Here is a 576,716-nt window from a genome sequence, read left to right as displayed (position 1 = left end):
AATGTTGCTCAGGGAAAAAAAAATTTCATTAAAATATATTTTTTTAAAAAGGTAGGACACTTCCTGATGGTCTGGGTGAAATGTGTGCCATCTATTACCCCTGGATCAGGGACGTCCCGCCGATTGCAGAAAATCCTGCTGCCCAGACATCTTGGGTGGGATTCTCCGACCCCACGCCGGGTTGGCGAATCGCCGGGGGGCCGTGCGAATCGCGCCACGCCGCCCCAACGCCGGGACGCGATTCTCCGCAGAGCACCACTGGGGCCAGCGCGGCACCGGTGGGGGCCCCTCCCCCCGCGAGTCTACAGCCTGAATGGGCCGAGCAGCCGTTAAAAAAAACCCGGCGGCGCCATTCTAACATGCTCTGAGCTGGCGGAACCTCAGCGTTGAAAGCTCCGGGGGCGGCCTGTGGGGGTAGGGGGGTCCGACCACGGGTGGGGGGGGGGGGGGCCTCCGATGTTGCCTGGCTCGTGATCGGGACCCACCGATCGGCAAGCCGGACTGTGTCTCCTGGCCTCCTTTCTTCCACACCAGCCCCTGTGCTCCTGCGCCATGTTGGGTTGCGGCCGGCTCAGACAAGGGAGACACCGCACATGAGCGGAAATCGCGCCGGCGGGACTGCGCATGCGCGGGTTCACGCAGGACCCACTGCGCATGCGCGCATACCCCAGCTGGAGCTGCTGATCCGGCCGTGGAATGGGCGCTGGGGCCCCCTGTAGGGGCCAGAACTGCTGATCCTGGGGGCGTTTCCGACGGCGTCAACACTTAGCCTCAAGATCAGAGAATCCCGCCCCTTGTTGGGCCTGATCCATGTCAAAGTTGATATAATTAGCGGCCCAGGCAAACAGGGCATCTGTGATCTCACGGATTCACTTTGGGGGGCTGTAGCTTGTGAGATGCCACACAATCTCCGCTTGAACCCCGGAATTATCCTGAGGCAAAATGTTCAGGGCTGCGGTGACCTTGACGGCCACCAGGAGCGGGCATCCTCCTCCTCCATGTGGTGCTGCACCAACCCTTTATTGAGGAGAAGCATCCTGCAGCACACGCTATCCATCATCTGCTTGAAAGACCAGCGATGCCTGCACATCTTGGGCTGTCGCCGGCCTCCCGCTCTGGGTCCCTCCCTGGCCTGATGGTGGCCAGGTCCTCAGGGTGTGGGGTGGGGCTGTACATGGGCTGCTGCCTCGAGCCTCTGTCGATGCTGCTGCCGCAGCCTTCTCTGGCATCTGGCCACCGACTTCCCAGCAGTACCATGAGGACCTCTACGTGGTCCACGATATCATCCATCTTGTGTAATATCTGTAAGGAATTGGACAAGATGTGAGACTGGTAAGCAGCAGTGTCTTCCACCTTGGGACCCTCCATTCCCCCATTGTCCCTCCAACCCCCTGCCATCCGATACACCCAGCCCATGCATCCTTAGCTGCAGTGGGAGCTCCTGATCACCATGTACCACAGATGCCCACATGCAAAATTACCTGGATTGGGCACTGGTCTCCTCACCAGTGTACACTCACAGCCCCTGGGTGTTTGGATGTTGGCCGCTGCATCCGTGGTGTTGATTTCTGCAGTGTTCAGGCACAGTGTCCAGGCATCATGGTCCGATTGGGATGCCCAGCAAGAATCCCCACATGCCACACAGCACGCCTATACATGGAATGCACTTGGGAGCTGTGAAGTGCTCGATTGCTAATTCCCTATTAGCAATAGCTTTCAGCCTCCCGGTCAGGGGCCTTCATGGTTAGTGGAAGTTATGGGTGGTTGGTGGGACAGACAGGCAGGAGCTGGGTATAGTAACGGGTTTGGTGGGTCTGTGGAATTCATTGCCACAGAGGGCGGTGGAGGCCGGGACGTTGAGTGTCTTTAAGACAGAAGTTGATAAATTCTTGATTTCTAGAGGAATTAAGGGCTATGGAGAGAGAGCGGGTAAATGGAGTTGAAATCAGCCATGATTGAATGGTGGAGTGGACTCGATGGGCCGAATGGCCTTACTTCCACTCCTATGTCTTATGGTCTTATGGGTGCACACAATCCAGGGGGTGGCATGGCAGGCCCGCAGGCGCAGAGACACCCACTCACCCCACCAGCCCGGGAGCCACCACACACCCCAGCGGCGCCCGACCCCACCCCCCACAGATGACAGCCCACTCGATCAAGGCTGTCACCCCAGGGCCACCCATGCCCTCTCTGAGCTCCGGGACAGCAACCCCAGTGCCCCTAGGCCCAGTCCCTGTTGTGTATTCATAGTGTTTTTAGTGTTTTCTCACACACAGCATTGTAGCTGAACAGGGGCACTTTAAGAGAACGATTGCATGATGCCATCAAAGATGATGTAATCGGCCGTTTGCCTGTAGTGTTAACATCTATATAAAGCTCTGCAATTTGGTTGAACCTCCAAGGCCTGCAGACGCAATCCTGAATCCACCAGATAATAACAGGTTGGCAAATGGCGTTTCTAGGCACAGAAAGAAAAAGCCAAACAGCATTTGTCGGCACCCAAAGAAATAATAAATGATTGAAATCATCCCTGCATGAAAGCTGGTGACGGGAGAGTCGAGCAATAGTTACAGCCACCAGAGGACCGGAAAAATCTGTAGGAAATGTGGTGTTGGGCGTTCTGACACACAGATGAGCCAACACGGTTGTATATGGTACAACGCTATTTTATTTAAACTTTCTATGTACAGTTTTGTCTTGATACTGTGCACGTGGGGATTCCCTGTTTGTGATCTTGTAACAGGTCTTGTCCGTGTCTTTGTCCCCAGACCTACTGTCCACTAGGTGTCGTGCTCGTGCTTTTATGTGGTTGGTGTGATTGGTTGTGGTGTTGTGTGCTCTGATTTGTCTGTTGGTGTGTCCATCATGATGTGTGTGTTTGAATATCATGACATCCCCCCTTTTTACAAAGATATGTGCCTATGTGGTAATAAATATGATCGCGTCGTGAGTGCATCTAAGAGTGTGTGTGTGTTGTGTACAGCATGTGCATATGACGTAACTATTTACATGGGGCGATGTCGGGTGCGTCACATGAACAAGGTTGTACCATAACAGAACATGAATGCGAACGAGAAAAAAACTTGAACAGTGGTCCAGTCAGACGATATCTGGAACGATAAACAACAACAGGTTATCATATAAAATTGTGTAACTTGTTAGACATATGAACGGTATTATAAGTCCAGTCTAATGGGCTTGCGACGAGTTCGGGTTGACCGTCTCAAGGGTGGGTCAAGAACCACCGGCTGATGTGCAAGCATGGCCATGGGTGGCGATGGAGAGGGCGTGATCTGCGGCAGCTCCACAAAGTCATCCTCGGAAGCCTGTTGAGGATCTGGCGTGTGCGTACTGTGTGGCTGCGAGCGTGGAAGTCGGCGAAGGGCGCGCCGATTGCGGCGACGCACTGAACCATCCGACATGCGAACCAGGAACGAGCGGGGAGCCACATGTCGGAGGACTTCGGCCGGTGCTGACCAGCCACCATACGGTTGATGGACGCGTACTTTGTCCCCGGAGGACAGGGGGGGCAGGTCCGTCGCTCGTGTGTCGTACTGACTTTTCTGGCGATCACGCTGCATTTGCATGTTCCGAAGAACCGTCTCATGGTCTGTTGTTGGTGCCAGGATGGACGGTACCGTCGTCCTGAGGGAGCGACCCATTAGTAGCTGCGCTGGCGATAGACCAGTGGATAGCGGGGCCGATCGATAGGCCAGCAAGGCGAGGTTAAAGTCCGATCTGGCAGCAGCCGCCTTGCACAGGAGCCGCTTGGCGATGTGGACGCCCTTTTCAGCCTTCCCGTTCGACTGTGGATGTAGAGGGCTGGATGTCACATGAGTGAAACCATATGCTGCGGCAAAGGACGACCATTCATGGCTGGCGAAGCAGGGTCCATTGTCTGACATGACAGTCCTTGGAATGCCATGGCGAGCAAATGTTTCCTTGCAGGCCCCAATGACTGCGGACGACGTCAGATCATGGAGAGGTATGACTTCCGGGTAGTTTGAGAAGTAGTCTATAATAACGATGTGATCTCTGCCGAGCGCGTGAAATAGGTCAACACCCACCTTCGCCCAGGGGGACGTCGCCAACTCGTGTGGTAGAAGCGTCTCCGGAGGTTGCGCCGGCTGAAACCTCTGACAGGTTGTGCAATTGAGCACCATGTTGGCTATGTCTTCATTAATACCCGGCCAATATACCGCCTCTCGGGCCCTTCGTCTGCATTTTCCGACGCCCAAGTGGCCTTCGTGTAGTTGATTAAGAATCATCTGGCGCATGCTGTGCGGAATAACGATCCTGTCTAATTTCATAAGGACCCCATCTATGTTGGTAAGGTCATCTCGCACATTATAAAACTGGGGGCACTGCCCTTTGAGCCACCCTTCCGTCATGTGGCGCATCACTCGCTGCAGAAGGGGGTCAGTCGCCGTCTCTGCGCGTATGTGGGCCAGACTTGGATCATCAGCTGGCAGATTTGCTGCTGTCAGAGTCACGTGTGCCTCAATTTGACGCACGAACCCCTCCGCATCTGGTGGTGTGCTCACTGCTCGGGAGAGCGTGTCCGCCACGATGAGATCCTTCCCCGGAGTGTAGATCAGTTCGAAGTCGTACCTCCTGAGTTTAAGTAAGATGCGCTGAAGGCGAGGGGTCATGTCGTTCAGGTCTTTGTTAATGATGTTGACCAGGGGGCGGTGGTCAGTTTCAACCGTAAATCGTGGCAGGCCATACACATAGTCGTGGAACTTGTCCAGTCCAGTTAACAAGCCCAGGCATTCTTTTTCTATTTGCGCGTAGCGCTGTTCGGTAGGGGTCATGGCTCGTGAGGCATATGCAACCGGGGCCCATGACGACGTGCTGTCTTTTTGCAGGAGTACCGCTCCAATACCAGATTGGCTGGCGTCTGTTGAGATCTTTGTAGGGCGAGTCGTGTCAAAGAACGCCAGCACTGGTGCCGTGACCAGTTTGTGCTTGAGCTCCTCCCATTCCAGCTGATGCGATTGCTGCCAGTGGAATTCTGTTGATTTTTTTACGAGATGGCGCATATTCGTTGTATGAGAAGCCAGGTTGGGAATGAACTTCCCAAGGAAGTTGACCATGCCCAGGAATCTTAGGACAGCCTTCTTGTCAGCCGGCCGTGGCATGGCTGTGATGGCGCTAACTTTGTCTGCATCGGGACGGACCCCTGATCGTGAGATGTGGTCCCCGAGGAATTTCAGCTCCATCTGGCCGAGGGCACACTTGGCGCGGTTGAGACGCAGGCCATTTTGTCGTATGCGGGTGAAGACACGTCGTCGACGATGCATGTGTTCCTGCGGAGTGGTGGACCAAATGATGATATCGTCCACATATACACGTACCCTTTCGATGCCTTCCATCATCTGCTCCATAATGCGGTGGAAAACTTCAGATGCTGAAATGATGCCGAATGGCATCCGGTTGTAGCAGAATCTGCCAAAAGGGGTGTTGAACGTGCATAGCCTTCGGCTGGCCGGGTCCAATTGGATCTGCCAAAATCCTTTGGACGCATCCAATTTGGTAAATATTTTGGCTTGCGCCATCTCGCTGGTGAGGTCCTCTCGTTTCGGGATGGGATAGTGTTCCCGCATGATGTTGTTATTCAGATCTTTAGGATCTATACATATGCGGAGCTCGCCAGAGGGCTTCTTTACACAGACCATGGAGCTGACCCATGGCGTGGGCTCCGTGACCCTGGATAGGACCCCTTGGTCCTGAAGATCCTGCAGCTGCAACTTGAGGCGGTCTTTGAGTGGCGCAGGAACCCTGCGAGGTGCGTGAACGACAGGGATGGCGTCCGGTTTGAGTCGAATCTTGTACGTGTATGGCAATGTCCCCATGCCTTCAAAAACCTCCTGGTTGTGATCAAGGAGGGAATGGAGATTTGCGTGGAACTCAGCATCCGGGAAGTCGGATATCTCATCTGGAGAGAGAGACATAATGCGCTGTACCAGGTGAAGGACCTTACACGCCTGTGCGCCCAGTAACGAGTCTTTTGATGAGCCGACAACTTCGAAGGGGAGTGTGGCCGTGTGCATCTTGTGAGTTATCTGGACGGTCCTGACTTGTCTGCGAGATTGTCGGGGATGTGCAGGATCCATGGGTTGAGCCGAACGACAGTGGGCAGCATAGTGGCCCATCTTGCCACATCTGAGGCACTGTCAGTTTTTAGCAGAACATTGCCCTTTTAAGTGTACAGCTCCACAATTGCCGCACGTCATGATGTCACGGCGTTCGTTGCGCCACTGCGCATGCGCAGTGCGATCTTGCGGTGGGCGCGCCAGCGCAGTGCGTCCCTCGATGTGGCCGTTATTTTTGGCGCGCACCAGCGCGGGAGACAGCGAAAAGCGCGGGAAGCGGCCGCTGTCATCCGGGCCGTGGGTCGGGAAGTAATCGACGGCCTGGATGCGTTCGGCGTCGTGGGCGGCCTGGCTTGCCGATTCGACGGCTGGGGACCCCCTCCATGCCAACTCGGACGACTGAAATCGGGCAAAACGGCAGGTTGCATTCTCGTGGAGGACACAGGCTTCCACAGCAGACGCTAAGGTGAGGCTTTTTATTTTAAGAAGCTGCTGGCGTAGGCCACTAGAGGCAACGCCAAAAACAATCTGGTCCCTGATCATGGACTCTGTGGTGCTGCCGTAACCGCAGGACTGCGCTAGAATTCGGAGGTGCGTCAAAAAGGGTTGAAAAAGCTCCTCCTTACCTTGCAGGCGTTGCTGAAAGAGGTATCTTTCAAAACTTTCATTCACTTCAACCTTAAAGTGCTGGTCCAGTTTGAGGATGACCGTGTCATATTTGGATTGGTTTTCGCCTTCTTTGAACACCAGTGAGTTGAAGACGTCGAGGGCGTGCTGACCTGCGTAGAAGAGGAGCATTGCAATCTTCGTTTCATCCGAGGCACTCTGTTTTTCGTTGGCTCGGATGTACAGGTCAAATCGCTGCCTGAAGAGCTTCCAATTGGTACCTAGGTTCCCCGCGACTTGCAACGGCTGCGGTTTGTCGGTGCGGTCCATATCCAGAATGGCAGGTTAGTTGGCAGGAATCGATCCACTCCTGTACCATGTGGTGTTGGGCGTTCTGACACACAGATGAGCCAACACGGTTGTATATGGTACAACGCTATTTTATTTAAACTTTCTATGTACAGTTTTGTCTTGATACTGTGCACGTGGGGATTCCCTGTTTGTGATCTTGTAACAGGTCTTGTCCGTGTCTTTGTCCCCAGACCTACTGTCCACTAGGTGTCGTGCTCGTGCTTTTATGTGGTTGGTGTCCTTGTGTGTGATTGGTTGTGGTGTTGTGTGCTCTGATTTGTCTGTTGGTGTGTCCATCATGATGTGTGTGTTTGAATATCATGACAGGAAACAATCTGGGAGAGAGGCTCACCACGTGCCCCGCCCAAAACAAACTCAGTAACCGTGAGCAGCGTACCCAGCAACCATAAATTTAGAGCTGGAGGTGCTGTATAACGCAGAGGAAAAACAGGCTGAGCTTGGCTGTGCCTTGCTTTGGGGAAAAAGGAAGCAGGGCAGTTCTAAAGATTCGTGGCACATCATACGCACACAGCTCCTTCCATAAAGAAAATTAGTGGGGTGTTTTGGCACCATGGGATGGTTTGATGAGAATACAGAGTGATGGAGCTCATATACAGAGAGATTTGACTATTTTATTCACGCTAACAAAATAGCAGCACATATAAAAGTCCCAACTTTCCTGAGCATAATGGGGGGGGGGGGGGGATCATTGAACCTCCTTTGGAATCTTGTGTAGCCGGAAAAGCCAAGCACAAAAACGTACTAATAGTGAAAAATTTGCAGGGCCCCTTTCACCAAAAGGTTTAGATTTCATAAGCGAATAAAGAAGAAGGTTAATCGGTTACACAGTTTGTAGCTACCCTGAAACGACTAGCTGAACACTGAGAGTCGGGGATGTGTTAAACAATACCAGCAGAGGTAGATTAGCCTGGGCTTTAAGGAGCGAAACTACTCAAAAGTGACTGTTAACTGAAAGCAACCTAACCTTAAGGAAAGCTTATGAAGTTGCTGCATCCATGGAATCAACAGCCAAAGAAGTTCAGCAGTTGAGTTCAAGCTCAAGAATTCACAAGATGCCGGCTGGAACTCGAATGCAAACACAGACTCGCACTTGCCACAGATGTGCAAAAACCTAGCACTCAGCAGCAGATTGTTGGTGCAAAGACATCATGTGCAGGAATTGTGGCAGAGTAGATCCACATTGCATGCACTTGTTGGAAAAAGAAACAAGTTTCAGGCAGAAAATTGCAGGAAGCAAGAGCCAAATAAAACAAATGGCAAGCTGAATTAAGGAAAATATGTCCAAGTGGTACTAAAAGGACGTGAGAAGGAACTCGATTCATAGTCCGAAGACGAACTGTCACTAAATGTACTAGTTATTTCTGGTGCAACAAACCGAGATTGGATCACTACATTACTGGCCGGTCAACCGGTGAAGATAGAGGTGGACACTGGGGCAGTCATCTCATTGGTACGAGAGACCATTCATCAAGAAAAGCTCTGACGTATTGTTCTGCAACCCTCTGAGATGGTACTAAAAAGCCACACAGTTGAAGTGGTTCCGTTGAGGGGCTTAAATTGATGTGCAATCAAATGGACAGCCAGCAGATTTGACCTTGCATATAGTCAAAGGAAATTACCTGTCACTAATGGGAAGAACTTGGCTGGAAAAGGTCAAATAAAATTGGGCTGATGTAAATCTCATGACAGATTCCAAATCAGGTCTACCTAAAATCTTGAAGAAACATGCCGTTGTCTTCAACAGTGAGCCAGGAAGCATGAAGGATAGCTCAGTAAAGCTCAAGATCAAGGAAGAAAATCAGATGAGATGCTTAACGGCTAAGACAGTGCCGTACACAATCAGTCCCAAGGTAGAGGCAGAATTAGAATGGCTGATTCAAAATTGGTCACTCCATTACTGGACAGGAATCCTTGAACCCATTAATGTGAGTGATTGGGCCGTGCTGATTGTACCGGGGATGAAAAAAGATGGATCTGTATGCATTTGTGATGATTTTAAACTCACTATTAATCCTGCACTGTATGCAGAGCAATACACTCTACCCCTGATTGATGACCTAATATCTGGGTTGGAGGCCAACACTTCAATTGAATCTATCTCAGTCAAACATATATTCAAATGAAGGTGGATCAGGATTCACAACAGGTATTGACGATTGTGACATACAACGGGTTATTTCGATACAAAAGATTTTTATTTGTTCCAATGAGCTATGGACCAAACCTTAAGCTTCCTTACTGGGAAGAATGAGGAAGAACATCTCCGCAAATTAGATGCCACACTCCATATATTAGAAGATTATGGATTAAGAGTCCGAAAAGACAAATGTGAATTTTTCCAATCTTCAGTTGAATATCTGGGTCATGTCATCGACATGGCTCTGCATAAGTCTCCTTTGAAAGTCAAAGTCATTACCAAGGCACCCACAACTCAAAATGTCAACCATCGTTCTTAGGGTTACTAAATTACTACGGAAGTTTGTCCCTAGGTGACTAATCCTAAAGCCTTTGCACAATCTACTGTGTCAGAATAAAAAATGGAAATGGGGGATCAATGTGAGAGAGCATTCATACAAGCCAAAGAGGCGCGACTCAAGTCAGAATTCCTGACACATTTTGATCCAAATTTGCCCCTGCCACTGGCATGTGACACATCACCTTATGGGGTTGGGGCAGTGGTTTCCCACATATTGCCACAGGTGAAGAGAAGCTGATAGCCTTTGCACCAAGAACTTTCAATAAAGCCGCAAGCATTTATGCGCAGATAGAGAAAAAAGCCCGAGAAATCAGCTTTGGAATAAAACAGTTCTACCAATTCCAGTATGGGAGAAAATTTTCTTTATTGACGCACCATCGTCCACTAACAGCGATTTTTGGGCCTCATATCGGGATTCCCTCACGGCAGCGAGCAGAATTTAGAGGTGGGCATTGCTCTTGTCAGCACACACATACACGATCAAGTATTGTCAGTCAAATCTTCATGGGAATGCAGGTGGACTCTCCCGACTATCCTTACCAAATAGATTACCGATAAACAGTTTGTGCAGAAACATTTTCTACTTTGAGAATTAGAAACACTTTTGTAACTGCAGGACAGGTGAAGGAGCAGACCAGAAGTGATCCAATACAGGGTCCCCATGTCTGTGTGGGTCTCACCCCCACAACCCAAAGATGTGCAGGCTAGGTGACCTGGCCAAGCTAAATTGCCCTTAATTGGAATTTTTTTTTAAAATAAGTGATACAATACTGTCAGAGGTTATAGACATGGGGCTTCAGGGCAAGACCTTAGGAGCAAACCCTGATAGCACTGTTGCTTCACAGCGCCAGGGTCCCAGGTTCAATTCCCACTTGGGTCACTGTCTGTGCGGAGTCTGCACGTTCTCCCCGTGTCTGTGACGGTTTCCTCCGAGTGCTCCGGTTTTCTCCCACAAGTCCCGAAAGACGTGCTTGTTAGGTGAATTGGGTATTCTGAATTCTCCCTCTGTGTACCTGAACAGGTGCCGGAGTGTGGCGAATAGGGACTTTTCACAGTAACTTCATTGCCGTGTTAATGTAAGCCTACTTGTAACAATAATAAAGGTTATAATAATAATAATTAGTATTATTATTAAGAAAACATGTATTAAACCAATTACTCGAAGGCCACTGTGGTATTGTAAGGATGAATGACATAGCCAGCAGTTATTTTTGGTGGCTGGGCTAGATGCTGGAATCAAGGAGAAGGTGGGAATGCGTTTGTCTTGTGAAAAAGTGCACAACCTGCCACCATTTGACCCATTGCACCTGTGGGAATGGTCAGAATAGGCCTGGCAACAGGTATGTGTTGATTACGCTGGACGTTTGGAAGGGTTTATGTTTCACATTCTAGTCGATGCTTCCTCGAAATCGCCAGAAATTTTCATCATGAAGTTAAGATCATTTGAGAAAAAAATTGAGAGAGTGGGTGAAATCTTCAGCTTATTCGTGTACCCTGAACAACTGGAGAGTGATAATGGACCGCAGTTCATGACCTTGAGTTCCCAAATTACTTGAAGGAGAATGGAATTCAACACATCCGGTCCCCCCGTTATCACCCTGCCACAAAAGGGCTGGCAGAACATTATTTACAGATGGTGAAACATTCGTTAAAAGTTACCATAGAGCAAGGTTAATTGCCTAAACGTCTGAGTCAATTCCTGCTCAAGTACAGGAATACTGCGCACTCAATAACTCAAGTTACTCTACCATTGCTAATGGCTAGACGTAAACCACGCACAGCACAAAACCACCCAAGTCAAAATAAATTGTTGAGAAAAAGCATCAGGATCAGGTCATACTGCAGGAGAACAAGGCAAAATGTCATGTTTTTCATCAGGGTGAGGAGGTTCTGGCAAGAAATTATATCACAAATGAAAAGTGGACCTTAGCACAGACAGGGCTGGTCTCCCACACCGTACAAACCTGAGATGAAATAATATGGAGGAGGCGTGAGGATCTACTGACGGCAACAAAAAGCAGTCCAACAGAGGCAGAGCTGACAGAGAGCCTAAATCCAGATGTACCAATAGGCGACCCGGACCTTCCCAAGAAACTGGCATGAACCGAATCAACTGGGGAAAACAGGACCTCAATTGCAAATCAAATACCAAATCAACCTTAGATCACTGCAATGACATTGGTTAAGAAAGCCACTGATGGTGCTCACACCAAGTCAAAGACACCAGAGGTTGCAGCAAGTATCAAAAAGCAGACGCCTGAGGTTCACTGACAACAACAGAGAGAACGATAAACTCCGGAACGTCTGGCGTATTCACTGTTGCTGTTAATCGATTGTTCATGTTGCTAATTGATGTTATACTGTTTATTGTGTCAGGGATCTTTGATTTAAAGGAGGACGGGGAATGTTGTGTATTCATGGTGTTTTAGTGTTTCCTCACAAGCAGCCTTGTACCTGATTAAGGGTACTGTAAGAGAACTATTGTGTGAGGTCATCGGAGTTAACATCATCGGCCTTACCATCCCAACCTGTGATGTTAACATCTAAATAAAGCTCCAGGTTTGTTTATCTTTCTCTCTCTTCACACTTGAATGCACCCTGGTTGTGAGAAGACAATGTGATTGATGTGATGAGGAGTTGTCAGTCATCGCAAACGTATTTATAAACATTGTGGTTAGCATCAAATCAGGGTACTTGAGGTGCATTCAAACGTGAAATTCATGAAAGATAAATAAACAATCCATGAAGTAGCTGTGTCTGAACCATGAAACTGTCAATCAGAGGCTAGTGCAGTATTGTTCTGTGAAATTGAATGGATACTTAGCATTTCAAAGGCTTTTGGTGGATTTGAAGCCTTTAAAGTGTTGTGGGCTTTTGAGGAACCATTTGTAACAGCTGCTGTTTTAAAGGCTTATGCCTGAGGGAGCAAATGTTATGAAAGGGAAAGTCTTCCTGCTTTGATTCTACACTGGACTGCCTCGGCTGCTCTTCAGCTATCAGGCAGAACAGTTCAAGGTGAAGAGGCCATATCAAAATTTAAAAACTCAGACCAGGAGGGTGCTGTTCAGCAGACAGCTGCCTAAGCTCACCATGCCAAGGGTGATCTTCAGGTTTCCCAGGGCTGGAAGGGGCAAACCACACATGGGTCCCCCATCCCAGCAGCTGGGGATGGGTCAACCCTAAGCTCACAGTTCGATCCCATCTGACCCACAGGACTCTTGGGGAACCCCTTCTCTGCAGCCTAGCAGCGGCAATGGGGCACATGGCCTACAGCCTGGCCCTCTAGAGCCCCTTGGGGTCCATCATGCCAGGCGAGGGTTTCATTGCAAGAGTGTAGGTGCCAGGGAGCAGTGGACTGTAGGTAATGTCAGAGGATGCGGACTGAAGGGGATGGCTAATGGGGGGGCGGGGGGGGCAGTGCTGAAGGGGGGCTGATGGGAGCTGGGGAAGGGGGTGGAGAAATCGGTTACCCTTATGCAAGCATGGTGTGGTGGGGTGACCAATTATTCCTGTGGTGGGTGGGGGGAGGATGCTTCTCCTTGTCAGTTGGAGGGGATCAGGATTTGCATTGTGGATGGAGCAGTCCAGCTGCCGAGCCGCCCACTCAAAATGGTGTCCGATATCAGATTCCCAGGGAATCTGGCAATCTCTCCGCCATGCATAAATTTGCATGGTTCAGGAATTATACTCGCCATTCTTAGATCAGTGCATACCAGTTCCAATTCTCCGCTAGAACGGAGAATCCAGGATTGCCAAGTGCTCGTGCTGTCTTTTGGATCCCCTATGTGTTGTAATGTTTAAGAGAGAAGCGATTCTCGCCTTATTGTCTGAGAAAGTTAACTATTGTGTCAATGCTTCGAAAGAGACTCCAAACCAAGTAAGTTCATCAGAAACCTACAGAGATAAAAGCTTTGTTTTCCAACATGAGCTGTACACTGTCCGAAACGCAGACAGCTTTGATTAGAATTCAATAAAATATATTTTGTGTTGGTAACTACATTGCAATCATCAGCTATGAAAAACTTAACAAAGCTATGGATTATTAATGTTTTTCCTCTTTGTGTTTTGACAGCACAAAGCCCAACTGCAGCTGATCCCTTGCAGCAAGCATACGCTGGAGTGCAGCAATATGCAGGTCGTTAGTATTAACACTTTGTCTAGCTCTACTTTTAAGATTTTATTTCAATCTTTCAGTCTTTCAAAAGCTTGCAAAAAATGCTTTTATTGAAGTATATTTCTTTGTCAGTTTATTTTGCTGTGTGTTATTCAGCTTTCAAAATGTTTTTCGGGTTGATGTATTGCATTCATTGTAGTTGTCGATCTGTTCAAGAAGGACTTTATTTTTCTGCAAAAGGTTTCTAAAACGAAAATGAAAACTGGTTAAACTCTGTTAACTTTATAGTGTTCATTTCACAGAAAGCCTTATGAAGAAGCGACAGATAGAATAGGATCCGACACAGGAGTGACTTTAAAGGCCCAGTTCAGTTTTAACAATCAGGCCTCCTGAGTCTGAGTGAACTTTGTTATCCAGCAAAGTAGCCTTCTCCCGGCTCTGAGGTTTATTTTAGTGACTTCCGGGAGACGAGATAAACATATTGGCTACATTTTAGCACTATCACAGGGGAATGACAAACAAAATAATTTACTCTGCCGCATGTTATCACGTTTCTCAGATGTAGATTTATGAACCTATATTGACCGTGGAGATATGTATGATCTGACCACCCCATCTCCTAGACTGAGTGAAACAGGAGGTAGTAGGGCGTGGTAGTGGAAATCTGTGAGATGGTCAAGGGTAAACAGAATTTGTGTGATTTTTTTTTTCTTAATAAAGATGAAGCACATAAATAAAATGACTAAAATTTTAGATATTTTAAATGTGTATTTAATGACCGTGTTTATATATTTTATGTGTCAGCCATGGTTCAGTTGCGAGCACTCTCATCTCTGAGTCAGGCGGTTGTGGGTTCGAACCCCACTCCAGAAGTTGAGTGCAAAAATCAAGTCTGACACTCCAGTGTGTAGTGCTCCACTGTCAGAGGTGCCATCTTTCAAATGAGCCATTCAACTGAGGTCTCTCAGCTGGGTGTAAAAGATCCCTTCACTCTACTTCAAAGAAGACCAGGGAGGTATCCCCAGTGTCCTGGCCAATAATTATCCCTCAATTGACATCAGAAAATCAAATTAATTGGTCATTACCGTACTGTTGTTTATGGAAACTTGCTGTGTGAAAATTGTCTGCCCTGTTTCCTGCACTACAACATTGATTACACGTCAAAATTACTTCATTGGCTGTGAAGTGCTTTGGGAAGGCCTGAGCTCAAGAAAGGTGCCACATACATGCTATTTTTTTCCCATTCATTTGTGCCTTTCCCTCTGCTCTATGGAATCATAGAATCCCTGCAGTGCAGAAGGAACCCATTCCACCAATTGAGTCTCCACCGACCCTCTGAAAGTTTACCCCACTCCCCCAACCCCATCCCTGCACATCCCTGGACACTAAGGGTCAATTTACCATGTCCAATCCACCTAACCTGCACATCTTGGGACTGTGGGAGGAAACCGGAGCAGCTGGAGGAAACCCACGCAGACACAGGGAGAACATGCAGATTCCACACAGTCACACATGGCCCGAATTGACCGTGACCTTGGTGCTGTGGGGCAGCAGTGCTAACCACTCTGCCAGTGTGCTGCCACCCGTCCTACCTGAGTTATAGCACAAGATGCCCCACCAAATTCCAATACTCCTGTAATTATTCCCATCTTTTATTTAAATTTGATTTCAATTGCTGCAACAAAGCCAATATTCTGACCTCAGCAAGATTTTCTGCCTATTGACTGAATAGACGGTATTAGGACTCAAACTAATTAGACATACAATCGGTATAATGTCAATGTAACCTTTATTTGTACGAATCAAAATTATAAATTGACTTTAAATGATTTATGGTGCCTGATAAAACTAGAAGTAAGAAAATTGTTTTAATTAGCGAAACAAACGCATCCTGTTCCTTCAAAGTTATTTGTTTGAAAACTGAAATGTCTAATAGGTTTTTTTAGTTGGTGCAGTAGGTGTTTGGACATAAAATGGAGCTCCAAAGAATTGAAGCAATAAGGAAGTTATTTCTTTCTTGATGTCTTTGATGCTGCACTTATTATTGTGCAAATATTTTCATCCTGTCATCTGACCTTTCGGTTATCAAATTGTTATTGTTCTGTATTTATTGCAGTATCTTTCCAAATGAGGAAAATGTTTCACAAATTCACTTTGGCAATAATTTAATCATTGCTTGCCTTCTGAATTGATTTCATTTTAATTGCATTCCAGATCAGAGTGAGAAAGTTCTTAGTTGTCTGTCCTAAGAATGATTATACTAGTGAAGTTATACCGCAGTCATTTTTCATTGCAGTGCAAGATTTACACCAGACATTAGACGCACTTCAGAAGCACCTCATAGTCTGCTTAGCACTCTCTGGCACACGCCGCCTTTGGGATCTATGCAGCAAATGTGTTGCAATGTCAAGGAGATCATTGAAAGACTTCTTAAAAAATATTTCTTGGTAATAAAAAAAAAGTGATAACAATACATTACACAAGGAATAATTATATTCCAAACAGTATTGTTGAGTATGACTGATGTCTGTGAAATAGATTCCTTTGAGATTCAGCATTATATTCCACTGGACAAAATGGTTTCTGTGCGTCACGGGTCAGGATTGGAAGCGAGGGGGCTGTTGTTTCTGGAAGGCAGTGTAACAGTGATGATGGATCCATATATATTTCTGAGTTTATTTTGTCTACCTTCTGAAATCAGCAAATATTTATTGGAATATTGATGGGACTGTTAACCTAATGGTTATGTCACTGGACTAGCAATGCACGGCTGGTGAATCTAAATCCCTCCATGGCAACTGATCAAATTAAATTCAATAAATCAACAACAACGGCTCGCACGTATTAAGCATCTTTCAGATTGTAAAATATCCAACGCATTTTTCACAGGAATATTATGAAATGTAATTTAACACTGAGCCCCACAGGGAGATATGAAGATGTAGATCCAATTCAGGTGGGAGCTATAAAATAAATGGCAGAACCATCAGGTGAATAGAGACACAGAGAGATCTGGGCGTGCAGGTCCACAGATCCTTAAAAGTGGCAGCACAGGTGGAAATGGTGGTAAAGAAAGCATATGGCATGCATGCCTTCGTAGGACGGGTTATCGAGTATAAAAGCTCGAAAGTTATGTTACAACGGGCAGCACGGTGGTGCAGTGGGTTAGCCCTGCAGTGGGTTAGCCCTGTTGCCTTACAGCGCCGAGGTCCCAGGTTCGATCCCGGCTCTGGGTCACTGTCCGTGTGGAGTTTGCACATACTCCCCGTGTTTACGTGGGTTTCGCCCACACAATCCAAAGATATGCAGGTTAGGTGGATTGGACACGCTAAATTGCCCCTTAATTGGAAAAAATGAATGGGGTACTCTAAATTTATATTAAAACAAAGAAAATTATGTTACAATTATATCGAACGTTGGTTAGGCCACATTTGGAATACTGTGTCCAATTCTGGTCACCACACTACCAGAAGGACGTGGAGGCTTTGGAGAGAGTACAGGAAAGGTTTACTAGGATGTTGCCTGGTATGGAGGGTATTAGCTAAGAGGAGAAATTGAATAAACTGGGATTGTTCTCCCCAGAGAGACAGAGGCTGAGGGGCGACCTGATAGAAGTTTATAAAATTATTAGGGATATAGATAGGGTGAACAGTCGGAGGCTTTTTCCCAAGGAAGAAATGACAATTACAAGGGGCACAAGTTCAAGGTGAGGCAGGATAAGTTCAGTGGAGATGTGCGGGGAAAGTTTTTTACACAGAGGGTGGTGGAGGCCTGGAATGCACTGCCACGTGAGGTGGTTGAGGCAGATACATTAGCGACCTTTAAGACTTATCTAGATAGACACATGAACAGACAGGGTATCGAAGGATACAGGCGGTTGGTCTAGATAGGACACATGATCGGCTCAGGCTTGGAGGGCCGAAGGGCCTGTTCCTGTGCAGTATTGTTCTTTGTCCTTTGTATAAGTGACCAAAAGCTTGGTCAAATAAATAGATTTCAGCAGAGTCTTGAAGAGAGATAGATGGCCAATCAGTGAGGTTTGCAAAGGGATTTTCAGAGCTTACGGCCCAGGTAGCTAAAAGCACAAATACCAGTCATGGGTCAATGAAAATCAGGGACCACAAGAGTTCAGAATTAGAGGAGTAGCGGTATAGAATCATAGAATTTACAGTGCTGAAGGAAGCCATTCGGCCCATCGAGTCTGCACTGGCCCTTGGAAATAGCCCCACTGAAGGACGTGGCGGCTTTGGAGTACAGAAAAGGTTTACCAGGATGTTGCCTGGTATGGAGGGTATTAGCCTTGAAGAGAGATTGAATAAACTGTGATTGTTCTCCCTGGAGAGACGAAGGCTGAGGCGTGACCTGATAGAACCCCACCTAACCTTTTTGGACACTAAGGGCAATTTAGCATGGCCAATGCACCTAACCTGCACATCTTTGGACTGTGGAAGGAAACCGGAGCACCTGGAGGACTCCACACAGACGGTGACCCAAGCCGGGAATCGAACCTGGGTCCCTGGAGCTGTAAAGCAACTGTGCTAACCACTGTGCTACCGTGCATCTCAAAGGCTTACAAAGCCTGCTGAAATTACAGAGATAGGGAGGGACAAGGCCATGGAGGGATTTGAAACCAAGGATGAGAATTTGAAAACTGAAACATTGTTGGGACTAGGAGCCGAGGTCAGTGAGTACAGGGATGATAGAGCTTGGTGTGAATTAGGATACCTGCAGCAGAGTCTGGATGATCCCAAGTTTATAGAAGGTGTATAGTAGGAGGCTGTCTAGAAGAGCATTGGAATGGTCATTAATCAAGGGAATAAAGGCACGGATGAGGCTTTCAGCAGTAAATTAGCTGAGCGGAGGAAGAGATAAGCTAGATTATGGTTGTGGAAGTAAGTGGTCTTGGTGATGTTAAAAGATATGGGGTGGGCTAATACCATAAAATGAGCATGAGGGGAGTTGTTGTGTCATAAAAACCTAACTGGCGCCCTAATGTCCAACAAGGAAACCTAATCTGCCACTCTTACCCATTTGTGCCTAAATGTGACTTCAGTCTCACACCATGTGATTAATGCCTAAAGGTCTCTGGAAAGTAAGGCCCATATTTTCACTGCCAGTACAGTTGCGCAGAGATGGGAGAATTCCTAATTCTGCGAACCCAACCTAAAAAAATGGTCACCCGTAGTTCTGACTTTTGTTCCAGCATGTTGGGAGAGAGCTGGATTAGAAGTCGGGCCTGTCACCTCGGGAATGTGTATGGAGGTTGCCGGTTGTAAAATCCGTCAGGCTGGAAGGCCTGCCTCTATGCTCCGGCACTTTGTTGAATTAATTAGAAAAAATATTGAAACAAAAAACAGCGCTCTAGCCCTCGTCTCGCAACCCCTTACCCCTTCACTCTCCCACACACTCCCCATGTCCCATCCATGGAAAACTACAACATCTCATGACTCCCATAACCACTACAGTCCCTCATATTTCCTATGCAAACGCATGCCCCTCCAACCACTCCCATGGCCCCTGTGACCCCCACATCCCCATGGACCTTTATAGCCACTATGCAAACTTATCATTATCCAATTGATTCCTCTACCCACCACCCTTTGACCTAACACCATACATTCCAACTCACCCAGTAGCCTTTGACAGCATTAACAGTTTTTTGACAGCTTGACTGTTTTTGACAGCTTGGACAGTTCCAATGCACTTTTTACAAACAATCATGTTTACTTTTAACAATCTCCAAAGGACTACCTTGGCTATCCAAATGAATCCAGCAGTTCAGCACACTACAGATTTCACACTTCTGACATACCAAAACCCCACTTCAGTGGAGGCAGCTGGTGATTTAAATTACATTCGCGAACCCTAGCCCAACTATAGTCCCACCGTCACAAAAATAGAAAGCACCACGCTTGGGTGCAGGACTTAGGATCTCCAGGGTCATCCATCCTTTTCTCTACAATGGAGAGCCTCTCCATTGTGGCAAAAATCTGGGCCTAAGAATGAGTGAGAAATGCTGCCTAGTCAGTAATGCATACAGACGAAGAACTGTTCTTTTTAAAATGTTCGCCTTGGAGATTAAATTGCTGGGGCAGAGTTTATGATAAAATACACTGCATAATAGAAAATCATTAAAAAATATAATACTCCTAAAGGTTAATAAAATGTTGACCTTTATATCTGGAAGACTAGAATACAAGATGGTAGAAGCCATGATTCAGCATTGCATGTTCCCGGTTAGACTGCACCTGGAGTGTTGTGAGCAGTCCTGGATACCACAGTTAAGTAAAGATTTATTGGTCATGGACTGGGTGCAATGTAGGTTTACCAAATTGATACCGAGACTCGAAGGGTAAAGCTTCGAGGAGCGATTAAGCAACCTAGTGTTACATTCCCCTGAATTTAGAAAATTAAAGGTTGATTTGATCAAAAGATTTTAAGATATTAAGGAGAATAGATAGGGTAGATTGGGAGAAACTATTCCTGTTCCTGAAAGTATAGAACTCGATGGGCCAAATGACCGACTCCTGCTCCTACGTCTTATGGTCTCATGACTGGGGGGCACGTCTAAAAATTAGAACTGGACATTTCAGGAGTGAAATGAGGAAACCCTTCTTCACACGATGGCCGTGAGAACCTTGGAACTCTCATCCACAATGACAATTGATTCTAGGTAAGTTCATAAGATCGAGGAGCAGATTTAAGCCATTTGGCCCATTGAATCTGCTCCGCTATTCGATCATGGTGATCTCATCCTGGCCTTAACTCCGCCATCCTGCCCAGTCTCCATAACCTTTCAACCCATTACCAATTAAAAATTTGTTTAACTCCTCCTTAAATTTACTCACTGTCCCAGCATCCACCTCACTCTGGGGTAGCAAATTCCACAGATTCAAGACCCCTAGGGAGAAGTAGTTTCTCCTGAAGCCCGTTTTAAATTTGCTACCTCTTATCCTGAGACTAGATCAATTATTAATTTTAAAACGGAGTTGATAGAGTTTTGTGATCCAAAGACATGAAAGAATACAAGTGGGTTTGGGGTTAGACCACAAATCAGCCATTATCTCATTGAATGGCAGAACAGGCAAGCGGGGCTAAGTGACCTCCTTCTGTTCCTACGTGGCTTGAATGGCCTTTCCCTGTCCATTCCTCATTGTGTTTAGATAGACTTCCTGGTCCTAACAATAACAAGATTTATTGCCTGACTATTCCTTTTAAATTATTTACCGGGTGCCCTCACTGCCTTTAGTGACTGACCAGCAGTGTAATGCACGGTCCACTGCCTAGTGAGCATCCCAGCTGTGTCAATGCGGATGGGGATATCAAATAGGTGAGTTCCATGGATTGGCATGGCCACTGCTTTCATCTCCTACCCCTCGCTTCAATCTCTTTTCAAAAATTGGAATTGATGACTCCTTATCAGTAACTTCTCAACTGATTCCTTTCTACCACTTCAACAGAAAAGGATATCCAGAGTGGTTTCTTCAAAGGGATTCAAGGACTGATTCAAGATCATTTTCCTACTTAACCTACAAGCAGAGGACCAAAGATTGAACTTTTAATTTCAGGACAGGCCAGGCAAGATCCAGTTACATTGATTTTCCACCCACCAGAATTTTCAATAGTGGGGACAGGTAGAGATGAGCTGATGTATCATGACACTATTCAAATATGGGAAATATATGACCCAGTTTATTTAGGAATACAGGAACAGGAGTAAGCCTTTGAGCCCATCAACCCTGCTCACCCATTCAGTTAGACCACGGCTGGTCATCTACCTCAATACCACTTCCCCACACTTTCTCCATATCCCTTAATGGCATTAGTCTCCAGGAATTTACTGATTTGTGTCTTGAACATGCTCAATGATTGAGCTTCCTGTGCCCTCGGGTAGACCATGCTAAGAATTGACCACCCGCTGAGTGAAGAATTCCTCCTCATCTCAGTCTTAAATGACCTACCCATTAGATTATGTCCTTTGGTTTTAGTCTCCCAATTTTCTCCTCAGGAGAAAATCCTACATCCCAGGGATCAGTCTGGTGAGCACTCTCTCTATGGCAAGCATACCTCTCCTTAGATAAGGGGACCAAAACTCTACACAATACTCCAGCTGTGGTCTCACAAAGGCTCTGTACAACTGTAGCAAGACATCGCTATTCCTGTAGTCAAATCTCCTTGCGATGAAGGCCAGTATACCATTTGCCTTCCCAATTACTTGCTGCACCTGCATGCTAGCTTTTAGTGAACAAGGACACCCAGTCCCTTTAGACATAACACTTCCCAACCTCTCACTGTTTAAGAAATTTTCTGCCTTTCTGTTTTTTCCACCTAAGTGAATAGCTTCACATTTATTCACATTAAATTCCATCTGCCATGTTCTGGCCCATTCACCTAGCCGGTCCAAGCCCTATTAAAGTCTCCTTGCACCCTCCTCACAACTGGTCACCCACACCCCCTGCTGCAACCCCGCGACACCCTGGAGCACATGTCCGGGGATGACACCGGTCTCTCGTCACTGCTATCACTGACACCCTCCACCATCCCAGAGACACTCAGCTCTGCTGGGCACTTTAGTGAAGAGGCTCCTGGGGCGCTATCTGGTGCACACCACACTCATGCAACGGTACATCAGATGGAGGTAGGAACCCCCGAGTGGCCGGAGGGTCGGAGGCCCGACACCAGGGACTAGATGGCATCCAGACAGGTCTTGCACTTCTGGAAAGGGCCGTCCCATCAATGCTGGAGGTGCAGGCGCAGAGCCAGGATCTACAGGAGGGGGTTGTCAGCAACCATCGAGCGCCTGCAGGTGCAGTTGAAGGAGTCCACCTTCCTGCATAGGCAGGAGGCAGTTCCGACAATGGGTGCTTCCCAGGCCAATACCGCATGTCTGGGGTCCGCAGTGATGGCCTTGAGTGCAACAGTATCGGCCATAGGTCAAGATGTCCAAGGCCTGGGACACTCTATGCGGGTGCTGGCTGAGGCATAAAATAGGATCGCCGTGACACAGACAGCCATGTACCAGGGCAACATGGACATTGCAGCAGCGCTCGAGAGCTTCGCCAAGTCACAACGGGACATGGCTGCGAGCATCGAGGGCATTGGCCTGGCGCTGGCTGACCTGAGTCGGTCACAGAGGGAGGTGACACAGTCCCTGTACTTCATGACTGCAAGCATGGAGACCCCGTTCAAGACAAGAGTGGGCCTCCAGACATGGCTGGGTTTCTCAGGCTTGAGAAAATCAAGTTCGCCCTGAGAGGATCAATTTTAGGGTTCGTTTGGAGGTGGTAACCGCTTATCGACTTCTTCGGAGAAAACTAAAATGTTAACAGATTCAATAAATGGGGGGGTGGTTAGGGTGTAAAGGGGGTGGGGGAGTTAGGCTATTTTTTTGTCTAGCTTAGATGGGAACAGTGGGAGATGGAGGGTGTGTTACGCACTGAATTATGTTTACATTTGTATTTGTATCTTTTGTTGTTATAAAACCTTAATAAAATGTTTGTGGAAAAAAAGGACTCGCAGCTTCTGGTGACGGCGGAGCCCCCGGTTTCTCCCCTGTCCCGAGGAATAGCCCGGGGGCCATCAGGCACCCCGAGGGAGGAGGAGGTATTGGGATCTATACTGGTGACTCCTGCAGGGGAGGTGCCAGATCACTGCAGCACTTCTGAAGCCGCCAACCATGCATGGCACATCTGATAGGAAGTGAGCAGAACGTGGTGGCACTCGCCACACGTGATACCCGGAAGACTGCAATGGGCCCGGTCGCTCCAGAGTACGGCCACCAAAGGGGACTCAGGTTGCAGGACAAGATATGCAGCAGGCTGCCTCCACTTCTGATGTACCATCTGGGTGACCCACTAGAAGGAGCATTAGGACATGTAAGGTTAGAAAGTTAGACACCAGTTAAGTTGGCACGGGTGAAGCACATAGGTCAATGATAGGGGCTGGTGCACAATACTTGTGTGTATCACAATAAACACCTGTTCACCAAAGTTCTGAACTGCCTCAGTCCTCTGTCTAAAGGGTGTGAGGGATGGATTGGTCTGGGAGCAGAGGATGTTTTCGGTGGAGGAGTGAGAGGCCAGTGGTGTGGGGTGCGGGTGTTGGAGGTGAATGCTGACCAGGGCCCCCAGGGCAGTTGGAGGCCACCCCCGGGGTCGCCTTCAGATGAAACAGTGGATGGGGCCAGATATATGGGGGCGCCATGTGATAGGGCCCTCCCAATGAGTAACCCATCACTGCACACCGCTCCCCTCCTCCCAGCCCAGACCCCGTCCCCACCTCCGCCACCCCAGGAGCTTGAAGGGACCCTGAGATGGAATGGCCAGCATGCATGCAGGAATCACCCAGGCGGATGGTGGAAAGTGCTACCCAGGGCAGGACTCAGGCCTCGTCAAATGATGCGGAGCACCATAGCTCATCGTGGAGCAGGTCGTCATCATCCTCCATCCCATTGACCAGACCCGCTGGCACTGCCAACCCAGGGCCCGCACCCTGTAATGAAGCAAGTAGGAAGGCACGGAGGGGATGAAGGTGCAGGGTGGGGGAGTGGCAGGCTTCATGTGTGGGGGTGGGACGCGATATTCAAACTGCTGGTGGCCAGGCCCCATAGTCAGTGCACCTGGAAATGTTCAGATTGTCCCGTGTGCGGCGGCCTCCTGGGCTGTATTGGAGGGCCCCGCCAGAGCAGTCCAGGCAGTTGAACCACATCTTCAGCATGCAAATGCACCATTCGATCACACTCCTGGTCACAGCATGGGCATCATTGTAGTGGTTCTTAAACCTTACTGGTTGTATCCTGAGGTAGCATCACCCAGGTGACACCCTTGCATCCAGTATTGCTAAGAATGCTGGGCTCTGAGATCCCACAGTATTCACCCAATTTACAGCCAAACACAAAATTTAGGCCCTGTTCACACCATGCTGATCAGACTGCTGAGCAACTGGATGCTGCAAAGTAACCTATGGTGACCCATCTTTCATTTTACCTTACAAGTGATAAGCTAAAACCCTTTCTCCACATCAATTCTGAATCAATCTCTTCCCACGTGGAGAATCATATTGCAAGCGAACATCCCAACACTCTATGACGCCAAGGACAGGCATCAAACAGATTATTTGAAGAACTAACATTTTGTTTTTCTGTTTCCACTACAAGTTACTGCTTTGATTTATTTTTGACAGCATAAGAGTAAAGGGAAACATCAATGCCAACTTATTACTGCCCTGGAGACATCTTTTTTCAAACTTAAAATGGTGCAAAGCGTAATATTGAAGTTAATCTAGGAATTACTAAACATTATTCATTCAGTTTAAGTACAGCACAAATCGATTGGGCCAAATAATATCCTATTCAGGATAAACTGATTGAAAAAACACTAAATTAAAGGGCATACTTTGGAAAAATTATGTGATAACAGTTACAATACAGAGAGATTAGAAATAGATGTAATGTGTTAATTTTTAACATGGCGACATTATGAAAGCATTATCAGTTTGTAGGGACTTTAAAAGCAGACTTGGATATTAATAATTTAATGAATCTGTAACATAGTAACATAATCAACAGACAAAAGAAGATCTTCAGGGACACCTAGCCCACCTATCTACAATATTCTCTTCTATGCATTTCTAATCACCTTAAACCTCATTTGTTGGTAAGCGTCTATTTATTTCCTTCCTGCAACCAAATTACAGTTTCATGTTCCAGCACCCAGACCAGTAATCTGTTCAATAGACGTGGCACATAGGAAAATATAAATATAAGAGCAGGAGTAGGAGAATGGGGCCTGAAATTTTGCCGATGGAGAGGGCATCTGTCTTAGCCAAAATGGCGCTGGAGACACAATTACATGACTCCTGCCAACCAAACCCAGCACCCACCATTGTCACCATGGGGGAGCGGGGTGAGGATTGTAGATTGCACATCCACGGTTCATGTGGGAAGCTACACATGTAAAAATGCATCTGCCTTCAAACAGATCAAAGTTTTGTTCATGGGATGTCTAAAACACAACTCATAGGTTTTACAATTTTCAGGATAAAGTCTAGACTTAGCAAAATCTTTGGAGAGGTAATGCACCCTTATGAATAGATCAAAGAAAACCTTGAGTGTGGTAAATTGCCCTTTGCGATTGATAGAGCTGTACATGAATGTGTGTAAAAAGTGGATGAACACATTAGAGCTGTCAAGCTGCAAAGGATTTAAATCTCCTGCCTTTTAAATTTAAAATGTATTAATCTGCAGTTTAAAAACAATCAGTGTTTGCTACTTCACACGGTCTGTTGACATAAGCCTGGGGATTTGTACTGCATGGCTGCTTTCACAACCTATCATTATCATAGTGGAGTGGCGGTCAATTCACTGCTTGATTCATAGCTTCAAGTGGTAATAAAATCTTTGATGTGAGGATCTGAATACAAATGTTTGTTTTTATAAAGGGATTATGAAATTAAAGGAAATGTTTGTTTTATAAGGGAGTAAGTAATTGAACAAATTTAAATGTGGTGAATGGATTATTGTCAATTAGAATACTTTTAACATAATTAAGTCATTAACAGGCACTTAGAACTTTATTTCGTCTTAGCATAGGTCCTGCGGTGTCCATGACAAATACTGCGTGAGTTGGCATGGAGGGTGAAAGGGCAAAGGATGGCAGGTAGAGGGCATTGTATGACTTGAGTGGATATTAAGTTGGCACAGAAGCTATAAAAGGCCATGAGGGGTACAGGGGAATAAGTGGCATGGAAGATATGAAGGGCCATGTTGGGTGGGTAAAGGAGTATATGTTGGCATGGAGGGTATGAGGGGCTGTGGGAGGGTGGCTTGGGTGCAAGAGGTGACATGAGTTGACATGAATGGGTCATTGGGAGATTATGGGGCATGAGGGAGTGTGAGGGGTGAGGCCTAAAGGGCTGGCTTTTGCTTTATTATTTTTCTTACAAATCCTAGACCACCAAGACAGATCTTCCACACAGGGAGGCGGGCTCTGGACCTGAGAGTCTGTTGCTGCATCTGCGCTGTTTCTTCAGCCGGCGGGCCTGACCCCAGTTAACATCTCCTCCCTGCCCCAAACAAAATGTAGAACATCCAAGGCACTTTCTCCCTGGGTGGGTTTCCAGAGTTAGGAATGTTCCTGACTGAGCAAAACTCCAGGTCTTCATCCCTCAAGACGGTTCTACTAATTCAGTGAGATCATGATTCATCTAACACCCTATAACCACCGTTGCCCCTTAATATCTTTGGTTAAGAGATACCTTCCCATCTTAAATAAAAAATTAAATTTTGATTGAAATGTGAACATATCAGCAGTCGTAGACCATTTGGCCCTTAGAGTATGGAACCCATCAAAGGATGGCTGCATTCTCTGAAAACCCCCATTGAATACTAGTTTTATAGGAAATATGTACAGGTTCAGCATTGATGTCCCCTATGTAAGCCTTGTTGATGAGATAAATGGGTTTAGACAAAGAAAGTTCGGAGATAGTGTCATGAGAATGTCGCTTTAAGAAATGGTTAGCTGCTCATGTTACTGCAGTGATGTCAGAGTGTGGGTGGAGCTGAGCTCTGGTTCTGCTTTTTAGTTTCACTTTGAGAAAAGCTTGGGTGTGTCTGCCTTTTTGGGGTTTTTCAGTGTGTTGCAGCTGAAGTCAGAAAAAGCAGCTGTACTGTCGATCTCTCTGCCATGAAGGACTAAATATTAATCATTTGGTGAATTCAGAATTATAAATGTTTTCAAAATAGAATATAAACCCTGATGTGCTTCTGTTTAAAGGTTTGTTAAGTCTTCTGGGTGTAAAGGACAGCATACAGATTACTTAGTGTTGTATTCTTTGGCGGGTGTATTTGATTTACTGATTGCTAAGATGTTCGCTGTTTGTTTTAGAAAGATTAATTTGAGTTCATAGAATAAACATTGTTTTGCTTTAAAAAAATACTTTCCATTTCTGTTGTACAATATCTGTAGAGTGAGCCGTGTGCTCCCCATACCACAATCGATTAAAAGTTGTGGGTCAGGTGAATTTCTTGACACACTTTGGGATTCTCTAAACCCTGGCCCATAACAATTGGGGGCTCAAGGGGGATAAAAGTCTATCTATTGGATTGGCTTAGTGAACTTAAAGACAGTGAGGGGTGAGCATATTGTGGTTGCTTTTCAGGTGTGGTATTTTAGTTTAAGTGGGGAGTGTATTGTGGACAATGGCTCTTTCAGACGCTCAGAAGTTTTTCAGGGTGGAAACGGTCACACGCAGTACCTTACGGAGAGAGACTAAAAGCAGACTGTTAGATTTGGCAAAAACATTGCAGTTAACATTACCTGACAAAATGCAAAAAGATGAGGTAATTATGGCGGTGGCTAAGCATTTAAAGTTGCCTGAGATACAGTTTGACTCATTGGAAATGGCAAAAATTCAGTTACAAATTAAACAAATGGAACATGAGAAAGAATTAAAGCAGCTTGAATATGAAAGAGAGGAAAAAGAAAAAGAAAGAGAGAGAGAGATAGAGAGGACAAAGAAAAGGAGAGAGAAGAAAGGAGGAAAGAAAGAATAGCCCTAGCAGAACAAAAAGAAAGAGAAAGGGAGATACAGATCAGGGAAAAAGATAAAAAGAGGGAGTTTGTACATCAGAAAATGGCCATGAAACATGACAGTCAGTTAAAATTGGCAGACGTAAAGGGAAACGTACAGTTGGATGATAGTGATGAGGATAGTGAGAAAGAGCGTCATAGTCGAAGGCGTGGTGGGGATCTATTTAAATATGTCCAAGCATTGTCAAGGATTGACAAGAAGGAGGTAGAAGCCTTTTTCATCTCATTTGAGAAGGTAGCTAAACAAATGAAATGGCCACAGGACATGTGGGTATTACTGATTCAAACAAAACTGGTAGGTAGGGTTAGTGAAGTGTTTGCATCACTACTGGAGGAGGTATCTGGGACATATGAGGAGGTGAAAAAATCCATCTTAGGTGCCTGAAGCTTACAGACAAAGGTTTAGAAATTTAAGGAAATAATTTGGTCAAACATACATGGAGTTTGAAAGGCTCAAACTGAGTAATTTTGACAGGTCGATAAGGGCTTTGAAAATAGACCAAACGTATGAAACTCTCAGAGAAATTATACTTTTGGAGGAGTTTAAAAATTGAATTCCTGATGTAGTGAGAACTCATGTGGAAGAGCAGAGGGGTAAAACTGCGAGATTAGCAGGTGAAATGGCAGGTGATTATGAATTAGTTCATAAATCAAAGCTTGGTTTCCAACATCAGTTTCAGCCTGTTAGGGATAGAAACTGGGGAGATGAGAAACACTCAAGTGGTAAAGGTAAAGGTGATCTGATGGGAGATAATAAGGAGAGTGTACCTCAGATTAAAAAAGAAATCCAGGAGGGTGGAAAAGAAATGAAAAGTTTCAAATGTTTTCACTGTAATAAACTAGGCCATGTAAAGTCACAGTGTTGGTGGTTGAAGAAAAGCACTGGGAAGGCTGATGTGGTAAAACAGGATAAGACAGTGGGGTTTGTTAGAGTGGTAAAGGAAAGCCCAAGGGAAGCGAAGGATGTGCAAAAGATTGCACAGACAGTTCAAGAGGTGATTGATAAGAAGGTGCCAGATGTCTTTAAAGAATTTATTTGTGTGGGTAAAGTTTACTCATGTGTATCAGGAGGAGTAGGTAAAGAAGTCACAATTTTAAGAGATACGGGAGCTAGTCAATCTTTAATGGTAAGAGATTAGGAGTTATGTAGTTTGGGAAGAATGATGCCAGAAAAGGTGGTAATATGTGGAATTCAGGGTGAGAGGAGTAGCATTCCATTATATAAGATACGGTTGGAAAGTCCAGTGAAGAGTGGTGAAGTGGTGCTCGGAGTAATAGAGAAACTATCTTGTCCAGGAATACAGCTTATCTTGGGTAATGATATAGCTGGATTGCAAGTGGGAGTGATGCCTACTGTGGTTGATAAGCCAGTGGAAAATCAGACAACTGAAGTGTTGAAGGACAAATATCCTGGGGTTTGCCGGATTGTGTAGTAACAAGGTTGCAAAGTCACAGGTTAAGACAAGAGGAGAAATCAAAGAGTGAAGATGAAGTTGAAGTGCAATTATCAGAAACGATTTTTGATCAGATGATTGAAAAAGAACACAAACAGGTGGAGGATGAGGTGGATATTTTTAGTTCAGGAAAATTGGCGGAGTTACAGCAAAAAGATATAGAAATAAAACTGATGTATTAGAAAGCGTACACAGAAAAGGGATCAGCGTGTATACCAGAGTGTTATTACCATAAACGTAATGTCTTGATGAGAAAATGGAGACCTTTACGTAAGCAGGCGGATGAAAAGTGGGCAGAAGTTCATCAAGTAGTATTGCCAGTAGGGTATAGAAAGGAGGTGTTGCGAGTTGCCCATGAGGTACCAGTGGGAGGTCATTTGGGAATAAGGAAAACTCAAGCTAAAATCCAGAAACATTATTATTGGCCTGGACTACATAAAGATGTAGTTAAAATTTGTCAATCATGTCACACATGTCAAGTGATAGGGAAATCTCAAGCAGTGACAAAACCAGCGCCCTTAAGACCCATTCCAGCATTTGAGGAACCTTTTACAAGGGTCCTAATTGATTACGTAGTACCGCTTCCTAAAAGAAAAAGTGGGAATCAATATCTTTTGACTACAATGGGTGTGTCTACTAGGTTTCCAGAGGCCATTCCAGTACATAATATTACAGCTAAAATGATTGTGGAGGAATTACTTAAATTCTTTACTAGATATGGAGAACCCACAGAAATACAATCGGATCAAGAATCAAATTTTACCTCAAACTTATTCAAAGAAGTTATGGATAGCTGAGGAATAAAACAATTTAAATCAACTGTGTACCATCCAGAATCACAGGGAGCGTTAGAAAGGTGGCATCAGACATTAAAGACAATGTTGAGGGCTTATTGTCAAGATTATCCAGAGGATTGGGATAAAGGAATTCCATTCGTACTGTTTGCAATTAGGGATGCACCTAATGAGTCAACCAAATTTAGCCCTTTTGAACCAATTTTTGGTTATGAGGTAAGAGGACCACTTAAATTGATTAAGGAAAAATTGGTGGGTGAGAAATCAGAAATTACATTATTGGATTACGTGTCAAATTTTAGGGAACGATTAAATAGAGCAGGTGAATTGGCTAGACAACATCTGAAAGTTGCACAAAATGTGATGAAACGGGTCACGGACAAGAAATCCAAAGTTCGTAGTTTTGTCAGTGGGGATAAAGTTCTAGTATTGTTACCAGTGGTAGGTGAGCCTTTAAAAGCTAGGTTTTGTGGACCTTATCAGATTGAAAGGAAATTAAGTGAGGTGAATTATATGGTAAAAACACCAGATAGAAGGAAAACTCACCGAGTGTGTCATGTGAATATGCTTAAAAGGCACTTGAAAGGGAAGGAGAGAAAAAGGAGACGGTTTTAATGATTCTAACTCAAAGTGATGAACCAAATCCAGATGACTGTGAATTTGACATACCTCAAATTAAATTGGAAAATGAGGATGTTCTTAAAAATTGGGATAAATTGTTGAGTTATCTTCCAGAGGAAAAACAAACTGACCTGAAAGAGTTATTGATATCACGTGGGCAAGTTTATGGAGATAAATTGGGAAGTGGGTCAATCAACCAAACCCCATATGCAAACTAATGTCTTGTTGGAGTGATTTAGACAGCATGAGAGCTTTGGGATCATAACCTGAATTTGCTGTCGTGCTGCAGTTTCCCACAAAAGAACATTTTCCAGTTGTACCCACATTATCTGAAGAAAAGAGAGGGTCCTGCCCAAAGAGAATCTGTACACCATGCCTATTAGTAACTCGACCAATGAAGCACTATTGATACAATTCATGGAGCTCCTTAACAACTAAAATAAGCACAATGATGTGGTTAACATCAAATCAGCTGGCAATTATTTGACGTTTAATTTGACTTCATTGTGGAGGAAATTCAAAGGGGTTTAAAACAACTGGCCACTCAGGTATCACCTGTTTCTCTCAAGTTTAATATGGGAAAATGCGAACTTTCCCACTTCGGCAGGAAGAATAAGAAAGCAAAATATTTTTTAAATGGGGGAGATTGTAGAACTCCGGCCACAGGGACCTAGGTTCCCTGGTATATTAATCACAGAAAGATTGTATGCAGATACAACAAGTGATTAGGAAGCCAAATGGACCATTGTTTCTCGCACGGGGAATAGAATACAAAAGTTGGGATGTTTTGCTACAGTTGTAAAGGGTTTTCGTGAGACCACATCTAGAGTACTGTGCACAGTTTTAGCTTCCTTAATTAAGAAAGGACATGATTGCATGAGAAACAGTTTTACCTCATTGATTCCTGGAACTTGGCGATTATTCAGTGAGGAGAGGTTGGACAGGTTGGGCCTGTATCCATTGGAGTTTCGAAGAGTGAGAGATTATCTTATTGAAACATAAAAGACCCTGAGGCGACTTGACAGGGTGGTCGGGGAAAGGGTATTCCCCCTGTGGGAGAAAATAGAACCAGGGGACACAGTTTAAAAATAAGTGGTCCCCCACTTAAAACAGAGATTAGGAGCATTTTTTCTCTCAGAGGGTGACAAGTCTATGAAACCCTCTTCTCCAGAGAGTGGTGAAGACAGGGTCTTTGAAGATTTTTGAGGCTGAATGAAGTTGATTATTGATTGACAGGGGAGTCAAAAGGCATGGGGGTAAGAGGAGCATTGAGTCGAGGTGACAGTCAAATCAGCCAAGATCATACTGAATTGTGGAGCATGCTCGAGGGGCCAAATGTCTTACTCCTGCTCCTACTTCGTATGTTCACATGTTTAATGATAGTTAAAGTTATAGAATATCTACAGTGCAAAAGGAGGCCATTTGGCCAATCGAATCTGCACACACCCTCCAAACGAGCACCCTACTTAGGCGCACCCCCCATCCACCCCACCCCTGTAACCTAACCTGCACTAAAGGGCAATTTTAGCATGGCAATTCCAAATAACCTGCACATCTTTGGACTGTGGAAGGTAACCAGAGCATCAGGCAGACATGGGGAGAACAGGCAAAGTCCGCACAGACACCCAAGGTCAGAATTGAACCTGCGTCCCTGGCGCTAGGAATAGAAAGACAAACATTTTCCAAACAAATTGCAAAATATCACAGATGACGCCATTGATCGTATAATATTTGGGCGACTCTTTCATTACGTTTTGCAACAAGCATAATGTTAGCCCCTTGATCTTTAATGATTATAACTTCTTCACATAAGGCAATATTATTATATTGAAATGTCACTTCCCATTGCCAATAATTTGCATTGATTTCCATTATCTTTGTGAAAAATTTGAAACATTGGTCAAATATAGAGGAAATGTTAATGAGATAGGTTCGGAATTGTAGTAGCAAGGGACTCACTGCTTACTCGAGAGCAATGTTTGTGCTTTGGAGATTTATCAAGATCTTGCCTTGTGACTTTCAACCTGGGTTCAATTCTGACCTTGGGTGACTGTCTGTGTGGCATTTGCGCATTCTCCACGTGTCTGTATGGGTTTCCTCCGGGTGCTCCGGTTTCCTCCCACAGTCCAAAGGTGCTGGTTCGATGTGTTGGCCATGATAAATTGCTACTTACTGTCCAAAGATGTGCAGGTTCGGTGGATTTGCCATGAGCAATGTGCAGGCTTAATGCGATAGGGCGGGAAGTAGGCCTAGATTGAGTGTTCTTTCGGAGGGTCAGTGTGCAGACTCGATGGGACAAATGGCCTCCTCCTGTACTGTAGGGATTCTATGGCTCAGCTGCCATATATTTTGGCCGCGGTCAAATAATTTCCATTTGATGCTAAAGTCAGAGAAAACTAGTTACATCCTTATTCACTGAAACAGTCTGACAAATTACTAAGATTGCTTATCACTCCTTTCTTAAGTCATATGACTGTGTACAAAGCTTGCTCCAGATTACATTTCCATGACCCTAAAGGACAGGAAGAGATAATGCCTATTGGTAAATTTTAAATAAAATAATTAAAGTCAGTTAACATTTTTGCCATAGTTTTGCACTAATTTGTAATGCAAAATAAACTATGCAAATATACTGACCCGGAACACCATTTCTGCATTACAGCTGCCTATCCTGCTGCCTATGGCCAGATTAGTCAAGCCTTTCCACAACCACCTCCAATGATACCCCAGCAACAGAGAGAAGGTAAGTTATTCACTATATTAACAGCATAAGATAAATAAACAGAGCAGATGTTTCATGGACTCAGGAATATGGAATTTATTCCACGATCATCATAATTCATGATAAAGTAAGTTACCAATGAAATACTAAGTGGAATAAAATTGTTCCTATATGACTGATAGGTTGAATGCACTTTTAAAGGATTTTTATGGCTATTTTATGCATGTATAAAACTGGAATAGAAGACAGTTTATTCTGTGACATACTCAGTTACTTTGAAATGCTTTAGTTGGTTGAATTGGATTTGCAGATCATTGCCTGAAAAGGTTAATCAAGTTAAGATTATACAAGGGTGTAAATCTCTGTCTGTGTGCCATGTAATGACTGATTATTCCATTAAAAAAGAGATTTGCAGTTATGACTCACCTTATCGCTTAGAAACATCTAAAATGCACTTTGAATTCCAGTGACTGCTGAAATGTACAGCAGTGAGATGAATAACCATTGAATCATAATTGCGATGATGGTTGCAGGAGGAATGTTGGCCAGGACACAAATAGAATTCAACGATTCTCTTCAAATAACGCTATGTCCCATTTCTACCTGACCCACTGGAAGATGCAGACAAAGTTTAACAGAAGAGACTGTTGCTATCTTTACTTGCTCTAAATATGGCAGTCAATAGGTTTGCCCTTCTTTTATCTCGATAATGCTATGATATGCTCTCACAGTCGCCAGGTATCAAATGATACCGCCACAAGGTTCAAAAGGGTATCGATCAAAGAACCAAATAACCAGTTAGTTAATTCAAGATCAATGATACTTTATTTACACACAAGATTAACTTACACATGCAACATAAACACTACGAGCTAAACTACACCTAACAGCTATGACAACCTGTACTTAACTTCAGGCACCTGGCTTAGGTCAGAGGAACAGTGGCCTTTGTTTGAATCTGGATCTGCTGGGTCTGGAGGAGTAACTGCGGTCCAGCTAGGATCATCCACCTGGTAGCGAGCGTTGAACTTGAACTTGCTTCTGGTCGTGGTGCTGCGATTGGAGATGGACGTTGCCGGAACGCCAGGTCCAAAAGAGATGGAACACATGGCAGTGCCTCTCTTTATCCTTGGGGGTTTTGCGCTCTTTTGGGTGGTCCTTAGGTTTGGACCCAATTAATTGGGCAGTTTTTGATCACTGCCTTCGATCTGAGCCAATAAAGGGGCGGGTGCCTTGATGGCTGGGCGTGTTCTAAGCAGTCATTGACCTTGCTGTTTATTCTTCCTGAGTAAAGGAAGTGGCGCCTTGAATGTTTGGGCTTGTATCGGTTACCTGAGTATCAATCCTTTGACTTACGGAGATGGGCCACCAAATGCGAATCGGTTGGGGGTTTCGATGCTGTCTGGATTCTCTGCTCACGAATATACATGCAGGCTCTGTGTCTGCCTGAATCTTACATTGTTCATATTTCCCTTTAGGCTTTGCGAATGTCCATGTTTCTTGTTGGAAGTGGCCATCCCAGATGGCTACAATCCGTCCTCTTGATCCTAAATGAGAAGCGCGATGGATCACACTACTGAATCTTCTTCTGTTCTCTGGTATGCTGGGTACCCTTAATCAAGGACAGGTTCTATACGACTCTGTCCTATGGATTGGAACATTTACCTAAGTTTTCTTTTAATACATCACACATCTGTAAAGAAACTCTAAGGGGGCACTATCACATTCAATCATACATTTCAACTTGTTTACACAATCAGGGGAACTTCTAACTGTCCTTATCTGAACTACACTTATGCTGCTTGCTCATAACCAAAAGAACTTATATTCAAGTACAAAATAAACAATAGCAGCATCACATTTCTACTTAACACTTATGCCATTTACAGAGAAAGTAATTTGTCTTGAAAACCACGGCATTTATTATTCAGAAAAGGGTTCAGAAAGAGTGTGGGGTCTGTTGAAGTCTGAAAACAGGGGCTCTGAGTGTGTATACTGGGGAGCGGGAGGCTCTCCTTCGCCAATTCCTAAGTCTGAGTGTCTGGACAACACTACAAAGTATTGCTATAATCAATAGAGCTTCTACCATGTAAGAAAGGGAATACCACTTTATGATATTATCGCACCATGTGGGGGTATCAGTGGCTGTTTCTATGTGTGGTGTAGTGTCCGGGCTAGGGGTATCGTGTTGGGTGGTCATGTTTGGGGCCTGTGTGGTGAAGGATATAGGGGCTGATAACGCACACAACTGTAGTGATCCAACGACGATCATGATGCAGGTCATCAGGTCTGTCTTCATTTTGTCTTTGTCTTCCTCTGTCTCCTGGTATATTCGTATATTACGGGGGGTACAAGCATAATATCTGTTATTATCTTGTTGTTTAATATCTCGTTTGTCTGTCTGTTTCTCCTTAACATGAATTTCCCATTTAGAACTGTCACCATATGTGACTCCCTCATTTTTTTTTTAAACCAACCATTTGGGAGACAAGACATCTGAGAAATAAATTCTGTCACAGTGCGAGCAATCTCGCAGCCTGTGGTCGATGCGCTGGGTGGGCAGACAATTTCTCCGTCCAGTGTTGAGGTAGTTTTTTTCCCGAGCAGCAAATTTGTTTCAAGTGTTTGGACATGTAAATAGTAGTTGGGGGTTAGCGACTGAAGGGTCGCCGGAAAGCAAACAAAAACTGTGGCAAAGTGCATTCTTTAAACCACACTTTAAAAGAACAGTAAAAGGGTTTCAAAAAGAACTTTCCGAATGGGGTGCGTATAAGCCAAGGCAGGGCAAGAAGGGTGGAATCCCGTGGTAGAGCGGTGATCAGTGCCATTGCTCCACTACCCAAGCTTGGCTGACCAAATACATAGGGGGTCCTCAGGCAGGGCGGGGATAAGTGCCGTTACTCCACTGCCTGGGTGACCTTACAAGAATGAAAGAATTTGAATATCTATGGACTTCCGACAAACTTGTTCCTTCAACTACCATGTGTCATCAAAAGGGTAGTTATGACTGCATCAAGAAATTTGGAATGAGATCAACACACAAAGTCGTACAAGATGCAAACATTTAACGTAAAAGACAAATTTTTTTTTAAAACGGGCAGGCTCCATCAGAGAATGGGACACCGTAAATCACATTTGGCCTGGGGTGTAACTAGCATATGGAGTCAGTGTAGTGTGACCGAAGAAGAGAGGAAGGAGGAGAGAAACAAAAATGAAGTGGCATTGCTGAGGTGTCCCTGCCATGAGAAGTGGCGGGTAAGCTCTCACAGTTTGCATGGGGCAGCTGGGACCTTGTAGCTGCTCTGGGTGGTGTTCTCTTTCATATATGGGGGCTAGTCTAGCTGATGGTGGAGGTCTCCTGCAATCTCGGGCAAAGTGTCCTGACTGCCCACAGTTGTAACATGACCACTGGGGCACATAAGGTGGAGCAGGCTCTTTGGTGTATTGCTTCCTTGGGTATGGTTCCCTGGGTGGGGGGTTGGGCTGTTGGTGTTGTTGCTGGTTCGGGGGATTTTGTCTGCATTCGCGGGCGTATTGTCCCTTCTGTCTGCAATTATAGCATCCCTGAGACTTATGGTGCTGTCCGTCATTTCTACCTTCATTTACCCATGCGGGGTCTTGATGTGTCCTTACTGGATTCATGTTTGCTTCTACCTTCTCCTGCTCTGCCTTTTTATGTAGGGATTGCTCCCAAGCTCTAGAGTGTCTCTTCAGAACCCACACTTCATTGTGTGCGAGGCCTGAGGGGTCATAATTTGCACATGCTTTTTGTCCTGCATCTGTGGCATGGGAGACTAAAATACGTGTCCATTTGGCTGTATTGTCTGCAGTTAAATGGGCGCGGGCTAAATCTCCAAATACTGCTGTGAAGTGTATCCAGAGGCATCCAGCAAATGCTGTTGGATGCTCTCCTTCCTTCTGCCTACATCGGTTGAGTCCTTCTACGGGATCTCCTCTATTATAGCCAATTGCATCTAGGATGGCAGTCTTCATATCCTGGAGGCGACCTCCTCCTACATTTTGTGGGTCGGGAAGGGCTGAACTAATGGATGGATCAAGACTCATTACTAAGAGTTTCACTTCTTCCTGCTCATCCAGACCGTACATGACTGTCTGTTGTCTAACTCGCTCAAAGAAATGGTGTGGGTCTGATGTGGGGTGAAAGGTTTCTATTTTATCACGGCCATCCTTTAACTGGGTGGTGGTTAGTGGGGTGGTGTACACGAAATCGGGTTGGTCTTCTGTCGGTACTCTGCGCTGCCTGGTGACTGGATTCATAGGATTGGGTGCTACCTGTGCAGTCGGTGGTGCGGGTGCTTTCCTTTTCGGGGCCTAGGGGAGCTCTATTCTAAATCTCTGTTCCATTTATGTACCGATGGACCATTTCATTAAGTTCCTGCCAATCGGGGCCATCTTCCTGGTCTAAATCTGGTCCAAAGGTATCTCTGAAACCATTCTGAACTGAGAGCAGTGATTGCAATTTTACAATTTGCTGCCTGCATTTGGCATGGTCTACCGAACTCTGCCTCTGTTCCATGGTGGAACTGTGGAGTGCTCGTAGGGCTGCCTTTAAGTCCTCGCATTGCTTTTTCAATTGTTCTACTTGATGTTCTGTTTCTTCTCTTACCGAGACCACGTGTTGCGTGTCTTGGTAGGCCTTATCATACTGTAACTGAATGCTACTTAGGTGAGCGAGACAAGATTGGTGTACCCGTTTGACATCAGCCATTTCCTTGTCCTTCGCCGTTAGCTGCTCTCGCAGTTGCTCGTTTACTTTTTCGCATTCACTAACGTTTCCCTCATTCCTCTTCTCTTTCTCTTCAAGCTGCCTGCGGAGCATCCTCACGACCTCCTCTGTGCCTCGCAATTGTGCCAAAAAGGACACGATTGCCATCGGCTTACGAATTCTACTTAAACTCTTTTTATGGATCTCGGTCAGGTTATCCCACCAAGTTTGTCCTATACTACCAGGACCTGTCTCTTCATTTGCACAAAACTCAGACCATAGGGACCGTCCTTTTCCCTTTAGGTACTTCCTAATTTCCTCTTCCCATATGGGACACTGTTCTGCTCTATCGGTCGCTGCGACCTAGGGTTCCTGTGGGTACATAAGGTGTTCCATTGCCTTCATTGTTCATTGCCATCTCTACCATACTCTCTGTATCTCTACCGTAATCTCTGTATCTCTACCGTGAATTTGGGATGGGGGGAATAAAGCGGTGATGCAAGCAGCGGGTATGGCTTAAGCTATTTTCCGGTTCACACAACTCTCGAAAATTTCACGCAACAAAATCTAACGTGTTTACCTTATATCCCTGTTAGTACACATGCAAATTACTACATACTTCCGAATCTTGGAGGTTTGATCGATACTGGTCTTACACTTGTGGTTTATTTCACTTTTCAAATTGGGTTTTGAATTCAAAGGTTTTGTGGGTTTTCTCGGAGTGACACAGTCACTTCTGGGTCGAGTCCCGTCAGAGGTCGCCAATAAATGTTGCTATCTTTACTTGCTCTAAATATGGCAGTCAATAGGTTTGCCCTTCTTTTATCTAGATAATGCTATGATATGCTCTCAGAGTCACCAGGTAACAAATGATACCGCCACAAGGTTCAACCGGGTATCGATCAAAGAGCCAAACAACCAGTTAGTTAATTCAAGATCAATGATACTTTATTTACACACAAGATTAACTTACACATGCAACATAAACACTACGAGCTAAACTACACCTAACGGCTATGACAACATGTACTTAACTTCAGGCACCTGGCTTAGGTCAGAGGAACAGTGGCCTTTGTTCGAATCTGGATCGGCTGGGTCTGGAGAAGTAACTGCGGTTCAGCTAGGATCATCCGTCTGGTAGCGAGCGTTGAACTTAAACTTGCTTCTGGTCGTGGTGCTGCGATTGGAGATGGACGTTGCCGGAGCGCCAGGTCCAAAAGAGATCGAACACATGGCAGTGTCTCTCTTTATCCTTGGAGTGTTTCGAGCTCTTTTGGGCGGTCCTTAGGTTTGGACCCAATTAATTGGGCAGTTCTTGATCACTGCCTTCGATCTGAGCCAATAAAAGGGCGGGTGCCTTGATGGCTGGGCGTGTTCTAAGCGGTCATTGACCTTGCTGTTTATTCTTCCTGAGTAAAGGGAGTGGCGCCTTGACTGTCTGGGCTTGTATCGGTTACCTGAGTATCAATCCTTTGTCTTACGGAGATGGGCCATCAATTGCTAATCGGTTGGGGGTTTCGATGCTGTCTGGATTCTCTGCTCACGAATATACATGCAGGCTCTGTGTCTGCCTGAATCTTACATTGTCCATATCTCCGTTTAGGCTTTGCGAACGTCCATGTTTCTTGTTGTAAGTGGCCATCCCAGATGGCTACAAGACCATCAACCGCCATACAATGTAATACCCTCAGTTCTGCAATGAGTTGCCACCTTGGTTTTTAAGACCAAGTGATCCTGTGGTGTTAGAACCCACAACCATCCGTGACTCATTACTAACTGCTACCAACCGAGTCGGGATAATACTATAGGAACATTACTTAGTTTGATATTGAACAAATGGTAAAACAAACCTCCTGCACATTTTCCTTTGCTGGCCACTTGTTGTATGCCAGACAGTGCATAGTTCAGCTTTCAGTGTCAGTAAAGGATGTATAGGGGCGGCACAGTGGCACAATGGTTAGCACTGCTGACTCAGAGCGCCAAGAACCCGGGTTCAATTCCACATTGGGTGACTGTCGGTGTGGAGTTTGTACGTTCTGCCCATGTGTGCGTGGGTTTCCACTGGGTGCTCCGGTTTCCTCCCGCAATCCAAAGATGTGCAGGTTTGGTGGATTGGTCATGCTAAAATTGCCCCTTAGTGTCCAGGAATATGCAGGTTAATTCATGGGGATAGGGCAGGATGGGCAGGGGAATGGATATAGGTAGAGTGCTCCTTCAGAGGGTCGGTGCAGACTTGATGGGCTGAATGGCCTCCTTCTGTACTGCAGGAATTCTATGATTCTCCTAGTTAAGCCCAAACATTTTCATCTGATAAGGTCACAGATAGCTTTGCTTGATGAGGCCAAATGCCATTCCATCTGAGTGAATTTAACTCAGGAAAGACTTGTGATCAGCCATGCCGCCGTCTGGTCTGTACATCTGAGAAGCATACTTAACATCCAAACCATATACGAAGTTCCTTAACTTCACTGTGTTTCAACATCATTTTTGGCCATCATTACTGAGACACAGTTAAATGCTGTTGGTGGAATCAAGATAATGTTGTGGAACATTGTTAAATTCCATGGACTATGTTATATTCATTACATTCACAGTGGAAATGATCCATATCCTGCGGCAGCTTAATATGAAATTGGTCCATAGAAACCCAGTTCTGATTGCTAGTTTTGCATGACACTATTTGATCCCAAGACAGCAGCTAAAATTTCAGCTGTATAATTAGACAGGAGATTCCACACTGAAAATTTAAGTTGGTACACTCTAATAGTTGTTTTGAAGTAGAAAACATGTGTATTGTTGAAAAAGAGACTTTTTTGTCAAAGCTTTTCATCTTGCACTCATTAGGACAATTGGCAGGAACATCAAATATAAAGGGAATGACAATTTGTACCGTAAGAAAAGAGAGTGCTGATTGGTTGGCAAGTGGACTCAGGTTAGTCGAGGTGTTGCCATGGAGAATGAACCAGTTGCTGGTGACTGGCAGTTAACTCTATCAACACCTCTAGCAGCTGAAGTCCACTTATAGAATACCTACAGTGCAGGAAGGAGGCCATTCAGCCCGTGAATCTGCCCCGTCTCTTCGAAAGAGCACCCCACTTCGGCCTAAAACCCATGTTATCCCTGTAAGCCCACCTAGGACCAGTTTACCATTGCCAATGCACCTAATATGCACATCTTTGGGCTGCTTTGGACTGTGGGAGGAAATCGGATCACCCGGAAGAAACCAACGCAGACGCGGGGAGAAAGTGCAAACTCCACACAGTCACCCAAGGTGGGAATCGAACTTGGGTCCCAAAATATGTTTGAAAGCAAATTAGAAATTGCTGAAAAGACACAGAAGGTTATCAGCATCTGTGTTGAAGAACAATCACGAAGAAGGACCTGCACCCAAAAGTTTCCAGCTAACTCATGACAGCCTAGAAAAGGCACACAAGTGAGTACACACTACTTGTAAGCATCAGTGACAATAACCATTCTTATTAATGTAACACCTTACAGTACCGTTTAGGCACATTACTACCACTGACTAATGGTAGCTTTAGTCCACAATATGTCAAGAAGACACCAGTGAATATGTTCAGCACTATACCCAAACTGCAACTCCTGGCCTCTCTTAAAATGTACACATCAATTCTAAAGCAGGTCAGAACTTTACCTTGCACTGCAATTTAATTATGTTTCAAATATTACAACAATGACTACATTTCAAAAGGTACTTCATTGGCTGTGAAGTGCTTTGGAATCCAACAGGTTAGTTTGGAATCACTAGTTTTCGGAGCGTAGCTCCTTCAACAGGTGAGTGAGGAAGGAGCTGCACTCCGAAAGCTAGTGACTCCAAACAAACTTGTTGGACTTCAACCTGGTGTTGTAAGACTTCTTACTGTGCAATGCCAGCATCTCCACATCGTGCTTTGGAATGTCACGAGGCCATAAATAGTGCTATATAAATGCAATTCTTTACTTTGGTGTATTAATTAGCTGAGCAATTTATTATTGAGCTTTTCGAAAGTTCACCCTGAAACAGTTTTGTTGAAAATGGTGATTCCGGTACAGAATGTTAATGTGCTACAAGATGTAATAAACACACAAAGGCTCACGTACAAGCCCAGTAAATGACATTGAAGATATTTGCAGACAATTACATATCTGTTTTCACATCCTTGTTTGCAGAGAAATGTCACGGAGACCACTACCCTCTGTGTAAACTGTTTTAGCATTAGCAATTCATGCTTGGCAAGTAAAATAACATATTAGCCAGGGGAATACTGGTTAGCAAATATTCATTAGGACTCAATTTACGATTAAAAGGAAGAAATACTATGCTCCCATCATTGAAATGAAGCCAAGCCTAATACATTTTAATGAAGTGGAAATGGGCTGCTGTCAGCTCGAAGACGGACTTGTTCGTTTCAGGTTTTGTCAGTAATGTGAATGAGTAAATGCTACTAATGCGAATAATCTGTAGGGTCACTCTGAAAACTTCACTGCTCAAAATGCAATGAAAGACTTCATTACTTTTGAAATGCATTTTAAAATTTAAAAATGCAGTCTTGTCAGGTACAATTGAAAACATTTAGTGCAGCAAATTGTACAACATTACTTACCATCCATCCACCTTTCTCAATGCATTCATATTGTGCTCAACTGGAAGCATCCAGCTGCTCAGCGAAACAATCACTTTTCATTAGTAAAGCCTTCCTTGGCTCAGGTAAACAAAGTGATTTGAACACAGAGGCCTCATCCATTTCAAAGTAAACCAGGTGAAACATTTGAAACTCAACACCACAAAATCCCTTTTGCTGTCATGTTAATTAAGGGCTTTTGAGAGCAGCGGCTCACACTGGCCTTGAGAAGGATAACTCCTGAAACTCCCACTCTGATGCATTCCACCTCTCGCTCATTCTATCTTCCTGTAAAATGCTCCAGAATAACTGCCTCCCTGACCAAGAACCGCAGGATTCTCCGTCCCGCCAGCCCCGTTTTCCGGTGTGGCGCGGCCCCGCTGGCAACGGGATTCTCCGTTCCCGCAGCCGGCCAATGGGGTTTCCCATCGTGGCTACCCGCAGGCCATCGGGAAACCCACAGGCATGGGTGTGTTGCCGGCGAAGCGGAGAATCCCGCCGGTGGAGAATTCCGCAGCTGTTCTGATGTCTGCTTCCTTGGCTCAGTGTTGAATTATGTCTGAAAACACTCCTGTAAAGTGCCTTGGGACATTTTACTTAGCTCAAAACACAACATAAATATAAACTGCTGCTGTTGACAGGATTTCACCCTCGTATTTACCTCTTACTCACTTTTCAATGCCGCTGCCAATTTTCCAGATTTTCTGTGCGCCACATCTCTTTGGATGAGGAGAAGGTTGAGAAGGGCGGTGAGGGGCAACCCGTGGAGGAGGAGGAGGAAGAAGGACTTTGGGTGATGGTCAGGGCCTGCTTGGGGCACAGGACTAGAGATGTCCTCATAGCCTCTTGGTTTGGTGACAACCAGGACTAGGTTGTGAAGATCTCTCCCACCATGGGGGTCTGACATGCACTCACTATTGTGGTCTCCATGGCAGACGCCTCCCTTGCACTGTTGGCCTCATTGTATAGGAGTGAGGCACCATCTCCTTGGACAGAACGCAATGGTTCTCCTCCATTTAGCCATGTAATCTGAGGAGGGATGCTGTCATCCCTTCCTGACACTCACAACTCTGCCTTTGCAGCACCACCATCTCTGGGATGACCAGATTCAGGGGCATGTCATCGGCCTGGGACTCAGCAGAGTCTTGGGCTCTGCCTTCCCTCCTTCACCTGCTGTGGATCTTCAGCGGTGAGGTGCTCACCAGTGTGACCCAGAAGTTTGTCTGTCAGTTATTTACATCAAGGTGTGAGTATCTGCACTAGTGGAGGATGCAGGTGAGAGCTGTGACACCTCCCTTTAATGCTTGTCTCCAAGTTGTCTCCCTCAGTGCTGCTCGGGTCTGTGCTCTTGGCTGGCCTACTGATTGAAACCGTGAGGTGGGTGGGAGTGAGATCACGTGGAGGTGTGATGGGTGTGTTAGGGGCTACAGCGAAAAACAGGAGGAGGCAGACTTACCCTGGCTGCACAAAGAAGGTCATTCACCTTCTTTCAGCATTGTAGCGCCATTCTCTCATGGAGGGCTGGCATTCACTATCGCAGCCACCCAGGTGGGGTTGGTGACCTTGCTTGCTAGGTGTCTGGCTGATCGCAGGTACAGGATGTCACACCTCTGCTTGATACCATCCAGAGATTTGGTGAGGGCTCCCTCCGTGAAATGTGGTGCTGTCTTCCTGGCAGTCATTCCTCGCCGACTGGACTTGGAACAGCTAGGGAGGTGTTTAAAAGGAGCGTCCCATTGATTACAGAGATTACATTTTCCCGGGGCGAGCGAATCAGGGGCAAGCCACCATGAGCGCGGCGTGAGCTGCGTGGGAGAAAACAAATTTTGTTATAAAAGCTGAATGTCCAGTTAGGATTCCTGCTGGCACTGGCGGTTTTCCCGTCGGGACTGACACTGAAAAAATATGGGAAAATTCCATCCAACATTTCGAGTGCGTATGACTCTTCTTCAAAACTGGTTCCAGTCAGTGGTGACCTGCAGGATGTTGATAATAGGAATTTGATGATGCCATTGAGTGGCAAGTGAAAGTGGATAGACTTCCTTTTGTTGCAGGTGGTCATTGTGTGGTGCAACTGTTACTTGCGACTAACCCAAGCCTGAATGTTAGTTTGCTGCATACAGGCATGGACTACTTCAGTATCTGTGTAATTGCAAATTGAATTGCACGCTGTGTAACCATCAGTGAACTTCCCCACATGACCTTGTTACGGAGTGAAATTAATCGATGAAGCAGCTGAAGGTGGTTGAGCAGAGGATACTGTTCTGCAGTTGTGTTCTGGGGCTGAGATCATTGGCCTCCAACAACCATAACCACCTTCTTTTGGACTAGGTGTGACTTCAGTCAATGAAGAGCTTTCCCTCTGATTTCCTTGACTTCAGATATAGTCGGACTCTTTGGTGTCACACTCAAGCTAATGCTGTATTTTAATGTAAAGGGCAGTCACCCTCCCCTCCTCTCTTGAATTCAGCTCTTTTGTCGATGTTTGGATTAAGGCTATAATGAGGTCTGGAGCTGAGTGGGCCTGGTGGAACCCAAACTGAGGGTCTGTGAACAGAATATTGGTGAGTAAGTGTAGCACTGACAATGACACATTCCACCACTTCGCTCATAACTGAATGCAGAAAGGTGGGACATTGATTGGTCAGATTGGATTTGTCCTGTTTATAATACCTGGTCTATCTTTTACTTTGTTGAGCTGTGTGCAAGCGTGCAGCTGTACTGGAACAGCTTAATTAGCAGCATGGCTAGTTCTACAGCACTACAGTGGGATGTTTTTAGAAGCCATAGCATTTATTGCAGCTAGTGCACTTAGTCATTTCTTGATGAAGCACATGGAGTGAGGCTAAAGACTGGCTTCTGTGACTCTGGGCAAAGGCTAAAGACTGGCTTCTGTGACTCTGGGCAAAGGCTAAAGGCTGGCTTCTGTGACTCTGGGCACTTCAGCAGGAGACTGAAATTGTTCATCCACTCAGAAAGTGTGCTGGAAGGTGGTTGAGAATGTTTCACCCTTGTCTTTTGCACTCAGATGCTGAGCATCATTGAGGATGGGGATGTTCATGAAGCCTCCTCCTCCGCTTATTTACTTAATTGTCCACCACAACTGGATGTGACAGGACTGGAGGTGACAGCGGCACGGTAGCACAGTGGTTAGCACTGTTGCTTCACAGCGCCAGGGTCCCAGGTTCGATTCCCACTTGGGTCACTATCTGTGTGGAGTCTGCACATTCTCCCTGTGTCTGCGTCGGTTTCCTCCAGGTGTTCCGGTTTCCTCCAAAACGTCCTGAAAGACATGCTGTTAAGTAATTTGGACATTCTGAATTCGCCCTCCGTGTACCCGAACAGGCGTCGGAATGTGGCGACTAGGGGCTTTTCACAATAACTTCATTGCAGTGTTAATGTAAGCCTACTTGTGACAATAAAGATTATTATTAATGTAAATTTTCCTCTTTATCAAATCCATGCTTTTTGAGAGAGTACTTGATGTGGAAACAGGTACGGACTAGAAGGTCCATCTATAAGAAAAGGCAGATAGATTGAAAGAAAAACACTATAAGATACCTCGTACATTCAGTTCGTCTCCTACCTATCCTTCATTTTCTTAGCTGAAATGTCAAAATTCTAAGTAATAGGCCACAAAAGATGTCCTTTTGAGGTAGGTTTTTTTGATGTTTGCTATTTTGTATAATAATAAGGCATAGGTATTGGCATGTATTGTTACTTCATTAGCTGCAAACCTTAATGTGTTTGTGCATGCTTTTTTCCAGCAGGTTTGTGAACTGAGATGCTTATTTTGATATCTTCCATTTCTGTACCACTTTTCAACTCTTTCAATGTAGTGCAATCCTTTCTCTGCAGGTCCAGAGGGTTGCAACCTTTTTATCTATCATCTTCCTCAGGAGTTTGGAGATGCTGAGCTCATGCAAATGTTCCTGCCTTTCGGTAATGTCATCTCCTCAAAAGTGTTTGTGGACCGAGCGACAAACCAAAGTAAATGCTTTGGTGGGTACAGATAAAAAAAAGTTCAATTGCTATTCTGTGAGAAATGATTTTAAAAACTAGATTTTATGTCAACACACACTGAAATAATTATGTCTGAACAATGAGTCATTGCAAATTATGAAAGATTCCACTCTTCTGTCAATTAACCTTTAACCTTTCCCCTCAGCAACCCAGCTAAGGCTTTAACGACCAATTTATTTTGCTGAGGGAAAAGGACTGGATTATATTTAACATTACAATATTCTTGCTTTGCTTTTAGATTACCAGAACTTCTTGTACGTAGATATGTAGAATACTGTATATCCTTGAATGGAACAAGGTCCTTGAATACTTTTGTACAAACAGTTGAGGGTTATAACTGAACAATTAGTCAAAACCCCATGAACAATCGATTATCTTCTGACTGAAAAACTGCTTTGGAACAAGCACAAATCTTCACATGTAGTTGAACTTGAATGCTTTCGAGAACAAAACAGAACATGGGCTTTTCCACATGTGGTTCTGGATAATGATCGCTCTTGTTCTTTTTTGTTCTGTTTATTGTTTTCCAAAAATGACATGAAAGTTTGTAGCTGAGTCATTTCCCTTTGCTATTGATCTGAAAAGGGTGTAGTAACTTTCATTTGGATTCAGCACAAATTTGGCAGGAGGCTATTTTTAAAAAAAGAAAGCTACTTCCCCAAGAGATGGCCTGAATCGATAATGCTTGATGTAGATGTAACGTCATTGACTTTTCTTCTTTTTAATGTGGTTGCTCCGTATTTTTATTAACCTCAAAATCTGGGAAATTAATACTCCCAAAATAAACAGATTGCCAAAATAAACAGTTGAAAGGGATCAAGGCCATGTTACTACCAGAATGTCTTTTGCACACACCAACTCTTCATGCATTAGTCTTATTTTTTTTGTGGTATTTTTGTGCTGCCTCCAACAAACATATTAGTTACACTTGAGATAAATGTCTGTTCTGTAAAATACAGTCAGTTGGTTGTATTCAAGGAAATCAGATATCTATTGATTAAGTTAACCTGTATACAGTGGAACTCAAATTAGAACACGTAAAAGATGCAATAATTTTGATGCAGATTATAAACAAATGACTTAAAATAATGTTTGGAACTTCCAGAAGATCCTGAATGGGATCAAAGGCTGTAAGTGGGTCCCACTGTAAACACCTCGACCAATTTAATGACCTCATTAATGAACACCGAGTACATTTTGTAGCATTGCAAATATTCTGACCTACTATGCTGTGTAAACATATTTAATGCAGAGAGGAATATAAATAAAAGATAACATCAAAATATTTCATAATTTATACTGTTTCATTAAAGTCAAAAGTGCTAAGCGTAGCATGTTGAGTAGTTGAATTCTAAAAGAAAAATCCGTACTCAATGATTTCCTTCACGTTTCAAGTTGTATGTCTGTTAAACTGAGGAACAGAGATTTCAAACTGTCTTTTACTGTAATATGGGATTTCCAACACTTTTTTGTATATTATCATATGGTACACATGTCACTAATAAAAAACAATGCAAAGATCTAAAGTCATTTCCAACAAATGAAATGTTCTATTGGTGTGTGCTGCGAGTCCTGACTGCAAAGAAATGTAACCAAAGATGAAGGATAATATCTGGCTTGTGTGGCATTTTAAAACTTTATTCAATGGTCATTGCCATTATTCTCAAGAGAATTCCTTCAGAAGTTGTTCGTGCCTGTCGCATTTAATGGGATATTGGACTTCCCTTCTCGTAAAAGTAAAGTGGGAATGTACTGTAACCAAAGTGTGATATCGTCAATTTTTTCCTGCTTTTTTTTTAGTTCGCAAAATAAGTACAATAATTCACACACGTCTAGTACTTTACCAATTCATCTGTTACTCTTCATGGGGTCCCCTAAAGGATAAAACTGTATTTTCAACCCTTTAAGGACGAAAATTAGATTGCTGCAATAGATTTAAAAAATTTAAAAATTGATCACATTATGAATGAGCAATGAGATCCTATCCAATTCTCCATTTTATAACATACATGGGCCCAATGTGGTGATATTGCAATTGTTGAAAAGGTATTAGTATTTTTCAAATTAAAAGATTATTTCTATGGTTCTCAAAGGGTTATCATAGGATTCCAAATCAATGTCTGACATTTACAGTGTCTAAGAAACATGGAGTGCAGTTTGAATGCGTAACTTAATTACAAAAGATTAGAATAATGGTTAAAAATTTCACATCAGCTGGATATTATCTGTTTATCTTGTAGGGGTGTGCAGTGTCTTAACCTCAAATCTGACTGACTAACACACAGTGGTTTCCCTGGCACTGTTTCATTTAGGGCGTTCAGTTATGCTTAGAGCGTTTCTTTACATTTTGTTAAAATTCTATGAAAGGCCTATAACATAGATTTGTAAATCATTGGCTTTCAGATTTAAGTCACTGGACCCTAAGGGGATTCAAGAGCGCTTTGAATGTCATCTGATTGTAGACCATCCGCTAGCAAATTCTGTAAGCCTTTGCATTTGCTGCCACACCAGCATATTACTTCTGTTTATGTCTCCAGCAATCATGGCATTGGCAGCCAACAAAGTCCTTCAGATGTTGACGCAGGGGCTCTTCCTGAAAGTATGTCAAAGTTTGCAACTAGTACATCAGATAGTTTGAAAACCACTGCCCACAAATGGAGACTTATTTTATCTGTGTTTAGTTGATCTGAAAAGATGAGTATTTTTAATGAAAACTTTCTTCGTTTATTGGTTAAAAAAATCTTCCAGCCGGAGATTAAAGATGGTTCAAAATCAGTGGGCACGATCTATCGGCCTCACCGGTCCCGACAAAGTCAGTAAATCTCGCGAGAGGTCTCTCACGAGATTTATGAACCTTGTCACGCCTCGCGAGATCTGACGAGATCTTGCAAGGTGTTGCGATCTGGATCCCACCCATTGACAGCAGGACCCAGATTTGCATATTCACGTAAACAGTTAATCCCACTTGAATATGGCTATGTGGATCTACCTAGGGCCTAACGATCTCGTCTCGGAGACGGTGAGCGTGCACCGTTTAGCACTAGTTGTGGACCAAGGGTACCGGCACTTGGGGGGTCGCCCAGGCAATCGGGACCCCTGGCTGTTCGGCCTATGGGCAGGGTGGTACCCTGGTACCCCCAATGCCACCCGGGCACCATGGCACTGCCAGCATGGTACCCTGGCAGTGCCATCTGGGTGCCACACAGGCAGTGCCAGGATGCCCAGGTGGCACTGCGAGGCTGGCAAGAGCACTGCCTAGATGCCAGGATGGTGGAGCCCAGGTGGCATCATGCCCGGGTGTGCCCTGCCCATATGAGTTGGGGGCGTGTGGGGCTCGCTAACCCCCTTGTTGGGGGAAGTCCGGAAGCCACGGTGCGGGGGTCTAGAAATTGGGGCACCATTTCAATCTCTTCCTGCACTGGCAAGCAGAGCACTTTAGTGCAGGAAACGGGACTAAGTGCGGGATTGGCGGGGTGTGCCTCGCTAAGGCCCAGAAATGAAGCAGAGTTCCATTTAACAGTGGCGCTAGCACCACCAGGAAACACCCGGCTAAATGCGCTCGACACGGGACTGTTTCATTTCCTTTAAATCGCACCCAGTATTTCTAAGCAAACGCAGTCACAGTGTTCTGGGTTCGACATTGTTGGTTATCCCAATATTCAACAAAGAACTGGACCTAATACTTCAATTAACGTGAACTCACTATTTCAATTTAGGACCTTTGCCATCAAATATTATAGCCATTAATAAATAGTTCACAGCACTGTCTATTTTGAGGTAATACCACTTATGAGATTTAAAGCCTTAGAATGCATAACTCCATTAGGGATTGCTGCCTGTTCCCAGCTTTACAGATTATTTTATTTTAATAATCTTCCAATCCCTATCCTCTCTTTTCCATGTTACAATAAATAGGGAAAACCTCCGATGGGAGCCCACATTCTAACCCTTTAATCAATCTCACATAAATTGATCTGTGGATGAAAAAAAAGTATTTCTGTGAAACATGTTTATAAATACGTTTCAATGGAGAGAATATTACCAATGGTAATATCAACCTGGTAGAGCAGTAACCTAGTTGATGCTAAAGTAAGAAAGTACTTATAGTACTGTCATTGGGGTATTAGTAAGTGGATCACTCTCATATTCACTGTATTTACTAATGACTTAGATGATGAGATAGAAAGCCACATATCCAAATTTGCTGATGAAACAAAGAGCATTGTAAAGCATTGTAAGCAGTGTGGCTAGAAACATAAAATTAATGAGAGGCACCAATAGATAAAGACAACTTGCAAATAGACTTTGATATAGACGAATGTGAGATCATCTACTTTGAATCTGAAAAGGATTTTTTAAAAAGAGTAATTTCAAAATGATGAAAACTAGAGGCTCAAAAAACTAGGGGGGTATATGTTCATAGATCATTAAAAAGTCATAAATTGGTACAGGAAATCAAAAGAGCTAATGCATTGTTTGCCTTTATATCTAAAGGATGAGAATAGAAGGGGTCAGAAGTCTAGATTCAGCTATTCAAAGCCCTGGTGGACCACAGCTGCTCTTCTGGGCGCACCTTGGACAGAATAGATTGGCCTTGGGGAAGTGTAGTGTGCATCTACAAAATTATATCTGGACCCCAAGGTTTAAAATACAAGAAGAGATTGCACAAACTAAGCTTGTATTCTTTATTTAAAATTAAAACAAATTAAGGATTGATTGATCAAATATTTCAAGTTATTCAGAGGAACAGATGGGGTTGATAGAGAGAAACTGTTTCCATTGGTTAGGGAATCTAGTAGCAGAGGCCATAGTCTAAAAGTTATAGCAAAACTTATAGAAGTAAAATTAGGAAATGCTTTGACACATTGGAACTCTCTTTTGCAAACAGCAATTGTTCCTGATCAAGTGTTAATTTTAGGTTGAAGATTCATAGGTTTTTGTGAACCAAAGGTACTATGGGATAAGGGGCAAAGGCAGTTATATGAAATTAATTTGGATATCGGCCATGATCTCAATGAATGGCAGATTAAGCTCGAAGGGCTAAATGGCATGCTCCTTTTGCTATGTGAGATTGATATAGGTTCAGTTCTCAAAATGATGGAATTGCACACCTATTACTATGAAACAAGTAACCACATAGGATTACTTTCTTGATATATATAATGACAATTCAATATTAATGGTCACAACTTACAAGAATTAAGAACAGAAGCATGCAAAGAGGAACAGCACTGATGGTAGACCATATACAATCTCTCCAAGATTGTGTCCCACTTAGACGCTTGACAGGAAGTCTTATTTAGATAAGCCCCAAAAATATTCTGGGCAATATCCAAATGCGATAGGAAAGATGAAGGAACTGGTTGTTGGATAGTCACTTCACTCTCACCTCTGACCCCCAATCTCAATTGTCTTTGGTCCTTATTATTGACATTTTGATGATCAGTCTATCACCAAATTTTCTTTCTAAGTATAACCTTCTGGTGTTTCTAGATCCTCTTCTCATTTGGACTGCGTTGAGATCAGGACTCATCTCACTTGACCCTACTATAATTAATTTTTTTCCCAGGAACTTAAAAGTATGGAACAATTTTACCTCCGAATTGCTATATCTAAAATTACCTCTCTTTTCCTTTACACTGTGTACCTTCAGTGGTGTCCTATAGGTGGGCCTTGCAGTTCCATTTTCTCAATATCCTCACTTCCCCATACATCAGTTACAGCCCTCAACACTTTGCAGTTCACACAGAGGGAGCAACAAAGAACCACTGTGACCCACTGAAAATTATAAGCATATAGGACAGAAGCCGATGGTTATCTGGAACATCAATCTCGCTTAGTTTGGTGGAAAATGTATAGCCTTAGCATTGAATATTGGCTGCAAGATATATCAGTCATAGTAGAACTGCGTAACCACACCTAATGTAAGTACTGGCAACATTTACATTTACATTTTCCCTGATACCTGTTCCATTGTGCTGCTTTTTCATCAGAACCAGAAAGTCAATATGGGAAATACAGGAAATAGTTTGGTGTGCACAGGGCCATTTTCAGTATTCTGCACAAAGAAATGTCATCCAATTGTTTCTTGAACCAATATATGTGGCCTGTTTAACATGGCCTTCCAGGGTATGTTTTCCATAAGTCAGCCAAACCTCCCATAAATTTCTAATTCTTAATGTGCATCTTTTGGTGTTTGACCCCCTTCATCATAATGAACAACATATTTTGATCTATTTTGTCAGTTTCCCTAATAATCCTGCAGAGTTTGAGTACATCACCTTAAAGTTCCTTTTCCAGAGACAGCATAGCTTATTAATTAAATTCTTACTACCCTGGAATCCTCCTTGTTTTGGGCTGCTGAAAGACAATAATCTGCGGGATTCTCTGTTGGCGGGATCCTCCGTCCCGCTGGCAGTGTACCCATGCCCACGCATTTCCCAACAATGTGGAGAGGCACACAACGGGAAACCCCTCCGTTCCCGCAGCCGGCAAGGGCACACCGTGCTGGAAAATAGGCTGGCGGGATGGAGAATCCCGCGAAATGAGTATCAGACTCTATAGGGATGCTGGGCAATGTTTGACAGAGGGACAATATATTCTCTTGGTTGTTTTAAGAGGAACTTATTGGAGCCTTGCCCATTGGCAGTATGTTGTAAAAATTGTGGAATATGCTTCTAACAATTGTGAAATCATTATGATTTCAAATAAATCCTGTATGGGAGTGATTTTAACTTAACCTAAACTACAGGAAACTGATGGGATCTGATCTGGTGTCCATTTTACACTGAGCCCAGTTTCATTTTCCATTGACGTTGAATCATCATGGTCCAAGGCAAGTGGCCAATTGAATCCCATTAGATTCCCAATGGTCTTTTCAGATTAAAATTACAAGACCACATTCCTCTTTCCTGTCAGTTAAGCATGATAAGATATTGGCACAATAATAACTAGGAACTAAGAACAGATGGTGAGGAGAGGATTTTAGGCAGGAAATCTAGAAATTAGGGTTTCTCACAGTGTTGTGTTATGTACTCTGGGACGAAAGAGGTTGATGCCAATTTGCTGATGTGCTGCCTTCCACTCAAAGGCAGTGGACTTTTTCACCAGGTTTCGTAGGGCCGTGGTGTGTGAGGCTAGGTTTGGGATGAACTTGCCCAGAAAATTGGGAAGGTCTCGATTTCATGATGCTGAAGCGTCTCCTTGCTCTACGCTAGCTGGAAGCATTGACACGTCGCACAGTTGAGGACCATGTTCGAGATATCCTGGCTAATACCGGGCCAGGAGACAGCCTGCCTGGCTCTGCACTTCTCGATGCCCAGGTGTCCCTCATGGATTTGGCGGAGCACCAAGCTCTGGAGACTGAGTGGAATGACAATCCGGTCCAGCTTGAGGAGGATACCATCAATCACCATCACGTTGTCCTTTACATTGTAAAATTGAGGGCACTGCCCTTTCAGCCAGCCATGGGCAAGGTGGTGCATGACACCCTGCAAGAGGAGGTCTTTGGCTGTCTCCTCGTGGATACGAACCACCTTCTCATCAGATGCCAGGAGGGTGCTAGCACACAGCTGCACCTGTGATTCAATCTGCCGGATGATTTCCAGCGGTTCACTAGGCAATGTGATGGAGCGGGACAATGCATCAGCGATGATGAACTCCTTGCCAGGCGTGTACACTAAGTCAAAGTCATACCTTCTGAGTTTGAGGAGGATGCGCTGCAACCGAGGCGCTATGTCATTCAGGTCCTTGTGGATAATGTGGACCAGAGGCCTATGATCCGTCTCGACAGTGAATGTCGGCAGGCCGTAGACATAGTCGTGAAACTTGAGAATGCCAGTGAGAAGACCCAGGCATTCCTTCTCTATTTGCACATACCTTGTTTCGGTGGGCGTCATGGCCCTCGATGCGTAGGCTACCAGTGCCCAGGATGAAGTGTCATCGCGTTGAAGCAGCACCTCACCGATGCCACCCTGGCTCACATCTGTCGAGATCTTCGTCTCCCTGTCTGGGTCAAAAAATGCCAAGACGGGTGCAGTGGTGAGCTTGGCTTTCAGCTCCAACCACTCTGCCTGATGTGCTGCCTTCCATTCAAAGGCAGTGGACTTTTTCACCAGGCTTCGTAGGGCCGTGTTGTGTGAGGCCAGGTTTGTGATGAACTTGCCCAGAAAATTGATCATGCCCAGGAAGTGCAACACCGCCTTCTTGTCTTCAGGGACCTTCATGGCTTCGATGGCCTTGACCTTGTCTGCGTCCGGGCATACGCCCTGCTGAGAGATCTGGTCACCTAGGAACTTGAGTGTCGACATGCCAAAGCAACATTTGGACCTGTTCAGCTTCAGGCCATTGGCATGGACACGGTGGAATACCTCCTGGAGATGGGAAACATGCTCTTCAGGGGTCGTGGACCATATGATGATGTCGTCCACGTACACATGAACCCCTTCAATGCCCTTCATCATCTGCTCCATGATGCGATGGAAGATCTCCGATGCCGAGACAATGCCAAACGGCATGCGATTATCGCAGTATCTGCCAAACGGTGTGTTGAAGGTGCAGAGCCTTCTGCTGGACTCATCCAGCTGGATTTGCCAAAATCCATGTGACGCATCTAACTTGGTGAAAAAACGTATGTGTGCCATCTCACTGGTGAGTTCCTCCCGCTTCAGGATGGAGTAATGTTCACGCATTATATTCTTATTGAGATCCTTGGGATTAATGCAGATGCGCAGGTCTCCTGAAGGCTTTCTAACACATACCATCGAGCTGACCCAGTCAGTCGGTTCAGTTACCTTGGAAATGATGCCCTGTTGCTGAAGATCCTTGAGCTGTGCCTTCAGGCGCTCCCTCAGCGAAGCCGGGACCCGGCGTGGTGGGTGGACCACTGGTTTGGCATCAGGTCATAGCAGAATCTTGTATCGATATGGCAGCATGCCCATCCCGTCGAACACATCCGGATACTGAGCGAAGATGTCGTCAATGCCGGCCTGAAGATTCACATTGGAGGATGTTGTTGTGTAAACCCGCTGCACGCGGTTCAGCTGCTTGCAGGCATGTGCGCCAAGTAGGGATGCCCTGTCTGGCTTGACAATTTCAAAACGTAACCGTGCATGGGTGCTCCGATTGGAGACGAGTAGATGGCAGGATCCCAGTGCCGTGATGGAATTTCCGTTGTAGCCCAGGAACATGCAGGCTGCTGGAAGTACCTTGGGGGGGCTTCTTGATGCGTTTGAAATCTGCCTGTGAGAGGAGGTTGGCAGAAGCACCTGTGTCCAGCTTAAGCTGGATGGAGCAGTGGTTGACCTGCATCATCGCACGCCATTCGTCCGCAGAATCCACAGCAAGGATGGATTGAATTTGTGATGAGTTGGATGTGGCATATTCACATTTGGTAATGATGCCCACACAGTAGGCAGAGTCCAGGCATTCTTCCTCTGGATCTGTTTAGCTGCCAGGATCAGAATCCTGTAATCGTTGTTGCACACTCTGAACGCGCCGTCGTCGGAATTGGGAGTGCTGGCCCCTGACTGGTGGTGCAGACCTGCACAAGGCTGCATAGTGTCCAGGCTTCCCACAGTTTAAACATCGCCCGCCTCTTGCAGGGCACTGTTTCTTTAAGTGGGCGTTGCCGCAGTTCGAGCACGTCATGACGTCGGCGTCCTGGCACGCCGCGCGGCGTCACACATGCGCAGTGAGGGTGTCGGCCGCTTCATTTTTAAAAAAAATTTAAATATTTTTTTATTAGTCTTAATATATGATTCTACATAAGTTATTTCATATGGCTCTGATTAAGGATTGCTCTCGTTCATGTCCATCCAGCCCCATTTCACATCCAGTTCCTGACTACAATTCAAGCTTGCTCAATTCTCTCACTGTGACTTCATTCGCTCTTTTCATTCCTACTCTGCTTTCGACCATCATCCGAGGGGCTCCAACTTCAGGCACGTACTCCAGGCTGTGCCCCATTGACTCCCAGGTTCAGGGTTGCTCACCTGGCTTACACTCTAGATCCGCTGCGTTATTATCCCTTTTGGATGCATTTTGGGATCCATCCCAGCTCCAATTCTCAAGTGAGCTTCAGTTCCTGCTGGCAGCATTTCAGCTGACTCAAACTCAACTGCCAACTCCTTGATGCTGTTTTGTATTGTGCTTTAGAAGAGAAAACGTCGGCCGCTTCATTATACCGTTCTCATCGCACATGCGTGGGGTCCCGGGAAAGGAGCACGAAATGGCCATTTTCATCAATGCTGAGGCGCTTCATCTGGGAGATGGCCTGCACACTCTGCCTCGTGGGAGGCAAGTTTCTCATTTTCAGCCGATCTGTACTAGGCATAGCGATTTTTGGCGTGCTCATGCACTGTGCATGTTTCAATCGCGACTGGCAGGGTCATATGCTTGATTTTCAGTAGCTGCTCTCGCAGAGGATCAGAGCGAATTCCAAAAACGATTTGGTCTCTGATCATGGAGTCAGCAATATCACCAAAGTTGCAGGACAGCTCTAGCAGGTGGAGGTTAGTTAAGAAGGAGTTGAAAGATTCATCTTTACCTTGTAGACGCTGTGTGACTATGTAGCGCTCGAAGATTTCATTGTTGTCCACTTCACAGTGACTGTCAAACTTGTCCAGGATGGTCTGAAACTTTGTCTTGTCCTGGCCTTCGGTGAAGTGGAAAGAGTTGAAGAGTTCGATGGCTTGACCACCCGCTGTTGAGAGGAGAAGCATGATCTTCCTTGCATCAGACGCACCCACAAGGTCTGAAGCTTCGATGTACAGCAGAAACTTTTGCTTGAATGTCCGCCAGTTGGAACTGAGATTGCCGGAGGTCCTGAGCTGGTGAGGAGCCTGAATCTTCTCCATGGTGCCGGGATACATTCACTGGTCGTCACGGAACAGACTGAGGTAAACCACCTAGATTAAGCAGTCCCCTGGTAGCATGTCGTGGTATGTACTCTGGGATAACACAGGCTGCAACTGGATGCAGCTTTAACCAAAAGATACTCCAGACCTTGAAGTTGGTTCAATCTGATTTATTGAACCAATAGCACAGCTAGCACAGTTCTCTATGAGTTCGACTCTCTGCTAACCTAAGTGTGGTTACTCTGTCTGACTGAACCAGACTAGCTCTTAGCCACGTGCTGGAGGTGTGATACTGTACATACACCCTGACTCACTCTGTAGATGTTCACCAGTGGAAAGAGGCGGAGTGTGAGTGCCTCGTGCCTTTTATAGTGAGATACCACCCCTGAGTGTCCTGCCTGCTCATTGGTCATGTCCTGTTCTCTGTGTTCATTAGCTGCCTGTCTGTATATCATTATCTGCATGTCTGCATATCATGACACACAGGTCCTGCTGCACTGAAAGCAGGACCTATTTTAAATTGTTTTCAACAGGTCTCTGGCCTGATAGTTGGGCTAACTGTCTGTTCGGCTCGAAAGCAGGCCAGCAGCAGATGTCAGCTTAGTCTAACATTATGGTTGGTTGGCCGGGGGGGAGGGGGGGGGGGGAGATGGAATCTGAAATTGTGGAAGGGTAAAGATAAGGGCTCCTATCACTGGGTGTTTGAAGGGTAGGATTATTACATCAGAGGGAAGGACTCCTGCTCCTCTTTGCCCATAGACAGTGCAATGAAAACATTACCTTGTAAATCTGATCATTCTTGCTTCTTTCCATCTGCTGGTAGTTCCATGATCCAGAAATCCCAGCCTTCAGGTGTTAAAATGATACCTTGGGTTAAAATGAAGGCATGCAGCCAACTTAAAAGTTTAGTGACCAGCCTACCTACTGAGAACAGATTGCTTGCCTGCCCTTAAAAAATCCAACCTCTTGACTTAATTTGATTTGATTTATTGTTGTCACATGTATTAGTATACAGTGAAAAGTATTGTTTCTTGAATGCTGTACAAACAATGCATACCGTACATAGGGAAGGAAGGAGAGACTGGGTCTCTCCTCTTGGGTTGGGGGTCAGGTCAAATACAGGTTGGGGTCATATTTCCTAATTTTAGTTTTACTTTTAATGTCCCATTCATCCTGGGAAGTTAAGATTATTCTCTCTGGCTTTTTAAAAAGGAATCAAAGACCATTCTCTATCCATGCTTTATAGTGTTTAGTACAATGCCAAGTCCATTGCACTAATACGTCAAGTCCTGCATTAATGCTACAATATATCATGGTCAATTTCTGATTTTTGTAAAAAGTCATTAAAAACTCATAAAAATAGAAATGTTGTAGTCCTATATTGCAAGAAATTTCATTTGTCTTTTGTTGCACATGCAATTTTCTTGTCAGTCTTTATTTAATATTACATCTTCTGATAATCCATTTGCAGTAGCTGTGTATGTCAAGCATCAGAATGTCAGCTAGATTCATGCAATAGATCAACTTCTACTCTGATATACTATAACTATTAAGATAATATAGGGTTAGTGGTAAATATTATTTGGATTAATAAGCATTTGCACATTACCTTTAAATTGTATTTTTTACCAAGTGATTCATAAAGATTCCAGCATGCAAGAATGCCATTTGGTCCATTCTGCCTGTGTTGGTGCTTCCTCCTCCAAAAGAGCTATTAGGTTTAATCCTAACTCCCTGCTCTTTGTTGATGCTATTCAACATTTTTCTTTAAGCATGCATTCCTTCTTAACTCAGCTTCAATTGCCACTTGCAGTGATGCATTTCAAATTCCAATAACCCCTTGTAATAGAAAAATTCTTCCAACCTCCTGCTTTATACTACCCCTTAATCATTTTTATTTTAAGCAATGCGAGAAAGGTTTGTGTTACAAATAAGCATCACACTTCCTCTTCGCAGTACAAATTTCAGTAATGGAGAGCTGAATACATACTGTACCAGCAGCTCTCCCAGAGATCTGTAAGCATGGTATTTCATCAGCTTGAAATATTTAACTCACTATAATAATCCATTTCCTATCACAATAGAGTTTGTTTTAATAATAGTTAATAGAATAGTCAAGAATAGTCATAAAAAGCTCGCTGTCTCTATCATTTCAACCAAAATATTTACCCGCCAGGTTAAGGCATCCTTTAAAATAACAGAAATAATTTTTAATGAGCATGTTAAGTGTTTATGGTATATCATCACTAGCTTTAATTTACATCCTAAGGTCTCTTAATATTGAAACACAAGATTGAAAGGATTGGTTATTAGAATTTGAAATAGGGAAAAATCACTGCTAGCAAGATAGGGGAGAATAAATTATTTTGATTAATATTATACATGTTATTTTAATAAAACAGCATTGTGGTTATATTTGTATTTCAATCAACAAGATTGATTTAACCTGAAATGTACTGCCCTCATTTTCGCCTCTGTTAGAGTTCTACTGATTTAAAAGTTGTTCATGAATATCCTTACTGATCAGAGCTCATTATGTCAATTTGAAATGGCAACCTTCCACTCCAGTCATACCTTTGTTCCGATCCATTCCTAATCTAGGGAGAACTGTTGCAGCTTATGTAACAGGTGTCAGCAAAGCTGCAAGATGGGGGAAAATATCACTGGCCAAAACTATTGCAAAGTCATTCAGTTTCAGCAAAGTAAATCTTAAGAAGAAATATAGCCAACTTAATTAGAAACGCCAAAGACAGGACTATGGAGGACTGTCCAAAATCCAAATAATTACTTGTCGGGCAGTTCAGCACATCTAACATTACCCCAGGACATGGTTTTACTGTGTATCAAAAATAAGATTTGTGGCCAAGTGGCTTCGATTGATCTTTGATTTCTCACCATTAGAGAAGTCCATTGTGTGCATTCTGAACAGTCCATAGGATTTATCTGCATTTTCACCAGAAATAGGAATTGTGCTATCAAGACTGGTTAATTATTGCTTGACTCTTTAAATGGTGCCATGAACATCTTTATGCGGACTGCACGGTGGCACAGTGGTTAGCACTGCTGCCTACGGCACTGAGCACCCAGGTTCAAATCCCGGCCCTGGGTCACTGTCCGTGTGGAGTTTGCACATTCTCCTAGTGTCTCCTTGTGGACAACCCAAAGATGTGCAGGCTAGGTGGATTGGCCACGCTAAATTGCCCCTTAATTTAAAAAAATAATTGGGTACTCTACATTAAAACAATAATTAACATCTTTATGCGAGAAGCATTTCATTGTAAAAATACGCAATGAAGAGAAACAAAGCCTTTAGAAGCAATTGTGCACAAAGGTTTGACAACAGGTTACAAATGGTGCATTCAATCCCAATTGGAGTTTTCAGCGTTTTAGCCGTTCTAACTGTGTTGCCATTCTTGCTTTGGTGTTTATCGTTTAACTCTTGCTTAACTAAATAACAAGAATTGAGAATAGGTCCATAATGTCTGGCTCCAACACAATTTCCATGCGTGAATCAGTCTGCAAACGTTATGGCGAAGTGATCCTATAAAGCTCAGCCTGTTTCAAATACAAGGTGAACAATTCCAGATTGGTCCTATCATTGTTCCATGTTACAATTGATGTGCTTCTGGAGCCTACTTTGAGTAGAATACTGATCGATTTCCACATGAATAACTGGCATTCCTCTAAAAATAAATGGGAAGTTAAACAATGTACTATTTGCTGGTATTCCAAGAACAGCTAATGCGTTAATTGATCGTCTACAGTTTGCAAAAGTAGTTATTTAAAAAATACTGGGACTGAAAAATTCATTGGCATCATGCCTGTCTTGCACCTAGATGACCCATGTTGTGAGTGGCGTGTACACACACACATTACACAGCAGGAGTATGATGGCCGCCATATTGTTAAAGGTTTGAGCGTGGGAATCCAGGGTCCAATGTGCAACAATAATGGACCAGGGTGTCCTGATGCTTGCACCACTGGAATGCTGCATCCACAACTTTGAATTAATTTTACATAATAAATGTTCCAGGAAATTTTGGCAGGAGTGAGCTAAGCCATGACATAATTTCCCAAGACTTTTTGCTGCACTCTGCTCATACATTGATTTGTATCGGTGTGCACCATCGTATCACCTACACCACCACCAACCCCCACCCTACGCCCAGACAAATCAATGGCAATTGCAAATTTCCTTGATTTGCGCCCTCTCCTGTTACAGGTGCTTAGCGTTTAATTTTAACCTCCTTACCTGCTCACACAAGGAGACCTAACAGCACACCAGAAGCTGAGAATTTCAGCAGCTCGCTTGTCAATTGCTATTTGGTGCAGCCTTCATTTACGTTTGATTTTTGGTCTTCCCCCACCGACTGGAATGAGTTGGCATGGTGACAACCTGTGTCAACCTATTTCAGCTCATCAACGTAAGGGGACTATGCAAGGATAAGCGTGAGGTATGCTAAAGGTTTGCAGATAAAGGTGGAGGCACAATGAAGCAAGGCACCACCATGTTTCAGCAATGAGTCTTTGGACACAATGCTGTAGGCTATACGGGCTCATAGGAGGGTTCCGTTCCCTGCAGCCAGGAGGAAGAAGACTGCCTCCAAGAACAAGCAGATGGGTTGGAAATGGCTGAAGAAGTCGGCAGCAGGAACATGGTGCCACACTCCTGGATACAGTGCCAGAGTGGTTCAATGTCCTAATCAGAGCAGGAAAGCTGATGACATGGCATATTCAACTATATTCTGATGTGCATCTAACCCCAACTCCCCTCGTTCTGCCTTCCCATGGCTTCTCCTGCATATCACTGCTCAGAGCATACACCTTGCAGACGCACCCATTCCTCTCTGCTGGGCACCTCGTCACATCCCCACCTGGCCAGCCACCACTGACACTCACCCTCATCTTATTCTCATGTGAAACCCGCCCAAAACCCACAGCAACCCTCCTCCAATGTCGTCCTTCCATTCTGTCAAAACATTCAATTTCTTACTCTCATTGCTCTCTGCTTCCTCTCCTTGCAAGTGAAGTGAGCAAGAACACCAGGTAGAGGAGGAAAACCAGAGGTGGTCCTCCTGTCATCACCACCTTGATGGATACGGAGGGGAAAGTACTGGAGGAAGCTGTGTCTCAGCATGACTGGATGTGGGTCTCCCACCTACCAGGTGAGTATTAAATACCACACAACCACTTGACATGCAACACTCGCTCATGTTGACTTGTCAGCAAGCTATGAAATATGATAATGTGCACAATGATAACTTAGAATCGTCTCACCTTGTCAGTTCTAATTCGTGTCTTTCATCTCCTACAGGTCCTTCAAGCATCCCTTGGGAGGTGGTTTTGGAGGAGGATGAAGACTTCTCAGAGGAGGTCACCCTCTATGAAGGTGTGCCATCACAGGATTCATGCACACTGTCTATAATGGCTCAGCGACGCACTCTACAAGTGAGCAGGAGTAGATCATGAAGAAAGGTACAGCAGTGGAGAGTCCATGTTGGAGGTACAGAAACCTCCAAGACTCTTCTCAACTGGATACAGATGCGGACCCTTGGGCCATCGATGAAGATGATATTCTGGAGCAGTAGCAGAAATGTGTGGGATCCTGACAGCAGAAATATAGGGAGACAATATAGGCTCAATGGTACAACTTTGACGGGAGTACAGAAGCAGAGCGGCATTAGAGTTCAAGTGCATAATTCTCTGAAGGTGGCCCCGCAAGTTAATACAGTTGTTAAGAAGGCTTATAGGAGCTCAGAAAAAGGGAGACAGCTAGGGAAATAGGGAAAGTTGTTGACGGGGATGGGAACCTAGTTGGGGACTCGGCGGGGGTGAGCAAGACCTTTCGGGAATTTTATAGCAGGCTGTACAGGTCGGAACCCCCTGCGGAGCCAGAGGGGATGAGGCACTTTTTGGATGGGCTGACTTTCCCGAAGGTGGATGGGGAGCTGGCAGAAGGGCTGGGGGCCCCGATCAGGCTGGAGGAGATAATGGAGGGTTTGAAGGCCATGCAGTCGGTAAGGCCCCGGGAACGGACGGGTACCCAGTCGTGTTCTATAAAACGTTCTCCGTGATATTGGGGCCGGTGCTGATGAAGGTCTTTAACGAGGCCAAGAAAAGAGGGGTTCTGCCCCAGACTATGTCACAGGCCATGATCTCGCTCATTCTGAAAAGGGACAAGGACCCGGAGCTGTGTGGTTCTTATAGGCCGATATCCTTGTTGAACGTGGATGCCAAATTTCTGGCCAAAATCTGGCCTCTAGGATTGAGGACGTGAACCGGACGTTATAGGGGAGGACCAGACAGGGTCCGTTAAGGGTAGGCAGCTGGTGGCCAAGGTAGGAAGGTTGCTAAATGTGATCATGATGCCCCCGGAAGGTAGGTAAGCTGAAGTGGTGGTTGTGATGGACGTGGAAAAAGCTTGCGACCTGGTCGAATGGGATTACTTATGGGAGGTGCTGGAGTGGTTCGGGTTTGAAAGGGGTTTTGTTGACTGGGTTAGGTTGCTGTACTGGGCTCCGGTGGCTAGTGTACGGACAAGCAGGACGACTTCGGACTATTTCAGGCTACACCGGGGGACGAGACAGGTATGTCCCCTCTCCCCACTGCTGTTTGCGCTGGCGATAGAGCAGCTGGCAAATACTCTGAGGGCCTCAAGGGGCTGGAAAGGGTTGGTCCGGGGGGGTGGAGCACAGAGTCTCACTGTATGCGAATGACTTATTGTTGAATGTCTCAGACCCAATGGAGGGGATGGGGGAAATTATGGGAATCTTATGGGAATTCGGCCGATTTTCGGGGTATCAGCTTAATATGGGGAAGAGCGAGTTGTTTGTGGTTCAGGCGAGAGGTCAGGAGAGGAGACTGGGAGAACTGCCGTTTAGAGTGGTAGGGGACAGTTTCAGGTACTTGGGTATTCAGGTGGTGAGGGATTGGGACAGGCGACACAAATTGAACTTGGCCCAGCTGGTGGACCAGATGGAGGATTTCCGGAGATGGGATGCGCTCCCGTTGTCTCTGGCGGGTAGGGTGCAGTCAGTAAAAATGACGGTCCTCCCGAGGTGCCTATTCGTCTTCCAGTGCCTCCCCATCTTCATCCCGCGGTCCTTTTTTAAGCAGATCAATAAGATTATCGTGGGCTTTTTGTGGGGGGGCAAGTCCCCGCGGGTGAAGAGGGCAATGCTCGAGCGGCGTCGGAGGGATGGAGGGCTGGCGCTGCCGAATTTCAGCAATTACTACAGGGCGGCTAATATAGCCATGGTGAGGAGGTGGCTGGTGGGGGGTGAGCCGGCGTGGGTGCGCATGGAGGCGGCTTCTTTTAAGGGCACATGTTTGGGGGCATTGGTGACGGCGCCCCTGCTGTTCCCACCGGCGCAGTACTCCACCAGTCCAGTGGTGGTGGCGGCCCTGAGAGTCTGGGGGCAGTGGCGGAGATATGTAGGAGCAGAGGGGGCATCGGTGTGGTCCCCAATCTGCGATAACCATCGGTTTGCCCCAGGTAGGATGGACGGGGGGTTCCGAATTTGGCGGAGAGCTGGGATTGAGAGGATGGGGGACTTGTTCTTGGAAGGTAGCTTCCCGAGTATGAGGGCGCTGGAGGAGAAGTTTGCATTGGCTGGGGGAAATTAATTCTGATATTTACAGGTACGGAACATTCTGCGGAAGCAGGTACCAACCTTCCCACTCCTGCCGCTAAGGGGGCTTCAGGATAGGGTGGTCTCTAGAGGATGGGAGGAGAGGGGAGCGTCTCGGACATATATAAAGAACTTATGGGTTCGGAGGAGATGCAAATCGAGAAGCTGAAGCGAAAGTGGGAGGAGTTGGGGGGGGAGTTAAGGACGGCCTCTGGGCGGACGTGTTAGGAAGGGTCAATGCTACCGCAACATGTGCCAGACTCAGCCTGATCCAATTTAAGGTTGTTCACCGGGCTCACATGACAGTGGCCCGGATGAATAGATTCTTTGGGGTGGAGGATAGGTGTGCGGAAGTGTGCGGGCAGCGAACCATGTCCACATGTTCTGGGTATGCCCTAAACTGAGGGGATTTTGGCAGGGGTTTGCCGACACCATGTCCACAGTATTAAATATGAGGGTGGCAATGAGTCCGGAGGTGGCGATTTTTGGGGTATCGCAGGACCCGGGAATCCAGAAGGAGAGAGAGGCAGATGTTCTGGCCTTTGCTTCCCTGGTAGCCCGGGGGCGTATATTGCTGGCATGGAGGGACTCAAGGCCCCCAAAATCGGAGACCTGGCTTTCAGACATGGCAGGCTTCCTCTGCCTGGAGAAAATTAAGTTCGCCATGAGAGGGTCTCTGCTGGGGTTCGCCCGGAGGTGGCAGCCATTCGTCGACTTCTTCGCAGAGAACTAATCGTCAGCAGAAAAGTGTGTGGGGGGGGGGGGGGGGGGGGTTAGGTTAGCGTAGGTTACGGGGGTAAGTAATGGCAAGACCAGTGGGAGGGGGGGGATGGAATTTGTGGAATTTGCACTATGTTTATATTTTCTTTGTTATGTATATTGTTGATTTTGTTGCTGTTGAAATGCCAACGAAATACTTCAATAAAACATTTATTAAAAAAATAAGAAGGCTTATAAGATCCTTGGGTTTATAAATACACCGGCATCTCCACATCATTTATAAATAGGGGCATAGAGTATAAAAGCAAGATAGTGATGCTACACCTCCACAAATCACTGAGCACCTTATTTAAGGAAGGATATTAAAGCCCTGGAGAGAAAGCAGAGGAGATTTAATAGAATTATACCAGGAGTGAGGAATTTTAGATACAAGAAAAGATTGGAGAAATTGGGCTTGTTCTCCTTGGAACAGAAATTGAGAGGTGATCTTATTGAGGTGTTCAAAATTTTGACAGGGTAAAGAAGGATATTTTGTTTCCACTAGTTGGTAAGTCAGTGTCTATGGGTCACAATTTCAAGATAGTCAGCAAGAGAGCTAGAAGTGAGATAAGGAGAAACTTCTTTACTCAGAGAGTTGTTGGGATTTGGAATGCGCTACGTGGGAGGCGGATTCCACAGGAGGTTTCAAAAGAGAACTGGATGTATATTTGAAAGTGATGAATATAGAGGCTACGGAATTAGGGCTGGGGAATGGGCCTACCTCTTTCGGGAGCCGGTGCAGTCACGATGGGTCGAATGGCCTCCTTCTGTGCTGTAAAACTCTATGATTCTGCCACAATGCCTGAGTTTTCCCCCCGCATAGACACAAATGGATAGTCTTGGGTGGGTCTCGCCGGGAACCTCACTGCCTCCAAAACCCAGAGGACTTCTTCACCCAACAGTATCTGAGCAGTGTCGGGACATGAGCAGCCGTCGTCTAGCTCTGCTGAAATGCCACAAGGATAACTCTATTTCGGAGTAGTAAAAAAAAGGAAGATAAAGGATTTACTGCAGCAGAAGGGTATTCACTTGTAGTATGGCACTGTGATAAACTATTACATTTCTGTTCATGTTCATTCATCATAAAAATTATTTGTTGCTCCATTGCCTGCGACCTTCCAAATGGCCTTCTGACCTGTGAAGAATGGTAGCACATGAATTCAAAACTAGAATGGGTGTCTGTGAAATGGATGGATTGTGGATTGTGGGACTCCTGGGGATGCTCACTAATGTTCCCTCAACCTTCTATTCACCACCCTCTGATGGCGTCTTGCAGCGTGCAGATCTACTAAGATTGTTGCATGGCACAGAATACTTGAGAATGTTTCCAGGTGTTCCCAATGTGTCACATTCTGGAATGCATCACGGCAGCACACCCATACAACTTAGAGGAAACATATTTAATGTGCCAGGTGGCTGCACTGCCTCAGTTTAACTCTGGCCTCCCCACACCATTGGTCAGCAGTGAGATCTCCTGGTCTCACCACTGTCAAATGGATTTCCCATTGAATCTACTCCATGCCGTCAGGAAACCAGCAGAAGGGATGTGCGGTCGGCAGGACCAGAAGATCCCGCTGGTGTAAACAGCCAGGAGGTTTCGCCCGTGGGCAACTGCACACCCAGCTGCTCCACCTCAGATACAAAGATGCACCTTCCTTTTCCTGGAGCTCCAGGTGTGCAGTGCAAGGAGCTGTGAACCACAAGCATTCTGGAAACCCTGGGTACAATTTAATGGCAAAACAACCGAGTCCTGTGTCGACTCGTTTAGTAGGGTGTTTCCCAACGTTTGCAGCGCTGAGAATTACGCTACTATTAAACGGGGTTTTTTTCTGGGCCTCAGCGAGGAAGGCCTTGTCCACGCTTGTAGAGACCAGTGCTAAATGGCGCCGGCTCGGGGTCTCCGAGGCAAGGGGATTCGATCCCAGGTCCTGGGTAGATCTGGTGTGGGCTAACTACTCGCTTCAATGTGCAAATATGAGGCCTGCCCAGATTGTGATGCCGCGCAAGATCCCGTTAGATCTCATGAGCTGTAATGAGCTGGGTAAATCCCACGAGACGCCTCTCATGAGATTTACCAGCTACATTCCCTCCCAGGTTGGACGCAGCACGGCCGTCAGATCGCGCCACCTGACCAGTGCCCCCAGATCTGTTCCCAAATTGCATCTTCAACATCCTGAATGCTTGCCCAATTACAATGCTGCTGCACATATGGCTTCTCTTATACCTTTCCTGGTCATCAGTACTTGGACTGCTCATAGGTATCCATGAGCCAGGTTTTCAGAAGGAACCATCCACTGACTCTACTTCAAGATGTGAGTGTCTCTGGGAAACATCACTGGTGCAGAATGAACATATCATGGTAGCTTTGTGGGAATCTTGCCCAGATATCCATGATGATCTTCCGGTGGTTGCAGTGAGCTGTACATTGATGGAGTAGTACCCCTTTTGGTTGATTAAGTCTCCCAAATGATCTGGGACTTCCCTCTGGGAATACCCTCATTGCTACATGTGAGAAGTCAATGATTTCCTGCACCAATGGAATCCTGTCGGAGCAGCAATTGCCCGTTCCTTCTGTCTGGGCACGTCAGTTGTGAAACATGTACAAATGCCAGGCCTGGTAAACATGACATCCGTAACCTTTGAGATGCACTCGCGGACAGCAGATTGTGAGATTCAACAAATATCAGCTGCAAATGCTGGAAGGCACAAGAGGGCATGAAGTTAAAATCTACGGTGATCTTGACTGCTTTTGGCAATATATGCCCAACTGGCCCATTTGGCAGGAAATCTTCTTCCAGGAGTCTGAAAATGTCAGTGACTATCTTTCAGGAAACTCTGAGCTTTCTGAGGTGCTGGTGCTCAGCCATGTCCGGGAAGCTTATCTTCTGACTGTTTACCTGTGTTGGGGGTATCACCTCCTGTGAGCTGGAGTTCTGTGTTCAGGCTCTCGCTCCTGTGGATCATCAGGTTGTTGATGAGAATGCAGCTGCTGCTGTCCTTGTTCCTCATCTGAGGTCCAAGATGGAGCAGCAGGAGTGGATCCCGTGTGGATCTAAAGGTTGACAGTTGGGAAGTGCAGATCAATTAACGCAGACTCTAAGGTTGTAGGAATGACCTCCAAAGCAATGAAAGCATATTCTCACAAGTTTTGTCAGCCAAGAACTTTCTCCAAGACCGGGAAAGAGGTGTCAGATCTCAATAATTACCTGTCACTTTATCAGGCAACTCAAATCCCATTCCCTTCACTTCTTGTTTTACCTGATGAGTTCCTAGATGCCCAGGCAACCTATGCACTCTCAGGTATAGGCAGAATTCAGGGTTGCAAGAGGTGATAATTAGCACTTTACCTGTTTAAACTGCCGAAACGCCTATCCTACAGGGCTTCCCACATGCTACAGATCACACTCAGATTAAAGGTGAAAGTCGGCACTTTTCAGCATTTTGCATACTGCTCACTCAAAAGCCTATGCACATTGACAGGTTAAATGTCCCCTCTTACACAGCAAAATAATGGCACAGGTGGATGCATTTAAATTGATGATTTCAACATTCGTAATTAGCCGGAGGCCTCATTGAGTAATTCCTTTGAGATGCAGGCATCTGTCAAGCCGCCTCATTGATATCCTTTGGCAGGGATGCCAGCACTAGCATTCAGGTAGGTCATGGGACACCACCACGAGGGTGGGGGCACGAGGGCAGAATTTCAATGGCCCTCAGCCACGCTGGAGCCAGAATGAGCATTTCTGTTCCTTCTGAATCCACATTGAGGTAATTTTTTTAATAAATATTAATTGACGCATTGGCAGATTCCACAAGTGCCTGTGGGAGTTCACCTAATGCATGTTCTGCTCAGATTCTAACCAACTTCAGAGGCGCATTCTTAAATAGATATTAGACTCCACATGCCCAGGACCCAACACCTTGATATGGCTGCCACCAGGGATGCTATGGGCTGGTTTAGCTCCCTTGGTTCAGCAGCTGGTTCATGATGCAGAGCAAGGCCAGCAGCACGGATTCAATTCCCATACCGGATGAGGTTATTCATGAATCTAATCCCGCCTTCTCAACTTCTCCCATCACCTGAGGTGTGGTGATCATCAAGTTAAACCACCACCAGCCAGCTCTCCCCCTCAAAGGGGAAAGCAGCCTATGTTCATCTGGGGCTATGGTGACTTTACTCTTACCAGGGAAGCTTGAATATCACCTGAACCAACATGGTAACTTAGAATATTCCAGGAAACCAAGTATAGTTGTTGAGTGTGTCCATTCTCAAACATTTTTCTCTAAGTGATTAAGTTCAGCATTATGAAACAATTTGAAATTTGGATTATATGACTTGGTTCATGCTTATATGTTGATCTGCTCAGGAAATGTAGTTGGGGGCTGGTTTAACTCAGTTGGCTGGACAACTGGTTCATGATGGAAAGCGAGGCCAACAGTGTGGGTTCTATTCCCATAGTGGCTGAGGCTATTCATGAAGGTCCCACCTTCTCAATCTTGCCCCTCACCTGAGGTGCGATGATCCTCAGGGTAAATCACCATCAGCCAGCTCTCCCCCTCAAAGGGGAAAGTAGCCTCTGGTCACCTATGACTACAGCAACTTTACTCTTAATAAGATGTAGGTGAAGAACGTTATTGCAACGCCACCTCTGAAGTCCTTGATTTCTCACGTTGCTCACTGCAGTGCATTCAAATTAATTTTACAGACAAATAAAATTGGAGTAAATTCACAACAGGAAGGTTGGACATGATGGCAGAAGTGACATCATCATATTTTTGTCATTCTTTTTGAGTGTCTTTGTGATATTCCTACATATTGTGGCCAGAGGAAATCATTACCCATTGTGAACATAATGTTTGAAAGTATGTTGCAAATCCTGTCTGATTCTAAACCAATGAGAATCTCCATATTTTCTGTACAAGCGTCACATTAGTATATCGTACTTTTAATACATCTACTAGTGAAGTATCAAAGTTAGTTGAGGTTGATTTCACAATACTTTGCCTGTCTGAAGATTTTAATTCTATTCTGTTCTTATTTTAGTATGAATTCTAGTCAGCTAGCCAATTAAACGGTGTGCAAATTCACATGCACAAAACAGAACTTTAAATACAAAATATGAGACAGTCAGCCTCCAGAGATTGAATTGCACATAAGGCCATTTTGTTCACTATTAATCGCCTCTGACTGGAACAATGATCCTATGTGTTTTTTAACGAGCTGTGAGGTTAAGGTCTTCATTTAAAAATATTGTTCTATTAGAATTACAGGCAAACAGAAGATTGGTTGGCTTATGATAACTAGGCATGTGAGATTACTTTGGCAATCTTAAATGTTTGGTGTTTTCCACAGACACTTTTTCTGTAGCCCTGGATTAAAATGACTTTTATTTAAACAGTGAAAATCAGCAAATGCATTTACAAGGTAAGAGTCAAACTGAACATTTTAATCAAATTTTGGGGGGGGGGGTTGATGGAGGATCATATTCACCAAAGATTCTCAATTTCTTATTTCTGTGACCTACTCCTATTTCTAACCAGGGCCAAGTATTTAGTTGGATTCTGATTTTGCTGATCCAGTTTGAGCAAAACAAACCTCCCCAAATGCTTTTCATCTCTGCACACCCTGATATAAAGTGATAAGATTTTATCTTGTAACCATGTACGGTTGGACCAGATTGATTCCTGATCCCTGAGGCAAGATTTACCATCAAAAACAAATTTAGTCTGCAACACTTTTCCTCCTGCCTAAATGTTACTTGTCCCTCATTTTGCTTTGTAACCGGACTTTGTTCCTTTGCTCCATTATCCTCCTCTGTTGACCAGTCACCTTCAGCACTCCTCCATATCAAATTGTAGCAGCAATAACATGAATATCGAGTTTTGCATTAGCAAAAAACATTGACCTCAATTTTAAAATGGGCAACATTGCCTCTGGCTAAATTATATTTATTTAGCAGACACAAAAACCTTGAAAACAATCAGAAATTAACTTGGTCCAGCCTATATATAAAAAGATTGTGATTACCAGGCACAAGATTGTTAACATTTGTAAACATGATATTTTAACCTGTGGGACGTGAACGCTTCAGAACTTAAACTCTTTGGCTTCCCCAGTGAATATTTCCGTTTAAATGTGGAAATGCTTTTTTTAAATGGAAAGAACAGCCTGGCGAAAACAAAGGGTTAACACAAGGTCGTAATGCAATACAAGCATGAACTGTTGTATTAGTTCTTCCTGGCCCACGAAGTTGTAAAACCAATGTTTTTGGCAGGTTTTGTGAGTTTTGACAATCCTGCCAGTGCCCAGGCTGCCATCCAGGCAATGAATGGTTTTCAGATTGGCATGAAGAGACTCAAAGTACAGCTGAAGAGGCCGAAAGATGCCAACCGCCCTTACTGAACCGTTCCAACTCAAATGAGACTTGAGAGCTATTACAGGTAATTTTCACACTTTCAAGCTTTGTATAATGGTGCATATATTATGGTATTTATTTTAGAAATTCTGGTTGACAATTTAACCTCTGGTGCCTGTTGTTTGAATATTTCTGATATATTCATGACTATCAATTCTAAAATTTACCTGAACAATGACGTGAAACTAACATTGCCATAGTCTTTAACGTTCAAATTCTTTGTAAATTGGATGACCATCTACAATGGCCAGTGTAAATATCACAGATATTGAATTCAGGGACAACCAGCACTAGTTAATGCAGCGAACGTAAATAGGAATTTTCCCAGGAATATTTTCTTAGGTGGTAACTACCTTCAGAGCACAGCATTGCTCAGCTGGGGTGATCTAATGAATGGAACAAATCACTTTTACCAGGGTGTCCTCATTAAATGTCTTTAATTGTATTTCTAAACAATCCAGGTTATATTCAACTGATGAACTTAGTTGCACCACATCTGTCTTATAGGTGCAATGTGCGCACCTAAGCATCCAATATGTCAGGTGTCTTGCAGGTGTCTCAGGCCCAGTGCTGATCAGCACTCTGAGATGATGGGGTTGAATTCCAAAGCCTCAGGTGTCTCGGGAATCTGCACTCGATCAAATATTCAGATTTGCTAAAAGTGATCGTGGGCAGGAATCACATCACAACGTCTTGCGAGATTGCAGTGAATCACGCGAGGTGTTGCGAGCTGGGTAGGTCCCGGGAGCAGCGTTTCCCGGCTTTCAACGGCCACGCTGCACCCTAGCGATCTGCTCTTCTGGTGCAGTGTGGCCATTGGAGCACGCCCTAGGGCGGGATTCTCTTGTCCCCCAGCCACGATTTCTCGGTGGTGCACAGTTCGCTGGCGGCAGGATTCTTCCCCTGGCTGGCCAATGGGATGTCCCATTGAAGCCACCCCACACCACCGGGAAATCTAAGGGCGGGGGTGTGTTGCCAGCGCAAAAAGAATATCACAACTGCCAAAGAATTCACCAGATCGCCATCTTATTTTTAGAGATATCCGTTACTGCCCTGGCATGCTCTTCTGCATTCCTCATTGAACCACGGTTGATCATCTGAATTGAAGTTAGACTGAGGGATATATCGGACCATGAGGTTACAGATTGCTGGCCTACCGCACCTATGAGTACCCAGTCTTGAGCTGGCAGATCTGTTCTAAATCTACCCCTTTTATCACAGTGGTAGTGCCAAACAACCCGATGGAGCATACCGTCAGTGTGAAGATGGGACTTGTCTCCACAAGGACTGTGCAGTGTTCACACTTACGAATATTGTCAGGGATGAATACTTCTGTGACAAGTAGTTTGGTGAGGATGAGGACAAGTTGTTCTTTTTTTTATTTTGGTTCCCATCCCACATCATCTGTGACATGCCCAGACTGGCACATATGTGGCCAACTTGGTCATGTGTGGTGGTACTGAGTCACTCTGTGATGGATGTTGAAGTCCACCAGGCAGGATGCACTGTGCCCTTGCTCCCCTCAGTGCTTCTTCCAGTGGTGTTTAACATGGAGGAGTACTGATTCATCAGCCGAGTGAGGGCAGTAGATGGTAATCAGCAGGAGGTTTCCTAGCCCATGTATGACCTGATTCCTTGAGACTTCATAGTGAAGTCTCCCTTCTGACTGTATACCAGTCTTTGAAGTTGGGAGATGCCAATTGATTGGGCAGGAGGGCACAGATTGGGGACCCAGCCACCTACACACCTCCCCCAATCAATCTCTGGGTGGAGTGGGTGGAGGGTGGCCTAGCAGGAGTCCCTTGTCTTCAGACACTCTGTGCCCAATCAAGGGACCTAACACCCAGGAGACGTGAATCCACATTAAGCCACCCACATGCCTTGTTGTCAATTCCCTCTTCCCCAATGGCTGGCGATCTCCTTCCCCTGACCCCCATGCTGTCCTTCCTTATGTCCACCTAAGGATCTATTGTTGATCATTTCTGCAAGCCTGTGTAATACCGGCAGTGGCCACCATTCATGGGGCGCTACCAGAACTGTAGTGCTGCTGGCTTCTGGTTGGTCAGCAGCTCTTCAGGGGTGTGATTTCCATCCTACTGGGACTGGCAGTGCCAGGGTGCCAAGGTGACACCAGCAGTGCCAGTGTACTACTCTGCCCAAAATTCATGCACCTGGGGGCGTCCGATCTCTTGGGAGACCCCACGAGTGACGTTCCCTTTGGTCCCCATTTGTGGAGACCAGTACTGAATGCCGCTCACCTGTGGTCTCCAAGGCAAAGAGGATAGATCCCTCCAGGTGGTGGGGTTCCCAGATAACTGCTACTCTTGTCCTTCCAGGTGGTAGTGATCATGGGTTTGGAAGGTGCTAAGGAATCTTGGAGAGTTACTTCAGTGCACCTTGTAGATGGTTCACATTGTTGCCACTGTTCATCAGTGGTGGAGGGTTTGAATGTTTGTGGAATGGGAAGCAATCAAGCAGGATAGTGTCGAGCTTCTTGAGTGTTGCTGGAGCTGCACTCATCCAGGCAAGTGGTGAGTATTCCATTACACTCCTGACTTTCGTCTTGTAAATGGTGGACACGTTTTGGGAGGGTCAGGTGGTGAGTTATTTGCCGTAAGATTCCTAACCTGCACAGTATTAATATGGCTAATCCCATTCAGTTTCTGTTCAATGGATGTTGATTATGGGGATTCAGCGATGGTAATGCCATTGAATGTCAAGGCACAATGATTAGATCCTCTCTTGTTGGAGATGGTAATTGCCAGGCACTTGTGTGGCTCGAATATAACTTGCCACTTGTCAGCCCAAGCCTGGATATTATCCAGGTCTTGCTGCATTTAGACATGGACTGCTTCAATGTCCGAGGACTCGCGAATGGTGCTGAACATTGTGCAGTCTTCCGCAAACATTCCCACTTCTGACCTGATGATGGATGGAAGGTGATTGATGGATGGAAGGTGATTGATGCAGCAGCTGAAGATGGTTGAGCCTAGGACACTACCCTGAGGAACTCCTGCAGTGATGTCCTGGAACTGAGATGATTGACTTCCAACCACCAGAACCATCTTCCTTTGTGCAGGTATGACTCCAACCAGCCACAAGCACGAGTCAAGAATGTAATGGAATACTCTCCACTTGCCTGGATGAGTGCAGCTCCAACAATGTTCAAGAAGCTCAACACCATCCAGGTCAAAGTATTTACTTGATCAACACTTCCTTAATATTCACTCTCTCCACCATTGATGCACAGTGGCAGCAATGTTTATCATCCACAAGATACACTACTGCATCTCACCAAGGCTCCCTCGACAGCACCTTCCAAACCCGTGACCTCTACCACCTAGAAGGACTAGGGCAGTAGATAAATGGGAACGTCACCACCTGCAAGTTCCCCTCAAAATCACACCACCCTGACTTGGAAATATATCACCATTCCTTCATTGCCACCCACGTACCTTTTTAATTTTTTCATACATTTACAATTTTTTTTTCCCAATTGAGGGGAAACTGAGTGTGGCCAATCCACCTATCCTGCACGTCTTTGTGTTGTGGGGGTGAGACCCATGCAGACACGGGAAGAATGCCCTCAGTGCCGTGAGGCAGCAGCGCTAACCACTGCGCCACCGTGCCGCCCTCCACCCACATACCTGAATGACCAAATCAAATCATAAGATTGCAGGATGAGGGTGGATTGGGGTTTGAGATGGTGCAGGAGGCAGTAACATACCTTAACCCTCGATGGTATCAACTATGCAACTGACCACTGTAAATGTGTCTAGCACTACAATTATCTCTGGAACTCTCTCCTCTATGGCTGTGTGCCCATGTGTCTGCACCCTCCTCTCCGCACTCCCCTCCCCTCCCCCCCCCCACCACCCCACCCTACACACCCATGCATACTGGTTAAGTTTTGCCTCTCTCTATCATGGACCGCCTTGTCCTGCAATAGAGAGGAAGTGTGCCAGTGAATTTGATGCAATGTGTTTCAGTGATATGCCTGTCGCAGTTGAATATCTGGCATTGTGTGTGCAAGGCTGTGAAATATGAATCTGCAATTTCCAGAAATGCTAACTGTGTGACGGTGAAGTGAATCATCTGAATGAATGTGAGGTCTGTGTCATGATTGAAATAGATTGTTGGTAAGCAAGAAAGGTGTGCAACTGAATGGAGCAGTGTGTGATGCTAATGGTGCAGTAGGTAGGAGATGGTCTGTGAGGATATGTTCACCGACCTTATCCACTCATGTCAGGTCACTAAACTTCATGCTGCACCGCATCTTAGCTCTTGAGGCTAGGCTGCTGAAAATGAAAAAATGAAAATGAAATGAAAATCGCTTATTGTCACAAGTAGCCTTCAAATGAAGTTACTGTGAAAAGCCCCTAGTCGCTACATTCCGGCGCCTGTTCGGGGAGGCTTGTACGGGAATTGAACCGTGCTGCTGGCCTGCTTTCAAAGCCAGCGATTTAGCCCTGTGCTAAACCAGCCCCATGTTGGTATTGATTTGTATAGCCAACCAGTTGTAACTGTTCTTTTAATGTATATCTGAAGGCCCACCTGGCTAGATTTAGAAGCAGCAAGCCCCACCACTTAGCATGATGTGTCCATGACTTTTGGTGTGAGATAGCACAGCTTAATAGCCAACTGTCTGACTGAAAAAGTCAGATATTGCATCCACAATATAGTATTAGCACAACTTGATTGGCTATGAGTTAATTGGGTCTCTTGGAGTTACGCATTGGAGGCAATTTGTCTTATTTCAGAAACAAAAAAACGTTAGCCAGAACTTTCAACACAGACAGGGACATGAAAAGTGTCTTCACGGATTGATTGCTTAGCATGCAACTTGTTTACTTTTGCTTTCCAAAGAAATACCAAGGAATATCAGGCTGGATGTTAATGGGCAGCTGAGCCACCGCTGCCATTTGTCTACTTCAGGGACAATCTGGACTGGAGTTGACTTTGGAACAACCTTGTTATTGAATATCACAAAGAAATGCAAAACACATTTATTCAGGCTTAAAGATTGAGTGCTTACTATTTTAAATCTCCATCTTTGAATGCTGTCGCTCCATTTGACCAAGATCCTGCTCGTTCTTAACAGCTTCACATGGATTGAGTAACGCAGTAGGTCCTTTTACCTCTGGGATCTTGTTGAATCTATCCGAGAAGGATGAGATGAAAGTCTCTCTAATGGCAGCAACAGTCCTCCATGAAATGATTTACTGAAGGTTGCATGGAGTACCTAGTCCTGGGAGTGGGCCCACAGCTCTCATATTTGGTATTAATTGACATTAAATTGTCACTCAGAGATGTCTGCAATGTAAAATTAAAATATTACTTTGGTGCAACTGTGCATTTCTAACATTGAGCTAAGATACATTAACCAGACATTTATTTGAAGTTTCTCTCACTCCACCATCTTAAAGGCACTGGAAGTGCAACAAAAACCCTGTTTTCATCTGTTTTCCAGACCAAATAGGATCACACTCAGTAGCCATGAATACTGAACTGTTTTCCGAATTTACGATGGCACAGCTCTGAGGAAATTCCTAGTCGTTGTTGGGAAAGAATTTAACTCCCCACCTCATTGATATACTTGAATGGAAGTGCTCAGCTTAAAGCTACCAATGAATGCCATAAAGGGAAAAATATTCCATTTATGAAAAGCATTCCCTATATGAATGCGATAGGAGAGTGAATCTACATTAGTTGAGTGTATAATAAAAAATGCCCCCAAAAATTAACTTGCTTGATGGGAATGACAGAATATTAACTGTAAGGAATAAAAACAGAAAATGCTGGAAAACCACAACATCTATAGAAAGAGCTTTCTCTCTGCTGCCAGACCTGTTAGGTTTTTCCACCATTTTCTGTTTTATTTCAGATTTCCAGCATCCACATCATTCTGCTTTTATTTACAAAAGAATCATGTTTGAACGTTCGGCGTAAGAACTATTTGTTCCGCCTGTGTGTGGTGGTATGAGGGGTAATATGGTACCTGTGAAGCCGACTTCTGGCTCCGCCCTGAAGGCGGAGTATAAGAGCTCGAGTTCTCCCCGCAGCCTCATTCTGTTACTGAGCTGCTGGGGAACAAGTCTCGCTTAATAAAGCCTAGATAGACTTCATCGCTTCTCGTCTCGCGTAAGTCATTGTGCGCTACACTGTGTAAAGAGAAGAGCACAGCGAATTAGACCATAAGATATAGAATCATAGAATTTACAGTGCAAAAGTAGGCCATTCAGCCCATCGAGTCTATATTGGCCCTTAGAAAGAGCACCCTACTTAAGCATAGGAGCAGAATTAGGCCACTCGGCCCATCAAGTCTGCTCCGCCATTCAATTATGGCTGTTATCTTTCTCATCTCCATTCTCTTGTGTCACAACAGGTTTGTGATAGGATTAAACACTTTGACGATTTGCCTACACTGAAACAATATTACCCAAGTGTGATTCCTCCCATTCAAGTGTTCAGAATGCATGCATACATGACAATGCCAGGAAGCAAAAATGAGCTTGTGTACAAATTGTACACTGTGAAGTAATAATGTTGGCGTCATTCTGATTCACTACAACAGGAGCTGAAAACGTTCCTTCCTTAAGTGAGTAAAAAAGACAGGTGACTTAGGTGGTGATGGACGACAGCAAACTAAAATGGCAGATTGGTTATTGTCTATTGGCTGGTTGATTTTCCAAATATTTCATGAAAGCATTTTTTCTTCTTTTTAAATTTAGAGTACCAATTCTTTTTTTCAATTAAGGGGCAATTTGGCGTTACCAATTCACCTATCCTGCACATCTTTTTGGTTGTGGGAGTGAGACCCACGCAGAGATGGGGAGAATGTGAAAACTCCACACAAACAGTGACCCAAGGCTGGGATCGAACCCTGGTCCTCGGCGCTGGGGCAGTAGTGATAACCAGTTCATCAAAGAATTTAGTTAAATATTCAAATCCATATATTGAAATTTATTTTGGTTCAAGTAAAAAGGTTATCAAAACCTGAATGTTTAGTTTTATTGGCTCAGGTATAATAATTACAACAGACCAAATAGGATTACACTCAGTAGCCATGAATACTGAACTGTTTCAAAATGTCCTCCTTTCTCTGTTACATAAAGACATAAGGATAAAGATAATGTCACAGATTAAGATGATCACTGTGAATGGAAATGTTTGAACTTGGGCACAATGATCTCCTTACTAAACATCTGCAAAGACAAAAGTAGAAACAGTCAGTTACTTTAGGGGTGGAGGCAGAGAGAACCATTGAGAGCTAATAGTAATTCCTGCAGATTTATTGAACTGTTCAATTTGAATATGTGCTGATCTCACTTTCAATTAGGTAATGCATAAAGCTTTATAAAACGTAGATAATTAAAAAGTGGAACACTTCCTGTACTATTCAATTCAGAAATGGTTAATTATTTCTTCCCCTAAACTTTAAACTTCTCTCGGGGGGAGAAGTAATTTTTGTTCATGGGCTTCTCTACATTTAAACAAAGTGAAAAGGGAGGAGGTGAATTGTTTTTGATCTCTTACCATGAATTGACAATCTGAATTATTACCTCAACAATGCAAACTTGGAATGATGCCAGAGAAATGTGTTCTTTATTACACAGACAGTGCTGACGTAAACACTGAATTCTTCTTTCAGAATTAAATAACAAAATTCGATCAACTTGCAATACTCTGACTTAGATGCAAGCATTGAGTTATTTTGTTACATTTTGAGATAACATGTGTTATCGTGTTCAGCGTCCCATTGTTAAATCTGTTTGTGCTTGTTTGCCTGCAAGATCCATTTCCATCAAAATAATCTGATTTTACTGAACGAGTTATATTAAAGAACACATTTGTCAGAGGTACAGACTAACCAGAGCTGGATGTGAGTTTTACAAATAGCATTGATTAAGTTGAAGAAACTATAATATAGCAAGTGGCAGTATGATGAGCTAGGGAAGGAATGAGAAAATTAGGGTTTCTAATGATTAGGAAAGATTGAAGAACTCTTGTAGTGATGTCCTAGGACTGAGATGATTTGACTCTTCGAATCTCGACCATTTTCCTTTATACTAGGTATGACTGCAATCAATGGAGAGTTTTCCGTCGATTCACATTTACTTCAATTTTGTCAGGGCTCCCGGATGTCACACTCAGTCAAATGCTCCCTTCATGTCATGGGCAATTGCACTCACCTCATCGATGGAATTTAGCTCTGTTGGACTCAGGCTGCAATGGGGTTTGAAGCTGAGTGTCCCTGCCAGAACTGAAACCCTTTCTGCCAAAGGAGCTTCCCTGGGGCATAGCCTGTCTTTTTCGTCTAGAACCTGACTGACCGGCTGCTGTCCAACACTTTCTGAACCAGATTTTCATCAAATGGAGAATATCTAAACTTCTAAATTCTTGCCACCGAACTCAATGGGCTGAATTCTCTGTTTTTGGGACCATTTCTCCACGCCGTCGCAAAAACTGTGGCCTTTCACACCAGAAAAACTGGCATGAAAAGGCCACATATTCATAGCCCAGAAGGGGGCTAGCAGGGACCACATGTGTTTTTAGCAGCTTTAGCTGCAGTTACGGGCCCCCGCACTTCCGGGTCTGAGGCCGCACATGCCCACAGCGGCAGCCTCCAGCAGCCACGTCGTGCTCCATGGCGGACTCAGACCACGGAGCTGGACCTCACATGTAATGCACCCGATCGGCCGCGCGCCGACCCGGACCACCCGCCCAAAAATTGCCCGGTTCTGTATGAGCCCCTCCAAATGGCCCGCCCCCGACCATGGCGACAACGAACTGAGTCCACAGCCACCATGCGAGTATCCCGAATGGCAGGACCATGAGTGATCCACGCAGTTGGGACTTCGGTCGGGGGTGGAGAATAGCGGGGCGGGCCTCCAGCAATGGCCGTAGGTAGGGGATACGCGGTGCGTCCGAGTACAATGCTTTTCGGGGCCTGGACAACTGGGGAACCGGCGCCGGTCCCAATTCCGTGCACGGAAATGGATTCTCCGCCCTGGCGCCGGACGTGGTTTTGGCGTTGGGGTGCGGCGAATCAGCCTAATATCTCCCATCTTCACATGGGTAAAACTAGAGTTGGGCTAATGTTCGCACATGTGCAATTTGTGGATGCAGCTGGCCATTTAAATCACCAGCTGCTTCCACTGACTTCTGACTTTTGAACCCTAGCTGTACGTATGAATCCTGGAGTGCTCAGAGCAGTCAAGGTAAGGGGAGGTCTGAACTAGGTGGATTCTTTGGATAAAGAGGGTACCCCTTTGTAGAGATGAGGTACCTCTTTGGATAAGGTCCCGGGATAGCTTTGGGAGAGTTAAGGCACCCTTTGGGATTGCTAAAATTGTACATGCTGTTGTACCTTTTATGCACAAACTCTTTGGAATTGTCAGGCTGTCAAGAAAAGGTCAAAGGATACTAAGTAAGTTGACACGAAATGGATAAGGGCAAAGGATCATGGGTGGTAAGGGGTGACATAAGTTGGCACTGAATTGACATGGGGGTATGAGGGGCCATGAAGTGGGTGGGGATAATGGGTTGGCATGGGAAGTGTTTGGGGAGTATAGGTTGGCATGGATGTGGCATCGGGACTGTGTGGAGGGGCAAGGTTGAGAGGTGAGGGCTGGATGGACATTTTTGGTTTTGTTATTTTTTATTTAAATACAATGCCTTGGCACAGGCAGGCGTTGCACTCAACTTGCCTCCGCACATGGCAGCCTCCACACTCATTCTAGCGTTGCACGCCTGACTCCTATTTCAGCTCTCCACATCCCACACACCCCTCTCCCAACCCAATTGAAAATCTGACCTGCAGGTGGCCATTTTACGATCAAGCTCTTCGAGCCAGGAAAATTTCCTGACCCTACAAATCTGACCCAGGGACAAAATTGCAGGCAATAAGCTGTTAAAATGATAAATGCCATTCTGGTGATGGTTATACTGATTTGAATGTTACCCCTGATACTCAACAGCTCACTTTTATTTCCAAATTTCCTCTTCTCTCTCCTCACTTCTTGCTTGGTGTGACTCAATGAGTTGCAGCTACAGATTGTTACCTCAAACCTAGGGATTAATTATCATGTATTGGCCTGGTCAGTTAGCATTTAACAATGAAAAAAGGTCCGGGTCGAGCCAGGCTGGGGGCTGGCTATATTCGGGGTTGCAGAAGAGCCGGGAGTGCAGGAGGCGAGAGAGGCTGATGTTTTGGCCTTTGCGTCCCTAGTAGCCCGGCGAAGGATATTGCTTATGTGGAGGGAAGCCAAGCCTCCAGGCGTGGAGACCTGGATAAACGACATGGCAGGGTTTATAAAACTGGAATGGATAAAGTTTGCACTAAGGGGTTCGGCTCAGGGGTTCACCAGGCGGTGGCAACCGTTTATTAACTACCTCGCAGAATGATCAAGGAAATGGGAAGGTAACAGCAGCAACCCAGGGGGGAGGGGTGGGGGGGGAGGGCCCAGGTGGGTCCTCAGGGGTGTTTTTGTAAAGATATTGGTACTTGGTTATGTATATTGAATTGCTGATTTTATTATTTGGGAGAGCTATTATTTTTATATATTATTTATTTATTTGTTAAAATACGGTCACGGTTATTTATATTGTTTTGCTGTTGTAAAAAGGGGAAAACCTTTGTACTGTTTTGTTTGGCCAAAAAAGTTGAATAAAATATATATTTTTAAAAAAACAATGAAAAAAGGGCAATCCTTCTCAAATCCAATAGTAATGCAGACAAACCTACCAGGATATGTTTCTGGATAGCAGTGAGGAGCAACATCCCTAATCCAACACCACTGGAAACTGTCATGATATTTAGATCAGCATATCATGGTGCAATCAAACATACACTGATGGACATGCAGTAGGACCAACCAACAGACACACAACATCACAGCCAATCACCAGTGAGAGCACACGCACTATAAAAACAGGGGACATTACAGTTCCCGCTGATTCCAGCAGCAGCCAGCTCAGAGCACCGAGCTCAGAGCCTGCCACTCAGACATTCACCATGTGCTGAGTGCCTCACCCAGATAGTAATAGGACAGGGTCCACAGATTAGCTGGTAATGCATGTACCCAAGTTAGCAGTGTGCTGTTATAGTTGAGTAGTTAATAAAATTGAGTTACACCATCTCCAGCCGTGTTGGATCGTTTGTACATCAGAACACCCAACACGACATGATACCAGAAGTGGACGCAAACCAGCGCCTGTGAAACCTACCTGCAACATATCAGCAATCCGCTGTCCTGCACCATGGAGAACATCAACCCACCGCCGCCGCTCCGAATCGCAGGTAATCTCGGGGTCAATTGGAAACTGTTCAAGCAGCGCTTCCAGCTCTTCCTCAAGGCCACAGACAGGGAGAATGCATCGGACACCAGGAAGATTGCCCTTCTTCTCTCCAGGGCAGGGCAACACGCCATCCACATCTTTAACTCCCTTACATTTGCGGACGGCGAGGACAAAACCAAATACAAGACGGTGCTCCTGAAGTTCGACGAACACTTCAGCGTTGAAGTAAATGAGAGCTTCGAGAGGTACCTGTTCCAGCAGCACCTGCAGGGTAAGGACAAACCTTTCCAGTCTTACTTAACACACCTCCGCATCCTTGCGCAGTCCTGCGGCTATGAGACCACCTCTGACTCCATGATACGCGACCAGATAGTTTTCAGAGTCATGTCGGTCACCCTGCGCAGCAGCTCCTTCGGGTCAAGCAACTCACCCTGGCGGCTGCCGTCGAGACCTGCGTCCTGCATGAGAACGCCACCAGCCGGTACTCACTTCCAAGCGGTCGTAACGGCGCGGCACGGGCCCCACGAGGAGGAGCGGGTCCAAACGATTGAGTACCTCCCGGGCCGCGGCCTGGAGGTGGCCGGCCATTTCACGTGCTTTCCGCGGCCTCCCGCGCTTGTACGCGCCAAAAGAAGGGACGCTGACGCAGAGGAACGCGATGCGCAGGCGCGTATGCGCAGTGGCGCAACGAATGCACTGACGTCACGACATGTGGCAACTGTGGCTCTGCCCATTTAAAGCGGCAATGTCCTGCCAAAGCGTGACAATGCCTACGCTGTGGCAGGTTGAGCCACTATGCTGCCTGTTGTCGAGCAGCTCACCCTGCCAACTCGTACCCGTTTAACCAGCCTCGCAGAAACGTTCAGGCAATTCAACCCATGTTCACCAAGTCCGATCCCGACGTAACACAGACCAGTGACACTGAGGTCAGGGAGCCCTTCCGCGTTGCTGTCATCAACAAGAACAAGCTGTCCCCGAGTCGAATGCACCAGCCGCTGTCAGTGCACAGCATTGAACCGGACGACGAGTGGTGTGCCACCCTGACGGTCAACCAATCCCAGATCAGATTCCACCTGGACACTGGTGCCTCCGCCAATCTCCTCGCATGGTCAGCATTCCAGACCCTGAAGGTTAAACCACCTATTCTGCCATCCAACTGTCAACTCGTTGACTATAATGGCAACGCCATCCCCGCCACGGGGTCGTGCCAGCTCGAAGTGACACACAACTCACGTAAAGCCACACTACCATTCGAAATCGTGGGCTCCTCAAAGGACTCTCTGCTAGGCGCACAGGCGTGCAAAATCCTCCACCTCGTTCGACGTGTACACTCTCTCTCTCCAGAAGGCACGTCCGATTTCCCAGATGCAGACTTTAGGGCGCAGCTCAACTCAATCCTCACGCACAACCAGGATGTTTTCGAGGGCATGGGCACACTGCCCTACACGTACAAAATCTGGCTTAAACAGGATGCCACCCCGGTAGTTCATGCACCTCGCAGGGTCCCAGACCTCTCAAGGACCGCCTCAAGCAGTAGCTGCAGGACTAAGGAGTGCTTTCCCGGGTAATGGAGCCAACTCCATGGGTCAGCTCCATGGTGTGCGTCAAGAAGCCCTCTGGCGAGCTCCGGATCTGTATCGACCCAAAAGACTTAAATCGCAACATAATGAGGGAACACTATCCCATACCCAAACGTGAGGAGATCACGTGCGAGATGGCTCGGGCAAAAATATTCACCAAGCTTGATGCCTCAAAGGGCTTTTGGATCAGTCCAGCAGGAAGCTGTGCACTTTCAACACTCCGTTTGGCAGATACTGCTACAATAGGATGCCATTTGGCATCATATCGGCCTCTGAAGTGTTCCATCGCATCATGGAACAGATTATGGAAGGCATCGAAGGGGTGCGCATCTATGTAGACGACATCATTATTTGGTCCACCACACCGCAGGAGCACATCAGTCGCCTCCAGCGCGTCTTTAAACGGATACGGGACCAGGGCCTGCGTCTTAACCAAGCCAAATGCTCTTTTGGACAAACCGAGCTGAAGTTCCTGGGGGCCCACATCTCCCAGTTGGGGGTCGGGCCGGATGCCGACAAGGTGACAGCCATCACGGCTCTGGAGCTGCGGATGGACTCACTTTGGAGCATCCGCGATGCTGAGGACGTCGTGGATATCACGTTTAGCGAGTTGGTCACACCGCAGGTGAAAGGTACTGAGGGAGATAGTAAATGGGTGACCAAAAGACAGAGCAAGAGTAGGAAGGCAGTGCAGGTGTCCTCTGCGGTCATCTCCCTGCAAAACAGATATACCGCTTTGGATACTGTTGAGGGAGATGGCTCACCAGGGGAAGGCAGCAGCAGCCAGGTTCAAGGCATCATGGCTGGCTCTGCTGCGCAGCTGGGCAGGAAGAAGAATGGCAGGGCTATAGTGATAGGGGACTCAATTGTAAGGGGAATAGACAGGCGGTTCTGCGGACGCAATCGAGACTCCAGGATGGTATGTTGCCTCCCTGGTGCAAGGGTCAAGGATGTCTCGGAGCGGCTGCAGGACATTCTGGGGGGGAGGGTGAACAGCCAGCTGTCGTGGTGCACATAGGTACCAACGATATAGGTAAAAAATGGGACGAGGTCCTACAAGCTGAATTTAGGGAGCTAGGAGTTAAACTAAAAAGTAGGACCTCAAAGGTAGTAATCTCAGGATTGCTACCAGTGCCACGAGCTAGTCAGAGTAGGAATGTCAGGATAGATAGGATGAATGCATGGCTCGAGAGATGGTGCAAGAGGGAGGGATTCAAATTCCTGGGACATTGGAACCGGTTCTGGGGGAGGTGGGACCAGTACAAACCGGACAGTCTGCACCTGGGCAGGACTGGAACCGATGTCCTAGGGGGGGTGTTTGCTATCGCTGTTGGGGAGAGTTTAAACTAATGTGGCAGGTTGTTACAGGAAGATATGGGTTCGACGACAAGGAAAATTAGGAGAAAGGTTAAGAGGAAATATAACTTAGGAGAGGTTACTGATCGAGGTGTTAAGATTAAGATTAAGAACAGAGGTAAAAAAAGCCAACATAAGTGTACTTTACCTGAATGCTCGTAGTATTCGGAATAAGGTAAATGAATTGATGGCGCAAATCATCGTGAACGACTATGATTTAGTGGCCATTACTGAAACATGGTTAAAGGATGGTCACGACTGGGAGTTAAATATCCAAGGGTATCAAACTATCCGGAAGGACAGAGTGGATGGTAAGGGAGGTGGTGTAGCTCTGTTATTTAAGGATGACATCCGGGCAACAGTAAGGGATGATATCGGTGCTATGGAGGATAAGGTTAAATCCATTTGGGTGGAAATCAGGAATAGTAAGGCAAAAAAGTCACTGATAGGAGTAATCTATAGGCCACCAAATAGTAACATTATGGTGGGGCAGGCAATAAACAAAGAAATAACAGATGCATGTAGAAATGGTACAGCAGTTATCATGGGGGATTTTAATCTACATGTTGATTGGTTTAACCAGGTCGGTCAAGGCAGCCTTGAGGAGGAGTTTATAGAATGTATCCACGATAGTTTCTTCGAACAGTATGTAATGGAACCTACGAGGGAACAAGCGGTCCTAGATCTGGTCCTGTGTAATGAGACAGGATTGATTCAGGATCTCATAGTTAGGGATCCTCTCGGAAGGAGCGATCACAATATGGTGGAATTTAAAATACAGATGGAGGGTGAGAAGGTAAAATTAAGCACTAGTGTTTTGTGCTTAAACAAAGGAGATTGCAATAGGATGAGAGAAGAACTAGCTAAGGTAGACTGGGAGCAAAGACTTTATGGTGAAACAGTTGAGGAACAGTGGAGAACCTTCCAAGTGATTTTTCACAGTGCCCAGCAAAGATTTATACCAACAAAAAGGAAGGACGGTAAAAAGAGGAAAAATCGACCATGGATATCTAAGGAAATAAGGGAGAGTATCAAATTGGAGGAAAAAACATACAAAGTAGCAAAGATCAGTGGGAGACTAGAGGACTGGGAAATCTTTAGGGGGCAACAGAAAGCTACTAAAAAAGCTATAAAGAAGAGTAAGATAGATTATGAGAGTAAACTTGCTCAGAATATAAAAACAGATAGTAAAAGTTTCTACAAATACATAAAACAAAAAAGAGTGGCTAAGGTAAATATTGGTCCTTTGAGGATGAGAAGGGAGATTTAATAATGGGAGATGAGGAAATGGCTGAGGAACTGAACAGGTTTTTTGGGTCGGTCTTCACAGTGGAAGACACAAATAACATGCCAGTGACTGATGGAAATGAGGCTATGACAGGTGAGGACCTTGAGAGGATTGATATCACCAAGGAGGTAGTGATGGGCAAGCTAATGGGGCTAAAGGTAGACAAGTCTCCTGGACCTGATGGAATGCATCCCAGAGTGCTAAAAGAGATTGCTAGGGAAATTGCAAATGCACTAGTGATAATTTACCAAAATTCACTAGACTCTGGGGTGGTCCCGGCGGATTGGAAATTAGCAAACGTGACACCACTGTTTAAAAAAGGAGGTAGGCAGAAAGCGGGTAATCATAGGCCAGTGAGCTTAACTTCGGTAGTAGGGAAGATGCTGGAATCTATCATCAAGGAAGAAATAGGGAGGCATCTGGATGGAAATTGTCCCATTGCACAGATGCAGCATGGGTTCATAAAGGGCAGGTCGTGCCTAACTAATTTAGTGGAATTTTTTGAGGACATTAACAGTGCGGTAGATAACGGGGAGCCAATGGATATGGTACATCTGGATTTCCAGAAAGCCTTTGACAAGGTGCCACACAAAAGGTTGTTGCATAAGATAAAGATGCATGGCATTAAGGGGAAAGTAGTAGCATGGATAGAGGATTGGTTAATTAATAGAAAGCAAAGAGTGGGGATTAATGGGTGTTTCTCTGGTTGGCAATCAGTAGCTGGTGGTGTCCCTCAGTGTTGGGCCCACAACTGTTCACAATTTACATAGATGATTTGGAGTTGGGGACCAAGGGCAATGTGTCCAAGTTTTCAGACAACACTAAGATAAGTGGTAAAGCAAAAAGTGCAGAAGATACTGGAAGTCTGCAGAGGGATTTGGATAGGCTAAGTGAATGGGCTAGGGTCTGGCAGATGGAATACAATGTTGACAAATGTGAGGTTATCCATTTTGGTAGGAATAACAGCAAAAGGGATTATTATTTAAATGATAAAATATTAAAACATGCTGCTGTGCAGAGAGACCTGGGTGTGCTAGTGCATGAGTCGCAGAAAGTTGGTTTTCAGGTGCAACAGGTGATTAAGAAGGCAAATGGAATTTTGTCCTTCATTGCTAGAGGGATGGAGTTTAAGACTAGGGAGGTTAGTGAGGCCACACCTGGGGTATTGTGTTCAGTTTTGGTCTCCTTACTTGAGAAAGGACGTACTGGCACTGGAGGGTGTGCAGAAGAGATTCACTAGGTTAATCCCAGAGCTGAAGGGGTTGGATTACGAGGAGAGGTTGAGTAGACTGGGACTGTACTCGTTGGAATTTAGAAGGATGAGGGGGGATCTTATAGAAACATATAAGATTATGAAGGGAATAGATAGGATAGATGCGGGCAGGCTGTTTCCACTGGTGGGTGAAAGCAGAACTAGGGGGCACAGCCTCAAAATAAGGGGAAGTAGATTTAGGACTGAGTTTAGGAGGAACTTCTTCACCCAAAGGGTTGTGAATCTATGGAATTCCTTGCCCAGTGAAGCAGTTGAGGCTCCTTCATTAAATGTTTTTAAGATAAAGATAGATAGTTTTTTGAAGAATAAAGGGATTAAGGGTTAGGGTGTTCGGGCCGGAAAGTGGAGCTGAGTCCACAAAAGATCAGCCATGATCTCATTGAATGGTGGAGCAGGCTCGAGGGACCAGATGGCCTACTCCTGCTCATAGTTCTTATGTTCTTATGTTCTATCACGGCCATGCAGAATCCCACAGACAAGAAGGCGGTGCTACGCTTTCTCGGAATGGTCAAATTCCTGGGGAGGTTCATCCCCAACCTTGCTTCCCACACTACAGCTCTCCTTCACCTTGTCAGGGAGACAACTGAATTCCAGTGGCTTCCCACCCACCAGCGTGAATGGGAGGAGCTCAAGGCAAGCTTACCACCGCCCCGGTACTGGCGTTTTTCGATCCTGCAAGGGAGACGAAAATCTCGACTGACGCCAGCCAGTCCGGCATTGGGGCGGTCCTCCTGCAATGGGATGACGCCTCATCATGGGCCCCAGTCGCCGATGTGTCACAGGCCATGACCCCCACAGAGCAGCGCTATGCGCAGATTGAAAAGGAGTGCCTAGGCCTGTTGACTGGCATTGACAAGTTCCACGACTATGTGTATGGCCTTCCCCAGTTCACTGTGGAGACTGACCATCGCCCGCTCGTTGGCATCATTCAAAAGGACCTCAATGATATGACCCCTCGCCTCCAGCGCATTCTGCTCAAACTCCAGAGGTACGACTTTCAACTTACTACACCTCGGGTAAGGACCTCATCATAGCAGACGCTCTGTCCAGGGCAGTCAACACGCCGTCCGACCCTGGGGGGTTCGTTTGCCAAGTCGACGCACATGTGGCCTTCACTTCTGCCAATCTGCCGGCCACTGATGCACGCCTTGCCCACATTCGATGTGAGACTGCGGCCGACCCCCTTCTGCAACGTGTGATGCGCTACATGACGGACGGGTGGCTCAAGGGACAATGCCCACAGTTTTACAATGTTCGGGACGATTTGACAGTCGTTGATGGTGTCCTCCTGAAGCTGGACCGCACTGTGATCCCACATAGCATGCACCGGCTTGGCTTAGAACAACTGCACGAAGGCCATCTCGGCGTTGAGAAGTGCCGGCGGAGGGCCCGAGAGGCTGTGTACTGGCCGGGAATAAGTGAGGACATTGCCAACACTGTGCTCAATTGTCCCACCTGTCAGCGGTTTCAGCCGGCACAACCCGTAAGGCCCTTCAGCCACATGAGTTGGTCACGTCCCCCTGATCGAAGGAGGGCGTGGACCTGTTCCATGTGCTCGGCAGGGACTACATCATCATCATCGACTACTTTTCCAGCTATCCAGAGGTCATACGCCTGCACGAAACCACGTCATCGGCTGTCATCCGGGCCTGCAAAGAGACCTTTGCTCGCCATGGCATTCGGCTCACCGTGATGTCAGACAATGGCCCCTGCTTTGCGAATCAGGAATGGTCTTCCTTCGCCAGCTCATACAACTTCACACACGTGACGTCCAGTCCTCTGCATCCTCAGTCGAATGGCAAAGCAGAAAAGGGCGTCCATATCGTTAAAAGGCTCCCCTGCAAGGCTGCAGGATCTGACTTCTGCCTCGCCTTGCTGGCCTATCGCTCGCCCCCACTGTCCACGGGCCTATCGCCGCCCCAGCTGCTTATGGGTTGCACCCTCAGGACCACTGTGCCGTCCATTCACATCCCAGACCTCGACCATGCTCCGGTACTTCGGCGGATGCAGCAACAGCGTGAGCAACAAAAGGTGACACATGATGCTCGGGCGACTGATCTTCCTGCCCTGGCGCCTGGAGATAATGTCCGCACACACCTTCCAGAGGGCGGCTGGTCGGCAACCGCTGAGGTTCTCCGACAGATAGCTCCCCGCTCGTTCCTGGTTCGTCTGCCTGATGGCTCTATTCGCCGCCACAATCAGCGGCCCTTCGTCTGGTTCCGCGCTCGCTACGTGATCCTGCACCGGTGCCACGCCCTCCTGGTGTCCCTGCAATGGACTTTGTTGACTTTCCAGACACCCTGCATCCTCCTCACTCAACTGTGGCCCGGCTCGTTCCTCAGCCGGTGGATCCTGACCCACCCTTGAGGCGGTCAACACGTATTCATCGCCCACCTGAGAGACTTAATTTATGAACCTTTTCATATTGGACTCACTGACTTATTCTGACATACTGTTTCAGGCTTTTTGCCATACTGTTTAAGATTTTGTTATTGTTTGTTAATAACATTGGTTTCGTTCTTGGTGTAACATAGTTAGTTTCTGCACCTGGCACCTTCCTGTGTATATAGTATAGCCACATGTACATATTGTTGTAAATATTGCACACACATGATTCGATGCACTCACCACACTTCTTTATTTATTATCATGTCGACACATATTCTTTGCGAAAAGGGGGGATGTCATGATATTTAGATCAGCATAACATGGTGCAATCACACACACACTGATGGACAGGCAGTAGGACCAACCAACACACACACAACATTGCAGCCAATCACCAGTGAGAGCACACACACTATAAAAACAGGGAACACTACAGTTCCCGCTGATTCCAGCAGCAGCCAGCTCAGAGCACCAAGCTCAGAGCCTGCCACTCAGACATTCACCATGTGCTGAGTGCCTCACCCAGATAGTGATAGGACAGGGTCCACAGATTAGCTGGTAATGCACGTACCCAAGTTAGCAGTGTGCTGTTATAGTTGAGTAGTTAATAGAATTGAGTTACACCATCTCCAGCCGTGTTAGATCGTTTGTACATCAGAACACCCAACACGACAGAAACAACTGTAACATCCTGAAGCAGTCCCGGTTGAAACCGGTAACTCAGCAACAAATGAGAATCAACCTGGGGCCCTTCGAAGTGTATCTGGCTCAATTCCACACCAGGCAATATATTGAACAACTAGACGCAGGCTTGGAGGGCCAAAGGGCCTGTTCCTGTGCTGTACTTTTCTTTGTAGACAGCAGAGGAACCTGTCAGCTTTACTTTTAAAATATCATTCTTAAAGTTATGTTTTCTTTTCCCTGACCTTGGATAATTCACAGCTCTGGCAGCTTGCTGTTCATCTTCTAAATGTCTAAAAGAAAAAAATGTGTTTACTTCAATGTCCACAGAAAGTAGCGAAGGTACACGTTGGCATGATTCTATTTTGTAAGGTCAATCGTGAAGGGTTCTCTGTTTGAAAGGAACTTGCTTTCCCAAACTTGAACGAGTTTCTAGCAAGCGTCCCACAGAGTGCTGTGCCGGTTTCTGAAGTACCAACATTGAGAACCAATTTTACTCTGTCTCAGTCATTGTACTGCAGCATAATGGATAATAACTGTCTGCAAACCTTAAAAATGAGAGGCTTGTCAATACCCTAGGTGGCCATTCGAGTTTCTCTAATTATTTTTAGCATATTATCTCAGAGAAAGACACAGCAGGAGAAAGGAATTTAAATAGAATCGTTTTTTTGTGGTGGTGAGGAAAGAGGTTTAGGAGTGCTGTGTAGTGTGCAGTTTTGCTGTTACAAGTGTTCATTGATTAGCATATCAGTAATGTATTATAATTTATGTTATACATCTATGCAATTTATTCAAATTGTTACAGCCATTTGAAGTTGTTATTGCTTCACAAAACACTGAGACTGCCAGCACTGAGAAAAATGCCCAACAGAACTTTTATATTTCTAGATGTGGCTTTTCCCACACCATCCATTTGATAATTTATTTGAATTGTTTCATCAATATGTTACTGTTGGTATTAAGGGCAATGCCTAAATTCATTTTATATGTAAGCTACAACTAATAGACTGAGGAAATTTCCCATTATTCAAAGTCAGATCACAAAGACCAAAGTCGGACACTTTGCACTTTCTTCCCATCTTACAAATAGTATCAGGGGTATTATTTATTTTTTCTTTTTTTTATAAATTTAGAGTACCCAATTCATTTTTTTCCAATTAAGGGACAATTTTAGCGTGGCCAATCCACCTAGCCTGCACATCTTTGGGTTGTGGGGGCAAAACCCACACAAACACGGGAGAATGCTCAAACTCCACACGGACAGTGACTCAGAGCCGGTATCGAACCTGGGGCCTCAGTACCATGAGGCGGCAGTGCTATCAACTGCACCACGGTGCTGCCCCTTATCAGGGGTATTATATCACTTAATGTTCATATGGAGTCAATTTTTGCTTCCTGAATTTAGTCTTATTGAGGCAGTGATGACAACAAAATGAGGTCAGTTGACTTATAACCTCACCGTGGACCCCTTTTGATAGGCGGCTATGGTTAGCCTAAGATTCAGCCTGTTTAAATATGCAATTTGGGATCCTTTGACAGACCTGGGACCCTTGATTGCAATTTTGGGAGGGAACTGACAGGAACCAGTCACTTGTTCATCAGTTCCACAGATGCCCAGCAAAGGTAAACTTCCAATTACTTCTGTGGAGCTAAGAGAGACAGGCCTGAAATGAGAAAGTCTGTCTGTAATTTGAATCCAAACATCAATTTGGGTCCCTGTAACTCACTGATTTGATGACAATGAGGTCAGGGGCTGCAAATTGCACAAATATCAAAATTAACCTTTATTTCTAATCAAAGTGAGTTTTGTTAGCAGATTGACATTATCCCGAGCCTCACAAACACGGTATCTTCATTAGGTTCTCTGAAGACCCTGAGCAAGGCATGAGCTTCTACTATGACCACTGTGTTCAAAGACTTCTCATAATTTCAAAGCTGCTGACAAATAGTTTCAACCAGTATTAGAGAATCTAAAATTCAGGCGCGGGATTCTCTCAGGCCACGCCAGGCCGGAGAATCGCCGGGCCGGGCGCGAATCGCGTGATGGTGCTCGGATGCCAGTCCGCCAATTCTCCAGGGAGCGTCGCCCACGTGTGGTCTTACCCGTCGGGACCTCATCCTTTCAGGCATGGCCTGGTGGGGGGGGGGGGGGGGGGGGGGAAGGGGGGGTCCGGCCCCAGTGGGGCCTCCACTGTGGCCTGGCCCGCGATCAGGGCTACCGATCGGCAGGCCGGCCTCTCGGGCTGGGGGCCTCGTTTGCTCCGTGCCGGCTCCGACGCAGCATGGCTTAGGGCTATAGGGGCTGGCGCGGAGCAAAAGAGGCCCCCAGCCCGAGAGGCCAGCCCGCTGATCGGTAGCCCTGATCGCGGGCTGGGCCACAGCGGAGGCCCCCCCGGCGTGGACAAAGAAGTCACCGTGCATGCGTGCAATCGCGCCGGTAGCAGCACACATGCGCAGACCCACGCCACACATTTGAGCCCGGTATTGGCAGCTGGAGCGGCGTGGGTCACTCCAGTGCCGTGCTGACCTCCAGAAGGGCTCGGAACACTGCTCCTGGGGGCCTGTTGAAGCCGTCGTGAAATGCGACGGCGTTTACGACGGTGTCAACACTAAGGCTCAGGATCAGAGAACCCGCCCCAGATTCTTGAAAACAGCAGGATAGCAATACTCGAGTAGTTGTTTGGTCATTAAGAGGAATATCACTGCAATGCTGTAGAACATTTTCAGCTTATAACACACTCGTCTTTGTGAATAAATGATTTTGTGTACATTTCTAAAGATTAATACTGCAAAAGGGGAAACAGAAATATTAACAGAAGCTAGGTACATTTCTTAAATCACAGAATGCTGGGAATTAACTGGAAGATATCGATCTTTCATTCTTGATTTGATGTTAACGTGGTACTGCAGGCCTCAAAGGGCTTTTAAAAGCTTTAAAATGTCAAGTCAATGACTGTTGTGTTCATTTTAAAACATGAAGAAAGATCTAGCCCCTCTGTGCTTATTTCTGTTGACACCAAGAACAAAGAATCTAAAACATGGAAGGATGAAAGAGTTTTTTTATATATAGTCAGTGGAATAGCATATTCTCAAACATTGACTTGATGATTCACATGTAATCAAATGTAAATGAATATTTCTGCTAGCGGTTTGGAATGGTAGCTGTCACACAGCATGAGTATCCATTAACCTGATCGCGAAGCAAAACCTGGGATTAGTGGTGGGAAAGTAAATGCTTTAAGATACCCATGGTTTAGAATAGCAATGGAACTGGCTGAGGGAGGGAATAATTGAAAGAGGACGCATATGGAGCGAAGATTTTTTAATCTCTTTTTCCTTTCATGGGATGTGGGTGTCACTGACAAGGCCAACATTTGTTGCCCATCCCTTCCTTGAACTGAGTGGCTCGCTAGGCTATTTCAGAGGGCAGCTAAGTGTCAACTACGTTGCTGTGAGTCCCGAGTCAAATGTAGGCCAGACGAGGTAAGGATGTCAGATTTCCTACCCTAAAGGGACATTAGTGAGCCAGGTGGGTTACCATAACTGAGACTCGTTTTATATTCCAGATTTATGAATGTTCCCGGAGCATTAACCCGTGCACCTGGATAACTGTGTCCAGTGACATTACCACTAAGCTAAGGGGCGTCATTCTCCGACCCCCCAGCGGATCGGAGAATGGCCGTTGGCCGCCGTGAATCCCGCCCCCGCCGGTTGCCGAAGTCTCCGATACCGGATATTCGGCGGGGGCGGGAATCGGGCTGCGCCGGTTGGCGGGCCCCCCCCGCTCGATTCTCCCGCCCGGATGGGCCGAAGTCCCGCCAATAAATTGCCTGTCCCGCCGGCGTAAATTAGAGTACCTATTTACCGGCGGGACAAGGCGACGTGGGCGGGCTCCGGGGTCCTGGGGGGCGCGGGGCGATCTGACCCCGGGGGGTGCCCCCACGGTGGCCTGGCCCGCGATCAGGGCCCACCAATCCGCGGGCGGGCCTGTGCCGTGGGGGCACTCTTTCCCTTCCGCCTCCGCCACGGTCTCCACCATGGCGGAGGCAGAAGAGAGTCTCCCCACTGCGCATGCGCAGGAAACTGTCAGCGGCCGCTGACGCTCCCGCGCATGTGCCGCCCCGACATGTCATTTCCGCGCCAGCAGGCGGGGCAACAAAGGCCGTTTCCGCCAGTTGGCGGGGCGGAAATCCCTCCGGCGCCGGCCTAGCCCCTCAATGTTGGGGCTCGGCCCCCAAAGATGCGGAGCATTCTGCACCTTTGGGGCGGCGCGATGCCCGTCTGATTGGCGCACTTTTGGGCGCCAGTCGGCGGACATCGCGCCGTTTGGGGAGAATTTCGCCCAAGATCTCTACTTTTCAAATCAAAAAGTTATAGGTTATGCCTCGAGCCTGGTAATTTATCAGACCTGTCAAGATTTGTAAAAGTCCACATGTCAGCTTTGCTCTGTAATCCATGTCACCTCCATACTCAGGGCAAATCTGTATTAAAAACAATCTATCTCAAATGCAGACAATCTTTTTTCAATAAATAAAAAGAGGTATATCCTGCTCCCAGAAGGCATGCCTGGGAGTGTAAAGCTGGAACATTACCTAATTGCGGGAGTAGTTTATAAGCACTCTAATGTAGTTGTACTATCGAACAGAAAAAGTAAATGAGGTATGTAAGAGAGTTACTACAATAATCGTGGGTACCTTTAATTGGACGGTACAGTGGTTAGTACTGTTGCTTCACAGCTCCAGGGTCCCAGGTTCGATTCCCAACTTGGGTCACTGTGAGGAGTCTGCATGTTCTCCCCGTGTCTGCGTGGGTTTCCTCCAGATGTTCCGGTTTCCTCCCACAGTCTAAAGATGTGCAGGTTTGGTGGATTGACCATGATAAATTGACCTTAGTGTCCCAAAAAAGTTTAGGTGGGGTTACTGGGTTGCAGGGAAAGGGTGGAGATGTGGGCTTGAGTAAGGTGCTCTTTCCCCAGTGCCAGTGCAGACTTGATGGGCCTACTGGCCTATTTCTGCACTGTAGATTCTATGATGCATGTAAATTGGGTGAATCAGATTGGCAAATACAGCCTGGAAAATTAGTTTATTGATTGCATTCAGAACAATTTCTTAGAATACTATGTTCTAGCACCAACCATGGAGCTATTCTAGACCTAGGGCGTCATTCTCCGACCCCCCGCCGGGTCGGAGAATGGCCGTTGGCCGCCGTGAATCCCGCCCCCGCTCCCGCCGAAGTATCCGGTACCGGAGATTGGGCGGGGGCGGGAATCGGGCCGCGCCGGTTGGCGGGACCCCCCGCTCAATTCTCTGGCCCGGATGGGCCGAAGTCCCGCCCAGAAATTGCCTGTCCCGCCGGCGTAAATCAAAGCTGGTATTTACCGGCGGGACCAGGCGGTGTGGGCGGGCTCCGGGGTCCTGGGGGGGGCGTGGGGTGATCTGACCCCGGGGGGTGTCCCCACGGTGGCCTGGCCCGCGATCGGGACCCACCGATCCGCGGGTGGGCCTGTGCCGTGGGGGCACTCTTTCCCTTCCGCCTCCGCCACAGCCTCCACCATGGCGGAGGCGGAAGAGACTCTCCCCAATGCGCATGCGTGGGAAACTATCAGCGGCCGCTGACGCTCCCGCGCATGCGCCGCATTTCCGCGCCAGCTGGCGGGGCAACAAATGCCATTTCCGCCAGCTGGCGGGGCGGAAATCCCTCCGGCGCCGGCCTAGCCCCTCAATGTTGGGGCTCGGCCCCAAAGATGCGGAGCATTCCGCACCTTTGGGCCGGCGCGATGCCCGTCTGATTGGCGCCGTTTTTGGCGCCAGTCGGCGGACATCGCGCCGTTGGGGGAGAATTTCGCCCCTAATTTTGTGCAATAAGATAGGATTAGTCAAGAACTTCATTGTAAAGGATTCTCTAGAAACAGTGAGCATAACATGATAGAATTTCACATTTGATTTGATGGTGAGAAATGTGGGTCTCAGACTAGTGTGTTGAAACCAAATAAAGATAATCATAAGGCCATGAAGACCATGTTGGCCACAGTGAGCTGGGAAACTCAGTTAAAATATATGACATTAGAGATGCAGTGGCAGACTTTTGAGGAGATATTTAATATCTTTCAGCAAACACTTATCCCAGTGAGAAAGAAAGATTATTTGGGAAGAAAATTAATGATGGCATCAAACTGAAAGAAACACTGTACAAATCTGCAAAGATTAGTGGTAGATCAGAAAATTAGGCAGATTTTAAGAACCAGCAAAGAATGACTAATAATGAACGGAGAAATTCGAGTATAAGAGAAAGCTAGTTACTAATATAAAAAATATTCATTTCTACAAGTATCTGAACAGAAAAAGTGTAATGGTGGTCCTCTAGAGAGTGAGTCTGGGGAGTTAAAAATGGAAAACAAGGAAATGGCAGAAGAGTTGAACAGTTATTTTGTGTCTGTAGGAGACTTAGGAGACATCCCAAAGATACTTAAACGTCAAGAGATAAAGGAGTTGGAGAAACTTAAAACAGTCACCATCATCAGGGTAAAGGTAATGTGAAAAATATTAGACCAAAGGCTGAAAAGTACCCAGAACTTGATGGCCTGCATCCTAGGGCCTTAATAGAAGTGGCTGCAGAGATAGCAGAGGCATTGGTTATAATCTTCCAAAATTCCTTAGATTCTGGAAGGATTCAAACAGATTGGAAAATTGCAAATTTAACACATTAATTTAAGGAAGGAGGGAGACGGAAAGCAGAAAACTACAGACCAGTTAGCTTAATACCTGTAATAGGTAAATTGCTAGAATCCATTTTTAACGAGCAGGATACTTACAAAATCATAATGGGATCAGACAGAGTCAACATGATTTTGTGAAAGAGAAAACTGTGTTTAACTAATTATTTTTTTCAATTTAGAGCGCCCAATTCATTTTTTCCAATTAAGGGGTAATTTAGTGTGGCCAATCCACCTACCCTGCACATCTTTGAGTTGTGGGGGCGAAACCCATGCAAACACGGGGAGTATGTACAAACACCACATGGACAGTGACCCAGAGCCGGGATCGAACCTGGGACCTCTGTGGCGTGAGACTGCAGGGCTACCACTGCACCAGCGTGCTGCCCTGTGTTTAACTAATTTAGAAGAGTAGTATGCTATTGAAATGGAGAGAAATTGCAGAACTCGGTGGTAGAGAGGGATCTGAGTGCCCAGGTACATGAATCTCAAAAAGTTAGTCTTCAGGTACAGCAAGTGATGAGAAAGGCTAATGAAATGTCATTGTTTATTGCAAGGGAAAATTTTACTGCAGCTGTGTAGGGTCTTGGTGAGGCCACATCTGGAGTATTGTGTCCAGTTTTGGCCTCCTTGTTTGAAAAAAGATCAGATTGTGCTGGGAGCATTTCAGAGTTGGTTCTATCGACTCATCACTGGGCTGAAGAACATATCTTTTGAACTTATCCTATGGAAGAAAGGTTGCACAAGTTGGGCCTTCACCCATTGGAGTTTAGAAGGATGGGAGGTGTTCTTATTGAAACAATAAAATCCTGAGTGAACTTGATTAGTTGAATGCTGAGAGGATGTTTCTTCTTGTGATAGAGACTAGAACAAGGGGACACAGTTTAAAAATAACAGGTCTCGCTTTTAAGATGGCGATGAGAATTTTTTTTCTCTCAGAGGATCATTGGGCTGTGGAATTCTCTTCCCCAGAGAGCAATGGAGGTTGGGTCATTGAGCTTATTCAAGGCACATTTAGCTAGATTTTTGATTGACAGAGGAGTCAAGGGTGATGGGGAACAGACAGGAAAGTAGAGTTGAGACCACAGCCAGATCAGCCATGATCTTAATGAATGGCGGAGCAGACTCAAAGGATAAATGGCCTACTCCTGCTCCTATGTCCTCTGTTCCTATATGCCTATGCCTTTTTATCACTTTCCCTCCAATGTGGCCCTATTTCAGTTTGACGTAAATTTTTATGCACCAGCTCTTGGGATGCTTTTTTTCTTCAGTACACCTGGCACAGAGTTCCGTGCACAAGGAACATGTATCAGGATTTCAGCCCTGCATTCCCCATCTTTTCCATTTAGTAAAAGTAAGGGATGCAAATCAATGGAGGTAATTACCTGACTACTGCTGACACACAATATTCTGCACCTTTTAGTTTAACATACAAACGCGAAAAGCCCAATTAAACTTTTCTTTTAAAAAAAGTAAACAGTACAGTTGTATGTAAAAGTAGAAAGTAGCTGAGAGGATTCCAGTAAGAGTGTTCCAGACACACAAAACTCCAAGCCTCATTTATTGTGATACTCCTTAGGCCTCAGCTGTTAAAGCAGAAAGATCTGAGTGTCCAAATGCGCTGATCACTAAAAGCTCATGGGATGAAAAGGCAAGCAAATGTTTGGGTTTATTTCAAGGAGCTCTACTATGAATGTGACCAAGTGATGCTTATTTAACATATGGGCCGAATTTTCCAGCCATTTCCACTGGCACGATTGTCCGGTCAGCATAGAGTCACAAATATCATAACAACTCAAGGGGTTAAATGATGAGAACAATTTGTCCAAATTACGTTTGCATTTTCTTGAGATTAGAAGGTTGCGGGCGATTTAAATGGAGCATTTAAAATGATGAAGGAATCTGATAGGTTACATAAATATGATAAAAGAATGATACAGCGCAAAAGGGGGCTCTTCGGTCAATCGATTTGTGAAAGTTCTTTGAAAGAGCAATCCAATTAGTCCCAATTCCTTGCCAATTCCCCTTAGCCCTATAAATGTTTCCCCTTCAAGTATTTATCAAGTTTTCTTTTGAAAGTTCCCATTGAATATGCTTCCACCACATCATAATTACTCACTGCGTAAATAATGTTTTCCTTGTGTTAGCTTTGTTTCTTTAACCAACCACCTTAAATCACCAATCTTCCTGCCACTGGAAGCAGTTTCTTATTAATTAGGATATCAAATCCCTTCATCAGCAAACACCTCCACTAAACCTTATGTTAAACCTCTCTGCTTTAAAGGGAACAACCCCAGCTTCTCCAATCTCTCCACATAACTGAAGTCTTTGATCCCTGCTTACCTTCTAATAGATCGTAGGTCGGTGCAGACTCGGTGGGTCGAATGGCCTTCTTCTGCACTGTATGTTCTATGTTCTATGTCTACGTTTGTTCTGTCTCCTCTGTGACCTCTCAAAGATCTTAACATCCTTCTTCAAGTTTGGTGCCCATAAATGACCACAGTACGCTAGCAGGGACATAACCTGTGTCTTTCCACTTTGCCAGTCCCTGCCCACCTGATATCTGTTACTATCCTTCTCTCTGCAAACTTTGAAATTACGTTCTGAACACCCATGCGTAGGTAATTAATAAACATCCAAATGAGCAATGTTCCTAATACCAGCCTCTAGGGAACATCACTGTATACTTCTGTCAATTCTGCAAACCACTACTCTCAGTGTTACATTGGTCCCTCAGAAGAACAGGCTTCTCGATGAGTACCCTTGGCCATCCAATTTGTGTCAAAGTCAATGAGCTAAGAGCAGGCTGGCTGCTCCCAGGAGAAAATTTAATGGCCGTCTTCTATCCATTTTCTTTCTTTAAAAAGACATTCTGACGAGTCCATTAACTGTTTGTATTGGCATAAGAGTAAAACTCTGCATTTAAATTATTCAAGCATTGCTTGTAATTTAAATTTACATTCTCCTTTATCATTTTGGCCTTTGTTGCATCTGTGAAGAATAGCATCACATTGGTAGATTGTCCTGGGAACAATCACTGCTAGTAACTAAGCTACTTTTCATGGATGTTCATTGCAGAACTCCTATAAGACGTGACTAAAATACGTATTCAAATAATTAAGATAGGTACTAGAAAGTTTTGCTTTACTTAGAGGGTTTTGCACTTTATGATAATTAGTCAGTGGTAAACTGATGAAGTGACACGCTAGTGAGGAGTGACTTGACAATTTCCTGAGAAAGGCATGTCTGTATCCATGCGTGTGTGAGTATGTGTGGCATGTAACACGCACTAAGTTATTTTACCGATGTACAATGGATAACCGTGGGCTCCTGCGGATTTCTTGCTTGAAATAACTTCTCAAGTGGAGAGATTTCCCTAAATTAGCTATAGGTGTATTTCTCCAGTTGGCATGATGGGGTAGGATGGGTGGGGGTTGATGTCATGGGGGTTTGCTTCTCCTAGAGCTTAGCATGGTAATCAACTGAGCCATACTCAGGTCTGAGAAGCTTAAGCTGAATTGCCTTCTTCCTAATCCTGCGCTCCTTAAACTGATTGTAATACCCCTTCTTCTACCCTGGCTGGGATTTGCTAAAGTGCGCACAGTCCAGGGATTCTCCTGTTCTGTGTGGCTCAGTTCTGCACTAGGACGGCAGCTATCAAATGAGCCATTAGAAGAATCTTGCAATAATAATACCAAGGCTTAGATCTTCATAGCATATTGGGAACTGCATTCATTAAATTATTTTCAAAAGAATAAAAGTGGAAGTCTTTTTGCTCGTTGTATCTAAGAAGCGTAATTCTGAAACAATACCGAATAACTGCAACGTATTGGCACCTCTGGTTAAAAAGTGTATACAAGGTGGCTAATTAATTTGTTTGCACACTTATACTGAGTGACATAAATGCTGATATTCCCCAAATGCATCTAGGACGACTGAGAATATGACTTTCTGCTTCTATGTCATTATTTAAGACAAAACAATTCTAACAAGCAATACAGAGGTTGAACTGGCAGTGAGAGAACACTAATAAGGAATACAGATCTGCCAAGAAAAAGAGAGAAAGGACAACTCCAACTCTTGTCCTTCCTGGAGCCAATTCCGGATTGAGGAAGTCCTGACCATTATTGTTTCTTTCATCTGGGAGGAATTGGTTCAGGCAACGGAAAAGGATTGGAAGTGTTCTTCAAGTTCATGTTTCCTGTGTCATTGTAATATTATTTTGATTTGTTAGTGTTGTTTTTATGATGAGAATACACTATATGAACAATTATTTTCTTTCTCATTTGATGAACAGCCTATTAACCGGCACTCTTTGGGATGCGAGTCTGTAATAATGGGTGAAAAACTGAAATGTTGTTACACTATAACTGCTGTCTGTCTGCCGTCATGCACTTAATCATGTTTTTATTTTAGCATTCACTGCATACATTACATTACTGTTAATCATGTGTTTGTAATCTTATAAGCCTTTGCAATACTTCATCCATTTCCTTAAGTTTATTTTCTTGTTTTCCGATTGCAAGTATTGATTTTGACTGATGCTGTGTTTGGTACTTTTCCCCCTCCAAAAAACAAAAATTCTCTTCTTCTTTTGTCATTCGATCAAAAACCAAACCAAGCAGAGACAGTCATAACCCGCAGTGTCAGGCTGTAGGAAAAGTATCCATAACAATGAAATGGAGAAAACGGTCCAGTGCGTAAGTTCTGTCAACTAGAAGTTAAAGTGTGATCTGATGGCGTCATGTAACAAGCTCAACGATTGGTTGCATGACATGCCGTCAAGTTTCGTGGAGGTGCTGTGAAAGCATTTTTCTTGGATGTTGTATCAGTTAATGATTGGCCAGTCATGATCACATGTGCCTTTTGACTGCGTGCTGCCACTATTTTTGCTGTGCTCATTTTAGTTTAGTGTTTGCAGTGGTTCTTTCAATAATTATTATTTCTCTTTATTTTTTTTAAATTTTCTTTTAGTCCTGTCAGCTTTCTTCGCTTCTTTAGATGTCACATAAAACATGATTCCAAATCCTTTTTTTTAATAACTAAATAACTAAATAAATGAGGTTTACCTGTATAATAAAAAAATGTGTGGTCAGTTACTTTGCACTGAAACTATTGTGATTTGTTTATTTTTTGGAGGAGGGGGCCTTTTTCATTTGAAGTGCCTAGGGCAAAAAAAAAACATAGTCGGATGCTCGCCGTCGTAAATCCAAACTTACACAAACAAGATCAAAATGGCCGATGCGTGCCTAACAATTTCAGCAATTTCAGATTCATTTTCAGTAGTATGTAAAAACATTCAGAACAAAAGTGCTTTTTTTGTGCAACTGAAAAAGTGTCCTTTGAAATTGTTTTTTTACTTTTGCTGTTGTAATTGTTCGATTGCTGTGTACGGTTTGCTCTTTGTTTAACCAACAGTGTGGGAACCTGCCAGCATGGATTGATATTCCGCATGTGACTCTTCCACTGAAGTGGATCATTGCAGTTCTAGTTTCTATTGTTTTAAAAGTGAAAGCGGAATCTGCCTGCTAGCTGTAGACAGAACTGCTGTGAGATTTTTCTTTGGATTAGTATTAACTCTAATGTTTTATATAGCATTGCACTTTTTAAAACATGTAATGCAGATTCTTAAAGAGACAGTATCCCTATTTTTTTTGTGTGGTTAACCCAGGCTGAATGCCAAAACTGTATGTAATCAACTTTTTTTTAAGCTAATCCTTTCAAATATTGCAGCCTTCTCAAAATATTTTGTGGTTTCTGTTCTTCTCGCCCGTCCTGGTACTATCTTTAAAATAAGCTCTTGCTTTGGCTCTCTAAAGGGACTGCAGCATTTTCTCTCCCTGAACAAAGGCTGGATATTGGGCTCTTCCAAATTTTCTCTTAGCATCCATCTACCATGGTGATTTTCCCTAAATTTACCTTTCAGTAGCTTCAACCGTTATTCTATACGTAATGAGGCAGTAATGCTCCACATGGAGTTTTTATAAATAAATATGTTTTAAATATATTTTATTTGCCCTTCTCACTTACTTCCATTCAAGGCCGAATTGTCCAAAATTCCTCAGTTTTTCAATCTGCTGCCTCTCAGAATCAGTTGTGTGCACCTCATTCCCGCCATCTCCAGTGTTTGAATTCCTCCCTTATATTTCAACGACCAAACTCAACTCAAGGTGGGGTCTCACATAAAGTTTCAGCGCATGATTTTCCAACTCGCATTCCTACTGAAATTAGCAATACTTGCACATTTCTTTCTGCTCTGTTCAGTATGACTTCAGTCAAACTGACAGCAGCAGCCTGATTGACAAACACCACATATCCTGCCTATCTACCCGCCCTAAGTTGCAGTCCACTATTGTCCTGCACATTCAGGACTGGAGAACTTAATTTGCATTGAAAGACCCCACACATTGTCATGTTTCTGTCATAAAGATTGTGTGCTACTGCTGAATGAAGTCAAATACATTTATTATAAAGTATTTACAGCACAGAAACCAGCCATTGGCCGTACAGGTGCATGCCAATGTTTATGCTCCACACAAACGTACTCTCACCCTTCGTCATCTAGCCCCATCAACATACCCATCTATTTCTTCTCATCATATGTTTATCTACCTTCCCTTTAAATGCACCTATGCTCGTCACCTCAACTACCCCTTTAATTGCACTCTCTGGTAAAGAAACTTTTCCTGAATTCCCTATTGGATTTCTTAGTGACTATCTGACATGTGTGGACTCTAATACAAGGGCTTTATCAATGCAGAAATAATTTGGGTGCTTATTCGACTCATCAAAAAATAACTTATATGCAGTCAAGCCATAAATTTAAACTACACACAAATTTAATATTTTGAAAAGGCTGAAGGCTTCAGAAAAGGTTATGTTTTGTAGATGCAATCCCCGGACTTTCAGATTGAGGGCAAAAAAAACGCAGGATGCTGTTTCTTTAGATTATAGTGACAGTAAAGTGCAATTGGTGTAGATCTATTACGCTTTCACGCTCCCATCTCTAACATGTCTTATCTTGTCTTCACCTTTTAGGGCGGAAACTGGAGAGGACCGCATGTACAAAAAAAATAATAAAAGTACTGTTAAATAAACCTTTGGACATATCAGCATACGCCAATCAAGCTGAAGACTTCTTCAGACTTTTATCTTTGACTGCTCTGATTGTTTAGACTGTTAAGTCTCTTCAAAATGTATCACTTCTGCTGAAGGATGAGTTTTGAACGCCTGGAAGGAGAAAATATAAAAAAAAGATACTAGGAGCTTGTAGAGCAACAAGTTGATAAGGAGTGCCTGTTGTCATCATGGATACAGTTGCCATGGTCACACATGGTAACAGTCACTATAAGTATCTGTCATTCCTTAGGTATTTTAGGGACCAAAGGACCAAACTTTTTATTGCAGACTTGTAGTCGTATGTAAATTACGGATTTCTTTCCTTCTCACACTGTTCCTAAAACAGTCTGAAGAGTTTATCTTGAATTGTAAAAAAGTAAAGTAATAATAATGATAATACTTAACTGCTTTTAAATAAGCAAGATTGTAGTTCTTTGATACTTTGGGAGGCACTTTGGTATCATTAATTCAAGTAAGTAGTTTTCATATGGTTTTCTGTAACTTTCATGAGGACTGAAATTTGAGATTGGCTTAACTGTGACCTGTGGGAAGCAAAAAAATAATAATCTTACTGAGCGAGGACTATTTTGGAAATAGGATTATTGCTTGAAAATGGTTCATTGTGTTCTTAACCTTCCCTTAAAAAAAGAAACTCAATAGATGTACAGAATAATAAAAAAAACTTTTAAATTACCGATATAAAAATATTAAAAAATTAGACATAAAAATGCAAAAAAATAGAGGTTAGCATTACTGCTAAAAATAAGAAATCCTGTAGAATTGTAATTTTGTAGAATTTAGATGAGCATATGTTCATATACTGCCAATTGCTATCTGATCCTGTTAAATACTGACAGAAGATAAGCTACACTTGGCAGCTCCTTGACTGCAATCATTCCAGCTACGATTAAAAAGAATTAAAAATATATTTAAAAAACACACATAAAAATTGAAACTATTATAAACATTGCAGCAAAACGCCGATGCGAATATCCAACAGGTTAGTGAGGACCTGGTCTGACACGCATCTGTCTGGAAAACCTGCTTGACATCATCAGGACCTGCTCTTAGCGAAACTCTTACCGACCTCCATCCTTTATGATAACACACTCTCGTGTTCAAACAAAAAGCAAACTTCAGGGCCAGCGTAAAGCCCTGACTCCCACCAAATTAACATTGAGTCCGTATTTCAAAAGAAATAACACAAAAAAGAGAATCTCTGTTGTTTACAGGAGGTACAAAAAAAAACAGAGAATGTTTAAAAGGTTCTGGCTCTGTTTTATGTAAATAAATTTGCATATTTTGTAGGACTTTTACTGTACTGATTGAGAAAAAAAAGGAAACTATTTAATGAAAGCACGGTATTTATCTTTGGTAACTGATGCAATGGAGCAGTTGAAACAAAAAGCACTGTGTTGATTGCTGTAAAATCTGGAACCAATTTATTTATGAATTATTTATTCAGTTTATTTATTGTTCTTTCAGGAGGATGTCATAGTTTAAGTTAATTTACAAATGCCAACATTATGGCTGGCTGCTGCTTTGTTTTATTTTTTTTAAATTTATTCCTCGTAAGAGATCTTTTTTAAAAATACATTCATTTTGATATTTTTTCAATTTCTATTCACTGCCTCTTTTTTTCTATAATTTTTGTTTCTGTCACACTTTATCAAAAGAAAAATACTGTATACCTATATCCAGTGTGGCATACAGTTATTACAAGACTGCTCTCTTCACTCTCAATTACCTGGAAACAATTGTAATCTTCATGTAAGTACTGGATGACGCTTTTCAGCTTAGCCCTAAATAAAGCACAGTTTAAGAAAAAGCACCTTGGTCTCTTTTGGGTCTGTTCACGTCGCCACTGACTTGCACATTCAACCCAAGTGGTTGCACGCAATTTCTCACACATCAGCTTTGCTATTTTAAAACTGTCGAAAAGATTGCTCTATCTTTAGGGAAGCTACAAGCTGTGAAAAATTGTTCACTAATGAACAAAGGTTTCCCTGACAACCCCGGAACTAACAATGGAGGGTAAATCCATTCTCGAGGCAATCAGGTTCGACGTAGGGTGCCTGCACTTTTCCAAACACCAAATCAAAGAGAAGCCTGGAGAGGAGCTCAGAATACCACCATGCAGCCAAGAACTACTGATACCTAAGGGTATCAGTCCAGCACTCTACCACCAGAGGTGTAAGAACAACACAGAGAGGCACCGAGGAAAGTGGTTTATAAAAACAGCGCCTGCTGCAACATGAACTTGCTTTATACGCAGCTTCTATAAAACTAGTAACCTTTTCCCAGCTATTTCACATGAGAATATTCAGACAAAATGTGTAAAATAAAACAAAGCAATACCAGGATAGGTGACTAAAAGCTTGGCCGAAGAGGCAGAACCTCCTTGCTCCAAAATACAATCGTCGGAATTTGGCTCCCGAAATCTCCAAATATGAAAACATTAAACCAGAATAGGGAGTGCGTGTTATACAGAGTGACAATTCTGATCAGGGAAGGGATTTAGCAATATTGGCAGTAAATGTGTTGGATGCATAGCTCTCTGATAAATAAGATACTGGTTGCATTACAAGAGGGAAAGGATATAAATCAAATGATTTACCATTATTACTGCAGTAGTCACTGATGATGTGCCATATGGAGTGCTGTTTGTGATACTCATCACTGCACCATACAAGTTATGTTATTTGGTCCTCAAGAGGGTGCAGTATTGTGCTTAATCTAATTATAAAGGAGGAGATTTCAAGTAGACTAAAGTAGAAGTTTTAAAAATCATGACGAGATTAATAACTACCAGTATCAAGGGGGTGATGACCTGTAATTGGCTGGAAACTCAGCAATCATCTCATTAAAAACCACTGCCTGAAGAGTTCTCACTGTGTATTGAAATGACAATGACTATGTATTGTTGCTGTCATGATGTGTTTCTAAAGGCTGCCTTGTACATGTGATTTATAATGCATTAACCGTGAGTTCTGTTGAATAATGACATGGTTTCACAATCACAGAAACATTAGCACAGAAACAAATAAACTGCCTCTCATAAAATGAGAAACATTTCTCATTTTTGTTAATTTTGAGCCATGGGTTCAAAAAACAAAAATGTGCCACTTTGAAAAAGCTAATTCACACACCATCTAATCCACATTGTGGCTCCGATTCCCTTGTACTTCACGCCCAGAGAGCATTTATTCTCAAAATGCAAAGACCACACCAAAGGGGGCAGAAAACTGTGATGGCAGGTCACTAACCCCTTTCTACATTGCTGTGAGATTTCTAGGATTTCTCTAAGGTGGGTGGGCAGCCTTAACTGACGATAGGTGCATGCTGAGAGCAGACATTTAAACAAAGTGGGAGACGATATTTCTGCTTCTTCCATCTCATCTTCCTCAGGTTTAAGGGGGGCATCCAGGCATAGTAGAAGAGATCAAGCTCCTGGGCTGGTTTCTCTGATTTTGAGACTAAGTGCTGACGCCGGCGTGGGAACGGTGGCATTTTACGACCGAAAAAATGGCGCCAAACGGCCATCGATCTTCTGTCTGGTGGAGGGGTAGCAGGCATACAGCGTAAAGCCCACGGCTCTAGCTGTGGATACGGCCGGAGAATTACCGCACCGTGCAAATTGGTGCCGGCCGCTCGCAAACCCGGTCTGCCAAATAGTGTTCATTTTGGCCAGGCTCGCCACACCCGGACCACCCCCCACCAGTGCCCCCAGCCCCCGCTAAAGACCCCCAGCCCGTGGATCGACACTCCTCTCCCTGACTGTGGAGGCGCTGGACTTAGTCTGCAGCTGCGACGCCGAGTTCCCGAAACAAAATACCACACCGACCATCGACGTCGGTGGCAGGGCCTCAGGTAATGTCCTGAGGCCGCCCCGACCGCGTGCGGTGTACTCCTAGAGTACGCCATTTTGGAGGGAGCGGAGCATCGCAAAAGCGGCGCCACCCCCGATTGCGGCATCAACATGGATTCTGTGGTCGATCGCAAACGCAATTTTGCCGTCGGAGACCGGGGAATCCTGCCCCCTGTGTCAAGTAAGGCAAAAAAGCTAACCAAAGCTCAAGAATGGAGGCAGCTTTTAAAAAACATTTATAGAGACTCTGCTCTTGGTCAAGAGATCCTACAGGCAGCAGCCATTTCTCCGAACCCCTGCTGTGTACCTTATCACTGCTCACCCCAAATTCTGATTTACTGTCCCAAATTCCTGGGATGCCTGAGCCCAATCCCTGAGCTTACAATTAGAGGCAGGTTTATTCAGGCCTGGCACAGCACACTTTGATGTGGAGATCCCCCACATTGCTACTAGTTATGGATGCAATTACATTAATTGGCAGATGTGTAACTTGTGAACTGTGGGTAAGCCATTCACTGACAGCACACTTTCCCCAAGTTGGAAGGTGACGGGTTCAAGCTCCAGTCAGAATTTGACCACATACTCCAGCACAGTACTAAGAGCTGTAATGTCAGAGGAGACTTCAAAGGAGACCTTGGGCACGATCTTCCCAAAAGGGAACAAAGTCTCCAAGAGCCGGTGCAGACTCAAAGGGCCGAATGGCCTCCTTCTGGACTGTAAATTCAATGATAATCTATGATTAATCTAGGACAAAGGTTCGGCACAACATCGTGGGCCGAAGGGCCTGTTCTGTGCTGTATTTTCTATGTTCTATGTTCTATGTTCTGGCGAGCACGTTTAGCCGCATGCTTCTCGGCACTCGCAGTGCCGAGAAACACGTGGCTATTCAATGCTACTTGTGTTGAATAAGGGGTTTTAATGAAGAACTCGCCGCCTAGGCCATACATAGCCCCATTTTTACAACGGGGAGCTCCGCTCGCCGGATCTCCCCATTGTAGCGAGAGGTCAGGGCGCCATTTTTAAATGCCATCCTGATCTCCGAGGCCCACAAATAAAATCACTGACCTCACCCCAGTCCCCCCCCCAACCCAGGCTAAATCACATGCATGCAAAAAATGCCAACTTGGCACCTTGGCAGTGCCCCTGCCACCCGGCAGTGCTAGGATGGCACCCAGGTGGCACTGCCAGGGTGCCAGGCTGGCACAGCCAGGATACCCAGATGGCACCAGCAGTGCCAGGGCACCACCCTGCTCAAAGGGCATACACTGAGGGGGACCACGGATCCCCTTGGTGACCCCCACGAGCGCCATTATGTCTGGTCCCCACTGACCGGCGCTCGCCCGACCTCTCCTAGGCGAAGGGATTGAATCCCAAAGCCTCAGCTATCTCGGAAATCTGCACATTAGAGTAAGGCTTACTGCCTCGCTCTAATATGCAGATTTGCCAAAGTGTGATCCCGTCCATTGTGGCCGACATTTTCCTTTCAACGTCGTGCGAGATTGCATTGAATCTCGCAAAGCATTGAGAGCCGGGTAGATCCTGGGAGCAGGGTCCCCCGGCTTTCACCAGCCATACTGCACTGCAGCGCAATGCTTTTCCGGTGCAGCGTGGCCGGAAGATCGCGCCCCTTAAGTCAAACCCCTTTCAGGTGGAAAAGATCCAATGGGACTTTTTGAGCAGGACATTTTTCCCAATGGTCTGGGCACCATTTATCTCCCCATGAAAATAATTAAATTGTAAAATTGGGCCTGACCCAAAATCAGACATGAAATTTAACCTGCAGTTTTTGCTTCCAATGCAGGCAACACACAGGTGCTGTGCTGCCTCCTAGTGATTGGAATACATTGAAATGATTGCATATTTGTGAGAGCGCAGCAGAAATTCATACTTACCTGCACAACCTGCCAGTCTGCATCTTTTAAAGGAGGAAATTGCTGGTGCTGGATGTAATTGCAAAAGAAAGTTTGATCTGGAAAAGACACAAGAGGATGGCCTCTGCAGAGAACGGCCTCCGAGACTTTCCAATGCTGCATTGCAGGACATAGACTGAGGAGATGCACAGGAGGAAAGATGCCCGTCATCTATACACAGGGATAAGGAGGCCTGCCAGAAAAGTTAACAGTGCAGCTACCTGTGGCGGTCAATATCAGGATGTAGCTCCGAGGATTTGGGTGCAATGCAGCTAAAAGTTCAAAGACCTCACACCAATGGTCAAGGGCAGTGAATTCATCTTTTGACACCATATATCCTACCAAATGCACCACCGGCCTCTACACTGTTCAGTGCAACACTCCCACTTCACTCACATACCAACAATCTTTATCGATCACACACAATATTCATAGTTTCATCTCACCCTCACACATTAGCACTGCTGTAAGACTCATGTCCACTTCTCACAACTTGCACACACTGTCAGTAATTTAACCACAGTCGCATGGTAGCACAGTGGTTACCACAGTTGCTTCACAGTGCCAGGGTCTCAGGTGCGATTCCCGGCTTGGGTAACTGTCTGTGCAGAGCCTGCACGTTCTCCCCTTGTCTGCGTGGGTTTCCTCCGGGTGCTCCGGTTTCCTCCCACAGTCCAAAGATGCACGCGTTACGTGTATTGGCCGTGCTAAAATGCCCTTAGTGTCCAAAAACATTAAGTGGGGTTACTTGGGAAAGGGTGGAGGTGTGGGCTTAAGTGTGGTGCTCTTTCCAAGGGTCGGAGCAGACTCGATGGGCCAAATGGCCTCCTTCTGCGCCGTAAATTTGATGTCTATATCCAACCATGACAAACACATCACCCAAACACATTGTGCTCATCAGGTGTGATTGGCAGACCCAGAAGTGGATTGGCCAATTAACAGGCGGCCCGCGCTGAGGAAGGCTCACCGCTGCCGTGGGAGGGGGCGCGGGGCATCGGGAAATGTGCTTCTAATGAGCCCCTTGAAGGCAGACATCTGCTGGGGAATTGCCACAAAGCTGCAGACCTCTACAACTTAAATGAGACAAAAAGTGCAGCACATTCCAGCGCCTGACAGCAGAACTCATAAAACCTCAGTTCCCAGTCATCTTTTTTCATTATAATTCACCCCAGGGACATGTCATCCTGCCCTGGTTTGAATTTACTGTGAAAACGTGAAGGCTGTCTGTCCAAATGGCCAATCCGACCACCATAAAAGTTGGCAGACCAGGTAAATTCACTTCCACTTGGCTCTTTAATGGACTTCGTTGCTTGCTTAATTGTCAACAGGTGTTCTTCCAACCTCCGCACCTGCCCACCAAGCAAAATATCACGTGAATGTACGATGATTTGGGACGCATGCCCAATGTCATATTGCATGATTTCACACGTTGTTGTCCACGCACGCACCTTCTCAAAAATGTAAACTTCTGGCCATTATATCACACTAACAGACATACTCCCCTCTCTCTGTCAGGAAAGAATGTCTCATAACTGGAGGCAGAAGTCCCTAACAAGCAGGTGGCAGACATGGCTGTATGTCCTTACCTTCATGGGGCAGGCAGTGTTCCCATCATTGTAGCAGCCATGACTGAGGCCATGAGCAGAAATGGGGCAAAAACCATTAGAGGTAATGATATTCTATTTTCTAATCCGCCTCACATTCTGCATCCCTGTCTTCCCATGATCTCTTCGAAGTTATAAACTGTGGATGGTGTAATTATGTATCTCTTCCCTTCCCTCCTCACCTCACCCCAACCCTATTGTTGTGCCTTTCTCCTTTCAGAAACCTGGGAACTTCAGACTAGTCAGGCTGTAGTGGAAGGGAAAGGGGTGAAAGCACAGAAAGACACTGATGATGAACGAACACACCACGCACTGTTACACTTGCAACCACCAGCTTACAGCATGTACGGTAGAGGGTAACTTAGAAGTGGGATATGCACATGGAGAGACACTGGGCACAAGCGACCTGCAGCCAGAGTGAGGGGGCAAAGGTAGTGCGGGTGCCAGTTACCGAAGGACAAGGTCACACACAAGTTTTGCTGTGCAGAATTTCAGTGGGGCAGCGGACAGAAAAGGCCGATGGGCATGAGTGATGAAATGCTTGGTGCATTGGTAGGTCTGTCAGAAAACATGCTGTCGATGTCAAGCGCTATATGATCATATGAATTAAAAACAGGACCAGGCCACTCAGCCCCTCGAGCCTGCTCTACCATTCAATAAGATCATGCCTGATCTAATTTGAACCTCAACTTCACATTCCTACCTACCCCCAATAACCTTTCACCCCATTGCTTATCAAGAATCTATCTGCTTCTGACTTATAGAAAGACAAAAGGTAGGATTCCCTGTACCGGGACGCCCGAATCACGTTCTCCGATGGGATGGACAGCTGGGCATCGAACAGAATCGGGATGAATGCCGGGTGCCGACCCGATGGCTATGCTCCGACCCTCCGCTAGTGTCGGGATCACGGCCCATAGCCACGAGCCAGTGGGAGCATGTAAATAAATGCAAATGGGTCTTTATGCCGTTTGCATTCTTCATTTAGCAGGCCCAGTACCCCATGCTCCAGCCCTCCTTGATTCTCTGGTCCCTGCGGCCAGGAATCACGTGGATATGGATCACCTGTGGTCTCTACCAGTGAGGCCCGGACTTGTGCACCTCAAGGTGTGCCAAGGGAATAACGCCCCCAAAGAGGTAGGCCCTTGGCCCACCGCGAGGTCCGACCATGCCTGGGCCCACGCTGGTTGAGATCATCCGAGCCAAACCGAGGGCCTCCCCCCCACACTGCACTGCCTGTTTGCCCCTCCTTTAACAGACCCCCCACCACACACACAAATTCTCCCCCAGGGACACCCGTAATAGAGGGACCCCCAAGGGACCACTGCAATAGGGATACCCCCAGGCACCCCTATAATATGGAGACCCCCAGAGGGACTCTTGCAATAGAGGGTGCCCTTAGGGACACCCCTGACCAAAGGGAACTCCCATGGGGAATACCTGTAGTAGTGAGACTCCCCCCCCCCCACCCCCCACAGGACCCTCTGCCTAAAGGGACCCCCTGCCTAAAGGGACACCCCCCCCCATGTACACAACCCTGCAGAATAGCATCCCTGTCTGGAAACTAGAGAGAGCAGCCCAGACAGGGGCAGTGAGAAATATTACAGCTGTAGCATTACCTAGAGGATCCACTTGTCCATTCCTTGACCTGTATCTGGTTCCCACATTAGCTGCAAGCCATTCATAGATTTCTAGTAGTGGTCTGTGATTAACAGCTTCTGTAAACATTGACCGTATAAGAGATGTAGGTGTATTCAAAGCACTAAGTGCATTCTAATCACTCAAGTGTGTGATTACACAGCACTTACTTATCTTTGACGTGGTTAATGTTTGTAAACATTGGGGTTGCACCACTTAGGCCATTGAACCGTGAAGGGAAATTAATGAATCAAAGCTGCAGATTGTTTGCAGAAACTGTCAATCACAGTCCACTATTAGAAAGCCAAGAATGACTTGCAGCTAATGGATCTGTGCAAACCAGATGCAGGTCGCAACTGCTCTCCTTCGAGGAATGAACATGTGGAGCTTCAAGGTTAATGTTACAGCTGTAATTCTTCTCAGTGTCCCTCTTTGGACCGCTTTTTAGCTTCCAGAAAGGGGTCCTTTTCTGGGGGTGGGGTGGGGAATATGTACGGGGGGTTCATATGAGGGAGATCCGTTTAGGCAGGTGATCCCTGTGGAGGGTTCCCCTATTACAAGGGTCCCTCCGGGGGGGCCCTTTGGTCAGGGAGTCCCTGGGAGAGTCCTCCTGTTACAAGGGTCCCTGTGGGGTCTCCCTATTACAAAGGTCCCTGTTGGGCCTCCCTAATACATGGGCCTCTGGGGGTGTCCCCCTGTTACAGGAGTCACTGTGGGGGGAGGGGGGGTGCCCCTATTACAGGGGTCCCTACACAAGTTCCCTTTGGTTAGGGGGTCCCTGGGAGATCCCCCTATTACAGGGGTCCCTATGGGAGGTCTCCCAATTACAGGGGTCACTGTGGATGTCTACTTATTACGGAGGTCACTGTGTGTGTCTACCTATTACAAGGGCCAAGTGGGTGTCTACCTATTACAAGGGCCAAGTGGGTGCCTACCTATTACAGGGGTCACCGTGGGTGTCTACCTATTACAGGGGTCACTGTGGGTGTCTACCGATTACAGGGGTCACTGTGGGTGTGTACCTATTACAAGGGCCCAGTGGGTGTCTACCTATTACAAGGGCCAAGTGGGTGTCTACCTATTACAAGGGCCAAGTGGGTGTCTACCTATTACAAGGGCCAAGTGGGTGTCTACCTATTACAGGGGTCACTGTGGGTGTCTACCTATTACAGGGGTCACTGTGGGAGTCTACCTATTACAACGGCCAAGTGGGTGTCTACCTATTACAGGGGTCACTGTGGGTGTCCACCAATTACAGGGGTCACTGTGGGTGTCTACCTATTACAGGGGTCACTGTGGGTGTCTACCTATTACAGGGGTCTCTGTGGGTGTCTACCTGTTACAGGGGTCGCTGTGGTGGTCTACCGATTACAGGGGTCAGTGTGGGTGTCTACCTATTACAGGGGTCACTGTGGGTGTCTACCTATTACAGGGGTCACTGTGGGTGTCTACCTATTACAGGGGTCACTGTGGATGTCTACCGATTACAGGGGTCAGTGTGGGTGTCTACCTATTACAGGGGTCAGAGTGGATGTCTACCTATTACAGAGGTCACTGTGGGTGTCTAACGATTACAGGGGTCAGTGTGGGTGTCTACCTATTACAGGGGTCACTGTGGGTGTCTACCTATTACAGGGGCCACTGTGGATGTCTACCGATTACAAGGGTCAGTGTAGGTGTCTACCTATTACAGGGGTCAGAGTGGATGTCAACCTATTACAGGGGTCACTGTGGGTGTCTAACGATTACAGGGGTCAGTGTGGGTGTCTACCTATTACAGGGGTCACTGTGGGTGTCTACCTATTACAGGGGTCACTGTGGGTGTCTACCTATTACAGGGGTCACTGTGGGTGTCTACCGATTACAGGGGTCAGTGTGGGTGCCTACCTATTACAGGGGTCACTGTGGGTATCTACCTATTACAGGGGTCAGTGTGGGTGTCTACCGATTACAGGGGTCAGTGTGGGTGTCTACCTATTACAGAGGTCACTGTGGGTGTCTAACGATTACAGGGGTCAGTGTGGGTGTCTACCTGTTACAGGGGTCACTGTGGGTGTCTACCTATTACAGGGGTCACTGTGGGTGTCTACCTATTACAGGGGTCACTGTGGGTGTCTACCGATTACAGGGGTCAGTGTGGGTGTCTACCTATTACAGGGGTCACTGTGGATGTCTACCTATTACAGGGGTCAGTGTGGGTATCTACCTGTTACAGGGGTCACTGTGGGTGTCTACCTATTACAGGGGTCATTGTGGGTGTCTACCTATTACAGGGGTACAGGGGTCAGTGTGGGTGTCTACCTATTACCGGGGTCAGTGTGGGTGTCCACCGATTACAGGGGTCAGTGTGGGTGTCTACCGATTACAGGGGTCAGTGTGGGTGTCTACCTGTTACAGGGGTCACTGTGGGTGTCTACCTTTAAAAGGGTCCCTGTGGGGGTCTACATATAACAGGGGTCACTGTGGGTGTCTACCTATTACAGGGGTCACTGTGGGTGTCTACCTATTACAGGGTTCACTGTGGGGGTCTACCTATTACAAGGGCCAAGTGGGTGTCTACTTATTACAAGGGCCAAGTGGGTGTCTACCTATTACAGGGGTCACTGTGGGTGTCTACCTATTACAGGGGTCACTGTGGTGGTCTACCGATTACAGGGGTCAGTGTGGGTGCCTACCTTTAAAAGGGTCCCTGTGGGGGTCTAAGTATTACAGGGGTCACTGTGGGTGCCTACCTATTACAGGGGTCACTGTTGGTGTCTACCTATTACAGGGGTCACTGTGGGTGCCTGCCGATTACAGGGGTCAGTGTGGGTGTCTACCTGTTACAGGGGTCACTGTGGGTGTCTACCTATTACAGGGGTCAGTGTGGGTGTCTACCTATTACAGGGGTCACTGTGGGTGTCTACTGATTACAGGGGTCAGTGTGGGTGTCTACCTATTACAGGGGTCACGGTGGGTGTCTACCTATTACAGGAGTCAGTGTGGGTGTCTACCTGTTACAGGGGTGGCTGTGGGTGTCTACCTATTACAGGGGTCACTGTGGGTGCCTACCGATTACAGGGGTCAGTGTGGGTGTCTACCTGTTACATGGGTCACTGTGGGTGTCTATCTATTACAGGGGTCACTGTGGGTGTCTACCGATAACCGGGGTCAGTGTGGGTGTCCACCGATTACAGGGGTCAATGTGGGTGTCTACCTATTAGAGGGGTCACTGTGGGTGTCTACCTATTACAGGGGTCACTGTGGGTGTCTACCGATTACAGGGGTCAGTGTGGGTGTCTACCGATTACAGGGGTCAGTGTGGGTGTCTACCTGTTACAGGGGTCACTGTGGGTGTCTACCTTTAAAAGGGTCCCTGTGGGGGTCTACATATAACAGGGGTCACTGTGGGTGTCTACCTATTACAGGGGTCACTGTGGGTGTCTACCTATTACAGGGTTCACTGTGGGTGTCTACCTATTACAAGGGCCAAGTGGGTGTCTACTTATTACAAGGGCCAAGTGGGTGTCTACCTATTACAGGGGTCACTGTGGGTGTCTACCTATTACAGTGGTCTCTGTGGGTGTCTACCTGTTACAGGTGTCACTGTGGTGGTCTACCGATTACAGGGGTCAGTGTGGGTGTCTACCTTTAAAAGGGTCCCTGTGGGGGTCTAAGTATTACAGGGGTCACTGTGGGTGCCTACCTATTACAGGGGTCACTGTGGGTGTCTACCTATTACAGGGGTCACTGTGGGTGTCTACCGATTACAGGGGTCAGTGTGGGTGCCTACCTATTACAGGGGTCACTGTGGGTATCTACCTATTACAGGGGTCAGTGTGGGTGTCTACCGATTACAGGGGTCAGTGTGGGTGTCTACCTATTACAGAGGTCACTGTGGGTGTCTAACGATTACAGGGGTCAGTGTGGGTGTCTACCTGTTACAGGGGTCACTGTGGGTGTCTACCTATTACAGGGGTCACTGTGGGTGTCTACCTATTACAGGGGTCACTGTGGGTGTCTACCGATTACAGGGGTCAGTGTGGGTGTCTACCTATTACAGGGGTCACTGTGGATGTCTACCTATTACAGGGGTCAGTGTGGGTATCTACCTGTTACAGGGGTCACTGTGGGTGTCTACCTATTACAGGGGTCATTGTGGGTGTCTACCTATTACAGGGGTACAGGGGTCAGTGTGGGTGTCTACCTATTACCGGGGTCAGTGTGGGTGTCCACCGATTACAGGGGTCAGTGTGGGTGTCTACCGATTACAGGGGTCAGTGTGGGTGTCTACCTGTTACAGGGGTCACTGTGGGTGTCTACCTTTAAAAGGGTCCCTGTGGGGGTCTACATATAACAGGGGTCACTGTGGGTGTCTACCTATTACAGGGGTCACTGTGGGTGTCTACCTATTACAGGGTTCACTGTGGGGGTCTACCTATTACAAGGGCCAAGTGGGTGTCTACTTATTACAAGGGCCAAGTGGGTGTCTACCTATTACAGGGGTCACTGTGGGTGTCTACCTATTACAGGGGTCACTGTGGTGGTCTACCGATTACAGGGGTCAGTGTGGGTGCCTACCTTTAAAAGGGTCCCTGTGGGGGTCTAAGTATTACAGGGGTCACTGTGGGTGCCTACCTATTACAGGGGTCACTGTTGGTGTCTACCTATTACAGGGGTCACTGTGGGTGCCTACCGATTACAGGGGTCAGTGTGGGTGTCTACCTGTTACAGGGGTCACTGTGGGTGTCTACCTATTACAGGGGTCAGTGTGGGTGTCTACCTATTACAGGGGTCACTGTGGGTGTCTACTGATTACAGGGGTCAGTGTGGGTGTCTACCTATTACAGGGGTCACGGTGGGTGTCTACCTATTACAGGAGTCAGTGTGGGTGTCTACCTGTTACAGGGGTGGCTGTGGGTGTCTACCTATTACAGGGGTCACTGTGGGTGCCTACCGATTACAGGGGTCAGTGTGGGTGTCTACCTGTTACATGGGTCACTGTGGGTGTCTATCTATTACAGGGGTCACTGTGGGTGTCTACCGATAACCGGGGTCAGTGTGGGTGTCCACCGATTACAGGGGTCAATGTGGGTGTCTACCTATTAGAGGGGTCACTGTGGGTGTCTACCTATTACAGGGGTCACTGTGGGTGTCTACCGATTACAGGGGTCAGTGTGGGTGTCTACCGATTACAGGGGTCAGTGTGGGTGTCTACCTGTTACAGGGGTCACTGTGGGTGTCTACCTTTAAAAGGGTCCCTGTGGGGGTCTACATATAACAGGGGTCACTGTGGGTGTCTACCTATTACAGGGGTCACTGTGGGTGTCTACCTATTACAGGGTTCACTGTGGGTGTCTACCTATTACAAGGGCCAAGTGGGTGTCTACTTATTACAAGGGCCAAGTGGGTGTCTACCTATTACAGGGGTCACTGTGGGTGTCTACCTATTACAGTGGTCTCTGTGGGTGTCTACCTGTTACAGGGGTCACTGTGGTGGTCTACCGATTACAGGGGTCAGTGTGGGTGTCTACCTTTAAAAGGGTCCCTGTGGGGGTCTAAGTATTACAGGGGTCACTGTGGGTGCCTACCTATTACAGGGGTCACTGTGGGTGTCTACCTATTACAGGGGTCACTGTTGGTGTCTACCGATTACAGGGGTCAGTGTGGGTGTCTACCTGTTACAGGGGTCACTGTGGGTGTCTACCTATTACAGGGGTCACTGTGGGTGCCTACCTATTACAGGGGTCACTGTGGGTGTCTACCGATTACAGGGGTCAGTGTGGGTGTCTACCTATTACAGGGGTCACTGTGGGTGTCTACCGATTACAGGGGTCAGTGTGGGTGTCTACCTATTACAGGGGTCAGTGTGGGTGTCTACCTGTTACAGGGGTGACTGTGGGTGTCTACCTATTACAGGGGTCACTGTGGGTGTCTACCGATTACAGGGGTCACTGTGGGTGTCTACCGATTACAGGGGTCAGTGTGGGTGTCTACCTATTACAGGGGTCAATGTGGGTGTCTACCTTTAATAGGGTCCCTGTGGGGGTCTAAGTATTACAGGGGTCACTGTGGGTGCCTAACTATTACAGGGGTCACTGTGGGTGTCTACCTATTACAGGGGTCACTGTGGATGTCTACCGATTACAGGGGTCAGTGTGGGTGTCTACCTGTTACAGGGGTCACTGTGGGTGTCTACCTATTACAGGGGTCAGTGTGGGTGTCTACCTGTTACAGGGGTGACTGTGGGTGTCTACCGATTACAGGGGTCAGTGTGGGTGTCTACCTATTACAGGGGTCACTGTGGGTGGATTACAGGGGTCAGTGTAGGTGTCTACCTATTACAGGGGTCACTGTGGGTGTCTACCTATTACAGGGGTCAGTGTGGGTGTCTACCGATTACAGGGGTCACTGTGGGTGTCTACCGATTACAGGGGTCAGTGTGGGTGTCTACCTATTACAGGGGTCAATGTGGGTGTCTACCTTTAAAGGGTCCCTGTGGGGGTCTACATATAACAGGGGTCACTGTGGGTGTCTACCTATTACAGGGGTCACTGTGGGTGTCTACCTATTACAGGGTTCACTGTGGGTGTCTACCTATTACAAGGGCCAAGTGGGTGTCCACTTATTACAAGGGCCAAGTGGGTGTCTACCTATTACAGGGGTCACTGTGGGTGTCTACCTATTATAGTGGTCTCTGTGGGTGTCTACCTGTTACAAGGGTCACTGTGGTGGTCTACCGATTACAGGGGTCAGTGTGGGTGTCTACCGATTACAGGGGTCAGTGTGGGTGTCTACCTATTACAGGGGTCACTGTGGGTGTCTACCTATTACAGGGGTCACTGTGGGTGTCTACCTATTACAGGGGTCACTATGGGTGTCTACCTATTATAGTGGTCTCTGTGGGTGTCTACCTGTTACAGGGGTCACTGTGGTGGTCTACCGATTACAGGGGTCAGTGTGGGTGTCTACCTTTAAAAGGGTCCCTGTGGGGGTCTAAGTATTACAGGGGTCACTGTGGGTGCCTACCTATTACAGGGGTCACTGTGGGTGTCTACCTATTACAGGGGTCACTGTGGGTGTCTACCGATTACAGGGGTCAGTGTGGGTGTCTACCTATTAGAGGGGTCACTGTGGGTGTCTACCTATTACAGGGGTCAGTGTGGGTGTCTACCTGTTACAGGGGTGACTGTGGGTGTCTACCTATTACAGGGGTCACTATGGGTGTCTACCGATTACAGGGGTCACTGTGGGTGTCTACCGATTACAGGGGTCAGTGTGGGTGTCTATCTATTACAGGGGTCAATGTGGGTGTCTACCTTTAAAAGGGTCCCTGTGGGGGTCTACCTATTACAGGGGTCACTGTGGGTGTCTACCGATTACAGGGGTCAGTGTGGATGTCTACCTATTACAGGGGTCAGTGTGGGTGTCTACCTATTACAGGGGTCACTGTGGGTGTCTACCGATTACAGGGGTCACTGTGGGTGTCTACCGATTACAGGGGTCAGTGTGGGTGTCTACCTATTACAGGGGTCACTGTGGGTGTCTACCTATTACAGGGGTCACTGTGGGTGTCTACCGATTACAGGGGTCACTGTGGGTGTCTACCTTTAAAAGGGTCCCTGTGGGGGTCTACCTATTACAGGTAAGGTGGACACCCAGGCAATCCAGGGGTGGGAGGCACCGGTCATGTGCAGATGGGGGTTTTGGGGGCTAATTTACCGCATGGGTGGGTGTGGTTGGCTGTGGGACCTCGCTATCAGGCCATCTACTCAAAAAGGTGGCCCGAAACTGGGATTTCCTCATATTCCACACCATGCATAAATTTGCATGGCAAGGACTACGGAATTGCTTGCTGGTTTACGCTCCCAGGAGGATTGTAAACCGATTGCAATTCACCTTCAGCAGGAGAACATGGGGCTGGATTCTCCAATTTTGCTGCAAATTGCCGACATGGGAACGGTGGCGTTTTACGACGCCAAAACGGCACCGAACCCTCACCAACACTGGGACCGGTGAGGGACTAGCAGCCACACTGGGTAAAACCCCCAGCTCCCGTGCCAAAAACGGTTGAAGAATGGCTGGGTCCGTGACCGCGCATGCGCACGCAACGACCTGCAGCGGTCGCGGCGTACAAAATGGCACCGGCCGTACATGAACCCGACCGGCCAAATACTGCCCCCCTGGCCAACGCCTGGCCACCCCCCACCAGTCCTCCCAGCCCTCACGGAAGCCACCCCCGGCCAGCAGCACGGCTCCCGGCCTACTGTGGTGGCGCTGGACACAATCCGTGGCCGCCACGCCGGGTTCCCAACCACTGACACCACACGTACCCTGCGCTGTTGGGAACTTGGCCCATGGGGGTGAGCATTGGGGGAGTGCCTTCCAATGATGCGCCACCGATGTTACTACGGCATGCGTTGTGCGACACGATGATGCCATTTCGGAGGGGATGGAGAATAGAAAACCAGTGTCAAACCGGCGACACCCTTGATCTGGGCGTCGGAAGGGAATCTCCGCCCAATCGCCGATTAAGATATCGGCATCGGGCAACGGAGAATCCCCCCCTCAGGTCTCCCAAATGGAGAATCCCACCCAAACCCTCTGCCTCAAACACCTTCTGAGGAAGAGGATTCCCAAAATCTCACAACCCTCTGAAAGAAAAACATTTCCTCATCTCTGTCTTAAATGGACGAGCCCTTATTTTTAGACCGTGACCCTGAGTTCTAGATTCTCCAAAGAGAGAAATCTTTCTTTGCACACCCACCCTGTCAAGTCTGGAAGAATTTAGCACTAGTTTGGCAAGTTTTACACCCAGCTTTGAACATATCCTCTCACGTGATGACCAACTTCATAATAACAAGCATGGACCCGTCCATAATGCAGTGTCTGATGGTCAATGTTTTGGCTTTGATTGCAGCATGAACAGATACCACCAGACATCTGGTAAGTCTAGACTGAAAGTCATAGAGCTCAGACTGCTGCTGTTATAGCTGCAGCTGTCATTGATAAAAGGGGCTTATAGGGTGTCACAGCAATCTGCCCTCCAATACACCACTGAGATTGCTGAAATGCTGCCCTTGCTGTTTGTTGCCTGTTAACCAGCCAATCCAAATGACCGTCTCCAATGTTGAGGGGGTGCGGTCCAAAGCTGGGCCTCCAAGCTCTGTTTAAGCTTGTCCTGCAAAGGTCATCTGCAGAGTATCTCAGTGAAAGTCAGTAGACTCCACCAGCCATGCTACAACCAACAGGGTAGCACTGCATGTGCGCTCTGCTCAAGACAGGCAAAGGCACACGGAAGGCAAGCACTAAAGGAAAGCACAAGAGTGAGTAGTTGACATCTGTATGCAATATCGCACAAATTGATTTCAAAATTTGTTGTTTTGTGGTGGCTTCTATTTCAGCATTGTGTGTGCTCCCTGTACACACACGACTGCGTGGCAAAACTTGGTTCCAACTCCATCTACAAGTTTGCTGACGATATGACCATAGTGGGCCGGATCTCGAATAACGATGAGTCTGAATACAGGAGGGAGATAGTGAACCTAGTGGAGTGGTGTAGCGACAACAATCTCTCCCTCAATTCCAGCAAAACTAAAGAGCTGGTAATTGACTTCAGGAAGCAAAGTACTGTACACACCCCTGTCAGCATCAACGGGGCCGAGGTGGAGATGGTTAGCAGTTTCAAATTCCTAGGGGTGCACATCTCCAAAAATCTGTCCTGGTCCACCCACGTCGACGCTACCACCAAGAAAGCACAACAGCGCCTATACTTCCTCGGGAAACTAAGGAAATTTGGCATGTCCACATTGACTCTTACCAACTTTTACAGATGCACCATAGAAAACATCCTATCTGGCTGCATCACAGCCTGGTATGGCAACTGCTCGGCCCAGGACCGCAAGAAACTTCAGAGAGTCGTGAACACTGCCCAGTCCATCACACAAACCTGCCTCCCATCCACTGACTCCATTTACACCTCTTGCTGCCTGGAGAAAGCGGGCAGTATAATCAAAGATCCCTCCCACCCGGCTTACTCACTCTTCCAACTTCTTCCATCGGGCAGGAGATACAGAAGTCTGAGAACGCGCACGAACAGACTCAAAAACAGCTTCTTCCCCACTGTTACCAGACACCTAAATGACCCACTTATGGATTGATTTCATTAACACTACACCCTGTATGCTTCATCCGATGCCAGTGCTTATGTAGTTACATTGTATATGTTGTGTTGCCCTATTATGTATTTTCTTTTATTCCCTTTTCTTCTCATGTACTTAATGATCTGTTGAGATGCTCGCAAAAAAATACTTTCACTGTACCTCGGTACACGTGACAATAAACAAATCCAATCCAAGAGGATGCTGCGATGGACAGTGACAGAGAGACTATTGGACAAGCGCTTGGCGGATAATGGGTGAGATTCTCCGGTCGCCAACAGTGGAATTCTCTTTGGCAATCAGCAGGAGAATCCCTGTTCACGACCGAATCGGGGGCGGCGCTGCTTTCGCGATGCTCCGCTCCCTCTATGCTGTATCGACAGCCTCAGGTCATTGTTTGAGGCGCACCCTCTGATACTCCGCCTCCGACTGGCCGACTTCCCGACGGTGTCGGTCGCGTGTGGTCTCATCTGTCGGGAACTTGGTGTGGCGGCTCAGTCCAGCGCCACCACAGTCGGGGGGGGGGGACGATCTGTGGGCAGTGGGGACTTTGCCAGGGGCTGGGGCACTGGTGGCGGGTGGTCCGGGGTGTGCGAGCCGGCCAAAGGGGGGGCACTATTTTGCAGGCTGGGTCCACGAGCAGCCGGCGCCATGTTGCTCGGCGCAGCCACTGCAGGCTGCCGCCATGCGCATGTGCGGCCATGGACCCAGCAATGTTCCGGGGCGTATCAGCAATTAGAGCCGGGTGCCCTGCACTGCCTTGATGTTAGCCCCTAGTCAAACGGAGAATCGTTGGCCATTTTACACCATTGTTCCGTCGTAAAACACCACCATTCCCACGCTGGCGTGGGGACATTGCCTCAAAATCGGAGAATCCAGCCCAATGGGTCTGGGGAAGGGTGTAGCCTGGGTCACATTGAGATTAAAAAGAAGGTGGTGTTGGGCATCTTGAAAAACATTAAGGTAGTTAAGTCCCCAGGGCCTGATGAGATCTACTCCAGAATATTGAGGGAGGCAAGGGAGGAAATTGCTGGAGCCTTGACAGAAATTTTTGTATCCTCACTGGCTACAGGTGAGGTCCCAGAGGACTGGAGAATAGCTAATAGAGTTCCTCTGTTTAAGAAGAGTAGCAAGGATAATCCAGGAAATTTCAGACCAGTGAGCCCTTTGTTAGCGGTATGGAAATTATTGGAGAGGATTCTTTGAGACATTTGGAAGCAAGTGGCATATTAGCAGAGGCAGAATAGTTTTGTGAAGGAGAGGTCATGTCTCACTAACTTAATTGAGTTTTGAGGAAGTGACAAAGATGATTGATGAAGGTAGCGCAGTGGATGTTGTCTACATGGCCTTCAGTAAGTGCTTTGACAAGGTGATGCACAATCAATAACCTCAGAAACGACTTCCGGTTGCGGCGATGCACTGCTAAGCCACACGTTTCGGCAGCTCCCGTTCTAACGGACTTTTGGGCTCTTTTTGGGAGCCCCAACGGAAATTTTTTGGACCAAACCCAGTGTGGGGTGACGAAGGAAGGAGTCCCCCCGGGTGTGTATGGAAAGGATCGGTGGTAGTAGCCAGATTGCGAAGGATCCTTTGGAGCAGCGGCAGAGAAGAGAAGGAAGAAGCAAGATGGCGACGGATGGAGCCCAGACGACATGGGGCCCGGACCAGCAGGAATTCCTCCGATGGTGTGTGGAGGAATTAAAGAAGGAGGTGCTGGGGCCGATGTTATTGGCAATCGAAGGGCTAAAAGAAACGCAAAAGGCCCAGGCAATAGAACTCCGTGGGGTGAAGGCGAAGGCATCTGAGAACGAGGATGAGATTCTGGGCCTAGCGGTAAAAATGGAGACGCGCGAGGCGCTACATAAGAGATGTATCGAAAGGCTCGAAGTCCTGGAGAACAGCTCGAGGAGAAAGAACCTCCGGATTCTGGGTCTCCCCGAGGGAGTGGAGGGAGCTGACGTTGGGGCTTATGTGAGCACGATGCTCCATTCGCTAATGGGAGCTGAGGCCCCCTCGGGCCCCCTGGAGGTGGAAGGGGCTCACCGGGTCCTTGTGAGGAGACCAAAGGCTGGAGAACCACCAAGGGCGATAGTGGTGAGATTTCACCGCTTCACCGACAGAGAGGCGGTTTTGAGCTGGGCCAAGAAGGTACGGAGTAGCAGGTGGGAGAATGCGGTGATACGAGTGTATCAGGACTGGAGCGCGGAGGTGGCGAGAAGGATGGCGAGCTTTAATCGGGCCAAGGCGGTGCTTCACAAGAAGAAAATAAAGTTTGGGATGCTGCAGCCGGCGCGATTGTGGGTCACGCACCAAGAAACATTACTACTTTGAAATGTCAGAGGAGGCATGGACCTTCATCCAAGAAGAGAATTTGGACCAGAACTGAGGGACTGATGCTGTGGGGGAGATGACGATGTTGATGTATAGAAATGTAAATTGGGGAATGGGAGGTTCACAATATCGGGACGATAGCCGGGTTTTTTCTCTTCTTGACGGGGGGACACTGAGAAATGTGGGTGCCGGTGGAAAAAGGGACTGAGGGGGGGATGGGGAATGGGGGAGCTGTGCATGGGGAGCGGGGCCGATCCAGGACAGCGCGGGGTTTTTCCCGCGCTAGGGAGATGGGAGCGAGAGGGAGCTGGCAAGAGAAGAGGTGGTCGGGACGGGAGTGCGCCGCCTGGGGGACGGATGGGTGCGCGGGACCTGGACGGGGGACTGGCCTAGAATAGGGGATGGCTAGTCGGCGGGGGGGGGGGGGGGGGGTTGGGGGGGGGGGGGGGTTGGGGGGGGGGGGGTTGGGGGGGGGGGGCCCAATCCGGCTGATCACGTTGAATGCGAGAGGCCTAAATGGGCCGATCAAGAGGGCCCGAGTGTTCGTGCACTTAAAAGGACTGAAGGCAGACATGGCCATGCTTCAAGAGACGCATCTGAAGGTGGCGGATCAGGTTAGGTTAAGGAAAGGATGGGTGGGACAGGTGTTCCACTCAGGGTTGGACGCAAAGAATAGAGGGGTGGCCATACTGGTGGGGAAACGGGTGTCGTTCGAGGCTAGGAATATAATGGTGGACAACAGTGGTAGATATGTGATGGTGAGTGGCAGATTGCAGGGAAAGGAGGTCATGCTGGTAAATGTCTATGCCCCAAACTGGGACGACGCGGGATTTATGAAGAGGATGCTGGGACATATCCCGGACCTGGAGGTGGGAAGCCTGGTAATGGGGGGGGATTTCAATACTGTGCTGGATCCAGGGTTAGATCGGTCTAGATCCAGGACCGGAAGAAGGCCGGCAGCGGCCAATGTTCTCAGGGGGTTTATGGAGCAAATGGGGGGAGTGGATCCGTGGAGATTTGCCAGGCCGTTGGCCAAAGAGTTCTCCTTTTTCTCCCATGTCCATAAGGTATACTCCCGGATAGACTTCTTTGTTTTGAGCAGGGCACTGATTTCGAGGGTGGCAGGAACGGAGTATTCGGCCATAGCCGTTTCAGACCAGGACCTGCACTGGGTGGATCTGGAACTAGGAGAGGAGAGGGAACAGCGCCCACTCTGGTGACTGGATGTGGGACTATTGGCGGATGAGGGGGTCTGTGGAAGGGTGCGGGGATGTATTGAGAGGTACCTGGAGGCCAATGATGATGGTGAGATCCAGGTGGGGGTAGTATGGGAAGCGCTGAAGGCGGTGGTTAGGGGAGAGTTGATCTCCATTAGGGCTTACAAGGAGAAAAAAGAGGGCAAAGAAAGGGAGAGATTAGTGGGGGAGATTTTGAGTGTGGATAAAAGATACGCAGAGGCCCCGGACGAAGGACTATATAGAGAGGGGCGAAGACTTCAGACGGAGTTTGACCTGCTGACCACAGGGAGGGCAGAGGCACAGTGGAGGAAGGCACAGGGGATGAGATACGAATATGGGGAAAAGGCGAGCCGGCTGCTGGTCCACCAGCTCCGTAAGAGGACAGCGGCGAGGGAAATAGGGGGAGTTAGGGATGACACGGGAACTACGGAGACCAGGGAAGGTAAATGAGGTGTTTAAGACCTTTTATGAGAGGCTATATAGGTCCCAACCCCCGGAAGGAAAAGAGGGGATGCAACAGTTTCTGGACCAATTAAGGTTCCCGAGGGTGGAGGAGCAGGAGGTGGCAGGCCTGGGGGCGCCAATTGGGGTGGATGAGGTGACTAAAGGGCTGGGGAACATGCAGGCAGGGAAGGCCCTGGGACCAGACGGGTTCCCGGAGGAATTTTACAGGAAATATGTGGACTTGTTGGCCCCGCTGCTGGCGAGAACCTTTAACGAGGCCAGAGAAGGGGGGAGTCTACCCCCGACAATGTCCGAGGCGACGATATCACTAATCCTGAAGCGGGATAAAGATCCGCTGCAATGCGGGTCTTATTGGCCTATCTCGCTTCTGAATGTGGACGCCTAGTTGTTGGCAAAAGTGCTGACAGTGAGGATAGAGCATTGTATCCCGGGGTTGGTGCACGAAGATCAGACAGGGTTCGTAAAGGGGAGACAATTGAATGTCAACGTGCGACGGCTATTGGGGGTGATAATGATGCCCCCAGCAGAGGGGGAGGCAGAGATAGTGGCGGCAATGGATGCAGAGAAGGCATTTGATAGGGTAGAGTGGGAGTATTTATGGGAGGTGTTGAGGAGGTTTGGGTTCGGGGAGGGGTTTGTCAGTTGGGTCAAGCTCCTCTATGGGGCCCCAGTGGCAAGTGTAGTCACAAATCGGCAGAGATCGGAGTATTTTCGGTTACATAGGGGAACAAGGCAGGGGGGCCCCCTGTCCCCATTACTGTTCGCGCTGGCAATTGAACCACTGGCCATAGCGTTGAGAGACTCTAGGAAATGGAGGGGGTTGGTTAGAGGGGCAGAGGAACATCGAGTGTCACTCTACGCAGATGACCTACTGCTGTATGTGGCGGATCCTGTGGAGGGGATGACAGAGGTTATGCAGATATTGAGGGAGTTTCGAGATTTTTTGGGATTATGGGCTTAATATGGGGAAGAGTGAGCTTTTTGTAGTACACCCCGGGGATCAGGGAAGAGGGATAGATGCCCTGCCGTTAAGGAGAGTGGAAAGGAGCTTCCGATATCTGGGGATTCAGGTAGCCAAGAGCTGGGGAACTTTACACAAACTTAATCTGACGCGGCTGGTGGAGCAGATGGAGGAGGATTTCAAGAGGTGGGATATGCTGCCGCTCTCACTGGCGGGCAGAGTGCAGGCGATTAAGATGATGGTCCTCCCAAGGTTTCTTTTTGTGTTTCAATGTCTCCCCATTTTGATCACTAAGGCCTTTTTCAAGAAAATAGATAGGAGTGTTATGAGTTTCGTGTGGGCAGGGAAGACCCCGAGGGTAAGGAGGGGGTTCCTGCAGCGCAGCAGGGACAGAGGGGGACTGGCGTTGCCGAATCTGGACGATTATTACTGGGCCGACAATGTGGCGATGGTTTGCAAGTGGATGAGGGAGGGAGAGGGGGCGGCGTGGAAGAGGCTGGAGATGGCGTCCTGTAAGGGAACGAGCCTAAAGGTGCTGATGATTGCGCCGCTACCGCTTTCCCCGAAAAGGTATACCACGAACCCAGTGGTGGTGGCAACCTTAAGGATCTGGGGGCAATGGAGGCGACATAGGGGGGTGACGGGTGCCTCGGTGTGGTCCCCGATCAGAAATAACCATAGGTTTGTCCCAGGAAGGATGGACGGAGGGTTCCAGAGCTGGCATCGGGCAGGAATTAGGAGATTGAGAGACTTGTTTATTGACGGGGAGTTTGCGAGCCTGGGAGCGCTGGAGGAAAAGTATGAGTTGCCCCCGGGGAATATTTTTAGATATATGCAAGTGAGGGCATTTACGAGGCAACAGGTGAGGGAATTTCCGCTGCTCCCGACACAGGGGATCCAGGATAGAGTGATTTCGGGGGTATGGTTCGGGGAGGGCAAAGTGTCCGAAATATATCAGGAGATGAGAGACCAGGGGGAGGCGCTGGTAGAGGAGCTGAAAGGAAAATGGGAAGAAGAGCTGGGGGAGGAGATTGAGGAGGGGCTGTGGGCTGATGCCCTAAGTAGGGTAAATTCCTCTTCCTCATGTGCCTGGCTTAGCCTGATACAATTCAAGGTTCTACACAGAGCACACAGGACGGGAGCAAGGCTGAGCAAGTTCTTCGGAGTGGAGGACAGGTGCGGGAGGTGCTTGGGAAGCCCGGCGAAACACACACATATGTTTTGGTCGTGTCCGGCACTGGATGAGTACTGGAGGGGAATGGCAAAGGTGATTTCAAAGGTGGTGAAGGTCCGGGTCAAGCCAGGCTGGGGGTTAGCTATATTTGGGGTAGCGGAAGAGCCGGGAGTGCAGGAGGCGAAAGAGGCCGATATTCTGGCCTTTGCGTCCCTGGTAGCCCGGCGAAGGATCTTACTCATGTGGAAGGAAGCGAAACCCCCCCGGTGTGGAGGCCTGGATAAACGACATGGCAGGGTTCATAAAACTGGAACGGATGAAGTTTACATTGAGAGGATCGGTTCAGGGGTTCTCCAGGCGGTGGCAACCGTTCCTTGACTATCTCGCGGAACGTTAAGGGAAAATAGATCGTCAGCAGCAGCAGCCCAGAGGGGGGAAGGGTGGGGGGTGGGAGCACTATTTTTTGTTGCTTTGCTAGTTCACTATTTTATTTAAATAATGTTAGTTATTGTGTTATCTCTTATGTTGATTTGTAAAGTGGAAAAATTATGTTTGGAAATCTTTAATAAAATATATATTTTTAAAAACCCTCAGAAACAAGATTGGAGACAATTGAAGGCTTTAATACGCTAGATGTTTCCCCCAGCAGCGCAGGTACAGAAGGAAGCTGCTGGAGCAGCAAGGGCTCTTGTACCCCGCCTTGCAGGGCCGAGCTAACATGCAAGCTTATCCAATGGGAACAAGTACATTCTCCACCAATGATATTCCGGCATTACTAGGTACCGTAATCCTGCTAACACAGACTACCACATTCACCCCCTGTTAAAAAAGAGTCTGGCGGGGGTGGTGGCTTCATATTACAACGTGGTAAAAGTGGTAGAAGTTATAATTATGAAGGTACCGTAATGCCTCCGTACAGCGTTTTGCCTCATTACAACTTTTAACTATTTACAACAGTAATGTACATTTCAAAAGGAAGCAATAAGTCGATCGGGGGCCCTGGTCGTCCTCTGCGATCATCATAGCTTTGGTGGTGATGTCGGTGGAGGTTCGGGCGTCTGTGACTCCGGGAGTGTGGTTTCGTCTTCTGTGGCAGCTTCATCACCCTAGACGTGGCTGGTGGAAGGGCCGACTGACCTGGGAAGAGGGCAGCTGTGGGGTGCGCCAGTGGGCAGGGCCTAGACGGGGCCGGTGGAAGAACCGATCACCTGGGAAGGGGGCGGCTGTGGGGTGCACCGGTGGGAGGGAGGGTGGGACTGGTGGCGGGGGGGGTGTATTGGGATCCAGCGGGTGCCATGTCCCGTAGGGAGACCGTATCCTGTCGGCAATCAGGGTACACCACGTAGGTGTATTGAGGGTTAGAGTGGAGGAGATGGGCCCTCTCGACCAAGGGATCCGATTTGTGCACCCGCAAGTGTTTTCGGAGCAGGACGGATCCGGGAGCTGCCAGCCAAGTCCGGAGCGAGGTCCCAGAGGAGTAATTCCTGGGGAAGACAAGGAGACGTTCGTGAGGTGTTTGGTTAGTCGTGGTACACAGCAGTGACCGGACGGAGTGGAGGGCACCCGGGAGGACTTCCTGCCAGCGGGAGACTGGGAGATTCCTGGACCGCAGGGCCAGTAGGACGGTCTTCCAGACCGTTCCATTCTCCCTCTCTACCTGTCCATTTCCCCGGGGGTTGTAACTGGTCGTCCTGCTTGAGGCAATACCCTTGCTGAGCAGGAATTGACGCAGTTCATCGCTCATAAAGGAGGACCCCCTATCACTGTGTATGTAGGCGGGGAACCCGAACAGTGCAAAGATACTATGGAGGGCTTTTATGATGGTGGTTGCGGTCATGTCGGGGCAGGGGATGGCGAATGGGAACCGGGAGTACTCGTCAATCACGTTCAGGAAGTACGTGTTGCGGTCGGTGGAGGGGAGGGGTCCTTTGAAATCCATACTGAGGCGTTCAAAGGGACGGGAAGTCTTTATCAGGTGCGCGTTCTCTGGCCTGTAGCAGTGCGGCTTGCACTCCGCGCAGATTTGGCAGTTCCTGGTGGCTGTCCTGACCTCCTCAATGGAATAGGGCAGGTTGCAGGTCTTGATGAAGTGGAAAAATCAAGTGACCCCCGGTTGACAGAGGTCCTCGTGGAGGGCTTGGAGGCGGTCCACTTGTGCGTTGGCACATGTGCCACGGGATAGGGCATCAGGAGGCTCGTTTAGCTTTCCGGGCGATACAAGATCTCATAGTTGTAGGTGGAGAGTTCGATCCTCCACCGCAAGACCTTGTCATTTTTTATCTTGCTCCGCTGTGCATTATCGAACATGACAGCAACTGACCGTTGGTCAGTGAGGAGAATGAATCTCCTGCCGGCCAGGTAATGCCTCCAATGTCGCACAGCTTCTACTATGGCCTGGGCCTCCTTTTCGACTGAGGAATGGCGTATTTCGGGGGCGTGGAGGGGGCGTGAGAAAAAGGCCACGGGTCTGCCCGCTTAGTTGAGGGTGGCCGCCAGAGCTACGTCGGATGCATCGCTCTCGACCTGGAAGGGGAGGGACTCGTCGATGGCGTGCATCGTGGCCTTTGCAATGTCTGCTTTGATGCGGCTGAAGGCCTGGCAGGCCTCTATCGACAGGAAAAACTGTGGGTTGGATCAGTGGACAGGCCTTGTCCGCATAGTTGGGGACCCACTGGGCATAGTAGGAAAAAAAACCTAGGCAGCGCTTCAGGGCCTTGGAGCAGTGCGGGAGGGGGAACTCCATAAGGGAGCGCATGCGATCAGGGTTGGGGCCTATCACTCCATTACACACTACATAGCCGAGGATGGCTAGGCGGTCGGTGCTATACACGCATTTATCCTTGTTATACGTTAGGTTAAGGATTTTTGCGGTTTGGAGGAATTTTCGGAGGTTGGTGTTATGGTCCTGCTGGTCATGGCCGCAGATGGTGACATTATCGAGGTACGGGAATGTGGCCCGTAAACCGTACAGGTCAACCTTTCGGTCCATCTCTCGTTGGAAGACCGAGACCCCGTTAGTGACACCGAAGGGAACCCTTAAGAAGTGGTAGAGCTGCCCATCTGCTTCGAAGGCAGTGTATTTGCGGTCACTAGTGCAGATGGGGAGCTGGTGGTAGGCGGACTTAAGATCCACAGTGGAGAAGACCTTGTAATGCGCGATCCTGTTGACCAGGTCGGATATGCGGGGGAGAGGGTACGCGTCGAGCTGCGTAAACCTGTTGATGGTCTGACTGTAGTCGATGACCATCCTATGCTTCTCCCCGGTCTTTACAACCACTACTTGAGCTCCCCAGGGGCTGTTGCTAGCCTCAATGACACCTTCCTTCAGTAAGCGTTGGACCTCTGACCTAATAAAGATCCGGTCCTGGGCACTGTACCGTCTGTTCCTGGTGGTGACGGGTTTGCAATCCGGGGTGAGGTTCACAAACAGGGAAGGCGGATCGACCTTGAGGATCGCGAGGCTGCAGACAGTGAGGGGAGTTACAGGGCCGCTGAATTTGAAAGTTAGACTTTGGAGGTTGCACTGAAAATGCAACCCTGGGAGTGTGATCGCACAGAGGTGGGGAAGGACGTAGAGTCGGTAGTTTTTGAACACCCTTTCTTGGACTGTGAGGTTAGCTACACAAAACCCCTTGATCTCTACTGAGTGAGATCCGGAGGCCAGGGAGATTTTTTGATTGACGGGGTGGACAGGGCGAGAACAGCATCTTACCGTGTCGGGGTATATGAAGCTCTCCGTGCTCCCAGAGTCGATTAGGCAGGACGTTTCATGCCCATTGATAAGCACCGTCGTCGTAGCAGTCGATAGTGTTCGGGGCCGAGACTGGTCCAGGGTCACCGAGGCTACTCGTGGCAGAAGTTGAATGTTTTCTTCGGGCAGTGTGTGGTCAGCCGAGCTGGGGTCCTGGGAGTCCATCCAAGATTGCGGCGCCCATTTGTCGCACATGGCTGGGGGTGCACAAAATGGCGGCGCCCATCCATCGCACGTGGCGTCCGTGGGACAAGATGGCGGTGCCCGGAGGGCGCACGTGGCCCTGGAGGAGGAAGATGGCGGCGCCCGCTGGCCGCACGGGGACCGTGGAGAAGATTGTGGTGGCAGTCTGCATTCGCCACCGGAGACCGCAGCGACCGCCCGGACCTGGCATACAGCCACGAAGTGGCCCTTTTTACCGCATCCCTTGCAGTTGGATGCACGGGCTGGACAACGCTGTCAGGGGTGCTTGACTTGCCAGCAGAAATAGCAGCGGGGCCCCGTGGGGTTGCCAGGCCGTCTTGCAGCACAAGCTTGTGGGGGGTTGGGAGATGCCTCAGTGTCGGCCGCGGAGGGGTTCCACGCTGCCCTGGGGGCTGCCGCGCGGTCGGGGACGTAAGTGCGGGTGTTTCGGGAGGCCATATCCAGGGAGCCGGCAAGGGCCTGTGCCTCTTTGAGGTCTAGCGTGTCTTTCTCCAGGAATCGCTGGCGGATTTGGGAGGACAGCATACCTGCAACGGAAGTGTCCCGGATCAAAAGATCTGTGTGGTCGCTCGCCGAAACTTGCGGGCAGCTGCAGTTTTTCCCCAACACCAGGAGCGCACGGTAGAATTCTTCCAACGATTCCCCAGGGATTTGTCGCCTCGTCGCTAGCAGATGTCGGGCGTAGACCTGGTTTACAGGGCAAATATAATGTCCTTTCAGCAGCTCCATTGCTGCATCGAAGTCGTCCACGTCCTCGATGAGGGTGTAAATTTCTGGGCTCACCCTCGAGTGCAGGACTTGCAATTTCTGTTCTCCCATGGGTGTGTTTTCGGCCGTTCCGAGATATCCGTTGAAACCCGCCAGCCAGTGCTTGAAGGTTGCAGCTGAGTTTGCCGCGTCGGGGCTGAGTTGCAGACACTCCAGCTTGATTCGGAACTCCATTCATTTAAATCTAGCGTATTAAATTGATGCACAATCAATAACCTCAGAAGCGAGATTGGAGACAATTGAAGGCTTTAATACGCTAGATATTTCCCCCAGCAGCGCAGGTACAGAAGGAAGCTGCTGGAGCAGCAAGGGCTCTTGTACCCCGCCTTGCAGGGCAGAGCTAACATGCAAGCTTATCCAATGGGAACAAGTACATTCTCCACCAATGGTATTCCGGCATTACGAGGTACCGTAATCCTCCTAACACAGACTACCATACAAGGTCTCTCATGGCAGGCTGTACAAAAGGTGAGGTCACAAGGCTTCAGAGGTGAGCTGGCAAGATGGATACAGAACTGGTTCGATCTCGAAGACAGAGAGTAACAGTGGAAGGCTGCATTTCTGAATGGAGGGCTGTGAATAGTGGCGTTCCTCAAGGATCAGTATTAGGACGTTTACTGTTTGTAGTATATATAAATGATTTGGAGGAAAATGTAACTGGTCTGATTGGTAAGTTTGCGGACAACACAAAAGTTGGTGGAATTCTGGATAGCAATGAGGACTGTCGGAGGATACAGCAGGATATAGATCGGTTGGAGACCTGGGTGGAGAGATGGCAGATGGAGTTTAATCTGGACAAAAGTGAGGTAATGCGTTTTGGAAGGTTTAATACAGATTGGAAATATACAAGTAAATGGCAGAACCCTTAAGAGTATTGACAGGCAGAGGTGTACAGGTCCACAGATCACTGAAAGTGGCAATGCAGGTGGCGAAGGTAGTCAAGAAGGCATACGGCATGCTTGCCTTCATCAGCCAGGGCATTGTGTATAAAAATTGGCAAGTCATGCTGCAGCTGTATAGAACCTTTGTTAGGCCATATTTGGAATATAGTGTTCAATTCTGGTTGCCACTCTACCAGAAGGATGTGGAGGCTTTGGAGTGGGTACAGAAAGATTTACCAGGATGTTGCCTGGTATGGAGGGCATTATCTATGAGGAGAGGTTGGATAAACTCGCTTTATTCTCATTGGAACGACGGAGGTTGAGGGGCGACCTGATAGACGTCTACAAAATTATGAGGGGCAAGGACAGAGTGGATAGTCAGACGTTTTTTACCAAGGTGGAAGAGTCAATTACTAGGGGACAGAGGTTTAAGGTGTGAGGGGCAAAATTTAGAGGAGATGTGCGAGGGAGTTTTTTACAAAGAGGGTAGAGGGAGCCTGGAAGTCACTGTCTGAGGAGGTGGTGGAAGCAGGTACAATAGTGATGTATTATAATAATAATAATAATGACCTTTATTGTCACAGGTAAGCTTACATTAACACTGCAATGAAGTTACTGTGAAAAGCCCCTAGTTGTCACATTCTGGCGCCAGTTCGGGTACATGGAGGGGGAATTCAGAATGTCCACATTACCTAACAGCATGACTTTTAGGACTTGTGGGAGGAAATCGGAGCACCCGGAGGAAACCCACGCAGACACGGGGAGAACGTGCAGACTCCGAACAGACAGTAACCCAAGCCGGAAATCGAACCTGGGGCCCTGGCTGTGAAACAACGGTGCTAACCATTGTGCTACCATGCCACCCAGTGGCATCTGAAAAATACATGAATAGGATGGGAATAGAGGGGTTAGGACCCCGGAAGTGTAGAAGGTTTTAGATTAGATGAGCAGCATGGTCGGTGCATGCTTGGTATTTTCTTTGTTCTTTGTTCATTGTTCTTTAATGCATTCACCATTTCCAGACTGGTAACTCTTTTTAATTTGTACTGGACCCCAAATGTCATGGTCTACCATTCCAAAGATTATGGACAAGAGTCCTCAAATTATGTTATAAAAAGCTGGACTAGGGCGCAGTCAATTCCAGCGTTCCTTGACAATTGAATTAACCAATAATTCTTTGAAAAATAGCCAAAGTCTTTGGCTCTTGGTTGCCCAATAAATGGCATGATACAATCACCACCTGCTACCAGACAGAATACAACCTTTTGGCCAATTCATTGGTCACCAGTCAACCAATCAAGTGAAGTCCCACCCCATCCCCCAGATGCCACAGAGTCTGAGTTCTGTTGCGTGAAAACTAGCACCATAGACTATGTTGCAACTTTTTGTATTCCTCATTCCCTCTGTTCTTTGACTTAAAGATACATGTCCATTAAGCATCCATGGATCAAAACGTTAACGGCAAATAAAAGGGAAAATCATCAGAAAGGACCTTTACATTATGTTCACACTCTTTTTTGAACAAGGATGTAACATTTGCAATTCTCCAGTCCTCTGGCCCCACCCCGTAATTTCCACTCTTATTGCCCTCAGTATCATTGGATGAATCTCATCTGATCCTGGTTTAAGTCCTGGTGCTTGAGCAACTTTACGTACAGGTAGCCTACGTATCAACAAACAGTGCAGAAATTTAATAAAAGCAAAATATTGTGGATGCTGGAAATCTGGGCTGCCGTTGCAGCTCACCTTTCCCATCGGCAATGCGGCAGCAGGTTTCCTGGCGGTGTGGGGTGGCTTCAATGAGAAATTCCATTGACAAGCGACAGGAAGAGAGAATCCCACCACCAGCAAACGGCATAGAAATCCCGCCGAGAAATAAAAACAGAAAATGCTGGAAAGACTAGGCAGGTTAGGCAGCATCAGTGGAGAGAGAAACAAAGTTAACATTTTGAGTACATTTGATTATTCTTGAAGAAGAGTCATACGTACTCAAAACAGTAGCCTATCTAATGTTCCTCCTTACAACTTTTAAAACATTCAAGTGTCTGAACTACCTCCTCTTTCACCATGACCTGGGCAGCATCTTCTTCCTTGTTGGAGACAAATGCAAAGTGTTTGCTTAATAGCTCAGCTAATAGGGGCTGGTTTAGCATAGTGGGCTAAACAGCTGGTTTGTGATGCAGAACAATGCCAGCAGCGCGGGTTCAATTCCCGTACCGGCCTCCCCGAACAGGCGCCGGAATGTGGCGACTAGGGGCTTTTCACAGTAACTTCATTGAAGCCTACTTGTGACAATAAGCGATTATTATGATATTAATGTTGGTTTTTTTCTCTCTGAACCATCAGCACAGCTGTCACCATGTCATAGAATCATAGTCATACAGTACAGAAGAGGCCCTTCAGCCCATCAAGCCTGCACCGACAAATAAAAACTGCACTAATCTACACTTATCCCATTTCCCAGCGCTCGGCCCCACAGCCTTGAATGGTATGACATTTCAAACGCTCATCCAGGCACCTTTTAAAGATTGTGAGGTTTCCTGTCTCATCTATCCTCCCAGGCAGTTCTTTCCAGATTCCCACCACCCTCTGGGTGAAAAAGTAATTCCGCATTCCTGTTTGGAATTTCCTCCCCGAGCCCTTTTGTCTTGCCCTTTCTCTTTGACTATTCTTTTAGCCCACACCTCTCCATTAACCTTTCCAGCACTTGTTCACTCTCCTCCTTGTGCCACTGGAAAGCAAGCATAAAGAACTTTATGAGAATGCAAGTTGCTGCTGCAGGCTGGCGTAATCATTTGCCTAGATATTAAGCTTCTGATCTCTCAAGGTTTTCTGCAGTGTCATGATATTCAAACACACACATCATGATGGACACACCAACAGACAAATCAGAGCACACAACACCACAACCAATCACACACAAGGACACCAACCACATAAAAGCACGAGCACGACACCTAGTGGACAGTAGGTCTGGGGACAAAGACACGGACAAGACCTGTTACAAGATCACAAACAGGGAATCCCCACGTGCAGAGTATCAAGACAAAACTGTACATAGAAAGTTTAAATAAAATAGCGTTGTACCATATACAACCGTGTTGGCTCATCTGTGTGTCAGAACGCCCAACACCACATGGTACAGGAGTGGATCGATACCTGCCAACTAACCTGCCATTCTGGACATGGACCGCACCGACAAACCGCAGCCGTTGCAAGTCGCGGGGAACCTAGGTACCAATTGGAAGCTCTTCAGGCAGCGATTTGACCTGTACATCCGAGCCAACGAAAAACAGAGTCCCTCGGATGAAACGAAGATTGCAATGCTCCTCTTCTACGCAGGTCAGCACGCCCTCGACGTCTTCAACTCACTGGTGTTCGAAGAAGGCGAAAACCAATCCAAATATGACACGGTCATCCTCAAACTGGACCAGCACTTTAAGGTTGAAGTGAATGAAAGTTTTGAAAGATACCTCTTTCAGCAACGCCTGCAAGGTAAGGAGGAGCTTTTTCAACCCTTTTTGATGCACCTCCGAATTCTAGCGCAGTCCTGCGGTTACGGCAGCACCACAGAGTCCATGATCAGGGAACAGATTGTTGTTGGCATTGCCTCTAGTGGCCTACGCCAGCAGCTTCTTAAAATAAAAAGCCTCACCTTAGCGTCTGCTGTGGAAGCCTGTGTCCTCCACGAGAATGCAACCTGCCGTTTTGCCAGATTTCAGGCGTCCGAGTTGGCACGGAGGGGGTCCCCAGCCGTCGAATCGGCAAGCCAGGCCGCCCACGACGCCGAATGCATCCAGGCCGTCGATTACTTCCCGACCCACGGCCCGGACGACAGCGGCCGCTTCCCGCGCTTTTCGCGGTCTCCCGCGCTGGTGCGCGCCAAAAATAACGGCCACATCGAGGGACGCACTGCGCAGGCACGCCCACCGCAAGATCGCACTGCGCATGCGCAGTGGCGCAACGAACGCCGTGACGTCATGACGTGCGGCAATTGTGGAGCTGTACACTTAAAAGGGCAATGTCCTGCTAAAAACCGACAGTGCCTCAGATGTGGCAAGATGGGCCACTATGCTGCCCACTGTCGTTCGGCTCAACCCATGGATCCTGCACATCCCCGACAATCTCGCAGACATGTCAGGACCGTCCAGCCCACGCATCAAGACTTCCAGTTAAGTGATGCAGATGACCAGGATGCCTTCCGCGTTTCCGTCATCGATGTCAACAAGTTCAATGCCATCAATCCAGCCGATGAGTGGTGTACCACCCTGACGGTCAACCGATCGCACGTCACCTTCCGTCTGGACACCGGCGCATCCGCCAACCTGATTGCATATTCTGCATTCCAGGCCATGAAGGTAAAACCACCCATCACGCCATCCCGGCTCAAGATGGTTGATTATAACGGGAACGTCATCCCGTCCATAGGATCTTGCCAGCTACAGATAACTCACAAGATGCACACGGCCACACTCCCCTTCGAAGTTGTCGGCTCATCAAAAGACTCGTTACTGGGCGCACAGGCGTGTAAGGTCCTTCACCTGGTACAGCGCATTATGTCTCTCTCTCCAGATGAGATATCCGACTTCCCGGATGCTGAGTTCCACGCAAATCTCCATTCCCTCCTTGCTCACAACCAGGAGGTTTTTGAAGGCATGGGGACATTGCCATACACGTACAAGATTCGACTCAAACCGGACGCCATCCCTGTCGTTCACGCACCTCGCAGGGTTCCTGCGCCACTCAAAGACCGCCTCAAGTTGCAGCTGCAGGATCTTCAGGACCAAGGGGTCCTATACAGGGTCACGGAGCCCACGCCATGGGTCAGCTCCATGGTCTGTGTAAAGAAGCCCTCTGGCGAACTCCGCATATGTATAGATCCTAAAGATCTGAATAACAACATCATGCGGGAACACTATCCCATCCCGAAACGAGAGGACCTCACCAGCGAGATGGCGCAAGCCAAAATATTTACCAAATTGGATGCGTCCAAAGGATTTTGGCAGATCCAATTGGACCCGGCCAGCCGAAGGCTATGCACGTTCAACACCCCTTTTGGCAGATTCTGCTACAACCGGATGCCATTCGGCATCATTTCAGCATCTGAAGTTTTCCACCGCATTATGGAGCAGATGATGGAAGGCATCGAAGGGGTACATGTATATGTGGACGATATCATCATTTGGTCCACCACTCCGCAGGAACACATGCATCGTCTACGACGTGTCTTCACCCGCATACGACAAAATGGCCTGCGTCTCAACCGCGCCAAGTGTGCCTTCGGCCAGATGGAGCTGAAATTCCTCGGGGACAACATCTCACGATCAGGGGTCCGTCCCGATGCAGACAAAGTTAGCGCCATCACAGCCATGCCACGGCCGGCTGACAAGAAGGCTGTCCTAAGATTCCTGGGCATGGTCAACTTCCTTGGGAAGTTCATTCCCAACCTGGCTTCTCATACACCGAATATGCGTCATCTCGTAAAAAAATCAACAGAATTCCACTGGCAGCAATCGCATCAGCTGGAATGGGAGGAGCTCAAGCACAAACTGGTCACGGCACCAGTGCTGGCGTTCTTTGACACGACTCGCCCTACAAAGATCTCAACAGACGCCATCCAATCTGGTATTGGAGCGGTACTCCTGCAAAAAGACAGCACGTCATCATGGGCCCCAGTTGCATATGCCTCACGAGCCATGACCCCTACCGAACAGCGCTACGTGCAAATAGAAAAAGAATGCCTGGGCTTGTTAACTGGACTGGACAAGTTCCACGACTATTTGTATGGCCTACCACGATTTACGGTTGAAACTGACCACCGCCCCCTGGTCAACATCATTAACAAAGACCTGAACGACATGACCCCTCGCCTTCAGCGCATCTTACTTAAACTCAGGAGGTATGATTTCAAACTGATCTACACTCCGGGGAAGGATCTCATCGTGGCGGACACGCTCTCCCGAGCAGTGAGCACACCACCAGATGCGGAGGGGTTCGTGCGTCAAATTGAGGCACACGTGACTCTGACAGCAGCAAATCTGCCAGCTGATGATCCAAGTCTGGCCCACATACGCGCAGAGACGGCGACTGACCCCCTTCTGCAGCGAGTGATGCGCCACATGACGGAAGGGTGGCTCAAAGGGCAGTGCCCCCAGTTTTATAATGTGCGAGATGACCTTACCAACATAGACGGGGTCCTTATGAAATTAGACAGGATCGTTATTCCGCACAGCATGCGCCAGATGATTCTTAATCAACTACACGAAGGCCACTTGGGCGTCGAAAAATGCAGACGAAGGGCCCGAGAGGCGGTATATTGGCCGGGTATTAATGAAGACATAGCCAACATGGTGCTCAATTGCACAACCTGTCAGAGGTTTCAGCCGGCGCAACCTCCGGAGACGCTTCTACCACACGAGTTGGTGAGGTCCCCCTGGGCGAAGGTGGGTGTTGACCTATTTCACGCGCTCGGCAGAGACCACATCGTTATTATACTTCTCAAACTACCCGGAAGTCATGCCTCTCCATGATCTGACGTCGTCCGCAGTCATTGGGGCCTGCAAGGAAGCATTTGCTCACCATGGCATTCCAAGGACTGTCATGTCAGACAATGGACCCTGCTTCGCCAGCCGTGAATGGTCGTCCTTTGCCGCAGCATATGGTTTCACTCATGTGACATCCAGCCCTCTACATCCACAGTCGAACGGGTAGGCTGAAAAGGGCGTCCACATTGCCAAGCGGCTCCTGTGCAAGGCGGCTGCTGCCGGATCGGACTTTAACCTCGCCTTGCTGGCCTATCGATCGGCCCCGCTATCCACGGGTCTCTCGCCAGCGCAGCTACTAATGGATCGCTCCCTCAGGACGACGGTACCGTCCATCCTGGCACCAACAACAGACCATGAGACGGTTCTTCGGAACATGCAAATGCAGCGTGATCGCCAGAAAAGTCAGTACGATACACGAGCGACGGACCTGCCCCCCCTGTCCTCCGGAGACAAAGTACGCGTCCATCAACCGTATGGTGGCTGGTCAGCACCGACCGAAGTCCTCCGACATGTGGCTCCCCGCTCGTTCCTGGTTCGCATGCCGGATGGTTCAGTGCGTCGCCGCAATCGGCGCGCCCTTCGCCGACTTCCACGCTCGCAGCCACACAGTACGCACACGCCAGATCCTCAACAGGCTTCCGAGGATGACTTTGTGAAGCTGTCGCAGATCACGCCCTCTCCATCGCCACCCATGGCCATGCTTGCACATCAGCCGGTGGTTCTTGACCCACCCTTGAGGCGGTCAACCCGAACTCGTCGCAAGCCCATTAGACTGGACTTATAACACCGTTCATATGTCTAACAAGTTACACAATTTTATATGATAACCTGTTGTTGTTTATCGTTCCAGATATCGTCTGACTGGACCACTGTTCAAGTTTTTTTTTCTCGTTCGCATTCATGTTCTGTTATGGTACAACCTTGTTCATGTGACGCACCCGACATCGCCCCATGTAAATAGTTACGTCATATGCACATGCTGTACACAACACATACACACTCTTAGATGCACTCACGACGCGATCATATTTATTACCACGTAGGCACATATCTTTGTAAAAAGGGGGGGATGTCATGATATTCAAACACACACATCATGATGGACACACCAACAGACAGATCAGAGCACACAACACCACAACCAATCACACACAAGGACACCAACCACATAAAAGCACGAGCACGACACCTAGTGGACAGTAGGTCTGGGGACAAAGACACGGACAAGACCTGTTACAAGATCACAAACAGGGAATCCCCACGTGCAGAGTATCAAGACAAAACTGTACATAGAAAGTTTAAATAAAATAGCGTTGTACCATATACAACCGTGTTGGCTCATCTGTGTGTCAGAACGCCCAACACCACATGCAGCATGGTGGTTTACAAGAGTTCAAGATAGTTGTTCAACTGACTGAAACTAATCTAGATGACATTCATAATCCCTTGTAGATGACTGCAATACTGATAGATTCTCCCACTCTGTGGCGATGTTAGTCTTCTGGACAGAAGAAGATTCTCAATAAATCCCAATTTAAACCATTTTTTACAGCCCATTGTCACAGACCTAATTTGCATGGAGGCATTAGCGAGTAATGAAATCACCACCTCTCGGAATCTAATTTCTATGAGCTGACAACTTAATCTTATGATGGCACAAGCTGAATATTCGTTCAACTGGACGGTAGTCTCCAAAAATTAGTTGGTGCTACATAAAATGAGGAATTAAACCTTGCCAGCAGGATTAATTACCACAAAATTGCTGTTGCTTTACACTTTGTATCAGTACATATCATACTAGAAATAATATGTATAAATGTACATATAAATATATATGGATATAAAACATACACACATGTGAATAACTGAAAGATTTAACTAATTTACCGTGGGACAGCACGGTAGCATGGTGGTTAGCACAATTGCTTCACAGCTCCAGGGTCCCAGGTTTGATTCCCGGCTTGGGTCACTGTCTGTGCGGAGTCTGCACGTTCTCCCTGTGTGTGCGTGGGTTTCCTCCGGGTGCTCCGGTTTCCTCCCACAGTCCAAAGATGTGCAGGTTAGGTGGATTGGTCATGCTAAATTGCCCTTAGTGTCCAAAATTGCCCTTAGTGTTGGGTGGGGTTACTGGGTTATGAGGATAGGGTGGAGGTGTAGGCTTGGGTAGGGTGCTCTTTCAAAGAGCCGGTGCAGACTCGATGGGCCGAATGGCCTCCTTCTGCACTGTAAATTCTATGATAATTCTATGATTCAAATAGGACTTAAATAAGAATTTCTAATCCAAGTGCCTTTTATTGTGGTATAATTATGAGTGAGGAATGAAGGTTCTAATCCTGCAAGAAAAAATATTTGACATGAATCTAATAAATTAGCAAACACACAAAAGTCCACACAAAAGAAAATAATCAACAGTTCCTGAATAGATTCAGTTTAGGCACCAAATTAAGTGAGTTTAACACCTCCGTAGTCATGCTTATTGAATAGGACCAAAGAATATTTGGATCTCAATTAGTGAGATCTGTATAAATTGGAGCCTCCCTCCAATACTTTCTTCATATATAGAAGAATTGATACATGTTACTGTCAGTTTCAATATTTTTTGTCATTTTACTCACCTTACCAATAGCCACAGTCTGCAGGCAAACAAAACTTCTAACAGTTGGGTGAGGACATAATCAACTTCACCTGGAATGCTGGATGTTTGAATTGCTCATTGACAACCAATGTCTAGCCTCACAAGTAGAGAACGGAGCATGACATTGTAGACTGCTAACACTTATGGAATCATATCTCCATAAAAGCTGTAACTTCTAAGAGAGAAAGGGAGAAAAGTGTTGAGTATCCTAAATGGCATTAAGGTAGTCAAGTCCCCTGGGCCGGATGGGATCTATCCCAGGTTACTGCGGGAGGCAAGGGGAGAAATAGCTGGGGCCTTAACAGATATCTTCACATCTTTTTTGACCACAGGTGAGGTTCCAAAAGACTGGAGAATTTAATTTTCTTGTTTAAAATAATCTTCAATCTTTATTGTCACAAGTAGGCTTACATTAACACTGCAATGAAGTTACTGTGCAAAACCCCTAGTCACCACATCCCGGTGCCTGTTCGGGTACACAGAGGGGGAATTCAGAATGTCCAATTCACCTAACAGCAGTCTTTTGGGGCTTGTGGGAGGAAACCGGAGCACCCGGAGGAAACCCACGCAGACACTGGGAGAATGTGCAGACACCGCACAGACAGTGGCCCAAGCCAGGAATCGAACCTGAGACCCTGGTGCTGTGAAGCAACAGTGCTAACCACTGTGCTACCGTGCTGCCCTTTAAGAAAGGAACCAGGGACCAGCAAATTATAGTTATGGGCCAGGGTTTAGAAAACTCCAAAGTATATTATGGAGTTCACCTGACCTACAACTGTTTATTGATTTTGGTTATGATGAGCACAGAGCCTGCCTTTCAGGTGTTATTCAATGGAGTTCTTCGGCGCTTTTAATCATAAAACAAGCTTTATTCTACGAATTTAGTTAACATTTGTATAAACACACACAGTAAGACTTTTTATCAACTACAAACATAAAGACCCCACCAGCTACAGTAATATATGTATAACCCTTAATGAATTCCCCTTTAACTGTTCCAATTCAATAACAAAATCCAAGTAAAACCAGAAACCCCTTTTCAAAGGTGCGGTCCAGCACACGGCATTCTCACTGGTATAAAACTTGTTATTGATACTCTGTTTCCCTTTTCAAACAGCAAATTTGAATTCCTTCCAGAAAGCAATTATCTCTGTTAAGTTACCAAGTAGTCTGGAAAGATAGAGAGACACTTCTTTCGACCTGTGCAGTTCAAACTAGTCCAAACTCAAAGCGAAAGTAAAAACTCACAGAGCCAGAACCCAGCTCCAGCTACACAATGATATCACTGAAGCCATGTGATAAGACAAAAACATTTCTTAAAGGGACACTCTCATGACAAAAGGCTGGTCATCCTGACATCAATGGTGGGGAAGCTCTTGGAAAAGATACTGATAGATAGGATGTATGCCCATTTGGAGGAAAATGGACTAGTTAGTGACAGGCAGCATTGTTTTGGATGGGGAGTGTCATGTTTCACCAACTTGATTGAATTTTCTGAAGAGGTGACAAAGAAAATTGATGAGGGAAGGGCTGTGGATGTAGTTTATATGGACTTTAGTAAGGTGTTTGACAAGGTCCCACATAGCAGACAAAAACTAAAATCACATGGGATTCGGGGTGTGCTGGCTAGAAGGATCTCGAACTGGCTTGGTTATAGAAGACAGAGAGTAGCGGTGGAAGGGTGTTTTTCCAAATGGAGATCTGTAGCTAGTGGTGTTCCGCAGAGATCAGTGCTGGGATCTCTGTTGTTTGTCATATATATAAACGATCTGGAAGAAAATGTGGATGGTCTGATTAGTAAGTTTGCAGATGGCATGAAGATTGGCTGAGGCTGGTTTAGCATAGGGCTAAATCGCTGGCTTTGAAAGCAGACTAAGGCAGGCCAGCAGCATAGTTCAATTCCCATACCAGCCTCCGCGAACAGGCGCTGGAATGTGGCGACTAGCGACTTTTCACGGTAACTTCATTTGAAGCCTACTTGTGACAATAAGCGATTTTCAAGATTGGCGGGGTTGCTGATTGTGCGAAGGACTGTCAGAGGATACAATAGGATATAGGTAGATTGAAGACTTGGAGTTTAATCCGACCAAATACAAGGTGATGCATTTTAGAGGATCAAATATAGGTATGAAGTCTGTAAAAGGCAGAACCCTTAGGAACATTAACATACAGAGGGATCTGGGCGTGCAGGTCCACAGTTCCCTAAAAGTGGCAACACAGGTGCCAAGGTGATTAAGAAGGCATATGGCATGCTTGCATTCATCAGCTGGGGGCATTGAGGGCAAGAGTTAGGAAGTCAAGTTGCAGCTATATAAAACCTTGGTTAGGCCGCATTTGGAGTATTGCGTGCAGTTCTGGTCACCAGATTATCAGAAGGATGGGGAAGCTTTGGAGAGAGTGCAAAGAAGGTTCACCATGGTGTTGCCTGGTCTCGAGGGTGTTGGCGATGAGGAGAGGTTGAATATACTAGGATTGTTTTCACTGGAAAGGCAGGGGCTGAGGGGAGACCTGATAGAGGTCTACAAAATTATGAGAGGCATAGACAGGTTGGATAGTCAGAGGCTTTTTCTAAGGGTGGAAGTGTCAATTACAAAGGGGCACAGGTTCAAGGTGAGAGGGGGAAGGTTTAAGGGAGATGTGCGTGGGTGCGTTTTCACGCAGAAAGTGGTGGGTGTCTGCCAGAGGATGTGGAGAAGCAGGCACATCAGCAACATTTAAGAGGCATCTGGATGGATACATGAATAGGGAGGAAATGGAGGGATACGGGCCGAGTAAGGGCAGAAGGTTTTTATAACGTTATGGCATCATGATCGGCCAAAAGGCCCCTAAACCACTCATGGATGACGGTGACCTGGCCCCACCCCATTCATCCTCGCTGACATCGGGGCATTGGGGCATCGGAGCCCCACCCACCCAAGTGAACACCCCCATTGTATTTAATCCTCCCGCCTTCTTTTTAAAGGGGCATTGTCTTTCTGCTGCAAGAGGGAAGTCATTTCAAAATGTTCTGATGAGTCAAAAAAGTAACATTTGTCAAATAGCTTTTTTGGTGACAGTGCTGTTGAAGGTTTAATCTTTTTAATACATAATTACTCAAGACCTAACACTTTTGGTACCGTTTTGGAGTACATGTAACATTGCCATGCTCATCAACGTAACCAAAAAGAAAACGTCCGTTTCTATCATGTCCCTGGTAAGCAGAGCATAAGCATTCAGGATAGTGTAAAGTAAATGCAGTTTTACCTCTACTAAGTCTGACAGCCATTAGCCGTAGCAAAAATCAAAGTAGATTCCCTGGATGAGCAAACGGTCTCGGATTTGAAGATCAAAGAAACATCAAAGAGCCAATCCTTTAAAGCACCTTAAAGAGATTTGATTTTGCGTGTGTTCCCTCATCCTCAGATACAAATATCTAAGTTTTATTAATGAGTTTCCAATGCAGCTTACTGATTTTTTTGTGAAATTCTGGCTTGCTCAGTCAATTCACATCAGTAAGGCAGTTTTGTTTGTGCTAATTATTTTTCCGGCGGTAAATAATAGGGTAGGAAAGCTCAAAACTATATTAAAATATGATGAAATTTACTTCAGAGGTATCACAAAACTACAGTTCTAAACGTTTGTGCCATTATTCTCTTTCTGTTACCATAATATGAGTTAGTGCAGATGTATAATAAAATGATCCCTTTTTTTAAGCCATTGAAGAACTGAAGACTTTACTCCTGGACAGATGTGCCTGAAGCTCCCCCTTTTTCGAATATATTCTTCAATAAGCCTGGTTCTGCACATGTAATGAACTTTGCATTTGAACTTCTGCAGACATTGCTTTGGGCAGCAACAAAGATTCTTTGGAAAAGAGTTTTGCAGAAAGAATATGCAGCAGATAGAACCACATCCCTAGCAGCCTGCAGAGAGTATTTTCAGTTTCAATGAGCTTCAGTTGTAGCTCCCGAAATTCTTTGCTCATCACCTATACAAAGAAGTCCCCTTCAGATATCTCTACATAAATCTTGATGTTCACGGAAAGTCTTCCTGTTTGGTTAAATAAGATTTGCTGGAGTGGCGGTCGGCATCGCCACCGGGGGTAGCAGCATGGTTGGGCGACCTGTACAACTTCCTGCGGTTAGAGAACATAAAGTATGAGTTAAGAGGCTCTTCAGGAGGGTTTGAGAAAAGGGATGTTTGTGACCGTGTTTGAGGAGCTATTCGTCACAGGGGGGTGGTGGGGGCAGGGAGGGGGGCTGAAAAAGGGAAAACATCTATACAGACTGTATCATTGATTGTTGGGAAGTATGTTTCCCGGGGTGTTTGGTAGCTGTAACCTGTTTTGATACATGTTTGTAATAAAATAAGTTTTTTTTAAAAAGGGCTGCAAGTTGTTGGGAAGCTGCCTCGAATCCATGGTGAACCGGACCTTGTGGAGGCAAACTCCAGAATGCAGATCACATGTAAAGGTGTGTATGAAGTCGGGAAACCTACTTCAGCTGATGGTGGTGGAGGAGCTGGCACCATATTTAAAAGGCAATCCTGGGTTCAAGTTGGAAATTGTCTTGGGGGTTTTTTGAAGAAAGCTCTGCAGTTTAAATCTCCAGCATTTGAATTCCTGTAACTCCAGTTCAAAAAGATATTCCAATATTCAGGGAGAAGATTCCTCCACCATCACACAAGATTGTTCTGTGTCAGTCACAGTCCAGCCAGTGCATGCCCTCCAGTGCTCCAAGATGAAGAACGACAGGGTGGACATTCCCCTGCTGCCACTACCTCTCCTTTTCCATATATTGATGCACTATCAATTACGACGAGACGAGAGTAGAGAGTAATCGAGGCTTTATTAAGCAGAGATGTGTTTCCTCCTGCAGCAGCTGCCGAAATGGCTGCAGTTCGGTGAGCACACACATTTATACTCCGCCAACTGGGCAGAGCCAGCAGGCAGGGATCTACCCCCGTACCTGTAGTACAGGAGCCTTACCGTATTACCTCTCATATACGTATTATACAAACAGTGGTGACTACCACATTCACCCCCTGTTAAAAAAAGAGTCCAGCGGAGGTGGTGGAAAACTATTTACATGGTATGTGAGCATTTTTTAAAAATACAATTTGGTGAAAGTTCACAAATTTAGCCGGTCGGGTGCCTTGATCCTCCGTTGTGAGCGCCGTAGTCCCGGTGCTGATGCAGGGGCCGGCTTGGTCGCCTGTGACTCCGGGAGCATGTAGTCCTCATCCTCATCCCCGGGTGAAACCAATGGGCGGACGGATCGTCCTGGAGCGGGGGCTGTGGTGAGGTACGCTGGTGGGAGGGTGGGTGGCGCCGGGGCAATTGGAGGGGGGGGGAACCAGCTGGTGCCAGGTCCCTGAGGGAGACGTCGGGGTACGCCACGTGGGCGTACTGCGGGTTTGCATGTATACAGTTGTACCCTTTCGACCAACGAGTCTGTCTTGTGGAGCCGCACGTGCTTGCGGAGGAGGACGGTCTTGGGGCTGCCAGCCACGTTGGGAGCCAAACCCCAGAGGTGGACTTCCTAGGGAAGGCAAGGAGACGTTCATGTGGGGTTTCATTAGTCACAGTGCAAAGTAGCGATCGGATGGAGTGGAGGGTGTTGGGGAGGACCTCCTGCCAGCGGGAGACCAGGAGCTTTTTAGACTGTAGGGCCAGCAGGACGGCTTTCCAGACCGTCCTGTTCTCCCTCTCCACCTGCCCGTTTCCCCCGGCAATGCCTTTGCTGAGCAGGAACTGACGCAGCTCATCACTCATAAAGGAGGATCCCCGGTCGCTGTGGACATAAGCGGGGAAACCGAACAGAGTGAAGATGCTATTGAGGGCTTTGATGACGGTGGCAGACGTCATATCGGGGCATGGGATGGCGAAGGGGAATCTGGAGTATTCATCGACCACGTTCAGGAAATACGTGTTTCGGTCGGAGGAGGGGAGGAGCCCATGCTGAGGCGTTCAAAGGGACGGGAGGCCTTCACCAGGTGCGCTCGGTCTGGCCGGTAGAAGTGCGGTTTGCACTCCACGCAGACCTGGCAGTCTTTGGTGACCGTCCTGACTTCCGCAATGGAGTAGGGTAGGTTGCAGGCCTTTATGAAGTGAAAGAACCGGGTGACCCCTGGGTGACAGAGACCATCGTGTAGGGCCTGGAGTCGGTCCACTTGTGCGCTGGCACATGTACCTCGGGATAGGGCATCGGGGGGCTCATTGAGCTTACCGGGGCGATACAAAATCTCGTAATTGTAGGTGGAGAGCTCAATCCTCCACCTCAAGATTTTATAATTTTTGATCTTGCCCCGCTGCGTATTATTGAACATGCTGGCTACCGACCATGGGTCAGTGAGGAGAGTGAATCTCCTGCCGGCCAGGTAATGCCTCCAATGCCGCACAGCTTCAACAATGGCCTGGGCCTCTTTTTTGACAGAGGAGTGCCAAATATCGGAGGCATGGAGGGTGCGGGAAATGATTGCCACGGGCCTGCCTGCCTGGTTGAGGGTGGCGGCCAGAGCGACGTCTGTTGCATCGCTCTCGACTTGAAAGGGGATGGTCTCGTTGACCGCGTGCATCGCGGCCTTGGCGATGTCGGCCTTGATACGGTTGAAGGCCTGGTGGGCCTCAGCCGTCAGGGGGAAAACTGAGGAGTGGATGAGTGGGCGGGCCTTCTCCGCATAGTTAGGGACCCACTGGGCGTAGAATGCGAAGATCCTGAGGCATCGTTTGAGGGCCTTAGGGCAGTGGGGGAGGGGGAGATCCATGAGGGGGCGCATGCGATCGGGTCGGGCCCTAGAACTCCATTTTGCACCACATAGCCAAGGATGGCTAAGCGGTTGGTGCTGAACACGCACTTCTCCTTGTTATAGAACATAGAACAATACAGCGCAGTACAGGCCCTTCGGCCCACGATGTTGCACCGAAACAAAAGCCATCTAACCTACACTATGCCATTATCATCCATATGTTTATCCAATAAACTTTTAAATGCCCTCAATGTTGGCGAGTTCACTACTGTAGCAGGTAGGGCATTCCACGGCCTCACTACTCTTTGCGTAAAGAACCTACCTCTGACCTCTGTCCTATATCTATTACCCCTCAGTTTAAAGTTATGTCCCCTCGTGCCAGCCATATCCATCCGCGGGAGAAGGCTCTCACTGTCCACCCTATCCAACCCTCTGATCATTTTGTATGCCTCTATTAAGTCTCCTCTTAACCTTCTTCTCTCCAACGAAAACAACCTCAAGTCCATCAGCCTTTCCTCATAAGATTTTCCCTCCATACCAGGCAAAATCCTGGTAAATCTCCTCTGCACCCGCTCCAAAGCCTCCACGTCCTTCCTATAATGCGGTGACCAGAACTGTACGCAATACTCCAAATGCGGCCGTACCAGAGTTCTGTACAGCTGCAACATGACCTCCCGACTCCGGAACTCAATCCCTCTACCAATAAAGGCCAACACTCCATAGGCCTTCTTAACAACCCTATCAACCTGGGTGGCAACTTTCAGGGATCTATGTACATGGACACCTAGATCCCTCTGCTCATCCACACTTTCAAGAACTTTACCATTAGCCAAATATTCCGCATTCCTGTTATTCCTTCCAAAGTGAATCACCTCACACTTCTCTACATTAAACTCCATTTGCCACCTCTCAGCCCAGCTCTGCAGCTTATCTATATCCCTCTGTAACCTGCTACATCCTTCCACACTATCGACAACACCACCGACTTTAGTATCGTCTGCAAATTTACTCACCCACCCTTCTGCGCCTTCCTCTAGGTCATTGATAAAAATGACAAACAGCAACGGCCCCAGAACAGATCCTTGTGGTACTCCACTTGTGACTGTACTCCATTCTGAACATTTCCCATCAACCACCACCCTCTGTCTTCTTTCAGCTAGCCAATTTCTGATCCACATCTCTAAATCACCCTCAATCCCCAGCCTCCGTATTTTTTGCAATAGCCTACCGTGGGGAACCTTATCAAACGCTTTGCTGAAATCCATATACACCACATCAACTGCTCTACCCTCGTCTACCTGTTCAGTCACCTTCTCAAAGAACTCAATAAGGTTTGTGAGGCATGACCTACCCTTCACAAAGCCATGCTGACTATCCCTGATCATATTATTCCTATTTAGATGATTATAAATCTTGTCTCTTATAATCCCCTCCAAGACTTTACCCACTACAGACGTGAGGCTCACCGGTCTATAGTTGCCGGGGTTGTCTCTGCTCCCCTTTTTGAACAAAGGGACCACATTTGCTGTCCTCCAGTCCTCTGGCACTATTCCTGTAGCCAATGATGACATAAAAATCAAAGCCAAAGGTCCAGCAATCTCTTCCCTGGCCTCCCAGAGAATCCTAGGATAAATCCCATCAGGTCCCGGGGACTTATCTATTTTCAGCCTGTCCAGAATTGCCAACACCTCTTCCCTACGTACCTCAATGCCATCTATTCTATTAGCCTGGGGCTCAGCATTCTCCTCCACAACATTATCTTTTTCCTGAGTGAATACTGATGAAAAATATTCATTTAGTATCTCGCCTATCTCTTCAGACTCCACACACAATTTCCCATCCCTGTCCTTGACTGGTCCTACTCTTTCCCTAGTCATTCGCTTATTCCTGACATACCTATAGAAAGCTTTTGGGTTTTCCTTGATCCTTCCTGCCAAATACTTCTCATGTCCCCTCCTTGCTCGTCTTAGCTCTCTCTTTAGATCCTTCCTCGCTACCTTGTAACTATCCATCGCCCCAACCGAAACTTCACACTTCATCTTCACATAGGCCTCCTTCTTCCTCTTAACAAGAGATTCCACTTCCTTGGTAAACCACGGTTCCCTTGCTCGACGCCTTCCTTCCTGTCTGACCGGTACATACTTATCAAGAACACGCAGTAGCTGATCCTTGAACAAGCCCCACTTATCCAGTGTGCCCAACACTTGCAGCCTACTTCTCCACCTTATCCCCCCCAAGTCACGCCTAATGGCATCATAATTGCCCTTCCCCCAGCTATAACTCTTGCACTGCGGTGTATACTTATCCCTTTCCATCATTAACGTAAACGTCACCGAATTGTGGTCACTGTCCCCAAAGTGCTCTCCTACCTCCAAATCCAACACCTGGCCTGGTTCATTACCCAAAACCAAATCCAAAGTGGCCTCGCCTCTTGTTGGCCTGTCAACATATTGTTTCAGGAAACCCTCCTGCACACACTGTACAAAAAACGACCCATCTATTGTACTCGAACTATATCTTTTCCAGTCAATATTTGGAAAGTTAAAGTCTCCCATAATAACTACCCTGTTACTTTCGCTCATATCCAGAATCATCTTCGCCATCCTTTCCTCTACATCCCTAGAACTATTAGGAGGCCTATAAAAACTCCCAACAGGGTGACCTCTCCTTTCCTGTTTCTAACTTCAGCCCATACTACCTCGGAAGAAGAGTCCCCATCTAGCATCCTCTCCGCCACCGTAATACTGCTCTTGACTAGCAGCGCCACACCTCCCCCTCTTTTGCCTCCTTCTCTGAGCTTACTAAAACACCTAAACCCCGGAACCTGCAACATCCATTCCTGTCCCTGCTCTATCCATGTCTCCGAAATGGCCACAACATCGAAGTCCCAGGTACCAACCCATGCTGCCAGTTCCCCTACCTTGTTTCGTATACTCCTGGCATTGAAGTAGACACACTTCAAACCACCTACCTGAACACTGGCCCCCTCTTGCGACGTCAAATCTGTGCTCCTGACCTCTATACTCTCATTCTCCCTTACCCTAAAACTACAATCCAGGTTCCCATGCCCCTGCTGCATTAGTTTAAACCCCCCCAAAGAGCACTAACAAATCTCCCCCACAGGATATTTGTGCCCCTCAGGTTCAGATGTAGACCATCCTGTCTGTAGAGGTCCCACCTTCCCCAGAAAGAGCCCCAGTTATCCAAAAATCTGAATCCCTCCCGCCTGCACCATCCCTGTAGCCATGTGTTTAAATGCTCTCTCTCCCTATTCCTCATCTCACTATCACGTGGGGTTTGGCGGTGTGGAGAAATTTGAAAAGGTTAGCGTCGAGGTCCTGCTGGTCGTGGCCGCAGATGGTGACATTATCCAGGTACGGGAAGGTGGCCCGCAGCCCGTACCGGTCAACCATTCAGTCCATCTCCCGTTGGAAGACCGAGACCCCATTAGTGACGCCGAAGGGAACCCTAAGGAAATGGTAAAGGCGTCCGCCCGCTTCAAACGCGGTGTACGGGCGGTCCGCCTTTCGATGGGGAGCTGGTGGTAGGCAGATGTCAGGTTAACTGTAGAGAAGACCCGGTACTGTGCAATTTGATTAACCATATCAGATATGCGTGGGAGGGGGTACGCGTCAAGCTGCGTGTACCGATTGATGGTCTGACTGTAGTCAATGACCATCCTGTGTTTCTCCCCAAGTCTTTACAACTACCACTTGGGCTCTCCAGGGGCTGTTGCTGGCCTCAATGATACCTTCCCGCAGTAGCCGCTGGGCCTCCGACCTGATGAAGGTCCTGTCCTTGGCGCTGTACCATCTGCTCCTGGTGGCGACGGGTTTGCAATCCGGGGTGAGGTTTGCAAACAGGGAGGGTGGGTTGACCTTAAAGGTCGTGAGGCCACATACGGTGAGGGGTGGTAGGGGCCCACCGAATTTTAGAGTTAGACTTTGGAGGTTGCACTGGATGTCCAGGCCGAGTAGCAAGGCAGCGCAGAGGTTGGGGAGGACGTAGAGCCGGAAGTTGCTGAACTCTACGCCCTGGACGGTGAGGGTGGTGATGCAGTACCCCCGGATCGCCACGGAGGCCAGGGAGATTCTTTGGGTAACGGGGTGTAGCGCGAGGGAGCAGCGCCTTACCGTACCGGAGTGGCTGAAGCTCTCCGTGCTCCCGGAGTCGAGAAGGCAAGATGTCTTGTGGCCTTCAACTTTCACCGTCGTTGTCACGTTGCGAGCTTGTGTGGCCGGGACTGGTCGAGCGTGATGGAGGCGAGCTGTGGCTGGTGTTGGTGGGCCCCGGGCTGGTCGGCGGCGGTTGCGGGTGATGAGCAGCCAGATGAGGTGCCCGACGAACAGGGGTCCTGAGGCGCCGTCCAAAATGGCGCCGAAGATGGCGGTGGCCACGGGGGGCATGTGGCGGGTGGCGTTAAAGATGGCGGCGCCCACAGGCCGCACGATGTCTGATGGGGGGAAGGTGGCGGCGCCCAAGGGCTGCATGTGTTCTGCTGAGAGGAAGATGGCAGTGCCCACGGGCCGCACGTGGGCTGCGGGGACGAAAATGGCGGCGCCCACAGGTCGCACGTGGGGGTGTGCAAGAACAATTTGCCTGGATACAGCGGCGATCGACCAGGCCTGGCACACCGCAGCGAAATGCCCCTTCTTGCCGTGGGTCTTGCAGATTGCACTCCGCGCGGGGCAGCACTGCCGGGGGTGCTTATCTGCCCGCAGAAATAGCACTTGGGCCCCCCGGGGTTTGCTGGCTGCCGCACAGCGCAGGCTTAGGGTTGGCTGGGGGCGGCCGCTGGTGGGGCCCACGATGTCCACGAGGGGGGTGCTGTGCGGTTGGGGGCATACGCTTGTACATTACGGGAGGCTACCGTTAGTGAGGTCGCGAGTTTCTTGGTCGCCGAGAGGTCGAGCGTACCCTCTTCTAAGAGGCGCTGACTGATGTACGCTGACCCTATGCCCGCAACAAAAGCGTCCCTGATTAGGAGTTCAGTATGTTCAAAGGCCGAAACTGCCTGGCAATCGCAGTTCCTCGCCAGGGCGTGCAGGGCACGCCAGAAATTGTCCAATGACTCACCAGGGAGTTGATGCCACGTGGACAAGTGGTGCCTGGCTTAGAGTTTGTTCATCGGCCGGATGTAGTTCTCTTTCAGAAGCGCCATGGCCTCAGTGTAGTTGGGCGCATCCCGGATAAGGGGAAAAATATCAGAGCTCAACCGTATGTACAGGATCTGGAGTTTCTGTGCTTCTGAGGGTTGTTCTGTCGCTGCTCCGATGTAGGCTTCAAAGCAAGCTAGCCAGTGGCCAAAGGCCGATGTGGCGTTGTCTGCTTGAGGGTGCAGCTGCAGGCGATCTGGCTTGATGCGTAGGTCCATCGCTGTAAAATCTCTGCTTAATAAATTGATGCACTATCAATTACGACGAGACGAGAGTAGAGAGTAATCAAGGCTTTATTAAGCAGAGATGTGGAGCCTTCCGCAGCTGCTGCCAAAATGGCTGCAGCTCGGTGAGCACACACATTTATACTCCGCCTATTGGGTGGAACCAGTAGGCAGGGATCTACCCCCGTACCTGTAGTACAGGAACCTTACCGTATTACCTATCATGTACGTATTATACAAACAGTGGTGACTGCCATATATATGCAGACTTTGAACTGTCCTCCCCACAGGGACACAAACTTCCCATTTTGCTATCCTCCTGCCACTGACTTAATCGCTTCTGGTTTCTCCACTGCCGGGAGTCTGCCATGCAGCCTCCTGTACAATTCTGCGTGCCTGTCCACCATTTTGCGTGTTTCAGTGGCTCCACAAATTCCAGCCTCGAGAGTGAGTCACTCATTGTGGTGTTCCGGTTTAGTCTGTTCACTGATTATAAGTTAATTACAAGTTCTTCAATAAGGTGTGAGGTGAATTCAGTCCACCATCGAGACTGGGTGAAATCAATTTTGTTTTGTTCTTTCATGGGATGTGAGCATTATTGTCAAGGCCCGAATTGTTGCCCATCCCTAACTGGCCTTGAACTGAGTACCTCGCCACTCCATTTGATGGGGCGGTTAAGAGTCAACCACACCACAGTGTGTCTGGAGTCACATGGAGGCCAGACCAAGCAAAGATGACAGATTTCCTTTCCTAAAGGGCATTGCTAAACCAGATGAAATCAGTGGTAGTTTCACGATCATTATCAATTTTTCAATTCCAGATGTATTAATTAATTGATTGAATTTGAATTCCACCAGCTGCCACAAAGGGCATAAACCACAGAGCATTAGCCTGGACTTTCTGGATTACTAGTCCAGCAACTTTCCCACCTTGCAACTGTCTTAGGGCTAGACCGTTCAGGAGAGATGTTAGTGAAGCGACCATCAATTCACACGAGACAGAGTGTTGAAGTGAACAGTGACTTTAATCAACTGGAACAGTGCCTGCCTGCGACTGCTCTGCACTGAGAGCCGCCTACAGGGCAGCTGCTCTATATACCTCCCCTCAAGGGGGCGGAGCCAGGGGCAGAGCCCACAAGGGCACCAACATGATACAAGTGGTGTAATACAATACAATGGTCCAGAGGTGGAGCCCACAAGGGCAAGAACATAGTACAATGCAATACAGCGGTGAATGGTTGCCATAATATGTTCACCACATTCACCCCCTGTTAAAAAAATCCAGCGGGGGTGAAGGGCTCACAGGTTGAGTCTGTCCGGCGCTTTAATCGTGCGCTGCGATCGCCTGAGCTCTGGTTTCACAGCGGACATGGGTGTCGAACCCGTCGATGCGGGCATGGGTGTTGAACCCGTCGATGCGGGCATGGGTGTTGAACTCGTCGATGCAGGCATGGGCGTGGACTCCGGGAGCGTGTCTTCTGGAGCTTCATCCCTGTAGGCCGGCGATGGGGGGAGGGGGTAGAGGAGGGGGTGTGGAGGCCATGTGGGGGCGGGGGCGCTGTTCGATGTAGGTTGGGGGGGGTAGGGGATGGTCGTCGGGGATCCTGCGGGTGCCAGGTCCCAGAGGGAGACCGTATCTTGTCGGCCGTTGGGGTGCGCCACGTATGCATTCTGGGGGTTGACGTGAAGGAGCTGGACCCTCGCGACCAGGGGGTCAGACTTATGGCTCCTCATGTGGTTTCCAGAGGAGTACAGGCCCCGGTGTCTTCAGCCAGGCTGGAAGCGAGACCCCGGAGGTGGATGTCCTAGGGAAAACAAATCGGCGGTCATGAAGGTCTCGCTCGTGGCTGTGCAAAGAAGTGACCTAATGGAGTGGAGCGCGTCGGGGAGGACCTCCTGCCAATGGGAAACTGGGAGATTCCTAGACCGCAGGGCCAGGAGGGCGGCCTTCCATACCGTCACGTTCTCCCTCTCCACCTGTCCGTTTCCCCGGGGGTTGTAACTGGTAGTCCTGCTCGAGGCGATGCCCTTACCGAGCAGGTACTGACGCAGTTCGTCGCTCATAAACGAGGAGCCCACCATCTCGCGGAGCGTTACATGAAGGTCGGACCATCTCGCGGAGCGTTAGATGAAGGTCGGACAGCAGCAGCAGCAACCTGGGGGGGGAGGGGGGGAAGGGGGGTCCCTGTGGGGGACATGTGAGCAAGAAAGCACATGAACGATCTGAAACTGACATGTACAGGAAGAATCCATTGTACAAAGTTCTGTATTTTATTGACTTGCCATGTTCATGTCTTGCCATGCGAGTTCTTTTCTTTTCTTTGTTACCGGGGGGCGGGGGGTGGTTTGTTTGCAAGGTGGAAAATATTGTTATTGAAAAATTCTTAATAAAAATATATATTTTTAAAAAATAAACGAGGAGCCCCGGTCACTGTGGACGTAAGTGGGGAAACTGAACAAGGTGAAGATGCTGTGCAGGGCCTTAATGACGGAGGCCGCGGTCATGTCGGGGCAAGGAATTGCGAAGGGGAAGCGGGAGTACTTGTCAACGACGTTGAGGAAATACGCGTTGCGGTTGGTAGAGGGGAAGGGCCCGTTGAAGTCGATACTGAGGCGCTCGAAGGGCTGGGATGCCTTCACCAGGTCGGCCTTATCTGGTCGATAGAAGTGCGGCTTACACTCCGCGCAGACTTGGCAGTCCCTGGTCATGGCCCTGACCTCCTCAGTGGAGTAGGGCAGGTTGCGGGCCTTGATGTAGTGAATAAGCCGGGTGACCCCCGGATGGCCCGGAGTCGGTCATCTTGCGCGCTGGCGCATGTGCCACGGGACAGGGCATCTGGGGGCTCATTGAGGTTTCCGGACGATACACTATACCATAATTATAGGTGGAGAGTTCGATCCTCCACCTCAAGATTTTATCGTTCTTGATCTTGCCCCACTCTGTATTGTCGAACATGAAGGCTACCGACCGTTGGTCAGTGACGAGGGTGAACCTCCTACCAGCCAGGTAGTGCCTCCGGTGCCGTACAGCTTCCACGATGGCTTGAGCTTCTTTTTCGACTGAGGAGTGTCGAATCTCGGAGGCATTGAGGGTACGGGAGAAAAATACTATGGGCCTGCCTGCCTGGTTAAGGGTGGCGGCGAGGGCGACCGCTGACACATCGCTCTCCACCTGGAAGGGGACGGACTCGTCCACCTCGCGCATCGCGGCTTTGGCAATATATGCCTTGATGCGGCTGAAGGCCTGGTGGGCTTCAGCCGCCAGTGGGAAGCTGGTAGTTTTGATCAGTGGGTGGGCTTTGTCCGCATAGTTGGGGACCCACTGGGCATAATAGGAAAAGAACCTGAGACATCTTTTCAGGGCCTTAGGGCAGTGGGGAAGGGGGAGTTGCAGGAGGGGGCGCATACGGTCGGGGTCGGGCCCTAGGACTCCGTTTTCCACGACATAGCCGAGGATGGCTAGTCTGGTTGTGCGGAAAACACATTTCTCCTTGTTATAAGTGAGGTTGAGGGCTTGGGCGGTTTAGAGAAACCTCTGTCGGTTGGCGTCGTGGTCCTGCAGGTCGTGGCCGCAGATGGTGACGTTGTCCAAGTACGGAAATGTGGCCCACAGCCCGTACTGGTCTACCATTCGGTCCATCGTTCTTTGGAAGACCGAGACCCCGTTGGTGACGCCGAAGGAGACCCGGAAGAAGTGGAAGAGGCGGCCGTCTGCCTCAAAGGCTGTGTCGTGGCGGTCCTCCGGGCGGAATGGGAGCTGGTGGTATACGGACTTCAGATCTACCGTGGAGAACACCCGGTCATGTGCAATCTGATTCACCATGTCCGCTATCCCAGGGAGGGGGTACGCATCGAGGTGCGTATACCGGTTTATGGTTTGGCTGTAATCTACAACCATCCGGTTCTTTTCCCAGGTCCTGATGACCACCACCTGGGCTCTCCAGGGGCTATTACTGGCCTCGATGATCCCTTCCCGCAAGAGCCACTGGATCTCAGACTTGATAAAAGTCCTGTCCTGGATACTGTACCGCCTGCTCCTGGTGGCGACGGGTTTACAGAGATTCGCGAATAGCGAGGGAGGGTCGACCTTCAGGGTCGCGAGGCTACAAACGGTGAGGGGAGGTAGGGGCCCGCCGGACTTTAGGATCAGGCTCCTGAGGTTGCACTGGAAGTCCAGTCCCAACAGAAGAGGAGCACAGAGATCGGGGAGTACATATAGTTTAAAGTTTGCGTATTCGACGCCCTGTATCGCGAGGTTTGCGACAGTGTACCCCCGGATCTGCACTGAGTGTGATCCGGAAGCGAGGGAGATTGTTTGAAATGCGGGGGAGATTTGGAGAGAACAGCGCCTTACCGTGTCTGGGTGTACGAAGCTCTCCGTGCTCCCGGAGTCAAACAAGCAGGGCGTTTCGTGCCCATTGATCCGGACGGTCATCATGACGTTCCTGAGGTGCTTTGGGCGTGACTGGTCGAGGGTGACCATGCCGTGTTGCGGGTAGCTGGCATAGTCAGAGGTGGTAGGGGTGGTCCCAAGATGGCGGCCTCCGTCGGTCGCACATGTCGGGCGGCGATGAAGATGGCGACCAAGATGGCGGCCCCCATGAGTCGCACATGGCGGGTCGTGTGGGAGATGGCGGCCAAGATGGCGGCCCCCGTGAGTCGCACGTGTTGTGTAGAGTCGAAGATGGCTGCTCCCACGGACAACACGAGGCAGGTGATGCGCCCGAAGGGGGCGGAGCCGGCAGGCACGCAGCCACACTGCAGGGTCTGCGGGCCTGTGAGTCTGAGAATCGGGCCTGTGATTTGGAGGACTTGGACCTGGCCAGGCAAGCTTTGGCAAAGTGTCCTTTCTTGCTGCAGTCGCTACAGTTCGTGTTCCGAGCCGGGCAACGCTGCCTGGGGTGCTGGTTCTGGCTGCAAAAGTAGCAGGGCAGCCCCCAGGGTTGGGCGGGCAGCCGCGCGGCACAGGCCTGCGGTACTCTGGTCGGGTGTCCACGAGGGGGTCGCGTGGTCGGAGGGGAAAGTGTTGAGGCTTTAAAACGGTACTCCTAGATAGGTGGCTAGTTTTACCGTCTCTTCTAGGTCGAGGGCGCCCTCCTCGAACAGGTGCTGTCTGACGTAGTTGGACCGGACCCCAGCCACGTAGGCGTCCGGATGGCGTGTTCCACGTGGTGCGACGGCCGTGACGGCCTAGTAGTTGCAGCTTCGCGCGAGGACTTTCACGTCGCGTAGGTACTCCTCCAGGGATTCCCCGGGGCATTGGCGGCGAGTGGTGAGGAGACGCCGCGCGAACACTTCGTTCACCGGCCTCACGTATTGCTGCTTCAGGATCGCGAGCCCGTCTGCGTATGTGGCCGCTTTGTCGATTTGCACGGAGATTCGATTGCTCACCGGGCGTGGAGGAGGCTCAGCTTCTGTTCATCGGTAACGGAGGGAGAGGAGGAGGCGGCGAGGTAGGCCTCGAAACATCAGAGCCAGCGCGAAAAAATCCCTTTGGCTTCCGCGGCCTGTGGGTCAAGTTCCAGTCGGGCAGGTTTGAGGGCTGCTTCCATCACGATGTTGTAGTTGATTAAATTGATGCGACCATCAATGCACACGATGCAAAGAGTTGAAGTGAACAGTGGCTTTAATCAACTAGAACAGTGTCTGCCTGCGACTGGTCTGCACTGAGAGCCGCCTACAGGGCAGCTGCTCTATATACCACCCCTCAAGGGGGCGGGGCCAGGGGCGGAGCCCACAAGGGCACCAACATGATACAAGCAGTGTAATACAATACAATGGTCCATAGGTGGAGCCCAACAACATAGTACAATGCAATACAGTAGTGAATGGTTGCCATAACACGTTCACCACAGTTAGGAAGAACTTCTTCACTCAAATGGAGGGAGAAGTTTGGAACTCACTCCCACAAACAGCAGTTGAAGCTAGATCAGTTGTTAATTTTAAATCTGAGGTAGATAGCTCTTTATTAAGCAAAGATATTAAGGGTTACGGGCAAAAGACGGATATATGGAGTTAGACCACTGATCAGCCATGGTCTCATTAAATGGCGGAACAGGCACGAGGGGCTGAATGGCCTACTCCAGTTCCTATGTCAATCTGGTGATGTTTGTTGGTTTAGAATCAACTCATGTACTATTTTTCTCACTGGGTGTTCTCTTCAGTTAAGAGAAGCCTTTAGGCCGGGAATCTTCAAAACGCGGCTAAGTGTTGACGCCGGTGTAAACACCGGAGTGTTTCACACCGGCGTCAACAGGCCTCTTGGCCCAGCGATTCCATGGCCCACAGGGGGCCAGCATGGCGCCGGAGTACTCCATGCAGCTCCGGCTGCCGATATGCGGCCCCGCATGACATGGCAGGTCCACACAGCGGGCCAGCGCGGAAGAAGGTAGGCACCCCCCAGATCGCACGTGCATGCCGATCGGTGGTCCCCGATCGCGGGTCTGACGCCCCATTCTCCGCCCCCGCGCCGAGCGCGATTTCGGCACGGAGGCTCAGAGAATCCCGGCCTTTGTTTTCTCTCACATTTGATGCCTCCTTCTGATGGCTTGACTAAAATTCCAAACTTAACAAGTGGAGAAACCTGCAGATCGTAAAATTTCATATAAATCGAAGCAAATTACAAATGAAACAGATTCTTTGTTTCAGTGAATTTTCAAAATCTATTCTATAAAATTTTCTTCCTTAGCTTGTGATATTGCATGGAGCATCACAAATCATACTGATAGAGTAGAAAAATGTTTTTACAGTGATTTGACTTTATAGCTTTTCCTATAAAATATACATTGCAAACTGCTGTAAATTTGAGTTTAATGCCTTTTAAATAAAACTAATGCTGGAATTATTATAAAGTACAAAAACAAGGAGTTTGCATAAAAAGCAATAATAAATGAAAAGCAAATGCAATTTTAGCATATTTATGACTTTTAGGGCTGATTTGAAAACTATAAAGTTTTATGAACCTGGAAAAAACATCACCTATAATAGCCACCCGGTTAAATGTCTGCTTTGAACACAGTGCATTTTGAATGAGGTCATTTGAACATCTCTTTGCAATGAAACAAAGGGGCGAGAAATTGGATCAGGCCTGGATTGAGGTACAATGGTGGTGCATGGTGCCAGTGGGAGGACCACAGCAAATTGATCTGTGGCCTCACTAAGATAAAACCAGCAAGCTGCAGTCACAAAAACAACTCCTGGTCACAAAGAACAGCGATATCAGCCAGCTCAGGAATTGGCTGCATGTTTTAGGTTTCACAGTGGCTCCTGCTGTTCATTCAGTTAAGTCAAAAACATGAAACTCATCTCAGTTTTCTCCTGAGGCCCCCGTCATCATAGCCAAATTGGTTCCCTTCACCTAATATCACAAAGAGGCTGAAGGCAGTGGATACACCAAAGGTTACGGGCCCTGATAACATCCTGGTATTGAAGGCACACCCCAGAAGTAGCCTCAGCATTAGCCAAGCGGATCCAGTACAGCCACAACATTAACAACTACCTGACCGTGTAGACAATTTCCCAGGTATGTCTTGCCCACAAAAAGCAGGAGAAATCTAATCCAGCCAATCAGCTCACTCTCAATCATCAACAAAGCGATGGAAAATGTGGTCAACAGGGCTATGAAGTGACACTTCCATAGCAATAGCCTGCTCACCGATGCTCAATTTGGGCTCCACCAAGGCCATTTGGCTCCATACCACATTACAACTTAGTCCGAACATGGAGAAAAGATCTAAATGTCAGAGGTGAGCTGAGACTGAATGCCCTTGACATTAAGGCAAAATTTCTCTGGGTGTGGTATCAAGGAGCCTTAACAAATTTAAAGTCAATGGAACTCTAGGGAGAAACTCTCCACTGGTTTGGAGTCATACCGCACAAAGGAAGATGGTTATGGTTGTTGGAGGCCAATTGGTGTGTCAGAATATCAGTACAGTAGTTCTTCAGGGCAGTGTCCTAGGTCCAACTATTTTATGATGCTCCATCAATAAACATTCTTCCTATATAAGGTCAGAACTGTGAATGTTCACTGATGATGTATGGTGTTCAGTGCCAGTTGCAACTCCTCAGAAACTGAAGCTTGGTATTTAAGTATCTTAAGAGCTATGTGGAAATGGAAGGATTATCCTTCAGGTGAACTTTTAATTGCTTTTTTAAGAGTGGATCTTTTGCCATTTCCTTTATTGCGATTAATTATTTTTATTTACGCGCAATACATTTTTTCCACGTTCCTGTTTCCGTGTGCAATAAGTGGGGAGTGAATTTGGGTTTATTTTAATTACCGCCACGGTATTGTACCTGATTTGGACTGTCCTGTAGACTGTGATTTAAAATAATTTAATAATCAATTGTAACATTAAGTATTTCAACGCCAGATTAATATTGTGGCCTGCAGGCAGCAGGACCTGAACAAGGTTCAGGCTTGAGTTTGTAAGTGGCAAATAACATTCAGGCCGCACAAGTGACAGACAATGATCATCTTCAACAAGAGAGAATCTAATCATCACTCCTTGACATTCAGTGGAATTACTATCACTGAATCACTCACCATCAATACTCTGAAGGTTACCATGGACCAAAAACTGGACTGGACAAGAGCAGGTCTGAGAATGTGAATTCTATGGCACCTCCTGACTTCCCAAAGCCGGCCCATAATCTCTAAGGCACAAGTCATTATTGCTGGGTTAAAATACTGGACTTCCCCACACCATTTGGACTGTAGCAGTTCAAGGGCAATTATGGATGGGGACAAAATGATGGTCTTGCCAACAACACCCTTATTCCATGAGCAAATAAAAAAATCATGAAACCTAGTAGGTAGGGTGCCTCAAATGACAGCAGAGGATAATAATGTACAACGGTGATTGTTCCTTTTAAGCACTCCTGCATTAACAGGCAAATTGCTGTCCCTTCTCATCACTGCACTGCTGTGAAGCACTGGGAATATTTTCCAAGTACATTGTTGTAAAAATGAAATGCTTTGTACAAATGTGACACTGAATTAATGGGCTTTTTAAAAAAAAACTACTTGTTACATTGGGCAGCTTGATGCTGAATAGAATAGACTAGAATAGAATCCCTAAAATGCAGAAGCAGGCCATTGGGCCCATCAATTCTGCACCGACCCTCTGAAAGAGCACCCTACCTAGGCCCACTCCCCAAAACCCCACCTAACCGTTGAACACTAAAGGGCAATCTGGGGCTTTTCACAGTAACTTCATTGCAGTGTTAATGTAAGCCTACTTGTGACAATAAAGGTTATTATTATTACCTAACCGGCACATCTTTGAGCTGTGGGAGGAAACTGGAGCACCCGGAGGAAACCTACGCAGACACAGGGAGAACACGCAAACTCCTCACAGACATGTTACTCGGTGATTTATTTTGCTTTCCAATCCTAATAGATTTTCAGAGTAATCCAATACCATGGTGAAAAGAAAATGTAATCCTGAGGTTCAAAATTAAATTTAGGGACTGTTGAATCTTCGGCTGCTGCAGTTTGTGACATTATCTAAGCCCCACATTTGTCCTCTGCTTGTCCTTTGTGGATTTCAATTATTTCATTTATAACGTAACAATATAAAGATCAGAAAACATCTCAGTCTCAAAATAATTTGCAAATAAGAGACCAGTTAATTGCAGATATCAATCTCAGACCAGTACTGGCACATTGCAGTGTCGTTTGGCAGAGCAAAATTATATTGCCAATTCACACATGGCTGTCTGGTTTGAGATGGGGCAGGTTCATAAGTGCCGCATGCACTGAATAGTCCTCAACAGGATATTTTTTTAAATATAAATTTAGAGTACCCAATTATTTTTTTTCAATTAAGGGGCAATTTAGCATGGCCAATCCACCAAACCAGCACATCTTTGGGTTGTGGAGGCGAAACCCATGCAAACACGGGGAGAATGTGCAGACTCCATGTGGACAGTGACCCAGGACCAGGATCGAACCTGGGACCTCGGCGCCGTGAGACAGGAGTGCTAACCACTGTGCCACAGTGCTGCCCTCTCATCAGGATATTAAGGTTGGTAATCTTAATGGCCCAGATATGCATTTAAAATTAATGATGAGGCTAAATGCCCTTACTGTTGTTCAGGTATAAACCAGACAACTTTAGGCATCCGCACATGGTCAGTTAAATGTAGATGTTGGGAATTTGCTGCCCAGGTCACTCTGCTCCTTCAGAGGTTTGGCCACAGTGGTATCTCACTGAAATCCGCGATATTGAAGCACATGGAAGAGCATGAAGTTTCAGATGCTGGCCAATTTCTACCCATTAATTACGGCAGAAAAAGGTAGGTAGGACTTGTCAATGCAAATGTAAGTGAATTCCTAATGGTGTGATAAGTCTAAATTACTGAAAGGCAACCTCTCTGACACAAAAAAATTAACTTTTCCAAGTGTGACAAGTCAGTCCTTCAAATTTGAATTATTGTTGGAGATTTTAAAATAAATTTAATTGTTTTACACTTTCCTTCTGTCTCTTTCATCCCTTTCTCTTAATCCCATCACTCTTGCCCCCCTTCTTATCTAACATTTTTCAGCACTTGTTCCACAGCCTTGTATGCTCTGGCATTTCAAGTACTCATCTAAATGCTTCTGAAAAGTTGTGAGGATTCCAGCCTCTACCATCATTTCAGGTGGTGTGTTCCAGGTCCTCACCACCCCCTGGCAATTGACCCCTCCACTAAGGGAAAAGTACCTTCCTATTCATCCTATCTGTGTCCCTCATACTTTTGTACACCTCAATCAGGTCCTCCCTCAGCCTTCTCTGTTCCAGGGAAAACAACACCAGCCTATCCAGTCTCTCTTGATAGCTGAAACACTCCAGCCCAGGTAACATCCTGGTGAATCTCATCTGCACCCTTTCCAGTGCAATCACTTCCTTGCTATAGCGTTGGGACAGAACTGCACAGACTACTCCAGCTGGGGCCTAACCAGCGTTTTATACAGCTCCAACATAACCTCCGTGCTATTATATGCAATGCTTCGCTTGAAATGCAAGAATCCCATAGGCCTTCTTAACCGCTTTATCAACCTGTCCTGCTGACTTCAGAGATCTGTGAACATGCACAACAAGGTCCCTCTGATCCTCTGCACTTCCTGGAATCCGACCATTCATTGTGTATTCCTTTGCCTTGTTAGTCCTCCAAAATGCATCACCTCACACGTTTCATGGTTAAATTCCATTTGCCACTCTTCTGCCCATCAAACCAGCCCGCCTATATCGTCCTGCAATCTAAGGCCTTGCCCCTCACTATTTACCACATCACCAATTCAAAATTCACTGATTCCACTTCACTTTGCTTCCTGTGGACAAAGAACATAAACTCTCCAGTGGATTGTGGTTTCATGTGTTTTTATCTTTCTTTCTGTACAAACACTGGTTATAAGAATTTGCATCATGGCCCTCAGTCCAGGGAGAGCTTCTTCAGTTTGTTGCCTCTTATTTTTTCTCTAGTTAGCTTGTTTTCAGTCTGAAGTAGAACGGTTATTCCCATTTAGCATATCAGCTCAGCAAAAAAACCTATAATATATATGCAACGCTTAATCGCTAATGGTATTACCTTACACCTAGCGTTAATGAGTAGGTAGGGAGAAACTATTTGTAAGAGGATCAAGAGAGGGCGCAGATTTAAAGGGATTTTCATACGAAACAAATGAGATATGGGAAAAAAACATCTTCACACAGCAAGTTGTTTGGGTTTTGAATGCAATGCCTCGAAGTGTGGTGGAGGCAGGTTCAATCGAAGCTTTCAAGAGGGCATTAAATGATTATTTGAATAGAAACAATGCACAGAGGTATGGGGAAAAGGCAGGAGAATGGTACTAAGTTATAGTTTTCAGCTGGATAGCCAGTGCAGAAACAATGAGTATCCTTCTGTGCCAGAACCATTCTGTGATTCTGAGATAAGGAGCTTGCGGACAGATATGGATACATTGAGCGAATGGGCAAAAATCTGGCACAAGGTGTATGATGTTGGAAAATGTGAAATTATTCATTTTGGCAGGAAGAATAAAAAAAGCAGAGCATTACTAAACACTGGTTTAGCTCAGTGGGCTAGACAGCTGGTTTGTGATGCAGAACAAGGCCAGCAGCGCGGGTACCAACTGAGAATTCTGAATTCTCCCTCTGTGTACCTGAACAGGCGCCAGAGTGTGGCGACTAGGGGCTTTTCACAATAACTTCATTGAAGTGTTAATGCAAGCCTACTTGTGACAATAAAGATTATTTCCGAAATGAAGAGTGACTGCAGAATTCTGATGTGCAGAGGGATTTGGTGTTCTAGTGCATGAGTCACAAAACGTTAGTTATGCGAACTCAGAAAGTAATTAAGAAGACTAATGGAATGCTGTCCTTTGTTACGATTGGCATTGAACATAAAAGGAAGGATCTTGTTATAGAAGTCTACAACACAGAAAAGGCTCTTTGGCCCATTATGTCTGCATTGGTCAAAAACACCCATCTAACTACTTTAATCCCATATAGAGTCATAGAGGTCTATAGTTCTACTTCAGATATACAGGACATTAGTGAGACCACATCTCAAATACTGTGCGCAGTTTTGATCTCCTTATTTAAGGAAGGATGTAAATGCGTTGGGGGCTTTTAAGGGGAGGTTTACTAGATTGCTACCTAGAATGGGCAGGCTGTCCTATGAGGAAAGGTTGGACAGACTGGGCTTGTGTCTGCTAGAAATTAGAAGAATGAGGAGTGGCTTAATTGAAAAATTGAAATTATCTTGAATGATCTCTACAAGGTGGACCTGGGAAGGATGTTTCCTCTTATGGGTAAGTTCCGAAAGTGGAGGCACTTCTTGAATTAAGGGCTGCCCTTCTAGGGTAGAGATGAGGAGGAATTTATTCTCTCAGAGGGTTGTGTGACTTTGGAACTTTCTGCCTCAAAAGACGTTGAAGTTGGGGGCCATTTAATATTTTTACGGTGGAGGTGGATAGAATTTTGTTAGGCTAGGGAATCAAATGGTATTGGGGATAGATGTGAATGTGGAATTCAAAACACGAAATGATCAGCCATGATTCTATTGAATGGCAGAATAGGCTCAAGAGGCCGAATGGTTTACCCCTGCTACTATTTTGTATGTTTGTATGTCCGTAACTTTATCTCATCACATTTAACATTGTTTTTGTTTTAAAATTCACTTCAAAAGCAAGATGGATATGAAGTAAGGATTAGGTGAGAGAATGTTCAAGTAGACATATTTTGAAACGCTGCATTGTTAATTAAAGTGTTTAATCACTGTAATAGATGGCACCCAGAAGAGGGCAGTCATTCCAGTTCATCTGAAATAATTTTCTGTGAGGTGGCTATGAACAGTAATAATAACAAAAAGAATACAACTAATGGGATAACTTTGATTACATTTATAGTGAAATCCTTCAAAATGTAACAGATCATCAGATAAGTATGAACAATCACAAATAGTTTGTCTAAAAAGCAGAAATGATAATACATATCCTCGTCTTGATGAATTATTTCTAATATTTCTCACTGAGGTGAAGCCACTTGAGAATTTTGTAGATTAAATCTAAAACATCAATAAAAATCTAAATTATAAACTACTGCTACCTTCCTCCAGATAGAGAAGGAAATTTGTGCACTGAGATTCAAGCAATGTCTCTCCTCAGTATTGAGTTTTTACTCCAGAATATTTCATTTAAAATGATGATCTGTGATAATAGAATAAAATAATCTGAACATATCCACCTTCAGCAATGCCTGAAAACCATTCATTCTGAAATTCAATTACAGTTGAGCCTTGCAGCATTTAGAGCAATATTAAAACAACACATTCAGCTTTTACTTTTACAACACAGATACATTTCATTCAAGAGCTAAGCAGAGGCTCGGTTATCAGTTTAACAAACAGGAGAGGTTTTTCAGCTGAGGTAAAAAAAAAGTTAAACATACAAAGAGAAAATGGTGAAATGTAGAACAGGTGGCTCAATATCTGAAAGCTTGAGACTGATTAATAGTTCAGGTGTTGTTATTGTGGGTAACGTTAACTTGCCACGGGTGATCCAGGGACAGGTTACGATAGTGTATTCATTTTTAAAAAATTAATTAGGGGGAAATTTAGCGTGGCCAATCCACCTACCCTACACAACTTTGGGTTGTGGGTGTGAGACCCATGCAGACATGGGGAGAAGTGCAAACTCTACACGGACAGTGACCTGGGGCCGGGATCGAACCAGGGTCCTCAGCGCCATGAGGCTGGAGTGCTAACCACCGCCCCACCATGCCACCCACAATAGTTTATTCATGATTCTAGCATGTAGGGAACCACTCCAGAGAAACCTCTGGAGGAGCACCATCCTCTGATACAGTTCTCACAGCTCTAACACAGCAATCACAGGGAGAATATTCTAATACAGCTCTCTCGCCCTTAAGTCACAGGTGCAGACTGATATACAGTTATTCATACAGAACATTATTTTTAAATTCTGATCTTGTCTGCGTAGGTTTATCATTAGATCTTCACCCAAAAGCTTTTATGTAACCTTCTAATTAGAAAACTGTCTTCTTCTAAAGAAGCAAACAACCTTGCTGGCGACTTCTGCTGACGTTCAGACATTGAGATAGAGCATTTGACTAACATGTGCTTTTACTCTAGATCTGTACTAGATCTGTTCCCACTTTTACTGAACCTATTAATTGATTTAAATGGGTGCTCTTTCCAAAGGCCGGTGCAGACTCGATGGGCCGAATGTTTCCCCCTGCACTATAAATTCTGTAAACTCTAACACTATTCATCCAAACTGCATATGTAGGTCCAGAATTTGCAGATGAGATGGTGGGGAAACTGTCAGGGTACGCCATCATCATCGTGTAACACTGACAGTGACTTAGGGCGGCATAGTGGTTAGCACTGCTGCCTCACAGCTCCACGGTCCCACATTCAATTCCTGCCTCTGGTGACTGTGTGGAGTTTGCATTTTCTCCCCGTGTCTGCATGGGTTTCCTCCGGATGCTCCGGTTTCCTCCCACAGTCCAAAGATATGCAGGTTAGGTGGATTGGCCATGCTAAATTGCCCCTTAGTGTCCAAAAGATTAGGTCAGATTACTGGGTTACAGGGATAGGTTAGAGGTGTGGGCTTAAGGAGGGTGTTCTTTCCAAGGGCTGGTGCAGACTCGATGGGCCGAATGGCCTCCTTCAGCACTGCAAATTCCATGATTCTATGATTCTGCTGTCCACCTGTCTGCAGTAAAACATCTGGAACTTGTTGCTGGTGATATCCAGCTCCTCTGTAGTGTGCGCTGTTGGCAAATTTTGTAATTGCAATTGTCACAGAATCAGAAAATTGATTTGAATTTATTCTTGCTGTAAGAAATACATTGAAAATATTAATTCCTGCTGCATGAGCTGCAACTGAGATCTAGATTCTCTCTCCCCCCCCCCCCCCCCCCCCCCCCCTCCCCCATGACAGGTTTTTCAGCAGTGGAGGCGGATCGTTATTGACTGCCAGTGGGATCTTCCAGTTCTGCCAAAGTCAATGGCTATTTGTGCTGCTTGCCAGCCATGCCGCTGGGCAACAAACCATAGTGGGGCTAGCCTTCGGCTGGACTGGAAAATCCCTCTGGCAGGAAAGCCTGAAAACCTCAGCCTGAGTTTCGAGCATTATACTACATCATAAATACTGCTGAACGATCTCTCTAGCCTTGTAAACTGATTTTATATGTGTGGAGACTCATTCTTACAAAATAATATTTAAACATTTCACCTTAAAAAAAAGGTATTCTTTAATTCTTTATGTTTGTTTATGATATTTCATCTTCAACTTTAATCCTATGTGTATGCCCAATCTTTAATTCACTTTTGGTGCAATGATTAAAAAGTGATTTATAACCATAAGGGTTTTATTTTTTGCTTTTCTGTCTGTGAGAATGCTTCAACCTGATTAGCTGATCAGCCTGCACACTGATTGTTGCAGTATACCATGGATTCTAAATTCAAAGCTTGTCAGAATTGAAGAAATCAATACTCCAGTGCCTACTAAATCTCTGTAGGAAACTTTTATTGAGGTCAGTGACAAGTCCCATCCTTTGCTGCTGATGACAAAATCCAGGTCATAGTGTGTGTGAAACATTAGCAGGATTGGTTAACAGTCAGGAAAAAAAAAGAATAGTAATGAATAGAGAGTAGGACATTTTAGGACGGCAGGGTGTAAATTATGATGTGTGACAAAAATCAGTACTTGGACCTCACAATGATTTAGATGAGGGATAGAAGATGAGCTAGAAAGTCAGCTGTGAGGAGGACACATGGTGACTGCAAAGCAAAAAAGGCAAGTTAAATGACTGGGGCGAGCAGCAGGTGATAGATAGAAGGGGCTGGTTTAGCACACTGGGCTAAATAGCTGGCTTTGAAAGCAGACCAAGGAAGGCCAGCAGCACAGTTCAATTCCCGTACCAGCCTCCCTGAACAGGTGCTGGAATGTGGCGACTCGGGGCTTTTCACAGTAACTTCATTTGAAGCCTGCTTGTGACAATAAGCGATTTTCATTTCAATATGATGTGGGAAGTGTGCAATTATCCATTTTGGTAGGAATAATGGAAAAGTTGATTTTTAAAAAGTAATAATAATCTTTATTGTCACAAGTAGGCTTACACTGCAATGAAGTTACTGTGAAAAGCCCCTAGTCGCCACATTCCGGCGCCAGTTCGGGTACACAGATGGAGAATTCAGAATGTCCAAATTACCTAACAGCACGTATTTCGGGACTTGTGGGAGGAAACCGGAGCACCCGGAGGAAACTCACGCAGACACGGGCAGGACGTTCAGACTCCGCACAGACAGTGACCTAGCCAGGAATCAAACCTGGGACCCTGGAGCTGCGAAGTGACAGTGCTAACCACTGTGCTACATGTGCTAGATGTAGAATAAGATGTAGAACCAGCGAATGTTGGTATTCAGAGGGATTTAAGTGTCCTAGTACATGAGGTAACGTTAACAGCAAGAAAATAGGAAGGAAAATGATCTGTTAACCTTTATTGCAAGGGGTTTGCAGTGTAAGGATAAGGCTGTCTTGCTGCCATAACATCAGGCTTCTGTGAGACCACACTTAAGAGTCTGTTTACAGTTTTGCCTCCTTATCGAAGGAACAATATGCTTGTTTGGGAGAGGGTGTAATGTACAGTCAGATAATTGATTCTGGGGAAGAAAGGGTTGTCCTGTGAGATATGTGCCCATTCCTTCAGAGTGTGAGGGGTGATCTCATTGAAACATTTAAAATTCTTAGAGGTTTTGACATGCTGAGACGCTGTTTTCCCTGAGTAGAGATCCAGGACGAGGGATCATTATGTCATGCAACGTATCCTTGAACCTCTTATGTACAGTAAGAAGTCTTACAACACCAGGTTAAAGTCCAACAGGTTTGTTTCAAATCACTAGCTTTTCGGAGCACTACTCTTTCCTCAGGTGAATGGAGAGGTAGGTTCCAGAAATAAATATATTGACAAAGTCAAAGATGCAAGACGATACTTTGAATGCGAGCATTTGCAGGTAATTAAGTCTTTACAGATCCAGAGAGAGGGGTAACCCCAGGTTAAAGAGGTGTGAATTGTCTCAAGCCAGGATAGTTGGTAGGATTTTGCAAGCCCAGGCCAGATGGTGGGGGGGTGAATGTCATACGACATGAATCCAAGGTCCCAGTTGAGGCTGTACTCATATGTGTGGAACTTGGCTATACGTTTCTGCTCGGTGATTCTGCGTTGTCGCGCATCCTGAAGGCTGCCTTGGAGAACGCTTACCCAAAGATCAGAAGCTGAATGCTCTTGACTGCTGAAGTGTTCCCCGACTGGAAGGGAACATTCCTGCCTGGCGATTGTCGCGCGATGTCCGTTCATCCGTTGTCGCAGTGTCTGCATGGTCTCGCCAATGTACCACGCTTTGGGACATCCTTTCCTGCAGCGTATGAGATAGACAACGTTGGCCGAGTCGCACGGGTATGTACCGCGTACCTGGTGGGTGGTGTTCTCACGTGTAATGGTGGTACCCAGGTCGATGATCTGGCACATCTTGAAGAGATTGCCATGGCAGGGTTGTATGGTGTCGTGGTCGCTGTTCTGAAGGTTGGGTAGTTTGCTGCAAACAATGGTTTGTTTGAGGTTGCGCGGTTGTTTGAAGGCAAGTAGTGGAGGTGTGGGGATGACCTTGGCAAGATGTTCGTCTTCATCGATGACATGTTGAAGGCAGCGAAGAAGATGTTGTAGTTTCTCCGCTCCTGGGAAGTACTGGACAACGAAGGGTACTCTGTCGGTTGTGTCCCGTGTTTGTCCTCTGAGGAGGTTGGTGCGGTTTTTTGCTGTGGCATGTTGGAACTGTCGATCGATGATTCAAGTGCCATATCCTGTTCGTACAAGGACATCTTTCAGCGTCTGTAGATGTCTGTTATGCTCCTCCGCGTTTGAGCAGATCCTGTGTATACGGAGGGCTTGTCCATAGGGGATGACTTCTTTAATGTGTTTAGGGTGGAAGCTGGAGAAGTGGAGCATCATGAGGTAATCCGTGGGCTTGCGGTAAAGCAAAGTGCTGAGGTGACCGTCCTTGATGGAGATGAGTGTGTCCAAGAATGCAACTGATTTTGGAGAGTTGTCCATGGTGAATCTGATAGTGGATGGAACTTATTGATGTCATCGTTTTGAACAAGACCTCCTCACCGCACAGGACCTTCAACTGACGTTATACACCAGATACATCGATGACATTTGTTTCCTTTTGACCCACGGCGAAGAATCACTGAAACGACTACACGATGACATTAATAAGTTCCATCCACCATCAGACTCATCATGGACTACTCTCCAGAATCGGTTGCATTCTTGGACACACTCATCTCCATCAAGGCCGGTCACCTCAGCACTTCACTTTACCGCAAGCCCACGGATAACGTCACAAAGATCCACTTCTCCAGCTTCCATCCGAAACACATCAAAGAAGCCATCCCCTATGGACAAGACCTCCTTATACACAGGATCTGCTCAGATGAGGAGGAATGTAACAGACATCTACAGACGATGAAAGATGCCCTCATACGAACGGGATATGGCGCTCGACTCATCGATCAACAGTTCCAACACGCGACAGCAAAAAACCGCACCGACCTCCTCAGAAGACAAACACGAGACACAAACGACAGAGTACCCTTCGTCGTCCAATACTTCCCAGGAGAGGAGAAACTCAGACATCTTCTTCGCAGCTTTCAACACATCATCGATGAAGACGAACACCTTGCCAAGGTCATCCCCACACCCCCACTACTTGCCTTCAAATAACCGCGCAACCTCAAACAAACCATTGTTTGCAGCAAACTACCCAACCTTCAGAACAGCGACCACGACATCACACAACCTTGCCAGGGCAATCTCTGCAAGACGTGCCAGATCATCAACATGGGTACCACCATTACACATGAGAACACCACTCACCAGGTACGCGGTACATTTTCGTGCGACTCGGCCAACGTTGTCTACCTCATACGCTGCAGGAAAGGGTGTCCCGAAGCGTGGTACATTAGCAAGACCATACAGATGCTGCGACAAGGATGAGCAGACATCGCGCGACAATCACCAGGCAGGAATGTTCCCTTCCAGTCGGGGAACACTTCAGCAGTCACGAGCATTCAGCCTCTGATCTTCGGGTAAGCGTTCTCCAAGGCAGCCTTCAGGACGCGCGACAACGCAGAATCGCCGAGCAGAAACTTATAGCCGAGATCCGCACACATGAGTACGGCCTCAACCGGGACCTTGGATTCATGTCGTATTACATTCACCCCCCCTGGGCTTGCAAAATCCTACCAGCTGTCCTGGCTTGAGACAATTCACACCTCTTTAACCTGGGGTTACCTTCTCTCTGGATCTGTAAAGACTTATTTACCTGCAAATGCTCACATTCAAAGTATCATCTTGCATCTTTGACTTTGTCTATATATATGTTTCTTGAACCTACTTCTTCATTCACCTGAGGATGGAGCAGTGCTCCGAAAGCTAGTGATTTGAAACAAACCTGTTGGACTTTAACCTGGTGTTGTAAGACTTCTTACTGTGCTCACCTTGGGTTCAATTCCGGCCTTGGGTCACTGTCTTTGTGGAGTTTTAATGTTCCTTCCGTGTCTGCGTGGCTTTCCTCCGGGCGCTCCGGTTTCCTCCCACAGTCCAAAAGATGTGCAGGTTAAGTGGATTGGCCATGCTAAATTGACCCTTAGTGCCCAGGTGCAGGTAAGGTTATGGGGTTACGGGGTTGGGGAGGAGTGGGGATGAGTAGAGTGCTCATTCTAAGGGTTGATGCAGACTCAAAGGGCCGAATGATCTCCTTCTGCGCTGTAGAAATTCTATGATTCTATGTTCAGAACAGATTGATAGATGTTTGCACATTAGAGAATCAAGATATTTGGGGATAAAGAAATTGGAGTTGATGGAAAAGTTCAGCTATGATCTTACTGAATGGTGAAGCAGGCTCTGTGGGCTGTATGGCCAACCTCTACTCCTATTTCTCATGTCATGTTTTTATAATAACTTTGGGTGTTAACTAACATTAACTAACAGTCCTAAGATGTGGAGATGCCGGCGTTGGACTGGGGTGAGCACAGTACGAAGTCTTACAACACCAGGTTAAAGTCCAACAGGTTTGTTTCGATGTCACTAGCTTTCGGAGCGCTGCTCCTTCCTCAGGTGAATGAAGAGGTCTGATCCAGAAACACATATATAGACAAATTCAAAGATGCCAAACAATGCTAGGAATGCGAGCATTAGCAGGTGATTAAATCTTTACAGATCCAGAGATGGGGTAACCCCAGGTTAAAGAGGTGTGAATTACATCAAGCCAGGACAGTTGGTAGGATTTCGCAGGCCAGATGGTGGGGGATGAATGTAATGCAACATGAATCCCAGGTCCCGGTTGAGGCCGCACTCATGTGTGCGGAACTTGGCTATAAGTTTCTGCTCGGCGATTCTGCGTTGTCGCGGGTCCTGAAGGCCGCCTTGGAGAACGCTTACCCGGAGATCAGAGGCTGAATGCCCTTGACTGCTGAAGTGTTCCCCGACTGGAAGGGAACATTCCTGCCTGGTGATTGTTGCGCGATGTCCGTTCATTCGTTGTCGCAGCGTCTGCATGGTCTCGCCAATGTACCACGCTTCGGGACATCCTTTCCTGCAGCGTATGAGGTAGACAACGTTGGCCGAGTCGCACGAGTATGTACCGCGTACCTGGTGGGTGGTGTTCTCACGTGTAATAGTGGTATCCATGTCGATGATCTGGCACGTCTTGCAGAGATTGCCATGACAGGATTGTGTGGTGTCATGGTCACTGTTCTGAAGACTGGGTAGTTTGCTGCAAACAATGGTTCGTTTGAGGTTGCGCGGTTGTTTGAAGGCAAGTAGTGGGGGTGTGGGGATGACCTTGGCAAGATGTTCATCGTCATCAATGACGTGTTGAAAGCTGTGAAGAAGATGACGTAGTTTCTCCGCTCCGGGGAAGTACTGGACGACGAAGGGTATTCTGTCGGTTGTGTCCCATGTTTGTCTTCTGAGGAGGTCGGTCCAGTTTTTCGCTGTGGCACAGTGGAACTGTCGATCGATGAGTCGAGTGCCATATCCCGTTCGTACGAGGGCATCTTTCAACGTCTGTAGATGTCTGTTACGCTCCTCCTCGTCTGAGCAGATCCTGTGTATAGGGAGCGCTTGTCCATAGGGGATGGCTTCTTTAATGTGTTTAGGGTGGAAGCTGGAGAAGTGGAGCATCATGAGGTTATCCGTGGGTTTGCGGTAAAGCGAAGTGCTGAGGTGACCGTCCTTGATGGAGACGAGTGTGTCCAAGAATGTGTCCAAAGATGTGTAGGTTAGGTGGATTGGCCATGATAAATTGCCCTTACTGCCCACAATTGCCCTTAGTGTTGGGTGGGGTTACTGGGTTATGGGAATGGGGTGGCGGTGTTGACCTTGGGCAGCGTGCTCATTCCAAGAGCCGGTGCAGACTCGATGGGCCGAATGGCCTCCTTCTGCACTGTAAATTCTATGATAATCTATGATTAAAAATGCAGGGTCACAAGCTTTTTGAACCACTGTGAGTAGGGCACTAATCCAGACACCTAAGGGACCATTTTTATCTCATTCTGTTGTATTCCATCCACACAACTCAGGGAAAATAGATTTTTGGGGGGGCAAAGAAAGAGCAATTAGTGGCTCAGGAAATGGTTCGATGAATTATTTCAGCAGGTGTCAAGGCACCTTGTAGTTGTTTCACATAATCTGACCAGAAACTGAACTGGACCAACTGTATAAACACTAGGTTCAGAGACTAAGGGCACGATTCAAATAATTGAGAACAGAGTCCCATAGCGAGCAAGATTAGCAGCCTGTTTTCCAGCCTTCGCAGCGCTGAGAAACCCATGACTATTCAACACAACTCACGTTGTATAAGGGGCCTCTGTGGGGGACATGCGTCCGAGGCTACACATAGCCCCCGTTTTGTACACTGGGGAGCTCCGCTCGTTGGAACTCCCCAGTGTAGCGAGATATCTCCAAGGCCCCCAAAGCGACCGCTGATCTCCCCTCCCAGCCTGAACACACATGGGGAGGGTTCCTAGCCCCCTGCTGTACCCCCCCAAAACCCATGCAGGGCACCCCCGGCCCGATCGCATGCGTGCTAAAATGCCAGCTGGCCATGCACATGGGCACCTTGGCAGTGCCAGGCTGTCACCCAGGTGGCACTGCCAGGGTGCCAGGCTGGCACTGCAAGCCTCTTCACCATCTACAAGGCACAAGTCATAAACCTGGATGAGTGCAGCTACAACAATAATTGAGCAGCTTGGCATCCAAAACAAAACAGCCTGAGTGAGACTTTTAAGGTTTCCCTACCTTTCTGCAGCAGAAACCCTCAGGAGAAGTTTTATTAATCCAAACCACTTGTATAGCAAGTGTGAATCTCATGAGTGTGAGTCAACTAAGCAGGCAATAGTCAATCTACCAACAGGAGGAGAGTCTAACTCTTAATGTAAAAGATGACTTTAAAAAAACTCTGATTGTAAGAAATATTACATTTCTTCAAATCCATTCACATTATTTAAAAATATTTTAGTGTTTAATATATTTCAAGACAGAAAACAATTGATTTTTGAATACTAAGCAGATTAAGGGATATAGATATTTCGGAGTACAGAACTTAAGTACTGCTGATAATCCCAAAGCCCAGTGTCCAACATTAAATGTGAGTCCGCAACTGGACAGTTGCTAAACAATCCTGGGTGTGCTAAGAATTACTCTGACAACTACTTTAAGATTATCAGCCAGACTTGCAGTGTGATGCACTTACGTGTGTTAGAAGCCACATATATGAATATGCAGGGCTCTGTTCTTTGCAGACAAAAAGAACAGTGCACATATTGCGCCTATTTCAACGAACAAACTATGTATGAATGTGGGCATTTTCTGGTTAATTCTCCAGGTCAATACCTTGCCCAATCAGAGTCAACCTGCCTGGATCGAGTTTAAACAAAGTTTGGCAGTTAACTGTCAGCCATCAGTTAACTGATGCATTCACCGTGGCAATGTCTCTACCGATCAGAGTCCACTTGCCAACAAATCAGCACTTGGAATTTGGTGACTAGAGACTTTCCACAGTAACTTCATTGAAGTCTACTTGTGACAATAAGCGATTATTATTATTATATTATTATTATGAAGTATAAATTGTTGCTCCCTTTACATTTGATATTCTTGTGAATTGTCCCAATGAGTGCAAGACAAAAAGCTTTGACAACATGTGTATTTTTTCAGCAATACTCAGGATACAGACACAGTGAGAAAAGGTGCAATTGTGGTAGATGATTAGCCATAACAGTCTTTAAAGGGCTGAATGGATTACTCCAACTCCTATGTCAATTGCACCTTACACTTGAGAATATTGAGTTTCTTATGTTCCCTTCTAAAAAAGGTGTTTTGCCAAAAAGCAGTACATGCCAAGGTAGCAAACACAATCTGTCAAAATCTATGAAATATTTAATAGTTGTAATTACTGTACATGAACTTCTTCAAGTCAATAATGGCATTTATCAAAACCCTTGCAAGTCTATTCGATTATTACTGAATAATTTAACCGCAACTAAGATTTATAACATCAATGACATTTTAAAATAGATATTTAATGAAAACAGCACAATTGGGTGCAATAAAACAGATAAGACCATAGTATCCATGTTCATTCGCTCAATACAAATCCCAAGGAAATGCTAAATGTAAATGCAATTACAACAATAATTTGCATTTATATAGTACCAGAAGATGGGGTCAAGGCGATTGAAGGCACATCCATCAATTGTGAAGGAATGGAAAGATGGATGTGTAGGAGACCAGTGACAGAGAATATACTGCAGAGTTTTAGGGACAGTGCAAGGATGGTCCAGTCAGTTTTGATGGTGTGCAAGGGGACGGAGCAGGCAGCAGAACTGATTTCTTTCTTATGATTTTGAACAGATCCTTGAACTCTTAGCATTAACCGTTCAAGTTGAGGGTATGGAGCAGGGGGCATAGAAGAGATTTTTAATGGACATAGTTTTCAGTGTTAAAAAGAAGGTAAGGGTTATCTGCAGGGTCTAGTTGCTGAGGAAAAGATAGCGGAAAGAGGGAACATTATTGGATATTAGCAGTCAACAATCTTCAGTATGCAGCTTGAGGTTGCCAATGTTGTGTTGGGCGCTCTGGATCCGTAGAACACATACAGGTTACCAACACTTGAAACAGTGCAACACTATTTTATTAAGTCATGAACTGTTTAACATACTTTCACTGTGGGTTAACATGATATTAGATTGAACTAATGGCAGCACAGTAGCATGGTGGTTAGCACACTTGCTTCACAGCTCCAGGGTCCCAGGTTCGATTCTCGGCTTGGGTCACTGTCTGTGCGGAGTCTGCACGTTCTCCCCGTGTTTGCGTGGGTTTCCTCCGGGTGCTCCGGTTTCCTCCCACAGTCCAAAGATGTGCAGGTTAGCTGGATTGGCCATGGTAAATTACCCTTCGTGTCCAAAATTGCCCTTAGAGTTGGGCGGGGTTACTGGGTTATGGGGATAGGGTGGAGGCTTGGGTAGGGTGCGCTTTCAAAAAGAGCCGGTGCAGACTCGATGGGCCGAATGGCCTCCTTCAGCACTGTAAATTCATATGACCTATGCCTTGTCCTAACCAGTCAATGCACTCAGCACATGGTGAATATGTGCGCTGCAGGCTATGAGCTCTGTCCTACTAGGAAGCTGCAGCTCGAATGAGCGGGAACTCTGATGCCCCCTGTCTTTATAGTGCATGTGCTCTAACTGGTGATTGGCTGCGGTGTTGTGTGTGTTGATGGGTCCCACTGTGTGTCCATCAGTGTGTGTGTCTGCACCATGATATACTGGTGTATATTATGACAGCCAAGTTGACCAAATATTCAATGAGCATAGTTGAATGAAGAATTACAAGTAATAGGCAGAGATCCTACTCAGATATGCCTCCAGCATCACATTCACCAGTGTTCACTGCTTCTGCCAAGTCATTGATCTCCACTGCTTCCTGCTCCCTTGCTGTCTACTGCTTCTCCCCCATGGATGGCATTAGTTGATGCACTACCCTGGATATGCACTACCCTGCAGAAACAGAGTGAGAGCTATTCAGAGACTGTTAATGTGGCAAAGTCATACGGTCATTTACGGCACAGAAGGAGGCCATTTGGCCCATTTAGTCCATGCCATGGGAGAATTCTTGCGGGTACTACTTTTGGGCTGCAAAGTAGCACAGTGGATAGCACTGTAGCTTCACAGCGCCAGGGTCCCAGGTTCGATTCCCCACTGGGTCACTGTCTGTGTGGAGTCTGCACGTTCTCCCCGTGTCTGCATGGGTTTCCTCCGGGTGCTCCGGTTTCCTTCCACAGTCCAAAGATGTGCAGGTTAGGTGGATTGGCTATGCTAAATTGCCCTTAGTGACCAAAAAGTTTAGGCGGGGTTACTGGGTTACGGGGATAGGGTGGTAGTGAGGGCTTAAGTGGGTCAGTGCAGACTTGATGGGCCGAATGGCCTCCTTCTGCACTGTATGTTCTATGTACCGACAGGCAGAGAGATCTGGGCATGCATATCCACCGATCACTGAAAGTGGCAACGCATGTGGATAAGGTGGTCAAGAAGGCATACGGCATGCTGGCCTTCATCGGTCGGTGCATTGAAGCTTAGTTAGGCCTCATTTGGAATATTGTGTACAATTCTGGTTGCTACACTACCAGAAGGATGTGGATGCTTTGGAGAGGGTACAGAAGTGGTTTACTAGGTTGTTGCCTGGTATGGAGGGCATTAGCTATGTAGAGAGGTTAGATAAACTCAGTCTGTTCTCACTGAAACGACAGAGGTTGCGAGGTGACCTGATAGAGGCCTACAAGATTATGAGTGGCATGGACAGAGTGGATAGTCAGGTGCTCTTTCCTAGAGTAGGAGAGTCAAGTACTAGGAGACATAGGTTTAAAGTGCGCAGGGAAAAGTTTAGAACAGATGTGAGAGGCAAGGTTTTTACACAGAGGGTGGTAAATATATGGAACGCACTGGCTGGGGAGGTGGTGGGAGCAGGTACGATAGCAGCATTTAAGGGACATCTAGACAAATATGTGAATAGGGTAAGAATGGAAAGATATGGACTCCGTAAATGCATACGGTTTTAGTTTAGGCAGGTACCATGATCGGTGCAGGCTTGGAGGGCCGACGGGCCTGTGCCTGTGCTGTATTGTTCTTTGTTGTTCACACTGCAATCCAGTCAGTAATTAAGAAGACAAATGGAATGATTTCCTTAATTCCAAGAGGAATTGAACATAAAAGAAAGGATGTTATGCTTCAGCTATATAGGGCATTGGTGAGACCACATCTCGAATACGGTGTGCAGTTTTGGTCTCGTTATTTAAGGAAAGTGTAAATGTTTTGGAGGATGTTCAGAGGAGGGTTACTAGATTGACACCTGGAATGAGCGAGTTATCTTATGAAGAAAGATTGGAAAGGCTGGGTTTGTTTCCACTGGAGTTTAGAAGAATGAGGGGTGACTTGATTGAAATGTACAAGATCCTAAATGGCCTTGACAAAGTGGACGTGGGAAGGATGTTTCTTCTTGTGGGTGAGTCCAGAACTAGGGGACACTATTTTAAAATTAGGGGTAGCCCTTTTAGGACAGAGATGAGAATAAATTTCTTCTGTCAGAGGGTTGTGTGGCTTTGGAACTCTCTGCCTTAGAAGGTAGTGGATGTGGTGCCATTGAATATTTTTAAAGCTGAGGTAGATTGATTCTTGTTAGGCAAGGGTATCATAGGTCATCAGAGTAGATGGGACTATGGAATTTGAAATACAAACAGAACAACCAAGGTCTTATTGAATAACAGAGTAGACTCTAGGGTCAAATGGCCGAATTCTGCTCCTATTTCTTATGTTCGTATGCCTATATATTCGTATCACAGACATGTTTTTGAGTTTTCCCGAATCCGGGAAAGATGGTGCAGCTTCAGGTCTCTCTGGTTTGCCATGCAGAAATGGTGGGAGCTTATGTTTGGATTGAAAAGACCAAATTTGTGGGGGATAAAACGAGGCTGGTGGAGTCACCTAGCTTCAGTCACAAGAAAGAGAGAACCTCACTGTGAAAGACAATTCTATGATTGTAAGTTACTAGGCTGAGAAAAGAAGAGTACATGAAGAAGCCTTCGGAGATAAACATAATTTTGGATTGTTTCTGGGAAAATTAGATGTCTACATAAAGGACAGTGTTAAGTACACCTGCGTTTTTTTTGATTGGTCTAATAATAAGTAAAGGCTATTCCATTCTATGGTTTAGAGTATAAGTTGCCTACAAAGGTAGTGTTTCATTAAGTGCCTTTCATCCTTTGTCACAGAAAACATATTAAAATGTGAAATCTTGCTGTGTCATTGTTTCGGCTATTAACTGGAAGTTTGAATTTATTTTTAAACTTTATTGGTCTCCATGTGGATCTTAACAACATACTACTGCCACTCTAACCCTGTGATAGAGAGAATGTGTTAGATCCGGACAGAGTGGCCACAAGAAAGCACTGATGAAAGCTTACAAAAGTTTTAATCACATGATAAACTAGATTATACAACTCCATTCCCCGAAGGGTGTCCCGCCTCGACCCATATCCGGGTCGGGGTTTTTAATGCCCGTTTGCCTTCCCTTGTTAAGGGAAAGCCCTGCCCCCTTAACGGGGAAGCTCGTATTCTTCCAAGGTCATGGGGAACCTGACAGGCGACTAGGGGCTTTTCACAGTAACTTCATTTGAAGCCTACTTGTGACTATAAGCGATTTTCATTTTCGTTTCAGTTCACACTTCATGACTCTCGTAAGGATTACAAGAAAATGAATGTTTAAGGTGATGATTGTGCTGCCAATCAAGAAGGCTGCATTGTCTTGCATTGTACTGAGCTACCTGAGGGGTGGTGGAGCTGTTCTCACTGAGGCAAACAGTAACTATTCTATCACACTCCTGACCTGAGTCTTTGAAGCTTTGAGAGGTCAGTAGATGAGTTATTCATTGCAGAATTCCCAGCCTCTGACGTGCTCTTAAAGTCGGTTATATATGATTGGTCCAGTTAAGCTTCTGGTCATCGGTTCCCATTAAGGAGTTGATGGTGGGGTTTCAGCAATGCATCATCGTCATCATTGGCTGATTTGAGGTTGACGTCTACTCAGGGTAATGAGTTTCTAAGATGGATCTTCATTTAACTGAACAACCCAACCTTTAACCAGTAGATCTTTGGATACTTGGGGATGCATGTCCCACAAGGTAATGGTATCCAGAGTGGTTTTGGATCTCCTGGTCAATGGTGGTATTTAAGAGAGGTGGAATGTCAGAATGTTGTTTGACGAGTCTGCGGGACACCTCTACCAATTCTGACTCAAGTTCCCAGATGATCGCCTGGAGAGCTATACGGGATTGACTAGGCAGTATGTGCCATTGATGTTTTCAGTGCCTAGATCAATGAAAGGAAATTCATTAAGTTCTGTTCTTATTTGGCTTTTCTGTAGTACTTCCTTTTGAGTGGTTTTATAAGCCACTTAAGGGGGCAATTAAAAGTCAACTACTTTTCTGTGGATTTGGAGTCACATGTGGGCCACGCCACTTGGGCATGACACGTTAATGCAGCAGATGGACTTTTACCACAATCTAGTAGTTTCATGATTATTATTACTCATTCTAGCTTTTAATTAAAGATTTATTAATTAACCAAATTTTTAATTCCAACAGCTGTTATTCTTCTTCCTTTCACGGATGTGGGCCAGGCCTGCATTTGTTGCCCATCCCTAACTGCTCTTGAGAAGGTGGTGGGAAGCTGCCTTCATGAACCTCTCGAATCCACGTGGTATAGGTACACCCACAGTGCTGTTAGCAAGGGAACTCCAAGATTTTGATTCAGCGACAGCAAAGGGATGATGATATAGTTCCAAGTGTATGGCTTGGAGGGGAACCTGTAGGTGATGGTATTCCCATGCTGCCCTTGTCGTTCTAGGTGGCAAAAGTCACAAGTTTGGAAGGCATTGTCAAAGGAGCCTTGGTGAGTTTCTGCAGCGCATCTTGTAGCTGTTACACACTACTGTCACGGTGCATTGGTGATGGAGGGAGTGAATTCTTATGGATGGGGTGCCAATCAAATGGGCTGCTTTGTCCTGGAAGGTGTTGAGCTCTTTGATTGTTGGAGCTGCACTTTCCAAGAAAGTGGAAAACATTCCATCATACTCCTGGATTGTGCTTTGTGGAATGTGCACAAGCTTTGTGGAGTCAGGAGGTGAGTTGCTCTCCAAAGGATTCCTCGCTTCTGACCTGCTAAGGAAGACAACACAGTCTTTATATGGCTCAGTTCAGTTTCTGGTCAATGATAACCCCAGGATGTTGGTAGTGGGGGATTCAGCGATGGTAATGCCATCAAGGGGTGATGGTTACATTCTCTCTCGATGGAGGTGGTTATTGCCGGGCACTTGTGAGGAGTGAATGTTACTTGCCACTTATCAGCCCGAGCCTGAATATTTTCCAATCCTGCTGCATATCAGCACGATTGTTTGTTTCAGAGGAGTAACAAACGGTGCTAAACATTGTGCAGTCATCAGTGAACATCCCCACTTCTGATCTTATAACGGAAGGAAGGTAATTGAAACAGCTGAAGGTGGTTTTAGGCCAATGCCTTAAGAAACTCCTGCAGTGAGACTGAGATGATTACCCTCCAGCAACCACTACCATCTTCCTTTATGCTCGGTATGATTCTGACCAGTGGAGAGTTTTGCTCAATTCCCATTGATTTCAGTTTTACTAGGGCTCCTTGATGCCACATTCGGTCAAGCTCTGCCCTGGTGTCATGGGCAGCCACTCTCACCTCACCTCTAGTATTCACTTTTTTGTCCATGTTTGAATGAATGCTGTAATGAGATCATGAGCTGAGTGAAACATATAGTTAACAGTAACTTTAAAAAAAATTATTTTAATTTAATTTACTAATTAATTAACGCAATGTCAATTAGAGAGGTGCAGTGCTCTGACTGTGCGATGTGGCAGGTCTGGGAGGCTTCCAACGTCCAGGATGTCTTCATCTGCAGAAAGTGCACCCAACTGGAGCTCCTCATAGACCGCATGGTTCAGTTGGAGCAGCAGTTGGATGCACTTAGGAGCATGCAGGTGGCGGAAAGCGTCATAGATAGCAGTTATATAAATGTGGTCACACCCAAGGTGCAGGCAGAGAGATGGGTGACCACCAGAAGGAGCAGGCAGTCAGTGCAGGAATCCCCTGTGGTTGTCCCCCTCTCAAACAGGTATACCCCTTTGGATACTGTAGCCTATCAGGGGAAAACAGCAACAGCCAGAGCAGTGGCACCACGGCTGGCTCTGATGTTCAGCAGGGAGGGTCAAAGCGCAGAAGAGCAATAGTCATAGGGGATTCTATAGTCAGGGGCACAGATAGGCGCTTCTGTGGACGTGAAACAGACTCCAGGATGGTATGTTGTCCCCTGGTACCAGGGTACAGGATGTCTCAGAACGGATAGAGGGCCTCCTGAAGGGGGAGGTCAAACAGGCAGAGGTCGTGATACATATTGGTACTAAAGACATAGGCAGGAAGGGGGATGAGGTCCTGCAGCAGGAGTTCAGGGAGCTAGGCAGAAAGTTAAAAGGCAGGACCTCAAGGGTTGTAATCTCGGGATTACTCCCTGTGCCACGTGCCAGTGGGGCTAGAAATAGGAAGATAGAGCAGCTAAACACGTGGCTAAACAGCTGGTGTAGGAGGGTGAGTTTCAGTTATCTGGACCACTGGAAGCTCTTCCGGGGCAGGTGTGACCTGTATACGAAGTACAGGTTGCATCTAAACTGGAGAGGCATAAATATCCTTGCCGTGAGGTTTGCTAGTGTCACACGGGAGGGTTTAAACTAGCATGGCAGGGGCTGGGCACCGGAGCAAAAGGTCAAAAGGTGAGAGCATTGAGGGAGAACTAGGAAATAGGGCCACTATGGCTCTGAGGAAGAGCAGACAGGGAGAAAGCAGTGGGACTGTTGGCCTGAAGTGCATATGTTTTAATGCAAGAAGTATAACAGGTAAGGCAGATGAACTTAGAGCTTGGATTAGTACTTGGAACTATGATGTTGTTGCCAGTACAGAGACCTGGTTGAGGGAAGGACGGGATTGGCAGCTAAACATTCCAGGATTTAGATGTTTCAGGCGGCATAGAGGGGGAGGTAAAAGGGGCGGAGAAGTTGAGCTACTGGTTAGGGAGAATATCACAGCTGTTCTGCGGGAGGACACCTCAGAGGGCAGCGAGGCTATATGGGTAGAGATCAGGAAGAAGAAGGGTGGGGGTTTATTACAGGCCACCCAACAGCCAGCAGGAGATAGAGGAGTAGATAGGTAGACAGATTTTGGAAAGGAGTAAAAGCAACAGGGTTGTTGTGGTGGGAGACTTTAACTTCCCCAATATTGACTGGGACTCACTTAGTGCTAGGGGCAGAGTTTGTAAGGAGCATCCAGGAGGGCTTCTTAAAATAATATGTAGATAGTCCAACTAGGGAAGGGGCTGTACTGGACCTGGTATTGGGGAACGAGCCCGGCCAGGTGGTAGAAGTTTCAGTAGGGGAGCATTTTGGGCATAGTGACCACAATTCAGTAAGTTTTAAAGTGCTGGTGGACAAGGATAAGAGTGGTCCTCGGGTGAATGTGCTAAATTGGGGGAAGGCTAATTATAACAATATTAGGCGGGAACTGAAGCACCTAGATTGGGGGTGGATGTTTGAGGGTAAATCAACATCTGACATGTGGGAGGCTTTCAAATGTCAGTTAAAAGGAATTCAGGGACCGGCATGTTCCTGTAAGGAAGAAGAATAAATATGGCAAATTTCACGATCCTTGGATAACGAGGGATATTGTAGGCCTCGTCAAAAAGAAAAAGGAGGTATTTGTCAGGGCTAGAAGGCTGGGAACAGACAATGCCTGTGTGGAATATAAGGAAAGTAGGAAGGAACTTAAGCAAGGAGTCAGGAGAGCTAAAAGGGGTCACAAAAAGTCATTGGCAAATAGGGTTAAGGAAAATCCCAAGGCTTTTTACACGTACATAAAAAGCAAGAGGGTAGCCAGGGAAAGGGTTGGCCCACTGATGGACAGGGGAGGGAATCTGGACAGTGGAGGGAATCTATGTGTGGAGCCAGAGGAAATGGGCGAGGTACTAAATGAATACTTTGCATCAGTATTCACCAAAGAGAAGGAATTGGTGGATGTTGAGTCTGGCGAAGGGTGTGTAGATAGCCTGGGTCACATTGAGATCCAAAAAGACGAGGTGTTGGGCGTCTTGAAAAATATTAAGGTGGATAAGTCCCCAGATCCTGATGGGATATACCCCAGAATACTGAAGGAGGCAAGAGAGGAAATTGCTGAGGCCTTGACAGAAATCTTTGGATCCTCACTGTCTTCAGGTGATGTCCCAGAGGACTGGAGAATAGCCAATGTTGTTCCTTTGTTTAAGAAGGGTAACAAGGATAATCCAGGGAACTACAGGCTGGTGAGCCTTACGTCAGTGGTAGGGAAATTACTGGAGAGAATTCTTCAAGACAGGATCTACTCCCATTTGGAAGCAAGGGGTCATATTAGCGAGAGGCAGCGCGGTTTTGTGAAGGGGAGGTTGTGTCTCACTAACTTGATAGATTTTTACGAGGAGGCAAAGATGGTTGATGTAGGTAGGGCAGTGGATGTTGTCTATATGGATTTCAGTAAGGCCTTTGACAAGGTCCCTCATGGCAGACTGGTACAAAAGATGAAGTCACATGGGATCAGAGGTGAGCTGGCAAGATGGATACAGAACTGGGTAGGTCATAGAAGGCAGAGAGTAGCAATGGAAGGGTGCTTTTCTGATTGGAGGGGCTGAATGGCCTCCTTCTGCACTGTAAATTCTATGATTCAGAGTCCATGATGAAGACTCACAGGGAAATTCCCTCCCTGATTGTATACCACCGTGCTGCCACCTCTGTCTGTCCTGTCAGTGGAATAGGACATATACCCAGGGATGGTGATATTTGGGATATCATCTGTAATGTATGATTTTGTGAGTATGACTATGTCAGGCTGCTGCTTAACCAGTCTGTGAGACAGCTCTCCCAACTTTGGCACAGCCCCCAAGTATTAGTAAGGAGGACTTTGCAGAGTCGACTGGGCCAGGCTTACCATTGTCATTTCTGTTGCCTCAGTTGATGCCGGGTGGTCTGTCCATTTTCATTCCTTCTAGGCTTCATGACAGTTTGATACAACTGAGTGGCGTGCTCAGCTATTTCAGAGGGAACTTAAAGGTCAACCATGTCGATGGAATTTGAACTAATGTCTGCAGAGCAGTAGTCCAAGACTCTGGATACATTCCCACTTTGTTGCCATTCCCTTGTTTGCTGAGTGTGCTGAGACATCTCTCAGGGGAGGGCCAGTAGCTCAATGATGCACAGTCCACTCTCAGCAAGTCAGCATTTGTGCACCCACCACGACCATCCCTAATGTTGCTGACTGCCTAGCCAACCAGTCTGTGCTCACACCATCCAAGCTGACGGCATGATGATGTATCAAAATCCTAAATTATGTACAGACATACTGAACTTGAAATAAGACACGTGTTTTTAAAAATAGGCGTACAAGCCAAAGATGGCTGGGGATGTAAATTCAGGGAATGTACATTCAGCGACATCTGAGATTTTGTTGTTTGGATGATACTAAGTCCTGAGAGACAATAGAGTATCTCACCTTTTTCCAGACAGGAACATATCAAAGGCATGAAGCAACTGACTGTAATCACCTGTGGAGATAATAAAAGCTGTTTATCATCTCAGCAGGAATCATATCCTGTACGTTTTGAGTTCACCCGTGTTTGCAGGAATACAAAGGAGATTGGGAGGAAAGAAAGCTGCAAACTTGACCATAGAATCCCTTCTGTGTAGAAGGAGGCCATTTGGCCCATCAAGTCTGCACCGACCCTCTGAAAGAGCACCCTACCTAGGCCCACTCTCATGCCCCAACCCCGTAACCCCACCTAACCTGCACATCTTGGGACATTAAGGGACAATTTAGCATTGCCAATCCACCTAAACTGCACATCTTTGGACTGTGGGAGGAAATCAGAGCACCAGGAGGAAATCCACGCAGACACAGGGAGAACATTCATACTCCACCCAGTCACCCAAGGCCAGAATTGAACACAGGTCCTTGGCGCTGTGAAGCAGCAGTGCTAACCAGTGTGCTACCTATCAGCGTGGACTAGTGATGGGTGCATCAGCGTATGTGACACAGAAACAAGGAAAGTCATCAGTCACCCTTGCTCTGGCAGGTGAAATAAAAGTCTTGCTCTCTCTCTGATTGCTGAAAGCAAGCAAAGCCACAGCTGAAAAGGAAGCAGGACAACTCCTCTCAGCTAAATTGCAGCATCAAGAATCTTAAAACCAACAAATCAACTGATGAAGTCAGTGCGACTAGTACCACGCATCAGAATGGCTATTACGTTTCACCATCTACTTCTCACAGTCAAGTCAATGACTGATCCGTATATCTTATTCTTACTTATTTGTTGGACTCCTTTCTAATTTCTAATCTGTGGGAATGTAGATGAATATGTTTTGCTTTCTTCACGTTTAGTAGCTCATAAACCCACTCCTGCTTTAACTCAACAAAGCCTAGTTAAATTGGGTCCCCTTAAAATATAAATACATTTAGTCTGCGAAAAGGTATCCGCAAGGGAAGGAATCCGTTCGAAGTAATTTGTTGTGACCAAATCCAATTGGGCTCGTTTATCGACTTCTTCGGGGAAACAATAGGAGGGGGTGGGTTAGGGAACGTGGGGGGGGAGGAGTTAGTTTAGGTTAGGTGGGATCAGCGAGAGGAGATGGCGGGATAGGGGAATTGTGTGTGTAAGCCATGTTGGCTGGGTATAGTGTTGGTTGGGGGGGGGGGGGTATTATGCACTGAACTATGCTTACATTTGTATTTGTATTTTTTATCATAAATGCCTCAATAAAATGTTTTTTTTTAAATGCATTTTGAAAATCCAAATTCACGAATTACATCCTCCAAAAACTAAGATTGTCAAACTGTGCTGATGCTGCTTAATAATATTATGGTTTTCTCAGTACCCTGTTATCACATCTCTCATAATAAATTCTAGTATTTAGTCTGGTATTGATGTTAGGCTAACTGGTCTCTTGTTCCCCGTTTTCTCTCTCCTGTTTTGAATAGTCAGGTTTGCTACTTTCCAATCCTTGGGAACTGTTCCAGAATGTAAAGAATTCTGGAAGATCAAATCCAATGCCTCCACTATCTCTTCAGCTAACCGTTTTAAAATCCAAATACGGAGGTCGACAGGTCCAGGGGACTTAACCCCACTAATTTCTCCAGTGCTCTTTCTGCACTTATAATCATTTCTTTAAGATTTTCATTCTCTCTAGATCCTTATTTCCAGAATATTTGTTGTATCTTTTACTGTGAAAGCAGCATATTTGTTCAATATCTCTGCCATTTCCTTATTCTCCATTATAATTTCATGTCTATCTCTAATTTGTATATCCATAGCCATGTTCACATGTTTTTATGTTTTTTGCTAGTCTTCTTCTCAAATCCTTTCCACTTTTCTTGGTTCTTGTTTATAAATTCTAAAGTCCCCCAAACCTCAGGTTTACTGCTCTTTCTTTGCCAGCTTTATAAATCTGTTGCTTTGATCTAACACGATCTTCAACTCCTCATTATCGATGGTTAGAATATTTTTTCACGGGTGCTTTTGTGCTGTAAAATAATGTATAATCATTGAAAATTATATCTTGCCAGTAATTCATGAAATGTTAGCTATCCAATACCTTAGCCAACTGTAAGGGTGCTTCCTGTTAATTCCGTTATTTCCCCTTTCTTTATTTTTGCTGTTTTCATTTTGATCCATGGATGCCTAATGGACATGTACCTTTAAGTCGAGCAGGGGAATTGAGGAACTTGGATGTTACAACATAGTACTTTGTGCTAGCTTTGGACAGTAAAACTCAGACTTTTCGGTACCCGGGAGATGGGTGGGACTCAGTTTGATTGATTGGCTGGTGGCCAATGAATTGGCAAAAAGGCCGGTAACTGGTGGTGGTTGGATCCTGCCTGAGTGGGATGATTTCCAGAGACCCAAGAAAAGGAGGGCGGGATTCTCTGATCCTGAGGCTAAGTGTTGACACCATCGTAAACGCGGTCGCATTTCTTGACAGCGTCAACATGGCCTCAGGATCAGCAATTCTGGCCCCTACAGGGGGCCAGTATGGCACTGGAGTGACCCACGCCATTCCAGCTGCTGATCCCGGTGTCAACTGGGCACCATGGGGTCTGAGCATGCGCAGTGGCACCGGCGCCAACGGGTGCATGCGCAGTGGGACCGGTGCCAACGCGTGCATGCGCAGTGGCTCCCTTCTCCACGCCGGCCTTGTCGCAACATGGCATAGGGCTTAAGGGGTCGGCGCGGAAGAAAGGAGGCCCCCTGCCCGAGAGGCCGACCCGCCGATCGGTGGACCCCAATCGCGGGCCAGGCCACAGCGAAGGTCCGCCCCCCTCCCCTCCCCTCCCCTCCCCCCCCCCCACCCCCCCCCCCACCCCCCTCCCACCCCCCTCCCCTCCCCTCTCCCCACCACCCCCCCCCCCCCCCCCCCCACAGGCCACCCCTGGACCCTTCCACGTCGAGGTCCTGCCGGGTGTAATGTCCTTTGAGCAGTTTGATGGCTGCATCATAGTTCACCGCCTCCTCGATCAGAGGGTAGATCCCAGGGCTGACCCGCGAGCGTAGAAGGTGCATTTTCTGCCTTTCCGTGGGGGTGTCGGCAGCCGTGTCGAGGTAGCCCTTAAAACACGCCAGCCAATGCTTGAAGATAGCAGCGGAGTTGTCTGCGTGGGGGCTGAGCTGAAGGCACTCCGGCTTGATGCGGAGATCCATCCTTTCAACTGAAGTAATAGCTGATTAAATTGATGCGCAATCAATTACTCTCGAGACAAGGTGAGTCATAACTAATAGGCTTTAATCAGCTAGAACTGTTCCCAGCAGCTTCGATACAGAAAGTGAAGGCTTCTGGGACGGCATTGGTTCTTATACTCCGCCTCTCAGGGCGGAGCTATATACATTAGCCAATGGTAGACTCCTGGGTCTAGCCAATGGTCATCCACCTCTCAGGTACTGCAATACCTGGTATTACCGGGTAAGACCACACATGGACGGCGCCGGCAGGACTCGGGTTTTTTGTTACGGCCACTCGGCAGGGGGGGCTGCGTAGAACGGACCCCGACCGGCGCTGCACCAATCACGCTCTGCGGAGAATTGCTTCCCGGCGGCAGCGGGGCACGATTGGCGCCGGTCGCGGCGATTCTCCGGCCCGGCCCTGGGCAGAGAGAATCCCACCAGCAGTTTTTGAATTTTCAATGCTGAGACACAATGACCTGCTCCCTCTCTTTCTCCCTTTTGTTTCTCCACAAAAGCTGCTGTATTTCTGATACTGCAGAGATCTGACTGAATCTGCAGTGAAAATCTCAAACTGAAAGCAAAGTTTGAAGAGAAGAAAGGTGTTAGAAACAACTACCTGAAACAAAGACTCATCTTTTTACTTTCATCCGTATTTTTACTTTCATACTTATTTTTACAGCCCTCTTCTCCTTTCTGTGCTCGACTGTCTTGTGTGTTTGTGCGTAGAGGGTGGGGCAAGTTAAAATGGAGGTTTGGGATTTAGACAATAGTTAACCAGTTTATTTGCTGCAATATTCATTATAATTCTTGTCATAAAAAAAAAATTGTGTATAAATTTACAAACCTGGTGGCTGATTATTGGATAGCCAAGGGCCAAAGACTTCGGGGATTTTTCTAAGAATTATTGGTTAATTCAATTGTGATGCAACTCCGGGTCAAGGGGGGCTGGAAATGACACCAGGGTGTTGTAACACAACTCACTCATCCTAACTAGCTGGTTTGTTTTGTTCAGTTTTAAGATTCCAGCTTCAGGCTTAACTAAACAATTTTCAACCTGAATATAAAATCCTGCCATTTGCTGAAAGGTCCCTCTTGTCATGATATGCTGACAGGCACTTCATGAGATACAGACAGGCAGCTAATAAGCACAGGGAACAGGACATAACCAATCAGCAGGCAGAATACTTGGGAGGTGGTTTCCCACAATAAAAGGCACGAGGCACTCACACTCCGCCTCTTTCCACTAGGGACATCGACAGAGTGAGTCCAGTGTACATATCACGTAACGCATACAGCACATGGAGAAGAGCTAGTCTGATTCAGTCTAGATAGAGAAATCACAGCTAGGTTAGCAGAGTGTCGAACTCACATAGAACTGTGCTAACTGTGTGACAGGTTCAATAAATCAAGTTGAACTAAACTCAAGGTCTGGAGTCTACTTGAGTTATAGCTGCATCCAGTTGCAGCCCGTGTTATCTCAAAGTGCTTAACACAACATGGTACCAGTAGTCTGCTTTATCTAGGTGGTTTACCTCAATCTGTTCCGTGACGACCAGCAAATATATCCTGGTATCATGGAGAAGATCCAGCCTTCTCAACTGCTGCGGACCTCCGCCAATCTCAGTGCCAACTGGCGGACCTTCAAGGAAAGGTTTCTGCTGTACTTTGAAGCCTCAGACTTCGAGGGTGCATCTGATACCAGGAAGATCGCGCTCCTCCTATCAAGTGCAGGGGATCATGCCATCCAAATCTTTAACTCGTTCAACTTCGCCGACGGCTGACTTCCGGTGGCGTGGGCGAGCAGGGCGGCAGCAATAACAAGAGCTCCCGCCAGTGGCCGCGATTCACGGCGATTTTGGGGAAATCCCCGAGTCCTCACGCACTCCCCGACTATCGTCGGCCTTTGGGGCCGCCACGAGCAGCCAGTGGGGCCGGTTTAAAAACCGGCGAAGAACCCCGCGCGGGTGTCGGGCGGCGGGGGCTGAGGCGCCGGGCCCGGCAGGTCAGAGCAGCGGGGGCGGAGCTACGAGGAGGCCGAGGCGGCAGGCCCGAGGCCAGGGCGCCATGCAGGGAGGGTGCTCCACGTCGGATGGCTCCCATCTAGGAAGAAGAAAGAAGGTTGAAGCCTGGTCCCAGGTGAATGTAGAGGAGAAAGAAAGAAGGTTTAAGGAAGTTTGGTGAAAGTTTTTTTTTTCAAAAAAGAAGAATGTCAGATTGATGAAGGGCAGGAGGGTGAAGGGGGAGAGAGGAGAAAGGAAAGAAGATAAAAAACAATAAGCCGCTAAAGGATGCAAAAAGCAGCGAAGAAAGGAGGAAACGTGGGTTCGCCGCCGAAGGAGAAGACGAGCAAAAGCAAAAGTGTTGACAGGATGGCGGAGGCCGAACTGCAAGGCGGGGCCGCACTACTTACGGTGGAGAAGATCAACGAGGTGATGGTGGTGGAGCTGGAAAAACAGTTCACGAGGCACATGGAGGTCCTGAGGAAAGAGATGGCGGTCGTGTTGAGGTCATTGGTTGAGGAGGCAATCGGCCCGATGAGGGTGGAGGTGGCAAAGGCATTGGCCGAGGTGAGAGAGCAGGGCGAGAAGATGAAGGAGGTGGAGGAGGCCGTGACACGACACAGCGACCAGGTCACCTCGATGGGGGACGAGCTGCGGAGGGTGGTGGAGGTTAACAAAGGACTCCGAGCAAAGCTGGAAGATTTGGAAAACCGCTCAAGGCGGCACAATTTGAGAATTGTGGGCTTGCCCGAAGGGACAGAGGGCCCAAGGCCAACGCAATACTTTGGTAAGAAGTTGGCGGAGCTGATGGGGGAGGGTGAGAGCCCCACCCTGTACGAGCTAGACCGAGCTCATCGGTCATTAAGGCCGAAGCCCAAAGTGAACGAGCCGCCAAGGGCAGTAATTATCTGCTTCCATAAGTTTTGCATGAAGGAGAAAGTATTAAGCTGGGCGAAGCAGGAGTGTGAGGTGCTGTGGGATGGTACTGCGGTTCGGATCTACCAGGACTGGACGGTGGGGTTGGCAAAAAGACGAGCGGCGTTTGGGCGAGTGAAGGCGGCTTTGTACAAGAAGGGGGTGCAATTTGGTGTGGTGTACCCGGCGAAGTTGAGAGTAACATATAACGCCAAAGACTTTTATTTTGAGACAGCGGAGGCGGCTGAGGCGTTCGTCAGGGCAGAAGGCTTGGGACAGACGTGAAGAGCGGAACTGGAAGAAAGACTGTGGACTGTGTTTGAGCGGCTGGAAAATGTACAAATGTTACAACTTTTTACTGATTTCTATTGAAATTTACTTCTCTTTGCATTGTTATAGAGTTCAAGTTAATGGCGTTCTGTGTTGCGACGGTTAAATGTTATGTGAGTGAATTGTAGGGGTTGGATTGTTGGGTTTGTTTTGCTGTTTCTTTCTCTGGGACTGGATGGAAGGGGGCGAGAGGTCTTGGCGGGGGGAGCCACCCGCGCTAGCTAACTAAAGTCAGTTAGTGAACGGGGGTGAGGTGAGAGGAGGACTGCGGATGTTGGAGCCTGGATAGCAGGCTTCAATGGGCCTACGAGGCGAGCAAGAGGGGGTGGAGGGATGGATGTTGGGGGATGTTTTTGTAGGAGGAGTTCTTGGGAGGGGGGGGGAAGGGGTTCAATGTTAACAATGGACAGGGGCGGGTCAGGCTTATTGGGCAGGGCCCGGTGGTATGATGATGGTGGATAAGAAAGGTGGGGGGGGGGTAAGAGACCCCCAGTAAGGATAATCACGTGGAACGTGAGAGGGCTAGGAGGTCCGGTCAAGAGGTCAAGAGTGCTTGCACATCTTAAAAGTTTGAAAGCCGATGTAGCAATGCTGCAGGAGACTCACTTGAGGGTGAAGGACCAGGTGAAACTTAAAAAGGGCTGGGTTAGCCAAGTGTTTCACTCCGGATTTGATGGAAGGGCTCGAGGGGTAGTGGTGCTGGTCAGCAAAAGGGTATGCTTCCAGATGGAGAAGGTGGTGGCAGATCAGGGGAGTAGATAAACATATAAGATTATGAAGGGAATAGATAGGATAGATGCGGGCAGGTTGTTTCCACTGGCGGGTGAAAGCAGAACTAGGGGGCATAGCCTCAAAATAAGGGGAAGTAGATTTAGGACTGAGTTTAGGAGGAACTTCTTCACCCAAAGGGTTGTGAATCTATGGAATTCCTTGCCCAGTGAAGCAGTAGAGGCTCCTTCATTAAATGTTTTTAAGATAAAGATAGATAGTTTTTTGAAGAATAAAGGGATTAAGGGTTATGGTGTTCGGGCTGGAAAGTGGAGCTGAGTCCACAAAAGATCAGCCATGATCTCATTGAATGGTGGAGCAGGCTCGAGGGGCCAGATGGCCTATTCCTGCTCCTAGTTCTTATGTTCTTATATGCGATTGTGACAGGGGCACTGGAGGGGAGATTAGTGGCGCTGTTAAGTGTATACGGTCCCAATTGGGACGATGTGGGATTCGCGAGGAAGGTGTTTGGGGCTATTCCCGACTTGGACACGCATGAGCTGATTGTGGGGGGGGACTGGAACTTGGTGCAGAAGCCAAGGTTGGACATATCACAGCCGCGCTCGCTGGTCCCATCAGGGGGGGCGAAGGTGCTGGATGGGCTAATGGTGGAAATGGGAGGGGTGGACCCTTGGAAGTTCCTGCACCCAAGGGAACGTGAGTATTCATTTTTCTCAGCGGTCCATAAGGCATCATAGAATTTGATTATCATAGAATTTACAGTGCAGAAGGAGGCCATTCGGCCCATCGAGTCTGCACCGGCTCTTGGAAAGAGCATCCTACCCAAGGTCAACACCTCCACCCAATCCCCATAACCCAGTAACCCCACCCAACACTAAGGGCAATTTTGGACACTAAGGGCAATTTATCATGGCCAATCCACCTAACCTGCACATCTTTGGACTGTGGGAGGAAACCGGAGCACCCGGAGGAAACCCACGTACACACGGGGAGGACATGCAGACTCCGCACAGACAGTGACCCAAGCCAGAATCGAACCTGGGACCCTGGAGCTGTGAAGCAATTGTGCTATCCACAATGCTACCGTCGTGCTTCAACTTTTTTGTGGTGGGGAAGGCTTTGCTGGCTGGAGTCAAGGGGTCGGAATACTCTGCAATTGCAGTGTCAGATCACGCTCCACATTGGGTGGATATGGTGCTCGAGAAGGGGGCAGCGCAGAGACCGGGGTGGAAACTGGATTTGGGGCTTTTGGGGAACCAAGTATTCTGTGAGAAAATTGAAAAGGTAATTAAGGAATATTTAGGTTTCAATTGTACGGGTGAGGTGTCGAAGGCAGTCGTCTGGGAGGCTCTAAAGGCGGTGGTGAGAGGTGATGTAATTTCGTTTAAGGCCAGGGTGGATAAAGAGGAGAGGTTGGAGCGGCAGAGGGTAATAGATGAGATGTTGGAGGTAGATAGGAGGTATGCAGAGGATGGGGACCCGGCGAAGCTGGAAAAGAGGAAGGAACTACAGGCGAGCTTCGACCGACTGTCCACCAGGAAGGCGGTGCGCCAACTGAGACGAGCAAGGGGTGCAGTAAATGAACATGGATATGTTAGCAGGTCAGCTCCGGAGGGAGGCAGCGGCAAGGGAAATTCTTCAGGTGAAGGATAGGGCAGGGAAGTTGGTGGTGGCCCCAGTGCTGATTAACAAGGTTTTTGAGGAGTTTTATGAGAGGTTGTACAAGTCAGAGCCACTCGGGGGAGACCGTGAGATGCAGGAATTTCTCGATGGGTTGGAGTACCCGAGGCTAGGGGAGGGGGACAGGGCTACATTAGAAGGAGCAATAGTGGAGCAGGAGATAAAGGATGCGATTGGGAGGATGCAGTCGGGGAAGGTGGCAGGGCCGGATAGGTTTCCGGTGGAATATTATAAAAAATTTAAGGATAGGTTAGCACTCTTGATGGTGGGGATGTTTGAGGAGGCTATAGGGAAGGGGGTGTTGCCGCAAACCTTGGGGCAGGCATCGATTTCCCTGTTACTAAAAAAAGATAAGGATCCAACGGAGTGTGGGTCGTATCGGCCCATATCACTTCTGAATGTGGACGTAAAAGTGTTGGCGAAGGTACTGGCGGGTAGGCTGGTGGAGTGCCTTCCGAAGGTGATAGGGGAGGATCAGACGGTGTTCGTGAAAGGGAGGCAGCCGTTTTCGAACAATAGGAGGGTTTTGAACGTTGTTATGGCACCGGCGGAAAGAAAGGAAACAGAGGTAGTTGTGGCATTGGACGCCGAGAAGGCGTTTGATCAGGTAGAATGGGGATACCTGATGGCAGTGCTGGAGCGGATTGGGATTGGACCAAGGTTTGTGAACTGGGTAAAGCTATTATATAAGGAACCTAAGGCGAGTGTCCGCACAAATAATATCAGTTCGAGATACTTTTCTCTCCACCATGGGACGAGACAGGGATGTCCTATGTCCCCCCTGCTGTTTGCACTTGCGATTGAGCCGTTGGCCATCGCATTGAGAAGTTCGGGAGAAAGGAATAGTGCGGGGGTGGATAGGGCATAGGGTGTCCTTAAATGCCAACAACTTGCTGATGTATGTGTCAGAGCGAGTGCGTCAATAGGAGGAATATTGGAGCTACTGCGGGTATTTGGGTCTTTCTCGGGGTACAAGTTGAACCTGGACAAGAGTGAGTACTTTGTGGTGTCTCGGCCGGGGGTGGGGGCAGGGGTGGGGGGGGGCTGCCATTCCGTAGAGCAGGGACTCATTTTAGGTATCTGGGGGTGCAGGTTGCCCGGGAGTGGGGGAGGCTTCGCAGGTACAACATCACTAGTTTGGTGGGGAGAGTGAAAGCCGATCTGGCAAGGTGGGATGGCCTTCCTCTGTCACTGGCGGGTCGGGTACAGGCGGTTAAAATGAATGTGTTGCCACGATTCCTGTTTATTTTTCAATGCCTACCGAATTTCCTGCCAAAGTCTTTTTTCAGGGAGATTGAGGGAAGGATTACCTCATTCATATGGGGAGGGAAGGTGGCCAGAGTGAGAAAGGTGCTGCTACAGAGGGGAAGGCAGGCAGGGGGTTTGGGTCTCCCGAACTTGTTGTCCTACTACTGGGCGGCGAACGTGGAGAAAGTGCGGAGCTGGGTCAGAGGAGTTGATTCTCAGTGGGTCAGAATGGAGGAGAGTTTGTGCAGGGGGTCGGGGCTGAAGACACTTGCAACAGCACCGCTCCCGATAGCTCCGGGGAAATATTCAGGGAGTCCGGTAATAATAGCTTCATTGAAAATCTGGAGGCAGTTTCGCCAACACTTCGGGCTGGGTTTAGGGTCAAGGGAAATGCCGATTCGGGGGAACCACAGATTTGAGCCAGGGAGGTGGGATGGAAGTTTTCGGAAATGGGAAGAGAAGGGGATTAAGACGCTAAAAGATTTGTTTCTTCGGGGTCGGTTTGCAGGATTGAGGGAGCTGGAAGCGAAGTATGGGCTAGAGCAGGGAGAAGTGTTTAGGTACATGCAGGTTCAGGATTTTGCCATGAAGGAGATACAGAGCTTCCCAGAGGAGGTGTTGACAACAAGGGGACTGGAGAAGGGGGCAATGTCAGCGGTGTACGGAGCTATTTTGGAAGAGGATAAGGCACCACTGGAAGGGATCAAAGCAAAGTGGGAGGAAGAGCTGGGAGAGCTTATAGAGGAGGGGGTCTGGTGTGAGGTGCTCCGGACAGTGAATGCCTCCACCCCATGTGCGAGGTTGGGGCTGATACAGCTGAAGGTGGTATATAGAGCGCACCTCACGAGGGCGAGGATGAGCAGATTTTTTGAAGTAGAGGATGCGTGTGAGCGTTGCCGGGGGGGGGGTGGGGGGCGCGAATCACGTTCATATGTTTTGGTCCTGTCCAAAGCTAGGGAGTACTGGAAGGAGGTGTTTAGGGTAATTTCCAAGGTGGTGCATGTGAAACTGGACCAATATTCGGGGTGTCGGACCAGCCAGGGTTGGAAGTGGGAGCGGAGGCAGATATCATAGCCTTCGCCTCGTTGATCGCCCGAAGGCGGATCCTGCTGGGATGGAGAGCAGCCTCTCCACCCAGTGCCCTGGCGTGGAGCGGGGACCTGTTGGAATACTTGACCCTTGAGAAGGTTAAGTTCGAACTGAGGGGAAGCTCAGAGGGGTTCTACAAGTCATGGGCACTATTTATTATGCACTTTCAAGAACTGGATAACATCGAACATTAGTTGGGGGGGGGGGGGTGGGGGGGGAGGGGGGCTGTGTAGATTAAGGGTGACTATGGGTAATCCCTGATTCCTTTTTGTCATTTGTTTATGTAAACATGCGGGTTGAGGTTTGGGGGTTGGTGGGCAGATGGGATCGTTGTTATTATGGGGATTGACATATCTTGTGGATTATTGTTTATTGTTGATGGGTATAAATGTGGGAGAAAATGTGAAAAAGGAGAATAAAAAAACATTTTAAAAAAAACGTTTTTTAACTTGGCCGACGGCCAGGACAAGACGACGTTTCAGACCATCCTGGACAAGTTCGACAGTCATTGTGAAGTGGACAACAATGAAATCGTCGACTGCTATATTTTTAAGCAATGCCTACAAGGTAAAGACAAATCTTTCAACTCCTTTCTAACTAGCGCTGTCCTGCAACTTTGGTGACATTGCTGACTCCATGATCAGGGATCAGATCGTTTTTGGCATTCACTCCGATCCGCTGAGGGAGCAGCTTTTGGAAATCAAACATATGACCCTGTCAGTCGCGATCGAAACGTGTACGGTGCATGAGCACGCCAAAAATTGGTATTACCCAGAGGTAAAGAACCTACCACTGACATCTCCCCTATACCTTCCTCCAATCACATTAAAATTATGTCCCCTCGTGACAGCCATTTCCACCCTGGGGAAAAGTCTCTGGCTATCCACTCTATCCATGCCTCTCATCACATTGTACAGCTCTATCAAGTCACCTCTCTGCCTTTTTCGCTCTAGTGAGGAAAGCCCTAACTCCCTCAGCCTTTCTTCATAAGGCATGCCCTCCAGTCCAGGCAGCATCCTGGTAAATCTCCTCTGTACCATCTCCAAAGCATCCACATCCTTCCTATAATGAGGCAACCAGAACTGGACACAATATTCCAAGTGTGGTCTAACTAGAGTTTTATAAAGCTGCAGCAAAACCTCACGGCTCTTAAACTCAATCCCCTTGTTAATGAAAGCCAACACATCATATATCTTCTTAACACCCTATCAACCTGGGTGACAACTTTGAGGGATCTATGTACGTGGACCCCAAGATCCCTCTGTTTCTCCACACTTCCAAGAATCCTGCCTTCAACCCTGTATTCTGCATTCAAATTCGACCTTCCAAAATGAATCACTTCACATTTATCAAGGTTGAACTCCATCTGCCACTTCTCAGCCCAGCTCTGCATCCTGTCAATAGCCTATTGTAACCTGCAACAACCCTCAACACTACAACTCCCCCAACCTTTGTGTCATCAGCAAACTTACTAACCCACCCTTTCACTTCCTCATCCAAGTCATTTATAAAAACCACAAAGAGCAGAGGTCCCAGAACAGATCCTTGCGGGTCACCACTGGTCACCGACCTCCAGGCGGAATACTTTCCATCCACTACCACTCGCTGTCTTCTTTCGGCCAGCCAATTCTGTATCCAGACAGCCAAATTTCCCTGTATCTCATGCCCCCTAACTTTCTGAATGAGCCTACTATGAGGAACCTTATCAAATGCCTTACTGACATCCATATACACCACATCCACTGCCCGACCTTCATCAATGTGTCTCGTCACATCCTCAAAGAATTCAATGAGGCTTGTGAGGCATGACCTGCCCCTTACAAAGCCATGCTGACTATCTTTAATCAAACTATGTTTTTCAAAATAATCTTAAATCCTATCTCTCAGAATCCTTTCCAATATTTTGCTCACCACAGACGTAAGACTGATGGGTCTGTAATTCACAAGAATTTCCCTATTCCCTTTCTTGAACAGGGGAACAACATTCGCCTCCCTCCAATCATCCGGTACTACTCCAGTGGAGAGTGAGGACGCAAAGACCATCGCCAACGGCGCAGCAATCTCCTCCCTCGCTTCCCGTAGTAACCTTGGGTATATCCCGCTAGGCCCAGGGGACATATCTATCCTGATGCTTTTCAAAATTTCCAGCACATCCTCCTTCTTAATATCAACCTGTTCGGGTCTATTAACCTGGTTCACACTGTTCTCATGAGCGACAAGGTCCCTCTCTCGAGTGAATACTGAAGCAAAATATTCATTTAGGGCCTCCCCTACTTCCTCAGACTCTAGACACAAGTTCCCTCCGCTATCCCTGATCGGCCCTACTCTCACTCTGATCATCCTCTTATTTCTCACACAAGTGTAGAACGCCTTGGGGTTTTCCCTCATCCTTTCCACCAGGGCTTTTTCATGCCCCCTTCTAGCTCTCCCCAGTCCATTTTTGAGTTCCTTCCTGGCTACCTTGTAACCCTCTAGAGCCGTGCCAGATCCTTGCTTCCTCAACCTTACGTAAGCTTCCTTCTTCCTCTGGACTAGAAGCTTCTCTTGTCATCCAAGGCTCCTTCACCTTACCATTCCTTCCTCGTCTCAGTGGGACAAAACTATCCAGCACTTGCAGCAAGTGCTCCTTAAACAACCCCCACATTACTGGTGTGCATTTCCCCAAGAACAATTGTTCCCACTTTATGCTCCTCAGCTCCTGTCTAATGGCAGTATAATTTCCCCTCCCCCAATTAAATACCATCCCATACTGTCGGTTCCTACCCCCTCTCCATGACTATGGTGAAGGTCAAAGAGTTGTGGTCACTGTCATCGAAATGCTCCCCCACCGAGACATCTGACACCTGGCCTGGTTCGTTGCCGAGCACCAAGTCCAATATGGCCTCCCCCCTAGTTGGCCTATCTACATATTGAGTCAGGAATCCTTCCTGTACACACCTGACAAAATCTGCTCCATCCAAACCATTTGCACTAAGGAGGTTCCAGTCAATATTAGGTAAGTTGAAGTCACCCATGACAACAACTCTGTTACTTCTGCACTTTTCCAAGATCTGACGCCCAATCTGTTCCTCTATCTCTCTGCTGCTATTGGGGTCTATAGAAAACTCCCAATAAAGTGACTGCTCCTTTCTTGTTTCTGACTTCCACCCATACTGACTCAGTAGACAAACCCTCCTCAACTACCTCCTTTTCTGCAGCTGTGGTGCACTCCCTAATTAATAGTACCTCCCTCCCTATTCTTCTGAAAACATCTAAACCCCAGAACATCTAACAACCATTCCTGGCCCTGTGAAATCCATGTCTCTGTAATAGCCACAACATCGTAGTTCCAAGTACTGATCCATGCTCTAAGTTCATCTCCCTTATTCCTGACACTCCTTGCATTGAAACAGGCGCACTTTAACCCATTCCACTGAGTGCAACTTTGTCCTATCAACTGTTTATCCTTCCTCACAGACTTGCTGCATACTATTTCTGCCTGTTCAACAGCTACCCTATCCTCTCATCCATAGCTCTAGTTCCCATCCCCCTGACAAACTAGTTTGACAAAAGAGCTCTAACAAACGTCCCACCCAGGATATTGGTGCCCCTCCAGTTTAGGTGCAATCCGTCCTTCACGTACAGGTCCCACCTACCCCAGAAGATATCCCAATGATCCACATATCTGAAGCCTTCCCTCCTGCTCCAGCCCTGTAGCCATGTGTTCAGCTGCACTCGCTCTCTGTTCCTTGCCTCACTTGCACGTGGCACTGATATCAATCCTGAGACCACTACTCTGCTTGTCCTGCTCTTTAGCTTCCAACCTAACTCCCTAAAATCACTTTCTAGATCCTCATCCCTTTTCTTAGCTATGTTGTTGGTGCCTATGTGCACCACGACTTCTGGTTGCTCCCCCTCCCCCTAAAGAATCCTGTAGACTCGATCTGAGGCATCCCTGGCCCTGGCATCCGGGGGCAACATACCTTCCAGTAGTCTCGTTCGCGATCACATAATCTCCTCTCCATTCCTTTAACCATTGAGTTTCCTATCACTATTGCTATATCTTATTCTCCCCCCTTTCCTTCTGAGCCACAGAGCCAGGCTCAGTGCCAGAGACCTGGCCGCACAGGCCTTCCCCCCGGTAAGTCATCCCCCCAACAGCATCCAAAACGCTATACTTGTTTTGATGGGGAACTGCCACGAGGGATCCCTGCACTGTCTGCCCCTTGGTTTTCCTTCCCCTGACTGTAACCCAGCTACTCTTTTCCCTTACCTTGGGGCTGGTGGGGGGATAGTTTTATCGCCCTTCCCGCCAGCTGTATTTTCTGATCCTACTGAAATCAAGGGACTTTTGAACTTTCACTGCATTTTGTGGCTTCACCCCTGCTGTGACGGAGACATAAAACTTTCCCCGGAGAGTGGCGGTAATAGGGAGGTGCTCTAATTAGCAGGGTGTGATGAGTATCATCCTCCAAGAAGTGTTGGGGCCTCAACTATTCACTGGAGTGTGATAGAATCCATTCGACTTGCTTAAATGAGTGCAGTTCCAACAATGCTTCTGTTTGCACTGAGTGCTGAATTTGGGTGCATTTGAGTGCTATAGTGAGAGTTTGGTGACTGAGGGAGTTAGGTGAGGAGGGAGCAAGGGCCTCCTTTCAATTCGTTTCCTACACTTCCTCAAAGAGCATGAAGGGAGCCGGGAGTTTACAGAGTGCAGCTGATTGGGAGCAGAGTCGGAGGGCGGATTTCCAGTTGGTTCACAGCGCAGCTACATTCTGTAAGATATGAGGGGATGGAGGCTAGGGCAGTAGCATGCTCCTGTAGGATGTGGATACCACCGGTGTGTCCGCTGACTACACCTGCGGGAAGTGCACCCAACTCCAGCTCCTGAGAGACCGTGTTAGGGAACTGGAGCTGGAGCTGGATGAACTTCGGATCATCCGGGAGGCAGAGGGGGTAATAGAGAAAAGTTACAGGAAGGTAGCCACACCCAAGGTACAGGACAAGAGTAGCTGGGTTACAGTCAGGGGAAGGAAAACGAACGGGCAGACAGTGCAGGGATCGCTCGTGGCAGTTCCCCTTCAAAACAAGTATACCATTTTGGATGCTGTTGGAGGGGGGGGGGATGACCTACCGGGGGAAGGCCCTAGCGGCCAGGTCTCTGGCACTGAGTCTGGCTCTGTGGCTCAGACGGGGAGGGGGGGAGAATAGAAAAGCAATAGTGATAGGAGACTCAATGGTTAGGGGACTGGATAGGAGATTCTGTGGTCGCGAATGTGACTCCCGGAAGGTGTGATGCCTCCCAGGGCCAGGGATGTCTCGGATCGAGTCTACAGGATTCTTAAGGGGGCGGGGGAGCAACCAGAGGTCATGGTGTTCATAGGCACCAACGACATATCTAAGAAAAGGGATGAGGATCTAAAAAGTGATTTTAGGGAGTTAGGTTGGAAGCTAAAGAGCAGGACAAACAGAGTAGTGGTCTCAGGAACTACGATGTTGTGGCCATAACGGAAACATGGATTCCACCTTCAAAAGAAAAAGTGTTGCAGGAAATGTCAAGGTAGGGGAAAGGTAGGATAAATAAATCCAGAGCACCTGGATGAAGAGAGATGGCGGTGAAGATGAAAAGGAAGAAGTGTGTATACGACATGTCAGGTAGAAAATACAATAGAGAATCAGACGGAATATAGAGAGAGGACCAGAGGGTAAGTGAAAATACTAAAAAATCAAGGAGGGAGCATGAAAGGAGACTGGCAGCTAACATAAAAGTGAATTCTAAGGTCTTTGAAAAACATGTACATAATAAAAGGACGGTAAAAGAAAGATCAGAGTCAATTAAAGGGTAAAAAAAAATAGGACTTTGGCTTGAAGTCAGGAGAAATAGCAGAGGATTAAACAAATACTTTGCGACTGTCATTACAAAGGAAGCAGATGCTACCCAGGCTGAAATGAGAGGGAGGTAACTGGTAAACTAGAAAAATTTCCAACTGAGAAGGAGGTGGTGTTAGAAAAGCTATCTTTACTTAAAATAGACAAGATACCATGACCAGACGAGGTGCAATGGTTCCGAGGGAAGTGAGTGTGGAAATTATAGAGTTACTAGTGATAGTCTTCCAGTCTTCCTTAGACACAGGGGTGGTGCCAGAAAACTGGAGGATTGTGAACGTTACACCCTTTATTCAAAAAACGTGTGCAAGCCAACAACTACAGACCAGTCAGTTTGACTTCAGTTGTCGGGAAACATCTGGAAACTATCGTTCGAGACAAAATCAATAGTCACTTAGACAAGTCAAGATAGTGAAGGAAAACCAGCATGGATTCATCAAAGGAAAATCATGTTGAACTAACTTGCTGGAGATATTTGAGGAGGCAACAGAGAATGATAAGGTCAACACTGTCGATGCAGCATTTATAGGTTTCCAAGACACTCAATATAGTGCCTCACAACAGGCTATTAGAATTCTAGCTCATGGAATAAAAGGAATTGGTTGAGTGACTTCCGGTGATAGGGATGTGCTGAGCAGTCACACTTTGTGTGCAGGGCGGTAGCACAGTGGTTAGCACAGTTGCTTCACAGCTCCAGGGTCCCAGGTTCAATTCCTGACTTGGGTCACTGTCTGTGCGGAGTCTGCACGTTCTCTCCGTGGCTGCGTGGGTTTCCTCCGGGTGCTCCGGTTTCGTCCCATGGTCCAAAGATGTGCAGGTTAGGTGGATTGGCCATGTTAAATTGCCCTTAGTGTCCAAAAAGGTTAGGTGTGGTGCCTGGGTTAATAATAATAATAATCACTTATTGTCACAAGTAGGCTTCAATGAAGTTACTGTGAAAAGCCCCTAGTCACCACATTCCGGCGCCTGTTCGGGGAGGCCGGAACGGGAATTGAACCCGCGCTGCTGGTCTTGTTCTGCATTACAAACCAGCTGTCTTAGCCCACTGTGCTAAACCTGCCCCTACAGAGATTACAGAGGTTACAGAAATAGAGTGGAGGCTTGGAGCTTAAGAAGGATGCTCTTTCCAAGGGCCAGTGCAGACTCGATGGGCCGAATGGCCTCCTTCTGCGCTGTAAATTCTATGATTCTATGATCAGGTGGCTCTCCTCCAGAAGACAATAAAATAGCCACTTTTAGACGAATTTAGCCCAAACATTCGGACTTATTTTACCCAAAAGGAAGAGGAAAGGTGCAGTATGCGAGAGAATGTGAGCTCAAGAGGCCGCAGAGAAGGTAGAAGCAGAGGGAAAGTTCAAGAGCAGCTAGCGTGTAAGCCGACGGACCCATGAGGGGAAAGGTGCCTGGACACCCCCGAAAGAGGGAGACCGACGACGCGAACAACGCCCTACCCTGCTCCAGTCACCTGGAGATGGATGGAAGACATTCCTGATGAAGGAATTGACGGCAACGAGGGAGGCAATTAAAGTAGAAATCCAGATGGTGGTGATAGGGGCGTTGGTCAGCATTCAGAAAGTATCGATGGAATGGGGAAGAAACTGGAAGCTCAGTGGAAGACGATCCGAGAGCTTGAAAAGGTGTCAGAGCAGCACGCTGGCACAGTGGTTAGCATTTCTGCCTCACGCGCCGATACCCAAGGTTCGATCTCGGCTCTGGGTCACTGTCCGTGTGGAGTTTGCACATTTTCCCCGTGTTTGCGTGGGTTTCGCCCCACAACCCAAAGATGTGCAGGCTAGGTGGATTGGTCATGCTAAATTGCCCCTTAATTGGAAAAAATGAATTGGGTACTCTAATTTTATAAAAACAAGAAAAGGTGTTGACGGACCACAGCGACAGGATTATTGCTTTGGAGGCCAAAAAAAAGGTTGGTGGCAAACCAGGGGAGCCTGAAGGGGAAGGCCAAGAATCTAGAGAATCGGTCTCAGCACCAGAGTATTCAGATCGTGAGCCTACCAAAGGGGATCAAGGACAGGGACCTAACAGATTATGTGGCTCAGATGCTGGGCAACTCAGTCAGGAGGGACAACTTCCCCAAGCGGCCAGAGATCGACAGGGCCCACTGGTCACTCCAACCAAAGCCCAAGGTCAGGGAGCTGCCACGGGTGATAATCACTAAACTACATAGATCTTCTCCGGATCCTGTGGTATGCAAGGCAGACAAAGGCAAGCAGCTGGAAAGGACACAGAATACAGGTGCACCAAGACATTGGGACAGACCTGGTAAAGCGCAAGGCTGTGTTCAACCAGGTGAAATCAGCTGATGTGACCATCAATTCACTCAAAGACTCATGGCGGAGTAAAACAGTGGTTTTAATTAACTATCAACTTTGCCTGCCTGCGACTGGTACATACTGAGGACAGTCCCACAGGCCAGCTACTCTTATACTCCTTCAAAGAGGCGGAGCCATGGGCTGAGCCCGTACATGTTCCAACATCCTCCAACATCCCCCGCTGTGGGTGAAGCCATCCAATGGCCCACAGATAAAACACACAGGGTTAAAAACATAGAACATAACTGGTGAATTAACTGTATTTACGAACATAGAACATAACTGGTGAATTAACTGTATTTACATTCACCACATTCACCCCTGTAAAAAATATAAAGTCTGGCGGGGATGATGGGTCACAAGTTCAGCCTGTCCGGCGCCCGGATCATACACTGCGACCGCCGAAGCACTGATGTTGCAGCCGCTTCAGGTGGCTGGGGAAGTGGGTCCGGTGCAGCCCCAGGGGTGGAATCCAGGAGCGGCTCTTCCTGAGCTTCATTCCTGCGGACTGGTGTGCCGGATGAAAGGGAGCGAGGGAGCCAAATGGGCGCGGGGGCGCTGGACATGGGAGAAAGAGCGGGGTACAGCATGGGGGGTGCTGTGGACGTAGTGGTGGCGGAGCCTGCGGGCGCAAGGTCTCGGAGGGAGACGGTATCCTATCAACCATCGGGGTGCTCAACATATGCGTAGTGCGGGTTTGAGTGCAGGAGCTGGACCCTCTCTACCAGGGGATCTGTCTTATGGGTCTGAACGTGTTTCCGGAGGAGAACTGGACCCGGTGTCATCAGCCAGGGTGGGAGCGAGGCCCCTGAGGTAGTCCCCCTAGGGAAACTAATCAAGCGGTCATGAGGAGTCTGGTTTGTGGCCGCGCAAAGGAGGGACCTAATAGCATGGAGCACATCGGGGAGGACTTCCTGCCAGTGGGAAACCGGGAGATTCTTGGACCGTAGGGACAGTAGGACGGTCTTCCAGACCGTCACGTTCTCCCTCTCCACCTGTCCGTTTCCAAGGGGAATGTAACTGGTAACCCTGCTCGAGGCGATGCCTTTACTGAACAGGTACTGACGCAGTTCATCGCTCATGAACGACGAGCCCCTGTCGCTGTGGACGTAGTTGGGGAAACCAAACAGGGTGAAGACACTGTGCAGGACTCTGATAACAGTGAGGGTGGTCATGTCGGGGCATGGGATGGCAAACGGGAAACGGGAGAACTCCTCAATAATATTGAGAAAGTAGGTATTGCGATTATGCGAGGGAAGGGGCCCTTTGAAATCGATACTGAGGCGTTCAAAGGGCCGGGATGCCTTCACCAGGTGGGCCTTATCTGGTCGATAGAAGTGCGGTTTACACTCCGCACAGATTTGGCAGTTCCTGGTTACAGTTTTGACCTCCTCGGTGGAGTAGGGCAGGTGTCAGGAATAAAAGAATGACTAGGGTAAGAGTAGGGCCAGTCAAGGACAGTAGTGGGAAGTTGTGCGTGGAGTCCGAGGAGATAGGAGAGGTGCTAAATGAATATTTTTCGTCAGTATTCACACAGGAAAAAGACAATGTTGTCGAGGAGAATACTGAGATTCAGGCTACTAGACTAGAAGGGCTTGAGGTTCATCAGGAGGAGGTGTTAGCAATTCTGGAAAGTGTGAAAATAGATAAGTCCCCTGGGCCGGATGGGATTTATCCTAGGATTCTCTGGGAAGCTAGGGAGGAGATTGCTGAGCCTTTGGCTTTGATCTTTAAGTCATCTTTGTCTACAAGAATAGTGCCAGAAGACTGGGGGATAGCAAATGTTGTCCCCTTGTTCAAGAAGGGGAGTAGAGACAACCCAGGTAACTATAGACCAGTGAGCCTTACTTCTGTTGTGGGCCAAATCTTATAAAGGTTTATAAGAGATAGGATGTATAATCATCTGGAAAGGAATAATTTGATTAGAGATAGTCAACACGGTTTTGTGAAGGGTAGGTCGTGCCTCACAAACCTTATTGAGTTCTTTGAGAAGGTGACCAAACAGGTGGATGAGGGTAAAGCAGTTGATGTGGTGTATATGGATTTCAGTAAAGCGTTTGAGAAGGTTTCCCACGGTAGGCTACTACAGAACATAGAGGCATGGGATTCAGGGTGATTTAGCAGTTTGGATCAGAAATTGGCTAGCTGGAAGAAGACAAAGGGTGGTGGTTGATGGGAAATGTTCTGACTGGAGTCCAGTTACTAGTGGTGTATCACAAGGATCTGTTTTGGGGCCACTGCTGTTTGTCATTTTTATAAATGACCTGGAGGAGGGCGTAGAAGGATGGGTGAGTAAATTTGCAGATGACACTAAAGTCGGTGGAGTTGTGAACAGTGCGGAAGGATGTTACAAGTTACAGAGGGACATAGATAAGCTGCAGCGCTGGGCTGAGAGGTGGCAAATGGAGTTTAATACAGAAAAGTGTGAGGTGATTCATTTTGGAAGGAACAACAGGAAGACAGAGTACTGGGCTAATGGTAAGATTCTTGGCAGTGTGGATGAGCAGAGAGATCTCGGTGTCCATGTACATAGATCCCTGAAAGTTGCCACCCAGGTTGAGAGGGTTGTTAAGAAGGCGTACGGTGTGTTAGCTTTTATTGGTCGAGGAATTGAGTTTTGGAGCCATGAGGTCATGTTGCAGCTGTACAAAACTCTGGTGCGGCCGCATTTGGAGTATTGCGTGCAATTTTGGTCGCGGCATTATAGGAAGGATGTGGAAGCATTGGAAAGGGTACAGGGGAGATTTACCAGAATGTTGCCTGGTATGGAGGGAAGATCTTATGAGGAAAGGCTTGACTTGAGGCTGTTTTCGTTAGAGAGAAGAAGGTAGGCTTAATTGAGGCATTCAAGATGATCAGAGGATTGGATAGGGTGGACAGTGAGAGCCTTTTTCCTCGGATGGTGATGTCTAGCACGAGGGGACATAGCTTTAAATTGAGGGAAGATAGATGTAAGACAGATGTCAGAGGTAGGTTCTCAGAGAGTAGTAAGGGCGCGGAATGCCCTGCCTTCAACAGTAGTGGACTCGCCAACACTAAGGGCATTCAAATGGTCATTGGATAGACATATGGACGATAAGGGAATAGTGTAGATGGGCTTTAGAGTGGTTTCACAGGTCGGCGCAACATCGAGGGCCGAAGGGCCTGGACTGCGCTGTAATGTTCTATGTTCTATGATATAATGGGCGAGCCGGGTGACCCCCGGGTGGCAGAGGTCGTCGTGGATAGCCCGTAGTCGGTCCTCTTGCGCACTGGCGCACGTGCCGCGGGGCAGGGCATCTGGGGACTCGTTGAGCTTCCCAGGACGATATACTATATCGTAATTATAGGTGGAGAGTTCGGTTCTCCACCTCAAGATTTTATCGTACTTGATTTTGCCCCACTGCGTATTGTCTAACATGAAGGCTACCGATCGTTGGTCGGTGACGAGGGTAAACCTCCTACCAGTGAGGTAGTGCCTCCAGTGCCGCACGGCTTCCACGATGGCTTGAGCCTCTTTTTCGACTGAGGAGTGTCGAAGCTTAGAGGCGGTGAGGGTGCGTGAAAAAAAACGCAACCGGTCTGCCTGCTTGATTGAGAGTGGCGGCGAGAGCGACCTCTGAGGCGGTGCTCTCCACCTGAAAGGAGACGGACTCGTCCACCGCGCGCATCGCGGCTTTGGCGATATCCGCCTTGATGCAGTTGAAGGCCTGGCGGGCCTCGGCTGCCAGAGGGAAAAGGGTGACCTTAAATAGTGGGTGGGCTTTGTCCGCATACTGGGGGACCCACTGGGCGTAGTAGGAAAAAAGGTCCAGGGCACCTCTTGAGGGCCTTGGTATAGTGAGGGAGAGGGAGTTGTTGGAGGGGGCACAGACGGTCAGGGTCGGGCCCTAGGACTCCGTTTTCCACGACGTAGCCGAGGATGGCTAGCCTGGTGGTGCAGAAAACGCATTTCTCCTTATTATAGGTGAGACTAAGTTTTTGGGCAGTTTGGAGAAATCAGTGGAGGTTGGCGCCGTGGTCCTGCTGATCATGGCCGCAGATGGTGACGTTGTCCAAGTACGGAAACGTGGCCCGCAACCCGTACTGGTCCACCATTCGGTCCATTGCTCGTTGGAACACCGAAACCCCGTTCGTGACGCCAAAAGGGACCCGGAGGAAATGAAAAAGGCGGCCGTCTGCTTCAAACGCCGTGTAGTGGCGGTCCTCCGGACGGATTGGGAGTTGGTGATATGCAGACTTCAGATCCACCGTGGGGAACACGTGGTAGTGAGTGATCTGATTGACCATGTCTGCAATCCGGGGAAGCGGGAACGCATCAAGTTGCGTAAACCGGTTAATGGTCTGGCTGTAATCAACCGCCATCCGGAGCTTCTCCCTGGTCTTGGCGACCACCACCTGAGCTCTCCAGGGGCTCTTGCTAGCCTCTATGACTCCTTCCCGCAAGAGACGCAGGACCTCAGACCTAATAAATATTCTGTCCTGTATGCTACATCGCCTGCTGCGAGTGGCTACTGGCTTGCAATCAGCGGTGAGATTAGCCAAGAGGGAAGGAGTGTCTACTTTCAGAGTGGCTAGGCTGCACACAGGGGGCAGGGGTCCACCAAAGCTAAGCGCCAAGCTCTTGAGATTACATTGAAAATCGAGCCCTAAAAGGAGGGGGGGCGCAGAGGTCTGGGAGCATGTACAGCTGGAAATTAGTGTACTCAGCGCCCTGTACCGCTAAGGTTACCATAGTGCACCCTCGGATTTGTACCAATTGCGACCCGGAGGCGAGGGAAATGTTTGTTGCGCCGGGAATATCGGGAGTGAGCAGCGGCTTACCAGATCCGGGTGGATGAAACTCTCGGTGCTCCCGGAGTCGAACAGGCAAGGTGTCTCGTACCCGTTAACCCGGACGGCCACCATTGAGCTCTTGAGGTGCTTGAGTCGCGACTGGTCCAAGGTGATTGCGCTGAGTTGAGGGTAACCAGTGGCGTGGCCAGCTGTGCTGGGGCTGTCCCCCGGTGACTGTCCGAGCAGGTCGTACACGTCGAGCGGCGTAGCAGATGGCGTCCAAGATGGCGGCCCCCGTTGATCAAGCGTGGCGGGCGTCGAGGAAGATGGCGTCCAAGATGGCGGCCCCCATGGATCACACGTGGCCGGCCGCGTGGGAGAGGATGGCCAAAATGACGGCCCCCGTGAGTCACACGTGCTGTGCGGAGTAGGAATGCACGCTGCCACATTGCGAGGTCTGCGGGCCTGAGAGTTGGTAGTCCGGGTCTGAGAGTTTGCGTGCTTAAACTTGGCGAGGCAGACCTTGGCTAAGTGCCCTTTTCCGTCGCAACTGTTGCAGTGCACGTTGCGGGCTGGGCAGTGCTGTTGAGGGTGTTGAGGCTGGCCGCAAAAATTACAAGGTAACCCCCCATGATGAGCGGGTGGGCTCGCAGCACATGCCTGGGGTAGTCACTGGTCGGGAGCCCACGAGGGGGTCGAGTGTTCAGCCGGAAATGCAGTGAGGCTCTGGAAAGCAACCTCCAGTGAAGTCGCCAGTTTCACCGTCTCGTCCAGGTCCTGGGCCCCTTTATCGAGCAGTCGCTGCCGCACGTAATTTGATCTGACCCCCGCAACGTAAACGTCTCGGACGGCGAGCTCCATGTGCTGACTGGCCGTAACCGTCTGATAGTTGCAGTTGCACGCGAGGGCTTTGAGGTCACGCAGATAGTCATCGAGTGACTCCCCGGGCGTCGAGCAGTGAAAATATGTCGCGCATAGACCTCGTTCACAGGCCGCACGTAGATGCGCTCGAGGATTGCGAGAGCGGCAGTATATGAGGTGGACTCTTCGAGTTGCACAGAAATGCGGTGACTCACCCGTGCATGGAGGAGACTAATTTTTGTTCATCCGTGACGGGTGGCGTCGACGACGCGGCAAGGTAGGCCATGAAACACCGCAGCCAGTGTGAAAAAATTTCCTTCGCCTCCGCGGCCTGTGGATCGAGCTCCAGTCTGTCAGGTTTGAGGGCTGACTCCATAATCGTTTTTGTTCAGTTAATTAAATTGATACGACCATCAATTCACTCAAGGACTCGTGTCGGAGTAAAACAGTGGTTTTAATTAACTATCAACTTTGCCTGCCTGCGCCTGGTACATACTGAGGACAGTCCCACAGGCCAGCTACTCTTACACTCCTTCAAAGGGGCAGTGCCATGGGCTGAGTACGCACATGCTCCAACATCTCCCCCTGTGGGTGAAGCCATACAATGGCCCACAGATAAAACCCACAGGGTTAATAACATAGAACATAACTGGTGAATTAACTGTATTTACAAACATAGAACATAACTGGTGAATTAACTGTATTTACATTCACCACATCGGCCCTGTACAAAAGTGGGATAAAATTTGGAATGCTATTCCCAGCCAGCCTCTGGGTTAAATTCCAAAACAAGGAACGATATTTTAACACCCTGGCAGAGACAGACGAGTTTGTACGGACGAATGGACTAGACAAAGGGCAGACAAGGCAGCGTTGCGGAAGGGAGAAAGAAAGGAGAAAGCGCAGTGATGGACTTGAACAATGTTTGTACGGGACAGTAGTACCTCGCTTTGAGCAAAAACAGCAGATCACAGGAAAGGGCGAGGGCAGCGGAGTGCAGGAGAGTGTAAAGAGGAGACAGAGGGAACAGCTTTGATCAGCCATAGGAAAGGAGTAAGATCAGCCCCAGGAGGGGGCCACCACACTAGCGGGGAACGCTAGCACTAAGAAGCATGAAAGCAAGGGGGGCTGCAGCTCACCTCCCGGTGGGGAGGGAGCACCTGGCAAGGGGGGTGGGGGGGGGTTGGAGAAACCAGAGGGGCGGGGTTGGGGCAAGAGTGGAAATAGGGACGAGGAGAGGGGATTAGAAAGGGGGACAGAGGGGGAAAGGGGAACCATGAGGGGAACACTATAATAAGAAAGGGAAGTGTTTCAGTTTGGCTTCAGCAGGTAAGGTTCAGGTTGAAGGAACAAGGTGGTGTAAGCAGCCACTTTGGAGGGTCCCTAAAAAAGGGAAACCCCGCAGTGCAGGGGTGCAGTCACATGGCGTACACTCAGTTGGCGGCCATGTTGGGTTCACCCTGGACAAAGAGAAACCCCGGACTGCAAAGGGCCCGGCCTCATGGTGAGAACGGCGATCGTGGCCATTTTGGACGCCCCCTAACGAAAGGATACCCCGGCGTGCAGGGGCACATCCACCAAGTAAGTATGGTTGATCCCGCAGGAAGGGGAAGGACAAAAGCCCCCACCAGGATTATCATCTGGAACGTCAGGGGACTTAACAGCCCAGAGAAAAGATCCAGAGTCTTTGCCCATTTGAGAAGTTTGAAAACTGGCATAGTCTTCCACCAAGAGATGCACCTGAGGGAGAAGGACCAACTGCGGGTAAGGAAGGGGGACAACTATTTTGATAAGCAAGAGGACGGTGTTTATGGTGACGAAGATGGTTACGGACCAAGGGGGAAGATGAGTCATAGTCAGCGGTGTCCTGGATGGGGCACTGGTTGTCCTGGTAAACGTGTGCGCGCCCACTGGGGCGACACGGATTTTATAAAGAGGACCGTGGTGGAAATCCCCAAATTCAACATATAAGATACTAGTTAGGTTTCATCCAGAGTACTGCGTCCAATTCTGAGCACCATAGTTGAGGAAGTCTGTGAAGGCACTGGAGAGAACAGAGGAGAGTCACAAGAATTATTTACATAGAATTTACAGTGCAGAAGGTCATTCGGCCCACCGAGTCCGCACCGGCTCTTAGAAAGAGCACCCTGCCCAAGGCCACACCTCCACCCTATCCCCATAATCCAGTAATCCCACCCAACACTAAGGGCAATTTTGGACACTAAGGGCAATTTAGCATTACCAATCCACCTAACCTGCACATCTTTGGACTGTGGGAGGAAACCGGAGCACCCGGAGGAAACCCACGCACACACGGGGAGAACGTGCAGACTCCGCACAGACAGTGGCCCAAGCCGGGAATCGAACATTGGACCCTGGAGTTGTGAAGCAATTGTGCTAACCACTATGCTACCTTGCTGCCTAGGGATGAAGAACCGTAGCTATGAGGATGAATTGGAGAGATTGGGACAGTTTTACTTTGAGACAAGAAGGCTGAGGGGAGACTTCATAGAGATATTCAAGATCCTGAGAGGTATGGACAGGTTAAATAGTGAGAAAATGTTCCCACTCAACAAGCCATCAACAACTAGAGGGCACAGATTCAAAATAATTGGCGAAAGGAGTAAAAGTGATGTGAGGAAAAATGTTTTCACCCACAGGGTGATTGGAGTCTGGAATGAACTTCCTGAGAGGGTGGTCAAGGCAGGTTTGATTGAGGTATTCAAAAGGGAATTGGATTGCTCTCTGAAAAGAGGGAATGTGCAAGGTTATGGGGATAAGATAGATGAGTGGGACCAGGTAAAATGATCTTTTCATAGAGCCAGTGCTGACACGATGGGCCAAATGGCCTCCGTCTGCACTGTAAAGATTCTGTGATTCAATACCACAGGTATCTGGAGTACAGGCACTGATCATGCTTAGCTACCTCTGCTATGTTCTGCATATGTACTATCAGCCGCTCAATCCAAGCTGCAGCTATTTAAGATATATTGTACACCTTCAATGTAGAAATCATTCTGTGGCACAGTTGGTTACTTTTCATTTTTTTTAAAGAGACAAAATAAAGCTTACAGTAATGGGTGTCTTACACGCCCAAATGTTAAGGCACAGAAAGAGGACTCACATTTAAAATGATGATTTAGACTAATCTTCTGTCCTGTGTAGCCATGGATGCAGTATTATGATTTGTAAAGATGTTATCCAGAGTATTTTATTTTCATTAACCGTGCAAAAACTGAGGTATAACATTCTACGACCTGAGGAGTTCCATTATAGGCCTAGTCTTGGTCACCAAGGAAGATGGACTTCCAAATTATAAATTATACTAATGCCTCTTTTGCTGCAAACTTAATTTTGTTAATAAAATATTGCTTCTGTTTCAAGACCGATTAACATTGTGTGCAATGATCTTAAAACACTAGAGAAAAAACAAAAATTATAAAACAATTTAAAGTGCAACCATTAAAAAAGAACTAGAGGAAATTTCACAAGATAATTACACTGAAAACCATTTTATATTTGCATTTATATTAGTGACAAATCATGTTTGTTTAGATCAATTCATCCTGTGCGTATTCAGAAGGCGAAGACAGCAATATTTTAGTGGGCATACACAATCTGGTGAAAGTTATTTAACTAATCATAATTTTAATGAGTTTGTTATAGGACAAGATTAAAGTAGGGTGATTCCAAAGTCCAGCAACACTCTAGTCGGCTTTATCTTTTTCTTTTAATAAAGCTGTTAAAGAAAATGACAACTATACACATGGTATTTCTTCTTCACATTGGGAGCTCAAATAGCCAAAATACCAACCACAAACAAATGAAAATATGAAACCTACAAAAGCATCCAATTTGACTTACGCCTTCCTTCTCTGAACTAAATATTGTACGTATTAATAAAGAGAACACTCAAAAAATGTAATACTGAATGCCATACTCAGCTTTCATTGCTTTAAGGATATTGGAACATACATATGAGAAAAAAAAACATTATTCTGTTAAAATCTTATTGAATAAGTGCAACATTGAAGTCCGGAGAAATGTTCAGAGATCAACAAGATCAGCCTCTTCTAAGAACCATCTTGCTCGCCCTTATTTATGACTGATGATTTGTTCTAGCAATTGATCAGCTATTGTTCAGATTCCCTGCCATAATCACTGCATTCAGGACTTTGTGTGCATCATTGCGATATTCAAGGAGTAAATTGCACTACACAATTGGCCAATTTTCAGCAGGGTGTCATACCGCCGCAAGTCATTATTCTATTAATAAAGGGCAAGATTTGAGTATATTAAGTGTTTGCTTGTTCCCCAGTAATACTATTGTCTCAGAGTCAGGTGGTTATGAGTTCAGGCCCCATTCCAGGAACACAAGCACATAATCGAGGCAGACACTTTGGTGCAGCATTGCCAGAGGTGCAATCTAGTGGATTAAATGCTGAACCCACCTTCATGTAGAAGATTACACGGTGCTATTTTCTCAATATCTGGTTAATACACATTTTTCAATGAATACCTCCAAAACAGGTTAAATTGTCATTCATCTCATTGTTGATTTGAGGACAATTTGGCTGTTATGTTTTCCTACTCAACAATAGGCTGGATCTGAAAGCAACTCATTAGCTATGCAGTACATCTTATTGATGCAAAAGGCACCAAATAAATGCAAGTTTTCCTTTCCTTTCTTTTAGTGTAATCTACTTATTTTTAAATATTAGTGTGTCCAGGTAAACCAAGGAGGGCAATGTATTTTAAATAAAGTTTGTATTCTGGACTGAACGGGTGTAGTTATTATTCATAATTATCAGTGTAATATCAAATTAATACTTAAAGTTAATGAGTGAAGAACATTATTTTAATGTAGCAAATATACAACTGATGAAACAGATGTTTTTGAACATTAACATTTAAATTTATACTTTATATACTGTACACCTTATACAATATTTGACATTACTGGTATTCCAATATTAGCTATTAACAGGATACATGTGGAGTCAGCTGGTCTCTGATAATAGAATTAAGTGTCCAATGTAACAATTACACTCAATTTATCTTAACTTGGCTGTTACACATTTGATTCACAGCAACATCTTTGTTACCATTTATTCACTGTCAGTGGGTTCTAATTGTGGGAAATAAGAATATTCTGATTTCTAGGTCTGAAATTTAACATCAGTATAGGCCATGTTAAAAATTGTGCACTTACCAAGAATATGTACTCGTGAACTTGAAAATATCATTTTCATTTTAAGTATTGATCTTTCTCACAGGGGGATAAATGTGGTACTTGATACTTAAACTTCTCTTTTGGGAATGCAGGGCAATAAGTACAGTGATGCAGACCAATTTTTATGTTATGTCATGCTGTTTTTAACATGTGCTACTCAAAACATTGTACAAATAAGCTGATAAACTAATTCTGAGGAACAAAATCATACAACCAAATTATGCAATGATTTGGATATTAGTCTTTTAACTCCAGCCCAAACTGAGAGAACAGAGATATACGTTGCTGTAACCAAGTGATTAGTAAAATCAATTTGGGAAGATTCAATCTAACTGTCAGTTGCCAAGAGCCCAAAACTGCTCCTAATTAGTACCAAATTGGCAACCTTTCTCGGGAGCCACAGGATGACCAGCGATAGAATAAAGACCACAGTACAAAGTAGTCTATTGAGGTAATGGTTGAGGCACATTTGTAAAGCAGAGTAAATGAAGTTAAATTTAATTTTGTGTACTGACGGGAGGATACACAAGTCTGCTGTTCAAATTTGTAAACTTAGCTTGGGAACAAAATGTGTTAAAAAAAAACTTTAAAACTAGTTCCATATACATATTACAGATATTAAAATGACCACTGATTATTTTGGTTTACAGATTCTGTTTACTACATCAGTAGTAAATATAGTATGTACCATTATGTTGATGGTTTTAACAATGGTTTTTGCCTGCACGTTCCATAATGCCATTATATCTGCAAATATTTCCTAGAGAGAGTATAGCACACCGTCAAAAATCACAATTCTATATAACATATTTTCAGCCTACAGAACCAGCAGCATCTGAAGAGAGTTCACATTGACCTATTGCAGTTTCACATCTAAAATAGTAACATGCCAGATGATTTCTCAGTTTTTTTTGGCCTCTGCCAATATGTACTCTCGATAGGGTAATATATGTAATGAATGTGGTAAAGGCTGTTTCTTTCTATTCAAGCAACACATATTAATTCTCAGTAATTATGAAAAAGCAACAGAAAGATTGGTTAAGACAATTAACTTTTTGAAAGCTTTAAAAATAATATGCCGCAGGAACTTTGTTGCAAGTATACTGTAGTTATCAGTTTTAAAGAATCCTACAACATTCCTAGCACATTAATCACTTACATTTTGGATTAACCCAGCAGCGCACACTTTTGTCTCCAGTGGTCCAAAGCATGTAAGGTTAAAAGACAGTCTTTTGGATTGTGCTTGTCTATGAACCACTAAAACATTCTTCAACACCTCAATTTTAGTAAAATAATTCAAAAATCATGATGATTAGCTCATGCCAGTGAGAATGTTCTACCACTTTTTTTAGATGAAAAACACATCTTCTAACATTCTGCTTTCTTCAAATTCATCATCTGAAACGCCACTGTCTGTTGGAGCTTTTCCAGTCTTATCAAGCTTTTGATGGTTTCTGCTGTGAATTATGTTGCTTTTTCTTGGCTTGCAGTATTCTTCCTTGATGTGCGAATTATGCTTTTGTGAGGAAATCGGACTCAATGCATCCACCAAATGAACAAGAGAGGCTTCATAGCTTAAGGATATTGGAAGAAGGGAAAAATTATGTTAAATTGTGAGCATTTGAGATTCCATTCTCATAAAAAATATGCATAATAAAAGACATAAAAGATATTGTGCACTATAGGAGCTCTATCTCACACATTTAAAGCACACAACTTGAGGACTTATGATGATCTTATGATGATAAAATAACCATGATAAGCTGTCAATGTTATGATGCTCTCTTATTTCCAGGATTGTCGACAACCTGTAGATGTCAGTGTATAAGGCTACCTTTGAAGCCTTGAAAAGTCCCTCCAAAAGTGAGCTGAGTTGTATGGCGAATATAGAAATGAACTGAAGGCGAGGGCGGTTACTGTCTTCATTATTCACTGCGTGGGGTCTGCTCTGTGTGGATGTGGTATTAAACCTCTGCGCATCTTTGCAACACAGGCCATATTACCATCTTGATCCCTTGTCCCCAGTTATAAGGTACTGGTGAGGCAAGCACCCAGTTATAGGTTGAAAAACTGAGGCTACCTCCTAAATGGGAGTGTAGCACGTTGTGGCTGAACAGACTTACATGCCGAGTGGATGAAAAAAATCATGATTTTGGGGCTGATAAAATGTAGTCATCTTATCCACTGGGATACTTTATATGCCATGATCTACCAGAAATGTTTTCTAGAATTAAGCATGCAGTCCTGACAGCTAAAAAGTAATTCCTGATAGGTACCACCTTTTATTGTAACACCAGTTATCGTAAATCTGTTGATTGGAAAAACAGTAGCAATGATATAAACATCACCTGACAGCTACAAAATGTGTTGGGAGTACAGAAGGTAATAACACAACCAGAACTATTTATCTATGATTTAAAATAAGTTGTGCAATTGCCCTTGATGCTAGCAGTAGCAATTGTGCCAGCACTCTAGTGATCCTCTCCTTATAAATATTTAAGTGAATGGATGTTTTCTGTTCTTTCTCCAAGCATATTAATTACTCTTCTGAGTCTCTCTCCATAACTTATTGGATACAAAGACCTCCTTCTATCCTTTGCTCCAAGCTGAACAAAATGCAAGCCTCCCATCACACTGAAGCATAAAGGTGACATTCTGTCTCCCTCCCATCAACACATTTAGCAGACTTTTCTGGTCGCGGCGGCCCAGAAACCTGAAATTCCCGCCCGAGGTCAACGGATCTTGAAACGGCCCATCAAGTTGTCCGTCCCACCTCCGACGATTCCTGCAGTGGGCGGGGCTGTCAAATTTACCTGATTATTTGCAGCTGTTAATATCACATATACATAAGAATTCTGAAACCGTATTTCATAGCATTTCACCAAAATATTACTGCTAAAATAGCAAGTTTTTAAAGTCTTTAATAAATTTCTGAGAAATTCTAATACGTTACACAGTTATACCGTATGCAATGGTTATTCTATTAAAAAAGGAGGCCTCCGTGACTTGCTTTTGAACATCACTTGAGACTTAATTGTCTCCCTCACTCATGGAAAAGACAATAGGTGGGATCTACTGGTCTCGTTGCGGCCAAAAAGCAGCAAGTGCAATGTGACCGGTAGAGGCTGGGTGATCTCACTTCCAGGATCTACCTGGCTCGCCACGCCTCGCCAGATCTAACGCAATCTTGCGAGACATCACAATGTGAAGCCTGCCCACTGTGGGCGGTATCACTTTCTGGCAAATCTGCATATTAGAGTGAGCCTAACTGTTTCACTCTAATATGCATTCCTAACCAATGTGTGGGATCTAACCCCCTCGCCTTGGAGATCTTGGATGAGCGCGTTCCGTACTGGTCTCCACAAACTAGGACCAGATGGAACGGCACTCATGGGGGACTCCCAGGGAATTGGAGGTCCCCAGGGGCATGCCCTCTGGGCAGTGGTACCCTGGCACTGCTGGTTCCACCTGGGCACCCTGGCACTGGCAGGAGCACTGGCAATTTTTGCATGACGGTGATCAGGCGGGGGGGTGCCCGTGGATCGCCTTAAAGTGAGTTGGAGCTTTAGGGGGAAGGGGGAGGGGAGGTAAGATTTGCGGTTCTCGACGGGGCTCGAGAGATCAGGATACCACTTGGATCTCTCTCTGCTCTGAGGAGTTCCGGTGAGTGGAGCTCGTCAGTGCAGAAAACTGGAGTTCCCCACTGAGGCCCCCAATCTACCTGAATGGCCGTTAGGTAGCGGGGTGTTTTTTGGCGCTTCAAGTGCCGGGAAACACCCGGCTAATCTCACGCTACGTGTATCTGTCCCCATTCGTGTAGATGGTGCCCACTGTATTTTAATATTTACCCGTGTCCTGCAGTGGCTGCTGATTCTTAAATCAAAAACACTTCTCTGGAACTCCAATCCTCAAATTCTCTTTACTCATGCCACCTTTCAAAAATTTCCATATGGTAAATTTTCACATGCCACAACATCTATTAAAAACTTTTATTTTAACAAAGCACACTTTGCTTATCAAATATGTACAACATAATATATCAATATTTAGACTCAGATGAAACTATCAACTGATTTCACTAAGTGCTCTATGCATTAAAAATGCCAAATAACCTCTGTCAAAAGAGAAATTAAGGTCGCAGACAAGGTTAATTCCATTAATTTTTTCAAAAAGATTTACGCATTTTCAGAAAACAGCTGTTTTACTTTTAGACAGTAATTGTTCATTATAATAGATTTTTTTAATGGTTCAAAAAATTAGTTTAAGAAAATAACGGCAGTCATCATTTATTATATAGAGACGCTAGATGACAACTGAGAGCTAACATTAATGGGTACAATCAATCCAGCCAAAGCACGTAATTCAATGACAATTTTGTCTGTTAACAGAGACTAAGGATTAATATTAAACATGTGACGTTCCAGGTGGCGTGTGCCTATATTAGTAGGAGGTGGCAATCAACAGAAATAGTGTGCAACTGTTGTATACAATGTTTATTTCATACCCTGTAGCAGCAAGTGAAATAAATGTCAGTAAACAGGATTTCATTCTGCATATTTCTTCAAGCGGCAGGCGACATTAAACTGCTCAGGTTACAGCATAAACACAGCGAGCGGGATTCTCCCCTACCCGGTGGGGCGGGCGGTCCCGGCGCAGAGGAGTGGCGTGAACCACTCCGGCGTCGGACCGCCCGGAATGTGCAGAATCCTCTGCACCTTCAGGAGCTAGGCCGGCGGCGGCAGGGTTGTCGCCGTGCCAGCCGACGTCAAAGGGCTTGGTGGCGCACCAGCCAGCCAAGTGGCTGGTCCACAGGAGCCAGTGCGGAGGGAAAGAGTGCCACCACGGCACAGGCCCACCCACGGATCGGTGGGTCCAGATCGCGGGCCAGGCCACCGTGGGGGCACCCCCCAGGGCCAGATCCCCCTGCAGCACCCCCCCCCCTCCCCCCGAGACCGCCCGCAGAGACAGGTCCCGCCGGTAAGTACCTGGTCTAATTTACACCGGCAGGACCGGCCTAAAACGGGTGGCCACTCTGCCCATCGTGGGCCGGAGAATCGCCGGGGGGGGGCACTACCAGCGGCCGGCGGTCGACGCGGCGCGATTCCTGACCCCGCCGAAACCCCGGCACCGGAGAATTCGGCAGCCAGCGGGGATGGGATTCACGCCGCCCCCCTGGCGATTCTCTGGCCCGGGGGTGGGGGGGGGGGGGGGGAAGAGAATCCCGCCCAGCATCTTCATTCAGCAGTGTGTCAGAGAAGTTGTTTTGCTTCATAGCTATTGCACCTCAAATAAAAAACATTGTAGTGAATAACCTGTTCTTTTCCACGAGAACAGGTAACATAATAGTTGTTCCTGGGTTAGTAATCTAGTGAGCTGGACAAGAGTTCAACTCCCAAAATAGCAGTTAAGAATTTAAACTTGTTTTTTTATTATTCATCTGCTGTGTGCTCTGTTTCACAGAGACATGGCTCACCCCTGCCTCACTGGACTGTGCCATACAACCTGAAGGCTTCTCAATTCATCGGGCGGACCAGACCGCGTCATCAGGCAAAGCGAAAGGTGGAGTGGTTTGCCTCCTCATCAACTCCTCCTGGTGCTTGGATGTGGCGACCCTGGCGACCTACTGCTCCCCAGATCTGGAATACCTGACCATAAAGTGTCGCCCATACTATTTTCCACGTGAGTTCACTTCAGCCATCTTCACAGCGGTCTACATCCCACCCCAGGCAGAAGTGAAGAAGGCGCTGGACGAACTGTACACAGTTATAAACAACTACGAAACAGAACCCCCGGAGGCCTTGTTCATCGTGGCCGGGGACTTCAACAAGGCCAACCTTAAGAGTGTACTGCCAAAATTCTACCAGCACATCTCCTGTCCCACCAGGGGAGACAACACTCTTGACCACTGCTACTCACAAATCAGGGGCGCCGACTGTTCCATCCTCCGATCGCACTTTGGAAATTCAGACCATAAGATGGTGCTCCTTCTCCCGGCATACAAGCAGAAACTCAAGCGGGAGAATCCAGTGAAGAAGGTTGTGCAGTGCTGGTCCGAGGAAACAGAAGAGCTCCTACGTGACTGCTTAGAGACAGTGGACTGGTCCATATTTAAGAACTCAGCGACCAACTTAAATGAGTATGCCACCACTGTCATAGGCTTCATCAGCAAATGTGTGGACGACTGCGTGCCAAAGAAAGCAGTACGTACGTTCCCCAACCGGAAACCATGGCTCAATCGCGAGATTGACTCTCTACTGAAGGACAAGTCTGAGGCGTTCAAGTCAGGTGACCCTGACCTATACAAGAAATCCAGGTACGACCTCCGCAAAGCCATCCGAGATGCCAAGAGAGAATGTCAGACCAAGCTAGAGTCACAGAGTAGCGTTGCAGACTCTCGGCGGTTGTGGCAAGACGTAAACAACATAACGGGCTACAAAGCGAAGCCGAGCAGTATCTCCAGCAGCAGCGCACCCCTCCCCGATGAACTCGAACGCATTCTATGTTCGGTTCGAGCAGGAAACCAACGATCCACTGTTGAGTGCCCCATCAGCCTATAACACACCCATACCCACCATCATAACTTCTGAAGTCACTACGGCCTTCCTGAAAGTGAACCCTTGGAAGGCGACGGGTCTGGACGGGACCCCTGGTCGTGCACTCAGAGCCTGCGCGGACACGCTGGCAGATGTGTTCGCAGACATCTTTAACCTGTCCCTGCTCCGCTCCGAGGTCACCACCTGCTTCAAGAAGACCACCATCATACCAAGGCCAAAGAAGAACCAGGCAATGTGCCTCAATGACTACCGTCCGGTGGCCCTGACTTCAGTCATAATGAAGTGCTTCGAGAGGTTGGTCATGAATTGCATCACCTCCACACTCCCAGAATGCCTTGATCCACTGCAATTCGTCCACAGCAGACGCCATCTCCCTGGTCCTACACTCATCCCTAGAGCATCTAGACAACAAGGACGCCTACATCAGACTCCTATTTATTGACTACAGCTCCGCCTTCAACAGCATAATCCCAGCCAAGCTCATAGCAAAACTCCAAAACCTAGGACGTGGCTCCTCACTCTGCAACTGGATCCTCGACTTTCTGACCCACAGACCACAGTCAGTAAGAATAAACAACACCACCTCCTCCACAATAGTCCTAAATGCCGAGGCCCCGCCAGGCTGCGTACATAGCCGCCTACTATACTCTCTTGTATACATACGACTGCATGGCAAAATTTGGTTCCAACTTCAACTACAAGTTTACTGACGATACAACCATAGGGGGCCGGATCTCAAATAACGACGAGTCAGAATACAGGAGGGAGATAGAGAACCTAGTGGAGACGTGCAGTGACAACAATCTATCCCTCAATACCAGCAAAACTAAAGAGCTGGACATTGACTTCAGGAAGCAAAGTACTGTACACACCCCTGTCAGCATCGAGGTGGAGATGGTTAGCAGCTTCAAATTCCCAAAATCTGTCCTGGTCCACCCACGTCGACTCTACTACCAGGAAAGTACAACCGCGACTATACTTCCTCAGGAAAATAAGGAAATTTGGCAGGTCCACATTAACTCTGACCACCTTTTACAGATGCACCATAGAAAGCATCCTATCTGGCTGCATCACAGGCTGGTATGGCAACTGCTCGACCCAAGACCGCAAGAAACTTCGGAGAGTCGTCAACACAGCCCAGTCCATCACACAAACCTGCCTCCCATCCATTGACTCCATCTACACCGCCCGCTGCCTGGAGAAAGCGGGCAGCATAATCAAAGACCCCTCCCACTCAACTTACTCACTCTTCCAACTTCTTCCAGCGGGCAGGAGATACAAAAGTCTGAGAACACGCACGAAGAGACTCAAAAACAACTTCCCCGCTGTTACCAGACTCCTAAATGACCCTCTTATCGACTGACCTGATTAATACTCCAGCCCGTATGCTTCACCCGATGCTGGTGTTTATATATTTACATTGCCCTATCATGTATCACCTTGTGTTGCCCTATTATGTATTTCTTTTCTTTTATTTTCATGTACTTAATGATCTGTTGAACTGCTCGCAGAAAAATACTTTTCACTGTACCTCGGTACACGTGACAATAAACAAAAATCCAAATCCAAAATCCAAATCCATTTGCGGGATGTGGGTGTCGCTGGTTAGGCCAGCATTTATTGCCATTGCTAGTTGCCCTTCAGAAGGTGGTGGTCAGTTGCCTTCTTGAACCGCTACACTCCTTGAGGTGTAGGTAGGGAGGGAGCTCCAAGATGTTGCCCCAGCGACAGTGAAGGAACGGTGATATATTTCCAAGTCAGGGTGAGGGAAACCTCCAGGTGGCGGGGTTCCCAGGTACCGGCTGCTCTTCTCCTTCTAGATGGTAGCGATCGTGGTCTTGGAAGGTGCTGTCTAAGGAACCTTGGTGAGTTACTGCGGTGCATCTTGTAGATGGTACACACGGCTGTCATTGTTCGTCCGTGGTGGAGGGTTTAATTGTTTGTGGAAGGGGGAGCAATCAAGTGGGCTGCTTGTCCTGGATGGTGTCGAGGTTCTTGAGTGTTGTTGGGGCTGCACTCATTCAGGCAAGTGGAGAGTATTCCATTACACTCCTGACTTGTGCCTTTTAGATGGTGGGCAGGCTTGAAAAGGGGTCAAAAGCCCCTAGTCCCTAGACGATTTCTGGCTAAGTGCCGATGACAAAATGCCGAGCAATCCTAAGAAAATCATCGACAAAAGAGAGCAACTGGGGTGGAGCAGGCTCCTCAACATGGCTATGGGAGATGGGCGAGTGGTTTACGTCCTAATGGGTAGGGTGAGAATGTGGGAACGGCATTTGGTACTCTTCTGTATTGTGGGAGATCTTACCTCCCTTGAGGGCAATGACTTGAGTGTATAATGATGTAAGGTTTGTAGCCCTACACCCCCTTAGAATAAATGACTTTGTAGACTTTCTGTATTTTTTTATTTTGGGGTTAAAGAATCGTTAACTGGGGCGGGATTCTCCGCGATCGGCGCGATGTCCGCCGACCGGCGCCAAAAACGGCGCGAATCAGTCTGGAATCGCGCCGCCCCAAAGGTGCGGAAGTCTCCGCATCTTGAGGGACCGAGCCCTAACCTTGAGGGGCTAGGCCCGCGCCGGACTGATTTCCGTCCCGCCAGCTGGCGCGAAACTGACTTTGCCGGGTGGCGCATGCGCGGGAGCGTCAGCGGCCGCTCACGGCATCCCCGCGCATGCGCAGTGGAGGGGGTCTCTTCCGCCTCCGCCATGGTGGAGACCATGGCGAAGGCGGAAGGAAAAGAGTGCCCCCACGGCTGAGGCCCACCCGCGGATCGATGGGCCCCGATCGCGGGCCAGGCCACCATGGGGGCACCCCCCCCCCCGGGGCCAGATCGCCCCGCACCCCCCCCAGGACCCCGGAGCCTGCCCACGCCGCCTTGTCCCGCCGGTAAGATAGGTGGTTTGATTCTCGCCGGCGGGACAGGCATTCCAGCAGTGGGACTTCGGCCCATCCCGGCCGGAGAATCACCGGGGGGGCCCGCCAACCGGCGCGGCGCGATTCCCGCCCCCGCCGAATATCCGGTGCCGGAGAATTCGGCAACCGGCGGGGCGGGATTCACACCAGCCCCCGGCGATTCTCCGACCCGGCGGGGGGTCGGAGAATCCCGCCCCTGGTTCCTGCAAAGGTACAGGCTGGTCTCATATCCAAGAAAAATTATTCTATTGTGGCATTGGTGCCTCTGATATAATTGGAGTTGAGGAGGTATGTTTTGGTGCACACCCGAACAGGGCAGAAAATCTTTTTCTATATTTTCTTTGGCTGAATAAGCGATGGCGATAGCTACTTTGAAAATTTGCTCCTGGAACGTGTGGGGAATACATCATCCTATTAAGAGAAAAAAATATCTTGTCTTTCCTTAAAAAAGAGAAAGCTAATATAGCTTTGTTGCAAGAAACTCATTTAGATGACAAGGAGTACCTAAAGTGAAGAGGGACTGGGTGGGACAGCCTTGTTCTCGACCAGTAGTCGGGGTGTCGGAGTGTTAGTCAATGAAAATGTGCCTTTCAAAATGGAAGATTGTGTGAAGGATAAGGGGGATAAGATATGTGATTGTCAAGGGGCTTTTATATGGGGAAATTGTCTTGATAATGAATGTATATGGTCCACCAAACTATTCCTCTGATTTTGTTACTAAAGTCTTTGTGGACTTGGCAGAACTTGCGTCTGTTAATTCCTTTACAGGTGGGGACTTCAACTATCCTCTTAACCCTTTGGTGGACAAACTCCCAACAACCAGACAACCCGCCACTCAACAGGCAAGGGCTTGAGCATCAATTTGTGAGGAGGTGGGGCATTTGGAGGTGTGGAGAACACTGCACCCAAGGATAAAGAGCTCACTTTCTTGTCAGCTACCCCCCCCCCCCGCCCCGCCCCCCGATTTAGGTATTGGAGAATTGATGCATCTTTGCTCAGGATAATACCCTGACCTCACACGAAAAGACTGAGTTTGATCTCTTCTACCCAGCCAATTCCCTCTCTTCTACCTAATCCCTCTATCTTGTGGGAAACCTGTAAAGGCTTAGGCTAGGGTCCTAGTGATTTCATATATGGCCAACAAGAGGCATAAAATGCTGGACCAACAGTGCCAGTTGGGAGTACAATTGGCTGAAATAGAGAGATTATGGCAGAAATTCTCACCGTTCGTTGCTGAAAGAAATTAATGCAATTGGAACAACGCTGGACTCCTTGCTGACTCAATGTGCTGAGAGGAGTTTAAAGTTTGCCAAACAAAAGTTATGAGTTTGGAAACAAACCGAGTAGATAATTGGCCTTTTTTTAACTGGAAATAGAGCTGACTGTAGGACTACTCCAAGGGTAATAGGATGATTCAAACAGAGGATATTAACAAGGCACTTAAAGGTTTGTATGCCAATTTATATAAAACAGACTAGTCTGGGGTGCATGAATAGTTATAGAGCATTTCTTCACCTCCCTTAAACTCCCAACAATCTCCAAGATCTAAAGGTTGGTCCTGAATGCTCCTATTCCTAAAGGGGAAGTGGCTCTTGCCCTGAGGGAGCTTCAATCAGGTAAGGCCCCAGGGCCCAATGGTTTTAGAAGCGAATTTAGTAAAGAATTTAAAGACTTGTTAATTGATCCACTGATTGGCTTGTATAATCACTCACTTGAAGCAGGTCTGCTGCCGCAAATGTTCCGTGAAGTGAATATTTCCCTAATTCTCAAGGCAGGCAAGAATCTTGAAGGGTGTGCATCCTATAAGCCAATCTCAATCGAATGTAGATTTGAAATTGTTGTCCAAAGTGTCTGATCGGCACCGAGAAGGAATCCTCCCGATGATCACACTGGGTTCATAAAGAGCCGAAATTCCTGTAACAATGTCAGGAGACTATTAAATTTCAGCGAAGTCTTTCAAAAGCGGGCATTAGATGGATTAGTGATCTCTTTAGATGCAGAGAAAGCTTTTGAACGGGTGAAATTATTTATTTTATATGCTGCAGAAGTTCGGGTTGAGAGGGCAGTTTGAGAAGTGGATACAAATGCTTAATAAAGGTTTTGTGGCAGTAGTGCTTACGGGTGGTTATAGGTCTGAGAATCAACAGGGTTGCCCGTTATCTCTCTTATTGCTCACAATAGCTCTTGAACCTCTAGCGGAGGCAATTAGACAGGATCCCTCGGTTTTTGGGCTACACAGTGGAGGGAAACAACATAAGATTACGTTTTATGCGGATGACGTGTTGCTATTTGTATCTAAGCTGGATATTTCTGTTCCTGCTATTACTGATGTGGTCGGTAGATTTAACCTTTTCTCAGGTTAGAAATTAATTTTATGAAGTATGTGGCTGTGCCATTGGGAAGGCTTGGAGTGAGACCCCCCCCCCCCCCCCCCATTTCTAATTTCCCATTTAGGTGGTCCCCTCAGGGTTTAGTTATTTAGGTATTGTGGTTACCCCCTCCTTTAGACATTTGTATGGGGCAAACTCCTCCCCCCCCCCTTTTACTTGCACCTATTAGTTGAGACCTGCACCATTGGCTCCCCTTGCCGATATTGTTTTTGGACAGGGTAGGGGCTGGTTTAGCTCAGTGGGCTAAACAGCTGGCTTGTAATGCAAACAAGGCCAGCAGCGCAGGTTCAATTCCCGTACCAGCCTCCCCAAACAGGCGCCGGAATGTGGCGACTAGGGGCTTTTCACAGTAACTTCATTGAAGCCTACTTGTGGCAATAAGCGATTATTATTATTATTAGTGTTGATTGAGATGTATGTGTCACCTAGGTTATTGTATCCATTACAAATGCCAGGGACCTAAAGGAAATCAATGGGATGCTCAGTTCATTTCTATGGAACAAAAATAAACCTCTCTTGAAATGGGCCAAACTGCAGCTCCGTGGCTCAAAAGGGGGGGGGGGGTTATGGGTGCCTAATGTTAAAATGCATCAGTTAGCTTCTCCTCTCAGATTCATACGGCAATGTGTCAGAGCGGACCTCTCCTCCTTTTGCTCAACACTGAAGCAGGGCAGTCTGCATACTCCTCACAGGCCCTGTTGTGTTTCAAGGCTGCATCTGACAGGTGTGAAAATCCTATAATTATCAATACTCTAAGAGCGTGGAGGATGGTCTGCCATCTGGAAGGGAGATCAAAATTAATTTCTGCTCTCTCTCCCATTCAAGGTAACCCAGGTTTTCCACCAGGTCTTATGGGCCATGGATTTGGTATCTGGAGGGATAGAGGTATTTTTCACCGTGTGACTCCGGCCATTCGAATAACAGCCGAGATGCTTGCCGGAGTCTTGGCGGTTGAATTTGATAAGCAATGGAGGGTCGTGTCTGAGGACTTTTGTAAGTTGATAGTGGATGCCCTGACTCCCATTTGGTTGAAGTTAGAAAAGGCCTCCTACATGGTAAAAGTGCATAGAGGGCATGGAGACGGGTCTTTCAAAACATTGCAAGAAAATTGCCCCCATGGAGGCTGAGATCTCCCTGATAGCCGGTGAAAACAAAACACTGAGTCTAAGGTAGATGATCTGGAGAACCGCTCTAAGAGGCAGAATGTCAGAATTGTGGGGTTGCTGGAGGGCTTGGAAGACCTATTCCCTACAGAATACTTTTCTAAGTTTTGGGAGGGTGGATTCATGTTCCCTCCAGAGCTAGATCGAGCCGATCGGACGCTCCGGCAGAAGCCCTGACCCAACGAACTACCACGGGATGTTATTGCATGGTTCTACACCTTCCAGGAGAAGTAACGGGTCCTGAAATGGGCTAAGGAGCATTGGGACTATAAATGGGAAGGCCACGCCATCAGGCCTTAGAGGACGTTGGAGCTGAACTAGCAAAGAAGCGGATGGCGTTTAACAAGGCCAAAGCCACCCTGTATAAGTGTGCTGTTCAGTTTGGGATGGTGTACCTGATGCAGCTCCAAGTGACTTTTGAGACAATGGACTATTATTTCAATGCGCCGGAAGATGCGGAAGCATTTGTAAAAAAACATGGGCTCGGTTTGCATTGTGTTTTTGCAAGGCTTTGGTTGCTAGGAGTGGGCAAATGGATGTGGGGTTTTTTAGTATAAATTTAGAGTACCCAATTTATTTTTTCAAATTAAGGGGCAATTTAGCATGGCCAATCCACCTACCCTGCACATATTTGGGATGTGGGGGCGAAACCCACACAAACACAGTGAGAATGTGCAAACTCCACACGGACAGTGACCCAGAGCCAGGATCAAACCTAGGACCTCGGCGCCTTGAGGCAGCAGTGCTAACCATATCAGAGAATCTTAACATTGAACCTTGTCCGCTGGTGGCTATTTTCGGGGTATTGGACTCGCCGGTGCTGCAGACAGGGGCAATGGTGCATGTCCTCGCCTTTGCCTTGTTAATAACCCTGATGCGAGTTCTGCTTGGGTGGAGGTCTCCTATTCTGCCCAGTGCCTCGGCCTAGTTGTGTGACCGCATGGAATTTTTACATTTGAGAAGGTCAAGTTTTTAAAAATTAATTCATGGGACATGGGCATCACTGGATGGGCCTGCATTTATTGCCCATCCCTAATTGCCCTTTGAGGGGGCAGTAAGAGTCAACCACTTTGCCGTGGGTTTGGAGTCACATGTAGGCCAGACCAGGTAAGGGTGGCAGACTTCCTTTCCTAAAGGACATTAGTGAACCAGATGGAAAGACATTAGTGAACCAGATGGATTTTTACGACAATCGGCTATGGTTTCATGGTCATCATTAGACTTCTAATTCCAGATTTTAAAAATTGAATTCAAATTTAGCCATTTGCAGAGGCGGGATTCGAATCTGGGTCCCCAGAGAATTACCTTGGGTTTCTCGTTTACCAGCCCAGTGGCAATACCACTACGCCACCACCTCCCCCGCAAGTATATCGTTAGAGGGACAGTCGGGGGGTTCTACTCAAGGTGGCAGCTATTCATTTGTTTTTTCAAAGAGTTAGTCACCATCAACTGTTGATGGGATTTTAGTTTATTGTCGGGGGAGGGAGTTGTAGCCATCTGGGATGGCCACGTCCCGATTACAAAATGGACACTTGCAAAGAATGCAGGGAAAATTGGACAATACTAAGAAACAAGCAGGTGGAAGGTCTGTCTGTTGATTAGAACCTTAAGCTCTCAGACAGGACAGAAACTGCTAAGCAATCTACATACTAATGAGCCATCTCTGGGGACAAAAGGAAAATATTTAGATACACAATGTTAAGGCAGACACCCCGGCGCCAGAAGAGACTAAAACAAAGCAAACCAACGACCATCTAGGGCACGCCCAGCAATCAGGGAACCCATCCTCTATTGGAGGAAGATCGATACGAATGATTGGGAAAGACCCAATCAGTTGAAGCCAAGTTTAAGGCCCACCCAAAAGCGCGCGAAGCCCCTTTTAGTATAAAAGATATTCCCCAAGTGAGAATCTTTGTTCTTTGGCTTTGGCTCTCAGCGAAGAGAGAGACCAGCCTAGCAGCTACACCAGACCAAGTAAGTTCCAAGCCAACGCACCCTACGAGATAGACACTCCTAGTTGCTATCCTGTAAACAGCTCAACCCAGCAGCCTCAGAACCAGCAACGGCCATTGTTCCTCTGACTGAGTGGGCACCCGAAGCTAAGTATAGGATTTAGTAACAATGGTAGTTTAGTTTGTAGAGTTTATGCATGAGTAGATTTGACTGCATGTAAATAAGTGAGCATTGCTTTTGAACTTACTAACTGGTTTATTGAGTCTTTGACCAGTATTCGGTTCTGGCGACTCTTGAGCAAACGTAATTAAACAGAGCCAAATTAAAAGTCAAACAGCCAATCAGCAACATTTACTGGCGACATCTGACGACACTCGACTTAGAAGTGGCCTAACCACTCCGAGAGAACCCAAAATTTGAATTGGAATCCACTTGGAAACAGAAAAACCACAAGCGTAAGAACAGTACTGATCAAGCCCCTGAGATTCGGAAGTGTGTTAATGCATGCGTACTAACAGGGGTATAAGGTAAACCTGAGAGATTTTGTTGCGTAAAACTGTCGGGAGTTTTGTAGGCCGGAAAATAGCGTAAGCCGTACCCGTGTTTACATCACCACTTTATCACCCCCTGTTCCAAATTCAGTAGAGAACCTAGATAGAGAGAATGGCAATGAAGGCAATGCAATGCCTTATGAACCCTCAGGAATTCGAGGTCACAGCGACCAGTAGAGTAGGACAGTGCCCCGTTTGGGAAGATGAGATCAGGAAATATCTCAAAGGCAAAGGATGGCCCCTTTGGAGTGAATTCTGCGATAATGAGGAAACAGGACCCGGGAGTATAGGACATACTTGGTGGGAGAACCTGTCAGAGATCCACAAGAAGAGCTTAGGGAAAGCTCGCAAGCCGATGGCAATCGTGTCCTGCTTGGCACAATTGCGAGGCACAGAGGAGGTCGTTAGGACGGAGGTAGAGAAGGAGAATAGAGATTTAAAACAGCAGTTAGCAGCAAGGGACAGAGAGGTGGATGATGCCAAGCGGGCACATCAGTCTTGTCTCGCGCATTTGAACAGTTTTCAGGCGCAATATGATAAGGCCTAACAGAGTTAAGGTTTGGAAGTGCGCTTAACTGTTGACCATCTTCGTTTATATTGCAACCTGAAGCATCCGTATAATATTGCACTGTTATAACTGAAAAGATTTCCAATAAAAAATATATATATTTTTTTTAATCGCCAATTCAGAATTGGCATAAAATTATCATGTTCCCGATGGTGGGGGTCTCCAGGAATGTTCCTGATGGTGGGGGTGCCAGAACAGTCTGAGGATACTAGGTAGACCATTTAGGACAGAGATGAGGAGAAATGTTTTCATCCAGAGAGCGGTGAGCCGATGGAAATTGTTACCACAGAAATTTATTGAGGCCAAAACATTGTATGTCTTGAAGCAGTTAGATATAGGCAGTAGACACATGGGAACATGGCCACCTGGAAGCTCCCCTCCAAGCCACTCACAAACCTGACTTGGAAATGTATATCTGTTTCTTCACTGTCGCTAGGTGAAATGCTGGAACTCTCTCCCTAACAAGACTGTGTGTGTACCTACACCACATGAAGTGCAACGATTTAGGAAAGCAGCTTACCACCCCCTTGTCAAGGGCAATTAGGGATGGGCAATGAACACTGGCCTAGCCAGCGAAGCCCACATCTCTTGAATGAGTAAAAAAAACATTCAAAAAGACCTTTGCAGTTATAACAAATCCTGAGAAATATAAACAAAGAATTTTATTTAAACTGGTGCACAGGTGGCCATGCAGTTAAGAGTCAGCCATATTACCGTGGATGTGGAGTTACATGTCAGTGAGACCAAGGATAGCAGATTTCCTTCTCTAAAGGACATTCATGAACCAGATCGGTTTTTACAAAAATTGATGGTAATTTCCTATTAAACATTGCTGACTCTCCCTCCAAATCACTCACCACCCCGACTTGGAAATATATCACCGTTCCTTTACTGTCACTGGGGCAAAATCCTGGAACTCCCTCCCTAACATCATAATGGGTATGCCTACACCTGAAGGGCTACAGCAGTTCAAGAAGGCAACTCGTCACCACCTTCTGAAGGGCAATTAGGGATGGGCAATAAATGCTGGCTTAACCAGTGACGCCTAGATGCCGTAAATGAATTTAAAAATAGCTTTATATTCCAGGTGTATTTATCAAATTTAAATTCAGCCAACTACATGGGGGGATTTGAATCTGTGGCCCTACAGCATTAACCTAGGCCTCTGGATTACTATTTAATTGAGTTTAAACTCAACAAAATATCTGGAATTAAAGGTCTAATGATAACCGTGAAAAATTGTCGATTGTCGTAAAACCCCAAAAGGTCGACTAATGTCCTTTAGAGAAGGAAATCTGCCGTCTTATCTGGTCTGGTCTACATGTGACTCCAGACCCACAGCAATGTGGTTGACTCTGAACTGCCCTCTCAAGGGTAATTAGGGATGCGCAATAAATGCTGGCACAGCCTGCGACGTCCATGTCCCATGAACGAATAAAAAAAGTTTATCATTATGTCACTATCTCCCCATGAAGCTCAAAATCATCTGGCTCATTATATGGTCTATTTATCATATGTTAACATTGGCGTATAGTGGCAGTAGTGTGTACCATCGACAAGATGCACTCGCTGCGGATCCTTCAGCACGACCTTCCAAACCCACAACCTCTACCAGCTGGCAGAAGAAGGGCAGCAGGTGTACGGAAACACCATCTCCTCCAAGTCAGTCACTATCAGGAATTAAAAAAGATATTGCTGTCCCTTCAGTACTGCTGGGAAGCCCTACTTAAAGCACTGTGGATATGTCTACAGTACAAGGACTGCAACTGTTCTAACTAGCAGCTGGCCACAACCTTCTAAAAGGTAATAAAGAACGGGCAATAAATGCTGGCCGTGCCAGCAATGCCAACACTCTGTGAAGAAATAAAAAACTCCCTGCAGCACATGCAGTGTAACCATGTCAAGACAAGCCCTCTCTACCTCCTGAGTTTACATGGCTTTGAGAAAATGGCTTCTAATATTACAGTACTTATTCAATTCCACTTTGTAAAACACACATTTTAATTTTGCTTTGATTTATTAAAATAAAATGAGGACACTCTCATGTTTGGATTTATGAGCCTTGCAAGTTGTGTGATACAGTGTGATTTTCTTTTCAATACTATGTAGACACAGCTCTAAACTATATACACATTTGTCAATGTAAAGAGCTTTTCCTTTGATGGAAATAAAATACTCAGCTGCTGGACTCATTTTGCAATCTTTTGTTCTTATGTCTGCAGTTTGGTTTCCATCCAACTACAATGCAATAGCAAAACAAATGATAAGCCTAAATGGTACAGGAGAATGCCATTTAAAAACATCTCGATGGTGTAATGAATTTGCCTAGCAACAGCAGTGAAACAAATTTAACAAAACATAATAGGATGTGACCTTCCCAGCAACTGGTAGAAATTTGCCTAGAGACGGCAGTAGCCAGTATTTAAAAGGCTGGATGAGCCACGGCTCTCCCAGTAAATACATTAGAAGGCAATTCTAAACTCTAGATTATGTGTGTTACAGTTTACTTAAATGATTGGGAAGATCAATGAGGTATACAAATGAAACTGTATACGGTCAAGGAATTTGATAGGGGCAGACAGCCAAATACACAGAAGGCAAAATCAAAGTGGAACAAAGGTATAATTGGCCGGACCCTCACTAGCAGTTAACAATCAGCAGCCTCAGGAAGCAGACAAGCCAATTACCAGATAATAGCCTCCAAAGTCTTCAAGCCAAGGCAGTGCAGAAAACCTTTGTAAAGGCAGTTTAGATATCTTTGCTGGACCAGGAAAAGACATTTACAGACTTGATTATCATCCCTGTTTTGTGTGGTAACAATAAACTATTTTTAAAAACTTATTAGATTTATTTAGCTTGGATATTTCTTGGGGAACAGGGTAAGCTTTATGGAGTTCAGGTATCATAGATGTATTTTGGGACAAGGGATATGTTCCACATAAACTGTGTGTGTGTTCACTAATTCATATACCTTACTGTCAGAGAATAAATAGTCCTGTTCATGTGTATTTGACTTTTCTTTACTTTAGTAGTCTTTAGTAATTCAGAAAGGTATGGAATGTGGATAAATCACCTGGACCTGATGGACTACACCCCAGGGTTCTGAAGAAGATAGCTGAGGAGATTGTGGAGGCATTGGTGGTGATCTTTCAGGAATCACTGGAGGCAGGGAGTGTCCCAGAGGACTGGAAAATGGCTAACGTAACACCACTGTTTAAGAAGGGTGGGAGGCAGAAGACAGGAAATTATAGGCTGGTTAGCCTGACTTTGGTCATTGGTAAGATTTTAGAGTCCAATATTAAAGATGAGATTGCAGAGTACTTGGAAGTGCATGATAAAATAGGACTGAATTAGCACGGCTTTGTCGAGGGGAGATCATGTTGGACAAATCTGTTAAGAGTTCTTTGAGGAGTTAACAAGAACGTTAGACAAAGGAGAACCAGTGGGCGTCATCTATTTAGATTTCCAGAAGGCCTTTGACAAGGTGCCATATAGGAGGCTGTTAAATAAGTTAAGAGCCCATGGTGTTAAGGGTAAGATCCTGGCATGGATAGAGGATTGACTGACTGGCAGATGGCAGAAACAGGGGATAAAGGGGTCTTTTTCAGGATGGCAGGCAGTGAATAGTTGTGTGTCTCAGGGGCTGGGACCACAACTTTTCACAATATTCGTTAATGATCAGGAAGAAGGAACTGAAGGCACTGTTGCTAAGTTTGCAGATGATACAAAGATATGCAAAGGGACAGGTAGTCCCTCTGCATATCTTTGTATCATTGAGGAAGCAGTGGAGATGCAGAAGGACATGTACAGGCTAGGAGAGTGGGCAAAGAAGTGGCAGATGGAATACAATGTGGAAAAATGTGAGGTTATGCACTTTGGTCAGAAGAATGGAGGCATAGACTATTTTCTAAATGGAAAAAGACTTAGGAAATCAGAAGCACGAAGGGACTTGAGAGACGAGTTCAAGATTCTCTTAAGGTTAATATGCAGGTTCAGTCGGTAGTAAGGAAGGCAAATGCAATGTTAGCATTCATGTCAAGAGGGCTAGAATACAAGAGAAGGGATGTACTTCTGAAGCTGTACAAGGCTCTAGTCAGGCCACATTTGGAGTATTGTGAGCAGTGTTGGGCCTCCTATCTAAGGAAGGATGTGCTGGTCTTGGAGAGGATCCAGAGGAGATTCACAAGAATGATTGCTGGAATGAAGAGCTTGCCATAGGAGGAGCGTTGAGGACTCTGGGTCTGTACTCGTTGAAGTTTAGAAGGACGAGAAGGATAGTTAAGAGCCCACTTCGGCCATCGGTAAATTATTGGAAAGGGTCCTGAGGGATAGGATTTTTTTTTTTTTTAATAAATGTTTTATTGAAAATTTTTTCCCAAACAACAATTTTTCCCCTCTTACAAAGCAAACGCAACAATAACAATACAGAAATTTTAAACAATACACAAGTAACAAAACCCCTTTATCTTTGACCTAAACTAACCCCCTCCCCTCCCCCCCCCCCCTCCCCCGGGGTTGCTGCTGCTGGTCATCTGTCTTCCCTCTAACGTTCCCCTAGGTAGTCGAGAAATGGCTGCCACCGCCTGGTGAACCCTTGAGCCGATCCTCTCAGGGCAAACTTTATCTGCTCCAGTTTAATGAACCCCGCCATATCATTTACCCAGGCCTCCAGTCCGGGGGGTTTCGCCTCCTTCCACGAGTAGGATCCTGCGCCGGGCTACTAGGGACGCAAAGGCCACAACGTCGGCCACTTTCGCCTCCTGCACTCCCGGCTCTTCCGCAACTCCAAATAGAGCTAACCCCCAGCCTGGTTTGACCCGGGCCTTCACCACCCGCGAAATCACTCCCGTCACTCCCTTCCAATACCCTTCCAGTGCCGGGCATGCCCAAAACATATGTGCGTGGTTTGCCGGGCTCCCACCACACCTCCCACATTTGTCCTCCACTCCAAAGAACCTGTTCAATCTTGCTCCCGTTATGTGTGCTCTATGTAGCACCTTAAATTGAATCAGGCTAAGCCTGGCGCATGAGGAAGAGGAATTTACCCTGCTTAGGGCATCAGCCCACATACCCTCCTCTATCTCCTCCCCTAGTTCTTCTTCCCACTTTCCTTTTAGTTCGCCCGCCGAGTCCTCCCCCTCTTCCCTCATCTCTCGGTAAATCTCTGACACCTTGCCCTCTCCGACCCACACCCCTGAAAGCACCCTGTCCTGTATCCCCTGTGTCGGGAGCACCGGAAATTCCCTCACCTGTTGTCTAGTAAATGCCCTCACCTGCATATATCTCAAGAAATTTCCCCGGGGCAACTTATACTTTTCCTCCAATGCTCCCAAGCTCGCAAAAGTCCCATCTATAAATAAATCTCCCACCCTCCTAATTCCCAACTGGAACCAGCTCTGAAATCCTCCATCCATTCTTCCTGGGGCGAACCTATGGTTGTTCCTGATTGGGGACCCCACCAGGGCTCCCCGCACCCCTCTCTGTCGCCTCCACTGTCCCCAGATATTCAATGTTGCCGCCACCACCGGGTTCGTGGTAAACTTTTTAGGTGAGATCGGTAGCGGCGCCGTCACCAGCGCCTCTAAACTCGTCCCTTTACAGGACTTTCTCTCCAGTCTTTCCCACGCCGCTCCCTCACCCTCCATCATCCATTTACGTATCATTGCCACATTGGCGGCCCAATAGTAATCGCCCAAGTTCGGTAGTGCCAATCCTCCTCTGTCCCTACTACGCTGAAGGAACCCCCTCCTTACTCTCGGAACTTTCCCTGCCCACACGAAGCTCGTGATGCTCCTGTCTATTTTATTAAAAAAGGTCTTAGTGATTAGTATAGGGAGACATTGAAATACAAATAAGAACCTCGGGAGGACCATCATCTTAATTGCTTGCACCCTGCCCGCCAGCGATAGAGGCTGCATATCCCACCTCTTGAAGTCCTCCTCCATTTGTTCTACCAACCGTGTCAGATTAAGTCTGTGCAAGGTTCCCCAACTCCTAGCGATCTGAATCCCCAGGTATCGGAAGTTTCTTTCCACTTTCCTTCGAGGCAAGCCTTCTATCTCTCTACTCTGGTCCCCTGGATGTATCACAAATAATTCACTCTTCCCCATGTTTAGCCTATACCCCGAGAAATCCCCGAACCCCCTCAAAATTCGCATAACCTCTATCATTCCCCCCGCTGGGTCCGACACGTATAACAATAGGTCATCCGCATATAACGAGACTCGGTGTTCTTCTCCCCCTCTAATCACCCCTCTCCATTTCCTGGAGTCTCTCAACGCCATGGCCAGAGGTTCAATTGCCAACGCGAACAACAATGGAGACAGCGGGCATCCCTGTCTTGTTCCCCTATATAGTCGGAAATACTCCGATCTATGTCGACCTGTAACTATGCTTGCCGTTGGAGCCCCATAAAGAAGTCTAACCCAGCTAATAAACCCGTTCCCAAACCCAAACCTCTTTAACACTTCCCATAAATACTCCCACTCCACCCTATCAAATGCCTTCTCTGCGTCCATTGCCGCCACTATCTCTGCCTCCCCCTCCACTGGGGGCATCATTATCACCCCTAATAGTCGTCGCACGTTAACATTCAGTTGTCTCCCTTTTACGAACCCTGTCTGATCTTCGTGCACCACCCCCGGGACACAGTCCTCTATCCTCGATGCCAGTACCTTTGCCAACAATTTGGCGTCCACGTTCAACAATGAAATGGGTCTATAGGACCCGCACTGCAACGGATCTTTATCCCTCTTCAAAATTAACGATATCGTCGCCTCCGACATCGTCGGGGGTAGAGTCCCCCCTTTCCTGGCCTCATTGAACGTCCTCACCATCAACGGGGCCAACAAGTCCACATATTTTCTGTAATACTCCACCGGGAACCCGTCTGGTCCTGGGGCCTTCCCTGCTTGCATGCTTCCCAGTCCCTTAATAACCTCGTCCACCCCAATCGGTGCCCCCAGGCCTACCACCCCCCGCTCCTCCACTTTCGGGAACCTCAATTGGTCCAGGAACTGCCGCATCCCCTCGTCTCCCTCTGGGGGTTGAGACCTATACAGTTCCTCATAGAAGGTCTTGAACACCTCATTTATCTTTCCTGCCCTTCGCACCGTGTCTCCCCTTTCGTCTCTAATTCCTCCTATCTCCCTCGCTGCTGCCCTCTTTCGCAATTGATGAGCCAACAGGCGACTCGCCTTTTCCCCATATTCATACCTCCTCCCCTGTGCCTTCCTCCACAGTACCTCCGCCTTTCTGGTGGTCAGAAGGTCAAATTCCGTCTGGAGTCGTCTCCTCTCCCTGTACAATTCCTCCTATGGGGTCTCTGCAAATTCCCTATCCACCCTTAAAATCTCCCCCAGTAATCTTTCCCTTTCCTTGGCCTCTGTTTTCCTTTTGTGGGCCCCAATGGAGATCAGCTCTCCTCTGACCACCGCTTTTAGTGCTTCCCATACCACTCCCACAGGGACCTCGCCGTCGTCATTGACCTCCAGATATCTCTCAATACACCCCCGCACTCTTGCACACACTCCCTCATCCGCCATCAGTCCCACATCTAATCGCCAGAGTGTTCTCTGCTCCCTTTCCTCTCCTAATTCCAGGTCCACCCAATGTGGGGCATGATCCGAAACCGCTATGGCTGAGTACTCAGCTTCTTCCACCCTAGAGATCAACGACCTTCCCAAAACAAAAAAATCTATCCGGGAGTACACTTTATGGACATGGGAGAAGAAGGAAAACTCCCTAGCCCTAGGTCTAAGAAATCGCCATGGATCCACTCCCCCCATTTGGTCAATAAACCCCTTAAGTACCTTGGCCGCTGCCGGCCTTCTTCCGGTCCTTGAGCTGGATCTATCTAGCCCCGGGTCCAGCACCGTATTAAAGTCCCCTCCTAAAATCAAGTTTCCTACCTCCAGGTCCGGTATACGCCCCAGCATCCGTCTCATAAATCCCGCATCGTCCCAGTTTGGGGCATACACGTTAACCAACACGACCTCCATTCCCTCCAGCCTGCCACTCACCATTACATATCTACCTCCGCTATCTGCTACGATGTTCTTTGCTTCAAATGCGACCTGTTTCCCCACCAAAATGGCCACCCCTCTATTCTTTGCGTCCAGTCCTGAGTGGAACACCTGTCCCACCCATCCTTTCCTTAGCCTAACTTGGTCCGCCACCTTTAGGTGCGTCTCTTGGAGCATAACCACGTCTGCCCTTAGTCCTTTCAAATGCGCGAGCACTCTGGCCCTTTTTATCGGTCCGTTCAGGCCTCTCACGTTCCACGTGATCAGCCTCACTAGGGGGCTACCTGCCCCCCTCCCGTGTCGACTAGCCATTACCTTCTCTAGGCCAGTCCCATATGAGGGATAGGATTTATGATCATTTGGAAAGATACAGCTTAATCCAGGATAGTCAGCATGGATTTGTGAGGGGTAAGTCTTGCCTCACTTGATTGTATTCTTTGAGGAGGTAACTAAGTACATAGATGAAGGTAGAGCAGTTGATGTCGTATACATGGATTTTAGTAAGGCGTTTGATAAGGTGCCCCATGGTCAGCTCATGCAGAAAGTAAGGAGGCATGGCATAGAGGGAAATTTGGCCGATTGGATCAGTAACTGGCTATCACATAGAAGACAGAGGGTGGTGGCAGATGGTAAATTTTCATCCTGGAGCCCAGTCACCAGCAGTGTACCACAGGGATCAGTGCTGGGTCCTCTGCTATTTGTGATTTTTATCAATGACTTGGATGATGGAGTTGAAGGTTGGGTTAGTAAATTTGCTGATGACACCAAGATTGGTGGAGTAGTGGATAATGTGGAGGGCTGTTGTAGGCTGCAAAGAAACACTGATAGGATGCAGAGCTGGGCTGAAAAGTGGCAGATGGAGTTTAACCCTGATAAGTATGAGGTGATTCATTTTGGTAGGACAAATTTGAATGCAAATTACATGGTTAACGGTAGGGTTCTGAAGAATGTGGAGGAGCAGAGGGATCTCGGAGTTCATGTCCATAGCTCTCTGAAAGTTGCCACCCAAGTGGATAGAGCCATGAAGAAAGCCTATAGTGTGTTAGCATTTATTAACAGGGGGATTGAGTTTAAGAGCCGTGAGGTTATGCTGCAACTGTACAAGACCTTGGTTAGACCACATTTGGAGTTGTGCGTGCAGTTCTGGTCACCTCATTATAGGAAGGATGTGGAAGCACTGGAAAGGGTGCAAAGGAGATTTACCAGAATGCTGCCTGGATTGGTGGGTGGGTCATATGAGGAAAGGTTGAGGGAGCTAGGGCTTTTCTCATTGGAGCGAAGGAGGATGAGAGGTGACTTAATTGAGGTGTATAAGATGATGAGAGGGATAGATAGAGTGGACGTTCAGCGACTTTTTCCTCGGGTGGATGTAGCTGTTACAAGGGGGCATAACTATAAGGTTCAGGGTGGAAGATAAAGGAGGGATATCAGAGGTAGGTTCTTTACTCAGAGAGTGGTTGGGGCATGGAACGCACTCCCAGCTATGGAAGTGGAGTCGGACACTTTTGGAATTTTCAAGCGGTTATTGGATAGGCATATGGAGTGCACTAGAATGATTGGGAGTAGGTTGATTTGACCTTAGCTTCAGACGAGTTCGGCACAACATTGTGAGCTGAAGGGCCTGTACTGTGCTGTACAGTTCTATGTTCTATGAAACTTACAGGATACCGAGAGACCTGGATAGGGTGGACGTGGAGAGGATGTTTCCATTAGCAGGAAAAACTAGAACCCGGGGTCACAGCCTCAGGCTGAAGGGATGATCCTTAAAAACAGAGATGAGGAGGAATTTCTGAGCCAGAGGGTTGTGAATCTGTGGAACTCATTGCCGCAGAAGGCTGTGGAGGCCAAATCACTGAGTGCCTTTAAGACAGAGATAGATAGGTTCTTGATTAATAAGGGAATCAGGGGGTATGGGGAAAAGGCAGGAGAATGGGGATGAGAAACATATTAGCCATGATTGAATGGCGGAGCAGACCTGAATGGCCTAATTCAATTTCCATGTCTTATGGTCTAATTGTTGTACAACAAGTGAGCTCCTTAGTTCCACTGGGGTTTCACTTGTCTTCTCCCACCAAAACAAGATAAAACAATACACCCCCATGAATCTGTGTTCCAAGTTGGGATATCCTCACAGATAACATCAGCATGCTTTGTGATAATGGATGCATCAAGAATAAGAAGCTAATATAATTAGCAGTTTGCTTTCTTCCTGTATTAAAAAACTGTTTAGACAGCTGTTAACTATTTAAGAGCTCAGTTTTAGCTTTGTTGAAATCCTTAAAAATTAATTTAAGCCAGGACACAAGCTCTAATCTGGATGAATACCAGTGATCTTTTCTATCCTTTTCAAAATATAATTGGAGTTTTAAGTTTGTGCACTTAATTATTAATTCATAATTTCCTCTTTCCATTCATTTTGATGTACAGGAAAATTACAGGTTGATGAATGTAGAAATAAAAAACCCTGGTCAACGGTACTCTCCCATGCAGTTTGCCTATCTAAATGTACACTCATCTCTGTATTGTCTGGGACTTGCAAAAATAATCATACAGCTGCTATTAAAGAAAGCCTCGCCAGAGGACTGCCAGTGACCAGGTAAACCTTTTCCTAAGATTCAAGGACAGCCATTAGAACCACAAGTAAAACAAGTTGCCAAATAGTGCAGCACGGTGGCGCTGTGGTTAGCACTGCTGCCTCACGGCGCCGAGGTCATAGATTCGATCCTGGTTCTGGATCACTGTCCGTCATGTGGAGTTTGCACATTCTCCCCGTGTTTGTGTGGGTTTCGCCCCCACAACCAAAAGATATGCAGGGTAGGTGGATTGGCCATGCTAAATTGCTCCTTAATTGGGAAAAATGAATTGGATACTCTAAATTTATAGAAAAAACAAGTTGCCAAATGATTATCAACGAAATGGGCATGAACCTGCTGAAAGACAGTAAGAAGTCTTACAACACCAGGTTAAAGTCCAACAGGTTTGTTTCGATGTCACTAGCTTTCGGAGCGCTGCTCCTTCCTCAGGTGAATGAAGAGGTATGTTCCAGAAACACATATATAGACAAATTCAAAGATGCCAAACAATGCTTGGAATGCGACCATTAGCAGGTGGTTAAATCTTTACAGATCCAGAGATGGGGTAACCCCAGGTTAAAGAGGTGTGAATTACATCAAGCCAGGACAGTTGGTAGGATTTCGCAGGCCAGATGGTGGGGGATGAATGTAATGTGACATGAATCCCAGGTCCCGGTTGAGGCCGCACTCATGTGTGCGGAACTTGGCTATAAGTTTCTGCTCGGCGATTCTGCATTGTCGCGGGTCCTGAAGGCCGCCTTGGAGAACGCTTACCCGGAGATCAGAGGCTGAATGCCCTTGACTGCTGAAGTGTTCTCCGACTGGAAGAGAACATTCCTGCCTGGTGATTGTTGCGCGATGCCCGTTCATTCGTTGTCGCAGCGTCTGCATGGTCTCGCCAATGTACCACGCTTCGGGACATCCTTTCCTGTAGCGTATGAGGTAGACAACGTTGGCCGAGTCGCACAAGTACGTACCGCGTACCTGGTGGGTGGTGTTCTCACGTGTAATAGTGGTATCCATGTCAATGATCAGGCACGTCTTGCAGAGATTTCCATGGCAGGGTTGTGTGGTGTCGTGGTCACTGTTCTGAAGACTGGGTAGTTTGCTGCAAACAATGGTTCGTTTGAGGTTGCGCGGTTGTTTGAAGGCAAGTAGTGGGGGTGTGGGGATGACCTTGGCAAGATGTTCATCGTCATCAATGACGTGTTGAAGGCTTTGAAGAAGATGACGTAGTTTCTCCGCTCCGGGGAAATACTGGACGACGAAGGGTATTCTGTCGGTTGTGTCCCATGTTTGTCTTCTGAGGAGGTCGGTGCGGTTTTTCGCTGTGGCGCGTTGGAACTGTCGATCAATGAGTCGAGTGCCATATCCCGTTCGTACGAGGGCATCTTTCAACGTCTGTAGATGTCTGTTACGCTCCTCCTCGCCTGAGCAGATCCTGTGTATAGGGAGGGCTTGTCCATAGGGGATGGCTTCTTTCATGTGTTTAGGGTGGAAGCTGGAGAAGTGGAGCATCATGAGGTTATCCGTGGGTTTGCGGTAAAGTGAAGTGCTGAGGTGACCATCCTTGATGGAGACGAGTGTGTCCAAGAATGCAACTGATTTTGGAGAGTAGTCCATGGTGAGTCTGATGGTTGGATGGAACTTATTAATGTCATCATGTAGTCGTTTCAGTGATTCTTCGCCGTGGGTCCAAAGGAAAAAAATGTCATCGATGTATCTGGTGTATAACGTCGGTTGAAGGTCCTGTGCGGTGAGTAGGTCCTGTTCAAACTTGTGCATAAAGATGTTGGCGTATTGGGGTGCGGATTTGGTCCCCATGGCTGTTCTGTGCGTCTGGATGAAGAACTTATTGTCGAAGGTGAAGACGTTGTGATCCAGAATGAAGCGGATGAGTTGCAGAATTGCATCTGGAGATTGGCAGTTGTCGGTGTTGAGTACTGAGGCTGTTGCAGCAATGCCGTCGTCATGGGTGATGCTGGTGTAGAGTGTCGAGACGTCCATTGTGACGAGGAATGTTCCTGGTTCAACTGGTCCATGGGTGCTGAGTTTCTGTAGGAAAACAGAAACTCAGCACCCATGGACCAGTTGAACCAGGAACATTCCTCGTCACAATGGACGTCTCGGCACTCTACACCAGCATCCCCCATGACGACGGCATTGCTGCAACAGCCTCAGTACTCAACACCGACAACTGCCAATCTCCAGATGCAATTCTGCAACTCATCCGCTTCATTCTGGATCACAACGTCTTCACCTTCGACAATAAGTTCTTCATCCAGACGCACGGAACAGCCATGGGGACCAAATTCGCACCCCAATACGCCAACATCTTCATGCACAAGTTTGAACAGGACCTAATCACCGCACAGGACCTTCAACCGACGTTATACACCAGATACATCGATGACATTTTTTTCCTTTGGACCCACGGCGGAGAATCACTGAAACGACTACACGATGACATTAATAAGTTCCATCCAACCATCAGACTCACCATGGACTACTCTCCAAAATCAGTTGCATTCTTGGACACACTCGTCTCCATCAAGGATGGTCACCTCAGCACTTCACTTTACCGCAAACCCACGGATAACCTCATGATGCTCCACTTCTCCAGCTTCCACCCTAAACACATGAAAGAAGCCATCCCCTATGGACAAGCCCTCCCTATACACAGGATCTGCTCAGGCGAGGAGGAGCGTAACAGACATCTACAGACGTTGAAAGATGCCCTCGTACGAACGGGATATGGCACTCGACTCATCGATCGACAGTTCCAACGCGCCACAGCGAAAAACCGCACCGACCTCCTCAGAAGACAAACATGGGACACAACCGACAGAATACCCTTCGTCGTCCAGTATTTCCCCGGAGCGGAGAAACTACGTCATCTTCTTCAAAGCCTTCAACACGTCATTGATGACGATGAACATCTTGCCAAGGTCATCCCCACACCCCCACTACTTGCCTTCAAACAACCGCGCAACCTCAAACGAACCATTGTTTGCAGCAAACTACCCAGTCTTCAGAACAGTGACCACGACACCACACAACCCTGCCATGGAAATCTCTGCAAGACGTGCCTGATCATTGACATGGATACCACTATTACACGTGAGAACACCACCCACCAGGTACGCGGTACGTACTTGTGCGACTCGGCCAACGTTGTCTACCTCATACGCTACAGGAAAGGATGTCCCGAAGCGTGGTACATTGGCGAGACCATGCAGACGCTGCGACAACGAATGAACGGGCATCGCGCAACAATCACCAGGCAGGAATGTTCCCTTACAGTCGGAGAACACTTCAGCAGTCAAGGGCATTCAGCCTCTGATCTCCGGGTAAGCGTTCTCCAAGGCGGCCTTCAGGACCCGCGACAATGCAGAATCGCCGAGCAGAAACTTATAGCCAAGTTCCGCACACATGAGTGCGGCCTCAACCGGGACCTGGGATTCATGTCACATTACATTCATCCCCCACCATCTGGCCTGCGAAATCCTACCAACTGTCCTGGCTTGATGTAATTCACACCTCTTTAACCTGGGGTTACCCCATCTCTGGATCTGTAAAGATTTAACCACCTGCTAATGGTCGCATTCCAAGCATTGTTTGGCATCTTTGAATTTGTCTATATATGTGTTTCTGGAACATACCTCTTCATTCACCTGAGGAAGGAGCAGCGCTCCGAAAGCTAGTGACATCGAAACAAACCTGTTGGACTTTAACCTGGTGTTGTAAGACTTCTTACTGTGCTCACCCCAGTCCAACGCCGGCATCTCCACATCACTGCTGAAAGACAGTCACACACCAAATGCTCAGTAAGCTACTGGACTGTCAACAATTTTTCTTCTCAATATTTCATAGGGCAAATAAATATAATTCTGAATGTTACATTTGTATTTAAACATTCATTTTTAATTTCAACAATCTAAATGATTTTATATTGGCAGCCCAAAACACACAGCTGACACACAAACCGTGGGACCTGTTAAGACCAGTAGCCCACAAAGAAAAAGGTTTTCCTGTCAACTAATTTTAGTAAATCCCAACAGGTTCACAGTTGGCATGCAACTGATAGCAAGATCTAAACTGCCAGAACCCAAAAGAACTTAATTGAATATTTTAGCAATACAATGTTGCTCCAGGTTCCAGATATTGATATTCCAGAGTACTCACTCACCATATTGTCAGGAAATATGGTAGTAAATATGTAAAATAGGAACATAGGAATTGGGGGCAGAAATAGACAATTCAGCCCTTCGAGCCTGCTCTGCCATTCTATCAGATCATGGCTGGGCTCTTCCAGGGCTCACATCCACCTCCCTCCCTGTTCCCATACCCCTTTAACCCATTTTTTTAAATCAGAAATATATCTACCTCCTTCTTGAAACCATTTAATGACTCAGATTCCACCACACTATGGGGGCAGCGAGTTCCACAAATTCACCACCCTCTTCGAGAAGTAGTTCCTCCTCATCTCAGTTCTAAATCTACCACCTCTCAACCTATATCTGTGACCTCTTGTTCTAGATTGCTCTACAAGGGGGAACATTTGGTCTACATTTACTTTATCAATCCCTTTTTGTATCTCATATACCTCGATCAGCTCTCCTCTCATCGTTCTAAACTCCAGCGAGTACACCATATCTACAGGTTCCCCTTTATCGACCTCGCTCATTACTTCCTCAAAAACTCATGAATTAGTTAAAGACAATTCCCTTTCACAAACCCATGTTGGCTCTGCCTGATTAAATTATGATTTTTAAAAATTTCCTGCGATAACCTCCTTTATAATGGATTCTAGCAATTTACTACGACAGATTTAGGTTAACTGGCCTGTACATTACTGTTTTCTGTCCCCCACCTTTCTTGAATAAAAGTGTTACATTATTTATTTTCCAATCCACTGGGATCTTTCCAGAATCTAAGAAGTTTGGGAAATTTAAACAACAACAATTTGCAACATTGATCTACTGGCCAACCAGATGTCTGTTAAGGAATCAGTGGCTAGTCGCAAGTTTCCTCAGATCAGCAAGTGGCCTGAATAGCTCAAAGTTTCTTCCATGCTCACTTGTGACCGTGCTAAGATAGTTTCCCAGAATGGGAGCTGCAGACATCAACTCCAATGTCTGCTCTAATTGTCCAATATGAAGGCTCTCCCACAGAATTCTCCTCATTGTTTCCCTCATGGAAGGCAGAGTGATTACTGGTACAGATACATCTTGTTTCGTCCATTCTCTTCAGCTACATTTCTTGAAGATGTAGGGCCCGAGAGAATGCAGTTAGAATATATCGAGTCTGCTGCATCAATTTAAGCGAGCCATGTTCCCATAAAGGAGGAATTCACTTGAATTCAAATGAGTACAATTCTATTGAAAATATGTTGATTGATTTCTGAAACAATCACATCTACCCATATCATCTTTAATTGTGAACCAGTGAAGCTCCAGTCAATTTCACCCCCTCCCAAGCATCAGCTCTTAATTAATAATAGCCACTAAAACCAACACACCTCCGTGACTCAACTTCTTGACCTCTATAAGTGCAGGTTAATTATTGTGCAATGAAAATAGTGATTTCAATAGCCAAATGCTAGTCTGGAAACCATTAAGGCAGTTTTGAGGAATATTGTTTTTGTCCCTGCGAAAAGGCATTGAGCACAACTCCAAAAACAGGTGAAAGTGCCAGGAAATGGAGCTAGAATCCTGCTCCACAAAAGTATGATCCACTCTGCAAGATCAATTACTACATAGGTAAGATCTTGATCAGTCTCTGCCTCAGGCAATCTTCAAAACTGTTCTCAAAGTTTTCTAATTGGCAAATAGTATTTGGCTCACATCATATCCAATGTAGTCTCCTATTAACATGTTATTTGGGGAGACACAGCCTGGCACAGAGGGCTTAAGGGTTATTTAGGGTCCATAGTTTGGCATGAGGGGTCAGGAACTGTTTGGGGCCATAGTTTTACATGGGGGCATGAGGTGAAATGGATGGAGCTTGGGGAGTTTGTGGGGACGAGGAGGTATGAGTGGTGAGGACTTCGAGGGCTTTTCTGTTTTCATTAAAACTGGGATGAAGTCCCACAGCATCGAGCTGTGCCTTTTAAACAGTCCACCTCCATATCCGGCAGCCCCTGAAAATTCTCCTGGGTCAGCTGGACCGATTGCAGCCTGCACACCGCGGGAGTGAAAATTCCATCTGTGCGACTGCTTTCTCCTGTGCCAGGTGGGCCAAGCAGAGAATTTTCCTGACTCCCATTACCTTTCCGGAGGATGAAAATCCAGCCCATATTTCAAAATCAGGATGGTGTATGTTTTTAATGGGAACTTGCAGGTGGTCGTGTTCTAATGCATCTGTGGCCCTTTTCCCTCTAGATGTTGGAAATTCTGAATTCTTCCCAACATCAAACGTGCATGGCTTGGCGGTTAAAGGGGTGCAAGGTTGTCTTACTGGACAGGTGGTGCAAGATATTCACATTGATAAACAATGACCAGGGCAGCTGTACAGATGTTGGATAGAGTATACAGGTGTGATCAAACGGCCTTGTCAGCCCAACTTGGTAACATGATGAGGCTGTTAAATCTCACAAGAGGTCCCTCGCGAGATTTGCGACGCTCAAAACGCCTCGCGAGATCTAACTAGACCTTGCGAGATGTCGCGATCTGGATCTCACCCTCACTGGGCAAGATCCAGATTAACATATTTAAGTGAGCCCATAAACTCATTTAAATATGTCGGCATCAGATTCTCCCGAGGCTCTGGAACAAACGCGCGCGGTTGGGAGACCTCGGCCATGGTTTAGCACTGGTCCACACAAATGTGGACCAGGCATAATGGCACCTGTGAGGATCTCCCAGGCCATCAGTGGCCCTAGGGCGGTCTGACTCTGGACAGGGTGCCACCTGGCACTGCCAACCAGGCATCCTAGCACTGCCGGGATGACAGGGGCACTGCCAAGGTGGCAGGCTGGCAGTGCCAAGATGCTCAGATGCCAGGTTGCTCGTGCCAGAGATCGGGCCTGGAGGTGCCCTGTCCTTAAGGGGTGGGGTGAGGGAGGCTCAAGGACCCCCTAAGAGATAAGTTGGGGCAGTGGGGTGGGGGGGGTTGAGATATCGAGGCGGCATTCTCTTCCTGCACTAACGTTCTGAGTTAAGTGCAGCCTCAGTGGGACATTCCCGACCGAGGTCAGAAAAAAAAAAGAGTCCCATTTGATAGCGGGGCCATTTTCGGCACTGCAGGCACCAAGAAAGACCCTGCAATACGTGCCCAAAATGGGACTCTGTTTTTCGCATGTTAAATAGCGCCCTATCATAGTAAGTGTTAGTAAGTGTTGTCCTATTATTGGATCAGATCTAATATCAGACACACGTTTTTAATGGGCCTAAGGCTGCCAGTTTTGGTCCGGAAAATTGCCCAGTTTACCTCAGATTACCCTGGAAGGGTAAGGTGTCTCAGAAATTTGAGAAACAGGTGAAGCTAGCTGTTTCATAGTGGTACTATGCAGTAGCAACATGTGTGGTACCCTCCAAAAAGACATTCTATCTACCACACAAATGAGTAATGTGTTATATGAATTTCAATGCCGGTGTGATGTCAGGCATAGAGGCCGTATGTCCCAACAACTGGCGGAATGTATCAAACAGCATGTCCCTTCAGCGGTTCACAATAGGCAAGGTACTGACTATACCCAACCAACTCGTGCTTGCAAAACTCAAAATATAATGTCCACCATCAGTAGTGATTCCATAATTGGACAACACTTGCGAAACAATCCTGATTCTACCAAGAAGTGTGCTGACAACCAATATTCTCAGTCAGGCTCATTGTGCGGCTTACCTCAGCATGCTGGAAGTTACATACATTCACATACAGGGCCCTGTTCTTTTTTCCTAAACAAAACTTGAGGGGCAACCATTCTCTGGTTTATTCCCCATGGCAATACCTTGGCCAATCAGAGTCAACCTGCCTGATTTGAACTTAAACAAAAACTTGGCAGTTAACTGTTCCCTGGTGCATTCTCTATGGCAATGCCTCTACCAATCAGAGTCCACTTGACAATCATTCAACACTCTCTGTTCATGTGGTATAAATTGTTGTTCACTTTACAATTGATATTCTTGTGAATTCTGTCCTGACGAAAAGCTCGTCAGCGTGCCTCTTTTTTAAGCAATACTCGTTCTGTACTACCAAATGACTGTGAATGGGGAATTCCATCTGATGGGACTTTTCTAGAATCCATTGAATCTTAGAAGATTACAAATTATGTATCCACTATTTCTGCAGTCAATTTGTTAAGACCCTAGGATGCAGGCCATCAGCGAAGTTGTCAGCCTTTAGTTCGATTAGATTTCCTAATATTTTTTTCTCTGGTGATTATTTTAAGTTTTTCACTCCTTTAATTTCCCAGCATTATTTTGGGATGCTTTTTGTATCTTTTACTGTGAAGACAAAGACAAGGTATTTGCTCAAAGCCTCTGCCATTTCCTTGTTTCCAATGATTAATTTCCCAGTCTCGTTATCTTAGGAACCAACACCTGCTCTTGCTGCTCTCCTTTTTATATTCTTGAAGAAGCTCTTACAACCTGTTTTTATATTTCTTCCTCTTCAGTTTTTTTTAGGTCATCCTCTGTTGGTTCCTAATTTTTCCCTAGTCTTCTGGCCTACCACTAAACTTCGCAACATTGATTGCTTTTTCTTTCATGCTTAACTTTCTCACTTAGCCATGGAGTCTCGTAGACTCTTTTTTTATTGGAATACATCTTTGTTGAGGGTTATAAAATATCTTTTTAAATATCTGCACTGCTTCATTACTGTCTCCCCTTTTAAACTATTTTTCCAGTCCATTTTAGCCAACTCGTCTTTAAACGTTTATAACTGACTTTATTTAAGTTTTAAGATACTAGTTTCGGACCCAAGTTTCTCATCCTCAAACTAAATATGAAATTCTTTGATGTTATGGTTACTCTTGCCTAGACAATCCTTTACTATGAGATCATTACTTAATCCTGTCTGATTACAGATTACCAGGTCTAAAACAGTCTGTTTCCTGGTTAGTTCCAGAGCATATTGCTCTCAGAAACTGCTTGAATACACTATTTTGTACTTGTCCTCAAGGCTGTCTTTGCCAATTTCATTTGTCCAGTCTACATGAAGATTAAAAGACCCCAAGGTTACTGCAGTACCTTTCTTACAGGCCCCCATTATTCCTTGATTAATACTCTGTCCTACTACAATGTAGACAACGCAGAATTGTCGAGCAGAAGCTTATAGCCAAGTTCCACACACGAGTGCGGCCTCAACCGGGACCTGGGATTCATGTCGCATTACATTCATCCCCCACCATCTGTCCTGCAAAATCCTACCAACTGTCCTGGCTTGACACAATTCACACCTCTTTAACCTGGGGTTACCCCATCTCTGGATCTGTAAAGATTTAATTGGCTCTTGGAAAGAGCACCCTACCCAAGCACACACCTCAACCCTATCCCCATTACCCAGTAAACCCTCCCAACACTAAGGGCAATTTAGGACACTAAGGACAATTTAGCATGGCCAATCCACCTAACCCGCACATCTTTGGACTGTGGGAGGAAACCGGAGCACCCGGAGGAAACCCACGCACACACGGGGAGAACGTGCAGACTCCGCACAGACAGTGACCCAAGCCGAGAATTGAACCTGGGACCTTGGAGCTGTGAAGCAATTGTGTTAACCACAATGCTACCGTGCTGCCCATCTTATCCAGTTATTTCCATTTGTGATATTAATTCATTCTCACTACTGCACCGATCACATCCTTTATTAGCAGCGCTACCCCATTTCCTTTTTATTTCTTCTCTTCCTATTCTACCAAAAGGTCAAATGCCATTGAATAGTTCCCAGCAATCATGGGCGGGATTCTCCCAACAGGCGGCTAAGTGCTGACGCCAGAGTAAAAACGGGAGTGTTTTACTCCGGCGTAGACGCCCGTTCCGGGACCCCATTCTGCGCCCCACAGGGGGCTAGGATGGCGCTGGAGCGGCCTCCGCCACCCCAGCTGCCGATCCCAGCATGAACCCGGTGCCACGGGGTCCATGCATGCGCAGTTGAGTCAGCGCCAACTAGCCCATGCACAGTTGGTCCGGCGCCAACTAGCGCATGCGCAGTGGCCTTCTTCCACGCGGTTGCCCTGACGGCAAATGGCGCAGGGCTACAGGAGCCAGCGTGGAGGAAAGGAGGCCAGGGGGGCAGAAAGGCTGGCCCGCCGATTGGTGGGCCCCGATCGCGGGCCAGGCCACTACGGAGGCCCCCCCCCCCCCCGGGGTCGGACCTCCCCTCCCCCCCCACAGACCGCACACAGAACCTTCAACGGCAAGGACCCGCCGGCTCAGAGGATATTAGAACGGCGCCGGCGGGACTCGGCTTTTTGTTGACAGCCGCTCGGCCCATCCAGCCCGGAGAATCGGCGCACCGGCCTGTGTCGGAGAGTCAGCGCCTACCCTTTCCGGCGCCGATCACGGCGGTGCCAATGGCGCCGATTCTCCGCATTGTGGAGAATTGCGTCCCGGCGCGATTTGTGCGGCACCGCGCCGATTCTCCGACCCGGCAAGGGGTCGGAGAAATCCGCCCCATATCTCTGTAATGGCTATCAAATCATACCCAGTTATTTCCATTTATGATATTAATTCATTCTTCTTGTTACAAATGCTGAATTCATATAGAGAAAGAGCCTTTCATTTTGTCTTATTTAACATTTTTCCCTGCTCTGACCACATGATATCGCTGATGCAATCTTACATTTGTACACTCTCTCCCTTCCTGTGACACTCCGGTTATCATTGCTGGTATCACTACCCTGCGCAATTGCCTTGTCCTTTCTCATTAACTTTCTAAATCTCCCCTCATATGAAGCCTTTTCCACAATCAGATCAGTCATAATCTTATTTAATGGCAGAGCAGGTTTGAGAGTCCAGATTCTCTACCACTGCTTCAATTTCATAGTTCTTATGTATGAATTACCTCCCTAACTCTTCTCCCTGCACTGCTCTCTTTCTCTCAATATCTCCTCCCTTAGCACTCTCCTTAAACCCATGTCTTTGACCATGCTTTCAGTCACCTCTGGTAACAACTCTTGAATGATTAAAAGGTTGATTTTGTTTTCCTTCAAGGCCACTCAGCTCTGGTTACAGCTGCAGTGTGGGAGAAACTGGGTCAATTTTTGTCTGATTACGTTTCTCTGAAGCACCTTGGCATGTTCTTCGAAGGTAAAGACATTCTATCAATGCAAGTTGTCACTGATGTTGCAAACACGTTGTGAAAAACTTTCAGACATATTGAATTGGATTGGATTTGTTTATTGTCACATGTACCGAGGTACAGTGAAAAATATTTTTCTGCGAGCAGCTCAACAGATCACTAAGTACATGGGAAGAAAAGGGAATCAAAGAAAATACATAATAGGGCAACACAAGGTACACAATGTAACTCGTAAACATCGGCATCAGGTGAAGCGTACAGGGGTGTAGTGTTAATGAGGTCAGTCCATAAGAGGGTCATTTAGGAGTCTGGTAACAGTGGGGAAGAAGCTGTTTTTGAGTCTGTTCGTGCGTATTCTCAGACTTCTGTATCTCCTGACCGATGGAAGAAGTTGGAAGAGTGAGTAAGCCGGGTGGGAGGGGTCTTTGATTATGCTGCCTACTTTCCCCAGGCAGCGGGAGGTGTAGATGGAGTCAATGGATGGGAGGCAGGTTCCTGTGATGGACTGGGCGGTCTGAAATTTCTTGCGGTCCTGGGCCGAGCAGTTGACATACCAGGCTGTGATACAGCCAGATGGGATGCTTTCTATGGTGCATCTATAAAAGTTGGTAAGGGTTAATGTGGACATGCCATACTTCCTTAGTTTCCTGAGGAAGTATAGGCGCTGTTGTGCTTTCTTGGTGGTAGCGTCGACGTGAGTGGACCAGGACAGATTTTTGGAGATGTGCACCCCTCGGAATTTGAAACTGCTAACCATCTCCACCTCAGCCCCGTTGATGCTGATAGGGGAGTGTACAGTACTTTGCTTCCTGAAGTCAATGACCAGCTCTTTAGTTTTGCTGGCATTGAGGGAGAGATTGTTGTCGCTACACCACTCCACTAGGTTCTCTATCTCCCTCCTGTATTCGGACTCATCGTTATTCAAGATCTGGCCCACTATGGGTGTATCGTCAGCAAATTTGTAGATGGAATTGGAACCAAATTTTGCCACGCAGTCGTGTGTGTACACGGAGTAGAGTAGGGGGCTAAGTACGCAGCCTTGCGGGGCCCCGGTATTGAGGACTATTGTGGAGGAGTTGTTGTTCATTCTTACTGATTGTGGTCTGTTGGTCAGAAAATCGAGGATCCAGTTGCAGAGTGGGGAGCCAAGTCCTAGATTTTGGAGCTTTAATATGTGATTATGGTGTTGAAGGCAGAGCTGTGGTCAATAAATAGGAGTCTGATGTTGTAGTCCTTGTTGTCGAGATGCTCTAGGGATGAGTGTAGGGCCTGGGAAATGGCGTCTGCTGTGGGCCGGTTGCGACGGTATGCGAATTGCAGTGGATCAAGGCGTTCTGGAAGTATGGAGGTGATGCGCTTCATGATCAACCTCTCAAAGCACTTCATTACGACTGAAGTCAGGGCCACCGGACGGTAGTCATTGAGGCACGTTGCCTGGTTCTTCTTTTGGCACATATATTCAAAAGTTACCATTTTGAATCTGCTTTCCCTTGTTCTCTATTCATGGCATATTTTGGAAGGAGAACTTCACATTTACTTTTTCAGATCATTTAACATATTATACCTCTAAGATCCCCTTTGAATTGTTTCCTTTCAAAAGTGAAAAACCCAGGTTTCTCCAGTTTTTCCTAATACTTCAATCTTCTGACATTAGGGACCAGCCTCAACAGAAGACAACTCTCCGTAAATCACTATTAACTCATAATGAAGAGCTAACACAGTTATTTGTATCAGAGCTGGGTGGGTTCATGAATTTTGCATTTCCATTTCAGTATACAAATGTTGCGAAAGTAGCATAATTCTCTTAATTAGCATAAACCTTTGAGAGCTCCAAGCTTTAATATATGTATATGCAAGTTTATTCCCCATGAACTAAGCATTTAGCTATTAAACATTTCAAATGCTCTCTCTAGAACATACTAAATAATTCATGAATTCACACAGCTCTCAATGCTTCTTTTAGTGAGATGGAAAAACAGCAGCATATGCACTTGAACACTCTTCAATCCATTATTTTATTCTCAAATTAAGTTATGCTGCATAACTATCATCAATTTTCATTTTCATAATCACTTAAACCAGTTAAAATTTCCTGGCCTTCATCAAACAATTTTAGCTCTGTTCCTGTACTAATCATCCTCCAAATATTTTTTATGAACATCAAGTAGTTTTGCATGGCTGCTTCCTGCAGTACAGGCTTTTCCAGTTCAGCTCTTCCTAGCTGCGTATCAGATGGCTCCATAAACCATTTATTGGAATATAAATTTTAAACTATTTTTTAACCTACTGATGGTCATTAAACAATCTAAAGAACCATGCAGCAGCAACTGAAACTTAATTCATTACTTATCTGCATAAGTTTTTCAAAATTATCCTGCCCTGGGAATTGTGGAAATATTAGTCATACATCTACCCTTATGAGGTTATAAATTATTCAGCTGAGGGGACTAGGATTACTCTCCCACCAGTCTCCCAGACCTTGCAACTCGGTCTATTTCCCATTCTCCTGGAGCCAGAGTGGATGGTGTCATCATTGCCCAAAAGCAAACTTGTTTGAATTACTTTGAGTGCAAGTTTTTAGCTCAGTGACCTGATATCAGTGCTGGGCAATAACAATGACAGTAAGATCAAGCTCAAAATAATGTGAATTCAACATTCCTATCCAGCTACATATTAATGAAAAGAATAACTTCAGGATTTGAGGGAAACCATTCAAAATAGTCAGCAAGACAGTTTAACAGCACCTCAATGAAAACAAGTGGAATATTTTTATATTGGTTTTACACCACCTGCATTGCCCCAAAGCAGGGTAGTCCAACCTCCAGCCCATGGGCTAGGTATTTGGATCCAGCCCACCACGTCGTTACAGACTCAGCTTTTGAAATCTTCTTGCACAAACTTTTGAAAAATGCTGCGAGACTGATCATCCAATGACAGGCTGGTTTTGCCACGCTTGGGCTGCTGATGGGCTGACCAGTGGGTCCGGGAAAGGCGAAATGATGATTGGTCCGGGAAAGAAGAAATGACGAAGGGTCCGGGAAGGGAGAACCGGAGGCAGGTCAGGGAAAGGAGAAATGGCGGTGGGTCCGGGAAAGGCGAAATGATGACGGGTCCGGGAAAGGAGAAATGGCGGCGGGTCCGGGAAAGGAGAACTGGCGAAGGGTCCGGGAATGGCGAAATGATGATTGGTCCGGGAAAGAAGAAATGGCGAAGGGTCCGGGAAGGGAGAACCGGCGGCAGGTCAGGGAAAGGAGAAATGGCGGTGGGTCCGGGAAAGGCGAAATGATGACGGGTCCGGGAAAGGAGAAATGGCGGCGGGTCCGGGAAAGGAGAACTGGCGAAGGGTCCGGGAATGGCGAAATGATGATTGGTCCGGGAAAGAAGAAATGGCGAAGGGTCCGGGAAGGGAGAACCGGCGGCAGGTCAGGGAAAGGAGAAATGGCGGTGGGTCCGGGAAAGGCGAAATGATGACGGGTCCGGGAAAGGAGAAATGGCGGCGGGTCCGGGAAAGGAGAACTGGCGAAGGGTCCGGGAATGGCGAAATGGCGACGGGCTCGGGAAAGGAGACCTGGCGGCGGGTTCGGGAAAGGAGAAATGGCAATGGGTCCGGGAAAGGAGAAATGGCGACGGGTCCGGGAAGGGAGAACTGGCGGCGGGTCCGGGAAAGGAGAAATGGTGGCGGGTCCGAAAAGGAGAAATGGCGGCGGGTCCGGGAATGGAGAAATGGCGGCGGGTCAGGGAATGGAGAAATGGCGCAGGTCCAGAAACCGAGAAAGGGAGAAAGGCAGTGGGTGAGGGAAGGGAGAAATGGCGGCGGTTCCGGGAAAGGAGAAATGCCAGCAGGTTCGGGAAGGGAGAAACGCCAGCTGGTTCGGGAAGGGAGAAATGCAGGCGGGCTCGGGAAGGGAGGAATGATGGCAGGTTCGGGAAGGAAGAAATGCCAGCGGGTTTGGGAAGGGAGAAATGTCAGCATGTTCAGGAAGGGAAAAATGCCAGCGGGTTCGGGAAGGGAGAAATGATGGTGGGCCCGGGGAGGGTGAAATGATGACAGGAATGGGAAGGGAGCGATGGCGGCAGGTCTGGCACGGGAGAAATGATGGTGGGCCTGGGAAGGGAGAAATGATGGTGGCAGCGGGCCCAGGAAGTGGTAAATGGCGGGGGGCCCAGGAAGGGGTAAATGGCGGGGGGCCCGTGGAAGGAGAAACTGCGGCAGACCCGGGGAGGGAGAAACAGCGGTGGACCCGGGGAGGGAGAAATGGCAGCGGACCCGGGGAGGGAGAAAAGGCAGCAGACCCGGGGACGGAGAAATGGCAGCGGACCTGGGAGGAAGAAATGGCAGCGGGTCCAGGGAGTGAGAAATGGCAGCGGGTTCGGAGAATGAGAAACAGCAGCGGACCCGGGGACGTAGAAATGGCAGCGGGCCTGGGGAGGGAAAAATGGCAGCGGGTCCGGGGAGTGAGAAATGGCAGTGGGTCCGGGGAGTGAGAAACGGCAGCGGACCCAGGGAGGGAGAAATGGCAGCGGACCCAGGGAGGGAGAAAAGGCAGCAGACCCGGGGACGGAGAAATGGCAGCGGACCTGGGAGGGAGAAATGGCAGCGGGTCCAGGGAGTGAGAAATGGCAGCGGGTCCGGAGAGTGAGAATGGCAGCGGACCCGGGGACGGAGAAATGGCAGCGGACCTGGGAGGGAGAAATGGCAGCGGGTCCGGGGAGTGAGAAATGGCAGCGGGTCCGGGGAGTGAGAAACGGCAGCGAACCCAGGGAGGGAGAAATGGCAGCGGACCCGAGGACGGAGTGTCTTTAAGACAGAGATAGATAGGTTCTTGATTAATAAGGGGATCAGGGGTTATGGGGAGAAGGCAGGAGAATGAGGATGAGAAAAATATCAACCATGATTGAATGGCGGAGTAGACTCAACGTGCCGAGTGGCCTAATTCTGCTTCTATGTCTTATGATCTTATGGCCAGAGAAGGGAGAAATATGTGGGCAGGGGAGAGGGAAATGACAGCGGGCCCAAGACAGGTGGTGCCAGCAAGAGAGAAACTGAAACGGTCCGGGGTACGGTGCCGTGGTGAGTATGCAGCAGTGGCAGCGAGAGAGCGAGTGTGCCTTACTCCTAGGTGCAGGATTCTCATTCACTCTGAACACCTCACACCAACATATACACATGTACCCACTGACATTGCGCGTGAGGATGAGTGAGTGAGCCCCCCGAGACGGAGTGTGAGCTGGATACGCACATCTCTCACCATATCATTTCCTATTAGTTAGTCTTAACTTATCAAATTACACTCAGTTTTTTTATTTTCTTAATACCTCAACTTTTTTTAAAAATGTAATTAATTGTTGTGCCTCATATTATCTTTCCAAAATGTTTTCGTAGGACCTTGGAGTAAAAAATAAATGCAAATGTGGCCTCCCAAATGAAAAGATTAGACAAGCCTGCCCTAAAGGGTCACATATGGCTGGTGGCAACATAGATTTAAGTAACCGAATTTGCTACATGTGAATGCCCAATGCCTCGTCTTAGCAAATACACCAACTTTCCTGTGGGCTGTCGACAGTTGCATTGGAAGCTTGCAGCCATACAGCCCATAAACTTGACATGGAAGTATTTACAGATCTTGAACAGTGGGGGGATGTGATCTTGTCATTGAGTTAATGAGCTGTGAGGAGGATGCAGAGATGCTTCAGTGTGATTTGGACAGGTTCAGTGAGTAGGCAGATGCAGTACAATGTGGATAAATGTGAACTTAGCCGATTTGGCAGCAAAAACAGGAAGGCAGATTATAGAATCATAGAATTTACAGAGCAGAAGGAGGCCATTCGGCCCATCGAGTTTGCACCGGCTCTTGGAAAGAGCGCCCTATTGTAACCCAGTAACCCCAGCTAACCTTTTTTTGGACACCAAGGCCAATTTATCATGGCCAATGCACCTAACCTGCACATCTTTGGACTGTGGGAGGAAACCGGAGCATCCGGAGGAAACCCACGCAGACACGGGGAGAACGTGCAAACTCCTCACAGTGACGCAAGCGGGAATCGAACCTGGGACTGTGGCGCTGTGAAGCAACTGTGCTACCGTGCTGCCCTCATTATCCCATTATTATCTGAATGGCTATAGATTGAGAGAGGGGAATGTTCTTGCACACCTGTCGCTGAAAGAAAGCATGTAGATATAGCAGGCGATAAAGGCGGCAAATGGCATGTTAGCCTTTATAGCTAGAGAATTTGAGTACAGAAGCAGATTGCTTAACTGGTTAAAACGCTTTTCATAGTCAGTACACTGGGATACTCTCACTTGGGTGTGCGTATCTCAGTGCTTTTCCAGTCACACTGATATTTAAAAATTCTTGAAGCAGACGGAAGAGACTTTCACCTTCTAGATTCAATGCCAAGGATCAAGTTTTGTTGCAATTATACAGGGCCTTGGTGAGGCCACACCTGGAATATTGTGTGCAGTTTTGGTCTCCTTATCTGAGAAGGATATTCTTTCTAAAGAGGGAGTGCAGCAAAGGTTTACCAGTCTTATTCCTGGGATGGCAGGACTGACAAACAAGGAGAGATTGAGTTGGTTAGGACTACATACGCTGGAGTTTCGAAGAATGAGGGGCATTTCATCTTCCCGATGGCGGGGCAATCCAGAAACAGGGGTCACAATCTAAGGGTAGAGGGTAAACTATTTAGGGCTGAGATGAGGATACATTTCTTCACCCAGAGTAGTGAACCTGTGGAATTCGCCACCACAGAAGGCAGTTGAGGTCAAAACACTATGGGCGGGATTCTCCGACCCCCCGCCGGGTCGGAGAATCCCCGGGGACCGGCGTGAATCTCGCCCCGCCACTCCGACGCCGGCTGCCGTATTCTCCGGCGCTGGTTTTCGGGCGGTGGCGGGGTTTACGCCGCTCCGGTTGGGGGCCATTGGCAACGGGCCCCCCTCGGCAATTCTCCGGGCCCCGATGGGCTGAGCGGCCGTTATTTCCTGGCCCGTCCCGCCGGCGTGAAATGGACATGGTCCACCACGGCGGGACCTGGCTTAGAGGCCGGCTAGGTGAGTCCTCGGGGGGGCGCGGGGCGATCCGGCCCCGGGGCTGGGCCCCCACGGTGGCCTGGCCCGCGATCGGGGCCCACCGATCTGCAGGCGGGTCTGTGCCGTGGGGGCACTCCTTCCTTCCGCGCCGGCCTCTGTAGGGCTCCGCCATGGCCGGCGCGGAGAAGAACCCCCCTGCACATGCGCAGGAAACACGCCGGCGGTTCTGCGAATGCGCCAACTCGCGCCGGCCCTTCAGCGCCGATTAGCGCGGCGCCAACTCCTCCGGTGCCGGCCTAGCCCCCGGAAGTGCAGAGGATTCCGCAACTTCCGGTTGGCCCGACGCCGGAGTGGGTCGCGCCGTTCTTGGCGCTGGTGTCGGTCGCGCCGTTCTTGGCGCTGGTGTCGGGCCATCCCGCGAATTGCGGGAGAATCATGCCCTATGTTTTTAAGGAGGAGTTAGATATAGTTTGTGGGGCTAAAGGGATCAAAGGATATGGGGAAAGCAGGAACAGGTTACTGAGTTTGATGAGCTGCCATGGTCATAATGAATGGTGGAGCAGGCTCGAAGGGCTGAATGGCCTCCTCATGCTCCTATTTTCTATGTTTTTTAAAGATACTGGTTTTAGAAAGATAAATAAGGGGCATCAGTCTTGTGCATTTTTTTATACTTTGAAGATTTGTAAAGCAATATTTACTTATGTACTACAGAATGCATCGACTTGATTAGCAAGCACATATTAAATGCATCAGGGCAACAGTCTGTTGAAATAAAAAAAGAACATTACAAACTCTGCAGGGAGAAATACATGAAATTGCTGAAATATGTTAAGAGTTTCAAAAGAGTAAAGCGGAATCTAGAAATTAGCATAGTTGGTGCAAAATGGTAACAAGAAATCCTTCCAATTTTACAACAGGACCATCAGAGAAGAGGCAAGAACCTAAAATATTACTGGGCCTGAAATTGAGAATGAATACAAAATATTTAATACTCATATTTAATACAAGTATTTATCAAGGAAGACATCAATATCAAATCCTCCAATTTAGAGCTAACCCACATAATGATGCCTTTGACAGTAATGAAATGGAGATGGTTGAAATAGTTACAGGATTTAAACAAAAAAATTGCCAAGTAGATGGACTATATCCCAGGTGTCCAAGAAAGGCATATATCTAGATTTCTGAAGCACCCTGTATTCATAGTCACCTTGGGGGAATTATTGGCTGCTTTTATATTGCTGCCTGGTTCATGGGAAAGCAACCTAAGTGCACTACTATCCTATGTTTACATTTGAACTGCATTGTTTCTTGCATTAAACATATGCGAAGACTGGTTGTAAGGATTTAGCCAGTGTACATGTGTAGAATACTGGTGTTTTGATGTAGTGAGCTTAACCAGCCATTTGCACAGAGCATATTGGAGGGAAAAACGGGCAATTCTATCACTTCAGTGAAACAACCCAAGGGTGAAGTAGAAGATCTAGGAACATTAGTAATCTTAATATTTAACATGTTCAGACATTATAACACCAAAGTAAATAGAATAGGCTATGACTGGTGGAGTGTTGCAAGGATCAGTGCAGGAGCCTCAGCTATTTGAAAAGAAAAGACCGAGAATAGTGTACCTAAGTTTGCTGACAATGCAAAACTAGGAAAGAATGTAAGCTGAGGACACAGAGGTTGTGTAGAGATAAAGACAAGTTAAGTGAGAGGGCAACGAAATGGCATGCTGGGCATATGTGGAGAAGTGCAAAGTTATTTACTTTTGTACTAAGAATAGAAGAGTACATTTTGTTTTAAAAAGGCCTCAGACCTCAATGCTGATGTTCAGAGGAACTTGGGTGTACACGTACCAAGGAATACAAAATTAGCATGCAGGTACAGCACGCAGTTGGTGAGGTAAATGCAATGTTCTCGCTTTATGGAAAGGGGATTGGAATACAATAAGGAAGTTTTGCTACAATTGTCCAGGACTTTGGTGAGACCACACCTGGAAGGGCATGTGTAGTTTTGGTCTCCATATCCAAGGAAGTATGCACTTAAATTAGCGGCAGTACAGTGAAGGTTCACTAGATTGTTTCCTGGATGAGAGGGCGGCACGGTAACACAATCGTTAGCACTGCTGCTTCACAGTACCAGGGAATCAGGTTCAATTCTGGCCTTGGGTGACTGTGTGCAGTTTGTACGTTATCCCCGTGTGTTGCCTCTGGGTGCTCTGGTTTCCTCCCACAGTCCAAGAATGTGCAGTTGGTTGACTGGCCATGCTAAATCACCCCTTAGTGCACGAGGATGTGCAGGGTAAGTGGTTTATGGGGTTTCCGGGAGAGGGTGGGGGAGTGGGCCTAGGTAGGGTGCTCTTTCAGAGGGTCCGTGCAGACTCGATGGACCGAACAGCCTCCTTCTACACTGTAGGAATTCTATGATTCTATGAAATTGGGCCAATAACTCTCTGGAGTTTAGAAGAATGAGAGTTAATCTCAATGCAACATACAAGATTCTGAAGAGGCTTGACAAGTTAGACACATGGGGAAGTTGTTTCCCCCAGTTAGGAACTTGGGCAGCACGGTAGCATTGTGGATAGCACAATTGCTTCACAGCTCCAGGGTCCCAAGTTCGATTCCGGCTTGGGTCACTGTCTGTGCGGAGTCTGCACATTCTCCCCGTGTGTGCGTGGGTTTCCTCCAGGTGCTCCAGTTTCCTCCCACAGTCCAAAGATGTGCGGGTTAGGTGGATTGGCCATGCTAAATTGCCCATAGTGTCCAAAATTGCCCTTAGTGTTGGGTGGAGTTACTGGGTTATGGGGATAGGGTGGAGGTGTGGACCTTGGGTAGAGTGCTCTTTCCAAGAGCCGGTGCAGACTCGATGGGCAGAATGGCCTCCTTCTGCACTGTAAATTCTATGAAATTCTATGATCATCAGCACAGTGTCTGGGAGGTCAAATAATTTGGACGAAGATTAGGAAAAATTTCATCAATCAAAGGGTTGTCAAAAATTGAATCTGCGTGATGCACCGTATGATATACTCCTGCACCTATTTCTTATGTTCTTATTTCCCTTTCATGCTGTGGGCTAAGTGGGACTGCTATTATGGTACCCATGCTTGGTTAAAAGTGATGTCCCTGAACCACTGCAGGAGCAACCAATGCCTTCCCCACCTGCAGCACTATTTTCTGCAGTTTTACCCAACTTCAAACACTAAATACTGCCACAAACCCATGCAGAGGTGGTAGAAAGCAACTAACCTGTAAACTGGTGCCTTCAAATGGCGTTGATACTACTGAACTATGTTCAACTGTGTCTTAACTGGAGCAGCGAGGTCTAAAATGGCAGTATTAGCTTTAAATCAACCATAGACATTGACTGATGTTACAATCTGCCGACTCTCCATAATTCCAATGCATGCATGTGATACCTCACTATCACCCTCACCAAGAAGGTGCTTGGCAAGGGCTCCTGCAGAAGCAGGATGAAGCAGCAAACATGCCATTTTGCTTCTAAACTGCCACCAGTATCACCAAAACTGCTGGTATTCTGGAGGCAAATTGTGTGACCTTGGGCTTATGCAGGAGCTTTTGCAGCACAGGGTTTGCAAACTTTGTTTACGGAATTAAATTTGAAAGTATTAGCTTTTACTTCTGTATTTCATTAAGGTACAGTAGCATTTTAGTTTTGTTACTGGATTAATAATCTAAAACCTGAACAAATGATCTAGAAATGGGAGTTCAGATCTCAACATGGCAGCTGAGGCCTTTAAATTCAGTTCATTAAATAAATCTGGAATCAAGAGCTTGTATCAATAATGGTGACAATTGCCATAAAGATCCAACTGGTTCAACTTATGTCCTTTACGGAAGGAAATCTGTTGTCTTTATTCTGTCTGGTCTGCACGCTTCTACCACCGCTGTGGGAATATATTCAGCACATGTTTAAGAAGGTGATCCACCACCATCACTTATGAAGGGAAATTAGGGAAAGGCAATAAATGCCAGCCGTGCCAATGATATCCACATCCCATAAATTAATTTTTTATTAAATGAATTTAGAATTGCCCCAAACCCTATAGACTTATAGTTTCATGGAGCTAAAATCCCAGCCAGCTCACTGATGGATCAATTTTGTGCAGGTTAATGATTGAGTTAATTAAATATTTAGTTGCTCTTTTAGGGATTTTCTAGGTGATAGTTCATCACATCTCGAGAGAAGAGACAGTCAGTTCACATGATGTCTAATGAGACTTTATTGCTTATGATACGCATTCAGTTGTATTGTAGCCAGTTAAAATGGCTAACTCCCGATTTAGAATGGCTAACTCCCGATTTAAAATGGCGAACGGCAAAGGCTGATGGGAAAGTCAGCCAACAGGACACAAACAAGCAGCCGCATGCGGGTTGAGTGTATATTTACCTCTGGAAAGGCCAGACAAGATCGATACCAGCAACCATCAGCATAACAAAACACCAGCCATCTGCATATTAATGAGCAATCCCCGGGAACAATGAGCAACATTTAGAAACATAAAGCCAAACCAGACTCCGTGGCGCCAGCAGAAGCCTACACAATGGGAGGTGAACGACCACCTCAAGACCGCCCATCGATCAGATAACAAGGAACCGCTCCAGCATTGGAGAAAATCGAACCAGGTGATTGGGACAAAGTCTAATCACTTGGAACCAGGTACAGGGTCCGCCCCGAAAGGCGGGAAGCCCCTGGGGACTATAAGAATCAAGCCCAAGTTCAAATCGCCCTCTGCTTCTCTGCTGGACCGGGTCACTCAGCAACACGAACCAACCCTGGACAGTGACCGGTCCAGCCATTGCTGACATCTAGTAAGTCTTACTTCAACGCTCGCTACGAGATAGGCGCTCCTAGCTACCAATCTGTACCAACTTCGAATCCCGCAGGCTCAGAACCCGAACGAAAGGCCATTCGTTTCCCTGACCTGGTGGGCCAGTTCCAAGTTAAGTATTGGCCTGTTAGTCGTAGGAGTAGCTTAGATGTAGCATTTATACATGAGTAGTGATTGCTGTGTATAATAAATGTGCTTTGATTTAAATCTTACTAAGTGGTGTATTGGATTATTGATCATTACTCGGACTTGAGCCACGTGGCGGTATCAGAAAGATACCTGGCGACTCAAGAGCAAAGGTGGTAAAACAGAGCAATTAAACTAAGGCAAAAGTTAGCAACATTATTTGGCAACATCCTGACAGGACCCGATCTTGAAGTGGAAAACCACTCCGGGAGAACCCAAGAATTTGAATTAGAGATCCAATTGGAAACAGAAAACTACAAGTGTTCAAGCAGTTCTGATCAATAGTCATAATTCGGAAGTGTGTGTATGCATGCATAACTAACAGGGCTATAAGGTAAAACTGATAGATTTTTGTTGCGTCAAAACTGTCGGAAGTTTGTATATCGGAAAGTAGCGAAAGCCGTACCCGTATTTACAGCACCGCCTTAGCTCCCCTGTTCCAAATTTAAAAGAAGCATTCGGATAGGAAAGATGGCAATGCAGCGCCTAATGAACCCCGAGGAATTTGCGGTCGCAGCGACCAGCAGCAGTAGAGTGGGACAATGTCCCATTTGGGAGGAAGAGATCAGGAAATATCTCAAAGGGAAAGGATGACCCCTTTGGAATGATTTCTGTGATAACAAGGAATCAGGTCCCGGGAGTATAGGACATACTCGGTGGGAGAACCTGAGCGAGATCCACAAAAAGAGCTTAGGGAAAGCTCGCAAGCCGATGGCAATCGTGTCCTGCTTGGCACAATTGCGAGGCACAGAGGAGGTCGTTAGGACGCTCCGGAAAGAAGTTGAGGGCATACATCGAATGAGTACGGTGGATGTAAGCGAGGTAGAAAAGGAGAATTAAGACTTGAGAAGGAAGTTGGCAGCAAAAGATGTAGAGATGGATGACGCCAAAAGGGCTCACCAGTCTTGTCTGGCGCACTTAAGCAGCTTCCAGTCTCAATACGAAAAGGCCTATCAGGACGCGCAACGTGCAGTCCTGGTACGAGAAGAAACGGAAAAACAGGTAGAGGCATTACAAAAACAGTGTCGTGACTTCAAGGCAGCATTAAGAGCACTCCATGCTGCCACCACAGAACAAAGACAAAGCACATTAGACCACGCAAAGTGCCGGAAGCAAATTGCAGAGCTGCAATCACTGCTTTCTGTTCAAAAAGGTTTTCAGGAAACCTTGGGAGAAAGATTAGATCAGGAAGACGGCCCTGATTGGGAACATAGAACATAGAACGATACAGCGCAGTACAGGCCCTTCGGCCCACGATGTTGCACTGAAACAAAAGCCATCTAACCTACACTATGCCATTATCATCCATATATTTATCCAATAAACTTTTAAATGCCCTCAATGTTGGCGAGTTCACTACTGTAGCAGGTAGGGCATTCCACAGCCTCACTACTCTTTGCGTAAAGAACCTACCTCTGACCTCTGTCCTATATCTATTACCCCTCAGTTTAAAGCTATGTCCCCTCGTGCCAGCCATTTCCATCCGCGGGAGAAGGCTCTCACTGTCCACCCTATCTAACCCCCTGATCATTTTGTATGCCTCTATTAAGTCTCCTTTTAACCTTCTTCTCTCCAACGAAAACAACCTCAAGTCCATCAGCCTTTCCTCATAAGATTTTCCCTCCATACCAGGCAACATCCTGGTAAATCTCCTCTGCACCCGCTCCAAAGCCTCCACGTCCTTCCTATAATGCGGTGACCAGAACTGTACGCAATACTCCAAATGCGGCCGTACCAGAGTTCTGTACAGCTGCAACATGACCTCCTGACTCCGGAACTCAATCCCTCTACCAATAAAGGCCAACACTCCATAGGCCTTCTTCACAACCCTATCAACCTGGGTGGCAGCTTTCAGGGATCTATGTACATGGACACCTAGATCCCTCTGCTCATCCACACTTCCAAGAACTTTACCATTAGCCAAATATTCCGCATTTCTGTTATTCCTTCCAAAGTGAATCACCTCACACCTCTCTACATTAAACTCCATTTGCCACCTCTCAGCCCAGCTCTGCAGCTTATCTATATCCCTCTGTAACCTGCTACAGCCTTCCACACTATCGACAACACCACCGACTTTAGTATCGTCTGCAAATTTACTCACCCACCCTTCTGCGCCTTCCTCTGGGTCATTGATAAAAATGACAAACAGCAACGGCCCCAGAACAGATCCTTGTGGTACTCCACTTGTAACTGAACTCCATTCTGAACATTTCCCATCAACCACCACCCTCTGTCTTCTTTCAGCTAGCCAATTTCTGATCCACATCTCTAAATCACCCTCAATCCCCAGCCTCCGTATTTTCTGCAATAGCCTACCGTGGGGAACCTTATCAAACGCTTTACTGAAATCCGTATACACCACATCAACTGCTCTACCCTCGTCTACCTGTTTAGTCACCTTCTCAAAGAACTCGATAAGGTTTGTGAGGCATGACCTACCTTTCACAAAGCCATGCTGACTATCCCTGATCATATTATTCTATCTAGATGATTATAAATCTTGTCTCTTATAATCCCCTCCAAGACTTTACCCACTACAAACGTGAGGCTCACCGGTCTATAGTTGCCGGGGTTGTCTCTGCTCCCCTTTTTGAACAAAGGGACCACATTTGCTATCCTCCAGTCCTCTGGCACTATTCCTGTAGCCAATGATGACATAAAAATCAAAGCCAAAGGTCCAGCAATCTCTTCCCTGGCCTCCCAGAGAATCCTAGGATAAATCCCATCAGGACCCGGGGACTTATCTATTTTCAGCCTGTCCAGAATTGCCAACACCTCTTCCCTACGTACCTCAATGCCATCTATTCTATTAGCCTGGGTCTCAGCATTCTCCTCCACAACATTATCTTTTTCCTGAGTGAATACTGACGAAAAATATTCATTTAGTATCTCGCCTATCTCTTCAGACTCCACACACAACTTCCCATCCCTGTCCTTGACTGGTCCTACTCTTTCCCTAGTCATTCGCTTATTCCTGACATACCTATAGAAAGCTTTTGGGTTTTCCTTGATCCTACCTGCCAAATACTTCTCATGTCCCCTCCTTGCTCGTCTTAGCTCTCTCTTTAGATCCTTCCTCGCTACCTTGTAACTATCCATCGCCCCAACTGAAACTTCACACCTCATCTTCACATAGGCCTCCTTCTTCCTCTTAACAAGAGATTCCACTTCTTTGGTAAACCACGGTTCCCTCGCTCGACGCCATTCCTCCCTGCCTGACCGGTACATATTTATCAAGAACACGCAGTAGCTGATCCTTGAACAAGCTCCACTTATCCAGTGTGCCCAACATTTGCAGCCTACTTCTCCACCTTATCCCCCCCAAGTCACGTCTAATGGCATCATAATTGCCCTTCCCCCAGCTATAACTCTTGCCCTGCGGTGTATACTTATCCCTTTCCATCATTAACGTAAACGTCACCGAATTGTGGTCACTGTCCCCAAAGCGCTCTCCTACCTCCAAATCCAACACCTGGCCTGGTTCATTACCCAAAACCAAATCCAACGTGGCCTCGCCTCTTGTTGGCCTGTCAACATATTGTGTCAGGAGACCCTCCTGCACACACTGTACAAAAAACGACCCATCTAATGTACTCGAACTATATCTTTTCCAGTCAATATTTGGAAAGTTAAAGTCTCCCATAATAACTACCCTGTTACTTTCGCTCTTATCCAGGATCATCCTCGCCATCCTTTCCTCTACATCCCTAGAACTATTAGGAGGCCTATAGATGACTCCCAACAGGGTGACCTCTCCTTTCATGTTTCTAACCTCAGCCCATACTACCTCGGAAGATGAGTCCCCATCTAGCATCCTCTCCGCCACCGTAATACGGCTCTTGACTAGCAGCGCCACACCTCCCCCTCTTTTGCCTCCTTCTCTGAGATTACTAAAACACCTAAACCCCGGAACCTGCAACATCCATTCCTGTCCCTGCTCTATCCATGTCTCCGAAATGGCCACAACATCGAAGTCCCAGGTACCAACCCATGCTGCCAGTTCCCCTAACTTGTTTCGTATACTCCTGGCATTGAAGTAGACACACTTCAAACCACCTACCTGAACACTGGCCCCCTCCTGCGACGTCAAATCTGAGCTCCTGATCTCTATACTCTCATTCTCCCTTACCCTAAAACTACAATCCAGGTTCCCATGCCCCTGCTGCATTAGTTTAAACCCCCCAAAGAGCACTAACAAATCTCCCCCCCAGGATATTTGTGCCCCTCAGGTTCAGATGTAGACCATCCTGTCTGTAGAGGTCCCACCTTCCCCAGAAAGAGCCCCAGTTATCCAGAAATCTGAATCCCTCCCGCCTGCACCATCCCTGTAGCCACGTGTTTAATTGCTCTCTCCCCCTATTCCTCATCTCACTATCACGTGGCACGGGCAACAACCCAGAGATAACAACTCTGTTTGTTCTAGTTCTGAGCTTCCATCCTAGCTCCCTGAAAGCCTGCCTGACATCCTTCTCCCCTTTCCTACCTATGTCGATAGTGCCAATGTGGACCACGACTTGGGGCTGCTCCCCCTCCCCCTAAGGACCCGGAAAACACGATCCGAGACATCACGTACCCTTGCACCTGGGAGGCAACATACCAAACGTGAGTCTCTCACGCTCCCACAAAATCTCCTATCTGTGCCCCTGACTGTCAGTAGAAGAACTGAATGAAACAGCGCAGAGATATGTTCAGGGAACATGTGCGCAGGGAAAGCCACAAAAGAGAAAAGCGCCCCAACCCCCCACACAGCAGATAGTTCACGCTCCAATGAACCCAGTAACCACCACATCGGATGATGCGGAATTTCTATATTCCACCCCCTTAACAGTGACCCAATTACGGGACGTGTGCAATAAGATCACACGTTCCTCCCCAGCTCAGACCCCCACCATTTCTTTGCCACAGTTAAACATCAGGCGACCATGTACGGCCTGGATGAGCGAGAGCATGTAAAGCTCATCGTTTTAAGTTCAGACCCGTCAGTAGCAGCAGCCCTTCCCGACCCACAGAATGTAGGAGGCACCCTTGCAGAAACGCATACCGCGATCCTGGATGCGATCGGGTATAACCGGGGTGACCCTGTAGATGGCCTCAACAAATGTAGGCAAAAGAAATCCGAGCACCCCACAGCGTTTGCTGGACGCCTGTGGATTCACTTTGCAGCAGTCTTTGGAGACTTAGACCGCGCCCATTTGTCCTCAGACAACATGGCCAAATGGACCCGCACCCTTATCTCCCATGCCACAGAAACAGGACAGAAAGCCTGCACGAGTTATGATCCCTCAGAGGAGGCTCATAACGAGAAGTGGGTAGTGAAAAGATTGTCCCGCGCTTGGGAGCAATCTGTTCAAAGTAAACCCTACGTAAGAATACCGAGGAAAAGCAGGCCGGCGCAGATATGCAGGCAGTAAATACAACACACCAGAACCCCGTATGGGTGAATGAGGGAAAGAACAGCCCCTCACCCAAGTCACAGGAGTGTTACAACTGCGGACAGTTGGGACACTTCGCAAGAGAGTGCAATGCCCCTAAAAAGCCACAGGGAGCCCAGCAGACAGGCACTCTGAGTAAGAAAAAGACAGAGCTCATTCATAGCGTTAGCGCCCGTTCAGATCAGACGGACTTGACTGGAACGGACTGACGGTGTACGGGCTCCCCCAGTTGGGTCTGCGACACCCTTTGGGATAGGTCCAGACGACCGGTAGTTGCAGCGAAAATTCAGGGACAGCCCATCAAATTTCTCTTGGACACATGAGGGTCCCGCATCACAATAAATTCCTCCACCATGTTTCAAAAAGACACGTGGCCCACTACAGCCACTATCACCCTCAGCGGCTTTACAGGTCACTCACAGCAGGGACACATCACAGCCCCTGTACCGATTCGAATCGGTAACATCACCACCAAGCACCCCGTGGTTTTAGTTGACCTCCCCCACACAGCAGAACACATTCTGGGAATCGATTTCATGAATTCCCACCACCTTTCATTCGATCCAGTCAACCAGTGTGTCTGGAAGATGGCAAAATCCGCAAGAGCCCCCGCAACGCTCAACATAGGAGAGTACATGAACAAAATTAGCGCAGTAGGCGACCACGCTTAGTACGGACAAGCAGGTTAGGGCAGTTCTGCAAAAGAACAGGGCAGCATTCGCGACCCACAAGCACGACTGTGGACGGATGACTGGCTGGGTACAAGTAACAGGACCTGACCCTAGACCCCAAAAACAGTACGGATTTCCCCAAGAGGCAGAGGGAGAAATCTCCAAGGTAATAGAAAGCTTATTAGAGCAGGGCGTACTTAGATCAGTAGCCTCCACTAATAATGCCCCGATTTGGCCAGTGAGAAAGCCCGATGGATCATGGCGACTGACCATCGATTACCGGGAACTCAACAAAGTCACCCCCGCAGCAGCCCCCACCGTACCAACAAGTCCCGAGACCATGCTCAAGCAGGGACTCAATTCCCGATTCTTTACGGTTTTGGACGTCAGTAATGGATTCTGGTCCATTCCATTGGCAAAGGCATGCCAGTACAAATTTGCCTTCACCTTTAAAGCACAGCAATACACGTGGACATGCCTGCCACAAGGCTTCCACAACTCCCCCTCCATTTTCCACCGACAGCTGGCAAATGGTTTAGCCAAATTCTCTCGCCCCGAATGTCTGGTACAGTATGTAGACGACTTACTACTGCAGACAGACACCAAGGAAGATCACATTGAGCTTCTGTCCGCACTCCTGGAACTATTACACTCAATCGGTTGTAAAGTCAACCCCAAAAAGGCCCAGATTTTGGAAGATAAGGTGATATATTTGGGAACAATTATCACATATGGTAAACGCGAGATCGAGCATAAAAGGATTGACTCGATTGCTAAATTGCCCCTCCCCCAGAACGTTTCAGCCCTCCGGTCGTTTTTAAGACTGGTTGGCTACTGCCGAAACCACATTGACGGTTTCGCCAGCAAGGCAGCACCCCTCTCAGGCCTTCTATAGAAGGGAGCCCCCTGGGAATGGCTTCCGCAGCATACGGATGCGGTGGACTCTTTAAAACAGGCACTCATCGCAGCCCCCGCACTACAAGTTCCAGACCCCTTACGCCATAGAGGTAGCGACCACAGACCGCACCCTTTCAGCCGTGCTCCTCCAGGAACGGCACGACCAGTTAAGGCCCGTAGCTTACGCCTCCAGACTTAGATGCTGTGGAGCAGGGATTTTCAGCCTGTGAGAGGCACCTGCTCGCAGTATTTTGGGCAGTCCAGTATTTTTCGTACATTACCGGACTGAACCCCATCACAATTCTCACCGAACACACCCCCACCCAACTTTTACTGGACGGACGATTCAAGGACGGTACAGTAAGCCAGATTAGAGCAGCGAGATGGACCCTTCTCTTGCAGGGACGGGACATCACTGTGAAAAGGACAAAGACACACACCTATTTAGCCGACAACTTACAGTACCCCGGAACCCCCCCATGAATGCAAAATTATCTCTCCACACCACAACACAGGCCACTTTATCGCTAAAACACACCCAGAAAGATAGGTAGTTCAACCCAGAGCCCCCCGCACACGGACACGTGTGAGCCCATAAGGATCTATGTGGATGGATCTTCCACAGTCTTGGATGGGAAGCGCATAACAGGTTGCGGTATCTATGTCGTGGACGCGCAGGGACGCGCTCTTGAGGAAATATCGTTACAACTACCCGGACACTTAGGCGCGCAGGCAGCAGAGCTCGCGGCCATCGCGTATATAGTTGAGCACCCAGATTCCTTCCCCAGCCCAGCAGACATATACTCGGACAGCCTCTATGTCTGCAACAGCCTCACGGAATTTCTACCCCTGTGGAAAGCAAGAGGATTTGTTTCCGTAGACGGAAAACCCCTCCCCTCAGCCCCACTGCTCCGTCATATTTTAGAAAGAGCAGAGAACAGGACTTATGGGATAATCAAAGTCCGCAGTCACCATCATTCCTCCCCCCCTGGAAATGTGAAAGCTGACACACTGGCTAAAGCAGGTTCCAGGCATGGATACTTTGGACACTCCCCGAAGGCGCACCAGTGAGTGCAGTTCAGGTCTCACAGACAAAGATCGAGGATCTAGTGGAGGCCCAGAAGCAGGACAGAAATCTCAGGGAGATTGTAAAAGGAAAATATCCAGTTCCCTATGAGAGATTTAGAAATGCACTGACCACACATGACGGTGTGGTGTTAAAAGACACCCTTTATGTGGTTCCTGAACAGGACAGGAATCAATTGATTTGCTTGTTCCATGACGGTCATGGGCATCAGGGAATCGATCCCACTACAGCCCATCTCAAGCAGCTTTGTTGGTGGCTGAATTTAAAGGATGATGTAAATCATTACATAGAAAATTGTCTTATCTGTTCCCAGAATAACCCTGACAGATATGCCAAAAAGGCTCAACTCAGCCACACCCGACCCGTTAACGGCCCCTGGACTAACCTCCAGATTCATTTTATAGGACCATTGCCCCCTTGCAGGAATGGCTATAAATATGTACTTGTGGTGATTGACACATTTACAAAATGGGTGGAAGCATTCCCAGCCTGCACGAAAACCCAAAGATTTTGACCCACCACATCTTTACAAGATGGGGACTCCCCCGCAGCATTGAATCAGACCAAGGTTCCCATTTTACCGGACGTGTCATGCAGAACGTCCTCACGATATTTGGCATCACCCAAAAATTCCACATAGCATACCACCCACAGTCAAGTGGTATCATGGAGCGCATGAATCTGACCCTAAAATCCACCCTCAGAAAAATGGTCCAGCAGAACACCACCACTTGGGACTCAGTTTTCCCTTCTGCGCTGATGTTTCTGCGTAACACAATTTCTACTTCCACAGGTTACACCCCACACACCCTCATGACCGGACGCCCCATGAAAGGCACAGAATATTTGTTAGGTTTGGACTTGACCAGCCCCGAAGTGACAGCCCTCACACACGAGAAAGCAGTACAGCAATTAGTGGAAAATGTTAAAACGGCTCAGCTAGCAGCCGCAGTAAAATTGGGCACAAGGAAGAAACAGAGCAAGGCTTGTTTCGACAAGACAGTGCATGCAACTGAGTACAGTATCAGACAGCAAGTGATGCTCTCTGTATATAACCCCAGCACATTCCGGTCACCAAAATACTCGGGTCCGTATTCCATTGCAGATAAATTAAGCCCTTCCGTTTATAAAATAAAGTACCCCAACGGTAAGACTGCTTGGCTTCATATAAACCAGCTGAAGGCATATGGAACACAGTCGAACCACGCACACCACGTCATGCTTGACGCAGCACACCACACCCCGCCCACAGCCAACGTAACCCTACCAACCCCCAATACGTCCACCCCCGAAATATACATTCCACCCCGGAACGCCCACAGACTGCAACAGCAGAGACAGCGACTGTGACTCGGACGATAGCCATAGCACGCCTCCCTACTATCCCCATGCAACAGGACCCACACCCAGCGATTCCGACTACGATCCAAGTGATCCCTTCATGATCACTTTCCTAAATAAACCCCACCACCGAACCACACTGATTTTGTCCCCACACAGCTAGACACCAATTACTGGCACCGAGATAACTCGTTCAGACTCGTCCGCAACGACGAGAGCATCTACACCTCACACCATGCAGCCCTTTCAGCCCTCATGCACTCGAGTTTGGCACCCGGGAGAAGAGGACGACCTTGGGTCTGACTCCCAAACGTTTGCGACCCTGTTCGCAACCGAGAACTGAGGTGTCCAGATGATGTTTAAAAGGAACCGCTTGGGAGAAGTGTTGTCCTTTCTGATGGAACCTGCAGAATGTTTTATGTTGTTTGTAAGTTTGTTAAATGTTGTATGTCCGACAGGAGAATTTTTTTCTCACTGCCCCACGCCTATTCGGCCGAAACCTCTGAGGACTTGCCTACAGACACTCACCATTGCCAGACACCGGTTCAGCAGAAACCTCTGAGAGCTTGTCTGCAGAGACTGGTTAAGGAACCAGACGCCCGTTCGTAACTGCCCTTCTGGTTCGAAGGATAGAACCACTATGGCAGCCCCACCACGATGACTACATTTCTTGCCCGTTCTTGTCGGTTGCTCAGGCAGTGGAGAAACGGCTTGGAACCCGCCCTGCCTGGGAACCCCGTCTGGTCAACTACGCTCGGGGAGGAGAGATACGGCACTGGTAGCCGTCCTACCCGGGGACTCCATCCAACTCTTACTTGTCGCGGCCCATACGCACCTCATTTTGGCACTTTCAGTTCAAAAAGTTTTGTTCTGTTTAGGTAACCTTTAGGTTGCCAACTTCCATGCTATTTACATTCTGAAACATTTGGATGGTAAATTGCACAGTCTGCGAGACGGCTCACACTAGTTCATTACTGGGAAGTGTGCCTTGTCCGAAAATTCAATTTTTGAAAAAGAAATGCGGGAGTCACACATAGTGACCAATTATAAAGGAAGTAATTGGCACTACAGGAAAGACACACTATCGTACGAGATATTAAACAAAGATAGTTACAGACACTATGCTTGTTTCCACAGAACTCCAGAAGCTCCAGGACCGGAGAAGAGAAGAAAGAAAAGGAAAGAGAAGAGCCATGAGGACTTCCTTCATATGGATCACCCTCCTGATTATGGACTTTTGGTTGCGCGTGAACGCGAACCCCATGACTTCAAGCCCCCAGCCGTTAATGTTTCACTTCCCCGCAGTACCCAGAACCCAGTCACCAGCGACACCACATCATCCTGGTACTCTCTGTCCTATGTAATCGAAACATTACTAGCATTAGCGATACTCTGCTGCATTGTGCAGACTATGCGTCTACGGAAATGGAGAAGGAGAGCCTACCGCGCTCGAACCCCGGTATATAGGATCAGATCCCTATGTTCGGATACGACCAGACCCCCGAGATCTATAATAAAGTGCATTCACTTGCGTTTATTGTAAATAAAGAAATGTAAAGAACTGTTCATGAGAAAATTGTATGATCCTGAGCTTGACTGCCAAGCCAGGAAAGGCCGTGTATGAAATGCTATGATTTTGTTGTATGATTGAGGAAGGTAGGATAATGAAATGTTTAAGTGAGTGTAGTGTATTAAGAATAGTTAGAGGTTCCCAGTTTATTGTTTTGTAATGCATGTCCCTGTTTGACATAGCGCCCTTAGAATTGTTAGTTAAAAATTTTTTGCATAGCTAGGGTCAGTGCAGAGGCCATGAAGGAAGTGTCCCCCCAGGTCAGGGAATGGAAAGCAACATAGTTATGTGATCCTTCACGCTTCGCATTAGGATCACAAGGAGGGAATGTAGCCAGTTAAAATGGCTAACCCCCGATTTAGAATGGCTAACTCCCGATTTAAAATGGCGAACGGCAAAGGCTAATAGGAAAGTCAGCCAACAGGACACAAACAAGCAGCTGCGGGTTGAGTGTGTATTTACCTCTGGAAAGGCCAGACAAGATCGATACAGGCAACCATCAGCATAACAAAACACCAGCCATCTGCATATTAATGAGCAATCCCTGGGAACAATGAGCAACATTTAGAAACATAAAGCCAAACCAGACTCCGTGGCGCCAGCAGAAGCCTACACAATGGGAGGTGAACGACCACCTCAAGACCGCCCATCGATCAGGGAACCGCTCCAGCATTGGAGAAAATCGAACCAAGTGATTGGGACAAAGTCCAATCACTTGGAACCAGGTACAGGGTCCGCCCCGAAAGGCGGGAAGCCCCTGGGGACTATAAGAATCAAGCCCAAGTTCAAATCGCCCCTCTGCTTCTCTTCTGGACCGGGTCACTCAGCAACGCGAACTAACCCTTGACAGTGACCGACCAGTCCAGCCATCGCTGACATCTAGTATGTCTTACTTCAACACTCGCTACGAGATAAGCGCTCCTAGCTACCAATCTGTACCAACTTCGAATCCCGCAGGCTCAGAACCCGAACGAAAGGCCATTCGTTTCTCTGACCTGGTGGGCCAGTTCCAAGTTAAGTATTGGCCTGTTAGTCGTAGGAGTAGCTTAGACGTAGAATTTGTACATGAGTAGTGATTGCTGTGTATATTAAATGTGCTTTGATTTAAATCTTACTAAGCGGTGTATTGGATTATTGATCATTACTCTGACTTGAACCACGTGGCGGTATCAGAAAGATACCTGGCGACTCAAGCGCAAAGGTGATAAAACAGAGCAATTAAACTAAGGCAAAAGTTAGCAACAGTATAAAGTGATAAATCATAGTTTGTGGTTAACAGAAATGTATTTTATTGGACAATACTAAATATATATTTAAAGTATTTTCATTTTCTCTATTGTTATTATAAATTTAATGGAGGTGTGCAGTGCAATGGGAGCATTGAAATATCCTCTTATAAGAGCTCTCTCGTTGTCTCCCCAGAGGTGACTTGTATGTCACCTTGAAGATCATTTAAATGAGAATAAGTATTTAAATTCATCAAGCATTTAAGTAATCTCTATTTATTCCTTTTCTTTCATGTGCAGTTTATGTTTTCCACACAAACTCTGCAAGTGTTGAAGGACAATCTGCCAGATTAGGATGCTGTGTTGAAGGAAAGGGGCACAACAATAAATTTATATTTTGATGTGTTGCCCCATAGCCCATTAAACAAAGTGAGCTAAATGTATTTCTGAATTAAAAATGCAACTTTAGTGTAGTTTCAATGTGTGAAGATGATGTGCTCAAATGACTTGGAGAAAACAGGACTCGTAACTGCTAAAATTGGGACAGAATGCACAGGGGATTGGATGAGGGAATGTTTTCAACCTTCCTTAGCAAAACTTCAGAACTTGTTTTTTTATACTGCCATATAGAAACTGAAGTCATTTATCCTATGTTTTACACTGATTGATATTGATACAGTCTACTTAACTCAAAACAGCATTTTTTTTTTTTTTTTGCAAGCTGCAGTAATAAGTGTGTTGCTAAACTGCTGGATGTTTCGTGGAAGGAAAATCATATTTATATATAAAAGCAAATGCTCGAGTATTTATCAAAATCTTGCCCGTGTGTCTTTTGAGAGAAAAGACCAAACACTTTGGGTTTGCTCAGTAAATGATTAAGTGTTTATTCAGAAGACAAAGATTACAGTGCTTTGAATATAGAATTTATCGATTCCGAATTATGCAAAAGAGAGCAGTCTAAAATGAACCAAATGCCAGAATTAGCTGATGCAGAAATGAAAAATGAGAACTGAATTGCATGAGAGTTGGAGAGATTTGCAAAAGCCACAGTAGCTGCTTCAGGCAGCAAATAGTACATTTTTAGAGTACATTAGGGTACACCCCTCTAAACTGACACAGTACTAGATTCCTGGGTTGTGATCAGCTGGTAAACAAGAACGGAGGACAGATATACTTTCCTTCCATTCATGATGGTAAATGGATGTGAAACATATGTGATGGAAGATGACAATGTAGCATGATGAACAACTGAATACTAGACATATGTGGATATGGGTTTTGCAAGAATAGGTCAAATTTTGCTGTTAAAGTAATGAAGAGGCTAATGGTTTTAGTGTTGCTTGTGTGCAAATGGTAAGTGTTGTGTTATGCTTCTTCATGTAGCATAAGCTGCTTCCTTGATGTATACTCTGACAAAGGAAGGTTCAGACTTGGAAATAGGTTTAACACATTTATTGAACAGTTAACAATTCCCCTACTTGAGTTCGACTCTCCTGCTGATCTTGCTATAGTAACTCAATCTAACTAACCAGTCTGCTCTAATCCATGCGGTGGGTGTGATGCTCTGATCTGCCCCTGTGTCTCTCAATAAGTGTCACCTGTGGAAAGAGAAAGAGCATGTGTGCCCTGTCCTTTTATATGGGTTGCCCCCTTGTGGTAGTGTCATCTCTGGGTGTGTCTTGACTGCCCATTGGTTGTGTCCTATTTTACTGACCTATTGGTTGAATGTCTGTGTGTCATGATGTCTCTGGTGCTCCCTCTAGTGTTTACTCAGTCCTAGTGTATCTACATTAACCCTTCGTGTATTTACAGTGATGCATATCACCACAGTAAGAATATCAGGTAAGGGGCAGATGTGGGGTTAAACAAGGGTATTCAAAACCTGATGCCCATGCTGCTCTGATCTTCAATTAGTTTCACAAAATAATATCTCAGGTATTGCCTCACTATTGCATCGAATGATGCAGTACAGTTGAAGTGGAGGTGAACTAAACATGCCACCAGAAATTAATTTCAAGCTCAGTTATTTCAAGTCCATGTATCTTTTAATGATGGAATAAGCATCAACTATTGCCAATCAGCCTCCCTGGCACTCTCAATTATCTATTACAAATGTGGAGTCTTCAGGTTGTAATCGTTGCTGTAAATAATCAATGTCATTTTTTTTTATTTGCCAGTTTTTTGTTTCCTGTGACACGCGACTGACTCCCAAACTGCTTTTAATGATCTACACCCCATTGCTCTGATAAGTGCAGTTCGAACAACACCCAAGAAGCTCAATGCCATCAAGACAAAGCAGCCCAGATGATTGGCATCTCATTCACCACCTTAAACATTAAATTGCACCAGCACCAACACACTGTGGCTGCGATGTGAAGCAAATAGGAGAGAAATGAAATAAACAATTTGGAAGGTAAAGGTCAATTCTGAAATTGAGTTAGCACGGAACAGGGTATTAGTCAAATAATAATAATCTTTATTGTCACAAGTAGGCTTACATTAATACTGCATTGAAGTTACCATGAAAAGCCCCTAGTCGTCACAGTCCGACACCTGTTCGGGTACACGGAGGGAGAATTTAGAATGTCCAAATCATCTAACAGTGCGCCTTTTGGGACTTGTGGGAGGAAACCGGAGCACCCGCAGGAAACCCACAGAGACACAGGGAGAGCGTGCAGACTCCGCACAGATAGTGACCCAAGCTGGGAATCGAACCTGGGACCCTGGCGCTGTGAAGCAACAGTGCTAACCACTGTGCTACCATGCCACCCATAATACAACATAATATAGTAAAACAATAGTAAAATATTTTATAGGCAAATTAATAAAAAAGGAAGGTTATGATGTGAAGAGGACAATTAAAGGATCAACAGGATAATAACCACAGGTAATGGATAACGAGGTGGCAGAAATATTAAATAATTATTTTGCTTTGGTTATCAGGGAAATAGAACACAGACATGACATTAAATGATGAGATGAGCAATGAGATAAGTGCTTTTAAAGTAAATAAGGGATATACTGAATAAACTAAACTAACGCAAATGGATACAGCCCCGGGTCCAGATGGATTACATTCAGGTATCTTAAAATAATGTAGGGAAGAGATAGCAGAGGCATCACTACTCATATTCAATACTTCATTTGAAAGATATGTAGTGCCAGAAGACAGATGGATAGCTAATGTAATTCCTTTATTTATGAAGTGAGATAGAACATGGCAAGTGAATTCTAAACGAGTCAGATGAATGTCAGTGTTAGAAAAAAATAATGGAATCCTTACCGCAGAGAATCTGCAAATGAGGCATATAATAATCAATATTCAGCAAGAATTTTAAAAGAGAAAACTTATTGAATTTTTGAGGATGTAACAGAATGAATAGGCAATGGTTACGTGAGTAAATGTAATTAATCCGCATTTTCAAAATGTGTGATAAGATGCCCCATGTTAGACTAATGAATAAGGTCAGAGAATGTGGAGTCAGGGGACAAGTGGCAGAATGGATTGCTAGCTGGCTTCAAGACTGAAAACAGAGAGTGGGGATAAAGGATAGTTAGTCAGAGTGGCAGAACGTGGAAGGTGGTGACCCCCCCAGGGCAAGTGCTTGGACAATCACTGCACAATTTACATTAACGATTTAGACTTTGGAATCAAAAAAACAATTTCTAAATTCACAACTGACACCTAACTGAGTGGGTGTGGGTTGGGGTGGGGGGGGTCGGGGTGGTGTGTTGGTGGACAGTCAATACTGAGAAGGACTGCAACAAATTACAGGAAATAAACTTTCACAATCGGCAAATAATTGGCAAATGGAGTTCAACACAGATAAATGTGAGGTAGTACATTTTGGTAGAATGAACAGGGGAATCATGTATGACTTGGAAGGTGCAAGTCCAGGTGGGTTCGAGGAACAAAGAGCACAAATGTACCAATCATGAAAAGTTGAACCATGGGTTAGCAAGGTCACTAAAAAAGCAAACCAAGTACTGGGTTTTATTACCACAGGGACAGAATTGAAAAGTAGGAAAGTTATGCAAAACCTCTATTGAACCTTGGTTCGACCACATTTAGAACACTATGTAAAGTTCTGGTTGTCATATTATCAAAGGTACTGAGAGACACTGGAGAGGGTGCAAGACGATTTACAGGGATGATACCAGAAATGTGTGGGTCTACATAACATGGATTAACAGGCTGCATCTCTTTGCTTTGAAAAAAGATGGCTGCTGAGTGGCCTCTTGGAGGTCTTTATAATTAGATAGAGTATTTAGATAGTTTTGGTAGAGTGGGCACAGAGAATATTTCCTCTTGTGGGGTGCAGCATAACTAGTGGGCATCAATCTAAGATAGTCACCAATAGATGCAATTGGGAATTCAGAAGAAGTTTCTTCATCCAAAGAGTGATGCGAGTATGGAACTTGCCACCAGCGGACTGATTGAAGTGAGTAATATAGATGCATTTAAGGGAACTAGACATGCATATGAAGGAGAAGAGAATAGATGATTGCACAGGTAGATTCAAATGAGGAAGGATGGGAGAACGCTGAAATGGGGCATAAACATGAGGATGAATGCCGTTTTTTGTGCCTCATATCCTATATTATACAAGATGCAATGCAGCAACTTGTCATGTCTTCTTTGACAGCACCTCACAAACCTGTAACTTCTACAACCTAGAAGAATAAGGGCAGCAAGACCATGAGAACCTGCCACATCCACATTCCCACACAAGTCACACATTAACCTGAAATAAAAGCAAAATACAACACATTCTGGAAATCTGAAATAAAAACAGAAAATGTTGGAACTACTGTATTTGGCAGACCCGAAACCTATTACATTTCTAACTTTCCTCAGTTCTGATGAAAGGTGACAGGCCTGAAATGTTAACTATGTTTTTCTCTCCACAGGTGCTGCATGACGTGCTGAGTATCTTCAGTATAAGGTAGACAATGTTGGCCTAGTAGCACAAGTATGTACCGCGTACCTGGTGGGTGGCGTTCTCACGTGTAATGGCGGTATCCATGTCGATGATCTGGCACGTTTTGCAGAGGTGCCATGGCAGGGTTGTGTGGTGTCGTGGTCACTGTTCTCCTGAAAGCTGGGTAGTTGTCTGCAAACAATGTCCTGTTTGAGGTTGCGTGGTTGTTTGAAGGCAAGTAGTGGCTTTGGCAAGATGTTCATCTTCATTGATGAAGTGTTGAAGACTCCAAAGAAGATGTCACAGATTCTCCACTCCGGGGAAGTATTGGACGAAGAAGGGTACTCTGTTGTTGTGTCCCGTGTTTGTCTTCTGAGGAGGTCGGTGCGTTTTTTTGCTGTGCGCTGTGGTGTGCGCTGGAACTGTCGATCGATGAGTCAAGAGCCATATCCCATTCTTACGAGGGCGTCTTTTAGCGTCTGTAGATGTCTGTTATGTTCCTCCTCGTCTGAGCAGATCCTGTGTATATGGAGGGCTTTTCCATAGGGGTGGCTTCTTTAATGTGTTTAGGGTGGAAGCTGGAGAAGTGGAGTATCATGAGTCTGTGAGCTTGTGGCAAAGCGAAGTGCAGAGGTGACCGTCCTTGATGGAGATGTGTGTGTGCAAGAAAGCAACCGATTTTAGTGAGTAGTCCATGATGAGTCTGATGGTGGATGGAACTTATTGATGTCATTGTATAGTCATTTCAGTGATTCTTCACCGTGGGTCCAAAGGAAAAAAATGTCATCGATGTATCTGGTGTATAGCGTTGGTTGAAAATTCTGTGCGGTGAAGAGGTCTTGTTCGAACTTGTGCATGAAGATCTTGGCATATTGAGGTGTGAATTTGGTCCCCATGGTTGAAGACGTTGTGATCCAGGATGAAGCGGATGAGTTGTAGAATTGCATCTGGAGATTGGCAGTTGTCGGCGTTGAATACTGAGATTGTTGTAGCAATGCCATCCTCATGGGGGCTGCTGGTGTAGAGTGCCGAGACGTCCATTGTGATGAGGAATGTTCCTGGTTCAACTAGTCCATGGATGCTGAGTTTCTGTAAGAAGTCCGTTGTGTCGCGACAGAAGCTGGGGGTTCCTTGTACAATGGGTTTAAAGATGCCCTCGATGTAGCCAGAGAGGTTCTCACACAGGGCCCCATTGCCTGATACGATAGGATGGCCTGGTGCGTCGGCCTGGTGTATTTGCAGGAGGCAGTAGAGATCTCCAACACGGGGAGTATGTGGGATAAGAGCACGTAGGGTGCTCTGAAGGTCTGGATCCAGGTCTTGATTAGTCTATTGAGTTGGCGGATGTGTTCTTTGGTCGGACCTGCAGGTAACTGTCTGTAGTGTAACTGGTTGTTGAGCTGTTTACCCCTTATCCTCAAACTATGACCTCTAGTTCTGGACTGCCCCGATTCTTTCTGAATCTACCCTGTCTAATCCTGTTAAGACGTTTATAAGTTTCTATGAGATCCCCTCTCACTCTTCTGAACTCCAATGAATATAATCCTAGCTGACTTAGTCTCTCCTCATGACAGTCCCGCTATCCCATAAATCAGCCTGGTAAACCTTTGCTACACTCTCTCCACAGCAAGAACATTCTTCCTCAGATAAGGATACCAAAACTGCACACAATACTCCAGGTGTGGCCTCACCAATGCCTTATACAATTGCAGTAAAACACCCCTATTCCTATATTCAGATCCCCTTGCTAGCAAGGCCAACATACGATTTGCCTTATTTATTGCCTGCTGTACTTTCAATGACTAATGCCCAACTAGCTATCAAATATTAAGCTAAGCTTGTCGTGTGAAATAGGAAAATAATTGTGAATAACTTAAATATATTTTAAGGAAAAGGAATGATACTTGCAATGGCTGTTGCAGGAGCAAGAGTCCGGAGAAAACAATGCTCAGGGACGAGACGAAAATACAAATATAACAGATCAGGAAAAGGTAGGTTATTTTTGAGAGTTATTTAGGTTATTTTGGGCAGCATGGTGGCACAGTGGTTAGCACTGTTGTCTCACAGCGCCAGGGATGTGGAGTCAATTAGGGCCTTGGGTAACTGTTTGTGTGGCGTTTGCACTTTCTCCCAGTGGGTTTTTCGTGTGTGGGTTTTCTCTGGGTGCTCTGGTTTCCTCCCATAGTCTAAGGATGTGCAGGTTAGATAGATTAGGCCATGCTAAATTACCACTTAGTGCCCAAAGGTTAGGTGGGGTTATGGGGATAGGGCGAGGGAGTGGGCCTAGGTTGGGTGCTCTTTCAGAGGGTTGGTGCAGACTGGATGTGCCAAATGGCCTCCTTCTGCACTGCAGTGAGCCTATAATATGGACTCATAAAATTCTGGAACCATAACTCTAGAATCAGTAAAAGTGATAGCTGTTATATTGCCCCAAAAAATTAAACGGAGTTCACTAATTCCATTAGGGAATAAAATCTGCCACCCTTACCCATTTTGACCTATAACTGATTCAATTTCCAGACCTGCGTGGTTGCGTCTTAACCCCCACCCCCAGTCAACCCTCAACGTGGGCTAGCATGTCATGCAGTTATATCAAACACCTACAAAGAAATACATACAGAATTGTGGGAGCACTTTCACCATGTACAGCAGTGGGTCAAGTAGCTACTTTTCTGGCAGCACGGTGGCTCAGTGGTTAGCACTGCTGCCTCACACCGCCGAGGTGGCAGGTTCGATCCCGACTCTGGGTCACTGTCCGTGTGGAGTTTGCACATTCTCCCCGAGTTTGCGTGGGTTTTGCCCCCACAACCCAAAGATGTGTAGACTAGGTGGATTGGCCATGCTAAATTGCCCCTTAATTGGAAAAAATGAATCGGTACTCTAAATTTTTTTTTTTAATAAAGTAGCTCCTTTTCTGGCAAATAAAGAATTTTCTACAACCTTGCTAGCGATAGCCACATCCCAAAAAATGAATTCAAATTCAAAACGATGCTGCATTTTAGACTTAAATGGTTTGTAATACAATGATGCATTTAGAACATAATTTTTTAAATTACTAACTTGCACAGAAACCACAAAGCCTGATGCTCAATTTTAGGTGAACTCCATTATATATACTGCCACGTTTTGTGCATAAAGGATTTCAATATGCAAGTTGTACGGTGACACACGAATAATCAGAAATGAGCTATATGAAAGTGAAGACCCACAAGGATCAATACTGGGACTACTGTTGCTCACAACCTGCATAAACAATTAAAGACTTCGGAGAAACAATGTCAAAAGTTCTGGGACGGGGGAACATGAGTCAATATTGAGGAGGATTGCAGTAAATTACAAGACAATTATAAACCAGGAATTATCATATAATTGGCAAATGAATTTCAACATAGATTAGTGTGAAAAATAAAGAGGTCATGTGCTACTTGGAAACAGGAATTTAAATGGGGTAGAGGGGCAAATGGATCTCACAAATCACAAAAGTGGTGGAGGTTAATGATGCCATTAGAAAAGCAAACCAAGCGTGATGATTTATTTCTACTGGGGTAGAATGTTGCATTCAAACAGCACCTTTTGAGATCATTGGACATTCAAAGCATTTTAAAGCCAATGAAGTATTTTGGAATGTTGTCAATATTGTGATGTAGGAACCAGAGCAGTCAAATCGCACACAGCAAGCTTTCACAAACAGCAATGCGATAATGACCAAATAATTAATTTTTATGATTTTAAATGAGGGCGAAATCCCCTGGGAGATAACTCTCCTGCTCGGGGATAACTCCCCTGCTCTTCTTCAAAATAGTGCCATTGGACCAGAGAGGATACAAGGGATCTTAATTTATCACTGCAGCACCTCCCAAACCCGCGACCGTGACCACCTCGAAGGTCATAGGCAGCAGATAAAATGGAACAGCACCATCTCCATGTTTCTTTCCAAGTCACATATCATCCTGCCTTACATCTATATCACCAATAATTGATTGCCATTGGGTCAAACTCCTAAAACTTCCAATCAGCACTGTGGGAGTACCTTCACCGCACAAATTGCAGCAGTTCAGGAAGTAGGCTCACAATCACCTTCTCTGGACAATTAGATGTGGTAATAAATGGTGTTGCAGCAGCGTTCACATCCTGCGAATGAATGAAAAAAGGCTTCATTCATCACTAAGACTAGTGATTCAAGGTAGCAGCCAACCACCACTTTTTCATGAGCAATTGGAGATGGACAATTAATATCAGTCTTGCAGGTGACACACATATCCCAAGAATGAAACAAATACTCCCAACTAAAGCAGCTGATACTAATTCAACTTGCACCTATAAAAATAGCTGAGCAAATATCTAGTTAAACATGGCATCGAGGGTCAATTAAGTCTCATACTTAAAAAAATCTCTGCAGAACCTTTCCAGATGAAATTATTTAGGCGAGGTAAAGTTTGGAATTGAGTACACTTCTATTGGAGTAGTCAGCTTGATAAGCCAAATGGCCTCTTCTCTTTCTATTTTTCTTGTAAACCAGTAACATCATGCCAGGTTTTAAAATACAGTGCGATTAGTGATATAAAATATAAATGTTAAGCTAGAAATGTAACTGAGAAATTATGATGGATTAAATCTATTTCTTTTCAACTGTATTTCATTGTTGCAAGTGCAGTCTGACAGATTGTTAATCTGTACTTCCAAGGGACTTTAATAAGATGAGGCTAAGTAATATTAATTTTGCATGGTCACAAATACAGACCTTTAATGCATTCCACTGAATCAATAAATGCAATAATCAGAATGCATTTAGCATTCTGTCATAATCTTCTGCAAATTACATTGTAACTATCATCCTAATACATTATTCATATTCACAGTGTCAGTGTGTGATGAGATATATTGCTGTTTAGGAGATCTTCTAATAAATAAAACAAATGTCTGCAAATAACAGTGTTATGTTTTTTCACTTTTATATCAAGATTGTCTCAACAAAGAATGCAAATGTGCACATATGGAGGAAAGTGGAAGAAGCAAATCATTCACAATACATAATACTCAATGGGAGTGTTGAACTCTAAGCCTGATTCTTCAAAGAGTATTTGCTGAATCAGTGCATACACTAAAACATTGACCAGTCCTGAGGATATAAAGTACAAATTCTGAGGACATGGATAGAGATATCACAAATTCTCCACAGGAGGGCAATTTCATTGTGATGGGGATTTCAATGCACAGTAGGAGCTGACTATCAAGCTTTGGATAGTGTCCTGGGAAATGGTCTTCATCTATATGACCAAGGCTTTTGATTCAGTCAATCAAGAAGTGCTATGGAAGACCCAGAGAAATGCATCACCATCCTCTGACTCCTCCATGACAAGATGTCGGTGACAGTCCACTGATGGAAAGAAGAAAAAAACCTTTGAGGTCAAGGCCGGAGTCAAGGAGGGATGTGTCATCGCTTCTCGGCCTTTTGGCTAAAATAAAGTGTAGTATCAGCTCTGCATTTTGGCACAAATCTGGTATGTCTCTCTTGTGACATTTCCATCATGAATTGGATTCAATTTGAATTGGTTTTTGGAGCAGGCGAGGAGCTGGATTTGGGGTTCGCCCCTGTCCACACTCTGAGCCCTGGCTTTGTAACTCAGAAAAAGTTTGGGGCGGCACGGTAGCATGGTGGTTAGCACAATTGCTTCACAGCTCCAGGGTCCCAGGTTCGATTCCCCGCTGGGTCACTGTCTGTGCGGAGTTTGCATGTTCTCCCCGTGTCTGCGTGGGTTTCCTCCAGGTGCTCCGGTTTCCTCCCACAGTCCAAAGATGTGCAGGTTAGGTGGATTGGTCGTGCTAAATTGCCCTTAGTGTCCAAAATTGCCCTTAGTGCTGGGTGGGGTTACTGGGTTATGGGGATAGGGTGGAGGTGTGGACTTGGGTAGGGTGCTCTTTCCAAGAGCCGGTGCAGACTCGATGGGCCGAATGGCCTCCTTCTGCTCTGTAAATTCTATGTAAAATCTATGTAAAAAATAAAAAAAGTAGGGATGTGTCATTGCCCGCACCCTTTTCTCCATCTTCATCCCTACCATCCTTCACATGGTCAAGAACAAAATTTCCAGTGGAATGGACATCATCTACAGGATGAGCAGAAAAATGTTCAACCTCAACTGGTTGAAATCCAAGAGGAAAGCGACATCAACATCACTTCAGGAATGTCAGAATGGGAATGGCAACACCATCTTGCACTCTCTCAGAAGAGAATCTCCAAGCTTTCGGGCGCTTAAGGACGAGAATCTTCAACGATCATGACATCCGTACTTATACTAAGAATCTCAGGTACAAGGCAGGCGTCCTCCCAACTCTTCGATAAAGTTCAAAACACTGAGATTACATACACCACCTCAAGTCCCTGGAGTTGTCCCATCAATGCTGTCTGAGGCAGATGCTCTACACCAGCTGGGAGGACAGGTGTACTAATAACAACATCCTTGAAGGAGCCAAGAGCACCAGCATCAAGACCATGATCATCCGAAACCAATTCTGCTGAGCCGGCCTTAGGATACCAGAGTCTCAACTGCCAAAGCAAATCTTCTTCGCCCACCTAAAGGAAGTCGCCTTAACAAGAGGAGGACGAAGAAAGTACTTCAAAGGCACTCTGAAGGCTTACCTCAAGAAATGCTGCTTAGATGTCAACATTTGGGAGACCCTTGCTTCGAAGAGATCTACTTGGAGGAACCTCCTGATTGAACAGACACAATTCTTCAAGAACACCCAATGGCAAAAGGAGCCTGGAAACGAATACCAGCGATCTTGCGCCCAAGGACCAATCCCACCTCCCGGAAACATGGGGAGGAGATGCAGCTCTAGGATTGGGGTGATCAGCCACGCAAGGACCCATAGAACCCACGACCAATCACACAGAGTTTTTTAGGTGAATATTCATACTCGCTGACAAGTGATCATCGAAGAAGGTACATATTAATAATATCCAGTGTTATGAGTATGGTGTTGTTCAATATTGAGGACTCAAGAATCAATTGCTATTCCCTGCCTCAGTTCTGGTACAATTAGTTTTTCTTTGATTCACTTAGCAAAAGATTACCTGTTGAGAATTGTTTTTGCTTATATATCAGAGCCCAAGGCAGTACAAGGGCCAATTCAGCAGTCCTACTGTAACACATTTTCTTCAGTACTTCTATGTAACTCGTGGTAATAATGATTGGAAACTGATTAGTGAAATGATGTGGAGCACCTACCTGCCAGCCTGAAAAATATCACACATTGCCATTTTAATCACTGTGGAGTTTAATCACTGCTCCAATGTTTCAAGTCAGTGCTTTTTGGATTTTCCTTGGAACACTTGACAAGAATTTACTCAGGATTAAGCAATGGCTGAGTGCCAAAGGCAAGTCTTACAGCCACAAAAAAGGTAATTAATGCAAATTTTCAAGGCACGATTTGGCATAAATTCAAATTTTATTCATCCAAAGGACTAATGGATATAGTACTAGAACTAACAAATTCTTCATGGCCACAAGCTAACAGCCATGCCCACAAGCTAACAACAAATGTTTCAACACACTATTTCTATCCACCTCCACCCCCCCAACACTCTTTCATGATTCAAGAGCAGTATTAATATGACTGATGTTAACAAGAGGCGGAAGACTGAAGAGAGAAGGCACCGCAGTGCAATATAGTGCATAGGAAAGACTCTTTTATCACAATAATATGGCATGCATTTATAAACCCGGTTCTATTTAAAGAGTTCTCTCGCGCTTTGAGAGGGAGAGATTTTGTTGCATGAATCGCTTCACTTATTCACTAAAAACCTTGCAATATTGGGGTGGATTCTCCATTGCCCGACGCCAGTATCGGGATTCCCGATCGGGCAAAGAATGGAGCGTCGAGAGAAAAACAGGTTTGGCACCCGTTGTGATGCTCCGGACCACAGCCAGGGGCCTTAGCGAGCTACCCGTCCCACGCCAGCGGGTTTTGTTAACAGGCTGGAAGCCCAAGCCACCACCCCCACCCCCGCTATGCACTGACCCCCACAGCGGAAAATCTTCCAGACGGGATTTGGTGCAAGTTTGCCCCAAGCATGGCACTGCAGTTGTACAGGGCATTGGTGAGGCCATACCTGGAGTATTGTGTGCAATTTTGGTGTCCTTAATCTGAGGAAGGGCATTCTTGCTGTGGACAGACTGCAGCGAAGGTTTGCCAGGCTGATTCCTGGGATGGCGGGACTAGCATATGAGGAGAGACTAAGTCGGTTCGGATTATATTCATTGGAGTTGAGAAGAGTGAATAGAAACTTACAACAGTCTAACAGGATTAAACAGGAAAGATTCAGAAAGAATGTTCCCGATGGTGGGGGAGTTCAGAACTAGGGGTCATACTTTAAGGATAGTTTAGGACTGAGGGAGGACAAATTTCTTCACCCAAAGAGTGGCGAACCTGTGGAATTCACTAACACAGAAAATAGTTGAGGCCAAAATGTTGCGTAATTTCAAGAAGGCAAAATGAATCAAGGGATATGGGGAGAAGGCGGGGTCAGGGTATTGAACTTGATGATCAGCCATCATCATGATGAACGGTGCAGCAGGCTAGAAGGGCAGATGGCCTCTCCTGCTCCTATTTTCGATGTATGTTTCTATGACACGGTGGATCCCATGCTGTGTCAAGGGGGTCAGGACATAACGGACGTGCCCTCCAAAGTTCATCGGAAGGCTCACCCTATACCCCACAATGCAAATCTTGCCCCCCCCCACTAATAAGTTGGAGAATCCTCCCCAATCCCCATCGCGGGAATAACGAGTCATCACTTTTCAGCACGTGCGCACGAGTGACCCCCATCCCCATCACAACCTCCATCAGAATTTCTATCAGTCAAGGGAAGCACGGTGACAGTGGTTAGCACTACTGCCTCATGGCACAGAGGTCCCAGGTTCGATCCTGGCTCCAGGTAACTGTCCGTGTGGAGTTTGCACATTCTCCCCGTGTTTGCGTGGGTTTTGGCCCCACAACCCAAAAGATATGCAAGCTAGGTGGATTGGCCACGATAATTTGCCCCTTAATTGGAAAAAATGAATTGGGTACTCTAAATTTATTTTTAAAAAAGAATTTCCACTCGTCACCCCTGCCTGAAAGATGAAATGCAGTCCAGGCAGTAGAATGAAAAATCACTGCATTTTCACTTACCCTTCCCTAACATCTGCTGCCTCAGATAAAAGTGTTTAAAGCAGCAGCTGTTAAGAGTGTCAAAGGCTTCCTCGAAAGCCATGCCGAATTCAAAGGGCTTCAAATCACCTGACAGCCTTTGAAATGCAAAGTCCCATTCAATTTCACACAGCAATATATTATATTAATCAGTGATTGATAGTTTTATTAGTCCAGAGACAGGTGCTTGGTGGATTGTTGATCTATCTTCCCTTCACACTTGAATGGGTTGGTTTAGCACAGTGGACTAAACAACTGGCTTGTAATGCAGATCAAGACCAGCAGCGCGGGTTCAATTCCCGTACCAGCCTCCCCGAACAGGCGCCAGAATGTGGCGACTAGGGGCTTTTCACAGTAACTTCTTTGAAGCCTACTTGTGACAATAAGAGATTATTATTATCTCAAGTTCCTTACTTTGATGCTAACCACAATATTTAAAGCCACTCTTGCCAAGATTGACAGTTCCTCACCACATCAAAAGCAACTAAATGATTTCTGCTGTGAAAATGAAGAAGTGAAATCATTGTGCTGCTTCGAGGAATCTTCCGACACCTGCTGCTTTAAACACTTCAATCTACTGTCTGGACTGCTCTTCAGCTTTCAGGCAGGGTTCTCTGATGGGGGAGGTCTCTGATGGGGGAGGCCTCTGATGGGGGAGGCCTCTGATGGGGGAGGCCTCTGATGGGGGAGGCCTCTGATGGGGGAGGCCTCTGATGGGGGAGGCCTCTGATGGGGGAGGTCTCTGATGGGGAGGTCTCTGATGGGGGAGGTCTCTGATGGGGGAGGTCTCTGATGGGGGAGGTCTCTGATGGGGGAGGTCTCTGATGGGGGAGGTCTCTGATGGGGGAGGCCTCTGATGGGGGAGGTCTCTGATGGGGAGGTCTCTGATGGGGGAGGTCTCTGATGGGGGAGGTCTCTGATGGGGGAGGTCTCTGATGGGGGAGGTCTCTGATGGGGGAGGTCTCTGATGGGGGAGGTCTCTGATGGGGGAGGTCTCTGATGGGGGAGGTCTCTGATGGGGGAGGTCTCTGATGGGGGAGGTCTCTGATGGGGGAGGTCTCTGATGGGGGAGGTCTCTGATGGGGGAGGTCTCTGATGGGGGAGGTCTCTGATGGGGGAGGTCTCTGATGGGGGAGGTCTCTGATGGGGGAGGTCTCTGATGGGGGAGGTCTCTGATGGGGGAGGTCTCTGATGGGGGAGGTCTCTGATGGGGGAGGTCTCTGATGGGGGAGGTCTCTGATGGGGGAGGTCTCTGATGGGGGAGGTCTCTGATGGGGGAGGTCTCTGATGGGGGAGGTCTCTGATGGGGGAGGTCTCTGATGGGGGAGGTCTCTGATGGGGGAGGTCTCTGATGGGGGAGGTCTCTGATGGGGGAGGTCTCTGATGGGGGAGGTCTCTGATGGGGGAGGTCTCTGATGGGGGAGGTCTCTGATGGGGGAGGTCTCTGATGGGGGAGGTCTCTGATGGGCGAGGTCTCTGATGGGCGAGGTCTCTGATGGGCGAGGTCTCTCTTGGGGAGGTCTCTCTTGGGGGTGGTCTCTCTTGGGGGAGGTCTCTGGAGTGGGTGGGGCCCTGATGGGGCAAGGGAGATCCTGATGGGCAGAGGGGGACCCTGATCGACAGGGGGGACCCACTGATGGACAGGGAGGGGATCCACTGATGGGCAGGGAGGGGACCCACTGATGGGCAGGCAGGGGACCCGCTGATGGGCAGGGAAATGGCCCACTGATTGTCAGGAACGGGACCCACTGATGGGCATAGAGGGGACCACTGATGGGCAGGGGCATGGAGGGGACCTACTGATGGATAGGGAGGGGACCCACTGATGGACAGGGAGGGGGACCCACTGATGGGCAGGGAGGGGGACCCACTGATGGGCAGGGAGGGGACTCATTGATGGGCAGGGGGGACCCATTGATGGGCAGGGGGGACCCATAGATGGGTGGGGGGACCCATAGATGGGCAGGGAGGGGGCTCACTGATGGGCAGGGAGGGGACTCATTCATGGGCAGGGGGGGACCCGTTAATGGGCGGGGGGACCCACTGATGGGCAGGGAGGGGACCCACTGATGGGCAGGGAGGGGACCCATTGATGGGCAGGGAGGGGACCCACTGATGGGCAGGGAGAGGACTCACTGATGGGCAGGGAGGGGACCCACTGATGGGCATGGGGGACCCACTGATGGGTGGGGTGGGAACCACTGAACGGAGGGTGTACCACTGATGCGTGCGGGGGTGGGGAGAACCACTGATGGGCAGGGGGAGGGGTGGGAACCTTGATGAGCAGAGGGAGGAGAGGGAACCCTGATGGACGGGGGGACCCTGATGGGCGGGGGGAACTCCAATGGCCGGGGGGGGGGGGTGGGAACACCGATGGGCGGGGTGGCTCCGATGGGCGGGAGACTCATGGGAGACGGCGAGGGGAGACTCTGTTGGGCGGCGGCGGGGTGGGGGGGGGGGGAGAGACTCTAATGGGAATGGGGGGAACTTGATGGGAGGGTGCTCTGTTGGAGGATCTCCTATGGTGGCACTCACAGGGGCGGGGGGGGGGGGGGGGGGAGACTCTAATGGGCAGCAGAGGGGGGGGGGGGGAAAGAGAAACTCTGATGGGCAGGGAAGACTGATGGGAATGGGGGAACTTGATGGGGGGGTGCTCTGTTGGAGGATCTCCTATGGTGGCACTCACTGGGGGAGGGGGGGGAAGATTAGCATGTCGGTCACTCTCATGCTTGCATGCTGTGGAGCGATGACCTGTGATTCCCCTGGCGGGATGGGGTGGCGGGAGGAGAGGCAGGATTTGCGTGGGGGAGGTGCAGGATTTGCATTGTGTGTAGACAGGGGAGCGCTTGGTCTCCAGAATGGAAATTCTAGGTATGACCTTTACACAACAGTAAAGATAGGTCTGAAAAAACACACATAACAACTGACTTTCAACTAAAGAATATGCTTTGAATTATTGCCACAGATTATTAATGTAAGTGATTAATTATTAAATTATTGATCTATTAATGTTAAAAAAAAACATCATTTTTTGTCACAGGACAGCACAGTGGCGCAGTGGTAGCACTGCAGACTCACGGTGCCGAGGTCCCAGGTTCGATCCCGGCTCTGGGTCACTGTCCGTGTGGAGTTTGCACATTCTCCCCGTGTCTGCGTAGGTTTCACCCCCACAACCCAAAGATGTGCAGGGTAGGTGAATTGGCCACACTAAATTGCCCCTTAATTGGAAAAAGCTGAATTGGGTACTCTAAATTTAAAAAGAAAGAAAAACTTATGGCCTTCACATAGACTGGTTTTGCAAAGAGGTACCATTTGCCAATTTCAACCCCATCATGGTCTTATAAAATATGGAGCAAGTTAACTTTCTTAAATACTACAAACTAATTTAAAAATTGCAATGCCAGAACAGTTAAACACGATTTCCAAAGTATCAATGCATTAAAAAACTAAGTATCAGTTTAACCCAACTGAAATTAAACTATCAATGCAATATTTATAATGTAATAAAAATACATTACATACGTGATTTTTGATTGCCAACAGTTTTTTAAGCTAGCAATATTACATTACATAGCAGCACATTGGATTTATGGCATAGAAACAGGCAATTTGCCCAATCAGTCCATGCCGGTATTTATCACAGAATAATAGTGCAGAAGAGGCCCTTCGGCTCATCGAGTCTGTACCAACACATGAAAAACACCAGCCCTGCCTACCTATTCCCATTTGCCAGCACTTGTCCCATAGCGTTGAATGTTAAGTCTCGAAAAGATGTGTTTGTTAGGTGAATTAAATATTCTGAATTCTCCCTCAGTATGCTCAACCAGGTGCCGGAGTGTGGCGACTAAGGGATTTTCACAGTAACTTCATTGCAGTGGTAGTGTAAGCCTACTTGTGATGCAAGATTATTATGATGTGCCCAGTATTCATCCAGGTACTTTTTAAAGGATGTGAGCCAACCCACGTCTACCATCAACCCAGGCAGTGCATTCCAGACCGTCACCACTCTCTGGGTAAAAACGTTTTCCTCAAATCCCCACTAAACCTTCTGCTCTCACCTTGAACTTGTGTCCCCTTTTAACTGACCCTTCAACTAAGGGGATGAGCTGCTCCCTATCCATCCTGCCCATGCCCTTCATAATCTTGTACACATCGATCTGGTCGCCCCTCAGTCTTCTCTGCTCCAGAGAAAACAACCCAAGCCTATCCAACCTCTCTTCATAACTTAAATGCTTCATCATCCCAGGCAACATTCTGGTGAATCGCCTCTGCACCCGCTCCAGTGCAATCACATCCTTCCTATAATGTGGCGAACAGAATTGCACACAGTACTCCAGCTGTGGCCTCACCAAAGTTTTATACAGCTTCATCATGACCTCCCTGCTTTTGTAATCAATGCCTAGATTAATAAAGGCAAGTGTCCCATATGCCTTTTTCACCACCCCATTAACCTGCCCTTCAGAGATCTGTGGACAAATATGCCAAGGTTATTTTGTTCCTCAGAACTTCCCAGTGTCAGGCCATTCATTGAATACTTCTTTGTCAAATTACACCTTCCAATTTGTCATCCGCAAACTGAATGATCCAACGCCCACCCCCCTCCCATGTAATTTCTATAAATGACAAACAATAGGGGACCCAGTACAGATCCCTGTGGTATGCCACTGGACAGTGGCTTCCAGTTACTAAAGCAGCCGTCTATCATCACCCTCTATCTCCTACAGCTAAGCCAATTTTGAATCCAGCTTATCAAGTTACTCTGTATCCCATGTACATTTCCCTTCTTTATAAACCTTCCATGTGGGAACTTGTCAAAGGCTTTGCTGAAATCCATGGAAAGTACATCAATTACACTACCCTCATCTACACACCTGGTCACAGGATCAAAAATTCAATCACATTTGTTTGGCATGACCTCCCTCTGACAAAGCCATGCTGACTATTCCTGATCAAAACTTGCCTCTCCAAGATTCTCTCCTTCAGAATTTTCTCCAATAGTTTCCCTACCGCTGACCCGAGACTCACTGGTCTATAGTTCCCCGACTTATCTCTACAATCTTTCTTAAATATTGGAACCACAGTAGCTGTTCTCCAGTCCTATGGCACATCCCCCATGGCTCGAGAGAAATTAAAAAATTGGGTCAGAGCCCTTGCAATCTCCTCCCTCACCTCTAACAGCATTCTGGGACACAATTCTTATGTACCAGGATACTTGCCCACTTTTAAGCCTGCCAACACCTCCAATACCTTGTCACTCCCTATGACAATTTCCTCAAGAACCTCAGTCTCTCTTCCTGAGTTCCATATCCACCTCCTCATTCTCTTGGGTGAAGACAAACGTGAAGTATTCATTCAACACCCTACTAATGTTCTCCGGCTCCATCCACATATTTCCTTCTTGGTCCCTAACGGACCCTACTCTTTCCCTGGTATCTTCTTCTCATTGATATACTTATAGAATATCTTGGGATTTTTCCCTACTTTTACCAGCCAGAGCTTTCTCATATCCCCTCCTGCTCTCCTAATTGCTTTCCTAAGCTCCATCCTGCACTTTCTGTACTTCACTAATGCCTCGTTTGATTTGTTCCCCTTGTACTTGCTAAAATCCTCTCTTTTCCCATCGTATCCTGAATGTCTATGGTCATCCATGGTTCTCTGGGCTTGTTACTCCCTCCTATTACCCTAGAGGGAATATGTTTCGCCTGTCCCCTCCTCATTTCTTTTTTGAACACCCCACAGGTTCCCCACAAGTAACTCTTTCCAGTCTACCTTGGCCTTTTCCTGCCTTATTTTACTAAAAGCCATTCACCTCAATCCAAAACCATTTTTTGCAACTTGTCCATTTTTTGTCCATAACAAGCTTAAATTGTACCATGTTGTGGTTGCTATCACCAAAATGCTCCCCAATCAACACATCAACCACCTGTCCGGCTTCATTCCCCAAATAGGTCCAGCACTGCACTGTCCCTTGTTGGACCGTCTACATATCAAGCTAAAAGGTTCTCCTGTATACATTGTAAGAACTCCACTCCATCTGAGCCCTTAAGATGGTGATTATCCCAATTAATGTTGGGAAAGTTGAAATCACCGAATAACACCTCTGTGAATTTGCACATATTTACTCCTCAATTTCTCGCTGACTATCTGGGAGTCTATAATTAACACCTAGCAATGTGGCTGTTCCTTTTTTATTTCTAAGCTCTACCCACAAAGATTCTTTGATGCCTCAGCCAAGATATCATATCTCCACTAGACATGGTATGCTCCACTTGAACATTCTCCCATCTTTCCTCAACTAAATCTATCAATGTAACCATCATTCCCTTCTCCCGCGTATGTGTTTAATTGCTCCTTAAATTCATCTATGCTGTTTACTTCAACCACTCTGTGTGGTAGCAAGTTCCATATTCTCATTCCTCATAGGGTAGTTTTTTTCTAAATTCCCTATTGGATTTCTTGGAGACTATCTTATATTAATGACCTCTACTCATGCTTTTCCCCATTCAGTCATTTTGCATGGGACTCGAGTCATACATAGACCAGAGTAGGTAGATGTTGAAGAGTCCTTCCTCGAGCAAAATCAATGGACAATTTGGGTTTTTAATGGCACGCCAGCAGCTTTCATGACTGTATTTTCCTGGCACTAGCCCACAAATTGCCAGTTTTATTCCCATCTTGTCACGGAGGGATTTGAACTTAACTGCTCTGGGTTACTCGTCTAATATCGCAACCACTAGGATAACTGTTTCAGAAAATACAATAGTTCACACATTGAAATTGGGGCTCCATCATACCAAAATTTGTTTAATAAAATTTAGCTGGTAACCAACCTTGCTGATTCAGCCCAAAAAGGTGATGTTGCTGTGCTGACTTGTTCATCTTTATTAAATACCAGAAGAGGAGAGGTAGCCACGTCCTTTTTAGAAAGTGGAGGAATCCCTACGTAAAATAAACCATGAAGTCAATTGCACACAACATATATAAAATTCAATTAACTAGTGCCTTTTCATGAAGTATGGAACTATTGTATGCATTTGAATGTTATTTGTTTTGAAAAATCGGTACACTAAAATATTGGTTACAATTACCCCAAGTATTCCTGGGGAAATATAACCAAAGAGAGAGCATATGAGCTGCAGGTAAAGGAATATCTGAAAGTCAAGTTTCAAGTACACTTAGGCAAACACCCTGCCAAATGCATTAGATGCATCAGGTGAGTGATGATGGACCTGATGAAGGAGCTGTGCTCCGAAAGATAGTGATTCCAAACAAACCTGTTGGACTTTAACCTGGTGTTCTAAGACTTTATAATATAGGATACAAGGTTAGAAGTGCAGCTTGGGGCAGAATATTGCATTGGGCCTGTGTCCAATTTGGTTCAGCCTGAAACAAGAAGGGGTTTACAGTCAGCAGCAAGGTTACAGAGTTTATCCTTCCAAACATTTAGCCAAAGGAAATTGCAGCTCACCCAAGACTGTATGTTGGGCAGGCAGCCTGATATCATGAAGAGATGAGGTAAAAAGCTAGAGTCGTGCGTGTTTTCAGCAAACACATGGAAGCGAAGCATTTTTGTGGATGATGAGGCAACCCAAAAAATAGAAAGTAACAAAGGTTATTTGTTATTTGAAGGGTTCCAAAGATAAGGGTACAAGGACAGGAAAGGAAGATATTGCAAAAGGCACTCTGCATACAATTATATAAATAGAGATAGAACCAAGCCAGGTCAGTGTTATCAAGTTGGACAACAGAAGACATGCACTGAAGAAAACAATTGTGATTGATTGTGTCAAAGAATGCATACATATATGGTGTTTATGGTGTGGCAGGGGGATGGGAACCGATGCAGAAAGTCGGAGGGAAGTAAAACAGGGCCAGAAACAAAAAGCAGTAAGGGGGAAAGTGTAAGGCAGAGAAGCCATAGTCAAAAATCATAAAGGGCCACAGTACAGGGTACAGTGACTGAGGAGTGTGTGAAAAGGGAGGTGGCCAATGCAGGATTGAGGATATTGTACCTAAACGCACGCAGTATACGGGAACAAGGTAAATGAGCTTGTTGCGCACATTGAAATTGGCCGGTACGATGTTGTGTGCATCACAGACGTGGCTGCAAGGAGATCAGGGCTGGGATCTAAATATCCAAGGATATATGTCCTATCGAATGGACAGGCAGATGGGCAAAGGGGGCGGGGTTGCATTATTAGTAAGGAATGAAGTTAAATCGATAGCAAGGAGTGATATAGGGTCAGAAGGCATTGAATCTTTGTGACCACTGGAAAATGTGGCTGGAGGTGTAATAATCGGAAACAAAGAAATGTGGGTAGAGTTGAGGAATTGCAAAGGTAAAAAGACCCTGATGGGAATTATGTACAGGCCCCCTAGCAGTAGTCAGGATGTGGAGCAGAACATAAATCAGGAGACAGAAAAGGCATGTAAAAAAGGCAATATTACAATAATCATGGGGGACTTCAATATGCAGGTGCACTGGGAAAATCAGGTTGGTAGTGGATCCCAAGAAAAGGAATTTGTGGAATGTCTAAGAGATGTTTTTTTCGAACAGCTTGTGACAGAGCCTACTAGGGAACAGGCAATTCTGGATTTGGTGATGTGTAATGAGGCAGACTTGATTAGGGAACTTAAGGTGAAGGAACCCTTAGGAACCACAATATGATCGAATTTATCCTGCAGTTTGAGAGGGAGAAGCTGCAATCAGATGAAACGGTATTACAATTAAATAAGGGTAACTACAAAGACATGAGGGAGGAGCTGGCCAGAGTTGATTGGAAAAGGAACCTAGCAGGGAAGACAGTGGAACAGCAATGGCAGGAGTTTTTGGGGGTTATTAGGGAGGCACAACACAAATTCATCCCAAGGAGGAGGAAACATGCTAAGGGGATGACAAGGCATCCATGGCTCACGAGGGATGTCAAGGATAGCATAAAAGCTAAAGAAAAAGCATACAAAGTGGCGAGTATTAGTGGGGAGCTAGAGGATTGGGAAGCCTTTAAAAACGAGCAGAGGACAACTAAAAAAGCAATAAGGGGGAGAGAAGATGAAGTATGAGTGCAAACCAGCTAGTAATATAAAGGAAGATAGGAAGAATTTTTTTCAATATATAAAAGGTAAGAGAGGCAAAAATAGACATTAGACCACTGGAAAATGTGGCTGGAGATGTAATAATAGGAAACAAAGAAATGGCAGACGAACTGAATAGATACTTTGCATCAGTCTTCACGGTGGAAAACACCAGTGGAATGCCAGAGCTCCAGGAGAACCAGGGGGCAGAGGTGAGTGCAGTGACCATTACTAAGGAGAAGGTTCTGGGGAAACTGAAAGGTCTGAAGGTGGCTAAGTCATCTGGACCGGATGGACTACGTCCCAGGGTCCTAAAAGAGATAGCTGAGGAATTGTGGAGTCATTGGTGATGATCTTTCAGGAATCACTGGAGGCAGGAAGGGTTCCAGAAGACTGGAAAGTGGCTAATGTAACACCATTGTTTAAGAAGGGAGGGAGGTAGAAGATGGGAAATTATAGGCCGGTTAGCCTGACTTCGGCCATTGGTAAGATTTTAGAGTCTGTTATTAAAGATGAGATCGCGAAGTACTTAGAAGTGCAAGGTAAAATAGAACTGAGTCAGCACGGCTTTGTCAACGGGAGGTTGTGTCTGACAAACCTGTTGAGGTCTTTGAGGAGGTAAGAAAGTTAGACAAAGGAGAACCAGTGGACATGATTTATTTAGATTTCCAGAAGGACTTTGACAAGGTGCCATATAGGAGACTGTTAAATGAGTTAAAAGCCATGATGTTAAGGGTAAGATCCTGTCATGGATAGAGGATTGGCTGACTGGCAGACGGCAGAAAGTGGGGATACAAGGGTCTTTTTCAGGATGGCAGCTGGTGACTAGTGGTGTGCCTCAGGGGTCTGTGCTGGGACCACAACTTTTCACAATACACATAAATGATCTGGAAGAAGGAACTGAAGGCACTGTTGCTAAGTTTGCAGATGATACTAAGATCTGTAGAGGGACAGGTAGTATTGAGGAAACAAAGGGGCTGCAGAAGGATTTGGACAAGCTAGGAGAGTGGGCAATGAAGTGGCAAATGAAATACAATGTGGAAAAGTGTGAGGTTATGCACTTTGGAAGGAGGAATTTAGGCATAGGCTATTTTCTAAATGGGGAAATGCTTAGGAAATCAGAAGCACAAAGGGAATTGGGAATCCTTGTTCATGATTCTCTTAAGGTCAATGTGCAGGTTCAGTCTGCAGTTAAGAAGGCAAATGCAATGTTAGCATTCATGTCAAGAGGGCTAGAATACAAGGCCAGACATGTACTTCTGAGGCTGTATCAGGCTCTGATCAGACCCCATTTGGAGTATTGTGAGCAGTTTTGGGTGCCATATCTAAGGAAGGATGTGCTAGCCTAGGAAAGGGTCCAGAGGAGGTTCACAAGAATGATCCCTGGAATGAAGAACTTGTCGTATGAGGAATGGTTGAGGACACTGGGTCTGTACTCATTGGAGTTTAGAAGGATGAGGGGGGATCTTATTGAAACTTACAGGATACTAGAGGTCTGGATAGAGTGGACGTGGAGAGGATGTTTCCACTTGTACGAAAAACTGGAACTAGAGGACACCATCTCAGACTAAAGGGGCGATCCTTTAAAACCGAGATGAGGAGGAATTTCTTCAGCCAGAGGGTGGTGAATCTGTGGAACTCGTTACCGCAGAAGGCTGAGGAGGCCAAATCATTGCGTGTCTTTAAGACAGAGATAGATAGATTCTTGATTAATAAGGGGATCAAGGGTTATTGGGAGAAGGCAGGAGAATGGTGATGAGAAGATATCAGCCATGATTGAATGGCGGAGCAGACTTGATGGGCCGAGTGGCCTAATTCTGCTCCTCTGTCTTATGGTCTTCTCGAGGTCAAAAAGTGCCTGGGAGTGCACTATGTTTTCAGAGAATGTTTGTTTAGGGCCATTTTGCTACTATAGGAGGGGAGGAAGCCTGATGGGAGAGATTTAAACATGCAGTTTAGGGATATATGTGCAAAGATTGGTAAAGTTGTGATCCTTTCCTTAAACGAATGACAGGGACAAGGAAAAAAAAGAATGTATTTTTATGTGGTACTTATCACATCCTTTGTACATTCCAAAGAGCATCACAGCCAATAACATTGTGCAATAAATTGTAGACATTGGTAATTTTGTGCACAAATTCCATTGCTAATCTGTGCACAATCAACTATTTGATCAATTGCTCTCTTTTGGGGGGAGTTGGTTGAGGGATAAATATTGGTTAAGGCACTAAGAGAACTCCATATCTTCTTCATATACCATGGGATGTTTTATAACCACCTGAACAACCAGGCAGGGTCTCAGTTTAAGTTCTCATCCAAACTTATGACACCTCTGCCAATGCAGCACTCCCTCAGCAATGGGATACAATGTCAGCCGAGATATGTATTTAAGTCCCTGCAGGACAGCTTTATACCACAAATTTCAGGCAGCATGTGTGCTATCACTGGGCCACGGTGAAATTTCCAGGACCTGGAACTAAATATGAAAAGAGATTCAGAGAGCTAAATTTGGTGCCACTCGAAAAAAAAAAGTTTTTAAGGTGTGGGTAGGATGATCAATGTCTGAGGTATGCAAAGCAGTACAGATGGCTTGTATGTAAGCAGTATTTTTTCCATGAATTATGTGCACTCAATGAGGGAATGCAATTCAAACATCTCAAGATTTTAGGTGACATTTTGTCCTCCCTAAAAAAGAATGGATATGTGAAATAACATTTTGATTCAGGTCAAGACTAAGTCTACCTCGCTGTCTTTCCCTATAACTGAGATGGTCAAATATTCATAGGATACAATGTATGCTGCTAACACTGGAAAGAGAGAGTTGTTTTTGAAGAGCAACATTCTGGAGTTGATTGGTGGAAAAATGGGGTAGGCAAACATTATGGAATGTTTGCAATCTTAAGTTATGTTTTATAATCATAAAAGTAGGAGGTGACCATTCGATCCATCGAGTCTGAACCGGCCCTTGGAACGAGCACCCTACTTAAGCCACACAGGCAGTAACCCGAGGCCAGAATTGAACCCAGATCCTTGGAGCTGTGAGGCAGCAGTGCTAGCCACTGTGCCGCCCAATAAACAGGGACTATTTCTGGACTTTCTTTTCTCAAACTGATTACGTAGGCAAGGTAGAGCTCATGATAAGATCTACAGAAGCAACTGACTTGTCAAATCAAAAGGACTTTTTTCATTTTTTTAAATAAATTTAGAGTACCCAATTAATTTTTTCCAATTAAGGGGCAATTTAGTGTGGCCAATTCACCTACCCTGAACATCTTTTGGGTTGTGGGGGTGAAACCCATGCAAACACGGGGAGAATGTGCAAACTCCACACGGACAGTGACCCAGAGCCGGGATCGAACCTGGGACCTCGGCGGCGTGAGGCAGCAGTGCTACCCACTGCACCACCGTGCTGCCCAAAATACTTTTTTCATAACATACTTTGTGTTATTAAATATTTCTCAGAGGCAAAACAGTTTTCTTCTCTGATCCTAGGGCTGTATTATTTAATAAGGGGTAAATTTACAAAGTTTATATACATTCATACAAGTTTACATTCTTCAAAATCATGATCCTCAACAGTTATTAGTGGGCACAGATGCTGAATGTGAGAAAGGGTAAAATAGTTACCTGTTTGCTGTTTATTTCGATCTCCAGCAGGACATAAAGAGGCTGTACCCTTAAAAGTATCCTGTTCGGAGTCAAAAGGTCCTATCATCTTGTTTCCTGCAATTAATCGTTGTGGTTCTGTTGTCGATGCCTTAATATTTCTTTCCTGATGTTGCAAATGACCACGGTAAAGATCTTCCTCTGAGCTTAACTGCCTGCAAAAAGAGAAATCAAACATTAGACTCACATCTCCAAGTTTAAGCAGCAAAAAGGAAATAAGGGATTTGCATATAGATAAGTACATATCAGGCCTTCAAAATGTCAAGAAGCACTTCAGAGACAAGTCCCTGTTTATTGGGCGGCACAGTGGCTAGCACTGCTGCCTCACAGCTCCAAGGATCTGGGTTCAATTCTGGCCTCGGGTTACTGTCTGTGTGGAGTTTGCACTTTCTCCCCATATCTACACAGGTTTCCTCCGGGTGTTCCAGTTTCATCCCACAGTCCAAAGATGTGCAGGTTAGGTGAATTGGTCATGCTAAATTGCCCCTTAGTGTCCAAAAGGTTAGGTAGGGTTACTGGGTTACGTGGATAGGGTGGAGGCGTGGGCTTAAGTAGGGTGCTCTTTCCAAGGGCCGGTTCAGACTCGATGGACCGAATGGTCACCTCCTACTTTTAGGATTATAAAACTTCAGATTGCAAACATTCCATAATGTTTTTCCTACCCTACTTTTGAAAATGTTGTAAAATGGAAAGCCCAGAAGCCAATTTTACATGCCCAACAAATCACAATGTGATAAATAAGCAGTTAATTTATTTTTCGTGGTGTTAATTGAGCGACAAATAATGGTGAAATCATCAGAAGAACTTGCCTGCTCTTTGGATAGTGTCATGAATAGTGCAACAACAACTTAGACTTCTATAGGGCCTTTAAAGAAATAACACGTCCTAAGGTGCTTCACAGGAACGTCAACAAATGTTGATACCGAGCTATATGAGGAGATATTAGGGCAGCTGGCCAAAGCGTTTGTTTTTAAGGAGCATCTTAAAAGATGAGAGAGAGGTAGAAGGGCAAAGAGGTTTATAGTAGAAATTCTATAGCACAGAGCCACCAATGATAAAACCGGACATGCATAAGAGGTTGGAATTGGAGAAATGCAGGGATCTCAAAGGATAGTAATGCTGGAGGAAGCTACAAATAATGGTAGAGGTGAGGCCAAAAGGTTTGAATAAAAAGGACGAGAATTTTAAAATTCAGGGAGAATTTGGTGCTGAGGGAAAGCTAGATGATGTCAATATACATATAGAAACTGACACTGTGTGATCAAATGGTATTGCCCAGGGGCATCAGCGGAGAGGGAAATAGGAGCAGGGGACAGGGGAATCCAAGGATAGATTTTTGGGGGACTCCAAATATAGCAGGCAGAAGTGGGAACAAAAGTAATTGCAAGTCTTTCTCTGGCTAGGAGACAGGTAAGAATGGAACTAGACAAGGAAGGAAATGCCTACTCATCTGCCACCAGAGGAGAGGTATTCACAAAGGATGATGTGCTCAGCTGTGCCAAAAGCGGCACTCAGATTGGGAAGGATGAGGAGAGATAGTTTACAAAAATCACAGAGGATATTATTAGCGATTTTTCTAAGGACAGTTTCAGTATTGATCGCAGGGGCAGAAACTTAATTGGAGGAATTCAAACAGGATTGCAAGAAAAGGCGGGCATTGATTTGGAAGGCTACAACATGTTCAAGGACTTTGAAAAGGAAGTGCAGTAGTAGTTTGTAAGGACTGAGAGAATCAAGGATGGATTATTTAAGGAGTAAAGTGATGAGCACAGATTTGAAGGGCAGTTGGACAGTATCAAAGGATAGTAAAGATTAAAAAATATCGGCTCAACTGGGGATCAGGAAGGAAGGTTGGACAGTTAGGAGTTTGGTAGGAATGAGGCTGAGGGGGCAGGAAATGGATCTTGTGGACTGGATGAGCTTGGAAGGAGAAGGCTGGAGATGTAGTATAACATGGATAAATGTGAGGTTATCCACTTTGGCATCAAAAATAGGAAGGCAGAATAGTATTTGAATGGGTGTAAATTGAGAGAGGTGGATACACAGCAAGACCTTGGTGTCCTCGTGCATCAGTCACTGAAAGTAAATGTGCAGGAACACAGTAAAGAAGGCAAATGGTATGTTGGCCTTCACAGCAAGAGGATTTAAGTATAGGAATAGAGATGTTTTACTCCAATTGTATAGGGCATTGGTGATGTCACACCTGGGGTATTGTGAGCAGTTCTGGTTCTCTACCTGAGGAAGAATGTTCTTGCTATGGAGGGAGTACAGCAAAGGTTTACTCCTGAGGTGGTGGGACTGTCATATGAGGAGAGACGAAGTCGGTTCGGATTATATTCATTGGCGTTTAGAAGAGTGAGGGGGGATCTCATAGAAACTTATAAAATTCTAACAGTGTTAGACTAGGTAGATTCAGAAAGAATGTTCCACATGGGGAGGAAGGGAACCAACCACAGCCAACCCCCCCGCCCCCCCCCACCCCGAAACTCGAAGCCCGAGATAGACCCAGCGAGAGCAGAGGAGCGGGGGAAGTGAGAGCAACCTCAGGGTAAGGAACAGCAGCGGGGAAAGAAACAGAGACAGGCAGATGGCTGGAGGAAAGAAAAACACCAAGGTGAAGGGACAGCAAGACGCAAGCAGCAGCAGCAGCGAGGGTAAGGCGCATGAGAGGTGGACACGCAGGCAGACGGCCCCACAAGACGAGACGGAGGTTCAGGCGAGCCTGAAAGCGAAAACGATGGCGGACCAAGCAGCGGAGCATGAGCAGGACGCAGCGACCAGCATAAAGGAGGCGCTCTGGTCGGAGCTCCAAGCAATGATGAAGGAGACGACGCACAAAATGCAGCAGACCATCGAAGGCCTGGAAAGGGAAGGGAAGGAGCAGAAAAAAACGATTCTGGAGTTGGAGAGGGTCGCCTCGGACGAGAGTGACAGGGTGATAACCCTAGAAGCCAAGGTCAAAAGGTTAGTAATAGCCCATGGGAGCCTAAGAGGGTAAGTGGAGGACCAGGAAAATAGGTCCAGACGGCAGAACATTAAAATAGTGGGTCTGCCAGAGGGGATAGAGGACAGAGACCCAACAGGCTACATCACCCAAATGATGGGCAAGCTAGTGGGAAAGGAGGTATTCCCAAACCCACCGGAAATAGACAGGACGCACAGGTCACTCCGACCCAAGCCCAAAGCCAGGGACCAGCCCAGAGCAATTATTGCGAAGATGCACCGGTTCCAAGACCGGGAGAGAATCCTAAAGTGGACCCGGCAAACGAAACAGAGCACATGGGAAGGGAAGACCATAAGGGTGTATCAGGACATTGGGGCGGACCTGGCCAAAGAAAGGACTGAATTCAACAAGGCGAAATCAGCACTGCACAAAAGCAAGGTAAAATTTGGGATGTTATTCCCGGCCAAACTCTGGGTACCATTTTTGGGAAAAGAGCTGTATTTTAACAACCCAGCGGCGGCTGATGAGTTCTTTAGAGCAAACAAACTGGGGGAGGAGCTCACGCAACCGAAATGAAAGACATGGGGACGGAAAAGGAAGGGAAAACCAGAACAAAGAGCGGAGGACAGACCGCAAACAAGGACAATGGACTCATGAACTGTGCACGTGTGTGTTATGCCTTGCGCGGGACTGTGCAGTCTTGTCTCCTCTCTCAATGCAGGGGGGGGGGGAGAGTGAAGCGAGGGAAACGAGGGTGAGGAAAGCAAACAGGAGGGTGAGACAAAGGCCAGTAGGAGAAAGGTTAAACAGGGCCAAAACTGGGCGAACACTGGGAGGAGGGCTCCCATACTAGCAAGGAGGGCCGGCACGGGAGGACAGGAAGGAAGGAGGGCCGCGGCGCCCCTCTCAGGGTAGGGGGGGGGGCAGAAGGTGGGGGGGGGGGGAGAACGCAGGCGGGGGACAAAGGTACAGGGCTAGGGGGGGGGGGAAGGAGTCTGGAGGAGAACGCAGAACAGAAGAGAAGCAAAGAGAAGAGTGAGATACTGAAGCAGTACAGACATAGGCCTCGGCGGGCATGGAGCAGGAAGAGGGTTCCGCAAACAGCCACTCGAGAGGGCATCAGGGCGGAGGGAGACCCCGGAGCGCAGATGCGCATCCGTGTGGTGTACACACAGCTGGTGGCCGCATTGGGTGCCCCCTGGGCAAAGGGAAACCCCTGAGCGCTGGGGTCCGACCCCATGGTGAGAGCGGTGACCCTGGCCATTTTGGACGGCCCCCTAGCAAAGGGAAACCCCGGAGTGCAGGGGCGCGTCTACCAGGTATGTATGGGTGATTCCACAGGACTAGGGGGTCAGAAACCCCCCACCAGGATTGTTACCTGGAATGTGAGGGGACTCAACGGCCCAGTGAAAAGATCCAGAGTGTCCGCCCACCTAAGAAGCCTAAAAGCAGACATAATCTACTTACAAGAGATGCACCTGAGGGAGAAGGACCGACTGCTGGTAAGGAAGGGCTGGGTGGGACAGACGTACCACTCATGCTACGGGACGAGGGCTGGGGGGGGGTAGCAATATTAGTTAGAAAACGGACGAGGTTTACGGGAACCAAGACAGTGGAAAGGTACGTCATGGTCAGCGGGGTCCTGGAAGGGGCGCCTGTCGTACTGGTAAATGTATATGCTCCCAACTGGGACGACTTAGAATTCATAAAGAAGACCATGGCGGAAATCCCCGACCTTGACACACACCGACTGATTATGGGGGGCGACTTTAACTGCGTGCTGGACCCACTGACCGACCAATCAAACCCCAGAACGGGTAAAACATCTGGCATGGCTAGGGGCCTTCAGTGAACAGATGGGGGCGGTGGACCCATGGAGGTTCCCGCACCCGAGAGAAAAGGAGCTCTCGTTCTTTTTGCAGATGCACAAGCTATACACCCGTATCGACTTCTTTGCAGTGGAGAAATCGGGATCCAGGGATCACGGGAACGGACTACCCCGCGATCGTTATCTCCGACCACGCTCCACACTATATGGATGTGAGGTAGGAGACAGGCTGGGCCCAGCGCCCCACATGGAGGCTGGACACGGATCTCCTGGCCGACAAGGCTTTCTGCCAAAAATTTTCGCAGGCCATAGGCGATTACGTTAGTAACAACCAAAACGGGGAGGTCTCACCCTCCACGTTTTGGGAGGCACTGAAGCAAGTGATCAGAGGAGAGATCATAGCCTACAAGGCAAGTAGAGATAGGGAAGAGAGGGTGGCCAAGCAACAGCTAGTGGACTCCGTTCTGGAAGTCGATAGAAAGTACTCCGAGGCCTTGGCCGTAGAGCTGCTGGCGGAGAGGAAAAAGCTGCAAATGGACTTTAACCTGCTATCCACTAGGAAGGCAGTGTACCAACTCCGCCAGACACGGAGGACCTTCTACGAGCACGGAGACAAGGCTGGCCGCCTATTGGCTCACCAGCTGAGAAAGCAGGCAGTCCCGAGGGAAATAGCGCAGGTTAAGAATAGCAAAGGCAGGCTAGTGACAGAGCCAAAGGAGGTCAATCAGGCATTCGAGACTTTCTGCCGGAGACTGTACACCTCCGAGCCCCCCGACAGGGATGCGGGAATGAAACAGTTCCTAGACAGACTGGAACTACCAGTGGTGGGGGAAGACAGATGGGGGGATCTGAAAGCACCAATAGACCGTGGAGAAATCATGGAGAGAATCAGCTCCATGCAGGCGGGGAAGGCACCGGGACCAAACGGGTTCCCGGCAGACTTCTACAAAGAATTCGCACCAGTCCTGGCCCCACACCTAAGGGACATGTTCGCGGACTCACTGGCAGGAGGCACCCTGCCCCCCATGCTAGCGCAGGCCACAATTTCATTGATACCCAAAAAAGATTGAGACCTGACGGAATGTGGATCATATAGACCCAATTCACTGCTGAACGTGGATGTGAAAATACTCGCAAAGATCCTGGCCAAAAGGCTGGAGGGCTGCGTACCAGAGGTGGTCGCAGAGGACCAAACGGGCTTTGTCAAGAGTAGACAGCTCAGAGCGAACATCAGCCGGCTGCTGAATGTGATAATGACACCCCCCCCCCCGGGAGAGAACACCAGAGGTGATCGTCTTCCTGGATGCAGAAAAGGCCTATGACAGAGTCGAATGGAGCTACCTCCTCGGGGTACTGGAACGGTTTGGGCTTGGAGTAGGCTTCACCGCTTGGGTGAGGCTCCTGTACAATGCTCCCAAAGCGAGTGTCCGAACTAACACCACCAGCTCTGAATACCTCCAGCTACAGAGAGGAAGACAGGGCTGCCCCCTGTCCCCACTCTTGTTCGCGCTAGCGATTGAACCCCTGGCGATAGCCCTGCGGGACGCAAAAAGCTGGAAGGGAATCCAGAGAGGAGACAGAGAGCAGAGTCTCACTCTATGCAGCTGACCTGCTCCTCTATGTCTCGAAGCCACAGGAGGGACTGAAGGCAATACTGCAAATATTGAAAGAGTTTGAAACCTTCTCGGGCTACAAACTTAACCTGGGCAAAAGCGAGACATTCCCAGTGAACCCAAAAGGGGACGGGACAGAGCTGAAGGGGCTCCCGTTCAAAACGGCCCAGAACAGATTCCGTTACCTGGGGATCCAAATAGCCAGAGACTGGACACAGATCCACAAGTGGAACCTGACCAGCCTGGTGGAGGAAGTAAGAAAAGACCTTCAACGGTGGGGCTCACTCCCACTCTCCCTGGCGGGAAGAGTGAAGACGATCAAGATGAACATACTGCCAAGGTTCCTCTTCCTGTTTAAATCCATCCCGATCTTCTCCCCAAGGCCTTTTTCAAAAACATAGACAGGCTAATCATGGCGTTTGTGTGGGGGGGCAAGAACCTGGGAATTCCCAAGCCGACACTGCAAAGAGGGAAAGTCAGAGGGGGCCTGGCTCTACCGAACCTACAATACTACCACTGGGCAGCAACGGCAGAAAAAGTGAGGGGATGGGTACAAGAACCCAACACAGATTGGGTACAAATGGAGGAGGCATCCTGTAAAGGAACAACCCTCCAGGCCCTGGCCACAGCAGCACTCCCATCCTCCTCAACAAGGTACACAACGAGCCCAGTGGTAGCGGCCACGCTGAGAACGTGGACCCAGTTGAGACAGCATTTTGGGATAACCAAAATGTCCCTTATGGCCCCCATCTGCGGCAATCACAGATTCCCCCCAGCCATGCCAGATACCGCCTTCAAAATATGGAGGCGGGATGGGGGCACACTGACAGTCGGGGACTTCTACGTAGGGCGCAGACTGACAACACTGGACGAACTGACAAGGAAGTGGAAATTAGCAAGAGGACAGGAATTGAGACACCTCCAAATAAAGCACTTCCTCCGCAAAGAGGCAGTAGGGTACCCCGGGGCCTCAGAAAGCACACGACTAGAGGACTTGACAGGCACAAGCAGCGAGAAGGGGGGGCGATGTGGGAAAATATACAGACATCTACTGGAGAGAGCCCGAACACCACTGGACGGAACCAGACAAAAATGGGAGGATGAGCTGGGGACAGAGGTAGGATGGGGACGCTGGAGCAAAGCACTGAGCAGGGTGAACTCCACCTCCGCCTGCGCAAGGCTAAACCTAATGCAGCTCAAATTGGTGCACAGAGCGCACCTGACCAGAACCCGAATGAGCAGGTTCTTCCCGGAGGTGGAGGACAAATGTGAGTGGTGCCAGAGGGGCCCGGTTAACCACACCCACATGTATTGGGCTTGCCCCAAGCTTGCTGGGTTCTGGACAGCCTTCTCCGAGGCAATGTCCAAAGTTGTGCGGGTGAGGGTGAAGCCATGCCCAGTAGTGGCAATCTTCGGGGTATCGGAGCAGCCATAGCTACACATGGGGAAGGGGGCCAACGCCCTTGCTTTCGCTTCCCTAATCGCACGCTGGCGACCGGCACCACCACCCAAAGCTGCAGACTGGCTCGCTGACCTCTCGGAATTTCTCCACCTGGAGAAGATTAAGTACGCCATCCGAGGGGCAGAGGAAGGCTTCCTGAATACTTGGGGGCAGTTCGTCGGTCTGTTCCAAAACCTGTTCGAGGCCAGCAACGAGGAGTAAGCCAGGGAAAAAAAAAAAGAACGACCACCAAAGGACTGCGCAACCCAGGGGTGGGGGGGGGGGGGGGTGTAACAACTGTTTATAAATATGAGAAAAGCCAATAAAAAGATTTTTTTTAAAAATAAAATTATTCCACATGGTGGGGGAGTCCAGAACTAGCGGGTCATAGTTTGAGGTAAGGGGTAAACCTTGTGGGACTGAGGTGAGGAGAACTTTCTTCACCCAGAGAGTGGTGAATCTGTGAAATTCACTGCCACAGAAAGTAGTAGAGGCCAAAACGTTGTATAATTTCAAGAGGTAATTAGATATAACTCTGGGGCTAAAGGGATATGAGGGAAAGGCGGGATCAGGGTATTGATCTTGATGATCAGCCATGATCATAGTGAATGGTTGTGCAGGCTCGCAGTTCCAAATGGCCTCCTCCTGCTTCTATTTTCTATGTATGTTACAGTGAGTGATGCAAGTTCAGGGTTAGGGTGGGGAGGGTTAGGGTGGGGAGGAACGGTTTGGCACAGTGGGTTAGCAAAAGAAACAGGGAAGCAGCAGAGGCAGCTGAACAGTCTCAATCTTTATGAAAAAGTAGTCTATGGACTCCTTGGATATGTTGCTGGAGCTGCATGTGGAGAAGCTAGGGAAGAGGGTTTTGAGAAGATGTAAAACCACTGTAAAAGATCCAATCCTGGTATCTTGCGCATACCTTATTTTAACTACACTACTATTGGCGGCTATACTTTCAATTGTGCTTAAAACCCGACCTCTTTGACCAAGCTTTTGGTCATTTGTCCGGCTCAATGCAGCTCAGTGTCAAATTTTGTTAGCTAATGCTATTTTGAAACGCCTTGGGACATGTTACTATATTAAAGGTTTTTTTTTAATACAAGTTGTTATTTACTATATTATTTTATCCTATGGGTAGCTAAGAGTTACCAAAAATTTATTACAGTGGTGTTCTAGAGTCCAGAGTAGTAATTTAATTTCAGTACATTATTTACTATAAATGCATTTTTCAATCATTTTGAAATGTGGCCACTGTTAATCGCAACTGAATACAATTAATCTCAAACAGTTCAATGGTTCATTTTAATAATGCAATATTTGTATACCTACCTTCCTTGGTTGAATTACAATGGAAAATATGCCCAGGAGTGGATATCAATGAGGAGGCAAAATAGCTAGTTTAACACGCTGGATTATAGAGCTATTAAATACTGACAACTGGTACAATGTAGTACCTTCCATGCCATAGAATTTGTCAGTATTAATGAAATAGGTATTGCTGGGTCCATATATTGCAAATCACTGCTGTAATATTTTTCTTCTTCTTTCATAGAATGTTACAATCGCCAGCAAGACCAACATTTTATTGCCCATCCCTCACTGCCCTTGAGAAGATGGACGCGAGTAGCCTTTGTGAACTGCTGCAGTCCATCTCCTGTGTACACATACAGTGCTGATTGGAAAGTAGGTGTATGTTTTTGACCCAGTAATAGTGAAAGAACAGTGATATAGCTCCATGTCTGGATGATGTGTGACTTGAAGGGGAATTTGCAGGTGTTCCATCCTTGTCATTCTAGGTGGTAGAGATGATGGGTTTGGAAGGTGCTGTTGAAGGAAACTTGATGTCAAGGGAAGTCACTCTCACCTCACCTCTTGAATTTAGCTCATTTATTCATATTCAGACCAAGGCTGTAATGAGGTGTGGAGGCAAGCGGTTCATGTTGAGCCCAAATTGTGCTCGAGAGAGTGGGGTATGAGCCACTTGATAGCACTGTTGCTGACACGTTGTCTCGTTTTGCTGATGGTTGACAGTAGACTGAAGGGTGGTATTTGGCCAGATTGGATTAGTTCTTCTTTTTATGGACAGAACACATCTGGTTAATTTTCCACATAGTCAGGCGTTGTAACAGTGCTGGAGCAGTTTGCTTAGGGGCGAAGCATAAGCTTTCTGTAATTTTGTTGGTATGTGTTGTCAGCCATTTTTTGAAATCAATAAAATTGGCTGAAGACTGATATCAGTAATGCTGGGAACCTCAGGAGGAGGCCAAGATGAATTAAACATTTGGTACTTTTTGCTAAAAATTATTACAAATGCTTCAGCCTTGTATTTTGCAATGATATGCTGGGCTGCGTAATCACTAAGAAATTGAGGTGTTTGTGGAGCTTCTTCCCGTTAAGTGTTCAATTGTCCATCATCATTCATGACTAGGTGGGGCAGGATTGCAGAGCTTAGATCTAATCATTTCGTTGTTTGATTGCTTAGCTCTGTTGAATGCTGCTTCTGCTATTTAGCATGTATATGCTCCTGTGAATTTGTTAAAGTAACTTTCCTCGACGGTTTAAAAAAATGTTATGACATACCAAGCCAGATTTCACTCTGGGATCTGACTTGTCCAGTGTTCACATCAGCTGCGATTGTATCACTGTTCTGAATATATACCATTTAACATTGTTAGCATCACACAATACCACAGATGGTATCCTCGGTGTCAAGATCTAACCATCTCCACAGGGGATGTTCAGTGGTCACTCTGACCAATGCTGTCATGGGGGGTTAGGGTTAGGGTTAGGGTTAGGGTTAGGACAGATGCATTTGCGACAGGGAGATTGGTGAAGTAAAGGTCTGCAAGATCTTCCCTCATGCTGGTTCTCTCACCATATGCTACAGGCTCAGTGATAGCTATGTCCTTCAGGACTCAGCCAGCTTGCTCAATAGTGGTGCTACTGAGCAACCCTGGAGATGGACATTGAAGCCTTCGCACCCAGAGTACATTCCATGCCCTTGCCACACTCAGTGCTTCTTTCCTTTCGTAGGAAAACATTGCAACAATAATAATGCAATTATTTAAATGTTAATACTGCATCAAATTTCTGCAACATTGTACTTCCTGACCTACTTCTGTTACATGTCAAAAATAAAATATGCATTATACATTCACTAATATGATATATTTCTTATTCTGAGTGGGTTGCAACCTTCAATTTGAAAATGCACTGAAAACCTTTGTGTAAAACTTAGTCCATGCAAAAATCTATTTTAAATGCATTATGATTTACCTGCATTACTTGTCATGTTGATAGAATCACAGCATGGTTACAGCATAGAAGGAGAAATTCATCAAGTACCATTTGCCTGCCTTCTCCCCCATTGCTCTGCACCTTCTCCCTTTTCAGGTAATAATCCAATTCCGTGTTGAATGCCTCGACTGAATCTTTCTCCACCACACTCTCAGGCAATGCTTTTCAAATCGTAAACGCTTGCTGCATGAAAGGTTTTCCCTCACATCACTATTGTTTTTTTGCCAATTACTTTAAATCTGTGTCCTCTTGTTCTCCATCCTTCCACTAGTTTCTCCTTATCGACTCTGTCCAGATTTTTCATTACTTTGAATACCTTGATCAATCTCCTCTAAACCGTCTCTTCTCCAAGGAACAGTACCAAAATCTCCAATCCCTGTAACTGAAGTTCCCCATCCCTGATATTACGATCGCAGACCAGACCCCAACAGTGGCGAGGATACAGCACTGAAACTCCAATGTTTTAGTTTATTTGAAAGATTGTGCGGAAAGAATGATTCACTCCAAGAGTGATTGCATGAAGAAATAGGGCTTGGTTATTTTTAAAACAAAACTTTATAACTACAATATTTAATCTTTTAACTTCACACCCAAAAAGAGCAGCTTACAGTTTATACCTTAAACACTACTACTCAATTTCTCATTAAAGAACAAGAAAATAAACATATAGATCTCAATCTATCTTACTGTGGGCAAATTTTGGACTCAGCATTAGGAAGATCAGAAGGCAACTCCCCTTTCCAAAGTTTCCCCACCATCTCTCAAAATATCTCTCTGTCTTTCTTGGCTCCACCAGCAATGATGTCATCTCCCAAAGTTTGAAAACCTTCTCTGCAGGCTGCAAAGTACATTAACTCCCCAGGGACTTCCCAGATAAACCACCATGCATTAGCCCAGACTGAAAAACACATTCCTTCTTCAATTTCACTTGCTGGTTGCTAAAACCACCCACTGTAGAACAGGACTCTTTTAAAATAAATACATTCTAATCCCAGGCTTTTAACCCTTAAATTGTCCACGACATTTAGAAACTAATTTTCCTAACATCTTCCAATCGTCACATTGGAATCATTCTCATTAATTATTTCTGCACTCACTCTAATGGCTTCATTTTTTTCCTGACGTATGCTGTGCATAACTGGACATAATACTCAAGTTGAAGCCCAACCACTGTTCTGTACAAGTTTAACATAATATAATACAGCGTTGACAAAGAGTCATCGAGACTCAATGTTAGCTCCGTTTTCTCTCCACAGATGCTGTCAGACTTGCTGAGATTCTCCAGCATTTTCTGTTTTTATTTAACATAACTTCTTTGCTTTTGTACTCTCTGCCCCTATGAATAAAACCTAGGATACTGTATGCTTTCTTAACCGCTCTCGCAACTCGTCCTGCTACCTTAAATGATTTATGTAGTGATATACCCAGGATCCTTTGCTCCTGCGTTCCCTTTAGAGGCTAAAGTAACATGTCCAGTTATGGTGCCTTTTTTGAATTAAACAAAAGCATGGGGGCGGGGAGACAGTAGCTCCCTGGTGCATTCTTCATGGTAATGCTTTGACCAATCAAAGCCAACTTACCAACCAGTCAGCAACCTTTTCTCATTCAGTATAAATTGTTACTTCCTTTGAAATTTGGCATTCTTGCATCTATCCTCCTGATTTTAGGATGAAAAGCTTTAACTACACATCTCTTTTTTCAGCAATACCCCTTTAGAACTGTAGCCTTTATTTTACATGGTCTCTCATTGTCCTTTCTACCTAAATGAATAATTTCACCCTTCTTGGCATTAAATATGATCTGTCACTTGTTTGCTTATTCCACCAACCTATCCATGTCCTCTGAAGGTCTGCACTATCCTTTTTTAAAAATAAATTTAGAGTACCCAATTATTTTTTCCAATTAAGGGGCAATTTAGCGTGGCCAATCCACCTACCCTGCACATCTTTGGGTTGTGGGGGCGAAACCCACGCAAACACGGGCAGAATGTGCAAACTCCACACGGACAGTGACCCAGAGCCGGGATCGAACCTGGGACCTCGGCGTCGTGAGGCAGCAGGGCTAACCCACTATGCCATCGTGCTGCCCGAGGTCTGCACTATCCTTCACACAGTTCACAATACTTCCAAGTTTTGTATCGTCTGGAAATTTTCCTGAGTGGCCTTCCTACCACACTTGCCTGTCTGCAATTTTACGGGCCGCAGGCAAGGCCTGGAGCAGCCCACCAGGCCATGATCCAACAGAGACCCCTAAGGACCATTTTCCACCCTGGCCTAAATTTCGAGATTGGTGGGAGGTGTTCAGGGGCAGAGGGAAGCTCGGCATCTCACCCTGCTTACGTAGCAAGGGAAGGCGTCTCCATTCAGGATCCACTTTCCACATTGGATGGCCCCACTAACCAACCTAACAAAGGTCTGTTAACCTCACTAGAGGAGACTCCACAAATGTCCGCATCCTGAATGATGGGAGAAGCCCAGCTCATCTGTGGTAAAGATAAGGCTGAAGCATTCTCAACAATCTTCAGCCAGAAGTACAGAGTACGTGATCCACCTAGGCCTCCTCCAGAGGTCACCAGCATCACAGATGCCTGTCTTCAGCCAATTTGATACACCCCATGTGATATCAAGAAAAATTTTGGTTGAGCAGGGAGAGCCAGCACGGATTTGTGAAGGGAAGTTCATGTCTGACTAATCTAATTGAATTTTTTGAAAAGGTGATTAAGGCAGCAGACAAAGGTATGTCTATGAAAGTTCGTTATATGGACTTCCAGAAGGCATTTAATAAAGTCCCACATAAGAGACTGTTAATTAAGGTGGAAGCCCACAGAGTTGAGGGAAAATTATTGACATGGTAAGGAAATGTGTTGAGTGGCAGGCGACAAGGAGTGGGAATAATGGGTAAGTACTCTAACTGGCAGGATGTGACTAGTGGTGTACCACAGGAATCTGTTGGGACGTCAAGACAGACTGGTACAAAAGGTGAAGTCACATGGGATTAGAGATGAGGTGGCAAGATGGATACAGAACTGGCTCGGTCACAGAAGGCAAAGGGTAGCAGTAGAAGGGTGTATTTCTGAATGCAAGGTTGTGACTAGTGGTGTTCCACAGGTATCTGTGCTGGGGCCTCTGTTGTTTGTAGAATACATAAACGATTTGAAGGAAAATGCAGCCGGTCTGATTAGTAAGTTCGCAGATGACACCAAGGCTGGTGGAGTGGCAGATACTGTTGAGGATTGTCAGAGGACCCAGCAGGACATAGATAGGTTGGAGACTAGGGCAGAGAAATGGCAAATGGAGTTTAATCCAGACATATGTGAGATAATGCATTTTGGTAAGTCTAACATAGAGGGGAAATATATCTTAAATGGCAAAACTCTTAGGAATATAGAAAGCCAGAGACTTGGGCATGCAGGTCCACCCACAGATCTTTGAAAGTGGCAACACAAATGGACAAGATAGTCAAGAAGGTATACGGAATGCTTGCCTTCATTGGACAGGGCATCGAGTATAAAAACTGGCAAGCCATGCTACAGTTGTATAGAACCTTGGTAAGGCCGCACTTGGAATATTGCGCACAATTCTGGTCGCCACACTACCAGAAGTAAGTGGAGGCTTTGGAGAGGGTACAGAGGTTTACCAGAATGTTGCCTGGTACAGAGGGACTTAGCTATGCGTAGAGGTTCGTTAAACGCGGTTCATTCTCGCTGAAATGGCGGAGGTTGAGGGGTGACCTGATAGACATCTACAAGATTATGAGGGGCAGGGATAGAGTGGATAGGCAGGCACTCTTTCCCAGGGTGGACGGGTCAGTCACCAGGGGGCATAGGTTTAAGGTCTATGAGGCAAAGTTTAGAGGAGATGTGCAAGGCAGATTTTTTACACAGAGGGTGGTGAGAGCCTGGAACGCATTGCCAGGGGAGGCAGATACATTAACGGTGTTCAAAAGGCATCTCGACAAATGCATGGATAGGATGGGTATAGGGGGGTATGGCAAGAGGGTTTTGGCCAAGGGTGGTATCATGGCCGGTGCAGGCTTGGAGGGCCTGTTCGTGTGCTGTATTGTTCTTTGTTCCTGGCCTCACTCATTCACATTATTCAATAATGACTTGGATGATGGCGTAGAAAGTCATGTATCCAAATTTACTGATGATACAATGTTAGGTGGCATTGTAGACAGTATAAATGATAACATAAAATTGCAAGGAGATATTGACAGGCTAGGTGAATGGGAAAAATTATGGAGGATGGAATTCAATGTAAGGAAGTAAGAGGTTATCCATTTTGGACCAAAAAAGGGTAGAGCAGAGTATTTCTCAATGGAATGAGGTTATGTTTATTGGATGTCTAAAGAGATTTGGGGTGGTTGAGGTGTGCAGGTCCTTAAAATAGTTCGAACGAGTGCAGAAAATAATCAAAAGGCTAATGAAATGCTAGACTTTATATCTAGAGCATTGGAATATAAAGACACTGAAGAGGTTATGCCGCAGCTATACAAAACCCTGGTTAGACCTCAATTGGAGCAACTGTGAGTAGCTCTGGGCATCACACCTTAGGATGTATTGGATTTTGAACGAGTGCAACATAGGTTTGCACAAATGAAACCTGGACTGCAGGGATTGAATTACCAGGAGCGATTACAGACATTAGGCCTGTTTTCACCAGAATTTAAAGGCTAATAATCTTTATTAGTGTCACACGTAGGCTTACATTAACACTGCAATGAAGTTACTGTGAAAATCCCCTAGTGGTCACACTCCAGCGCCTGTTCGGGTACACGGAGGGAGAATTCAGAATGTCCAATTCACCCAACAAGCACGTCTTTCGGGAATTGTGGGAGGAACCCGGATCACCCGGAGGAAACCCACGTAGACATGGGGAGAACATGCAGACTCCGCACAGACAGTGACCCAAGCGGGAATTGAACCCGGGACTCTGGCGCTGTTTTTTTTAACAGATGTGCATCCTATCCGGCTGCATCACAGCTTGGTGTGGCAGCTGCTTGGCCCAAGATTGCAAGAAACTGCAGAGTGTGGTGAACTCAGCCCAACACATCACACAAACTTGCCACCCTCCCATTGATTCTGTCTACACCTCCCAATGCCTCAGGAAGGCAGACAGCATCGTCAGAGACCCATCACACCCAGGCTTTGCCCTCTTCCAGGCCCTTCCATAAGGCAGAAGATACAGAAGTCTGAAGACTTGCACATCCAGACATAGGAACAGCTTCTTCCCCACAGCTACTAGACTCCTCAACGACTCTCCCTCGGACTGATCTGTTCCCTGTAAGAACACTATTCACAATGCCCTATGCTGCTCTTGCTCATGTATTGCTTTGTTTGGCCCTTGCTCCGCACTGTAACCAATCGCTATTTGTCAATGTACTCTGTTGATTATTCTTTTGTCTATTGGGTATGTACTCTGTACATTCCCTTGGTTGCAGAAAAATACTTTTCACCGTATATGGCACATGTGACAATAAATATCAATCAATCAACCGTCCCAAATTTGACCCCTTTTCCCCACTATTTAGAATAAAAGCCTCTCTACCTCCCTAGTCATTCAGCTTGTTAGAACACTGGGCCTGGTACAGTTCAGATATAGACCATCCCAACAGTACAGCCCCCACTTTCCCCAGTGCAGGTGTCAGTGCTCCATGTACCAGAACCCACTTCTCCCACAGGAAGTCTTCCAGCCACACATTCAATCTCTCTAAATTTATTTACGCTATGTCAATTTGCACATGGCTCAGGTAATAATCCAGAGACTACTACCTTTAAGGTTCTGCTTTTCAATTCAGTGCATAACTTCTCATGCTCTCTGTGCAGAACCTCTTTCCAAGTTTTATCAATGTCCACGACCACTGGATCTCCCTTTGCCACCCCAAGTTTTTTTTTTTTTTTTTTTTTTTTTTTAATCAGAAATATATCTATCTCTTTCTTGAAACCATTTAATGACTTAGATGCCACTGCACTCTGGGGCAGCGAGTTCCACAAATTCACCATCATCTGTGAGAAGTAGTTCCTCCTCATCTCAGTTCTAAATCTACCGCCTCTCAACCTATATCCATGGCCTGTCGTTCTAGATTGCCTCACAAGGGGGAACATTTGGTCTACGTTTATCAATCCCTTTTAGTATTTTATACACCTCGATCAGATCCCCTTTCATCCTTCTAAACTCCAGCGAGTAGAAGCCCAAACTGTTTAATCTCATCTCGTACATCAACCCTTTCATCTCCAGAATCGATCTGGTGAACCTCCTCTGAACTGCCTCCAATGGCACTACATCCTTCCTCAAATATGGAATCTAAAACTGGTCACAATACTCCAGATATGGTCTCACCAACACCCTATACAATTCTACAACATTTCTCTATTTTTATACTCCAGTCCTTTTACAATAAACGCTAACATTCCATTTGCCTTTTTAATTACATGCTGTACCTGCATATCGACTTTCTGCATTTCATGAAAAAGACATCCAGATCCCTCTGCCCAGATGCATCTTGAATCTGCTTTCCATTTAGATAATAATTTGCCTTTCTATTTTTTCGGCCAAAATGAATAACCTCACATTTATCTACATTAAACTCCATCTGCCAAATTTTGGCCCAATCTCCTAGCCTATCTATGTCCTTCTGTAAAATCTTTATCTCCTCTTCACTGCTTGCTTTCCCACCTAGTTTAGTATTGTCTGCAAATTTTGCTACATTATACTCTGTCCACTCCAGGAGAGTGACTGCCTCCTGGGACAAAATGTCCAGCTAACTCTCCCCCTCCCTGATGCCCTGTAATTTTCACAACTTGGAGCCAAAGCTGCATAAACTGCAGAGATTTACTGTAGATAGTGCTCTCTAGGATTACAGTATATTTCACATATTCTCACATGCTGCAGTCATGGCACACCACCAGCCCTGTCATTTCTGTCTATTGACTTACTTAAATAGTCAATTCCATTTAACTTAATTAACTTTTCTCCGATGTCATCCTCCACCCCACACCTTGTAATATCTGTAAATTTCAAAAAAAACTAATTTCTTTCAAAAGATATAATTACAGGCACCACAAATATAAAGGCAAGGAAGACATTTGTTGTGCAATGTCAATATTCCATTTTAATTTCCAGATCTTTGCTAATTGTGTTACATGTACTCAACAACAGTGGGCCCAATATAAAAACACTTTATTTCCTTCAGAAGTGAAAGCAATTATTTTGGAGGAAAATATTTTCAAACTTACAAACTTATTAAGAAATCTATTAGAAAATAACTATTTTAAATCTTTGAAAAAAGAAAAATGAAAATGAAATGAAAATCGTTTATTGTCATAAGTAGGCTTCAAATGAAGTTACTGTGAAAAGCCCCTAGTCACCACATTCCGGCGCCTGTTCGGGGAGGCTGGTACGGGAATTGAGCCATGCTGCTGGCCTGCCTTGGTCTGCTTTCAAAGCCAGCGATTTAGCCCTGTGCTAAACCAGCCCATTTTGAATGTATTTACGGGATGTGGACATCGCTGGTTTGGCCAGCATTTATTGCCCATCCTTAATTGTCCTCGAGAAGATGGTGCTATCTTGAACTGCTGCAGTGCAGTCCCTGTGGTGTCGGTGCACCAGCAGTATAAGATATGCATACAGTAACAACAGGAAGCAGTTAAAATGTTTCAGGACTATGCTAAAGGGAAAAATACATATGCTTTTTCTTGAACTTTTTGTACATTATTTTCTGCGGGTTAGGGTTAGAGTTAGGCTTACAAAAACGTTTGTCAGTTGTTCCAAATTATTTCAGTTCCGCACTTTCCTTCAGCTGCAATTGCTTATGTTGATCTCCATTTTTTTTTCCATTCGGGTTTTATATTCTCACGAAATTTCGGCGTAAATCGTTGGTAAAGTCGGCCTAGAAATTGCTTCTTCATGGGATGGAGGAGCACCTGGCTCGGGCAGCATTTATTGTCCATCCCCAATTGCACTTGAGATGGTGATAGTGAGCTACATACTTGAAACTCTGCAGTCCATGTGGTGTAGGTACACCCACAGTACTGTTAGGGAGGGAGTTCCAGGAACGGCGATATATTTCCAAGTCAGGATGGTGTGAGGCTTAAGGGTAGAAGTTCCAGGTGGTAATGTTCCCATGCATCTACTGCCCTTATCCTTGGTTGGTAGCATTCATAGGGTTTGAAGGTGCTGTCTAAGAAGCTGTGGTGAGTTCCTGCATGAATCTTGCAGGTGGCACACCACACATTGTTGTCACTGTGCGCTGGTGGTAGAGGTAGTGGATGTTTGTGGATGGGGTGCCAATCAAATGGATTGCTTTGTCCTGAATGGTGTCAAGCTTCTTGAGCGTTGTTGGAGCTACACTCATTTTGGCAAGTGGGGAGTATTCCATCACATTCCAGACTTGTGCCTTGTAGGTGGTGGACAGGCAATGGGGAGTCAGGAAGTGAGTTACTTACCGCAAGATTAGTAGCCTTTGGCCTGCTCTTGTAGCCGCAGTATTCATATGGCTAGTCCAGTTCAGCTTCTGTTCAATAGTCACCCAGAGGAGGTTGATGGTGGGGGATTCAGCGATGGAATTGCTATTAAATTTCATGGGCCGATGGTTAGATTTTTCCTTGTTGGAGATGGCCATTGCCTGGTCCTTGTGTGGCATGAAAGTTTTTTTTTAATTTTAGAGTACCCAATTCATTTTTACAATTAAGGGGTAATTTAGTGTGGCCAATCCACCTACCCTGCACATCTTTTGGGTTGTGTTGGCAAAACCCACGCAGACACGCGGAGAATGTGCAAGCTCCACATGGACAGTCACCCAGAGCCGGGATCGAACCTGGGACCCCGGCGCCCTGAGGCTGCAGTGCTACCCACTGCGCCACCGTGCTGCCCCGTGGCATGAATGTTACTTGCCACTTGTCAGCCCAAGTTTAGATATTGTCCAGGTCATGCCGCATTTGGAAATGGACTGCTTCACTGAGGAGTCACGAATGTCACTGAAAATTATCAGTGAACATCTCCACTTCTGGCCTTATGATGGAAGGAAGGTTGTTGATGAATCAGTTGAAGATGGTTGAGCGTAGGACACTATCCTGAGGAACTCCTGCAGTAATGTCTTGGGATTGAAATGATTGATCTCCAACAACCGCAACTTTCTTACTTTGCGCCAAGTATGACTCCAACCAGCAGAGATTTTCCCCCTAATTTCCACTGACTGCAGTTTTGCTAAAACTCCTTGATGCCATACTCGGTCAAATGCTGCCATGATGTAAACTCTTAACCTCGCCTCTGGAGCTCTGCTCCTTTGCCTTATTTTACCCAAAACTGTAATGAGATCAAGAGCTGAGTGTTCCTGGTAATACCCAAACTGAGTGTCAGTGACCTGGTTATTGCTCAGCAAAAGCTGCTTCATGGCATTTTTGATTACCCCTTCCAACACTTTCATGACCTACTTTGATTATTCCATAAAAAATCTGGGTCAACACATCCTAAATTCCCTCTCCGCACTGACAGGTACAGCAGATTCTAATTCACTAATTCCACACAATTGATGAGCCCATATCAACTATTTTAATAAGAAATCAGTTAAGGTAGACCAATACTTAAGAGTAGACAATGAGATTATACAAGCACTGAAGCAGCAGTGAGGTTACAACTCCGAGCAGATGTTAAATCAGAGTTAAAGGTGTTATCAACTGGTGTGAACAGATGTGTTGGAACAAAGATAAGCTACGAAATAAATGCATTAAATGCTTTACACAAATGGTGATTATTTTTTTCTTCTGCAGGAGTCAAGATTAAAGTCAAGCAGAAAAACTAAAAAAGTTGAGTATACAAACAAATGGAAGGCATTATTGCTCAGTTTAGGGAAAACAACTAAGCAAAGTAGACTGTGTGGATTGGATTGGATTTTGTTTATTGTCACGTGTACCGAGGTAGTGAAAAGTATTTTTTTGCTAACAGCTCATTACTCTTGAATAAACTAGGAATAGCAAGTAAAACAAAGACAGACTATAAAAGCTTCTATAGGTTTCTGAAAAAGAAATCGAGGACACAAGTGGGCCCATTATAGGTGGAGACAGCAGAATTTATCGTGGGCCCGTTTACAGGTAGAGGTGGAAACAGGAGAATTTATAATAGAGAGTAGGAAATGGCAGAAGAACTAAATAATTACTTTGTGTTTGTCTTCACTGAAGAAGATACAGAAAATGTCCAGAAATACTAGGCAACCTGTGAAACAGAGGCACTGACCAAAATTAATATTAGTAAAGAGGTGGTACTTGAAATGTTAACTGGATTGAAGGTTCATAAATCCTCTGGACCAGATGAGCGACATTCCAGGGTGCAGAAGTCCTGCAGACTGGAAAGAAGCAAATGCAACCCCACTATTTAAGCAAGGAGGGAGAGGGAGAATGGAGAACTATAAACCTATTAGTTTTATATTAATAGTAGAGAGAGTTTTAGAATCTATTATAAATAATGTAATCGCTGGACACTTAGAAAGTAATGATAAAATTTGACCAGGTCAACATGGATTTAGGAAATGGAAATCATGTTTCACAAACCTGCTTGAGTTTTTTTGAGGCAGTTACTTGTAGCATTGATAAAAGGGAACCAGTAGATGGAATACATTTGGATTTTAAGAAGGTGTTTGTTAAGGTCCCACATTGGAGATTAGTAAGCAAAATTAGAGTGCATGGGATCGGGGGTAATATATTAATATGGATTGAGAACTGGTTAGCAGACAGAAAGCAGAGAGAGCAGGGATAAATGGGCCATTCTCAAGATGGTAGGCTGTAGGGCAGCAAGGTGGCGCAGTGGTAGCGTTGCAGTCTCACGGCGCCGAGGTCCCAGGTTCGATCCCGGCTCTGGGTCACTGTCCATGTGGAGTTTGCACATTCTCCCCTTGTTTGCGTGGGTTTCACCCCCACAACCCAAAGATGGGCAAGGTAGGTGGATTGGCCACACTAAATTGCCCCTTAATTGGAAAAATGAATTGGGTACTCTAAATTTATTTTTTAAAAAGATGATAGGCTGTTATTACTGGGGTACTGCAAGGATCAACGCTGGGATCACAGGTGTTCACAATTTACATAAATGATTTTGTTGCGGGGGCCAAATCTAATATTTCCACATTTGCTGATGACAGAAAACTAGGTGGGAATATAAGTTGTGAGGAGGATGCCTTGGACAGACTAAGTGAATGGGCAAGAACATGGTAGATGGGAATAAGTGTGAAGTTATCCACTTAGGTAGAAAAAACAAAAAGAAAATTTTTAAAATGATGAAGTGGTTGGGAAATGTTGGTGTCCAAAGGGTGTCCTTGTTCATGAGTCACGAAAAGCTAGCATGCAATAATCACAAAGGAAAGAAAAGGGCATGTTGGCCATCATAGCCAGCGTATTCGAGAATAGGTGTAAAAATGTCTTGCTGCAATTGTACAGAGGAGCCTTGGTGAGACCACACCTGAAGTTGTGTGTACAGTGTTGGTCTCCTTACTGAAGAAAGGATATACTTGTCATAGAGGGAGTGCAAGAGGTTCACCACACTAACCCTGGGATAGCAGGATTGTCTTCTAAAGATTGAAGAAACTGGTTCTGTATTCATTAGAGTTCCAAAGAATGAGAGGTGACCTCATTGACACTTACAAAATTCTTACATGCGTGACAGGGTACATTTAGGTAGGATGTTTCTTCTGGTTGGTGAATCTAGAACCAGGGGACACAATCTCAGAATAAGGGATAGGCCATAAACTAAGATGAGGAGAAATAAGGTGAATCTTTGGAATTTTCTGCCACAGAGGGCTGTGGAAGCTTAACCATCGAGTATATTCAAGACAGAAATCAGTAGAATTCTGGTGACTAAAGACATCAGGGGATATGGAGATACATGAGAAAGTGACATTTATGGAGATGATCAGCCATTATCTAACTAGCGGAGCAAGCTCGACGGGCTGTCTGGCCTCCTTCTGTTCCTAACTAGGCTATGTTTGCTAATGAAAAAAAGTGGCAAGTGAAAAAAAAACTATAACTCAGTTTCCAACAGAAACTAGAATCATAGAATTTACAGTGCAGAAGGAGGCCATTTGGCCCATCGAGTCTGCACCAGCCCTTACAAAGAGCACCCTACTTAAGCCCACGCCTCCACACCATCCCCGTAACCCAACAACACCACCCAACCTTTTGGACAATTTAGCATGGCCAATCCACCTAACCTGCACACCTTTGGACTGTGGGAGGAAACCCGGTGACCTCGTCGGTCGGAAACTTAAAAAGTAAAAATAGAAAATGCAAAGATAATCCCTCAGTCTCAATGGGAAAAGATGTATACACTTTTTGGGTTCAGACCCCCCTCATCAGAACTCAATCCAAGAATCTGAAATATTAGCGTGTATTTTATCTTGAGATGCTGACAATATTGCAAGATTTTCTTAGCATTTTACATTTTCGGTTTGTAACATTTATCAGTATTGACATTACCACTGATCACCCCAAATTTGGGAATGTTCGGTTATCTTACAAAAGTTCAAATCCAACCTGCTACTTTCACATAATTATCAAAATTATGGTACCGAAAGCCAGTCTATTTTACCTTCTACAATTTCTAGCTCTTTCAGAGGCAATTGAAGGTGGGGCAAATGTAGCGAGGGAGAACGGCAGTTAATACAGGAAAAAAGTAAAAGCTGGAAGTCATGATTCATGTCAAAACCAACAAAATAGGGAGAAAGAGGGTTGAGGTCCTGCAGTCAAAGTTAAGAATACAAATCAAACTGACCAGTCCTGTGCAGTACTAAGGGAGTCTGAACTGTTGGATTTAGCATCTTTCAAGTGAGACATTAAATGAGTCTTGTCTTCTCTCCCTGGTGCATGTGAAAGATCCAAAAGCATTATTTCAAAGATGAGTTGGCCCATGTCCTGGTCAATACATAACTTCAATCAACATAATTAAAAAAGATTATCTGGTCACCATCAAACTGGATTTTGGGGGAATTGGCTGCGCACAAATTCATTCCCATATTTCCGACATTATAATGATGAATGCACTTTAAAAGGTGCTTCATTAGTTGTAAAACACTTTGGGACATCCTTATGACCATGAAAAGAGCTAAATCAATTCAAATGTTCTTCATAATTTCAGCAAATTGTGTTTGGATCTGTCCTGGGTAAATTGGACTGAAGACTGGCTGGCTTGTGTGCATGAGTAGTTGGTCTACCAGCAAAACACATACATAGAAACGTGGAAAATAGGTGCAGGAATAGGCCATTTGGCGCTTCGAGCCTGCACCACCATTCAATATGAACACGTATCTCATTACTGCTTTCTCTCCATACCCCTTGATCCCTTTAGCTGCAAGGTCCGTGTCCAGCTCCCTCTTGAATATATCCAACAAACTGGTCCCAACAGCTTTCTGTGGTAGAGAATTCCACAAGTTCACATTATTCTTAGGCTGTGACCCCTAGTTCTGGACACCCCCAACATTGGGAACATTCTTCCCGCATCTAGTCTGTCCAGTCCCATCAGGATTTTATATGTTTCCATGAGATCCCCTCTCATTCTTCTAAACTCCAGTGAGTACAAGCCCAATCGATCCAGTCTTTCTTCATATGTCAGTCCTGCCATCCCGGGAATTAGTCTGGTGAACCTTTGCTGGACACCCTCAATAGCAAGAATGTCCTTCCTCAAACTAGGAGACCAAAACTACAAAACACAATACTCAAGGTGTGGCCTCACCATGGCCCTGCATAACTGCAGCAAGACATCCCTACTCCTATACTGAAATCCTCATGCTATGAAGGCCAGCATGCCATTAGCTTTCCTCACCGCCTGCTGTAGCTGCATGCCAACCATCAGCAACTGTTCTACCATGACACCCAAGTCTCATTGCACTTTCCTTTTTCCTAAACTTCCACCATTCAGATAATAATCTGCCTTTCAGTTTTTGCCACCAAAGTGGATAACCTCACATTTACCAACATTTTATTGCATTTACCAAGAATTTGCCCACTCAGCCAGCTTGTCCAAGTCACCCTGCAGCCTCTTTGCATCCTCCTCACAGCACACACTTCCACCCAACTACGTGTCATCTGCAAATTTGGAGATATTGCATGCAATTCCTTCGTCCAAATCATTAATGTACATTGTGAACAGCTGGGGACCAGCACTGAACCCTGCGGTACCCCACTAGACACTGCCTGCCACTCTGAAAAGGACCCGTTTATTCCCGCTCTCTGCTTCTTGTATGTCAACCAGTTCTCTATCCATGTCAATACATTACCCCCAATACCATGAGCTTTAATTTTGCTCACTAATCTCTTGTGTGGGTCCTTGTCAAAGGACTTTTGAAAGTCCCGATACACAACATCCACTGGTTCACCCTTGTCCACTTTACTGGTCACATCCTCAAAAACTTCCAAAAGATTTGTCAAGCATGATTTCCCTTTAATGAATCAATGCTGACTTGGACCAATCCTGCCCCGCTTTCCAAATGTTCAGTTATTTCATCCTTAATAATCGATAATTGTTACATGATAAGAATATACTCTGATTGGGGGACTTCAATGTCGTTCACCAAAGTGCCACAGGATCTCCACTATTGATCAACCTGACAGTCCTAAAGAACATACCTGCCAGGCTGATCCTGTTGAGGGTGGTGAGAGAACAAGAGGGAACACAAGAACCAGGAGCATGCCATTCGGCCCTTCAACTATGGCCTGGCATTTGATAACATCATGGCTGATCTGATTGTGGCTTCAACTCCACTTTCCTGCCTGTCTGCCATAATCCTTGACTCCCTTGTCAATCAAAAATCTATTTAACTCACCCTTGAACATGTTCAATGACCCTTCATTCACTGCTCTCTGATGAAGCAAATTCCACAGGCTAATAACACTCAGGGGGAAGAAAAAAATGTCATCTCAGTGTTAAATGGGAGACCCTTAATTTTTAAATTGTGTTCCTTTTTTTTACATTCCTCCACAAGGAGAAACATCCTCTCAGTATTCAGCCTTTCAAGTCCCCTCAGGATCTTATATATTTCAATAAGATCACCCCTCATTCTTCTCAACTCCATTGAGTATAGGCCCAATCTTTCCTCATCACATAACTTCTTCATCCCAGGAATCAGGCAAGTAAACCTTCTCTGAACTGCTTCTAATGCAATTATATCCTAAGTAAGGAGACCAAAACTGAATACAGTACTCCAGAGATAGTCTCACCAACACCGTGCCAATTATAGCATAACTTACCTATTTGTATACTATATTCCCTTTTCAATAAACACCAACATTCCATTTGCATTCCTAATCACTTGCTGCACCTGCATAGCAACATTATGTGATTCATGTAGCAGATCCCCCTTTTCCATAAAGCTCTGCAGTTTCTCTCTATTCAATTAATGCACTGTTTTACTTTTCCCGTTAAAGTAGACAAGTTCACATTTTCCCCTCATTCAATTAATCTATCTATATCCCTCCATAGGTACGCGGCCCTTTTTTTGTCATGGTGGACAGCCTCTCCCTTATAACAAAAATATCCCAAAATCTAAGCTTTGCCCTGAGCATTTCACTGCCCACTTTTACCGGGGCTGGAATGGGGTAAGTTTGTGTTTTGCTCATGTGCGATTCAGGAGGTAACAAGCCTTTAAGTCATCAGCTGCAGGTCTGAAATTCATGGATTTGTTTGGATAGCCAGAATACCCCTTTGAAGAGGTAAGCTACCCCGTAGATAGGGTCTCAGGGTATCTTGTGGGAGTTCAGGTGCCTTTTGGGAGAGGTAGGGTGCCCTTTAGGGGGAGGTCAGGTACCCCACCACCTGGACGTTCCCCTCCAAGTCATTAAGCATCCTGACTTGGAAACACATTGCCGTTCCTTCACTGTCACTGGGTCAAAATCCTGGAATTCCCTCCCTAACAATAGTGCAAGTGTGTCTACACCTCAGGGACTGCAACGGTTCAAGAAAGTTCACCATCACCTTCTCAAGGGTAATTAGGGATGGGCAATAAATGCTGGCCTAGCCAGTGACACCTACTTCCCGGAAATGAATTTGAAAAAAATCTCCTTTTCAAACCTCCTCACACCAAGACCTGCTATTTCGTATTGCTGCTGTGGCTCTTGACTAGGATGCTGTGCCTGAATTTGTTCCTTTATTCCTTCTTTCAAGAATCTCTTGACTTGCCAGGTATGTAAACATTTCTGGGTTTTTACTCGCTGCCCTTTGCCACCATTTTTTCTCACGTGTGTGGGGTCCATGCAGACTCTTTGGGGCTTCTCTATTCTCCCAAAGTAAGCTGCTCAAAGCGGTAGTTTATTAAATCATTACTCTTTATTTACAGCTGCTATATACATAATGAGACCTCTGCACCAGGTTGGAACATCTGCTCCCTCTGGATCTGTTACTCAATGTGATGTTCCATCATCATTACATCAGCATCATGTGCTTCTGCTGTTACCCCATTACTCTGCTGTGTTTCGTAAATCCAAGTGGACTACGCAATCCTGAATTTATTTTCGAAGTGTCTAGTTATCACATCTTTTATAATAGATTCTAGCATTTCCCGACTACTGATGACAAGCTAACGGGTCTGTATTTCCTTATTTTTCTCTTTCCCTTCTTTGTTAAATAGTGGGAGTTACATTTGCTACCTTTCAATCTGCAGGAGCCATTCCCAAATCTACAGAATTTTGGAAAATGACCACCATTATAAATTCTCCTGTCTCTGCCTCAGTGGGCCCACATTTGTCTTTGATAATCTTCCTTTTTAGGTACCTACAGAATCCTTTACATTCTGTTTTTAGGTTTCTCGCTAGATTACTTTCATATTCCATTTTATCTTTCTTGTCCTCTATTGCTGAAATATAAATTGTTCCCAATACTCAGGCTTACTACGTTTTTGGCAATTTTATAAGCCTCGTCGTTTGATCTAGTACAATCCTTAATTTCTTGTTAGCCATGGTTGGATCATTTTCCCTGCTGGGTTTTTGTGCCTTAAAGAAATGTAAATTTGTCGTAAACTATGTATTAAATCTTTGAATGCTAGTCATTCCCTGCCTACCATTAGATCTTTTAATGTAATTTCCCAATCTACCACAGCCAACGTACCCCTCATATCTTTGCAGTCTCCTTTGTTTAGATCATAAGACCCTAGTTTCTGATTGAAGTATATCACTTTCAAATTTTATGCCAAATTCCAACACATTTTGATCACCCTTACCTAAAAGTTCCTTTATAACAAGATTAATTAGACCGTTCTCTGGATCTAAAATAGGTTATCTAGCTGGTTTCACAACATACTGTTCCAGAAAAGCATCTCAGATACATTCCAGAATTCGTCCTCCACATTAGTGTTAATTAAGTTTAGTCAGTCTTTATGTAAATTGAGATGACTGTATTATCCTTGTTCCAAGCGCCTTTTGTTTCCTGACTAATCCCGTGCCTTGTATTACGACTACTATTTAGTCACCTGTAAATTACTCCACCCAATATTTGCTGCCTTTGCTGTTTCTTTGCTCTACCCAAACTGATTCTACATTGATCTTTGATCTTTGATCCTATCTCACCAATGAACTGATCTCATCCGTTATTAACAGCGCTACCCCACCTCCTTTTTGCCTATCCTTTCGAAATGTTGAATACCCTTGAACAATCAGTCCTCAGCTTTGGTCACCTTACAGCCACACCTGCATAAAGGCAATTAGATCACACCTGTTTACTTCTATTTGTGCCATCAATTTACTTACATTTTTGCAAATGCTGCGCGCATTCAGATAGTGTCTTTAATTATATACATGTTTTTAAAATATTTTTATTAACATTTTTAACATTTTAACATTTAAGACACATAACATTACAAAGTAAAACTCCAAACCCGCCCCACCCCAACATATTAAGCAACCACCCATCTTGGCCCCTCCTCTTCCCGCTAATAGTTGACGGTACCAGCACCTTGAAATGTAGTTAGAAACAACCCCATGGGATGGATTCACCGATCCCCGATGCCGAAATCGTGTTCGGCGACGGGTCAGAGAATCCCCAATGACGACAGAATCAGGGGCTGCACTGCTTTTGCGATGCTCCGCCCCTGAAAACCGGCGCATCGTCGACTTTGTCAGGTGCTTTGTGTACTACCTTTAGCTGCATCAACCCCAGCCTCCCGCACGAGGTTGAGCATTGACCCTCCGCAGCAACTCATACCACAACCCCTTCTCCAGTGCATTCCCAGCTCCTCCTCCCAATTGGCCTGAACCCACTACAGGGACGCCATATCCTCCTCCAAGACCCTCCCATGGATCGCTGGAATGGCCCCCCCCTTCCAACCCCATCACCGACTACACCCCCTCCAGCAACGAGGGTGGTGCTATCAGAAAAGTTGGAAAAACCTTTTTCGCGAAATACTGCGACTGTATGTCCCTGAAAACCTCCGCTTGAGGGATCCCAGACTTCTCCCCAAACTCTTCCAAACTGCCCTTCTAAAAATAAGTCCGTCATTTCCATTACCTCTTGCTCCTCCCATCCCTGAAGCCTCGCACCCATCCTTCCCGACTCAAACCTATGGTTCCCTCAAATCGGCATCAACTTCGACAGTCTCCTCCACCCCCCGCCACACCGCACCCCACCCCCACCCAAAGTCGTGCCACAATTGCCTCCATATTTTCAGCGTCGCCACCACCACCGGATTACCAGAGTACCTCCCTGGGGCAAACGATGCAATGCCATTGCCATGCCTGCAACCCCAACCCCTTACAAGAGCCTACCTCCATCCTCACCCACAAATCCTCCGTCTCCCTGCTCCAACCCCACACCTTCTCAGCGTACGCCCCCCAATAATAGTAGAACAAACTCGGAAGGGCTAGGCACTGTCGCCCTCTCTGAAGCACCGTCCTCCTAATCCTTGCCACCTTACCTGCCCACACAATCGACAAAACCAATCTCTCCAACCCATAAAAAAGATTTTGGCAAAAAGACCGGTAGGTACTGAAATAAAAATAAAACCCGCAGCAAGATGTTCATCTTAACTGCCTGCACCCGGCCTGCCAACGATAAGGGAAGATTATTCCATCTAGTAAATCCGCTTGACCCTGCCCACCAGACTCATGAAGTTCAACTTAAAGAGCCGAGCCCAGTGCCGGGCCACCTGCACTCACAGATCCTATCTGGCTGCATATCTGGTATGACAACTGCTCGGTCCAAGATCGCAAGAAACTGCAGAGTGTGGTGAACTCAGCCCAACGCATCACACAAGCTTGCCACTGCCACATTGATTCTGTATATACCTCCCACTGCCTCAGGAAGGCAGACAGCATTATCAGAGACCCCTCCCAACCAGGCATTGCCTTCTTCCAGATCCTTCCATCAGGCAGAAGATACAGAAGTCTGAAGACCCACACATCCAGACATAGGAACAGCTTCTTCCCCACAACTCCAAGACTCCTCAACGACTCCCCCTCGGATTGATCTGTTCCCTGGAAGAACACTATTCACGCCGCCCTATGCTGCTCTTGCTCATGTATTTGCTTTGTTTGGCCCCTTGTTTCGCACTGTAACCAATCACTGTTTGTCGATGTACCATTTGTCAATGTTCTCTGTTGGTTATTCTTTTTGTCTACTATGTACGTACTGTGTACGTTCACTCGGCCGCAGAAAAATACTTTTCACTGTACTTCAGTACATGTGACAATAAATCAAATCAAAAAATACCTAAAGTGGGTTGTTGCTACCCAAAATGGCATCCCCCTGCTCCGCCACCCGCCCCTGGCGAAGACAAAACACCCACTTTTTCCTAAATTTAATTTGATATGCTCTACCCCCCGCCTCACTATCCCCCATTTATCCGAGCACCTCAGCGCTATGGCCAAGGATTCTATTGCCAGAGCAAACAGAAGGGGGCGGGGGGAGGCATGGGGCACCCCTGCCTCGTATCTCTATGCAACAGAAAGTACCCTCATCTCATTTCTGCGCACACACTCCATTGGATCTTTATACAATAATTGTACCCATGCCACAAACTTAGATCCAATCTCAAACCTCTCCAACACCGCAAACAAATAGCTCCAGTCCACACGATCAAGCGCCTTCTCTGCATCCAGCGCCACAACCATCTCCAATTCGCTCCCTTCTGCCAGAGAAAGCACCACATTCAACAGACACCGCACATTTGACGACAACTGTCTGCCATTTTCGAACCCCGTCTGATAATCCCCAGGCGGCGCTCCTCCAACCTGAGCACCAATACGGTTGCCAAAACCTTGGCATCCACATTCAACAGATATTGGCCTGTACGACACACATTCCACCGGGTCGTAAGCAGCAATGAAATGGATGCCTGTCCCATTTTCTCTGGCAATGCCCCGTTCGCCATCACGTCCTCAAACAACAGCGCCAGTTTATCCAGAAACTTTTCCTAAAACCTCACCGGGAAATCATCCAGCCCCAACGCTTTACCTGCCTGCATCTCCCCTATCGCCACCCGCACTTCTTCCACCCCCACTGGCTCCTCCAACCCTCCTCCTTTCCTACTTTTTTTTTGTTAATAAATAAATTTAGAGTACCCAATTCATTTTTTCCAATTAATGGTCAATTTAGCATGCCCAATCCACCTAACCTGCACATCTTTGGGTTGTGGGGGAGACCCACGCAAACACGGGGAGAATGTGCAAACTCCACACGGACAGTGACCCAGAGCCGGGATCGAACCTGAGACCTCTGCGTCGTGAGGTCCCACCATTCCTATTAAACCCCACTTAGTCCTCAATCACCTCCCACTTTGGTACAAACATTTAGGTCCGCCAGCAAACCCACATCCAACCTCCATGCAGGCCTCTGTAGCAGCCCTATAAGAATTATATGAAACAGACCAGCAGAAAGTTGGCCAATATACCACAGCATGCTGGGAACTCTGTAATACCGGAGACATGAGACACAGAATTAGTCCTACGCCGGTAGCCCTGTAGAACTTGATAAAACAAAAGCAGTCAGGAATGCATAAGACACATTCGCAGACATGAAAAGAACTTAATGAAGAAATAGAGTCAAGAACTCACCCAAAAACAGTTAGGAAATAATCAGACCCTCATTGATGAAACAATAACCTTTATATCCAGCATCAGACAAAATCAATACGAACAAAAGAGCAAATGCACATTCTGACCCAAAAACAAGACATACAGGCACCAGGATACGAGCAAACAAAGAATGACCATCGAAACTCGTTAACAATGTTTCTGAAGTGGCAAAACTAATCAAGTTTGGGCCCCTGATTGACCGAAAACAACGGAAAGTTCTGTAAGCTAGCCAGAAAGATATAAGACCCACAGTTCGAGCAGGACAAGGTAAGATCCCCCCCCATCCCATCCCATCCTGAGGCATGGCTGGACAAGGTGAAGGCAAGGTATGCTCGCCTTCTACGCCGGGAGAGGGAGACCGAGACCAAAGACAGAGAAAGATCGATAGTAACAGGCTGCAGGAATCAAGCAATTGGAACCAGCGAATCAACAAGATCTGGGAAGTATTCGTACTCTAGTGAAACGGGCATGTAAGGTAGATTGTTAGAGAAAGAATTCTGAGAATTAAAGTACGCACTCCTATCTTAAAGTTGTCTGAAATAAAGTTACATTGGTTGAACTGACTCGTGTTCGTAGTTATTTGCCAGTAACGTGCTAAAACACCTGGGTAAAACCTATTGGACAAGCACATTGGTTGAGTGGAATCTGTCGGGTCCTAGTGCACCCTGAATAAAACACCTCTGTGCCAGCCCCTTCTCCAGAACCACATCCACCCAATGTGGAGCATGGTCTGAGATAACAATCGCTGAATATTCTTCCTTCCTCACCCTGATCAACAGCACCTTTCCCGTGACAAAATAAGTCAATCCTGGAACACACATTGTGTACTGGCGAAAGGAACGAGTACTCCCTATTCCACAGGTGCAAAAACCTCCATGGGGCCACCACTCCCATCTCCCTTAAACACAGCCAACTTCTTTACCCCCTGACCCACCCCAAGGGGGTCAGCGAACACAGCTTGGACCTATCCGCATTCGGATTCAGCACTGTATTCAAGCACCCCCCACGCCCCACCACAGTATTAACTGATAATAATACAAATTCAGTATGGCAACCAACATCTTCATAAATCCTACATCGTCCCAATTCACGGTATATAGGCTAACCAGCACCACCAACCTCCCCTCCAAAGCATCCGTTACTATTACGTACCTGCCCCCGTGATGAGCCACCGCCTTCTCCATCTGGTACATCAACCTCTTACCCACTAGAATCGCTGCCACCCGGGCCCTACTATTAATGCCCGAGTGGAACAGTTGCCTCACCCCTAACTTCCGAAGCCTCACCTGGTCCTTCACCCTCAGTTAGGTCTCTTGCAACAGCACCATGTCAGTTTACAAGCTCTTCAAATGTGAGAAGACTCTCGCTCGCTTCACCGGTCCCCCCAGCCCTCGCACGTTACCAGCCTGACCGAGTGCATCTCAACCCCCTGCCCCTCCTATCAGTCATAGCTGCTACTACTAGCCCCGCCCAACAGGTGGGACCCTGAACAACCCACAGTCATCATCAGCCATCTCCCCACTTACCAGAAACTCCCCAATCACTTCCTCTCAAAACCAACTCTCCCAGTATCTTCCACATTCCCCCACCCACTTCCCAGGCCCATTGAAACCTATCCATACAGGTTCCAATGACTGCAGCTCTTCCCCCCACCTCACTCCCATTCACTAGCCAACTTACATTTGCTAATGCGATGGCCCCTGCCAGAGCCCCCTCCCCTACATAGAGAAAACCAACACAAAGGCCCTGTTATAACCTGCCTGCTTACCATTGGCTGGGGACTAATGACAATCCCACAATCCTGTGGGAGTATGAGCTTCCCCAATGAGGGGGGCGGAGAAACCATTAGTAAACTCCAAGTATAAATAAAGCTGGCCAGTTTGGAACCAGCAGGAAGGAGTGTGCAGCAAGGGAAGTTGCTGCTGTTAGATATATATCTTTATAATAAATATATATATATATATATATATATATATATAATATATATATATATATATTTAATATTGTAAATAAATGTTATTACTTTGTATCCTTAAAACTCGTGCTGGATTCTTCGTGGCCCTCACAAAACTGGCGACGAGGGTTAAAGTGAATAGCTGTCTACACTGCTGAAGCCACCTCCCTGGATTTTTGTTGGATACAGGTTGGAAGTTGTTTTCTATTATACTATGCCGCTGTACGGACGTTTGGATGTTTTTGATGCTGCGCTGGAAAGCTGGGACCAGTACGCACAACGGATGCATTACTATTTCCGGGCAAACAATATCACTGAAAACGAGCGCCAGGTGGTCATATTGCTCACCGCCTGCGGCCCGCATACGTTTGGGGTGATTAGGAGCCTTACGTACCCAGCTGCGCCGGACACCAAAACGTTTGATGAACTTGTGAATATAGTGGGGCAACATTTTAACCCAACCCCGTCCACGATAGTCCAGCGTTACCGGTTTAATACCGCTGAGAGGACCCCTGGAGAATCCCTTGCTGATTTTCTATCCAGGCTACGCAGGATTGCGGAGTACTGTGGTTATGGTGAGACCTTGTCAGAAATGTTATGCACCAGTTTGGTTTGCGGTATTAACAATACGGCCACCCTGAGAAAGTTGTTAGCTGAGCCAACATTGACTTTTCAACAGGCAATTCAAATAGTATTGTCCCGGGAGAGCGCAGAACGAGGAGTGCAGGAGCTACAGGGAATGGAAGTGCATGCCTTGGGGCGCAACCCTTTCCATCCGAAAACGTCCCCCGCACTCCTGCGGTACCTTGGGCGAGGCGACGTCCGGACCGACGCCAGTGGCCGTCGGACATTCCTCCCCGAAGGGGGCCTTCTCCAGAACAAATGGATGAGGAGCCATGTCCGTGTCAAACTTGTAGGCGCCGACCCCGTCGCGGACGCCGACCCCGGGGGCGCCAGAGGCGGCGTCGTTCCGACCGAAACTGGGACCAGCCCAGGGGCCGTAACTGGGACCAGCCCAGGGGCCGTACCTTCCATGTGGATGAACCTGCAGCGACTACTCCTGAGGACGTGGAGACGGAGGACGACGGCCTGCAGCTGCATTGTGTGGCAGCTCCCCGTGTGGCCCCCATTAAGGTGACAGTACGGGTCAATGGTCACCCGCTTGAGATGGAGTTGGACACTGGCGCAGCGGTCTCCGTGATCGCCCAGAGGACATTCGACCACATCAAGCAGGGTATACAGACCCTTACATTAACCGACTCACAGGCCAGGTTGGCCACCTACACGGGGGAACCACTGGACATTGCAGGAACTACGATGACCCCTGTTGTTTATGGACGTCAGGAGGGGCGTTTCCCACTTATCGTGGTGATCGGCCATGGGCCCAGCCTGTTGGGTCGGGACTGGTTGTGCCATTTGCAGTTGCAATGGCAGCACATCCTCCAAACAGTTTCTGAAGAGTTGACTGAGGTGCTAGGACGATACTCAGATGTATTCCAGCCTGGTTTGGGGAAAATAAAAGGGGCCGTAGCCCGTATCCAAGTCGAACCAGGAGCCACGCCGCGCTATCTCCGGGCGCGCCCGGTGCCTTACGCCTTGCTCGAGAAGGTAGAAGGGGAGCTCACTCGTTTGGAGAGTTTGGGTATTATCAGGCCCATCCGTTTTGCTGACTGGGCAGCACCAATTGTACCTGTAATGAAGCCAGATGCCACAGTTCGCTTGTGTGGCGACTATAAACTGACAGTGAATACGGCTTCCCGGCTCGACCGATATGCAATGCCTCGCATAGAGGATCTCTACGCGAAGCTTGCAGGCGGACTCTCCTTCACAAAATTAGATATGAGTCACGCCTACCTACAGTTGGAGCTGGACCTTGCCTCCCGACCATATGTAACGATTAATACACACCGGGGCCTGTATGAATATACACTGTTGCCCTTTGGAGTATCCTCTGCCTGCGCTATTTTTCAACGTGTTATGGAGGGCATTTTGAGAGGTTTACCACGTGTTGCTGTCTACTTAGATGACGTTTTGATTACAGGGACGTCGGAGCAGGAACATTTGGAAAATCAGGAGGCTGTCCTTAGACGCTTTTCGGAGGCTGGAGTCCGTTTACATCGTACAAAGTGCGTATTTCAGGCAAAGGAAGTAGTCTACCTAGGTTATCGGGTGGACCACGAAGGTTTGCACCCCGTCGCAGAGAAGGTGCGTGCGATTCAACAGGCACCCGCCCCGACTGACACTTCGCATCTTCGTTCTTTTCTCGGTCTCGTAAACTATTACGGGAAGTTCGTCCCCAATCTGGCAACTACGCTGGCCCCGTTGCACCTTCTGCCAAAGGAAAATCACACCTGGGTTTGGGGTCAGCCGCAAGAAACCGCTTTCCGGCGGGTAAAGCAACAATTGTCGTCGTCTGGGTTACTAACCCACTATGATCCTGGAAAGCCTTTGCTCGTCACGTGTGATGCATCCCCGTATAGTATTGGGGCCGTCCTGTCCCACAAGATGGAGAACGGGGTCGAGCGACCGATAGCTTTCGCCTCCCGCACATTGACTGCAGCGGAGAAAAAGTACGCGCAGATCGAGAAGGAGGGCCTAGCAGTGGTTTTTGCGGTGAAACGCTTCCACCAGTACGTGTATGGCCGCCATTTCACTATAGTGACTGATCATAAGTCTCTGCTGGGACTTTTCAGAGAGGATAAGCCAATACCGCCCATTGCTTCCACACGGATCCAGTGCTGGGCTTTGTTGCTTGCTGCATAAGAGTATTCTCTGGAGCACAAACCAGGAACGCAGATAGCAAATGCCGACGCACTGAGCCGATTGCCTTTATCGACCGGCCCCATGTTGACCCCCACGACCGGTGAGGTGGTTGCAACCCTAAATTTTATGGACACCTTGCCTGTCACGGCATCACAGATCCGTGAGTGGACCCAGACGGAGCCAGTCCTGTCAAAGGTTCGGCACATAGTCCTGTATGGTGGGCAGCATAGACAGCTCCCAGGCGAGTTGCGGGCATTTTCCTCCAAGCTGTCAGAATTCAGCGTGGAAGACGGCATCCTCTTATGGGGGACGCGTGTGATTGTCCCGGAAAAAGGCCAGGAGCTGATACGAAGAGACTTGCACAATGGGCATCCAGGTGTGACCAAAATGAAAATGTTGGCCTGGAGTTATGTCTGGTGGCCACGCCTCGACACCGACATTGAGAAGGTGTCCCAAAACTGCTCCATTTGCTAGGAGCATCAGAAGCTTCCGCCGGCCGCTCCCCTACATCACTGGGAATGGCCAGGGCGGCCTTGGGCACGCTTGCATGCAGATTTCGCAGGCCCTTTTCAAGGATCCATGTTCCTTCTATTAATCGACGCCCAGTCTAAATGGCTAGAGGTGCATAAGATGCAGGGGACAACGTCCTGCGCAACAATTGAAAGGTGTGTTTGTCCTTTAGCACGCATGGCCTCCCCGAGGTGCTGGTCATGGATTTTTTTTTTTTTTCATATTTTATTGAAATTTTTTTTCCCCAAACAACAATTTTTCCTCTTACAAAACAAACGCAACAGTAACAATACAGAAATTTTTAACAATACACAAGTAACAAAACCCCTTATCTATTGACCTAAACTAAACTAACCCCCCCCCCACCCCCCGGGTTGCTGCTGCTGGTCATCTGTCTTCCCTCTAACGTTCCCCTAGGTAGTCGAGAAATGGCTGCCACCGCCTGGTGAACCCTTGAGCCGATCCTCTCAGGGCAAACTTTATCTGCTCCAGTTTAATGAACCCCGCCATATAGTTTACCCAGGCCTCCAGTCCGGGGGGTTTCGCCTCCTTCCACATGAGTAGGATCCTACGCCGGGCTACTAGGGACGCAAAGGCCACAACGTCGGCCTCTTTCACCTCCTGCACTCCCGGCTCTTCAGCAACTCCAAATAGAGCTAACCCCCAGCCTGGTTTGACCCGGGCCTTCACCACCTGCGAAATCACTCCCGTCACTCCCTTCCAGTGCCGGGCACGCCCAAAACATATGTGCGTGGTTTGCCGGGCTCCCGCCACACCTCCCACATTTGTCCTCCACTCCAAAGAACCTGCTCAATCTTGCTCCCGTTATGTGTGCTCTATGTAGCACCTTAAATTGAATCAGGCTAAGCCTGGCGCATGAGGAAGAGGAATTTACCCTGCTTAGGGCATCAGCCCACATACCCTCCTCTATCTCCTCCCCTAGTTCTTCTTCCCACTTTCCTTTTAGTTCGCCCACCGACTCCTCCCCCTCTTCCCTCATCTCTCGATAAATCTCTGACACCTTGCCCTCTCCGACCCACACCCCTGAAAGCACCCTGTCCTCTATCCCCTGTGTCGGGAGCAACGGAAATTCCCTCACCTGTTGTCTAGTAAACGCCCTCACCTGCATATATCTCAAGAAATTTCCCCGGGGCAACTTATACTTTTCCTCCAATGCTCCCAAGCTCGCAAAAGTCCCATCTATAAATAAATCTCCCACCCTCCTAATTCCCAACTGGTACCAGCTCTGAAATCCTCCATCCATTCTTCCTGGGGCGAACCTATGGTTGTTCCTGATAGGGGACCCCACCAGGGCTCCCCGCACCCCTCTCTGTCGCCTCCACTGTCCCCAGATATTCAGTGTTGCCGCCACCACCGGGTTAGTGGTAAACTTTTTAGGTGAGAACGGTAGCGGTGCCGTCACCAGCGCCTCTAAACTCGTCCCTTTACAGGACTTTCTCTCCAGTCTTTTCCACGCCGCTCCCTCACCCTCCATCATCCATCTACGTATCATTGCCACATTGGCGGCCCAATAGTAATCGCCCAAGTTCGGTAGTGCCAATCCTCCTCTGTCCCTACTACGCTGAAGGAACCCCCTCCGTACTCTCTGGACTTTCCCTGCCCACACGAAGCTCGTGATGCTCCTGTCTATTTTATTAAAGAAGGTCTTGGTGATTAATATAGGGAGACATTGAAATACAAATAAGAACCTCGGGAGGACCATCATCTTAATTGCTTGCACCCTGCCCGCCAGCGATAGAGGCTGCATGTCCCACCTCTTGAAGTCCTCCTCCATTTGTTCTACCAACCGTGTCAGATTAAGTCTGTGCAAGGTTCCCCAGCTCCTAGCGATCTGAATCCCCAGGTATCGGAAGTTTCTTTCCACTTTCCTTAGCGGCAAGCCTTCTATCTCTCGACTCTGGTCCCCTGGATGTATCACAAATAATTCACTCTTCCCCATGTTTAGCCTATACCCCGAGAATTCCCCGAACCCCCTCAAAATTCGCATAACCTCTATCATCCCCCCCCCCCGCTGGGTCCGACACGTATAACAATAGGTCATCCGCGTATAACGAGACTCGGTGTTCTTCTCCCCCTCTAATCACCCCTCTCTATTTCCTGGAGTCTCTCAACGCCATGGCCAGAGGTTCAATTGCCAACGCAAACAACAATGGAGACAGCGGGCATCCCTGTCTTGTTCCCCTAGAATGTCGGAAATACTCCGATCTATGTCGACCTGTAACTACGCTTGCCGTTGGAGCCCCATAAAGATGTCTAACCCAGCTAATAAACCCGTTCCCAAACCCAAACCTTAACACTTCCCATAAATACTCCCACTCCACCCTATCAAATACCTTCTCTGCGTCCATTGCTGCCACTATCTCTGCCTCCCCCTCCACTGGGGGCATCATTATCACCCCTAATAGTTGTCGCACGTTAACATTCAGTTGTCTCCCTTTTACGAACCCTGTCTGGTCTTCGTGCACCACCCCCGGGACACAGTCCTCTATCCTCGGTGCCAGTACCTTTGCCAGCAATTTGGCGTCCACGTTCAATAGTGAAATAGGTCTATAGGACCCGCACTGCAACGGATCTTTGTCCCTCTTCAAAATTAGCGATATCGCCACCTCCGACATCGTCGGGGGTAGAGTCCCCCCTTCCCTGGCCTCATTGAACGTCCTCGCCATCAACGGGGCCAACAAGTCCACATATTTTCTGTAATATTCCACCGGGAACCCGTCTGGCCCCGGGGCCTTCCCTGCTTCCCAGTCCCTTAATGACCTCGTCCACCTCAATCGGTGCCCCCAGGCCTACCACCTCCTGCTCCTCCACTTTCGGGAACCTCAATTGGTCCAGGAACTGCCGCATCCCCTCCTCTCCCTCTGGGGGTTGAGACCTATACAGTTCCTCATAAAAGGTCTTGAACACCTCATTTATCTTTCCTGCCCTTCGCACAGTGTCTCCCCTTTCGTCTCTAATTCCTCCTATCTCCCTCGCTGCTGCCCTCTTTCGCAATTGATGAGCCAACAGGCGACTAGCCTTTTCCCCATATTCATACCTCCTCCCTGTGCCTTCCTCCACAGTACCTCCGCCTTTCTGGTGGTCAGGTCAAACTCCGTCTGGAGTCGTCTCCTCTCCCTGTACAATTCCTCCTCCGGGGTCTCTGCAAATTCCCTGTCCACCCTTAAAATCTCCCCCAGTAATCTTTCCCTTTCCTTGGCCTGTTTTCCTTTTGTGGGCCCCAATAGAGATCAGCTCTCCTCTGACCACCGCTTTTAGTGCTTCCCAAACCACTCCCACAGGGACCTCGCCGTCGTCATTGACCTCCAGGTATCTCTCAATACACCCCCGCACTCTTGCACACACTCCCTCATCCGCCATCAGTCCCACATCTAATCGCCAGAGTGTTCTCTGCTCCCTGCCCTCTCCTAATTCCAGGTCCACCCAATGTGGGGCATGATCCGAAACCGCTATGGCTGAGTACTCAGCTTCTTCCACCCTAGAGATCAACGACCTTCCCAAAACAAAAAAATCTATCCGGGAGTACACTTTATGGACATGGGAGAAGAAGGAAAACTCCCTAGCCCTAGGTCTAAGAAATCGCCATGGATCCACTCCCCCCATTTGGTCCATAAACCCCTTAAGTACCTTGGCCGCTGCCGGCCTCCTTCCGGTCCTTGAGCTGGATCTATCTAGCCCCGGGTCTAGCACCGTATTAAAGTCCCCTCCTAGAATCAAGTTTCCTACCTCCAGGTCCGGTATACGCCCCAGCATCCGTCTCATAAATCCCGCATCGTCCCAATTTGGAGCATACACATTAACCAACACGACCTCCATTCCCTCCAGCCTACCACTCACCATTACATATCTACCTCCGCTATCTGCTACGATGTTCTTTGCTTAAAATGCTACCCGTTTCCCCACCAAAATGGCCACCCCTCTGTTCTTTGCGTCCAGTCCTGAGTGGAACACCTGTCCCACCCATCCTTTCCTTAGCCTAACTTGGTCCGCCACCTTTAGGTACGTCTCTTGGAGCATAACCATGTCTGCCCTTAGTCCTTTCAAATGTGCGAGCACTCGGGCCCTTTTTATCGGTCCGTTCAGGCCTCTCACGTTCCACGTGATCAGCCTCACTAGGGGGCTACCTGCCCCCCTCCCGTGTCGACTAGCCATTACCTTCTCTAGGCCAGTCCCATATCCCGCCTCTGCGCTCCCGCTCGCTCCCCCAGCGTCGCACACCATCCCCGCCCACCCACTCTTTAGCCATTTCCTTTTGGATTTCCGCAGCAGCAACCCAGTTGTCCCCCTCCCCCCCGCTAGATCCCTATCTAGCTTGATTGCTCCCCCCATGTCACTTCCGTAAGTCAGCTGACTTCAACTGACCCCGGCTACTCCTGCTCACTCCTCGACCCCCCCCGTGTGGGGGAACTCCCATCCGCCTTGCGCCTGTCTTCCCGCCTTATTCTTTCTGGCGCGGGAACATCCGTTTACCTGACCCGCCTCTTATGGCGCAGCTCCCTTTCCCCTCCCCCTCCCCATTCTCCGACTGTGTCCCGTCTTTCCCCCATCACCGGCGCCCACATTTCCCCAATGTCTCCCCCCTTCCCAGTTTGCTTCTCAATTAACTTCACCCATAACATTAACAAAATCAATAACAATAACATTTCCTGCAGCATCAGTCCCTCAGTTCCCATCCAATTTCTCTTCTTTGATGAAGGACCATGCTTCCTCCGCCGTCTCGAAATAATGGTGTCTCTCCTGATACGTGACCCATAGTCTTGCCGGCTGCAGCATCCCAAACTTCACCTTCCTTTTATGCAACACCTCTTTGGCTCGGTTGAAGCTCGCCCTCCTTCTCGCCACCTCCGCACTCCAATCCTGGTATATCCGTACCACAGAGTTCTCCCATCTGCTACTCCGCACCTTTTTAGCCCATCTCAGGACCTCTTCTCTGTCCTTAAGGCGGTAAAATCGCACGATTATCGCCCTCGGTGGTTCTCCCGCTTTTGGTCTTCTCGACTGAATCCGATTTGCCCACTCCACCTCCATGGGGCCCGTAGGGGCCTCAGCACCCATCAGTGAGCTCAGCATCGTACTTGCGTACGCTCCACAGTCCACTCCTTCCACACCCTCAGGGAGACCCAGTATCCGAAGGTTCTTCCTTCGCGCTCCGTTTTCTAGGGCCTCGATCCTTTCAGCACACTTTTTATGAAGTGCCTCGTGCGTCTGAGTCTTAACCGCCAGGCCCAGGATCTCGTCCTCAATATCTGTCACCTTCTGCTCCACCACGCGAAGCTCTGTCTCCTGGGTCTTTAATGTCTCCTTGAGCCCCTCAATTGCCTGTAGCATCGGGGTCAGCACCTCCCTCTTCAGCAGCTCCACGCACCGTCTCACGATTTCATCCTGCTCAGGCCCCCATGTCGCCTGCGCTTTCTCCGCCGCCATCTTGAACTTCTCTCCCTCTGACCTTTTGGTCGATGATTCCTCGGGCTGCAGCCGCCGCCGCCGGTTTTTTCCCCCTTTGTTTGGGGGGGACTCCCTTCTCCCACACCTCACACCGGGCTGGGTCGACAAAAAATTCCCCGCTGGGGCTCTTAAAAGAGCCCGAAGGTCCGTCGGAGCTGGAGCCGCCGAAACGTGCGGCTAGCTCGGCATCACCGCAATCGGAAGCGGTGCTGGTCATGGATAACGGCACTCCATTCACGAGTGAGGAGTTTGCGAGGTTCATGAAGATGAACGGCATACGCCATATCCGCACTGCCCCTTACCACCCGGCTTCAAATGGGTTGGCAGAGCGCGCAGTGCAGACATTCAAAAGAGGCCTAAAGAAGCAGTATTCCGGATCAATGGACACGAGACTGGCTCGCTTTTTGTTTACGTATAGGATCACCCCCCCCATGCGGTGACTGGGGTAGCTCCCGCAGAACTCCTAATGGGCCGGAGACTTCGCACCCGCCTTAGTATGGTTTTCCCGGACATTGGCGCAAAAGTACGCCGCACACAAGAACGGCAGGGACGGGATTTTCTCGGCATCGGCCGATTCGGCAGTTTGCGCCCGGTGACCCAGTGTTCGTTCGGAATTTTGCTGGTGGTGCCCAGTGGGTTCCTGGCGTAATCTTTCGCCAAACGGGCCCTATATCTTACCAGGTGCAAGCCCAGGGTCGTCTCCAGCGCAAACATGTAGACCACGTTCGGTCCAGAAGACTATCCCCTCAAAAGATTCCCCGCACCCGGAGCTCATTTCTACAGCCGCAGAGACCAGAGACAAGGGAAGGTAGTCCTCACAATCTTCCACTGGTGCCTCACTCAAAGCCTGCGCAGGTCGTTACAGAACGGAATGGAGATAGACGCTGACATGACGGAGGCAGCAGATTCTGACTCCGAGATGGAGACACAGGACGCATCAGAGGGGGAATCCTCGGATCCACGGGCCGTGGATGTACAACCGTTACGCCGTTCATCACGGAAGCGCCGGTCTCCATCTCGTTACACGCCGCCTGATCCAGCGCCGCGTGCAAATGGTGTCCGGCCTGCGGCAAAACGAGTCCAACGCCCTCCTTCGCGAGGGTCTTCGGTGGATTCCTTGGACTTTGGGGGGGGAGGGATGTTATAACCTGCCCTCTTACCTTTGGGTGGGGACTAATGACAATCCCACAATCATGTGGGAGTATGAGCTTCCCCAATGAGGGGGGCGGAGAAACCATTAGTAAACTCCAAGTATAAATAAAGCTGGCCAGTTTGGAACCAGCAGGAAGGAGTGTGCAGCAAGGGAAGCTGCTGCTGCTGTTATATATATGTTATTGTAAATAAATGTTATTACTTTGTATCCTTAAAACTCGTGCTGGATTCTTCGTGGCCCTCACAAAAGGCCCCCACACCCAAACCTTCCAAACTCCCATCACAGTAATCCTTCAAACCCAAATAAAACAAATTCCAACAAATCACCACAAATCCCCAAACCATCCGTTCCCAAACACAACCTGCCAAGAGAAAAAAAACTAAAAGATTAACACAGCCAAACTCATTTCAGTCCCACTTCTGCAGCTTTCACAAACACCTCCGCCTCCTCCACCGTCTACAAGTAGTATCTTTGGGATGTGTGACCCTCAGCTTCGCCGGGTAGACGACCACAAGTCTCAAGTTGTTTTTATACAACGCCGCCTTCGCCCGACCAAAGGCTGCCTGCCTTCTCGCCAACTCCACTTTGAGATCCCGGTATTTACGAATACCACCGCCTTCCCACCTCACCTCATGGTTCAGCTTCACCCATCTCAGCACCTTTTCCTTCAACCGATTGCTTTGAAAGTATACTACCACAGCTCTTGGTGGCTCATTCACAAAAGGATCTCCTCCTCAACTTGGTGAACATCTCTGCAAAGTACTCCATCAGCGTCCGGCCCTCCAGCCCCTCAGGCAGTCCCACGATCCTTAGATTTTGCCTTCGTTCCCCGTTCTCCAGGTCCTCCACTTGGGCTCTCAGCCCTTTGTTACTCTCCACCCTCTCCACAGCTCCTCACCCATCGAGGTGAACTGGTCGCTGTGCTGAGATAATGCCTCCTCCACTTCCTGCAACACCTCTCCTTGCTCCCGCACCGCCGTTGGCACCTTTGCCAGAGCCTCCTTCATCGAAGCAAGAGTTCCATCCACCCACTCCTTGAGCGAGGCCATCATCTCCTTGCAATGCCTCTCCTTGCTCCAACGTTGCTGACAGGCATGTTATCAAATATATCTTATCAAATTCCTTTTAAGTTCATGTACACTACATAAAGCACATCACATTCATCTACCCTCTCTGTTGCCTCGTCAAAAACTCAGCAAGTTAGTTAAACATGAATAAATTTATGTTGGCTTTCCTTAATTACCTCTCATTAACTTTGAACCAAATTATAATTTCTAAAACTTTTCCCACTGCCAAAGTTAAACTGACTATTGCTAAACCAATCTTTCCACCATCCTTGCATTCTCCAGTTCTCTGGCACTATCCCTGTTTCTCAGGATAGGAAGATTAAGGCCAGCGCCTCTACAATTTCCACCCTTACCTCCCTCAGTATCCTCAGTGTACCACCCAGTTCTGGTGACATATCAACTTTTAAGTTCAGCCAGCCTGTTCAATACTTCATCTTAATCAAATTTTTGCCAATCCAATGTGTCAACTTTTCACTACAACCTGAGCAACATATTCTTCCCTGGATAAAGACAAATGCGAAGTACTCATTCTGTAACAAAGACAGATGCAAAAGCACTCATTTAGTATACTTGCTTTATATAAATAATGCAATAAATGGTTAAAAAAAATGCATTATCTGACCTTTCTGGCCAAGTTGAATTTGGGACAGGAATTCTTGTTTTGTTTGTCAGATCCTCACTGTAGGTCATGTCTTCTGCTTCAGACAGCTGATACTTGAACCTATGAAAACAGTTTCAAAGTTTTTTTTAAATTTTAATTTGATATGATATATACTGTACTCTTTAACCCTGATCATGAACATAAACCACAGGCGCGATTCTCTGCTCCGACGGCAGAGCGACGGTGCCGGTGCCAAAACGGGAGTGTTTCACTCTGCGGTCGGCGCCCATTCCGGGACCCCATTCTGCGCCGTACAAGGGGGCTAGCAGGGGCGCAGCGGGAAGCGTGGGGGCGCGGCCTCAGACCAGCGTCGGAGACACGGCGCAATGCAGTCGACGCGTGTGCACAGGCTGCCGATGGAGCAACGTGGCGCTACGCCGAGCAGCGCCCTGGTTCACCACGACCTGGAGATGCTCCTGGACGCCCTCGAGGAGAGGAGAGGGCGTCTGTACCCTGGACCCAGCCAGAGGTCCCACCCAACGTGGCCCAGCATCTGTGGAGGGAGGTGGGCGCGGCCGTCAGTGCCATCGTGTTGACACCCAGGACTGACGAGCAGTGCCGCAAAAAGCTCAATGATCTACTGAGGGCAGCCAGGGTGAGTACCCAGCAATGTGCCCATGGCACCTACCCCCCACATGTGTAACACCCACCTCCTCCCCAGGAGGGCGGTACAACCGCAGCCCTGACCGCATGGCTGCAGCCACCCATGCAAGCCGCGTTGGTCGTGTGCCCTGTGCACCCATGCCAACATAGATACAACTGCATGCATCGGACTGCCTAACAATGCTGTCATTTCTCCCCCCCCCCCCCCCCCCCTCCCCGCCCCTACACCCCCCACAGGAGAAGAGCAGCCATAACCAGCAAGAGCTTGCCCGAACCGGAGGGGATGAACCGGACTTGCGGCCCCTCACCGTGCACGAGCAGAGGGCACTGGACATAGCCGGTGCACCAGAGGACCGGGAGATTGCCCATGCCGAGATCGGGGGCGCTCCACCAAGTGAACTCTCCCCCCCCCCCCCCCCCCCTGCCTGGCCCCTCTCCCCTCAGCCCACGCCCACAAGCCCACCCCCCCCCCCCAGCCCTCTCCCCTCAGCCCTCTCCCCTCAGCCCTCTCCCCTCAGCACCCCCCTTCACCTGACTAACCATGATGGTGTATTGTGTGTCGCAGGGCCATGCGGTGACCGACCCGGAGCACCTGGCAGAAACCGCCTGCATCCAGCACCTGGACAGCCAGCCAACGCAGATCAACCGGGCGCACCTGGCAGACACCGCCCCCGGACAGCGCGTGGACGGCCAGCCCACAGGGACTCTAGCAGCGATGGGGAGGTCAGCTCCAACAACAGCCCTCCGGCCCAGTCCAGTGATGACACAACGACCCAGGATACCAGTACACAGGGGACAGAGAGACACGACACTACGACACAGGACACAAGCACACAGGGGGGGGACAGACACGACGACACAGGACACGGGACGGACAGGCACGACACGACAACACAGGGGACGGACAGGCACGACACGACGACACAGGACACAAGCACACAGGGGACGGACAGGCACGACACGACGACACAGGACACAAGCACACAGGGGACGGACAGCCACGACACGTCGACACAGGACACGGGACGGACAGGCACGACACGACGACACAGGACACAAGCACACAGGGGACGGACAGGCACGGCACGACGACACAGGACACAAGCACACAGGGGATGGACAGGCATGACACGACGACACAGGACACTAGCATACAAGGGGCAGAGAGATATGAAAGAACACAGCACGACACCACCACGGAGGGGATGGACATACAGGACATGGCACCCCAGGGTGCCCCCGACCGCAGGTTTGATGAAAACACCGAGGTTGCGTCACAGCTGTCCCCCTGCACCCTCCGCCACTGCAGATACTCTCACCTTGGTTGGCCATTTTAGTGATGAGGCTTTTGGGACACTAACTGGTGCGCACCACACAGCCGATCCAGTACAGCAGGTGGTGGTAAGAGCAGCTGAGGGGCCGGATGGTTGGAGGGCAGCCCAGCCCCGGCAAACACCTGCCACCCAGATGGGTCCCGAGTTCCTGGAGTTCCCCCGCCCATAGACCCGATGCAGTCAGGGACCCAGGGGCGTGATAGTGTGACGGCCGGTTTCCAGCACCTGCAGACGCAAGTGCAGGTGTACATCCGCGTCCAGGAGCAGGAAATGGTGCCTGTCATGAATGCCACATAGGTCAACACCGCATGGGTGGCGTCCGCGGTGGAGACAATGGTGGCGACGGTGTCGGGCATGGGACTGAGTTTGCAGGACCTGAGTTTGCAGGGCCTGGGGCTATCTGTGCATGCGTCCTCCGTGGCCCAGGACAGGGCTGCCGTCTCACAGGCAACCATGAGCCAGGGCCAGCTGAACATCGCAGAGGCGCTCAACAACCTGTCGCGGTCTCAGCAGTCCATGGCCCAGTCCCAGCAGGCCATCGCTCAGAGCATCAGCGCCATTGCCCGGGTGATGGACGGCGTTGTACAGAGCCAGACAGGGATGGCGAACTCCTCGAGTTCCATGGCTGCGAACGTCCAGACTCTGGTCGATACCAGCGCGGGCCTCCAGGACTGGCAGCGCCAATTGATGGTGGTGGCCCGGGTGCTGGATCCGCTCGCACCCCCTACCATGGAGAGCCCCGGGGTCCACCATGCACCCCGAGGGAGGAGGAGGTGCTGGGCCCGTTCCGGCCCCCCCGGCAGGGGGGGTGCCAGAATGCTGTGCCACCTCGGACTCCCCCCCCCCCCTCCCCCTACCGTCCCTGGTGCACCTAGTGGGCAGCGGGCAGAACAGGGTGGCACCACGCCATCCCAATTGCTCGAGGTGCAGCCTGGCCCATCCAGGCCGGACCTGCCCAGGAGACGGCTGCCAAAGGGGACCCTAGTCACAGAGCAGGAATCAAAGGAGTCCACCTCCAGTTCTGCTGTACCATGGAACACCAAGATGTAGTCATAGGGCCCATTAGGCCAGAAAGGTAGACACTGATGAGTAAGTTGGCACGGGTGCAGGGCACAGAATAGTTAGATGGGCTGGGGCACATGTACAGGACGTCTGTTATTAAACACATTCCACACCTATGCGAGATGCCTCTGTACTCTGTCCGATACGGGCAGGGACTGTGTGCCAGTGTGTGTGAGGGGCGCTGTGATAGAAGCTGAGCTCTGGTGCGTGGGGGAGGTGAGGGTGGTCGGTGGTGGGGGAGGTGCCGAACTCGGCTGTCTGTGCCTATGCCCATCACTGCTGACCCCCACCGTGGTCGCCGAAACGTGCAGCTACCAGCAACACCCGTGTCTGCTGGTCCAGCCGGCAGCGCTGGGCAGCCGCCTGTTGCCTACCATCCTCCATGTCCCGTGCATCTGTTTCCCCTCACCATCCACCTCATCTGGAGAGGAGTTCCCCTCATCCTGAGTTTGTCCTCCTTCTCCTCCTCCAGCACATCGCCCCTCTGCTGGGCTATGTTGTGCAGGACGCAGCAGACCACAACGATGCGGCCGACGGGTACTGGAGGGCCCCCCCAGAGCGGTCCAGGCACCTGAATCGCATCTTCAGCAGCCCAAAGCACCTCTCGACCACACTCCTGGTCGCTGAATGGGCATCATTGTAGCGGCGCTCTGCGTCGGTCTGTAGCCTCCGGATAGGTGTCATCAGCCACGGCCGCAATGGATAACCCGTCGCCCAACAACCAGCCCCGCAAGGGGGGGGGGGGGTCATCCTGTGGTCACAGAGCACCTGCACGTTCATTGAATATGTACCCTTCCTGTTCAGGCACATGACCCTTTCTTCCGACATGGGCGCATGGCGATGTGCACTCCATCGATCGCCCCCTGCACCATGGGTAACCGGGCAACAGCGGCGCTGCACGGGCATCCTGGTGGCCGCGGTCCGCAGGGAACTGTATGTATTGGTCCACGATGTCGTACAGGGCGTCGGTGATGGCCCGGATGCACCTGTGCACCGATGGCTGGGAGGTGCCGGACAGGTCCCCACTCGGTGACTGGAACGACCCCGTTGTGAAGAAGTGGCGTGAGACAGTCACTTTGACGGCCACCAGGAGGGCATATCTACCCCCGGCCCCACGTGGTGCCAGGTGTGCCATCAGGTGGCAGATGTGGGCGATGGTCTCCCGGCTCAGCCGGAGTCTCCTCCTGCACGCCCTGTACGGGAGGTCCTCGAAGGGCATGCAGGGCCGGTGTACACGTTGTCACATCAGACGCCTCAGTGGCCGTGGCACACCCTCCTCGTGCTGTGGCTCCCGCACGCCGTGGTGCTCCTCCTGCGCCTCCTGGGCGTGTGGCCCTGCGGCCTGGGCGGCTTGTACGTCCCCCAATGCAGCCCACTGCTCTGCAACAGGCTCCGCCACCTTCCTATCATGCCCGTGCTCCAGCTCCCACTGGGCCTCATGCAGGGCAGCAGCCCCCGCCGCGGCGGCCAACAACGCTGGAAGATGGCCAAATATTGTACTATCTGTAGGGGGTGGGAGTAGACAGGGTTTCAGCATTGGTATACCCCCCTCCACAGCCAGGTGCCATGGGCTACATGGCCGGACCCGGTTGCCAGCACGCGCCCCACCCCTGCCCCCTTGGTGCCCTGAGACCTGTCGGCCGACCCCCCTGCCAGGGCCAGCCCTCACCGGGGGGCTCCCGTGTGTGCCGCCCTGGACATACCCACTGGTGGGTGCTGCCAGTTTGGTGTGGGGGGTCTAGCACACATCAGGACGGCCGGGCCGCCTGCGCCGTGACAGTGAACGGGTTGGGTGGACAGCCGCGTGTCCGCCGTCATGGGGTCTGGCCGATGGATCCGCCCTGCCATGGTGGGCTGTGGCCGCCCGCAGCCTTTGTTGCCCCCACTGCTCCTTCCCCACCCCCACCCCCGGATGTGTGGGACCATCCCACCCCTGGCAGCCTCCGCCACATTACCTGCAGACACGGCCTTGCCGCTCCCCCTCCCGGGCTCCCCACCCCCAATGCCATCAACCCCCCCCCCCCGGGGACTGCTCCACGCCGTCGCCCACCTCCTTCTGCAGCGTCAGCCAGCATGACTGGCTGATGCTACTTTATACCATGTTAGAACGGCGCCGGCGTAAGCTTTGGCCCATCCGGCCTGGAGAATCCCTGCTCTAGTGGACAATCGCCGCTGCGACCGTTTTCGGCGATTCTCCGAGCAGCCGGGCGCCATGCACGGGCGCCCGTTTTGCCACGCATAGGAGAATGCTGTCCGGGCATCGTGCGATTCACGCAGCGATTCTCCGACCCGGCGGGAGGTCGGGGAATTCCACCCCAGATGTTTTTTCATAGCGAACTGTAGCATGCTCCAAGTCCCTGACTCTAACCACTAATTGTGTAAACATAATTAGGAAAGTGCAAACCATATTGCCAGAAAGTAAACTGGTATGAATTAATCTGCTGTATATTCTGAGGAGATATGATGAACTTCAAACACTGTAATGGATTCTTCACTTTCTAAAAACTTGAATATCACAGTATTTGAAAAAATTCCACCTGATAATTCAGAGTCATTTCAATAACTCATCTGCAATAAACCCTCAAAGATAGATAGCCTACTTCAAATCACACAGAATCCATAAACCTTTGGTCACTTGAGCAAGAATAAAATGATGAAAGAGGAAAAACAGGGAAATAAACCAGAATATTTGACAGTACAGGCACTACTGTACTCACCTCTCCGTGGCACAGTGATTAGCATTGCTGCCTCACGGCGCTGAGGACCCAGGTTTGATCCTGGCTCTGGGTCACTGTCCGTATGGAGTTTGCACATTCTCCCCGTGTCTGCATGGGTCTCACCCCCACAACCCAAAGATGTGCTGGTAGGTGGATTGGCTACACTAAATTACCCTTAATGAGAAAAAATAATTGGGTACTCTAAATTTATAAACAAAAACTACTATACTCACCTCAAATTACAGTCGCGAACTTCAGTCAAAAAACATCCATTTAATCTTATGGCATAATGCACATAATATTGTAAATTTTTATACTAATTATAGAGTACCCAATTCGTTTTTTTCAATTAAGGGGCAATTAAGCGTGGCCAATTGACCTATCCTGCACATCTTCTTCGGTTGTGGGGGTGAGACCCACGTAGACAAGGGGAGAATGTGCAAACTCCACACGGACAGTGACCAGGGGCCAGGATCGAACCCGGGTCCTCGGTGCCGTGCTAACCACTGTGGCACAGTGCTGCCCCTGTAATATTGCAATTTTAGGAAGTTACAATCAATGTATGAATTTCATTTCTATATATTTTTTGATGTAGAGGGGTGCCTCTAGTAACTTTGCCACCTTGATGTGCAAGTTTCTACAATACTACAGGTACTGAAGCAGAGTTCATTCTATTTCTTCTAATATCCATACACCCAAACACACATACATGCAGGTATGGCCTGAAAGACTCAGCAAGAAAATGCACTGCATGTTATGGTACTAAAATCTCAGATTAAAGTTAAAGGAGACACGGATGAAGTAAATGTCCAGCAAAGCAAAGTTTAAAAATTAGAGCTGCGGTTCCAGATTATCATTGCGGACTCCTGAATTTGCAAAATAGATATCGTTCTGCAGTAAAACACCCAGGCTGTACTCAAAGGTTCATTTTTTCTTCAAAGACGATTGCGGGTGTTGGGCAGGGTGAGGGGAGGAAATCCAGACAAGTGAACTGCGACTAACCTTAACATTTATGTACTTCTTTCTTATTATTGATTTAGTATTGAGCAGTATCTCCAGATGACTGAATTGTAGCAATGTCTTGAATGAGTTACTGAGTGAAATAATGTAAGGGAATCATGTAAAGGAGTTGAAACTGAACCATGTAACAACTATCGCACCACAGATAACTCAGCTCATCATTACTCAGCAGTTGTTTAATAAGTATTCAGAAAAAATCAACTGAAAGATTAAATGAGGAAAATAATAAAATGCCCCAGCTACTCCCATTCAAACTCATACCTCATAAGGCACCATGTATAATTTTTATCAGCACACACGTACTTACTCTTCCAAGAGAGATGAAGAATCAGCGATATAATTTCCAAAAATGTCCAGCATTTATCCCAAAACAGTAATTTATATGATTCATCAGATGAATATTAAATTTATTGACAACACTCTAATTCTTTTGCTTGCAAATACTCCACCATTAATAATTCTTTATTTGGAAACAACCACCTTCAACTTCCCTTTCTTTAAAATTCTTGACTACGTTGTCACCTCCCAAATCATCTCACCTGCAACTCCATGTTTGAATCTCTCCAAACAGGTACCTGAGACAGCCACAGCACTGGAATGGCCTTGATCAAAGTCACAAATGTCATCCTCGGGGACTGTGGCTGTAGTGGACTACGCCTCCTTGTCCTTCTCAGGCTCGCTACAGCCTGTCACACAGTCAGCCACACAATCCTTAAATAGTTAATTTTCTCCTGATACTCCAGATTTCCAAAAATTGAAATGAATATTGATATCTTACATTAAAATATTGAAATTTAACTTGGATACTTAGCAAAAATCCATAGGCTAAAAATAAAAACGAATTATGTGGGGAATCTTTTCACTAACAGAATTAATTGAACTTTGGGATCTCTATGTTTGAATTTGGACTATTAATACAGCAAAGTATTTTGGTTACCACGCAAAATGCCTTTGAAGTTTGCTGTATCTGTCAATTACTGATAATTATTTTATCATGTTGTTAAAATCCCTGCTGAATTGCAGCTGTTCTAAATGTGTTAGCATTCAGAATGCTAGGCAGGTGTGAAATTTTAACAAGGATTATGAGCAGTTAAAACTGAAACACTGTACAAGTTGTTGTCACATGGGATCCAGTTTGTTCAAACCTATTAAAGTTGCACCAAGGAAGGGGTTCAAAACCGTTGCAATCAATGAACAACATTGATAATTTTAATTAAAGCTTGGTTTCCAATCTAGTAAGGACTAATTTCAATGGGTAAATGACCCCCATTAGGAAAGTTCAAGGTTCAATTAAATTCTCACCTGCTGTAATCCAACCTTGACTCATGTAATTGCTGTTGTTTTCGAAGGAGCAGGTTTTCGTGCTGAGCGAGCAATCTCTGCAGTTTTTCTTTCTCCAGCTCCAGCTCCATTTTCTGACACATCAGCTGCTGCCTTTGGTCAACCTGCAGTTTATTTCCGTGCAAAATATCTCCAGCCATTATTCCCATTTGATCGTTTATTGCTGGATCATGAATCATTCCAGAGTACACATTGTGTTCAGTTAACGGTTTGAAATGCCCATTATGTACAATAGTGAATTGATTATTATCAGTCTCTCTATTTCTCAGCCATCCATAGTGGGAAGGTTGGCCGCCATCTATATCACAAGGAGTACCAGCCCGCACAGCACCTATATCTACCTGTTCGTTCATATTGTAATGTCTTCCTGCAACTGGCTCGCCCTGAATTGTACTTCCAGTTTTTGTCCGACAACGATTTTGGGACGGAAAACTCTCAGTATGCTGAACTTGCTGAAGATGATTCTGGTTTGCGAAATGCTGGGCCACGTCGGACTGAAGATGAGGAACAAGGGATGGACCAATAAGCACTTGTTTAGATTTATCAGCAGCATCTAATGTACAAGTGGGCGGAATTCCAAGATAGGAGCCATCTAGGTCTGAAGATGTCAGTGGAGGAGGATTCTTCTTGCTAGACACCTAAAAGCAAAACATTGGCAAAGATTACAGAAATACTGAGACATTCAGAGGTGATTCCTTTACCGACAGTGGGGTGGAATGTTCTAATGCAAATTATTCCCAATGTATTTAAATGAGTGCCTTGGTGGTTAAAGAGCCAATATAATAAATGGGATAAAACAGAAAATACTGAAAATACTCAGCAGGTTAAGTTGTGGAAGTAGAAACAGTGTCATCAGATGGACATTCTGCAGCACGTCACTGCTGGAAACATGGTGGCCAGGCCCCTTCAATCGTGGGAGAGGCCCTGCTTTAGTCTCCCGCCGGCAGCAAAACCTCGCTCCAATTAAGTCAGACGGCAAAAGGGACAGATGCGGGATACCCAGCCGCTGCAGGTTGAGATATCAATAATGTTCATTAACGAGCCAATTGACAACATTCAGGGATTAAATGGAAGCTGCACGACCTTTCTGCACCCTTGGAAGTCCACTCCAGCAATCCCTATAACATTTGCAAGCAGCCTCCTGGGACGTTCCTCACTATTAGGCACTCGAGAGACCCGGCATCAAGAAGCGCAAGGACACCAAAAGTCATCCTGTGCCTTTGTCTGCAACTCCCTCTCTGTAACACCCACACCTTGACTCCCCATTCTGCCTTCAATCACCTTTGGTCTGGGATTGCAGGATGATCCTAGACCTCCATGGGTACATTGCTGCTGTTTGCAGCAGAAGAAGCTGTCAGCATCTGATTGACTGGACTTCTGCCGCTGGGAACCTCAATCAGAGGAATGGCTCAATGGTGGCCATTTAAATGCCTGAAGGACACTGGATTCTGTTGGGCTTTCCCACACGACTGACAGTGGTTCTCTGCCATTTCTCTGACTGGTGGGTGAGAACCCCTGTCAGCCCAACAAAACCCAGGCCATCATTTCAGAACAATGATCTCTAATCAGGATTGCAATCAAAAGACATTAAGAGTTAAATTCACTTGATACACGGCAGTAACTAGTTGGCTGAGTTATAACCAATAACTACTTAGTTCTGCACTTTTCATTTTTATAGAACTAATTGAACCACAAATTGTATTTGCGTATGATTGGTTTTTGAAAGGTTTTGTTATTCCTTTCCTACATTATTCTCAGCTACAGAGCATAGCTGATGACCTATTCCAAAGACCCTGGAAATGGCTTTCAAAAGAGGTATGGATTCACTTTCACACTTCATCTGCTTAGCATCTCAATTTGTAACTGAGAACTAGACTTACCAAGTTGTGAACCATGGTGATAAACCGGTGTCCTACTACTCAATGCACAATGTACAATGTATAAATATACCAAGCATGGGCGGCACAGTGGTTAGCACTGCTGCCTCACAGCTCCAGGGGCCTGGGTTCAATTCTGGACTCGGGTGACTGCCTGTGTGGGGTTTGCACTTTCTCCCAGTGTCTGCGTGCGTTTCCTCCAGGTGCTCTGGTTTCCTCTCACAGTCCAAAGATGTGGAGGTGAGGTGGATTGGCCATGCTAAATTGTCCAAAAGGTTGAGTGGTGTTACTGGGTTACGGGATGGGGTGGAGGCATGGGCTCAGGTAGGGTGCTCTTTCCAGGAGCCGGTGCGCACTCGAAGGGCTGATTATGTCACTAGCCAGCGTGGTGTCTGATCAATTTGTTGAAGTGCACAACATGTCTTAACATGAGCGATACAGTAGAAATTCAGAGCATCATATCAAAGTGTCAAGCATTGTGATTTACTGCAGGTTAATGTATAACATAATACAAATAAAATAAAACATATTCTTGTTAATTTGTGGGTTAATAAACTAAAATGTTTATTCTTAGTGTTTGAACATATATTATTTATGCAATAACTGTTTTTTGTTTCACTGGGAGGTATACACATGGCTCATGCTTCCCTAATATGGCATCCTCAACACCTTCCAATGGTAATGTTGCTTCAAGCCCGAATTTCTTAACATTCATTAAATATAGATAATCTTGCCATCTTACTGCGAACTCCACATCAAACTTTGTCATAAAACACATCCTTCAAACTACTAAATAATATGAAACTGGATATTCCTAACTAATATCTTTTTTATGAGCTGGGAAACAGCCATAATTACTGCCACAGAAGTAATTCTGTTTGCTGCCACAGGATGTACAACTACAGTAGGCCCTGCTGTAGCCACCACAGAAAAATAAAAGTTTGTTCCTTCACAAACATTACACATGATTTAGTAAGTGTGCAGTTAATTTCCAAATTTTACACTGAATTCCACAAAATCAGTTTAAAGGCATCTAAAATGATTGAAATGCAGCACAAACGAATCATTCTTGTCCAATATTATAATATCTCAGCAACAACAAAAGTATGTCCATTATGTGTCAGTTATACAAAGGATCTAATGTACCCAAAAATGAGCACAAAAACTTAGCACCATTAAAAGTTTTAATTTTACTGGCTGCGTTTCAGCAGACAAATATATAAGTCCGCATTATCACAAGTTTGGCATGCTGTTTCTCGGTAGCTGCAGCGCCAAAATTCACCTTGCTATTCATAGGCACTTTGCCATCTTTTTGGGCCTCGGGATGTTTCTCCCGCCAAGATCACACAGCGAGATTTCCTGCTGGTGAGCTATTTTCGCCAGCAGGAACAGCTGTTCACAGATCAGGGCGTCATTTTGAGCGGCAACCTTGATCTCCCCGCCCCCTTTCAGCGGCCCCCCACTCTTCCTGCCCCTCCACCACTGTTCAGGCCTCTGGGAATGCCTCCTCACACTCCCTCAAATTAGCAAGGCCCCCCCCGGTCCAACCTCTGGATAACCTCTAGTGGCAACCTGGCACCCAGGAACCGCCAGTCTGGCACCCTGACTGTGCCCCTGGTACCATGGCAGTGCCAGGGCGGCAGGGCCAGGATGCCAGACTGTCAGTGCCAAGGTGCCCAGGGAGTACCAGGGTACCAGCCTACCCTCTTCCCGACTACCCAGGGGTCTCTAATGCCCTTCGAGACCCCTCAAGGTGCTGGTATGCCTTGTCCACTTTTGACAAGAACATAAGATAAGAAACAGGAGGATGATTAGGCCATTTGGCACCTGGATCCTACTTCACTATTCAATAAGAACATGGCCTCAACTCCACTTTCCTGTCTGACCCCCACAACCATTGCCTACTTGTCAGTCAAGAATTTTTTTATTCATTGAAGGGTTGAGGGCCAGCATTTATTTCACATTATTCCCTTGAAAGTAGACCATTTCAGAGGGCTTTTTTTAAAGAGTCATGCACATTGTGGATCTGGAATCACAGAATGACATCAGTGAACCAGATGGATTTTTTTCCCCGACAATGGTCATCATTGGACTTTTGATTCCAGATTTTTATTGAAATTCAAATTTCACTATATACTCTGGTGGGATTCGAACCTGGCTCCCCACAGCATTACCCTGGGCCTCTAGATTATTAGTCCAGTGACAATACCACTGTGCCACCGCTTCCCCATAAATCAATAGTAACTCAATGTAACTCAGCCTTGAATAGATTCAATGACCCAACCTCCAAAGATTAACGATCCTCAGAGAAGAAATTCCTCCTCATCTTCATCTTAAAAACTTTTGTTCTGAAACTGTGTCCTCTTGTTCTAGATTTCTCCCTGAGAGGAAACATCCTTGCAGCAACTACCCTATCAAGCCCCCTCACAATCTTACATGCTTCATTAAGAGAATCTCTCATTCTTCTAAACTCCAATAATTATTGCTCCAACCCGCTCAACATTTCCACAAAGACAACCTTTTCATCAAAGAAATCATCCCAGTGAACTGTCTCCAATGTGACTATACCCCACGTTAAATAATGAGGCTAAAGTTGTAATCAGTACTATCACCAATACCCTGTTCAAGCGGAGGAAGATTTCTCTATTTTTATACTCCCGCCCTTCCCCATTGTAATAAAGGCCTTCCGAATTACATGCTGCACCAGCATGCTAACATTTTATGATTCATGTTCGAGGACACCCAGATCCCTCTGTGGTCTCTCTCAGATTAAATAATATTCTGCTTTCCTATCTTGGATTTTCCCACAATATGCTCTATCGTCCAGTTTATTTGCCCTCTCACTTAACCTTTCTATATTCCTTTGCAGATTCTTTGTATCCCCTTCACAACTAGCTTTCCAATCTATCCTTGTATAATAAGAAAATGTGGCTACAGTACAGTCCATGGGCTGGATTCTCTGCCGGCAGGATGCTCCATTTTGCCGGCAACCCGGGGGTTTCCCGACGGCGTGGGGCTGCCCCACAATGGCAAACCCCATCGACTAGTCGGCATAACAGAGCATCCCGCCAGCGGGTTGAAACATAAATATGGCACGGCGGCGCGGAGAATCCAGTCCCGTATCTCCATTCAAATCATTAATATAGATTCTAAATAGTTAAAGCCCCAATACTGATGGAGTAATCAGTAAACCTTTGTGGTACCTTATCAAATGCATTTTAGAAGTCCAAATACACGACCCTATTGGTTTTCCTTTCTCCAATCCCTGTTTGTTACATCCTGAAAAAACTAGATTTGTCAAACATGATGTCCCTTTAATAAAACCATGTTGACTCTGCTTGATTGCATTCGGAGTTTCTCAATGCCCCCCAACAACTTGCTTCTCAACAGATTCCAGCATTTTCCAATAACAGGTAAGGGGCTAACTGACCTATAAGGCGCGATCCATCGCCTACGTTACGCTCTCCCTTGAGCGCGGTGCGGCCGGTGAATCCCAGCAGTCTTCACGCCTCGCGGGATTCACCCAAGTCCAGCAAGGTGTCGGAGTCAGAATGCTCCCAGCAAGGGATGGCCGAAGCCGGTTTCAAACCAACTTCGGCGAAATTACCCAGCATCTACCGGCATTGCGGGTCCACCGGCCTCCCCAGCGAGGCCGCAAGTGGGCACTCTCCTTTCATGGGCATCGTTCCGTGCTGGTCCACACAAATGTGGACCAGGCAGAGCGGGACCCTGCGGGTCTTCCAGGCCATCAGAGAACCCTGGGTGATCAGGGTCAGTGCAGGATGGCTCCCTAACCCTCCCCCTGGGGGGGAGGGCACCTTGGCACTGCCCAGATGACATCTTGACACTGCCACCCTGCCAAGCTGGCAGGAGCACTGTCCTGCTGTTAAGGTGGCAGTGCAAGGGTGCTCAGTTATCAGGGTGGCACTGCCAAGGACCAGGGGGCAAGAGGGGCCATGCCCATGAAAGGAGAGTAGAAGGTGTTGTTTGAAGAGTGGAGGTGTGCAGGGCAGGTAAGTAGGGGCCTCCGGGAGATTGAGAGGGATGATGGATGGGGTTCCTGGAAGGGAGCGGGTGCTGTACAGGGGCTTGGAGAGCCTGAAGTGGGGGTGCCCTCACTTGATGGTGTGGGGTCGTGCCCATATGAGTGGTGGGGGGGGGGGGGGGGGGGGGGGGGGTGACATTACCCATGGGGGGGGGGGGGGAAAACGACAACCAAGCTCACTTGGGGCACCCTTTTAAAATGGCAGCCCTAACTTGGCATTCAGCTCCCCAGTGGTAGAAAAAAATTCTAATGGCTGGATTCATCCGCCCTGCCTGCCGCAAGATCGCCGCGGACAATGGAAATGGTCGCCGGGTCGGAGAATCCCGCCCTAAGTGTGGGCTAAACCGGTGAGAAACTCCCAGGGCCCACAAAAGTGACTAAACGTCATTAAATAGCGGTGCTGACCACACCGATAGAACCGGCAGGAAACTCCCTGAAAAACCCAAATGAATTTAGAAATTCTTTGGGAGAATCGCGCCCATAGTTTGTTTTACGTTTCCCTCCTTTCTGAAATAAACTTTACACTAGAGCTTTCTAATCTGCTGGGCTCATTCCAAAATTTAAGGAATTTTGGAAGATTATAACAAATGCATCCACTATCTCTGCAACCACTTATTTTAAGAACCTGTGATGCAGGCCATCAGGAATTGGGACTTGTCAGCCTTGAGTCGCAATAGTTTTCCCAGTACTTTTCTTCTGCAATAGTGATTGATTTATGTTTCCATCTCGCTTTTTCCCTTACTTGTTCTATGCTGCTTATTTGTTTCCCATTATTAAATCCCCAATCTCATCACCTGAGGGACCAACATTTACTTTAGCTACTCTCTTCCTTTTTTATATACTTGTCAAATCTCTTCTTATATTTCTTATAATTTACTCTCGTATTCTAAATTCTCCCTTTCACATTTTTATTGTCATTAATCGTGGCGAGGACCACAGGAAGAGGCCAAGAACATTTGTCCACTCAATACTCTAAGCTGAAGGTAGCTGCAAATACTTCAGTCTTGTCTTTTGCACTCATACACTGGGTGTATGAGTGCAAAGCCATCATTACACTGGGTTCAGCCATCATTAAGACTGGAGTGATCATAGATCCTCTAGTCTAATTCTTTCATCATTTGTTCGCTCACTACCTCGGATTATAATGTGTCAAGGATCCCTCAGAAGCTGCACAAAACAAGCAGTACTGATCTATGTGTCCTCTCCTTGTGCCACATTGGAGAAGGGAGTCAGCAATATCCAAATTGGTAACAGTCTCGCCTGGAATCAGAAGGTTGTGTGTTCTGGGGGAGCTGGGGATTGTTTACTTTGTGCTGATCGGGATGCCCATTAAAGATGGCACCCCAGTCTCTGTGGAGCCGGCCTTGCCGCTCTATCAGACTGAGCCCCGCCAGATTGCCAAAAACCACACCCACTCATTTAAATTTTTTCCAAGAGTGCCAGGAAAGCCTGACACACTGAAGAAATGTGGGGAAATTCTGCCCCTAATGACCTGGACAATATTTATTCTTCAATCAACATTACAAAAACATACTATCCGGTCATTATCACATTGTTGCTTGTGAGAGGTTGATGTGCACAACTTGGCTGCAGCATATCCTACATTACAATTGCAATGACACCTCAAAAGTACTTAATTAGCTGCAAAGCGCTTTGAGACATCTGGTGGTTGGAAAAGGCACTACACAAATGTTGCTTTTTATTATTACTGTAGTCTTTAAGTGAAAAAAATATAAGATGACCTTTGTTAAAATTAGGGGCATTTATATGCTCTCAGATGAAAAGGTTCTGGTCAGATATATAAGCAAATGTCACAACTCCCTGAACATGGATTGCATCTTCTTCTGCCAAATATTTAGTAAAATTCAGGAATTATAACAAGCCCAAACCAGTTCCAAAAATAAGACCTGTGGCAACATGTGAATGTTCCCCGCAGGGTGTCTGAAAATACCTGAAAGTGAGAGAGGTTCCACCTAAGACCATCAAGTGGCTTATTTAGATAAAGTACATGAATGAACAAACCACATTTTCACAGTGACAATGTTACATTTCCCTGCACTCCTTGTTTTTCAAAAACAAAGATATACAATTCTATAGTTCGCACCATTAATGTCGGGCTCACGGGTATGAACACGATTTACCTTCCATTATTGGCGAACAGGAAACCAGCCTACGTTGGTTGAATGTATAACCAAATAGAGGCGCAAAGGCACATGGAGTTGCCTAACTGCACTGCACATGTATGTCATGATTGAAATGAAATGAAATGAAATGAAAATCGCTTATTGTCACAAGTAGGCTTCAATGAAGTCACTGTGAAAAGCTCCTAGTCACCACATTCCGGCACCTGGTCAGGGAGGCCGGTATGGGAATTGAACCGTGCTGCTGGCCTGCCTTGGTCTGCTTTAAAAGCCTGCCTTGGTCTGCTTTAAAAGCCAGCTATTTTGCCCAGTGTTGAGTACTTTGTCACTAGAACTTCATCACAATTTCAAAGCCAGCGATTTAGCCCTGTGTTAAACCAGCCCCTTAGTGGCCATGTTTGGGGTGTCAGACTTGCCGGAGCTGCAGACGGACACTGCAGCCGATGTTCTGGCCTAGGCCATGCTGATTGCCCGGAGACGACTGCTGCTGGGGTGGAGGTCTGCTTGTCTGCCCAGTGTCTCAGCACAGCTGGGAGATCTGCTGGAGTTCCTATACCTCGAGAAAGTCAAGAACACCATGAGGGGAACAATTGAGAGGTTTTACTGGATGGCAGCTATTTACTCTGTATTTTAAGGAGCTCGTCACCGTTAGTTGCTAAAGGGGTGGGGGGGGAAGAGGGGGAGGGGTTACTTTTTGTGAGGGGTGAGGTTATGTTTTGGTTGTTGCATGGGTGTATTGGTGTTTTATACTGTTTTGTGGTCTTGTATTGTGTATAAAATGTAAAAATGTGAATAAAAATATACTTTTTTTTTAAATACAAGAAGCAGGAAGTAAAAATAAACAGGACACTTTCAAGTTGGCAGACTATAATCAGTGGTCTGCTACAAGTATCAGTGGTGGGGCCTCAGATATTCAGCTATTAATGTACCTAAAGTTTTCTGACAATGTAAGACTAGGTGGGAATGTAAGTTATGAGAATGACACAAAGAGACTGCAAAGACATATAGATAGGTTAAGAGTGTGCAACGAGGTGGCAGATGATGTATAATGTGAGGTTATTCACTTTAGTCATAACAGAAAACCAGAATGCTGTACAGTGAGGATTCACTAGATTGATTCTTCAGATAAGTGGGTTGTCCTATGATGACAGGCTAAGTACATTGGGTTGATAGTCTCAGGAGTTTACAAGAATGAGAGGAGTAGAAGTAGAAGTGCTTCCCCGCCCCCAATCAGACCGCACAAGCTAACCTGTTTTCTACGCTGCGATTTGCTGACACCCCATCATGATACCCCACCTGCCACCCTATGATTGGTCTCCAAAGATCACAATTATTCTCTCACTATTAAAATATTAAGTGAAAGGGGTGGCATGTGCCGAAGAAGTTAGCACTGGGACTGCGGCGCTGAGGACCCGGGTTCGAATCCCAGCCCTGGGTCACTGTCCGTGTGGAGTTTGTACATTCTCCCCATGTCTGCAAGGGTTTCACCCCCACAACCCAAAGATGTGCAGGTTAGGTGGATTGGCCATGCTAAATTGCCCCTTAATTGGGGGGGGGGGGGGGGAAATTGGTACTTTAAATTTATGGGGGGGAAAAATTAAGTGAAAGAAGTTGGCCCGACAATGCTATCTACACTGCAGGGCAATTGCAGAAATTGAATTCAGTCAAGGGCTCAATTTTATGTTTACTCTACAAGTGAAATCTTAATTTCTTTCACGTCTCAATCTATGATGCAGGTTTGCTTAGAAATTTGTTTTGGCATTATTCTCTCCCACCGTTCTTTCCAGGCCCCAGTTTTCCAGTATGGGTTATCAGTCAAGAAGCAGATTTTATTTTAGTGAAATCCTGCTGTTAAGTTCAGGACTTCCTTGCTACAAGCCATCCCAACCTGCCTTTCCCAATACATTTCGGGACCTGTATCACTCTCATCATGTTGCACCTTCATTAGCTAAACTAGTTCAAACTTTAAAAACATTATTTTTTTCAGCTGCTGAGAACCAGAAACCAGCATGTCTGGTGGGGAGATTGGCTGAGGAGAGGAAGTGGACTGAGAGTTACAGGGGAGAGGAACACTGGAGAGTAAGAAGCAGAGGAACCCCGTTAATGAGGACAGGGCTACTGAGCTGAATGAAAGTTACTACACCGGAGGAAGAATGTTTTCTTTGATGGGTGAGCAGGATACACAACAGCTTCTACACAGCAATGTTCTCTGCTGTGTTAATGGAACAGAACAACACCTGGACCCACCATTGTCAAAAAGAGAAATCTCAAATTAGCCAAAGTCGTTTAATTTGTACAGCCCCTCTGTACAACTAATAGACACTTCAAATTAACATTGTAGGCTTTCAAGTTGCTGGCTTGTTGAGAGAAAATTGTTAACTTTATATTACAAAAACAAAACTTTAAAACATTCAGCATATAGAATTTGGGCAAAATAGAATTTGCCATAACTGCTCATTCAACTAATGCTTTCATTCTCAGTTTCACTCCAGGATGGGAATGAAGCAAATGGATATAGGATGCACCAACACATTCTCTCCGACTGTTTACAGCCACAAACTAAGAGGCAGTCATGTGTTGGTGTGTTACAACTTCCGTAGCACTGCCTGACTGTAGTAAACAATGTTCTAAAATTCTCCTTCATTGAATTAAGTTATTATAACAGCTGAGTGTCTGTAGATGAAGATGAAGGAGCAGATTTATTTCTGCACAGTTGTGTAAAAGTAATTTAAGCACCCAAAGCTTTCCAGCTGATCCTGTATCTCAGTCAATTTTAGTTATGCTGTATAAATGCATACAAAACAGATTACTCAAGATCTGATGCTCCCAGATGGCCTGACCGGTACACAAATGAATCTAGGCTCTACAGTTGTTACTCATTATATTAATCCAACGGCAAATCAACTAAGTATTAAGGGAGCATATCCATGCTCATCAGTTTAACCTCATAATAGTAAAAAAAAAAGAAAATGCTGGAAAATTCGATGGGTCTGGTAGCATCTGTGGAGAGAGAAACCATCAACATTTTGAGTCACTATGACTTCTTCAGAGCTATGAGAGGGAGAAATGTGATGGATTATATACCAAATAAGAAGAGTGGAGCAGCTAGAACAGAGTTGATCGGTGATAGCTGGCAGTGAGGAGAGATTGCAACAAAGATGTGTAGGGCATGAGGCAGACAAAGCATTAATGGCAGCATGAAGGGCTACAGAAGGTGCTGATAGTGGCATAAAGCTAAGATAGCAAAATATAGGGCAGCACGGTAGCATTGTGGATAGCACAATTGCTTCACAGCTCCAGGGTCCCAGGTTCGATTCCGGCTTGGGTCACTGTCTGTGCGGAGTCTGCACTTCCTCCCAGTGTGTGCGTGGGTTTCCTCCGGGTGTTCCGGTTTCCTCCCACAGTCCAAAGATGTGCAGGTTAGGTGGATTGGCTGTGATAAATTGCCCTTAGTGTCCAAAATTGCCCTTAGTGTTGGGTGGGGTTGCTGGGTTGTGGGGATAGGGTGGAGGTGTTGACCTTGGGTGGGGTGCTCTTTCCAAGAGCCGGTGCAGACCCGATGGGCCGGGTGGCCTCCTTCTGCACTGTAAATTCTATGATAATCTATGATGTTCACGGAAAAACAAAGGTCTGTTACTCAGTGAAAACAAAACTAAAGAACAAGTGATAGATGACTCAGTGGGGTGGTAGGTTTGCTTTGGGACAAAACAGGTTTTGGATGAAAAAATAGGGTCAAGGCGGCAGAAAAGGGTCACAGTCTAAAGTTGTTAAACTCAATGTTGGGTCCCGGGGCTATAATGTGTCTAATTGGAAGAAGAGGTGCTGCTACTCCAGTTTGCATTGGGCTTCATTGGAACATTACAGCAGGCCAGGGATGGATATGTGAGAGGTATGGCTGACAGTGAGGATGATACCAAAAATACTGCAACTGGACATAGGTAGGCTTGCAGATTGAGCAGACACGTGCAAAGTTTGGCAGAAGGAATAGGGAGAGGCGTCACAATTCTAAACAATATCCAGAGACAGAAGGAAGAGAGTTCATGTCCATAGATTTTACAAGGTGGCTTGACATAGCGAAAGCGGAGTTAGCCAAGCATATGGCATTTTGGGCTTCATAAATATTACGTACAAAAGCAATGAAGTTATACCAAACATATATAAAGCCCGGGTTACGCCACAACCCAAGCATTACATCCATTTACGAGCTGCAAGATTAGGTGGAGAAGTTGGGGTTGTTTGCGTTGGAGCAAAGGAGATTTAGGGGCAATAAGGTAGACAGATTTAGATCAGGTAGATAAGTAAAGCTGTGCCTAATAGCTAAAGGTACAAGAACTAGGGATGGACAGATTTAAGGTTTTGGGCAAGAGAAGCAGAGGGGAATGTGAGGAAGGACCTCTTTACGCAGTGAGTGGGAATGACCTAGAACTTGCTTCCTACAAGGTAGGATAGGGGCAGAAACGGTGAATCATTCTGAATGAAATTTGAATAGGCAAAATAAACTCACAGGACTAAGGGGATAGAGTTGGAGAAAGGGACTGATTGGACTGCTCTTCAGAGAGCTAGCATAGTCTCAATGAACTGTATGGTCCCCTTCTGTACAGTGATTACTCTAGGACTATATAAAATCGATCTAAGCAAGGCACTGCTGTTTATGCTCACATCTGAAGGTGCTGAAATTTTTTTACCCTAGGGTCTTTTTTTTCAAACTTATTTTGTGCATTTTATCTAGATCTTAAATGATAAGGGAATCAAAGTTGTTCAATTATTCAGAATCATACACTGATTGGTGTCTTAAAAACTGGAAGAAACTGAAAAACACTAAGAAGCTTGCTGTGAAACATGCATACATAATTTATGAATGGCTCATTCATTCATCTACCTTTATGTCCATTGCAGCATGTTATTTCATAACTAATACCCTGCCATAGTACCAATACGTGTCACAGGAAGTGTGAATAAGCAATCTACCTCAATGATCTTCAGACAGCAAGATGCTTTATTGCAGATGTTAACTGCACAAGAGGGAGCATATCAATTCAATCTCTCATGTGACTAGCTGGCATGCAGACTGCACAAACGACACCACTACTTTGGCAGCAATTTAAACTGTGCAACTGCCCCATTTTTAGCTCATTACTCTCAAACTTGGTCATTATTCTGATATTTATTTATTATTTAATTTTAGTAACTTCTTGATGCAAGTGTGTACTTGCACACTCAAATACTAGTTAAATTAAGCTATGTGTTCGCCTCCTGCTACTCATAAAAGGTTGGAAGGGGGATGCAATTATAGAGTTGAGTTGAACAAAGTCTTTGGGAGTGACTGATACCGTTTAATCTGGGTTTACTATTAGCAAGGGAACCATAAAGCTATATAGGTTATATCTAAGGTTGTGGCAGATATATGAACATGTAAAGTGCTTACTCCTGTATCTGTTCCAGAACTGCAGATTTCGAAAAAATACCTGACCCATTTCTTTTAAACATTGCATACATATATAGCATTGAGCCCTAAAGATCCCTGCAGTCATAATTTTATCCCAACACAGTTAATGTGGACACAATTGAACGAAGTAAGGCAGAAAGTCCCACTGGTTTAGCGCACCTTGGTTATTAAAATACACTTATTCATGATCATTAAAATGCTGGTGGTACATAGCCAATCTATCAGCACCTGAGAAAAGTGCTTCAGACACAATATAAAAAGGCAGGTAAGCCTCACTGACAAACTACCCAAAACAGAGAAAAACAATCACTTTTATTTTGGAACCATTTTACTGAATTTCTGTTCGGAGATAGCCATTGTACAACATAGTACTTTTACACCCCTTTTAAAAATTCAGAAAGCAAATCAGTTGACAGTTTAAAGTCATGATCGGCTTTGTGAAGAAAATGTCTACAAAGTTGAGGACATCCGAGGGGTTAGGTGTGTAAAATAGGCAGAAGTGAATAGGGCCCAACTGGATGTTCTGCAGGTAAATAACACGGGAGTAGAAATTTGTATTGGGAGATGCGAGGATGAATTTTTAGCTGTTGAATTTCAAAGGAAGATAAAAAGGAACATACTATATAGAAAAGGTAATAAATAAGAAAGTTACTAAATTTGATTTTACCTAGAAGTAGTGGCCGATAAAGGGAAAATAAAATATTTTTGTATCCTGGGCAAGGAAAATTTGTCTGCTAATTCCACCAACCTATCTATGCCCTTCTGAGGCTCTACACTGTCCTCTTCACAGTTTACAATACTTCCAAGTTTTGTGTCACTGCAAACCTTGAAATTGTCCCCTGCACACCTAGATCTAGATCATTAATATATATCAGGAAAAGCAAGGGTCCCAATGCCGACCTTCCTCCAGTCTGAAAAATATCTGTTGACCATTACTTCCTGCTTCCTATTATAGGGCTAATTTTGTATCCACTTTGCTACTGTCCCTTTTATCCCATGAGCTGTAACTTTTCTCCTAAGTCTGTTGTGTGGCATGGCATCGAATGTCTTTTGAATGTTCACATCAATTGCATTACACTCATCGGCCCTTTCTGTTAACTCCTCAAAAATCTCCAGTAAGTTGGTTAAACACGATTTCCCTTCAGAAATCTATGCTAGCTCTTCCTAATAAACCCACATTTTTCCATGTGACTACTAATTCTATCCCAAATAATTGTTTCCGAAAGATTGCCCACCACTGATGTTAATCTCACCGGCCTGTAATTGCTGGGGGTTTCCTTACAACATTTTTTGAACAAGGGTGTAAAATTTGCAATTTTTCAGTCCTCACCCCCCCCCCCCACCCCCCCATGGCTACCCCCCTCGCCCAACACAATTGGTATGCCTGACCCACTCAACCTTTTCTTACCCGCGGTCAGTCCTTCTCCCTCAGGTGCGTCAGTTGTCAGACTTTCAGATGGGCAGACTCTGGAGCTTTTCACTGGGCCGCTAATCCTGACGTTCCAGTTGGGCCCCCCCCCCCCCCCCCGGGCAACCATACTTACCCATGCGGATGCACCCCTGGACTCCGGAGTTTCCCTTTGTTTGCAGGCCATCCAGGATGGTCGTGGTCACCGTGTTCACCATGTGGCTGCACCCCTTTGCTCCGGGTGTTCCTTTTGTCCAGGGAGCATCCAAGATGGCCACCATTGCCATCCATGTGGATGTGCCCCTTCACATTGTTTGGGGGTCTGCCAAGATGGTCGTTCCTGGCTTTGGTGTTTTCGCTGCCTGTCGTAGCCAGCATTCTACCCATCCACCCCACTCCTACACCCCCTTGACCCCCCAAGCCAAGAATTGAACCTAGGGCCCTGGAGTTATGAAGCAACCATGCTAACCACTGTGCTACTGTGTGGCTGGCTCCAACTCATCCCGCGTGCTTGCCGACGTCCCGGTCTTCCTCTCTAGTCTTTTGCTGATTCTACCATCTTTTCAGGTCCTAAAGTTATTCCCGGGCTTTTCTTGGTAGTTGTGGTGGTCTTGGAGGGCGGTAGCTAAAAGTCGCAATTTTCTAAGTTCCTGGAGGAGGGTCACCTTCCCTCCGTCCACTCAGCACATTCCCATCATCGGAAGTCCCAACACTTCCTTATCTATTTTGAACCCTACCAGGGCAGATTTCCTTCTCTGTCACCATGTCTTGGGTAGCATTTACACCCTTGGTAAAGAGGGATGCAAAATATTAATTTAATACCACACCTACGCCGCAGTCTCCATGTGTAAATTCATTTTTAGGTTCCTACTCAACCCTCCTCTTCCTCTTTATGCCCAAAGACTTTTAAATTCTCCTTTATCTTGGCTGAGAGTCTTTTCTCATAATCCCTCTTCCCCAATCGATTGCGCTTTTTCACCTCCCCTCTGAACCATCTGTATTCCTCTTGGTTCTCAGCTGTATTTTCTACCTGACACTTGCCATAAGCACACTTTTTCTTCCTTACCTTGATTTCTATCTCTTTTTTCATTCAGGGAGCTCTAAATTTGCTTGCCCTACCTTTTCCTTTTGAGGGAAATATAGCTTCACTGCGCCCGGACAATTTTTTTTTTGGAAGGGAACTCAGTGTTCAGCTACAGTTTTTCCCGCCAACGTTTTGTTGCAGTCTATCCAGCCCAGCACTGTTCTTGCCCCATTGAAGTCAGTTCTCCCCCAGTTAATTATTCTTACTCTGCATTGCCCACTGTCCTTTTCATTTATCATCCTAAACCTTACGATATAATGATCACTGTCTCTCAATGTTCCGCCACTGACGCTTGATCTACTTGGCCCAGGTCATTTCTAAGAATCAGGTCCAACTTTCTTGTTGGATTAGACATACAGGGCAGAAAATGTTCCTGAACACAATCTGGGAACGTTTCCCTCTCTCCGCCCTTTGCACTATCACTGTCCCTGTCTACATCCGGATAGTCCCCCATTATAATCATTATTATGTTTGCCTCTCTCTCTAATTTCCCTGCAGATTAGTTTGTCTACGTCTTTCCCAATAGTTGGCCGTCTATACACTACACCAAGCAATATAATTGCGCCCATTTTGTTTGGCTCTAACTAAAACTGATTCTGTCCTTGAACCATCTGGTACATCGCTTTCTCCAGCACTGCAATGCTCTCCTTAACCAATGCCACCACATTGTCTTTCATATCGCCTTATATCCAGAAACATTTCACTCCCAGTCCTGCCTTTCCCTGAAGCATTTCTGTGTTATCATAAGACCATAAGATATAGGAGCAGAATTAGACCATTCAGCCCATCGAGTCTGCTCCACCATTCAATCATGGCTGATATCTTCCTCATCCCCAATCTCCTGCCTTCTCCCTGTAACCCCTGATCTCCTCATCTATCTCTGTCTTAAAGACGCTCAGCGACTTGGCCTCCATAGCCTTCTGCAGCAATGAAGTCCACAGACTCACCACCCTCTGGCTGAAGAAATTCCTCATCTTGGTTTAAATGATCGTCCCTTCAGTCTGAGGCTATCCCTCAGGTTCTAGTCTCTCCTACTAGTGGAAACATATTCTCCACAAACAGAATACTGAGAGGCTTAGACAGAGTGTAAGTTTCAATGAGATTCTCCTTCATCCTTCTGAACTCCATCGAGTACAGACCCAAAGTCCTTAACCGTTCCTCAAATAGCAAGATTTCATTCCGGGATCATTCTTGTGAACCTCTTCTGGAAACCCTTATACAGCCTCAGCAGTACATCCCTGGTATTGTATTCTAGCCCTTTCGAGATGAAAGCTAACATTGTATTTGCCTTCCTAACTGCCAATTGAACCTGCATTAAATCCCTTTGTCCTTCAGATTTCCAAAGCCTTTCCCCATTTAGAAAATAGTCCATGCCACTATTCTTCCTACCGAAGGGCATTACTTCACACTTTTCCACATTGTATTCCATCTGCCACTTCTTTGCCCATTCTCTTAGTCTGTTCAAGTCCTTCTGCAGCCTTCCCACTTCCTCAGCATTACCTGACCTTCCACATATCTTGCAAACTTGGCAACAACGCCTTCTTCCAGATAATGAATATCATGGATAGTTGTGGTCCCAACACTGACCCATGCGGAAGACCACTAGTCACCAGCTGTCATCCTGAAAAACACCCCTGAATCCTCACTCTCTGCCTCTGCCACTCAACCAATCCTCTATCCATACCAGTACCTTGCCCATAACACCATGGGCTGTTATCTTATTTAGCAGCCTCCTATACGACACCTTCTCAAAGGCCTTCTGGAAATCCAAATAGATCATGTCCACTGGCTCTTTATCCAACTTCCTTATTACCTCCTCAAACAATTCTAACAGATTTGTCGGGCATGAACTCCCCTTGACGAAGTATCAGCCTCAAACTCACAGTCTCCTGACTCACCAAGAGCTGAATTCTAATTTCTCTTTACACATGTGTGGTCTCAAGATGCTGTTTTACCTGCTCTCTTCAGCAATGTGAAACAACAAATATGTATTTCTCTTAGCCCTCTGGCATGTTTTCACAATGGCACACTGAAATTATAAAAGCACCAGGATAGAATGGGTTTTCACAAAGTAGCACACACTTAAGTTGTCACATCAATGGCATTTAGTTTTAAAATTAATCCCAAAAGTATTTTTTTAAATTTTGAACAGTTTACAAGCTCAGAAGACAGATACACAGGAAAGGTTGAAGTCCGGGGACGATGAGTAAAAAACCTTTTGGCACATCTCAACACACGTGTGAGGGGGAGGGTTTCAGATTCCTGGGGCATTGCGGGGGGGGTGGTACTTGCTAGAGCAGTTGAGGAGGGTTTAAACTAAACTAATATGGCTGGAGGATGGGAACCTATGTAAGAATGCAGAGCAGGGGCAAAACACAGCAAGGAGAATGCGAAAAGTGATAGGCAGAGAAACCACAGTCCTGTATCAGATAATGACACTGTAAAAAATAGTAGGGACAGGACAAGGACTGTTAAAAGGACTAGTCTTAAGATTTTTTACCTGAATGTTCTGCAGTTGAAAAGGTAGTTGAGGCGGAAACAGTGTGTAATTTCTAGAAGGAATTGGAACAAAGAACAATAACAGCACAGGCACAGGCCCGTCGGCCCTCCAAGCCTGCGCCGATCATGGTACCTGCCTAAACTAAAACCGTATGCACTTACGGAGTCCGTATCCTTCCATTCCCACCCTTTCTATGTCTATGTCTATTCAGATATTTGTCTAGTTGCCCCTTAAATGCCGCTATCGTACCTGCTCCCACCACTTCCCCAGGCAGCATGTTCCATATATTTACCACCCTCTGTGTAAAAAAACTTGCCTCGCACATCAGTTCTAAACTTACCCATTCACTGTAAACCTATGCCCCGAGAACTTGACTCCCTACCCTAGGAAAGAGCATCTGACTATCCACTCTGTCCATGCCACTCATAATCTTGTAGACCTCTTATCAGGTCACCTCTCAATCTCCGTCATTCCAGTGAGAACAGACCGAGTTTATCTCCATACCAGGCAACATCAGAGTAAACCGCTTCTGTACCCTCTCCAAAGCATCCACATCCTTCTGGTAGTGTCCAGCTGCAACATAACTTGCCAATTTTTATATTCAATGCCCCGACCGATGAAGGCCAGTATGCCTTCTTGACCACCTTATCCACATACGGTGCCACTTTCAGTGATCGGTGTACATGCATGCCCAGATCTCTCTGCCTGTCAGTACTCGCAAGAGTTCTACCATTTTATGGAATTCCTACATGCATTGGACCTTCCAAAGTGCATTATCTCACACTTGTCTGGTTTAAACTCCATTAGGTATAGCTCTTGGGGCTAAAGAGATCAAGGGATATGGGGTGGAAGGCAGGATCAGGGTACTGAACTTGATGGTCAGCCATGATCATAATGAATGGCGGAGCAGGCTTGAAGGACTGAATAGCCTCTTCCTGCTTCTATTTTCTATGTATGTTTCTATGTATCCATCCAGAAAGACACTATATTTCCCCACAAACCTAGTCACATTTGCATCTTCCAAGTGTCAGGAAGCAGAGGTAGTTTTAAGTGATCTATGTTTGTATTGTTGGATATTAGAAATAAGGTATAGATTTAAGTGAGTTTAACTTAGTGTTTCTATGTGAGGAAGGGTTAAAACTCATCGCTTCTCGGCCTTTTGGCTAAGATTGAGCATGAGGTCAGGTGTAATGCCTGGATCTGGTACGTCTCTCTTGTGGGGACCATGAATTGGATTCCATTTGAATTGATTTTTGGAGCAGGCAAGGAGCTGGATTAGGGGTTTACGCCTGTCCACTCTGAGCTTTGGCTTTGTAACTCTGATAAAGGAATTTTTAAAAAGGGTTAAAACTTTAGTTAGATTCATATTAAATATAGATGTTTGCACGTATGGGGGTCTGGTTTCCTTTCAAACTGTGTCCGCATTTTGATTTGAGAGTTTACGACCTGAAAAGCAAACAGTCTGAAGAAAGACTGGAGCTGTTGCTTAACAACCAGGGGTCACCTTTTAGTTAGAAAGACCGTTTGAGTTTAGTTTTTAACTGCACCCAAGGCAATAGCAGCTTAGCAGCTAGAGAGAAAACAGCTCCCACAGCTCTGCCAGAAGCAAAAGCAGGACAATGAAGAAATGGCAGAAAGCAAGTCCCAGAAACTAAAGAACAGCGAGTTCCATAAACCAGGGAATAAAAAGGTCTAAGAAGATTGAAGTCAAAAGGACAAAATAAACTGGAATTTGAACAAGGTACTGTTCATTGGACTTCATGTAAAAGGCAGAGAAAAGGCTCTGAGTTAAAGAGACAGCTGCAGTAACCAGATTTAAAGTGAGGAACCAGACGCAGATGTAAATCAAAAGTTTGGTGACATCTTAATACAGCCTCTGAAGCAGTAGTGTTATATTGGCATGGCTGAGTACTGGAGATATTGTGCTGAAGCTTGAATACGCATGGCAATTCAAGACAGAGGAATACTGAAAGGAGTGTTGGAAATCCTGGAAATTAATCTTTGCTGAAAACAGCCGAGAGAAACTGTTGTTTCAGAGAAGATTCTAAAGGCATGTCTTTTCGAGAGTGGAGTTTGAAAACACTCATGTGGAAGCCTAGAGTCCAGTGAGGCCAGTTGGTTCACAGTGTAATAATCATCTGGGGGGGGGGGGCGGGATTTGAGGAGAAATCCACAGAGGTTCGATAAAGGTGACATCTGCCACTTGGTTTCAGAATGGGGTGTGTCTGATCACAGTTGACCTATTGGTTTACAGGGACTGTGTATTTACTGAGAACATTATGGCATAAGATATATTTTGTAACCTGTGTTATTCTTAAAACCTACCTCCATTTGTGTAGATAAGTGGGAGTGAAGGGGTATTGTATTGTACTCAAACTTCTCACGTTTAATAAATGTTTTTGTTTTCAGTCGTTAAAACCAATTGGCAGTCCTGTGACTGGTCATCCACGTTTTCAAAAAAAAAAATAATAATAATTTAAGGTCTTTTGAGCCAGGGTTCCATTCTGGAACCTTCCCGTCCAGTTGTAACATTAACTGGGATCATAACATAAGTTGTTTGAATGGCAACAGTGCTTTTGCAACAATATTCAACACAGTAGCCCATTTCATATATGAGTAAAGAACTTGGGACATTAACACTTTGCAATTTATTCAGTTACTGCACCCTCCTGTTTGGTTTCATGGTAAGTCTTTAGTTTTTTCTCTTGTACTGTTGATGACCTTAACCCTGCCTCACACCTTAACATAATTCCTCCAACAAGTATCAAATGTTTTCTACCCTTTAACCAACTTCTCTTAAATTTCCTGGTTCCACACTGAATCATTTTAATTTTAAGTTGGTAATTATTGCAGAAATTTAGGTCTCAAGGCAAATCTGAGGTTAAACAGAAAGCAATTTTTTGTTCCAATGGAAGCTTCCATGTAAATTTGAGCAGCCTACAAAAACACTGCACGCACCCCCCCCCCCAAGTCAGATAAAACAAGCAAATTATATTTTGGACATGTGGCACAAAAATTTGCATGTGTGATATGCCAATTGTGAAGGACTTTTATATATAAATTAGTATTGTACTGAATTGGATAAAACACGATTAATATTTTTGGCACATTCAAATCAGTCAATATTTATATGGCATACTATACATGCAAAATGCCATAGCAACGGAGCAAAATAATATAATTGCCCTTCAAATAACATGTTTTGTTGTGATTAGCCAAATGTAATAAAACTCAGATCACTTTACATGGTATATGTACAAGTTTAGCAAGCTTAAACTAGCATTTGTATTAAAGTAAGATTTCTTGCATCCTGAATGTTAATCTCTACAATATTTATGTCAAGTTTGAAATAAAATTTCAGAGTCCCATTCCCTGCAGTGTTTTACTTTTGTATGTGTATAAAATGTATTTGCTTTCAGAAAATAATTCTTCTCGCAGTTACAGCACTGGCAAAGCTCTGCATCAGGTCTCCCTCACCAATTCCATAAAGTCCTAGTTGAATTACAACTAGATTTGCGTGGGAACTCTGGAATCAATTGTTTTATGAAAAGAGGCTTTTGTTAACAATAATCGGGACACCTATTTTTCCTGACCTCCAGAGCAATGTACTTTGCTGTTCAAGGCCTCAAAGGGGAACCCGGAATAACATCTCCTCATGCTTCCTTGACCCTCAGACGAGTCTTGCATGGCAGAAACATAACTACTATCTCACCATTCTCATGTAACTTCTAACAGGTACTCAAGCAGAATGTCCATTAAATTCTCGTTGATCAGATATGTTTACCTTCTGCAGGTGCAAATGTACATTTAGATCTTCAGTTCACACATCTCTGTACTGCCCACAATTATTCCATCCAATCAACCAGAGAAGTTTGGGACTTACCTTTTGCTTATTGTTGCTGACCTCAGGCGAGGACTGGTTCAATTTTTCTTTCTGTTCAGACAGATACTTCTGGTAAACACTCAGGAGTTCCTGGCATTTTTTATACTGCTGTTGCAAAGGTACAAAGTGGGTCAAAGGAAATAACTTAATAGTGAGAAGAAAAGAATAAAACACTCACTGCTATTTCACTGACATTACAAAGCAAGTATTTTCCTCTCAAAACAGAAAAGCAGTGCTCAAGAGGGTAGAAACTTTATTCAGCATAAAACGGTTTTACAAATCATAGTACAGCACTCAAACTTGGCAAATAAACAAATTAGGAATGGTTCCAGGAATATTATAGATTTAGAAAATGTAAATTTCATCTAGGCAATGATTTCAGAGACATCAAAATGAAAATAAATTGCTGACGGACATCCAGAAACTGTACTTGCGTTGCATTTTATTTTGCATTTTCTCAATGCAAATTTCTGTAATAAGACCAATTAAACAATGAATGAACAGGGCTGCAAAACACATGAACTATGCCCTGATGGTTTACAAGTTGCTTAAATTTACTGGCACAACAGAATTTATGCAGTGTTCAATTTACATATGGATAAATTTGTTTGCAACAAGATAAAAAAAGTGATCATACTTTGACAGAGGTACTTCTCAGGGTACAATAACATGGTGGCTATGTTACGCATTTGAATTCATTTAGTTAAATGAATCTGAAATAAAAAGCAATATGGTCACCATGGTCGTCATAAAAACCAAACTGGTTTACTAATATCTATTAGGGAAGGAAACCTGCAGTCCCTAATAAGTATAAACTACAAGCGATTGATACTTAACTGCCTTCCGAAAAGGCCGAGCAAGCCACTCAATTGCATCAAACCGCGACAACAAATTATGATAAGAATCAAACCAGATTGCCGACTTAGCATGGATCTGGCATTGGATTTGGAAATGACAAAGAGCACATCCAACCCAGTACCCTGCAAAATCCTTCTCATTGACATCTGGGCACTTGAACCAAAATTGAGAAGTTTGTCACATATACTAATCAAGCAAAAGCCTGACAGTCATACTCACAAAAATCATATCTTTGAACCAACATTACAGATTCCTCCATCATAATCCCCAAGAATGCCCTCCTCACTGCAGGATAAACCTATTAGAGGTTGTGACACTGTGGTATATGGGAGGGAGTGTCCCAGAAGTCCTCAACATTGATCGTTTGATCAATGCAAGTGTCTATGATTAACTTCAAATCCCATGCAGTCTAATGGCATCAGGTCAAACATGGGCAACAAAACCTGATGTTGATTACGACCTCCAACTGCTCTCCAACTAATGAATCAATTTTCCTCCATGCTGAATGCCACATGGAATAAGCCAAAAATCACAATCCAGGACAAAGCAGCCTGCATAGTTAGCACCCAATCCACCATCTTAAGTATCAATTCCCTCTACCACAGTTTTTCGAGGAGGTCACTAAGATGATGGATGCAGGTAGGGCAGTGGATGTTGTCTATATGGACTTCAGTAAGGCCTTTGACAAGGTCCCTCATGGTAGACTAGTACAAAAGGTTAAGTCACACGGGATCAGGGGGGAGCTGGCAAGGTGGATACAGAACTGGCTAGGTCATAGAAGGCAGAGAGTAGCAATGGAAGGATGCTTTTCTAATTGGAGGGCTGTGACCAGTGGTGTTCCACAGGGATCAGTGCTGGGACCTTTGCTCTTTGTAGTATATATAAATGATTTGGAGGAAAATGTAACTGCCCTGATTAGTAAGTTTGCAGACGACACAAAGGTTGGTGCGATTGCGGATAGCGATGAGGACTGTCAGAGGATACAGCAGGATTTAGATTGTTTGGAGACTTGGGCGGAGAGATGGCAGATGGAGTTTAATCCGGACAAATGTGAGGTAATGCATTTTGGAAGGTCTAATGCAGGTAGGGAATATACAGTGAATGGTAGAACCCTCAAGAGTATTGAAAGTCAAAGAGATTTAGGAGTACAGGTCCACAGGTCATTGAAAGGGGCAACACAGGTGGAGAAGGTAGTCAAGAAGGCATACGGCATGCTTGCCTTCATTGGCCGGGGCATTGAGTATAAGAATTGGCAAGTCATGTTGCAGCTGTATAGAACCTTAGTTAGGCCACACTTGGAGTATAGTGTTCAATTCTGGTCGCCACACTACCAGAAGGATGTGGAGGCTTTAGAGAGGGTGCAGAAGAGATTTACCAGAATGTTGCCTGGTATGGAGGGCATTAGCTGTGAGGAGCGGTTGAATAAACTCGGTTTGTTCTCACTGGAACGAAGGAGGTTGAGGGGAGACCTGATAGAGGTCTACAAAATTATGAGGGGCATAGACAGAGTGGATAGTCAGAGGCTTTTCCCCAGGGTAGAGGGGTCAATTACTAGGGGGCATAGGTTCAAGGTGAGAGGGGCAAGATTTAGAGTAGATGTACGAGGCAAGTTTTTTTTACGCAGAGGGTAGTGGGTGCCTGGAACTCGCTACCGGAGGAGGTGGTGGAAGCAGGGACGATAGTGACATTTAAGGGGCATCTTGACAAATACATGAATAGGATGGGAATAGAGGGATACGGACCCAGGAAGTGTAGAAGATTGTAGTTTAGTTGGGCAGCATGGTCGGCAGGGCTTGGAGGGCCGAAGGGCCTGTTCCTGTGCTGTACATTTCTTTGTTCTTTGTTCACAGTGGCAGCTGTGTGTGCCAACTACAAGATGCACTGTACCAGCTCGCCATAGCTCCTTCAACAACACCTTGCAAACCTGCAACCTCTACCTCCTCGAAGAACAAGGGCAGCAGATGTGGGAAGTGGTGTGATGGAAAAACCTACATGACTTCATCCTCACCAATCTACTTGTCACCTACAACTGTCCATGAAAAGGTAAAATTGACCACCACACATTCCTTCTGGAGACCAGGCCCCACCTTTACACTCAGGACACCCTTCATTATGTTGGGTGACACCACAACCAGGCTATATGGGATAGATTCATAACTAATACAAGAGCTCAAAAATTGTCATCCAGAAGGCAGTGGGTACTACGGGATTGTATTCCACAACAATCTGCACCCTCATGGGCAAACCATATCCCTCACTCTCTTATCAGCATGTGCACATCACCGAGCAATCCCACAGCCAAGGGATCCTATCAAATCAGAGCTCTGCAGTCTTGCTACATCCAGTCATGAATGGTGGCAGGCAATTAAACAACTAACATGAGGAGGAGATGGCTCCATGAGCACTTTCCCATCAATGATGGTGCATCCCAGCAAGTGATGAAAAAGATCAGGGTCAAGCATCACAACCATCTTCAGCCAGAGGTGCCGAGTGTATAATTCAACTTGGTCTCATTCTGGTGAACCACTAATGCAGATGCAAGTCTTCAGCCATGTGATATGAAGAAGCAGCTACAGTACAGATACAGCGAAGGCCATGGGTACTGGAAATATTTCTGCTTTACTGCTGTAAAACTAGCAGCCTGTTTTATTATTTCACAGGATGGAGGCATGGTTAGGCCAGCATTTCTACTTCTCAGCCCCATTTTCCCTTAAAAAGGTGACAGTGAACCATCTTCTTGAACTGCTGCTAGTGTTAATACACCCACAGTGCTGTTAGGGATGGAGTTCCAGGATTATGCCCCAGCAACAATGAAGGAATAGTGATATAGTTGCAAGTCAGGATGTTGTGTGGCTTGGAGGAAAACTTGCAGATGTTGGTGTTCCCATGCCTCTGCTGCCCTTGTTCTTCTAGATAGTAGAGATCCCAGGTTTGGAAGGTGGTGTCAAAGGAGTCTTAGTAAGTTGCTGAACTGCATCTTGTAAATAGTACACACTGCTGCCAGTGCATGTCAATGGTGGAGGGAGTGAATGTTGAAGGTAGTGGATGGGGTACCAATCAAGCAGGCTGCTTTGTCCTGTATGGTGTTGACCTCGAGTGTTATTGGAGTTGCATTCATTCAGGCAAGTAGACACGATTCCATCACACTCCTCACTTGTGCCTCGCAGATGGCTTTTGGGCATAAGGTGATGAGCTACTCACCACTATGCCCAGCCTCTGACCTGCTCTAATAGCCACAATAATATATGGCTAGTTCAGTTCATCTTTTGGTCAATGGTAACCCTCAGGATGTGGATAGCAGGGATTCATCAATGGTAATGTCATTGCATGTCATGAGCTGATGGGTAGATTCCCTCTTGTTGGAGCTGACCATTGCCTGGCAAGTGTGGCGCGAATGGAACATTTATCAGCCCAAGCCTGACTGTTGTATAGATCTTACTGCATATAGACAGTATCTGAGTAGTAGTGAATGGTGCTGGACATTGTGAAATCTTCAGTGAACATCCACACTTCTGATCTTATGATGGAACAAAGGTATTGAGAAAGCGGCTGAAGATAGTTGGGCACAAGACACTACTCTGAGGAACTCCTGCAGTGATGTCCTGGGGCTAGTTAAGATGATTGACCTCCAACAGAAACAACCATATTTCTTTGTACTCAGTATAACCCCAACCAGTGGAGTTTTCCTCGGATTCCCATTGACGCCAGCTTTGCTGGGGCTCCTTGATGACACACTCGGTCAAATGCTGCCTTTATCTCATGGGCGGCCATTCTAACCTCTTTTGCCCATGTGTGAACCAAAGTTGTCATGAGGTCAGGAGCTGAGTGACCCTAGCAGAACCCAAAAAGCATCCATTTGCAGGTTATTGTTGATAGCGCTGTTGATGACCGCTTCCTTCTGATGGGGCGGTAATTGGCCGGGTTGGATTTGTCCTGTTTCTTGCGCACAGGACGTACCTGGGAAAACGTCCACATTCTGGGTAGATTCCAGTGTTGTCACTGTACTTGAACAGCTCGGCTCAGGTTGCAGCAAGTTGTAGCGCACATGTCTTCAGTACTATTGCCGGAATTTGTCAGGGCCCATGGCCTTACAGTATGCAGTACCTTCAGCCTTTTCTTAATATTACATGGACTGAATAGATTAGCTGAAGACTGGCATCTGTGACTGGCATCATCCACGGCACTTCTGGCTGAAGATGTCTGCAAACGCTTCAGCCTGATCTTTATACTGATGTGCTGCATAGGAATATTATGGAGCCCCCTTCTCCAGTTAGTTGTGTAATTGTCCACTGCTGTTCATGGCTGGGTGTGACATGACTGCAGAGATCAGATCACCTGATCGACACCACATTAAACAAACACTGCTTCAACCAATGGTTGGAGTGTCCACTATTTGTAAGATGCACAACAGCAATTCACCAAGGATTCTTTGGCAGATTCCTCCAAAACCCCCATATCTATTGCCTCAGAGGATTTGGGGAGCAGGTGCATGGTAAAGGCAACACTTCCAAGTTCCTATGCAATTTATACACCATCCTGACTTGGAAATGTATTGTTTGCTGGCCTTCACCATCATTGAGTCAAAATCTTGGAACTTGCTATCTAACAGTGCTAAGGAATATGTGCGCAGCACGGGCTGCTGCAGTTTCCGAAAGCCGCTCACAACCATCATCTTCTCAAGGTAAATTGGGGATGGGCAATTTCAGCTACTCTTGCCAGAAACATCACATGTACACATTTTTAAAAAGGAAGAATATGGCAGCTCCATGCAGCTGTACAGTTTACTTAATGGTCTATAGTATTGCAGCTGGGGGCTTTCAATAACTGGTAAATGGTTGACTTTTGATTTGATTATGTTTCAGGGTACTAAAAAGAATTCTGTATGTTTTTTAATAAAAGAATAATAAGTCATATTTAATCGGCACTTTACATATCCTCATGACATCCCAAAGCATTAAACACTAATAAAATAATTTTGAAGTACAGTTACTGTTGCTATGTCGGCAAAGCCTGCAACCAATTTATGAAGGAGATAAATGAGTAGTAAATCTGTTATAATGCTCAGCTGAGGAAGGAATATTGGCACAAACGCTGGGAGAACTACTTGCTCTTCAAATAATATCATATAACGGTCACAGGATGGGTTTCAGAATTGCAAATAGTCCTTTGAAACAGGGGCAACACACTGCTGTTATCAGACTGTTCATGAAGTCCCTGCCAATATGCAAAGATCTCTACAGAGATCAGCTGTGCTGTCACAAGAGATGTTTAACCAATACAGCACTGCAGCACCCTATCATTGCACTATACTTTGTAGCAGGGGTGTGATGTAGTTGTTATAAACATTCTTACTGTACAGTCTGAAGAAAATTAAGGAACTCTTCCAGTGTTCTGACAGCTTCAACTCAACCTCTTCAGTTGCTTCATTAATAGCCTTCCCTTGGTCATAAATCAGACGTGGGGATATTTGCTGATGATTGTAGCAATATTCAGTGCCATTTGCAACTCCTCAGATACTAAACCAGTCCATGTCCAAATGCAGCAAGACCTGGACAACATTCATGTTTGGACTGTTATGTGACAAGTAATATTCAGGTTACACAAGTGCCTCTCAATGACCATCTCCAACAAGACTGAATCTAACTATCTCACCCAAACCATTCAATGACATTAACATCACTGAATCCCCCACTATCAATATTCTGAGAGCTACCATTGACCAGAAACTGAACAGGACTAGCAATATAAATACTGTGGCTACAACAGGTCAGAAGCTGGGAAATCTGACTCCACAATGACTGTCCACCATCTACAAGGCAGAAGTCATGACTCTGGTGGAATACTCTCCAGTTGTCTGAATGAGTGCAACTCCAATAACACTCAAGAAACTCAACACCATCCAGGTCCATCAAATTCACTCGGGATAAACAAGCAAATAAACATAACAGCAAATAGAACAAACCTGTCTAAGCTTCAGTGGTCAATCATGGTTCTGTTGCTAAATTGTATACTTTCTCATTGGCTGTTTGCTTCCACCTTTCAGCTGAGAGCATAAAGCAGTTATGAACACTTCAGGTGATTCACCAAACTTAACTTAAACTGACTGTGAACACTTGTGGAAACCCTTCAAACATTAGGAGGCCACCTTCAGCCAAGGAGGAAAATCAAATCCCATCAGAAATGTGGCTAGTAGGGCAGCACGGTGGTGCAGTAGTTAGCACTGCTGTCTCACGGCACCGAGGTCCCAGGTTTAATCCAGGCTCTGGGTCACTGTCTGTGTGGAGTTTGCACATTCTCCCTGTGTTTGAGTGGGTTTCGCCCAGAAACACAAAGATGTGCAGGGTCGGTGGATTGGCCCACTAAATTGCCCATTTATTGGAAAAAATGAATTTGGTACTCTAAATATATATTTTTTAAATGTGGCTAGTAGAACCAGCTCCAATGAGACTCCAGCCTCTCCAAATAGGAGAAATGTGAATCACTGAGCTATTGGTTGGCTCAATGTCGATACGTAAGACTGCTGTACTCAAACTTAAATTTTCAGTCAATTCCACTTCTTCCAAACCAATGTAGTCTCAGAATATTTTGACGGAGGGCTAATAACTTGACCTAAAAGGCCAGCCATTTGTTAGCTGTCAAATCTGACTCATGAGAACTAAATCAAACCCAATTGTTAATTCTGCAGGGTCTCAGAAATGGTTTGTGGTTGTTTGCAAAGCTTGTGTTGAACGTAGAAACCTTTTTATGTTTTCCACAGCAGCACAGTCACATTTCAAGGACATTGTGCAGCATACAAACGCTCCTCACTTCTCTGTCCCTCAAGTACCCTGAAAATAATCACTTCAATCAAAATTCTTCAATCAAGCAAAGGTTATTGTTATTGTGAAATTATCTGCCAGTCTCTGTGGGCATTCTCTCCAAGCAACACTTAACCTGCCAAAATAACGGCTAATTTCTTATCTGACACACTATATTTAAGAATAAAGGGAACAGATAATGACAATAAACCAGTCAAAATTTCTCTCGCGAGTCTGGAAATAACATTTCAAGTAAAACAAGGCACTAATTCAAGTTCCTGAACCAGGTTCATAAAATAAAATATCACATGATATTAGGAGCCACAGGATGCAGGAAACTATCTTTTTTAAATTTAACTAGTGAGGTATTGATAGAAAACACAAAAAAGTAAAGTTTTCGATTATACTGCAAAGGTTTAAAACATGGTGACTGCTGCCCTCTGCAGATCATCTCAATGAATGACTTACATACACTTGGCCACTTGGCTTTTGTTTTAAAATGTAGACGGATTTACTAGTTTATCATTTTCATTCCAAAATACCGTCGAAATAAAATAATATTCACATTATAGATGTTGCTGAAGCTTATCGTCTTGCACTCACCAGAACGTAAGAATGCCAAATTTCAAATGGTCACAACAATTTATACCATAGGCGAAAAGGGTGCTGATTGGTTGACAAGTCAACTCTGATCGGCCAAAGCGTCGTCATGGAGAAAACAAAGGGGAACTTCTGCTCATCAAGCTCCCAGGTAATTCAAAAAAGGTGCAACGCTTGAATATATTGTTTTTGTTTGCCGAGTACAGGTCCCTGCATATAAATGCATGTTGCTTCTCACAAGAGTGAATAAGGCATGTTACAAGCTTGATTGATGATCTTAAATTGGTTGCTAGTATAGCCACTAACGCCTTCAGGATTGTTCAGCAAGTGCTGTCTGATTGTGGAATCACATCTTACAACAAAGACATTTTGTTTTGCATTTTGCAAGCACAGGCTGGTTGATGATGCTCTGTAATCAGTCCAAAGATGTGCAGGTTAGGTGGATTGGCCATGATAAATTGCCCTTAAGTGTCCAAAATTGCCCTTAGTGTTGGGTGGGGTTATGGGGATAGGGTGGAGGTGGTGACCTTGGGTAGGGTGCTCTTTCCAAGAGCCGGTGCAGACTCGATGGGCCGAATGGCCTCCTTCTGCACTGTAAATTCTATGGAATCTGCTTATTCCGAGCAACTAAAGGAACCCGATGCAAAGGCATTTCTGGTAGTGCTTCTCCAGTGCTTTGATGTGCCTGCTGCAGCTTGTCTAACATATAGGACCCTGAGGATCAGTGCAGCCCTCAAATACTCTTTTCCTCCGTCAGCTAAAGGCTATGCTGGCATGTTGGAGGTGATGACTTATTTCGTCCTGAATTTTGCCCCAAAATCAGATGGAATTCCCTGCTGAAAATCTGAAACATGGTGAAGATACCCTCCTAGTATGGTAACACAACCCGTTATCTCCCCATCTGGGAAGAGCACATGTTGAGGGATCTCAGGGATTCTATAACTACATTCAAGAAGGGAGAGAAATCAAATTGCGATAACTACAGGAGTCTCAATGCTATCTGCCACAGAAAGATTATTGCAAGGATCCTCCTCAGTCATCTCCTCCCAGTGGCCTGGAAACCCTTCCAGAATCGCAGTGCAGTTTACACCCATCGAAGTGCACCACAGACATGAACACAGCACGGCGAGTTGAAGAAAAGTGCTAGGAACATCATGGACCATTGCACAAAAGCTTCTGTGACTTCAAGAAAGCCTTTGACTATCAGCTGTGAAAGTTTATGGAGTATCCTCCTCAATTTGTCTGCCTCAGAAATTGATCACCATCCTCTGCCTATTCCATAACATTTAACTCTTAAAATGACAGGAAGCCCCCCCCCACCTCCTCCATTGTTTATACTATACTCTGTCCCTTAGTGTCTAAGTGGACACTTCACCCTCCAGGAACCAGTCCAAAGTTGTTCTCAATTGCTGATGACTTGCTTCCTTTTTTAGCCAGATTACTTCTAATCCCAAAACTGACTTTCACTGTGAGACACGAATTGGAGATTTGTCTCTCTAGTCAGCTAAGCAAATCTTCCCATCTTGCTCAAGTCCTGAGAGTGCAAGCTCTCACCAGCCTTTCACGAGATGACCAACATTTTCTCTGCTTCTGCTCTCTCGCTCCCAGATTCCTGCAGATTGACTTGACTGTGAGGTTGAGGGATCTCTCAGGAAAAACACTGACTCGATATTACAATGGCTTACTATAGATTCTTGCACTCTTAAAGCCCATCTCCATGGCAACATGAAACACATGGGCCCCCTGTATCCAGATAGAAATTAGTTAAATGCTACTTTAGATCTCCCAATACCATCTTATATTGGAATTAAATCAATATTTTGAAGTATAGCCATTCAGAAAGGTTGGCAAGTTTAACATCTCCCTGTGACTTGGAGTCTGACAGTCTATCCAATGCCAACACGCCTGCCCTGGTCATTGTTCACAGGTGTGACTATCTCTCACCTTCTTCAAAGTAAAGCAACCAGTCCCCACCCCTCCTTCTTTAACTTTCAACAACCAAGCCACCCAAGCTTGTTGTCTGGCAGAATTCATTCTCCCATTTTACCCTAAATTAAAAAGTGACCCAAAACATAACAATCTTACATGATATAACCAGCAGCAAGCCTTTGAGTGTTTAAATAAAGAGAATTGTTTATGCGCTCACCCCAAAATCAAATGCTGCAGGACTCATTGCCAGTCACAAACACAAACACACTCAGGAAAAGCACAGTTGAAGAGAATACTGCACTTTTTCAGGTTATAAGTGTTATAACCAGGATGGGAGGAGTGCACAGATGATCTAGCCCCACTGCTCCAAAGGTCACAACATTTTTAAAAGTTTAATTCACTCATTAAAATGGCCAATTATTTACCTTTGCTGCTGTTCAACCCAGAATAAGAGAGACTTTAACAGGCTTCTTTCAATAAACCCAGAATGATTGATGTATTGTAAAATTAAACTTCTTTTTTGAAGATGCCCCAACACACACACAAGCAAAGAAACAAAGAAAAAAGATAGGGGGCGGGATTCTTTAATAATGGGGCTATGTCCCCACGCCGGCGTGAAATGCGGCGCCAACCACTCCGGCGTCAACGGTCCTCGAAAGTGAGGACGTTTCCCCTTCCTAGGGGGCTAGGTAGGTGCCAGAGTGGTCCCCGCAGATCCAGCCAGCGCGGAACGGCCCGCTTGAGTTCACGCATGCGCGGAACGGCCAAAGTAATTCCACGCATGCGTGCTATGGCTGATGTATTTCCGCGCATGCACGGGGGATCCCTTCTCTGCACCGGCCCCCGGGCAATATAGCGGAGCCCTATAGGGGCCCGCCGCTGAGTAAAATAGGCCCCCATGGAACCAGCCCGCCCGCCGATCCGTAGGTCCCGATCGCGGGCCAGGCCACTGTAGGGGCCGGCCCCCCTCCAGGACGGCCCCCGCAGACTCGCCTTCCAGGTCCCGGCATGTGGGACCTGAGTAATCCACGCCGGCGGGACTCGGCCAAACCCGTCGGCCACTCAGCCCATTGGGGCCTGGAGAATCACCGAGGCGGGGGGGGCTCTGTCAACGGCCCCCGACCGGCATGGCAGGAATCCCGCAGGCGCCCAAGAATCGGCGCCGGAGAATGAGGAAGCCGACGTTGTGGCGGCTGGGCGCGATTCTCGTGTCCCCCCGGGGATTCTCCAACCCGCCGCCGGGTCAGAGAATCCCGGCTAGGGTACCTGCAGAAATGGGCTTTGGAGGATAGGCTTTATAACATAATAGGATGAAGTTTGCAGAGTTTCATTGCTGTCGATCTGGAGCTCCTTCGTGTGAAGATGGTACTAGGTAGATGTCTGGAGGTTCACACCAATTAAATATCAGCACCAAGAATATAGAGCTGGATCAATTCTTCTCATCTCAGCTTTCCAAATGCTGACAAGTTATTCTCAGATGAGGATTCTCTGGTAGCAAGTTGATAACCACACATGAAATTTCCAGCAAGGTACAGAGACGGTGAGTTAGAGCAGCCTTCCTTCCCAGCGTATTCCCTAAAACAGATTGATTTCAAAAACCATTGGCCCAAAATTAAAAGCTTATCTGTCATGTGATTTGTAGTAAATCACTTGCCTTTACCAGTTTTTCCTCATCAAGTAAAATGATTGTAGTTCAAAACAAAAACTGCTTCTTCTCCCTCAAGTGCCATGCTGGACAGGTGATTTATTGAACAAGGCAAGCTTGCTCCCTGTTCAAAGGTGAACCTGTGACCCTTCTTTAATTTAAAAGAAACTCCAGGTCAGCATCAAACTATCCAGATATGCAAGAACTTGCCATATTTCAAAAGAAAATATAGTTTTGAAAGATATAATTCTAACGTAAGCAAAAATAATAGTTCATAATTCACGTGATTGTCGTGTTGCAGGTATGATGAAAAACTTGTCTTTTAGGGTAATTTAGGTGAATAAAATGACAAAAGATACGTACAGAAGTTGTTTCAGGATTCTATCGAAGGGATGAACTTTCTGCGGGTCACAAATTTAGTTTCTTGTTGTCTCATTACCAAGATGTCAGTTTACTGTAATGGTTGACCCAAAAAGAGAGAGAGAGACTTGAAGATTTTATGATGTTTAAGTTTCTGGTTATTTAAAACACTAATGGTAATGCCTTGACTACTGCAGTCTCTCTCTGCAGGCAGCACTAAAAGCTTACAAAGGGCTGCTTTCCTATGTGCCCCTCATTATTTCAGTTCATTTTCCAAATATGGTGATATCTTCGGTTGATTAGCTACATGCTAGTTTATTGTTCTGAGGCATTCATTTTAAGGAAGGGTTAAGAGAGTCCTCATTCTTCTGTGAATGTAACAGTTTTTTATCTGGGGTGTATTCTTCTGTCGTCGTTAGCTGGAATGCTTTTGAATACACCGGGCAAGTCACCTAACCTTTGCAGCAGCATAGAGTTCATTTTAAAAAGCAAAAGTTAATTTCAAAGAACCACACTCAATAAAGTTTGCATGTTAAAAGTTAGGAATATGATATATCTTCATTGGACACAACCCATACTTTTTCCACAACCAAGGATGCCCCCCCCCCCCTTCCCTACCCCCAAACAAGGATTAATGGGGCTTTTGACCATGTCTCTTCCATTTCACACGCTTCTGCTCTCACCTCTTCACCTCCTCTACACATTTCATTGCAAGAACAGAAGATGTAACGCATGCCCTTCTTTCTCCTCCCTTCCCACCTTCCAAAGTCTCAAACATGCCTTCCACCTGAAACAGCAATTTAACTGTGTTTCTTTCAATTTAATATAGTATATTTGCTGCTTACGGTGTGGTCTCCTCTATACTGTGAAGTCTTAACATAGATTAGATGACTACTTTGCAGACCACCTCCTATTCATTCCACAAGCAAAATCCTGAGCTTCCAGTGGCCTGTCCTTTCAATTCCCACCTTGCACTGACTACAGCTTTCTGTTGTGTTCCAATTAAGCGTAATGTAAGTTTGGAGTACAGTTAGGCAGTTTACAACCTTCCAGACTCAACAGCGAGTTCAACAATTTCAGACCATAATCCCTGCCCCCATTTTTTTGTTTGTTTTGGTTTTTCTCATTGTTCTCTTATGTTTTCTTTCGGATGGCAGCTGTTCATGGTTGCGCCATTCATACATCTTCTAGATAGAACTGTTGTTTCTTTATTTGTCCCATTTTCATTCACTTCAGCCTTGCATCACCAATCCTTTTGTCATTTAGGGGAGGCAGTGGCGTAATGGTATTTTGATTGGACGAGTAAAACTCATTGATCAGATCAGGCCATTTTATAATTATATTATTGTCCCAAGTTATGAATTATAATTGGCTCTAATGAATTATGAGTTATAATTGGTTCATTAAAAAACAACTATTGTCTCACTTTTCAGTTTGTATCAATAATGCTCCGGGGACCCGGGTTTGAAATTTGAATTCAATAAAAGTCCAATGATAACCATTGTCAATTACTGTAAAATCAATCTGGGTCACTAATGCCCTTTAGGAAAGGAAATCTGCCATTTTTACCTGGTCAGGTCTACATGTGACTGCAGACCCACAGCAACATGGTTGACTCTTAAATGCCCTCTGAAATGTTCAAAGGCAATTAGGGATGGACCCACATCCAATGAATTTTAAAAAATAATCACTCCTGTCTTTCATCCCCTCACATATCTTTATCCCAACATCTCCTCTTTCACTCTCCCAAAACCTATCACATCTCTAATTTTTTCCAGCTCCAATTAAATGTTAACAAATTAGTTTGGTTTCTCTCTCTATAGATACTGCCATACCGGATCAGTATTTCCAGCATTTTCTGTTTCGACTCATGAAAAAATATCAAGTTTTTACATTGTTTTTCCTGGCTTGTCATTTTGATGTGGATAAGGGTTACACACTGCACACCATCATGAAAAATAGTATCACTTGAAGTTTTCACTGTGATCAAACCAGCTCATACCAACCAGTCTACATTTTACAGAGAATAATGTTGCAGCTAATGCAAGTATACAATCCTGTATGTTTTAAGTGAAAAACAATATTCCATGCCAACGATTCCAAACCTCCTTATAAACATGTGATACAAACTGAAAAGCGTACAATAGATAATATTTGTGAATGAACCAATTATAACTCAAGAGCCAATTATAATTCATAACTTGGTACAGTAATAGCTATCAAATAGCCTGGCCTGACCTGATCATCAGCTTTATGGTCTTTCCTTTAATAACACAATCACTAAGAACTGACATCAGCAAACTGAATTTTTCAGGAACATCAGCTGTATTTCTGTTCCATGTCAGAGCTACCTCAAATCTGCAGAATTTACACAATTAATATTAATACAAACGGTCGGGGAACAAATACATTGTATGTACATGGTACACACTGCAACCACTGTACGTTAGTGATGCAGGAAGTAAATGTTTGTAAATACGAACATATGAACAAGGAGCAGGAGTAGGGCATTCGCCTCCTCTGGCCTGCTCCACCATTTATTAAGATCATGGCTGATCTGGTAGACACCTCACATCTGCATCCTGCATCCCTTTTGCTTACCAATCACCATTGAATATATTTACGGCTGACATTCAGATTTTTGATCTTTCAGGGAATCAAAGAATATGGGGAGCCAGCAGGAAAGTGGAGTAGAAGCCTAAGATTAGCCATGACCATACGAAATGGCAAAGCAGACTCAAAGGACCACATGGTCTTCTCCTCCTATTGCTTTTTTGGGGGGGAAATGTTTTTTGAGTTATCATATTTTATATTCAACAAATTATACATGATCAGAAAAAAATACGCAAAAGCCAGCATGTATATTTACCAGCGAGCATCTTCATAACAACTGCGGCCGTGACCCCCGTGAATATTGTTTTTCACTTTAAACTGCATACATATTTTACATTCTCCAATATAGCCAAAACACATATTAACAGGTATTTATATACAATTTGGTCTGGGCCATAGCTAGGTTTCTGGCTACGAACAGGTCCTGAAACAAGTTGGTGAACAGCTTCCAAGTCCTGTGGAAGCCTTCTTCCGGTCCGTGGATGGCAAATTTTATTTTCTCCAGCCTGAGAAATTCCACCAGATTGGACAGCCAGTCTGCAGCCTTGGGTGGTGCTGCCGATCGCTGCTGAGCAGGATGTTCCGGCGGGTATTGCCCGTTGTGACTTGTGGGCTCTGTCTATCTCCGGGATTTGGGGAAGCTCTCCCTTCCAACCAGGTTACCCAGCATCTGGGCCACATAGTATGTGGGGTTGCTGCCCTCGTTGCCCATCCGACAGGCTCACGATACAGAGATTCTGGCGGCGTGCCAGATCTCCTGATCCTTGACCTTCCCCTTTAGTGCCCCTTGCGTCGCCACCAACCTCACCACTTCTGTTTACAGGGAGGCGATTCGGTCATTCTGGTCGGTCAGCGTTTTTTCTAGGTCCCTGATTGTTGCCTCCTGTGCTTCCAGTCGGCCCTCTGTTGTCTCCAACGCCACCTTGAAGTGGGCCATGGCGTCCGAGACCGCCACCTTCACTGTGAGAGGGGTTCAACAGGTTTGATGGGCCTTTTTTCGCATTAGAAATGCAGATTTCTGAGTTCCTGGAGGAAAGCCACCTTCCCTGTGTCCACTCAGCACCCCCACCGCCCCCCCCCCCCCCCCCCCCCCAAACCGGATGTCCAGCTCTGCTTTCTAAACCACAAATGATTATCTAACAGCTTCTCTCGCTCTTTTTGGTTTGAGGAGGAGGGAAGGATGGAAACACTTCAGCAAAGTAATCACCTGCTCCTATTTCTTATGTTAAGTTCTCATACATGGGTCACTTATTAGGTGTTCAGTTAAAATGATTAATTAGAGATATGTGCCAGATACAGCTCTTTCAGATTTTGGGGGGAAATTCAATCTGAACAGCTCTTTTTTTAAAGCTACTCTTGGCAAACTGTTGAATAATAGGAAATGAGCAACCAAATTGATAAAATAATTTTATGTAATTTATTTTTCACTCACTCATTTAGTGGTTTGCAAAATAAGTTTGATCTATTCACTTTTAGTCAATCAACTGTTTAATCTGCAATTTAAGTCATTATTTTGGCTAACAAGATTGGATTGGATTTGTTTTTTGTCATGTGTACTGAGGTACAGTGAAAGTATTTTTCTGCGAGCAGCTCAACAGTTCTTTAAGTACATGAAAAGAAAAGGAAATAAAAGAAAGAAAATACATAATAGGGCAACACAAAGTAACTATATAAGCACCGGCATCAGGTGAAGCCTACAGGGGTGTAGTGCTAATCAGGTCAGTACATAAGAGGGTCATTTAGGAGTCTGGTAACAGTGGGGAAGAAGCTGTTTTTGAGTCTGTTCATGCGTGTACTCAGACTTCTGAATCTCCTGCCCAATGGAAGAAGTTGGAAGAGTGAGTAAGCCGGGTGGAAGAGATCTTTGATTATGCTGCCCGTTTTCCCCAGGCAGCGGGAGGTGTAGATGGAGTCAATGGATAGGAGGCAGGTTTGTGTGATGGACTGGGCTGTGTTCACAACTCTCTGAAGTTTCTTGCGGTCCTGGGACGAGCAGTTGCCATGCCAGGCTGTGATGCAGCCAGATAGGATGCTTTCTATGGTGCATCTGTAAAAGTTGGTAGGAGTTAATGTGGACATGCCGAATTTCCTTAGTTTCCTGAGGCGCTATTGTGCTTTCTTGGTGGTAGCGTTGACGTGGGTGGACCAGGACAGATTTTTGGTGGTGTATCCCTAGGAATTTGAAATTGCTAACCATCTCCACCTCGGCTCCGTTGATGCTGACAGGGTTGTGTACAGTACTTTGCTTCCTGAAGTCAATGACCAACTCTTTAGTTTTGCTGGCATTGAGGGAGAGATTGTTGTCGCTGGACCACTCCACTAGGTTTTCTATCTCCCTCCTGTATTCTGACTGATCGTTATTCGAGATCCGGCCCACTATGGTCATATCATCAGCAAACTTGTAGATAGAGTTGGAACCAAATTTTGCCACGCAGTCGTGTGTGTACAGAGAGTAGTGTAGGGGGCTAAGTACGCAGCTTTGCGAGGCCCCGGTATTGAGGACTATTGTGGAGGAGGTGTTGTTGTTTATTCCTACTGATTGTGGTCTGTGGGTCAGAAAGTCGAGGATCCAGTTGCAAAGTGAGGAGCCAAGTCCTAGGTTTTGGAGCTTTGATATGAGCTTGTAACTATTTTATGCCCAACAAATTCTGACATTTAGAGTTGTGATGTGACATGTGGAATTTTCAGATGTGATTTTTGTTTATTTCATGGCACACCAAAGACAAAACTTTTATCACATAGATCATACTTGCTATGAGAGGGACAAAGAAAAGCAAGGGGCAAAATGTTACCAGGGATTCAGAGGTGGATTTTGAGGTAGGGGGATCTGGAGAGGGTAGCAGGAAACTAGCTGAGAAAGATATTGCGCCACTTCCTCAGTGTGTTTCTTATACCTCCTGATTTTCCCGAAGACAACTTTTGTGTGATGACAACAACCTGCCCAGTAACGGCAGCAAGTCAATTGAGCTTAACTGGCAGATTAACAGCAAATTTCCAAGTGTAATGCATGGGCCCCATGCTGTGTCAAAACCTCAACTACTCAGAGGAGGCATGCTGTGGGCACCTGCTGACAGACACGTAGACACCGTTTCTCATAGCCATTTCATTCCACCCTCCTTTATTAATAATCATTATTAGTGTCACAAGTAGGCTTACATTAGCACTGCAATAAAGTTACTGTGAAAAGCCCCTAGATGCCACGGACGGAATTCTCCCCCCCCCACCAGGTGGGAGAATCGCCGGGGCACCGCGCGTGTCCCGCCACGCCGCCCGGATGCCCACACGTGATTCTCCCAACCCCCCCAAACCGGCGCGGCGAGAATCACGGCTGGCCGCTGGGAGAATCGCCGGTCGCTGTTTGCAACGGGCGAGCAGCGATTCTCCGGCTAAGATGGGCCGAGCGGCCTGCCCAATACGACGGGTTCCCGCCAGCGCCGTCCACACCTGGTCGCTGCCGGCAGGAACAGCGCGGGAATGCTGGGGGGGCGGGGTTCCTGCTCCGTGGGGGGGGGGGGACCTCAAATATCGTCTGGCCCGCGATCGGTGCCCACTGATCGGCGGGCCGGCCTCTCTGAAGGAGGACCTCCTTTCTTCCACCGCAAGATCCATCCGACATCTCGGGGAGGATGGCAATCGTGCATGTGCGGGTTGGCGCTGGCCAAGCCACGCATGCACGGGTGACGCCATTTATGCGGCGCCGGCTGCGTCATTTACACGGCACCGCTTTTACGCGGCACCAAGGCCCGGCGCGCGTAAATGACGCAACGCCACTCCTAGCCCCCCAGGGGCGGGAGAATAGGGGGCTGCGAGCGGGCTCCGACGCCGGAGTGAAAAACTCCGGTTTTCACTCCAGCGTCAACACTTAGACTCCCGATGGGAGAATTGCGCCCCACATTCCAGCGCCTGTTCGGATACACTGACGGAGAATTCAGAATGTCCAAATTACCTGACAGCACAACTTTCGGGACTTGATGAAGGAAACCAGAGCACCCGGAGGAAACCCACGCAGACACAGGGAGAACATGCAGACTCCACACAGATAGTGACCCAAGTGGGAATCGAACCTGGGGCCCTGGCGATGTGAAGTAACAGGGCTAACCACTGTGCTACCACACTGATATTCTGGCCGCTGTGAAGGCTGTCAATGCACTGATCGACCCCCTCTCCACCCATTCAACATCAAAATTGGTTGTCGGCCTACTAATTTTTCGCCTTCCAAAAAAATTAACCAGGAAAATACATTGCTCTCATGGCTGGGTTACGGTCCCATAAATAGTCCTGATGACTGAAAAGATTCTGGGCTGACATCTCCACCCCCCCCCCCCCCCCCACCCCACCACACCAGGTGGGAGAATCGCCGAGGCGGCGCGCGAGTCCCGCCACGCCGTCCCAAAGCCCGCTCGCGATTCTGCCACCCCCCTCAAACTGGCACGAGGCGAATCACCGCTGGCCGCTGGGAGAATCGGCGCTTGCCGTTGGTAATGGGCAAGCAGCGATTCTCCGGCCCGGATGGGCCGAGCGGCCTGCCCAACACGACAGGTTCCCGCCGGCGCCATCCACACCTAGTCATTGCCGGCAGGAACAGCACGGGAACGGCCTGTGGGGGGGGGCGGCGCGCGAGGGGGCTTCCTGCACCGGGGGGGGGGGGGCTCAAAAGGGGTCTGGCCCGCGATCGGTGCCCACCGATCGGCGGGCCGGCCTCTCTGAAGGAGGACCTCCTTTCCTCCACTGCCCCGCAAGATCGATCCGCCATCTTCTTGTGGGGCGGCCGTGGGGAGGACGGCAACCGCGCATGTGTCCTTTACGCAGGCGGCGTAATTGACGCGGCGCAGCTCCTAGCCCCCCCGGGGGCGGGAGAATAGGGGGCTGGGAACAGCCTCCGATGCCAGAGTGAAACACTCTGGTTTTCACTCCGGCGTCTGGACTTAGTCTCCCGATGGGAGAATTGCGCCCTCTATGTCTGGAAAATTCAGCCCATAATCCATTCCAATTTTCAAATGTATATAACTGATACTCTGTTGTAATGTTAAATACTTAAGTGTTGATTCAATGTGGAAAAAGACTTCAATTGTAGTTTTTAAAACTGAATTTAAAGGACAATATAAATCAATTCCACAATTAGGTTGCCAAATTTCAGCCAAGTTCTTTTGAGTGCCAGTGATGCATATTATTTGCAAAAACTCTTGCAGTTACATAAAGAACAGAAAGTCAGGATTAGAGACTTACTTATGAAATCATAGCACCATTCCATTTGTTATGCTCGTCATGTGTTGGTTCTTCTAAAAAGTTCTGTTTAGTTCCACACCCCGCTTTTTGTCATAACCATGAAAGTTCCTCACTTTCAAGTACTTATCCAACCCTCTTTTAAAATTATTCACGTTCCACCACCTTTTCAGATGAAGTATTCCGGGTCCCAATCAATCAATTAAAAAAATTCAAATCTCCTCTCTAATGACTGTATAAATTGCATGATCACAAATGGGGTACACTGTAAACATGCACAATGTACTAATTAGATTAAATTACTCACTTATGAAACCAAAAGAGGAAATGCTTGAAAATCTCAGCAGTTCTGGCAGCATCTGTAGGGAGAGAAAAGAGCTAACGTTTCGAGTCCAGGTGACTCTTTGTCAATGCTTTGATAAAGGATCATCTGGACTCGAAAAGTTAGCTCTTTTCTCTCCCTACAGATGCTGCCAGGCCTGCTGAGATTTTCCAGCATTTTCTCTTTTATTTTCAGATTCCAGCATCCGCAGTAATTTGCTTTTACTCACTTATGAAATTTGAATTCATGCTTAGAGAAACGGTAAAATATCATTTAACTTGGTTGCTTAAAATGCAACATTGTGACAGCTAAATAATCTCACCAATTTATTCGACATCCTCAAAATTGGAAGACTTTGAACAAAAGTGGCTCTGCACTATATCCAATTTGTCCCAAACTATACTTATGTATTTGCTACACATCAAATACAGATGTGTACCACTAAATGTATGGCACATAATATTTTTAGACCAGTTTTAAAATATTAGACCAGTTAAGGATATCTTCCCGTTCAGTCACAATAAGTTCATTTTGGTCCTCCAGTTCTCGGATTTTCTTTTCAAATGATTCGTGTTCAGCTTTTAATCGTTCCACAGTTTCTTCTTTCTCCTCACTTACTCTAGATAGAAACATAGAAAAACACAAGAATTAGCTTTTGCCTTTTTTTTAAAAAAACTGAAATGTGTTTCTAACACTTAATGAAATGAAAATGAAATGAAATGAAATGAAAATGAAATGAATGAATGAAATGAAAATGAAAATGAAAATCGCTTATTGTCACAAGTAGGCTTCAAATGAAGTTACTGTGAAAAGCCCCTAGTTGCCACATTCCGGCGCCTGTTCGGAGAAGCTGTTACAGGAATCGAACCGTGCTGCTGGCCTGCCTTGGTCTGCTTTCAAAGCCAGCGATTTAGCCCTGTGCTAAACAGCCCCTTCTTAACCTTCATCCATGTATTCACTACCGTGATTGTTGAAAATAAATTACTCTAATTCCTCATAAGTGCTTTCCACTGCAATTACAATGTTATATAAAATACTAGATTTATGTCTCAATTCTTGGAATATGATGATTTGGCTGCAGTAAGCCAAAGTGGTACTTAACTGCTACAACTGGCACCAAGGGGGACAGAAAACAGTTCAGCAACTCTTATTGGAATGTTATTAATCCCAATCAGGAAGAGAGTCTGGCTTACTTGATTGCCAAGACCCTCAAGCAGTCATCACAGCAAAGTGTCTCTGCAGGTTATTACAATCCCGGTGAGGATCTATGAACCAAATTTCTTAAACAAAGATTAAATAGATTTTTTTTTTTTAATATCTGCGTTATTAATAATAATCTTTATTATTGTCACAAGTAGGTTTACATTAACACTGCAATGAAGTTACTGTGAAAATCCCCCTAGTTGCCGCAATCCGGTGCCTGTTCAGGTGACAGGGAGAATTGAGAATGTCCAATTCACCTAACAAGCACGTCTTTCGGGACTTGTGGGAAAAAAACGGAGCACCCGGAGGACACCTACGCAGACACGGGGAGAACGTGCAAACTCTGCACAGACAATGACCTAAGCCGGGACCAACCGATAGCATTTCAAGGCAGCACGGTAGCATTGTGGATAGCACAATTGCTTCACAGCTCCAGGGTCCCATGTTCGAATCCGGCTTGGGTCACTGTCTGTGCGGAGTCTGCACATCCTCCTCGTGTGGGCGTGGGTTTCCTCCGGGTGCTCCGGTTTCCTCCCACAGTCCAAAGATGTGCAGGTTAGGTGGATTGGCCATGATAAATTGCCCTTAGTGTTGGGTGGGGTTACTGGGTTATGGGGATAGGATGGAGGTGTTGACCTTGGGTAGGGTGCTCTTTCCGGGAGCCGGTGCAGACTCGATGGGCCGAATGGCCTCCTTCTGCACTGTAAATTCTATGAAAACCCCGGGTACCTGGCGCTGTGATGCCACAGTGCTAATCACTGAGTGGCGTGGATAGATGCTCTTTCCTAGAGTAGGAGAGTCAAGTGCTAGGGGACATAGGTTTAAAGTGCATGGGGAAAAGTTTAGAGTAGATGTGCGAGGCAAGACTTTTACACAGAGGGTGGTAAATATATGGAACGTGCTGCCTGGGGAGGTGGTGGGAGCAGGTACGGTAGCAGCATTCAGGGGCATCTAGACAAATATATGAATAGGATGGGAATGGAACGATACGGACTCCATAAGTGCATTAGTTTAGGAAGGTACCATGGTCGGCACAGGCTTGGAGGGCCGAAGGGCCTGTTCCTGTGCTGTATTGTTCTTCATTCACTGTGCGACCATGCCACCCATCACACATCAGAATGAAAACACAAACTAAAAGTAAGTTCACAGGCAAAAAATGGTCATTTCAAACTATAGACTACACATGAAATAGCAGAGACCACAAAGATTGCTGCACAGTTTCTAAATGGTCCAATTCGGTTGTACATTCTCAGCCACAGGTTCTTCCAAGCTCCAATCTTCTTTGAAATTTCAGTCCTTTTCTTTCGTGGACTGAGCTGGTTCTCCACAGGCAGCAATGCCGACATAAACAGGGCTCTGTCCTTGCAAACCTCAATACAAAAGTATACTTCTTTTCAGGACCTTCTCAACTCCCATCAGTCATGGTAGCATGCGTTTTACCAGACTCACTTACATGGTGTGGTCAATTCTAGATGTTCAATTGCTTAGAAGTGAAAGAAATAGTAGCAGCAGTTCTAAATGTGCCACCTGACCAGTCAAGAATCCAGCTCTTTAACTCAACTCACTGATAGCCTCCTCTCTTCAGCTCTTCCTTTTGCTCTGTTCTTCTGTTTGTCACAAAGCCACTATATTTAGCTTCCTTCCTGTTGGCACTGCTTCCATTGTAAAGGGTTGCCAAGTCACATTAACCAGTATTGCTAATTATCCCCAAATTATAAATGATCCCTTTACAATTGATGCAAACTCAAATCCTTTTCAAATATTTTCAAAAATAATTATATGTTAACGTAATTACAATTTGTTTTTATTGTTGGTACTTCTGGTTCAAAGGTCATCACAAGGTCCACTTACAATTGCCATCACCCATCCTCAATTTCTCTCTGAAGACAATTATCGGTGCAAACTACCACCCCCTTTCAACATTGCTTTTCTCTCTCAAATCCTTCACATGTCTGTACCGAGTTGTCCTGTAACTCCCTTTATGAATCTCTCCAATCAGGTATGTTAGAAAAATAAAGGTAATTTTTAAGAGATTTATATTTGCATTGATAAATATTAGAAATAAGGTACAGTTTACCGGCCCCGTCCAGCCGGAATCGTGACGGGCCTCACCCGAGATTCCCGCCGGCCATTACACCTCGTGAGATCGAACGGGATCTCGCAAGACGTCGCGATCTGAATTCCGTCCACCGGATCGAACGGCGACCCAGCATCTATAAGACTCACCGATGAGACCCCAGTCAGGCGAAGTGTAGCACTGGTCCCCACAAATGTGGACCAGGCAAAACAGTACTTGTGGGGTGTCTCCCAGGCTATCAGAGGCCACCGGGTGGTCGGCCTCTGGCTTGGCTGACACCCTGACACTGCTGATGCCACCCTGGCACCCTAGCAGCACCACCCTGGCACTGACAGGCTGGCTGGCGCACTGCCAGGGTCCAGGAGAATGCATCGGGGGCCGAGAGATCGGGCGCCATTTCCTGATTTCTTCCTGCACTGAGGAGTTCTGTTCGTCGGATCTCCTCAGTATATGCAGCTAAGTGCGGTCTCAGCGGGGTTTGTCTTGCCAGGGGCCGAAAAAAATGTGCCATTAGATAGTAAGGTCGTTCCCGGCACAACAATCACTGGGACAACCCACCGATTCCCGCCCAGAATGGACTCTGTTTTCTTTTAGTTAAGTCACGTCCATAGTTTTAAGTGGGTTTATTTTAATGTTTCGATGTCTGGAAGGGTAAACTTATAGCTGGATCCACACTGGACAACGGTATTTTGTATGTGGATAACTGAAGGTGAAGGAACCCTTAGGGAACAGTGACAACAATATGATAGAATTTACCCTGCAGTTTCAGAGGGAGAAGTTGGAATCAGATGTAACGGTATTACAATTAAATAAGGGTAACTACAAAGACATGAGGGAGGAGCTGGCCAGAGTTGATTGGAAAAGGAGCCGAGCAGGGAAGACAGTGGAACAGCAATGACAGGAGTTTTGGGGGGTTATTCGGGAGGCACAACAGAAATTCATCCCAAGGAGGAGGAAACATGCTAAGGGGAGGACATGGCATCCATGGCTGACGAGGAAAGTCAAGGACAGCATAAAAGCAAAATAAAAAGCATACCAACTGGCGAGGATTAGTGGGAAGCCAGAGGATTGGAAATCCTTTAAAAGGCAACAGAGGACAACTAATAAAGCAATAAGGGGAAAAATGATGAAATATGAGTGCAAGCTAGCTAAAAGAAGATAGGAAGAGTTTTTTTCAAAATATAAAAGGTAAGAGAGGCAAGAATAGACATTGTACCACTGGAAAATGTGGCTGAAGAAGTAACAATAGGAAACAAAGTAATGGCAGGGGAACTGAATAGTTACTTTGCATCAGTCTTCACGGTGGAAGACACCAGTGGGATGCCAGAGCTTCAGAAGAATCAGGGGACAGGGGTACGTGCAGTGGCCATCACTAATGAGAAGGTTCTGGGGAAACTGACAGGTCTGAAGGGGGATAAATACCTGGACCGGATGAAAAAAGATGCATACATGAGGTACAGGCAACTAAAAACAGATGAAGCACTTGATGAATACAAGGAAAGTAGAAAAGAGCTCAAGCAGGGAGTTAGGAGGGCAAAAATAGGACAAGAAATGTCCTTGGCAGACAGGATTAAGGAGAATCCCAAGGCATTTTATACGTATATTAGGAACAAGAGGGTAGCTAGAGAAAGAGTTGGTCCACTCCAGGACAAAGGAGGAAAATTATGTATAGAACCAAAGGAAGTAGGTGAGATCCTTAACGAATATTTTGTATCGGCATTCACAAAGGAGAGGCACACATTGATTGGTGGTGTCTCAGAGGGATGTGTAAACACTTTAAAACAGGTCATTATTATGAGGAAGTGTTACGTATGTTAAGAAGCATTAAGGTAGACAACTCCCCAGGACCAGATGGCATCTAACCCAGATTACTGAGGGAGACGAGATGAAATCGCTGGGCCACGAACAGAAATCTTTGTGTTCTCATTGGCCACAGGTGAGATCCCAGAGGATTGGAAGATAGCCAATGTTGTACCATCATTTAAGAAAGGTTACAAGGATAACCCGGGTAATAATCGGCCAGTAAGCTTTACGTCAGTAAATGTTGGAAAACATTCTCAGAGACAGGAGGCTGGATTCTCCGCCCCGCCACGCCACATTTCTGTTTCGCCCCGCCGGCAGGATGCTCCGATGTACTGGCTGGTCAATGGGATTTCCCATTGTGGGGTAGCCCCACGCTGTCGAGAAACCCCGGGCTGCCAGCAAAACGGAGCATCCCGCTGGCGGAGAATCCAGCCCCAGATCTATGCACATTTGGAAGTGAATGGTCTTATTAGCGACAGACAGCAAGGTTTTGTACGAGTGAGGTCATGTCTCACTAATTTAATTGAGTTTTTTGAGGAGGTGACAAAAATGATTGACAAGGGAAGAGCTGTGGATGTTGTCTACAAGGTCTTTAGTAAAGTATTTGATAAGGTCCTTCAGGGCAGGATTGTGCAAAAGATTAAATCACATGGGGTCAGGGGTGAACTAGCTGGATGGATTCAGAACTGGCTTGGGCATAGGAGACAGAGGGTCGCAGTGGAAGGGTGTTTTTCCGAATGGAGGTCTGTAACTAGTGGTGTTCGGCAGGGATCAGTACTGGGACCTGTATAAATGACTTGGAAGAAAACGTAGCGCGTCTGATTAGCAAGTTTGTGGATGATATTAAGATTGCAGGAGTTGCAGATAGTGATGAAGACTGTCAGAGAAAGCAACAGGATATAGATAGGCTGCAAAATTGGGCAGAGAATGGCAGGTCGAATTTAACCTGGACAAAATTTAACCTCTGCACTGTAAATTCTATGATAAAAACATGAGGTGATGATTTTGGTAGATCCAATTCAGGTGGAACTATAAAATAAATAATAATAATAATCGTTATTGTCACAAGTAGGCTTAACCATCAGGAGCATAGAGACGCAGAGAGATCTGGATGCGCAGTTCCACAGATCCTTAAAAGGGGCAGCACAGGTGGAAATGGTGGCAAAGAAAGCATGGGGCATGCTTGCCTCCATCGGACGGGGTAAGCTTGAAAATTGTTAGTTATGTAGAACGTTGGTTAGGCCACATTTGGAAACCGTGCCCAATTCTGGTCACCACACTACCAGAAGAACGTGGAGGCTTTGTAGAGAGGACAGAAAAGGTTTACCAGGATGTTGCCTGGTATGGAGGGTATTAGCTATGAGAACAGATTGAATAAACTAGGATAGTTCTCCCCAGAGAGACGGAGGCTGAGGGGCTACCTGATAGAAGTTTATAAAATTAATAGGGGTATAGATAGGGTGAACAGTTGGAGGCTTTTTCCCAGGGTGGAATTGAAAAATACAAGGGGGCACAAGTTCAAGGTGAGGGGGGGACAGATTCAGTGGAGATGTGCGGGGAAAGTCTTTTACAGAGGGTGGTGGTGACCTGTAACGCACTGCCAAGTAAGGTAGTTGAGGCAGATACATTAGCAACCTTTAAGACTTATCTGGATAGGCACATGAACAGACTGGGTATAGAAAGATACCGGTGGTTGGTCTAGATACGACATGTGATCGGCGCAGGCTTTGAGGGTCGAAGGGCCTGTTCCTGTGCTGCATTGTTCTTTGTTCTTTTGACTACATCCCAGGGTTCTAAAAGAGATAGCTGGGGAGATTGTGGAGGCATTGGTGGTGATCTTCCAGGAATCACTGGAGGGGCTGGTTTAGCACAGGGCTAAAGAACTGGCTTTTAAAGCAGACCAAGGGAGGCCAGCAGCATGGTTCATTTCCCATAACAAGCATCGCCGAATAGGCACCGGAATGTGGCAACTAGGGGATTTTCACAGTAACTTCATTTGAAGCCTACTTGCGACAATAAGTGATTTTTATTTCATTTCATTTCAGGCAGGAAGGGTCCCAGAGGACTGGAAAGTGGCTAATCTAACACCGCTGTTTAAGAAGGGAGGGAGGCAGAAGACGGGATGTACTTCTGAGGCTGTGTACGGCTCTGGTCAGACCCCATTTGGAATACTGTGAGTAGTTTTGGGCCCCATATCTAAGGAAGGAAGTGCTGGCCTTGGAAAAGGTCCAGAGGAAGTTCACAAGAATGATCCCTGGAATGAAGAGCTTGTCGTATGAGGAATGGTTGAGGACTCTGAGTCTATATTCGTTGGAGTTTCAAAGGATATGGGAGGATTTTACTTAAACTTACAGGATACTGCGAGGCCTGCATAAAGTGGACATGGAGAGAATATTTCCACTTGTCGGAAAAACTAGAACCAGATCACACAATGTCAGACTAAACGGATGATCCTTTAAAACAGAGATGAGGAGGAATTTCTTCAGCCAGAGGGTGATGAATCTGTGGAACTCTTTGTAGCAGAAGGCTGTGGAGGCCAAATCACTGAGTGTCTTTAAGACAGAGATAGATAGGTTCTTGATTAATAAGGGGATCAGGGATTATGGGGAGAAGGCAGGAGAATGGTGACGAGAAAAATATCAGCCATGATTGAATGGCGGAGCAGACTCGATGGGCCGAGTGGCATAATTCTGCTCCTCTGTCTTATGTTCTTATGGACAAATGTGTTTCTATTGTGCTTAGAGAGGGCTTCAGTGTTAAAATTAAATAAAAGGCATAAGTACGGGGCACTGTTTAGCAACAGGAGGCCCATTTCCCAAAGGCAAGGTTTTCCTTTGTTCTTAGTTTTAGCTGGGAGCCAGAGCAGTTGGAGAGATGAAGTGAGAGAGAAGGCTGCTCTCAAGCTCTGTTAGGAGCAGTTGGATTAGAAGGCTAGAGCGAGAACATATCTTTTGGCTTTGCTATAAGTAAATCCATACCATGGAGCAATGATTAACTACACACATGAAGAAGAGTTTCCCAGAAGTCTGAAGTTAAACAGAAGAAGAAACTGGGAACAAGAACAGATTAGTGTTAGCAAAGTCACAGAGTTGAAATGGCATTGGATCATGAAAGGCCAGAAAGATATGTGCAGTAGTCCTAAGGTTTGTCAGACATTACTAAAGTTTGAGACATTATTTGAAATAACCAAGTAAATCAGTATCTGGATCTCAGCATTTGCATAGAAGTCTTTAAGAAAATAAATTCTAAAGGGGTTGATGTAAAAGCCTGGACAGAATTTGCTGTTAAAAGTGGAGCCGAAGTTTCATTTAAAAGTGTTGTTTGAAAAACCTGGACTGGATTTTGGAATGCAAAACGCTAAGGGGAAAGCAGTATTGTGAGAGAAGATTTTAACGCATGTTTTGGGAGTAGAGTTTGAAAACACTTACATGACAATTACCTGGAGGGATTCTGAGGAGACATCCAGAGACATTCACTTGGGATTCAGAGTGGAGAGTGTATTTGACTATCGTCATCTTGCGTACTTAAAAGGCACCACTGTAACTTAAAATGTACTTTGTAACCCATCTTAACCTTTAAATCTGCAGGTATTTGTTAATCTAAGGGAGAATAAATGAGTATTGAATTATAATCTAATGTTTTCATGTTTAATAAATATTATTTTCTTATTGTTAAACTAATTAGTAGTCCTGGGATTCTGTCCACGTTTTATAAAGGTATTTAGCTGATACTGGCACTCCTTGTTCAATAATTCAAATTTAAAGCACTCGTGTTTAGGTGTTGTTGAAATGGATTATCTTACATTTGTGCACATAGAAATCCATTTCTCAGTTTTGTCCATTTACTTAAGCTATCTCTTTGTAATGTTGTGCTTTTATTTACCAAAGATACCTGTGGCACAGCAGCCTGCTATCTCAGCCTTACTCAATGCTCCATAGCTATCAAAAAAAGGTGGTGCAGCCTGAGAAAACACTACCACAACCCAAAATAACAGTAGAAAACAAGAGAAAGAACAAATAAAAAGGAGCAAAAAATAACAGAAGGAGAAACAACTTCAAATACAGGAAGTGGAAGAAAAGAGAGGCAAGCACAAGATGGGACAAGCAAAAGAGGTGTGGTACTGGAAACAGGCTGACAAGATCCATAGACCTGGAACAGAAACTGCCAAATGAGGCCCTGGCTGGAATCAATACTGGTCATCTGCAAGAGCACTCAAGTCTACACAAACTCATTATCGCTCTATGGACAATGTGATTACCCACTCACATTTTCACAAAAGAACAAGACCATGCTATGAATATGTAATGAACTTCCAGACTCAGGTGATGAACTTTGTAACAAACAAAGAGGCCCTCAGACAACATAATGGGCTAACAGCTGATCTGACAAGAGTGTTTCATAGGACAATGGATCTTGATTGAATTACCCTGGCTGAACAGGATATCCTGCTTATTCCAATGAACAAGTTTAAGTCTGGTTGGGGCAAGGAAACTCAGGCCAGGTGTGAGCATATACCTATTACTCAATCAACACAGAACCGATATAAAAAAAAAGGAACACCGGAACAGATCTTCATCGATAACCTGGGAGTCCCCTCGGCACAGCCATTGAAAGAAGGCAACACCATGGGTTCCGAGCCCAGAAAAGATATCCACATTGAGTAATCGTAGCCTGGCCAGCCTCCTTCACGAAGTGAGGGTAATACCCAGACCTCAGCTGTGAGCCCGAGTCATATTTTGTGTGAATGAGAGAATTGTGAACGAAATTGGGCTAAACCATGAATCTGCATTTATCTTTTGTTCATCTCGCAAATAAGAGCACCTGGGTAAACATTTTAGTAATAAACTAATTGAAGTGTACGATAATTTACAGACAACAGAGGTACAAAACAGAAGAGTAGAAGAAAATCAGATAAAGCAAAATAAGACAAACAGAAGAATCAATATGCACACTTATTGTATCAAAAATTCCTTACTTCACAGTCCATGACTTTAATTATACTGTGTACTTGATAACAACTTAAGTAACATCGGAAAGTAATACCTATTTTCGGTGATTATTTTTAAATGGATCTTTATGATGGGTTTTATTTAAAGATAGTATCATCCAAAGTTCAAGCTACCTTTCAGCAATTTCGTGAAAGTTGATGAAGATGCTCTTAATTGCAATTTCAATTGTCCTGCACTAGATGGCACTGCCACCCATAGATTTCTGGCCTTGATGCTCCATTAACCTGCTTCCATGGAAGATCCATGACAGATTATTGAAAATCAACAAACATAGCACTCAACTCTTATTCCTCTACCAGCTACTTCAATCTTTCGAGGTTGTCAAACTTTGAAAGGAAATATTAGAACATAGAACTGCTTAGTTTTTTATTTTTGTCTATGAAATGTTTAGTCAACAACTGCATTACCAGAAACAAATTAACTTTTGAAATACAAGATGATCAGTCATGATTAGCTATTTCTGCAAGATGGAGGGAATTAGGATTACAGATCATAATTTCATATGCCTTGTTTCCAAGAAGCATTCGCTAACCTTGGCACAATAACTCACATGTATATAGCGCCTTTAACATAGGACAGGCCAATGACACTTCAAAGTAGCATAATCAGATAAAAGCTGATGCCTAGTCAAGGAAGGAGATCTTTGGAGGGTTGAATAACAGCTTGATTTTAAAGAGAGCGGGCTGAAGGTACAACTGCAAGTGCAGGACAAAATATGGTGAATTGGGAAAACACAGATCTTGTAGTTTTTAAAAATAATTTCACGCAATAGTCAAGACCAGCATTTCTTGCCCATTCATAATTGCCATTTAGAGATTAGTGGCGACCAACCTTTGTGAAACTGCATCCATATTGTGCACCCGGTACACACAAATTACTACTGAGGAGGGAGTTCCAGGATTTTGATCCAGTTCCACTGAAGTAATGGTGATTTAATTCCAAGTCAGGATGGTATGTAGCTTGAAGGGGAACTTGCATGTGGTGGTGTTCCCTTTTTTAAAAAATATATTTACTCAAATTTTTCAACAAATTTTCAACAAACCACCCCCCCCCCCCCCTCCATCAAAAAGAAAGAAACAAGAACACAACAATCAGAAATTATACACTGGATTTCCCCCATATACAATAACCCCCCATATAATATTTAAAAACACAAATAGGGAAACCGCCCCACCTTCACCCAAATGCCCCCCCGCCCCCGCCGCCCCGCCCCCCCCCGCCCCGCCCCGCCCCGCCCCCATGTATCTGCTGCACTTGTCCTTCTGGATGGCAGTGGGCATGGGTTTGGACAGTTCTGTTTAAGTAGCCAAGGTGAGCTCCTGCAGTGCATCTTGTACATAGGAACATAGGAATTAGGAGCAGAAGTAGGCAATTCAGCCCTTCAAGCCTTCTCCGCTATTCAATCAGATCATGGCTGATCTCTTCCTGGTCTCAAATCCACCTCCCCTCCTCTTGCCTATGTCCCTTTAACCAGTTTTTTTAAATTAGAAATATATCTATCTCCTTCTTGAAACCATTTAATGACTCAGATTCCATCGCAACATGGGGCAGCCATTTCCAAATTCACCACCCTCTTCGAGAAGTAGTTCTTCCTCATCTCAGTTCTAAATCAACCAATATCTGTGACATCTAGTTCTGGATTGCCCCACAAGAGGGAACATTTGGTCTACATTTACATTATCAATCCCACTTAGTATATTATACACCTCGATTAGTTACGCTCTCACCCTTCTTAACCCCAGCAAGCATATGCCCAAATCATATGACAACCTTTTCAGCCCTGGAATCCATCTGGTGAACCTACTCTGATGAACTGCCTCTAATGCCCCACATCCTTCCTCAAATAAGGAGACCAAAACTGGACACAATACTCCAGATGTGGTCTCACCAACACCCTATACAATTGCAACAACACTTCTCTACTTTTACATTCCAGCCCTTTTGCAACAAACACAAACATTCCATTTTAATTTACCTTTAATTACATGCTGTGCCTGAACACCGACTTCGTTTCTGTGATTCATGAACAAAGATACCCAGATCCCTCTGCCTTGGTACATCTTGGAATCGGCTTACCATTTAGATAATAATTTGCCTTTCTATTTTTTCGGCCAAAATGGATAACCTCACTTATCTACATTAAACTCCATCTGCCAAACTCTGGCTAATCTCCTAGCCTCTCTAGATCAATTTGTAAAATATTTATCTCCTCTTCGCTGTGTTGCTAACTTTCTCCTTGGTTCAATTGCTCTGTTTTATTACCTTTGCTCTCGAGTCGCCAGGTATCTTTATGATACCGCCACGACGTTCAAGTCCAAGTAGTGATCAATAACCTAATACACCGATTAGTAAGATTCAAATCAAAGCACGTTTATTATACACAGTAATCGCTACTCATGCACAAATTCTACGCCTAAGCTACTTCTACAACTAACAGGTCTATACTTAACTTTGGACTGGCCCACCAGGTCAGGGGAACAAATGGCCTTTTGTTCGGGTTCTGAGTCTGCGGGATTCGAAGTTGGTACGGATTGGTAGCTAGGAGCGCCTATCTCGTAGCGAGCGTTGAATTAAGACTTACTTCTGTCGGTGGTCACTGCACCGGTCACGGTCAATGTTGGTTCGTGTTGCTGGGTGACGCAGGCAGGATGAAGAGAGAGAGCGATTTGAACTTGGGGCTTAACTCTTATAGTCCCCAGGGGCTTCCCGCCTTTTGGGGCGGATCCTGTACCTGGTCCCAAGTGATTGGACTTTGTCCCAATCGCTTGGTTCGATTTCTCCAATCCTGGAGCGGTTCCCTGATCGATGGGCGGTCTTGAGGTGTTTGTTCACCTCCTTTGTGTTGGCTCCTGCTGGCGCCGGGGAGTCTGGCTTAGTTTTGCGTGTCCCAAATGTTGCTATTGTCCCCAGGGATTGCTCATTAGTATGTAGATGGCTGCTACATTATAATGCTGATGGTCGCTGGTATCGATGTTGCAGAGTTAAATACACAGCAAACCTGCACCTGCTGTTTCTGTCTATGTTGGCTGATTGTCCCATCAGCCTTTGCGGTTCGCCATTTTAAATCGGGAGTTGGCCAATTTAGGTGGCTACAGCTGCCTGCTTTCCCACCTATTTTAGCATCATCCCCAAATTTTGCTCTATTCCTCTAGTCCTGCTTGCAGATCATTTATATAAATTATAAACAGTTGAGGTCCGAGGACTGACCCCTGCGGCACCCCGCTGGTTACAGTTCACCAGCCAGAGAAGGACCCATTTATCACAATCCTCTGCTTTCTGGCAGTCAGCCAATCCTCAATCCAATCTAGTACTCTTACCACCTATCCCTTGCAATCTCACCTTCTGGATTAGTCTTTTATGGGCACCTTATCGAACATCTTCTGGAAGCTAGATATACCATCCACAGATTCCCCATTATCCACCTTGCTGGATACGTCCTCAAAGAATTCAAGCAAGTTTGTCAAGCATGAGTGACCCTTCATAAAACCATGCTGACTATTGTGGGTTGAGCTTTGTCTTTCCAAATGTTCAGTTCTCTCCTCCTTAATGACGGATTCCAGCAATTTCCCCACCATAGAGGTCAAGCTAACCGGTCTATAGTTTTCTACTTTTTGTCTCTCTCCCTTTTTGAATGGGGATGTCACATTAGCGTGTTTCCAATTCATCGAGACCTTCCAGAACCCAGGGAATTCTGAAATATCATAACCAATGCATCAACTATCTCTGCTACTGCCCTTAATACCCTAGGTTGCAGGTCATCAGATCCCAGAGGCTTATCTGTCCTCAATTCTATCAGTTTATTCAATACCGCCTCCTTAATGATGATTATTGCACCAAGCTCCTCTGCATCAACTGTAGTTTTTGGAAAAATTTTATTATCCTCTACCGTGAAGACAGAGGCAAAATATTGGTTCTGTGCCTCCATCATCTGTGTTCCCCATTATTACCTCACCAGTATCATCCTCGAAAGGGCCAACATTTACTTTAGCTATTCTCTTCCTCTTTATATGCTTATAGAAACTTTTAGTATCAGTGTTTATGTTTTCTGTTGGTTTCCTTTCGTAGTTCATCTTGGCTCTTTTGATTTTATTTTTAGTAGTCTTTTGCTGAAGCTTAAAGTTTTCCCAATCCTCCAGTCTACCACTACCTTTTGCAGAATGGTATGCCCTAGGTTTTGCCTTTAAGCCCTCCTTTGACTTCCTTGTTTAGCCATGGAACGTTATTCTCCGTTTTATAATTCCTCTTTCTCTCAGGAATATACTTTAATTGAGAGGTATTTAATATCTCCCTGAATATCCGCCATTGTTCCTCAACTGTCCTACCCTCAATTATCCGTGCCCAGTCTACTTGGCCCAACTCTGGAAAGCCCCATCAACAGCCGGCTGTTCAGAGAAATTCATCAACATCCTCCGACTCCTCCATGGCAAAATATCAGCAACAATCTTCACCAACTGAAATAAAATAGAAACCTTTGCAGTCAAGATTAGAGTTAAGCAGGGATGTATCCTCTGCCCCACCTTTTCTACATCTTCATCGCCACCATCCTTCACCTTGCCAAGAGCAAGCTTCCCAGTGAGGTGCACTTAGTCTGCAGAATGAACAAAAACTTTTCAATCTCAACTGGTTGAAATCCAACAAGAAAATTACACCAACATCACTCGTGGAACTTCAGTATGCGGGTAACATCGCCATTTCTACTCTCACCAAAAGAGAATCTCCAAGCCATGCTAAACACCTTTGCAGAAACATACTAAAGAATCAAGCTCAGTCTCAGCAAGACTAAAGGCCTTTACCAACCTGCCCCAGGGCAGGATTTGGTCTCTCTCTCTCTCCAACAAATCAATGGAGAGACACTCCCAAACATGGAACATTTGTCATACCTAGGGAGCCACCTCTCCTCGAAGGCTGGCATCGATGCGGAGATCCAACATCATATTCAATCTGTGAGCGCTTCCTTCGAACATACAAGGACAAGAATATTTGACAACTGCGACATGCGTGCTGACACCAAGATCCTCATGTACAAGGCGGTCATCCTCCCAACTCTTTTATCCGGCTCAGAAACCTGGAGGACATACCCGTAACAATGCCATCTCAAGGCCCAAGAGGTGGGCCTTAATTGCAATCAGCGCTGTCTGAGATAGATTCTCTGCATCAACTAGGAGGACAGGCGTACTAACATCAGTGTTTTTGAAGGAGCCAAGAGCACCAGCATCGAGGCCATGGTCATCCGTAGCTAACTCTGCTGGGCCGGCCATGTGCTTAGGATGTCACGAGCCCCAACTGCCAAAGCAAACTTTCTTTGCCTAGCTCAAGGAAAGCATCTGAACCAAGAGGACGACAAAGGAAACACTTCAAAGACACCCGGAAGACTCACCTCAAGAAATGCAACGTAAACATTAACACCTTGGAGACCCTTGGTCAGAAGAGAAATCCATGAAAGTTGCTTTGACACTTGAATTCAGAGTGTGATGTATCGGACCACAGATCCATTGGTTTACATGAACTGTGTACTTACTGTGAACATGAGGCAGAAGGGCAGGCTAATAGGGCGGTAAAAAAGACATAAAACAGGGAGGTCATGTTGGAGTTGTATAGAACTTTAGTGAGGCCACAGCTGGAGTGCTGTGTGCAATTCTGGTCACCACATTATAGAAAGAATGTCATTGCACTGGATGGGGTGCAGAGGAGATTCACCAGGATGTTGCCTGGGATGGAACATTTAAGTTATGAAGAGAGTTGGATAGGCTTGGGTTGTTTTTGCTGGAGCAGAGAAGACTGAGGGGCGAACTGATCGAGGTGTACAAGACTATGAGGGGCATGGACGGTGCGGATAGGGAGCCGCTGTTCCCCTCAGTTGAAGGGTCAGTTATGAGGGGACACAAGTTCAAGGGCAGGGACAGGAGGCTTAGGGAGGATTTGGGGAAAAGCTTTTTCCCCCAGAGGGTGGTGACAGTCTGGAAAGCACTGCCTGGGGGGTGGTAGAGGCGGGTTGCCTTAAATGCTTTAAAAAGTACCTGGATGAGCACTTGGCACGTCATAACATTCAAGACTATGGGCCAAGTGCTGGCAAATGGGATTAGGTAGGCAGATCAGGTGATTTTCACTCGTCGATGCAAACTCGACGGACCGAAGGGCCTCTTCTGTGCTGTATTATTTTGTGATTCTGTGATTCGAGGGGAAGATGGAGATTTCACCCTTCTTATTCCTGGGTTCCACCCATAATGCCTCACTACAAGATCCCGCCAATGTGTCCTCCTTCAACACAGCTGTGATCTGCTCCCTAATCAGCAATACAACTCCCCCACCTTTTTTGTTTTCCCTTCTGTCCCGTCTAAAACAACAATATCCTGGAATATTAAGCTCCCAGTCCTGTCCCTCCTTAAACCATGTCTCCATAATTGCAATTACATCATAGATCCATGCAGTAATCCAGCCTCTCAGTCCATCTGTTTTACCTGTTGTACTTATTGCATTGAAGCAAACGCACTCCAGGCCTATAGTTCCACTGAACCCTGCGGCTTCCAACTGTCTGCACTTACTGGCCTGCTGTTCTGGTTTCCCCCCCCCCCGCCACACTAGTTTAAACCCTGATCAGATCACGGTCTATCACGCAAACACATGAACGGGCCTAAGGCTGTCACTTTCAGTCTATCAGTGTGGTAGCACAGTGGTTAGCCCTGTTACTTCACATCGCCAGAGCCCCAGGTTCGATTCCCGCTTGGGTCACTATCTGTGCGGAGTCTGCATGTTCTCCCTGTGTCTGCGTGGATTTCCTCCGGGTGCTCCGGTTTCCTCCCACAAGTCCCGAAAGAGATGGTGTTAGGTATTTTTGGACATTCTGAATTCTCCCTCAATGGACCCGAACAGGCGGCGGAGTGTGGCGACTAAGGAATTTTCACAGTAACTTCATTGCAGTGTTAATGTCAGCCTACACTAATAAAGATTATTATTATTAAGTGGTATTTGCCACTAACAGATGTTGCTGTCAAGCCAAAAAGACTTTCTGTCTATCACACAAAATGAGTAATGTGGGATAGGAATTTCAGTGCCAGTGTGATGCTGGGTATGTAAGCCATATATCCCAAAGACGGGTGGGTCATATGAAATAGCACGTCACTTACACTGTTTGCAACGAGCAAGGTGCAGACCGTACCCAACCAGCCCGTACTTGCAAAACTCATAAATGTCTAACATTAAATATGATTCTATGTTTGAAGAACATTTGCTAAATAATTCTGAATGTACTATGAATGACACTGATAGGCCACACGGTGGTGGGTCACTGTCCGTGTGGAGTTTGCACATTCTCCCCGTGTCTGCGTGGGTCTCACCGCCCAAAACCCAAAGATGTGCAGCGTAGGTGGATTGGCCATGCTAAAATTGGACCTAAATTGGAAAAATATGATTGGGGACAATCAATAAATAATCAGGCTGTGTGGTGCATTTGCATATATTGGAAGCTACATATATATATTAATACACAGGGCCTTGTTAGTTGGAGACAGAAAATGCATACGCTGCGTCTGTTTCAGCTAAATAAAACAAAGTGACAGCCATTTGCTGGTTTATTCCTCAGGGCAATGCCTTGACCAGAGTTAAGCTGCCTGGTTCAAACAATGCTCAGCAGTTAACACAGTCACCATCAACTGGTGCATTCTCCATGACGAAGCCTCTACAAATCAGAGTCCACTTCCCAACCAAGCAATCAGTACTCTCTTCTCATACAGTATAAATATGTTATTTTCCCTTACATCAGTTTTCTTGTGAATTGTCCTGATGAATGCATGATAAAAAACTTCAACAAAATGTCTATTTTCAGCAATATGTGAGACTATTCAGACTGTAGAAGATACAAATGTCTATTTTCAGCAATATGTGAGACTATTCAGACTGTAGAAGATACAAATGTCTATTTTCAGCAATATGTGAGACTATTCAGACTGTAGAAGATACAAAACTACTGCAAGTAGATGTCCGTTTCTTGGGAGAAATGGGTCTTGATTGCCAATATTTAATTCAAAAAAGTAGTGTTATACACTTGAGTTCATGTTACAGTACCTCTAGAAGGAACAAAATTGAAGCCTGTGACAAGAGTGTGATCTAGATGTCAGTGCATCACTCTCTGAAGAATATAGACCCACAGTGTGAGGCTATAACTAAAGCAAATAGGAAGTACTCATAGGGCAATTCACTACAAAACAAAGCATCTTTGTAAAGACTTTGCTTTGACGTTTGACTCTTCACATAGTATGGCGATATTGAATCTTTGGAAAGGGTGCAGAAGAAGAACATAAGATTAGGTCAGAGTTTGAAAAGAATCTTAGATTGCCGCACAGAGGAAGGAGCCTGCATACTTTAGCGTGGATGCAGGTGACTTGGTTAAGGTTTATAAAATAATAAAGAGACTATATTATTTGGACTAGCTTTTTCAACTGGATACACTAGGAAGGACATGGGGTTGTGCTTACAAGCTACGCAAGGGCAGAGTTAGTTTGGAGGTTTGGCAGTTCTTCTTCCAAAGTATACTGGTCCTTTGGAACAAGCTGCTAGCTGGGCAATGAATGCTAATTTGCTGTATCAAAGGTCACCTTGCACCAGATATTGTAGTTATGTTGATGTATAAATCAGGATCAATATGATCTGCTGGATTAGGTTGGATTGCAAACATGGGTCAAGGAGGAATTCTAAAGATTTTTTTTCTAACTGGCCTGCGTTTTTCTCGTTTTGTAAATTAGTCCCAGGAGACTGTATGGCTTTGGGGCCTTCAAAAGCATCTGCATCACAATGCACAGGGAATCACAACTATGGGATTAGGGGTAATTTATTAGCTTGGACTGGCTGACAGGAGCAGAGAGTCGGGATAAATGGGTCTTTTTCTGGATGGCAAGTTATAACTAATGGGGTGCCACAGGGTTCGGCCCGAGGACCCCAGCTATTTATAATCTATATTAACGACTTAAATACAGGGATAGTAGGTTCCATAGCCACAAAGATAGGTGGGCCGTAAGTTGCAATGAGAAAATAAGAACCTTACAAAGAAATATAGATAGGTTAGGAGAGTGGGCCAAAATGTGGGAGCTGGAGTTTAACACGGATAAGTGTGAGGTCATGCATTTTGGTCAATAAAATGGAACGGCAACTTATTATCTAAATGGGGAGAGACTTCGGGATGCTCCAATGCAGCGGGATCTGGGTGTCCTTGTGCATGAGTCACAGAAAACGAGCATGCAGGTGCAGCAGATAATAAGTAAAGCAAATGGAATGTTGGCATTTATAACTAAATGAATTGAGTATCAAGGTAAGGAAGTGTTGTTGCAACTCTACAAGGCATTGGTAAGACTGCACCCAGAGTATTGTGTACAGTTTTCATAAAACTTACAGTGCAGAAGGCGGCCAATCGGCCCATCAAGTTTGCACCGGCCCTTGGAAAGAGCACCCTACTCAAGCCTACTCTCCACCCTATCCCTGTAAACCAGTAACTTACTTAATTGGAATATAGTGCAGATTTAGGAAACAAGTTAAGGTTTTGTATTTTACTTAAGAACTGTTGCCTGTAAAGCTATTTCTTTGTTGCTAACGTAGTTATTTAAGGAATTAAAGTTTCTTCTAATATCAAAGATACCAGTAGTCAGTGTTAACACTCCTGTAATGCAGCACCATTTCCTCAGTTTCACAAATAGAAAATAGTTGGGTTCACGTTCGGGATCCTAACACTACACATGGCAACTATGTCTAAAACTGCATTTTTTCTCAATTGGAGGCAAAAAATTGTAGTTTTCTTTATGTTGAAGGAAATACAGCACCAAGAGAATTTCTGTATCAATATCTAGAAGATTGCAAGGAACATTGTAAATTTTGAAATATATTTCTGTGTATAAATAGAAGATGAAGTGAATAAATCATGAATAAAAATTATAGAACTAAAATACTTTAAGAACTGCATGTTTGTGTTTCATAGAATCATAGAATGGATGTAGTACAGGGGGCTGATTCGATCAGTTATGTCCATGCCAGCTCTCTCCTAGAGCAACTCACCTCGTCCCTGTAGTTCTGCAGTGTTTTGCTCTTCAGAAAATTATTAAATTCGCTTTTGAGGGCCTCAACTGAATCTACGTCCAGTTCTTCCATCTTTCAAATTCCAGTATTAAGGTTCAGTGGAGTTTCACTTTACAGAGTGACAGCATGCAGGCTGGCTACACCATGTAGATGCATTGGTGGCCATCCTTCAAAATGCTATAGATTTTAGAATGCTGCCTGCATAGTGGAAGGTGGCAAATGTTTTTTTAATAAATTTAAAGTACCCAATTCATTTTTCCCAATTAAGGGGCAATTGAGCATGGCCAATCCACCTGCTCTGCACAACTTTTGGGTTGTGGGGGTGAAAGGCACGCAACACAGAGAGAATGTGCAAACTCCACACAGACAGTGGTCCAGAGCTGGGATCGAACCCAGGACCTCGGCGCCGCGAGGCAGCTGTGCCAACCACTGTGTTTTGGTCCCCTTATTTGAGGAAAGATGTCGTGGCATTGGAGGCAGTTCAGAGAAGGTTCACTAGATTGATTCAAGAGATGAGGGGTTTGTCATATGAGGAGAGATAGAACAGTTTAGACCTATACTCTCTAGCTCTTAGAAGAATGAGGTAAGATCAAATCGAGGTGTACAAGATGCTAACAGGTCTGGTAAAGTAGATGCTTCTTCTTGTGGGGCATTCTAAAATGAAAGGTCATGATCTTAGAATAAGAGGTAGCAAATTTAAAACAGATTTGAGAAGAAACTACTTCTCCCAGAGGGTTGTGAATCTGTGGAATTCGCTATCTGAGTGTAGTGCATGCTGGGACAGTAAGTAATTTTAAGGAGGGGTTAAATAGATTTTTAATTGGCAATGGGTTGAAGGATTACAGAAAATGGGCAGGACGGTGGAGTTGAGGCCAGGATGGGATCAGCCATGTTCATCACATTGAAAGTGTTTAGGCTCGGGAGGCTAAATTGCCTACTCCTGCTCCTACGTCATGTGTTCTTGGAAGGATTTTGAAATCCAGCTCTCGGTCTATAGCACTGTAGGTAACAGAGGAGGAACATATCAACCATGATAGAATGGCGGAGCAGACTCGATGGGCCGAATGGCCTACTTCTGTTCCTATATCTTGTGAACTTATGTGGGAGAGACTAAATGGGTCTTTTGCTGTCTTTCATTTTGCAGACTTTCATATGATCGTAGGGCACATTTTCGCTGTCCACTGTAATGCCAGTCAGCCACCTCTTTTCCGTAGATTGCCACTTGCTATGGAGGAGAGGCTCGAGTGTTCCATTGATCCCGAGAGCAATGCCTTCAGGTGTCTTATGACTCCTGGCAGGGTCACCCATGATGGTGAGGCCGGAAGGGGAGGAATCAGACAAAGTGCAATCAAAAACAAGTCCTCAACGACAGATCAAGCGGAAGATAATCTTATGATATCGACGCTGCGATGGCAGATGAAGGCTGCAGCAGTAGGGACTTGGAACTTGATCTATTTTCTGTCAAGGACCGTGTGTCTGCTGATGTGCAGTAGCATACTCACATTAAAAAATGTCTTGCACAAGGCATTAGAGGAAACCAACACGCCATCCCGCCCCCACACCCAAACAAGCCCCATGGCAAGAGGTGACAGGGCCGTGAGGTCTGGTAGTCCCTATCTTCGGACCGGCATGTAGGTGGTGGAGTTTGATTCAGTCATTTCGTTTTTGGAATAGGAACGGAGAGCATTTTGGCAGCTTTCTTCATGACTGAGCAGCCCTCTTCAGGAACCACTCTGCTCAACCGCATGGGGAAAAGGCTAGAAAACGTGCCGTAAAAATAGTCTGTTCCATCTCCAACCTGGCTGGAAAACTGCATCCAGCGGGCTCATCTACCTGCAGTCAGAAAATCAAAGTTAAACTCAATTTCGGAACCTGGAATGTACAAACCCCCATGGATAACGAGCAAAACAACCAACCGGAAGGGAGAACTGCCCTTGTTGCTCGTGAGCTGAGGTACTACAACACCGACGTCACTGCCCTGCAAGAGATCCGAAGAGCAGGAGAAGAACAGCTGAGGGAGGAAGGAAAGGAGGTGGTTACACCTTCCTCTGGAGAGGAAAATCTGCAGATTAGCCCAGGATGCATGGAATTGGATTTGTCATCAAGAACAAACTCATCAACCGACTCTCGGAGCAGCCTGTTAGCATCAATGAATGCCTCAAGACTCTCCGGCTACAACTTGTCAAGAACCAAAGGGCAACAGTCGTGAGTTCCTACACCCAACCTGTGATGCCAATGATAAGTCCAAAGAAGGATCTACTCCACCTGGAACACCATACACTCCAACATTCCTAAGGAAGATCATCCTTCTTGGTGGGTTCAACGCCAGGATGGAAAGCACACTCAACCCTGGAAAGGAACCATTGGAAAGGAAGAAGTTGGGAATCGTTACTCCAACAGAGTTCTTCTGCTCCCAATGCACAGAACACCATCTTGTCATCACTCACACACTGTTTCGCCAAAAAAACAAGTTCAAGACTTCTTGGAGTCATCCATGTTCAAAGTACTGGCGCACGATCAACTATGTCATCATCCGATCCAGAAACCAAAAGTTTGCCCTCATCACCAATGCGATGACCAGTGCAGGTGACAGCTGGACAGACCATCGTCTCATCCACTCCTCTATGTCTATTAAACTCCACAAGAGGAAACAGCTCAGAAAAACAGTCAATGTTGTGCACTTCAAGAGCCAAGCATGCTAATGAACGTCCTACACTGTCTTCACCAAAATCTCCAAAGCATTCATTCTAATGGAGTGGAGGAAAACTGGAAAGAGTGGAGGACAACCATCATCTCAAGCTGTGAACAAACCACAGACTACAATACCAGGAAACACCAGGACTAGGCCAATGGGAATGACCACACCATTCAAGACCTCATCGACAACAAGAGGAAATGGCAAAATAATGACATCACCAAAAAGGCAAAGAGAAGAATTCATCAAACAGCAAACACACAGATACAAAGAAGTAGGGAAATCAAGAACCAATGGTAGACTGAGAAAGCTAAGAAGCTGCAATGCCTCACCGACAAACATGAGCCCCGGGGCCACCAATGCAATATAATGGACCCAACACCCTCTGACTCAATCCTGTCCGGAGTAAGGACAGAACCCTTTTAAAAGGCAGAGAAAGCATTAGCCTTCGATGGAGAAAACACTTAAAATAACTCCTAAACCATGATACACGTCTTCATCTAGGATTGTTCGCGGAAATCCTCCAATTCCCCATCAATGATGATCTTGGACTCCTACAAGACGTGGATGAAGTCAAAGCCGCCATTAAACACATGAAGAAAGGAAAAGCTGCAGCAGCGGACAGGATTCCAGTGGAGATTTTCAAACTTGGAGGAAAAAAGTGATCAGCCGTGGCTGAAAATCTGGGACAGAGAAGAAATCCCTGCTGACCTCAGAGATGACTCATCACCACCATCTTCAAGAAAGAAGACAAAGCGGACTGTGGGAACCACCAAGGGACCTCCTTACTCTCCAACAACGGGCCGATCATCACCCGAATCCTAGTGAGCCGCCTTCTCCCAGTCTCTGAAGGAATCCTTCCAAAAAGCCAATGTGGTTTCCGACCAAACCGTGGAACAATGGACATTATTTTCACTGCTCGACAACATCCAAGAGAAATGCCAGGAGCAACACCAACCACTCTACATGGCCTTCATCGATCTGACCAAGGCTTTTTACTAAAGTCAGTTATGGAAGACCCAGGCAAACCAGCTGTCCAGAAAAATTAATCAACATCCTCCGACTCCTCCTCGTCACAATGTCGGAGACAGTCCTCACCGGTAGACAGAAACCTTTGCGGTCAAGACTGAAGTCAAGCAGAGATGCCTCATCATCCCAATCCTTTTCAACACCTTCATCGCCACCATCTTTCACCTGATCAAGAACAAGTTTCCCAGTGGAGTGGACATAATCTACGTGATGATTGGAAACTTTTCAACGTCAACCAGTTGAAAGCTAAGAAGAAAATGACACCGGCATCGCTCGTGGAACTGGAGTATGCGGATGATATTGCTATCTCCACACTCTCAGAAGAGAATCTCCATGCTTGACACCTTAGCGTAAGCATATCGAAGAATCGGTCTCAACCTCAACCTCAAGACGACCAAAGTCCACTAGCAAGCCTCCCCAGGGCAATATCTGGTCTTTCCCTTCATCCAGATCAACGGAGAAACCCTCCAAAACGTGGAACATTTCCACAATCTGGGGAGCCTCCTCTCATCTAAGGCTGACGTCAATATGGAGATACAACATCGCTTCCAATCCGCGAGTGCTTCCTTCGAATGTCTAAGGATGACAGTCTTTGATGACCATGACATTGGTGCAGATACAAGGCAGTCAGCCTCCAACTTTTCTCCACGGCTCAGAAACTTGGACCACGTACAGATGCCACCTCAAGGCCCTGGGGAGGTATCATCAACACTGTCTGAGACAGATTCTCTGCATCAGCTGGGAGGATAGGCGTATTAACATCAGCGTCCTCGAAGGAGCCAAGAGCACCAGCATCAAAGCCGTGATCACCCAAAACCAACTCCGCTGTACCAGCTAAGTGCTTAGGGTGCCATAATTACAACTGCCGAAGCAAATCCTCTTTGCCCAGCTCAAGGAAGGCTCCCAAACAAGAGGTCGACAAAGGAAACCCTTCAATGACACCCTGAAGGCTTACCTCAAGAAATGCAACATTAACATCAATACCTGGAGACCCTTGCTCAGAAGAGACCTACTCGGTGGAAGCTCCTGATGAAGGGACACAATTCTTCGAGAACACCCGGCGGCAAGAAGAGGTCCAGAAAAGGAGCCCCAAGAAAGGAATACCAGTGATCGAGTCCAAGGACCATGCCAACTCCTGTAAACACCTGCCAAGTGTGTGGCCAGAGATGCAGCTCTAGGATCGGGCTCATCAGCCACGCAAGGACGCACAGAACCCATAACCATGGACACAAGAGTTTCTTACGTGGGCAATTATACTCGTCAGCGAGTGATCGTCGAAGAAGATTTTGCCACCTTCCAAAGATGAGTTGGTTCACACAAACATGTGATAAAACCAGTCAGCTGCAAAAAAAGTTATCTTATGTTCAAACCTTTAACATAATAACATATTTATTTAGCGATCTGGAAAAGTGAAATGCGGTCTGTGGGTTCAAGGGTCCACCTCTCTATGGGAGCAATCCGAGATGCTGAACGCACCAAATATTAAAAGATTCTGGAAACAAGTAGAAGAAAAACTGAATTAAAGCATAGAGACAACAATTTCAACTTTCATTCATCCAAAGCATGTTCAGCAGATCAACAATCACCAGTCTGTCAATATCCAATTTGGTTTAATACGTATCAGGGTGAGAAAGTGATTGCATACAACCATTTTCCCACCAGCCTTCATGGAAATGGGAAGAACGATCATGAAAGCAAGATACTACTGCTGGAAATCGGAAATAAAAACAGCAAGCGCCAGAAACACTCAGCAGATCAAGCAGCATCTGTGGAGAGTGAAACAGTCAATGCTTTGAATCCAATATGACTTGCTGCCAGACCTGCTGACGATTTCCAGCACTTTCTGTATTTTAATTATGGGAAGAGCTATGGTGTGCAAAAGAATATTGTAAAGTATTTATATGTTCAGTATCAGTGTTATGGGCTTTGTACCAGTATTCGGCTAAAAGGGCTATGTGCAGCTTCACACTGAAAACAAAACTCACCTTGCCAGCTCCTTGATTAGGTTAGCAATGCGCCTCTTGTCCTCTGGGCAGAGATCCTTCAAAGATGCACTCTTGGCCCCTTTCTTTTCCTTCATAACCTATTTCAAGATAAAATCCAAGAAACCAGTTACATCTCTTCTGACACCAATTCCATTCTCATCTATCCCCTCATCAGTTTCATAAGACCTAGCGCTTGCTCCCATAATCAATTCCCCACTCTACTTCTAGACTGTTTTGGGGAACTAAAGGGCATGAAATTGGAAGCAGATAACAATTTCAAGAATCTTAGGCAGGTGATGTGTTGGAGATCTTTAAGATTATATGGTCGTGGTAGATTTATCATCATGTAACACAATGGTTTGCAGCGTGGTCAACTCTATGCTAAGCACCATTTGTAATGGTTCAAGCATAGCAGCCTCTGTCACATTTGCTGCAGAGGAAGACAGTAGGCCAAGAAGGTGCACAACTCAGTGGCCTCTGTTGTCACTGGGCCCTCTTCTTGGTCATCTGACCGTTATGTTTCTGCTCAGCTCTCCCACAGCCCTTCCAAACCACCCTCAGAGATCACAGCAGTCAGCAATCGTTTTCCAGTTGTCAGCACCAACGTCTGTCATCTTCATATCTCGTTTGCAGGTGCCCTTGTACTAGAGTTATGAATGCCCAGCAGGTCATAACTCAGTGGTCAATTCAGCATACAAATAGTCTTTACATATACGACCATCATCCATCCAATATATGTGATCAAGCCAGCACAGACTGTGGGGCTTACCATTGAGTGTAAATTAATGGAATTAGCATGCTCCAGGACTTCAGTTTGTGATCTTGTCCTGCCAGGAGATGCTGATATCTATTTGGGTTTTTTTCCTGCCGAGCCATATGTTTTCCGGATCTCTCAACTACACAGGAGTGCGCTGAGCACATAGGCTTGGTAGACTTGCAGTTGGTGCTCTCAATCAGATTGCTATTGCTCCACACTCTCTTACTCAGCTTGGACATTATAGCTGAGGTTTTTGCGATGTATGTGTTGACTTCTGCATCATGTGACAGATTGCTGGTGATGTTGGAAATTAGGTTATGTGAAGCGATCAATAATCTCCATCATTACAGTCAATGCTGATAGATGGTTGTATTGCAACATCCTCGGCTATGACGTTTGTCTTCCTGATATTAATGGTCAAACCAAAATCATAGTTGTGACTAAAGAAAGACTGACGGTGCCGACAAGTATAGACTAAAGTACAATGGGAGAACATACAAACAAACATGGACCACTATACATATTTACAGCTACTTATTTCTCCCCCTTCCGTGGCTGAAAGCCCCACCCGGTTGTTCTGCCTCGGCTACCCTACCTGACGCTGGTCCCAGCGTGAGTTGCCCCGTGTATTGCTGCTGCCTCGGCTCTCTGCTTGCCCTCGGGCCCCTTGGTTATCTTTTCCCAGGCCTTTGTCTACCCCCCCTTTCCCCTCTCCCTCTCTTTTCCCCTTCCTTTATGCTCAGTGTCTCTACTGTGCCTTTGTCCCCTTTCCCCACCTCTGCTCTACTGGTTGTTAGCTGCGAACAGGTCTTGGAACAAGTTGGTGATTGGCTTCCACATCTTGTGGAAGCCCTCCTCTGACCCGCGGATGGCAAATTTTATCTTCACCAGTTGGAGGAATTCCGAGAGGGCGGCCAGCCAGTCTGCGGTTTTGGGTGGTGCCGCCGATTGCCAGATGAGCAGGATTCTTCAGCGGGCGATTAGGGAGGCAAAAACTATGGCGTCAGTCCCCCTCCCCTAGTCCCCCTCCCCTTGGCTGGTCTGATATCCTGAAGACTGCCACTCTTGGGCTTGGCTCCACCCTCACCCCCACAATCTTGGACATTACATTGAAAAAGGTTGTCCAGAACCCCACCAATCTGGGGCAAGTCCAGAACATGTGGGTGTGGTTGGCCAGGCTTCCCTGGCTCTGTTCACATTTGTTCTCCACATCCACGAAGAACCCCCACTTCTATGCCCAGATGGGAGTGCAATTGTGATGAGTGCTCGGAGGGATGTCCCTCTGCAGGAACTTTCCTCCATCCTCACCCATTCTGCCTCCGGCTCCTTCAACCATTCCCTCTTTCTGTCGTGGCCACCCAATGGTAGAACTGTAGGTTTGGGAGGGCCAAGCGTACCATATTTGTTTTCCTTTCAGGACACTTTTTTGGATCCTCGGGTGCTTACCCACCCAAAAAAACACCATGATTAGTTTGTCCACAATGTTAAAGAAGGCCTTGGGGGATGTAGATCAGGAGGGATCCGAACAGCAAGAGGAACCTGGGCAGTACGTTCATTTTGATCATCTGCACACTCCCTGCCAGCGAGAATGACTGTGTCCCACCTTTGCAGGTCCTTTTTAACTTCCTCCACCAGACTTATTAGGTTCCATTTGTGGATTTGTTTCAGTTGTGGGCTAATTGGATCCCCAGATAGCGGAATTTGTTTTGGGCTTGTCTAAACAGTAGGCTCACTAGCTCTGTCCCTCCAGCTTGCGGGTTTACCGGGAAGATCTCACTTTTACTCGGGTTGAGTTTGTAACCCGAGAAAGCTCCAAACTCCTTCAAGAGCTTCATGATTCCTTCTATGTTGACTTGTGTGTCCGAGATGTAGAGCAGCTGGTCATCCGCATAGAGTGAGTCCCTATGCTCTATGCCCCCTCTCTGGATACCCCTCCAGCCTTATGCTAATCCAAAGGCAATCGGCAGAGGCTCGATTGCCAGGGCGAATAACGTGGGAACAGTAGGCATCCCTGCCTCGTACCTGGTGTCAATCCGTACGCTCCTAGCTTCACCCAGGAGGTGAACCCTGGCTCAAGCCTAAACCGCTCCAGTACTTCTATGAGCTATTTCCACCCGACTCTGTCAAAGGCCTTTTCTGCATCCAGGGAGATGATCACTTCTGGTGTTCTCGCACCAGCTGGGGTCATTATCACATTCAGCAGGTGCTTGATGTTCGATGCTAGCTGCCTGCCCTTGACAAAGCCCATCTGGTTCTCCGCGATGACCTCCAGCAACTCTCCAGCCACCTGGCCAAGGGTTTTGCCTGACCTTCACAACTACATTGAGCAGCGAGATGTGTCTGTACGACCCACTCTCAGTCGGGTCTTTGTCTTCATTTGGTATCAGCGATATAGAGGTTTATGCTAATGTTAGGGGCAGGAAGCCCCAACCAGAGAGTCTGCGAGCATCCCCCGCAGGTGCAGGGCTATTGCTGTCGCAAATATTTTGTAGAAGTCCGCCAGGAATCCATCTGACCACGCCGCATTCCCCGCCTGCATGGACTTGATACTCTCGATGACCTCTCCCAGTTCTAATGGTGCAACCAGGCTGTTTCCTATCTTCCCCCACGATCGGCATGTCCAGTCCATCAAGGAACTGTTTCATCCCAGAGTCCCACTCAGGTAGCTCGGATGTGTACAGCCCCCGGTAGAAGGCCTCGAAAGCTTTGTTGATTTTTTTCAGGCTCTAGAACTAGTCTGCCGTTTGTCCCTAACCGGTGCTATTTCCCTGGTAGCCTCCTGCTTCCTCAGCTGGTGAGCCAGCAGGCGGCGGGTTTTGTCGCCATGTTCATAGAAAGTCCCCCATGTCTGGGGAAGTTGTTATACCGCTTTCCTCGCGGACAGCAGATCAGTAACCTTTTCCTCTCCACCAGTAGTTCGATGGTTGCGGTCGCAGAGTTCTGTCGACCCACCTGCAGCATGGAGTCAACTAGTTGTCGCCGAGCCATTCTCACTCTCTGACTCTGCGTGCTTTGTACGCAATTATTCCGCCTCTAATCACTGCCTCTCCGAACGTGGAGGGTGAGACCTCTCCATTCTGGTTGTTGTTAACATACCCGTGTATTGCTTGTGATATCCATTCGCTGAATGACTTATCTTGGGGGGGGGGCGGCGTTGGGCCTGGCATGTCTCCAACCTCACGTCCACATGGTGTGGAGCATAGGCGGAGATTACAGTTGCGGAGTATTCAGCATTTCTTGAAGAAAGACTATATTGGCTTTCATATTTTTGAGATGGACAACGACTCTATCTTTTCACTGGGCCCTGAAGTTCCAGGTGACTATCCTACTGCATAATCAACCATACTTACCTTGCGGAGGTGCTCCTGCACTTCAGGATTTCCCTTTGTCCAAAGGGCACCCAAGATGGCCGCCAACTATGTGTACACATGTGGGTGAGCCCCTGCACTCGGGGTTTCCTTTTTCTTGGGGATCCTCCAAAGTGCCTGTGTTCCATGCTGCCATGTGCGATCTGTTGTAACCAGCCTAGTACCCTACCCTACCCACCCCACACCCCCTCGTGCCCCTTTTATCCCCATGAGTGTTTCTACCTTCAACCTCCTCCATCCTTATCCCTACTAGTGCCCCCCTCCCTCCAAGTCTTCCCCCCCCCCCCCATTTGTGGTGTGCTCCCCCCTCCCGTTGCCAGGCACCCACCCCCCGATGGGAGGCATGCCACTCGCCCCCCCCCCCTCTCGTTCGTACTTCCAGCAGCTAGCTTACCCGCTAGTGTGGTGGCCCCCTCCTGGTGGCTCACCTCGCTCAGGTGTGGTTGAGGTATAGCTGCCCCTCATGACCGCCGCCTTCTAATCTTTCCTATTCTTTATTTTGTTGTTGCCTCTGCCATCTTATCGACATCTCGATTTGCTGCCGCTTGGCATGGCTCGTCTTGTCGGTGTTAGAGGAGGGTGGGGAGGTGTTTGCTCCCGGTTTTAATCGTTCTCCCCGCATCTGCGTGTGTTTCCTCCTGGTGCTCCGGTTTTCTTCCATAGGATCCCAAAGGCGTGCTTTTAGGTCAATTGGATATTGTGAATTCTCCTCAGTGTACCCGAACTGGCGCCGGAGTGTGGCGACTTGGGGATTTTCACAGTGCCTTCATTGCAGTGTTAATCTAAGCCTACTTGTGACACTAATAAAGATTATTATTAAAGTGCCCGATTACATGTTTTCAGGAGGGGAGTCACCTTTCATGCGTCCGCTCAGCACATCCCCGTCACTGGAAGTCTCACTGCAATGTTGATAGCGAGGACACCGTTCCCAGACCACTTCACTGCAACACTGCCCAAGTGGACACTGTTCCCACATCGCTACACTGCAATGCTGACTGCCAGGACATGTTCCCAGGCTGCTTCATTGTGATGCTGACTGCAAGGACACGGTAGCACAGTGGTTAACACTGTTGCTTCACAGTGCCAGGGACCCGGGTTCAATTCCCGGCTTGGGCTGCTGTCTGTGCAGAGTCTGCACATTCTCGGTGTCTGCGTGGGTTTCCTCCAGGTGCTCTGGGTTCCTCCCACAAAATCCCGAAAGACGTGCTTGTTTGGTGAATTCTCCCTCAGTGTACCTGAACAGGCGATGGAGTGCGGCAACTAGGGGATTTTCACAGTAACTTCATTGCAATGTTAATGTCGGCCTACTTAAAGGGCAGCACGGTAGCACAAGTGGATAGCACTGTGGCTTCACAGCGCCAGGGTCCCAGGTTCGATTTCCTGCTGGGTCACTGTCTGTGCGAAGACTGCACGTTCTCCCAGTGTCTGCGTGGGTTTCCTCTGGGTGCTCCGGTTTCCTCCCACAGTCCAAAGACATGCAGGTTAGGTGGTCATCAGCAGCAGAAAAACTGTATTCAACCACAATCTGTAACCTCATGGCTCAGCATATCCCTCACTCTACCATTACCAAGAAGGCAGGAGACTAACCCTGGTTCAAAGAGAGTGTAGGGCATCATGCCAGGAACAACACCAAGAATGGCTAAAAATAAGGTGTCAACCTGAAGGTACAGCACAGAAGTACGTGTATGCTAAATTGTAAATTTGCGGACGACACAAAGGTTTGTGGAATTGCGGATAGCGATGAGGACTGTCAGAGGATACAGCAGGATTTAGGTCATTTGGAGACTTGGACGGAGAAATGGCAGATGGAGTTTAATCCAGACAAATGTGAGATAATGCATTGTCTAATACAGCTAGGGAATATACAGTGAATGGTAGAACACTCAAGAGTATTGACAGTCTGAGAGATCCAGGTGTACAGGTCCACAGGTCACTGAAAGAGGCAACACAGGTGGAGATGGGCAGCACGGTAGCACAAGTGGCTAGCACTGTGGCTTCACAGCGCCAGGGTCCCAGATTCAATTCCCCGCTGGGTCACTGTGTGTGCGGAGTCTGCACATTCCCCCCCGTGTCTCCGTGGGTTTCCTCTGGGTGCTCCGGTTTCTTCCCACAGTCCAAAGACGTGCAGGTTAGGTGGATTGGCAATGATAAATTGCCCTTAGTGGCCAAAACGTTAGGAGGGGTTATTGAGCTACGGGGATAGGGTGGAAGTGAGGGCTTAAGTGGGTCGGTGCAGACTCAATGGGCCGAATGGCCTCCTTTTGCACTGTATGTTCTATGTTCTAAGGTAGTCAAGAAGACGTACGGCATGCTTGCCTTCATTGGCCAGGGCATTGAGTATAAAAAGTGGCAAGTCATGTTGCAGCTGTAGAGGACCTTAGTTAGGCCACACTTGGGAGTATAGTGTTCAATTCTGGTCGCCACACTACCAGAAGGATGTAGAGGCTTTAGAGAGGGTGCAGAAGAGATTTACCAGGAAGTTGCCTGGTATGCAGGGCACAGGCAGACATTTTAGGCGGGAACAGGAAGTCGACCCGCGGACGTCTGGGAAGACCCTCACCAATAAATTCTGGTGGAGAGGAAACCCGAGACACTACACGTGTAGTGTCTCCCACCCACCCTCCTCCTCTCACCTAATAATAAAACCCATTGGTCTGAGGTAAGTACCATATTTTATTATATTATTATTATTTTTTATAAAAAATTTAATTTAGTTGTTAGCCAGATCTTGGTAGAAAGTTAGAGGAATGGCAGGGAAGGGAGTGCAATGTTCCTCCTGCAGGATGTTTGAGGTGAGGGATGCAGTTAGTGTCCCTGCTGATTTTACCTGCAGGAAGTGCTGCCATCTCCAGCTCCTCCAAGACCGAGTTAGGGAACTGGAGCTGGAGTTGGAAGAACTTCGGATCATTCGGGAGGCAGAAGGGGTCATAGATAGCAGCTTCAGGGAATTAGTTACACCAAAGATTGGGGATAGGTGGGTAACTGTAAGAGGGACTGGGAAAAAGCAGTCAGTGCAGGGATCCCCTGCGGTCATTCCCCTGAGAAACAAGTATACCGCTTTGGATACTTGTGGGGGGGGGGGGGGGGGACTTACCAGGGGTAAGCCATGGGGTACGGGCCTCTGGCACGGAGTCTGTCCCTGTTGCTCAGAAGGGAAGGGGGGAGAGGAGCAGAGCATTAGTAATTGGGGACTCTATAGTCAGGGGCACAGATAGGAGATTTTGTGGGAGCGTGAGAGACTCACGTTTGGTATGTTGCCTCCCAGGTGCAAGGGTACGTGATGTCTCGGATCGTGTTTTCCGGGTCCTTAGGGGGGAGGGGGAGCAGCCCCAAGTCGTGGTCCACATTGGCACGAACGACATAGGTAGGAAAGAGGACAAGGATGTCAGGCAGGCTTTCAGGGAGCTAGGATGGAAGCTCAGAACTAGAACAAACAGAGTTGTTATCTCTGGGTTGTTGCCCGTGCCACGTGATAGTGAGATGAGGAATAGGGAGAGAGAGCATTTAAACACGTGGCTACAGGGATGGTGCAGGCGGGAGGGATTCAGATTTCTGGATAACTGGGGCTCTTTCTGGGGAAGGTGGGACCTCTACAGACAGGATGGTCTACATCTGAACCTGAGGGGCACAAATATCCTGGGGGGGAGATTTGTTAGTGCTCTTTGGGGGGGTTTAAACTAATGCAGCAGGGGCATGGGAACCTGGATTGTAGTTTTAGGGTAAGGGAGAATGAGAGTATAGAGGTCAGGAGCTCAGATTTGACTTCGCAGGAGGGGGCCAGTGTTCAGGTAGGTGGTTTGAAGTGTGTCTACTTCAATGCCAGGAGTATGCGAAACAAGGTAGGGGAACTGGCAGCATGGGTTGGTACCTGGGACTTCGATGTTGTGGCCATTTCGGAGACATGGATAGAGCAGGGACAGGAATGGATGTTGCAGGTTCCGGGGTTTAGGTGTTTTAGTAAGCTCAGAGAAGGAGGCAAAAGAGGGGGAGGTGTGGCGCTGCTAGTCAAGAGCAGTATTACGGTGGCGGAGAGGATGCTAGATGGGGACTCTTCTTCCGAGGTAGTATGGGCTGAAGTTAGAAACAGGAAAGGAGAGGTCACCCTGTTGGGAGTTTTTTATAGGCCTCCTAATAGTTCTAGGGATGTAGAGGAAAGGATGGCGAAGATGATTCTGGATATGAGCGAAAGTAACAGGGTAGTTATTATGGGAGACTTTAACTTTCCAAATATTGACTGGAAAAGATATAGTTCGAGTACAATAGATGGGTCGTTTTTTGTACAGTGTGTGCAGGAGGGTTTCCTGAAACAATATGTTGACAGGCCAACAAGAGGCGAGGCCACGTTGGATTTGGTTTTGGGTAATGAACCAGGCCAGGTGTTGGATTTGGAGGTAGGAGAGCACTTTGGGGACAGTGACCACAATTCGGTGACGTTTACGTTAATGATGGAAAGGGATAAGTATACACCGCAGGGCAAGAGTTATAGCTGGGGGAAGGGCAATTATGATGCCATTAGACGTGACTTGGGGGGGATAAGGTGGAGAAGTAGGCTGCAAGTGTTGGGCACACTGGATAAGTGGAGCTTGTTCAAGGATCAGCTACTGCGTGTTCTTGATAAGTATGTACCGGTCAGACAGGGAGGAAGGCGTCGAGCGGGGGAACCGTGGTTTACCAAGGAAGTGGAATCTCTTGTTAAGAGGAAGAAGGAGGCCTATGTGAAGATGAGGTGTGAAGTTTCGGTTGGGGCGATGGATAGTTACAAGGTAGCGAGGAAGGATCTAAAGAGAGAGCTAAGACGAGCAAGGAGGGGACATGAGAAGTATTTGGCAGGAAGGATCAAGGAAAACCCAAAAGCTTTCTATAGGTATGTCAGGAATAAGCGAATGACTAGGGAAAGAGTAGGACCAGTCAAGGACAGGGATGGGAAATTGTGTGTGGAGTCTGAAGAGATAGGCGAGATACTAAATGAATATTTTTCGTCAGTATTCACTCAGGAAAAAGATAATGTTGTGGAGGAGAATGCTGAGCCCCAGGCTAATAGAATAGATGGCATTGAGGTACGTAGGGAAGAGGTGTTGGCAATTCTGGACAGGCTGAAAATAGATAAGTCCCCGGGACCTGATGGGATTTATCCTAGGATTCTCTGGGAGGCCAGGGAAGAGATTGCTGGACCTTTGGCTTTGATTTTTATGTCATCATTGGCTACAGGAATAGTGCCAGAGGACTGGAGGACAGCAAATGTGGTCCCTTTGTTCAAAAAGGGGAGCAGAGACAACCCCGGCAACTATAGACCGGTGAGCCTCACGTCTGTAGTGGGTAAAGTCTTGGAGGGAATTATAAGAGACAAGATTTATAATCATCTAGATAGGAATAATATGATCAGGGATAGTCAGCATGGCTTTGTGAAGGGTAGGTCATGCCTCACAAACCTTATTGAGTTCTTTGAGAAGGTGACTGAACAGGTAGACGAGGGTAGAGCAGTTGATGTGGTGTATATGGATTTCAGCAAAGCGTTTGATAAGGTTCCCCACGGTAGGCTATTGCAAAAAATACGGAGGCTGGGGATTGAGGGTGATTTAGAGATGTGGATCAGAAATTGGCTAGCTGAAAGAAGACAGAGGGTGGTGGTTGATGGGAAATGTTCAGAATGGAGTACAGTCACAAGTGGAGTACCACAAGGATCTGTTCTGGGGCCGTTGCTGTTTGTCATTTTTATCAATGACCTAGAGGAAGGCGCAGAAGGGTGGGTGAGTAAATTTGCAGACGATACTAAAGTCGGTGGTGTTGTCGATAGTGTGGAAGGATGTAGCAGGTTACAGAGGGATATAGATAAGCTGCAGAGCTGGGCTGAGAGGTGGAAAATGGAGTTTAATGTAGAGAAGTGTGAGGTGATTCACTTTGGAAGGAATAACAGGAATGCGGAATATTTGGCTAATGGTAAAGTTCTTGAAAGTGTGGATGAGCAGAGGGATCTAGGTGTCCATGTACATAGATCCCTGAAAGTTGCCACCCAGGTTGATAGGGTTGTGAAGAAGGCCTATGGAGTGTTGGCCTTTATTGGTAGAGGGATTGAGTTCCGGAGTCGGGAGGTCATGTTGCAGCTGTACAGAACTCTGGTACGGCCACATTTGAAGTATTGCGTACAGTTCTGGTCACCGCATTATAGGAAGGACGTGGAGGCTTTGGAGCGGGTGCAGAGGAGATTTACCAGGATGTTGCCTGGTATGGAGGGAAAATCTTATGAGGAAAGGCTGATGGACTTATTTTCGTTGGAGAGAAGAAGGTGAAGAGGAGACTTAATAGAGGCATACAAAATGATCAGGGGGTTGGATAGGGTGGACAGTGAGAGCCTTCTCCCGCGGATGGATATGGCTGGCACGAGGGGACATAACTTTAAACTGAGGGGTAATAGATATAGGACAGAGGTCAGAGGTAGGTTCTTTACGCAAAGAGTAGTGAGGCCGTGGAATGCCCTACCTGCTACAGTAGTGAACTCGCCAACATTGAGGGCATTTAAAAGTTTATTGGATAAACATATGGATGATAATGGCATAGTGTAGGTTAGATGGCTTTTGTTTCGGTGCAACATCGTGGGCCGAAGGGCCTGTACTGCGCTGTATTGTTCTATGTTCTATGTTCTATTAGCTAAGATGAGAGGTTGAATAAACTCGGTTTGTTTTCATTGGAACGACGGAGGTTGAGGGGAGACCTGATAGAGGTCTACAGAAAAACATCACAAAGACATTAGTTTTAAGAGGATATTTTACATATACTACAAGATGCAACAAAACCCAAAACTCCAGGACAGTAATCTCCATTCCTCACATTCATACAGAGAAGACCTGCAAATATTTGTAAAATTGATTCAAATGGTAATCATTGTGATCGGCGTCTCCCTTCACACAGGCACTGGCAGGACTAAAAGGTACCAAACAGAGCAGGGGATCTGAGGATAACAGGATAAATCCATGAACACATGGTTCTATGTTGTACTCTATAAAACAAAGCTACACATTTGAAACCTAACTCGGCTTCCAGGCACTGAAAGGGTATCCCGAGCAAAGGGGAAAACAGGATACCGCCGTCAGTACAAGACATGGCTTGGCAGTGTACACTCTCGTATACGGGAGTCAATAAGCCAAGGATACTCACACAATGCCAAGACCCGCCACACAATATATCCCCTTGCATTAAATTTCATCTGGTATCTATGTCCTAAAATTGCTCCAATCCCCACAATTGCCCACTCTTCCTGTTTTGTGTCTGCTAATTTTGATATTACACCTATTTCCAGATTATTTATGTATATTTAGAATACTAATAGAGCTAGCAATCTCCTCTGGGGATAGCCTGCTGATCCAAAGTACGGAAAAGAATTACTGAGCTAATCTTAGATGAAAGAACAGCCTGTCAATTGTTAAATTTCAATGCTGAGGGTTTAGAAATAATCTACAGCAAGGTATGCAATACTGAAAGGGTATATCCCTTATGGGTAACAAATTCACAATGTTGTTTGCAAACACTCAATACAATAACTTTATTGAAAACATTATCTAACTACCCGAACAAGAAGCCTTTGCAACAACATTCTGTACATAATTTCAATAACATTATTATTTATTTACAAAAACACCTCTATATCCTGCATGCAGCATGTATATAATCTTCAGTGGAAAAAAAGAGGCAATAACAAATATCATAATTTCACCTTGTTTGGTATGGGTTGCTTTCCAGATTTAGTATTCAGAGGAGTCACAAAAACAGACCCAGAATGTAGGGTGAGCTTTGCTCCAACTTCTTCAATTTTACACTTCACCTTTGACTCAGGTCTAATGTTTCCTTCCATTATCAACCCTAATAAACACAATAAATATTTTGTAAAAATGAGGCACAGAATAGACCTATTAAATCATTACTTTTTTTAAAAATTGTTATTCACAGGTTGGCAATATCAGTAGCACTACATTCATCTCCCATCTTTAGTTATGAATACATGAGAAGGTAGGTTACAAAAACGACAAGCTGCTCCATCCCACCCATCCCCAAACAGTCACAACAATTAGTGTCCCACCAACAACCTGGGAAAAACAAACAATTACCCCACATACCAAATCGGGAGAAACATCTTCAAAATTCCTCTCCGATCCCCAAAGACAAAGAAATTTAAAGTAGCAATGACAAAGAAGCACATGCCCAACAACTAAGTGCCCATGGGATCCCAGGGCAAAAGGCCAATAGATCCAGTGGCAGGAAAAAGGGTAATGGTTGACTGCAATATTGCTTGCAGTGAGGTTTCACAAGACGTGGCATTAGGTCCCTTGCGTTTTGTGGTATATATCAACAAATTAGAAAATTTGTAAATGCCAAAGATATGAAAATTGGCTTTTTAGTCGATAGTAAAGGAGAAAGCTGTAGACTGATGGAAGATATTAAGAATTGATGAAGTGCGTAGTAAAGTAGCAATTTTAATTCAATACAGAAAAATGTGAGGCAACACATTTGAGAGGGCAAACAAGGCAAGGAAATATACAGATAATGGTAGGATACTGAGAAGTGCAGAGGCAAAGGAACTTTACACCACATTTCCACAGATCATTGCAGGTAGCAAGATAAGGAACTGGGGTAGTTAAGAATAGATTTGGGATATTTTCCTTTATTGGCTAAGGCTTGGAACATAAGAGCAGGGAGGTTATGCGAGAACTGCACATAACCTTAGCTAGACTGCAGCTCAAGTATTTCATGCAGTTCTGGTCACTGCATTACAGGAAGGATGGCAGTAGAGGGTACAGAGGAGATTTACAAAGATGTTGCCAGGGATGGTGAATTTTAGTTATGAGGGGAGATTGAATAGGCTGAAGCTTTTTTCTTTGAAACAGATGACACCGAGGAGAGATGTAATTGAGATGTGCAAAATGAGGGACCTCACTACAATGGATATGAAGGAACCTCTCTAGGTCAATAGCCAGAGGCCATGGACTTAAAGTAATTAGCAGAAGAATGCATGGGGATTTGAAGAGAATTTGTTATCACCTCAAGGATGATGAGGTTCTGGAACTCAGTGCCTGAAAGAATGGTTGAGGCATAAACACTTGCCACAATTACAAAACACTTGATTATACACTGGAGGTCCTGTAACCCACAGGGCTATGGACCAAGAGCTAGAGAGTGGGATTAGACTCAATGTTTCTGCTGGCACAAATGCGATAGGACGAATGGCCTCCTTCAGCGTCATAATTATTCTGTTTTCTAAGTTCACATGTAAAAGAAGCTAAATTAAGGCTTTTATTCATTATCCATGGATGTAGGTGCCAATAGCAAGGTCAAAATATATTTCCCATCCCTAATTGCCCTGGAAAGATGGCCACCTTCCTGAACTGCTGCAGTCAGCATGGCACCGACTGTAGTGGTTCAAAGGAGAGAGTGGATCTCAGACGAGTATTTTAAAACTTAAATAAGGGCAATTATGGCAACATGAAAGCAGAGCTAGCAAAAGTGAACTGGCAATTTAGGTTAAAGGATAGTTCAACAAAGATTGTGGCAGACATTTAAAGGGACATTTCAGAATACACAATAGATATTCAAATGAGAAAAGAAAAATAACAAAGGGGAGGTACTCCCCATCCATAAGAAAGTTAAAGATAGTATCAAACTTAAAGAAAAAGCATAAAACTGCAAAGATGGGTCACAAATCATGAAATTGGACAGAATATAAAACAAAGCAAAGAATAATTTAAAAATTCAATAAAGTGGGAATAATTAGGGTACAAGAGAAAGCTAGCTAGAAATATAAAGATGGGATAGGAAGAGATCCTATAGATATTTTTTTTTTTCAAAAAGAGTTAACAAAGTGAGTGTTGATCCTACTGAAAGTGAGTGTGGGGCATTAATAATGGAAAATAAGGAGCTGGCAGATGAATGGAACAGGTATTTTGCATCCATCTGCACTATAAGGATGACAAGTAACATCCCAGAAATAACTGTAAGTAAGGAATTGGAAGGGAGGTCGAAACTCAACTACAATGACCAGGGAATGGAGTTTAGGAGGTTGAGGGAAGATCTAATAGAAACTTACAAGATAATGAATGGCTTAGATAGGGTTGACGTAGGGAAGTTGTTTCCATTAGCAGGGGAGACTAGCACCCAGGGGCACAGCCTTAGAATAAAAGGGAGTCACTTTAGAACAGAGATGAGGAGAAATTTCTTCAGCCAGAGTGGTGGGTCTGTGGAATTCATTGCCACAGAGGGCAGTGGAGGCCGGGACATTGAGTGTCTTTAAGACAGAAGTTGATAAATTCTTGATTTCTCGAGGAATTAAGGGCTATGGAGAGAGAGCGGGTAAATGGAGTTGAAATCAGCCATGATTGAATGATGGAGTGGACTCGATGGGCCGAATGGCCTTACTTCCGCTCCTATGTCTTATGGTCTTATGGAAGTGGCATTTAGCAAATTGTTAGAACTGCAAGCTGATAAGTCCCTGAGTCCTGATAGATTTCATCTTAGGGTCTTAAATGAAGCGACGAGTGAGATAGTTGAAGCGCTGGTTTTAATTTTCCAGAATTCACTAGATTTGGGGAAGGTTCCATTCGATTGGAAAATAACTAATGTAACTCCTTTATTCAAAAGGGAAGACAGAAAGCAGAAAACTATAGGTCTGTTAGCTTAACATCTGTCATAGGGAAATGCTAGAAGCTATTATTAAAGATGTTTAACAGGGCACTTGGATAAGTTCAAGGTAATCAGGCAGAGTCAAAATAGAATCATAGAATCCCAACAGTGCAGAAGGCCATTCGGCCCATCAAGTCTGCACCGACCAGGGGCAGCACAGTGGCGGTGGTTAGCACTGCTGCCTCATGGCGCTGAGGTCCCAGGTTCGATCCCGGCTCTGGGTCACTGTCCTTGTGGAGTTTGCACATTCTCCTCCTGTTTGGGTGGGTTTCGCCCCCACAACCCAAAGATGTGCTGGATAGGTGGATTGGCCACACTAAATTGTCCCTTAATTGGATGCTCTAAAAAAAAAAAAAAATTTAATTTAAAGTCTGCACCGACTCTTCGAATGAGCACTCTACCCATTTATGTGCACTCTACCCATTTACAGTCCCCTGTCCACCCCGCCGTATCCCCGTAACCCAAAATCTAACCTGCACATCCCTGGGCATTAAGGGGCAATTTAGCATGGCCAATCCACCTAACCTGCACATCTTTGGACGGAGAGAGGAAACCGGAGCACCTGGAGGAAACCCACGCAGACACGGGGAGAATGTGGAAACTCCACACACAGAGGCAGGAACTGAACCAGGGTCCCTGAGGCAGAAGTACTAACCACTGTGCCACCCCCCTCCCCCCCATGGTTTTTGAACATGGTTTTGTGAAAGGAAAATCACGTCTAACCAATTTACTGTAGTTCTCTGAAAAACTAACGTGCTATGAATAAAGGGAACCAGTGAATGTACTGTATTAGATCAAAGGTTATTGTGGAAAATTAAAGCGCGTGGTGTAAAGGGTAACATTTTAGCATGAAAATAATATTGGCTAGCTATCAGGAAACAGAGAGTAGGCAAAAATGGGTCTTTTTCTTGTTTTTTTTTTAAATTTTGAGTACCCTATTTGTTTTCTAATTACAGGGCAATTTAGCGTGGTCAATTTGCCTACCCTGCACATCTCTGGGTTGTGGGGGTGAGACCCATGCAATCACGGGGAGAATGTGCAAACTCCGCACAGATAGTGAAATGGGCCGGGATCGAACCTAGGTCCTCAGTGCTGTGAGGCAGCAGTGCTAACCACTATGCCACCCTAAAATGGCTCTTTTTTTCTGCTTGGCAGGATGTGACAAGTGGTTTGCCACAGGGATCAGTATTTGGGCCTCAACTCTTTACAATTTATATAATGAGCTTGGATGAAGGGACCTATGGTATGGTTGGCAAATTTGCTTATGACACAAAGGAAACTAAATTGGGAAGCGGACATAGGAGGCTACAAAAAGATATAGATAGTTAGTTGAGTGAGCAAAGATCTGGCAAGTGGAGTAAATTGTAGGAAAACGTGAAATTATCCATTTTGGCAGGATGAATAAAAAAACATATTATCTAAATGGTGAAAGATTGCAGAACTCAGAGGTGCAGAGGGATCTGGATTACCTAGTGCCTGTATCACAAAAGGTTAGGATGCAGGTAAAGCAAGCAAGTAGCAACGGTTATGTTATCATTTATTGCAAGGAAAATTGAATACAAGAGTAAGGAGGTTATGCTACAGTTACGCAAGACATTGATGAGACCACATCTGGAGTGCTGTGCACAGTATTGGTCTCCTTATTTAAGAACGGATGTAATTGAATTGGAAGCAGTTCAAGGAAGGTTTAATGTATTAATACCTGGAATGGTCGGGTTGTTTCATGAGGAAAGGTTGGACCGACTGGACTTCTATGCATTGGAGTTTAGAAGAGTAAGAGGTGACTTGGTTGAAACATATAAGATCTTTAGGGAACTTAAGAGGGTGGATGTGGAAAGGATGTTTCCTCTTGTGGGCGAACCCAGAACTAGGGACCACTGTTTAAAAATAAGGGGTCGCCCATTTAAGACAGAGGTGAAAGTTTTCCTTCTCTCAGTGGGTTGTAGGAATTCACTTCCTCAAAAAGTGGTTAAGACAGAATCTTTGAATATCTTTAAGGCAGAAGTAGATAGATTCTTGATAAGCAAAGGTGTGAAAGGTTATCAGGCAGGAAGGTTTAGGTTTAAATTAAATGAATCACGATCTTATTAAATGGTGAAGCAGACTCGAGCGGCTGAGCGGCCTACTCCTGGTTCATATGCCAAGATAACAGCAGAACAAGAACAAGGACAGAATGGCTTGTTCATGTTTCTATTTACTTGGAATTTGACTGCACTAGACACATACAAAAATTAGAAAGAGTTATTTCCCTTCCTGTGAATATGTGGTGGATATATTCAATAGTCTCTCAGAACAGTTAGAGCTTTTTGTTTTAAAACATCTGAATAAATACAAGCCTGGAGTTGGAATAAATTGAAAGATTGGGTGATAATGTGATAATGGTTTGATATGTTGGGGGAAATCCATGACCTTTTACCCAGATTCAGTAACAGCAAGGAAACTAATTAATTTAAAGTATTTGGGGAATCCAAATTTGTTTTTTTATGTTTGAAAGTAACTTTACAGAGTTTGCATCATTTGTAAAAAAAATTATTTTTTGAGTATTAAGAAATACTGCTACACGGGCAGCACGGTGACACAGTGGTTAGCACTGTTGCTTCATAGCACCAGGGACCCGGGTTTGATTCCCAGCTCAGATCACCGCCTGTGCAGAGTCTGTACTCCCACAAATCCCGAAAGACGTGCTTGTGAGGTGAAGTGGACATTCTGAATTCTCCCTCTGTGTACCCGAACAGGTGCCGGAATGTGGCGACTAGGGGATTTTCACAGTAACTTCATTGCAGTGTTAATGTAAGCCTACTTGTGACACTAATAGAGATTATGTGACCTGACAACTCTAGACTGAGAAGCAGTACCCACAGGAACAAAATTAAAATACAGAAGCCATATGGTGCGCACAGACAGACACAGAGAAAAGGGGAGAGCTGGAGAAAGATTTTAGTAGATTCATGCTTCCACAATCGATGGAGGGTTGAGTTGAGGAGCTTCCGGAAGGAAGTGTGCCATATGGGGAAGATTGCAAAGGCGAAGCCCTGTTTACAGAGAAGCTGTTGCCTGCAAAGAATCAGAGAAAAAGGATTGCCATTCTGATTGGATGAACTGTATGACTGAAACTGGAACCACAAAACAGGCAGCGCGGACTGAGATAGTCTTTGTTGTATCTACTATTGTATGTGAAATTTATAGTTCACACAAATCATGATTTGCCCATTTATTTTATATTCATTTATGGGATGTGGGCATTGCTGGCTAGACCAGTATTTATTGTCCTTCCCTAGTTGCCCTTCAGAAGTTAGTGGTGAGCTGTCTTTTTGAACTGCTGCAGTCCCTGTGGTGTAGGTACACCCAGTGTTGTTAGGAAAGAGGTTTTGACCCAGTGACAGTGAAGGAATAGCGATATATTTCCAAGTCAGGATGTGAATAACTTTAAAGGGAACCTCCAGGTGGTGGAGTTCCCAGGTGTCTGCTGCTCTTGTCCTTCTAGATGGTAGTGGTTGTGGGTTTGGAAAGTGCTGCCTAAGGAACCTTGGTGAGTTACTGCATTGCACCTTGTTAATGATACACATGGCTGCCACTGTCCATCAGTGGTGAAGGGTTTGACTGTTTGTGGAAGGGGGAGCAATCAAGCTGGCTGCTTTGTCCTGGATGGTATCAAGCTTCTTGAGTGTTTCTGGAGCTGCACTCATCCAGGCAAGTGGGGAGTATTCCATTACACTCCTGACTTGTGCCTTGTAGATGGTAGACAGGCTTTGGGGAGTCAGGAGGTGAATTACTCACCATAGGATTCCTAGGCTTTGATGTTTATTTGACATTGATTCTGATACGTATTCGCATTAAAAGTAAAAAGTTAAATCTTGTTGCTAATTTCATCATTTGGGAGTCATTCAGTAAATTTGCTCATCTTGGTTTATGGATCCCTACACATGTATGGAAAAATGCATGTAATACAAAGGTGAAACAAACATTTTGCTCTGTTTACTTCCGCAAAATCTTTCACAACAGGAATTGGGTATGGTAAAGTCTATGAAAGAATAAGCTTGACAAGGTTTCTTCTTGATGCAAAATATCGGGCTTTAAAAACGGGTAAAGGATTTCCAAATTCATCTAGTTGCAAGATTTCTCGAACTGGTGTGATTGATGGCTTCAGCAATTCAGCAAAATTTGTATATTTTCTGAGAATCTTTGCAGTTACTTTGCTGAAGTACTTCTAGATATGAATGCTTCAAGGCTCTATCCCAAGAACAGAACAGTTTCTCTGCTGTATTCTGCATAAGGAATTCCACATTCTATTCATTTTTTTTAAATGGTGCATATGATGACATTTTGAAGGTAAAGTCACCTCCAAACAAAAAAGGACAGCTGAAGTTGGCTATCGTTAGTATCTATAATTTACTGTTTCATTGTATACTGGAACAATTCAAATGTGACAAGGTCACCCATCCTTTCTACAGAAAAAGCCAATGCATAATTTATAGAATTGAAATAAAAGGGGTCAGTCAGCTCAGCTACGAACAAAAATTAAATATAAATTATAAATAATATACATAAAATTACCTACTTTTCAGAATGTTATGTTATCATGGAATGTTTCACATCATCCGATATTACAATCCTTTGCAATACATGGCACTGACAAAAATAGGACGGTAGCAAACTGAACATACAATCCTATGGATTTTCACATAATTGCAATATTAAGCTCACAATTTTATCAACAACAAATAACAATAGAAAATTAGATTTACAGATTTGCATATATTACTTCCTCGGGATGTATCATTGGTCTAAATGTTTCTGAAAGCATCTTCAATACTCAGTTTGCATGATGCATAAAGTAGCACCAAAACAAAGTAATTCCCAAAATCATACCTGGCACAAAGACCACAGATTGCTCGTCATCCGATGCTAGGGGCAACACTGTTAAAGAAAGTGAGATGTACTTGACAAAGTATACAACCTGGACATATCCAAGGGCAAAAATATCTCAGATGTATAATTATTACAAAAATATCCATACAATTATATTTGCAGCCATCGCATTGCCATCATTCGGAATCGGCTGCATTTTATAGAAACACAGAATTTTTATGGCGTAAAAGGTTGCCATTTGGCCCATTGTGCGCGCACCAGCTCCCCAAACGAGCATCATGACTTAGTGCCATTCCCGCCTTTTCTCCGTACCCTGCATACGGTTTCAATTAAAGCATTCATCAAATGCCCTGTTGAATGCCTCGATTGAACTTGCCTCCACCACACTTCCAGACCCGAACCACTGGCATTGAATGCCAGACCCGAACCACTGGCTGTGTAAAAAGTTTTTTCTCGCATTAAATTTGCAGAAAACAAATGCGGTCTTGTCCCTCTCCAATTTTTCCCTTTAAGAATGATATTCCCAAAAAGATCCTGAAGAGCATTAGAATTCATAAAGCCGAAGATAATTGCAGTTTCTCTGAATACTCAGATATTTTACAGTTTGAGGGAATTAACTACACTTCTATTAGGATTTGCAGAAATGTAAGCAGGTTTCAGCGAAGATCATGAATGCACAAGTAGAATCATTACACATGTTCTTAGAAAATATCCAAAGCAATGTTTTTTAAAATTATTTCACAGGGTGTGGGCATCGCTGGCAAGGCCAGCATTTACTACTCATCCTTTAATGTCTTTGAGAAGGTGGTGGCGAGTCACCTTCTTGAACTGTTGCAGGCCGTGTGGTGTAGCTACACCAACAGTGCTGTTAGGAGAGTTCCAGGATTTTCCTGGCACGGTAGCAGTGGTTAGCACTATTGCTTCACAGCACCGAGGTCGCAGGTTCAATTCCCGGCTTGGGTCACTGTCTGTGCGGAGGCTGCACATTCTCCCCGTGTCTCTGTGGGTTTCTTCCGGGTGCTCCGGTTTCCTCCCACAAGTCCCGAAAGACGTGATGTTGGGTAATTTGGACATTCTGAATTCTCCCTCAGTATACCCGAACAGGCACCGGAGTGTGGGACATGGGGATTTTCACAGTAATTTCATTGCAGTGTTAATGTATACCTACTTGTGACAATAATAAAGATTATTATAATTTGTCAATGTGTTTCTACATCGAGTGACAATGAATATAGTTACAAGTCAGGATGATGCATGGATTGGAAGGGAACTTGGAGATGATGGTATTCCCACGCATCTGCTGCTCCTTCGAAGTGGTAGGGGTCCTGGGTTTGGAAGGTGCTATTGAAGGAGCCTTGGTGGTTGCTGCATTGCATCTTGTAGATGGCACACACCGCCAGTTTGTCGGTGATGGAGGAAATGATTGTTTAAGGCTTGAATTAAATTAATATTTAAATTATATTGCTGAAATGATCACTTAGGTTAGCATGAAAGTTGGCAAGCATCCATCGTTGACTACATTTAAGGCAGGGATAGACAGATTTTTGGTCTCTTGGGAAATTAAAGAATGTGGGGAGCAGGTGAGAAAATGGAGTTGACACTCAAGGTCAGCCATGATCATATTGAATGGCAGTGCAGGCTCGCTGGGTCTTATGGTCCACTCCTGCTCAAATTTCTTATGTTATGTTCAAGCAAATCCAGGATCTCCTGGTAAATCAACCCTTGGAATCAAACAAGTCATTTAAGGGTTCACATGGTGGAGACTGACAGAAACAGTTGCATCAGCTGGTTGCTCAAATTTAAAGCTACTATACATGGATCATCTAGGAATGTAACATCTGTTAATGCAAGAAACTTGCATGCATCATAATAATATAACAATAATCTTTATTGTCACAAGTAGGCTTACATTAATACTGCAATGAAGTTACTGTGAAAATCCCCTGGTCATGGAACATTATGGATGCTCTGCCACACATTACTCCTTCAAATCGGTTTTAAAACAGCTATTTTGATTCATCAGGTTCAGCCTGGGCCTATCTGTTTTTTACGGGCTGTGTTCTGTAGTAATGAGGACCAGGGAAGAAGGGCCCTAGAATAATTGATACTATTCAATTTAAATTGGTTGGGCAGCACGTTAGCACAGTGGTTAGTACAGTTGCTTCACAGCTCCAGGGTCCCAGGTTTGATTCCCGGCTTGGGTCACTGTCTATGCGGAGTCTGCACGTTCTCCCGTGTCTGCGTGGGTTTCCTCCGGGTGCTCCGGTTTCCTCCCACAGTCCAAAGATGTGCAGGTTAGATGGATTGGCTATGCTAAATTGCCCTTAGTGTCCTAAAAAGGTGAGGTGGAATCTGAGAAGTAGAGATTATAGTGGTTCACACATATAGACAGGTAGTCACACCGTAGGTCTAGACTCCACAGGCAGGAAGGGAATGGTTGACCACCAAGCAGAGCAACAGGATTAGGTAGGTAGTGCAGGAATCACCTGTGGCTGTTCCCGACAAAACAGATATACCACTTTGGTTACTTTTGGGGGGGGGGAATGGCCTCTCAGGGGAAAGCTGCAACTACAAATTTGTTCCACCACAGTTGGCATGCCTCACAGGGGAGGAGTAAAATGTGTGGAAATGCAATAGTTCTAGGGATTCAATTTCAAGGGGATAGTTTCTTTCTGTGGCCACAAACAAGACTCTAGGATGGTATGCCAATGGTGCTAGGGCCAATGGTGTCTCAGAACAGCCAAGGACATTCTGGAGGAGGAGTGTTAGCAGCAGTGGTTTGGTACACATGGGTTAAAAAAAATTGATGAGGTCCTAAAAGGATGAGGTCCAAAAAGAATATAGGGTGTTAGGAAGTTGAAAAGTAGGAACTCAAATGTAGTGATCTCAGGATTACTACCAGTGCCACGTGCTAGTCAGATTAGAAAGAGCATGATATATCAGATGAATGCATGGCTTAAGATATGATGGGAGGGGAAGGATTTCAGCTTCTTAGGAAATGGGGACCGGTTCTGGGGAAGGTGGGATCAGTACAAACTGGATGCGTTACATAAGAACATAAGAACTAGGAGCAGGAGTAGGCCATCTGGCCCCTCGAGCCTGCTCCACCATTCAATGAGATCATGGCTGATCTTTTGTGGACTCAGCTCCACTTTCCTACCCGAACACCATAACCCTTAATCCCTTTATTCTTCAAAAAACTATCTATCTTTCACTTAAAAACATTTAATGAAGGAGCCTCTACTGCTTCACTGGGCAAGGAATTCCATAGATTCACAACCCTTTGGGTGAAGAAGTTCCTCCTAAACTCAGTCCTAAATCTACTTTGCCTTATTTTGAGGCTATGCCCCCTAGTTCTGCTTTCACCCGCCAGTGGAAACAACCTGCCCGCATCTATCCTATCTATTCCCTCCATAATCTTATTTGTTTCTATAAGATCCCCCCTCATCCTTCTAAATTCCAACGAGTACAGTCCCAGTCTACTCAGCCTCTCCTCGTAATCCAACCCCTTCAGCTCTGGGATTAACCTAGTAAATCTCCTCTGCACACCCTCCAGTGCCAGTACGTCCTTTCTCAAGTAAGGAGACCAAAACTGAACACAATACTCCGGGTGTGGCCTCACTAACACCTTATACAATTGCAGCAGAACCTCCCTAGTCTTAAACTCCATCCCTCTAGCAATGAAGGACAAAATTCCATTTGCCTTCTTAATCACCTGTTGCACCTGTAAACCAACTTTTTGCGACTCATGCACTAGCACACCCAGGTCTCTCTGCACAGCAGCATGTTTTAATATTTTATCATTTAAATAATAATCCCTTTTGCTGTTATTCCTACCAAAATGGATAACCTCACATTTGTCAACATTGTATTCCATCTGCCAGACCCTAGCCCATTCACTTAGCCTATCCAAATCACTCTGCAGACTTCCAGTATCCTCTGCACTTTTTGCTTTACCACTTATCTTAGTGTCGTCTGCAAACTTGGACACATTGCCCTTGGTCCCCAACTCCAAATCATCTATGTAAATTGTGAACAGTTGTGGGCCCAACACTGATCCCTGAGGGACACCACTAGCTACTGATTGCCAACCAGAGAAACACCCATTAATCCCCACTCTTTGCTTTCTATTCATTAACCAATCCTCTATCCATGCACTACTTTCCCCTTAATGCCATGCATCTTTATCTTATGCAGTAACCTTTTGTGTGGCACCTTGTCAAAGGCTTTATGGAAATCCAGATATACCACATCCATTGGCTCCCCGTTATCTACCGTGCGTTAATGTCCTCAAAAAATTCCACTAAATTAGTTAGGCACGATCTGCCCTTTATGAACCCATGATGCGTCTGCCCAATGGGACAATTTCCATCCAGATGCCACTGGCCTATAATTACCCGCTTTCTGCCTACCTCCTTTTTAAACAGTGGTGTCACGTTTGCTAATTTCCAATCCGCCGGGACCACCCCAGAGTCTAGTGAATTTTGGTAAATTATCACTAATGCATTTGCAATTTCCCTAGCCATCTCTTTTAGCACTCTGGGATGCATTCCATCAGGTCCAGGAGACTTGTCTACCTTTAGCCCCATTAGCTTGCCCATCACTACCTCCTTGGTGATAACAATCCTCTCAAGGTCCTCACCTGTCATAGCCTCATTTCCATCAGTCACTGGCATGTTATTTGTGTCTTCCACTGTGAAGACGGACCCAAAACACCTGTTCAGTTCCTCAGCCATTTCCTCATCTCCCATTATTAAATCTCCCTTCTCATCCTCTAAAGGACCAATATTTACCTTAGCCACTCTTTTTTGTTTTATATATTTGTAGAAACTTTTACTATCTGTTTTTATATTATGAGCAAGTTTACTCTCATAATCTATCTTACTCTTCTTTATAGCTTTTTTAGTAGCTTTCTGTTGCCCCCTAAAGATTTCCCAGTCCACTTGTCTCCCACTGATCTTTGCTACTTTGTATGTTTTTTCCTTCAATTTGATACTCTCCCTTATTTCCTTAGATATCCACGGTCGATTTTCCCTCTTTTTACCGTCCTTCCTTTTTGTTGGTATAAACCTTTGTTGAGCACTGTGAAAAATCACTTGGAAGGTTCTCCACTGTTTCACCATGAAGTCTTTGCTCCCAGTCTACCTTAGCTAGTTCTTCTCTCATCCCATTGTAATCGCCTTTGTTTAAGCACAAAACACTAGTGCTTGATTTTACCTTCTCACCCTCCATCTGTATTTTAAATTCCACCATATTGTGATCGCTCCTTCGGAGAGGATCCCTAACTATGAGATCCTGAATCTATCCTGTCTCATTACACAGGACCAGATCTAGGACTGCTTGTTCCCTCATAGGTTCCATTACATACTGTTCTAGGAAACTATCGCAGATACATTCTATAAACTCCTCCTCAAGGCTGCCTTGACCGACCTGGTTAAATCGATCGACATGTAGATTAAAATCCCCCATGATAACTGCTGTACCATTTCTACATGCATCAGTTATTTCTTTGTTTATTGCCTGCCCCACCATAATGTTACTATTTGGTGGCCTATAGACTACTCCTATCAGTGACTTTTTCACCTTACTATTCCTGATTTCCACCCAAGTGGATTCAACCTTATCCTCCATAGCACCGATGTCATCCCTTACTGTTGCCCGGATGTCATCCTTAAATAACAGAGCTACACCACCTCCCTTACCATCCACTCTGTCCTTCCGAATAGTTTGATACCCTCGGTTATTTAACTCCCAGTCGTGACCATCCTTTAACCATGCTTTAACCACCTGGGCAGGACCAGGACTGACGTCCTACAGGAAGTACTTGTTAGAGTGGTTGGGGAGGGTTTAAACTAAAAATGGCAGGGGGTTGGGAACCTGTGCAAGGAGTCAGCAGAGGGGGAAATACAAACAAGAACAAAGGACAGAAAGAGAAATAAGAAGTGATAGGCAGAGAAATCAAGGGTCAGAATCATACAGGGCCAAAGTGAAAAATAATGGGAACAGAGCAAGGAATGTTAAAAAAACATGCCTTCAGACTTTATAGCTTAATGCACAGAACATTTGCATTAAAGTGGATGGATTAATCGCCCAAATAGTTGTAAAGGGTATGATATAGTCAGATAATGGACACATGGCTGCAGGTGACCAGGGATGGGAACTGAACACCGAGGGGTATTCAGGATTTAGGAAGGACAGACAAAAAATAGAAAAGACTGTGTGGTTACATTGCTGGTTAAAGAGGAAATTAACACAAGAGTGAGAAAAGATATTTGCTCCAATGATGTGGAATCAATACAATAATATTAACCTTTTATTGTCACAAGTATGAAATTACTGTGGAGGGAAAATAGTAACATATTCTGAGTTGGATGATCAACCATGATGATAATGAATGGCGGAGCAGGTTCAAAAGGCCGAAAGGCCTACACCCGCTTCTATTTTCTATTGTGATGAGTGTAGGAAATTGTCATATTTTATAATTTTTGCAGTATTTTTATTAAAACCTGGGTTAAAATGCATACAGACAGTATGACTGCTAGAGCAGTGATTAAGGTGTCTTAAAAGTGAGGTAACAATTGATTTGCAGGTGAAGTGTTCTATCAGATCGTGAGAACCATTTACTGGTTTACAAATAGCTATCTAATGGAACATTGTTTAAGTTTAAGACCCTTGGGGTGTAGATAATTTAGGAGATGTTGTGTTTGTTCCTGGCTAAACAAGTTAAGAGACATCTTGTAAGAAGAGACAAAATAATGCATAATGCTTCGAGTACATATGATGCGGGTAATGGGAGGAGTCAGGTCTGTCTGCAGAGTCTGTAGGTCCTGGAACTCAGTTTGGTCCTGAAAGGTTCTCTCTCCAAAGACTCTACACAAAGAAAAGCAAGTAAATCCCTGTTGGTTAACATGGTGGTATTTAATATATGTTCATAGAATCATAGAATTTACAGTGCAGAAGGAGGCCATACGGCCCATCAAGTCTGCACTGGCCCTTGGAAAGAGCACCCTACTCAAGCCCACATTTCCACCCTATCCCTGTAAACCAGTAACTTACTTAATTGGAATATAGTTTGTAAGGTTCTGTACTTAAGAACTGTTGCCTGTAAAGCTATTTCTTTGTTGCTAACGTAGTTATTTAAGGAATTAAAGTTTCTTCTAATATCAAAGATACCAGTAGTCAGTGTTAACACTCCTGTAATGCAGCACCATTTCCTCACAGTTTCACAAATAGAAAATAGTTGGGTTCACGTTCGGGATCCTAACACTACACATGGCAACTATGTCTAAAACTGCATTTTTTCTCAATTGGAGGCAAAAAATTGTAGTTTTCTTTATGTTGAAGGAAATACAGCACCAAAAGATTTTCTGTATCAATATCTAGAAGATTGCAAGGAACATTGTAAATTTTGAAATATATTTCTGTGTATAAATAGAAGATGAAGTGAATAAATCATGAATAAAAATTATAGAATTAAAATACTTTAAGAACTGCATGTTTGTGTTTCATAGAATCATAGAATGGATGTAGTACAGGGGGCTGATTCGATCAGTTATGTCCATGCCAGCTCTCTCCGAGAGCAACTCACCTCGTCCCTGTAGTTCTGCAATATTTTGCTCTTCAGAAAATTATTAAATTCGCTTTTGAGGGCCTCAACTGAATCTACCTCCAGTTCTTCCATTTTCCATCTTTCAAATTCCAGTATTAAGGTTCAGTGGAGTTTCACTTTACAGAGTGACAGCATGCCTTAAAAAGCAGGCTGGCTACACCATGTAGATGCATTGGTGGCCATCCTTCAAAATGCTATAGATTTTAGAATGCTGCCTGCATAGTGGAAGGTGGCAAATGTTTTTTTTATAAATTTAAAGTACCCAATTCATTTTTCCCAATTAAGGGACAATTTAGCATGGCCAATCCACCTGCCCTGCACAGCTTTTGGGTTGTGGGGGTAAAAGGCACGCAAACACAGAGAATGTGCAAACTCCACACAGACAGTGGTCCAGAGCCGGGATCGAACCTGGGACCTCGGCGCTGTGAGGCAGCTGTGCTAACCACTGTACCACCGTGCTGCCCATTGAATGTGGCCAATGTAACCCCATTATTTAACAAAGGAGGGAGACAGAAAATGGGGAACTATCAACCTATCAGCCAGACATTAGTAGCAGGGAAAATGTTAGAATCTACAATAAAGGATGTGGTAGAACACGTAGAAAACAAATATACAATTGCCCCGGCAGAGTCAACATTGATTTATGAAAGAGAAATCATGTTTAACAATTCTGTTGGAGTTTCTGAAGCAAAATAGATAAGAGGAAACCAGTGGATATTTAGATTTTCAGAAAGCTTTTGATAAGACTCTACACAAGAAGGCAGCTCACCACCACTTTCTCAAGAGTAATTAGGATGGGCCTAGCCAGCGAAGCCCACATCCTGTAAGAAGGTTTTTTTTTAAATAAATCATCCAAGAAAAAGCTATAATTTCAAGAGCTTTTTTGATCATATTTTGTACCCTACCACTGCATTTCAGTGCTCTTTGTACATAGTCCCCTAAATCTCTTTGAACCTCTGCCATACCCAGTTTTTCACCATTTAAAAAGTGCTTGGATTTATCCTTTTCTGATAGATACTGGATCACCTCACACTTAACTGAAATCCATCTGCCACAGCCCTGCTCACTCACTGATATCTCGCTATGATTTAAGCTCCCCTGCAGCACGAGGCACAGTGGTTAGCATTACTGCCTACGGCGCTGAGGACCCGGGTTCGAATCCTGGCCCTGGGTCACTGTCCATGTTGAGTTTGCACATTCTTCTCGTGTCTGCATGGGTTTCACCCCCACAACCCAAAGATATGCAGGGTAGGTGGATTGGTCAAGCTAAATTGCCCCTTCATTGGAAAAAAAATAATTGGGTACTCTAAATTTTTTTTTTTTAATGATTTAAGCTCCCCTGAACATTATTTATGATGTAACCAATCTTTATGTTATCAGGCAACTGGCATATATGGTTGTTCGAGTTATTCATTCAATGAACAATTGAGGCCTCATCACAAATCCTGGCAAGACACCACGAGTCATTTCTAGCTCATATTTCCACAGTACATTCTGCCAAAGTATTTCAGATTACTTTCTACAAAAAGTATTTCTTCCAAACATCTAAAACTCTTCTCATCTCCAGCATACACATCAGGACTTAACGAGGAAGGGTTGGACAGGCTATACCCATTGGAGTTTCTCAGGGGATCATGAGTCTCAAAAGGCAGTGGAATCAGGGACAGGTGCAAATGTGGAGTTGAGGTTACAATCAGATCAGCCATGATCTTATTGAATGGCAGAGTAGGCTGAAGGGGTCCAAGTGGACTCCTGCTCCTAATTCGTACATTCGTAACATAAATGCACTGAACTATAATTAAGAAAATTTGACAAACCAGGACCCACTCCTCCACATATTCAATCAGACAAGTTTATTTATAAAAGCAAGTTTATTTATAATGTCCTAACTCCTATACATAACCTACTATCATCAAAATTAAGCATCATACTACCAACCAGTGATCCAAATCATTGAATTTTTTTTTTTTTAAACTATATTTATTAAGAATTTTTCAACAATATTCTGCCATATCATTTATCCAGGCTTCCACGCTGGGGGGGCTTCGCCTCTTTCCACATTAACAAGATCCTTCGCCCGGCTACTAGGGACGCAAAGGCCAGAATACCAGCCTCTTTCGCCTCCTGCACTCCCGGCTCGTCCACTACTCCAAATAGTGCTAGCCCCCAGCTTGGCTTGACCCGGACTTTCACCACCTGAGATACTGTTCCCGCAACTCCCCTCCAGAACCCCTCCAGTGCCGAGCATGACCGAAACATATGGACATGGTTCGCCGGGCTTCCCGAGCACCTCCCACATCTGTCCTCCACCCCAAAGAACCTACTCAGCCTCGCCCCCGTGATATGCGCTCTGTGAACTACCGTAAATTGTATCAGGCTAAGCCTGGCACACGAGGAAGAGGAATTAACCCTACTTAGGGCATCAGCCCACAGCCCCTCCTCAATCTCCTCCCCCAGCTCCTCTTCCCATTTACCTTTTAGCTCGTCTACCAAAGCCTCCCCCTCTTCTTTCATCTCCTGGTATATTGCCGACACCTTGCCCTCCCCGACCCATACACCCGAAATCACCCTGTCTTGAATCCCGTGCCGGGAGCAGCGGGAATTCCCTCACCTGCCGCCTCACAAACGCCCTCACTTGCATGTATCTGAAGGCATTTCCCGGGGGTAGTCCAAATTTCTCCTCCAGTGCCCCTAAGCTCGCAAACGTCCCATCGATGAACAGGTCCCCCATTGTTCTAATCACTGCCCGATGCCAGCTCTGAAACCCCCGATCCATCCTTCCTGGGACAAACTGATGGTTATCTCTGATCGGGGACCACACCGAAGCTCCCATCGCACCCCTGTGCCGTCTCCACTGCCCCAGATCTTTAGCGTTGCCGCCACCACCGGACTCGTGGTGTACTTTGTCAGCGAGAGCGGCAGCGGTGCCGTCACCAGCGCCCCCAGGCTCGTTCCTTTGCAGGACGCCATCTCAAACCTCTTTCACGCCGCCCCCTCTCCCTCCATCACCCACTTTCGGATCATCGCCACTTTGGCTGCCCAGTAGTAGCCACCCAAGTTCGGCAACGCCAACCCTCCTCTATCTCTGCTATGCTCCAGGAACCCCCTCCTTACCCGCGGGTCTTGCTTGCCCACACAAACCCCATAATGCTCCTGCTTACCCTCTTAAAGAAGGCCTTGGTAATCACAATTGGGAGGCATTGAAAAACAAAACGAAACCTCGGGAGGTCCACCATTTTAATCAACTGTACCCTGCCCACCAGCGAGTGGCAACATGCCCCACCTTTTAAAATCCTCCTCCATCTGTTCCACCAGCCGCGTCAAATTAAGTTTGTGCAGTGCCCCCCAGCTCCTAGCTACCTGAATCCCCAAGTATCGAAAGCTCCTTTCCGTCCTCCTCAACGGTAGGTCATCTATCCCTCTTCCCTGATCCCCCGGATGCACCACAAAGAGCTCGCTCTTTCCCACATTGAGCTTATAGCCCGAAAAGTCTCCAAACTCCCTTCGGATCTGCATGACCTCAACCATCCCCTCCACTGGATCCGCCACATACAGCAACAGGTCATCTGCGTACAGTGACACTCGATGTTCCTCTCCCCTCGAACCACCCCCTTCCATTTCCCCGACTCCCTTAACGCCATGGCCAAAGGTTCAATTGCCAATGCAAACAGCAGAGGGGACAGGGGGCACCCCTGCCTCGTCCCTCGATACAGCCGTAAATACTCCGACCTCTGCCGGTTCATGACCACACTCGCCACCGGGGCTCTATACAGGAGCTTAACCCAACTAATAAACCCTCCCCCGAACCCAAACCTCCCCAACACTTCCCAGAGATACTCCCACTCTACTCGGTCAAAGGCCTTCTCCGCGTCCATGGCTGCCACTATCTCCGCCTCTCCCTCCACCGATGGCACCATTATCACATTTAGGAGCCTTCGCACATTAGATTTTGCTGCCTGCCCTTTACGAATCCCGTCTGGTCCTCATGAATCACCCCTGGGACACAATCCTCAATCCTCGTAGCCAACATTGTTGCCAGCAACTTAGCATCTACGTTGAGGAGCGAGATCGGTCTATACGACCCACATTGCAGTGGGTCCTTATCCCGTTTCAAGATCAAAGAGATCGTCGCCTCCGACATTGTCGGGGGCAGGGTCCCCCCCTCCCTTGCTTCATTGAAGGTCCTTACCAGCAACGGGGCTAACAGGTCTACAAACCTCCTATAAAACTCCACCGGGAACCAATCTGGCCCCGGGGCCTTGAATGCCTCATTCACTTTCACCGCACTCCGCACCGTAGTTCCCCTGCCATCCTTGACCCCATCTATTTCCCTCGCTGCCATCCTCTTACGGAGCTGATGTGCCAGCATCTGACTCGCCTTCTCCCCATATTCATATATCGCCCCCTGTGCCTTCCTCCACTGTGCCTCTGCCTTCCCTGTGGTCAACAGGTCAAACTCCGTCTGGAGACTTTGTCTCTCCCCGAGAAGTCCCTCATCAGGGGCCTCTGCATATCACCCTCCCACACACTTCCTCGACTGCCAGCAGTCCCACATCCAACCGCCACAACGGGCGTTGGTCCTGCTCCTCCCCCAGCTCTCGCTCCACCCAATGCGGGGCATGGTCTGAAATGGCTATGGCCGAATACTCCGTTCCCTCCACTTTCGGGATCAATGCCCTGCCCAGAACAAAAAAATCTATCCAGGAGTAGGCCTCATGTACGTGGGAGAAAAAATAAAATTCTCTGGCCAAAGCCCTGGCAAATCTCCATGGATCTACTCCCCCCATCTGGTCCATAAACCCCCTAAGCACCTTGGCCGCAGCCGGCCTCTTACCCATCCTAGATCTGGAACGATCTAATGCTGGGTCCAGCACCATGTTAAAATCCCCACCCATTATCAAGCTCCCTACCTCCAAGTCTGGTATACGTCCCAACATCCATTTCATGCATCCAGCATCGTCCCAGTTCGGGGCATATACATTCACCAGTACCACCTCCGTCCCCTGCAACCTACCGCTCACCATCACGTATCGGCCTCCATTGTCCGCTACTATGTTCTCGCCCTCAAACGACACCCGCTTCCCCACCAATATTGCCACCCCTCTATTCTTCGCATCCAGCCCCGAATGGAACACCTGTCCTACCCATCCCTTCCTTAACCTAACCTGATCTGCCACCTTCAGATGTGTCTCCTGAAGCATGACCACGTCTGCCTCCAGTCCCTTTAGGTGCGCGAACACTCGGGCCCTCTTAACCGGCCCATTTAGGCCTCTCACATTCCACGTAATCAGCCGGATTGGGGGGCTACCTACCCACCCCCCGACTAGCCATCTCCTATCTTAGGCCAGTCCCGTGGTCACGCCTCCCGCACCCTCCAGTCCCCCAGGCGGGGAACCCCCGTCCGGACCACCTCTTCCATTTTCAGTTCCCCCTCGGACAGTGCATCAGCAACCCTTATGTCCCATCCCCCCCCCCTTCCCTTCCCGCTAGATCCGCATCTAGCACTTTTGCTCCCCCATATTACTTCCATGAGTCAGCTGACGTCTGCTGGCCCCGGCTTCCCCCGCCTTCCCGTTGATCTCCCCGTGTGGGAGTCTCTCCTCCTCCTTGCCTTCCTCCATCCCCCCCCCCCTTTTAGCGCGGGAAAAAGCCCGCGCTTTCCTGAGCCAGCCCCGCCCCCTATGGCGCAGCTCCTGTTGCAGCCATTATCCCAGTTCCCTCATCCCCGAGTCTCGCCTCCCTCCAGCACCGACGCCCACTTTCCCCATCATCTCGTCTACAAAAAAGAAGAAAAAAAGGGGGGAATTTTAACCAGAACTCTACACACATCCCCATCCATCATCCCACCCATAAAGTAATCTTTACCCATATTTGCAACCCCGTACACAACCAACATCTCCCCCCACAACCACATCCCCTCAGTTCGAGTCCAATTTTTCCGTCTGAATAAAGGTCCAAGCCTCTTCTGGCGTTTCAAAATAATAGTGTCGGTCCTGATAAGTAACCCACAGTTGCGCAGGCTGCAGCATGCCGAACCTGATTTTTTTTTGTGCAGCACCGCCTTGGCCCGGTTGAAGCCAGCTCTCCTCCTTGCCACCTCCGCGCTCCAATCCTGGTAAACTCGGATCACCGCATTCTCCCACCTACTGCTCCGCACCTTCTTGGCCCATCTCAGAACACTTTCTTTGTCCGCAAAGTGATGGAACCTTGCCATTATCGCCCTTGGTGGCTCATCAGCCTTGGATCTCCTCGCCAGGACCCGGTGAGCCCCTTCCAGCTCCAGGGGGCTCGGAGAGGCCTCCGCACCCATCAGCAAATGGAGCATTGGAGATTCTTCCTCCACGACCTGTTCTCCAGTACCTCGATTCTCTCGGCCCACCTCCTGTGCACCGGCTCGTGCGCCTCCATTTTAACCGCCAGGCCCACAATCTCGTCCTCGTTCTCATCCGTTTTATCTCTCACCTCGCGAAGCTCCACCGCCTGGGCCTTCTGGGTCTCCTTCAGCCCCTCGATCGCCAACAGCATTGGCGCCAGCACCTCCTTTTTGAGCTCCTCCACACAGTGCTTAAGGAACTCCTGCTGGTCCTCATGTTGTTCGATCTCCGCCATCTTGCTTTTTCCCCTTCGTTTTTGCCGCTGCTCCAGAGCCTCTTTTCCCACCGCTCCACTGCTAATCTCGGCCATACAACGTAAGGGGGGGACCTTACTTCACCTTCCCACACGGGATTAAATCAAAAAAGTTCCGTTGGGGCTCCTCTGGAGAGCCCAAAAGTCCGTTATCGCGGGAGCTGCTGAAATGTGCGGCTTAGCTCCGCATCGCCGCAACCGGAAGTCGATCCAAATCATTGATATAGTGAAAAACAATAATCTCAGCACAGGTTCCTGATGGACCAAACCATTCATTTATTATCCACCTCCTACAGCCCTTCAACTCAAGATTGTTTTTAGAAATGATGATACACAACACGCAGACGTCTATTAATTCCTTCTAATAACTGCACCATAAATAACTTCAAACTATAACTTCTGTAATTTTCGAGTTACAGCTTATTTTTCTCTATAAACAAAGCCAGAACTCACTTGTATCAGCCTATATGCTAAAGTAATTCCTTTTAAGCATTTAATTGGGACGTTCAGAAATCATGATATATATGCAAGTTTTTAATTTTACTGCAACCAATTAGATAGATGCAAAAGTGATTACCTTTGGGTAATTATTCAAATCCCAACTTCAACTATGGGCAAACTTAATGGAACGAATAAAACACAGGCGGCCAGCAGAGTACAGTACATGCCATGACCTTAGTAACGTCACTGTACAACTTCTACTGTACTATTAAAACTTGGGGGCGGGGGTGTTAATGTTGCAAGTCTATTTTCACAAGTGTTTTTCTGAACTCGGTCGTTTTGACTGGAGCAAGAAGGTAATTGAAAACACAACGTACAACTGTTGCATTAAACATCGCAGTGTATAAATTTATTACCGAAAGTAAAATCTTATTTATGGACAACAATTTCGTCCGGTGAGCTCTAAGCAAAACCATTACCAATCTGGAAACACTGAGGTGGATTGACGGAAGTTGACATTTACTTTTCAATCAAAGACACAGATTGATAAGTAATATAATTGCTAGGTGTTAGCCACAAAGACTGAATTTCAAAAGCCGATATAAAATACTTCGTTCTTCCAAATATTAATAAACAGCCAGCCTTAAAATGTGACTTGATTTTAAAGAACATACAAAAGGATACGATCTTCGCTCCAGAAAACTTCACTCACCAAATTGCCGGCCTTCGCCATCTTAAACAACCGCCACTCCCATCGTGCACCCTGTCCGCCTGTTACTCCCAGTGACGTCACCGCGCCAGCCCCTCCCCCTGTGCACCGCCCCCGCCTGTGCACCGCCCCCCTCAAGCACGCCACCAGTGTTCTCCTCGGCTCTTCCATCCCTCTGCCACGCCCCCTACCGCCTCCGCTATGTCCGTAACCCCGCCCTCTTCTACCTCCGCCCCTCCGTTCCCGCCCCTCTCCTGCCGGCCCTGCCACCTGCTGCTGGTGGGGAGGAACTACAGCACCCAGGGGGCTTTGCGTTTGACGCAGTCACTGCGTCGAGGGCGAGAGGCGACAAGGAGACGGGGAAAGGTCGCTCCTTCATGCGCGGAATAATCTATATTTTAGGGGTTTATGTGTGTATACAGTGGAGTAGCTTTGTTCAGGTTGTCGGAGAGAGGCCTGGGCCAGGATGGAAGACGTTAAAACGGAGAATATGAAGGACTTGGTAGACCGGCTTACTTTAGGTGTAACCAGGATACTGGGTGAGTGAGGGCAGTTACCGTTACCATGGGAATTAGCGGGTGAAGCCGGGCTTTACCTGGGTGTGAGGCGGGAAGACGCTCAGCTCACATGATCAGGAACAAGTTTGGAAAATTGTGGTGGTGTTCTAAGAAGAGAGACATGGCAGTGACATTTATGATGATCGATTGTAGACTCATGTAAATGTTAGTAAGATTTAACCTGGTCATTTCCATGTATTTAAGTATGAATTGACATAACAAGAAAAACTATATACATTTGGAAACATCAACATTAAACCTGTAATTCGTTTCTTGCTCTGCTGCAGCCATTTAATGAACGTACCTGTCGAACTTTTCTTGTAATAAAAAGTGGTTAACCAGCTACAACTGAAAACTGTTTTGGTCATTGAGCCATATATAAATCAATCCAGAGAAACAACTGCTGTAATACACAGCAGACATTTAAACACTCCTTTAAGAGGGAAGTTTTTTTCAGCTAAATTTTGTTCGCTGTGTTTGTTCAATCTCTGGTATTGTGATTAGATTGAGTAATGAAATGAAATGAAAATCGCTTATTGTCACAAGCAGGTTTCAAATGAAGTTACTGTGAAAAGCCCCTCGTCGCCACATTCCGGCGCCTGTTCGGGGAGGTGGTACGGGAATTGAACCGTGCTGCTGCCCTGCCTTGGTCTGCTTCAAGCCAGCAATTTAGCCCTGTGCTAAACAGCCCCTAAAGCTAGTACTGTGTAACTGTAAACATTTAAATAATGCCTTCCTCACAGTAAAATGTTCCATTGCATTAAGCACCCCCCCCCCTAAATCAAGTTTCTTAGAATATACAATTGGAAACCTGTGAATTCATAAGCATTAAAAGCTACATGACATTGTAAGTTCCATACAAGCCAACAGGGTACTTGGTAAAGTTTCACTCCATATTCTTTCACTAGGGGATTTTCACAGGATGATCACAATGAGTACAGGCAATGGCCGCACGAATTTGAAAGGCTCCAACAGATTTTCCTTAAATTAATCCTTAAGGCATGATGTGGAGATGCCGGCGTTGGACTGGGGTGGGCATAGTAAGAAGTCTTACAACATCAGGTTAAAGTCCAACAGGTTTATTTGGAATCACAAGCTTTCGGCGTGTAGCTCTTTCATCAGGTGAGTGCTCTCTGATGAAGGAGCTATGCTCCAAAACTCGTGATTTCAAATAAACCTGTTGGACTTTAACCTGGTGTTGTAAAACTTCTTACTGTAATCCTTAAGGGGCATGGAAATTAATGTTTGTGGAATATTGTTTCAGTCCATAATTGTACTTGGCAGGAGGAGTTCGCAAAGTAAGCACGTTGGGGTATAAACAGTTGGCTCTGTCGGTTACAAACTCTTCAAGCTCGGCCGTTTTGGTCTTAATGTACTGCATAGAAATATTTAAGGCAGCTCTCTGCTTTAAGGCAGCCTTACTCAACAATTAACCAACCAATAGGAAAATCCAAATTGAGTACATATATCAAGTGTCACCAACCGCAATAAATTAAATTTCATATAGTTATACAATACCTTTACATAATAAAATCGGAGGTCTTGTGGCACTATGTTGCACCCCTACCATTGGACACCAAGACTTGTTGGCCACTGAAGGAGTGTTCATAATATAGTTCAATGTGCTGCTGATCAGTTTGGGAATCTTTCCACCATCATTCCCCAAAGGGAAAAACAGTGTGAGTGAAGATGCACAAAAAAGTCCTATGGTTCTTTGCAGGAGCATTATAACAGAAAATATGACTGAGAGCTCCATTAGGATATGTTAGATCAGATGACCAAAAGCTGAGTCAAAGAGTTTTTTTTATAAGGAGTACCTTAAAAGAAAGTTGGAGAGGGGATTCAAGATCATAAAGCCTAGGCAGCTGAAGGGATGGCCATCAATGGGAGGGGAATTAAAATTGGGGATGCTCAAGAGTCTTGAATTAGATGAGTGCAGATATTTCAACCCAAAATATGTATATACCCCGCTATCATTACTTTTGGACAGAAGCACCACTGAAATGCCTATTCCCGGTGTGTTTTGCTGTTTGCAATGGCACCAGAGTCAGGTGAAAGGACATTGACCTGAAACATTGACTATTTCTCTCTCCACAGATTTTGCCAGATCTGCTCAGCCCATGTTCCACTGCATTTGCAACATTTTCTGGCTTTTTTTTTTGGAACATCACAATGTCCTTAATTTTGAATTCTAATGGGTGAATTTGGTGAGAAGCTCCAAAACTAAATAAATCAATTTAAATAACAGCTGCAGTTAACAAAACAATTGAAGTGTGGTAATAAAGGTGTCTACAAACCCCACTTACCGAGACTTCTAACATTTTAGAAAGTCGACCTGGTGTGACAGAAGTTCGATATGTGGAAAAGGAACCAGCAGAACGTCATATGATTGTCTCATGGGAGCAGGTGAGCAATCTGACCTTTTTACTTTGGATATGATCTGTACACTTAACTTTTGATTTGCCTCTGTAGCCACTTAAAATGGCCAACCCCCGATTCAAAATGGCAAACGGCAAAGGCTGATGGGAAAGTCAGCCAACAAGACAAAAAACAGCAGCTGCAGGTTAGCTGTGTATTTACCTTTGGAAAGGCCAGACACTATTGATACCAGCAACCATCAGCATAACAAAACAACAGCCATCTGCATATTAATGAGCAATCCACGGGAACAATAAGCAACATTTAGACACACAAAGCAAAACCAGACTCTTCGGCGCCAGCAGGAGCCTACACAAAAGGAGGTGAACGAATACCTCAAGACCGCCCATCGATCAGGGAACCGCTCCAGCATTGGAGAAAATTGAACCAAGCGATTGGGACAAAGTCCAATTACTTGGGACCAGGTACAGGGTCCGCCCCGAAAGGAAGGAAGCCCCTGGGGACTATAAGAATTGAGCCCCAAGTTCAAGTCTCTCTTCTTGCTCAGCTCTTCACTCTTCAGCTCTCCTTCCTGCCCGGGTCACCCAGCAACAACGAACCATCATTGACCGTGACCGGAGCAGTGAAGGTCAAAACCGTAAGTCTTACTTCAATGCTCGCTACGAGATAGGCGCTCCTAGCTACCAATCTGTACCAACTTCGAATCCCGCAGGCTCAGAACCCAAACGAAAGGCCATTTGTTTCCCTGACCTGGTGGGCCAGTTCCAAGTTAAGTATAGGCCTGTTAGTTGTAGAAGTATCTTAAACGTAGAATTTATGCACGAGCAGCGATTACTGTGTAATAAATGTGCTTTGATTTAAACCTTACTAATCGGTGTACTGGATTATTGATCATTACTCGGACTTGAACCATGTGGCGGTATCATAAAGATACCTGGCGACTCAAGAGCAAAGGTAATAAAACAGAGCAATTGAACCAAGGCAAAGTTAGCAACATTATTTGGCGACATCCTGACGGGATCCGATGTAGAAGTGGAAAACCACTCCGGGAGAACCCAGAATTTGAATTAAAGATCCAATTGGCAACAGAAAATCACACGTGTTCAAGCAGCTCTGATCAATACTCATAAATTCGGAAGTGTGTGTATGCATGCGTAACTAACCAGGCGATAAGGTAAAACTGATAGATTTTTTTGTTGCGACAAAACTGTCGGAAGTTTGTATTTCGGAAAGTAGCAAAAGCCGTACCCGTATTTACAGCACCGCCTTAATACCCCTGTCCCAAATTTGAAGAGCAGCATTCGGATTAATGCCCCTGTCCCAACTTTGAAGAGCATCATTTGGATAGGAAAGAAGGCAATGCAGCGCCTCATGAACCCAGAGGAATTTGCGGTCGCAGCGACCAGCAGCAGTAGAGTGGGACAATGTCCCATTTGGGAGGAAGAGATCAGCAAATCTCTCAAAGGGAAAGGATGGCCCCTTTGGAATTAATTCTGTGATAATGAGGAATCAGGCCCCGGGAGTATAGGACATACTTGGTGGGAGAACCTGAGCTAGATCCACAAAAAGAGCTTGGGGAAAGCTCGCAAGCCAATGGCAATCGTGTCCTGTTTGGCACAATTGCGAGGCACAGAAGAGGTCGTTAGGACGCTCCGGAAAGAAGTTGAGGGCATACATCGAATGAGTAAGGTCGATGTAAGCGAGGTAGAAAAGGAGAATTTGGAATTGAGAAGGAAGTTGGCAGCAAAAGATGGATAGGTGGAGGATGCCAAAAGGGCACACCAGTCTTGTCTGGCGCACTTGAGCAGCTTCCAGTCTCAATACGAAAAGGCATATCAGGACACGCAACGTGCCGTCCTGGTACGTGAAGAAACGGAAAAACAGAAGCATTACAGAGACAGTGCAGCGATCTAAAGGCAGCATTAAGAGCACTCCATGCTGCCACCACAGAACAAAGACAAAGCACGCTAGATCACGCAAAGTGCCGGAAGCAGATTGCAGAGCTGCAATCGCTGCTTTCAGTTCAGAAAGGTTTCCAGGAAACCTTTGGAGAAAAATTAGATCAGGAAGACGGCCCTGATTGGGAAGAATTGAACGAAACAGCGCAGAGATATGTTCAGGGAACATGTGCGCAGGGAAAGCCACAAAAGAGGAAAGTGCCCCAACCCCCCACACAGCAGATAGTTCAAGCTCCAATGAACCCAGTAACCACCCACCGCACAGCCACATCGGACAATGAGGAATTTCTATACTCTACCCCCTTAACAGTGACCCAATTACGGGACGCATGCGATAAGATCACACCGTTCCTCCCCACATCCGACCCCCACCATTTCTTTGCCACAGTTAAGCATCAGGCGACCATGTACGGCGAATTTTGGTTCAACCCGACCACACTTAGTACGGACAAGCAGGTTAGGGCAGTTCTGCAAAAGAACAGGGCAGTATTCGCGACCCACAAGCACGACTGTGGACAGATGACTGGCTCCGTAAAAATAACAGGACCTGACCCTTGACCCCAAAAACAGTATGGATTTCCCCAAGAGGCAGAGGGAGAAATCCCCACGGTAATAGAAAGCTTATTAGAGCAGGGTGTACGTAGATCAGTAGCCTCCACTAATAATGCCCCGATTTGGCCAGTGAGAAAGCCCGATGGATCATGGCGACTGACCATCGATTACCGGGAACTCAACAAAGTCACCCCCGCAGCAGCCCCCACAGTAGTAACAAGTCCCGAGACCATGCTCAAGCAGGGACTCAATTCCCGATTCTTTACGGTTTTGGATGTCAGTAATGGATTCTGGTCCATTCCATTGCAAAGGCGTGCCAGTACAAATTTGCCTTCACCTTTAAAGCAGTACACGTGGACATGCCTGCCACAAGGATTCCACAACTTCCCCTCCATTTTCCACCGACAGCTGGCAAATGGTTTAGCCAAATTTTCTCGCCCCGAATGTCTGGTACAGTGTGTAGACGACCTACTACAGCAGACACACCAAGGAAGAGCACATTGAGCTTCTGTCCGAACTCCTGGAACTATTACACTCAATCGGTTGTAAAGCCAACCCCAAAAAGGCCCAGATTTTGGAAGAAAAAGTGATATATTTGGGGACAATTATCACACATGGTAAACGCAAGTTCGAGCATAAAAGGATTGACTCGATTGCTAAATTGCCCCTTCCCCAGAACGTTTCAGCCCTCCGGTCGTTTTTAGGACTGGTTGGCTACTGGCGAAACCACATTGACGGTTTCCCCAGCAAGGCAGCGCCCCTCTCAGGCCTTCTATAGAAGGGAGACCCCTGGGAATGGCTTCCGCAGCATACGGATGCTGTGGACTCTTTAAAACAGGCACTCATAGTAACCCCCGCACTACAAGTTCCAGACCCGCTTTCCCCTTATGCCATAGAGGTTGCAACCACAGACCGCACCCTTTCGGCCGTGCTCCTCCAGGAACAGTTAAGGCCCGTAGTTTACGCCTCCAGAATTTTAGATGCTGTGGAGCAGGGATTTTCAGCCTGTGAGAGACACCTGCTTGCAGTATTTTGGGCAGTGCAGTACTTTTCATATATTACCGGACTGAACCCCATCACAAATCTCACCGAACACACCCCCACCCAACTTTTACTGGACGGACGACTCAAGGACCGTACAGTAAGCCAGATTAGAGCAGCGAGATGGACCCTTCTCTTGCAGGGACGGGACATCACTGTTATAAGGACAAAGACGCACCCCTATTTAGCCGACAACTTACAGTACCCCGGAACCCCCCCATGAATGCGAGATTATCTCTCCACACCACAACACAGGCTTCTTTATTGCTAAGACACCCACCAGAAAGATAGGTAGTTCAACCCAGAGCCCCCAGCACACGGACATGTGTGAGCCCATAAAGATCTATGTGGATGGATCTTCCACAGTCTTGGATGGGAAACGCATAATAGGTTGCGGTATCTATGTCGAGGATGCGCAGGGACACGGCCCTTGAGGAAATATTGTTAAAACTTCCAGGCCACTTCGGCGTGCAGGCAGCAGAACTAGCTGCCATCGCATATATAGTGGAACACCCAGATTCCTTCCCCAGCCCAGCAGACATCTACTCGAACAGCCTCTATGTCTGCAACAGCCTCACGGAATTCCTGCCCCTGTGGAAAGAAGTGGATTTGTTTCTGCAGACGGAAAACCCCTCCCCTCAGCCCCATTGCTCCATCACATTTTAGAGAGAGCCCAGAACAGGACTTTTGGGATAATTAAAGTTCGCAGTCACCATCGTTCCTCCTCCTCTCCCCTCCACTCCCCCCCCCCCCCCCCCCCTACCGGAAATGTGAAAGCCGCCGCACCGGATAAAGCAGGTTCCAGGCATGGATATTTTTGGACAACCCCCGAAAGCGCACCAGTGAATGCAGGTCAGGTCTCGCAGACAAAGATCGAGGATCTAGTGAAGGCCCAGAAGCAGGATAGCAATCTCAGGGAGATTGTAAAAGGAAAATATCCAGCACCCCATGAGAGGTTCAAAAATGTACTGACGACACATGACGGTGTGGTGTTAAAAGACACCCTTTATGTGGTTCCTGAATAGGACAGGAATCAACTGATTTGTTTGTTATATGACGGTCATGGACATCAGGGAATCGATCCCACTACAGCCCATCTCAAGCAGCTTTGTTGGTGGCCGAATTTAAAGGAAGATGTAAACCACGACATAGAAAATTGTCTTATCTGTTCCCAGAATAACCCTGACAGATATGCCAAAAAGGCTCAACTCAGCCACACCCTACCCGTTAATGGCCCCTGGACTAACCTCCAGATTGATTTTATAGGACCATTGCCCCCTTGCAGGAATGGCTATAAATATGTACATGTGGTAATTGACACATTTACGAAATGGGTGGAAGCATTCCCAGCCTGCACGAACACTGCAAAAACCACAGCCAAGATTTTGACCCACCACATCTTTACAAGATGGGGACTCCCCAGCAGCATTGAATCCGACCAAGGCTCCCATTTTACGGGACGTGTCATGCAGAACGTCCTCACGATATTTGGCATCACCCAACAATTCCACATAGCATACCACCCACAGTCGAGTGGTATCGTGGAGCGCATGAATCGGACCCTAAAATCCACCCTCAGAAAAATGGTCCAGAACAACACCACTTGGGACTCAGTCCTCCCTTTTGCGCTGATGTTTCTGCGTAATACAATTTCTACTTCCACAGGTTACACCCCACACACCCTCATGACCGGACGCCCCATGAAAGGCACAGAATATCTATTAGGTTTAGACTTGACCAGCCCCAAAGTGACAGCCCTCACACACGAGAAAGCAGTACAACAATTAGTGGAAAATGTTAAAACGGCTCAGCTAGCAGCCGCAGTAAAATTGGGCGCAAGGAAGAAACTGAGCAAGGCTTGTTTCAACAAGACGGTGCATGCGACTGAGTACAGTATAGGACAGCAAGTTGTGCTCTCTATATAACCCCAGCACATTCCTGTCACCAAAATACTCGGGTCCGTACTCCATTGCGGATAAATTAAGCCCTTCCGTATATAAAATAAAGTACCCCAACGGAAGACTGCGTGGTTCCATATAAACCAGCTGAAGGCATATGGAACACAGTCTAACCACGCACACCACGTCATGCTCGACGCAGCACACCACACCCCGCCCACCGCCAACGTAACCCTACCATGCCCCAACACGTCCAGCCCAGCCACGGACTCGACCTCGACTCCACCCCCGTAATATACACTCCGCCCCGGAGCGCCCACAGACTGCAGCAGCAGAGACAGCGACTGTGACTCGGACAATAGCCACAGCACGCCTCCCTACTGTCCCCATGCAACAGGACCCACACCCAGCGATTCCGACTACGATCCAAGTTATCCCTTCATGATCACTTTCCTGAACAAACCCCACCACCGACCACCGAACTACACTGACGACCCCGATTCCGTCCCCACACAGCTAGACACCAACTATTGACACCGAGATAACTTGTTCCGCAACGACGAGAGCGACCCCACCTCACACCATGCAGCCCATTCAGCCCTGATACACTCGAGAGTTTGGCACCCGGGTCTGACTCCCAGAACGAGAACCCCTTTGCGACCCTGTTCGCAACCGAGAACTGAGGTGTCCAGATGATGTTTTAAAGGAACCGGTTGGGAGAAGTGATGTCCTTTCTGATGGAACCTGCAGAATGTTTTATGTTGTTTGTAAGTTTGTTAAATGTTGTTTGTCAGACAGGAAAAAAATGTCCACTGCCCCACCCCCTTTCGGCCGAAACCTCTGAGGACTTGCCCACAGAGACTCACTATTGCCAGACACTAGTTCAGCGGAACGAGCTTGTCTGCAGAGACTGGTTAAGGTACCAGATGCCCGTTCATAACTGCCCTTCTGGTTCAAGGGAAAGAACCACTACGGCAGCTCCACCACGATGACTACATTTCTTGCCCGTTCTTATCGGTTGCTCAGGCAGTGGAGAATCGGCTTGGGACCCGCCCTGCCTAGGAACCCCCCTCTGGTCAACTACGCTTGGGTAGGAGAGACACGGCATTGGTAGCCGTCCTACCCGGGGACTCCATCCAACTCTTGCCCGTCGCAGCCCATACGCACCTAATTTGGGAAATTTTAGTTCAAAAAGTTTTGTTTTGTTTCAGGTAACCCTTAGGTTGCCAGCCACATGCCATTTACATCCTGAAACATTTGGAAGGTAAATCGCGCAGTCTGCGAGACGGCTCGCACTGGTTCATTATTTGGAAGTGTGTTTTGTCCTAAAATTCTATTTTTTTGAAAAAGAAAATGAGGGAGTCACACATAGTGACCAATTATAAAGGGAGTAATTGGCACTAAAGGACAGACAGACTATTGTACGAGATGTTAAACAAAGATAGTTACAGACACAATGCTTGTTTCCACAGAACTCCAGAAACTCCAGGACCGGAGAAGAAAAGACAAAAAAAAGGAAAGAGGAGAGCCATGAGGACTTCCTTCACATGGATCATCACCATAATAATGGACATTTGGTTGCGAGTGACCGCGAACCCCATGACTTCAAGCCCCCCAGCCGTTAATGTTTCACTTCCCCACAGTACCCAGAGCCCAGTCACCAGCGACACCACATCATCTTGGTGTGCCAGGTTTATAACCTGGTACTCTCTGTCATATGTAATAGAAACCTTATAGTAGTAGCGATACTCTGCTGCATCATGCAGACTATGCGTCTAAGGAAATGGAGAAGGAGAGCCTACCGCGCTCGAACCCCGGTATATAGGATCAAGATCCCCTATTTTTGGATACGACCAGACCCCCGACCCCCGCGATCTATAATAAAGAGCACTCATTTGCGGTTTTATTGTAAATAAAGAAATGTGAAGAACTGTTCATGAGCAAATTGTACGATCCTGAGCTTGACTGCCAAGCCAGGAAAACTGTGTGTTTGTATGGTTGAGGAAGGTCGAATGATGAAATGTTTAAGTGAGTGTAGTGTACTAAGAATAGTTAGAGATTCCCAGTTTATTGTTTTGTAATGCATGTCCCTGTTTGACATAGCGCCCTTAGAATTGTCAGTTAAAATTTTTTTGCATAGCTTTGGTCAGTGCAGAGGCCATGAAGGAAGTGCCCCCTCCCCCCAGGTCAGGGAATGGAAAGCAACATAGTTATGTGATCCTTCACGCTTCGCGTTAGGATCACAAGGAGGGGATGTGGCCACTTAAAATGGCCAACTCCCGATTCAAAACGGCAAAGGCTGATGGGAAAGTCAGCCAACAAGACAAAAAACAGCAGCTGCAGGTTGGCTGTGTATTTACCTCTGGAAAGGCCAGACACTATCGATACCAGCAACCATCAGCATAACAAAACAACAGCCATCTACATACTAATGAGCAATCCCCGGAAATAATAAGCAGCATTTAGACACACAAAGCAAAACCAGACTCTTCGGCGCCAGCAGGAGCCTACACAAAAGGAGGTGAACGAGCACCTCAAGACCGCCCATCGATCAGGGAGCCGCTCCAGCATTGGAGAAAATCGAACCAAGCGATTGGGACAAAGTCTAATCACTTGGGACCAGGTACAGGGTCCACCCCGAAAGGTGGGAAGCCCCTGGGGACTATAAGAATTGAGCCCCAAGTTCAAGTCGCTCTTCTTCCTCAGCTCTTCACTCTTCAGCAGCTCCTCTTGAGCTCTCCTTCCTGCCCGGGTCACCCAGCAACAACGAACCAACATTGATCGTGACCGGAGCAGTGAAGGTTGAAACCGTAAGTCTTAATTCAACGCTCGCTACGAGATAGGCGCTCCTAGCTACCAATCTGTACCAACTTCGAATCCCGCAGGCTCAGAACCCAAACGAAAGGCCATTTGTTTCCCTGACCTGGTGGGACAGTTCCAAGTTAAGTATAGGCCTGTTGGTTGTAGAAGTAGCTTAAACGTAGAATGTATGCATGAGTAGCGATTACTGTATATAATAAATGTGCTTTGATTTAAACCTTACTAATCAGTGTATTGGATTATTGATCATTACTCGGACTTGAACCATGTGGCGGTATAAAGATACCTGGCGACTCGAGCAAAGGTAATAAAACAGAGCAATTGAACTAAGGCAAAGTTAGCAACACTTCTCAGAAAAGATTCTTTTAGATAATGTTTTGGAGCTCCTACGCATTGTTCCTGTCAAATCAAAGCATTGTTTTGATGTTATCTATTAATGATATTTACATTTGCTAACCAAAGAATACAGTTGATTATTAATTGTCACTTAACAGCACACAAAACCTCACATAAAACGTGCATAATAACTAAAAAGGTCATAACATTGACAAATGTAACATTCATGCACTTGATTGTATTAGTGGTTGTGTAACCTGTGTCTTTTTCACTTTTGACAAAGCTGTTGTAACTGTCATCAATACAATATTCTACATTGTGTATGTACAGCAGTATTCTCTACAATGTAGATTTGTATTGCACAACTTCATATATTAAGAAGCTATTGCTTTTCTTTGTTAATGGTCGCCGTGTTGGATCCTTTTAGTTGTAGTTTCTCAAAAGTGCTGACCTGCAGAGAAGTCCGTCATAGGAGGTCAAATTATTATCATAGTCTTTGTTATAGAAATACTGTCATCCACTTAAATCATAAGAAATAGGGGCAGATCAATATGGTCGTGGTTGATCAGCATAAGCACAATTTTCCTGCCATCCCATATCCCTTGATTCCCAGAGAGATCAAAAATCTGTCCCACTCGGTATTAAATATATTCAATAATGAAGCATCCAGAACTTTCTGGGGTATAGAATGACAAAGATTCACAGTCCTTTCTTTGAGTGAAGAAGTTCCTTCTCGTCCCTCTGGGAATTTCCTGCAATTTCTGTTTTAACTTTTGATTATGTACATGGTCATTTACAAAACTGCTGTTGGTAAGGGAAAATAAATTATTTTCCAAGTCCCAGACAGAATACACTCATTTAACTGTCTCTGGATAATTCTTCACAATTTCTTTTCTCTCCCACACTCAGCATCATCTAGGAACAACATAAACCAAAAGAAGGGAAAAAATGTTTTTCATTTATAAAGCGCTTTTCACGACAAGCAGGCATGTCAAAGCATTTTACAGCCAATGAATACCTTTTATAGTCGTTATTTTGTATAAAACCATTCCCATTTGAATGTTTTATGAAGAAATCTTTGATACAAAAGTAGAATTTGACACACAAGGAAGTATGAGACCAAGTGACCAAACATTTTCTCAGAGGTATGTTTTAACGACAGTCTTAAGGAAATACAGAGAGGTGGAGAGGCAGAGTGGTTTAGAAAGAGTATTCCTGATCTTCAGTTACTGAAACAAAGACCATCAAGGTGACCTGATCAAAACCGGGGACATGCAAGAGACCAAAATTGATCAAAAAGATTGAGAAAGTTACAGTGATGTCACCATTGGGCAGTATGTAAGTGAAAAGTAAAAAGCCACGGATAGATTCTTAGACGACCTTAGAGTTACATGATGTGGGAATGGTAAAATAGGCCATTGCAGTTGTTTTCTGGTTACAACTGGATGGAATTGGCAACTTCAGTCTCCTCCAGTAAGACAATGGAGGAGAAGAATTGTAGGAGGATGGTGTGGTCAACGGTTTTTCTTTAATTCATCCATGGGATGTGAGTGTCACTGGTAAGACTAACACTTATTGCCTTTTGAGAGCTGATGAGGGAATTTCTTGAATCGCTGCAGTCCCTGTCATGTAGGTAGACCCAGGATATGGTTTGGAAAAGAGTTCCAGGTTTTTGACTCGGCAACAGTGAACAAATGGCGATATAATTTCAAGCCAGAATATTTTGTGGCTTGAAGGGAAACTTGCTGGTTTTGGTATTCCATCTGCTGCCCTTGCCTTTCTACATAGATGTGGGTTTGGAAGGTGCTGTCGAAAGAGGCTTAGCGAGTTGCTGCTGTGCATTTTATAAATGGTACACTCGAGCCACTATGCAGTGGTGACCATAAAGTCTTGGAATGGCTGCTGAGGGAGTGAATGTTTAAATGGGATGATGGGTTTCTTTGTCCTGGGTGGTGTCAAGCTTCTTGACTAAGTCTAAGGATACAGATAAATTATTTAGGACTGAGGTGAGAAATGTCTTTACCGAGAGAGTAGTGAGCCTGCGGAAGTTGCCACTACAGACAGCAATTGAGGCTTGATGTATGTTTTCAAGAAGGAGTTAAATATAGCTCATGGAGTGAAAGGGATCAAAGGATATGGGGGGAAAGCTGAGTTGGATAATCATAATGAGTGGCGGGACAGGCTCAGAAGAGCCAAATTAAGTACTATTTTTTCTATGTTTCTTGAATGTTGTTAGAGTTGCACTCAATTCAGGCAAGTGGAGAGTATTCTATCACACTCCTGACTTGTGTCTTATAGGTGATGGCCAGCTTTGGGGAGTCAGGAAGTGAGTTATTCGCTTCAGGTTCCCAGCCTCTGACCTGCTGTTACAACCAAGGTATTTATGACTGGACAAAGAAGTTTCTAGTCAACGGTAACCCCTCCCAGGATGTTGTTGGTTTATGGAATTGTGTTAATGGCAGCAGACAGATTGAGATAGATGAGTAGTGATAGTTTACCAAAAGTGATGATCATTGAATGCAATTTATAACTTTGATAAGAACCATTTCAATGTTGTGGAAACCTGATTGGAGGGTTTAAACGTGGAATTGCAGAAAATATGGGCACAGATTTGGAAGGTTGACAACTCATTCAAGGACTTTGAAAAGGAAAAGCAGTTTGATTTTGTTCTGGTAGTTTACGAGGGCAGAGTGTGAAGCATGGGTTTTCTGAGAGGAGTGTGGGGCAGTACCCACGAAGAGGGACTCAATTCAGTGGGACTACGGTTGGCATAGCACAGGGCTAAATAGCTGGCTTTTAAAGCAGACCAAGGCAGACCAGCAGCACTATTCAATTCCCGTACCAGCCTCCCCGAACAGGCGCCGGAATGTGGCGACTATGGGCTTTACACAGTAACTTCATTTGAAGCCTACTTGTGACAATAAGCGATTTTCTTTTAATGTCATTTAATTTCATAGCAGGATATTGGCCTCGTGGACAAGATTAGCTCAAAGAGAGCATGCAGGGAGATAAGAGAGAAAGTAAATAAAGGTTCAGGGCTGGACCACAGTAACTTTAGGGATAGCCTGGCCTGGTGAACTAGGAAAAGAGTAAAGTGGCAGAAGTATATGAATGGATCGTTTCAATCTTAGTAACTCCTAAGAGAAGTCCATCGGTTCCTCACACTTGGAGGTAAATGAAGAGGTGGTTTTAAGAAGACAGTTTGTATTGGTGAAGATAAATCATGGATTATCCCTTGTATTCAAGGATGATTGGTGAAGATAAATCATGGATTATCCCTTGTATTCAAGGATGATCCTAAGTTAGTGTGTTTTGACAGAGGTGAGGAGGACCCAATAGTGTTTTATGTAATCCAACTAGATCCAGCATTGAATGACTTATCTAATTGTCCACTATAAACATTTAATGCCTTGGATTCAAGGGAATTGAGATGTCTGGGGCCATTGCATTCCAGACGGAACGATCAAGGTGAGAGAGATTAATAGTTTAATGGGGACAAGGGAATCACAGGTGGAGTTGAGGGTATGATTGAGCAGATTGGCAGCTCTACAAATGTTCTGATGCATGGAGGGCCAAGCCCACCTGAGTTATACCAAGCCACTGCATATACTATCAATGCTTTCAAAGCCCAGTTTTACTAAACTTCGTCAAGCATGCCATCATTCCATGCAGCATACTGTATTTCTTCTTAGTTAAAAAGAACAAAATATTTTTAAAAGAACATTAATTTACAAAAGCAATAAAGCAGAGTTTTTGCCTTTTTGGTCCCAACATAATACATGGCACATTCTATGATATTGTACTTTATTTAAAAAAGAAAACTAATGTGATCATTTGTATGCCCTGTTTTATGGGCACAGGTGTGAAAATTGATGAGATCAGCCTACTAATCACACAGAGTGGGAGAACACACTTGTGCCTGAGCTGCCTGGCCCATTGGTTTACAGTTTTCAGAAAAATGGAAGGTATCACAGAAATTGGTCCCGTGTAGCAATCATAGAATGTAATTCAATAAAACAGACTCATTTGGTAATCCTGTAACCACTGGAATAGCACAAGAGTGATAAAACTGTTGTAGTTTATATATTTGGATGTGTTACATAAAGATTTTTGTGAAGGTTCTTGTTGGTGATCTTCATTGCTGAATGTTGAGAAAGGACCCTTTGGGATTGTGGGTGTGAAATGGATGAGAGTCCAGGTTGGGACATGGAAGTGGATCCCCCAATCACTGCCTGGCATACTGTCTAGTTACATGGTGTCCAAAATGCCCCCTCCTGTTCTGTCATCCCACCTCCCTCCTCGCCAAGTTTGCCGTCTCTGCTTTCTTCATTGCTTTTCCTGGTCTCGCTGCAGAGTTTGAGGCAATGAAAGAACTGTTCCCATATGTGGGCCGTCTAGTCGTTTTTCTTCATCGATCATTTAGCAACACTAGCGAAAAAAACCTTCCCGGAACCCAGCACAGAGCTCCCACCTACTCTGTCTACGAAGTTACTGAAAAGCACCTTACCACCTTTAATTAGCACAGATTCAAGTCCCAACTTGCACACCTGACCTTTGGCGAGTGATGTATAAATTTGTCGGCTGGACTTTAATCAAGAACATTTTTAATCCTGGCATTGCATCAGCTGGTTTGGGCTCCGTGATACCAGGATAGCATTGATTCAAGCTATTGTAGTGCACGTAGATGATGCACCTGCATATTCCTTTCTTCTGCCCTTAGTTGGTGCAGGAAGCAGCTGGCAGCATGCCCGTACATGGTGTGTGATACAATGGCACTATGGCTACAATAGCTCTGATGCTATGTGAACCAGATTTGTGCCCCATATCCCTCCAACTTATCATGGGGAGCAGCAGGAGAAATGCTTGTTGAGTTTTTATAAGTGGCATTTAATCTATCCCTGCCAGCAACTTAAAAGATCCAATATATTCTATAACTACTTCAGTTGAAAAGCTTGGTTTAGAACTGTTTTGTTTTATTTAAACCTGAACCTGAAATATTCAGCTGTTTATGCTTGCAGAAAAATTGCTGTTTGCTTCCAGAGGATCTACGGAATTTTTACCAAATGACTGATGGTTTTTTGATGACCTGGAGTATAAAATTTGATGGTAAGACAGTTGAGCTTCTGTTGTGTATCTATATGGTCAAATTCTTATGTTTATACTAGTCAGTTTCCCATCACATTGCACATGTAGTATTGTCAAGTGAGGTATTCAAGAAAAGCAGAGTTAGAAGGTGGGATTATTCTACCTGTGCAGACAAAAATAATTAAGTTTGCTTTTTGTCATGTTAATATACTTATTGTTATATATCTATTATAAATTCTAGTGACCACAATTAAAATGGAATTTAAAATATATTTTATTCAAGGCATTTTCATATAAACAAACAAAAGCAGAAGAACAACAGCATTATAAACCACCAACTACCCCCCCCCCCGCCCCCAATACTGCCCCGCTCCCCAATACTGCCCACTTCTCCCATCCCGTCTTCCCATTTTCACCCCCTTACCACCACCCTGCTGACCCCTCAATCCTTAAAGAAATCAATAAACGGCTTCCACCTCCGGGTGAACCCATCCATCAACCCCCTCAAGACAAACTTGACCTTCTCCAGCCTCAGGAATTCTGCAAGGTCGCTTACCCACCTCCCCGCCTCTGGCAGCTCCGAGTCCTGCCACCCAAGCAAAATCCGTCTCCGGGCTATCAGGGGGACAAAGTCCAAAACATTAGCCTCCTGGGTCTTCTGACACCCCGAATATCGGCACTTCTGGGCTCGGGACCACCTTCACCCCAGCCGTTCGGACATCACATCTGCGAAACCCTGCCAGTCCTATGTGTCCTATGTATTACTTTAAACAGGATGAGGCTTAGCCTCACACATGATGAGGACGCATTCACCCTCCGCAAGGCTACTGCCCACATCTCGGCCCCTACGTCCCTTCCCAGCTCCTCTTCCCGCTTACGCTTTATGTCCCCCACCAGGTCTCCCTCCCAATCCATCAATTCCTTGTAGACTTCGGACACCTTTTCCTCCCCTAGCTTGCCAATCGACTGTATCTTGTCTTGCAACCCCAGGGGCAGCAGCCCAGGAAAGGACAGCACCTCTCTCCTTACAAGGTCTCGGACTTGCAGGTACCTAAAACCGTTCCCCCGGGGCAAATCATACTCTTCCTCCAGATTCTCCAACTTCACAAATTTGCCCTCTTTGAACAGATCGCCAAACCGCTGATTCCCTTCCTGCCGCCACCCACAAAACCTCATAGCCAAACCCCCTCCCACATAAGTCTATGGTTGTAGCAGATTGGTGCCCACACCAAGGCACCCTACAGTCCCAAATGCTGCCTCTACTGCCCCCACAGACCATAGGGCCGACACCACCACTGAGCTCTGGCCGGCTAGCATGGCAGAGGTGCTGACAACAAAGTCCTCAAACATGTTCCCCTACAGGATGCCACCTTCATCCGATCCCACGACCCATTTCCTAATCATAGCAATATTTGCCAGCCAGTAGTAATTCATCACGTTCAGCAGAGCCAGCCCCCCCACCCCCGCTCCAGAAAAGCCCTCCTCACCTGTGAGGCCTCCCCCCACCCACACATATCCAGAGATCAGCACATTGACCTTCTTAAAATATGCCTTGGGGACGAGGTTCCCAAGGTGAGGTTCTGGAACACAAACAGAAAGCTTGGCAGCACCGTCTTTTTTCCTGCTTGCTCCTGCCCTGCCAGCGACAGTGGCAGCACATCCCACCTCTTGAAATCAACTTTCATCTGCTCCGCCAGCCGAGCCAGGTTTAACTTGTGCAGCTGAGCCCAATCCCGCATTATGTGGGTACCCAAGAATCTAAAGCTTACCCCCACCACCCTGAACGGCAACTCCCCATACCTCCTTTCCTGCCCTCTAGCCTCAATCGGGAGCACCTCGTTCTTCCCCATATTCAACTTGTATCCTGAAATGCCTCTAAAATCCCCATGATGCCTCCAATACTGCCCAACGGTTCTGAAATATACAGCAGCAGGTTGTGCACATACAATGGGACCTGTGCTCGACACAATCCCCATCCCCGGCTCAATCCCTCTCCAGTACCTCGTTGCCCTAAGTGCCACTGGCAGCAGCTCTATCGCCAATGACAAGAGCAACGGGGAGAGCGGCACCCCTGCCTTGTCCCCTGATGTATCCTGGACTCACTTGGTTTGTCCGCACACTCGCGGCTTATGCAGCAACTGGACCCAGTCTACAAACCCCTGCCCGAACCCAAACGCCCCAACACCTCCAGCAGGTACTCCCACTCTAGCCGATCAAACGCCTTCTCTGCGTCCATCGCCACTACTATCTCCACCTCCGCTCGATCCGAAAGCATCTTGATTACATTAAGAAGCCTCGGCACATTCGCCGTCAACTGCCTCCCCTTCACAAACCCGTTTGATCTTCACCTATCACCCTCGGGTTGCAGAACTCGATTCGCGAGGCCAGCACCTTCGCCAACAGCTTGGCGTGTACATTCAATAATGATGTCGGACGGTCCCAGCCTCTCTCTCTTCCCCCGCCCCTCTGGGTCCATCTTATCCTTGCCATCGCTCACTCTGCCAATCTCCCTCGCCTCCTCTTGCTTCCTCAACTGATGGGCCAACATCCTACTTGCTTACTCCTTGTACTCATATACTGCCCCTCTGGCCCTCCGTAACTGCCCAAACTCCATCTGGAGCCTCTGCCTCCAGGGCCTCCGGATACCACCTCTCACCCTCAAAATCTCGTTCACTCATCTTGCCATCTACACCCGCTCTGCTTTCTCCCTGTGCGCCCAAATTGTAATGAACTCCCTCCTAACCACCGCCTTGAACCCATCCCACAATGTGGCGACCAAGATCTCCCCTGTATCGTTTAGCTCCACGTAGTGCCAAATGGCTGCCCTCACCCGCTCGCACACCACCTCATCCACCAACAACCCCACATCCAGCCTCCACTACGGGCATTTGTCTATTCCCGCGCTCTGAGTGATCCTTGACTCCACCCAGCCCAGTTTGACCCAAATAACCCATCTCAAAGGCTGACACCGCCTCGGTCCCATCAGTTTTGAGACACTGTAGCTGTATTGATATAGGATACAAAGGTATGTTGCACCATGTGATTTATGGCCAAAATGATTTTTTGTTTGTTTTTGTTTTCACTGACAAAGTGGTGTTTCCGTCTTAGGCAATACCACTCAGTTGGGTACAATGATAATCAACAGCATTTCAACACTTTGTCGACTGGGCACATCTTCCATTTACAACCTGCCTAATGCACCAACTCTGGATGACCTAGAAAATGATACAGATGATGAAGGTACAATTTTGAAAAGTAGTGGTCCAATGAATCAAATAGTGTATGTTTAAAATTTTGATCTCCAGGTTTAAATAGCTGCAGTAGAGAACAACACCATTTTGATCCAAAGTAAATAGCCAGTAATATGTTTCCCGTGATATCATGGCTCAAGAGCAGCTATCAAGTCAGACTAAAGTCACAACAACTTTTATATTTCTCCTTCCTTCCCATTGTCGCTACATACACACATTTTTATTTCATCTGATGCTATACAGGTTCCTAGACAGAATGAGCATGCAAGCTACTTGTTCCTGAACCTCTATGCTGTTTTGTAGTTGCTTTGAATGCATAAGTTGACCCAGTTACTTAGCGTCCCATTTTATTTATGGCGGGGGCGGGTGCCGAGATGGAAAACCCTGTTGACAGAAGATCCTGCTGCCAGACAATTTTGGGCCACCTCCCACGCCACAAAACATATAGTGTGGGGGGGGGGGGGGGGATTTGGGATATTGTACAGTATTGTCTTGTCCCATCGCTGTCCGTTCCTTATCCTTAGCAGTTGTTGAAATTTAAAGCTAAAGTCACAAACTCTATAGCTGGCAGTGTGCAGTGATGGAGTAGTTCTCCCTCAAGTGAAACTTGGTTGTGATTTTCCTCTCTGGGAATCCCTGAGGAAGGAAAATGACTTGACTAATTTATTTTAAACCGGCGAATACCTTTGATTTTAAAATAACAGACAGAGGAATGTTATATAAAATGTATAGGACTTTCATTTCTAATGTTGCTAACAGTGCATTTTACACACTTGTGATAAACCAGACAGGTTTTGTTTATAATTTAGTTTGTTGCAGGGCATTCTACAAGAGGTATATAGAAGATAATGGTCAGTTAAGATCAATTTTAAGAATAGGTTCAAAATAAGATTGGAGATAAAGAAACAACCTTGGAGATTATTTGACCAATCAGTGATATTGGCTGATTAAGAACATAAGAACTAGGAGCAGGAGTAGGCCATCTGGCCCCTCGAGCCTGCTCCGCCATTCAATAAGATCATGGCTGATCTTTTGTGGACTCAGCTCCACTTTCTGGCCCGAACACCATCACCCTTAATCCCTTTATTCTTCAAAAAAACTATCTATCTTTATCTTAAAAACATTTAATGAAGGAGCCTCAACTGCTTCACTGGGCAAGGAATTCCATAGATTCACAACCCTTTGGGTGAAGAAGTTCCTCCTAAGCTCAGTCATAAATCTACTTCCCCTTATTTTGAGGCTTTGCCCCATAGTTTTGCTTTCACCCGCCAGTGGAAACAACCTGCCCGCATCTATCCTATCTATTCCCTTCATAATTTTATGTTTCTATAAAATCCCCCCCGCATCCTTCTAAATTCCAACGAGTACAGTCCCAGTCTACTTAACCTCTCCTCGTAATCCAACCCCTTCAGCTCTGGGATTAACCTAGTGAATCTCCTCTGCACACCCTCCAGCACCAGTACGTCCTTTCTCAGGTAAGAAGACCAAAACTGAACACAATACTCCAGGTGTGACCTCACTAACACCTTATACAATTGCAGCATAACCTCCCTAGTCTTAAACTCCATCCCTCTAGCAATGAAGGACAAAACTCCATTTGCCTTCTTAATCACCTGTAAACCAACTCATGCACTAGCACACCCAGGTCTCTCTGCACAGCAGCATGTTTTAATATTTTATCATTTAAGTAATAATCCCTTTTGCTGTTGTTCCTACCAAAATGGATAACCTCACATTTGTCAACATTGTATTCCATCTGCCAGACCCGAGCCCATTCACTTAACCTATCCAAATCCCTCTGCAGACTTCCGGTATCCTCTGCACTTTTTGCTTTACCACTCATCTCAGTGTCGTCTGCAAACCTGGACACATTGCACTTGGTCCCCAACTCCAAATCATCTATGTAAATTGTGAACAGTTGTGGGCCCAACACTGATCCCTGAGGGACACCACTAGCTCCTGATTGCCAACCAGAGAAACACCCATTAATCCCCACTCTTTGCTTTCTATTCATTAACCAATCCTCTATCCATGCTGCTACTTTACCCTTAATGCCATGCATCTTTAACTTATGCAGCAACCTTTTGTGTGGCACCTTGCCAAAAGCTTTCTGGAAATCCAGATTTACCACATCCATTGGCTCCCCGTTATCTACCGCACTGGTAATGTCCTCAAAAAATTCCACTAAATTAGTTAGGCACGACCTGCCGTTTATGAACCCATGCTGCGTCTGCCCAATGGGACAATATCCATCCAGATGCCTCGCTATTTCTTCCTTGATGATAGATTCCAGCATCTTCCCTAATACCGAAGTTAAGCTCACTGGCCTATAATTACCCGCTTTCTGCCTACCTCCTTTTTTAAACAGTGGTATCACGTTTGCTAATTTCAAATCTGCCGGGACTGTTCGACGTTTTAGTTGCTGTGAAATGAAGAGTCTAAAGTTCTTGTTCCTTTTCACCAAACACCATTTATTTCACTTCCACAGCCTCTGCACAAAACTCTTAACAACACACCACCTGACAGAGGCCACCTGAAGCCCCTTTACATATCAGTGTCAATTAATGGATACTTAACATAAATGAGACAACTAATTGCAATGTCTCTTAACCCACTACTTAACAGGGACCACCCCAGAGTCTAGTGAATTTTGGTAAATTATCACTAGTGCATTTGCAATTTCCCTAGCAATCTCTTTTAGCACCCTGGGATGCATTCCAGCAGGGCCAGGAGACCTGTCCACCTTAAGCCCCATTAGCTTGCCCATCACTACCTCCTGAGTGATAACAATCATCTCAAGGTCCTCACCTGTCACAGCCTCATTTCCATCAGTCACTGGCATGTTATTTGTGTCTTCCACTGTTCAGTTCCTCAGCCATTTCCTCCTCCCATTATTGAATCTCCCTTCTCATCCTCTAAAGGACCAATATTTACCTCAGCCGCTCTTTTTTGTTTTTTATATTTGTAGAAACTTTTACTCCGTTTTTATATTCTGAGCAAGTTTACTCTCATAATCTATCTTTTTTAGTAGCTTTCTGTTGCCCTCTAAAGATTTCCCAGTCCTCTAATCTTCCACTAATCTTTGCCACTTTGTATGCTTTTTCCTTCAATTTGATACTCTCCCTTAATTCCTTAGATATCCACAGTCGATTTTCCCTCTTTCTAACGTCCTTCCATTTTGTTGGTATATACCTTTGCTGAGAACTGTGAAAAATCGCTTGGAAGGTTCTCCACTGTTCCTCAACTGTTTCCATAAAGTCTTTGCTCCCAGTCTACCTTAGCTAGCTCTTCTCTCATCCCATTGTAATCTCCTTTTTTTAAAGCACAAAACACGAGTGTTTGATTTTACCTTCTCACCCTCTATCTGTATTTTAAATTCCACCATATTGTGATCGCTCCTTCCAAGAGGATCCCTAACTATGAGATCATTAATCAATCCTGTCTCATTACACAGGACCAGATCTAGGACTCTTGTTCCTTCGTAGGTTCCATTACATACTGTACTCTGAAACTATCGCGGATAGTTTCTATAAACTCCTCCTCAAGGCTGACTTCACTGACCTGGTTAAACCAATCGACATGTAGATTAAAATTCCCCATGATAACTGCTGTACGATTTCTACATGCATCAGTTATTTCTTTGTTTATTGCCTGCCCCACCCAAATGGATTCAACGTTATCGTCCATAGCACCGATGTCATCCCTTACTATTGCCCAGATGTCATCCTTAAATACCAGAGCGACACCACCTCCCTTACCATCCACTCTGTCCTTCCGAATAGTTTGATACCCTTGGATATTTAACTTCCAGTCGTGACAATCCTTTAACCATATTTCAGTAATGACCACTAAACCATAGTCATTCACGATGATTTGCGCCATCAACCCATTTACCTAATTCCAAATACTACGTGCATTCACGTAAAGTACACTTATATTGGCTTTTATACCTCTGTTTTGAATCTTAACACCTTGATCAGTAACCTCTCCTAAGTTATTTTTCCCCTTAACCTTTCTCCTCATTTTCCTTGTCGTTGAACCCATATCTTCATGTAACAACCTGCCGCGTTGCTTTCCATTCATGTTTTTACTTCCCGTTTTATTCCTTTTAGTATTACTAGGCCTATTCACTGAGCTCCCCTCAGTCACTACCTTTTACTGTCGCCCTTTTTGATTTTTGACTATGGCTTCTCTGCCTTACACTTTTCCCCCTTACTGCCTTTTGTTTCTGTCCCTGTTTTACTACCTTCCGACTTCCTGCATCGGTTCCCATCACCCTGCCACATTAATTTAAGCACTCCCCAACCGCGCTAGCAAATAGCCCCCCTAGGACTTCAGTTCCAGTCCTTCCCAGGTGTAACCCGTGCAGTTTGTACAGGTCCCACCTCCCCCAGAACCGGTCCCAATGCCCCAGGAATCTGAAACCCTCCCCCTGACACCATCCCTTCAGCCACGTATTCATCCTATATATACTGTCATTTCTACTCTTGACTAGCACGTGGCACCGATAGTAATCCTGAGATCACTACCTTCAAGGTCCGATTTCTTAACTTCCTTCCTAGCTCCCTGTATTCTGCTTTTCGGACCTCATCCCTTTTTTTACCTATGTCGTTTGTACCGATGTGTATCACGACCACTGGCTGTTCACCCTCCTCTTCCAGAATGTCCTGTACCCGCTCCGAAACACCCTTGACCCAACACCAGGGAGGCAACATGCCATCCTGGAGTCTCGTTTGTGGCCACAGAAACGCCTGTCTATTCCCCTTACAATTGAATCCCCTATAACTATTGCACTGTCACTCTTATCACCCCTCCCCTCTGCAGCAGAACCAACCGTGGTGCCACGAGTTTGGCTGTTGCTGTTTTCCCGAGAGGCCATTCCCCTCAACTGTATCCAAAGTGGTATATCTGTTGAGAATGGCCACAGGAGATTCCTGCACTATAGTAATAATCGCTTATTGCACAAGTCGGCTTCAATGAAGTTACTGTGAAAAGCCCCTAGTCACCACATTCCGGTGCCTGTTCGGGGAGGCTGGTCATTCCGTTTTCTACACTTTTGTGTAAAATGATGACTGAACTTTCTTACTGACCACCCCCCCACCCCCACAACCAAATTGTATTTGTAATTAATAGGCATTGGTTATGTGAACTGCAGTTCAAATGAGATGAAAATATGTTTTTTGATGGGCTTTACTCTATTATTAGCCTTTTTTTTTAAGGTAAAGAAGAACGTGTGGAGAAGCCCCATTTTAATTCACAGTGTCGAATATTTGAGCTGGATTGTTGCAATGGGAATGGGAAAGTCTGCCTGGTTTATAAAAACATCCAATCAGGTATTTAAAAAAAATCTAATTCTACAGGATGGTGTTGTAAACAAATATAGCTGCTGGAAAATAAAACACTTAAATGGGAGGCAAGGGTCCTTCAGTAGGCGTCCCTCTTGTCTGAAAAATTAGCCAGCATTAGGGGCTCTCTTCTGGTTTTTGTTCTTAAATTTGAAGTAGATGCAATAATGACAACCCCCTCTCCCCGGTGCTGATGTTCAATTTTCCTTGAAGAAGCCGATGAACGGCTGCCACCTCCGAGCAAACCCCTGAGTTGAACCTCTCAAGGCGAACTTGATCTTTTCCAGCCTGAGAAACTTTGCCATGTCGCTGACCCACACTCCTGACTTTGGAGGTTCCGAGCCCCTCCACCCCAGCAAAATCCGTCTCCAGGCCACCAGGGAGGAGAAGGCCTGATCATCAGGCCCCCCCCCCCCCCCCCCCCCCCCCCCCCCCCCCCCGGGGTTGACGTGCCATCTTTGAGATGATATGGTAAACCAAAGCCCCATTTACCACTCGAGCAGGCATAAACAATCCCATGGCACTATTTCAAAGAGGAGCAGGTGACTTCTCCCCAGTGTCCTAGCCAACATTTATCTCTCAACCAGCATTACATCTGGTCATTTTCACATTGCTAGTTGTGAGACCTTACTCAGGTTCTTCAATTCCCCAACTATAATTGACTGTACTTCAAAACTAAGTTGATGGCTACAAATTGCTTTATGATGTCCTACAATCATCATTGCTCATTGATACTGTGTATATGCAAGTTTTCTTTCAATTTTTTTTCGTAAAACTTTTCCATTGAAAATTGTCAGTTTGGTGCTTGCTGAAAGTATTGTCATTTTTCTCTTACAATGGAAATCAATATTTCTGCCAACTACATCCTATGTTGGTATACTATTAGCATGCATATATGAGTAGCGTTCAAAAAATCAGGTGGTGTGCAGTTTAGCCTCAATGGCAGTGACTGGGCCAATAAACACAGGATTTTTATTGCATGTTGTCTTAGCTGTTTAATAGATGAGTTGTTTAAACTTGTGCATTTCATGCCTTGTTTGAGCTGGTGACATTAATTCATTGATTAAATAAATGATGTGATTAACTGTTCTTTGGCTACTTTTTCTTGGTGTTGGATCATTAAGATGATATAATCATAAGATCACCATTGAATGTTTTGTTTTAATAGTACTTGAAAGAGTGCCGATTTCGGACTTAGATGAGGGCAACCTTGAGGTGCAGTTTGCTTAAAATTATACTTGAGGAATTGAATCACTATTTTGCTTAAACAAAGATATGTGGTACCTACCCAGTGTGGAAGGCCTTGGATGACCATGCATGCAGGATATATTCTCAACTGCTGATATTCAAACTCAACATTTAAGAGCTTGAGGAGCAACTGTTGTGCTCAGTTACATACGCAAAAGAGAAGGGTTCCTGTAAAGCATTTTGCAGGGTAGTCACTCCAAAGACCAAGATAGTAAGGAAGGGATGATGAGGAGTAGGAGGAGGCAGTGAAAGTAAGTTGATCAAATCAACAGACATGTCTGAGTTCCCTGTACATAAAAGCACAAAGTATTGGGGTGAATTACAGGCACAAATTGATGTGAGAGTGGGAGGAGGAGTCGAGAGGGGACAATTAATGGAAAGGAGACTGAAGAAAATGTAGACTATTTAGGAGAACATGCAGTAACTTTAATTGTCCTGAAGATGGGATAGGATAAAAGTAATGCAAATGGCAAAGAAGAGAAATGGCAGGACCAGTTACTTGATCGTTGTGTTTTGATTCAGCAAAAAAAAAAAGACCATGCAGGATCTAGTCCTAACAATAAGGATAGGAAACTCTTGAGAAGCATCTAAAGCATAATAGTCAAGCGTGCAAGCACTTAGTGGGCAGCACGGTAGCACAGCGGCTAGCACCGTTGCTTCGCAGCTCCAGGGTCCCGGGTTCAATTCCAGCTTGGGTCACTGTCTGTGCGGAGTCTGCACGTTTTCTCTGTGTCTGCGTGGGTTTCCTCCGGGTGCCCCAGTTTCCTCCCACAAGTCCCGAAAGATGTGCTGTTAGGTAATTTGGATATTCTGAATTCTCCCTCTGTATACTCGAACAGGTGCCGGAGTGTGGCCAATGGGGGCTTTTCACGGTAACTTCATTGCAGAGTTATTGTAAGCCTACTTGTGACAAAGATTATTATTGACTCAAAATAAACCAATTTCATGTGAGATAGGTAGAAACCCAGACCCGATTGAAGTGTTGGGCAGCACGGTAGCATTGTGGATAGCACAATTGCTTCACAGCTCCAGGGTCCCAGGTTCGATTCCGGCTTGGGTCACTGTCTGTGCGGAGTCTGCACATCCTCCCCGTGTATGCGTGTGTTTCCTCCGGGTGCTCCGGTTTCCCCCCACAGTCCAAAGATGTGCAGGTTAGGTGGATTGGCCATGATAAATTGCCCTTAGTGTCCAAAATTGCCCTTAGTGTTGGGTGGGGTTACTGGGTTATGGGGATAGGGTGGAGGTGTGGACCTTGGGTAGGGTGCTCTTTCCAAGAGCTGGTGCAGACTCGATGGGCCAAATGGCCTTCTTCTGCACTGTAAATTCTATGTAAAATTTTATGTAAATTCTATGTTATGAGACACCGACGAACCAACACGGCTGCGAATGGTACAACGCAGTTTTATTTCATTTAACTATTGACATAGTAAACTCAGGTACTCAGCACATGGTGACCGTCTGAGTGGCTGGCAAATGAGGTCTGTGCCCTGAGCCATCTCCTGATGGACTGCCCAGGAAGTGTTGTGTTCCTTGTTTTGTACTGTGTATGCTCTTGTCTGTGATTGGCTGTCATGTTGTGTGTGCTAATTGGTCCGTTGATCTGTCCATCATTATGTATGTGTGTATGTGCTGTGATGTTCACTTGAATATCGTGACATCCCCCCTTTTTTACAAGGTTATGTGCCTACATGGTTATAAATGGAGATGTGTACTGAGTGCAGCTAAATGTGTGTGTGTGTGTAATATTTACAGCATGTACATGGGGCTTAACTATATACAAGGGGCGATGTCGGGTGTGACGTAATAATGAGGTTGTACCATAACAAAGAACGGGGAAATGTGGAACGATAAAACAAATTCCTGTAACGATAAGAACATAAACATGTTAATACAGTGGTTGCATGAGTTCAACGTGTAAACAGTCTCATAAGTCCAGTCTAGTCGGTGGGCGACGCATTCGAGTTGACCGCCTCAAGGGTAGGGATGGAACCACCGGCTGAGGTGCGGGCCTGGCCACGGGCGACGACGGAAGGGGCATGGTAGCAGGCAGCTGCACAAGTCGCTATCAGGAACAACAGGAGGACACGGTGTCAGTGTAAGGTCTCGTAGCGAGCGTGGAAGTAGGCGAAGAGCCCGGCGATTGCGCCTACGAACGGATCCATCAGGCATGCGAACCAGGAACGAGCGGGGAGCCACGCGTCGGAGAACTTCGGCGGGTGCTGACCAGCCACCTTCTGGTAGGTGGATGCGGACTTCGTCTCCAGGGACCAGGGCGGGAAGATCAGTTGCCCATGTGTCATATGACCTCTTCTGGCGACCGCGCTGCAGTTGCATCCTGTGCAGTACCGGAGCATGGTCTATCGCGGGTGCCAGATGGAAGGCACAGTGGTCCTGAGGGCGCGACCCATCAGCAGCTGGGCTGGTGAGAGACCAGTGGCTAGTGGGGCTGAGCGATTGGCCAGCAGGGCGAGGCAGAAATCCGATCTGGCAGCAGCAGCCTTGCAGAGGAGCCGCTTTACAATGTGAACGCCTTTCCATTGGACGGGAGGTGCAGAGGGCTAGACGTCACGTGTGTGAAGCCATACGAGGCAGCAAACGATGACCATTCCTGGCTGGCGAAACAGGGCCCATTGTCCGACATGACAGTCATCGGAATGCCGTGGCGAGCGAATGTGTCTTTGCAAGCCCTTATGACAGCAGACAACGTCAAATCATGCGGGTGTATGACTTCTGGGTAGTTGGAGAAGTAGTCAACGATGATGACATAGTCCCTGCCGAGCGCGTGAAATAGGTCCACACCCACCTTCGCCCAGGGGGACGTCACCAGCTCATGGGGCAGAAGCGTTTCAGGAGGTTGCGCCGGCTGAAACCTTTGGCAGGTGGGACAGTTGAGCACCATGTTGGCAATATCGTCACTGATGCCCGGCCAGTATACCGCCTCTCGGGCCCTCTGTCTGCACTTCTCGACCCCCAGGTGGCCTTTGTGTAGTTAGTTGAGAACCAGCTTGTGCATGCTGTGCGGAATCACAATCCGGTCCAGCTTCAGAAGGACACCATCAATGACGGCCAGGTCGTCTCGGACATTGTAGAACTGCGGGCACTGCCCTTTGAGCCACCCTCCCGTCATGTGGCGCATCACACGTTGTAGAAGGGGGTCGGCCGCAGTCTCTCGGTGATTTGCCGATGTCAAGGCCACCTGCGCCTCGACCTGACATACAAACCCCTCCGAATCTGGCGGCGTGCTCACTGCTCTGGATAGGGCATCCGCAACGATGAGTCCCTTCCCTGGGGTGTAGACCAGTTGGAAGTCGTACCTCCTGAGTTTCAGTAGGATGCGCTGGAGGCGAGGGGTCATCTCGTTCAGGTCCTTGTTTATGATGCTGACCAGGGGGCGGTGGTCAGTCTCAACAGTGAACCGGGGAAGACCACACACACAATCATGGAACTTGTCTAAACCGGTTAGCAAGCCCAGGCACTCCTTTTCGATCTGCGCGTAGCGCTGCTCTGTGGGGGTCATGGCTCGCGATGCATAGGCAACTGGGGCCCATGACGCCGTGTCATCACGCTGCAGGAGCACTGCCCCAATGCCGGACTGGCTGGCATCAGTCAAGATTTTGGTGGCACGAGACGTGTCAAAAAACGCCAATACCGGTGCAGTGGTGAGTTTGAGTTTGAGCTCCTCACATTCCAGCTGGGGTGTGTGTTGCCACTGGAACTCTGTGGACTTTTTGACGAGGTGGCGCAGAGCTGTCGTGTGGGAGGCAAGGTTGGGAATGAACTTCCCCAGGAAGTTGACCATGCCAAGGAAGCGTAGCACTGCTTTCTTGTCTGCCGGCTGCGCATGGCTGTGATGGCGCTCACCTTGTCTACATCCGGACGGACCCCTGGAACTTCAGCTCGGTTTGGCCAAAGGAACACTTGGCTCGGTTGAGGCGCAGGCCGTTTTCCCGTATGCGGGCAAAAACGAGTTGGAGACGATATATGTGCTCCTGTGGTGTGGTGGACCAGATGATGACGTCGTCCAGGTATACGCGCACCCCTTCGGTGCCTTCCATCATCTGCTCCATGATCCTATGAAAGACCTCGGATGCCGAGATGATGCCAAATGGCATCCGGTTGTAGCAGGTGCACAGCTTTCGGCTGGACGGATCAAGTTGGATCTGCCAAAACCCCCTAGAGGCATCCAGTTTCGTAAATCTTTTCTCCTGGGCCATTTCGATCGTGATCTCCTCCCGTTTGGGTATGGGATAATGTTCCCTCATGATATTGTTATTGAGGTCTTTTTGGTCAATACATATCCGCAGCGCGCCGGAGGGCTTCTTGACACACACCATGGAGCTGACCCACGGCGTGGGCTCCGTGACCCTGGATAGGACCTCTTGGTCCTGGAGGTCCTGCAGCTGCTGCTTGAGGTGGTCATTGAGTGGCGCAGGGACTCTGCGGGGTGCGTGAATGACCAGGATGGCGTCTGGTTTGAGGCAAATTCGGTAGGGATATGGCAGTGTTCCCATGCCCTCGAATGCCTCCTGGTTGTGGGCGAGGAGCGATTGGAGCTGTGCGTTGAACTCTGCATCCGGGAAGTCAGACGTGCCATCTGGAGAGAGAGAGAGAGTGGACTCGTTGCACGAGGTGGAGAGCCTTGCATGCCTGTGCGCCTAGCAGGGAGTCCTTCGATGAGCCGACTATCTCGGAACGAGAGTGTGGCCATGTGTGTGTTGTGTGTCACCTGGAGCTGGCAGGATCCCATAGCCAGGATAACGTTCCCGTTGTAGTCGACCATCTTGCACTGGGACGGCCGGATTGGTGGTCTGACCTTCATGGCGTAGAAGGCTGACCATGCTATGAGGTTGGCGGAGGCGCCAGTGTCCAGGCGGAAAGTGATCGGCGATCGGTTGACCGTCAGGGTGGCACACCATTCATCACCCGGATTGATCGTGTTGACTCGGTTCCCATCAATGACCGCAACCTGGAAGGCGTCTCGGTCATCTGTGTCACCGGTCTGGATGTCGTCTGGGCACGATTCGTAATGGGGAGGCTGAATGGTCCGCACGTCCCTGCGAGGTTGTCGGAGATGTGGAAGATTGACAGGTTGAGCTGCTCAACATTAGGCAGCGTAGTGGCCGACCTTGCCACAGCGTAGGCATTGTCGGGTTCTTGCGGGACATTGCCATTTTAAATGTGCAGCTCCACAGTTGCCGCACGTCGTGACGTCATGGCGTTCGTTGCGCCACTGCGCATGCGCAGTTCGGTCTTGCGTCGAGCGCGCCTGCGCATCACGCCCCTCAGTGTTGCCGTAGGTTTTGGCGCGCAGAAGCGCGGGAGGCCTCAAAGCGCGCGAAACGGCCCGCGGGCCGGGAGGAGCTCGATCGCCTGGACCCGTTCGGCCTCGTGGGCACCTGGCTCGCCGATCCGGTCGCGTAGGACCCCCTCCGCTCCGATTCGGTCGCCTGAAATTGGGCATAGCTGCTAGTCGCGTTCATTCCGGTGCCTGATCGGGTACACGGAGGGAGAATTCAGAATATCCAAATTACCTAACAGCACGTCTTTCGGGACATGTGGGAAGAAACCGGAGCACCCGGAGGAAACCCACACAGACACAGGGAGAACGTGCAGACTCCGCACAGACAGTGATCCAAGCTGGGAATCAAACCTGGAACCCTGGCGCTATGAAGCAACAGTGCTAACCACTGTGCTAACGTGCCGCCCACTGCACAACTGCTTCTTGAAACCATACAATGTTTTGGACTCAACTACCTCTTTGGTAACAAATTCTACAGGCTCACCACTCTCTGGGTGAAGATATTTCCCCTCATCTTTGTACTAAATGGTCTACCCCGTATCCTCAGACTCTGACCTCTGGTTCTGGGCACACCCACCATTGGGAACTGTTGCTCTTTTTAACCTTAGTCTATTGGCTCTGATTACGTCACCTTTGCTCATGCATCGCCAGGTATCTTTATGATACCGCCACGTGGTTCAAGTTCAGGTTATGATTAATAATACAGCACACCGCTTAAAAAGGGTTAAAACAACGGTCATTTATTATATACAACAAGCAATATTAATACCCTAATACTACTTTCTATATAATAAACCTATCACTACTGGCCAATACTTAACTTAGGAAGAGCCCACCAGGTCAGGGAAACGAATGGCTTGTCCAATCAGATCTGGCCCACGGGATTCAAAAGGCTGCTACAGGTCGGTGGCTAGGTGTCTCTACCGGATAGCGATCGCTGGATTCAAACTTACGATACACGGTGGCTGGTCTTGCGAAGGTCTCGAGCAGGCGAAGATGAGAGAGAGAGAGATCTGAACTTGGACCTTTTCTTTTATAGGGCCCACGGGCTTCCCGCCTCCCGGGGCGGCCCTTGACCCTGAGTCCCAATTGATTGGATTCTGTCCCCAGTCACTGGGGTCGATGTGTCCAATGGTGAGGCGATTCCTCGATTTGGGGGGGGGGGGGGTCGTTCACCTGTCATTGTTTCGGCCACTGCAGGCGCCGACAGGTCTGGCCCGGTATTCAATTGCTAATATGTTGCAATTGTTCCCGGGGATAGCCGATTTAACTGTGGATGTCTGAATAGATGGGCTGCAAACAGTCCCGAATGCAACTGCAAATACCTGGGTTGATGGGCTGTTGATAGCCCTGAGTATCGATCTGGGCTAACTTCCCAGAGCCGAATATGCAATACTGTCTGCAGCTGCCTGCTTGTGTCTTCTTAGCTGCTTTTCCCAGCAGTCTTTCGGGTTAGCCATTTTAAACTGGGTTTTGGCCAGATTAATCGGAACGCAGCCATTTTACGTGGCTACAGAACATCCTACCTGCATCAACCCTATCCAGTCCTGTCAGAATTTTATAGTTTCTAACAGTCCCCCACCCCTCATTCTTCTGAAATCCAGCGAATACAATCCTAATTGATTCCATCTCTCCTCCTCGTCAGTCAGTCCTGTCATCCCAGGAATCAGTCTGGGACTTCCGGTTGCGGCGATGTGGAGCTAAGCCGCACATTTCGGCAGCTCCCGCTATAACGGACTTTTGGGCTCTCCAGAGGAGCCCCAACGGAAATTTTTTGATTTACTCCCGTGTGGGAAGGTGAAGTACGTTGTATGGTGGAAATTAGCGGTGGAGCGTCGGAGAAAGAGGCTCTGGAGCAGCGGCAAAAACGAGAGGGGAAAAACAAGATGGCGGAGGGCGGAGATTGAGCAGCATGGGGGCTGGACCAGCAGGAGTTCCTTAAGCGCTGTGTGGAGGAGCTTAAAAAGGAGGTGCTGGCGCCAATGCTGTTGGCGATCAAGGGGCTGAAGGAGACCCAGAAAGCCCAGGCGGTGGAGCTTCGTGAGGTGAGGGATAAAACGAATGAGAACGAGGACGAGATCCTGGACCTGGCGGTAAAAATGGAGGCGCACGAGGCGGTGCACAGGAGGTGGGCCGAGAGACTCGAGGTCCTGGAGAACAGGTCGAGGAGGAAGAATCTCCAGATTCTGGGTCTCCCCGAAGGAGTGGAGGGAGCTGGTGCCGGGGCGTATGTGAGTACGATGCTCCAGTCGGAGCCACTCGGAGGCCACTCCGAGCCCCTGGAGCTGGAAGGGGCTCACCGGGTCCTGGCGAGGAGACCCAAGGCTGATGAGCCACCAAGGGCGATAGTGGCAAGGTTCCATCGCTTCGCGGACAAAGAAAGGTGGCAAGGAGGAGAGCTGGCATCAACCGGGCTAAGGGGCAGCACGGTAGCCTTGTGGATAGCACAATTGCTTCACAGCTCCAGGGTCCCAGGTTCGATTCCGGCTTGGGTCACTGTCTGTGCGGAGTCTGCACATCCTCCCCGTGTGTGCGTGGGTTTCCTCCGGGTGCTCCGGTTTCCTCCCACAGTCCAAAGATGTGCAGGTTAGGTGGATTGGCCATAATAAATTGCCCTTAGTGTCCAAAATTGCCCTTAGTGTTGGGTGGGGTTACTGGGTTATGGGGATGGGGTGGCGGTGTTGACCTTGGGTAGGGTGCTCTTTCCAAGAGCCGGTGCAGACTCGATGGGCCGAATGGCCTCCTTCTGCACTGTAAATTCTATGATGATGATCTATGAAGGCGGTGCTGCACAAAAAAAGGAGTCCGGTTCGGCATGCTGCAGCCTGTGGGTCACTTATCAGGACCGACACCATTATTTTGAAACGCCAGAAGAGGCTTGGACCTTTATCCAGACGGAAAAAGTGGACTCGAACTGAGGGGCTGTGGTTTATGGGGGGGATGTTGGTTGTATACGGGGTTGTAAATATGAGCAAAGAATATTTCATGGGTGGGATGATGGATGGGGATGTGGGTAGAGTTCTGGTTAAAATTCCCCCCTTGTTTTCTTCTTTTTTGTAGACGAGATGATGGGAAAAGTGGGCGTCGGTGCTGGAGGGAGGTAAGACTCGGGAATGGGGGAACTGGGACAATGGCCGCAACAGGAGCTGTGCCACAGGGGGCGGGGCTGGCTCAGGAAAGCGCAGGCTTTTTCCCGCGCTGGGTGGGGGGGGGGGGGGGGGGGGGGGGGATGGAGGAAGGTAAGGAGGAAGAGAGACTCCCATACGGGGGAGATCAATGGGAAGGCGGGGGAAGCCGGGGTAGGCAGAAGTCAGCTGACTCACGGAAGTAATATGGGGGGAGCAAAAGTGCTAGATGCGGATCTGGCGAGGAGGGAAGGGGAGGACATTAGGGTTGCTGCTGCACTGTCTGAGGGGGAACTGAACATGGAAGAGATGGTCGGGGCGGGGGTTCCCCTTCTGGGGGACTGGAGGGTGCGGGAGGCGCGGGCACGGGACTGGCGTAAGGTAGGAGATGGCTAGTCGATTGGGGGGGGTAGCCCCCCAATCTGGCTGATCACGTGGAATGTGAGAGGCCTAAATGGGCCGGTTAAGAGGGCCTGAGTGTTCGCGCACCTAAAGGGCTGAAGGCAGACGTGGCCATGCTGCAGGAGACACATCTGAAGGTGGCAGGTCAGGTTAAGGAAGGGATGGGTAGGACAGGTGTTCCATTCGGGGCTGGATGCGAAGAATAGAGGGGTGGCAATACTGGTGGGGAAGCGGGTGTCGTTTGAGGCCGAGAACATAGTAGCGGACAATGGAGGCCGATACGTGATGGTGAGCGGTAGGTTGCAGGGGACGGAGGTGGTACTGGTGAATGTATATGCCCCGAACTGGGACAATGCTGGATTCATGAAACGGATGTTGGGGCGTATTCCAGACCTGGAGGTAGGGAGCTTGATAATGGGTGGGGATTTTAACACGGTGTTGGACCCAGCATTAGATCGTTCCAGATCTAGGACGGGGAAGAGGCCGGCTGCGGCCAAGGTGCTTAGGGGGTTTATGGATCAGATGGGGGGAGTAGATCCATGGAGATTTGCCAGGGCTTTGGCCAGAGAATTTTTTCTCCCACGTACATAAGGCCTACTCCCGGATAGATTTTTTTGTTCTGGGCAGGGCATTGATCCCGAAAGTGGAGGGAACGGAGTATTCGGCCATAGCCATTTCAGACCATGCCCCGCATTGGGTGGGGCTAGAGCTGGGGGAGGAGAGGGACCAACGCCAGTTGTGGTGGTTGGCTCTGGGACTGCTGGCAGTCGAAGTGTGTGGGAGGGTGCGGGGGTGCATCGAAAGGTATCTGGAGGCCAACGTCAATGGGGAGGTGCTGGTGGGAGTAGTATGGGAGGCGCTGAAGGCGGTGGTCAGGGAGAGTTAATCTCCATCAGGGCTCATAGGGTGAAGAGAGAGGGCAGGGAAAGGGAGAGGTTAGTGGGGGTGATTTTAAGGGTGGACAGGAGATATGCAGAGGCTCCTGATGAGGGACTACTCCGGGAGAGACAAAGTCTCCAGACGGCGTTTGACCTGTTGACCACAGGGAAGGCAGAGGCACAGTGGAGGAAGGCACAGGGGGCGATATATGAATATGGGGAGAAGGCGAGTCGGATGCTGGCACATCAGCTCCGTAAGAGGATGGCAGCAAGGGAAATAGGTGGAATCAAGGATGGCAGGGGAACTACGGTGCGGAGTGCGGTGAAAGTGAATGAGGCATTCAAGGCCTTTTACGAGGAACTGTATAGGTCCCAGCCCCTGACAAATATAAATTTCTTTACCCGTCAGTCTGGCCTCAATAAAAGTCGAGATGGATTTGCAGGTACAGCATTAGTTATTTTATTTGACTTGTAAGCCTGATTCATTTCACAGAGGCACAGGACACAGGACTAGTCTCCTATACCCTGGGAAAGCGAATGAACAAGGAGACAAAGGGATTTCTGCAAATACATTCAAATGGTATCAAGTTTCACATACACGATTCCCATAGGTCATCCTATACCCCTCCTGACCTGGCCATACATCCTGATTGGCTCACTTCTCATCCCTTCCTCTGGCCCCCTTATTACCCAGCATCCTTTTCTCCTCCTTTGCTGGACACACCTCCTTCTTGCTTTGCCATGCGGTCTGAAATCCTTTGTCTGTGAACACACCAGAATGAGACTGGCCTATCTCTACTTTACAGTAACTAATATCTCTAAAGTAACTATTTTATATCACATTTGTCACCCCCAGGGGGAAAAGAGGGGATGCGACGATTCTTGGACCAACTGAGGTTCCCGAGGGTGGAGGAGCAGGAGGTGCCTGGTTTGGGGGCGCCAATTGGGGTGGAGGAGATGGTTAAAGGACTGGGGAGCATGCAGGCAGGGAAGGCCCCGGGGCCGGATGGGTTCCCGGTGGAGTTTTGTAGGAAGTTTGTAGACCTGTTAGCCCCGTTGCTGGTAAGGATCTTCAATGAAGCAAGGGAGGGGGTCCCTGCCCCCGACAATGTCGAAGGCGACGATCTCTTTGATCTTGATGCGGGATAAGGGCACCCGCTGCAATGTGGGTCGTATAGACCAATCTCGCTCCTCAACACTAAGTTGCTGGCAAAAATGTTGGCTACGAGGATTGAGGACTGTGTCCCGGGGGTGATTCACGGAGACCAGACGGGATTCGTAAAGGGTAGGCAGCTAAATACCAATGTGCGAAGGCTCCTAAATGTGATAATGCCATCGGTGGAGGGAGAGGCGGAGATAGTGGCAGCCATGGACGCGGAGAAGGCCTTTGACCGAGTAGAGTGGGAGTATCTCTGGGAAGTGTTGAGGAGGTTTGGGCTCGGGGAGGGTTTATTAGTTGGGTCAAGCTCCTGTATAGAGCCCCGGTGGCGAGTGCGGTCACGAACCGGCGGAGGTCAGAGTATTTCCGGCTGTATCGAGGGACGAGGCAGGGGTGCCCCCTGTCCCCTCTGCTGTTTGCATTGGCAATTGAACCTTTGGCCATGGCGTTAAGGGAGTCGGGGAAATGGAAGGGGGTGGTCCGAGGGGGAGTGCAGGGGGCGAAAGAGGCCGGCATTCTGGCCTTTGCGTCCCTAGTAGCCCGGCGAAGGATCTTGTTAATGTGGAAAGAGGCGAAGCCCCCCAGCGTGGAGGCCTGGATAAATGATATGGCAGGGTTTATCAAGTTGGAGAGGATAAAGTTTGCCTTGAGAGGGTCTGCGCAGGGGCTCTACAGGCGGTGGCAACCGTTCCTAGACTATCTCGCGGAGCGTTAGATGAAGGTCGGACAGCAGCAACAGCAACCCGGGGGAGGAGGGGGGGGGGGGAGGAGGGAGGGAGGGGGAAGGTTTTTTTTTCTGGGGGGCATTTGAGCAAGAAAACACATGAATGATCCAGAAAACTGACATGTACAGGAGGAATCCAATGTACAAAGTTCTGTATCATATTGACTTGCCATGTTCATGTCTTGCTATGCGAGCTTTCTTCCTTTTTGTTTTGTTATGGGGGTGGGGGGGGGGTTGTTGTATTGTTGAAGATTTTGTTAATGAACTCTTAATAAACATTTTTTTAAAAAAGGAATCAGTCTGGTAAACCTTCGCTACACACCTCTATAGCTAACATCCTTCCTCATATAAGGAGCCCAAAACTCCACACACTATTCCATGTGTGGCCTCACCAAGGCCCTGTATAATTGCAGTTAGACTTGTACTCAAATCTTCCCGCAATGAAGACCAGCATACCATTAGCCTTCTTTACCGCCTGCTGCACCTGCATGCTTGCCTTCAGTGAAAAATGAAAATCGCTTGTTGTCGCAAGTAGGCTTCAATGAAGTTACTGTGAAAAGCCCCTAGTCGCCACAATCCGGCGCCTGTTCGGGGAGGCTGTTACGGGAATTGAACCATGCTGCTGGCCTGCCTTGGTCTGCTTTCAAAGCCAGCGATTTAGCCCTGTGCTAAACAACCCCAGTGACTGATGTACAAGGACACCTAGGTCTCGTTGCACATTCCCCTCTCCTAATTTATGGCTATTCAGATAATAGTCTGCCTTCTTGTTTTTGCTACCAATGTGGATAACCTCGTATTTATCCAAATTATACTGCATCTGCCATTCATTTGCCTACTCACTCAACTTGTCCAAATCATACTGAAGGATCTCGGCATCTTCCTCACAGCTCACCCTCCCACCCAACTTGGTGTCATCTGCAATTTGGAGATATGACATCTTATTCCTTCATCTAAATCACTCATATATATTGTGATAGCTGGGGTCCTAGCACCGATCCTTGCGTTACCCCACCAGTCACTGCCTGACAATTTGAAAAAGACTGGTTAATTCCTATTCTTTGTTTCCTATCTGCCAACCAGTTTTCTATCCATCCCAATACACTGCCCCCAATCCCATGCTCTTTTCCTTTACACGCTAATATTTTATGTGGGACTTTGTCAAAAGCCTTCTGAAAGTCCAAATACACCACATCCACTGGCTCCCCTTCATCAATTTTACGAGTTACATCCTCAAAGAATTCCAGTAGATTTGACTAGCATGATTTCCCCTTCATAAATCCAGGCTGACTCTGTTCGATCATGCCACTGTTTTCTAAATGCTCTGCTATAAATCTTTGACAATGGATTGTAGAATTCTCCCCACTGTTGGTGTCAGGCTTACTGGTCTATAATTCCCTGATTTCTCTCTTCTCCCTTTTTAAATAGTGGAGTTACAGTAGCCACCTCAAATCTGTAGGAATTGTTTCACAGTCTATAGATGCCTGGAAGATGACCACTAATGCATCCACTATTTCTAGAGCCACCTCATTCAGTATCCTGGAATGTAGATTGAATACCTAGGGATTTATAAGCCTTCAATCCCATCAATTTCCCAACATCATTTCTCTACTGATATTGATCACCTTCAGTTCCGTCTTCTCACTAAACCCTGCATTCCCCAACATTTCTGGTATCTTATTTGTGTCCTCAATTGTGTAGACCGAACCAAAGTATGGATTTAGATGCTCAGCCATTGCTTTGTCCCCTATAATACATTCCCCTGTTTCTGACTAAGGGACCTACATTTGCCTTCACCAATCTTGTACCTAAAGAAACTTTTACAGTCCGTTTTTAGGTTCCCTGCAAGCTTACTTTCGTACTCTATTTTCCCCTTCTTAATCAATCCCTTTTTCCTCCTTTGCTGAATTCTAAATGACTCCCAATCCTCAGACCTGTTGTTTTTCTTGGCCAATTTGTGTACTACTTCCTTGGATCGAATACTATCCCTAAATTCCCTTGTAAGCCATGGATTGGCCCCCTTTCCTGTTTTACTTTTGTGCCAGACAGGAATAAATAATGTTTGCAGTTCCTGCATGTGCTCTTTGAATGTTTGCCATTGCCTATCGCCCCTTTAGGTAACATTCCACAATCGATCATAGCCAACTCGCGCCTCATTTTATCGTAGCTTCCTTTGTTAAGATTCAGGACCCGAGTCTCAGAATCAACTACTTCACTCTCCATCTTGAAGAAAAATGTGATCATATTATGCTCTCTCATCCCCAAGGGGTCTCGCACAACTTGATTGCCAATGTTTCCGTTCTCATTACACAGCACCCAGCCTAGGATGGCCTGTTCTTTCATTGGCTCCTCAACATATTGATCCAGAAAACCATCCCACATACACTCCAGGAATTCCTCCTCTATGGTATTGTGGCTAATTTGATTTTCCCAATATCTATGCCGATCAAAATCACCCATAATTACAGTTCTTTGAACGCATGCATCTCTAATTTCCTGTTTAATGCCATTCCTAACACTATCACTGCAATTTGGGGGTCTATATATGATGCCCACTAACATTTTTTACCACTTGCTGTTTCTCAGCTCTATCCGTACAGATTCCGCATTGTCGGAGCTAATATCCTCCCTCGCTATTGTGTTAATTTCCTCCTTGACCAGCAATGCAACCCTACTGCCTTATCCTTTTTGTCTGTCTTTCCTAAATGCTGAATACCCCTTGAAATTCAGTTCCCATCCCTAGTCACTCTGCAGCCTTGTCCCTGTAATCCCGACTATATCATACCCGTTCACGTCTATTTGTTGATTAGTTCATCCACTTTATTGCAAATGCTCCATGCGTTAAGGCACAAAGCCTTTAAGCTTCTCTTTTTAACATTACTAGTCCCGCTCCCAATATTTTTCACTGTGGCACTGTTTGAATCTAGCTCTTGGTTTATTTGCCTATCACTTTTCTCATTTCCCTTTTTGTCTTTCGTTTTTGTCCTTATTTCCTCCTCTGACTCCTTGCATAGGTTCCCACCCCCATGCCATATTAGTTTAAACCCTCCCCAAAAAAATCGCAAACGAAACTGAAAAATTTAAAAGAATTGTATTTGGATATTTTCTTTCAAACTATTCAGCTTGAGATTGGTTCATCGATTTCCAAATTTTGTTTGCGCATATGTTGTTATGAAACTCCGCTGATGTTATGTGTGAATGTATTCCAACCTGAAACACTGGTTTTGCATGGTGTATGTTTTTTTATATTAGTGAGAACTAAAACCTCTTTCATTAAATAACAAAAGTATTTATTAAAGTAAAAGAAAACTAATGAAACACTACAAAGGCCAATCTTGTACTTTGGTGCAATATCAGTAAGCACTTAATCCCTCAAAGACTAGAAACCCAAAAGCATTGATTTCTCCCATAATCTTAAACTCTATTGAGACCCCTTCATTTCCTAGCCAACAACCATAAATATATTGGTCAAATCTAGTCGGTGACTACCGCACTGTATGACCTAAGTGACCAGGACTTGGGAATGTTCTTCAGTTCAATCAACGAAGACTGTTTGCACAAACTGTCTTTTGTCTTTAACACGTCATCTCTGGCTGAGCTGTTTCCTGAGGTTTCTCTCTCACTGTGGCTTCTTCATCTCATCTGTGACTAGCCTATTTCCTGGCTCACAGCACTCTGACTACTAAATGTATCAATTGCAAAGAACACTCTGTTCCCTGTTCTTTCCTGTTTCTTTCTCTTAGCTGCTGCCCAGACATGGTTTACAAAATACAAGGTAGTTTGATTTTACTGTTGCAAAAACAATACAATAATATTGTATCCTACCACTTCATGGCAATGATCCCTTTCCATTCTTCTTTGCCATGTCTGCAACAAAGCCATCAATATTTCCAAACTGCCTTGAAATCCACAAAATACCATTTTCAAAATTCATTTTTTAATATTGGTTTCTTTTTATTCTTTCATGGGATGTGGTCATCACTGGCAAAGCCAACAGTTATTGCCCACCCTTAATTGCCCTTGAACTGAGCAGCTTGCCTTAGAGGGCAGTTAAGAATCAACCATATTGCTGTGGATCTGGAGTCACATGGAGGCCAGATCGCGTAAGGATGGCAAATTCCCTTTCCTTACTGAACCAGGTAGATCATTTTATAATCAATGATAGTTTCATGGTCGCTATTACTGAGATTAGCTTTCGATTCCAGATTTTATTAATTAATGATTTAGTTAATTGAATTCAAATTCCACCAGCTGCTGTGGTGGATTCAAACCCCATGTCCGCAGAGCATTAGCTTCAGCCCTGGATTGCTAGTCAGTGGCATTGAGCCTTTGTCCCCCAAAGGGTTGGTTGCTTGTCAATTACTGTTCAATCTGTGGTTAATAAACTATTGTTTAGCATTCAAAATCTATATATGGTCAGAGCCTGAGAGAATTATTTAGTAAGAAAGAGTTTAGAGCTACTTGTACTCAACCACTCTACAAACTGCATTTATGATAGCACCAATAGCTAAAGTCAGGAAAATTTCAATGTTTATTTAGTTTTAAAACATTGAAGACAGGAAACATTGCAGTAAGTGAACTTGATCTGGTCATTATCATTAATAAGGGACAATTTTCATATCAAAATGTAATAACCCTGACAAATAATTTCTCCAGAATTTGCATGGTTCCTGGTAAAATCTAAAAATGTAGTTGTGAGTAACTAAAGTAATGGTAGAAACTGCAAATATAACGTAATGGGAAGTCTTAGCATTTACCAGTATTCAAGTTATATATATTTTCTAGTTTCCCTAGTTTAACATTTAAATTGATCACTACTTCAAAATGTACAATATTTAAAAAGCTTTTTAAAATTTCCCTTATGGCCCTTTATGCATATGTTTTTCCTCCACAGGAGTTGTATCTTCTCATGCTGAAATCTGGTTCTTGGACAGAGCACTTTACTGGCATTTTCTATCAGACACTTTCACAGCATACTATCGACTTATGCTCGTTCACCTAGGATTGCCCCAGTGGCAGTATGCATTAACAAAATATGGTATTAGTCCTCAAGCTAAGGTAGGAAGTACAGTTTGTTTTTAATATATTGTTACATTAGGAAATGTTTCTTTTCAAATAAATAAGAGGGCAGATCAGCAAAACTTACGCCTAACTCTGTGGAGCTGTGATGCTTTAATTAAGCTGTTTTCATGATTTCAAAAAAATAGATGTTCTAATCTTCATTACTTTAGAGAGGATTCCAGCATTTGTCTTGAAAGCATAATTGTTTGTGTCACATGTAATTTGTGTTCACGACATGAATCAATACTTTTTCTTTTTTTTTAAATATTTTTATTCTTCTTTTTCACATTTTCTCCCACATTTACACCCATCAACAATAAACAATAATCAGCAAGATATGTCAATCCCCATAATAACAACTATCCCACCCGCCCACTAACCCCCAAACATCAGCCCACATGTTTACATAAACAACTGACAAAAAGGAATCGGGGATTACCCATAGTCACCCTTAATCTACACAGCCCCCCTCCCCACACCCCACCCCCCCACTAATGTTCGATGTTATCCAGTTCGTGAAAGTGCATAATAAATAGTGCCCATGACTTGTAGAACCCCTCCGAGCTTCCCCTCAGTTCGAACTTAACCTTCTCAAGGGTCAAGTATTCCAACAGGTCCCCCCGCCACGCCAGGGCACTGGGTGGAGAGGCTACTCTCCATCCCAGCAGGATCCGCGTTCGGGCGATCAACGAGGCGAAGGCTATGATATCTGCCTCCGCTCCCGTTTCCAACCCTGGCTGGTCCGACACCCCGAATATGGCCTCCTGGGGACCCGGGTCCAGTTTCACACGCACCACCTTGGAAATTACCCGAAACACCTCCTTCCAGGACTCCCCTAGCTTTGGACAGGACCGAAACATATGAACGTGATTCGCAGGCGCCCCCCCCCCTCCCGCAACGCTCACACACATCCTCTACTCCTTCAAAAAATCAGCTCATCCTCGTCCTCGTGAGGTGCGCTCTATATACCACCTTCAGCTGTATCATCCCCAACCTCGCACATGAGGTGGAGGCATTCACTCTCCGGAGCACCTCACACCAGACCCCCTCCTCTGTAACCTCTCCCAGCTCTTCCTCCCACTTTGCTTTGATCCCTTCCAGTGGTGCCTTATCCTCTTCCAGAATAGCTCCGTACACCGCTGACACTGCCCCCTTCTCCAGTCCCCTTGTCGTCAACACCTCCTCCAGCAATGTGGAGGCCGGTTCCTCTGGGAAGCTCTGTATCTCCTTCCTGGCAAAATCCCGAACCTGCATGTACCTAAACCCTTCTCCCTGCTCTAGCCCATACTTCGCTTCCAGCTCACTCAATCCTGCAAACCGGCTCCGAAGAAACAAATCTTTTAGCGTCTTAATCCCGTTCTCTTCCCATTTCCGAAAACTTCCATCCCACCTCCCTGGCTCAAATCTGTGGTTCCCCCGAATTGGCATTTCCCTTGACCCTAAACCCAACCCGAAGTGTTGGCGAAACTGCCTCCAGATTTTCAATGAAGCTATTATTACCGGACTCCCTAAATATTTCCCCGGAGCTATCGGGAGCGGCGCTGTTGCAAGTGCCTTCAGCCCGACCCCCTGCACAAACTCTCCTCCATTCTGACCCACTGAGAATCCACCCCTCTGACCCAGAACCGCACTTTCTCCACATTCGCCGCCCAGTAGTAGTACAACAAGTTCGGGAGACCCAAACCCCCTGCCTGCCTTCCCCCTGTAGCAGCACCTTTCTCACTCTGGCCACCTTCCCTCCCCATATGAATGAGGTAATCCTTCCCTCAATCTCCCTGAAAAAAGTATTTGGCAGGAAAATCGGTAGGCAGTGAAAAATAAACCGGAATCGCGGCAACGCATTCATTTTAACCGCCTGTACCCGACCTGCCAGTGACAGAGGAAGGCCGTCCCACCTTGCCAGATCGGCTTTCACTCTCCCCACCAAACTAGTGATGATGTACCTACGAAGCCTCCCCCACTCCCGGGCAACCTGCACCCCCAGATACCTAAAATGAGTCCCTGCTCTACGGAATGGCAGCCCCCCCCCCACCCCTGCCCCCACCCCCCGGCCGAGACACCACAAAGTACTCACTCTTGTCCAGGTTCAACTTGTACCCCGAGAAAGACCCAAATACCCGCAGTAGCTCCAATATTCCTCCTATCGACGCACTCGGCTCCGACACATACAGCAGCAAGTCGTCGGCATATAAGGACGCCCTATGCTTTATCCCCCCCCCCCCCCGCACTATTCCTTTCCATGCTACCGAACTTCTCAATGCGATGGCCAATGGCTCAATCGCAAGTGCAAACAGCAGGGGGGACGTAGGACATCCCTGTCTAGTCCCATGGTGGAGAGAGAAATATCTCGAACTGATATTATTTGTGCGGCCACTCGCCTTCGGTTCCTTATATAATAGCTTTACCTAGTTCACAAACCTTGGTCCAATCCCAAACCGCTCCAGCCATCAGGTACCCCCATTCTACCCGATCAAACGCCTTCTCGGCGTCCAATGCCACAACTACCTCTGTTTCCTTTCTTTCCGCCGGTGCCAGAACAACGTTCAAAACCCTCCTAATGTTCGAAAACAGCTGCCTCCCTTTCCCGAACCCCGTCTGATCCTCCCCTATTACCTTCGGAAAGGCACTCCTCCAGCCTACCCGCCAGTACCTTCGCCAACACTTTTACGTCCACATTCAGAAGTGATATGGGCCGATACGACCCACACTCCGTCGGATCCTTATCTTTTTTTAGTAACAGGGAAATCAATGCCTGCCCCAAGGTTTGCGGCAACACCCCCTTCCCTATCGCCTCCTCAAACATCCCCACCATCAGGGGTGCCAACCTGTCCTTAAATTTTTTATAATATTCCACCGGAAACCCATCCGGCCCTGCCACCTTCCCCGACTGCATGCTCCCAATCGCATCCTTTATCTCCTGCTTCACTATTGCACCTTCTAATGTAGCCCTGTCCCCCTCCCCTAGCCTCGGGTACTCCAACCCATCGAGAAATTCCTGCATATCACGGTCTCCTCCGAGTGGCTCTGACTTGTACAACCTCTCTCAAAACTCCTCAAAAACCTTGTTAATCAGCACTGGGGCCACCACCAACTTCCCTGCCCTATCCTTCACCTGAAGAATTTCCCTTGCCGCTGCCTCCCTCCGGAGCTAACCTGCTAACATGACCTGCCTTATCTCCATGTTCATAAACTGCACCCCTTGCTCGTCTCAGTTGGCGCACCGCCTTCCTGGTGGACAGTCGGTCGAAGCTCGCCTGTAGTTCCTTCCTCTTTTCCAGCTTCGCCGGGTCCCAATCCTCTGCATACCTCCTATCTACCTCCAACATCTCATCTATTACCCTCTGCCGCTCCAACCTCTCCCCCTTATCCACCCTAGCCTTAAACAAAATTACCTCACCTCTCACCACCGCCTTTAGAGCCTCCCAGACGACTGCCTTCAACACCTCACCCGTACAATTGAAACCTACATATTCCTTAATGACCTTTTCAATTTTCTCACAGAATTCTTGGTTCCCCAAAAGCCCCACATCCAGTTTCCACCCCGGTCTCTGCGCTGCCCCCTTCTCTAGCACCATATTCACCCAATGTGGAGCGTGATCTGACACTGCAATATCAGAGTATTCCGACCCCTTGACTCCAGCCAGCAAAGCCTTCCCCACCACAAAAAAGTCGATCCGCGAGTATACCTTATGGACCGCTGAGAAAAACGAATACTCCCGTTCCCTTGGGTGCAGGAACCTCCAAGGGTCCACCCCTCCCATTTCCACCATTAGCCCAACCAGCGCCTTCGCCCCCCCCCCTGATGGGACCAGCGAGCGCGGCCGTGATCTGTCCAACCTTGGCTCCTGCACCAGGTTCCAGTCCCCCCCCCACAATCAGCTCATGCATGTCTAAGTCGGGAATAGCCCCAACCACCTTCCTCGCGAATCCCACATCGTCCCAATTGGGACCGTATACACTTAACAGCGCCACTAATCTCCCCTCCAATGCCCCTGTCAGAATCACATATCTACCCCCCTGATCTGCCACCACCTTCTCCATCTGGAAGCGTACCCTTTTGCTGACCAGCACCGCTACCCCTCGAGCCCTTCCATCAAATCTGGAGTGAAACACTTGGCTAACCCAGCCCTTTTTAAGTTTCACCTGGTTCTTCACCCTCAAGTGAGTCTCCTGCAGCATTGCTACATCGGCTTTCAAACTTTTAAGATGTGCAAGCACCCTTGACCTCTTGACCGGACCTCCTAGCCCTCTCACGTTCCACGTGATTATCCTTACTCGGGGTCTCTCACCCCCCCCCCCCCCCCCACCTTTCTTATCCACCACCACCATACCACCGGGCCCTGCCCCATAAGCCTGACCCGCCCCTGTCCATTGTTAACATCAAAGCCCTCCCCCCCCCCCCCTCCCAAGAACCCCCCCCTACAAAAACATCCCCCAACATCCCTCCCTCCACCCCCTCTTGCTCGCCTCATAGGTCCATTGAAGCCTGCTACCCAGGCTCCAGCGTCCGCAGTCCTCCTCTCACCTCACCCCCGTTCACTAACTGACTCTAGTTAGCTCGCGCGGGTGGCTCCCTCCCGCCAATACCTCTCGCCCCCTTCCGCCCAGTCTCAGAGAAAGAAACACCAAAACAAACCCAACAATCCAACCCCTACAATTCACTCACATAACATTTAACCGTCGCAACACAGAACGCCATTAACTTGAACTCTGCAACAATGCAAAGAGAAGTAAATTTCAAATTTCAATACAAATCAGTAAAAAGAAAGTTGTAACATTTGTACATTTGTACATTTTCCAGCCGCTCAAACACAGTCCACAGTCTTTCTTCCAGTTCCGCTCTTCAAGTCTGTCCCAAGCCTTCTGCCCTCACGAACGCCTCAGCCGCCTCCGCTGTCTCAAAATAAAAGTCTTTGGCTTTATATGTTACTCTCAACTTCGCCAGGTACACCACACCAAATCACACCCCCTTCTTGTACAAAGCCGCCTTCACTCGCCCAAACGCCGCTCGTCTTTTTGCCAACTCCACCGTCCAGTCCTGGTAGATCCGAACCGCAGTACCATCCCACAGCACCTCACACTTCTGCTTCGCCCAGCTTAATACTTTCTCCTTCATGCAAAACTTATGTAAGCAGATAATTACTGCCCTTGGCGGCTCGTTCACTTTGGGCTTCGACCTTAATGACCGATGAGCTCGGTCTAGCTCGTACAGGGTGGGGTTCTCACCCTCCCCCATCAGCTCCGCCAACTTCTTAGCGAAGTATTGCGTGGGCCTTGGGCCCTCTGTCCCTTCCGGCAAGCCCACAATTCTCAAATTGTGCCGCCTTGAGCGGTTTTCCAAGTCTTCCAGCTTTGCTCGGAGTCCTCTGTTAACCTCCACCACCCTCCGCAGCTCGTCTCCCATCGAGGTGACCTGGTCGCTGTGTCGTGTCACGGCCTCCTCCACCTCCTTCATCTTCTCGCCATGCTCTCTCACCTCGGCCAGTGCCTTTGCCACCTCCACCCTGATTGTGCCGATTGCCTCCTCCAACAGTGACCTCACCACGACCACCATCTCTTTCCTCACGATCTCCATGTGCCTCACCAAACTTTTTTCCAGCTCCACCACCATCACCTCGGTCATCTTCTCCACCGTAAGTAGTGCGGTCCCGCCTTGCAGTTCGGCTTCCGCCATCCTGTCAACACTTTTGCTTTTGCTCGTCTTCTCCTTCGGCGGCGAACCCGCGTTTCCTCCTTTCTTTGACGCTGCTTTTCGCATCTTTTAGCGACTTATTGTTTTTTATCTTCTTTCCTTTCTCGTCTCTCCCCCTTCACCCTCCTGCCCTTCATCAATCTGACATTCTTCTTTTTTGAAAAAAAAACTTTTACCAAACTTCCATGAATCTTCTTTCTTTCTCCTCTACATTCACCTGGGACCAGGCTTCAAACCTTCTTCTTCCTAGGTGGGAGCCATCCGACATGGAGCACCCTCCCTACATGGCGCTCGGGCATGCCGCCTCGCAATCAATACTTTTTCAATAAGTTTCTTCTTTGATAACACTATGTCACAAAAGAAGGCACCCTTAAATTAGTTGGAATCCAAATAACGTAAACAGACAAAATCTCACCTTAGAATAGACGATTGCAGCAACCCGATGTGGATTGGAGCATTGCTTTACACTTTAACTTCTTTGGAATTCTTGTGCACTGCTGCAACAACTTGCCAGGAATTCTCAAATTGGGTCAATCATTCTGAATGGTCAGCTTGAAAAATATTGTGCCATTTATGTAATCATGGCTGTGAATGAATAGAGCGTGTGTTAGTATTTTACAAATATTTTGTCTCCGGTTTCTCTTTTAAAAACAAATTCCCTATTCTTCCGTAACATTTTGTGGCAAGTCAACTTTTATTACATGAAATGTTCTCTTTATTTTCAGCAATGGTTTAATATGTATAAGCCTGTTGCCTGCACTACCAGCATTATAGCTGATGATGATATGACTTTAATTAACAAGCTGGATCCTAGTCAAGTTTTTAAGAGCAAAAACAAGCTACAGAATACAAAGAAAAAGGCTCCTGCGCAACTACCTGGACCTCAGAAGAATCAGACCAGCCTGGTCACTAATAAGAATGCATCCCAAATTGGAAGTATGACAAAAAAAGTGATTCCTTAACTCTTATGTTGATATCCAGATCAATTGCAATACAGTTTTACCTCTGGGTATTGCCAGTATTGTCATCTGAACTGCTATGTCACAGCAGGTCACATCAGGTGAAGATGAAGAATACACTGTCCGGAGGCTGCCTGCAAACACAGAAATGTCAGAGCTTGAATGTTAATGATGTACATCATGATGCAAATGCATGATTTACAAACACTGCTGGAAATTGTAGAAAATCCTGTGTCATGATGAAGTCATTTATTGGAACTGTTTCAGTGTACACTGTTACTGAGCCCACAGTTCCTTTTAATATGTTTTGTTCTAATTGTACACCAGTTTGAAGTCACAATGAAGTGTGTTATGTAAATAGTATCTGCTGTTCTGAGTTTCTTTGTCATCCTCCTCTGTAAGATTTCAGTTGAATCTGAAGTTCCTATGTCATTATCTTACTTAAAAATAAGATGACCAACAATAATCAATCCAGTGCTAGAAGGACAAGTTTATCTTTTAATTGAACAGATATTAACACTGTATGTTTATAGGACCTTAACTACTGAAGAATAGCTACCTTTACAACATATTTATAATAATTAATTACTGGAAAGAGAAGTTGATCAGTTAGATAAGGCTGTAGAGTTTCCCTTTCTCATTCATTAGCTTATAATTGAATCCAAAATGCCAAAACAAAACAAGCCTTTTTGACAACATAATGTCTTTTTCAGTCCTATGCTTCATAGTATCTTTATTGATGCCTATAAAATGTGTCAGAAGATAATCTAGTCAAACTAATGTCTCGTGTAACTAAGCACCCACCAATTATCTGAAATGGACCTTAATGATTGTGGAAGGTTCCCCCTGTCATTTCAGGTTTAATCTTTATTAAATTAAGTTTACATAACTGGTTCTTGACCAGTTTTGTTGTGTATCTGTTGATTAAAATTAATTCATATAGTGGCCCTACCATTATTATTTAACCATTTGAAACTATGGCACGGTTGCTGTGACTGATCTCAATACCTGTCTTCAGAAAACTGCAACCTACACAATTGTTTTCCACTTTCTTGCAATTGGCAAGACATTTCCAGGTTCATATGTACCTCCATTTATGTCAATACTACAAAATTAATGCCAAAGTGAATAATATTTTGACTCCATCTCTTGAACATACTGTTCAGTAAAAAGCTTTCACATTTTTTGACACCGCCTGTTGCCAGATTCAAGTTAACATGATACTGGCACTGGTATGCCTTCTGTAACATTTAAGTTTGTTTTGATGTATGTCATACGTTCATACAAATATGTTGTTGGTGTCTCTAGATATCTATTTTGCCAATCTGGAATGCCAAATTACAGTTCAATGTCACTTAGATAAAATAATTTTTCATGCATATGTATGATCATTACAGAAGACCAGTAATCAGTACTGTAAATATTTTGTTGTATCCTTCATTGAGCTTCTATCTGTTTAATATGTGCTTAGTGAAGTGCCACACAGCTGGTACGTTTTATTATTTGCACAATGAAGAAAAATTGCACTGCAAAACCATATCGGATTTCTGCCTCTAGAGGTATTTTATTGAGATATGGATATCGGGTTACATTTTGGAAGAGTTTAAATAACTTTGCACTATATTTGTAAGATTGTTTTCTGTTAATTATACAATTTGTTGTATGCATGTCAATTATGATAACTCCTTCATTTTTAAAGTTTCCATTAAGCAAGTGGAAAATGAAATTCAAAAACATTTACTATCTTTACCCATTGTATTTCATCCGACTTAAGTCTAATTGTTTGTCACCTATTAAGTGAGTACATTTTTGTAAAGTGTTCAAATTTTAATAGGTTTACAGTCCATATTACAGTCATTTTCTGTAATGCATGGCTGTCTATTTTAAATACTCACCAAATTACAGCATGTTAATGGTGAAGTTAGATTTCCCACCTTTCCAGCTGCCTTGATTCTTTGAATGGAAACTGCCATTTACATACAGTAGAGATAAGTTCAGGTTGTCAACAAGAGCAATCATGTGTACGATCATATTTTTTATTTACAGTATTGTCTTCTCCTTTACAAGACTGACATGTAATTTATCGTTCCCTAAAGCACTGAATGGTGAAATTATTTTCTGGTTATTTACAAAATATACATCCCCAAGAAGCAATGGGGAATGGTTGTGTGGAGATAGCTTTCACTCAAAGGATGAAGACAGCTGAGAATGTAATTTGCCTTTTCTTGATCAGGGCATCATTTTATGGCTTATTGGGAGGTGTTTTGCCCACACAGTGAAAGTATACAAGCTCATCACATAATGCTTTGAATCCATGAAATAGGATGTTTTTAGAACAAGCGGTTGTGAAGAGCTTTGCAAAAATAATAAGACCATAAGACATAAGAGCAGAATAAGGCACTCGGCCCATCGAGTCTGCTCCGCCATTCAATCATGGCTGATATTTTTCTCATCCCCATTATCCTGCCTTCTCCCCATAACCCCTGATCCCCTTATTGATCAAAAACCTATCTATCTCTGTCTTAAAGACACTCAATTATTTGGCCTCCACAGCCTTCTGCGGCAGAGTTCCACAGATTCACCACCCTCTGGCTGAAGAAATTCCTCCACATCTCTGTTTTAAAGGATCGTCCCTTTCGTCTGAGATTGTGTTCTCTGCTTCTAGTTTTTTCTATAAGTGGAAACATCCTCTCTACGTCCACTCTATCCAGGCCACGCAGTATCCTGTAAGTTTCAATAAGATCCCCCCACTCATCCTTCTAAACTCCAACGAGTACCAACCCAGAGTCCTGAACCATTCCTCATATGACAAGCTCTTCATTCCAGGGATCATTCTTGTGAACCTCCTCTGGTCCCTGAGTTCTAGTGATGGGGAAACAATTAGCTGGTCAGAGTGTATAGTGCTTTTATATAACATTGAAAGGGGAAATTGTGTTCTTTATGTTATCAGTGTCAAAATCAACTTAAGACAAACTGATTTTTCTCTTGGGATTTTGAATCTTGCTGTTCATCAGAGAATTCAATAATAATGACCATGGGAAGCCGTATGTTTTTTTAAAAGAGTTGTATGGCAATAATGGAGGACTTGAAAATATTCACTGATATTTTCCTATGACTTCCTGTAAAGTGAATGTTTCTGTGAACAAAAAAACATAACATTGTTTAATAGGATTTTGATTTACATTAGTAGAGGTATTTAGAAGGAAGTGGTTGGGGTGGCGGGGGGGAAACTCACTGTTATGTTTACAGTTTTCATGATGGTTCCTACCTATGCAGGCATTTAGTGCACATCTATGCAGAGCACAGAATAAATAAAATCACACTTCAGTATATATATTGTATCATTTGAAGTCCTATTTAATTTATGAATCTAATAGTATCTTGGATGTATATCGCTAAACATGGAAATGTGCCTCCAGGTCCCAGGTTTAGATCGGATCCCATCCACCACCTTAAACATTCACTTACTCCACCACCAATACACAGTGACAGCAGTGTGCGCCATCTACAAGATATGCTGCAGCATGTGGCAAGTCTGCTCAACATCTTCCAAACATGCGACTTCTACCACATAGAACAAGGTCAAACCATTCATGGGAACACCACCATCTGCAAGCTCCGTTCAAAGCCACACACCACCTGGCTGTATCACTGTTACTTTACTATCACTGGGTGAAAATCCTGGAACTCCCAATACCAGTGTGATGGAATTTTTTGAGGACATTACCAATGCAGTAGATAACAGGGAGTCAATGGATGTGGTATATCTGGATTTCCAGAAAGCTTTTGACAAGGTGCCACACAAAAGGTTGCTGCATAAGATAAAGGTGCATGGCGTTAAGGGTAAAGTTGTGGCGTAGATAGAGGATTGGTTAATTAATAGAAAGCAAAGACTGGGGATTAATGGATGTTTCTCTGGTTGGCAATCAGGAATGAGTGGTGTCCCTCAGAGATCCGTGTTGGGCCCACAATTGTTCACAATTTACATAGATGATTTGGAGTTGGGGACCAAGTGCAATATGTCCAAGTTTACAGACGACACTTAAGATGAGTGGTGAAGCAAAAAGTGCAGAGGGATTTGGATAGGTTAAGTGAATGGGCTAGGGTCTGGCAGATGGACTACAATGTTGACAAATGTGAGGTTATCCATTTTGGTAGGAATAACAGCAAAAGGGATTATTATTTAAATGATAGAATATTAAAACATGCTGCTGTGCAGAGAGACCTGGGTGTGCTAGTGCATGAGTCGCAAAAAGTTGGTTTACAGGTGCAACAGGTGATTAAGAAGGCAAATGGAGTTTTGTCCTTCATTGCTAGAGGGATGGAGTTTAAGACTAGGGAGGTTATGCTGCAATTGTATAAGGTGTTAGTGAGGCCACACCCGGAGTATTGTGTTCAGTTTTGGTCTCCTTACCCGAGAAACGACGTACTGGCGCTGGAGGGTGTGCAGAGGAGATTCACTAGGTTAATCCCAGAGTTGAGGGGGTTGGTTGAGTAGACTGGGACTACTCATTGGAATTTAGAAGAATGCAGGGGCATCTTATAGAGACATATAAAATTATGAAGGGAATAGATAGGATAGATGCGGGCAGGTTGTTTCCACTGGCGGGTGAAAGCAGAACTAGGGGGCATAGCCTCAAAATAAGGGGAAGCAGATTTAGGACTTGAGTTTAGGAGGAACTTCTTGTGAATCTATGGAATTCCTTGCCCAGTGAAGCAGTTGAGGCGCCTTCATTAAATGTTTTTAAGATCAAAATATATCGTTTTGTGAAGAATAAAGGGATTAAGGGTTATGGTGTTTGGGTGGGAAAGTGGAGCTGAGTCCACAAAAGATTAGCCGTGATCTCATTGAATGGTGGAGCAGGCTCGAGGGTCCAGGTGACCTACTCCTGCTCCTAATTCTTATGGTCTTATACCAGATGGACTGAGGCAGGTTCAAGGAGGCAGCTCACCAATAGTTTTTCATGGACATCACACCGCATTGCCCGCAATAATCACATCCCATGAATTAATTTTTTCAAAACTATTGTGTGTCTTTTAACGGCTAAAAGTTATATGTCAATATGCACACACTAAAATACCAGGAAGGACATCATGTTGAGAAGTATGTGTACGAATGCTTGTCAGTATATGTATTCTGACGGAATTCTTGTTTGCTAATTATTGTGCCTTTTTTTTTTAAAAAGAACATTAAAATGGTAACAAGCTTGAAGTCTACAAGGCAGTAATTGCTACAATCTTGCTGAATGTGTGCAAGAACTGGACCATCTGCAGTTGCCATATCAAAAAACTTAATGTTTTTCCACCTTGGTAGCACAAGATTCCAAGCACTGATGCCCTCAGAAGAGTGAATATTACAAGCATAGAGGACAGATCAGGTAAACTGCTGAACTAATCTGAATACATGAGACCAGGCTATACCAATGAACGTGAGTTAGAACTTGGTAAATACTCTTTTCTCTTTTATTTTTATAAACTTAGAGTACCCAATTCATTTTTTCCAATTAAGGGGCAATTTTAGCGTGGCCAATCAACCTAGCCTGCACATCTTTGGGTTGTGGGGGTGAAACCCACGCAAACACGGGGAGAATATGCAAACTTCTCACTGACTGACCCAGAGCCGGGATCGAACCTGGGACCTCGGCGCCGTGAGGCAGCAGGGCTAATCCACTGCGCCACCGTGCTGCCCCCAATACTCTTTTATAAATGGTCAACTCTATATATAGGGGGAAATTTCCATACATACTTTTGAATTTGATTATCTAAGGTAGCCAAGATGGTAGAAACATTCATATGCAGGTAACGGGAGGTGGTGCCATAGTGTTATTGTCACGACTCATAAACCAGAGGCCCAGAGTAATGCTCTGGGGACCCAGGTTCAAATCCTGCCATTGCAGCAGGCAAAATTTGAATTCAATAAAAATCTGGAATTAAAAGTATCGTGATCATGGAATCTACAGTGCAGAAGGAGGCCATTTGGCCCATCGAGTCTGTACCGGCCCCTGGAAAGAGCACCCTACCTAAGCCCACACCTCCACCCTATCCCCGTAACCCCACCTAAGGGGGTCACTAAGGGCAATTTAGCATAGCCAATCCACCTAACCTGCACATCTTTGGACTGGGAGGAAACCCACTCAAACACGGGGAGAACGTGCAGACTCTGCACAGACAGCAACCCAAGCCGGGAATCAAACCTGGGACCCTGGAGCTGTGAAGCAACTGTGCTGCCCGTGATGACCATGAAACCATTGTCGATTGTCATAACAACCCATCTGATTCTCTAATGTCCTTTAGGGAAGGAAATCTGCCATCCTTACTTGGGCTGGCCTACATGTGACTCCAATCCACAGCAACATGGTTGATTCTTAACTGCCCTCCCTCGAGGGCAATATGCTGGCCCATCCTGCAACTCGCATGTCCCATGAATGAATAAAAGAAAAGGGCCACTTGGAGAATCATTTTCTTCTTCTGGGTCTCCTCCACCACAGCTCCAGTGTCAAGAACCCTGTGCAAAGCTTTGATCCCGAGTCCTATCTCCATGCCCAGCTCCTCCCATTTTTCTCATGGCTCGTCCTGTGGGGCCCTTACCTCTTCTAAGAGTCGTCCGTATATGTCGCCACATGTACAGCTCATTAAGCAAGCCAAGTGCAAGCAGTTTGTCCAGTAATGTGTGTATGGAGGAACGTTGTCTCCTTGCAGAGGAAGTCTTGCTACTGTAAGTACCAAAACTTGTTCCCTTTCGGGAGTTGGAGCTTCTGTTAGCTCCCACAGGGTCACTACTCTACCATCCACGTACATGTTCCTCACCGTCACCCCTCAGCCCCCTCTCACGTTGTGAAGGTGGTGTATATTTTTGCCAGAATAAATTTATGGTTCCTGCAGCACGGTAGCATGGTGGTTAGCACAATTGCTTCACAGCTCCAGGGTCTCAGGTTCGATTCCCCGCTGGGTCACTGTCTGTGCGGAGTTTGCACGTTCTCCCCGTGTCTGCATGGGTTTCCTCCGGGTGCTCCGGTTTCCTCCCACAGTCCAAAGATGTGCAGGTTAGGTGGATTGGCCATGATAAATTGCCCTCAGTGTCCAAAATTGCCCTTATTGCTGGGTGGGGTTATGGGGATAGGGTGGAGGTGTGGACTTGGGTAGGGTGCTCTTTCCAAGAGCCGGTGCAGACTCGATGGGCCGAATGGCATCCTTCTGCACTGTAAATTCTATGTAACAGACATACCTCTGAGTTTGAAATTGTGTCTGAGCTGGTTCCAGGTCCTTAATGTGGCTCCTAACACCTGGCTCCTTGAGTATTTGGGGGAGCTGGGAGTGAGGTGGTGACCAACGGCCAGAGGGATATCTCCGTACAGGAGGGCTCCTCTATCTGCACCTATTCCGTCTCCAGCTCTCCCAACCACCCCTGCACCCTCTCTGTGTTTGGCCCCCAGTTGTAGAATAGGAGGTATGGCAGAGCCAAGCCTCCCATGTGTCACCCTTTTTGTAGGATGGTTTTCTGTATCCTAGGGTTCTTTCCTGCCCAAAGACCATAAGACATAGGAGCAGAATTGGGCCATTCAGCCCATCGAGCCTGCACCGCCATACAATCATGGCTGATTTGTTTCTCATCCCCATTCTCCTGTCTCCATAACCCCTGATCCCCTTATTAATCAAGAACCTATCTATCTCTGTCTTAAAGATACTCATTGATGTGGCCCCGACAGCCTTCTGTTCCACAGATTCACCACGCTGGCTGAAGCAATTCCTCCTCATCTCAGTTTTAAAGGATCGCCCTTCGTTCTGAGGCTGTGCCCTCGGGTTCTAGTTTTTCCTTCTAGTAGAAAAACCCTCTCCATGTCCACTCTATCTAGGCCTCTCAATATCCTGCACGTTTCAATACAATGCCCCCACCCCCTCATTCTTCTAAACTCCAATGAGTACGCATCCAGAGTCCTCAACCGTTCCTCATATGACAAACTCTTCATTCCAGAGATCATTCTTGTGAACCTTCCTCTGGACCCTTTCCAAGGCCAGCACATCCTTCCTTAGATATGGGGCCCAAAACCTCTCCCAATACTCCAAATAGGGTCTGACAAGAGCCTTATACAGCCTCAGAAGTACATCCGTGCTCTTGTACTCTAGCCCTCTTGACATGAATGCTAACATTGCAATTGCCTTCCTAACTGCAGACTGAACCTGCACATTAACTTTAAGAGAATCGTGAACTAGGACTCCCAAGTCCCTTTGTGCTTCTGATTTCCAAAGCCTTTTCCCATGTAGAAAATAGTCTATGCCTCCTACCAAAGTGCATAACCTCACTTTTCCACATTTTATTCCATCTGCCAATTCTCCTCGCCTGTACAGTCCTTCTGCAGCCCCCTGCTTCCTCAACACTACCTGTTCCTCAGTATATCTTTGTAGGCCATGATCAGTTTATCAACCCTGGTGAAAGGACTTGGCGATGAAGATCAGGAGTGATCTGAATAGGAAGAGGAACCTTGACAACACATTCATTTTTATCATCTGCACATGGAGATGGGAGCGAGTCTCAACATCAGGACTTCAGGAGTGAGATGGGTCTGTATGACCTGCACTCTATCAGATCTTTGTCTTTCTTGGGATCAGTCAGATCGAGGCCTGGGCAGCAGGAACCCCCTCGACAGCGAGTCATTGAACACCTCCCGCAAGGGTGGGGCCAGTGCAGCTGTGAAACTCTTATAGAAGTCCACTGGTGTAGGCATCTGGGATGGCCACTTACAATAAGAAACATGGATGGTCGCAAAGCATAACGGGAAAAATGGCCAATGTAAGGTTCAGGCAGGCTCAGAGCCTGAATGTATATTTGTGAGCGAAGAATCCAGACAGCATTGAACCTCCAACCCATTAGCATTTTGATGGCCCATCTCCGTAAGACAAAAGACTGATACTTGAGCAACCGATACAATCCCAGACATTTCGGCACCACTCCCTGTACCCAGGAAGCATCAACAACAAGGTCAATGACCGCTTAGGACTCGCCCAGCCATCGAGGCAACCGTCCCTTTATTGGCTCAAATCAAATCCAGTGATCAAGAATTACCCAATTAATGGGGTCCAAACTGAAGGACCGTCCAAAAGAGCGCGAAACTCCCCAAGGATAAAAAGAGAGACCACCATGTGTTCGAGCTCTCTTGGACCTGGCGCTCCGGCAACATCTACTTCCAATTGCAGCACCACCAGAAGCAAGTTCAAGTTCAACACCCGCGACCAGACGGATGAGCCCAGCTGAGCAGCAGTTACTTCTACAGACCCGATGACCCAGATTCGAACAATGGCCACTGTTTCTCTGACCTAAGCCGGGTTCCTGAAGTTAAGTACAGGTTGTCATAGTTGATAGGTGTAGTTTAACTAGTAGTGTCTATGTTGCATGATTAATTGTGTGTGTAAATAAAGTACCGTTGATCTTGAACTAACTAACTGGTGTTTGGCTCTGATCGATATCCGGTTCAACTGTGTGGTGGTATCATTTGATACTTGGCGGCTCTGAGCAATATAATCTCAATATCCAAAGAAAGAAGGGCAACCTTATAGATTGCCATATTTATAGCAGGTAAAAAAAAGTAACAGTTATTGGCGACATCTGACAGGACTCGACCCAGAAGTGACCGTGCCACTCCGAGAGAACCCACAAAATGTTTGAATCCGAAATCCAAATTGGCAAAGTAAAAGAAACCACAAGCGTAAGACCAGTATCGATCAAACCTCCAGATTAGGCAATGTGTAATTTGCATATGTACTAACAAGGGATATAAGGTGACCTAGATAGATTTTGTTGCGTGAAAATTTCGGGAGTTGCGTAAACCGGAAAATAGCTTGAGCAGTACCCATGTTTGCACCACCGCTTCATTTCCCCTTGTCCCAAATTCCCGGTAGAAACAGATAATCGTAGAGATGGCAATGAAGGCAATAGAACGCCTTATGGATCCACAAGAACCCGAGGTCGCAGTGACCAACAGAGCAGAACCGTGTCCCATATGGGAAGAAGAGATTAGGAAGTATCTAAAGGGGAAAGGATGGCCCCTATGGTCCGAGTTTTGTGCGAATGAGGAAACAGGTCCTGGTAGCATAGGACAAACTTGGTGGGACAACCTGACCGAGATCCACAAGAAGAATTTGAGGAGAGTTCATAAGCCGATGGCAATCATGTCCTGCTTGGCACAATTGCGAGGCACAGAGGAGGTCGTGAGGACGCTCCGTAGACAGCTTGAGGAGAAAGAAAGGAGTATAGAGGGAAATGTTAGCGAATGTGAGAGACTAAATGAGCAATTCCGAGAGCAGCTAGCGGCGAAGGACAAGGAGATAGCTGATGTCAAACGGGCACACCAATCTTGTCTCACTCACCTAAGTAGCTTTCAGATTCAATACGATAAGGCCTACCAGGACACGCAACATGCAGTTTCGGTAAGAGAGGAAACGGAAAACCAGGCAGAACAGTTGAGAAAACAATGTGAGGATTTAAAGGCAGCCCTACGAGCACTCCAGAGTTCTACTAGGGAACAAAGGCAGAGTTTGGTGGACCATGCCAAGTGCAGGCAGCAAATTGCAAGATTGCAATCACTGCTCTCAGTTCAGAACGGGCTCAGAGCTACCTTTGGCCCACAGTTAGATCAGGAAGATGGCCCCGATTGGCAGGAACTTAATGAAATGGCCCATCAACCTGTGAACGAGACAGAAAGTCAGAATAGAGCCCCCCCAAGCCCCGAAAAGGAAAGCACCCGCACCACCGACCGCAGAGACAGCACCCAACCCAATGAATCCCATCACCACGCAGCGTAGAGTAACAACAGAAGACCAACCCGATTTTGTGTCCACCACCCCACTAACCATTACCCTGTTAAGAGATGCCCGCGATAAAATTGAAACTTTTCACCCCACATCAGACCCACAACACTTTTTCGAACGAGTTAGGCAACAGACCGTCATGTATGGTCTGGACGAGCAGGAAGAAGTAAAACTCATTGTAATGAGCCTTCACTCATCTGTTAGTTCAGCCCTTCCCGACCCACAAAACATAGGAGGAGGTATCCTCCAAGATATGAAAACAGCCATCTTAGATGCCATTGGATACAATAGAGGAGATCCAGTAGAAGGACTGAACCGGTGTAGACCGAAAAAAGGAGAGCATCCAACAGCATTTGCTGGATGCCTCTGGATCCACTTCACCGCAGTATTCGATGATTTAACACGCTCCCATTTATCTGTAGACAATACAGCCTAATGGACCCGTATTCTAGTCTCCCATGCCACGGAGTCAGGACAAAAGGCATGTGCGAATTACGACCCCTCAGACCCAGCACGCAATGAAGTGTGGGTACTGAAGCGATTATCCAGAGCTTGGGAACAGCCCCTACAGAAAAAGACAGAGCAGGAGAGAATCGACGCCAACATGAATCCAGTAAGGGCACACCAAGACCCCGCATGGGTAAATGAAGGTAGAGGTAACACACAACACCCTAAAGCGCAGGGATGCTTCAATTGTGGACATAAGGGACATTACACACGAGAATGCCAAGCCCCCCCCCGAAACAGCAACGGAATCAGCCCACAAATGCCCCCCCTAGGAACAATCCAGACTCATCTGCAGCGTTAGCGCCCAAGCAGATAATTTGGCCATAAATGGCACCAAATGACGGTGTTCGGACTCCCCAACCTGGGTCTGCGACACACTTTGGGATAAGTCCGGAAGACCGGTAGTTGAAGGCACAGTCCAGGGACACCCAGTGGAGTTCCTTTGGGACACAGGAGGGTCCCGAACCACGTTAAACTCCTCCACGATGTACCAGCGAGATATGTGGCCCACTACAGACACCATTACTCTTAGTGGCTTTACAGGGCACCTCCAGCAGGGACACATTACAGCCCCTGTAGATATCCAGCTCGGTAACATTAAAGCTAAGCACTCAGTCGTTTTGGTAGATTTACCCCAGACAGCAGAACACATCTTGGGGATAGATTTTATGAGCTCAAACAACCTTTCTTTCGACCCCGTAAATAAATGCGTGTGGAAAATGGCCAGAGCAGCACGAGGCCCCGCCACGCTCACAGCAGGAGACTACGCACACAGGGTTAGCTCAGTGGGAGAGTATTGGTTTGATCCACAAACCATTACCACGGACAAAATAGTTAGAGAAGTCTTGAAGAGACATGAAGCATCATTTGCCCAACACAAGCACGATTGCGGCAAAATTCCAGGAATGGTCAACATGACAGGTCCCGATCCTAAGCCCCAGAAAAAATACGGTTTTCCACAGCAAGCCGAGGGAGAGATAGCCAAAGTAATCCAGAATTTATTGAACCAAGGTGTAATTCGGCCCGTAGCCTCAACGAACAATGCCCCGATTTGGCCCGTAAGAAAATCAGATGGTTCATGGCGACTGACCATCAATTATAGGGAATTAAACAACTTAATTCCATTAGCAGCCCCACCGTTGCCACGAGTGCTGAAACCATGTTAAAACAGGGACTTCAGTCAAAATATTTCACGGTTTTGGACATTAGCAATGGCTTTTGATCCATTCCATTGGACAAAACGTGCCAGTACAAATTTGCGTTCACTTTCCAGGGACAACACTACACGTGGACGTGCCTTCCACAAGGCTTCCACAACTCCTCCTCCATTTTTCACAGACAATTGGCGAACAGATTAGCAAAATTGTCCCAACCTGAATGCCTCGTTCGGTATGTGAACGACTTGCTCCTACAGACTGACACCAAGGAAGGTCACATTTCACTTCTTTCGGAACTATTAGGACTCCTCAAAGAAATTGGATGCAACATTAACCACAAAAAAGCCCAAATTCTGCAGGAAAAGGTCACTTATTTAGGTACTGTCATCACGCATGGTTTAAATGTGAGATAGAACAGAAACGGATCGATTCAATTGTAAAATTGCCCCTGCCCCAAAATGTTACAGCACTCTGGTCATTTTTAGGACTGGTCGGTTACTGTAGGAACCACATAGACAGTTTCACCACAAAAGCAGCCCCACCTTCCGAGCTCCTTAAGAAGCAGGCCCCATGGAAATGGCTTCCACAGCACACGGGTGCCGTAGATGCATTGAAACACGCCCTAAGCACAGCTCCCGCTTAGCAGGCCCCAGACCTACACTCCCCATACGCAATAGAGGTAGCGACCACCGACCGAACCCTTTCGGCCGTACACCTACAGGAAAGGCACGATCGTTTAGGACCCGTAGCCTACGCCTCACGGGTTTTAGATCCCGTAGAGCAGGCATTTTCAGCCTGTGAAAGGCACCTGCTCCCAGTTTTTTGGGCTGTACAATACTCCTCATACACAACAATCCCGTAACCATTTTGACCAAGCACACCCCGACACAGCTACTATTAGATGGTATACTAAAAGACGGCACAGTAAGCCAAATTCAAGCAGCGCGCTGGACACTACTACAAGGACGTGACATTACGGTAAAAAGGACAAAGACGCACACGTTTCTGGCCGACAATTTACACTATGCAGGAACCCCCCATGAGTGCGAGATCATTGCAGCCAAGCACAGCACAGGCCCCTTCGTTCCCAAATCGGTGCCGAAAAAGACAGGCATCCGACCACAGACAACCCAGCCCACAGATAAAGCTCTAAAAATTTATGTAGATGGCTCCTCCACAGTTGTAAATGGAAAAAGGATCACAGGATGTGGAATTTATGTAGAGGATGCGCAGGGACGCGCTTTAGAGGAAATCTCATTAAAATTGCCTGGACATTTAGGTTCGCAGGCAGCCGAGTTAGCAGCCACTGCTTACATTGTCCAGCACCCAGGTTCATCCCCGACCCCAGCAGACATATATTCGGACAGTTTGTATGTCTGCAACAGCTTGACAGAATTCCTGCCCCTGTGGGAATCTAGAGGATTTATGCCCGCCGACAGAAAGCCCCTACCCTCAGCGCCATTACTAAAACACATTCTCCAGACAGCGGAATCACAAAAGTTAGAAGTCACCATCGTTCCACCCCACCCGGTAACATAAAAGCAGACACCCTAGCAAAAGCAGGCTCACGACATGGCCACTTTTGGCAACCCCCTGAGAGTGCCCCAGTACACGCGGTCTAGGTCTCACAGACCAATATTCAAGATTTAGCCCAGGCACAAAAAGAAGATAACATGCTAAAGGAAATTTTAAAAGGAGACTTCCCAGCTCCCTATGATAAGTTTAAAGATACGTTAACGATTCATGAGGGAATCGTTTTAAAGGATGGTATTTATGTGGTCCCCACCCAGGACAGGAACCAGATTATTTGCCAATTCCACGACGGACACGGACACCAAGGGATTGAATCCACCCTTGCCCACCTCAGACCTCTCTGCTGGTGGCCCGATTTAAAACCGACGGGACCCATTACATTGAGAATTGTTTGATTTGTGCCCAGAACAACCCGGCCAGATATGCAAAGAAAGGTCAGCTAAGACACACCCGCCCTGTTAATGGCCCATGGACGAACTTGCAGTTCGGCTATGTTGGTCCCCTCCCCCCCCCCTGCAGAAATGGATACAAATATATGTTGGTCGTCATCGACACCTTCACAAAATGGGTAGAAGCATTCCCTTCAAGAACAAACACGGCCAAAGCCACGGCAAAAATTCTAACCGAGCACATTTTCACTAGATGGGGACTCCCCCGTAGTATTGAGTCGGACAAAGGTTTGCACTTTACAGGCAGAGTCATGAAAAATGTCCTGACGATTTTTGGCATAAAACAGAAGTTTCACATTGCCTATCACCCGCAGTCCAGCGGCATTGTGGAATGCATGAAACGGACCCTAAAGGCAACACTTAGGAAGATAGTACAGCAGCATAATACGACATGGGACACAGTGCTGCCATTCGCACTGATGTTTATTAGAAACACAGTGTCGAGTTCGACAAGGTACACCCCCCATTTCCTCATGACCGGACGACCCATGAAGGGTACCGAGTATTTATCTGGACTTGATTTGGCCAGCCCCACAGTCACCGCCCTTACCCACGTAAAAGCGGTCCAAAACATAATGGAGAATATTAAAGCAGCACAGCTCGCTGCAGTTGTTCGACTGGGCGCTAGGAGAAAGCAGAGTAAGGCCTGCTTTGATAAGACAGTACACCCGATAGAGTATAGAGTCAGACAGCAAGTCATGATCTCCCTGTACAATCCTAGTTCATTCCTCTCCCCCAAATTTGCACGACCCTACTCAATTTCCGATAAAGTAAGCCCCTCAGTTTATAAGATTACATATCCTAATGGAAAATCAGGATGGTTCCATATAAACCATCTTAAGGTTTATGGAACGCAGTGCAACCACTCACACCACCTCTCACTGGCAATGGCAGACAACGAAGACCCGCCCACTGACAACCCAATCCAGCCCTACCCCAGCCAGGACAGCACATCCACAGACACGACCTTGACTCCACCCCCAAAGTCCAATTTCAGCCTCACACTTGGCTCGGCCGCTAGCGATAGTGATAGCGAAAGCACAACGGACGCCCTTGATATTCCCGACCAATTGGAAAACAGACCAGGCCCCAGTCACTACAGCTCCAGTGGCACTGACCACGACATGTTCGGCCCCTCAGACACAATTTATTTGCAGTTACCAGAACCCGACCCACCACCCGACGATAGCGACACCCCCCTTGCCCCTACCGCCCTACAGGATAAGAAACAATGGCACTGCGACAGTTCTTATTGACTGATAAGAAACGACGAGATGGATCCCACATTGGCCCATGCCGCATTAGCACAGAAACTCCAGTCACGAGTTTGGCAACTGGGAGATTGTGATGACTCCGAGTCTGACTCCCACCATGCTAACCCCTTTGAGACCCTTTTTGGAATAGAACCCTGAGGTGTCCAGATGATGAGAGAAAGGAACTGAATGAGATTTACGGTGTCCTATTTCCTGATGGAAGCTGCTCGCTTTCTTCTCTAGTTTTAATGTTAAATGTTCTCTCTCTTCTACGACTTTCTTTGTCGATCTCACAAAAATTTCTTGATACAGTTATGTCTACTCCTCTGACGCCACATGGCAGTTAAAGGCACAAGTTTGCTGAAAAGCCATAAATAGTCCCGTACCAGCCTCCCCGAACAGGCGCCAGAATGTGGCGACTAGGGACTTTTCACAGTAACTTCATTTGAAGCCTACTTGTGACAATAAGCGATTTTCATTTCATTTTTTCATTTCATTTCATTCATTCAAATTCTTACCGTTCTTGGAAGGCCACTCAGGTAGTGGAGTAACGGGACCTATCCCCGCCCTGCCTGAGGACCCCCTATGTATTTGGACAGCCAAACTCGGGTAGTGGAGCAATGGCACTGTTCACCGCCCTACCCGGGGATTCCACCCATTCCTGCCCTGCCGTGGCTTATACGCACCCCATTCGGAAAATTATTTTCGAAACTTTTTTGCTGTTTTAAAAAAATGTGTTTTAAAGAATGCACTTTACCACAACTTTTGTTTCCTTTCCGGCGACCCTTCGGTTGCTATCCCCCACCTGCTATTTACATGTTAAAACACTTGGTTGAAACAATTTTGCACTGGACGGAGAAATTGTCCCCCCCACTCAGCCCATCAAACGCAGGCTGCGAGAGTGCTCGTACTGTGACAGGATTTTTATTTTTCGGATGTCTCGTCTCCCAAATGGTTGTTTTTAAAAAAAAATGAGCCAGTCACATATGGTGACGATTCTAAATGGGAAATTGATGATTAAGGAGAGATAGACAGACAAACAAGATATTAAACAACAAGATAATAACAGATATTATGCTTGTACCCCCAAGAAGATACAGATATACCAGAAGACAGAGGAAGATACAGACAAGATGAAGACGAACCTGATGGTCTGCATCATGATTGTCATTGGATCAATACAGTTGCGCGCGTTATCCGACCCTATACCCCTCACCACATAGGCCCTAAACATGACCACCCAACACGATACCCCCAGCCCGGACACTGCACCACACATAGACACAGCCACTGATACCCTCATATGGTGTGACAATATCATAAAGTGGTATTCCCTTTCGTACACAGTAGAAGCCCTATTGATTATAGTTATACTAGACGATCAGACTTCGGAAATGGCGAAGGAGAGCCTCCTGCCCTCCAGTATACACACTCAGAGCCCCCTTTTTCGGACTTCAGCAAACGCCACACTCTTTCTGAACCTTTCCTCCCGAATAAATTCCGCTGTTTGCTATTTTAATTAAGTTACTTTCTCTGCAAATTGACAATAGTGTTAAATAGGAATGTGATGCTGCTATTGTTTATTTTGTACTGTAATATAAGTTCTTTGGTTATTAGGTAGCAGCATGAGTGTAGTTTAGTTAAGGACAGTTAGAGGTTCCCCTTGTGTGTAAAGAAACTGAAATGTATGTTTGAATGTTATAGTACCCCCTTAGATGTTTTAGAGGTATGTTATGTATTAGGGAAATCTTAGGTAAATGTTTCGACCCATAGGACAGAGTAAGATAGAACCTGTCCTTGATTCAGGGTACCAGGCATACCAGAGAACAGTAGAAGATTCAGTAGTGTGATCCTTCACGCTTCGCGTTGAGGATCAAGAGGACGGACTGTAGCCATCTGGGATGGCCTCTTACAATAAGAAACATGGACGGTCGCAAAGCATAACGGGAAAAATGGCCAATGTAAGGTTCAGGCAGGCTCAGAGCCTGAATGTATATTTGTGAGCTAAGAATCCAGACAGCATCGAAACCCCCAACCGATTAGCATTTTGATGGCCCATCTCTGTAAGACAAAAGACTGACACTTGAGCAACCGATACAATCCCAGACATTTCGGCACCGCTCCCTGTACCCAGGAAGCATCAACAACAGGGTCAATGACCGCTTAGGGCACGCCCAGCCATCAAGGCACCCGCCCCTTTATTGGCTCAGATCAAATCCAGTGATCACGAACTACCCAATTAATGGGGTCCAAACCGAAGGACCGCCCAAAAGAGCGCGAAACTCCCCAAGGATAAAGAGAGAGACCGCCATGTGTTCGAGTTCTCTTGGATCTGATGCTCCGGCAACGTCTATCCCCAATTGCAGCACCACCAGAAGCAAGTTCAAGTTGAACTCCCACTACCAGACGGATGAGCCCAGCTGAGCAGCAGTTACTTCTACAGACCCGATGGACCCAGGATCGAACAACGGCCACTGTTCCTCTGACCTAAGCCGGGTGCCTGAAGTTAAGTACAGGTTGTCATAGTTGATAGGTGTAGTTTAACTAGTAGTGTTTATGTTGCATGATTAATTGTGTGTAAATAAAGTACCCTTGACCTTGAACTAACTAACTGGTGTTTGGCTCTTTGATCGATATCCGGTTGAACCTTGTGGTGGTATAATTTGATAACTGGCGACTCTGAGCAATATAATATTGATATCTAAAGAAAGAAGGGCAACCTTATAGATTGCCATGTTTATAGCAGGTAAAAAAAGGCAACACTGGGAACCCGTCCGGTCCCGGTGCCGTCCCTGACTGCATTGAATTAATGCATTCCATGATCTCTTCTTGTCCTAGCGGTGCTTCCAGGCCCTGCCTCCTATCCTCCCCCACAACTGGTATGTCCAATCTGTCGGGGAACTGTTTCATCTCCAAGTCCCCCTCCGGAGGGGGTGAAAGTTTGCAAAGGCCCTGTTGATCTCGTTGGGGGCCGTAACCATCCTACCATTCCTGCCTCTGACCTGTACGATTTCTTTCGAGGCAGCCTGTTTCCTTAGTTGATGTGCGAGCAGGTGGCTGGCTTTGTCTCCATGTTCGTAAATGGCCTCCCGTGACTGGCAGAGGTGGTGGACTGCTTTCCTCGTGGAGAGCAGATTAAATTCCATCTGCAGCTTTTTTCTCGCCGCCAGCAATTCCCCAGCCGGGGCCGTGGAGTACCGCCAATCCACCTCCAGTATGGAGCCAATCAGCCGTTGCCTGGCTGCCCTTTCCTTCCTATCCCTAAGGGCACTATAAGCTATTATTTCCCCTCTGATCAGTGCCTCCCAGAATGTGGAGGGTAATGTGGAGGGTCAGACCTCCCTGTTCTGGTTGCAGGTTACATAGCCATCGATGGCTTGTGATATGTTTTCACAGAATTCCTTATTGGCAAAGAGCTGTGTTCAGCCTCCATGGGGGGCGTTGGGACCAGCCCATTTCCAACCTCACATCCATGAAATGTGGCGTGTGATTAGAGATAACTATTGTGGAGTATTCCGCCCTTACTACCAGTGGAAGCCTCATTTTCCCTACGATGAAAAAGTCGATGCACGAGCAGGACGTGTGCATGTGGGAAAAGAAGGCTCACCAGGGGAAGGCAGCAGCAGTCAAGTTCATGGCACCATGGCTGGCTTGATTAGGGAACCTAAGGTGAAGGAACCCTTAGGGAGCAGTGACCACAATATGATAGAATTTACCCTGCAGTTTGAGAGGGAGAAACTGGAATCAGATGTAACGGTATTACAATTAAATAAGGGTAACTACAAAGACATGAGGGAGGAGCTGGCCAGAGTTGATTGGAAAAGGAGCCCGGCGGGGAAGACAGTGGAATAGCAATGGCAGGAGTTTTGGGGGCTTATTAGGTAGGCACAACAGATATTCATCCCAAGGAGGAGGAAACATGCTCAGGGAGGACAAGGCATCCATGGCTGATGAGGGATGTCAAGGACAGCATAAAAGCTAAAGAAAAGGCATACAAAGTGGTGAGAATTAGTGGGAAAGCTTTAAAAGCGATCAGAGGACAACTAAAAAAGCAATAAGGGGGGAGAAGATGAAGTATGGGTGCAAGCTAGCTAGTAACATAAAGGAAGATAGGAAGAGTTTTTTTCAATTTATAAAAGGTAAGAGAGAGGCAAAAATAGACATTGGACCACTGGAAAATATGGCTGGAAAAGTAATAATAGGAAACAAAGAAATGACAGACGAACTGAATAGTTACTTTGCATCAGTCTTCACGGTGGAAGACACCAATGGGATGCCAGAGCTCCAGGAGAACCAGGGGGTAGAGGTGAGTGCAGTGACCATTACTAAGGAGAAAATTCTGGGGAACTGAAAGGTGTGAAGGTGGATAAATCACCTGGACCAGATGGACTACACCCAGGGTCCTAGAAGAGATAGCTGAGGAAATTGTGGAGGCATTGGTGATGATCTTTCAGGAATCACTGGAGGCAGGAAGGGTCCCAGAAGACTGGAAAGTGGCTAATGTAACATCACTGTTTAAGAAGGGAGGGAGCCTGATTAGCCTGACTTGATCATTGGTAAGATTTTCGAGTCTGTTATTGAAGATGAGATCGCAAAGTACTTGGAAGTGCATGGTAAAATAGGACTGAGTCAGCACGGCATTGTCAAAGGGAGTTCGTGTCTGACAAACCTGTTAGAGTTCTTTGAGGAGGTAACAAGGAAGTTAGACAGAGGAGAACCAGTGGACGTGATTTATTTGGATTTCCAGAAGGCCTTTGGCAAGGTGTTGCATAGGAAACTGTTAAATAAGTTAAAAGCCCATGGTGTTAAGGGTAAGATCCTGGCATGGATAGAGGATTGGCTGACTGGCAGAAGGCAAAGAGTGGGGATAAAGGGGTCTTTTTCAGGATGGCAGCTGATGATTAGTGGTGTGCCTCAGGGGTCTGTGCTGGGACCACAACTTTTCACAATATACATAAATGATCTGGAAGAAGGAACTAAAGGCACTGTTGCTAAGTTTGCAGATGAGATGATACAAAGATGTGTAGAGGGACAGGTAGTATTGAGGAAGCAAGGGGACTGCAGAAGGATCTGGACAAGCTAGGAGAGTGGGCAATGAAGTGGCAAATGAAATACAATTGAGGTTATGCACTTTGGAAGGATGAATTTAGGCATAGACTATTTTCTAAATGGGGAAATGCTTAGGAAATCAGAAGCACAAAGGGACTTGGGAGTCCTTGTTCAAGATTCTCTTAAGGTTAATGTGCAGGTTCAGTCGGCAGTTAAGAAGGCAAATGTAATGTTCGCATTCATGTAAAGAGGGCTAGAATACAAGACCAGGGATGTACTTCTGAGGCTGTATAAGGCTCTGGTCAGACCCCATTTGGAGTATTGTGAGCAGTTTTGGACCCCATATCTAAGGAAGGATGTGCTGGCTTTGGAAAGGATCCAGAGGAGGTTCACAAGAATGATCCCTGGAATGAAGAACTTGTCGTATGAGGAACAGTTGAGAACTCTGGGTCTGTACTCGTTGGACTTTAGAAGGATGAGAGGCGATCTTATTGAAACTTTCAGGACACTGCGAGGCCTGGATAGAGTGGGCGTGGAGAGGATGTTTCCACTTGTAGGAAAAACTAGAACCAGAGGACACCATCTCAGACTAAACGGATGATCCTTTAAAACTGAGGTGAGGAGGAATTTCTTCAGCCAGAGGGTGGTGAATCTGTGGAACTCTTTGCCGCAGAAGGCTGTGGAGGCCAAATCACGGAGTGTCTTTAAGACAGAGATAGATAGATTCTTGATTAATAAGGGAATCAGGGGTTATGGGGAGAAGGCAGGAGAATGGGGATGAGAAAATATCAGCCATGATTGAATGATGGAGAAGACTCGATGGGCCGAGCGACCTAATTCTGCACCTATGTCTTATGGTCTTATGGTCTATCGCCTTTTGATTTCCTGGAATTGCTGCTTTCCCCTGCCATGCACTCCCTCCTTCCTGGGAGATGCACCGCGGCCTCGCCCTTCTCTGTACCTCCATACACCAGCCTGCTCGCTAGCTCGTGGCTCCCTCCAACAATCTATTTCCCATTTTTAACCCCGTCTGATTCTCTCCCCCCACCTTCCACGACCCCAAGTGCAATTGACCCTGTTCTTTCTGAATCACTAAAGTCCACGTTTAGGCCGTTGTCTATTACTGTTGCTTCTCGAGTTCATTTTTCAGAACAACTTGTTGGCCTCCTTCAGGGTATCGAAGTAGTACTCCTTGCCCTGGTAGGTGACCCAAAGTTTGGTGTGGTAGAGCATGCCAAACCGCACCTTGCTCTTAAACAGTGCCGCCTTGGCGCCATTAACTTCTGCCCGGCGTTTGGCCACGTCTGCTCCAATGTCCTGTACAAGCGGATGGAATATCCTGACCACTTGCATGCCCTCGTGTTTTCTGCCCACATCAGGATCCGCTCCTTGTCCTGATTCCTGTGGAGCCTCACTATCATTGCCCGCCGTGTTTCCACAGCCCTGGGCCGCTGCCAGAGCGACCTGTGGGCACAGTCAATCTCTCGGGGCTTCGCAAAACCTTCCTCCCCGCTCAGGTCTCTGAACATCGCCACTACGTACTCTGTGGGGTTCCTCCCCTCCGTTCCTTCCGGCAGCCCCACGATCTACAAGTTTTGCCAACGCAACCTGTTTTCTTGGTCATCGACTTTTTCTCTCAGCCCCTTCTGAGTCCTGACCAACCTCGACACCTTGGCTTCGAGTGCCACGATCCTGTCTCCCTGGTCCTTGGCGGTTTTTCAAGGTCCCACACCATTGCCTCTTAGGCCTCAAGCCTCCACTCCATTTTGCCCATTGCCTTTCCTATGGCGGCCGTCTCTACTGCCAACCCCACGGCAGCCATGAGGTCCTCCTTCATTGCCTCCCTGTGATTCTGGAGATCGGTGGTGATGAACTTCATCATTCTTCCATCAACGCCTGGCTCTGCATTGGCAATTCTGTGGGGCCTGCCATTGCCGGTTCTGTGCCGCCACACAGGCTTCCCTGCTCTGAGGCTGAGGATTTCTTCTGCTCGCTTTTGCTGTTTTACGGCTGGATTGCTGGTCCCTCGCCATTCTGCCTGATATTGTAGTTGATGGCGGGGGAGCTGTGAGGGATTTTTTACTCTTTTGGTGCCCGTTTGATGGGGTTAAAAAGTCTAAACCTGAGTTCCTAGACGGGAGCCATCTTTTGTGCGCCTGCTCTGCTCATAGCCACCACCGGAAGTCCAGGTCGGGGATTTCTGCCATTTGTTTTCTCTACAAATTCAGCGTTGTCCCAGTTTGGGACGTATATATTTAAGAGTGCCACCGGGGCCCCTTCCAGGATCCTGCTAACCAATACTTATCGTCCCTCTGGGCCAGTCGCTGCAAATGATACTTTTGTGTTAAATGGTATGGCAAGCCCCTCGCTCTTGCGTCAAAGCATGCCTGATACGTCTGTCCCAACCAGCTTGGCATTACCCTCAGTCAGTCCTTCTCTCTTAAATGTGTCTCTTGTAGGAAGACTATGTCAACCCTCGGGCTTTTAAGATTCGTGAAGATTCTGGATCTTTTCACCAGCCCATTGAATCCCCTCACATTCCAGGTGACTATTCTGATGGGGGGGCGGGGTGTTCTGCCCCTACCCTCCTGTGAGGTCAGCCATACTTACCTCGTGGATGTGCCCCTCCATGCCAGGTGGGTGGTTCGGGGCTGATTGATCTCCCAAATGGAGAATCCAGCCCCGTGTCTTTTCTTAAGAAGGAAGACGTGGGCATAGGTTTGTTGCAGGAGACTCATTTGCATTAAAGCGGGAATGGATGGAGCAGATTATTTTCCCTCATTTTCGATTAGCTGCAGGGTAGTCGCAATTTCCGTCAATATAAATGTTCCCTTTAAGGTGGAGAATTGTGTGAAGGATAAGGGTGGAGGGGGTAGATCTGTGATTATTAAAGGGCCTTTATATGGAGATTCTGTCTCGATGTTGAATGTGTATGGCCCTCCTGATCACTCCCTGGAGTTTGTTACAAAAGTCTTCATGGACTTCACAGAACTGACTTTGACCAATTCTTTGTGGGCGGGGACTTTAATTGTCACTTGACCAGCTCCCGGTAGCGGGAAATCCTCCCCACCCTACAAGCAAGGGCATTGGCATCGGTTTGTGAAGAGATGGGATACTTAGATGTGTGGAGGACTTTATTCCCCAGGGATAAGGAATTTACATTTTGCTCAGCTCCTGATCAACGTCACAATATTCTTTGTGCCCAGAGAAATCGTATATCCAGTACCCTCCTGTTCTATGGGTAACATCGTGATCTCTGACCATGCTCCTAAGTTCGAGCTTGAGGGGCTGCCCACCCCGCCAACCCCCGATCTAGGCCATGGCATTTTGACACGTTTCTGCTTTGGACTAAATCCTTTACTATGTACTCTGAAAAAGATTTTGAGTTTTTTTACTGAAGTTCCTTTCTGATGTGACCCCCTCTATTTTGTGGGAAACCTGTAAAGCTTGTGCTAGGGGGTTGGTTATAACAATAATAACTATTTATTGTCACAAGTATGAAGTTACTGTGAAAAGCCCCTAGACGCCGCATTCCGGCGCCTGTTCGGGTAAGCTGGTACGGGAATTGAACAAAAAATGTTGAATGTTGGAAAGCCAGCGTCGGTTAGAGGTTTGATTGGCCGAAGTGAAGGACGAATATAGGAGGAATCCTAGCCGGCAGTTGTTGAGGGAAGCTAAATTAAAGTTGTAATGCAGCTCGGGTGGCTCCTGATTCCCTGCTGACCCAGTGGGCTGAGAGGAGTCTTGAGTTTGAGAAGCAAAAATTGTATGAAATTGTGAACAAGCTGAGTAGATATTTTGTTTTATTGACTAAGAAGAGGGTTAATTCTAGGACTATCTCCTCTGTGCATGAACCTAGATTAATTAAAACCAAAGACAGTAATAGGGCATTTAGGGATTTTTCAGCTGAACTATGTCAGGTCAGTCTGGCGATGTGTTGATAAATATGGAGTGCTTCGTCTCTTCCATTGAGTTCCCTGTGGTTTCAGAGAATCAACATTTGGCCGCCTATGTTCTTAGGCAGGATTCTCCCGTACCCGGCGGGACGGAGTGGCGTGAACCACTCCGGCGTCGGTCTGCCCCAAAGATGCGGAATCCTCCGAACCTTTAGGGGCTAGGCCCGCCCCAGAGTGGTTGGCGCCCCGCCGGCTGGCGTGGAAGGCCTTTGCCGCCACGCCAACCGGGGCCGAAGGGACTCCGCCGGCCTGCGCGGGTCTGCGCATGCGCAGGAGCGTCAGCGGTTGCTGACGTCATCCCCGCGCATGCGCGGGGGGGTCACCTACGTGTCGGCCATGGCAGAGGCTGACATGGCTGGCGCGTAGGAAAAGAGTGCCCCCACGGCACAGGCCCACCCGCGGATCGGTGGGGCCCGATTGCGGGCCAGGCCACCGTGGCAGCACCCCCCGAGGCCAGATCGCCCCGCGCCCCCCACCTCCCAGGACCCCGGAGCCCGCCTGCGCCACCAGGTCTCACCTGTAAGGGACCTAGTCCAATTTATGCCGGCGTGACCGGCATAGAACCAGCGGGACCGCGGGCTGGAGAATCGCCGGGGGGGCCCGCCGACCTGCGTGGCATGATTCCCGCCCCCGCCGAATCACCGGTGCCGGAGAATTCGGCGGCCGGCGGGAGCGGGATTCACACCGCCCCCCGGCGATTCTCCGACCCGGCGGGGGGTCGGAGAATCTCGCCCCTTATCTCTTTTTTAAAAAATAGATTTAGAGTACCCAATTCTTTTTTTACGATTAAGGGGCAATTTAGCACAGCCAATTCACCTACCCCACAGATCTTTTTGGGTTGTGGGGGTGAGACCTACTCAGACACGGCAAGAATGTGCAAACTCCACACGGACAGTGACCCGGGGTCAGGATCGAACCCGGGTCCTTGGCGCTGCGAAGCAGACGTGCTAACTGCGGCACTGTGCCATCCCTTTATGCTCCTATCTCTAAAGGTGAGTTGGCTGTGGCCACAGCTTCAACCGGTCAAAGCCATTTGTTGGTATGTACTATCATTCTTTTGAGACAGGGCTGCTGCCATCGACACTCCGGGAGGTGAACATTTCCATGATTTTGAAGGTGGACAAGAACCCGGATGATTTTGCCTATTTTTTTTTATTCATTGTTGGGACGTAGCGTTGCTGGCTTGGCGTGCAATAATTGCCTTTGAGGGGAAGCTAAGAGTCAACCACATTGCTGTGGGTCCGGAGTCACATGTAGGCCAGACCAGATAAAGATGGCAGATTTCCTTCTCCTAAAGGACATTAGTGAACCAGATGGGTTTTTACGACAATTGACAATGGTTTCATGGTCTTCATTAGACTTTTAATTCCTGAATTTTTATTGAATTCAAATTTCACCATCTGTCATGGCGGGTTTTGAACCCAAGTCTCCAGAGTATTACCCTGGGTTTCTGGTTTACTAGTTCAGTGACAATACCACTATGCCACCGACTCCCCTATTCATAGGCCTATATTTGCCAATTCATAGGCCTATCTCACTTTTGAATGTTGATTTGAGGTGTTGGCACGTCAGTTAGAGATGATCTAACCCTAAGGGGGTGCACGGTAGCACAGTGGTTAGCACAGTTGCTTCACAGCTCCAGGGTCCCAGGTTCAATCCCGGCTTGGGTCACTGTCTGTGCGGAGTTTGCACTTTCTCCCCATGTCTGCGTCGGTTTCCTCCGGGTGCTCCAGTTTCCTCCCACAGTCCAAAGATGTGCAGGTTAGGTGGATTGGCCATGCTAAATTGCACTTAGTGTCCAAAAAGGTTAGGTGGGGTTACTGGGATAGGGTGGAGATGTGGGCTTAGGTAGGGTGCTCTTTCCAAGGGCCGATGCAGACTCAATGGGCTGAATGGCCTACTTCTGCACTGTAAATTCTATGATTCTATGATCATCATAATCTTTATTGTCACAAGTAGGCTTACATTAGTACTGCAATGAAGTTACTGTGAAAAGCGTCTAGTCACCACATTCCGGCACCTGTTCGGGTACACAGAGGGAAAATTCAGAATGACCAAATTACCTAACAACGCATCTTTCGGGACTTGTGGGAGGAAACCAGAGCACCCGGAGGAAACCCACACAGACACAGGGAGAACGTGCAGACTCTGCACAGACAGTTACCCAAGCCAGGAATCGAACCTGGGACCCTGGTGCTGTGAAGCCATAGTGCTAACCACTATGCTACCGTGCGATGATCATCTAGGAGAACTAGGCTGAGTTCATAAAGGGTCGGTTTTCTAGTAATAATTGGAGTCTACTCAATGTGTTCCAAGTTTTCCAAAAGCAGGCATTGGATGGATCAGTGATCTCCTTGGATGCAGAGAAAGCTGTTGATTGGGTGGAATGGAATTACTTAATTTATACGTTTCGGAGATTTGTGTTGTGTTCTGTGACCTTGTCCTTGCAATGATTCATACAGAACTGCTGGTGACTTAACTAGAATGATTATTTATTTATTAACACGTGGAAAGATAACATACAGAAGCTATACAGACTAAGTTATTGATTTAAGTTTCATGGACTCTCCTGGAAGTACCCGATGTGCATGTCCTGTTGTACGCCTTACTACCAACTTGCGATAGTCAGATGTCACATGATCGATGTCTGGCACCACCAGCTGGTTGGAGGTCACATTGCTAACTATATGCAATATTATACACAGGCATATTACCATAGTTTGGTCTGGGTGAGGAATATGCCAAACGGATTCGGATGTTGTTCAAAAGGCTTATGGCGGCAGATCTGAAAATGTTGGTCTTCCCCTTTCTGTTCTCTGGTCATAGAGCCTCTAGCAGATATCTGGGCTGTGCTGTGGGTGGGGGAAAGCAGCACAAGATCATGCTTTATGCTGACAATGTGCTGCTGTTTGTGTCTAGTCCAACAGTTCTTGCTATCATTGATGTGGTAGATAGATATAGTGCCTTCTCTGGTTATAAGATTAACTTCACAAAATCGGAAGCTATACCGAAGGGAGAGTTGAAAGGTAAACCACCCCGGCTTGCTAATTTTCTTTTTAGGTGGTTTCCATCGGGGTTCACTTATCTGGGTGTTGCAATTAACCCCCTTTTCAAACAACTATAAGGGGCTAATTTTCCTCAATTAATTGCACCTATTCGATGAGATCTGACACGGTGGTCCTCCCTGCTGGTAACATGGCTGCGGAGGCTTGCTTTGATTAAGATGAACATGTTGCCTGGATTTCTGTATCCCTCGCAGATGGTGCCAATCTTGTTGTCTGCTAGAGTCTTAAAGGAAATTAATGGAATAATTAACTTGTTTATTTGGAATAAAAAGAACCCTTGTCTAAAGTTTACCACGCTGTAGCTCCCAGGTTCTAAGAGGGGCCTGAGGCTCCTGAATATTAGACTGTACCAGTTAGTCTCTCATCTTAGATTTATAAGAGACTGGGTTAGGAAGGGCCCTACCTCCATTTGGCTCAAAAGTGAAGCTTTCGACTTTCAGGCATTGTTATAAAAACAAATAGTTTTTTGAAGAATAAAGGGATTAAGGGTTATGGTGTTCAGGCCGGAAAGGGGAGCTGAGTCCACAAAAGATCAGCCATGATCTCATTGAATGGTGGAGCAGGCTCGAGGGGCCAGATGGCCTACTCCTGCTCCTAGTTCTTATGTTCTTATATGTTATTTTATGGGGACTTTAAGTCAGGTTATGCTAGGTGCGATAGTCCTATTATTATTAATTCTCTGAGAGCGTGGAGGATGGTCCATCACTTAGAAGGGATATCTGAATTAATTTCCTCTGTTTCTCCTATGTAGGGCTGCCCGGACTTCCCACCAGGTCTCATGGACCTTGTATTCGATTCTTGGAGAGATAGAGGCATTTATAGGCTCGGAGATATGTTCAGTGGTGCTTCCATGTCATCCTTTGGGAAGCTATGCCAAAAATTTGATATTCCGAGGCACTCCCATTTTAAGTATCAGCAACTTAGAGACTTTATCCTTAACAAGGCAACTTTGCATCTTGCCTCTTCTATTTCCCCGGTTGAAAGAATCCTGATTTCTGTGGGGCCTAAACAGTTAATTAGCAAGTTTTATGATACCTTGTGCTCTAGATCCTGTGTTAGTACATTAGGTACTTTGCAATCTTGGAAAAGTGACTTTGCAACTAATATTGATGAAGAGGCATGGAGTGTATGAGAGTATGCCAATAAAAATTTGGTATGCAAGAGAATGAAGGAGACTCGGTTCAAGATACTGGGTCGTTTGCACATCACTCCAAGTCTGAGACACAGGACTGATCCTGTTCTATCCCCAATGTGCCTAAAATTGCCTGACAGTCGAGTGTGATTATATGGTCAAGCTGTATGGTAGCTCCGCCCTGCAAGGCGGGGTATAAGAGCCCATGCCGCCCCAGCAGCCTTCATTCTTCACCAAACTTGACGCCTCGAAAGGATTCTGGCAAATTCAACTAGACCTTTAATACCCCGTTTGGCAGATACTGCTACAACAGGATGCCGTTTGGGATTATATCGGCATCAGAAGTATTCCACCGGATCATGGAGCAAATGATGGGGGGCATTGAGGGTGTGCGCGTCTATGTTGACGACATCATCATTTGGTCCACCACCCCGCAGGAGCATATCAGTCGCCTCCAGCGCGTTTTCAAACGAATACGGGACCAAGGCCTTCGCCTCAACAGAGCCAAATGTTCCTTCGGCCAGACGGAACTCAGGTTCCTAGGGGACCACATCTCCCGGTTGGGTGTGCGGCCGGATGCGGACAAGGTGGCAGCCATCACGGCCATGCAGAAGCCAGCGGATAAGAAGGCGGTCCTCCGATTTTTGGGCATGATCAACTTCCTGGGGAAGTTCATCCCCAACCTCACCTCCCATACCACAGCTCTCCGGAACCTGGTCAGGAAGACGACAGACTTCCAATGGCTTCCCGCCCACGAGCCCAAATGGGAGGAGCTTAAGACCAAGCTTACCAAGGCCCCGGTATTGGCATTTTTTGATCCCACGAAGAAAACAAAAATTTTAACGGATGCCAGCCAATCCGGCATTGGGGCGGTGCTCCTGCAACGCGGTGAGGCCTCATCATGGGCCCCCGTTGCATATGCGTCACGTGCCATGACCCCCACGGAACAGCGCTACACACAGATCGAAAGGGAGTTGACTGGGGTCGACAAATTTCATGATTACGTGTACGGCCTCCCCCAATTCACTGTCGAGACCAACCATCGCCCGCTGGTCAACATTATACAAAAAGACCTGAATGATATGACCCCTCGCCTCCAGCGCATTCTGCTTAAACTCCGGCGGTACGATTTCCAGCTCCTATACACCCCGGGCAAGGACCTGATCATAGCCGACGCTCTGTCCAGGGCAGTCAACACCCCGTGTGACCCAGAGGGGTTTGTCTGCCAGGTTGACACACATGTGGCCTTCACGGCCTCCAATCTGCCGGCCACGGATGAACGCCTTATCCACATTCGCCGCGAGACTGCGGCTTACCCCCTACTACAGCGTGTCATGCGTCACATGACGGACGGATGCTCAAGGGCCAATGCCCGCAGTTCTACAATATCAGAGACTATCTGGCAGTAGTCGATGGTGTCCTCCTGAAGCTGGACCGCATCGTGATCCCGCACAGCATGCGCCAGCTCGTTTTGGAACAGCTACACGAGTGCCATCTTGGCGTGGAGAAGTGCCGACGGAGGGCCCGAGAGACTGTGTACTGGCCCGACATCAATGAGGATATCGCCAACACAGTGCTCAACTGCCCCACCTGTCAGCGGTTCCAGCCGGCCCAACCACGTGAGACCCTACAGCCCCATGGGTTGGTCACGTCCCCTTGGTCTAAGGTAGGCGTTGACCTGTTCCATGCGCTCGGCAGGGGCTACGTTCTGATTGTAGACTATTTTTCGAACTTCCCGGAGGTCGTACGCCTGCACGACATCACATCATCGGCGGTCATCCGTGCCTGCAAGCAGACCTTTGCTTGTCACGGCATCCCACTCACTGTGATGTCGGACAGTGGCCCCTGCTTCGCGAGCCAGGAATGGTCCAACTTTGCCAGCAGGTACAACTTTGTGCATGTGACATCCAGTCCCCTGCACTCCCAATCCAATGGCAAAGCGGAAAAGGGCGTCCACATCGTCAAACGGCATCATCTGCAAGTCTACCGATGCGGGATCCGACTTCTACCTCACCCTGCTGGCCTATCGTTCAGCCCCACTCTCCACAGGCCTATCGCCAGCCCAGCTGCTCATGGGTCGCACCCTCAGGACCACGGTGCCGTCCATTCACGTCCCAGACCTCGACCACGTTCCGGTCTTTCAGTGGATGCAACAGTCTCGTGCACAACACAAGGTGGCGCATGACGCTCGGGCGACTGATCTCCCTGCTCTGGCGCCGGATGACAACGTCCGCATCCATCTTCCGGAGGGTGGCTGGTCTGCAACTGCTGTGGTTCTTCGGCAGGTGTCTCCCCGCTCGTTCCTGGTTCGTCTGCCAGATGGTTCTATTCGCCGCCGCAATCAGCGTGCCCTTGGTCTCGTTCCACACTCGCTACATGATCCTCCACCGGTGCCTCGCCTTCCTGTTGTCCCCAACCTGGACTATGTGGAGATTCCGAATACTCTGCATCCTCCTCACTCTGCCGTGGCCCAGCCTGTTCCTCAGCCGGTGGCTCCTGACCCACCCTTGAGGTGGTCAACCAGAATTCATCGCCCACCTCAGAGACTTGACTTATGAGTTTTACGATGTTGGACTCTTTGATCTGTTCTGTTATCCTGTTTCATCGTTCCAGTCGTTTGTATATAATGTCCATTTCGTTGTTGTTGTGACACCCTATTTCTCGGCATCAGGCACCTTCCCGTGTAAATAGATTAGCCTCATGTACATAGTCATGTGAATAACACGCACACACATAGTCAGGTACATTCACTACACAATATTTATTGTCACGCAGGCACATATTCTTTATATAAAAGGGGGAATGTCATAATATACACCCGTATATCATGGTGCAGACACACACACACACACTGATGGACATGCAGTGAGACCAATCAGCATACACAACACCGCAGCCAATCACCAGTGAGAGCACACGCACTATAAAGACAGGGGACAGGAGAGTTCCCGCTCATTCTAGTAGCAGCCAGCTCGGAGCACAGAGCTCACAACCTGCAACACAGACATTCACCATGTGCTGAGTGCATCACCTGGTTAGGACTAGGCAAGGGTCAACAGTTAAAGCTGGTATTGCATTTACCCACAGTTCAAGTATGTTACTATAGTTAACCTTATAATAAAATAGAGTTGCACCACTTCCAGTGTTGGTGACCTGTTTGTGATCCAGAACACCCAACACCTCACAGAGATCAAGGCCACGCTCGGAGTCACAGACGCCCGAGCCTCCACCGGAGTCACCACTGAAGCTTCGACGATCACAGAGGATGACCAGGGCCTCCGATCGACTGATTGCTTCATTTTAAAGTGCATAGTTAAAAGTGTATAATCATAAATTGTAAATAGTAAATAGAATTGTAAATAGTTACAAAACGCTGTACGGAGGTATTACGGTACCTCCATAACTATTATTTCTACCACGTCACCATGTTGTAATATCAGGCCACCACTCCCGCCGGACTCTTTTTTAACAGGGGGTGAATGTGGTAGTCTGTGTAGAGGTATTACGGTACCTGGTAATGCTGGAACACCATTGGTAGATATTGTATGTTTCCTATTGGTCAGGCTGTATGGTAGCTCTGCCCTGCAAGGTGGGGTATAAGAACCTGTGCCGCCCCAGCAACCTTCATTCTGTACCTGAGCTGCTGGGGGAAACATCTAGCTTATTAAAGCCTTCAGTTGGACTACAACCTCGCTTTAGTGGTCATTGATCATGCATCAAGTGATATATTATTTAACTGGAGGGAGACTGCATTAATTGGAGGAACAGAGAGATCTGGATGTCCTGGTACATGAATCACAAAATGTTAGTATGAGTTAATATGCAGGTACAGCAAGTGATTAGGAAGGCAATTGAAATGTTGCCATTTATTGCAAGAGAAATGGAATATAAAAATCAGGAGGTTTTACTGCAGCTTTGCAGGGCCTTGGTGAGACCACATTAGGAATACTGTGTACAGTTTTGGTCTCCTTATTTGAAAAAATATATAATTGTTTTGGAAGTAGTTTAGAGAAGGTTCACTCAATTTCTATCGGGATTAGGGGCTTATCTTATGAAGAAAGGTTTAACAGGTTGGTCCTTTAACCTTGGGGTTAAGAAGAATGAAACATATAAGACCCTGAGGGGATTCTGTCAGGGTGGATACCAAATGGATGTTTCCTTTTGTGAGAGACACTAGAACTAGTGAACTCAGTTTAAGAATAAGAGGACTACCGTTTAAGACAAAGAGAATTTATTTTCTCTGAAAGGGCCATTAGTCTCTGGAATTCTCTTCCCCAGAGAGTTGTTGAGGCTGGATTATTGAATTTATTCAAGGCAGAGTTAGACAGATTTTTGAGAGACAAGGGAGCCAAGGGTTAAGAGGGACAGGCGGAAAAGTGGTGCTGAGGCCACAGCCAGATCAGCCATGATCTTATTGAATAGCATAGCAGGCTCGAAGGGCTGAATGGCCTACTCCTGTTCCTAAGTCCTATGTTCCTAGTTAGCACACAAAACATTTTATTGGTACAGCAGTTTAAAAGGTAGAAAGATAGTTCATTAACATATTATGGTAAAGGCTTGCAGGAAGCAGCTGAAGTTAACCTTGCTGGCAATAACTACCTTAAAATGTCTTGCAAAATAAAATGCCATGTGCTTCACTTCCATCTATCTTTACTTTTGTCCATTTTTCCTAGGGACGGAAGAGGGAATTTTCCACTCTCAAGGTTCAAATCATCCACCAGCTTCTCTCAAGCCACCCTGGCAGCGGAATCCGTGGCTTCCTCAAGTGGACCTTGAGGCATGAGTCCAGTGACGTCCATGTTAGGATCTCCCATTTTATCGATTTCTGGACAATCTTGACTATGAAGTGGAGAATCAGTCCTTGCTGTAGGCAACAGGCCATCACATCCCTCAATATGTTAACCGCTGAATACTGTGAAATGCCCTTGATCTATCCTGGTGCCAGAAACATGATTTCAACACCATGAAGCCACACACATTTCAAGATCTTTAGAAAGTCACTTCAATCTTGTTTTTAAAAAAAGTCAGCTAAATAAAATCCATTCAAGAAGCCCAATAAGCCATGCAAAACATTTACATTTAACAAATAAAATTAATTTAAAATGTCTGCATTTGCTGCAGGATAGCATGATGGCCCAGTGGTTAGCACTGCTGCCTCACAGCGCCAGCGACCCAGATTCAATTTCGGCCTCAGGTGACTGGGTAGAGTTTACACTTTCTCCCTGTGTCTGCGTGGGTTTCCTCCGCGTCCTCTGGTTTCCTCCCGCAGTCCAAAGATGTGCAGATTAGGTAGATTGGCCATGATAAAATTGACCCTTAGTGTCCAAAGGTTATGTAGGGTTATGGGGATAGGGTGGGGGAGTGGGCCTAGGAAGGATGCTCTTTCAGAGGGTCAGTGCAGACTTGATGGGCTGAATGGCCTTTTGCCCTGTAGGGATTCTATGATTCCGAAAAGTTCCCTCCTGCAGGGCCTTCCTTCAATCCACTCCTCAGCAGCTGCTCAAATCAGCTCCAATTTGAACAGTGTTCAGACCCACCTTAATTTGTGGCAAATCAGCCCAAATTGACAAAGTACGGCTTGCCAGTGCCATCAATGGACCCTCCTTCAGGGTGGGTCCCAGGACGATGCACACTGAAACCTCCAGTTTCCGGTCTAACAATTTCCAGACCAACAATTACGGTGCCGTTCTGCCCCTCAATAGCAGTGAGCATCTCAGCGTACACCCACTATCTGGGCTGCAAAGCCCAGGCTACATTTTTTCTAATTATGATGCCATCACCAGGTGGCGCTGCTCTCCAGAAAGTGGATGCTAAAACCATGCGATTGTATGAACAAAAATAATTGCAGTTTTAACTGCCTTTTCAACACAACAAATATGAAACTATCGGCTTCCTGTGAAGAAATTCCAAACAATCAGCCTGTAATATAGGGAATTTTTCAGCTTTGAGTGCAAAAGTAAATTGGATTCTGCCTCCAGCTCTCTTGTTGTTCATATTCTAGTTGGGTTTTGACACTTAGGTTGTGGGGGGTATTTGCAGCACTCAAACTATGACCCCTAGTTCCAGCATCAGGCACATTCTTTCTGAATCTACCATGTCTAATCCTGTTCGAATTTTGTAAGTTCCTATGAGATCCGCCCTCACGCTTCTAAACTCCAATGAATATACTCCTAACTGACTTAGTTTCTCTTCATATGACAGGAATTAGTCTGGTAAACCTTCGCTGCACTCCCTCCATAGCATCCGTCCTCAGATAAGGACACCAGAACTCCACACAATGCTCTAGGTGTGGCCTCACCAATGCCCCATACAACTGCAGTAAAACATCTCTATTCTTATACTCCAATCCTCTCGCTATGAAGGCCAACATACCATTTGCCTTCTTCACTGCCCGCTGTACCTGCGCGCTTACTTTCAGCGACTGATGCATGAGGACACCAAGGCCTCATTGAATATCCACCTTTCTCAATTTACACCTATTCAAATGATAAGCTGCCTTCCCATTTTTGCTACAGAAGTGGATAACCTCACATTTATCCACATTATACTGCATCTGCCATGCATATGCCCACCCACTCAGCCTGTCCAAATCTCTGCATCCTCCTCACAACTCACCGTCCCACCCAACTGCAAATTTGGAGATAATAGATTTAGTTCCCTTGTCCAAATCATTAATATACAATGTGAACAGTTGGGGTCCTAGCACAGGTCCCTGCAGCACTCCACTAGTCACTGCCTGCCAATCGGAAAAATACCCATTTATTCCAACCTTTTGCTTCCAGTCTGCTAACCAGCTTTATATCCAACTCACTACCTACAATCCCATGCGCTTTAACTTTACATAGTAATCTGCTATGTGGGACTTTGTCGAAAGCCTTTTGAAATTCTAAATAAACCACATCCACCAGTTCTCCCTAGTCAACTCTACTAGTTACATCTTTAAAGAATTCCAGTTGATTTGTCAAGCATGATTTCCCATTTTTAAATCCATGCTGACTTTATCCGATTATACTTCTTTCCAAATGCTGTGCTATGAAATTCTTGATAATAGACTCTAGCAATGTTCCTACTAACAATGGTAGGCTCACTGTTTTCTCTCTACCTCTCTTTTTGAATAGCACGGTTATACTAGCTACTCTCCAATCTGTCGGAATGATTCCAGAGTCCAAAGAATTTTGGAAAATGACTCCCTATTTCTAGGGCCACTTCCTTAAGTACGCTAGGTTGAAGATTATCAGGCACTGGCGATTTACCCACCTTCAATCCCATTAATTTCCCACAAACCATTTTTTACTTTCGCTCCTCATTGAAACTTGTGTTTCTCAGAACTTCCAGAACGATATAGGTGGTCACGTGAATGTTGGGATGATGCGGGCACTAAGGGCCTCCTGCCGGGAGCGCGGGAGTTTTCCCGAAGCCCGGGCAGACACACAGCAAGTAAGAACGGCTCAGTTGCTGTCAATAAAGATCTATTGTTGTTCGTCCCTGGTCGGCAGTTATTGCAACCTAATACTTCTACATTCCACAACCGTGAAGGATTTTTTTTTCAATTCGTTCTACACTTCCATATCAAGTCACAGCCAGCGAATCATCTGCAATAATTTATCTTCCCATCCCCATGTTATTATCTCTGAAGTCCCCCCAAGAATGTCTCCTTAGATCCCCTCAATTGCAACCTGTCTCTCAGCGAAGTGGTGATGTGAGGACCACATGTATTGGAGACTCACAGCATTATCTCAACATTACCCCCTCACTGCCTGTATTTGTCAGATTGCTTGTCTGACATCCAGTTTTGGATGACCTGCCAGTTCTCCAACAAATCTTACATTAGTGGTCAAAATCCATCACTAACAGGGATCTTTTTTGACATATCGTCTCATATTAAAGTCTTGGCTCAACCATCTTCAGCTGCTTTAACAATGACCTGCCTTGCAACATAACGTCAGATGTGGGGATGTTCGCTGATGATTGAACAATGTTCAGCACCATTTGTGACTCCTCAGACACTGAAGCAGTCCATGTGAAAATGGGGCAAGACCTGGACAATATCCAGGCTTGGGCTGACAAGTGGCAAGTTACATTAGCACCACACAAATGCCAGGCAATGGCCATCAGCAATAAGAAATAATCAAACCATTGCCCCTTGACATTCAACGCATAACCATCACTGAATCCCCCCACTATCAACATCTGGGGGTTAGCATTAACCAGAAACTGAACTGAACTAGCCATATAAATACTGTGGCTAAAAGAACAGGTCAGAGGTTAGGAGTCCTGCAGCGAGTAACTCAACGCCTGACCCCCCCCCCCCCCCCCCCCCAAAGCCTACCCACCACCTACAAGGCACAAGTCAGGAGTGTGAGCGAATACTCCCCACTTGTCTGGATCAGTGCACCTCCAACAAACACTCAAGAAACTTGACACAATCCAGGACAAAGCAGCCCGCTTGATTGGCACCCCTTCCACAAACATTCAATCCTTCCACCACTGATGCACAGTAGGAGCAGTGTGTACCATCTACAAGATGCACTACAGGAAGTCATCAAGGCTCCTTAGACAGGACCTTCTAAATCCATGACCACTACCATCTAGAAGGGCTGGGGCAGCAGATACTTGGGAACACCACCACCTGGAGGTTCCCCTCCAAGTCACTCACCATCCTGACTTGGGAATATATCGCCGTTCCTTCACTGTTGCTGGGCCAAGTCCCTCCCTAATAGCACAGTGGGTCTACCTACACCGCATGGACTGTAGCGGTTCACGAAGACAGCTCACCACCACCTTCTGAAGGGCAAATAGGGATGGGCAACAAATGCTGACCTAGCCAGCTAAGTCCACATCCTGTAAAAATGAATTTAAAATGTCTTGGGAGCGGACCATAAAAATAGCACTGATGAGGCATGTGGTTTTGTCCAGAGTAACCTGTCAGTTATTTGAAATTAAACACACACAGAAAGAATTCACCGACTCAACAAATGCATCTATTGATATATTTGTTGATACAAAATAATGGTCAATTTAGTTGTTTTGTAACATAGGACTTCTAAATATGTGATACTTCCCAAAAAACATCCGGACAAAAGAAACACCTTTTAACAGAAGCACATTAGGTTTACATTCACTACTGAAAACATTTATAATTCTGAATTCACCAAATGATCAAGAGATAATCTTTTTATGGCAGAGAGAACAGCAGTACACCTGCTTGGCCTGGCTTCAGCTCCAACACTGAAACGAAACTAAAACACACCCTACAGCCTGCTCAAAAACGAAAGTAAAAAGCTGACAGACAGCCCAGCTCCACCCACTCTCTGACATCACTGCAGTAGTAAACACCCATTTCTGAAAGGTACTCTCACTGCAGATATTTATATACACACCCATTTATAAACACCCATTTCTTAAAGGTACTCTCATATGACACCTACCCCAAGGAAAAAAAAACCCCCATCAACTTCAAGATGGTTTCATTTTTCACTTTTTCGCTATCCTGAAAGAAATGCACACAGTAAATATACTTTTTCGTTTCAAAAAACAACACACGCAAACAGGTACAATAATATAGTCCATTTTTGTTCTTCTTCCTCCAACTGAAATCCTTCTCGATTGACAGTCTCTTTGAACAAGAAGGTCTTTGCACAATCCGTCCATTTCTCTACGCCTCGGCATTTCTCTTTAAAATCAGATACTTTAGTTCAATCTGATCACAGAGTCCCTTGCAATACTCCAACACAGGAGCATTGGTTATCACAGCTTTCAGGCAGTCAAATGCCTGTTGAAAGTCCGCTGTCCACTGAAATTTTCGTTGTTTCTTCAGCAAATCCATCAGTGGAGCAATCACGCTACAAAACCTTTGCACAAATGTTCGGTCAAATCCACTCATGCCAAGAAATCGCATTATTTCCCTTCGTCTTGGGGGTATCGGAAACTCCTCAAGGAAAGTGACTTGGGCTTTTCCAAATATGCCTTTAGCTAGGTTTATCACCAGACCCGCCTCCTGAACTCGATCGAATAACTCCATCAGATGTTTCAAATGTTCTGTCCATGTTTGGCTGAAAATTACCAGGTTGTCGATGTATACCGCACGATTGTGTAATCCTGAAACGTCTTTGTTAGTTCACAGTTGAGAAGTGGCTGGGGCATTTTTCATGCCAAATGGAATAACTTTGAATTGGTACATACCATCTGGAGTCACAAAAGCTGAAATCTCCTTCGCCCTTTCGGATAAAGGTACCTGCCAGTAACCTTCAAGTAAATCCAGTTTGGAAATAAAAGCTGATTGTCCCACTTTCTCAATGCAATCCTCCAAACATGGGATAGGATAAGAGTCCGTTCTTGTAACTCCATTAACCTTTTTATAGTCCACACACAACCGTTGGGTACCATCTGGTTTTGGTACCATCACTATGGGTGAGCTCCATTGGCTGCAACCCACTTCAATTATGCCATTTTTAAGCATACTCTCAATCTCTTTGTGAACCTGTGCCAATTTTAAAGGGTTAAGTCTGTATGGATGTTGTTTGATTGGAACAGCATTTCCCGCATCTACAGCACGTGTAGCCATTTTAGTACTTCCCAATTTATCTCCACAAACTTGCCCATCTGATATCAATAACTCTTTCAGGTCAGTTTGTTTTTCCTCTGGAAGGTAACTCAACAATTTATCCCAATTTTTAAGAACATCCTCGTTTTCCAATTTAATTTGAGGTATGTCAAATTCACAGTCATCTGGATTTGGTTTGTCACTTTGAGTTAGAATCATTAAAACCTCCTCCTTTTCTCTCCTTCCCTTTCAAAGTACCTTTTAAGCATATTCACAAGGCACACTCGATGAGTTTTCCTTCTATACGGCATTTTTATCACATAATTCACCTCACTTAATTTCCTTTCAATCAGATAAGATCCACAAAACCTAGCTTTTAAAGGTTCACCTACCACTGACAAAACTACAAACTTTGGATTTCTTGTCTGCGACCCATTTCATCACATTTTGTGCAACTTTCAAATGTTGTCTAGCCAATTCACCTGCTCGATTTAATCGTTCCCTAAAATTTGACACGTAATCCAATAATTTCTGATTTCTCACTCACCAATTTTTCCTTAATAATTTAAGTGGTCCTCTAACCTCATGACCATAAATTAGTTCAAAAGGACTGAATTTGGTTGACTCCTTAGGAGCATCCCTAATTGCAAACAGTACGAATGGAATTCCTTTATCCCAATTCTCTGGATAATCGTGCTGATAAGCCCTCAACATTGTCTTTAATGTCTGATGCCACCTTTCTAATGCTCCCTGCGATTCTGGATGGTACATAATTGATTTAAATTGTTTTATTCCTAAGTTATCCATAACTTCTTTGAATAACCTTGAGGTTAAATTTGATCCTTGATCCGATTGTATTTCTGTGGGTAGTCCATATCTAGTAAAGAATTTAAGTAACTCCTCCACAATCGTTTTAGATGTAATATTAGGTACTGGAATGGCCTCTGAAAACCTAGTAGACACATCCATTATCGTCAAAAGATATTGATTCCCACTTTTTGTTTTAGGAAGCGGTCCTACGCAATCAATTAGGACCCTTGTAAAAGGTTCCTCAAATGCTGGAATGGGTATTAAGGGCGCTGGTTTTATCACTGCTTGAGGTTTCCCTATCACTTGACATGTGTGACATGATTGACAACATTTTACTACATCTTTATGTAGTCCAGGCCAATAAAAATGTTTCTGGATTTTAGCTTGAGTTTTCCTTATTCCCAAATGACCTCCCACTCGTACCTCATGTGCAACTTGCAACACCTCCTTTCTATACCCTACTGGCAATACTACTTGATGAACTTCTGCCCACTTTTCATCCGCCTGCATATGTAAAGGTCTCCATTTTCTCATCAAGACATCACTTTTACTGTAATAACACTCTGATATACACTCAGATTCCTCTTCCGTGTATGCTTTCTGATACATCCGTTTTATTTCTATATCTTTTTGTTGTAACTCCGTCAATTTTCCTGAACTAAGAATATCTGCCTCATCCTCCACCTGCTCTTGTTCTTTTTCAACCATCTGATCAAAAATAATTTCTGATAATTGCACTTCACCTTTATCTTCACTCTCTGATTTCTCCTCTTGTCTTAACTTGTGACTTTGCGACATTGTTACAACACAATCCGGAAAAATCCCAGGATATTCGTCCTTCAACACTTCAGTTGTCTGATTTTCCACTGGCTTATCAACCACAGTAGACATCACTCCCACCTGCGATCCAGCTATATCATTACCCAAGATAAACTGTATTCCTGGACAAGATAGTTTCTCTATTATTCCTACTACCACTTCACCACTCTTCACTGGACTTTCCAACTTTACCTTATATAATGGAACGCTACTCCTCTCACCCTGAATTCCACATATTACCACCTTTTCTGGCAACATTCTTCCCAAACTACATAACTCCTCATCTCTTATCATTAAAGATTGACTAGCTCCCGTATCTGTTAAAATTGTGACATCTTTACCTGCTCCTCCTGATACACATGAGTAAACTTTACCCACACAAGTAAATTCTTTAAAGAGATCTGGCACCTTCTTATCAATCACCTCTTGATCAGACTGTACAATCTTTTCCACTTCCTTCGCTTCACTTGGGCTTTCCTTTACCACTTTAACAACCCCACTGTCTTATCCTGGTTTACCACATCAGCCTTCCCAGTGCTTTTCTTCAACCACTAACATGGTGACTTTACATGGCCTAGTTTATTACAGTGAAAACATTTGAAACTTTTCATTTCTTTTCCACCCTCCTGGATTTCTTTTTAATCTGAGGTACACGCTCCTTATTATCTCCCATCAGATCACCTTTACCTTTACCACTTGAGTATTTCTCATGTCCCCAGTTTCTATCCCTCACAGGCTGAAACTGATGTCAGAAACCAAGCTTTGATTTATGAACTAATTCATAATTATCTGCCATTTCTGCTGCTAATCTCACAGTTTTAACCCTCTGTTCTTCCACATGAATTCTCACTACATCAGGAATTGAATTTTTAAACTCCTCCAAAAGTATAATTTCTATGAGAGCTTCATACGTTTGGTCTATTTTCAAAGACCTTATCCACCTATCAAAATTACTTTGTTTGAGCCTTTCAAACTCCATGTATGTTTGACCAAATTCTTTCCTTAAATTTCTAAACCTTTGTCTGTAGGCTTCAGGCACGAGTTCATATGCACCTAAGATGGATTTTTTCACCTCCTCATACGTCCCAGATACCTCCTCCGGTAGTGATGCAAACACTTCACAAGCCCTACCTACCAGCTATGTTTGAATCAGTAATACCCACATGTCCTGTGGCCATTTCATTTGTTTAGCTACCTTCTCAAATGAAATGAAAAAGGCTTCTGCCTCCTTCTCGTCAAACCTTGGCAATGCTTGGACCTATTTAAATAGATCCCCACCAAGCCTTCAACCATGACGCTCTTTCTCACTATCCTCATCACTATCATCCAACTGTACGTTTCCCTTTACATCTGCCAATTTTAACTGACTGTCATGTTTCATGGTCATTTTCTGAAGTTCAAACTCTCTCTCTTTATCTTTTTCCCTGATCTGTATCTCCTTTTCTCTTTTGTTTTGTTCTGCTCGAGCTGTTCTTTCTTTTCTTCTTTCTTCTCTCTACTTTTCTTTTTCCCCTCTCTCTTACTCTTTCTCTTTCCGCTCTGTCTCTTTCTCTTTCTTTTTCCGCTCTTTCGTATTCAAGCTGCTTTAATTCTTTCTCATGTTCCATTTGTTTAATTTGTAACTGAATTTTTGCCATTTCCAATGAGTCAAACTGTATCTCAGGCAACTTTAAATGCTTAGCCACCATCTTAATTACCTCATCTTTTTGCATTTTGTCAGGTAATGTTAACTGCAATGTTTTTTCCAAATCTAACAGTCTGCTTTTAGTCTCTGTCTGTAAGGTACTGCGTGTGACCGTCTCCACCGCCAAAAAATTCAGAGCCTCTGAAAGAGCCATTGTCCACAACACACTCCCCACTTAAACTAGAATACCACACATGAAAAGCAACCACAATATGCTCACCCCTCACTGTCTTTAAGTTCACTAAACCAATCCAATAGATAGACTTTTATCCTGGATGAGCCCCCAATTTGTTATGGGTCAGGGTATAGAGAACCCCAAAGTGTATCATGGAGTTCACCTGACCCACAACTTTTTTTAAAAAAATATATTTATTAAAGTTTTTTAACACAATTTTTCTCCCTTACAAACAATAACACCCCCCCTCGTAACAAAAAAAAAGAGAAATCGCGCAGAGCAAGATATATATATGGCAAAATGATATATTTACACAGCTTTGTGCACTGGCCCTCACCCGTACGTGCCAGTTTCCCCAACCCTTCATGTTAACTCTTGCTCATCCACCCTCCCAGGCAGTTCCCCTTCCCCCCCTCCCCGGACGTCCCCTCCCCCTCCCTCCCCCCCTCCTCCCCAAGGTTGCTGCTGCTGCTGACCGACCTTCCTCTAACGCTCCGCAAGATAGTCTAGGAACGGGTGCCACCGCCTGTAGAACCTCTGCGCAGACCCTCTCAATGACCCACAACTTTTAATAGATTGTGGTATGGGGCGCACACGGCCCACTCTACAGGTGTGGTACAGCAGAAATGGAAAAGTATTTTTTTAAAAGCAAAACAATGTTTATTCTATGAACTCAAGTCAACCTTTATATAAACATACAGTGAACATCTTAGCAACCATCAATTCAATTCAAATACAACCCCAAAGAATACAACACTATGTAATCCTTAATAACTTCCTAAACAACATCCAGACAAAAGAAACACCTTTGAACAGAAGCACATTAGGTTTACATTCACTACTGCGAACATTTATAAATCTGAATTTACCAAATGATCAAGAGATAGTCTTTTGATGGCAGAGAGAACAGCAGTACACCTGCTTGGTCTGGCTTCAGCTCCAAAACTGAAAACGAAACAAAAACACACCCTGCAGCCTGCTCAAAAACAAAATAAAAAGCTGACAGACAGCCCAGCTCCACCCACTCTCTGACATCACTGCAGTAGTAAACACCCATTTCTTAAAGGTACTCTCACGTGACAATATTACCGTAAGTCTTATATACTTGGATAATTTAATTTAATATTTGCTGTACTGGATCTCTCAATTATTAGGATGGAAAGGCAAATCAGAAGGGGAATAGCTACTTCTGCAGCAGAAATTTCTGATATGACACTTCAAAGCTACACAAATATCTGCTCAATCCTAAATGATTACAGCACAGAAGGGGACCATTCAGCCTGTTGTGTCTGTGTTGGTTCTCTGCAAAAACAAGTCACCGGTGCCACACTCCTGCCTTTTCCCCAAAGCCCTGCAAATATTTCCATTTCTTATCGTGATTCAATTCTCTTTTGAATGCCTCCATTGAACCTTCCTCCGTATACATCCTATGAGGCACTGCATTCCAGGTCCTAACCAGATTGTGTGAAAAGATTTTCCTCATGTTGCCGCTGCTTCTTTTGCCAATTAGCTTAAATCTGTGCCCTCTGGTTCATGATCCTTCCACCAATGGGAACAGTTTCTCTCTGTCTGCTCTGTCCAGTCCCCTCATAATTTTGAATGCCTCTATCAAACTCCCCTCAGTCTTCTGTTCTCCAATCTATCCATTTAACTGAAGTTCCTCACCGCTGGAATAGTTCTCATGAATTAGTCCAGTTAGAATGATCCTGGTTCTAGCAATGTGGAAAACTCTGCATCCCTTCCATTCTCATTTTAATTAGGGAGAAATGTGGCCGCTGTACAAACCAGCCGATTCAGCTGATTTATGATTCTGCAGAATTATTCCACTCTCTGCCAAATCCAAGTTCCAACTTTATGAATAGATTGCAAGTTGAGAGGTCTCTTCCACTAGAGCGAAGGATTATTTGATGAAATTTGGGATGGCGTTACGCAGGAATTAAGGTGTTTTGTAAATAGGTTATACTACCTGGATTACATTATCTATGGGCTGTATTTAGGATTAACACAATCTGCTTCTGTACTTTAACACATTGTGTGATGTTCATTAAAAAGCACAGGGAGAAGAGAATTGTAGCTTTAATAAAGAAAGCATTTGTTGGTAATCTGGAAATTGAAGAGCTGAGAGCTCTTTTATTACTCCACCTGTAGATTCTGAACATATGGTAATACTTGTAAAAATTAGGCTGGGTGGACTTCAAAGCACTTTCCTCATTTAATAATCTCACAGTTTATGATTTCAGTAAGGGGTAGGGAAGGTATTTTGTAACAATGAAGACCCTTACTGCAACCAGATTTTCATGTGATTTAATGAATCTTATTACTATTTATTCTGGCCATGCAATAGTAGTAGACTCTTCGCTGTTTGGCTGCGTCCAAGCTGTAAGTCATTTTAAAGGCTTGTGGTATTATAGGTATTACGGTACCTGAGAGGTAGAACCTAATTGCTTACTATTGGGTAGAGAGTATAATAGCTCCGCCCTGATAGGCAGGGTATAAGAACCCGTGCCGTCCCAGCAGCCCTCATTCTGTACCTGAGCTGCTGGGGGAAACATCTAGCTTAATAAAGCCTTCAGTTGTACTACAACCTCGTTTTAGTGGTCATTGATCGTGCATCAAGGCTGCACTTCTTATAGATAAACCTTTCCGAAGGAACTTCGTTCTCGTGGAGGAAGGGTGCTTGCTGCTGCCTCAGTCTCCTGGTTGCTTCTGCATAATCCCAGAGGCAAGGAGGATCCAAGGCTCCTTGATAACTTGGCAGCTGCCTTGGATAAGCCGTACAGAATGCTTCTGTTGTTTCGCCCTCTCCTGCAGTCCGCTGAAGGTTATGCCATGATATCATTATGGGGCAAAGCGAGGAGTTAGACCGCAAGATCTGCCTCACCCAGTACAGAGATTGAAACTGCTGTTGGTGATCCGCACCACACTCTTAGTCAACTGAGCTAATTGATTGTCCCTTCCTTCAGGCCATTATCCATTAGTTTAATAATGATCCCATTTCTCACAAAGATCATTGGTGAAAGAGGCTGGTTCCTCCTGGGTGTGCAGACAGAGCCAAGCATCTTTCACGACAAGCAGCCTGTCTGCACAGGAGGAGGGAAAGAGAGGAAGAGCAATAGTAATAGGGCATTCTACAGTCAGGGGAACAGATAGACGCTACTGTGGCCATCAACTTGACCCCAGGATGGTGTGTTGCCTCCCTGGTGCCAGGGTCTGGGATGTCACTGAATGGCTGCAGGGCATCCTGAAGCGGGAGGGTGAAAAGACAGAGGTTGTGGTACACATGGTAACAATGACATAGGTGGAAACAGGGATAAGGCCTTGCATCAAGAATTCAGGGAGATAGGCAGTAGACTAAAAAGCAGGATATCTCGGGTTGTAATCTCTGGAATACTCCCCATGCCACGTGCTAGTGAGTACAGAAATATGAGAATAGCACAGATGAATGGCTTAAGATTTGGTGCCAGACCGAGGTTTTGGCTTCCTGATCCACTGGGACTGTTTCTGGGGAAGGTGAGACCTGCACAAGCGGAACGTGGTTGAGGGAGGTGCAGGATTGGCCGCTCACTGGCCACAAACAGGAGGAGGTCCGAGTACTTTCAGTTGCACCGAGGGACGAGACAGGGGTGTCCCTTATCCCCCCTGCTCTTCGCACTGACGATTGAACCCCTGGCTATGGGACTGAGGGAATCAAGGAACTGGAGGGGGTTGGTGCGGGGTGGGGAGGAGCATAGGGTGTCACTCTATGTGGATGACCTGTTGCTGTATGTGGCGGACCCGGTGGGAGGAATGCCAGAGGTAATGATGATTCTTAGGGAATTCGGGGACTTTTCAGGGTACAAGCTCAACATGGGGAAGAGCGAGCTGTTCATAGTTCATCCAGGGGACCAGGAGAGGGGGATTGGCAAGCTCCCACTAAAAAAGGCGGAGAGGAGCTTCAGGTATTTGGGAGTCCAGGTGGCCAGGAGCTAGGGGGCCCTGCATAGGCTTAATTTTACAAGGCTGGTGGAGCAAATGGAGGAGGAGTTCAAGAGGTGGGACGTGTTGCCGTTGTCCTTGGCGGGTAGGGTGCAGTCAATCAAAATGACGGTGCTCCCAAGGTTTTTGTTCCTGTTCCAGTGCTTCCCCTTGTTTATCCCGAAGGCTTTTTTCAGGCAGGTTAACAGGAGTATAATGGGGTTTGTGTGGGCACGAGGGACTCCGAGGGTGAGAAGGGTGTTCCTGGAGCAGAGTAGAGATAGGGGGGGACTGGCGCTGCCCAACCTCTGTGGATATTACTGGGCCGCCAATGCGACGATGGTGTGCAAGTGGGTGATGGAGGGGGAGGGGGCTGCATGGAAGAGGCTGGAGACGGTGTCTTGTGTGGGTACGAGTCTGGGGGCACTGGCAACGGCGCCGCTGCCGCTCCCTCCAAGGAGGTATACCACGAGCCCAGTGGTGGTGGCTGCCCTCAAAATTTGGGGGCAGTGGAGGCGGCACAGGGGAGAAGTGGGAGCCTCAGCGGGGACCCCATTACGGGGGAACCACCGGTTCACCCCAGGAAGAACAGGTGGCGGGTTTTCGGGGTGGCACAGGGCAGGGATACGAAAGTTGGGGGACTTGTTTGTGGACGGGAAGTTCGCGAGCCTGGGTGAGCTGGAGGAGAAGTACGGGCTCCCCCCGGGGCACACTTTCAGGTACTTACAGGTAAGGGCGTTTGCCAGACGGCAGGTGGTGGAATTCCCACGGCTATGGCCACACACAGTACAGGACAGGGTGCTCTCGGGGGGGTGGGTGGGAGTGGGGAAGATCTCGGAAACTTACCAGGTGATGCAGGAGGAGGAGGAGGCCTCGGTGGTGGAGGTAAAAGGTAAGTGGGAGGAGGAGTTGGGAGAGGAAATTGAGGAAGGGACGTGGGCAGATGCCCTGGGGAGGGTGAACTCTTCCTCATCGTGCGCGAGGCTCAGCATCATGCAGTTTAAGGTGCTGCACAGGGCACACATGACCGGAACAAGGATGAGTCAGTTTTTTGGGGGTGAGGACAGGTGTGTTAGGTGCTCAGGGAGCCCAGCAAACCACGCCCATATGTTCTGGGCATGCCCAGCGCTGGAGGAATTTTGGAAGGGCGTAGCGAGGACGGTGACGAGGGTGGTAGGATCCAGGGTCAAATTGGGCTGGGGGCTCGCAATGTTTGGGGTGGCAGAGGAGCCGGGAGTGCAGCAGGCGAAAGAGGCCGGAATTCTGGCCTTTGCGTCCCTGGTAGCCCGGCGAAGGAATCTTCTTCAGTGGAAGGATGCGAGGCCCCCCAAGCGTGGAATCCTGGATCAGCGATATGGCGGGGTTCATTAAATTGGAGAGGGTGAAATTCGCCTTGAGAGGGTCGGTACAAGGGTTCTTTAGGCGGTGGCAACCGTTCTTAGACTTCCTGACAGAGCGGTAGACATTGGTCAATGGCAGCAGCAGCTCAGGGGGGGGGGTCACTTTAGTTTTCTGTTTTTGTCATTTACACTGGAGGGTCTGAGGGGGTTTATATACTTGTTGTATTAAGTTGGAGTGTTAATGTTAATTTATTATTTATGTACAGGGGGGGAGGGGGGTATGGAGGGTTGTTTTTCTGGACTGTGTTTTGTACTTAACCCTGTTGGGTCTCTTTTTCATTTTGTTATTGATATTTTATGAAAACCTTAAAAAAAAAATTTTTTTTTTTAAAAAGGATGGCCGCTCACCATCCCTGAATATAGAATTTTCAGGAGAGGGTAAAAGAGGAGGAGGCATTGTTTGATAAGTTAAGGAGTCAGTTACTGCGGTCAGGAGAGATGATGTCTTGGAGGGGGCATCAAATGAAGCTTTGTGGCTAAAGCTTAGCAATAAAAAGGGACAGCACATTGATATGTGTTTGTTATAACCTGCCTGCTTATCACTGGCTGGGGACTAATGGCAATCCCACAATCCTTAGGGAGTATGAGTTTCCCCAATGAGGGGGCGGAGAAATCATTAGCAAAGTCCCTGCTAAATAGAGCTGGCCAGTTTGGAACCAGCAGGAAGGAGTGAGCAGCAAGGGAGTTACTGCTGCTGCTGCTGCTGCTGCTGCTGCTGCTGCTGCTGCTGCGGCTGCTGCGGCTGCTGCGGCTGCTGCGGCTGCTGCGGCTGCGGCGGCGGCGGCGTATATATTCGTTATTGTAAATAAATGTTATTTCTTTCTATCCTACTCATGCTGGATTCTGTGAGGCCTTCACAAAACTGGCGACAAGGGTTAAAGTGGATAGCTGTCTACGCTGCTGAAGCCACCTCCCTGGATTTTTGCTGGATACAGGTTGGAAGTTGTTTTCTATTACACCATGCCTCTGTATGGACGTTTGGATGTTTTTGATGCTGCGCTGGAAGGTTGGAACCAGTACGCACAACAGATGCGTTACTATTTCCGGGCAACCAACGTCACTGAAAACGAGTGGCAGGTGGTCATTTTGCTCACCGCCTGCGGTCCGCATACATTTGGGGTGATTAGGAGCCTTACGTACCCAGCTGTCCTGGGCACCTAGACGTTTGATGAAGTTGTGACCTTAATGGGACAATTTAACCCAACCCCGTCCACGATAGTCCAGCATCACCGGTTTAATACCACTGAGAGGACCCCAGGAGAATCCCTTGCAGACTTTCTATCCAGGCGACGCAGGATTGCGGAGTACTGTGACTACGGTGAGACCTTGTCAGAAATGTTACGCGACCATTTGCTTTGCAGTATTAACAATGCGGCCACCCAGAGAAAGTTGTTAGCTGAGCCAACATTGACTTTTCAATAGGCCATTCAAATAGTATAGTCCCGAGAGAGCGCAGTCCCGAGGAGTGCAGGTGCTACAGGGAATACAGGCACATGCCTTGGGGCGCAACCCCTTCCGTCCAAAGCGTCTCCCCGCACCCCTGTGGTACCTTGGATGGGGCGGCATCCAGGTCAACGCCAGTGGCCGTCGGACGTTCCTCCCCGAAGGGAGCCTTCTCCAGAACCAATGGATGAGGAGCCATGTCAGTGTCGGACTTGTGGGTGTTGACCCCATCGTGGTCGCCAGTCCTGGGGGCGCCAGAGGCGCCATCGTTCCGACAGAAAATGGGGCCAGCCCAGGGGCCGTACCTTCCATTTGGATGAACCTGCGGCAATACTCCCGAGGACGTGGAGATGGAGGACGACTGCCTGCGGCTGCATTGTGTGGCAGCTCCCCATGTGGCCCCTATTAAGGTGACAGTACGGGTCAATGGCCACCCGCTTGAGGTGGAGTTGGACACTGGTGCAGCGGTCTCCGTGAATGCCCAGAGGACATTCGACCGCATCAAGCAGGGTATACAGACCCTTACATTAACCGACACACAGGCCAGGTTGGTCACCTACACGGGGGAACCATTGGACATTGCAGGAACTACGATGACCCCTGGTGTTTATGGATGCCAGGAGGGGTGTTTCCCATTTATTGTGGTGCGCGGCCATAGGCCCAGCCTGTTGGGTCGGGTCTTGTTGCAGCATTTGCGGCTACAGTGGCAGCACATCATCCAAACAGGTTCTGGAGGGTTGACGGAGGTACTAGGACGATACCCAGATGTATTCCAGCCCGGTTTGGGTAAATAAAAGGGGTCCTAGCCCGTATCCAAGTCGGACCAGGAGCCATTCCGCGCTATTTCCGGGCACGCCCAGTGCCTTACGCCTTGCTCGAGAAGGTAGAAGGGCAGCTCACTCGTTTGGAGCCCTTGGGTATTATCAGGTCCGTCCGTTTCACTGACTGGGCAGTGCCAATTGTACCTGTAATGAAGCCAGATGCCACAGTATGCTTGTGCGGCGACTGTAAACTTACAGTGAATACGGCTTCCCGGTTCGACCGATACCCAATGCCTCGCATAGAAGATCCCTACGCGAAGCTTGCAGGCAGACTCTCGTTCACGAAATTAGTTATGAGTCATGCCTACATACAGTTGGAGCTGGACTCTGCCTCCCGGCCATATGTAACTATTACTACACACCGGGGCCTGTATGATTATACACAGTTGCCCTTTGGGGTATCCTCTGCCTGCGCTATCTTTCAACGCGTCATGGAGGGCATCTTGAGAGGTTTACCGCGTGTCGCTGTCTACTTCGCCAACGTTTTGATTACAGGGACATCGGAGCAGGAAAATTTGGAGGCTGTCCCTAGACACTTTTCAGAGGCTGGAATCCGTTTACGTCATACAAAGTGCGTCTTTCAGGCGAAGGAAGTAGTGTACCTGGGTTATTGGGTGGACCGCGAAGGTTTGCACCCCGTCGCAGAGACGGTGCGTGTAATTCAACAGGCCCCGCCCCGACTGACACTTTGCACCTTCGTTCTTTTCTCGGCCTGGTAAATTATTACGGGAAGTTCCTCCCCAATCTGGCAACTACGCTGGCCCCGTTGCACCTTCTGCTAAAGAAGAATCACACCTGGGTTTGGGGTCAGCCGCAAGAAACCGCTTTCTGGCAGGTAAAACAACAATTGTCGTCGTCTGGGTTACTAATACACTATGATCCTGGAAAGTCTTTGCTCATCACATGTGATGCATTCCCATATGGTATTGGGCCGTCCTGTCCCACAAGATGGAGAACGGGGCCGAGCGACCGATAGCTTTCGTCTCCCGCACATTGACTGCAGTGGAAAAGAAATACGCGCAAATCGAGAAGGAGGGCCTGGCGGTGGTCTATGCAATGAAACTCTTCCACCAGTATGTGTATGGCCTCCACTTCACTCTCGTGACAGATCATAAGCCTCTGCTGGGACTTTTCAGAGAGGATAAGCCAATACCGCCCATTGCTTCGGCACAAATCCAGCGCTGGGCTTTGTTGCTCGCTGCCTACGAGTATTCTCTGGAGGGAATACATAAACCAGGGACCCAGATCACGAATGCCGACGCACTGAGCCAATTGCCTTTATCGACCGGCCCCATGTCGACCCCCACGACCGGTGAGGTGGTTGCAACCCTAAATTTGATGGACTCCTTGCCTGTCATGGCATCACAGATCCGTGAGTGGACCCAGATGGAGCCAGTCCTGTCAAAGGTTCGGCACATAGTCCTGTATGGTGGGCAACATAGACAGCTCCCAGGCAAGTTGCGGGCATTTTCCTCCAAGCTGTCAGGATTTAGCGTGGAAGACGGCATCCTCTTGTGGGGGACGCGTGTGATTGTCCCGGAAAAAGGACAGGAGCTGATACTAAGGGACTTGCACAATGGGCATCCGGGTGTGACAAAAATGAAAATGTTGACCCAGAGTTATGTCTGGTGGCCAGGCCTCTACACCGATATTGAGAAGGTGGCCCAAAACTGCTCCATTTGCCAGGCACATCACAAGCTTCCGCCGGCCGCACCCCTACATCACTGGGAATGGCTAGGGCGGCTTTGGGCGCGCTTGCTTGCGGATTTCGCCGGCCCTTTTCAAGGATCCATGTTCCTTGTATTCTATTGATCGATGCCCAGTCTAAATGGCTAGAGGTGCATAAGATGTGCATAAGGTTGTGCACAACCTTGTGCGCAACAATCGAGAAGATGGGTTTGTCTTTCAGTCCACATGGCCTCCCCGAGGTTCTGGTCATGGACAACAGCACTCCGTTCACAAGTGAGGAGTTTGCAAGGTTCATGAAGATGAATGGCATACGCCATATCCGCACCGCTCCATACTACCCGGCTTCAAATGGGTTGGTTGAGCGCGCAGTGCAGACATTCAAACGGGGCCTAAAGAAGCAGTTTTCCGGGTCTATGGACACGAGACTGGCTCATTTTTGTTTTCATTCAGGACCACCCCACATGCGGTGACTGGGGTAGCACCCGCGGAACTCCTAATGGGCCGGAGACTTCCCACCCGCCTTAGCATGGTTTTCCCGGACATTGGCGCAAAAGTACACCGCACTCAAGAATGGCAGGGACATGGCCTTTCTCAGCATCGGCCGATTCGGCAGTTTGCGCCCGGTGACCCAGTTTTCATTCCAAATTTTGCTGGTGGTGCCCAGTGGGTTCCTGGTGTTATCCTTCGCCAAACGGGCCCTATCGCTTACCAGGTGCAAGCCCAGGGTCGCCTCCAGCGCAAGCATATAGACCACGTTCGGTCCAGAAGACTATTTCTTCCAAAGATTCCCCGCCTCCGGAGCTCATTTCTACAGCCACAGAGACCGGAGACAGTGGAGAGTAGTCCTCAATCTTCTTCTGGTGCTGCACTCAAAGCCTGCGCAGGTTGTTGCAAAACCGCGTGGAGATAGAGACGCCGAGATGACTGAGGCAGTGGGACTCCAACTCCGAGATGGAGACACATGACGCCTCAGAGGGGCAGTCCTCGGACACACGGGCCATGGATGTACAACCGTTACGCCGTTCATCACGGAAGCACCGGTCTCCATCTCGTTACACGCCGCCCGATCCTGTGCCTCGTGCAAATGGTGACCGGCCTGCGGCAAAACAAGTCTGACTCCCTCCTTCGCCAGGGTCTTCGGTGGATTCCTTGGACTTTGCGGGGGGAGGGATGTTATAACCTGCCTGCTTACCACTGACTGGGGACTAATGGCAATTCCACAATCCTTAGGGAGCATGAGTTTCCCCAATGAGGGGGGCGGAGAAATCATTAGCAGATTCCCTGCATAAATAGAGCTGGCCTGTATGGAACCAGTTAGAGAGGAGTGAGCAGCAAGGGAGTTGCTGCTGCTGTTGTGTATATATATGTTATTGTAAATAAATGTTATCTCTTTCTGTCCTACAACTCGTGCTGGATTCTTCGTGGCCCTCACAAAAGTGTTAATTATAGACCCCCAGATAGTCAGTGGGAAATTGAGGAGTAAATAGGTGCGCAATTCGCAGAGGTGTGTAAAAATAATAATAGGGTAATTATATTAGGTGATTTCAACTTTCTCAACATTAATTAGGATAGTCATCCTGTTAAGGGTTGAGATGGGGTGGAGTTCTTAAAATGAATACAGGAGAACCTTTTAGCTAATATGTAGAGGGCCCAACAAGGGATGGTGCAGTGCTGGACCTAATTCTGTGGAATGAAGCCGGACAGGTGGTTGAAGTGCTGGTGGGGGAGCGTTTTGGTGATAGCGACTACAACATTGAATCTCTACAAGGCAGGATGAGGCTATTTGGCCCATCAAGCCTGCTCCAACTTTCGAATGTGCACTCTATCCATGTCCACCCCGCCCTATAATCCCGTAACCTAAACGTCCCTGCACACTAAGGAACAATTTAGCATGGCAAATCCGACTAACCTGCACATCTTTGGACTGTGGGAGGAAATGGAAGCACTCCAAGGAAATCCAGACACGGGGAGAATGTACAAACACCCATGGCTGGAATTAAACCAGGGTCTCTGGTGCTGTGAGGCAGCAATGCTAACCACTGAGCCATCATGCCGCCCCAATGGTCCAACTTAAGATGGTTGTGGACAAAGAAAGAGACAAGTTTCAAAAGAAAGTTTTGGTTTGGGGAAAGCAGACTTTAGTAAAATAAGGCAGGATCTGGCCAAGGAAGCCTGGAAAGAGTTACTTGTGGGGGAACCTGGTGAAGAGCAGTGGGGGCATTCAAAAGGGGAATGGGGAGGGTACAGGCCAACTTGTACCCTCTCGGGTAATAGAAAGGAGTAACAAGCCCAGAGAACCATGGATGACTAGAGACATTCAGGATACAATGAGAATGAAGGGAGGCTTTTAGAAAGTACAAGGGGAACATATCAACAGAGGCATTAGTGGAGTATAGAAAATGCAGGATGGAACTTAAGAAAGCAATTAGGAGAGCAAAGAGGGTTGGTAAAAGTAGGGAAAATCCCAAGATATTCTATAAGAATATCAATGGTCAAAGAATAACCAGGGAAAGTGTAGGGCCCATTTGGGGCCAAGGGGAGAAATCTGTGGATGAATCCAGAGGACATTGGGAGGGTGTTTAATGACTGCTTCACGCCTGTCTTTGGTAGACATTTTAGTTGCTGTGAAATGAAGAGTCTAAAGTTCTTGTTCCTTTTCACCAAACACCACTTATTTCACTTCTCCACAGCCTCTGCACAAAACTCTTAACAACACACCACCTGACAGAGGCCACCTGAAGTCCCTTTACATATCAGTGTCAATTAATGGATACTTAACATAAATGAGACAACTAATTGCAATGTCTCTTATCCCATTACTTAACAGTCTCCCCTTCCTTGGAAAAAAAAATAATTAGGTGAAAACAAAATTTCAAGAAACTCAAAAACACACACATGATGTCCCCGCCCCCCTTTTTTTTTGTTTGGACGGGAAAGAAAAAAAAACAGTCACAGAAACAAGCGCCCTTCATTAACAATATCCAAAAGTTTCTGTGAACTCGCCCCTCTTTTCGTAAAACAGTCTGACAGTTGATAGCTCCTGTCGACCCATTTAATTTTTGTTATTTCCCATCTGTCCAACATCTGCTTCAAACTTGCGATATCTATCCGTCACCTCTTTTCATTGACACTTTTTGTAGCGTGCACATTTTCCCACAGGGATTTATTGTCAATGTGACAGTCAATAGGTATATTACCCAAATCCCCTAATCCCCAAATTTCTGTCAATATCATACTTACATAAAAAGCCATACCCACCGCCTCTACAAGGCTTAACATCTCAGCAGCCAAAGTGCTTTTTACCACTCTCCTTATTTTCTTTGTTTCCCACACAAGTGGGCAACATTTACCATTGTTCCCCAAAAGGAAAATTATAAAACCACCTGCGCTTGAAACCCCATCACCTAAATCTGCGTAGGACGCATCACTATAAACTGAGTTTCAAGTGCTTAAGGTCACCTAAAACCGGGAACTTCAAAACACACTCCTGCATTTTTAGTTTGGCCAACGCTTTATTTGTTCTTATTATGTCTTCCACTTTGGCATCATTCATTTTTGTACTCAACTCTAAGACATCAAAACTCACATCCGGTCTAGTCTGTCTACCTAACCAGTTCAGTTGCCCAATTAAACTTCGCAGTTGCTCTTTTTCTACCTTTGAAACTATTGCGTCTTTTTGTGAAACTCGGCCACGACTAATTGCTATTGGGGTGATGCTTTCCAAATAAGATTGCTGACGTAAAGTTGCCCCTAACTTAGTCTGTCCAATTTCCAGTCCAATATATTTAAATGCACCGGAAGCCTGACTTCCAACCCTGAATTCTTTCCTCAAACCAGAGATTACAATAGCTTCAAAATCACTAGTCCCACCCCACAAAAAAATCATCGACATGCATCATAAAAATGCCAGAAAGATTTCCTTTATAGTGCCAGTAAAATATTGCAGGATCTGCTTTCAACTGGCAACAGCCCAACTTTAACAAAACTGACCTTACCGAAAAATACCAGACTCTAAATGCATCATTTAATCCATAAACACATTTGTTCAACTTCCAGAGTACCCCTTCTGTGTTAGCTGCTTCTTTAGGAGGACGGAGAAAAATGTCTTTCTGGAGCTGATGCCCCTGCAAAAAGGCAGCTTTTATATTTATAGATTTGCATTCCCATGCCTTTGTGGCTAATAGAGCCAAGAAGATCTTTAAAAATAACCTTTCCTGCTGTAGGTGAATCTACCCTTAAATCCTGATCTTCTAAGTTTTCTTCAAATCCCCTTGCCACGAGCCTGACCTTTGCCTTATAAGTTCCACCCGGAAGAACCTTTTCCGTGCAAATCCATCTGTGGGATAGAGCTCTTTGTCCCCTATCCAGTACTTCCGTGTATACCCCAAATTCACTCCAACCAAGCAATTCTTGCTGTTTAGCTTCTTTAATAACTTTTTCATCTAATTTATTTGAAGCCACCAAAATCTCACGTGCATGTGGGCTTCTACTCCTATTAGTATTCGTAGTCTTACTCATGTTCCGAGGTCTTAACAAACTACGTCCCCTCTCCCGCCTGGTATCTCGTTCTGTACTGCTACTGCTTGATCTTTCCCTTCTGCAGTGGGATGTCCTTTCAATAGTTCTCAACCTTTTCCTGCGGACCTGTTCACTATCCGATGTACTACCTGAACTGGCACTGCGTTTCTGTGCCCTCCATTTTTGAACTTCGTTTTCCCAACCCATTGCCTTGACTCCTTCCCCTGAATGCTGTACATTCAACCAATGTTTATACATTCCAGTGGCCTTCACTGCTCTACTAATAACAGTTGCATCCTTCCATTGACTAGACCCTTCAGGCAAGTTTGTCACTTTTGTACCAACTTT

General features: G+C 46.5%; 3 protein-coding genes and 1 pseudogene across 28 annotated transcripts in view; 3 read left to right on the top strand and 1 right to left on the bottom strand.

Annotated features, from left to right (window-relative positions):
* The window catches only part of celf4 (CUGBP, Elav-like family member 4), a 1,524,235-nt gene extending 1,415,834 nt beyond the window's left edge, over nucleotides 1-108,401 (top strand). For 11 of the 23 annotated variants that reach the window (XM_072497241.1, XM_072497239.1, XM_072497249.1 and 8 more), the window contains 5 exons: nucleotides 13,622-13,687; nucleotides 33,783-33,863; nucleotides 47,049-47,192; nucleotides 72,735-72,900; nucleotides 106,493-108,401. In XM_072497241.1, coding sequence (XP_072353342.1) covers nucleotides 13,622-13,687; nucleotides 33,783-33,863; nucleotides 47,049-47,192; nucleotides 72,735-72,862 — 419 coding nt within the window. In that variant the 3' untranslated portion in view covers nucleotides 72,863-72,900; nucleotides 106,493-108,401. Of the gene's footprint in view, nucleotides 1-13,621; nucleotides 13,688-33,782; nucleotides 33,864-47,048; nucleotides 47,193-72,734; nucleotides 72,901-104,076; nucleotides 104,155-106,492 lie in introns of all 23 variants that reach the window. The other 12 variants (XM_072497251.1, XM_072497244.1, XM_072497260.1 and 9 more) reach the window with 4 other exon arrangements.
* Nucleotides 108,402-221,799: 113,398 nt separating this feature from the next.
* kiaa1328 (KIAA1328 ortholog) lies at nucleotides 221,800-469,910 on the bottom strand. 3 transcript variants are annotated; one of them, XM_072497237.1, is made up of 11 exons: nucleotides 469,846-469,910; nucleotides 454,457-454,504; nucleotides 446,631-446,776; nucleotides 434,798-434,895; nucleotides 409,441-409,556; nucleotides 388,591-388,709; nucleotides 366,168-366,844; nucleotides 358,091-358,189; nucleotides 312,360-312,553; nucleotides 306,491-306,599; nucleotides 221,800-224,895 (listed from the first exon to the last, which is right to left on the bottom strand). In XM_072497237.1, the coding sequence occupies exons 3-11, from the start codon at nucleotides 446,766-446,768 to the stop codon at nucleotides 224,670-224,672; spliced, it is 1,776 nt and encodes a 591-aa protein (XP_072353338.1). In that variant the 5' UTR covers nucleotides 446,769-446,776; nucleotides 454,457-454,504; nucleotides 469,846-469,910; the 3' UTR covers nucleotides 221,800-224,669. The 3 variants fall into 3 exon arrangements, with proteins under 3 accessions (XP_072353338.1, XP_072353337.1, XP_072353339.1); XM_072497236.1 differs by having other exon boundaries at nucleotides 454,457-454,492; nucleotides 469,818-469,901; XM_072497238.1 differs by lacking the exon at nucleotides 454,457-454,504 and having other exon boundaries at nucleotides 469,846-469,909.
* On the top strand, nucleotides 295,908-296,119 carry LOC140409681 (U2 spliceosomal RNA; annotated as a pseudogene).
* Nucleotides 469,911-470,167: 257 nt separating the features above from the next.
* On the top strand, nucleotides 470,168-522,940 carry tpgs2 (tubulin polyglutamylase complex subunit 2). Of its 2 annotated transcripts, XM_072497234.1 has the most exons (7): nucleotides 470,168-470,381; nucleotides 472,726-472,805; nucleotides 486,402-486,489; nucleotides 489,577-489,708; nucleotides 494,939-495,052; nucleotides 512,791-512,954; nucleotides 519,375-522,940. In XM_072497234.1, exons 1-7 carry the CDS (start codon nucleotides 470,309-470,311, stop codon nucleotides 519,609-519,611), a joined length of 888 nt encoding a protein of 295 aa, XP_072353335.1. In that variant the 5' UTR covers nucleotides 470,168-470,308; the 3' UTR covers nucleotides 519,612-522,940. The 2 variants fall into 2 exon arrangements, with proteins under 2 accessions (XP_072353335.1, XP_072353336.1); XM_072497235.1 differs by lacking the exon at nucleotides 494,939-495,052.
* The last annotated feature ends 53,776 nt before the right edge of the window (nucleotides 522,941-576,716 follow it).

The sequence above is a fragment of the Scyliorhinus torazame genome, chromosome 3 (assembly GCF_047496885.1).
Source record: "Scyliorhinus torazame isolate Kashiwa2021f chromosome 3, sScyTor2.1, whole genome shotgun sequence".
NCBI lineage: Eukaryota > Metazoa > Chordata > Chondrichthyes > Carcharhiniformes > Scyliorhinidae > Scyliorhinus > Scyliorhinus torazame.
The sequence above is the reverse complement of the archived record's forward strand: the minus strand, read 5'-3'. Positions and strand labels throughout refer to the sequence as shown.

Bases quoted from the DNA above. Each gene is read 5' to 3' on its own strand.
- kiaa1328 (XM_072497236.1), bottom strand. From the start codon at position 469,866: ATGGCGAAGGCCGGCAATTTGGTGAGTGAAGTTTTCTGGAGCGAAGAT. The intron at 388,710-409,440 runs ATATCCTTAACT...CCCACTTTGTAC, and splicing joins TATTGTGACTGAACGGGAAG to CTTTGCAACAGCAGTATAAA. The intron at 366,845-388,590 runs GTAAGTCCCAAA...TTTTGCTTTTAG, and splicing joins TCAGCAACAATAAGCAAAAG to GTGTCTAGCAAGAAGAATCC.
- tpgs2 (XM_072497234.1), top strand. From the start codon at position 470,309: ATGGAAGACGTTAAAACGGAGAATATGAAGGACTTGGTAGACCGGCTT. The intron at 486,490-489,576 runs GTAAGACAGTTG...TTTCCGTCTTAG, and splicing joins CTGGAGTATAAAATTTGATG to GCAATACCACTCAGTTGGGT. The intron at 512,955-519,374 runs GTAGGAAGTACA...CTTTATTTTCAG, and splicing joins GTATTAGTCCTCAAGCTAAG to CAATGGTTTAATATGTATAA.